Source organism: Osmerus mordax, chromosome 3, assembly GCF_038355195.1.
Source record: "Osmerus mordax isolate fOsmMor3 chromosome 3, fOsmMor3.pri, whole genome shotgun sequence".
NCBI lineage: Eukaryota > Metazoa > Chordata > Actinopteri > Osmeriformes > Osmeridae > Osmerus > Osmerus mordax.
In genome coordinates, this window is record NC_090052.1 from 11,124,296 (window position 1) to 11,701,011 (window position 576,716).

The 576,716-nt window shown below is 42.5% G+C and overlaps 5 protein-coding genes across 6 annotated transcripts; 2 read left to right on the top strand and 3 right to left on the bottom strand.

Moving 5' to 3' along the window:
• Positions 1–46,065: 46,065 nt before the first annotated feature.
• LOC136941004 (WAP, Kazal, immunoglobulin, Kunitz and NTR domain-containing protein 2-like) lies at positions 46,066–48,153 on the bottom strand. The gene is made up of 3 exons (XM_067233372.1): positions 48,113–48,153; positions 47,418–47,734; positions 46,066–47,272 (listed from the first exon to the last, which is right to left on the bottom strand). Exons 1-3 carry the CDS (start codon positions 48,146–48,148, stop codon positions 46,066–46,068), a joined length of 1,560 nt encoding a protein of 519 aa, XP_067089473.1. The 5' UTR covers positions 48,149–48,153.
• Positions 48,154–55,380: 7,227 nt separating this feature from the next.
• Positions 55,381–63,631, bottom strand: ankrd40 (ankyrin repeat domain 40). Of its 2 annotated transcripts, none has more exons than XM_067233123.1 (5): positions 63,130–63,631; positions 62,443–62,591; positions 61,730–62,344; positions 61,439–61,620; positions 55,381–58,281 (listed from the first exon to the last, which is right to left on the bottom strand). In XM_067233123.1, the coding sequence occupies exons 1-5, from the start codon at positions 63,261–63,263 to the stop codon at positions 58,138–58,140; spliced, it is 1,224 nt and encodes a 407-aa protein (XP_067089224.1). In that variant the 5' UTR covers positions 63,264–63,631; the 3' UTR covers positions 55,381–58,137. The 2 variants fall into 2 exon arrangements, with proteins under 2 accessions (XP_067089224.1, XP_067089225.1); XM_067233124.1 differs by having other exon boundaries at positions 62,413–62,591.
• A 738-nt stretch (positions 63,632–64,369) lies between these two features.
• Positions 64,370–92,576, top strand: luc7l3 (LUC7-like 3 pre-mRNA splicing factor). The gene is made up of 11 exons (XM_067233104.1): positions 64,370–64,792; positions 65,522–65,588; positions 65,767–65,806; positions 65,934–66,078; positions 66,167–66,241; positions 66,624–66,728; positions 67,166–67,327; positions 81,336–81,676; positions 87,648–87,850; positions 89,896–90,146; positions 91,870–92,576. The coding sequence occupies exons 1-10, from the start codon at positions 64,694–64,696 to the stop codon at positions 90,111–90,113; spliced, it is 1,455 nt and encodes a 484-aa protein (XP_067089205.1). The 5' UTR covers positions 64,370–64,693; the 3' UTR covers positions 90,114–90,146; positions 91,870–92,576.
• Positions 92,577–127,893: 35,317 nt separating this feature from the next.
• On the bottom strand, positions 127,894–402,976 carry cacna1ia (calcium voltage-gated channel subunit alpha1 Ia). The gene is made up of 36 exons (XM_067233031.1): positions 402,738–402,976; positions 325,595–325,706; positions 321,119–321,252; positions 313,833–313,930; positions 286,696–286,855; positions 276,426–276,762; positions 275,875–275,967; positions 253,669–254,008; positions 253,007–253,392; positions 247,959–248,110; positions 247,602–247,787; positions 246,406–246,523; positions 246,122–246,277; positions 237,693–237,783; positions 202,662–202,816; positions 201,800–202,354; positions 188,153–188,253; positions 184,111–184,234; positions 183,814–183,882; positions 182,609–182,787; positions 181,870–181,996; positions 181,359–181,484; positions 181,107–181,196; positions 180,485–180,677; positions 180,007–180,158; positions 179,258–179,367; positions 152,325–152,458; positions 151,124–151,194; positions 149,243–149,321; positions 146,236–146,357; positions 140,856–141,269; positions 132,351–132,494; positions 130,774–130,905; positions 129,463–129,667; positions 129,121–129,356; positions 127,894–128,586 (listed from the first exon to the last, which is right to left on the bottom strand). Exons 1-36 carry the CDS (start codon positions 402,974–402,976, stop codon positions 127,894–127,896), a joined length of 6,813 nt encoding a protein of 2,270 aa, XP_067089132.1.
• A 76,603-nt stretch (positions 402,977–479,579) lies between these two features.
• Positions 479,580–481,230, top strand: LOC136940517 (uncharacterized). The gene is given in 4 exon segments (XM_067232705.1): positions 479,580–479,681; positions 479,855–480,649; positions 480,651–480,756; positions 480,908–481,230. Coding segments are annotated over 4 exon segments (1,326 nt in total).
• The last annotated feature ends 95,486 nt before the right edge of the window (positions 481,231–576,716 follow it).

Below are 576,716 nucleotides of genomic sequence, written 5' to 3' on the forward strand. Positions count from 1 at the left end.
AGAGTCTTCATATGAACTTGTGATTGAATCAAAGTATCAGTTTTTGACCGGCGGATGTGTAAAGCATTATTTTAGCGTGAGCAATAAATTCGATTTGCTTTATATCAATCATTTTTTGAGATATGAAGTTGCCTTTGCACATGGTAACATGTTGTAGTGTCGTCTACCGATATACCAAGTTTAGTGTTGATATCTCAAAGATCTGCAGAGATTTGACCCAAGTTCCTGTTTGGTTACTTTTTTGCTGATTTTGATTGGCTGTGCAGGACAAACGGTTTAGAAAATCAAAACGCCATGGGATAACTTTTGTGAGGCTTGGTCTGAAGATCATCTCTGGTCATTTTGAAGAAGATATGACAAAAATTGTAGGAGGAGTAGGCTTTCAAAGGTTTTTGATACAACCGGAAATAGCGGAAAATCCATATAACCGGAAATTGACGTCATAGGGTGCGTTGAACTCGGCTTGATCCAGGGAATCCAATGGTACCTCATTTTTGAGAATCAGTCATACGGTTCAAAAGTTGCGTGTGTAAACACAAGTCCAACTTTGACCCATTGGTGGCGCTAGAGTGGTCTGATGGGATACATGAAACTTGGTGTAGGTATAGAAGGAACTGTCCTTAATGAGTGTGCCAAATTTAACAAAAAGTTATCCAAGGGGTCTAGGGGCTGCCATTGACTCCCATGGAACTAGAATAATAATAATAATAATAATAATAATAATAATAATAATAAAACTAACAATAACAATAGGTTTCCTCCTTACGGAGGAATCCTAATAATAAAACTAACAATAATAATAGGTTTCCTCCTTACGGAGGAATCCTAATAAATATAGCTGCAAGCAGCAATGGCGGATTCCTCCAAAACATTGCGAACCATTGAAAAATGTATATTCTTCACAAATTGTCACTGTATACAAACATCCATGCTGTAGACTTACCAATGGGATACCAAATCTGAAATGCAATACCATCAAGATCCACAAGGGCTTTTATTTCAAGCCAAGGAGTGAAGGGTGGGGGCTTGGTGAGCCTACCCATTCCAGAAAGCCTTGTATCTTTGGCCTGTAGCGTCACTTATGGGTGATATTGGGCCATTTGTGGTGTGGTAGTTACTCTTGGCCTATACTATCAATCTTTCAGGATTTTGAGAACTTTTTACCATTGCATACAAAATCGGAAATGCAATACCACCAAGATCCACATGGGCCTTTGCTAAAGACCAAGCAATGAGTGGGGGCTTGGTCAGCCCACAATTGCCTGAAATGTTGTGTATGCGTCTCGCCAAGCTTGCGCGTGTGTCAAGGGAAAGGCTGAGTGTGTGAGAATGTGGAGCACGCGCGCGCTGAGGAGCTGTACCAGACAAACGGTTGTGAAAATAAAAAATCTGTTGAATACATGAGTGAGGGTTGCTCTGACGATGATGTGTGCCAATTCTGGGGAAGATTGCACCAGAATTGAAGGAGGAGTAGCGAAAAAACGTGTTTCCTTAATCTTTATTGTACAGAAAAATCCAATATGGCGCCCGTTATAGGTTCTTGAGGTTTTTTTGTTCCTCATGAGAAATAAGGCATATCTAATGAATTTCAGAATTTTGGGACAAATGGGATGCAAATGGCATCACTTTGAATATAGGCAAATTGGGGCATGGCTGAAGAGGTTTAAAAAGCTACCTCTGCCTAAACTGACATGCACCAACTCAGAGTATTGCGTTTCAATAACCTCTTCATTGCATTCACTCTTATTCCCATAGCTATTGTGGTAGCAAACAAGCATAACTACGTGTGGCCTACACATCAAACAAAACTTCTAGTCAATTGGAGTCATGGTTCATAAGAAGATATTTGTACGTTTTCAAAATGTTCACCGTACATGGTGGACTGTATGGGTCACCACTGTATAGTTTCCCATTATAAATAAGGCATGTATAGTTTCCGACGTTTTAGACTGATGGTGTGGGAATGCCATCACTTTGAAAATGGACAATTGGGGCGTGGCCGTAGCGCCACCTATGGGTAATGGTGGGTCATTTGTGGTGTGGTAGTTTCTCATGGCCTATACTATCAATGTTTCAGGATTTTGAGAACTTTTTAGCATTGCATACAAAATCGGAAATGCAATACCATCAAGATCCACATGGGCCTTTGCTAAAGACCAAGCTATGAGTGGGGGCTTGGTCAGCCCACAATTGCCTGAAATGTTGTGTATGCGTCTCGTCAAGCTTGCGCGTGTGTCAAGTGAAAGGCTGAGTGTGTGAGAATGTGGAGCGCGCGCGCTGAGGAGCAGGGGAGACATTTCATTGGAAATTTCCTTAACAATTAGCCAAGCATGCATTTTTTTTATATTCACCAAAAATCAACTTTTCATTTTACAGTCAACTTTTTCTGAGATTTGTGTACTAAACATTCTCAAGAGTCTTCATGAACTTGTGATTGAATCAGAGTATCAGTTTTTGACTGGCGGATGTGTAAAGCATTATTTTAGCGTTAGAAATAAAAAAGATTTCCTTTATTTCAATCATTTTTTAAGATATTAATTTGCCTTCTCACATGGGAACATGATGTAGTGTCTTTCACGTGACACACCAAGTTTGGTGTTGATATTTCAAAGATTTGCTGAGATTTGATCCAACTTCCTGTTTGGTTGCTTTGTTGACGATTTTGATTGGCTGTACCAGACAAACGGTTTTGAAATTCAAAAATCTGTTGAAGAGTTCAGTGAGGGTTGCTCTGACGATGATACCTGCCAATTCTGGGGAAGATTGGACAAAAATTGTAGGAGAAGTAGCGAAAAAACGTGTTTCCTAAATCTTTATTGTACAAAAAAATCCAATATGGCGGCCGTTATAGGTTATTGAGGCTTTTTTGTTCCTCATGAGAAATAAGGCATATCTAATGAATTTCAGAATTTTGGGACAAAAGGGATGCGAATGGCATCACTTTGTAAATGGACAATTGGGGCTTGGCCGTAGCGCCACCTATGGATAATGGTGTGTCATTTGTGGTGTGGTAGTTACTCCTGGCCTATACTATCGGAAACACACTAGATCTAGTGATAACAACTGGACTAAATATCAATAATATTTCAATAACTGATCTACCCCTCTCAGACCATCATTATATACTTTTTAATGTGGAAATTATCCTAACAAAAACCAAAAAAGAATTCTTAGTCCATAGAAGATATTTAGACGATACAGCTATGATGACATTTTCTGAACAATTTGCTCTACATGAGCCGACTTACCATGATTGCTCTCTGAATGAAATGGTAGAGAACCTCAATTATGCACTATTATCTGTGTTAGACTCTGTTGCACCACTGAAAACCAAAAAGAAGTGCACAAGCAGAACTTCCCCATGGCTGAGAAATAAAAATGTTAGTGAAACGAAAAGAAAATGCCGTGCAGCAGAGAGAAAATGGAGGAAAACAAAGATCACTATCCACTACAATATCTACAAAGATACACTAACCACCTTTAACAAAACCATCCGTCTAGCAAGGAGAGAATATTTCTCCAACATTATTACAGAAAATGCCAGAAATTCCAGAGTTCTTTTCTCCACCATTGACCAGCTGCTAAACACTGTCCCTGCCCCACCTCCATCCTCAGCAGTTAAATGTGAAGAGCTTGCTTTGTTCTTCAAGAACAAAATAACTTTGATTAGAGCGAGTATTATTAATAGTGGGGTCGAAACTGACATCAGTAGATTCTGCAACATAACCATGAGCACATTTACCTGTATCACACTTAGTGAACTTTCCAAAATTGTCAGCGAATCTAACTCCACAACCTCAGATATTGATCCTATACCCACAACATTCTTTAAGCGAGTGTTTGATAGTGTCTCAGGTCCGGTGCTAGAGATTATAAACACATCCCTTAGAACTGGCGTCTTCCCAGATGCCTTCAAAACAGCTGTTGTAAAGCCCCTATTAAAGAAACCCAAATTGGATAACAGTCTACTTGCAAATTACAGACCAATATCAAACCTCCCATTTATTAGTAAAGTACTGGAAAAGATAGTTTTAGTCCAATTAAATTCTTTTCTTGAAGAAAATAACATCCTGGAAGTCTCGCAGTCAGGTTTCAGGAAATATCACAGTACTGAAACTGCTCTCACCAAAATAATTAGCGACCTCAGACTAAACTCTGATGCAAATAAAGTCTCTATCCTTATCCTGTTAGATCTCAGTGCAGCATTTGATACAATTGATCACGACATCCTAATCAATAGACTGGAAAAGCTTATTGGGTTCACGGATAGTGTATTGAACTGGCTGAAATCATATATCACAGGAAGGAAGTTTTATGTTAGTTTAGGTGACCATAGGTCCAAGAAACATCAGAACTGCTACGGGGTTGCTCAAGGAAGCTGCTTAGGTCCATTACTTTTTTCTCTTTATATGTTACCACTCGGCGACATAATCAGAGAACATAACATAGATTTCCATAGCTATGCGGATGACACACAACTATATATATCCACTGAACCCAACGATGCAACGGCCATCAATTCCATTACAAACTGCCTGTTGGCAATAAACAAATGGATGAATGATAACTTTCTTAAATTAAATGAAGACAAAACCGAAGTCCTACTATGTGGCCCCAAATCCAAAAGAGAGATGCTTATTAAGAATCTTGGAGGCTTAACCCCCTGTCTTAAACCAGAGGTGACGAGTCTCTGCGTAATCCTGGACTCAGATTTGAATTTCAACTCTCACATTAATAAAGTGACCAAAACAGCTTTCTTTCACCTGAGGAATATAGCAAAGGTACGACCATTCATAAACCAAAATGATGCAGAGAAGTTAATTCATGCTTTTATATCCAGCCGGCTGGACTACTGTAACGCACTTTTCACTGGTCTTCCCAAGAAAACCACTGAAAGACTACAGCTCATTCAAAATTCTGCAGCTAGATTATTAACCAAAACTAAAAGGAGAAAACACATTAGTCCTGTCCTAGCTACTTACACTGGCTCCCTGTTACCTTCAGAATTGACTTTAAGGTCCTTTTTCTCACATACAAAGCTCTACACGGACAAGGACCTAGCTACATTGCTAACTCCTTTATAAACTACACACCAGCTAGAACACTGCGATCATCAAATGCAGGCCTATTAGAGGTCACCAGAAGCAGTCATAAGAAGATTGGTGATTCGGCCTTTGTCAATTACGCCCCAAAACTATGGAACAAATTACCCATAAATATTAGGGAAGCTAACACTCTAGACATTTTTAAAAGACAGCTTAAAACCTACCTTTTTACCGAAGCATTTAAGTAATTTTATCTCAAAAGGGTCTTCCTACTTTTTAAAGTTGTTTTCTCTCTTGAACAGAGATCTTATTGGGATTTTTATTATTGTTTGAATTATTTATCACTTGTATTATTGTTTTTATTGATTTTATGTAAAGCACCTTGAGCTACAATTCTTGTATGAAATGTGCTATATAAATAAAGTCTTACTTACTTACTTACTATCAATGTTTCAGGATTTTGAGAACATTTTCTAAAATGCATTACCATCAAGATCCACAAGGGCCTTCACTTCAAGCCAAGGAATGAGTGGGGGCTTGGTCAGCCCACAATTGCCTGAAATGTTGTGTATGCGTCTCGCCAAGCCCGCGCGTGTGTAAAGGGAAAGGCTGAGTGTGTGAGAATGTGGAGCACGCGCGCGCTGAAGAGCAGGGGAGACATTTCATTGAAAATTTCGTTAGCAATTAGCCAAGCATGCATGTTTCAAATATTCACATAAAATCGACTTTTCATGTTACAGTCAACTTTTCCTCAGATTTGTGTACTAAACATTCTCAAGAGTCTTCATATGAACTTGTGATTGAATCAAAGTATCAGTTTTTGACCGGCGGATGTGTAAAGCATTATTTTAGCGTTAGCGATAAATTCGATTTGCTTTATATCAATCATTTTTTGAGATATGAAGTTGCCTTTGCACATGGTATCATGTTGTAGTGTCGTCCACCGATATACCAAGTTTAGTGTTGATATCTCAAAGATTTGCTGAGATTTGACCCAAGTTCCTGTTTGGTTACTTTTTTGCTGATTTTGATTGGCTGTGCCGGACAAACGGTTTAGAAAATCAAAACGCCATGGGATAACTTTTGTGAGGCTTGGTCTGAAGATCGTCTCTGGTCATTTTGAAGAAGATATAACAAAAATTGTAGGAGGAGTAGGCTTTCAAAGGTTTTTGATACAACCGGAAATAGCGGAAAATCTATATAACCGGAAATTGACGTCATAGGGTGCGTTGAACTCGTCTTGATCCAGGGAATCCAATGGTACCTCATTTTTGAAAATCAGTCATACGGTTCAAAAGTTGCGTGTGTAAACACAAGTCCAACTTTGACCCATTGGTGGCGCTAGAGTGGTCTGATGGGATACATGAAACTTGGTGTAGGTATATAAGGAACTGTCCTTAATGAGTGTGCCAAATTTAACAAAAAGTTATCCAAGGGTTCTAGGGGCTGCCATTGACTCCCATGGAACTAGAATAATAATAATAATAATAATAATAAAACTAACAATAACAATAGGTTTCCTCCTTACGGAGGAATCCTAAATATAACTGCAAGCAGCAATGGCGGATTCCTCCAAACATTGCAAACCACTGAAAAATGTATATTCTTTAAAAATTATCACTGTAAAATTCCATGCAGCAGACTTACCAATGGGATACCAAATCTGAAATGCAATACAATCAAGATCCACAAGGGCTTTTATTTCAAGCCAAGGAGTGAAGGGAGGGGGCTTGGTGAGCCGACCCATTCCAGAAAGCCTTGTATCTTTGTGTATCAGGGCGTGGCCTGTAGCGTCACTTATGGGTGATATTGGGCCATTTGTGGTGTGGTAGTTACTCTTGGCCTATACTATCAATGTTTCAGGATTTTGAGAACTTTTTACCATTGCATACAAAATCGGAAATGCAATACCATCAAGATCCACATGGGCCTTTGCTAAAGACCAAGCTATGAGTGGGGGCTTGGTCAGCCCACAATTGCCTGAAATGTTGTGTATGCGTCTCGTCAAGCTTGCGCGTGTGTCAAGGGAAAGGCTGAGTGTGTGAGAATGTGGAGCGCGCGCGCTGAGGAGCAGGGGAGACATTTCATTGGAAATTTCCTTAACAATTAGCCAAGCATGCATTTTTCAAATATTCACCAAAATTCAACTTTTCATCTTACAGTCAACTTTTTCTGAGATTTGTGTACTAAACATTCTCAAGAGTTTTCATGAACTAAAGGCAAACAAATCAACAGTTATTGGCCAAAACACATTTTTGGTTCCTGCGGCCACGCCGATCACATGACACGATCACATGACACCAAATTGATTGGACATCCTCAGAAGAGGGTTCCGAGTCATCTTACCAAGTTTGGTGTTGATATTTCAAAGATTTGCTGAGATTTGATCCAACTTCCTGTTTGGTTGCTTTGTTGACGATTTTGATTGGCTGTACCGGACAAACGGTTTTGAAATTCAAAAATCTGTTGAAGAATTCAGTGAGGGTTGCTCTGACGATGATACCTGCCAATTCTGGGGAAGATTGGACAAAAATTGTAGGAGAAGTAGCAAAAAAACGTGTTTCCTAAATCTTTATTGTCCCAAAAAATCCAATATGGCGGCCGTTATAGGTTATTGAGGCTTTTTTGTTCCTCATGAGAAATAAGGCATATCTAATGAATTTCAGAATTTTGGGACAAATGGGATGCGAATGGCATCACTTTGTAAATGGAAAATTGGGGCTTGGCCGTAGCGCCACCTATGGATAATGGTGCGTCATTTGTGGTGTGGTAGTTACTCCTGGCCTATACTATCAATGTTTCAGGATTTTGAGAACTTTTTCTAAAATGCATTACCATCAAGATCCACAAGGGCCTTCACTTCAAGCCAAGGAATGAGTGGGGGCTTGGTCAGCCCACAATTGCCTGAAATGTTGTGTATGCGTCTCGCCAAGCCCGCGCGTGTGTCAAGGGAAAGGCTGAGTGTGTGAGAATGTGGAGCACGCGCGCGCTGAAGAGCAGGGGAGACATTTCATTGAAAATTTCGTTAGCAATTAGCCAAGCATGCATGTTTCAAATATTCACATAAAATCGACTTTTCATGTTACAGTCAACTTTTCCTCAGATTTGTGTACTAAACATTCTCAAGAGTCTTCATATGAACTTGTGATTGAATCAAAGTATCAGTTTTTGACCGGCGACTGTGTAAAGCATTATTTTAGCGTTAGCGATAAATTCGATTTGCTTTATATCAATCATTTTTTGAGATATGAAGTTGCCTTTGCACATGGTAACATGTTGTAGTGTCGTCCACCGATATACCAAGTTTAGTGTTGATATCTCAAAGATTTGCTGAGATTTGACCCAAGTTCCTGTTTGGTTACTTTTTTGCTGATTTTGATTGGTTGTGCCGGACAAACGGTTTAGAAAATCAAAACGCCATGGGATAACTTTTGTGACGCTTGGTCTGAAGATCATCTATGGTCATTTTGAAGAAGATATGACAAAAATTGTAGGAGGAGTAGGCTTTCAAAGGGTTTTGATACAACCGGAAATGGCGGAAAATCTATACAACCGGAAATTGACGTCATAGGGTGCGTTGAACTCGTCTTGATCAAGGGAATCCAATGGTACCTCATTTTTGAAAATCAGTCATACGGTTCAAAAGTTGCGTGTGTAAACACAAGTCCAACTTTGACCCATTGGTGGCGCTAGAGTGGTCTGATGGGATACATGAAACTTGGTGTAGGTATAGAAGGAACTGTCCTTAATGAGTGTGCCAAATTTAACAAAAAGTTATCCAAGGGTTCTAGGGGCTGCCATTGACTCCCATGGAACTAGAATAATAATAATAATAATAATAATAAAACTAACAATAACAATAGGTTTCCTCCTTACGGAGGAATCCTAATAATAATAATAAAACTAACAATAACAATAGGTTTCCTCCTTACGGAGGAATCCTAAATATAACTGCAAGCAGCAATGGCGGATTCCTCCAAACATTGCAAACCACTGAAAAATTTATATTCTTCACAAATTGTCACTGTAAAAATCCATGCTGCAGACTTACCAATGGGATACCAAATCTGAAATGCAATACCATCAAGATCCACAAGGGCTTTTATTTCAAGCCAAGGAGTGAAGGGAGGGGGCTTGGTGAGCCTACCCATTCCAGAAAGCCTTGTATCTTTGTGTACCAGGGCGTGGCCTGTAGCGTCACTTATGGGTGATATTGGGCCATTTGTGGTGTGGTAGTTACTCTTGGCCTATACTATCAATGTTTCAGGATTTTGAGAACTTTTTACCATTGCATACAAAATCGGAAATGCAATACCATCAAGATCCACATGGTCCTTTGCTAAAGACCAAGCAATGAGTGGGGCTTGGTCAGCCCACAATTGCCTGAAATGTTGTGTATGCGTCTCGCCAAGCTTGTGCGTGTGTCAAGGGAAAGGCTGAGTGTGTGAGAATGTGGAGCGCGCGTGCTGAGGAGCAGGGGAGACATTTCATTGGAAATTTCCTTAACAATTAGCCAAGCATGCATTTTTCAAATATTCACCTAAATTCAACTTTTCATCTTACAGTCAACTTTTTCTGAGATTTGTGTACTAAACATTCTCAAAAGTCTTCATGAACTTGTGATTGAATCAGAGTTTTTTGACTGGCGGATGTGTAAAGCATTATTTTAGCGTTAGAAATAAATTTGATTTCCTTCATTTCAATCATTTTTGAAGATATTAATTTGCCTTCCTACATGGGAACATGACGTAGTGTCTTTCACGTGACACACCAAGTTTGGTGTTGATATTTCAAAGATTTGCTGAGATTTGATCCAACTTCCTGTTTGGTTGCTTTGTTGGCGATTTTGATTGGCTGTACCGGACAAACGGTTTTGAAATTCAAAAATCTGTTAAAGAATTCAGTGAGGGTTGCTCTGACGATGATACCTGCCAATTCTGGGGAAGATTGGACAAGAATTGTAGGAGAAGTAGCAAAAAAACGTGTTTCCTAAATCTTTATTGTACAAAAACATCCAATATGGCGGCCGTTATAGGTTATTGAGGCTTTTTTGTTCCTCATGAGAAATAAGGCATATCTAATGAATTTCAGAATTTTGGGACAAATGGGATGCGAATGGCATCACTTTGTAAATGGAAAATTGGGGCTTGGCCGTAGCGCCACCTATGGATAATGGTGCGTCATTTGTGGTGTGGTAGTTACTCCTGGCCTATACTATCAATGTTTCAGGATTTTGAGAACTTTTTCTAAAATGCATTACCATCAAGATCCACAAGGGCCTTCACTTCAAGCCAAGGAATGAGTGGGGGCTTGGTCAGCCCACAATTGCCTGAAATGTTGTGTATGCGTCTCGCCAAGCCCGCGCGTGTGTCAAGGGAAAGGCTGAGTGTGTGAGAATGTGGAGCACGCGCGCGCTGAAGAGCAGGGGAGACATTTCATTGAAAATTTCGTTAGCAATTAGCCAAGCATGCATGTTTCAAATATTCACATAAAATCGACTTTTCATGTTACAGTCAACTTTTCCTCAGATTTGTGTACTAAACATTCTCAAGAGTCTTCATATGAACTTGTGATTGAATCAAAGTATCAGTTTTTGACCGGCGGATGTGTAAAGCATTATTTTAGCGTTAGCGATAAATTCGATTTGCTTTATATCAATCATCTTTTGAGATATGAAGTTGCCTTTGCACATGGTAACATGTTGTAGTGTCGTCCACCGATATACCAAGTTTAGTGTTGATATCTCAAAGATTTGCTGAGATTTGACCCAAGTTCCTGTTTGGTTACTTTTTTGCTGATTTTGATTGGTTGTGCCGGACAAACGGTTTAGAAAATCAAAACGCCATGGGATAACTTTTGTGAGGCTTGGTCTGAAGATCATCTATGGTCATTTTGAAGAAGATATGACAATAATTGTAGGAGGAGTAGGCTTTCAAAGGTTTTTGATACAACCGGAAATAGCGGAAAATCTATACAACCGGAAATTGACGTCATAGGGTGCGTTGAACTCGTCTTCATCCAGGGAATCCAATGGTACCTCATTTTTGTAAATCAGTCATACGGTTCAAAAGTTGCGTGTGTAAACACAAGTCCAACTTTGACCCATTGGTGGCGCTAGAGTGGTCTGATGGGATACATGAAACTTGGTGTAGGTATAGAAGGAACTGTCCTTAATGAGTGTGCCAAATTTAACAAAAAGTTATCCAAGGGTTCTAGGGGCTGCCATTGACTCCCATGGAACTAGAATAATAATAATAATAATAATAATAATAAAACTAACAATAACAATAGGTTTCCTCCTTACGGAGGAATCCTAATAATAATAATAATAAAACTAACAATAACAATAGGTTTCCTCCTTACGGAGGAATCCTAATAAAACTAACAATAACAATAGGTTTCCTCCTTACGGAGGAATCCTAATAAAACTAACAATAACAATAGGTTTCCTCCTTACGGAGGAATCCTAATAATAAAACTAACAATAACAATAGGTTTCCTCCTTACGGAGGAATCCTAATAAAACTAACAATAACAATAGGTTTCCTCCTTACGGAGGAATCCTAATAATGTATATGTGAGAGAACAAAGGTTGGGCCCTTGCCGAAGGCAAAGCACACCCAACTAGAAACGGCTGTTCCTGCGAAACAGCAGTGAGAATGCTAGCTGACCATGCTAAAAAAGCGGAAAATTGTGAAACTTTAGTAGAAAGTTATAAGCTGAAGCTTCAAAGCAACCGAAAGGTATTTTTGAAAGGGGCTGGAGCAGCATTCCAACAATGATTTGAAAGGATTTACCATTACTTTTAAAGGGAGAATAATTTGCACAAAAACCTTAATATTTAAAAAAGTATAAAAGTGATAAATGAGAAAATACCTGCAAGCTGAAAGCTGAAATTAATTTCAAAAATGTGTGAGTCACACAAAAGAGGCAGTGTGGAATCTGAACTGCATCATCTAACAACGCTAACAGCTAAAATAGCCTACAATGCGGGAGAAGCTGAAAGCTGAACTGTTAAACAGAAGAAGTAGGCTAGCTAGTCGTAACAAGAATATTATCGTTTTAACAGCTGAAATTATAGTTGGGATAGTAATAGCAGTAGCAGATGTAGCCTACCATTGAGTGTGTTTACTCGGCTTTCTTAGTAGGATTCAATGTGTTGATGGAATGAAACATACAGCAGTAGAACCGATACAAGAAGACACGGCGACACTTTGTTGCAGAAGGATGATGGTGCAAGTTTTGGCCGTGGAGCATACAACGATTAATAAAAAAGAATCATGTAGACGCGTTTATTGAGTAATCGCATAACTAATTACACATGTAAACGGAGTAATCGTATTATTGGTATAAACCGACAATTGCTAGTAATCGGGTTTCTCATGGTCAAGTAAACGTACCAATCACCTGTGTGAGAGACTGAGTGGTGCGTGTCTGTCGTTACGGTGATGGTGCAGCTATGATTGCTAACGCTCTGAGGGCAGAGAATAAGAGAAATGTAGCTAGAATCCACACCTCAAACAAGATAACCTAGACGCAAAACTGTACGTCCAATCCAAAATATAAGGATATTTTCCGAGACCCAAGACTCTGCCGAAACCAGAGATATTCTTTATATGTGTGTGCAGTCAGAAATACGACTCTACCTGCAGTTTCAAAAACGTGTTCCTTTTGCTTTCCTGGTGTGTGTTTGTTTGGTTGCCACGGCGATGGAGCAGCTGTGATCGCTAACGAGCTAGGCAGAGAGAAAAACGAACATTTACCTAGCATCCACACCTCGAACAAGTTGACCTAGACGCAAAACTACACGTCCAATCAATAAAATGAGGATATTTTCCGACACCCAAGACTCTGCCGAAACTAGAGATGTCCTTTATATGTATGTGCGGTCAGAAATATGTCTCTACCGGCAGTTTCGAAATCGTCTTCCTTCCTGCTTTCTCTGACGGATTTTACCCACCTCTCCATTGAAGATATTGAGAGAATTGTAAAGGCTGCTCTCGCTTCAAGGCTCATAGCTGAAAATCTGTAAATGTGAGCTCTTTAGTAGTTACATTGGCTGAAAGAGGACAATTTTTCCTACATTTTAAGGTATAACTTGTTTCTGTAAGTTAAACTATATGAACGTTAGAGGAATTTGTTTGACAATTTAGTTGATTATCAGAAAAAGAGCAGCCAACAGAGTGTGCCACTCTGCTGGCTGCTCATTCATTTCATAAAATCAAGAAGGAGCAAACATTTGAATGTATTTCAAACTGTCATAATTCAAAATTGGCTGAATATTTGAAAAAGCTGAATCATTTGGGAATAGCTGAATGTCTTGTGAACATTGTAAAAGTTGAATGGTGTCTCTAGCTGAAAGTATGCTGAAGTAGTTACGTTTGAAAGAGGAGGAAGCTTTTTAATGATTTGAAAGGATTTACCATTACTTTTAATGGGAGAATAATTTGCACAAAAACCTTAATGTCTTAAAAAGTATAAAAGTGAGAAATACCAAAAGTCATAGCCAACATCTCCCGAAGGAGCTGAACGTTTTGATACAAAAATTGTAGGAATCGCTGAAAGTATGCAGGACTAGTTAAAGGCCAAAAAACGGCGGAAGAACTAAGAAGTTGAAAAACAATAGTGAGAATGCTGAACAGCATTCTCACAATAATAAGTATGCAGAATAACAATAGTGTTTTTGCTTGCAGCAAACACACTAATAATAATAAAACTAACAATAACAATAGGTTTCCTCCTTACGGAGGAATCCTAACAAGATTTTGAACCGTATTTCTGACCGCACAGAAATATAAAGAATATCTCTGGTTTAGGCAGAGTCTTGGGTCTTGGAAAATATCCTTATTTTTTGGATTGGACGTACAGTTTTGCGTCTCGGTTAACTTGTGTGAGGTGTGGATTCTAGCTACATTTCTGTTATTCTCTCGTATAATCGAGCTAGCGCGATGGCTCTCCATAACTAAAAACGGTTCGACATTTTTTCCACAATCGACCAAATTGGCCAAACAAGGTATGTAAATTGATCTTAAAGTGTACATAATCTAGCTAGATCGTTTTTATTTTAGCAAGTTTCACAGAAATCTGCGAAAATCGAGGCTCAAGACAGTCATAGCTGACCGTCACGAACAGCCAAAAACCGGGGCTGGGGCATGTGTTTGCTGCAGCTGGCGTTAATCCTACGAACAAACGCTTCGTAACTGGAAAGTTTTTACTTTTAATTGACGATATTGAACACAGATGTTAAGTAAATTGTCTTTACTCTAAATATCTTCTCCGTTTTCAATTTGAAGCAGTAAATCTAACACAGTAGGAATTCTCCCACGACATCCGCTCGCTCTGCTTTGACTAACAAATATGTTCTCAGTCCACCATACATTAGACAAGCTAATTTCCGAGCACTTTCGATACAAGATACAGGCCATGTTAGAGTTGAATTGTGTGGGCAATGTAGAACAGCAGACAGATTTGAAATATGATCTTTTGTTATGGCCATTCTAGTGACACTACGACTGTCATCATACGGCGAAACCAGGTCACATAGCTAGCTACGTTTTTCCAGACATAATATTCGTTACCTAGCTACAAACAAGTATTTAAGTAACGAGTATTTACTTTTTATTGGCGATATTGACAACAGAGGTTAAGGAACTTGTCTTTAATCAAAAGATGGTCTCCGTTTTCAATTTGAAGCAGTAGATATGGCTTACTGTAGAAAGTCTCCCATTGCATCCTCTCTCTAGCTTAGCTTCGGCTACAGATGGACGACAATCACTATGCATGCATTATTCACGCCTACGGTGTTAATACAGTCTGTAAAAATACCACTTTGTCACACTTGCAAGATGATCCGCTGGTTAGATGTAGCATGATCTTATTTACTACCCACAATAGTACTTTTTTTGCAGCAGCATTTTAATCAGTTAGCTCCAGGTCCTCTCTAAAATACATTTCAGACCAATTTGAAACCTGAGCAAATGACTTTCTACTAAATTTTCAAATTCTTCTGAATTATTTATCTTTTCTGTAGTTTTATGCCTTCGTCCAGCTCCTGCCCCTTTCAAAAATACCTTTCGGGCGCTTTGAAGCTTCAGCCTATAACTTTCTACAAAATGTTCACAATTTTCAGCTTTTTTAGCATGGTCAGAGGTGATTTTGTTTGTATTACCTGATTAGTGGAGTCACAAGACAGAGTTTGATAGTATTTCAACCTAATACAATTTACAAGAGGTGACTCTGCAGGTGCTGCTAATATCTCTTTTACTACTATTGCTAATGGAACTGTTTTATTCTACTACGCCACTGAGTGCGTTTACTTGACCATGAGAAACCAATTGTCGGTTTATGCCATACGATTACTCTGTTTACATGTGTAATTAGTTATGCGATTACTCAATAAGCGCGTCTACATGATTCTTTTTATTAATCATTGTATGACTAAAACATAAACCTGGATTTTTACTGTCAACAATTATTACATCTATTGTCCCTTCTTGTGTTCCAGTAGATGCATTTTTCTGGTTCTCATTGCACCACATTCTGGCTTCTCCAAAACACACTGAAGTTTGACTTTTTTCCTGTAACTTTGGTACATTTATCACTGCTTTACCTTTATCACCATGGGATTGTTGTTTACCTTGGAACAGTCCATTACACTCATCATCACTTAACCTCCGTTTACCATTACCTTGCTGCACCTCCTGGGGGGTATTCCAGGTAGCGGGTTTAACAAACTCTGAGCCTAACCCTGAACTCTGAGTTGAGTTACTTTAAAATTGGAAACTCGGTTCCAGAAAAGCTGATTTGAATTTGTTAACTCAACTCGGAGTACGTCAACTCTGAGTTAAGCGCGCGCATGAGAACTATTAAAAGCCAACATCAATGGAGCTCCGATACTGGGATCAACCATGGCACCCAGCAACAAAAAACCTTGTCCTACTTCACCACACTTCAGATATAAGTTTTATTTCGTGTTCAATCTGAGCACATATTACGGAAAAAAAGCAACACGGCTGTAGCAGCGTATACAATTGGCGTGGGAGACAAACTGCCAAGTCAATGCATACATTTGATGTAATAGCCAGTCCATACCGTTAATATTACAGAAGAAAAAGTGGGAGACTTAATAAAATAGCATGTTCAATGTTATATTAAATATAAAAACATACTACAAACAGGTAAGTTATTTAACCTTACTTTGACCATTCTTGCTTTGATTTAACCCATAGAGTCGAATAACTGTAATTCCATTGGTATTGGCATTATTTGGTTAATGTTAATACACTGTTCAGTTTCCCATCTTCCTTCAAACCATAGGGGAATTAGTTTCAGTTGTTTGGCCAATATTGACCCCCTACAATGTTGAAATAGATTTGCTGAAACACCAGTTACAGGATGGTACATGGTCACAGGTGAATCATGTAAATTATAGGAACAATAGCCAATAAACATACTCATTGTTAGATTTCTATTTGTAGGCAATGAAGAAGACCAAATACAATTTCAATTATTTGTCTTTATTTCAGTGCCAAAAAGCATTTGGTCAGTTCTGAGTGCACGTCCACGGCGAGTAACATTAGCGATGTTGGCCTAAGGGCTGACAATGTTGCTAAAATACATTACAGATTGTGACGGGAAACGGTAACGTTAACCTAGGTATTCATCAGGGAATTAAAGCACATCGAATCGCAGTCTTAAAATCCTCTCCCGGCGTATAACTAAGCGAATTAAATTTTGTTCTAGATCGGTTGGCTGAACCAGGAAAGGATATCCCTAGTCTGCCAACGCTATCAGGCTCAGAAAGAGGGAGGGGATAGATAAAAACGCAGAGTTTGGCATGGAAAACCTTCTAGCGAGCAGGTTAGTTTCACGGAGTAAGTTACCATGGAAACTTACCAAAAGGTTTCGTTACCTCTCTTTCTGGAACGGAAACCTCGGAGTAAGCCTCTTTTCAGGGTTAAACAACTCAAAGTTTTCACTAAACCTGCTACCTGGAATACCCCCCAGGTTAGCTGTCAAAACATAGTTTGGGATACTTGCTTTAGGTTTACCTTTCAGCACCTGTCATGGTGGAAATTCAAGTGGCACTGTGTAGATCTGAATAGTCAAGATGGCGGTTTCAATATAATTTATTTTGTGTGTACAATTTAAGAATTAACAGAGTACTCTGGACCGGTCATAGCGAAAGACATGCAGATGTAACCTACAGGTCGTTCGAGAGAGTGGTGAAGAACAACCCTAAAACCCTGCCTTATATAAACTTAGAACAAATGGTTCTTCTGATGGTCAATCCATCAATATAACGGTCTCTGTGATTGGTCAGCACTGCTCAGTGACAGTTTGACTCCACATCAAGTGTCCCACAGTTCTTTGATGTCCCAGCAAACTAAGACCCTCTGGCTCTTAGTTAGGTATCATAAATACCTTAAGACACATCTCTTTTTAACAGCTGCATCATTACTGGTGAAACAATTGAAGTCATTACATTTGTCGTCATAATATCATTAGAACCTTGGAAACACAATAAGAAATGCCATTCCCAAGACAAAACCCATTGTACCCCGTAAACCACAAAGTCCAGTCCATCTTCAGTTGGCTGTAGATAATCTTTTTTCAGGCAGGATAGCCTAATAGAACCAATTGCAAACGACGATCAAATTGCTCACGGCAACTTTCAAAGAACTGCACTATCCGCACAGACTGAGCTTTCCTTGGTATGACGCAGAATGCGTATCCTCTCCTTCCGTCTCCAGGCAGGGCGCACGCTTACAATGGTTAGCGCGTATCCACGTTGCTCCTCCCTCTGATCTTAACCGCCGGATTAGTCGTCAGGAGAATCTGGTATGGCCCCGTCCACCTTGGGTTTTACCAGGCGTTTCAGGTCCTTCACCACGATCCAGTCCCCTGGTATCAAATCATGCAGCGGTCCAGTCAACGGATGAGGAATAGCCTCCTTCACCTGCCTGTGAATCTCACACAAAGTAGACTCCAAAAGGTTGCACAGTGATAAACAAGCACATTCTCACAGAGGTCAGTTAAAGGTAACTGACTTCTTGAACGAAGTTTCCAGCGCATTATTCAATATCGAATCAGCTTATAATCGGTCTGTACATAATTTCCAAATCAAGAGTATGGCAACTCACAATATATTTTCTTAAGTTTGACAAAGAAACAGAAACACACATCTGTTTTCCAACCAATACATTTCTCAATTCAACATCAATTTCTCTTTAAAATTAGTGGGGGGGTTTTTTGCACTCATGACGGGTGTGAGCCACTGCACGCAGAATGAGCTTTAACTTCCGCTAGGCTCAAGCGCATGCGCCTCTTTTCAAGTGGAGAATTCAGTCAAAGAATTAACATTAGCATTTTCAAAACAGACTGTCTCCGTCTTCAAAAACAAATACCTTCTGGCGGTAATCAGACCGATGTAAAGTCTAACATAGGTTAACACAAAGTTGTAAAACAGTATAACAAGTCAATCGTCTCTCCTCTGCCAACAGTGTCATTACCGATAAATATCCATAAGAATCTGAAGAGAATATAACATAAGTTCTCTCCAAGTGTTTCATCTGTGTATGTGTGTAAACATTGTACGTCACCAGTTCGGAACTCATTCAACTTCCGGTCACGAACCACTCTAGTTTGCGAAGGCTCGCCCCCAATTTCCAGAAAACTTTCAACAGTAATGACACATCTCCGGCCATTCACGGACATTATGCTCAAATTCCCAAGCACGCATTTTGGATTGACCATTCCTAGCAAATCGTGCTGGCCTACATGTTTTTGAACAGCATGTCAACACGCTCTGCATTAGCTTTGACCAACCAAGCCCACAACATTCTTTATTCCAAACACAACAGGGACTCAAACCCTTTGTACCGGAGAGGACTTTAACCTCTCCTTCTTTGAAACGCAATAATAAGTAGGCTATAGGCAATTGCAAGTCAAAGCACAAGCCGCAATCTTTGCGGGAATACAAAGCAAATCTATAAACAAATTCCAGGATCCTGGTTTCTTGACTTTTCCTAGATATAACCGGCTGTCAGAAGACATCTGAGTCATAGAGGAATGGCAAATGTCCCGCAAAACCTCATGCGCCTGCGCATCCTGCCGCAAAACTTCTGACTGCGGATGAACCACGGCGAAGTTTGTTTTGCGGAACAGCCAGAAAATCTCAATAGAGAATCTGTCGCGAAATAGATGAAAAATTCCCCACACTATTCTGTCCTAATATTTCTTTATCTCTAACTATACCTATCTCCATCCAATCAGAAAAACCACTCCAATCAGGCTAAAATCTATTATTTTCTCCACTTTAACAAAAATTGTGTATCTATTTCTCTCCACAAACTTATTTCGCAATTGAATTGCGAAATAAGGTCCTTAAAACAAAACGACCCCACACTCGAAAATCCACATTTATCAATCCATATTTTCATTTGCAATAAACTATCGTTACCATACTTTTGTTTCATGTAATCGATGTTTGGACAGGTCAATTCTGCCTCCAGACCATTCATTTTAGAATTACAATCCATAAACCAACAATAACCAACGAAGGAAAATAAAGAAACAATTACCCCTTTTCTTTTCAAAAAATGTTCAAGTTCCGACTTCACAACTTTTCAATGAAAATATACCCCAACTGCACAATCGTAAATTACAAATATTCAAACCAAAAAATAATTAAAATTTAGATTTTTGTAATTTGTATATAGCTTGAATAGTAGACACCATTAGTTACTCTTACTTCTTTTAATCTCAAAAAACATAACTTTCAATTAACAAAAATAAACATGAACACGCGTGTAAAAACTCAAACCTTTGTTTTGAAAATCCCTCAGGATATGTCCTAACTTTTTTTTTTTTTTTTACCTTCAGGGACTCAAACCCTTTGTAAACACTCAGCTGATTACCTCACTAGTATACTTTTACTCTCGGAACTTAGAATCGCGTTTAGGCCACGTTAATAAATAAGAACTGTTATGACCACCAAAGCCAATACAATTTCTCAAACTATCACAAACCCAACATATTCTAATCCTATAGGGTCTCAAACAGACACATAACACGATATAACATGTGAATTTATCACCCTCTATGTGTGTTCGTCAACACACTACCTCTATGTGTGTCCGTCGACACACTCTGCAGACTTTTGTTTTACGGCTCCCACGTAAAAGATAGGTTCATCAACCTTACCTTATTAATTTCGTATGACTTTACACGTACAGGACACAGTTTTACCTCTGCCCAATTAGTAATTTAACCGAATTATTGACAATAGCCTAAAAAACACACATTTAGACAATTCAATATCACAAAAAGAATATCTCACCGGTTCCTTTGAAGATCCCGCGTCAGCCACAAAACGTCCAACGGGCGCCCCCCCTGGCCCTGCTGTCTCACGCATGGCGGAAGGAAAGGCGGCTTTTTGCTGGAAGATCAATTCGCCGAGGGGAGCCGCCTGCTGAACGCCGTAGACCAATCGAGGATCCCTGTACTTGGCCACCAAATGTCATGGTGGAAATTCAAGTGGCACTGTGTAGATCTGAATAGTCAAGATGGCGGTTTCAATATAATTTATTTAGTTTGTACAATTTAAGAATTAACAGAGTACTCTGGACCGGTCATAGCGAAAGACATGCAGATGTAACCTACAGGTCGTTCGAGAGAGTGGTGAAGAACAACCCTAAAACCCTGCCTTATATAAACTTAGAACAAATGGTTCTTCTGATGGTCAATCCATCAATATAACGGTCTCTGTGATTGGTCAGCACTGCTCAGTGACAGTTTGACTCCACATCAAGTGTCCCACAGTTCTTTGATGTCCCAGCTCCCTCTCTAAATGAGGAGATGGTTAATGATACACAAACAGGACACAGGACACAATCTCCTTGGCCAAAAGGTTAGGTCAGCTCACTCAACAGAGATAACAATCTCCCCCAACCCCCAGACCTAACTAAGAGACTTAGTTAGGTATCATAAATACCTTAAGACAATCTGAGTGTCCACTCTACAGCGTAAACCACACCACAGAGCCTCAGTTTCTTACATTTGTCTGTCTATAACAAAGGAACTTACTTTTTACCGCTTAAAGAAACATAGATATTGTAACTATGTCAAAAACTGCCATAACACACCGAACTATAGGATTGAAGTCCGTCAAACAACTGAGATTGCTTAGATGAAACACCAGTGACCTCAGAATTACCTTTCAACACAGAACTGTAGAGTGGACATGTGTCAGAGGATGTTGATTGGCTAAATGAAGCACTACTTGTCAAGCTTACCTTAGCACCGGTGACCTTAAATTGTGTTCTGCCAGCGTTTAATGAAGCAGCAAGGTTAACAACATGTGTGGACAGCATTTGAATGTTATCATAATAAGCCACAATGCTTGTTCCTGTACCAAATCCACACACACCACGACCACTGCGCTGATGAGAGTCAACAACCGCAAACCAAAAACCTTGTCTTATAACTGCAAAGATGTTTTCCTTAATATTTAGCAAACATGCATCAGACTGCAGAAGTGCTTTCTGGAATGCTTCATCAAGAGACATGGAAACATCTTGCAATGCCTGATCATACATGTCAATTCCAACATAACCGCTGTAGGATTCCCCATATCTTATTGAAAAGTTTTTGTTACAGAACGTTTGCGTTGTGGGCAATTCAGCAACAGAAATGTAACCTCGACCAGTTGGATCATTGATCTTTCCAAGGCTTCTCATGTTGGTATACAGCTGATCTCCATTTAACAGTACACCATCCAGATCATGTGCTGTCAATGTCAACACATTCTTTAACTCACTCATCATTATTATTGCAGTTAAACTATTCAGTGCGCATTGCCTGTTTCTGTTGTAACCAAAGCGCCTATCACCTTGATGAAAGGAGCCTCTTATGAAATGTATCTGAGGAAAGTCAACAGAGTCTGTTACATAGACAGATTTATTAAGATCATTGTCAAGGTTTTTGCCAACAGAATTGCCAGAGTTCAGACCAGAGTTCATGCCAGAGTTAAATCCAAGTTTAAATCCAAGTTTTAATCCAAAGTTCATCTTTTTTTTCAGAGGAGAAACAACCTCGTCAGTCATGTCAATTAACACCTTTTGTTTAAGGGGAGGTTTAACCCCGTCACAGGGAGCCTTTTTATGGTGAGGAGGCATAACCTCAGGGTCTGTCAAGTCAAGAGAGGTTTTACCAGTCTTACCACAGTGCTCAGCCATCTTCTTCTTGGCTGCCTGGGATCTTCTGCTGGGTCGTGGCATCTGCAACACACAAAGAAAGAGCATCAGTACTGTTAAGTCTAACATACCACTAAACTACTATTAAACTATTTCATATATGCATACAGGATATTTATGTACAGGGATGCAAACAGGTAAGGGGTAAAAAAAAAAGGTGAGAACATTGCATGGATAGAGAAAACCTGCCACAACTAGAGGGGTCCGGGGGGATGCTCTGCCAGGAGAACATTTTGATTCGCTTTACATGCTCATATCTAGTTACTTCTAACAACCCTACATAAAAGGATTCAATAGATGTGGGAGCTGAATACATCAACATGACAAAAACTAAAATATGATGGAATTGTAAGTTGGAAATCAGCTTAAAGTAGCTTCTTTATTAACAATGGAAACTAAAGATCACACTTGACTGATAACTGCTAACGTATCCACCCTGTTAAAAAATAACACATTTAGACTAACCTTGTGTCTAGTTAGTTAAGTTCCCCAGCTAGCCTGACGTTGCAACATAAAAAGTAACTGTATACCTGAACTGCCTCCTGTATAGGCTACCAAATTGCAAACTCCTTTTTCATATGGAAAAATATATGAATACCTTATGTAAATTATGGCTGTCTTGTGCGTAGTCACTTAACCGTAATACATTTTAGATTTTAGCTATTAGTCTAGCCTACCGTGCTCAACAGTTAACTAGTAGCCTAACTAAACTAGCTCGTTAACTTTCATATGGCCTAACATTGACCGTCTTAAATATGCACATTTCACCGTCAGTTGATTTATCATATCATAAATTTTTCTACATATAAATAACTAATTATATAGCCATGTTGATTCTATTTTGTTGATAACAATGCATGACCTACCGTTTGCCAAAATCTGAAGGTTTTAGGATTGAATGCAAAATGATGTACGCTATGTGTGCACCTACTGCTACACCTACTGCTACACCTACTGGGAGTCAGGTGGCTGAGCGGTTAGGGAAGCGGGCTAGTAATCTGAAGGTTGCCAGTTCGATTCCCGGCTGTGCCAAATGACGTTGTGTCCTTGGGCAAGGCACTTCACCCTACTTGCCTCGGGGAGAATGTCCCTGTACTTACTGTAAGTCGCTCTGGATAAGAGCGTCTGCTAAATGACTAAATGTAAATGTACTGCAACTTCCTAAAGAAGTTGGAGAAGACTGTTCTCTGCTCTAAAGACTTAGATTTAATTAGTAATCAATCATCCTATTTGCATTTTAATTTTCTTCTTCAAGAGTGCTCAATCTTTCACTTAATTAAAATGAAAAAGAAATAGACATTTGAGATTTAATTTTCAAAACATGCCCCAGCAAATAGATACCAAAATTCAATTTGAAATGTAAAATTTGACAATTAAAATGCATTTCCAGAAATTCATTTTCAAGAACGTGGCTGCAAAATCGTGACCACAATTCAAATTCAAATGCATTTCCAGAAATGCATTTTCATTTTAAGAACGTGGCTGCAAAATCGTAACCACAATTCAAATTCAAATGCATTTCCAGAAATGCATTTTCATTTTAAGAACGTGGCTGTAAAATCGTGACCACAATTAAAATTAAAATGCATTTGCAGAAATGCAAAATGAACGAAAAAAGCATTCTGAGCGGCGCAGCAGAGTGACGTCAGTAGCCGCTCTTCTTCAGCTCCCTGCTGACCGAGCTATCCATCTTGTTCGGTAGGGAGCGGTGTGCACATCTGCATTGCATTACATTGCAAATGTGCCGGGAAATTTATTGAATTGCCGGGTCTTTAGAGGACGCATCACAGACTGAGCAACTTGATGTCAAACAATGACTAAAACAGTGGCAGAGCTACTATTAATGTGTAAATCTGTGACGGCAGAGTATGCAGCCAAGCTCTCTATGACTTGTTCTACTCGGTCACGGGCATCAGACTCAGATATATTATTAGATTCTACCTGTTCAGCTAATTCTAACAGTGTTTGCACAATTTGAGGGAGCGCCATGGTCTGTGATGCGTCCTCTAAAGCAGCGGTCCCCAACTTTTTTGCGCCACGGACCGCTTTCATGTAAGACATATTTTCACGGACCGGCAGAACGGACTGGGAGGAAAGATAGGCCCTGGACAGCTGCGCTGCTAATGCATGTACATTCTGGGTTTGATGTGATCCTAGTTAGTGACTTCCACACCTAATGCGAGCACGCGGAGCGCGCGAGAAAAATAGTTTAGCTGATTTGAGCGAAAAATAGTTTTTTGAGTTTTATGTAAAATAAACAGACGTTTTTTCAATTGACCCATCTTTAAGTTTCTTAGCATGGTTTTCCATCGTTATATTGTTACTAGCTAGCTTTCGATGTGTCAGTCCCACTGTTTTGTGTGACTATAAGCTACGACAGTGACACCCGAAGTGCATTCCTTATATCCAGTTCAGGCCTATTCCATAATTTTGTTTGATTGCTGTCACGGCAGAAAATCCCGCTTGATGTTGGAAATGGAAGCAGGGTTTTCAGTGCTTTAGTGGCGATCTCAGGAAAGCCTTTATCCAAAACACCGATAGAGTTGTTGTCTCAAACAGGCTTCATTGAGTGGTAACTATCACTTGTCATGTGTCAAGAGGAAGAGACGCGCATGATACCGTTCAATAAAGCCCACAAACTTGCTAAAAAAATGAGTAAACACACGTCTTTGCAGAGCTTTTTTGCTCAGGGGAAAAGGCCCGTGGAGAAGGAGAGAATCAGGTCATTTTTCAGAATAAAACGTCTTTCAGACTCTGATAATCAATTAAAAGGAAATAATGTTATTAATTCTTTTTTGTGCGGCCCGGTACGAAATGACCCACGGACCGGTGGGCACCGGTTGGGGAACGCTGCTCTAAAGACCCGGCAATTCAATCAATTTCCCGGCACATTTGCAATGTAATGCAATGCAGATGTGCACACCGCTCCCTACCGAACAAGATGGGTAGCTCGGTCAGCAGGGAGCTGAAGAAGAGCGGCTACTGATGTCACTCTGCTGCGCCGCTCAGAATGCTTTTTCGTTCATTTTGCATTTCTGCAAATGCATTTGAATTTGAATTGTGGTCACAATTTTACAGCCACGTTCTTAAAATGAAAATGCATTTGAATTTTGGTCACGATTTTGCAGCCACGTTCTTAAAATGAAAATGCATTTCTGGAAATGCATTTGAATTTGAATTGTGGTCACGATTTTGCAGCCACGTTCTTGAAAATGAAAATGCATTTCTGGAAATGCATTTGCATTTGAATTTTGGTAACGATTTGCTTCCATAACATTGTGAAAGTGTTGCTATGCAGCGCAATCAAACTAGGTATAGGCTAGGCAAAAGCTCAGCCAACAAATATCCTCTACAAACCCCAACATATTCTGCCTGTCAAAAAAGTTCTAAATTGTTTGTGTATGCATGTTTAAAAGGTATAAATTGTATTTATTACAAATTTATGAATTCAAAATGATGTGGCACACTAGGGTATCAAACCTACAACCTTCTGACTTGAATACATGCGTCTTATCCGTTACACCACTGACTTTACTCTGTCATGTTAGGTTTCCTAAACAAATGATGCAAGAAATCCGATGCGCTGACTAGCAGCATCTTATCTACAAAGCAAAATAGTTCTGGCTCTTCTTGAGTAGAAATCCCCTCAGAATGAAACATTACCATTATACTGCTAGACCGCTACTGTGATGTACCTGGATTCCTGTTTCACTAAACATATAATCAGGATCATGACAGACTTGAAGGCTGTGGCTGGATTTGAACCTATGACCTTGCACTTCACAGGAGACCATCTTATCCCAGTGAGCTATTGTCAGTGCTGTGACTTCCTGAAGATAATCTGTGTCAAAGATGGTGAAGATTGGACAAACTTTGAAAGGAGGGGTAGCGGAAAAACTTTTTTTAATTACTTCAAAATGGCAGCTGCATCAATTTGGCTGTTATCACAAGTTAACACGTGTCAGACATCACTTATTTAAGGTAAACAAATCAACAGTTATTGCCAAAACGCATTTTTGCTTTCTGTGGCCCCTCCCAGTGGTCACATGACACCAAATTGTTTGGACATCCTCAGAAGAGGGTCCCGAGTCACTGTACCAAGTTTGATGTCAATGCAGCAAGGATTCCCTGAGATATGACCTCAGTTCCTTTTTGGCGGCTCTGTTGCCATCTTTGATTTGCTGTAACTGACAAACGATTTGAAGAAGCAAAAATCCATTCGATAGTTTTTGTGGGGTTTGGTCTGGAGATCATGTTTGCAAAATCTGGGGATGATTGAATACAATTTGTGACCTGTGAAACATTTCTAAGCTTTTTGATAAAACCGGAAATTGTGGAAAATCCAAATGACCGGAAATGAAGCAATTGACTGGGTTGAACTCGTCTTGATCCAGGGAATCCAAAAGTACCTCATTTTTTTAAATAGCACATACGATTTAAAAGTTACATTTGTAAACACCTCCAACTTTACCCCATTGGTGGCGCTATAGTGCTTGAGACACTGGTATGACACTTGGTGACAAGAGCCACTGTACTGTCCCCAACCACTGTGCCAAATTTCAAAACTTTCCCACAAGCGGTTCTATGGGCTGCCATAGACTCCCATGGCAGAATAAGTATAACTAGAGAGGGGACAATTTCTGGGGAAATTGTAGGGTGTGCTTGCTTGCGTCGGTTGCACAGGGGTCCGTTTTTGAATGACATTTTTACAACTGATATTTCTGTATACTTTATATAAAAATGCATACTTATTATTTATAAAGATTACATAGATTTAAAAGCATTTTTTTTTGCTGCTCATTTACAACTGAAAATACGAGTGAAGTGTAGAATAAAATAGATGTCTTATTTCACCTGCAAGAGGCAGCCTCATCGTTGAATCAAAACGAATACATTTGTCAGACCTGTGTAAAAATTGACCTAATCTCTATGACTTAAACGTCCTTTTAAATTTTTCCCTTCTCGTGATATTTTAAGGAATTTAGACTACTCATATTGCATTCATTCATGAATAAAGAACCCACTTTGAAGATTATTTCTACGACGTTACCGGCAGTATAAGATGGAATCGCGATTCAAACAGTACCATCTGCTAACTGAAAATATGCCCCCAAAAATGTAAATAAGCTTGACATTTATTTAGTGGAAAATCGCTCATTCATAAAAAGCTCACTGGTAGCGATCATTGTCAGTAACAACGCAAAATGCGATATAGCCCTGTGTGGAGAAGCTGCCCCGGTAAATTGTACTACTATGGTACAGTACTAGTAGACTACTGCTGTGTTCGTCTTGGTAGCGATTGCATTGGTTGAATTGGATTTAACGTTCCGTTGTACGGTTTAGGCTGAAATTAATTATTTTCATGAACAGATTGACAACGTTTAGGCTGTGGCAATGAAGTTCAGGTTAGTAGTTAGATAGACTTTTGATTTAAGTAAGGGGAGTGCCGAACATGTTCTGTCGCCGTTTGACTTCCTACAGCTGTGTAGATGTTTTTGTAGTGTCTCGCGTAGGCTACAGTGTTGCAGTGAGCAACACTGGTTTGAAACCACAGGTAATGATAATTTCACCCACAAATCGTTTACTTGTAATGTAATGTCATAATAAATCCTACAACGAAAATGTATTTGTGAGGAATGTTTATTTTAAAGATTGAAAACAGATGCATCATAGACCACTGTAGTATGTGTTGCCCGGGCAACAGAGGCTAATGTCATGATGCTAATGCTTCAGTGAAATAGTAGACTACCGTTTCCAAAAGTAGATGTGGGCCTACTTCCTTAATAATATCAGCTAATATTGTACATTACATTTCATAATTGTGTTTCACATCACAAAGTAAAATGAGTAAATAGTTATCACCCTGGCCTCTTTGCTTGTGGCATTCCTGCAGCTGCCTTGCAGTAAAGCTATAGTTAGCCTAGCTATCCCCCAAGTTAACAGATGTGAAACGAATGTTCTGCTACAGGTAGTCACGCGTGTTTTCGTGACGTTAGTGACGTTAGTAACGTCAGTGACTGTGGCTAGCAAATTAGCCACCGTTAGCTTCACTTTTCACCACAAAAACGCAATTTCTACTTAAACCATGCAACGGAACGTAAATAAAAATACAACCAACGCAATCGCTACCAAGACGAACCTTTTGACCCTGCCGTTGTGTATGTAGTCCAAATATTGACTGATCCTTAGGGGGGCGAAAATAAATAATAAATAAATATATATGTGAGAGAACAAAGGTTGTGCTCTCGCCGAAGGCTTGAGCACACCCAACTAGAGAGGGTACAATTTCTGGGGAAATTGTAGGGTGTGCTCGCTTGTGTTGGTTTCAGGTGGGTCCGTCCCCATAAGTTTTTCCCATCTAGTGATATTTTCAAGCATTTAGCCTACTCATATTGCATATTGCATATTTCATTAAGAACACCCTTTGAAACAGCTGCGAACCCCCTTTGAAACAAGCTACTGTAACAACGTTGTCACTGGCAGTGTGGAATCGCGAATATTTCTGTATATTTTATATAAAAATGCATAGGGCCTACGTATTATTTATAAAGATTACATAGATTTAAAAGCATCTTTTTTTGCTGCTCATTTACAACTCAAAATACGAGTTAAGTGTAGAATGAAATATGACGTCTTCTCATTTCCCCTGCAAGAGGCAGCCTCATAGCTGAATCAACGAATAAATTTGGCAGACCGGTGTAAAAATTGACCTAATCTCTATGACTTAAACGTCCTTTTAAGTTTTCCCTTCTCGTGATATTTTCAGGCATTTAGCCTACTCATATTGCATTCATTCATTAATAAAGAACCCCCTTTGAAGATTATTGTAGGACGTTACCGGCAGAAGATAGAATCGCGATTCAAACAGTACCATCTGCTAACTGAAAATATGCCCCCAAAAACGTAAATAAGCTTGACATTTATTTAGTGGAAAATCACTCATTCACAAAACGCTCACTGGTAGCGATCATTGTCAGTAACAACGCAAAATGCGATATAGCCCTGTGTGGAGAAGCTGCCCCGGTAAATTCTACTACTACAGTACAGTACTAGACTACTGCTGTGTTCGTCTTGGTAGCGATTGCGTTGGTTGAATTCGATTAAACGTTCCGTTGTACGGTTTAGGCTGAAATTAATTATTTTCATGAACAGATTGACAAAGTTTAGGCTGTGGCAATGAAGTTCAGGTTAGTAGTCAGATAGTTTCACCTATTGAAATACTTTTGATTTAAGTAAGGGGAGTGCCGAACATGTTCTGTCACCGTTTGACTTCCTAAACAGCTGTGTAGATGTTTTTGTCGTGTGTCTCGCGTAGGCTACAGTGTTGCAATGAGCAACACTGGTTTGAAACCACAGGTAATGATAATTTCACCAACAAATCGTTTACTTGTAATGTAATGTCATAGTAGATCCTACAAAGAAAATGTATTTGTGAGGAATGTTTATTTTAACGATTGAAAACAGATGCATCATAGATAGGGTTGCCACCTCCAATGTGGTCAAATAAGGGACACCTTGGCAGTGGCCAATGTCGGGGGGAAATATTTAAGCAGAGGTTGTCCCCCAGGAGATTTTGGGTGTTAAATGCTTAATTTCCTGCATTCTGGTGATTGTTTTCTTAACCAAATTGTGGTTTTTATGCATCAACTTAAATTCCTCTGCCACTCTCAACATAAAATTAATGCAGAGATGCATCTATTATATTTAAGATGCCCTAAATGGAAAATGTTGTTTTTCTTACATTTATGTGCCTTAAAATGTTTGATCTTGACTACATTTACATTTAGCAGATGCTCTTATCCAGAACGACTTATAGTAAGTACAGGGACATTCTCCCTGAGTAAGTAGGGTGAAGTGCTTTGCCTAAGGACACAACGTCAATTTGCACGGTCTGGAATCGAACCAACGACCTTCTGATTAATAGCCCAACGCCCTAACCGCTCAGCCATCTGACCCACAGTTTAGTTATGACTAAACATAACTAAACTGGCATCTGTGCAGTTTGAAGAGTTTTCTTTCACAATCCTATACTGAATCCTATACTGGAAGTCTACTCTTGAACAAAATATGAATCACAGTAAAGTATTTTTTTTATTTTTTTGTGGGGGCTTTAAGGATTAAAACATCAGATCCTGGACATGTGCAATATGTTTGGTCTGTCAAAATTAACTATTTAGTTTGGAAGAAGCAAGAAACCGTTGATAAACTCAGAAATAGCAAATGACCTGGTAGACCACCAAAGACCACTATGATGGATATTTAATTTATTTGTGAAATTAAATTAACAATACAATTAGTTGTGAAGATAAATGCATTAAGTTCAGAATATTTTTTGCTGTCAAGCCGATCAGAACAATTGTTAAAAGAGCAGGGCTCCTTTAAGAGATCGAGGCAGTTATTAGAATACCAAGTCATTACAATCATCATCAACCGTGCTACACGTGGGACTTCTTATTTTGGTTTACCGTATTCAAATGTGTCCGTTTAGTTAAATGTTTGCATGCATCCAATCAGTAAGTTAAATGTTATGTATTAAGTGTTCTTAGTAGCTATATGCCACATTGAGTTTTAAAAATACTGTGTTGCATACTGTTTGGAATTAATGGTTAGCTAGTTGTCTAATTCATCATACTGGGTTTGTAACTGCACTGGACGTTTACAGGTCACGTTAAATATGGCTTGATATAATAATGCCAAGTTGTAATCGTGCAAGTATGTTTCGTTTTTTGTACAGAAACACAAGAATTTTGTACATTACATATCAGTATATAAGTATTGTAGCGTGCGGGGGAAACAGACAGAACTCAGAGGCAGGGATCACATTGTCAGTTTGATAGCTCAAGAGCCCTGATATATTTCCTCGTGCGGACACGACAGCTACCCCGGGGTTGAGATGTCCGCCAAAACAAATAACCAGGTTGGTGAGACCCGTTCAGAACCAAACCCAACTGTCTGCCTACTCGTAAGGTTCAAAAGCCCGCATAGTTTAACCCTCCCTTTCCTATCCCTTGGTCCCGCCCCTTTCAATCTTTCCACCTATTCCCAAACCAGGCTAGACATCTCCCCCAATTAACCAATAACACTCGAACTTGTGTAAATCATTCCCGTTCTACCCCCAGCATTACTGTATCATTATGTTGGTGTAAATACTAGTTCTAACCATAACCTACCCTATCCCCCACCCTCTCTACCTTTTTTTCCACGTGTACTTGTTGTTGCTCCTTGCTGCCTGAATCAATGCCTTGTCCTTTAAAACCACTGTGTGGAATTCGTTGCAGGACAGGTCGAAGTTCACTGAGACGAGTAGCTCACACTTCATGAGATCCACCGAGCACCGGTTCCGTGCGTCATTCCACTTGCTGTTCATCTTGGAGAATATTCTCTCCACAAACCCTGTGGAGGCTGGTATGCTCAGAACATATGAGACTATGTTGAGCATATTTGGGAGATCAGCTGCCTGAAATCCAGCCATCCACTTGCCTACCAAACATTTATTGTTCCATTGATCCCCCTCAAGGAACTTCTCCACAACGATGTTCAGTGTGGTGCACTCATCATAGAGGTCGTCCATGTTCACTCTGGCCATGAGGTGAAGCTTCTCACAGATCTTCTCCAGGTCATTGAAGGTGAGCTTGCCATGGAGAGAGAGGGGTAGAAGACAGTGAAGCCAATTGCTGTCAGAGAAGTCAAACTATTTCTCGATGTAGCTGAGGGCAGTGTTGATGAATGCAGTGAACTCCCTTGCCTTGCCTGCATCAACTGGAGAGAGACGTTGCAGCTTTGTTTTTGTGAGGTAACCGTAGAACTGGTCATCCCGCCTCTGCCTTAGTTTGGCATTGAATGAATGCATGATTGGATACAGCTCTACACATGTAGTAGCACTGGTCTCAAGCTTCTTGACAACCTCTTCAAAGAGAGAGAGAATGTTGTTGCAGAAGAGGAGATATACCTCCACAACATCGCCATCATTCTCGTGAAACTTTTGGTTTTATTATATTTTTCATGTAGGAGCATGTGAAAACGTAACGTAAGCATGAGAGTAGGTTTAGCACGAAAATACGGGACATATTGCGTCCCGTATTGACTCAGTACGGGACGGTAAATTGTATTGTTCAATACGGGACGGTCCCGTATTATACGGGACGGGTGGCAACCCTAGACCACTGTGGTATGTGTTGCCCGGGCAACAGAGGCTAATGTCATGCTAATGCTTCAGTGAAATAGTAGACTACCGTTTCCGAAAGTAGATGTGGGCCTAGTTCCTTAATAATATCAGCTAATATTGTACATTACATTTCACAATTGTGTTTCACATCACAAAGTAAATTGAGTAAATAGTCACCCTGGCCTCTTTGCTTGTGGCGTTTCTGCAGCTGCCTTGCAGTAAAGCTATAGTTAGCCTAGCTATCCCCCAAGTTAACATATGCGAAACGAATGTTCTGCTACAGGTAGTCACGCGTGTTTTCGTGACGTTAGTGACGTAGTAACGTCAGTGACTGTGGCTAGCAAATTAGCCACCGTTAGCTTCACTTTTCGCCACAAAAACTTAACTTGAGCCTAAACCATGCAACGGAACGTAAATCCCAATAGAAGCAACTCAATCGCTACCAAGACGAAACTTTTGACACCTAGGTTGTCTATGTAGGCCAAATATTGACTGAGTTTTAGGGGGGCAAAAAGAATAATAATAATAATATATATGTGAGAGAACAAAGTTAATGTAATTCACATAACATTATGCTAAAAAAGCTGAAAAGTGAAAATTTAGTAGAAAGTTATAAGCTGAAGCTTCAAAGCAACCGAAAGGTATTTTTGAAAGGGGCTGGAGCAGCATTCCAACAATGATTTGAAAGGATTTACCATTACTTTTAAAGGGAGAATAATTTGCCTTTATATTTTAAAAAGTATAAAAGTGAGAAATGAGAAAATACCCGCAAGCTGAAATGAATTTCAAAAATGTGTGAGTGACACAAAAGAGGCAGTGTGGAAGCTGAACTGCATCATCTAACAAAGCTAAGAGCTAAAATAGCCTACAAAATGCGGGAGAAGCTGAAAGCTGAACTGTTAAACAGAAGAAGTAGACTAGTTAGTCGTAACAAGAATATTAGCGTTTTAACAGCTGAAATTATAGTTGGGATAGTAATACAGTTAGGTCCATAAGTATTTGGACATTGACACAATTTTCATCATTTTGGCTCTGTATACCACCACAATGGATTTGAAATGAAACAATCAAGATGTGCTTTAAGTGCAGACTTTCAGCTTTAATTTCAGGGTATTTACATCCAAATCAGGTGAACGGTGTAGGAATTCCAATACATTTTATATGTGCCCCCCCCCCTTTTTAAGGGACCAAAAGTAATTGGACAATTGGCTGCTCAGCTGTTCCATGGCAGGGTGTATGTTATTCCCTCATAAAGGGAGTTCGTTATTTCATTGACAAGGAGTAGATAAAGGGTCTAGAGTTCATTTCAAGTATGGTATTTGTGTTTGGAATCTGTTGCTGTCAACTCTCAATATGAAGTCCAAAGAGCTGTCACCATCAGTGAAGCAAGCCATCGTTAGGCTGAAAAATCAAAACAAACCTATCAGAGAGATAGCAAAAACATTAGGTGTGGCCAAATCAACTGTTTGGTACATTCTTAAAAAGAAAGAACGCACTGGTGAGCTCAGCAACACCAAAAGACCCGGAAGACCACGGAAAACAACTGTGGTGGATGACAGAAGAATTCTTTCCCTGGTAAAGAAAAACCCCTTCACAACAGTTGGCCAGATCAAGAACACTCTCCAGGAGGTAGGCGTATCTGTGTCAAAGTCAACAATTAAGAGAAGACTTCACCAGAGTAAATACAGAGGGTTCACCACAAGATGTAAACCATTGGTGAGTCTCAAAAACAGGAAGACCAGATTAGAGTTTGCCAAAAAACATCTAAAAGAGCCTGTACAGTTCTGGAACAACATCCTATGGACAGATGAGACCAAGATCAACTTGTATACCCACAACATTCTTTAAGCGAGTGTTTGACAGTGTCTCAGGTCCGGTGCTAGAGATTATAAACACATCCCTTAGAACTGGCGTCTTCCCAGATGCCTTCAAAACAGCTGTTGTAAAGCCCCTATTAAAGAAACCCAAATTGGATAACAGTCTACTTGCAAATTACAGACCAATATCAAACCTTCCATTTATTAGTAAAGTACTGGAAAAGATAGTTTTAGTCCAATTAAATTCTTTTCTTGAAGAAAATAACATCCTGGAAGTCTCGCAGTCAGGTTTCAGGAAATATCACAGTACTGAAACTGCTCTCACCAAAATAATTAGCGACCTCAGACTAAACTCTGATGCAAATAAAGTCTCTATCCTTATCCTGTTAGATCTCAGTGCAGCATTTGATACAATTGATCACGACATCCTAATCAATAGACTGGAAAAGCTTATTGGGTTCACGGATAGTGTATTGAACTGGCTGAAATCATATATCACAGGAAGGAAGTTTTATGTTAGTTTAGGTGACCATAGGTCCAAGAAACATGAGAACTGCTACGGGGTTGCTCAAGGAAGCTGCTTAGGTCCATTACTTTTTTCTCTTTATATGTTACCACTCGGCGACATAATCAGAGAACATAACATAGATTTCCATAGCTATGCGGATGACACACAACTATATATATCCACTGAACCCAACGATGCAACGGCCATCAATTCCATTACCAACTGCCTGTTGGCAATAAACAAATGGATGAATGATAACTTTCTTAAATTAAATGAAGACAAAACCGAAGTCCTACTATGTGGCCCCAAATCCAAAAGAGAGATGCTTATTAAGAATCTTGGAGGCTTAACCCCCTGTCTTAAACCAGAGGTGACGAGTCTCGGTGTAATCCTGGACTCAGATTTGAATTTCAACTCTCACATTAATAAAGTGACCAAAACAGCTTTCTTTCACCTGAGGAATATAGCAAAGGTACGACCATTCATAAACCAAAATGATGCAGAGAAGTTAATTCATGCTTTTATATCCAGCCGGCTGGACTACTGTAACGCACTTTTCACTGGTCTTCCCAAGAAAACCACTGAAAGACTACAGCTCGTTCAAAATTCTGCAGATAGATTATTAACCAAAACTAAAAGGAGAGAACACATTAGTCCTGTCCTAGCTACTTTACACTGGCTCCGTTACCTTCAGAATTGACTTTAAGGTCCTTTTCCTCACATACAAAGCTCTACGCGGACAAGGACCTAGCTACATTGCTAACTCCTTTATAAACTACACACCAGCTAGAACACTGCGATCATCAAATGCAGGCCTATTAGAGGTTACCAGAAGCAGTCATAAGAAGATTGGTGATTCGGCCTTTGTCAATTACGCCCCAAAACTATGGAACAAATTACCCATAAATATTAGGGAAGCAAACACTCTAGACATTTTTAAAAGACAGCTTAAAACCTACCTTTTTACCGAAGCATTTAAGTAATTTTATCTCAAAAGGGTTTTCCTACTTTTAAAGTTGTTTTCTCTCTTGAACAGAGATCTTATTGGGATTTTTATTTTTGTTTTAATTGTCACTTGTATTATTGTTTTTATTGATTTTATGTAAAGCACCTTGAGCTACAATTCTTGTATGAAATGTGCTATATAAATAAAGTCTTACTTACTTACTTACTTGTACCAGAATGACGGGTATGGAGAAGGGAAGGAACTGCTCATGATCCAAAGCATACCACCTCATCAGTGAAGCATGGTGGAGGTAGTGTTATGGCGTGGGCATGTATGGCTGCCAATGGAACTGGTTCCCTTGTATTTATCGATGATGTGACTGCTGACAAAAGCAGTAGGATGAATTCTGAAGTGTCTGAAGTACAACGGCACTTAGGAATGCTTGGCTGGACCTGATGTTAGTTTCCTCCAGGATCACAATTGTACCCTGCATCTCACTACTCACAACTCACTCTTGTTCTTTGTTGATATGAACCTGCAACCAGTCTAAATCTATTGAGCAGTCAGTAGTGTTACTGTAACAAATGAAACGTACAATGTTCAGGGCCATACAATTTGTTACAGTTTTTCTGAATTGCTAAAACACTAAAACCCATTGGCTGAACAAAATTCTCAGTTGCCTGAACTCATGTAGCTAATTGTGCAGTCTGTTGTCAATACCTTAAACCATTTCACATGGTAAAACACAATTTGCAGATCTCACATAGACTTTTCAGCAAAACCCTAAACACATTCTCATTCTTAAAACACATTCTGCACTCTAATGCACATGTCATCCATACTGGTAAACACAAATGGCAACAATCAAATACAAATAGAGAAAACATGTCATTGACAAAACACAACCACTCAAAATTGATTTCACTTGTTTCAAATGATGTGACACAACCAATATAAGCCAGTTCAGAGAGCAAACAGGTTGTTGAAGGTGGGACAATATTGCTTGTGATGTCGACAAAGTGCTCTGGCCTGACCCAGCCCAAAGACAAGAAGAAGCACATTGATCACATTTTTACTCCTTAGATTGTTGTCCCTTTTACTGTAATATTGTATACTGTAGTACAGTGCATTGTAGGCTGTATAATATACAATGAACAAATTGTATGGCCCTGAACATTGTGCTTTCCATTTGTTACAGTAACAGTACTGACTGCTCAATAGATTTAGACTGGTTGCAGGTTCATATCAACAAAGAACAAGAGTGAGATGTGAGTAGTGAGATGCAGGGTACAGTACTGTATAGGGGTACAAGGAGGAGAAAGAACAAAAAAATTGCAAAGAGCAAAGCAGAGTAGTAATTTCTGATACATTTTGAGCTACTATGATAGAACATGTTGTCGTTCATCAAAAGACAATGACGGATAAATATGAAATTTGTTTTGAGGTTACGTAAAAAGGATCTTCTCCTTGAGAACTATATGTTTTGAACAATGTGTTTTCAATTTTTTTGTGTATTGTTTACTGACTGCTTGATAGTGTATATCATTTTGATCACTTTGTTTATGATTTGAGAGCAGTGTTTGATTTTGAGCACAGGTAAATCTGCTTTGAGGCGAAAGCTTGATTTTGAGCACAGGTAAAACTGTTTTGAGGCGACAGTTTCATTTTGCAAGAGGATTCAGAGGTTTTGTAAATAGTGCTTGAAGATGAGGTTTTGTGTTTACAGTTTTGAGAAAATGGGTGACTGTTTCAAGAATGTGTTTTAGCAATTGTGAAAAACTGTAATTGTACAGTATACAGCCTACAATGCACTGTAGGCTACTACAGTATACAATACTAAAAGGGACAAAAATCAAAGGAGTAAACATGTGATCAATGTGCTTCTTCTTGTCTTTGGGCTGGGTCAGGCCAGAGCACTTCGTCAACATCACAAGCAATATTTTCTCACCTTCAACAACCTGTTTGCTCTCTGAACTGGCTTATATTGGTTGTGTCACATTATTTGAAACAAGTGAAATCAATTTTGAGTGGTTGTGTTTAGTCAATGACATGTTTTCTCTATTTGTATTTGATTGTTGCCATTTGTGTTTACCAGTATGGATGACATGTGCATTAGAGTGCAGAATGTGTTTTGAGAATGAGAATGTGTTTAGAGTTTTGCTGAAAAGTCTAAGTGAGATCTGCAAATTATGTTTTACCATGTGAAATGGTTTAGGGTATTAACAACAGACTGCACAATTAGCTACATGAGTTCAGGCAACTGAGAACTTTGTTCAGCCAATGTGTATTTATTGTTTTAGCAATTGAGAAAAACTGTAAAACTACAGTAACATTTCTAGCTTTAGGAGTGCCGTAGGATTGTATTACACTGCCACACAGTGGAAAATTGACTCATTACAACCAACATTATCTTTTCTCCCACTGTTTGCAAAGACAATACAATAAATTATATTAATTTTCTATCCACAAACAGGTAAAAATTTAATCAAAGCCAGAAAATCTAATGCATCAAGTAACAATACATTCTAAGTGATATATACTAATCCCAACCAAACCTGCCTCAATGTAGTCTTCAATTTTTCATTCAGTCAGATGTGTGTTGATCATTTATCCTGCTGTGTTGCTGTGCACCAGCCAAGATCAAACACCTGCATGTAAAGTGGGTCACAATCTCTCTCTTTGTCTCTTTCTCTTCTCTCCCTTTCTCTCTCTCACTGAAGAACCAAGACCTCAGACTCAAAACGGCTTGGCAGCACAACCCCCTGGCCTTTTTCAGATGACTCACACAAAGGCAGCACTTTTTTTCAACAAATGGATCAGTGTTGATGTGCGTGTGGGCTGATTGTTTGTGTGTGCCGCACAACTGTCACCATGCCAAAGGGAGCAACCACTCAAATTCAGATCCAGGGACCAAGGATTTGGTTTTGACAGCCGACACGTCTTTAGCTGTGCTTGGCTAGACCTGTTAGGCATGAATGGAAACAATGGAAGAGTCCCAAAAATGTAAAGCAAGAAAATATAGCACCCTAGGCACGTAGCAGAAAATGTTGTTTATAAAAGTATCTTTGATAGGATGAGTTTCTGTGTGAGAGTCTTTTCTCTGTTCAGGGTCAATAGGTCACATGGTGAACTTTACACCCATTTATAATACGGGTGGATGAAATCAAGCATTCTGATTGGTTGAGAGGGAGTTCTGGGGTGTGCATTATTGAGCGATAAAGTACTGTGCGCCTTTTTACATTTACCTTAAAAGGGAATCGTTCCATATGAGTGCGCACTCAAAAAGTAACTGTACACCTGTTTACAATTAAGCTGAGGAGCGTTCCATATTGGTGCGTTATCAAAATAACGCGACCGTTATTAGTTGTCATTTCAAGCTTGACAGTAATCACATCAACAACATGTTTCATGTTAACTTCGATCTTTTGGGGGGGGGGGGGGGGACTTTTGATTTATGGTTAGCCGAAGAGGATGATTCAGGTGGGCGTCATGCTCTTATAGACAGAAAAGAAATTGAGGTCTTTGAAATGTTGCGCAACGAAAGAAACACTGTTTGCCAAACTAAGTGGGCAATTAACTGCTTCACCAACTGGTGTGAAGAGGTGGGGAAAACCGTAGACCTGAAGACCATAACCAGGGAAGAAATTAATTACATACTGCGGGATTTTTACGGCACTGTGCGCAATGGAAATCCAATCAATATAACCAAATCTTAACAACTATGGAAGCAAATCATTACCAAAATTCAAATGCAAATGCATTTCCAGAAATGCATTTGCATTTTAAGAATGTGGCTGCATTATTTGACTCATAAATTTAATTAGTAATCAATCATCCTATTTGCATTTTAATTTTCTTCTTCAAGAGTGCTCAATCTTTCACTTAATTAAAATGAAAAAGAAATAGACATTTGAGATTTAATTTTCAAAACATGCCCCAGCAAATAGATACCAAAATTCAATTTGAAATGTAAAATTTGACAATTAAATGCATTTCCAGAAATTCATTTTCAAGAACGTGGCTGCAAAATCGTGACCACAATTCAAATTCAAATGCATTTCCAGAAATGCATTTTCATTTTAAGAACGTGGCTGCAAAATCGTAACCACAATTCAAATTCAAATGCATTTCCAGAAATGCATTTTCATTTTAAGAACGTGGCTGTAAAATCGTGACCACAATTAAAATTAAAATGCATTTGCAGAAATGCAAAATGAACGAAAAAAGCATTCTGAGCGGCGCAGCAGAGTGACGTCAGTAGCCGCTCTTCTTCAGCTCCCTGCTGACCGAGCTATCCATCTTGTTCGGTAGGGAGCGGTGTGCACATCTGCATTGCATTACATTGCAAATGTGCCGGGAAATTTATTGAATTGCCGGGTCTTTAGAGGACGCATCACAGACTGAGCAACTTGATGTCAAACAATGACTAAAACAGTGGCAGAGCTACTATTAATGTGTAAATCTGTGACGGCAGAGTATGCAGCCAAGCTCTCTATGACTTGTTCTACTCGGTCACGGGCATCAGACTCAGATATATTATTAGATTCTACCTGTTCAGCTAATTCTAACAGTGTTTGCACAATTTGAGGGAGCGCCATGGTCTGTGATGCGTCCTCTAAAGCAGCGGTCCCCAACTTTTTTGCGCCACGGACCGCTTTCATGTAAGACATATTTTCACGGACCGGCAGAACGGACTGGGAGGAAAGATAGGCCCTGGACAGCTGCGCTGCTAATGCATGTACATTCTGGGTTTGATGTGATCCTAGTTAGTGACTTCCACACCTAATGCGAGCACGCGGAGCGCGCGAGAAAAATAGTTTAGCTGATTTGAGCGAAAAATAGTTTTTTGAGTTTTATGTAAAATAAACAGACGTTTTTTCAATTGACCCATCTTTAAGTTTCTTAGCATGGTTTTCCATCGTTATATTGTTACTAGCTAGCTTTCGATGTGTCAGTCCCACTGTTTTGTGTGACTATAAGCTACGACAGTGACACCCGAAGTGCATTCCTTATATCCAGTTCAGGCCTATTCCATAATTTTGTTTGATTGCTGTCACGGCAGAAAATCCCGCTTGATGTTGGAAATGGAAGCAGGGTTTTCTGCTTTAGTGGCGATCTCAGGAAAGCCTTTATCCAAAACACCGATAGAGTTGTTGTCTCAAACAGGCTTCATTGAGTGGTAACTATCACTTGTCATGTGTCAAGAGGAAGAGACGCGCATGATACCGTTCAATAAAGCCCACAAACTTGCTAAAAAAATGAGTAAACACACGTCTTTGCAGAGCTTTTTTGCTCAGGGGAAAAGGCCCGCGGAGAAGGAGAGAATCAGGTCATTTTTCAGAATAAAACGTCTTTCAGACTCTGATAATCAATTAAAAGGAAATAATGTTATTAATTCTTTTTTGTGCGGCCCGGTAGGAAATGACCCACGGACCGGTGGGCACCGGTTGGGGAACGCTGCTCTAAAGACCCGGCAATTCAATCAATTTCCCGGCACATTTGCAATGTAATGCAATGCAGATGTGCACACCGCTCCCTACCAAACAAGATGGGTAACTCGGTCAGCAGGGAGCTGAAGAAGAGCGGCTACTGACGTCACTCTGCTGCGCCGCTCAGAATGCTTTTTTCGTTCATTTTGCATTTCTGCAAATGCATTTTAATTTTAATTGTGGTCACGATTTACAGCCACGTTCTTAAAATGAAAATGCATTTCTGGAAATGCATTTGAATTTGAATTGTGGTCACGATTTTGCAGCCACGTTCTTAAAATGAAAATGCATTTCTGGAAATGCATTTTAATTTTCAAATTTTACATTTCAAATTGAATTTTGGTATCTATTTGCTGGGGCATGTTTTGAAAATTAAATCTCAAATTTCTATTTCTTTTTCATTTTAATTCGTGAAAAGATTGAGCACTCTTGAAGAAGAAAATTAAAATGCAAATAGGATGATTGATTACTAATTTCATTTATGAGTCAAATACTGCAGCCACATTCTTAAAATGCAAATGCATTTCTGGAAATGCATTTGCATTTGAATTTTGGTAACGATTTGCTTCCATAAACAACAGCCTTATTCTATCGAGTAACTCGTAACTATAGAATAGCCTATACCCAGTGCCTACATTTGAATGATTTAGAATGTTTAGGCCTAATGTTTACATTAAATATTATTTTATTGAAAGTGTCCCATTGTCATTGTTGTTATTTTAAAGGCAAATTTTATAAAATGAGCATTGAGAATGAATGAGATGGTGCGAGATCTAGCTAGGCTAACAAACGTGAAGTTCACAATGCCGTTTGTCCGTTGCATAGCAACAGCCACACGTACGGGACTATTTTCTCTCGGCTACTGAAATGGATACACAACGTTTGTTGGCTATAACTATTTTGTGCTGAAAGACAGCTTACTATTTATTTACTATTTATAATTTCGCTGGTAACCGTATTATAAAAGCAATAAGGTACTCGAGGCAGTACATTATCGTCAATAAAGTACGTGTTCCAGGGTGTTGTTAGGCCCGACGCGCATAATGTACTGCCTCTCGTACCTTATTGCTTAAATAACCTTCATTCTTCCTTCTCTTGCTGGAGCCAGACAGGAGCCAGCAAGTATAAAGTATTTCAATCAGGAGAGACCAGTGAATGAGTGAAGGGATGTTTATTTGACATAGAGATGATAGTATTAGACATCAGGGGTTTGACGCTTAGACCCCATGGGGAAATCAATGATCAATGGGCGTCAGCCCAGCAGCCGAAGAGAAATCCCCTCACAGAGTCTAGACACTGGTGGCGGCCGACCCAGCCAGATGAGCCAAGGAAGCAGTAGAGACGGGGAGACCGGGGGAGGTGGAGGGTCGTGCACAGTGGTAGCATGGACCAACTAAGCAGGGAGAGAAATATATTTAAAAGCACGGTAGCAGTACGATGGGCTAGCGAAGAAGGCATGTCACTGTGCTAATTTGATAGAAGTGAGCGGCTAATCAAACACTCAAACCCTGATGACAGCCCAGAATTAGAAGGTAGAGGAAAAGTGAGAGCTCGCCTTAAAAAGGGAATACTGTTGTTGGTAATACTAAGTCTTAATATTACTAAGTGTAGCAACACCGGTCCAATTAACAGATTGTCCACGTGCGTTCTGCAACACAGATGTTCTCTGACAATTTCTTTGAGTAAACTCTCCGTTGCTTAAAAACTATGTAAACTAACAAATTAACTTGATTTATTGTCTTAAAACAAACTTAAATATCATGTTTATGGAAAAAACTAAATGTTGTTGGTGAAACCATCAGTGGGATCATTTGCTATATACACTACTATAAATTAAGAATGTTTTGCTGCTACATCGTCTTATTTGATCTGAAACGTGAGCGACCCATGCTAACATTCAGCATCTAAGCTGAGCAGTAATGCAATGTAACTTCATGAGTGGGCCCGGAGCTTTGCATTATCGGGCCTGTCACCGTGTACGGCCCATGTACATCGCGGGTCCTGGTACAACTGCACCGGCTGCACCGCCTATAGCTATGCCCCTGAAACCACTTTGTAACCAACTCATTTAATTCATTCAACTACCAAGTGCTAGATGTTGATGATTTAATTATTCCCAGCTGGCTACTAATACTGCAAATCTGGTCAACCCTTCTCTGACTTCGCTCATCATTCCTCAGCCACTAATTGAAAACATCACAACAATCTTCAAACTATTTGCTCCAAATGTGCACAAGGCCAGCTTCAAAAAGGAAATATTACATTATAATATATATATATATATGTTATATAATTATTATTAGTGTTCTTCTGACTGTAAGATTAACGGAAATGCATTTATCCATCATAAAATTTAAAATGTATCTAACACATTCCCCAATTCTGGCAACTTGTATCTCTTTTCTTTGCCACAAAGCCAAGGGGGGCTACCTGTTGCTGTCTGTGTTATTATGGTCTGTCTGGACTGCTTGTTGAGAATGAACTTGAGCCTGACATTTGCAGCTGAGGGCTCAATGGGGGCTGGGTCTGGGCCAGGGCCAGTTCCATACTTTTAATGAAAATGGTCTTCTCCTCCCGGCCTCTTTTTCATGAGCAGCTTAACGGGTCAAAGGTCATCCTGATGCTGTGTGTCAGTCTGAAGGGGCAGACGGGAAGAGGGGGGCCCACCCTGGGAAAACTACGAGGCGTCCCCCTCATCCTTTCTTTTCTCCCCAACCCTCCGTTCTCCCCTATTTTCTGATCCAGCCCTCTCTCAGGACTCCCAGCTCCGGATCCAGACCCCCCTGTTTCAACCCCTACTCCCTACCCCCCACTCTCAGCCTCTCAGGAGCTCCTATCCCACTCAGTTGAATCCTGAAACTCAACCCCCCCCCCGCTACATTCATTCACAGGCCTATCTTCAGAGCTAAACCCTAGCCCCTCCCAGGCTCCAACCACAAACCCAAGTTCAATCGTATATCTCCATCCTGGCCCCCACCCCTTGCCCATTGTCAACCCCCAGCCCCCAAGCAGCTCCAGCCCCAACAAGCCAGCCGGCCAGTCAGCCAAGTCAAAAGTTCAAAGCCTTCGTTAAACAAGAGGTGGTCTGTGGAGCAGGCTGCCTCCATCCCTCCCTTCTTCCTCCCTTCTTCCTCCCTCTGCCAGGTCCAGGGTCAGTGCATGGCTGGGGGAAAGAGAGAGAGCGCTGAGAAGAGAGACACAGGCATGGGGTGTTCAGCTGAGAGAGAAAGAGAGAGAGACGGAGAGAGACAGAGATCCTGTGTCCCTCTAAACGTCTCCCTCAATCCACCGCCTCCCAGATCCAACACACCATGCCCCTTTATGACAGATGTTCCAACCATGGGAGAAAGAATGAGTAAGAGAAAGAGCGAGGCAGAGACAGAGCCCTCTCCCTCCCCAACTTCACCCTTCCCTTGTTTCTTCACACCACCCCCAGCCCCTCACACTTGAAAGGGGCTGAGAAGGGGGCCAGTGGGGTGGGCTGTGTGGTGCGAATGACCCAGACACAACACAACACAACATAAGATCGGGCTGCCCCCCTCCTGCCCCCCACCCCCAACCTCGGCTCTCCACAGGACTCCACAGCTGGGTTGGAATGTGACCTGCTTCAGATTTAATGCCAGACTTGGCCCTCTTCTCTCTGTTTGTCTGTCCATCATCTCGGTTGCAAACAACTAAATAAAATACCAAATAGGAATGTGCACACAGCCAAAACTTTAGCGTTCGCGTAAACTAAAACTGATGCTGTGGAAATCCATTTAGCAAACAAATGTAGACACATTGAATGTCTACAAGATAAACAAATCAGATAAGAGCAGAGCTGCATGAAAAACTTGATCATATTGGGAAAAACTGAAGGTTTTTATTTTTTTTATCATTTTGTTCCATAAATGTCATTATGTAGATTCTAAAACATCCTACATTGGATGAATATGTTGCTTTCCTACATATTGTCAACTTTCTCAAATGAATTTACAAAGAAAAAGATTACACATTCTCCCAACTGCTCTTAGCAATGTAAAGACAACTCAAAAATAAATATTATGTTTAGTACAGGTTCATAAAGTCATTCAAAAGTGAATCCCACTGAGTGGAATGAAAAAGCTTATTTGATTCTGGTAGATAGTTGAAGCTTGGCATAACTTCATTGCAAGCTCAAGAGCTCAAAACATATATTACAAAACGTCTCTATTGAGAACCCACTTACCATGAATAATAATAGTTATTGTTAAGGAATACAATTTATAGCTATCTGTAAGGCATTAGTATGTTCAAGATAATACTTTTGGATTTAAATTTACTTTCATTTTAGTTGGACTAGAATATTGTTAAGTGCTTGATACAAGTTCCCACTACTATATACTTTTTATCAACTAGTAAATAGTGAATCTCACATTTCAAAAGAACCTCCAGTCTCATATTATATGTGCAGTGCGTACTTGAGTCCCAACATTTGTTGCCCAAATATTAGTATGGGGGCCGATGGAAAGAAAAAAATCATTGCGTGGCTGAAACTGTTCATTTGGGAGATACTTTCACAAAGTCCTTCAGAGCCTTGTTCTGGTCATTGGAGGGTATGTATTGAGACAGAAAAAAGAATGAACCAGTCTGGTAGCATGAATGCTTAGAAAGTGTTTTCCTGAAATTGTGTTCTAATTCTGAAATGTGTACCAACAGACCTGTAAAAAGAAAGATTTTGAAGAAGCTCCCAACAGATATTGTGAACACTAGTTCTCTGCAGACTGTTGAGGATCTTTTCACACGGAAAGTGAGAGAGAGAGAACGAGAGAGAGAGAGAGAGAGAGAGAGGGGGGGGGGTAACAGGAAATCTCATACAGATCTACTGGGTGGTGGAAAACTCTTTGAGAACATCACAGGTCTTCTTTTGGACAACCTCACGGAGCTTCCGGACTCTCCGTGTGCTGGAGGAGCCCACAAAGCTGTCAGGCTGGAGAACAGCCATGCCATTGTGGACATCCCCCATGATGATGAGCTGGCTGTCAGCCCTGGTGATGTTGGGACATGGGCAGCTCCAATCCATGTTGAGTAGCGTGACCTCCAAGGGTTCCTGGCCGAAGAACTTGAGGCCCATCTTCTCGTCTTTCAGGATCTCTTCCACCGTCACCAGGGCATGGCCCGAGTCCTGCTCTTCTGTCAGGTCTGTCACACGGCCAAGGATCACAAAATCACTCTTGCAGAAAATGGCCACCATTTTGCCCCGTGGTTTGCACATCTTGCAGTTGTTGTTCTTGGGGAAGGGGCACATCTCATCACAGGCTTCTTTGGACTCAAAGTTGTTCTCGTTGCCGCCACAGCCTCCGTAGACGAATGACTGGCACTGCTTGAGGCTGCTGCTGTAGGCCCAGCGTGGCTCGTAGGCCTTGCATGGGCCTTGGAGGCTGGGGAGGCTGCATGGAGCCGACAACTCTGCCCCACACGACAGCATGCAAGCCTCATAGGTGTCAAAGTGGTTGCGGTTCTTGTTGCACTGGCTGTAGGTGAAGGTAAAGCAGTTGTTCCTCTTGGACTCGTAGTGCCAGCTAATGATCTCTTCCCCACAGTCGTCTGTGTCCGGCCCCTTTAGACACTCCTCGGCGGGGAAGGGCAGGTGGGTTGCGTTCGCACCAGCCCCCTCTCTGCGCCCTGGGGTTTTCTGGATGACCGCCAGAGGGAAGTGGGAGGCTACGGTGCCGCCCACGTTCTTGGCGGTGCAGGTGTAGATGCCAGCGTCTTGCGGCTGGGTGTTGTAGATGACCAGCTGGCCGATATTGGTGACCACCATGTTCCCCTTCACGTGATTGGGCCCCATCACCGTGTTCTCCTTCCCCTCCAGCTGCTTCTCCCATGTCACTTCTGGGTGGGGCTTTCCAGAAACCTCACACAGGAAGCCGGCCGTCTCGCCAACAAACACAGCCTGCTGGGTTGGGCTGCTGAGTATACTGGGAGGGTGGATGTCGGCGGGGAGGGTGGTTTCCAGGAGGGCGGTGGTTGGCCGCAGGGTGGTCTCCAGGGGAAGTGGGCTGGTGTTGGGCCAGGTGAGGTGGTACCTCAGGATATGATAAGAAAAATAACATATTTGCACCTCAAGGTAACTTTTTAGCAACTGTGTTTGGTAAACAAACCAACAAATATATAACAATAATAAACAAAAGAGCAAGGTTAAATATGTTGTATTTCTACCCAATTCCTTACCTGCACGTGACCATGGAGATGGAGATGCCCTTGGAACAGGCCTCCGCGTCCATGTAGCACTTGTTGTAGTAGGTCATCCCGTCCGAGGCACAAGTGAAGTGGGGCTCCCTCTCACAGCGGTCACGGCACTTACACACGGGTTGGCCATCCCAGATGTCACACTCGGAACCCTGCTGGGTGCACATAAACTTGTCGCAGGTGGCACCCTTTGGCATGCCCACGGGACCCTTGCTTCCTTTGATGTCCATGTAGCGCGCCGCCACGCAGCTTTTGTTACCACACACGTTGGGGCAGCACTTTTCGAAGGTCTCACAGTCCTTAGGTAGGGAAACAGGAAAATTATTGTGCATGTGCCTTTGGCATTAAGAGGAATTCTTTCATAATAAATGGAAGACTGAAATTATAATAAAGGTATAAAATAAGTAATAAGGCAATAAAGCACAACGCAGTTGACATAACAATGGCTAAATGGTTATGGATCACAACAATAATTTTTCACAGTAAAAACGTCTGTTAATAAGAATATCTAAGCAATTAAATGTTTTGGATTTCCTCATTGCAACTTATTTTGAACTGCCTTTAATTGGGACACAGCAGAAAGCCTTTTTTTTTTTTTGTTGGAGTGTACAGACAAAATAAAAAATTGTTTGTGTATCTACTCCACAAACTTTCCACCACTAAGATAGTGAATTTACCTGGTCGGATTCGCATTCGCGCATGCAGGTGCTCATTGCATCCACCCACAAGTTGGGGTTCATCTCGTTGGGACACATTCCTGCATGAGAGTAAACCACTTTGGCAACAGACATGGGCATAGCTCTTACCCGAGCGTGGTCTACTATTAAGTAGAAGACGAAACATCGTCCAAACACAAACCAAATCCACCGGGGAAACAACATCCACCACATATCCAGCGCGTAACGGACGATCGCAAAGATCCCAAATAATTAAAAACGTATTTGAATGTTGAAGTTTACTTTCCGATGTGAAAACCTGTCAGTTTAACAACCCAGCAAAATGTACACGAACTAATTTGACAAATAAAAACGGCGTGGAGACATGTGTTCAACGCGATTTGTAGCAGGAGGACTCCCCAGTCTGTGTGAATCCACGTATAATAGTCCGAAGAGATTAGGTAGCGGTATGTGAAACCTATTACTTGGGATGAAACTACATGAATTACAGTGGCTAGTCTTTACCGACTGCAGATCGCAGACGAGTTACAGTTATGATGAGCTTACTAAAAAGTCTTCAGAGACTTCAGTCTCTGACGCGGACTGGAGAAAAGGCACCTGTGTGCAAGGCGCCGTGACACCTTTTAACCCTTTGCTTGCAAGGTTGATTCACAATTCTATTGTGTCCGGCCAATGACTTTAACAAAATAATTTTTATTAGGGGATAGATATATTGTTATATTTAAATATGTTAGTAATTTATGTAAATTTAGCCTACTGCAACAGTAAGCTTGTTACTTTTATCCACATTTCTAAACTTTTGAGGGGTTTAGCAGTCCTGGGTTGTCGTCATGAGTTGCCAAAATGTGGAAGTTTGTGTTGTTTAGGCATATCTTATACCTTTCAACAACAATATGTTGGGTGGATCAGTCTAAGTTTTACAGCAATGTTAAAAATTGGGTTAATATCTGTATGACACTTGCTATAAGAGACTAAATTAGACAATTTGAAGATATTTGCTTCTAGAAACAATTATTTCAGCATGTATTCGTGATTACTAATAGACACTTGGTATCTGTTTCCAGAAGATGGCACTATCCATAATGTCCCTAAGCCATTCTCTCATTTACAGATTTGCTTTTGAACACTGGAGGTCACTCACACTCTCCTTCTCAACAGTCCACATGACGCAGTCACAGACAAAAAATATATTTTTGCAAATATTGACCATACCTTTATCTATCCATGCCATAGACTTGTGGCATGTTATTAACCCTTGTGTTATCTTCTGACCCATCAGTCATAGTGACCCACCGTCATATTGCGACAACTTTACCGCATACAAAAACAAAGTGAAGCATTTTCTTTTAACCGTTGGGCTGTCTCAGACCCCCCACATTGCAAAGGTTAAAAGAAAATTATTTTTATTTGTTTTTGTATTGGGTAAAATTGGGTCAACACAACAATGGTTCATTATGAACCTTTGGGTCATGTGACCCGAAGGCAGCCCAAGGGTTAAATAATATACTGTATAAACACATGAGGATGAATATATTTTTGTCAATTGCGCAAGCCCTTTAACAATGATGAGATGTGATTTACAAGTTAAATAATATACTGTATAAACACATGAGGATGAATATATTTTTGTCAATTGCGCAAGCCCTTTAACAATGATGAGATGTGATTTACAAGTTGTAAGACATTGTTTAAGTAGATAATATCCATATGTAAGTGACATCTTTTAATTCAAATTTGCGAGGGAGACAGTATACTTATGGATAGCCTAAGTGGTCCATGAACATGGCTGAACGTTCATTTGTGAGGCTGTCTCCTGCAATCTGCTGTTTCCCCAGATGAGATCCTGCTGAGCCCAAAGAGGCCCAGGGCTCTCCAGCCCTAGCCTCTGTCTGGGCCCTCTGTCTGTGAGCCCTCACTGACCGAAAGACACACATCAACACACTCACACACACAAAACCTGGGCCGCACACACATACACATAAACAGGTGTCCATTTAGAGACAAAAGCCGATTCAAACACATACAGTGTGTATTACATGCAGTAGATAAATCCGTTTTTAAAGATGAAAATTCCAAACACAAACAGGGTTTTCAGGCGTGAAATAACCCTTTTCAAGTTGAATTATTGTCTGGCAAACAGACTTAAGTCAGACACTTATTACACACAGTTTATCATTAGCATCGTGTTCCAGAACCATGATCTCCATCCTACTCAATATGTATATTGTGCTGACGCATCCTCATCAACACATCAATCACCCTCCCCCTGGCCCCTCTACCCTTAGGGAGGTTGAGACTCCCACATTCACAGCATTTCGGACACACGAGAGACTGAAAGGATTGCCACATACTAAACAACAAGTCATAGAGGACCCCATCGGGATTTCAGATGCCTCCCTGTCTTTGGCACACAGTGAAGTCTTCAAACAATCGTTGACTTTGATCTTCTGCTTATGCTTTTTGAGAACCCTGTTTAAAACAAATCCAATCTAACAATGTGTATGGCCACTTAGTTAATGTTATTCAATCTGACACAACTTAATCTCCTCATTCACAGTGTGAATACAAAGTAAATGTGGACATTATAAACATTGAATGTCTGAAGTTGTGTATTTTGGCTTGTGTGCAGAGTGCTCTCTTGCACTGTATTCACCCTTTGTACTAGGAAAGCCTAGTCAACAAAATGGAGTAAAGCACTGTGGGACACAACTGATGGAGCACTTTACCTGTAGTTCAGTTTAACCACTAAGTATCTTATCAACAACAATCTAGGTAACAGTTTAGATCCAGGTGCTTGTAATAGATGTTAGTTAATAGGTAACAAGTCTCTTCTAATAATACATGTTAATAAGACTATGTGCATTTTAATAACATTAGTAAGGGTTAGAGCTGGGGTTGGTGTTACTGTAAGATGAGATCAGTGTTTGTTAGTAGGTAATAATGTCCTTATAAGAATGCTGATTAACATTAATATGTGTTAATAAGAATGACTAACTCACTAAGGCCTTATCACCTACTAATAAACTAACACTTATTACAAGCACCTGTATCTGACGTTTTACCACAATCTTTAGTAATAACACTGTGGTTACCAAGGATATGTAAGTAATTACATTATATGAATGTTACACATGTATGTTGCTGGAACATGTTGGAAGGTGGGAGGGATGTTGCTACCAAAGGGTCCACAAAGGGGGCATTCTCCAGGGTAACAAGTTTCCCCAAGGGGTGCATGTTAGCTGTCTCTAGTGAACTGCAACTCTCCTTGCCTGTTTCCATATTGAGGGAAATACCTCACAGGCTTAGAGAGAGGGGTCAGTGGGTGCTGGTGTGAAGGGAGGTGAGGGATGGGGGTGCAGAATCTAATCTGTCTCATACTACCGAATCAATGTCACATGGTTTGTGAGCACAGTGAAACATCATGGTGGACAGCCAGTGGTTAATGAATGAACCCTCTTAACCTCATTCACAACAGCTGGGTCTGCTGAAAAGGTCTGCATGTAGGCTACCTTGCAGTTGGACAGCCTGGACCAAACAGACCTGTGCTTTTCACTTCTTGAGACTTTTTCACCCCATCCCTACCCAGTGTGGAGGGTAGGGAGAGAAGAAGTGGTACTGTACTTCCAAATCGACTGCCAGGATAGGGGTTTGAACACTGTAAAATCAGTTTTCTTTTACCTTTGGGAAATGACGATAGCTGTATATATTGGAGAAAATTGGATTGGGTTTAGTGTAAAGGCTGCTCTTGTCCGGGGGCTGGCTGACCCAAGGTAAATCGCATGGCTTGGAAAACGTCAGCGGTTGAGCAGTGACCACTGATTTGGATCCACCACTGTGGGCAGAGCTCAATGGAACAGTAAGTACTGATGGTCACGCATCACGCCTGATGATGGCGCATAGAAACGGGAACCTTCGGCCAATATGTCATCATTGTTTTATGTGGGTTTAGTGAAGTATGTGGATTGGTGTGACAGATAAGCAGATGTATATGACTGCCTTGTACAGTACATGATCCCCCAGGGGTCGTGCAGCAATTTGCACAAAAGGCAAATCCACAGTCCAAACCATCACTTACTGCCTATGGAACTGTGTTGAGGGCTGGGGAAGGTTACAAGGGTCTAACAAGCCTATGGTCCTGAATTGGGGAGGTGCAGGAGAAAACCAAGGCAGTTGTTAGGACTAATCATAAGCTCATTAGAGTGTCTGACACCAGGACAAAGGAGAGGACGTGTCTGTAGCAGTGCCCATAAGATGATTCCTAGACCCTGACCAAGATAACAGGAGCTGCGCTGAGTGGCCTCAATGCATTGAGTCAGTTCCCACTTCCCTCTCACACATGCCCCCTTTTTAGTTGTCATCAGATATTACGCCACAGCCCTGTCTCACTGTCTGTCCACACATCTGTTGACCACATGGGAAATATTGTGTTCCCTTTCAGAACAAGGTTAAGATCTTCACACATATTTGGGCCTGTGTTACCAGAACCTATTGCTTGTTTATATTCTTTAGATCAGAACAAGAACATAACACCCTGAACTCAGAATATGTTTTTTTTGTGTGTGTGTGTGAATTTCAACACTGCAGTCTCAGTAGAGGGGCTCTTATGTGAAAATGGTGGTGTCACATTTTAAAATCTTTATACATATATATATATGTGTACATATATTTCATGGAAATAGCAAGAGTGAGACGAACCATATTCAATACTACAAGACCTTTTGGCTCAGCACACTCTTGTTCCATTCATAAAAAGGTTGAATTCTCAGGTGTTGGTCAGTCAGAATGGGTCCCAGAGCTGTGTAACCCTGAGGTAATGTCAGAGGACCTTGCTCCATCATAACTCCCATTTAGACAAAAGGAAGAGGTTATGATGTTCTTGGATATTCAGCCAGTTGTGCTGCAGGAAGCAGGACACCAGGTTGGTTTCCTGTGGCTTTAGCCAGTCCTGTGGAAGGATACGGATCACACCTCACACCTATTCTTGTTCCTACACTTCTGACCCTTCACTTCACCAGTGAGCTGGAGGAGGCAACAGAGCTGACCACATGGGAAGCTATTTGATTATTTGGATGAGCATCACAGACATGCTGGTATTCCTTTGTTGGTGTGACACATCAGAGATGTTTGCTGAGGTGATCATGATTCAACAACAGTACACAGTTGAATACTGTGATGTGAAATTAACTAATTTAGAAAGCTCATACTTATGGAATTATTTCATCCAGAATGTCCCATGTGCAATGCAAATATATTGCATAGAACATAAAAATAACTGTATGATTGCCATACTTAATCATCTGCTATACTTAATACATTGATACATAATTGTACCTCACTTCGGATAAATGAGTCTGCTAAATGAATAAATCTATATAGTTACGGCATGAACCTTTTTGGGTAAAATATTTTTAGACTCTAAAACTGTGGTCTTCAACCCTAGTCCTCAGGGCCCACTATAAAATAAAATAAATAAAACTAAAACTGCAGAAACCCAATAACAACCTTTCATGTGAATAAATTGTGTTGCAGCAGGAACATATCTGAAACATACAGGACAGTGGGCCCTGGTTGAAGACCACTGCTCTAAAGTATACATGTAAACCCGATGTAACATCAATATTGGCTTCACTACTCCCTCTGCTGGCTCATAGAAGAGTTGGACTAAATGGGGGAGTTTCAGAAAGCAGGTTTAGAGGAAACTTGAATTAGTTGACTTAGAATTGATGGAAGCTCTGGGTTTACTGGTTTTATTCAACTAACCCTGTTTGTCCTACTCTTTAACTGAAACTTGCTATCTGAATGTGTCAGACATGGAATGCCCTTTTATCAGCCTTTTTCCTTTTGGCTGTAATGGATGTGAAATTTGAATATGGCCAGTAAAGCACTAATTTTGAGACTTGTATGTATAGAAGCATTTACAAATTTAAAATGGACAAAATAACATACTGGCACAATGGCTGACAATTAAAAAAGGTTTTGCTCAGAAAATATAGCCACTGAATGCTGTTTAATGAAGCTCAATAACATCACAATTGCTTGCATTGCAAATATACCATAGCGGTTTCAATTGTATTTTTGTATTTCATCTTTAGTTGCTGCCAAGTGCGTTTAGTGCCTTTTGGGTTTCACCTAAATATATATTTGTTTAAATTGCACACACACACACATAAATGTTGAATAAATGGAACACTCAAGATAAAAACTTTTTTTTCTCCAAATTATACTTTGCGTTGACTCGATCAGCAATCTTCTGCCACGTCAACTCACGTTCTTTTGCTACTGCCAGTGGCTATCTGAGGGGCGGGTGTGAACAAAATGTAAAGGTCACCAGCTGCATATGGTGGGGTACAGGGGCATTGCTAGACATAAAGCTCTACTGAGGCACAGGCCCCTCACTAGCTACTCATCACGTTTTTTTTTCTTCCAAGCTTGTGTATTGCACAAAAGAAGTGTACAATACAATTGACTATACAAACTTGCCTTGCTTTACCCAATATATGTACAGTTCAGAGACGTAAGTTTGATTTCAGCTTAGGCAGGGACATCAATAGTAAATCCGAGCGTGCCAATATGTAATACAATACGTTGGACTCATGTCGTTATTATGATTGAGTCAAAATAAGATGCATGTTTTCTCCACTGATAAGGCACCCCAGAGGGTACTGCATCGTGTTCTCTCCACTGGTAGGGTACCCAGAGGGCACTGCATCATGTTTTCTCCACTGGTAAGGCACCCTAGAAGACACTTTATCACGTTTTCTTGCACACTGGGCCACTGTACAGGACCCTTTATCATGTTTAATCTACCATATGGGCATCCAAGAGGGCAATTTTGCTAACTGGGGGGCATCAGGGTGGGTGAACGCCCCCCTGAGTCCACCACTGGCTGCTGCTATGGCATTGTTTTTTTCTTTATTCAATATCGGTTCATATTCGGCATAAGCAGTCATTAATATTACTAATTTCACTGGAGAGAAATAGGCGGTTCAAGTCTTTTTTTCTCCTTTTGCCATGATGAATAGTGTTAACTGTGTTCCATTGATGAGGGCATTGTATATCCTAGTTTGCGAGCTTTACTTAGGATTAATTAGACTTTGAGTTGACTGACCACATTTTTACAAACTGTTCCAAAACTGTCAACTCTGAGTTTGAGTCAGTCAACGCAGAGTTGTAGTTTTAACTCAGAGTATGTTAACCCTGCTTTCTGAAACACCCCCCATATAACTATCCTTCAAAACCACAACAAAGGTCACTTTCAGAGAACAAGAAAGCATGTTCAAAGTTATTCACCATGCTTTATCAAAGAACAGATACAGGTCTCCAAAACCAAACACAGGTTAAACAGTGCTTAAGTAATTTATCAAAGGTACACAGCACATATAAAAATATCAGACTCTGAATGCATAGGTTAAGTCAAACTGTATTCTCTCTCTAGAACACGATCAATCAGTACAAGGTTGAGTTTTCACACAACCAGGAATAAAGAGAGGAGAATCCCAACACTGGTCACGCTCTCAAACATTGGGCACAAAATGGCCAGAGGCATTTCGTCATTATCCAGTTTCTTCAACCAAGCACAATCTTCTGCACATACTCATCATTTAATAAAGCACTCAACATGGTTAGGAACACAAAACAACACCCCACCCAGTCCTGTTCCTCGTCTTTAGCTACTTCCTGAACACACAACTAATTCCCCCACAGCCTAAATCTGTGCAATATATGTCTTCTGAACCCATCACCCATTCTGACAAACTTCCCTATACTGTTAACACTTGATAACAACTGAAGATATAGGCCTAGCTTGTTAAAAAAATACAAATCAATAAAAATCTATAACCATATTACTAATACAGTCAGAGCTTAAGGTATCCACTAAAACTGTAAACAAATTACTGCCTTCTTATCAACTGTTGATTGTACATAGAATTTATGTAATGGGGCACTTACTACACTTTTAACTTCAACTTAAAGTAAACCAGCCTGGAGCAAATATTAGAGTTGTTCAACTCCCTAGAAGTTCATGTGTATAAAGCAGCATAAAGCATTTTCTATCAACATTGAGGCTACAAATCTTGGCCTACAGCTTAGTACAAATGAACACAGTGGCCTGTGAGTAGGTTCCTCACCCATTGTCTCTTAAAATCCTAGCCTTCTCAATTCTCAGGTTCAAAGACCCGGATTTGTAGTGGACACACTGTTATTACCAACAAGGGAATAAAGTAGCAAACATCACAGCTTTACAAAAATGCAGTATCATCAGATTTAAACTGGCAAACATAACTGAGCAATAGTGTTTAGACATATTGACCTCTAGTCTCTAAATGAAGGTTATGTATTGACTGGGCCAAAATGGTTTCGCATCACAATATAAATTCAAATTGACACACTGGATGACAAAAACCCAACTTTCAGGGATAGTTGATTTGGAATTGTTGCGGAAGCGCTCAAACAATCATCAGGTATACCAAATAGGACATGAAAACCCTCAGCTACATTTCTGTTCCTTCTCAGACTCAAAATGAAGTTCTACAGCAAAGATCTGGTGTACAATTGATAGACTTCAGGAAACTCTTGCAGGCTATATGCTTGTTTTTGGTTTAGACTGTAATCACAGTTATTGGAAGTATGTAAACTAAAGTATTCAATTGGGAGGGCTTGACGATCTTTAGGCTTAAAAACTCAACCGCCCCTTTTGCTGGGACTTTAATAAAGTGCACTGAAGTGGTTTTATCTTTACACTCTTTACACTAAAATTAAATTCCCAGTTGACAGTATTTTAGCATTATACCAAATAGCTGTTGTCAAAAGGGACACTTGGGTACATTGAAAGCCAAACAAACTGCCGGAAGTATAAACTAGTTTTGGTCTGATTAACATAACCCCCTAAAACACACCTTTTGCCAAATATACAAGGAAAAAAAAAGCTGTTTTTTGTCATCAGAGCAGAAGCAATGCTTTCTTCTCCAGTGTTTAGGGTTAATTTTCATACTTTATGTCTGTGGTGGCAACCAAGTTATCTGTCAAGTAGTTAACTTATGTCATAGTATTGGTACAGAAGGAATAAAAGCTTTACCGTTTGTGTGCCAACACAGCACAGTTATTAAGGTCCCACTAAATGAATGACAGTTGAGTGCCAGCTGGTAAGACTCTGTCCTAAGTTCCTGCTCCTACTATTCTAATCACACCTCTATGCAAAGGCAGTGGATCCATAAACAGCTCAATTGAACCACTGAAAGAGCCTAAAATAAGACCGGCAAACTGGTTATGAACAAAATAAAAGTGTGAAAGATTTTTTTACTTCTCCATGGCCATTAATATTAATTACACTTTTTTGGACAAAACCTGTCTAGTATTACGTGTGACTGTGTGGATGCCAGTAGGAACTTCCTCATCTGTGATGAACTCTGAAGCAGGTGTTGGTATAGAATGTTGCTCTGTGTGGCTGCAGTGCGACAACATTGTACTACGCAGCAGACCTTCGTAGAGTGGCTGGAGAACATTACGAGAGCCATATTCCCCTCATCCATGATTATAGTCGTTGGATGGTTACCTAAACACCCATATATGGTTAATGCACGGCCATCAAGTCCGTCTAACAAGGAAGACAAGACAATGAACCTCTGTCACATCTTCCACTGGGTCTCAAAGTACAGAGATTGACATAAGAGAGAGAGATGGACACAGGAAGAGAGGGAAAAGAGAAAGATAGGGTTTCAAATTCTTCTGTGCATTACTGAGGACATCATGCTAGAGTAATGTGTTAGCTCTGGTTAGTTACACAGACCATTGGGAAAAAAGGAAAGGGAGGAGGAGGTGGACAAGATCAAGAACAGGAACATTTGGGAAAACAAATCCAATAATGTTGTCTAAGAGTCACCGGACTGGGCCAAACTGAATGAACACCGAATTAAGAACCACTGCAATTCTGGGGCACCCAGACTTTGGGTGGGCCTCAGAATGTGTGGTAGGCGGTTACTCTGACAATCCATGCTGAAGTGAGCGACCGGGGCTCCATTGCGGCTCTAATAGGTGAGCCTAGAAGCCTTCATGTTGTAACAGGGTCTGTCTGTGAGACTGCCAGCCGCAGAGAACAGGGACAGGCCCTCTGCCTTCTCCAGGACTACCTCCAGCTCCTGGAAGTCCTGCAGCCGTGCCACGTCTTTGTCCTGTGGGACGTCAAAGTAACACTCAGTCAAACTTACTGTGGACACAAGGAACCATTTTGTTTCAGAAATGACATGCAAGAATGCTGAAGAATGACAGAAGACTAGTGTTATGCTTGAATCAGGAGCAGTCTAAAATTGAGTCTGGATGAATGCAAATTATTATGTGGGGAGTTTTGCATGCTGCATGTTGTTTGTATATTAGTCAGGGAGCGTGGAAGTAAGAGCTGGAAGAAACGTATTTGAATCTATAAAACAAGAGATGATAGTTCACTATAGATAACACGATATGACAGCAGCCTTTCTCAAAACTGGATGGGTGGCATTTCTTTGAACCACAGCTCCATTTTATCATTTCCTGCCGTCTCCTTTAAAAAGACAGTGTGCAGTTCCAAATCTCAGAAAAATGCAAATAAGTTCTGCTTTGGAATAGGGCTGGGCGATATATCGAATATTAGAGATAATATTGCAATAATTTTTACGACAATGTAAAATTTGAAATTAATGTGAATATTGAATATTTCTAATTCAAGCATATTTGAGTGGAAATATATATTATTGCATAGGCAGAAATACAATAAATTATTGAGTAGCAGTTCTTTCTCTTTCGACACACTTACCCCTTTTCCACCAACGCATTTTGGGTGCCTGTTCGGAGCCGGTGCTTAATCGCGAACCAGTTCTTTCTCTTTCGACAGACTGAGAACCGGAAAAGTGGTTCGTACGTGGTTCGCAAATAGCACTACTTCAGAGCTGGACTAGATTGGGAACCAAGTAAGAACCGCTTGGGGCGGGGTTACGGTGACCAACAAGACGAACAGAATCCTTTGACCGCCATTGCTCTAAGTTTTTACAATTCATTTCAGCTAAACGGTACTTGTAAATTAGCATCTCAATTAAAATGTAACGAGAAGTGAGCAGTGTAGTTGCTGAAAATGTGCTTATTTTATTGATGAAACTGCTAATTTGTAAATTTGCTCCGACTTTTCAATAACCTAGCTAGCATCGCAGTGCAGACACTAGTTGCTGCGTTTTATCATAATCCTATCAAATGAGTGAAATGACAACGAAAAATATTTATGAGCTATTGAGCCTATATTTAACACAAATGTAATAAACAAGCACTATATAGCAAAAGTTTATAAAATGTTGCCAGTGTTGTCATAGTGCTGCAAATCCAGGGTATTGCGCAATAGCCAAGAAAACACGCACCACAACCTCGCGTTCTTCGGATTGATAAACAAGCCTTTAGACGGGCTCTGCTTTGTGTTTGGCGCTGCCGCGCTAGCGTTGCTGGGAAATATGAGACGTATACAGTGACGTAATGATGTGGCTCTGTGGTGGCTCTCTAGCCCGTGGAAAAGCAAACCGGTTCTTAGAAGGGTCCGTTCTTGAACCAGCTCCGAACTGGCTCTAGCACCATCTCCGAAATAGCTCCCGGTTCACTTTGGTGGAAAGGGGGTAACAAAGACATTTTAATAATAAGACTTTATTTATATAGCACATTTCATACAAGAATTGCAGCTCAATGTGCTTAAATAAATAAATAAAAATAATAATAATAATAACTACATAATAAATAATAAATAAAAAACAAATAATACATAAATAAATACATTATAAACAATAAATGATAAATAAATAACAAAATACAAGCCGCAGTCTTTGCAGGAATCAAAACACATAAGCCGCAGTCTTTGCGGTATCTCGAGACACAGTCTTTGCGGTATCTCGAGCCACAGTCTTTGTGGTTTCCCAATATAAATACAAAATCACAGGCCGCAGTATTTGCGGGAATCCAATACACATAAGCTGCAGTCTTTGCGGTATCTCGAGCCACAGTCTTTGAGGTATCTCGAGCCACAGTCTTTGTGGTATCTCGAGCCACAGTCTTTGTGGTTTTCCAATATATATATATATATAAAAATATCTAACAAACCAGACCAGCCACAATCCATCTGCGGTCTCTTGAATCTTTAAACCCGAGCTGCCTTTGCAGATTCCGAAACATCTAACAAATCAGACTAGCCGCAATCTATCTGCGGTCTTTCGAATCCGTCTTAAGGCCCTCGCACACTGAGTGTGAAATTTTTGTATGTGTTTTTTCGTAATCATCAGCCTCAACATTCGGTGGCTGTGAATTGTCAAAAAAACTCAAAATGCTGGCTATGGATGCGAAAAATGCAGAAAATCAAACCCGATCCGAACTTTTTTTTGACGGACTAAAGTTTCAGAGGCAGTGTGTAAGCACGATTGACATAACGTGAGGTCGTATTTCTTTTTTAACGTGCGAACATTTTGGACACAAATCTCGGACTCAGTGTGCAAAGGCCTTAAGACTCGAGCTGCCTTTGCAGTTTCCGAAACATATAACAAACCACACTCTCAATCTCAGTCTCTCAAATCCGTCTTAGACACAAGCTGCCTTTACAGTTTCTTTTATATAAATTACATTATAATGTTATAAAGAGTACAGACATTAATTGTTCAAAAATTCAAGCATACTTTCCCAAAGAACGCGCCGGACGTCCAATATTACTTACCATATCGAGATATATATCGAATATCGTAAACATTTTGACAATATCAATATCAGTTTTTTTTTTTTCATATATCGCCCAGCCCTACTTTGGAATGAGTTTTTTTCCAAATGCTACTCTAGAGAAACAGAGTGCAGTAATGACAGTGATGTGTAAAGTAGACATCCTGCTGCCCTTTGGCAAATAATGTATCTGCTCAAACTGGACTGGTGACATCAGAAGAAGAAGCACAGGTTTTCATCTATCCAGTCATGTTAGATCAAGATCAGAGACTATCTCAAAGTGAGGGAGAAATGGCTGAAGCAACTTCTGATATTATTAAGGGACTAGAACTGTTTGCCATGCTTAGACTGTGTTCAGAACAGCTACATGGTAACCCAGAACATCTCACTTTATGTGTTTGTAGGAGGAACACTGCTGTGAATTAGATATATTTAAGCAATAGAACCTGAGGCCCCGAGTTCTCGGTGGATTACAACACAAGACAGGGTTTTGTTTTGCCAGACACATTGTGGACACACACACGACAATAGATAAAACACACATTCTTTTAAGGTTTCATAAATATGTGTTGGAATTGTTATGCATGTGTGTGTGCTTGTGTGCAGACTATCCCATACCTTTCTCAGCATGGTGTTGGGCAGCTTGCGGATCTTCTCCACGTGCTCAGCACTGATGTCCAACTCCCGGCAGCACACCCTGAGCAGGGCACGGTACGTCAGCTCCTGTCTGTCCAGCTCCACCTCGATGAAGTCGTTCTCACGTGCATTGGGGTTCTGGATACGCACTTTCAAAACCAGCTCTGAGACGACAAAAAAAAAAACTCAATACCTGGAACATGCCCAGTTATTTTCTTTAAATTCCACACATTAAGAGCCTCTGTTGCAGCAAACATCATGCTAATCCCATACCTTGTACATTGACCGGGAACGTGCTTGTGAAGAAGAAGGGCTGGAAGGCAGGCATGGGCCCCCCAGCAGTCTGACCACAGTTCAGCTGCTGGGGGACTGACTGCTGTCTGGTAATTGAGGGGTTGGTGCTAGCATTAGCCCCCTGGGCCTGGCTCCCACTGCTAGTGGTGCTGGGGCTGGGGGAGGGCAGTGCAGATGAACACACAGGCCCATTATAGGTCACCGAGTATGGGTACTCTCCATGGTTTACTAGATGGGGCTCTACTGAGAGGTCCATGGGCAGGGGTCCGTTAGCGGTGTGCATTGCCAGGCTGGATGACACTCCATTCTGCTCAGAAACTGGGACGAAAGCTCCTTCCCTGGGGCCTGGGGGATCGGCTGGTAGGCTTTGTTGTTGCAGAGGCTGTTGTGACTCGTGGGTGGGAGAGAGGGAAGCTGGGTCGCTGTGTGGGTACTCTGAGTGGTCTCCGCCTGAACCATTTTGGTTTGACAGCGGGTTAAGGATAAGCTCAGCCTTGTTGTCCATTTTGCTATACATAAACGGAGGGTTGGAAAGGTAATTTGGGATGAATGGCAGCTCAAGCTCTTTGACTTCAGGCACTTTGTCTACCTCGACTGTGGAAACAAAGACAAGTATCAACAACATTTTCTGAGCAAACAGAAACAGGATTGTCATTGAACACAAGACAAAAGGATAAAAAATTGCAGCTTTCCTCCCAACAGTCTTTTGATTTCTGGTTTGGAAGTTAGCTGAGCAGCCAACTCATCCTTAGCTGTGAGGATTTCTTTGTCAGCACCAGAGTTCAGCAGGTATGACACCACATGTTTGTGGTTTCGCTTGCAGGCCCAGTGCAAACAGGTCCTGTGGAAGGCAATAAAACCACAAATTATGAATGAATCAACGGCTTGAAATGGTTTGTAGTATGAACAATGAAATAATCTAATTAGCTGAGGGAAGCATATTAGCAAGCTGTTATCAAAAGTCATTCTCCTATGCATCTGCTTGTACCCATCAGACACTTACTAGAATAAAAAATTACTAATACACTGTCATATAATATTACATTATAATAGGCATTACATTATTATGTCATACAAGTCATCCAGTGCCGAAACTAGCGAATCAGCTGTCAAGAGGGTGTGTAGTTTAACAGACGGCAAAAAAAATTGCAGGCTTAGGATCCTGGAAAGTTGGACTACTGAATGAGCTTGCTGGCCAGCTACAGTAATTGGATAAAAGTATTTTTATCCAGCCTCGCTCCACAAAAACATTTTAAGGGGCCAATTTCCAAAACGTTGTTTTACACAGCAGATTTGTATCGCAGTTGTGTGATGGAAAGCTTTAAATACTAAACTCGTTCTTCACGTCATCTAAATATTTGTCAATTGAAAATTTTTACCATCCATTTATTTCATTTTGTGAGTTGACATTTACTCCGCTCTTTACTAAATTCCGCACTTCGTCAATGTCCCCAAGCGCAGACGCCTCTCTCAACCGCTCCTGCAATTCCTTATCCAGCGAAGTTGTTGACATTTTGAATTGATGATTAATGTGTCGATGTCATAGAACACAGTAATACGTTAATGTCTACTCTTACTTAGCTCAGAATGGCTCGAAATAGCTTGAGCTACATCTAGCTAGCGAGTCTGTTGACAAGACTTAACCAGCTACAGTAGGTTAGCTTCCTGGCTACCAGCTAGCTTACGTTTCGACTAACACAAGTTGATGATGTTCGCAGATAATAGCTGGTTGTTCTTCTCATCGGACACAATTAATTGTCAACGCTAACCAAACTAGGGGATTTGGCTAGATATATCGCCACACCTCCGGTCACAACGCTTAAATTGAATAACGTGTTATGTAGTCTGCGCTCCGGCGATGTGCTGTCAACTACTCCCATGTCGGGGGGCAGTTTTTTCTGTAACAACAGTGTGAGCTCCTCGCTTTGAGTTCCTCCCTAGACGCTCTTTGATCAGAGCAGACAGCAACATTGAACCCAATACCTGTTTGTTATGGTTAAATAATACATGCATACTCAACAACATCAAGTTAAAATTGAGCACATACCTTCAAGATTGATTGGGGCCGGGGATTAGTTTCCACCTCCAAAATTCAGTCATGAGACTTAAAGGAACGAGTGGCATTTAAAGACGAAGAAAGAAAACATTAACCAAGAGCACTAGAGCTATATTCTGTCCTCGTAAAACTAAAGCTTACGCGGTTTTAACTGAGTAGAATACTGGTAGTGACATGCAAATAAACTCCGTCAACAGTAGAATCAGAATTGGTTTTTATTTGCCATGAAAGTTTGCACAGACAAGGAATTTACTTTGGCAGGAGAGCCATTTTCGGAAGCCATTTTCGGCGCCAACTAGAAAGTTACAGTATAACATGAGGAGAGAAAAAGGCAACACCCAGACAATGCTCCTAGAGGAGTACAGTGTGGGAACAGACAAAAACCTCAGCACATTTACAAAAACACGTGACTTGCAACGGGGAGTGGGGATAGACAAGCAGCATCTGGACCTGCAGCCATGGTAGGCGCTCTGTGTCAACGCTGGGTGGGGGGGGGGGTGGGGGGGGGGGTGGGGGGGGGGGGGGGGGGGGGGGCAAGATAGTCTCGCTTTAGGCTTTCCTCGTTATCTAAAAGTAAAGCTCGTATTATCTCAGAAATATTATATATTTTATTGTACTATGCACACAAAGTTAACTTTTGTGATTAGTACAAACTAAGACTTTAGACACAGTTTACGCGGATACTCATCCATTGCAGTGGGTGGCGTTATTTTTCTAACACAAACATGACGATACACGCACCCGGTGCACATTGGGTAGAGCCACTGTAGTGTCCGTCTCAGCGTCAGCTGCCATTTTGATCTAAAATCCGATCTGGGAGATTTTACACTGCACACATATATGGTGTGAAATCAGAAAATATTCTCTGGTCTTTCCGTTAAGGCAAAATGCTTTCTGCAGCCCAATTACTCGATGAGTTGATGGGCCGAGATAGAAACTTGGCCCCAGACGAAAAACGATGCAACGTCCGCTGGGACCACGAGACAGTAAGTTAGCTAGAAAGCTATCATTAGCTAGCAATGCGTGCCAGTTAGCTAGTGACAAAGCAAGCTTAGCCTTTAAACATGTTTGCAGGCTAATAATATCGTTATGGAACAGTTATGTCATCTGAACCAACACTGTAAAATGTACACAATGTGTCTGTGTTTGCTAGACTTGTTGTATTGTGTCTACAAGCTAGTTAAGTGTTCGAGAATAGTAGACTAGTGCTAGCACTCGCTAGCTTTGGCTTGGCGACGCAGCCGGCCAGACACACACTACGCGCTTCAACAACAGAGGACGGCATGTTCTCCTGCTTGCTTGTGCGGCTTAATTTATATCAACACCAGTCTAGTCTGCAGCCCAAATAGCTCGTCTCTAGGGGTTGACGTGTGACCTGCCTACATTACACAGACTGCTTGGCCTCAATTAACAATTAAACAGCCGACGCGAGACGTGCAGGGGGTGCAACTGAACAGGCCTAATAGCTAGCTCGGTCCAGCTAACTTGATTAGCCAGTCGTCAATAACTGCCATGAATGTTTGTTTGGGTGGAAACTGCTCATGCTTCACCTTGGGATTTTGGGGGTGCAACCAGTAACCTGGTTTCACTTGTCACGAATGTTTACTCAAGGCGAATAATAGGCTCAGGAAAATATATTTAATAGACTGATTGTGATTATAAAATGTGATGGAGTAATTTCAGGGAAATTACATTTATATAATTGTATCTCCTAGGTCTGCAGATACTATCTTTGTGGGTTCTGTCCAGCTGAATTATTTACAAACACACGGTCTGACTTGGGTAAGTAAAGGACTAGCTATTCGTTGTTGGAAAAAAAATGTTGGCCACTGAACTTTAAGTTTATTTTATAGGTGTGGGCATGGCAAGTTGCAATATAACTATGAAGAAATGAGAAGTTGAATGTCTTTAAATGGTATACAAATTAATTGTTGCTGAAATGAAACATTTGCTTTAATAGGCCCCTGCGAAAAAATCCATGATGAAAATCTTAGGAAAACGTAAGTGCTGCTCACATAATTTTCACAATCAGCTAGTGTTTGTGTTTTAAGTCCAACATATAAATCACTGCACATGTGTTCTTTCCCTATGTTATTCAATAGTATGTGTTTCCCCCTTGCTGTCCAGGTATGAGAAGAGCTCACGGTTCATGAAGGAAGGCTATGAGAGAGACTTCCTGCGCTACCTGCAGTCCCTATTGGCTGAGGTGGAGAGGAGGATCCGAAGAGGCCACGCCCGTCTGGCCCTCTCCCAGGCCCAACAGAATGCAGGGGTATGTGCCAAGGTGTTTTCAAGACGTTCTACCGTGCCAACCTCAACACCTAAACTATCATGTTCTTCGGTGTCCTTTTCTGCTGTAGGGACCTGGTCCATCAGGCAAGAATGAGGAGAAGGCATTAGTTCTGACAGAGAAGATTGAGGACCTGGTCATGCAGGTAAGACTTAGGTTTCTCACTGACTACAGTTGGTCAGGGGTAACAACCATACCCTACAGTGGAGATTTGGAAGGCACCCACATAACTACATACATTTTCCACGCAGTCTTTAAGTTCCACTCACAGTACATTTACATTTAGTCATTTAGCAGACGCTCTTATCCAGTGCGACTTACAGTAAGTACAGGGACATACTCCCCGAGGCAAATAGGGTGAAGTGCCTTGCCCAAGGACACAACGTCATTTGGCACGGCCGGGAATCGAACTGGCAACCTTCTGATTACTAGCCCGCTTCCCTAACCGCTCAGCCACCTGACTCCCCCCCACAGTACACACAGATGTATTTTTGTTGTGTAAGCTCAGCTTGTTTGGTTGTTTTTAGATTGAGGAGCTGGGCTCCGAGGGGAAGGTGGAGGAGGCCCAGGGCATGATGAAATTGGTGGAGCAGCTCAAGGAGGAGAGGGAGCTGCTAAGCTCCACCCCATCGGTGAGTCCCTCTCTCCAGCCCCCGAACCCAGGACCGGACGTAAGGGGACAAAGCCCTAGGTTGTCCCCCCACCAGGAGTGTTGGTTTTTTTTTGTTGCAGAAAGTGCCGTGCTGAGCACTGTCTACAGGGCTGGTGCAGCGTTGAGCTTTTCTGCTTGGAGTTTCTTTAAAAAATTTATTTTTACTAGTATATGGAATCAACTTGGAAGTAAACTGCACTCAGTGCAGCTCAAATATTTTTGGTAATGTCAGCAGTAGTCCAAGTAACACAAAGTAGGAGAGTGGTTGACAGCCACGGCCAAGGTGCCGGTTTGATAGGGCAGTCCTGGTACTGTTAAGTGATCCCATTTCCTAGCCAGTGCTGCATCATATTCAACCATGTGATTGGTCATAACCGTTGGCGTCCCCAGTTATGACGTGTGCGCTTTGTGTTCCAGACAATTGAGAGCTTTGCGGCCCAGGAGAAGCAGATGGAGGTTTGCGAGGTGTGCGGCGCCTTCCTCATCGTGGGTGATGCCCAGTCACGTGTGGACGACCACCTGATGGGGAAGCAGCACATGGGCTACGCCAAGATCAAGTCCACTGTGGAGGAGCTCAAGGTCAGTCCATGACCACCTGACAACGCTGTTCCTGACCCACGAGGGTATTGGTATACAGGGATGGCTTATGAGAATCAGAAGTCCAATCCCCACAGCGGTTACTAAGATCAATAGCTTTGAGAAACATTCAGGAACATTGCTAGACAAAAAGCTCTTCTGGGGAACAGGCCCCCCATTACTCATACTGCTTTTTCTTTTCTTGAAAGTCTTGAAAGCAAGAAGTGTGCACAAAATGTTGCTAAACTGGTTGTGTGGTTGCTAGCTTGCCAAACTGGCTGGGCACTTTCTAACTTTATAAATGCAGAAGTGTTGTTTCTATAAATTAGTAACTAGCTGGTTAACATAATTGGTGTAAGTTTGAAACTCATTATGTTTACTTTCAATAACAACTCAAAACAAGCCAAACTTTAGTCCTTTTTAGTCAATACGTACATTTACATTTATTCATTTAGCATACACTTTTATCCAAAGCGACTTCCAAGAGAGAGCTTTACAAAGTGCATAGGTCACTGATAATAACAAGATAGCCCCAAAACATTGCGGGTAGCCAAAACAAAACATGAAGCACATATTGTGAACAACCAAAATAAGTGCCAAAGGGAAGAACCATAAGAGCATGTAGTTAAACAAGTTACAATTAAACAACATGAATCGCTATAAGTGCAATTGTATCTGTAGAAAAGCAAGCAACAGTAAAAAAAGAATATATATATATATATATATATATATATATATATATATATATATATTTCACAGCGAGTACAACAATTTAAATCAGTTACCACTAACCAACAAGAGCAACAAGACTCTGAGCAAGAGTCATTGTGATCCTTGAGGAAACTAACATTGGGTCCAGCAAACCATTCCTAAGTACCGTTGTACTCCCGGAACAAGTGCGTAATTAGCACGCAGCAGGCAACTTTTTATGTAGTGACCTAAACTAGCGCTAGCAAATTAAATTATTGATTCCATATCTGAGGCGGGCACCACGTCATTTTATGTGGCCCGCTGGAGCTTAAATGGTGTATTGAAATGTATACACTGCTTTACAGCGTGCATTGACCATAAACTACATCTCTCACAGTTCATTTAGATAATGTTACGGCAAAGTGACGACATCCCGCCTCTAAAAAGCAGTGTATATACACCTCAGTGTTGAATGCAAAGTTCCAAGTTTAACTGTGGGTGAAGGCGCACATGGTTTGAATGACAGCACTCCGAGGCAGCCGGTTCTGCAAACGTACCCCATGCACATTTTCAGGCAAGGTCCTCGGTTATTCAACCCAAGTTGGTATCGCTCTCGAACTTGGTTAGAGTACTCAGCCAAGCTAGATGCATGTTTCTGCTTCCCGTGTCAACAATTATTTCCACAGTTAATGCGCTCGCATTTACTGTGGAAGTCCCTATCTAGCATCACATCAGACCCAGTCCTAGGTTTGGACTAATCCCCGCATGTTTAAAACGTCTGGCTCTGTGCCTGATTAACACTCGGAACGATAAGCAGTCTCAAAAATGGTATAAATTAAAAAAATTATATGATCCCTTTACGTAATCATGTTTGTGTTTCAAGGAGAAAAACCGGTATGCATTTTGTGTTTTGAGGCGATGTCGGTCGTTAAAGAGTACAATCTCCCTCGGCATTTTGACACCAAACACAGAGATAAATATGCCAAATTTAGCGTCCAGGAAAAACAGCAGATTGTCCAAGAATTAAAAGCAGGGCTCTACGCTAATGTTTTCACCAAGGAGTACATGTGCTCCTAAATGAAAAAATTTAGGAGCAAACAAAGACATTCAGGAGCACAGTGTTTTTTAAAAAATTGTATTCGTTTATTAAAAATAACTTGACACAGGGGTGTCGTTAGACCCTTTTTACAGGGAAACGTGCCCAGTATAAATCTGCTGTGTCCCAGTAAAATCTCAAGTTTTAACAATTTACTTTATTAGTCAGTGCATTAATTAAGGTTGATAATCCCGACAAAAATAAACCCAATATCCCATTCAACGCATGTAAAATCAAAGCAGTTTAACCGAAAACACAAAGATTGCATTAACTATAGATGTCCCTGCCAAAGCTGATATCAAACTTGCGTCCCTGAACTGTTATATAGTGGGTTAAGCGAGGGGAGTTTCTATAGCCTAATAGTGCATTGTGCGCAACACGTTTGGAAGAAGGGATATGAATAGGGGCCTGTGCCCCAGTACAGTTTTAAGTCTAACAACGCCAAATGTATTTGTATAGCCCTTTTTACACGCAAGCATGTCACAGAGGGCTTCACATACGCCCATAGAACTGCCCCTCAACCAACCTAAACCCTCAAGGAAGACAAGGAAAAACTCCCAGAAAAACTCAACAGGAGAAAAAATGGAAGAAACCTTGGGAGGAGCAATTCAGAGAGGGATCCCCTCCTCCAGAGACGGTTGGTGAGAGAGAGGAGCAGAACACAGGCTAAACATAGTCATACAGTGTCGATGGGTTTTGAAACACCAAAATCCATTGTTCAACTTTAGATGTAGGACAGGACCGGGAGACTCGCGACCAGGTTCAGCGTTGGCTGACCGACGACCAGGCAGGTGCTGACAACTCAAACCCCCCACACCACAAGGGATGTGTGTGGGGGGGGACAGAGAGAGGAGAGCAGGGATTAGAGAATGCCAGGAGCAGCTAACAGTTACAGTCATAATAGAATGAGATCCCCACCGGTCAAGTGTGGACTGGTGCAGCAATTTAACAGAGCAAAAAAGGGGTATTTGATGCAGCCCCACACACCAAGACAGCGACAGCCCCCCTCGGTTGGAACATGAAATCTGTTCCAGGGGAAGAGAACTCTAAAATAAGTTATACTTATAGAATAAGGATGGAAACAACCCGTCCCCCGTTGCCTCCAACTAGTAACATACTTACCTTTAACAGTCGTAGAATTGATTAAACAATAACGTTTTTAACCTCATTTTAGATGTCGAAACAGTATCAGACTCCTTAATTGAGACAGGTAATTTGTTCCAGAGAAGAGGTGCTCTATACGAGAACGGCCTACCTCCAGCTGTTTTTTTCTTAATTTTGGGAACCACCAGATAGCCGGCATCTTGAGATCTAAGTGTCCTTGCGGGGCAATAGGGTGCAAGGAGACCGGAGAGGTACAGTGGTGCCAATCCATGCAGAGATTTGTAGGTTAGTAGTAGAACTTTGAAGTCAGCTCTGGCTTGGATAGGGAGCCAGTGTAGAGAGACAAGAGTAGATGTTATGTGATCAAACTTTCTTGTTCTGGTCAATAGTCTAGCAGCAGCATTTTGCACCCGCTGTAAATGTTTTAGGTGGGTAATTGGGAGGCCAGAGAACAACACATTGCAATAGTCCAATCGGGATGTAACAAATGCATGTATTAGTTTTTCAGCATCATCCTTTGAGAGAAATTTTCGTATTTTGGCAATATTACGTAGATGGAAAAATGCAGTTCTGGTAATTTGCTTAATACGGTACTCAAACGAAAGGTCTGGGTCCATTGTGACTCCAAAATCTTTTACCAGCTGGCTTTGAGAGACTTTGACGCCGTCTAGGTCTAAGATCAGATTGGATACATTTTCTGTATTTATTTTTTTAGGACCGAAAATTTGAACCGCGGTTTTATCCGAATTTAGAAGAAGGAAATTTGCAGTCATCCAAGAGCTCAACCTAGAAGCACATTTTTCCATAGCATGTGGAAATTCTCCAGACTTTATAGACATATATAGCTGAGTATCATCTGCATAACAGTGAAAAATTACCCCAGAGCTTCTAATTATGTTTCCTAAAGGCAGCATATAGAGTGAAAATAACAGAGGCCTAGAACTGAACCCTGTGGTACTCCGTATTTTACAGTGGAGCTCCTGGATGAGCAGCCATCATAGTGGACATAATGTGATCTATCAGATAGATACGATCTAAACCACTGAAGTGACGTACCAGAAATCCCAACATAGTTCTTCATACGTTCCAAGAGAATCTCATGATCCACCGTGTCAAAAGCTGCACTTAGGTCTAGAAGAACCAGGACAGAGATAGAACCCGCGTCAGAGGCTAACAGTAGATCATTGACTACCTTGGCTAATGCAGTTTCAGTGCTGTGGTGGAGACGAAATCCAGACTGGAGAGGTTTATAAAGCTGATTTGAGGAGAGGTGCTCAGTGAGCTGTTGTGCCAGAGCCTTTTCAAAAATTTTGGAGAGAAATGGCAAATTTGAAATTGGCCTGTAGTTGCTAAGGCATCGTGGATCCAGGTTTGGTTTTTTAAGAAGGGGCTTAATAATAGCTTGTTTGAAATCGTTGGGGACTTGGCCAATTACAATAGATTCATTAATAATACTAAGCATGCGTGGTCCAATAATAGTGAGAAGTTCCCTACAGAGTTTGGCAGGGAGGGGATCGAGAAGGCAGCTTGGAGTGGCAGTGGGTTTCGAGGAGTCTATCAGCTCGATGAACGCTTCCATAGAAATAGGGTTAAAGTGAGTGAGAGCCTCAACATAAAGCATGCTTGGTATAGGGGAAAGTTCAGTGTTGATGGCCACTCCTCCAGGACTATTCTGTAGTTTGTCCCTTATTGCATAGATTTTTTGGTCAAAATGCTCTTGACTTAACAGTTAATGCTAGACAACTAGCAACTTTCACTCTGATAGAACTAGAACAAATAGTTTAAGAAACATGTATATAGTTATATTTAATATTTTCTTAATATACTGGGACATTATAGACTATGTAAGCATGCCACGTGCTTACATAGTCTATAATACAAAACAAAGTGAAGCATTTTCTTTTAACTGTTGGGCTGTCTCAGACCCCCCACATTGCAAAGGTTAAAAGAAAATTATTTTTATTTGTTTTTGTATTGGGTAAAATTGGATAAACACAACGATGGTTTGTTATGAACCTTTGGGTCCTGTGACCCGAAGGCAGCACAAGGGTTAAAAGGCTTTGTAGTCAAAGCTAGGTAGACCCAGAGCCATATAAAAAGAGAGTTCGGACACTTCCATAGACTTCCATTGTAATCGAAGAAGGCAGAAGTAAAGCGTGTCATTTGCGACCTATAGTCCCAAACATTGTATTTTGCAACGTTCAACCCCATTCATGTTCAGTGTTACGAATCAAGTTAGCTGTTTTGAAAATAGTTTTAAAATAATGCAGTAATTTGATCAATTTACCAGCTAACTTACTACTTCACACTGAATAAGAATGGCGTAATAGTTTACATTTATGCATTTAGCAGACGCTTTTATCCAAAGCGACTTCCAAGAGAGAGCTTTACAATAGAGCATAGGTCACCGATCATAACAACAAGATAGCCCCAAACATTGCGAGCAGCCAAAAACATGAAACATACATGGTGGAAAACCAAATAAGTGCCAAAGGGAAGAACCATAAGAGCATGCAGTTAAACAAGTTACAATTGAACAACATGAAACTCCCCACAAGAGTGCAAGAGTGTACCTGTAGAAAAAACAATCAACAGTAAAATATTTCACAGCGAGTACAATAATTTGAAACCGTTACAACTAACCAACAAGAGCAACAAGTCTCTCAATACGAGTCATTGTGATCCTGGAGGAAACTGCTCGTAGTGGCTTTCATTCTGCACCAAGGCTGAATTTCGGGAATGAGACTTCAGTTACATTTAGTCATTTAGCAGACGCTCTTGTCCAGAGCGACTTACAGTAAGTACAGGGACATTCCCCCCGAGGCAAGTAGGGTGAAGTGCCTTGCCCAAGGACACGTCATTTGACACAGCCGGGAATCGAACTGGCAACCTTCTGATTACTAGCCCGATTCTCTAACTGCTCAGCCACCTGACACCTCCCCAGTTACAGTATTAGGGGACCACTAAGGCCTATATAAAAGCATCCAAAAACAGCATGCCATGGGACCTTTAATTACTTGGTAGGCCTACATTAAGTGCAAAATGAATTTCTTTTAAATTTCAACATGTTATGGTTGGGGCACAGATGGGCAGACCCCTGAACACTTAAGGAAAAATATCGCCAAAATGCAGTCAGGGGTGCTGCTGCATCACGGGAAATGTAGGCCCAACCCGTCTCTACACATCGCGTGCTTCATACCGTCATTGTGAAGCTTCAATGTTTCGTGTTTGAATTGTTTTGACGCTGTTACAAATTTGGACAGTCTTGCAATTGAAGGCCCACATAATTTACAGAACACGTGCATTGCTCCGTCTTGGTACCTTAGCTCTAACCATTGCCGCCGCTGTCAGTATTGCCAGTATTGCCATGGCAATACTACTTTTGAAACAAGTATTGCCTCATTTGCCTGGCAATACTACTTTTTCGCAGACCTTATGAGATTTATTGGTGGCCAAGCCGCGAAGCGGCGAAGCCACTTAACCCTTTGACACGTAAGTTCTAAATTTCTTGACTGCCCCCACAGCGTGAGTTCTTTTGGCGCGTGAGATTGTTATTAATTTCAACGTTCCAGAGGTTGATTATGACGAATTAACCCTTGTGCTGCCTTCGGGTCACATGACCCAAAGGTTCACAACGAACCATCATTGTGTTTACCCAATTTTACCCAATACAAAAACAAATAAATAGCATTTTCTTTTAACCTTCGCAATGAGGGGAGTCTGAGACAGCCCGACGGTTAAAAGAAAATGCTTCACTTTGTTTTTGTATGCGGTAAAGTTGTCGCAATACGACGGTGGGTCACAATGACTGATGGGTCAGAATGACCCGAAGATAACACAAGTTAAATTAATTTCCAGGCAATTTCAGCGCTTCTCGGTTCGCATTTGAAATTGACATAGTTTGCACCCCGTATTAGTGACGACTACTCAATTCATTGGTTATTTTGTTTATCCTACCTTCTCATGACGTATTTCTCTTTCAGTTTTTGACAAACTACCTAGCTTGTAGTGTAAAGTGTCAATAAAAATGTTAGCTGTTCCTAATTATCTAGGCTATGTTACATTGTTTGTGTGGTCGGACTATAACGAATACACAATAATTCAGATACATCCAGTCAGTCTAACTTGATTGCTATGCATCGTTTTGTTTTCTCTAGCTGGCATCCATTTTGTAACTTACTGAGTTGGCAACACAGCCCGTGTTCACAAAATAAGTAAGGAAAATAAAACGATGCATCCTAGCAAGTTAGTCTGACTGGATGCACCTGCATTATTTTGTACTCGTTTTAAACTGTTGATTGTCAACCAAGTTGAGCCACAGGCTCTGGAAAATAATTCCCTGACCCCTCGACCAAAGACGATCAAGCAAGCTCATGCTGCTTGGATACCTCAATCCTTTTTGGTTGGCTTCTACTTTTCTGGGAAAACCTTTCTGGTAAGTAGATTATTTATACTCACAAGTTATACACATACCTGTGGCATGATATTGAGATGAAAGCATGACCTGTTGTTGATTTCCACGATCTGATGTTTTTGCTAGCTAGCTCGTAGTAACTTTCTATGTTTAGTCTAATTAGAGCAAACACAATAATGCAGACATCCATTCTAAATTGATGGCTGTTTTCTGATCTCTTGCTACCATCTACTGCCATTCATTTCCGTGTTGATGGAACATTTATTATTCCTCATTTATTGTCAGGCCACAGTTCAAGTATTGCAAAAATGAGGCAAGTGTAATTCGTTTGGAAAATCTAGGCTAGGGCTACTTGATGGATGAAATGTAGAATAAACCAGACGTTATACTTATTCAATATAACAACCTATTGAGATGACAAGACAGTAATATATGACTAACGTTTCATAGGGTAATAAACACACCTCTTGTCATACCACTTGACTGCCTGCTGTTGACCGTTTTCTATATATTGAACATTTCCCTTTCTAATTTTACAGGTGAATGTTGGCCCGCACAGGCCCCGTTCCAAAAGACAGAAAATGTTGAAAGAAGGTTTTACTGCTGTACAAATTGTCCATGTATAGTACTACATGGCCTTCTCTCAGGTGTGCAGAGCAAGTAAGGTCAGCACAAAGCAACCCATCCCTGCTGAACATAAATTAAACCGTTGAACACCTAATTCCTTGGTGTACCAGCAGTGGCTAAAAGCCCATCTCCCATCCCACATCTTCACCACATTGCATAGAGGGACTATAGAGAGCATCCCGAGGAGCTGCATCACGGCCTGGTTTGGGAACTGCACCGCATCGACCTGCAACTCTGCAGAGGATAGTGAGGACAGCCGAGAAGATCGTCGGGGTCTCTCTTCCCTCCCTCACAAACATTTATACCTAATGCTGCATCCGCAAAGCCACACGCATTGTGGACAAACCCATGCACCCCACACGCACCTGTACATCATCAGACTCCACTCAATATTTTTGCATATGGATGCTACCTCAATAACTGATGTTCACATATGGTATTAGTATGTTATGTTTACATTCACATTGTATAGTATCTGTCTATTTAGGATGTTCCCTATATTTTAGCTTATCATAGATGTAATCTATGTTCTGTGTACTTATATGTTATGTTATGCCAGGTTGCCTTGCGTTGTCTTGTCCTAAGAATTTCAGTGCCCAGTCTGACCTTGTGGTGTTCTGTGCATCTGACAATAAAAGACTTGAACTTGAAGTATCCCCACCTCTTTGTGTCTTGGGGAATTTGTCACAAATTTCATCTTGTCTTGTTGGACCAATTTTATTTACCTAGTTGTTGTAGTTGTCTAGGTTATGTCTAGGTCCTGGAAGAATGTTGTTTCGTTTCATTGTGTAATGTAAGTGTATGATGACAATAAATGCCAGTTGACTTGTCAAGACAACAGACCCAGATACCCCAAGCCCATCATGATCCTGGATGTCCATAGAGGATCCCGTGTAAAGGTCCTAAATATAGCCAGTACATCACACAACTCAAACATGCTGTACATGTTTGAGTGGTGATATGTTTTATGGCTCAATGTTTGAGCTAATGATATTCCTTGATATGTAACGTGAGTGACGTGATTGTACCCTTTCCTGGACATGAACCTCAAAACAGAGCCAAAGAAAAATACTTTTTCTATGCCTGAAACAAATTCAAGGTAATACTGTGGAAAAAAATTAAGAAACGTGTTTGTTTGGGGTTTTTATAGGTTGTTGCAAATTACGGTTATAAGTTATTACTGTCATTACTGTTCCGAATTTGAAATATTCATATAAGTGAATCCACAGTGATCGGATATGGTATAGGATCGTATGTAGCTGTTGACAAGCTAACTTGGCTATAACCGATCATGTGGGCTGCCATGTTTTTTGTTTTGATCAGTACTCAATGCATTGTGGGTGTCAAAGGGTCAACGAGATAACCTACTCTTCTCACGAGAAAATACTGAGGTGTACAGGGTCAAGTGGTACATCATCAAAGTTCATCTTTGTTGCCGGAACACAAAATAATCAAAGATGGCTGCAAGTAAATACGAGACGAAAGACAGACGAATATCGGATGTTTTAGATGCATATTTGTGAATGTATATTATTTTCGATCTATGTTTGGTTGTACAATAGTAAAATATGTTGAACGTGATAGCCAAGTCAAGGAATACGGATAATATTATGGTTTACTAGGTGGCGTGAGTAAAAGCGTGAGTTATTTTTGGTTAGCTGTTAGCTAACATTAGCTAAAACTACATTGTCTGAACATTTTCATATAGATAATAAAGGTAAACTTTCTCAAAATACACAGTAAATTGAGTCTTATGTTTAAAATATACACGTAGGCTAATGTTTGACTCTATTGTGACGTTTATAAACAAAACTGGACGTTCTAAGGACGCGTTCTAATCACACCTGTGTGATCGTACGCTCCTGGGCCCAGCCAGAACTGATCACACAGGTGTGATCGTACGCGTCTAAGGGTTGTGTTTTTACCTTTTCTTCTTCTTATTGGCCGCGTTTCCCAGATTTGTTAAGAGCTAAGAAGCTCTTAATGAATCTGGTAAACGCGGCCATTATGGGTGGCCAAGCCGCGAAACCACTTGTGTTTCTACCTTTTCTTATTATTACACACCTTCTTCTCCCATTGGAGTATATGGCACCCCTTAGAACCGTATGGTAAAAAGTTGTGAAATTTGGCACACTCTTTAAATACAGTCCCCTCTTCTTCTCCCATTGGAGCACTCTAGTGCCACCAACTGCTCAAAGTTGGACATGTGTTTACACACGTAACTTTTGAACCGTATGACCGATGTTCAAAAATTAGGTACCGTTGGATTCCCTGAATAGAGACAAGTTCAACATGCCATATGACGTCAGTTTTTTTAGTTTTGTCAATTTTTGTCAAATCTTCCCCAGAATTGGCACATATCATCGTCACAGCAACCCTCACAAAAAAAATCGAAAGGATTTTAGATTTTCAAAACCGTTTGTCCGGTACAGCCAATAAAAATCGGCAGCAAAGACAACAAACAGGAAGTTGGGTCATATCTCAGCCAATCCTAGAGAAATCAACACCAAACTTGGTATGATGACTCGGAACCCTCTTCTGAGGATGTCCAAACAATTTGGTGTCATGTGATCACTGGGCGTGGCCGCAGGAAGCAAAAATGTGTTTTGGCCAATAACTGTTGATTTGTTTGCCTTTATTAAGTGATTCCTTTGTCTCATGATATCTTGGGACGTCCCGTGTGTGACCCATCATCACAGCCGAATTGATGCGGCCGCCATTTTGAATTTCTGAAAAAAAAAACGTTTTGTCTCTACTCCTCCTACAAATGTTGTCCAATCTTCACCAAATTTAGCAGAGATTATCTTCAGACCAAGCCTCACTACGCCCATAACATGTTTTTTTGATTTTAGAAACCTTTTTCCTGTCACAGCCAATCAAAATGTGCCGTTAAGCCATCAAACAGGAAGTTGGGTCGTATCTCAGCAAATCTTTGATGGATTCACACCAAACTTGGTTTATGGACTCGGAACCTTGTTCTAAGGATGTCTAAAATGTTTTCTCAGTCATAATACTGCTTGGCCACCTAATTGCTGCTTGCAGCTATATTTATTAATCATCTTCTTCCGCCATTGGAGTCTAGGGCAGCCCCTAGAACCGTATGGTAAAAAGTTGTGAAATTTGGCACACTCATTAAGCACAGTCCCCTCTTTATATTCACCAATTTTTATGTCACCCATTGGAGCATTCTAGTGCCACCAACTGGTCAAAGATGGACTTGTGTTTAACCTTTTCATAATCCTGTTAAATTTGCCTGAAAACGCCTAAACAGCATACCCAAAGTAAATTGGAAGCTGTTCTTGAACCATTTGGAGTACATGCATGTAAATGATCTCTTTTGAAAGCTGACACTCTGAAGTTATGTCCCCTGTTGTCAGGACCCCTGTCAGTCCTACTAGTGTTGAGTAATAGAAGCTTGAACACAAGGAAAGTGAAAATTTCTATTTCCGCCTAGATTTTGTTTTGAAAACAGAGGCCTGAAGAGGCCTAGAGGTGGTAGGTATTAGCTGGAAGACTAAATTGGACCACAGGTTGAAGCCTTACCCAATTCAAATCAAAAGTCAAACATAATACCACAATATATTCATATTTGACACATGTTTTTATAAGAGTACATCCAATCATTTTCTAAAAGGGCCTTTTGGAGACTCCAAAATGACCCTTTGTAACCAAGGTCAAATACTCAGGATAAAAGGTATTATTTTTCATAATTGTTATCTCTAATGAAAGGTGGTACTTAGAACTATCATATATAATAGCTAAATCCCTAATTAGTATTACTGAAACACAAAAATTGAAGCATGAACACATTTGAGTGCTTTATCTGATTCCCAGGATTGGCGCACAAAGAAAACTGATTCTTTCAACCATATTGCGCAATCGACTTTTATTTTGAAGGCTCCACAGACACATACAAGGGGGGGGGGGGGGGGGGGGGGGGGCGGGGGGGGGGGGGGGGGGGGGGCAGGACGCACAGACCTAATTGGCTTTAGAGGGCTGTCAACGGGGCATGGAAGCTCCTATTGGGTCAAACAAGGTGTCAATCAAAAGGGGAGGGTTCAACGGACATTTTGATGCCTCCATATCGTAAATTCTCCGTTGCTAACCGGAGAAAGAACACTTTTATGTGAACAAGTTGTTTCTTCCGTCGGCTAACTTGCATAATGAAACAAAGGATAATGGCTATTCATGAACGTAAAACATTGTATTTGGACGAATTACTTTACATGGTTAGATACTTTGAACCCTTGGGAATGTACGCAGATCAAGTTTTGATGTGTTGTTTGCATACCTGGACGACACAGAACCTTTGAGGGTAAGTAGAGACGTTTGGCTTTGTAAACAACACCAAAGTGGTGACTGGACAAAGACGTTGACTAAACTTCTTGTTGTGACTCGATCTTGAAATGGTTTACATATCTACAAGCACAAGAATCTTAGCTTTCCAATGATGTGTAACATGTGTAGTAGTCAAAATTTTTTATTTATTAACATTTAGTGCGTAGTAACAGGGGGGGGTAGGGGGCAGTGTTCGGACGAAAAAAACAGGTTAAACACGTAACTTTTGAACCGTATGACCGATTTTCAAAAATGAGGTACCATTGGATTCCCTGGATCAAGACGAGTTCAACACACCCTATGGCGTCAATTTCCGGTTATATAGATTTTCCGCCATTTGAATTTGAAGGAAAAAGTTTTTTTGCTTCACCAATTTATGTCAAATCTTGATCACTGGGCGTGGCCGCAGGAAGCAAAAATGTGTTTTGGCCAATAACTGTGATTTGTTTGCCTTTAATAAGGGATTCCTTTGTCTTATGATATCTTGGGACATCCCGTGTGTTACAGATGATAACTTGTGATAACAGCCAAATTGATGCGGCCGCCATTTTGAATTACTGAAAAAAAGAGATCATCTTCAGACCAAGCCTCACAAAAGCTATCACGTTTTTTGGATTTTTGAAACCGTTTGCCCAGTACAGCCAATCAAAATGTGCTGTTAAGCCAGAAAACAGGAAGTTGGGTTGTATCTCAGCAAATCTTTGATGGATTCACACCAAACTTGCTGTGTGTACTCGTTGCCCTCTTCTGAGGACGTCTAAAATGTTTAATGGGTCATTTGACTGCTTGGCCACCTCATTGCTGCTTGCAACTTGATGTGTTGAATGTTCAGAGCGCGTCGTTTTAAAACGTATGCTTAAAATACACATTACTGTTTAACAAATACTCATAATAAATCATAGCATATTGCCTAAAACCTAAGGTAAGCACAAAAATAATCAGTGGATACATTTGCGACCCATTAAAAATTTCAGTCGCAATGGCATTTCAAAAGGTCGCAAATGCAACCATTTCTGTCGCAGTGTGTTGCCCTGTAATGCTGATGTGGCCCTCCGTGAAAATGAGTTTGACATCCCTAATGTAGTTTATCATTCTTACCTCCCTCAAACTCATCTTTCCTTTCTGCTTCACTGTCCATGCTTCAAAAATTCAAATGTCCATCAACAGGAGCCAATAATGTTTGATCGTATTATTTAAAATCTTAGTTTCTTATATACTAGTGTAATAATTGGACTATGCAAACGCTTTGTCGCCTCGATTTGTACGGTCTCGGTTAACAAACGTTTTAACAAATCTTGGTTTTGGCGTTTGCAGACCTGTCGAGGAGTAAACATTTGCAGTTTAGTATTGTCATGTTTTCATAGCCTACCTGGATTCCTAATTACGTGCCGACACCTAGACTTCAAGTGTTGACGGAGATACTGCATTGCATATAATTAAAATAACTATGAAAACATGTATGGGATTATCAGACTAAAGGAATATACTGACAAAGTAAATTGTTAGAACACAAACTTGAGAGCACGTGCCCCAGTAAAAGGGGTCTAGTGACACCCACGATCCAGACCTTTGTCACTTGGCCAACAGTATGCGTGATTCACACTCAAGTAAGACTGCATGGTGGGGCATGGAGGGTCTTGAGATGATTTTCTCAGACTTGACATGTAGCGTATCAGTAGTCATGAATGCACAAAGAACTGGTGTTGACGGGGTGTCATGGGGGCCATTTTGTGCTTATCCAGGAGAAACTTCGCCGCCGCTCAGAGGACCCGGTGGGAGAGGACAAGGGCAAGAAGGAGAAGGAGGACAGGGAGAGAGAGAGAGAGGAGAGGGAGAAGGTCCGCAAAGAGGAGGAGGAGAAGGAGCGGGAGAAGGAGCGGGAGAAGGAGCGGGAGAAGGAGCGGGAGAAGGAACGGGAGAGAGAGCGGGAGCGTGAGAGGGACCGTGACAGGGAGAGGGAGAGGCGAGGGAGGCGGAGCCACTCCAACAGCCGCCACTCCAGCCGGACGTCTGACAGGAAGAGAAGTCGCTCCAGGGAGCGCCGGCGGTCCAGGAGCAAGGAGAGGGAGCGCAAATGCACAAGGTACTCTTGCACTAACTACTACCAACCCCATGTCTACACACTAGAACTAACTAGTACCGACCCCATGTCTACACACTAGCACTAACTAGTAACTCGTTACCAATACCAGTGAAATGTCACGGTACTCTATACTATGTTCGACAGAGACACTTGTTTGTCCCCGGCTGTGAATCAATTCGATTAGATGGCAGGGAGATTGACTCGTTAATATCTGACTCCAATTTGGAAATGTGCAAGTATGTTACTTGTAACCTCGAGCACTAAACGACATGAAACTCGGACGTAGGTAAAAATCGTATGCTTATTCAGGGTATCGACCTTAAAGTATGCATTCTCACTAATCAGCGGTTTATTTGTACTATGGATATGGACTTAACGACCATCACAGTATGCAAACTGAACCCCAGAGGCTACGGTATTACTTCAGAGCATGGAAAGGCCTGCGGGGACTTTTATTTTATGCGTTCTGCAGAGAAGGGAGACTGGCGTTGATCACGGTTTGGAATGAAAGGGAGAAAACAGGACCGAGTAACACGGCAGATATCGCTCTTTTTTCTTTTTTTTCTTTTTTTTTTTTTTTTTTTTACAACGTATTTAAGGCGGCAGGCGTGTGTTGCTTAGGCAGCCGCCTTAGTGCTGCTGGAAACCCTGCCTACTATAAGTGACTCAGAGGCCTTAAGTTAAAACCTACTTCGAAAGTGTTTGTCTATCAGTATTAGCTGTATCAACCCAACTAGCTCAAGGGTTTCACCACATTAGTGTTAGATACGTACAAGGAATCAGTAACTTTAAATGCACAATGAATAGTTTATTACAGTTAGGTCCATAAGTATTTGGACATTGACACAATTTTCATCATTTTGGCTCTGTATACCACCACAATGGATTTGAAATGAAACAATCAAGATGTGCTTTAAGTGCAGACTTTCAGCTTTAATTTCAGGGTATTTACATCCAAATCAGGTGAACGGTGTAGGAATTACAATACATTTTATATGTGGCCCCCCCCTTTTTAAAGGACCAAAAGTAATTGGACAATTGGCTGCTCAGCTGTTCCATGGCCAGGTGTATGTTATTCCCTCATAAAGGGAGTTCGTTATTTCATTGACAAGGAGCAGATAAAAGGTCTAGAGTTCATTTCAAGTATGGTATTTGTGTTTGGAATCTGTTGCTGTCAACTCTCAATATGAAGTCCAAAGCGCTGTCACCATCAGTGAAGCAAGCCATCGTTAGGCTGAAAAATCAAAACAAACCTATCAGAGAGATAGCAAAAACATTAGGTGTGGCCAAATCAACTGTTTGGTACATTCTTAAAAAGAAAGAACGCACTGGTGAGCTCAGCAACACCAAAAGACCCGGAAGACCACGGAAAACAACTGTGGTGGATGACAGAAGAATTCTTTCCCTGGTGAAGAAAAACCCCTTCACAACAGTTGGCCAGATCAAGAACACTCTCCAGAGGTAGGCGTATCTGTGTCAAAGTCAACAATTAAGAGAAGACTTCACCAGAGTAAATACAGAGGGTTCACCACAAGATGTAAACCATTGGTGAGTCTCAAAAACAGGAAGACCAGATTAGAGTTTGCCAAAAAACATCTAAAAGAGCCTGTACAGTTCTGGAACAACATCCTATGGACAGATGAGACCAAGATCAACTTGTACCAGAATGATGGGAAGAGAAGAGTATGGAGAAGGGAAGGAACTGCTCATGATCCAAAGCATACCACCTCATCAGTGAAGCATGGTGGAGGTAGTGTTATGGCGTGGGCATGTATGGCTGCCAATGGAACTGGTTCCCTTGTATTTATCGATGATGTGACTGCTGACAAAAGCAGTAGGATGAATTCTGAAGTGTTTCGGGCAATATTATCTGCTCAGATTCAGCCAAATGCTTCAGAACTCATAGGACGGCGCTTCACAGTGCAGATGGACAATGACCCGAAGCATACTGCGAAAGCAACCAAAGAGTTTTTTAAGGCAAAGAAGTGGAATGTTCTGCAATGGCCAAGTCAATCACCTGACCTAAATCCAATTGAGCATGCATTTCACTTGCTAAAGACAAAACTGAAGGGAAAATGCCCCAAGAACAAGCAGGAACTGAAGACAGTTGCAGTAGAGGCCTGGCAGAGCATCACCAGGGACGAAACCCAGCGTCTGGTGATGTCTATGGGTTCCAGACTTCAGGCTGTCATTGACTGCAAAGGATTTGCAACCAAGTATTAAAAGTGACAATTAGATTTATGATTATGTTAGTTTGTCCAATTATTTTTGGTCCCTTAAAAAGGGGGGGGCACATATAAAATGTGTTTTAATTCCTACACCGTTCACCTGATTTGGATGTAAATACCCTGAAATTAAAGCTGAAAGTCTGCACTTAAAGCACATCTTGATTGTTTCATTTCAAATCCATTGTGGTGGTATACAGAGCCAAAATGATGAAAATTGTGTCAATGTCCAAATATTTATGGACCTAACTGTATCTAAATCGTAAGATAATCAGTACAATAATAATGAAACATAATCAAACACGTAAAATCATTAACGAAGGTAATCACAATAAAACTAGTCACCCAACGCACCGGAGCTCGTATAGTAAACACAACTCAGTTATTGGTAAATCTTCTACACCCAAACCTGCATACAAAAATAGGGACACCGGCCATATGCAAGAAAGGTTGTCTAACGCATACAAATTCAAATTGGACCATCACCGGTTTACTCAAGGCTGTAGTAGACCAAATGTGATGCCTTTGCAAGACAAGGGAATATGTAAACACATTTTGGACTACTACATGCACAAACTCTATAACCCTGTAAATATGTTACAACATTAAAAGTATTACTAGAATGTAGTACATAACATAAGAAACAAAATCATATCAAACATGACATTAAAAGCTGTTTAGAACTATATTTACATGAACACAATTTTTTATTATAATTTCAGTCTTCCTCGGTTCACCTTCCTTTTCAACTGTTGAGACCACTTCTCCAGAGGTGTGTGCTAAAAAGTGTGATTGTCATTTAACATTAGTCCCTTTTGTGCAAATCAACGACTGTACCAGACGAGTGACCAGTGACAAAGGGATCATTCAGGTCTGCCAATACAGCCCTACAATACCAAAGCAAAAAACTAAAATAGGTTACTGGTTAGGGCTGAACGATTTCGGAAAATAACATAATCGCAATTAATTTGCAATTGCGATTTAATATGCGATTATTATATGATGTAGGCCTTTTATTAATATAGATATATTAGCCTACTGATCTCCAGTCAGCAACATAAAACACAAAGTTCAGAAAAACTAAGAAGAACATACCGCCTGTAGCCTACCTCATAGAAAATATTTTGGTAAATTAAAGCTAAACTAGAAACGTATATGCTTTAGTTGCAGTTTCTTAACTAAAGCTAGCTAGCTAGCTACCGTTTCGGAAAAATAACTTGCGCTGTGGAGACAGTCGGAAATATTTAGAACTCACTCATCTAAAGGTTAAATCTTAGAAGAAAAAGAAACTGTCTGAACATTTCTGATCCAGTCAGTAGCCTAAAAGAAACAGTATGGCACGGTCAGCCATAATGATCCTACTGTATGTGTATCACCGAGGGGCATCATATCTTTTGTGATGAACACTGTTACTGCTTGAGTAATTTAGTAGTACATTAATATGGAGTTAAGCTTTGAAACATTTCGATCAGTGATCTGTCGGGTGTTATTTGGCTTATTTGACACACTGGTGTTCAGCATTTTAGCTATGCATCGTACATGGCTTTGTGGTGTGTTTTTTTAGGGCCGAATTAGGTTGGTAGTGTTGCCCCGTGAGGTAGCAACGTTAGCCAGGCAGGTTTTGCACAATACTTGACACTGCGCAGCATCTTTTTTAAAGGCAAAATTGGCAAAGTGTCTGTAGTGTCAGGTTCTGTCGAGCCTGAGGCCATCGTACAGGTCATGGTAAAGTGTAACATGCAAAGTTGATCCTTCGTCTGCAAACTGCGTTACTCTCGCATGTCACGTAACCAAAGTAAAATTGCAGCCTTTGCGATTACAAAATCTTGTTTTGTCACATCGCGATATTATCACAAATGCAATTAATCGTTCAGCCCTATTACTGGTTAACTCTCTTTGTTTGACAGTAAGCTACAATATCTAAGGCTGTAGCCTACTTATGACAACAACAGAACATTGAAGTGGTCATTGATTGTGGGTAAAATGGACATACAGTGAACCTCAAAGTCCATTGACACCTCTTTCCTGTCTAAATCTCACAACTTGAAACTGCAGCTGTAAAACGATTGGTTTCGAAAAAGCTGAATTTGTGACATCACAAATATAGCATCACATTTGTCACGCCCCAACATTTACACAGAGACCAGCCCTCTGGTGTTCTGGCCCAGGATCTCAGACACTAGTTTAATTGCGTGCTGCTCTGTGTACTTCCACGGGAATTACAAAGGACAAAGTTTGGATGTTTTTAAAGGGTATTGAAAATGGACCGTCGTAAATGCAGTGTTCCAGGCTGTACAGGGAATGCTGACACTTTTCAGAGTCTTCCTAAGGAACCAAACACTCAACGGGCTGTGATGTTTGTCTATGAGAAGATCCCTGTACAGTTCGACCCTCAATTACACATTTGCTCAAACCATTTCACAGAGGACAGTTTTGAAAACCTGGGACAATGTAAAGCAGGATTTGCTATGAAGCTGTTGCTGAAAAGAGGTGCTGTTCCGACTTTATGTTCATCACAACCGCAAGCTGTAGTATGATGTTGTCGCTAACAGTTATTAGCAATGCTAACATATTCTGCCTGTATCTAGCATCGGTAGAATTGATGACTTAGTTTATTGGCAATGGGGCTAATGTTATTTCATGTCCCTGACTTCCCTGACCCTGTGTTTCATTCAAATAGATAACCCGTGTTGTCACGTAAATCTATAATCAAGATGCATGTTTGTCCAGATCTATTTTTCAGAAAGATAGCTAGAGCTAACTGAAGCTGAGTTGAATCACGATTTGGTTTGTTTGCTAAGCTGTAGTGCTAACGTTACCCACCTAAGTCGATCCCGTTTGCTTCGATAACAGAAATGGAAACAAATAACATCATCATTTATCTAGTCAATCTGTTGAAAACAGTGTTGTGTAGACACAATACATTTATTTGTAAGTTTTTATTTCAAGACTCCCCAACTTCGATGTTTCAGTGAGTGTTGGCCGTGTTGCGACTTTACTCCGCAGCTTCACTCGTTGTAAACCAACCAATCAGCGCGCAGCTCATCTATATATTCATGAGCATACCATAAAAGGAGCAAACCTCTTGTTTTTTCACAGGATGCATCAGGCTCATAGAACAGCACCCGGGCCATTTTCAGCCCAACCAATGTTACGTACCCTATTCGGAGACCTTAAGGAACAGTGTGAAATACCCCAAAAACCCAGTCAATGACTCCTTTAATACAATAACAATGCATGCAGGCCTAAAGGCAAAGAATTAGTGTCGACTGAGTGTAGACATTAAGCAAACTCTGCAGATGACTTGGAGATCATTTGTAGAGCTCAAAAATATAAATCTTGACTTGAACATAATTTATAAGAAGTAGAAAGAGTGGATTTAACACGCTTCATTGGGGCTCTTTAAATTTTGGTGTGCTTGTCAGCGTCCGACTTAGTACTACCATAACTTCAGAAATTCTGGTATCCTACCATTTCTTTTGTTTGAGTACAGACTTGGTACCGGAGTATCGGTTTAACACTATTACCAACCCCATGTCTACACACTAGCACTTACTAGCACCAACCCAATGTCTACACACTAGCACTAACTAGTACCAACCCCATGTATATACACTAGCACCAACCTCATGTGTCTCACCAGCTTCAATCAAGTATATAAACAGTGGTCATATCGTGAACTCCCCTTGTGTTGCTTATTCATCATATTCATCGCAAGTTTTAATCCTCTGTCTGCTGTTTCCCAGGAGCCGAGACGGGGAAAGGGACAGAGACAGGGACCGGGACAGGAGTCGGCGTGGCGGCAGCCGCGAACGCTTTGACAGGAAGCGGCGCTCTCGCAGCCGCGAGAGGAAGAGGTCCCGCAGCTTGGAGCGCAAGACTCACCAGCGCAGCGGTCAGCGCAGCCGCAGCAGGGACACAGACAAGGAGAGATCGTCCAGGGACAAAGGTCAGGAATGTTGCCCCCCAACTGGTTTCATAACACAGCATGTGTCCTTTAAGTCAAATTACTCTCGAACCCACATAAATTCTTTCACGTGACAATTCGCTATATCCGTCGCCGAAAACGTCTTGTTTTTGCTGGAGGACAGCAAAAACAAGACGCTGAGACGGACAATTGCAGCAACACTTCGGTTATATTTTTGGTTCAGAGGAGCCAGAACACTAGCAGGCACCCCCCCCCCCTTCCAAGCCACTCCCCTAGAGTAGGTAGATAGTCAAGTAGCCCGTCCAATCTTTCCATTTGGTCTGAATGCCGTCCAAACACTGCATTCAGTCCGAACGCAATGGTTGGTCGTGTTTATTACAGTTCTGCAACGGCCAATGATATCAGATCGATTTTATTTTACTCTCAGAGCAATTTGATTGATTGCCAGAATTTGCGCAAAGATCTATTTGTGGTGGTAGGCAGAGGCAGAGCCAGACGTTAATGATAATGTTTTTTAGTTTAGTTTTTCTCTTAATTTCATTCACTATTAAGGGATAATGTATAGAACGCCGGTCATTATCGGGAAAATAAGCCCCAACAGGGCGAACAGCACCCCGACGCAAAGCGGATGTTAGACCGGTGTTCTATACATTATCCCGCTTATTACACAGCCACTTGCCAAAACAAAAAAATAACCTAGAGTGTGTCTTTTTACAATTTAATTGTTACCATTCGTAGTGTTGAACAGCAGAGAAATAGTTCGCCAAAGACGTTGGCTTCAGATCAGCTGACGTCGCTAAGCAACTCTGCTGTCCTCTCTTTGTCTTTTCTTCACTGGCGATGGCAACAACTCGGCCTTTAACCAAATATCAAAATTGCCGTATTTCCCCAAAATATTAAAGTTAATCGGAAACTCATCCATCGTTGCCTGGTATGTAGGCTTTTTTTTACGGTAGGCTTCAGATCAGCTGACGTCGCTAAGCAACGGAATACGCTGGCGTTGATAAGTTACCAGACTACTTGTGGAGTGCTATGAAAGACATGGATCCGAGGCAAAAACACCAGTTCCCTTGACAGCGGTCAATTATGCATAGCAACGGTCAAATATGAAAAAATAGTTGACCACAGAACGTTGGGAAGCCCCATTCAAGTGAATGGAGCATTCTACAGCATTAAGAACAGCCGTATAATAAGATTTAACACTAAGTGCGTTCCAGTTGTAGCTACTCGAAAGTCTGTTATAAAAATGGTCGCGCACACACAGTACTGTCCTGCTGTCTGAGGACATGTTGCTACGGTGTTAGTAGGCCTATGAGTGAAATAGGAGAGTACCCAGCTAGCCCATTTTATAGAGGTTTTTCAACTGGTGTCGCTAACAAAAGCTATCCCAGCTTCAGTATTTTCCAGGCTATAAGTCACACTTTTGTTCATAGTTTGGCTGGTCCTGCGACTTATAGTCAGGTGCGACTTATATATAAAAATATATAGAATTTAACATGTTTTTAAATGTTAATTAATACTGACTAACATGAACCAACGAGTTCAACGGATTCAGTGATATGGAATGAGATCGGGAGCTTGGTGAACTAGCTTACCGTTAACTTGCTTCTTGGACTCGCTTGCTTGTTATGGGGGGGGGGGGGGGGGAATACGGTAGTTGTATCCTCTTGTGCCGAGATGTTTTCACTTGCACGTTGTGCTCCCACAAAAAGCAAGTTCCACCCTGCATGTATTACACACAACAGCATTTATTGTTGGACATTTTGTAAAACTTTCCCACACTGCTAGTTCGGCTTCGTTTGCACTCACGACATTCCCATAAGCACTGTGTCGTCTTGTCTTCCATTGGATTGCATATTGGAGCATTACAGTCAAGCGCTACAGCGCCGCATTGATCAAATCGCAATATTGCTGGCTCTTAAAATGGGTCAAATTAAATCAAACGACTTGTCGACAACAGAAATATTTGTCGATAATGTATCCTAACTTTAACATGTACACTGAGAAGGTTTTCTAAAGAAGGATCTTTATGTAAATATGTTTTGGATACGTTGTCACCTTCTCAGACCGCAAGGACACAGAGGAGAAGCGGAGTGGCGGTTCCAAGAAGGACAAGCCCTCCGACAGCCGCAGCAACAACGTCACTAAGGCCCCCTTGTCTGAGGCGGAGCCAGAGGCCGTAGCCATGGAGATGGAGGCTTCCTCCCCCCCGGCCCCCCAGCTGAACGGGCTGGCGGTGGCCCGCGAAGACCTCCATTCTGAAGGTGACACTCAGTCCAATTAAAACTGATCTGATAGGACCTCAGATCAGGCTCAGGTAAGTGGCGCCCACCTCCCCTACCATCCTGGCTCTCAATCCCCCCCTCCCCACCTTCCTCCCTCCTTCATCCTCCTCCCCTCACCCCCCAACCCTGTTAACTCATGGTTCTATGCTTCTTTGTTTTTGATGTGTGTATATGTATCTTGCTCCTGTTCTGGGCTGTAGTGCATCATAAGTGACGCACTGAAGATGGAACTAGGCCTGACAATCAGTCAGAAGAAACTAGAGTCTCACAAACCCAGAGGGACAGGCCAGTGTAGACCCCCCTCTTGTTTCTCCCCCCCTGGAAGAAACAGGCCCGGAGATACCCCTTGTTTCAAATAAGGGTTCTTGTCAACTCCTATTTTTCTCATAACTAGATCAGACTTTTTTCCCCCTCCCAGATTTAGGTCCATTCCTTCATGTTGGTGCCTCTACCTGTTTAATATACCTTTTTAAATCAATTTTTAACCACCTTCTTAAATTGTGGCATTGAACATGTTTTGTAGTGCCTAACTTTCTGCTGTTTTCTATAGCTTAGGACTGTGTGTCTGTATACGGGCCGTACTGTATACCAACACAGAGCAGTTTAGACTTTAAGAAAATGTCTGAGGTAAATGTCCCAGTTTAAACACTCTTCTCTCCTACCGTGCTATGGCTGTGTCCCTGCTCACTCTGACGTTTGATTGCCTTGACTTTATGCAGTGTTTTAGAGCATGGGGGGGGGGGGGGGGCGGGCGGGGCTTGGAGGCCTAGGGTATTTTATTTCTTACAATGAATGAATTGCAGCTGACCTCCATACCTCACACAGCGTTGGTGGTTGTGAGTGAGTGAGCGACCACAGTGAAAAAGCCAAATTAAAAATCTCAAGGGATACTGTCTCAAACTGTACAGGTACTCAAGCCAGGTACTCCTTTCTATACCCACATCCATTTTTCTGAATGATGTTGCCTGTGAAAAAGTGCTCTATTAGTAAAAAAAAAAAAAAAAGAAAGAAAGAAAGAAAGGAAAATAATTGATGTTTAGAAGTTTGTCTATTTGCTTTTCTTTGAATTTGTTATATATATTCTTGCTGAAGATTGACATTGTCGTTTTGTACAGTATATACATGATCTGCTGTCCAAGACACTGATGAGAATGATGTCATTCTGGAGGCTGTAGGGTTAACCCGATTGTTATCCCATAGTATTCGGACTTAGAAATGTAATCTACATAGCTAGCTGGACATCACTTATAGTAAAGAACACAATATTCTTTAGAAATCCTTTGACCATAACTACCATACTAGTGTGTGTGTGAGTCATCTAAATAAACATGGGATATCCAGCGGGTTACCAGTAGCCATTCAGGGATCTCTTCAGGTCAGTGATTTTAAACAGGCCTATGACTGAGCCTTTAGATAGAGCAGGTTCTTTAATATCGTCCATAAATTGTAGGATGCTCTGGATGCCCCCCACACAATCTATAGGTTAGAATAGCTTATTAATTAATCAGACAACTAGTCAAGAGGTTAAAATGTTTTTTATTTTTGTTTGTAATAATAATAAAAAACGTTTTTTTAGGCAAAGCATCCTGTTTAGTCAGCCTTGAGTCCAGTTGTGAGGGGTAGGGTGTGTGTGTGTGTGTGTGTGTGAGTGTATGAATATGGTGCTGTAGTGAAGGCAGCATATCTGCTGCCACACACGGTCCTACCACGGTCTTGGCTAATGTGTTGCCTTCTGTGAACGTTTCTGATCCTCAGGGGAAGCTGGGACATCTGGAGTAGGAGTAAGAAGCCCTGAAGAAGACCCCTGTGCCCACCCCCCCTCCCCTCCCCCTGAAGCTTCCACGCCGCTGCTTAAAAAACAAGGTGAACCACACAGGCGTAGTGGCTAATTAAAAAACAAAAGCAAAACTATGAAAAACTGCAACTTGTTTAAAATACAATAGTTTCCGTTGTCTGTTTGGTCCTTTTTTGGAAGATGACTTTATAGGATCCAGACCGGTTTGTTCAACTATGTATGTATTACCTTCAATGATTTCTGCTATGAACATAGCTCTACCAAACGTGGGAATACATGACTTTTTTTGTTGTTGTTGTTGTTGTTGCAATTCACATTATTCTTGTTTTCTCAGCATTTTTGTCAAATTAATAAAAACAATACTTGCTTGACTTGTTTGGTTTGCAAATGTCAGGTCCCAGCTCACTTGTTGACATATTCTGTTTTTTTCCTGCTCTGGAAAATCAGTTTGAAAATTGCGTGTAAAATGTTAGTCAGGGAATTTTTTCCTCTCCACCCAGTCAGAGCTTTCGTTGACCTCTCTTCTTTTACTGAAAATTATACTGAAAACATTTTGATGAACATTCACATTCTGAGAAATTAATTGAGCTTTATTTGTATTTCCTTTTCTGGGGGTAGAATTTTAAAATCCCATGTTTGTCTTGATGAATAAAAAGTTCAAACTTAATTATTTTGTTTGCATTTTGATATGTGTGCATTATTTATTGTTGGTCTGTAGTTTATGTATTTCTTAACCTAACCTACATGTGAAACTTGGCTTAAAACTATCATACTTCAACTATGTTGAATCAAGGTTCTAGTACTTAGTCACACTTTTTTGTGAGCTAGACAGAGTGAAACACTCAATCTTCCCACTAAAATCATGAGACTCCCTCAGTTCCTCAACAGTTGCGCTGACAAGTGTCCCTGCCTCATCTCCTACTGTTTAATAATTTTCCATCTAACAGGAGACCCACAGTTTTCCATTTTAAAAGTGTATGGACATTGGCAGGACCTTCCATTCAGACAGCCTCCATACAGACAGGCTCTGCTATGAATTGGTCTACTTGTAATTGTGTGAGAATGTCGACCCAGGCCTTGTAGCTCTGCGATCTGGCTACTGTCTGCTGTTCTTTCGCAGTAGCAGACACAGATGTAGATGCCAGCTTGGTCAGCAGCCAACTGGCATCAAACAGAACCAGGAGAATTCAATTTATTAGTGATGGCAAGACCTTACACTCACACAGACACTCCTTTGCAGTGTATTTCTCGTTCACACATATTACAATCTCACTGCGGTGTCTTGGGCTCTAACCTTTTCAACCCACACACACACACGAGAATGTGTCGCTGATTTTAGACCTCATCACCAGAGAGTAATTAATAATCCGGGTGACACGGACAGGAGGACGGAGGTGTACAGGCCAAGTTTACCATGGCTTTCCCTGGGCTGCGCTGTAGGCTGGCAGTGGGACGCCAGCCAACTCACTTTGTCATGGCAGGGAAACACTACAGCCCCTTTAAAGATGCAGCCTTCATGGATTGGTATTTTTCTTGTGATTATTTTAGTCTCACTGTTTAACCCTTGTGTTATCTTCGGGTCATTCTGACCCATCAGTCATTGTGACCCACCTTCGTATTGCGACAGCTTTACCGAATACAAAAACAAAGTGAAGCATTTTCTTTTAACCGTTGGGCTGTCTCAGACCCCCCACATTGCAAAGGTTAAAAGAAAATGCTATTTATTGTTTTTGTATTGGGTAAAATTGGGTAAACACAATGATGGTTCGTTATGAACCTTTGGGTCATGTGGCCCGAAGGCAGCACAAGGGTTAATAAAAACATGCCAAGATGCAAGCAGATGTAGCTCCAGAAGTATTTTAAATGGATAAAGCATTATGTTAAATTGTTACACAAGGCACAATTAGGATATTTCTCTCTTTAACTCTTACAGTTGTCAGTAGGTAACATACTGTATATTTACTACAATTCCCAAAATGCCACGCTTGGAGGAACTCACACATGGGCAATCAAACTACTCATCAGTCAAGCATTATTACAATCCATCAAGGATTAGGAGAAACATACTTAGTCTGACTAGTCTGGCATCCATGAAGACCCAGTTCTCTCCCTGGGCCCTAGTCTGGCTCCACTTGTCTAAGTCCTGTGGTTAGGGGCCTAGGGTCTAAGGCTGGAGTTTAAGGCCTGGGATCTGAAGTCTGGGGGTTTGTGGTCTGTAGAGACTCTCAGCCTGGCCTCAGTGGTCTGGGTGAGCATCTGAGACTGGAGCAAATATGTAGCACCAGCCTCTGGATCCTAAACCTATATGGAGAAGCAGGAAGGCTATCAGAAGTATTTTGTGTTTGGGATCAACCTACATGGCACTAATGGGGAGAGTGGCGGACTGAGGCTTTCTGAAGTGCAGGGGCAAAAAAAAATCAAAGGGCACCAGCTGCATATGGTGGGGCACAGGGGTGTTGCTCGACATAAAGTTCTACTGGGGCACAGTCTCCTCACTAGAGCTACTCAACTTTTTTTCTTCCAAGCTTGCTGTGTACAAGAAGTGTGCAATACAATGCACTATACAAACTTCCCCTGCTTAACCCAATATACAGTTAGGTCCATAAGTATTTGGACATTGACACAATTTTCATCACTTTGGCTCTGTATACCACCACAATGGATTTGAAATGAAACAATCAAGATGTGCTTTAAGTGCAGACTTTCAGCTTTAATTTCAGGGTATTTACATCCAAATCAGGTGAACGGTGTAGGAATTACAACACATTTGATATGTGGCCCCCCCCTTTTTAAGGGACCAAAAGTAATTGGACAATTGGCTGCTCAGCTGTTCCATGGCCAGGTGTATGTTATTCCCTCATAAAGGGAGTTCGTTATTTCATTTACAAGGAGCAGATAAAAGGTCTAGAGTTCATTTCAAGTATGGTATTTGTGTTTGGAATCTGTTGCTGTCAACTCTCAATATGAAGTCCAAAGAGCTGTCACCATCAGTGAAGCAAGCCATCGTTAGGCTGAAAAATCAAAACAAACCTATCAGAGAGATAGCAAAAACATTAGGTGTGGCCAAATCAACTGTTTGGTACATTCTTAAAAAAAAAAAGAACGCACTGGTGAGCTCAGCAACACCAAAAGACCCGGAAGACCACGGAAAACAACTGTGGTGGATGACAGAAGAATTCTTTCCCTGGTGAAGAAAAACCCCTTCACAACAGTTGGCCAGATCAAGAACACTCTCCAGGAGGTAGGCGTATCTGTGTCAAAGTCAACAATTAAGAGAAGACTTCACCAGAGTAAATACAGAGGGTTCACCACAAGATGTAAACCATTGGTGAGTCTCAAAAACAGGAAGACCAGATTAGAGTTTGCCAAAAAACATCTAAAAGAGCCTGTACAGTTCTGGAACAACATCCTATGGACAGATGAGACCAAGATCAACTTGTACCAGAATGATGGGAAGAGAAGAGTATGGAGAAGGGAAGGTACTGCTCATGATCCAAAGCATACCACCTCATCAGTGAAGCATGGTGGAGGTAGTGTTATGGCGTGGGCATGTATGGCTGCCAATGGAACTGGTTCCCTTGTATTTATCGATGATGTGACTGCTGACAAAAGCAGTAGGATGAATTCTGAAGTGTTTCGGGCAATATTATCTGCTCAGATTCAGCCAAATGCTTCAGAACTCATAGGACGGCGCTTCACAGTGCAGATGGACAATGACCAGAAGCATACTGCGAAAGCAACCAAAGAGTTTTTTAAGGCAAAGAAGTGGAATGTTCTGCAATGGCCAAGTCAATCACCTGACCTAAATCCAATTGAGCATGCATTTCACTTGCTAAAGACAAAACTGAAGGGGAAATGCCCCAAGAACAAGCAGGAACTGAAGACAGTTGCAGTAGAGGCCTGGCAGAGCATCACCAGGAACGAAACCCAGCGTCTGGTGATATCTATGGGTTCCAGACTTCAGGCTGTCATTGACTGCAAAGGATTTGCAACCAAGTATTAAAAGTGACAATTAGATTTATGATTATGTTAGTTTGTCCAATTATTTTTGGTCCCTTAAAAAGGGGGGGGCCACATATAAAATGTGTTGTAATTCCTACACCGTTCACCTGATTTGGATGTAAATACCCTGAAATTAAAGCTGAAAGTCTGCACTTAAGGCACATCTTGATTGTTTCATTTCAAATCCATTGTGGTGGTATACAGAGCCAAAATGATGAAAATTGTGTCAATGTCCAAATACTTATGGACCTAACTGTAAATGCACCTGCTCTGTGATAGTGTCAGAGGTCCGTTTAAAGCGCAGAGAGCATCATGAAGAACAAGGAACACACCAGGCAGGTCCGAGATACTGTTGTGGAGAAGTTTAAAGTTGGATTTGGATACATAAAGATTTCCCAAGCTTTAAACATCCCAAAGAGCACTGTGCAAGCGATAATATTGAAATGGAAGGAGTATCAGACCACTGCAAATCTACCAAGACCCGGCCTTCCATCTAAACTTTCAGGAGAAGGAGAAGACTGATCAGAGATGCAGCCAAGAGGCCCATGATCACTCTGGAGAGCACTCTGCAGAGATCTACAGCTGAGGTGGGAGACTCTGTCCATAGGACAACAATCAGTCGTATACTGCACAAATCTGGCATTTATGGAATAGTGGCAAGAAGAAAGCCATTTCTTAAAGATATCCATAAAAAGTGTAATTTAAAGTTTGCCACAAGCCACCTGGGAGACACACCAAACATGTGGAAGAAGGTGCTCTGGTCAGATGAATCCAAAATCGAACTTTTTGGCAACAATGCAAAACGTTATGTTATGCGTAAAAGCAACACAGCGCATCACCCTGAACACACCATCCCCACTGTCAAACATGGTGGTGGCAGCATCATGGTTTGGGCCTGCTTTTCTTCAGCAGGGACAGGGAAGATGGTTAAAATTGATGGGAAGATGGATGGAGCCAAATACAGGACCATTCTGGAAGAAAACCTGATGCAGTCTGCAAAAGACCTGAGACTGGGACGGAGATTTGTCTTCCAACAAGACAATGTAATAAACGGGGAGTCAGGTGGCTGAGCGGTTAGGGAAGCGGGCTTGTAATCAGAAGGTTGCCAGTTCGATTCCCGGCCGTGCCAGATGACGTTGTGTCCTTGGGCAAGGCACTTCACCCTACTTGCCTCGGGGGAATGTCCCTGTACTTACTGTAAGTCGCTCTGGATAAGAGCGTCTGCTAAATGACTAAATGTAAATAAACATATCCTGGTGTTAAAATGGCCAAGTCAAAGTCCAGACCTGAATCCAATCGAGAATCTGTGGAAAGAACTGAAAACTGCTGTTCACAAACGCTCTACATCCAACCTCACTGAGCTCGAGCTGTTTTGCAAGGAGGAATGGGCAAAAATGTGTAATAATTTGTAAACTGTAATCGCAGCAAAAGGTGGCGCTACAAAGTATTAAGTTAAGGGGGCGAATAATTTTGCACGCCCAATTTTTCCGTTTTTGATTTGTTAAAAAAGTTTGAAATATCCAATAAATTTCGTTCCACTTCATGATTGTGTCCCACTTGTTGTTGATTTACAAAAAATAACATTTTTATATCTTTGTTTGAAGCCTGAAATGTGGCAAAAGGTCAAAAAATTCAAGGGGGCTGAATACTTTCGCAAGGCACTGTATATATATTTATTAGTGGTGGGCCGTTATCGGCGTTAACGCGCTGCGACTCTTATCGGCGATAAAAAAAATATCGCCGTTAATCTATTCTCAAAGTTAGGTTGGGAGCTGGGTCTAAACTACGCAAGCTATGATGATTTTCAACTTGATATTTTAGCGCGGATGTATACCTAGCCGAATTGCACTGTAGGGGGCGAGAACGAGTCTTCGAACCTGTGTGTATGCCTTGTGTATGAAATTATGACATCAAACGTGACGTGCTAACATGGATGCAGCTATGAAGCCGCCTGGTTTGCTTCAGGGAGAATGTATTTTTAAGAAGCTTCCCAATGGAAACCTCGACAAGACTAAGGTTGTTTGCACCTTGTGCTATGCGGAATTAGTTTACTGTAGGAGTTCTTCCAGTCTCAGTGCAACCGAGGCAAGCCCGTCAGCACAGCTCTATCAGCCAAGCTAACTAATCTAATAAACAGTTAATAAACACAAGTAAATCTTATTTAACATAATTTATTTTCATCACCAATTATCATAGTAGAACAGCTTTCTCAAGCAGTTTGTGATGCATTTTGGAAACAGGAAATGAGCTCCTGGTCTAATGCGCCACCTGGCTTGAGAAACCCGTTCTCAAAGACTTACTTTTAGTTCTTATTTGGGTAGCACACATATTCTGAATGCCTTCGGCGGAATTCAAATGAGCCGTTTTAATCTAGATTAATCTAGATTAACGCCAAGATTACAGTGAGATTAATCTAGATTAATAAGAGCGTCTGATAAATGACTAAATGTAAATGTAGATTGAAAAAATTAATCTATGCCCACCACTAATATTTATGTATTTATTTTTTGTATACTTCTTCCACAGATACTGGTCAGGGAAGCATTACTTCTGTCTCTGAAGACCCTTGGGGCTGGTGGGATAAACGCTCTTTGTATAATCTGAGCACATTCATCCACCACAGGGTTGTCAAAGAACGGATACGCCATAATTGATTGTAACTTGTCTAGACGCTCTGCTTAGTTTTCTAAGTCCTTATTTCATGTCAATTAACCAATGGCTTTTGAAAACAGTTAAAGTGACATTATTTCTTAACTTGTTTATTTAAATTAATATATTTTTTGGAGATGAAGTAAACACGTAAATCATTCATGTCTGCACTTAAAAAAGTCTGAATTTACGTTTCCGAACACGGACTAAAGTAGCCTGTCTCTGGCCTCCTACATACTTCCGCTCAATTTTGATTTTGCTTCTGTACTAGGTCTGGCCATGAGGTACGTCTCCGGTTGATTTTCTACCAGCGAATCAGCGAACAGAGGGAGTGGCTGAGAATGATGATGTTGATGTTGTGCGCTAGTTTGTGTTGTAGTTCCGTAATGGCGGCGGAGAAAGATGCGAGCGAAGCCATTCGGTCCGTTGTGGCAACACTGCCGAATATCTATAAACTAAAGCCGGAGCAAGTTTTTCTGAGTTTTGTTTGTGGCCATGATGTTGTGGCCCTCCTCACCACGGGGTTTGGGAAAAGTTTGATTTTCCAGCTACGGCAGCTAGCTCTGTTACAGTAGTGGTGAAGGAATTGGCTAAGGCGAACGCTAGCGATTGGTTATGGCAGATCAGAGTGGCTCTGGGCAGATCCAATAGTTTTAAACTTCAACAGAGTACCCGCCTACAAGGAAGCCAACGATTGTCAATGGAGCGAGGCCAGACTCTCTGTACAAATGAAATGTACGAGAGTCTGGTTAGGACCAGGCTAGGTTTACGCAGGCTGCCACACAAATGTGTGGCGGCTGATAGTTCAGCACCAAGCATCGCCACTATGAAATAACATACTATCAATGGAGGAAAGGAAAACATGTATTCTTGCCACTAAGTAGGCTAAGCAAATATATTTATTGTTGGTTGCTGGTGAAGATGCTGCTAGCTACCTGCGGCTGCGGTAGTGTTTCGTCTGTGGATGTTGATAATAGCTTCCTCTCTGGCTGGTCTAAAATAAGTGTGTAATCTTCGGGTGTTTTGCTCGAGCTTGTTCAGACAACAGTTTATTGCTGCGCTTTTGAGCACCGCTTGCATATTTTCTTTTACTCATGTCTCTACCGCATAGACATATATATTAATAGACACAGCTAGATTTTTCTTCCAAGATGGCGTCCTCATTCATTTCTATGAAAAGTGCTCAGTGGCGCAGTGAGGCAAGCGAAAGCGCGAAATGGACCGCGCCATCTTTCCAGACTGACTCGTTTTTTTATTTTTTTATTTTAATTGCTCGAAAAGTACAAAGTATACAGATAATGGTACACAGGTCAGTATACAAGTGTATAAACAACTGAAATAAGAAAAAATATAGCTGCAAGCAGCGATGCGGGTTCCTCCGCAAAATATTATAAACATGTACACTGTTGAAGATGGAGAGTTGGACAACAAGAGAGCAAAACTACTTCATGTTTGGCCAACAACAATAGGCTGAATGGGGATTTGAACTCATGAGCATAAGGTCACAAGTCAGTCTCTCTATCCTCTCTGCTACACACCAACTGTTGAGATTGTATGAGTAGAAAGGGCAGAGTATGAGCATTGGTCAGTTTTGGGACAAAGGTTAAGAAACGGTTGACATTTCAACCAATGTGGACACTTACATAAATACAGCCCTTTCAGACATTTTGTATTGTATTTCTCATTCCATTTCACCCTATATAAAGACACATCTGCCCGCACACTATCCCCATCCATGCTGTTTCCCTCTCTCCCAGCGCAGGTCATGCCAGAGCAGAAACGCTGCGGCAAGCCACATGAGATTTTGATGTAGTCCAGAAACTTCTTCCCACAAACAATACATATCAACCGCAACATTGTTTTCAAACTTTCTCAGAGATGGCTTGACAACCACAGATATTCACTTTCTTCTTGAGTAAATTTCAAGAATAACATCATGGGCAACTGGCTAGGGTACAACCCTCGTCCAGCTCCTTGCGAGTGAAACTTTTAATAGTAAAATTGCAGACTCTCTGTTCCCATTAAACTACACGACATGCACACTCAGGGTGACCAGCAAGATTATATTAACTAACAAACATTAACATTACAAACATCTAACTGAACGAACACAACAACTGTAATCCCTCGCATGGCCGTTGTAACCGAACTATTTTCCACAAGTTTTTGCGTTTTTTGACATGCCGCACTGCATGCTGGGTACTCAAGAGCGCTGACAGCTGATTATCTAGCTGTGCTCCGACTGCGTGATATGACGAGATGCTAGTGACGCGCTAAGGTCTCTGAGTCTCCTGCATTAACAAGTTCTGCTTGATTAGCAAGCTATTTTTATTAATGTTTTGTTAGCTATTGAATGGTAATGCAAGCTAGCTAAAAACAATGTTAGTTAGCTTGGCTAAACTGGTTTTCATAGCAGCAGAAATCAACAAATCAGATCAGTCGAACTTTATTCAGAAAGGGGGGGATCTGTATTTTTTACTGTACTCTTAACGCATGACTATGTTTAACTTAATGTCTGCACCTCTCTGTCACCAACTGTCTCTGAAGTGGAGGGTGGGGGCTTCATATCCAACAAATTACACCCCTGAACTTTTAAAACAGATCTAATGGCCTACTACAGGGCTCTTCAATTAGTTTGGAGCTGGGGCGGTTCTTGAAACTGAGGCAAAGTCAGGGGCCGGAGGATATGAGTAATCACGGTAACAAATAAAGAAATTACAACAACATACTGAAGGAGTCAATATATTATATCTTGCAAGTTTATATAACAACATATGCCCAAGAGGCCCCATAGGCCCAATGATTCAAAAATCAAACCAGGTGAGCAATAACCAAGCCATATTAACAGACAATTGGAGAAAATGCAATTAACTAACAAAAATGGAAGACTAAGGGCGGTGGGGGCCCCTGGGCTTGGGTCATTTTCGGGCCCTACCAACTATACATTACTTTAAATAGAACAAAATGATACATACACAAGCTACTATATGTATTTAGAGATCACGATTCTGAACAAACAACTAAACAAAATAACATTATTTATGTGAATTGCTGAAGTCTATTTAAAATGTTTAATTAATCTGAATTATTAAAAAAAACTTGGTTTGAATGCATGATTCAACTGCTCAAATACTTCACTTGTTTCATGGATGAATCAGCATTTTTGAACGAATCTCCTGAATTAACGATTCAATGACTAAATGTTCCCCAATGACAATTTTCTTTAAAAAGTTATTAGGCGCGTTCGACATGGACTGACTTCATGCAGGACCGCAGCCGGCTACAGGCGGCTGCCTTGAATCTGAGAATGCCATTGGCTGCTTCAAGTCAGCCGGGCTGCAGGCGGCTGCAGACGACGCCGGTGCTGCATGAAGTCGAACGCATCTAAAATACCATGGTCTGGGTGAATACTCGATTCTGATTGGCTGCAGCCAATCAGAATCGACAACAGTGTTGCTTTCTCATTTAGAACGTTTTTCAAGAATGAAAAAAAGGCAGTGCCCTTATTCCAGTAGAAAAACAGGCATGAGTAATCTATCCAAAACAAATTGGTTAGATGTAATGGTAGATTACTTGTCTTTTAAACAACCATAAGGAAAATAACAATATAGTCTTAACTAATATTGTATTTTTAATACTTTTTGATAGTTTTTGTAGTACCTGATTTTCTACTCTGTTCTTTCTTTTAGTTTCACTTTGAGTCAAGTTCTGGAAATGTTGGATCTAGGGGAGAGCCCAGACAAAGCATGCAACATTGCAGTTATCCCTCAAAATGAGAAAGATGCAGTCCTCACTGACTGTAATTTGCCTGCCAGGCTGTTAAATGCATATGCAGAATTTATGCAAACAGATTATGAACGGAACATTATCAGTGAGGATGACCTTCCCCTCACCACCGCACCCCCCTCTCCCCGACCCTTCCCTACTGTTGACAATGAAAAGCCAAGGACCTCTACAAGTCATAGGGGCCAGCCAGAAGAGCCAAGGGCAAAGCTGCAGGTGGTCAATGATATAATGATGACCTCCCTCACACCGCACCATCGACTGTTGAAAATAAACAGCTAAGGGCCTGTAAACGCCAGAAGGTCCAGTCAGAAGAACCAGGGGCCTCTACAAGCCATAGGGGCCAGTCAGAAGAACCAAGGGCCTCTACAAGCCAAAGGGGCCAGTCAGAAGAACCAAAGGCAAAGATGCACATGGTCAAAAATAAAGATCGATTGTTCAAATGATCGAAGAGGCCTGCCACCAATGTGGTTCCAGAACATCTGGTATACAGCCCAAATGCTGCAGAATGTATCAAACAAAGCTACTCCAACCCAATGGATGTTTTCTTACAAATGTATCCACCCACCCTAAGAGAGTTCACCATTGAAATGTCCAACCTCTACTCCACCCAGACCAAGAACAAGAAATTATATCTGAGTATGGATGAGCTCCTTACTTTTTATGGGATCCTAATCACATCTGGGTACAGCTCTGTTCCAAGAAGACACATGTACTGGTCACTTGACAGTGATGTGCACAATGAACGCATTTCTGATGCAATGCGAAGAAATCGCTTTGATGAAGTAATGGCCTCAATTCATGTGGTTGACAACACAAAAATCACAGATGACCCATTTTTTAAGGTCAGGCCCATCTTCTCTGAGCTCAATCAGTCATACAAAGTCATGCCATTTCAAGAATGGCTGTCCATGGATGAAAGCATGATCCCGTATTATGGTTGACACGGATGTAAGCAGTTTATCAGAGGTAAATCAATCCGTTTTGGTTACAAGGTATGGAGCCTTGCATCATCCAGTGGTCACATGTACCACATGGAGCCATATGGTGGATCCCACACTCTCCTCCCTGAGACTGGGTTAGGTCAGGGACCCAGTGTCGTTCTGGGCCTTGCAGAGCAAGCTCAGGTGCCTCAAGGTTGCAAGTTCATTCATGACAACCTCTTCACTTCGCTTGCACTCCTCGATCACATGACACAAAGAGGATATGGAAGCTCTGGAACAATGAGGCAAAATCGTCTTTTTGATGTCCCATTCATGCCACAGAAGGACTTCATGAAGTTACCCCGGGGAGCCTCTGAGGTTCTGACCCAAGGAGACAAGTTGATGGTCCGTTGGAAAGACAACAGCATTGTCACAGTGGCAACAAACATGGAGGACAAATACAGTGAGACCTCTGTCAAGAGATGGAACAAGGCGCGACGTGCCTTTGACAGTCCCACAACCAAAATGCATCAAGCAATACAATGAGCACATGGGCGGTGTTGACCTTTACAACCAGCAGGTTTCAAGATCCCATATCTCCATCAGGTCTAAGAAGTGGTGGTGGCCTATCTTTGCATGGTCTCTCAACAGTGCCCTTGTAAACAGCCATTTCTTTTACAGAGACATTATGGGAGGGACCATCGACCTGCTCACCTTCTCACGGATAGTAGCACAGTTTCTTATGCAGAAGTTTGGCACAAAACCACTGAGCCATGGAAGGAGATCTCTTCTGAGTGTTGCTGTTGAAGATCAGGCGAGATACAACAAAACTTCTCACTGGCCAATCAATACAATGCACCGGTTCCAGAGATGTCGTCATTGTGACAAACGCACCACATATGCATGTGACAAATGCAAAGCGCCACTGCACATTGAGTGCTTCAAGATGTACCATGGACAGTAGAAACGGAGATACAAAATGAATGAAAAGGGCGGAAAAAGCCAATAAAAGAAAGCAGTACAACCTAAGCAGAAAAGAAAAATTGAACAAAATGACAAATGAATTAAATTTACAGTTGTTGGTGAATGTTGCACTAAATGTCATAATCTTAATGTTTCAATACATGTTGCAGTTGCAATAAATATTACAATGTGTTATACAATAAAGGCCGGCAGGCAGGCAGGCAGGCAGGCAGGCAGGCAGGCAGGCAGGCAGGCAGGCAGGCAGGCAGGCAGGCAGGCAGGCAGGCAGGCAGGCAGGCAGGCAGGCAGGGCAGGCCAGCTGAATGAAGCTGTCCAGCTAGAGAGGGATAGTCCAGCAAGGGGTCTGTGATGCTCTCAGCATTCTCTGTTGTTGCTCTCACCATCCTCTATTGAACTCTGTTGAGCAGGCCTCTGCATGACCCTCCAGACCTGTAAAAGTGAAGAAAGGATCCATGTCAGTTCAGTTGTGAAAAACGAAGCTTTTTCCATCTACACCTGTGAAATGCAGTGGCATTACTTGAACTTGAATCCAAATGTGTTGACCTGATGGAGACCCATGCAAAGTCACTCAAAACACGGGTTCGATTCCAGACTCTGGCAAGAGTATTTAGCTCTAAACTGGTCAATATATACACATCTGACAAAGACCAGCTCGACCTTTGCCTGTAAACAGTGATTCTGACTGTCAGAGACCTTTAAATAGCCTGACTTACTGAAATTGGCAAAACTAGCCTGGCTAACGTAGGTCGCTTTCTCAGGGCATATGACGAATGAAACAGGCTCGCCTTGAAAAATCAGATATACTGGCTATCTTTAGCAGGCCCTTGTCTACAAAAAGCAGTACTCCCTGACGTTTTTGGAGTAGAATTGAGTGAAATACAAAATTGTTTACACACTGCCAGTGGGCGAGCCGAGCCTGACTGAGGCTAACGTCAAAACAATGTACCCCCGGGACACAGTATCACTCCAATTGCAAGTCCACAAATCACAAAAATAATCGGAGCATCTGGTTAAAAGCACAATTCCCCCACAGACCCGTCACTTCAGACTCACGATCTAAAGGTCTAAAAGTGCTAGAAACCTTCACCATAATTCAAGAGTAGTGTACTTTCACGAACTCAATCATTTATTCTAGATTAAAATGTGTAAAAATAGGCGATATGACTTACCGAACGTGGCTGCCTCCAACACTATCAGGCGATTCCAGTTGAAAACAACAATGGACGCCGAAAAATAATTTATATTCGTAACGGCGAGCCACGATTGGAAGCAAAATGAAACAGGAGCTAATAACCAAGGGTAGGGGGTTGCTCAGCACACAATTTCCAGAAAGGATGTGTGTGCGTCTCGCCAAGCTCGCGCGTGTGTCAAGTAGAGTAGTGATGGGCATTTTGGCTCTTTTTCGTGAGCCGGCTCGTATGGCTCAGCTCACCAAAAAGAGCCAGCTCTTTTGGCTCCCCAACGGCTCTTTTAATCAGTCAAGCATTATTACAATCCATCAAGGATTAGGAGAAACATACTTAGTCTGACTAGTCTGGCATCCATGAAGACCCAGTTCTCTCCCTGGGCCCTAGTCTGGCTCCACTTGTCTAAGTCCTGTGGTTAGGGGCCTAGGGTCTAAGGCTGGAGTTTAAGGCCTGGGATCTGAAGTCTGGGGGTTTGTGGTCTGTAGAGACTCTCAGCCTGGCCTCAGTGGTCTGGGTGAGCATCTGAGACTGGAGCAAATATGTAGCACCAGCCTCTGGATCCTAAACCTATATGGAGAAGCAGGAAGGCTATCAGAAGTATTTTGTGTTTGGGATCAACCTACATGGCACTAATGGGGAGAGTGGCGGACTGAGGCTTTCTGAAGTGCAGGGGCAAAAAAAAATCAAAGGGCACCAGCTGCATATGGTGGGGCACAGGGGTGTTGCTCGACATAAAGTTCTACTGGGGCACAGTCTCCTCACTAGAGCTACTCAACTTTTTTTCTTCCAAGCTTGCTGTGTACAAGAAGTGTGCAATACAATGCACTATACAAACTTCCCCTGCTTAACCCAATATACAGTTAGGTCCATAAGTATTTGGACATTGACACAATTTTCATCACTTTGGCTCTGTATACCACCACAATGGATTTGAAATGAAACAATCAAGATGTGCTTTAAGTGCAGACTTTCAGCTTTAATTTCAGGGTATTTACATCCAAATCAGGTGAACGGTGTAGGAATTACAATACATTTTATATGTGGCCCCCCCCTTTTTAAGGGACCAAAGTAATTGGACAATTGGCTGCTCAGCTGTTCCATGGCCAGGTGTATGTTATTCCCTTATAAAGGGAGTTCGTTATTTCATTGACAAGGAGCAGATAAAAGGTCTAGAGTTCATTTCAAGTATGGTATTTGTGTTTGGAATCTGTTGCTGTCAACTCTCAATATGAAGTCCAAAGAGCTGTCACCATCAGTGAAGCAAGCCATCGTTAGGCTGAAAAATCAAAACAAACCTATCAGAGAGATAGCAAAAACATTAGGTGTGGCCAAATCAACTGTTTGGTACATTCTTAAAAAGAAAGAACGCACTGGTGAGCTCAGCAACACCAAAAGACCCGGAAGACCACGGAAAACAACTGTGGTGGATGACAGAAGAATTCTTTCCCTGGTGAAGAAAAACCCCTTCACAACAGTTGGCCAGATCACTCTCCAGGAGGTAGGCGTATCTGTGTCAAAGTCAACAATTAAGAGAAGACTTCACCAGAGTAAATACAGACGGTTCACCACAAGATGTAAACCATTGGTGAGTCTCAAAAACAGGAAGACCAGATTAGTGTTTGCCAAAAAACATCTAAAAGAGCCTGTACAGTTCTGGAACAACATCCTATGGACAGATGAGACCAAGATCAACTTGTACCAGAATGGTGGGAAGAGAAGAGTATGGAGAAGGGAAGGAACTGCTCATGATCCAAAGCATACCACCTCATCAGTGAAGCATGGTGGAGGTAGTGTTATGGCGTGGGCATGTATGGCTGCCAATGGAACTGGTTCCCTTGTATTTATCGATGATGTGACTGCTGACAAAAGCAGTAGGATGAATTCTGAAGTGTTTCGGGCAATATTATCTGCACAGATTCAGCCAAATGCTTCAGAACTCATAGGACGGCGCTTCACAGTGCAGATGGACAATGCCCCGAAGCATACTGCGAAAGCAACCAAAGCGTTTTTTAAGGCAAATAAGTGGAATGTTCTGCAATGGCCAAGTCAATCACCTGACCTAAATCCAATTGAGCATGCATTTCACTTGCTAAAGACAAAACTGAAGGGAAAATGCCCCAAGAACAAGCAGGAACTGAAGACAGTTGCAGTAGAGGCCTGGCAGAGCATCACCAGGGACGAAACCCAGCATCTGGTGATCAGGCTGTCATTGACTGCAAAGGATTTGCAACCAAGTATTAAAAGTGACAATTAGATTTATGATTATGTTAGTTTGTCCAATTATTATTACAATATTATAAAATGTATTGTAATTCCTACACCGTTCACCTGATTTGGATGTAAATACCCTGAAATTAAAGCTGAAAGTCTGCACTTAAAGCACATATTGATTGTTTCATTTCAAATCCATTGTGGTGGTATACAGAGCCAAAATGATGAAAATTGTGTCAATGTCCAAATACTTATGGACCTAACTGTATGAATTTGACTATGATGGGTGTGAAAACAATTAGAATTAAATTATGAAATCATACTCGACCGTAACCACATATCTTTAAAAATGCATTGATTTATCATGGCTCTCTGAGTTTTGACTACTCTCTAACTGTGAGTTGGCTCGGCCCTCCCTCATGCAGGATTAACAGGAACAGAATGTGAGGATGATCGTGTGCGCCTTTAAGACTACAAGTATTTTTTTGTTGTTCTTTGAATTAGTCAATTATTTTCAATACAATTAAAATTCATTATTGGGTGTGCTTTGCCTTCGGCAAGGGCACAACCTTTGTTCTCTCACATATATATTATTATTTTTATTATTATTATTTTTATTCTTTTTGCCCCCCTAAAACTCAGTCAATATTTGGCCCACATAGACAACGTAGGTGTCAAAAGTTTCGTCTTGGTAGTGATTGAGTTGCTTCTATTGGAATTTACGTTCCGTTGCATGGTTTGGGCGTAGGTTAAGTTTTTGTGGCGAAAAGTGAAGCTAACGGTGGCTAATTTGCTAGCCACAGTCACTGACGTTACTAACGTCACTACGTCACTAACGTCACGAAAACACGCGTGACTACCTTTGCCAGAACATTCGTTTCGCATCTGTTAACTTGTGGGATAGCTAGGCTAACTATAGCTTTACTGCAAGGCAGCTGCAGAAACGCCACAAGCAAAGAGGCCAGGGTGATAAATATTTACTCATTTTACTTTGTGATATGTCCCACAATTGTGATGTGTAATGTACAATATAAGCTGATATTATTAAGGAAGTACATCTACTTTCGGAAACAGTAGTCTACTATTTCACTGAAGTATTAGCATCATGACATTAGCCTGTGTTGCCCGGGCAACACATACTACAGTGGTCTATGATGTATCTGTTTTCAATCGTTAAAATAAACATTCCTCACATATACATTTTCGTTGTAGGATTTATTCTGACATTAGTAAACGATTTGTTGGTGAAATTACCATTACCTGTGGTTTCAAACCAGTGTAGCTCACTGCAACGCTGTAGCTTACGCGAGACACACTACAAAAACATCTAGCTACAGTACACAGCTGTTTAGGAAGTCAAACGGCGACAGAAAATGTTCGGCACTCCCCTTACTTAAATCAAAAGTCTATCTAACTACTAACCTGAACTTCATTGCCACAGCCTAAACGTTGTCAATCTGTTCATGAAAATAATTAATTTCAGCCTAAACCGTACAACGGAACGTTAAATCCAATTCAACCAACGCAATCGCTACCAAGACCAACACAGCAGTAGTCTAGTACTGTACCGTAGTAGTACAATTTACCGGAGCAGCTTCTCCACACAGGGCTATATCGCATTTTGCGTTGTTACTGACAATGATCGCTACCAGTGAGCTTTTTATAAATGAGCAATTTTCCACTAAATAAATGTCAAGCTTATTTACGTTTTGGGGGGCATATTTTCAGTTAGCAGATGGTACCGTTTGAATCGCGATTCCATCTTCTACTGCCGGGTAACGTCGTAGAATAATCTTCAAAGGGGTTGTTTATTCATGAATGAATGCAATATGAGTAGGCTAAATGCCTGAAAATATCACGAGAAGGGAAAACCTTAAAATGACGTTTAAATCATAGAGATTAGGTCAATTTTTACACCGGTCTGCACTAATGTCACGAAAACACGCGTGACTACCTTTGGCAGAACATTCGTTTCGCATCTGTTAACTTGGGGGATAGCTAGGCTAACTATAGCTTTACTGCAAGGCAGCTGCAGAAACGCCACAAGAAAAGAGGCCAGGGTGATAACTATTTACTCATTTTACTTTGTGATATGACACACAATTGTGATGTGTAATGTACAATATAAGCTGATATTATTAAGGAAGTACATCTACTTTCGGAAACAGTAGTCTACTATTTCACTGAAGTATTAGCATCATGACATTAGCCTGTGTTGCCCGGGCAACACATACTACAGTGGTCTATGATGTATCTGTTTTCAATCGTTAAAATAAACATTCCTCACATATACATTTTCGTTGTAGGATTTATTATGACATTAGATTACAAGTAAACGATTTGTGGGTGAAATTATCATTACCTGTGGTTTCAATCCAGTGTATCACTGCAACGCTGTAGCCTACGCGAGACACTACAAAAACATCTACACAGCTGTAGGAAGTCAAACGGCGACAGAACATGTTCGGCACTCCCCTTATATCGCATTTTGCGTTGTTACTGACAATGATCGCTACCAGTGAGCTTTTTATGAATGAGCGATTTTCCACTAAATAAATGTCAAGCTTATTTACGTTTTGGGGGGCATATTTTCAGTTAGCAGATGGTACTGTTTGAATCGCGATTCTATCTTCTGCCGGTAACGTCGTAGAATAATCTTCAAAGGGGGTTCTTTATTATGAATGAATGCAATATGAGTAGGCTAAATTCCTGAAAATATCACGAGAAGGGAAAACTTAAAAGGACGTTTAAGTCATAGAGATTAGGTCCATTTTTACACCGGTCTGCCAAATGTATTCGTTTTGATTCAGCCTGTCAGCTGCCTCTTGCAGGGGAAATGAGAAGACATCATATTTCATTCTACACTTCACTCGTATTTTGAGTTGTAAATGAGCAGCAAAAAAAAGATGCTTTTAAATCTATGTAATCTTTATAAATAATAAGTAGGCCCGATGCATTTTTATATAAAATATACAGACCCCTGTGCAACCGACGCAAGCAAGCACACCCTACAATTTCCCCAGAAATTGTATCCTCTCTAGTTTCATAATCATTTAGTTTTTATAGGCTGTATTAATCTATTAAAAATAGAGTCGGCTCTTCAGATATGCGAGCCCGCTCCCGACGTTCACCTTCAAGAGCCGGCTCTTAGAGCCGGATCGTTAGCGAACGACCCATCACTAAAGTAGAGTGACCACCTGTCCCGCTTTGCGGTCTGGGAGTAGTGAGTGACCTGTTGTATCATTGGGCCAAATTGGAAAAAATCGTGTCAAGGACTTTTTGAGCTATTGAGCCATTTAACGGAGAAATATAATAATAATAGGAATACTAACAAAAACAATAGGTTCCCTCCTACCGGAGGAACCCTAATAAGTACACTGCTAGTACACTGCTAGTATACTCTTAAGTATCATGATAATAGTATACTTTTTATACTAAGTATACTTACAAAATAAACTTGAAGTATACTTCTTTTTTGTAAGGGATGCCCTGAGAAAACGACCTACGTTAGCTAGGCTAGTTTTGCCAATTTCACTAGGTCAAGCTATATAAAGGTCTCTGACAGTCAGAATCACTGTTTACATGCAAAAGTTGAGCTGGTCTTTGGTCAGATGTGTATATTGACCAGTTTTGAGCTAAATACTCGAATGCTAGAGCCTGGAATCGAGCCAGTGTTTTGAGTGACTTTGCATGCGTCTCCAACACATTTGGATTCAAGTTCAAGTAGTGCCACTGCATTTCACAGTCATAACTGAAGTCTGTATCAAGTGTAGATGGAAAAAGCTTAATTTTTCACTACTGACATGGACCCTTTCTTGTCAGGTCATGCAGAGGGCTGCTCAACAGAGTTCAACAGAGCATGCTGAGAGCAACAACAGAGGACGCTCACCTGTTTTAGCATCACTTCACTGGTTACCAGTCCAGTACAGAATTCAATTTAAAATCCTGGTCCTCACCTTCAGAGCCCTGAATGGAGAAGTTCCTCCTTACATTTCTGATTTAATACAGCTTCATACCCCCACCCGTAATTTTAGGTCATTGGGTCAGAAGCTTTTAGTGGTTCCCTGTACCCATTTTAAAACTAGAGGGGATCGATCATTCCGAGCAGTGGCCCCTACGTTGTGGAATGCCTTGCCTCCCTTTCTACGGTGTGCAACTTCTGTCGAAGCTTTTAAAAAGCAACTCAAGACTTTGCTATTCAAGCAGGCTTTTAGTTAGTTGAGTTTTTTTTATGGTTTTCTGTCATGTTTCTATTTCTATTTAAATGTTCTGTATTGTTTATTTGTAATGTTATATTGCATTTTGTTGTGAAGCACTTTGTGATTTTATCTGCGAGAGGTGCTATACAAATAAACTTTACTTACTTACTTACTTACTTACTTACTTACTTACTTACTTACTTACTTACTTCAGTGTAACAGAGGATGCGACAGAGGATGCTGAGAGCAACACAGACCCCTTGCTGGACTACTCCTCTCTAGCTGGACAGCTTCTCTTCAGCCCTGCCCCCAAGATAGCTTCATCCAGATGGCCTGCCCTGCCTGCCTGCCCCTGCCTTGATATCTCAAAAGATCACTGAATTACAGCTGTTTAAACTTCAGCCACATCTTATAATGCTTGCCACAGGACAAATAGCTTACTTTTCTATACAGTAACTGACCACTATGGTCCTCAACACTGAGAATAGCTCAGTAGGCTAAGACAGTGCACTGCAAGGAGTAAGGTCACAGGTTCAAATCCAGCCACAGTTTATTGGCCTGTCATAATTTTGATTATCTGTTTAGTTAAACAGGATGACATCATTCTGAAATACCATGTGCAATTTCACCTTGAAATGTCAACCGTTTCTTTACCTTTGTCTCAAAGCTGACCAAAGCTAATACTCAAATCACACAGTCAGAGCACAGGTAGATAATCAGCGTCAGCGCCCCTTGGGTACCCAGCATGCAGTGCGGTATGTCAAATAGGCAAAGACTTGTGGAAAATAGTGTGGTTACAACAGCCGTGCGAGGGATTTCAGTTGTTGTGTTTGTTCAGTTAGATGTTTGTAATGTTATTGTTTTTGAGTTAATATAATCTTGTTGGTCACCCTGATTGTGCATGTTGTGTATTTTAATGGGAGCAGAGAGTCGGCTGCTGTACTGCCATAGGCCATTCTCGCAAGGAGCTGAACATGCGTTCTTCCCTAGTCCAGTTGCTCACATGACCATTGTGCATTGACTGAGATTCTGGAAAGAGAGCAACTCAAGAAGAGTTACAATATCTACAGTTTTTCAGCCATCTTGGGGAAAGTTTGAAAAGAGTACTGTGGTTAAAATGTGTCAATTGTTGGAGGCATGTTTTTGGACTACCTCTAAACCTCATGGGGCCGCCACAGCATTTCTGCCTCGGCATGACCTGCGCTGGGAGAGAGGGAAACAGCATGGATGGAAGTTGTGTGTGGGCAGATGTGTCTTTATATAGGGTGACATGGAATAAGAAATGCAATGCAAAATGGCTGAAAGGGGTGTATTTTTGTAAATGTCCACATCAATATCTTTGTGTCAATAAATCCAATATAATTTTGACTGATGGTTTTTCAAACCTAATAGGGTTTAAGATGACATCACTCTGAAGTACCATAAACAATTTCACCTTGGTATGTCAATATATGATTGAATTCAATTGAATTGCTCCACAGCGCGCGCGCTCCAAATTCTCACAGACTCATCCTGCCCCTTGACACTACCCACTGCGCAATGTGACGTCGGAGTGACGTCTTGTCTATGTAATTTTTGGACGTCTAATTTTGGTCCACTGAAGGGGTTGTTTTGTAACGTCAGGCGACGTGATTTTTTGGACGTCTACCGCACATCTAATGTTGATGTCATTGGGACCTCAGTATAAGGGCTATTTATAGTCCAAATGTTGGCGTTTGTGGACGTCTTTTCAACATCGAATTTAGACAAATTTTAGACGTCATTTTTATACTACTTCTATAATTGTAATCTCATGTTTCAAGAGGGTGGAGGACATGTTTTCTGTACCATGTGTTAATTTTCCTGTAGCTTTGTTTGGCTCATCAGCTAGTTTCAACAAGAAATGCATTTTACCTTTGTATGCCGTTACAGTTATCAGCTGCTGCCAATCAAATGGAGTTTGGGAAAATGATCTGGAACAGTAGGCCACCTTCTGAAATGGGACGAGATCATTTTCCAAAAACTACATTTGATTGTCTCAGCAGCAGATAGAGACGCATTCAAATGTGTAATGAATTTCTAGTTCAAACTAGCTGCTGAGCCAAACAAAGCTACAGAAAATTAACACATGGTACAGAAAACATGTCCTCCACCCTCTGGAAACATTCAAGTTATTCACATACAAATAAATCAATTCAATACCGCCATTTCAATTTGTATTCAAAAATACAATGTACAGAGAGAATTATGAATTAGTAATTAATAGAATTGAACTCCTGATGAGTCCTGTAGGGCTCATCTGGGCGTGATAAATCCTCTACGTCTTTGTGGCGGGTGCTTTAGGTGCTCAGATACGTTCACTTTCACGTATTCCTCAATGGCCGCAGAATCGAATTTCATGAGCCCTCCTACACAAGCAGAAAAAGAGAAATTATTTAGAATAATACTGGATTAATACAAAGCCATCTCAGCAGCTGTTAACTGTAACACTTAGGCTGTATACAAAAAGGGACTAAGCAGACTGTACTTTTTGAGGAAGCTTAGATCCTTTAATGTGTGCATTAGAATGTTAAGTGTTTTATCAGCCTGTTGTGCTTAGTGCTATTTACAAAAGCTGGCTCTGTGCTTGGAGACACACAGGACTATTACATGAAAATGACTATTGAGAACAATTTTGCAACAACAAAAAAAGTTAAGTATTCTGCTTATCTTGTATTGTTCTATAAAGCTTTGTTCCATCTAAAGGGCGTTTCCCCCTTTTCCCCTTGCCCTTCAAATTAAATTTGGCCATGAGGCTGTTGATGAAGAGCCTAAAGAAAAATAAATTACAATAAATTAATGTGAAGGATATATGTAGGAACAACATTACACATGCAATAAACCCTTTACACTAGTTGATCAGTGTCTCCTAGGGTGGTCCTCCTTTTATCCCTTTACTTATCTCATGCTGGTCTATAATCTCACAATGCATTTGGTTGTGAACTTGTATTTTAATTAAATTTCAACCTATTCTGACATGCTAACGAGAACATGCAGAAAATGTTGTAGATACCTGTCCAACACTTTGTGGACACAGTCCATGTTTCGCCCACCAACTCTTGAAATTTGCAGCATCTGTTGGAATAAGTCCATAATAAAGTTGACTGACACTAGGGCTGAACGATTATTGGAAAATAAGATCATTGCGATTATTTTGACTAATATTGCAATAGCAATTTAATATCCGATTATTATATGATTTGTTATGAATAAATATAGATATATACTACTGATCTCCAGTCAGTAACACAACACACAGAGTTCAGAATAATTAAGGAAAACATACCGCCTGTACCTCTTTGAAAATATTTTGGTAAATCAAAGCTTAACGTATAGGCTAATAACATGTACAATACACTTTCTTAACCTAAGCTAGTCAGCTACTGTTTTGGGGAAAAAAACGTGGATTGTGGGGACCGTGGGAAATATTTAGAACTCACGCATCTAAAGGTTAAATCTTAAAAGAAACACTGTCTGAACATTTCTGATCCAGTGTCAGTAGCCTAACAAACAGTATGGCACTGACAGCCATAGTGATCGTGCTGTGTCACCGAGGGGCATATCTTTTGTGATGAACGCTGTTACTGCGTGAGTAATTTGGTACATGACTATGGAGTTAGGCTTTGAAACATGTCGATCAGTGATCCTGTCAGGGCTTATTTGACACACTGGTGTTCAGCATTTTAGCTATGCATCGTACATGGCTTTGTGCTGTTTTTTTCAGGGCCGAATTAGGTTGGTGGTGTTGCCCCATGCTATCCATTACTTCCAGACTTGTAAAACCTACCAGAGTATCAAAGTACCTGCTCCGAGGTGTTGTGCTTGCATCTTGAGAGCAAAGAAAACAAAGAATATTCAAAGATTTACAATTATTGAAATGAAACAAAAAGAACTGGCACTTCGTTCCTCTAAGATAGACAAGTCTGAAACATTTCATTAAGCCTGTAAAATAAATAATTACCTAATTTGATTCTCAAGCAGTGAGTAACACTTTGTCCTGAATAGACCTTTGGTTGATGCAATGGATAAAGTGAATACTCACTTGACATTTCCTTGCGCTGAGATCTGGCAGCACATTTCTCTGGCCCAGAGAAGGCGTCCACAAGACCATCCAAGGTTTAACTTACGGAGTCTGAAACACATGAGTCAGCCTGTAAGTACAGTCATCTCGCATATACAAAATTAATAATGAAATACTTGAGTCATAACTACGTTTAATTCACAAGCAGTGAGAAACTACTCGTCTTGAATGGACAAGGACAATGATGGTTGGTGCGAGGCGAAAATCAAATACTCACTAGGAGTGGATATTTCACTGCCCCGGGGACTCTCTGCACACTCCACTTGGCCAGACATGGCTCCATCTTCATGGGCTAAAACACATGAATGAGCCTGTGACTCATGTTGTATACAACACATTATCATGCTTCTTAGGTTGTCATTAGTACTCACAAGTATTGTGCAACATGTTGGTGTCCTCAATGGGCTACAGCTTCCTTGGTGCAGTAGGGAAGGTGGGTAGCTTGAGGCCTATACAAAACCCTCTGGAATTCCTTTTGTAGTGCACTTCCTTATCAGTGTAATCACCTCATCGTCCTCCTCCTCCGCCTGGCTGGTCAGGTTGTAGGTGTCACATTCACAACGCTTATCTAGAAATGACACAATTCACCTTAAAACAAACAAATTAATTCAACAATATTTTGACTTGGAAATGTATTACATTTTCTATTTATCTACGCAAAACTTGCCTGAAGTAATTTTTATTTTGATTAATGAGAATGTCATCCAGTCATCCTGGGGGTCAATTTGGTCCTTAATAGCTTTTTCCGTTTTTGTAACTCATTTTACGTGGTCATTTGACGGTTTTCATTTCTCTGTCGATCCAATTGTCAGGAACTACTACCTCCTCCTCTAGGGTCCCCTCCCTCCAAACAGCCCTCGTGTACATTACCTGGAAAGGAAAGCATATGCATGTTACTATACATTTTTTACATTTTAGTTCAAAGTTCAGAGGTCGAGAGGGTTTGGACATGCACGGAAGAGCAATGAGGGTTACATTGGGAGTATGATATTGTGACAAGAGGACAGAGAGGCCCAGGGAGGTTTATGGATGCAGTGAGAAAGAACATGCAGGAGTCACAGAGGAAGATGCAGAAAACAAACTGATGGAAACGGGTGATCAGCTATGATGATCCCTGACGGGAAAAACGTTTTTTTAACCTTAATATGTGTGTTCCAGACCATGGCGAAGGGGTATGAGGACAAAACCACCAGCTTCTTGTGGGAGGCAGGCCACCTTCCGGAACAGATCCCTTTCTTGCAGTAGTGCATTTTTCATCCTGACATGACCATTTCCTATGCACAGTATGTTCAGAAGTCTAGAGCTACACGGTTGGTGAAATAATGGTGAAGTGTGACGCTGGCGCAGAATTTCACAAGCAAAAGTCCCATCTGCATTTTTCTGTCGAATAAAAGCAAAAATGTTGTCCCTCAAAAGAAAACAACTGTCCTTTTCTTTAACAGAGGCAAACACTTTAGGTTGTCTTTGGCTTTTGTCCAGTTCTGAATGCTCAATTTCAGACAAACGCCTGGTCACTTGTTCCAAGGGACTTCTCCCGCTCCTCACGTGTTTCTTAACTTGTTGCAGGTAGTTTTCAAATGGAAAACAGGAAATGTCATTTAAGGAACAGTTGAAGTGGCTGGCATCCTCTTGGAGATGAATTAGTGCATGTACATTGTATACAGGAAAGGTCTTGCCATACAGGTCAGCACAGTACATGACAAAATGTTTGATGAGTTCATGAGAATATTGGCGATAAGCATTTCGAATCCGCTCATCTGACTCCAGCATTATCGACATGGATACTGTCAAGGACAAGAAATGTTTGTATTTTTCGGGGGACAACACAGTTCTCAAAACCACAGGACCTGTGTACAGCAAAAACTGCCGTAGTTCAGTTGCTTTTCACCTATCAAGTTCATGCAAACCCCGCAGTTGACGAGCAAACTCACTTGGCATCTTCCCTCTCAGTGCAATTTGATTTTGAGAAATTGCATCCTTTTGCCTCACAGATAAACAACAGACTTTTGGGCCACGAGTCAAGTAAACTAACAGGCGCTTAACTACTCCCAAGCAGACAGCATGCATATAATCTAAGACAAAGGAGCTAACACAAGGAACTCCTGCAGCAATGAAGGGGCTGATACCAGTTTGGTGGTTGCTGTACTCCACAGAAACCGTCGTCTGTTCGAGAAGTGCCTTCCAGTTCACTGAAAACTATTCTTCTCTCAACAAGAGTACCTCTGACTGAACATCTTTCACAACTCTCATAGGCAGTATGACCCTTAATACATTTCAGATATGCTCTTGCTGGTGCATCACAGATGAGAGCATCAATATTGACAGTGTAAGTCTGGCCTTTAAAAACTATTCCATTGAAACATCCTTGAGATGTTTGTATTCAGTGAAAAAGTCTTTTAAATACTCATCAAGAGGACTTGGCTTACTTTGTCCACTAAACATGGCTACAACAAATGGATCAAAATGGCCACACTTCATCAGTATTGGCCAGAATTGAACACCACTACTTCTGAAAAGTGGGATGCCATCAATGTTTACGCTGAGGTGCACATCCATACTCTCCATCTGACTTAAATAACAACAAATACCTTTTTCTAAGCCGTAGTACTTGTACTGCCCACCACATTTCGGCTCAGTTGTGTCATGCTGTGGTATAGCAAGGAGTGTCCGGCAATCCACAGGCAATAGGTGCCCTTGCTTTCTCAATATGGACATTAAACCATTAAGCGCTGTGTGTGTCACTTTGTACTTTAAGGCCCTGTGGAAGAAATTGGGATTTCCTGTGTGCTTACATTATTCACTAATCAATAGAACTAGTCATTGGATACTAGTTAGTACGTTCTCATGTAAGCTTGCTATTAATAAGAGTATATTGTGTCTATGTGTCAGGTTAATAGATGTTTGGGGTCAGGAGAAAGTACTGGCTAAACGTCCCTTGTCATGACTACAAGGAGAGCTCCAACTATGAACACTCTAGTCTGAGAGTTGTCATGTGTTGGGAGCAGTGAATCTCTTTCTCTGAGACTGTTGTAACGTAATTACTGCCTGACTGTCACTATCTATGTTTACATTCTTGTGCCCTATAAAAGATGGTCCTCCGGCTTTCAGAGCACAGAGAGACATGATTGAGACCTAAGCCTGGTGTTGTGTTGTAATTTATTGTCAGGTCTGGTTTTCTCTCCCAATCTGCAGATTGATAAATACGTATTAAAATCCAGAACTCAACTGAACTTAGTCACTCCGTTTATGAAGAGACGGACAAAACACTTTCTTCATCAGCCCACAGTCTCAGTTCATCCTCAAAGCTGATCACTTCAGCTTCATTTGGTTCCTGTTCCGAGTCAGTAGAGCAATAGTCCATATCAGTGTCGAAGTCAAAATTATCTGATGTCCCAAGAGCACTGTCACTCAATAAACTATCTGGGGTCCCAGGCACATTGTCACTGCTGCAACTACTTGGAGTCCCAGGCACACGGTTGCAATTATTTTCAATTTCCTCTTGTTTATCACTGTCAGAATAATGTAGCAGTTGATCCAGTTCTCTTTGACGTTTTCGCCATTCTCTTACCCTCAAAGTCATCTGTAAACACAGACATTAATCCAAATTAGTTTAGTGTTACTGTTTATTTGACTGGGGCCTGTACAAAAGGAAAAGGATGAGATCACAACACATACCTTGTTTAGGTGGTTATCTCCTAAAAGGGAAGGACACCTCGGTGCAACACCTCAAGATTTCATTCTCCTTCACGCAACAGTTGTTTTTTGTTTGCAGTTTTACAAACTAAACTAGAGCCTAAGGTGTAGGGGTGTATGGTCAGTCAATGTGTATGAGGGGCACAGCAACTAATTGTCTTCCATGGGGTATTAGGAAAGCCTTCCCTTCTACCAATTTTGCAGTGGTGTGTCATGTCCAAGAGGATAGCTACTAAATGTACGCCAAATGTAGAGTAAATCTGTTGAATCTGTGTTTTGTCATTGGCAGATTAAATGGTTTCCTATCTTTGACCACTAGATGGCATATTTATGTACAAAGATAAATGTAAATATAGCTGCAAGCAGCAATGCGGGTTCCTCCGCAAGATGGGAAAATATTATAAAAATGTACATTGTAGAAGATCGAGAGTTGGACAACATGAGCGCAAAACTACTTCATGAATGGGGATTTGAACTCATGAGCATAAGGTTACAAGTCAGTCTCTTTATCCTCTCTGCTACACACCAACTGTTGAGATTTTGTGAATAGAAAGGGCAGAGTATTAGCTTTGGTCAGCTTTGGGACAAAGGTTAAGAAACGGTTGACATTTCAAGGTAAAATTGCATGAAATTGTGCATGGTACATCAGAATGATGTCCCCTTGAAGCCAATAAGGTTTGAAAAAACAGTCAAAATTATATTTGATTTATTGACACAAAGATATTGAGGCAATGTGGACATCTACATAAATACACCCCTTTCAGACATTTTGTATTGCATTTCTCATTCCATTTCACCCTATATAAAGACACATCTGCCTGGCCCGCACACTATCCCCATCCATGCTGTTTACCTCTCTCCCAGCACAGGAGGAGAAAGGAGAAGGAGAAATGCGAAAAGCGCCAAAGGAGAAATGCTGCAGCAGCCGCATGAGGTTTAGATGTAGTCCAAAAATTGCCTCCCACAATCAAAACATATTAACCACAACTCTGTTTTCAAACTTTCTCAAAGATCACTTGAAAACCACAGCTATAGACTCTCTTCTTCAGTAGATCTCTTTCCAGAACCTCAATCCACAATCAAGAATAACCTCGTAGGCAACTTGGCTAGAGCATAGCCTACAATCAGCTCCTTGCGAGTACTGCTTACGATAGTAAAGTAGCCGACACTCTGTTCCCATTAAACTACACAACATGCACACTCAGGGTGACCAACAAGATTATATTAACTAACAAACAATAACATTACAAACATCTAACTGAACGAACATAACAACTGAAATCCCTCACATGGCTGTTGTAACCTACACATTTACATTTACGCATTTAGCAGACACTTTTATCCAAAGCGACTTCCAAGAGAGAGCTTTACAAATTTACATTGCGAGCAGCCAAAACATGAAGCATACATTGTAGAAAACCAAATAAGTGCCAAATGGAAGAACCATAAGAGCATGCAGTTAAACAAGTTACAATTGAACAACATGAAACTCCCCACAAGAGTGCAAGAGTGTACCTGTAGAAAAAACAATCAACAGTAAAATATTTCACAGCGAGTACAAGAATTTGAAACCGTTACAACTAACCAACAAGAGCAACAAGCATCTCAATACGAGTCATTGTGTGTCAATCTGTGAGGGAGAGCTCACCCCCGAGGTTCCTGGCAGAGGATGAAGGGTTCACAGTCACCGATCCCAAGGTGATTGAGAGATCGTGGGAGATGGAGGGTTTGGCCAGGATGATGAGGAGTTCTGTTTGGGCGAGGTTCAGCGTTCACCAGTGTTTCCAAGTAAACACTGATGTATGTTCAATATGAACAGTATGGTAAAATGACAATCGGTTGAGTTTAAGAACATTGACTAAATGTGTGTAATGGGAAAGGATGACACAAATGTAATTGCTGTCCTAAATTATATTTATTATTACACTATGGTGGAAATGGTGAAGCAGAAATGAGCAATTCCATGAATCCCATGGAAACAAAGGCAAATGTGTGAGATGTACTGATGTGGAGCACAAATCGTCCAAGAAGCAGTAATTCTCTTGAGTGTTTTTATTCAAATGAATAATCATTGGATTCAGGTCAAACGTCTATCGCTTGAACTCGTTTCATCACTTAAGACACTCAAAGTTAGCAGCTTGGCATGCTGGGACATGGAAAGGATTAAACATTAAGACTTTTATCAAGGTAAAAAATGTTGGTTTGTCCTTTTTCATCAATGTCCTCAAAAAAGCCATCTGCAGAGCCAGTAAACACAGTAGTCTGTGGGGTGACTGTCTGTCTCTTGAGGGTGTGCAGGCAGGGCCTGGCCTGCAGGCAGGGCAGGCCAGGCAGCTGGATGAAGCTGTCTTGGGGTCAGGGCTGAAGAGAAGCTGTCCAGCTAGAGAGGGGAAGTCCAGCAAGGGGTCTGTGTTGCTCTCAGCATCCTCTGTTGCACTCTGTTGAGCAGGCCTCTGCATGACCCTCCAGACCTGTCAAAGTGAAGAAAGGGTCCATATCAGTTGTGAAAAATTAAGCTTTTCCCATCTACACTTGATACAGACTTCAGTTTTGACTGTGAAATGCAGTGGCAGTACTTGAACTTGAATCCAAATGTGTTGACCTGATGGAGACCCATGCAAAGTCACTCAAAACACGGGTTCGATTCCAGGCTCTGGCAAGAGTATTTAGCTCTAAACTGGCCAATATACACATCTGACCAAAGACCAGCTCGACCTTTGCCTGTAATCAGTGATTCTGACTGCCAGAGACCTTCAACCCTTGTGCTGCCTTCGGGTCACATGACCCAAAGGTTCATAACGAACCATTGTTGTGTTTACCCAATTTTACCCAATACAAAAACAAATAAAAATAATTTTCTTTTAACATTCGCAATGTGGGGGGTCTGAGACAGCCCAACGGTTCAAAGAAAATGCTTCACTTTGTATTTGTATGCGGTAAAGTTGTCGCAATACGACGGTGGGTCACAACAACTGATGGGTCAGAATGACCCGAGGATAACACAAGGGTTAAATAGGCTGACGGAGTGAAACTAGCCTGGCTAACGTAGGTCCCTTTCTCAGGCAAATGACGAGGGGAAACAGGACTAAGAGCCAGGGAAATTAGGCTTTGTACTGTAACACACTTTTCACTGGTCTTCCCAAGAAAACCACTGAAAGACTACAGCTCATTCAAAATTCTGCAGCTAGATTATTAACCAAAACTAAAAGGAGAGAACACATTAGTCCTGTCCTAGCTACTTTACACTGGCTCCCTGTTACCTTCAGAATTGACTTTAAGGTCCTTTTCCTCACATACAAAGTTCTACACGGACAAGGACCTAGCTACATTGCTAACTCCTTTATAAACTACACACCAGCTATAACACTGCGATCATCAAATGCAGGCCTAATAGAGGTCACCAGAAGCAGTCATAAGAAGATTGGTGATTCGGCCTTTGTCAATTACGCCCCAAAACTATGGAACAAATTACCCATAAATATTAGGGAAGCAAACACTCTAGACATTTTTAAAAGACAGCTTAAAACCTACCTTTTTACCGAAGCATTTAAGTAATTTTATCTCAAAAGGGTTTTCCTACTTTTATTAGTTATATTATTGTAGAATCTTGGTTTAGTAAATTTGGGTCATTATTTGACTTGCTATTTTTACTTTGTCTAGGTCAGAGTTGGCAAACTCTGATAGCGTACAAGAACTCTGGTCGTGTGAAGTATTTAAACAAATATGTAAAACAATCTCTATTCTTGATCTGAGTCAAAGGATGCGTTAACAGAGAATACGGCCCATACTCTTGACCTGGGGAAAGGATCTGTTAACAGAGTGTATGGTTTTATATATACAGACCAGGGGTGAACCAAATGTATGTGTGTTACTTGTAATCCTACTTTTATTAGTTATTTTATTGTAGAATCTTGGTTTAGTAAATTTGGGTCATTATTTGACTTGCTAATTTTACTTTGTCTAGGTCAGAGTTGGCGAACTCTGATAGCGTACAAGAACTCTGGTCGCGTGAAGTATTTAAACAAATATGTAAAACAATCTCTATTCTTGATCTGAGGCAAAGGATGCGTTAACAGAGAATACGGCCCATACTCTTGACCTGGGGAAAGGATCTGTTAACAGAGTGTATGGTTTTATATATACAGACCAGGGGTGAACCAAATGTATATGTTACTTTTAAGATGCATGTTTAAAGTTGTTTTCTCTCTTGAACAGAGATCTTATTGGTATTTTTATTTTTGTTTGAATTGTTTATCACTTGTATTATTGTTTTTATTGATTTTATGTAAAGCACCTTGAGCTACAATTCTTGTATGAAATGTGCTATATAAATAAAGTCTTAATTACTCTTACTTACTTTGATTTGAAATCAGAGTGGGAGCTTTGAATTGAAGTTTTACAGGCAAAAAGTTGTTTTATTAGCTTTGAGCTCTCTCAGTTGCATCTGTGGCCTAATCATGCAGAAAATCTACTCTATGCTCTCGACCATACTGAGGAGGATGAGATGCAGACACAGCGGTGCATCTGTGAATCCCTATGAGGACAAAGCAGACATGCCACAAGTGCCCAGGTATGCATTTGGATGAAAACTGACAACAACAAAGCTGTCTGGTTGTAGCAGAAATGTGGTCAACATTCATAGCCTCAAAGCTTCTGCCTGCAAGTCCAAAGCTTTTCTAAATGACCTAAGGAGGGATGTTAGCTAGCGTTACCTTGTCCTGGGAGTCTCCCTGACCTGTATCACTATTTTTGGGCAGCGGCGGCGGCGGGGGGGGGGGGGGGGGGGTTCACGCACACGCACATGCCATCACTGCACACCCACACTGAGACATTTCAAGGACAGAGAGGCCGGATGGATAGGCAGGTTAGGTGGAGGGGGACAGGGAGGGAGGCCGTTTTTGAGAGCAGTGGGGTAACAACACCTTTGAGTTCAGCATGCAGGATTAATGTCCTCTCTGTCATCTCCTGCTGCCTGGAAAATGCCTCTCACCCCTCTCTCAAATTCTCTGTCTTCCTTCATCTCTCTTCTCCTCCTCCCTCTCTTTTCTTTCCTGAGACAACCCTCTGTAATCCTGATACTCCCAAACCTGCTGAAGACACTTGACTGGAAGGAGAAACAAGGAGGCAGCCGCATGTGGTCCACGGAGGCACCACATTCATCATTGTGACAGCACGTTCAATCGTGTGACATGCAAAGATCAGCGTGCCGAACTTCCAGGAGCTGCCTCAGGAGCTGCTATGCTTGTGTATTTCTCTAATTCCTTTCCTTTTTTTCTGCAGTGCTTTCAACAATCGATTAATTCAAAAGCTTGACTTGGCATTTTAGTTTGTGTTCACTCTGCTGTGTATGTATTTATTGTTGTGCAGGTCTCCAGTCCATGAACATTGGTAGAATATGAGGATGCATACACATCAAAAGTTATTTGTGGATATTACTGTGCACTGGAGTACCTCTGTTCTTCTTGTTGATACAGTATGGGACATTCAAGTGGTTTGACCCCTGATGCTGAAAAAACAACACCACAGCAACTCTGTTCAGAGAAGGTCACATAGTAAAGGTTATCAGTATATTGTGGTGAGATAAAAATCACTGACATCACTTCTTCAGGGCATACATATAACATTTATTGCTGTGTTGTCAGGCCTACCTTTGATGCCATACTTAGACACAAGGGGTTGTCTCTAAAGTGATGAGACCATATTTGAAGCTAAAACAGCCCTTCATGGTTGTGCCATAACTCTCCCCTGAAACCCACTCATGCTTTCCCCTCAAACATTCAAAACATGACATTACGCGCGAGGGTGGAACCCTCCCTAAAGTATGTGGCTAGTCTGTGGAACTAATTCAGGGTTTCCCGCAGCACTTTGCAGTTAAGGCGGCCACCTAAGCAACACACACCTGCCGCCTTAACTACGTTGTAAAAAATACTCCCGTGTTACTCTCCCTTTCATTCCAAATGACCAACGCCAATCTCCCTTCTCTGCAGAATGCATAAAAATGAGTTTTTGGAGGAAAAACGGTCCGCCGGCAAACCCCACCATACCACCTTAACTAACACATTTTCTGCGGGAAACCCTGCAATTTATAACCCAACATGGTGATAGAACATAGACAGTCACCAGTGATTGCATGACAATGAAGTTCATCAAGAAAGGTCAAACCTAGGTCGTTTAGCTTTTCTCATCACCTCAGTAAAAAAACAAACTAAACATTAGAAACACTAGGGATACAACAATATATTCTAGATCTGGCTAAAAATTAACATCACATTTGTTCATGTATGTTTCAGTGGAATATCGTGAAAGGCTGTTAAAGGAAGGCAACGTTTTGTTCATGGATACAGTGAGAGCTGGATATCAACCTAGGAGTTCTGCTACTACAGTTGGGTGTGAGGAGAAGGAGGAATGAGTGCATTACGTATTGTTTAAAGAAGGAGAAGCATCCTATTGCAATCCCAGAACCATGCTTAGGAACCTTGAATGTGCCAGTAGCTGGATATGTCATGGTAGGTTATGACACTCAAATAAAGCTTTTAGAGAGATCAGCAATGTTTTACTTGACCTTAAATTTAGCATAGGAGGCTAGAAACAATACTAGTCCAGGAATTTCTATGAATGAGAAATCTTCCCGTGCTCTGAGAGAATATGGCTGTTCCCTCCTTTGGTTAACCCCTGGGATTCCAAAGTCCAAAATTCTGAGAGTAACCAAAATTCCCAAGTTCTGTTGCCCGAGGAACCGTTTTCTCCAACACACATTAAATGTTTTGTTTGGTTGTCTACTCCATTCGCCTGACCCGACAATTTTTCTTTTTTTTGTAACGTTATAAAACTGGAAGCCATTGTCAGACAAAAGGTTCAGACAATACGTTAGACAAATTGTACTGGTAAGGTATCAGGACAAAGTGACGATGACAACTTCTCCTATATTATGTCTTCAAAAAAAATTGTAGAATAGAAATGACACTTTCATCATCCAACACTGACATCTTCATAACAGTTTGGAATACAGTAAAATTCTTGGTCAAATGCAATTCCATCATGCAGGCAAAGTCCCCTCACATCCAGTATCCTACAGTGGAGTGGACATGATGCAACAGGAAATGTGCTTGAGTCTCATTTCCACGAGTGTCCTTTTGTATCAAAGAGTTAGATATTCACCCAAAAAACAGTCAAGACTGTCCTGTGTGTTGAGGGTTTGACAGGAAAGGACAGGAAAACGTCTCATTCACCTCTTTAAATGTCTATGTGGAGAAAAACAACCCCATTTTCCACATTTGTTAGCATGCAAGACTTATGTTGTGCCTCCCCCTGTCCCTTATGTGGGCACGCACACACAGCTGCACATTCGATCTTTCAGAGATCATTGTTTCCTCTGTTGAGGGAAGAAAGGAGCCCAAGGCCCAGGTGATAGTGAGGAGATAATGCATGCTTTGGCTACCTTAGGCACGACTCCTGTACGAAGCCCTACCTCATAGGCTGAATTGTGCAGCACCTCTCTATTTATCCACACCTCAGCAGAATGGAGTGCGACCTGTTGTCTCCATCTGCCAGAACAGATGGATATAAGATCCTTACCCGTTTCTACATCCATATACTCCTCCTGCCATCCTCCTTCCCCTCAAGCCCTTTCCACCACCCTGCCTATCCAAAAACACTCTCTATTGGCTTGATTAGCTAGTACAGTTTCTATTTAGGCATTTCCACTACGCCAAACCTGATAAAAAAATAAAATAAATGACAGACACAATAACAACAGCTAGAATTCCTCCTGGTTCATAAATCCTTTCTTGGTGTCGTTGCTGACTGGTGTAGTTTCTCCCTGATTTGTTGCAGCAGCCCTCTTGGTCTGTTTGTCTGTCTGCCTGTCAGTCAGAGTGTTGGTGTGTGTATGTGGACAGAACCTTCCAGGCCCTATTTCTGGCTACCGAAACGGGAGATGACCATCCAAGACCCTGCCCGGGCCCTCTACCTCCCTACACGGACCACATTTTCCTCACCGACCATCTGACTGCCCAACTGACCACACTTGAACTACTTCCCAAGATAGCATGAAGTAGGATGGGGGGGGGGGTTGTAAGTTAAATAGAGAGGAGTGGGTAGGTGAGGAAAGGCAGTAGGTTGATTTTGGAACACGGAACATCACTTGACTTCTCTCTGCCTCAGAAGGGATGGAGAGGGAAAGTAATGGGTTATTTTAATCCAATAGGCAATAGGAACAGAGAGACTTGAAAAAAAGGCGGGGCTGCTCAAGGTTTCATCTGTTTTTCCGGCAGGAGCCCACAGCTGTTTGGCTGGAGCTCTTCCCCTTGAAGCCCACCTCCCCCGGCTCAACTGGCCGTCCCCCCGGCCCCCCTCTTCCCCCCGCCCAGGGGTTGGCCAGGAAGCCCTGGGGGTCCAGCTCCAGACCCACGATCTTCCGGCCCTCTCTGGCCGAGATGCCCCCCTGGCCCAGGTCGCCTGTGCTGTTGCACTTCTTCACCGCCGGGGGAGCCAGAGACCTGGGAGACAGCAACGAGGTCAACGACAAGCTGCCCAGCGTCTCAGACAAGTGTTCACTGTTCCCTGTCTGGCTGGAGCCACAGCCCCCGATGGAGGAGCCAATGCCGATGCCCAGGTCTTCATCTGATGGGTCCATGGAGTCCTCCCTGCCGTAGCCAGGGCTGGTGCTGCCTCTGCCACTGCTCTGGCTCCGCTGGTGGCCCCTGGTGGCCTGGAGAGTGAGCGTGGACAAAGGGTTGGGCCTGGGACTGAGGGTCTGGCCTTGGGGGTACACCCCACCCTCGTCTGGGAAGGGTAGCGGGCAGAGCAGTGGCAAGGGTGCCATGGGGAGGGGAAGCTCCAGGTTTTGGGGGGGGGAGACGCTGAAGCTCAGACCCTCTTCCAGGGTGGTCTGGAGGCTGCCCTCGGAGCTTCCCGTGGCCAAGGAGGAGTCACTGTGTGACGGGTACTAAGAGACAGATGGGGGGGTTGTGGGTGACATGAAGGTAAGACATTAACTTTTAGTCTCTCATTAGTCCTCATGGTAATTCCTAGACTCATGATTACTCCTAAGCATTTGCCATGAAATGACTACTGAATACTTATTCTTAAACATACACCTGTCTTGATCCCAGTTCTGCAACATCAGTCCTGTATCAAAATATATTCTAAAGTGAAAAGGGGTGATAAGGGCCACTTTCTTTGACAGGATTCTATTCCTTTCACCTGCCTAAAGATTACTTTTACAACTATTCCACTGGCCACATCTAAATTCAAGACAAGTGTGCGACTTGAACTTCAGTACAAATCTGCCATTGACCTCTTTTAATAATTCAGGCCAGAGAACTAGTTCCACAAGGTCTCCTCCGGTCCAGGTAATAAGGTTTCTAGGATGTGCATTTGTCTGCTTTGTTCTCGGTTGCTAGGCAGCACTTTTATTTTGAGTTTGAACTGCCAGCTGCAGCTGTGCAGATGCATGCTGCTGACCTGTGGAGGTGCATACCTGAGTGCAAAGCACTGTACTGTGAGCTCCAGGAGAGCGTAGGGAAGCCCAGGAAGCAGGCGAGGTCAGGCGGAGCCCCCTGGAGTTGCGCCCCCTACGGGCTATCGGGGGTGCTGGGATGGCACTGGCCGCAGGGTGGAAGAACTCTGGCAGGCGGAAGAGAGGCGAGGTGCAGGCGCTGGCTCTGCCCCTTCGCCCTTTTCCCCCAACTCCTTCCTTGTTCCTGTTACAGGAAGCTTTGCCAACAACAAGTAGAACAAGCTGACATTGCAATGTGATGGTGGTCTGGACCAACATGCCAACTGTTCCCCAGGGTCAGAGTTAGGTGTTTGTGTTCCTCACCTGGGCTGTGGGTGCATGGGGGGCCTCCATGAGGCTGGCTCTGTTGGAGTTTCAGGTCCAGGAGCGTGTCTCCCTCCTCAAGGCTTGAGTTCAGGACCCTGCACGGCCCGACCCCATCTGCCTGATCCTGGACTTGGGTTCGCTGGCCCCTTGCCTCGCCCCCTCCGGCCTCCTCTGAGCTGTGCGAGTCACTGCTGTCTTGCCCCTGGGTACAAGACAACACCGGGTTAAAACATGATGAAATGAGGCACATTTACCCTGCTGTGATTAAGTCGCTTTAATTGTTAAAATAAGAATTTAAAAATCATAGTTGAGTCAGGCAGGAAGCTCTTCTGAAGGTTAGAGACAACAAGGTACAGTATCTGTGGAACTTCATCAGGATGTAGGATGTCCATCCTCAGACCTCAGACCATTTCACCCCTCCTAGCATGGCTTCACCCATCTCAGCTTGCAAACAGGTGTAATCTTCTGGGGAGTTCACTGCCATTCCTTGATGTGGTGGCCCCCCAGCCTCCATATCTCTGGTGTATCTTTACTAGTCCCCCCCCCTCTTCCCTGCCTCCCCTGTCACCTCCTTCCGCTCCCTTTACCTCCTCCCCTTCCTCCCCTCCTCTCCCTCTCTTCCCCATATCCCCTCCTCCCCTCTCTTCCACATCTCCCCTGCTCCCCCCTTCTTTCCCCCACCCTTCCCTCTCTTCCCTGCCTCCTCCCTCCTAATCAGTGTGCTGTACCTTTACGGCTGTTCTTGCTTACTGGAGCTTATCTCCCTCCTACATTGAGGCCATTAGATTATTACAAGGGGGTGGGGGCTACAGAGGAAGGAGGGATGATTGAAGGAAATTGGGAGAGAGAGATAGAGAGAGTAAAGGCGAGAGGGAAGGGAGAGGTCCATCGAAGCCAGAGAGGTATGGGTGTGTGGAAGATAAAGTCAGGGAGAGGAATGAGAGGAAGAGGAGATAGCACCTCCGGCTTTTAGCCACACAGGGTGGCAGATTAAGGAGATTGGGCCTCTAGTGACTGGGCTATGACAGACCCGGTGAATTCGTCCACACGGCCCTTTACTGTAAATACTGCTCACATGATACAGGGAAGAAATAATTCCTTGGTTTGTTCTGCTATCCTGAAGCAGAAGAAGAACCCTATGGAGATCTGTCCTCTATTTCACCACTTTATCTAGATTACATCCTAAATATACATACATGCTCTCCCCCTCTCTCCTTCTTTCTGCCATTTTCCCATACACACGGACACACACAAACACACCAGCATACACACACACACATACACATCCTCACTCTCCCGTGTGTGTACCTTCCCCTCCTGCAGCTGGTAGATGGTGTGTTCATCAAAGCTGAGGTCATCAGGGAGTGCTGGAGAGGATGAGTTGTCAGAGAGCTGCTCAGACCTCAAAGACGCCTGCTCGATCTCCGCCATCCTGATCTGCTCTCGCAAGCACAACATTTCATCCAGCTTTATTGACATGCACACACCCTGACATAATATACAGTCAATGACACAACCGCAATGAAATACAAGATGATCTGTAGAGACCTGGGAGAGACCAGCCTGTGTCTCACATTATGACCTGCAAAAACATCCCCACCAATATAATAAACAAGAGAGAAGGAGGGAGAGAAAAAGATTGCGATAGAGAGAGAAAGAGAGGCGTGCAGAAAGAGGGAGAAAGTCAGTGTGTCAGAGAGAGACAATATTTCTTGACCTGTAAGAACCAAGGTTAGCTACAATGGAATAACTGTGAGGTAAACTCAGAGATTTTCTACAGTAAAGCTGATTAAACCAGAAGAACCGGTGGCCCTAAACGTCATCTTCTATAACTGGTGTAAGGAAAAATTGGTCAGTGTTGTGTAGGGATGCGTATTGATAAGATTTTAACGATTCCGACTACTTATTCCTGCTTATCGATTCGATTCCTTATCAATCCTCTTATCGTTGTTGCCCTCTACAGCCATAGGTCTGTGCGTCCTGCACCCCCCCACACACACACTCGTTCTAAACAAATTTCTCAAACTGGCTTTGACTGGCTCTGAAATGAGCCAATACCTACCACCTCTAGGCCTCTTCAGGCCTCTGTTTTCAAAACAAAATCTAGTCGGAGATAGAAACTTTCAGTTTCCTTGTGTTCAAGCTTCTATTACTCAACACCAGTAGGACTTACAGGGGTCCTATGCTGAGGGATAGAGCTGTTTCAAGTGTCAGCCTGACACAAGGTCTGAGTGGTAGAAGATGCGTGCCGGTCATACACACACAAGCGCACACGCACAGGGGTAAAGACATACCATTGGGAGTATTGAGAAGTGTCTGAAGGACAGACAGGAGAGGGGTAGCAGCAGGATATAATAATCAATCAGAGAAGGAAGGAAGGAGGAATGAAAGGATGAAGAGATGGAGGGAGCATGTAAAGGAGGACAGATTGATGTCAGATGACAGAGTCTGCAGACAGGCAGGAAGTAGGAGTGGCAGGTTAGGAGATTCGAACTCTGGTTGTTTTCTATGCAGGACTGCTGCATTCCATCAAAGTGACGGCCGCAGGGGACAGTCAAGTGCAGACTGTGTGTGTGTTTGTTTTTATGCCTGTGTGCTTCTATGCTTGTCTGTGTATGTGTGTGTTTCACAGTGTGTGCACAGTGTGCATACAGTTCAGAATTTGAAATGTCTTTCCTTGATTGTAATAATTATGTTTGTGTGTGTGTTTACTTGAACAGTATGCATGCTGTGGGCAAAACCCCCCAGCTCTGACACTGGCATGAGTGCAGTAGAGTGTGCACATGCGTGCAAGAGTGACTCGATGCAAACGCCACGTGCAGGTGTGTGTCCATGTGCTCAGTGCAGTGGTACTGAACACCGTGTGTGTGTGCAGTGTTCAGTACCTCTTGCGGGTGGCCCTTGCAGTCCTTGCACATGGGAGAGGAATAGTGATGGAACACAGACCCTGACAGGTTGTCAATCATCAACATCTCGCCCTCAAACGAGTCCTTAATGAGAAGGGACACACTGTCCAGCCATTGGTTCTCCTGCAAACACACACACACAGACAGAAAGACAGACACACACACATACATACAAGCATGCATACACAGACAAGCAGGCAGGCAGGCAAACGTGCACAAAAGCACATAAGTAGCCAATCACGCGTACTTTCAAACACACACACACACACACATATATATATAAACACACATACAGACAGTTTTAGACAGGAATACCATAAACTGGCTGGAGTATAAACTGCAAATGTTTACTCCTCGACAGGTCAGCAAACGCTTTGTCGCCTCGATTTGTTAAAACGATTTGTTTGTAAACCTCGACCGTTTGCTGACCTGTCGAGGAGTGAACATTTGGTTTCTTATATACTACAACAATACGTGGGAAGATCCCAAATCAAACACGTCGAATCTGGAGCAGACGCCATGTTCTCAGAGCAATCAGCTGCACTTGCACTGGTGACGTCACAACATCTCCAAGGCAACATGTAAACAACATCAATTCGTCTTCTGTCTGCTTCAGATACTTCTTTAAAACGGGAAGCGATTGCAGAAACTACTCCCACAAACTACTTTCTAATCTGTGGGACACACTGTATACATCTGTGAATGTGTTATAGGAACAACAACTCTTAGCATTCAGTTAATTCTGGACTGTTGATATTCATAGTAATTTGTACCCAGTGTGTGTCTACATTATTTTGGTCTCAGCAGAAACAAACTTAGAATGTGAAACAGGGTCAGTGTGTTTTAAACCCACATTATCATCCTTTTATAGCCAGAACAGGGTGAAGAGACTATTTACAGTGAGTGCACAGGGGTGTTACATAAATCTTCACATAATTTGTCAAACAATGTAACGCTCTTACGCTGCGTTCACACTGCAGCGTTTTTTAACGCTCTGCATCGCTTGCCTTCCCACAGTACACCACGCTCGGGGGCGTTGTAGTTCTCTAAGGTCACTGTTGTAGTCATGGCCAAGCGTGCAGATTTGGGTTCATGTACTCACAATATCGATCAAAATACCAACATTTATGTAAGTGCAAGATTTTACTAGTGCAAGATTACAGTAGAATACATGTTACGCCACCGGTCACTCAACCAGTCGTTTGTAGGCTGGGCTAGCGAGCTAGCAGTGGCACAGAACAGTCACGTAATGTGACGAGACTACATTTAAAAGTAGGCTATAAAAACACACTAGGAACAATGACGACATCGGCAACCATGCACCATGCATTATTAGTTTAATGTATTCTTTAAATTCAGGCTCGTCACATTAGTAACTTTATTCTGAACAGAACTGGGTGTGCAGACACATACGAAAAGTTTCTCCTCCATCTTGAAATTGTCAAACCTAGAAATGTTTACCATGACGAACAGTTGCTACGTTACAAGAAACAAGAAACCAATCCGATTGGCCAACGCTAGCGTTTTCACGCTCCTCATTTACATAAAGTTGAGAAAATCCAACTTGCAATGCTCCCCTCCGCTCGCCTTCCCACAATGCCCTACGCGAGCGTCAACGCCTGGTTTCATTGAAAATGAATTGGAAGCCGACGCCGCGCGCCGCCCGCTCCGCTGCAGTGTGAACGCAGCGTTACTCCTTGCAAAAAAGATCCCCCCCCCACACACACACACACACAAACACACACACAGAGCTCTGTTCTTTATCAGACTAAACATGACTTCATTGGGCCTCATTCTCGAACATTTTCTGAAGTTTCTTCTGAAATGTTTCTTACGGGTTTCGGAAAAACAACGTAAGAAAAAGACATCTGCCAAATTCATGAACGCTTGAAAATGTGTTCCTACGCAGCAGATGTTTTCTGAGCTGTGCTCCCCCGAAAGAGTTTTCTTAAGTTGAAAGCCTCGTGCTCCTGAATTTGCATACATACATGCCCCGACAGCTCCTTATAAGGGCACGCAACAGCAGTGACGTGTGCAGTCAGAATCAACACAATTAGGAAAGCAACAGGAACACACGTTATGTCAAAGCGAAAAGCAATTGTGCCATATTCAGTGTTGCCAGTTACTTTGAAAAAGTAACTTAGTTACGTTACTTTATTTTAAAAGTGACTAAGCCACCATGCTATTTCATTGGACATACCGGTCATCATCACAAACAGAAAATGGCATGGTAAAATGCATGGTTACAAACCTGAAACTAGTGTTAGAAGTCACAGAACTATCCATATTCTTCCAACAGATTTATCTACCCCTGTTTTATCTGTTAATACCCCACAGATGAAACTGGCCCTTCTAAATGTTAGATCACTAAATAACAAAACATTCCTAGTTAATGATCTGGTCAAAGAAAACAACTTAGACTGCATCTGTCTAACAGAAACCTGGCTAAACAATGACACGGCAACAGCAACTTTGATAGAAGCGTGTCCGCCTGATTACAGCTTTCACCAAGTTTCAAGGACATCAAAAAAAGGTGGAGGAGTCGCAGCTATTTTCTCCTCTAAACTGTTGTTCAAAACAGGTGAATTCACATCATATGAATATCTTGCTATAGAGCTCAAAACCGAATCAATACTTTTTGTTATTATATATCGGCCACCCAAGCACTCGTCAATATTCATACAAGAATTCTCTGAACTATTATCACTATGTGTCACTAGATATGACAAAGTAGTTTTAAACGGAGACTTAAATATCCAAGTAAATAAAAAAGCAGACCCAAGAACTATTGAGCTCTTAAATCTCCTTGACAGTTTCAATCTAACTCAACACATAACAGACCCAACACACCGGCACGGAAACACACTAGATCTAGTGATAACAACTGGACTAAATATCAATAATATTTCAATAACTGATCTACCCCTCTCAGACCATCATTATATACTTTTTAATGTGGATATTATCCTAACAAAAAACAAAAAAGAATTCTTAGTCCATAGAAGATATTTAGACGATACAGCTATGATGACATTTTCTGAACAATTTGCTCTATATGAGCCGACTAACCATGATTCCTCTCTGAATGAAATGGTAGAGAACCTCAATGATGCACTATTATCTGTGTTAGACTCTGTTGCACCACTGAAAACCAAAAAGAAGTGCACAAGCAGAACCTCCCCATGGCTGAGAAATAAACATTTTAGTGAAACGAAAAGAAAATGCCGTGCAGCAGAGAGAAAATGGAGGAAAACAAAGATCACTATCCACTACAATATCTACAAAGATACACTAACCACCTATAACAAAACCATCCGTCTAGCAAGGAGAGAATATTTCTCCAACATTATTACAGAAAATGCCAGAAATTCCAGAGTTCTTTTCTCCACCATTGACCAGCTGCTAAACACTGTCCCTGCCCCACCTACATCCTCAGCAGTTAAATGTGAAGAGCTTGCTTTGTTCTTCAAGAACAAAATAACTTTGATCAGAGCGAGTATTATTAATAGTGGGGTTGAAACTGACATCAGTAGATTCTGCAACATAACCATGAGCACATTTACCTGTATCACACTTAGTGAACTTTCCAAAATTGTCAGCGAATCTAACTCCACAACCTCAGATATTGATCCTATACCCACAACATTCTTTAAGCGAGTGTTTGATAGTGTCTCAGGTCCGGTGCTAGAGATTATAAACACATCCCTTAGAACTGGCGTCTTCCCAGATGCCTTCAAAACAGCTGTTGTAAAGCCCCTATTAAAGAAACCCAAATTGGATAACAGTCTACTTGCAAATTACAGACCAATATCAAACCTTCCATTTATTAGTAAAGTACTGGAAAAGATAGTTTTAGTCCAATTAAATTATTTTCTTGAAGAAAATGACATCCTGGAAGTCTCGCAGTCAGGTTTCAGGAAATATCACAGTACTGAAACTGCTCTCACCAAAATAATTAGCGACCTCAGACTAAACTCTGATGCAAATAAAGTCTCTATCCTTATCCTGTTAGATCTCAGTGCAGCATTTGATACAATTGATCACAACATCCTAATCAATAGACTGGAAATGCTTATTGGGTTCACGGATAGTGTATTGAACTGGCTGAAATCATATATCACAGGAAGGAAGTTTTATGTTAGTTTAGGTGACCATAGGTCCAAGAAACATGAGAACTGCTACGGGGTTGCTCAAGGAAGCTGCTTAGGTCCATTACTTTTTTCTCTTTATACGTTACCACTCGGCGACATAATCAGAGAACATAACATAGATTTCCATAGCTATGCGGATGACACACAACTATATATATCCACTGAACCCAACGATGCAACGGCCATCAATTCCATTACCAATAAACAACATTGGCAATAAACAAATGGATGAATGATAACTTTCTTAAATTAAATGAAGACAAAACCGAAGTCCTACTATGTGGCCCCAAATCCAAAAGAGAGATGTTTATTAAGAATCTTGGAGGCTTAACTCCCTGTCTTAAACCAGAGGTGACGAGTCTCGGTGTAATCCTGGACTCAGATTTGAATTTCAACTCTCACATTAATAAAGTGACCAAAACAGCTTTCTTTCACCTGAGGAATATAGCTTTCTTTCACCTGAGGAATATAGCAAAGGTACGACCATTCATAAACCAAAATGATGCAGAGAAGTTAATTCATGCTTTTATATCCAGCCGGCTGGACTACTGTAACGCACTTTTCACTGGTCTTCCCAAGAAAACCACTCAAAGACTACAGCTCATTCAAAATTCTGCAGCTAGATTATTAACCAAAACTAAAAGGAGAGAACACATTAGTCCTGTCCTAGCTACTTTACACTGGCTCCCTGTTACCTTCAGAATTGACTTTAAGGTCCTTTTCCTCACATACAAAGCTCTACACGGACAAGGACCTAGCTACATTGCTAACTCCTTTATAAACTACACACCAGCTAGAACACTGCGATCATCAAATGCAGGCCTATTAGAGGTCACCAGAAGCAGTCATAAGAAGATTGGTGATTCGGCCTTTGTCAATTACGCCCCAAAACTATGGAACAAATTACCCATAAATATTAGGGAAGCAAACACTCTAGACATTTTTAAAAGACAGATTAAAACCTACCTTTTTACCGAAGCATTTAAGTAATTTTATCTCAAAAGGGTTTGCCTACTTTTAAAGTTGTTTTCTCTCTTGAACAGAGATCTTATTGGGATTTTTATTTTTGTTTGAATTGTTTATCACTTGTATTATTGTTTTTATTGATTTTATGTAAAGCACCTTGAGCTACAATTCTTGTATGAAATGTGCTATATAAATAAAGTCTTACTTACTTACTTACTAAGTTAGATTACAAGTTACTTTATTAGTTACATTCAGCAGCTGCAGACAACACCCCTGCCGCATCAACATAAAAATAGGTGTGTTCGACTTCATGCAGCGCCGGCGTCGCCTGCAGCCGCCTGCAGCCGGGCTGACTTGAAGCAGCCAATGGCATTCTCAACTTCAAGGCAGCCGGCTGTCAGCGCCGCCGGTGCTGCATTAAGTCGAAAACACCTATTGACAACCGGCTCTATAAGTTTGACTGTGCAGTGCTGCGACTCCAAATGTTTCTTCAAATTTGACGTTGTGTTTTTGAAGCTTGATAGCACTTTGTCGTCACCAGCACAGAGTGTACAACGAACCTTGATATTTCCATCTTTAGCTGACAAATACTCAAAATAGTGATTGTATTTCCAACTCGAAAATGCGCATCTCTCACTCCTGCTACATCGTTGTTTGTGTCGCTGAGTGGTAGGTCTATGTATATACACGTGACCCTCGTGCTGAAAACGTGACTTAATTGTCGCATAGGCTTAACTCCCAGAGACGCAAGAAGAAATCAAATATATATTTTACTATTAATGACAAAATAGTAACGCACAGTGACTTGGACAAGTAACTTTAATCTGATTACTGGTTTGGAAATAGTAACGCGTTAGATTACTCGTTACTGAAAAAAGTGGTCAGATTAGAGTTACCGGCATCACTGGCCATATTGTATGCCTAGGGTGCACACTCGTCCCTTTAAATAGGTCGAGTGATCAGTGATAATTGGATGGCCTGGTTGAATTTATATGATGTTCAAGTCCAAGTGCAATTTAAAGGTTTTATTTGTCACATACAACATCATACCAGTAAGATGAGCAGTGGAATTGTTCTCCACTGGATCTAACAGTGTGCACACTAAGCAAGGTAAATTATTATAATTATTTTAATCCGAGGATGTCTGTAGAGTTGATGTGAACGCAATCACCAACGATTTCTCACAAATTCGTTAACACTTCTAACAGGAGTCAGGTGGCTGAGCGGTGAGGGAGTCGGGCTAGTAATCCGAAGGTTGCCAGTTCGATTCCCGGTCATGCCAACTGACGTTGTGTCCTTGGGCAAGGCACTTCACCCTACTTGCCTCGGGGGAATGTCCCTGCACTTACTGTAAGTAGCTCTGGATAAGAGCGTCTGCTAAATGACTAAATGTAAATGTAAATGTAAATGTAACATGGAGAGTTTTCCTAAATGCGATTCCACTTGTGGTTTTTTAAGGAATCGCATTTGAGACAACTCTGGCCGATTTACGACTGTTATTTCGAGTTCGGAAAGTTTTCTGAAATTCAGAACAAATCCCAGATGAGAAAACTTTCATGAATGCCAAATGTTTTCCTAAATCCGATTCAGAAGAAATTCCTTCTTAAATTCTTCTTAACTGCATTCGAGAATGAGGCCCAATGTTCCCAGAAACTAAATAATATCAGACCCACACATAAAGAGTGCTGTTAGATATTCTTCAGAAACACCATGCTGCTTTCAAAAAGTATTTTTTCATGAAGTACTAGCGTAGGCAGGAAGAAATATGGTCTCTGCTCCCTGTCCTAGTAATGAGTGGATTACTTGAGAACAATAGGGCCCATCTAGAGGGAAAGAGCTTTATAAAGAGAAAGTCCAAATTAATTACAGATAAAGTGTCAGCGCTTTCTGCCTTCTCTTTTCACCAGCTCATCCTTTATCTCTGTCGCTTTTTCTCTCTGTCTCACTATCCGTTTTGCTTTATTCAGTCACTAAGGTTCATGGTTATTTGTCCACCATAATTCATTGCTATCGACCACAGAAAGAATATATTTGAATATGTAATGTCTGCCTGTCTATCTGTCCCTCTCTAATGGCAGCAGTAAAGTAATAGCTTTAGTGAAAGCTCTGTATTATGTTCTGATCAGCCTGTTGACAAAACAAGTTGCTTTGACCTGTGAGAGCAGATGGAAGCTCAACTCTCCAATATTCTGGTTGTCATCTCTCTTTTCTACTCACAAATTCCTCTCTCTCTCTCCCTCTCCATTTATATGTGTTTGCTCAATAATGTCCTCCAATGTGGACGCTAAGCACACACGTACATATGGAGTGAAAGCAATAAATTGAGCTGGCCTCCATGTCCTCATATTCCATTATTACGTCACTCAGGGGAGAGAAAGAGAGGGAGGGAGAGAGAAGATGGAAGGAGGAGGGGCCTGTGTCTGCTCTTTTTAAGTTATTCTGTCAGCCAACAGAGCTAAAAATAGCTAGGTAAAGCCAAGTTTAGCTCGGCAAAGGTGGAATGCATTGTGGCAGGTGGTGACTCATCAATGTGTGTATGTGTGTGTGGTTTCAGACTATCATTAATGTTTCTGTAATCAATGTGCGTGTGTGTGTTTCAACCTGAGACTATGAGACCGGTTGCAGTTCACTGTGTGTGTGTGTTCCAAGGCTTCGTGTGCATATTGACAGGTTAATAAAGGGACCCAGAGTTTTAATTGAATATGTGATTAAAGGGGGTTTGCTGTGTTCACTTGTCTCTCCTCCGCCTCCCAGACTGGAAACATAGGTAGTCATGGTAATGGTCAGTGCAGGGTAAATTAACTTTGAAAGGTGCTGAGATGAAAATGTATTTGGCTGCATCTCTTTTCATCTGAGAAAAATCTAATTGTTCTTTCACCGTTTTACATATTTTCTGGCTCCATAGAATTAAATCCATGCCTTGTCAATAACTCCCTCTTTGATTTTGGTTGTCGATTCATTAATTTCTAGAAAAATCTGTTCTATCCTGATTTGTTTTGTTGCACTAGGGCTGTGTTTAATCACTCTGACAACCTCTTCTTTTTCCCTTCTCTATCTTGTTATTGGCTGTTCTCCGGGTGGCTGTATGGCCTAAACTGCCCTGCTTTATCTTCCTACACACATGCAGAAGGCAGTAAGGAACTTAACCATGTTACTTGTATGCAAGAATGTGTAACTGAAATGAATCTGGAATGGCTGTCAAGTCTCCTCGAAAGCAGTGTTTCTCAACTGGTGGGTCGTGTGGAGAGGGTTGCGGACATGTATTTCTGGCAAACAATAGTTAGCCAGAAATACAGTTAGCCAGCCAGCCAACCAACCAGCCGGTCAAATCAGCCAGCCACCCAGCCAGCCCTACAGTCCACCTCACCTGTGCAGGTGAGTACAGCTTGCGGTTGCCGGGGTCGGGGTGTTCATGTGGTCCTGGGTGCGTGGTTGCCACGTGTCGTATGCTCATCCCAGAACACCCCACCATTCCCTTCTCCCCCCCTCCCCCGCCCTCCTCCACTCCTGTACAGCCGATCCCCGCCCCTCCTGGGCCTCCCAGACAGCAAAGGGTCCCCTGGGCCAACTCCATCTCGATCTCGGCATCCATCTCCGCCTCCTCCTTGGCCTCCTTGTTGGAGTCGTCCAAGTGCTTCATCAGCACGGCCACCACCACGTTGATGAGCACGAACTGGGCAGTGAGGACGAAGGAGACGAAGTACATGGGGGAGATGAACTGCAGGCTGGGGTTGCAGGAGAAGTCCACCCCGTGGTCTGGAGGGCACTCCCTCAGCGTGTCCTGGGGGAGAGAGGACAGGTCAGTCCAGCTGGATCCACATGTGACATCCCAGCCATTGGTACATAGTTATGGGTTTATCTTGGGGTAAGCTTTTGTGCACACTATGCCCGTTTTCATTTGCATTCTTCACCATTTTTTCTCTATTTTTTGTGTGGTCCACTGTACCTCTCTATCTCCAATAGCACACCATTTTTACTCCTCCATTTTGCTCTTTATCTCACTTTAGTTCTCTCATCCTCCCACCTTTATGAGGCTATCTGTCCTCCTTTCTCTTACTGTTATTTCCCCTGCCCTCCTCTTCCCCATCTCTCTCTTCCATTCCTCTGAGTTCTCCCCTCTTCTCCCCTTTCTTTCTCCTCCATTCATCTAAAATCTCCCTTCTCATCTCTCTCTTCCCTTCCTCTGAGTTCTCCCCTCCTCTCTTACCCCTCCTTTCTCCCTCTCCTCCAAGGTCCAGCCTAGTGGGTAGCTTGCAGAGCGCAGGTGTGCTCGTACGTCTAGGCCGGCAGATGTTCGCAGGCGTTTCTGTGTGCGCAATTATGGGGTGTAATCAGTGTCAGCGTAGCTGCACACAATGCGTTCCCCCGCATACCTGATATGGGTGAATTACACGTGGGCTACTCTGGCGAGTTTTAGAAAGCGCTGAATGAATAATACACCTTACAGTTTGATAGGAAATTTGGTGTACGTTATAAACAGGCGTAATTTGTGCATATTATATTTTATAAGGCATGCATGCGTGTGTGCACGTGTGTGTGTGTGCGTGCACGTGTGTGTGTTTAATATTTAGGACTGTCCCTGCCACACTCTTTCACAGTCCTGCCCCCCCCCACATGTTTCTCTCATCCGTAGAAAGGAAGTCTTAACATTTATGCACTTAACAGATGCCGAGTGCTGAGCACACACTTTTGTTGTTAAGTAGTGCTCCAGTGTAAGAGTATAGTAATTCATTTAATTTAATAATTTAATATAATAACCTTTTCAGATCAGAATAAGAATAAAGTTTAATCGCCAAGTAGTTTACACAAACAAGGAATTTACTTTGGTGGGTAGGTGCATATGTCACCGGCTGGCCAACTGGCATCTATGTTGTCTGGTATTTCTGTAGTACATTTTAGTTGGGTTTGATTATGATTTGAGATGTTTTTGTTAGCTGTGGTGATTTTATATTGTTTGCTGTGACTATGGTATCATTTGTGTGCTGTTGTATTATGATATGTGCAATGCAGTGTTTGGAGACAACAAGGGTGGGTGGAGCAAACTCCCCATCACTCATAATTACTACTTCCACTGATTGGTTGGCCAATAGAAGGGGCTCCTTTAAAAAGGAGCGGGGACTTAATGGAAGGGGAAGAGCTTCATTTGAAAAAGAATGCGTTTATTGATCGGATGAAGGGACCAGACGGATTCTGATGCTCGCCACTAGACTCCTGGGTCACAACTAGGGAAATGCACCGAATCCAGGATTCGGTTTCGGGCGAATATTGGACTTTGACGGGGTTCGGTTTCGGCAGAACCTTAGAATTTTTTTCCACCGAACCGAACCCTACGCTTGCACTACACTGGTCGACGTAATTACGACGCTGTTGATTACGGGAAGGTGTTTACGTAGGTGGACCATTCAATGCAGTAGGCTGAGAGAAAGTGAAAATGGAACTCGTGAGCAGAAGTGTTGTTTGGCAGTACTTTCAGTAAAATCAATGCGATTCAAGTCGAGCTATATGTTCAATTTGCAATGCCGATTTGTTTCATGGTGGCAAGGACCCTAAACAATACACAACATCTCCGCTGTTAAAACATTTGCGTATGAAACATCCGAAAGAAATTCAAGAAATCTAAAAGGCTAATATTTTGGATCTTGATTGGATCTTGATTGGATCTTGATTGGATCTTGATTGGATCTTGATTGGATCTTGATTGGATCTTGAGATAGTGTAAACATAGGCATATGGTATTTGTTAGTTGTTATAGTTTTTTCCCCACTTGTCTTCCTGGCATAATGTTGCCTATTCTTTTTTTTGACAGTTAAAATAAAATGAAAAATACACTGCTGTGGACGTTGTTTACTTCATTAATGTAGGAGGGGATCCCTCTCTGAATTGCTCCTCCCAAGGTTTTTTCCATTTTTTCTCCTGTTGAGTTTTTCTGGGAGTTTTTTTCCTTGTTTTCCTTGAGGGTATAGGTTGGTTGAGGGGCAGTTCTATGGGCGTATGTGAAGCCCTCTGTGACATGCTTGCGTGTAAAAAGGGCTATACAAATACATTTGATTTGATGTGTTTACTGTGTTAATGGACTGAGGATGGGAGTAGGATTCGGTATTCGGTTTCGTCCAGTGGACCAGTGGATTCGGTACTTGGCCGAACCCCAAAAATCTGGATTCGGTGCATCCCTAGTCACAAGCGTGGCTTGGCTGTCCAATGAACCTACTGCATCCAGAATCGATCGGACGAAGGGACCAGCCAGATTCCGCTGCCCGCAACTAGGCCCAGGAGGAGACAACCAGCTGGATTCCGCTGCCTGCAACTAGACTCCTGGGTCACAACTGCGGCTTGGCTGTCCGACGAACCTACTGCATCCAGAATATCTACGGCTCGAAGAGGAAGTACCCACATGCAGGGGACGGAACCGGCAGCGGCGACTAATAGAGTTGGCATATGCCAAAGGACCACTACAAGAGACAACCCCTGGGGGACGCTACGTTTTTACTATTGTACATTTTATCAGGTTTGATTTATTAAAGCCTATTTTTTCTGTATCCTCTGTCTCTTGACTGGTGTGACTGCAGACCAAGGGTCAGAACCTGCTATTTAAACCGTGTCACCAGTGTCACACATACAGTAAACATAAGAATATTTGTGCGTACCATCCAGTGTTTCCCGCAGCACTTTTCTGTTAAGGCGGCCGCCTCGTCAAAAAATAAAAAATGAAAAAGAATATAGCGATATCCACCGTGTTACTCTGTCCTGTTTTCTCCCTTCCATTCCAAACTGTGACCAATGCCAGTCTCCCTTCTCTGCAGAACACAGACCCCCCCCCCCACCCCCGGTCTGACGGCAAACCCCACCCTACAACCTTAACTAACACATTTTCTGCGGGAAACCCTGCCATCTTTAAATATAAAATGTAAGAAATGTAAAAAATTTACAACAAAATACTAACAATACTGTACAATATAAAATTTTATATAAAGTAAACGATACAGCTAGAACCAGCAGAGTCACTAAACTGGAGTTTGTGTTTACCACAGGTCCACAGGACATACAGTTAGGTCCATAAGTATTTGGACATTGACACAATTTTCATCATTTTGGCTCTGTATACCACCACAATGGATTTGAAATGAAACAATCAAGATGTGCTTTAAGTGCAGACTTTCAGCTTTAATTTCAGGGTATTTACATCCAAATCAGGTGAACGGTGTAGAAATTACAACACATTTTATATGTGGCCCCCCCCTTTTTAAAGGACCAAAAGTAATTGGACAATTGGCTGCTCAGCTGTTCCATGGCCAGGTGTATGTTATTCTCTCATAAAGGGAGTTCGTTATTTCATTGACAAGGAGCAGATAAAAGGTCTAGAGTTCATTTCAAGTATGGTATTTGTGTTTGGAATCTGTTGCTGTCAACTCCCAATATGAAGTCCAAAGAGCTGTCACAATCAGTGAAGCAAGCCATCGTTAGGCTGTAAAATCAAAACAAACCTATCAGAGAGATCGCAAAAACATTAGGTGTGGCCAAATCAACTGTTTGGTACATTCTTAAAAAGAAAGAACGCACTGGTGAGCTCAGCAACACCAAAAGACCCGGAAGACCACGGAAAACAACTGTGGTGGATGACAGAAGAATTCTTTCCCTGGTGAAGAAAAACCCCTTGACAACAGTTGGCCAGATCAAGAACACTCTCCAGGAGGTAGGCGTATCTGTGTCAAAGTCAACAATTAAGAGAAGACTTCACCAGAGTAAATACAGAGGGTTCACCACAAGAAGTAAACCATTGGTGAGTCTCAAAAACAGGAAGACCAGATTAGAGTTTGCCAAAAAACATCCAAAAGAGCCTGTACAGTTCTGGAACAACATCCTATGGACAGATGAGACCAAGATCAACTTGTACCAGAATGATGGGAAGAGAAGAGTATGGAGAAGGGAAGGAACTGCTCATGATCCAAAGCATACCACCTCATCAGTGAAGCATGGTGGAGGTAGTGTTATGGCGTGGGCATGTATGGCTGCCAATGGAACTGGTTCCCTTGTATTTATCGATGATGTGACTGCTGACAAAAGCAGTAGGATGAATTCTGAAGTGTTTCGGGCAATATTATCTGCTCAGATTCAGCCAAATTCTTCAGAACTCATAGGACGGCGCTTCACAGTGCAGATGGACAATGACCCGAAGCATACTGCGAAAGCAACCAAAGAGTTTTTTAAGGCAAAGAAGTGGAATGTTCTGCAATGGCCAAGTCAATCACCTGACCTAAATCCAATTGAGCATGCATTTCACTTGCTAAAGACAAAACTGAAGGGAAAATGCCCCAAGAACAAGCAGGAACTGAAGACAGTTGCAGTAGAGGCCTGGCAGAGCATCACCAGGGACGAAACCCAGCGTCTGGTGATGTCTATGGGTCCAGACTTCAGGCTGTCATTGACTGCAAAGGATTTGCAACCAAGTATTAAAAGTGACAATTAGATTTATGATTATGTTAGTTTGTCCAATTATTTTTGGTCCCTTAAAAAGGGGGGGGGCACATATAAAATGTGTTGTAATTCCTACACCGTTCACCTGATTTGGATGTAAATACCCTGAAATTAAAGCTGAAAGTCTGCACTTAAAGCACATCTTGATTGTTTCATTTCAAATCCATTGTGGTGGTATACAGAGACAAAATGCTGAAAATTGTGTCAATGTCCAAATACTTATGGACCTAACTGTACGTGGTTTTGAATAAAGGAGGAGGCGGAACAGGAGATACCTTCATGATCCCGTTCCAGTTGTCCCCGGTGGAGACCTGGAAGAGCGTGAGGAAAGCCATGCCAAAGTTCTCGAAGGTGGCATGACGACTCATCCCCTCGCAGGGGTAGTCTGCGTTGCATACTGTAGAGGTGAAGGGATCAGAAGGGAGGTGAGACGTGAGAGACAGAGAGAGAATGGGAGGAGAAACAGGATAGGACAGGGAAAGAAAAAGAGATGGAAAGATAGATGGATTGAGTTTGAGATTGACGGGTCCCCTGTCTTTAGAGAGAAATACATTTAGAATCAAAAGATTGGAAACAGATGAAAATGAAAATTCTTGAAGAATAGCTGACATGTCCCACTTCTCAGGTCACTAAGCCGACTCAAAATGAGTGTTTGCACATCTCAACGGTTGTGGACACAGCAAATGAAATTTGCAATGAAATGAAGAAAATGACAGTTACATTTGGCTATAATCCTTTACTCAAGCTCCGATAGGGAGAGATAGCCACTGGCGATGACTGGAACATACTGAGGAGTGTGACAGGTTGGAAGATGCGCTTCTTATTTGTAGAACATTCTAGACACATCTTGGTTGCTGGAGCCAAATACCATTGGATTTGATTTTGAACAGCTACTCAATTCTGTTGCTTTGGTGTCTAGTGATATGAGGGGATTATTGAAAGCAATGTGAGAAACACAAATTGAAAGCCTTGGAAGATTGTTTGACGCCAACATGTCTTCCTTTCACTGGATTGGTCAGTCACCAAGCCTGGAAACGCCTAGCACAAGATACCTGCTTCTGGCACTCTGATTCGTGGATAGGGCTGTCATGATAACTACTTCTTCTTGTGCGATATATTGCACCAAAATTAATTGCAATAAATGATATTATTGCACACACGTCAATTGTAATTTTCAGTCCATTTTATGCCACTGATTACATAATGACCCCCCCCCCGGCTGTTCGCGGCTATGTCGCTTCACTCCATCATCCCTTATTGTTTACAACGTTAACAGGGCTACTTCAAATCATATATCACAGCAAGGAAGTTTTATGTTAGTTTAGGTGACCATAGGTCCAAGAAACATGAGAACTGCTACGGGGTTGTTCAAGGAAGCTGCTTAGGTCCATTACTTTTTTCTCTTTATACGTTACCACTCGGCGACATAATCAGAGAACATAACATAGATTTCCATAGCTATGCGGATGACACACTACTATATATATCCACTGAACCCAACGATGCAACGGCCATCAATTCCATTACCAACTGCCTGTTGGCAATAAACAAATGGATGAATGATAACTTTCTTAAATTAAATGAAGACAAAACCGAAGTCCTACTATGTGGCCCCAAATCCAAAAGAGAGATGCTTATTAAGAATCTTGGAGGCTTAACCCCCTGTCTTAAACCAGAGGTGACGAGTCTCGGTGTAATCCTGGACTCAGATTTGAATTTCAACTCTCACATTAATAAAGTGACCAAAACAGCTTTCTTTCACCTGAGGAATATAGCAAAGGTACGACCATTCATAAACCAAAATGATGCAGAGAAGTTAATTCATGCTTTTATATCCAGCCGGCTGGACTACTGTAACGCACTTTTCACTGGTCTTCCCAAGAAAACCACTGAAAGACTACAGCTCATTCAAAATTCTGCAGCTAGATTATTAACCAAAACTAAAAGGAGAGAACACATTAGTCCTGTCCTAGCTACTTTACACTGGCTCCCTGTTACCTTCAGAATTGACTTTAAGGTCCTTTTCCTCACATACAAAGCTCTACACGGACAAGGACCTAGCTACATTGTTAACTCCTTTATAAACTACACACCAGCTAGAACAATGCGATCATCAAATGCAGGCCTATTAGAGGTCACCAGAAGCAGTCATAAGAAGATTGGTGATTCGGCCTTTGTCAATTACGCCCCAAAACTATGGAACAAATTACCCATAAATATTAGGGAAGCAAACACTCTAGACATTTTTAAAAGACAGCTTAAAACCTACCTTTTTACCGAAGCATTTAAGTAATTTTATCTCAAAAGGGTTTTCCTACTTTTAAAGTTGTTTTCTCTCTTGAACAGAGATCTTATTGGGATTTTTATTTTTGTTTGAATTGTTTATCACTTGTATTATTGTTTTTATTGATTTTATGTAAAGCACCTTGAGCTACAATTCTTGTATGAAATGTGCTATATAAATAAAGTCTTACTTACTTACTTGGTTGGCGTTGCCTTTTCAGCTTGAGATATACAAGGTGTGGCGTGAGAGCGTGTGAAATGGTTGAAATGCGTGTCTCACGGCCAATGCGTGAGAGTTGGCAGCCCTATGTTTGTCAAAAGTTTGCAGCATATTTGTAAATGCTTGTTTTTCGACCGTGTTTAATGGCTGCATCTCTTTGGCTATATAGCGAATTACGCTATCCGTGAGTGTGTGCCATTTCGCGCTGTCACGTTTATATTTGCTCTGTCGGGAAAAGGCATCTGTAACAGAACTGTATGGAAGACCCCTTTCCAGCTCCAGCTGCAGTTGTTGTTCACAGGTTGAAAAACTGGATGGGATAGTTATGTATTGCTAGGTGAGATGTTAGGTTAGTTGCCTCTTTTCGTTTCCACTGTTTTTAAGTCGACATACGGGCTTGTTCACGTTAATTGGCTCTCATCTCATTCGGCTTAAAGACAACATTTTCCCACACCGGAGCTGAAGATTGCGGCTTTGAAACCAAGTCCATTTTTATTTGTTCTTCCTAACTAGCTGTAGATGTCACGAAACAGAACACTTTATAACACAGTGAGTTCACGCCTTCTCTTCACCTGCCGGTGTCCGGTCTGTGTGTGGAAACGCTAGTCCCACCTACGCTTTCGACACAGAAAGCAGACAAGATGACTGGGGCAGCGGGATCGACTAAAATGTTGGTGACATTCTCGGCACCAAAAACTATTGCGCTTATTTCCATATACTGTGCGATAAGTCAATATATTGACTATCGCGACAGGCCTAGATGATGTCAAGTGACTCACCTAGCTCTCCAAACAGCTCCACCCCCAACGCGGCATAGATGAAGAACAGCAACATGAAGAGCAGACCCAGGTTACCCACCTGTAACACACACACATACACAAGCAAACACACACAAATACACAGTATTCTCAAAACTGACCAAGTTCAGCGAAGAAGCCAGACAAGGCAGGTTAACAATAGCATATTAGCGTAATCTAACTGCTAGTTTGACCATGTGTTTTTGGATGGGGCCCAAAACACACCAGAAACGCCTTTTCTAAATGGACCTGTACGCTGGAGAGTCTTTTGTAAACACTCGGGGCAAACACAATTCCATTTCGAGCTAGCTAACCTCACAGAGTCAATGACACACTGTGCACTATGCTCCCAATCACAGCACAACTCTGCTGGGAGTGTTGCCTAGGCTGTACCCACTGTTTCTCCATCCAGCAAAGCTCCCAAGACAATAAACGCTGGGATGCAGCCGAAATAGGGTGTGAATGGGCGAAGAGGAAATCATTTTGCCCCAAAGATGACAAAGCTTTGTAGGTGAAACAACTTGAGCGAACAATATGACAAATTCAACAACTAAAGATTGGGGGGGCATGTTTTACATGTCTTGCAGCAATACCTTATTTCCCAACTTTATAAGGTCAGCATAAAGCTACTGTGTTCTCAAAGGTCATAAAAAAGGTGAAAAAGATACTAAAATATTTTTTGTCAACCAATCTGAAAATAGTCGGAACAATCTTCACAGACATTTGAAACAGCTTAAGATTCAAGTCAGCATTTCTATGCATGTGAACACATTCTACTCACAGCTAAAGTTAGACAGTTCCAACACAGCAATAAATCTTGAATTCAAAGAAACATAAAAAGAAACATGGGCCTCAGTGATGAGCATGTTGAAGGGAACTTAAATTAGTCTGTGATATGAAAGATTTGTGGTAATGAGTTTTTCCGAGAGAAAATGGCGCCTCATGCAGGATTTGCATTAGCCGTAGGCTATGCCTACGTTTACCACCAGTCCTGAGAGGATGGAATTATCGGGTGGGCTTCAGTGTTGATGTTACGTGTTCTTTATAAAGCAGTTACCACTCGCTTAGAATCACTTTTTAACTCTGGGGGAAGAAGAGGAGGATGGTGAAGACTGCTTCACTAAAACACCTGCTCTAAACTATTAAGCCAATATGAAGCTAAACTAAGGAAAGGTTTAAATGCCATCATACTGTATTTTACCTTGCATCTGTTATGGTACTCCTATGCGGTGTGGACATCTATGGTGAAAACTCCCAGAGAGACACTTCATAGACATTGTTCCTCCTACAGAGTAGCACCTTGGCAGGTGGAGGAAGATTTTCTCTTTCAGATTGGGCTCTTACACGCACACACACATATGGTTCTCTCTTAAACACACGCACACACGCATGCACACAAACTCCCACGTGCATGCACCAACATCCAGACTCTCTGATGATCTCTTTAATCACCCAGAGTGTTAATTACCTCCCTGGTGCCCTTGGGATATGGCGCAGGTCCCCTCGTTAATGAGCGAGGGATCAATATCAGAGAAAGAAGGGAGATCTGTTCTTTCCCACCTCCTCCTTTCATCCTCCTGCTGCCTGTCTGTCTCTCTTTCTCTCTATATATCTTTCCTTTCCTCCTCTCTCCACATTACATCAAGCAATCCATGTTAAAATGTCATTATTTTTATTTTTTTGTCTCTCCATCACGGCTACATTCTGATCCTCTGTATGCCTGTATAGGTGCTGTTCATGATACTGAAGGTTCAAAATGGCTTCCCTGACCTCAGTGTTGAGAATGTCTGAGCCCTCAATTAGCTCCGACAAGACTCCTGTGCGTATCAATATTGTGTGTGTGCATGCCTTTGAATGACATACCTGTGGTAGGGCCTGAACCACTGTGTCCAGCAGAGCTCTCATTCCTGTAGCCATCTTCAACAACTTCAAAACTGAGAGAAATAGATCAGAAAAGCATCAGGAAAAAAGGAGAGAGCGAGACAGACAGACAGACAGAAAGAGATTGCAAGAGCATGGTGAGAGAAGAACCAGGAGAAACAGAGGGTGAGATTGTAAATGGGGGCATTTAGGAAATTCCCTCTGGTTTATTTAAACCCTAAACAGTAAAATGAGCCACAGAAAGGTCGCTGCTAAATATACACCCAGCACACACACTTAGTCACAGATAGTCTCACAAACACACACACTCATAGACACTCACAAACACACACACACTTACTCAGACACACACACACACTAAAGGCCGAAATATGCTACTCCGACTCCGTTTACGGATGGGCGGGCGGACGGATAGACTTTGTTTATGGTTCTCAGTAGGTTGTGGGTGTTGAAAACAATTCACCACCAGAAGAGTAGGTGGCGCTGCACTGCGATGCTAGCTAGGTTATCGAAAGGTCGCAGCAAATTTACAAATTAGCCGTTTCATCAAAAAAATAAGCACATTTTCAGCAACTACACTGCCCATTCCTCGTCACATTTTAATTCAGATGCTGATTTACATGTACTGTTTAGCTGAAATATGAATTGTAAAAATATACAGCAATGGCGGTCAAAGGATTCTGTTTGTCTTGTTGATCACGGCGTCCCCGCCGCAAGCGGTTCTTAATACTGACCAATCACAGCCAAAGGGGTATCTGTAACTATCCAAAATTACGACGGATAGTTAAGAAATTCAGGAGGTGCACGTCGAGCTCTCCGGGGCTCTCCAAGGGTCCTAGGAGAGCTCGTAGAGGGCGTTCCACGTAGACGAGGGCGTTCCCATGAGTCAGTTTTTTGGAAAACGTAGTAGTATAACGTAGTAGTATAATTCGACCTTTACTCATAGACACTCACAAACACACACTTGCTCATACACTCTCAGGTTTTGAGCAAAGATAGAGTTATGACCATTACTTTGGTGCAACTGATCATTCCTGAATACGTGAATTGTGTGTGTGTATTACTGTATGTGTGTATTCAGGTGTGTGTGTGAATTCAGGTATGTAGGTTACTGTGTTTGAATTTGTGTGTGTGTGTTACTTTGTGTTAATGTGTATGCGTATTCAGGTGTGTGTGTGTGTACCTCGTGCTATCCTCAGCACCCTCATGATTCTGATTATGGTGGGGTTGATGGGCAGGGCAGCGCTGATTTCTATCTCCTCCAGAGTGATGCCCATCACTGACAGCAGCACGATGGCCAAATCCAGCTGGTTCCATCTGTAACAGAGGCATACACACACGCACACATATGTACATGCACACACACACACGCACACACCCACTCACACAAATACCCACAAACTTATGACAGCATAAGACACATACACATTAGTGACTCACCTGCACAACACAACGGGTTAACACCTGTGTCTGTGGATTTGCTAGTGCAAATGTCTGCGTTTATACCCTGACCCAGTTTTAAGAAGACAGAAAACTCATGCCTGTGTTGAAGAGACAAAGAGCTCTGCAATAGCGGCTGATAAATTCTCTCTTTATCTATCTCCCCCGCCCCATGCCACACACACACATTCTTTCTTGCTCTGTCACAGACCTCAATCCAAACAACTAAATACCTTAAACACTTAGGGCCTCATTTACTAACAGGATTGCACCCATTTCAGGCGTAAAATAGCGGGTAAATACATAAAACCGTATTTACAAAGGCAGCGTACGAGTGAAAACGCAGATTACCGCTGCTGGGAGGGTATAAGGGAAAGTGGGTGTGTGCCACAAAGAGATGGGAGGAGAGGCGTTAAGTGCGCCTAACGCCTGGGACACACTGCCTGCTATCGGCTGCGATCTGCTGCAACGCGCCTGGAAGCGCCTCCTTTTTTGTTTTGGCGCCCATGTTATCAAATGGGACCGACCACACTGGCTATGAAGCGCCGCGATTGCCTGCGATCGCCTGCAATCTGCAGCGATCGTTTCGACAGCTAGTCGAATGTTTTCGCGAGACGCTTGTGAAATCGGCTGCAAGATGACGAAATACACCATATTAGTTGATATATTTGAATAAAAAACGTTATTAAGATTTTACTCCATTAATTGTAGACTACGGTGAACATTTGTAAAGTTGTAGACTTTATAATTACATGTTGGTAACGAACGTCCTTTACATGTGGTTACCCTGATGAAAACGAATGAAAACTAGAGAGGGTTCAATTTCTGGGGAAATTGTAGCGTGTGCTTGCTTGCGTCGGTTGCACAGGGGTCCGTTTTGATATTGACTGATATTTCCGTATATTTTATATAAAAATGCATACTTATTATTTATAAATATTACATAGATAGCTTTTTTTTTTCTTCTCATTTACAACTCAAAATACGAGTGAAGTGTAGAATTAAATAGAGGTCTTCTCATTTCCCCTGCAAGAGGCAGCCTCATAGTTCAAAACGAATACATTTGGCAGACCGGCGTAAAAATTGACCTAATCTCTATGACTTAAACGTCATTTTAAGTTTTTCCCTTCTCATGATATTTTCAGGCATTTAGCCTACTCATTGCATTCATTCATTAATAAAGAACCCCCTTTGAAGATTATTCTACGACCCGGCAGTAGAAGATGGAATCGCGATTCAAACAGTACCATCTGCTAACTGAAAATATGCCCCCCAAAACGTAAATAAGCTTGACATTTATTTAGTGGAAAATCGCTCATTCATAAAAAGCTCACTGGTAGCGATCATTGTCAGTAACAACGCAAAATGCGATATAGGAGAAGCTGCCCCGGTAAATTGTACTACTACGGTACAGTACTAGACTACTGCTGTGTTCGTCTTGGTAGCGATTGCGTTGGTTGAATTGGATTTAACGTTCCGTTGTACAGTTTAAGCTGAAATTAATTATTTTCATGAACAGATTGACAACGTTTAGGCTGTGGCAATGAAGTTCAGGTTAGTAGTTAGATAGACTTTTGATTTAAGTAAGGGGAGTGCCGAACATGTTCTGTCGCCGTTTGACTTCCTAAACAGCTGTGTAGTGTAGATGTTTTTGTAGTGTGTCTTGCGTAAGCTACAGCGTTGCAGTGAGCTACACTGGTTTGAAACCACAGGTAATGGTAATTTCACCAACAAATCGTTTACTAATGTCAGAATAAATCATACAACGAAAATGTATATGTGAGGAATGTTTATTTTAACGATTGAAAACAGATACATCATAGACCACTGTAGTATGTGTTGCCCGGGCAACACAGGCTAATGTCATGATGCTAATACTTCAGTGAAATAGTAGACTACTGTTTCCGAAAGTAGATGTACTTCCTTAATAATATCAGCTTATATTGTACATTACACATCACAATTGTGTGTCATATCACAAAGTAAAATGAGTAAATAGTTATCACCCTGGCCTCTTTGCTTGTGGCGTTTCTGCAGCTGCCTTGCAGTAAAGCAGTTAGCCTAGCTATCTCCCAGAAGTTAACGAGCTGCTAAACTAATGTTCTGCTAGAGGTAGTCACGCGAGTTTTCGTGACGTTAGTGACGTAAGTAGCGTCATTGACTGTGGCTAGCAAGTTAGCCACCGTTAGCTTCACTTTTCGCCACAAAAACCCAATTTCTACTTAAAGTGCAACGGAACGTAAATAAAAATACAAGCAACTCAATCGCTACCAAGACAAAACTTTTGACACCTAGGTTGTCTATGTAGACCAAATATTGAGTTTTAGGGAGGCAAAAAGAATAATAACTAGAAACGGCTGTTCATGCGAAACAGCAGTGAGAATGCTGAAAACCTGGAATGGGGATAGCTGACCATGCTAAAAAAGCAGAAAATTGTGAAAATTTAGTAGAAAGTTATAAGCTGAAGCGCCTGAAAGGAATTTTTTGAAAGGGGCTGGAGCTGGACGAAGGTATAAAACTACAGAAAAGAGAAGAAAAATACAAAAAGAAATAATTCTTAAGAATTTGAAAATTCAGCAGAAAATTATTTGCTGGAGTTTCAAAAGGCCTGAAATGTATGTTAGAAAGGACCTGCAGCAAGATGAAGACAGAAAAGTACAGAAAAGAGAAGAAAAATGCAAAAGTACTGGCAGTTGGAAGGTACTGCTGTGAAAGGTATTTTTGAAAGGACCTGGAGCAAGATGAAGGCAGCAAAAACAGAAGAAAAGAGAAGAAGAAAAATGCAAAACAATAAGGGCAAAAATTCAGAAAGATGAGCTGCAGGAAAATGTGAAAATTTAGCAGAAAACCAGTTGCTGAAGTGTGGGTTGAACGAATTTGAAGGTAAAAGGATAACACTGGAATAACTTGAACTTGCTGGAAAAACGTAGCAACCGTTGGTCATTGGCAACAGATTGGCAACATTTCTAACCTAGAATCTAGGTTTCAGGTTCAAGACGCAGGAGAAACTAATCATGTGTGCCTGCACACCCAGTCCTGTTCAGACACTTAATTTAAGATGACATCAAAATAATAATTCATAGTGCAGTGTTGCCAATGTTGTCGTTGTCCCTGGTGAGTTTTTTATACTTAAATAATAAGATCATGCTACATCTAACCAGCGGATCAATTCTTGCAAGTGTGTCAAAGGGGTATTTTAACAGACTGTATTAACACCGTAGGCTTGAATAATCCTACATAAGCTAGATCTACTGCTTCAAATTGAAAACGGAGACCATCTTTTGATTAAAGACAAGTTCCTTAACCTCTGTTGTCAATATCGCCAATAAAAAGTAAATACTCTTCAGTTACGAAGCATTTGTTTGTAGCTAGGTAATGAATGATAGTTATTAGACCGTATGTGACCTGGTTTCGCCGTTCTATTAGCAGCCATGATGACAGTAGCGTCACTAGAATGGCCATAACTAACAAAAGATCAAATATCGAATCTGTCCGCTGTTCTACATTGCCCACATAATTACGTATATTTCATTCAGAGACTCTGCCGAAACCATAGATATCCTTTATGTGTTTGTGCGGTCAGAAATACAACTCCTTTGGCAGTTTCAAAAACGTTCATGGTGCGTGTCTGTTTGGTTGCCACGGTGATGGCGCAGCTGTGATAGGTAACGAGCTAGGTAGAGAGAAAAACGAACATTTACCTAGCATCCACACCTCAAACAAGTTGACCTAGACGCAAAACTACACGTCCAATCAATAAAATGAGACCCAAGACTCTGCCGAAACTAGAGATCAACATTTTAAAGTTTAAATGGTGGCTCTAGCTGAAAGATTGAGGAAGAAGTAGGATTTGGAAGTTGAAGAAGTTTAAAGTTTGAGAGGATTTGAAAGAAAACTCCATTGGAAACCCATGTTAAAAATATTATGAATATTGATTTATATTAATTCAAGCATAAGAGGTACAAAGCTGAAAAGTCATAGCACCCATGGCCTGAAACTGCTGAATTTTTTGATAGCTGAACGGTTTTAATAGCTGAAGATTTGAAGGCGCTGAAAGGTGCCACGGAAGAAATAGAAGAATAATAATAAGTTGATTAAAGATTCAAAGAATAATACTTGGAATGCTGAAGCAGCATTCCAACAATAAAGAGAAACAGGAAAACAATAGTGAAAATGCTTAACAGCATTCTCACAATAATAATATATATGTGAGAGAACAAAGGTTGTGCCCTTGCAGAAGGCAAAGCACACCCAATAAACGGATTGATCCGTTGAGCTAGCATGCCCGTAGTTGTTTTGCTTGTTTGAGAGAAACGAGTTGTCACGCGTTGCACACAACACACACGCAGACATAGCCGACCGAGAGAGAACCCCCAAGTCGATTTCTAAAATCAGCATCAAATGAATTCTCGAAGATGAAAAGCACAGTGAGTTGTTGTATGTCACCAACAATTTTACTTGTTCAAATTGTCTCTAATTTGCAGGATAATTATCGGCCTCATAAAAGCAGGTCTTAACCAGGAAGCGCGTTTTGATTGAGTCTGGAAACTTCCAAGCGATATGGCAGCAGTTGTAACTTTTTTTTCAGCCCACTTACAATTCACCACATTAACAACACTTATATTTGTAGTACTTGATGCAAGTTGAATCTAACCATTATCACCAGCAACTGCTCAATTTAAGACAGGAAAGGAGTTTGGTAAATAGAACAGAATATACAAGGCAACCAATTGCATTCAATAAAACATTTTGTTGTACAATATGTCCAGTGTTCTTCTACTCCTTTTGTTTGTAGTGATCCGGTGATCTTCTGGCTATGATACACGTAGCCTACTCTCTAGCTAGCTTCAGTAAAAGTGTTGCTTACGTTAGATAGACCTACAGTCTAGCTCTAACTGCATTTAGAATCTAACAAGCTATAATCGTACGATAAACTTTATCTAAAGCTAGCTATATGAAATACTACTAATAACAATTGATATGCGGTGGTAGAAATATGAAAGAATGTAGGATTTTCATCAATTTACCAGCTAACTTGCTTCGGACCCATTAATCTGCAATTCATTGTTGCTAGCTCTACTAACTAAGCTAAGGTTAGGGTTAGTACTTTGTATGCCAACGAACACCAATAACTAATTTGACTGACTATAAACCAACTGATTTCTGGTGATGATACACCTGCTCTCCAGCTAGCTTCAGTAAAAGTGTTGCTTACGTTAGATAGACCTACAGTCTAGCTCTAACTGCATTTAGAATCTAACAAGCTATAATCTTAGGATAACATTTATCTAAAGCTAGCTATATGAAATACTACTAATAACAATTGATGTGTGGTGGTAGAAATATGAAAGAATTCAGGATTTTCATCAATTTACCAGATAACTTACTTCGGAGACACTGAAAATGAATGGGGTTGAATGGTGGAAAATACAATGTTTGGAACTATAGGTCGCATATGAGACGCTTTACTTCCGCATTCCTCGATAACAATGGGAGTCTATGGAAGTGTCGCAACTCTCTTTTTCTATGGATCTGGTCATGGTAAACATTTCTAGGTTTTACAATTTCAAGATGGAAGAGAAACTTATCGTATGTGTCTGCACACCCAGTTCTGTTCAGAACAAAGTTACGTAATGTGACGAGCCTGAATTTAAATATTACATTTAACTAATAATGTATGGTGTAGGGTTGCCGACGTTGTCAGTGTCCCTAGTGTGTTTTTGTACTTTTAAATTCAGTCTTGTCACATTACGTGACTGTTCTGTGCCACTGCTAGCTTGCTAGCCCAGCCTACCAGCGACTGGTTGAGTGACCGGTGGCGTAACATGTATTCTACTGTAATCTTGCACTAGTAAAATATTTGTATTTTTACACAATTGTTGTGTAAAAGTGGTATTTTGATCAATATTGTGAGTACATGAACTCAAGTCTGCACGCTTGGCCATGACTACAACAGTGACCTTAGAGAACTACAACTCTGTATTAACTTGTTTAACATGCCCCCAAGCGTGGTGTACTGTGGGAAGGCAAGCGGTGCAGAGCGTTAAAAACCTCTGTAGTGGACATGTACCGTAAGCGTGACCACTAACGCTAGTCCAACGAAATGCTAACGCATCATGACTAGCTAGCTAGCACATAGACTGCAGATCACTAAGGTTTACATCAGTTACACTTTATGCCTATTGTATAAGTCAAACCCCACAACTAAATGGATCTTGCCACACCCTTGCACTGTTGCATTGTTGAATATAAACTAATTAATATTGACGATAGGCTGACAGACAATGACTGTCCTACTTTACCACACAAGCTGTCCCACATGACCTGAAAATGCTGCCTGAGAGAGGGGATCATGTTATGTTTGAAAGTGTGTAGCTCTTAAAATACTGTATATTCCCATTTCATTCCAACATGAAAATGTTCTTAAGCCCTAAAACCATTTACAAAAACACCAATGGGGTGAGTTAACAGTTTTTTGTAAGTCTACTGGAGCCTCAACCAAAAAGTGTCCCACATTACCTGAAATCACCCTACATATTCAATGAATGTCCAGGTCATATGTGATGCCAACATGACCATAACTAACGTGGTAGCCAAATACGCTGGATCTGTCCATGACAGTTTTATCTTCCGGAGTAGTGCTATCTATCCAAGATTGAGCAACGGGGCTTTTGGAGAGGCCTGGCTACTTGGTAAGTTTATTTGTTTCAGTGGGGATATATTGTAGTGAACTCATGTCCCTTGTAGAAATAATTCAGGGGTGCAAACTCGTCACCTTTTGGCGAAATTTGCAGTTTTTGATCCAAAATAGGTCATTTGTGTGATTCGTGAAGATCTGCAATACAAATATTTCCTCCAAGTAATCTGCAAACACAAGCTGTCATGAATATTTTTTTCAAGCTTGTTTGTCTGGCCAACCAATGTCATCATGACACGCACGCTTTTTATTTCGAGTCTTCGGGTCTGTAAATGCCTCAATGCCGTAATAGACACACTGTAAGACCGAACAGTAAAGGTTTGTTAAAGAAAATGAGTTTTGTAAAAAAAAAAAAAAAAAAAAGAAGTCCATTCACCTCTAATGTTCTGAGTTATTAGTACATATTTTTAATTTCAAGTTTAAACTACTTAACCACTTCAATTTATTTATGTAATAGTACTCAAACATTCTTACAGTAATTTCTAAATCACTCTGACGTCACGTACGTGCATACGTCCTTCTCTCAAAAGTTTTGGGAAGTCTGCCATTGTCGCTTCGGACAACAAGGCATAAAATAAGCTTTTAGCCTAAACTTCGACATATTTAAAATAAAGAGGCAATATTTTTTATCCTGTTTGAATTTTTCCGCGGGACTTCTATGTGTTTTCTACACGTTCAGCAACAACTTTCTCCAGAGTGGTAACTGCACTGACTGCCGTTACATTGATCCTGGGTTTGAGCGCGCTATTCTGGTAAGTTAACGTACGTGTTGTTTTGGCACAGTTTTTGCTGTTCTACTATTTTCTGCATCTAGTGTTTCAGGAGTTATTTTATGCATTTTTACATTTAATGTGATTGAGCCAACTTTAGCGTTATATATTATATCCGCCACATTAATGTGAATGTTTTTTTCAAATATATCTCATACTTAACTTAGCTAGCTAGCTACATGCAGCATACCTTCAAGGCATGTCTGGGCATGTGGCATACAGATTTCACATTAATGGTGGACTGAAGGTATTTTTCGTCTGTACTTTAAGGCATAGAAGTTTTACATACATTTTATGTAATAACGTTTAACCGTGTGTTCTACATTTTTGTAAGTTAAGGAACTGTCTTAGTGTCTAGTGTCGCAGGTCTATAACACGTGGTAGCTAAACCTGACTTTCATGTAACGTTAGGTCTATCAAATATGACTATCAGAGTAACTCTAACCTTCTGTACATATTTGATAAGTGATAAAAGACAATTGGAAGATTTTTTGTTATGTGGATAAGTAAGAACCTCACTCTGCCTCAGAGGCGTAGCCTACAGTTTTCGTTGGGAATTTAGCTTAGCTTGTACAATGCTGGTTAGCTACATTTACATGTTGCTCATCAGCTTTTAACATTTCAACATGAAAATAATCATAATAATTTTGAGGTAACCTGGATTGCAGGGCTCCAGACTAACTTTTTCCCTTGGTTGCACTGGTGCGCCTAACTTTTTTATTTAGGTGCACCAGCACAAAATTTAGGTGCACCCAAATTTTTCCTTGCATTGCCACAATTTCAAGGTCACCTTTTTATCAGCTCCATATACATTCATATATATTATGTAAATGACCTTAAACAAGAATAAGGTGTAGGTAAATATTGGTTTTATTTGACGCACAATTAAACTGTATATAAAAATATTTTAAGTGCTTCACTGAGCTGCCAAACTAAAACGTTGCAAGCAAAATAAAACATTTAACCTTTTGCTGCCTAAGCCAACATTCCAAACATTCCATATGCTGTTGAAATATGATATTCATATTAATATGCAAATTTTATGAATTTTCATATTAAATCATACACCTTAACTGTTGACACCATATTGAAGAACAGAACTAGGGGATTTTTATGATGTGAATAAATATATGATTACTTAAGGCAAATCATATTTTATCAAGGTGATTTCAGGCAGCCATTTTTTACAAAAACTTCTCCATCCACCATACCTCATCAGACAACTTCATTTTTAACCACTTTAATTACAAGATGGAGGAAAACTTTGAGCAGGTGGAATATCCACACATCTGTGGGCAATGTGGAACAGAAGACAGATTAGAAATATCATATTTTGATTAAAAGTTATGACCATTCTAGTGACTATATGGAAACACGTGGAAACATGGGGGAAACCTACATTTCTCTGCCCCAAAAGTAGCTAGCGCTATGGCTGGATACTCCTCTCGATAACTAAAAAACGTTGGAGTTTCTTCCACAATCGACCGAATTGGCCAAACAAGGCATGTACATTTAGCTTACAGTGTATATAATCTAGCTAGTTAATGTTGTTTTTCTAAGTTTTTTAGAAATCTGCTCAAATCGAGGCTAAACAGTGCTACTAACGTCATTACTGCCTGTCCTGCCGGACACGGCAGAACGCGAGTTTTTTTCTGGAAAAAACTTGCATCACTCCCACAAACAAATTCTTCGTAAGTAAAAAGTTTAGACTTTTAATTGACAATATTGACAACACATATTAATAAACTTGTCTTTACTCAGAATATCGTCTCAGATTTCAATTCGAAGCTGTAAATCTAACACTGTAGGCAATCTCCCATGGTCTCCGCTCTGGCTCCGCCTCGAAAAACAATGGCTGCCGTTGCAGACGATACATTTATTTTCCCCTCCCAGTAACCCCTTAACCAATGATATGTACTTTGAGCTTAACTTGTCATGAGTATCTGGCAGTTTTCAGAAATAAAATCGGTGATTGGACGGCAAAGATATTAAGGCGGGTCTTATGGGTCTTTTTCGACCCATATTTGAATGGGCCGGCTAGATAGGGTTAAAAATAGAAAGTGCTACTGTTTAAAAGTGCTTCCCTGAACTGAGACCTAACATTTCATGGCTCAAAGTCTTATAGCGGGTCCCCCCTTGCTGTCGCATGCCCTTCAGATGGTCAACACCTGTAATTTGGCTTTCTTGCCCCTTGGCCTTGGCTAAACCAGCTTGCCACACTCTCCCTAGCATCAAAATCCTAGCTCCATGGGTTAGCTCCATGGCCCAGCTCCGTAACTCAGGGGTGGGCAATTAATTTTGACCAGGTGCCACATGAGAAACCTGAAATGTGTTGGAGGGCCGCATCAACGATAACTTGAACTTAATTCTGCTCACTATTCATTTTCCCCCATTGTAAAAAGCAGTAAAGTATATATTTTTATTAGCTGCTACTGGTTATCAAAAGAATAAGGATATTATGTGAATATTTATATAAATATTTTACATGTTGGTCAACTAGGAAAAGACTATCGAAGTAACAGTAAAAACTAAAATAATCATTACATCAGTGTTTCATTTTCTAGTTAATCTTCACCAACACTGAAAAGTTGTTTTGCAGTATGTTAAAAAGATATGCAATTGATCAACTTTATACAAAAAGCAATACTTTTTTGCAGTTCATTTTGTTATGTGAGAGGAATCCAGTGGGCTTGAACAAGTGCATCGAAATCTGGCTGAATGTCTGAGGTGGATATGCGAAGGACAGCTGACAGGTGATGATCCGAGTGTGCAATTTAACTAGCAAACCATCAGCCCGCGCCCACTGAATCAGTCAAGTTCTTATTATGTCCGCGTTCGTTTTTTTCTTGAGTCCCTTAGTGCCGATTCAATTTGTAATCCTTCAACACAGCGACCTGTTCTCCAAAACTAAGAACACAGCTTTGACTTTGACCTCAGTAAACAGATACTTAGAAGTCCATGTCTTGTTAAAAACTCTACATTATGTATCAACCTTTGTTTTTCATTTTCGAGGGCTAACCACCTAACTCTCCTGTCGGTGAGGTTGCGCAAGCGCACATATGTAAATTGCCTGATCACAAGTGTTTCAGGACTACATATTTACAACCGCTCAACACATTTATTTATTTTTAATTTGTGATTTACCTCACGCGGGCCGGATTGGAACAGCCTGTGGGCCGGTTGTGGACCGCGGGCCGTACAATGCCCAGGTCTGCCATGACTGATTCTCTGGTGCTCAGGTCGTAATTTCAATCACACAGCACGGAGCAGTGTAGGCCTACAGGAATATCTGGACCACAGCCAATCAGAGGCAAAGACCCGCCCCATCTCTGTCTCTGATTAGTTTAGACTACGATATGATCCAACCATGAGTGCGAGTTCCGTCAAAGAAGAAACAAACGCTTAGTTCCTGGAGAGGCAGCGGATGCGAGGAGGTTAGGTGCACCGGTGCGACCTAGTAATTTTTTTTGTCGCACCCGTACAAATTTTGGTCGCACTCTAGAGCCCTGCATTGTATTATGGGGTGTGAGACTGCATGTCTGTAATGTTGGGGAACTAATTAGGGATCAATGCCTCCCAGAATTGTACTTTTGTGAAAACATTGCAACCTGACAAAATTATGTCTTTCTCTTTAGGCTGAAACTGAAGCAGATGGCTGATATATGGACTGATAAACGGAGGCTTCAATCAAGTATGTTGATGTTTGTTACTAGACTGTGAATAAGTAGGCCTATTCAGTGAACAACACAGAAATGTACCTAAAACCTCTCATACTTGTTTTCGTACTCGGTTAGAAATTTGGATGTCAATTTTGTAGGAATATTGATTCGTTTTACAATGGCTTGGGGGTGCAAACTTTGTGCTGCTGTCTTTGATCAAAGGGCACAGTTGCTTGAACACTATCGTTTGCGTCATAGCAATTTTTCCTCAGTAAGTCCATTGCCTTGTCTCTATGATGATTGTATCTGCACATTTCAGTCCTTAAGTGCATTGAAAGCTCATTTAACACGGATGCATACTCAGACAGTTGTGTCCAGTGAAAATCAGGTGGAATATATGTCATTCATCTGTCCTGTGTGTAGATTGAAGCAACCATTCAATGGTAAAAATCTTCTTAGTCATTTAAGGACACATTTAAAACAACACAAGATGGTGGATTGTCCATTCAAAGATTGTCAGTACCGTACTAATGTGTATTCCTCCTTCAATGCCCACAAAAGTAGGAATCACCCACACTGTGATGTCTCAGACTTTAAGAATGAGATAGTCTTCACAGAAATAGACAGAGAACAAATGCAAGTTGAATCGGATGATGGTGGTCCCTCTCAGAATTCTCCTGAGCTGGCTGTAAGAGCTGAGTGTAATCCTCCTGAATCCAGAGATGACACTGGTGAATTGCAAGCTCAGTTGAGAAACAATTTGGCTTCTTTGTTTTTGAAAATGCACAGTGTTCTGCATGTATCACAGATGGCTATACAGGACATAGTTGAAAACTTGGCACAAATATTCTCATTGTCTAAACCTCTTGTGAGAGACTCTGTCATCAGGGTTTTTCAAGAGCATGATCAGACTATCTGTGATGCCCTTGTTCATGAATTAGTGGAAGCTATCATGCAAAGTAATGTTTTTGTCAGTGCAACTTCAGAAGGTGCTGATCTGTCCACTGCTAAACGGAGAAAAACCTTTGTAAGGAGTAACTACCCTCTGGTAATGCCAGTGCAGTATACTATAGATTCCAGTGGACACACAGCAGTGTATGTTCCAATACTACAAATGCTTCAAACAATGTTCAAAAATACTGATCTTCTTGACAAGATCCAAGAAGCCCAACCATCGCCACCTGGAATGTACATGTCTCATGAAGATGGAACATATTTCAAAGAAAATCGTTTAAATTATAAAATAAATTATTGTCTGAAGCAGGAGAGATGAAATTGTCACTGATTTTGTATGTGGATTGAACTGGCTAATCCTTTAGGCACATCTAGAAAAATCCACAAGCTTTGTGCAGTATACTGGTTGCTTGCCAATTTACCCAGTAAGTATGGGTCCAACCTGCATGTCATACAGCTAGCTCTGCTATGCAAAGTACCTGATCTGCAAAGGTGTGGTTATCAAAGTGTTCTTTCACCTTTGTTAAAAGACTTGCAGACTCTTGAGCAGGATGGCATTTTCATTGAGACTATAGGCCAGTGTATCAAGGGCTCTGTGTTGTGTGTTGCAGCTGATAACTTGGCTGCCCATGGTCTTGCAAGTTTTGTGCAGAGACAGTCCAGTAACGTTTCTGAATCAGAGTTTACTATGAGAACGAAAGCCAGCCATGATCTTCATGTGCAGAATGTTGTGCAAGGAGAAAATGCAACTCACTTTGGTGTTACAGGAGAGTGTTCTCTCAGCAAGGCATTGCAGCATTTTCATCCGATTACTGGTTTCCCACCTGATATACTTCACGACCTGTTTGAGGGTATTGTGCCAGTTGAGTTGGCCTTGTGCATCCGTGAGATGATTCGTCTAAAGTATTTCACTGTTGAATATCTGGACACACAAATTCGCACATTTCCATATCAGCACTCTGATAGGCTTGATAAACCACAACTGATACCAAAGAACTTTGCAACTAAACTAAGCATTGGCGGGAATGGGCATGAAAATTCCACATTGCTGAGGTTATTACCACTCATGGTCGGAAGTAAAGTTCCCGAAGGAGATGAAGCATGGGCCATATTGATGGACCTTAAAGAAATTTTGCAACTGGTGTTGTCCCCATCTTTTACAGAGGAATCAATTCAGTACATGCAGACTAAAATAAGTGATCACAGAGAAGGTCTTCAAGCGACCTTTCCAGATTTTAGGCTCCGACCCAAGCATCATTATGTTGAGCATTACCCAGAACTGACAAAGCGTTTTGGACCTCTTGTTCACCTATGGACTATGAGGTTCGAGGGAAAACATCACTTTTTCAAAAGGGTGATACATGACACACACAATTTCAAGAATGTCTTGAAAACTCTCGCTACCAGGCATCAGCACATGATGGCGTATCATTTCAGTGCCTCATCATTTTTCAGACCCCACACACAAGCTTCAAGTGTCACCTCTGTCCGAGTTGCCACACTGCCTCAAGTGGCAAAAGACTTTGTAGCAACAAAAACAGATAGCCAAAAAATAGATAGTACATCAAAGATCTCCATACATGGCACAGACTATGCAAATGGAATGTTTGTTTCTGCAGGCCAGACTGGAGGACTTCCAAGATTCAGCAGGATTGAGCATATACTGCTTGTGAATAACTTGGTTTCCTTTTATTGCAGAAACTACGAGTGCTGGTACACAGAGCATTTGAGATCATTTGAGCTGATATCCTCGGACAATTTCTCAGTGCATGAGGTGTCAGAGCTAAAAGACACAGTAAGTCTCACAGCTTACAATATTGGTGGGCATTTGATGTTGACACAAAAAATATTTATTTCAATCACAGACATGCAGGCTTAAGTGGAGTTAAGTAAAAAACAGGTGTAATGTCACAGTAAATGTCACCACACCAATATGCCATTAGTGACACTTCCCATCATGACAAGCCTAGAAAGACTCACTGAACTGAACCAGCTTTCTTCTTCTCTCATTTTAGGTCAGTAATACTTGATCCAAATGTTTTTCATTCAAAATGAAAAAGACATCTGTAAATTGCCTGATTCTGTTTTGTAAAGCTGAATGTTTATCATAGATCCATTCTTATCTTTATCTTCTTTTTAATTATAGGAAATGGCAGCTCAAAACTTCCTACTGCATGTACATATCTCCACAGACATGATCAGAAAGATGACTCTTGCTTCACGTCCAGAATCTGTGGATGAGCTAAAAACCATGATGATAGATAAGTTTAAGCTAGACTTTGACTTTAGCTTATCATACCAAGATCCAGACTTTGACGGGCAGTTACGTTCCCTTGTAGACATTAAGGAACTTCCACAGAAGGCTGTGCTAAAAGTTGTAAGGCCTGAGAGTGATGCCAGTTCAATAGCATCAGATGACACCATAATATTACCCCATGCCATAACTCCAGACAGAACTGAGAGATGGCCAGATGTTTTTCCAGTGCCCACTTTTGAGTATAGAGGTAGAACTCATACTGGGTGAGGGAAATGTCACATACGAGAGAACAGGGAAAACTCTGAAGTTATCTAGGGGCCAAAAGCACAACATCCTAGAGACCCTTGCAGCCAAAATGCATAGCTTCAAAGCATACCCCAATGACAATGAAGTGTCAAGGGTAGCGGAAGCACTTGTAACTAGGCATCTGTGTCTAAAAGAGCCAGGATCTCGGACAGGATGGTATGGCTGGAAAAATAGTTTAAAGTTTAAGATGGGGAACTACCGCACAAAGTTGAGTCGAGCAGGATTTCATGAGGTAGCTGTAAATTCTGGGAAGAGGAGTAGGAACAACCCAGACAAACAAGCTCCCCACACTAACATCAAAAGAGCAGAAGCAAATTTCCTCCCTAATTTCCCAAGAGGGGAAGATGGTGCAAGCCTTGAGCAATTGAGGCTCCAAATTTTAGAACAAGTTAGGATGACTGACAAAGACCATCACCTGATTGCAAAGTTAATGCAGACTACCTTTGCCCTGCGGCGCAAAGAGGTCATCAATGACAACCTACCTCTTGGAGACATCCTGGAACGCTGGCCCGCCCTAAAAATAGAGTCACAGGTGACAATATTTTCCTTGGTATATTTGTAATTCTTTTGTATAGCTGTGATAAATTGGACAGGCTTACTCAGATATACATCAATCTTGGCATGTCTTTTTAGATTTGTGTAGATTTGTGCCGAGTTTCAGAGAATAACAAACATCAATCTGAAGAACCACTTCTATGCCGAGTTGGATCAACATGTCCCCCGTCTTCAGAGCTTGTTCAGGAAGAAAGCTGCACGCACAGGGAAAGTAGCTGAAGTTCTGGATCAGCTCTTCAGCACTTATGACCGCCAGGTTAGTTGGTTATGCTTCTTGGATGATTGATATTACAGTGGATTATCTTAGAACTCTCATCTGGACTGCTCATTCTTGTGATATATATTGTGTGGCTATACTGTTTTAGCATCCCAAATCAAGCAAGAATATGTTCTCACACTCAAGGAACAAGTTGATGTCCATGTCAGACATGCTGCTGTCCTCCGTGGTCTCCCTGCATTTCTGCATGACGATGACTCCAGGTTTCTTAAGCTGTGGGATGTAAGTCAGCCTATTGTTAGAGCATGTAGAGCAGCTCAGCCCTGGTTATTCAGGGACCTCCTGTCCTGCATGTTTGGGATGTTTCCCATTTCTAAGACACATGATTCAAATGAATGGGTCATTATCAGCCATCTTCTGATCTTGATAATGACCCATTCATATGAATTGGGTTTATGGAAGCAAGGAAACATCTAAAACATGCAGGGCCGCAGGACCCTGAGGATCTGGCTTGAGAATCACTGATGGTGTAGAGTATGAACTGTCCTGTTGTCATCAAAGCTTGATTGTGTCATTGCGGAATAAGTCATTCAACGTTGTATCACTTCTGTTCTTCAATTCTAAGGTTTTAGTTGCAGGTTTTGAATGTATAACAGTTTTATGTTCTTGTCTTCAGGAGGCGCAGTCTGAAGAACCAAACATCAATGACATACCGGTTGGGCTCCTTCTGATCACAGGCAATTCAACAGATGCCACGTTCTTCTGCCCAGAGAGGATTGCTGTTGTGCTTGAGGGTAACATAGTTGTCGAATTCTCCACATTGGCTGAAGCCTTTGTCATGCTTTTTGCACTAATGTATGCTCTGCATTTCAGTTACCCAAAAGACTTGGTGAACACCTTTGACTTTACCCAGAAAGTCTTGATGGGCTTGGAGGATGGGAAACTGAAGCCCAGGGTGTTGAGCCTTAAAAACGAATTTTTGGCAGTGGAGTAATCTCACTCTGAACAGAAGTTGCTCCTTGACTTTTCGTATGCACAGGGACTACTGTCACTCCGGAAATGTTTAAAAGCAAAACTATGGAAAGTTTTGAGTGTTATTGTTCAAGTTTTGAAAGCATTACTGTTCATCTTAAAATGTGAGAAAATGGTTTGTATGGATGCCTAAAACAATAATCAAAAACTTTTTCTGTATCCTTTAAAACTTGGTCCAGGCCGTTTTCTTAGGCCCTTGACTAATTTTATAGAATAATGTTAAGAACTGCAGTCTTTTTGTACGGTGTAAGAGAGTTGTCAACCATATTTGGCCTTATTGCCTAAACTGATGTAGATGCTTGTTTACGACTGTTATCTTCGATGCCATGCATGGATATGCCATTTTTCAACAGGCCTGGTTGTGATTGAGATATCAACATATTTAAAATGGACACCTTCAAGTCCTGTCTCGCAAAACGGTTGTTTAGATGGAGAACACTGGACCTATGACTACTACACTGCATCTTGTTTCTAGAATGTACTTCTAGACAGCAGAAGTTTAAAGAAGGACCAAACAAAAAATATATTTCTTTCTCTCCCTTTGTTTCTCTCTCTCTCTCAATTATTAGGCCATTATAAACCAGTGAGCAGATTCATGTATGACATAATTTCTTCATCTTTTTATGCTATTGTGTATTATTTGAGCAACAATGCAATTCACTGAACTGTTAAATAAACATTTACCTGCATTGAAACTGGGATTTTGATTTAAAGCTACTGTCAACAAATCATTTTATTAAACCAACATCCAGTTTTGAGTTGAAATGAAGCAACATTGTTAATTATGTTATGTTGTTAATATGGAGTTCATATAGCTTCATTGAGCTTAAAAACTTAAGTGAAGATTAGGTAAACAATTACGTAAAGAGAAATAAAACATTTTATTTCATAGGTTGTGAAAATATTTAAGTATACTAGAGTTGATTTTATTTGTACTGCGAAAACAAATTTCCTTGTAGAAAGTACTTAAATCAGTAATGTTACTTTAACTTACAAAATCAAGTTTGTGTTACTTAAAATGACTAGTATAAGTTACTTAATAATGAATACGTTTTTAACTTACAAATCTGAGTATGTTTTACTTAAAAATTTCGATGTAATCAGTTACAACAATTATTTTGAGTTTAATTAACTTATCGGGTTTTACAGTGCAGGTGTGACATTGGTACGCTGCAAGAACGTTAGGCTATCTAACGTAGGATAACGTGCTAATGACAGTTGTCTGACAGACGCCTCGCAAGTCACATCAACCATTTTTGCTGGTTACAATAACGGTGTTATCAGATAGTACAGTGTCTATTTCTCAGCAACTTTTGAAAAATCTAAGCGAGAAAACAACGAAAAAATGTACCTTTACATAAAAGCCAGAAAACACAACTTTAGCTGTGTAGGGCTGTTTTGGCAGCCCCTTTGTCACTGGTCACCCAGACACTCGTCTGGGACATCGTTGATTTGCATGAATGCTAAAATGACAATCACACCTTAATGACACACCTCTGGAAAGGTGGTCTCAACAGTTGAAAAGGAAGGTGGACCGAGGAAGACTCTGAAATTATCATTAAAAGTTGTGTTCTTGTACATATTGTTCTAAACAGCTTTTTATGTCATGTTTGATATGTACATATTCCCTTGTCTTGCAAGGGCACCACTTGGTCTACTGCAGCCTTGATTAATGATCCAATTTGAATTTGTATGCGTTAGACAACTTTTCAGTCCGGTGTCCCCATTTTAGTCAGGTTTGGGTGTATATATGAAGAAGTTTTTACCACTCATTTTGAGTTCTGTTTACAATACAGCTCCGGTGCGTTAGGCGCCTAGTCTTCATTGTGAATACCTTTGTTAATCATTGCTCTGAAGGTATGTTTTGTATTTGATGATATTTCATTATCATTGTATTGATTATCTTACTATTTAGATAATAAACTATTATTGTGCATTTTAAGTTACTTGTTCTCCTTGAAACGTATCTATCACGCTACGGCGGTGAAAACTTTGATCTAGTCTGGTTGATGTGGCTAATACTGATTATAAACATAGACTTTTGAAGTAGGTTTTAACTTAAGGCCTCTGAGTTACTTACGGTGGATCTCTCCACGCTCCGAAGGAATTTACCGGAACCTCTGAGTGATTGGTTTACATACTAGGTCTACTATGGTTAAATCCATATTATAGTAATGATAAACGACTGATTAGTGAACACGCATACTTTAGGGTCGATGCTCTGATCAAGCAGACAATTTTTACCTACGCCAGAGTTTCATATCATTAACTGTTTAGCGCTCAAGGTTACAGGTAACGCACTTGCGCATATTTCTAAAATTGGAGTCAGATATTAACGAGTCAATTATCTCCCTGAACATCTAACCAGAATTTAATTGTGTTTCCCAAGCCGGGGACAAACGCCAAGCGTCTCAGTGCGTGTCCACTGCAGCGACGCGAATCGCTTGCCATCGCTCGCCTTCCCACAGTTCACCACGCTCGGGGGCGTTTCAAACAGATTAATGTAAAATGTAGTTCTCTAAAGTCACTGTTGTAGTTGTCATGGCCAAGTGTGCAGACTTGGGTTTACGTACTCGCAACATCGATCAACATACAACTTGTATACAAAATACAAAACTGTTTAATAGACATAAACGTTGACATGTGTAAAAAACGTTTTATTATATTACTCAAAGTCTGCTAATCTGTCGATACGATAGGGAGTTCCAGCCGGGCTAGCTAGCTACTGTAGTTACCACAGAACGAAGTTACGTAATGTGACTAGACTGAATTTGAAAGTACAAGCACCAACAACTTCGGCAACCTTGCGCCATGCATCGTTTTTTATTAACATCTCTGTACGAATACAGCTATGTATCGTACAGGACTGGGTAAGCAGCCACACAAACGATTAGTTTCTCCTCCACCTTGAAACCTAGAAAGCTAGAAATGTTCACCATGGTTGCTACGTTACGAGAAACAAGAAAACACTCCGATTGGCCATCGCTAGCGGAAATCGCTCCTCATTTGCATCAAATTGAGAAAATCTGAACTCGGTCGCGTCGCTACCCACAATGTACCACGCAAGCGATTCGCCTTGCTCCATTCAAAATGAATGGAAAACATGTTGTCGCTCGCATCGCGTCGCTGCAGTGGACACGCACTGTTACGATCCTCCTACCTACAGCTGCAATTTAATTCATTTCTCAAAATCAGCTTACCAATAAAAAGCAGTCTTGGGTTCAAAGTGATCACAACCATTTGTGTGATGTAAAATTTCTTCACATTAAAAAATCCTAAAATAAATAATAGGAAATCAACGGAGCAAGGGCTTATTCTCATATCAATGTAATGTTTGCGAATGAGGGGTGAGAAGCCCCCCCCCCCCCTGCTAATATTTAGTCTCCGCTGTTCGTCCAAAGCCAAATCTATTCTCGAGGTTCCAAACATTTTCAAAGCAATTTAGCTTTGAATGTGAGTAGTCGATCGAGTTATCTTATGTCCCGTCGTTTGAAGCAAACATTTTAGCTCTGGCATTGGTCTCCCATTATTTATTTATAACTTCACTGGAATGGAAGTCCATTTTCCAGGTTCTCGCACGCCCCCTTCATTGAGGCAGAGGTTAGGTTTGCCTCCCATACGTGCTTTTTCACTGTGGTTTTATGTCAGATCAGCAAGACTAAATGTACAAGCGTGAAATACATTACATATTCTATGGATACAAACGACATATAATAAGTGTCTACAAATATTTCAGTGATGACAAACAATGAGAAAGCAAAAGGCATGCGCTCAACCCAGTGTGTGAGGGATTGCACAATCTGAGATGAGGCGCAGCTCGTCGCTGCCTCACCTCGCTAGTCGCCTCTCTGTTTGAACAGAGACATCCTCAAATTCAGCGATTTTGATTATAAAAATGCTTGGAATGATTGTAATCATACAAAAATTACATTTAAAGCACAGATCAGTAGACACATATGAATATTTATTTGATCATTATTTGTTTTTTACGTTTCATGATGACTTAAATTTCATGATGACGATATATATATATTGAAATATTTAAAAATATATATTCCCCGAGGAGCATGCCCCGGACCCCCCGAGGGGGTTCGGATCCTTGTCACCTTTTTCATCCCTGATGAGTTTGCACCCCTGCAATTACACAGCTATATTGTTATTAGTGGTGGGCATATATATATATTTTTAAATCTAGATTAATATGGCTCATTTGAATTCCGCCGAAGGCATTCATAATATGTGTGCTACCCAAATAATGACTAAGAGTAAGTCTTTGAGAACGGGTTTCTCAAACCAGGTGGCGCATTAGACCAGGAGCTCATCTCCTGTTTCCAAAATGCATCACAAACTGCTTGAGAAAGCTGTTCTACTATGATAATTGGTGATGAAAATAAATTATGTTCAATAAGATGTACTTGTGGTGTTTATTAGATTAGTTAGCTTGGCTGATAGAGCTGTGCTGACGGGCTTGCCTCGGTTGCACTCAAACATCGTAGTTTGATGACGACTCTTCCCCTGCGCTACATCAGTGCTTGGCCTGGCATCTTCCGCATTAGCGAAGGGATGCTTTGCGTTTAGGTGGTATTTGAGACTGGAAGAACTCCTACAGTAAACTAATTCCGCATAGCACAAGGTGCAAACAACCTTAGTCTTGTCGATGTTTCCATTGGGAAGCTTCTTAAAAATACATTTTCCCTGAAGCAAACCAGGCGGCTTCATAGCTGCATCCATGTTAGCACGTCACGTTTGATGTGATAATTTCATACACAAGGTTCGATGACTCGTTCTCGCCCCCTACAGTGCAATTCGGCTAGGTATACATCCGCGCTAAAATATCAAGGTGAAAGTCATCATAGCTTGCTTAGTATAGACCCAGCTCCCAACCCAACTTTGAAAATAGATTAACGGCGATATTTTTTTTATCGCCGATTAGAGTCGCAGTGCGTTAACGCGCGTTAACGCCGATAACGGCCCACCACTAATTGTTATATTAAAAGTTTATGCATTAATGCCACCCAATAGCATTTTCATTATAATCTAGTTCTTTTCAACATCTCGCTGTAGGTGATGGCGGGTATCCCCAACAGCCATGGCTAATGACACCAATACCCAACCCAGCATCGGCAGCAGAACACCATTATAACAGCGCACACAACTAAACAAGGGCAGTGACAAGGGCAGTGACTGAGGTGCTCTAAAAAGCCGGATGCGCAGCTTAGACCGAACAGGGGGAGCGATGGTATACTCGCCACAGAAAGTGTGCAAGATAGTGGTGGCTTCCTGCATTATACATAATATAGCCATCCGACATGGTATGCCTCTGGAGGCTCCAGAGGACGTGGAGCCCCCAGAGAACATCGATGATCCTCCCTACGTAGGGAATGAAATGGCTGAGGGCAGACGTTCGCGTCAAGATATCATCCGGAGATACTTCACCTAAATTACGTTTGAATGTTGTTTGTATTTGTAAATAAAAGTGGAAAAATGGCACAAATCAACCCAGACTGTTTTACATAGTTTGATTGATTTTGGAATTGTGTGTGCCTGCTCAGTCTACTTCTGAGAGCACGAGTGGGTTGTGAAGTGGATGGCCCATCGCTGGAATCAGAGGGTCTGCCTCGCACTGGTCTGCCTGGCCCATCGCTAGATACAGAGGGTCTGCGTAGTGGAGGGCTGCGCTGTAAGGGTATGGGTGGCGCAGGTGCTGGAGCGTCCTCCTTCGCACCTGCAATGCAGCGATGGCCTTCAGGCAGTTGTGGGTTTCCTGCTGGTGGCGAGATAATTGGGTGATGGCTACGGTGGCCCTGAAGTGCAAATCACACCCACTAACATGAGTGCATCCCCCAAATGAAAACACTCCCCACAAATAGGATGACTTTCTCACCTCCCCCCAATACAAGGACACGCTCCACCCCAAATACGAGTCAACTCCCCCCAAATAGGATGACTCGCTCACCTCCCCCCAATACAAGGACACGCTCCCCCAAATGGGAAACAACATTACATTAACTCAAAAACACATTACATTAACTCAAAACGGAAAGGGTTGGTACTACACTTTGTTGCTGAATGGATGCAGTAACTAACAATAAATTGATCGACAGAAGTACAAAATGCAATAGCCTGACAGAGTTACGTGCACCAGGACATTTGTGTGGCTATCGAAGCATGTAGCAAGTAGTAGGCTACTTATGCAAAAGTATAAATTGCATGTTAAACGTCAAAATCGATAGCGAAACAACCATCCTGGTCCACGTAACTCTCTTGGGGAAGTTGATTCGTATTTGGGGGGAGTGTTTTTCATTTGGGGGATGCACTCATATTAGTGGGTGTGATTTGCACTTCAGGGCCACCGTAGATGGCCCACCAGACCATTCACGGTGCACACTGAGCTGGCCTGAATCTCGCCTCAGAGTCCTGCTCAGGTGCCGCACGTCCTTGGAGAGAGCTTGGAGAGCCCGCGTTACTCAGTCAAAAGCATTACATCAAGCTCTTCAACATTTGCACTGCGTGCAGGACGTTGAGAGGAGGCAGAACCTGGCACTGTCGAAGCTGTCGGTCCAGGTTCACTGGAGGTGCTTGCTAAAGGGCAAACAAAGGATAACACGTTACAAGCATGACTTTTAAAACACATTATCACACCAACAAAATAAAAACAGCTACAGGTCTGTTCCATTTTTAACACCTCTTGTAAAAACGAGAGGTGTTTTAGCATGACATATCAGCTGCTAAAAGAAAACTATGTGCGTGCGACATCAGGGTTTTTGGTGGGGATACAGGTGAAAATGGAACATAAATGGTATTTGTTTAAATGTTTATATTTCATATATCATTTAATATAGGAATATAATAATGCTGTAATTTGTCCATTTAAGTTCACAAAGGGGTACCAGACCATACATACCTTGAACAGAGGGCTCCGCGGTATCGATACCCCCCTCCACACCCTCCACCTGTTCAGAAATCAGTGTTTGTTGGACAACTGATTCTAAAACTGTTAATGGTTCGGATTGTGGGGGCCTGAACCGATCATCCTGGTCTGCGCTCGATTGAATGCAACCTTTTCTTTGGTGCGTCTCTTGATATCTTGCCACATTTTTTTTACCTCCTCCACCTCCCGCCGCGTAGATGACAATGCATTTCTATTAGATGTTATTGTTTGCCAGATGGCATTTTTTTCTGAAGGCAGTGTATTTGGGTGTGCTTTTGTGACGGGTCTGTAAGAGCCGTAGCCACGCTCCGTCTGACAAGTTAGTTCGCCACTAACGGGATTCGAACGCTCGGCCTCTTACTTGCCAAGCGCGAACACTACCAACTACGCCAAAGAAAAGCTAGCTCTTCTTTGACGCGGGTGGCCTCTTACATACCTGAGGAGTGAGTTTCACGGTTCTCACTCCGTTACACTCACCCCTCTGAAACTCACTCCGGCGGTCAGCTGACGCTAACTTCGTGAATCCGGGTCACGTCACTGGGTCTGTAAGAGCCGTAACCCGCTTCGTCTCACAAGGTAGTTCGCCACTCACGGGATTCGAATGCTCACGAACACACGCGTGACTACCTCTAGCAGAACATTAGCAGAGAATGGCTGTTTATCAATCCGAAGAACGCTGAGAACGCAAGTACATTCTTTTGAAGAACGTTCTTGCAAGCGTCCTTGCGAGAATGGTCTTGCAAGTCCGCAAGGACTTCTGGGAAATCAGAAGTGTTCTGGCTGGTCAAGTCACCATCCAATGCATCCTTGATAAAATGGGCGGGTATTTTTGGCATTCTTGGTGACTTGTGTTCTTTGGATTGAAACTGTACTTGGGCAATGAAAGATGACGTCAAACGAGTTCACAAGAACGGAAAAAAACGTGGATTGATAAACAGCCAATGTCTAATATGGGGAGAACTCCCACTCTCGGGAAACTTCCGGGTTCTGCAGTTCAACTCTAGTTCCATATGAGGGTGCTAACGGTCGAGTGCAGAATGAATGGAGGTTTATGGAGCTATACCCCTCAAAATCCAATTTTCTCAGGATATAATTCTTTGTCTAGTAATTTGAATGTTGAATTCAAAAGGGGAGGCAAAAAAAATACACACTGCTGGGTTTTAGATTTTTTTTAAGTCGCCTTTTGTTCTACAAAGCCTTTTAAAATGTCAATGACGTCATACACATTGTACGGCCAGAGATACCGCATTACTGCAAGCTCTGAGCAGCAAAAAGACATGTTTTTAAATCTATGTAATCTTTATAAATAGTATGCATTTTTATATAAAATATACTGAAATATCAGTTGTAACAATGTCATTCAAAAACGGAGCTTCTGCAACCGACGCAAGCAAGCACACCCTACAATTTCCCCAGAAATTTTACCCTCTGTAGTTTTTCCTTGTAACATGTTAATGTTAGCTGTAACTTCGTGAACCAATATTTCTATCTCCTGTTTGCTGAACTTTCTTTTTCTTTTCCTCAAATCGCCCATGGTGGCAGTAACATGCAGGCGATTTCTCACGTCTTTTAACGGCGCGCTAATTAACACTAAAGGGTGGTGTAAGGCGCTGATTGCTCGATGAAGATCTGGTTTGATAGATACCACGCAAAATGCGGAAATACACCGTGCGCTATTTGCGGTTGGGCAAAGGCGCAGATTAAGCTGCGGTCGCAATGTTAGTAAATGAGGCCCTTAATGTTACTTGTGTAACCAACATCCCATTCAATAGCCTCCATGCCAATGAAACCGCAATACATGTCAAACTTCCTCTGTATTTGTTTCAATACACCCACTTAGCTGAAGAGGCAAACAATTAGGGCATTAATTCAAGTAGGACATACTGTAATAATTCTCTGAGTGTGTTTCTACAGCCGTGGGCTGAGTTTGGTGCATTCCAAGGACTGTGGGAGTAATTGAATTAATGGTGCTAATGGAAGACCAGGATAGAGAGGAGCTGCAACCATAGACTTATATACAGTAGACCAAGCGAACCGGCTCTTTAAAGATGATGTCCCTGTTCATTTCTATGGAAAGTGCTCAGTGGCGCAGTAAGGCAAGCGAGAGCGCGTAGTGGACCGTGCCATCTTTTCAGTTCCGCCTCGTCTGGTCTTGTGCAGAACAGTGTTTCGCCATGCTCTTAGCTTCGAGGCTGGTACACGCTCGCAACTAGCTGTAAACGTCATACTTTGATACGTCATACGAGCGTGTGAGCTAAGGCATTGCAGTAAAGTCAGAAAACTGTCAGAATGGGGTACAAGTCTAAACCAAAACTCTCTCCTCAGGCCCCTGAAACCGGAACTCTCTCCTCAGGCCCCTCTTTTCAGGTGTAGCCTAGGTGTTACCGCAATCCTCATCCGTCGTTGTTCTAGCTCGGCAAAGCAAGCTAAGTTAAATAGGCCTATATATGTTACTATTATGTATATATAATGACGCCTTGACATGCCACGATATCACTAATTATATTAGGCTATAATTACATTTGTCATTTCATGAACATAATAATGTTCATTACAAAATTGTTAAATCTGCTTTCAAATAATGGGAATAAACTCTATAATCAACCATCATGTAAGTGTGCAACCATTTGTAAAACTGGCTACAGCAAGGCAGGCAACTGTAGATTAGCAAGCCCTTTCTCCTTGTGGTCATTCAGCTCAGTTGTACATCTAGATGTTTGTACCCGTGACCACAGTTCCAGGCAACTTTTCTTGACGTAAGCAAATAAATGGGGTGCTAGATTACCCATTTTGGATTGGTTTCAAATGTAGCAAAAATCTGCAAAAATTCTTCAATGAAAAAGCTAGTAGTGTGAGTCATGTTCAAGAAAAAAAAAGGGGGGGGGGGGACATAGTATTGGATATGTTGACTTGAGTTAACCGGGGCCTTTGCCTCAAGCCGAGGAGCGAGGGGTGGGGGCTTGGTTGCAACACCTTATTGCTCTAACAATGGGAGGAGTCATGGGCATGGGAAGTTGGGAACTGTGGGAGGATTTTTGACACAGGCTGGTAAAACACATCATAGCAAGCTCACGTTTGGATAATTAGACATACACATACAATTTTTTCTTTTTTACATGAGTCCCGATTCTCCTGCCTCCACTGCAAAATTTTCCATGACTTTAAGTGGAGAAAAGATGTGCTCCCAACCAGTGTAAAACCACTTACAAGACACAGAGCAAGGTACGATGAGCTCTCCTGCATATATCTTGTGAATACGTACGTACAAACACTTACAGTACACACACACGGTGTGTACCTGTCTTTGAAGAAGCGTCGAAATCCAAAGGCTATGAGCTTCAGAACTGCCTCCAGCACAAAGGTGGAGGTGAATAAATAATTACAATACTTCAGCGCCAGATCCAGACTCTGAGAAAGAGAGCGAGAGAATGCAATATATTCATCCAGAAAGAGAAAAAGACAAAAACAGATGGAGATAGAGAGTCACAGCGACACCAGTGATTCCTCACCGGTTATTAACCACAACAGTTATTAACCACAACTGTTCAACTTTAGGAGAAGTGACTGACACTTTACATCACACTAAACACAAGTTGGAGTAGAATGCTCATGAGTACACATCCAACCCCCCCACCGCTACTGTTCATACACACCCCTACACACACACACATACACCCCTACAAACAGAAACACCCACTCATACACATAGGTTTGTTTTACTATCCTAGTGAGGACCAACAATTCACTCCCATTCAAAATCATATTACCCCTAACCCCTTACCTTAATCTTAACCCTTACGTTAATTCTAACCCTAAAAGTAATTCTAACCCAAACCAATTCTTCATAGTTTACTATCCTTGTAGGGACTTTGTTTAGGTACATAAGACCACATACATACAAACCTAACCTTATAGCACACAAATCTATACCTGCTATTTCTACATACAAATGACTAATACATGTTCTCAAAAGTGTTAACACTCTCTCTGATGAGAGATGACTTTCAGCTCTCTCCCTTTCTCTCTCTCTGGCTCTCTCTGTCTTACGTGTGGTTGGCTGTAGTGCTCCAGGGACATAGTGATGACGTTGATGCAGATGATGAAGGTGATGAAGAGGTCCAGGTAGTGGCTGGTACAAAGGGTGTGGATCATCAGACGTACATGACTGTAGCTGGCGTAGTAGGGGACCTTCTGGGCCTCTGTGAACACACACACACACATTTAAACACACATACACACACATACAGACATAAACATATATACATACACACAAGTTACTCTTCTCCACATACTTTCCTACAACCACCATCATATATTCTACTCTACACAAAGACTACGTCCTGCCATCCCTCTCTTCTCTTTCCTTCCTCCTCCTCCGTCCATGCAGTGTCTTCCACATTCCTTCTATCCATCCATCTTTATCCTTATCCCATCCCTGCATCCATCTTTCCCCCTACGCCTGTTCTTCTTCATGCGTCTGTCTATTTTCCTCCCCCCTCCCTCTCTCCTTCCCTCCATCTCTTACGCCTCCTCTTTTTCTCCATGCGCCTCTGTCTCTTCTCCTCCCTCCGTTTGGCCTCCTCCACCTCCTGGTGCTGACGGCACTTGTGGAAGTTCTCCACTACCACACCCACAAACATGTTGAGCACGAAGAAGCTGACGATGAGTAGGAAGGATATGAAGTAGAGCAGCATCCAGGGGTTGTTGTTGGTAATTGGCTGGAGGGAAAGGAGGAGAGCAGAGCAGAGAAGGGGAAGGGTGGAGAAGGGATAAGGGAGAGGAGGGGAGAACAGGGAATGAGAGAGGAAGAGGAGAGGATGAGAAAAGAAGGAGCCAGAAAAAAGGAGAGGAGTAAAACAAAGGAGAAGAGAGAAGGGAGAGGAACGTGAGGAATGAGAGGAGGAAGGGAAGGGAGTTGAAGGAGAGGGAGATGATTTATGAGTACCAGGGTAGGTTTATGGAATGGGTGGAGAGAGAATGTCAATTGTGTCAATTGACTATTCAAAACTATACAGCAATAACATGAATCCTCAGAAAAAATGTATCCAAACTCATTGTTACCTCCGTACCTCCTGATAAGATACCTATGATATAGCATGTAAAATATCTTAGTTAAAGGTTGTACAGCTAGATGTTAAGCAGGTCACCTGCTGATCCACTCCTACGGCATCCAGACCATGGTACATGATGTTGACCCAGCCATCCTTAGAGGCCAGCACAAACAGGGACATCAGAGCCTGTGGGGTAGAACACACACAAATGCGCACACCCACCCACACACACAAACCCCCTCACATATACCCCCACACAAACACACACACACACACAGTTATACACTGACCTCTGTCCACTAATTGACAGAACGTGTCAAAGCAACCTCTACAACACAACACACTGACCTGTCCCAGATTGTCAAAGTTGTACTTGTGATGGACCCATTTGTAGTTGGCCTGCAAACAGTCGGACTTGTTGGTGATGTTCTTGACATCTATGCCGAAGCAGTAAAAGAACTTGCCTTTGAAGAGCTGTCAACAAGAGAAAGGACAATGTTGGAGCGGATGTGTGGTTTGAAAGGAGGAGCTTTGTTCCTCGGTGATGGACGTCAATAACTACACTGGAGTGACTTGGGTGTGATGGAGGGGATGACAAACATCTCAGTGGTTGAAATGTCAGGGCGTTGACGGAAAGAGGCTTGAAAAAGAGAAAAAAGCAGAGGGGGGACATATGGGAAGGGACATTTTTATGTGGGGGAAAGGAGGGTGATCAGAAAGAAAGAGAACTCTTAGATTAGGCAAACAGAGATGGAGAGGGAGAGACAGACAGAAAGAGGTCAGGTGTAGAAGTTCTGCAGAGAGATACCAGTAGAAAGGGAGATGGAGGGAGGAAGGTTGACAGAGGAGTTGAGGGTACCTGCACCCCAAGGATGCCGAAGATTATGAAGAAGGCGCAGCAGATGAGGACAATGTTGCCGATAGGCTTAAGAGACGTGATGAGGGTCTCCACCACCAGCTTTAGACCTGGAGCTCTGCTGATCACCCTGAAGATGGAGAGGGAAGAAGGAACAGAGTGGGAAGGAGGGAAGGAAGGAAGGAGGAAGAGAGAGGGAAGCAGGAAGACAGAGAAGGGAGGAAGAGAGAGGGACGGGGGGAGAGAAGGATGGAGGAAAGGAAGGAAGCAGGGAAGGAGGAAGAGAAAGGGAAGGAGTGAGGGAGGGATGGAGGAAGATAGAAGGAGGGAGGGAAGGAATAATGTAGAATTTACATTTAAAAAGGTAGGATATTTATGACAAGGGAAAAGCAGATGATGCACTTAAAAAAATTAAGCCATCCATCTGCATTCCAAAAAAGTTCAACTTCATGCCAGTTTATTTTATAGACACAACTCACAACAACTCAGTAAGGTTATTTATTGCTAGGGAGTCAGGTGGCTGAGCGGTTAGGGAATCGGGCTAGTAATATGAAGGTTGCCAGTTCGATTCCCAGCCGTGTCAAATGACGTTGTGTCCTTGGGCAAGGCACTTCACCCTACTTGCCTCGGGGAGAATGTCCCTGTACTTACAGTAAGTCGCTCCGGATAAGAGCGTCTGCTAAATGACTAAATGTATATGTAAATGTTATTTCAGTTCACCCTTGCAGTTACTCCTCCTTACCTGAGGGGGCGCAGTGTTCGAAGCAGCCGGAGAACCCTCAGCACCCCCAAGATCTTAGCTCCACCCGCCATTGATACGACAATGTCAATCAAAGACACAAAGACCAGGAATCCATCTAGAATGTTCCAGCTGCTGCGCAGATAGGCCTGCTCACCTATGTACAACCCCATAGACACCACCTAGGGAGGGAGGAAGAGAAGGATCAAGAGAAAGAGAGCAAGAGAGAGAGAGAAAAGAGGGAGAATTGAGAGAGGGGGGAGAGAGACAGCTGAAAGTTGTCAGCAGTTGTAAGTCACAGGAGGTTTTACGTTGGAGGGTCTTGACACTAACGAGACATGCGACACAGACTGACTCACACACACATTATGCAAACTACTGTCTGTAGACAGTACATGCTGTCTATGAAACATACCCAACCTGATGGTGGGGCTAGACACACAAACACACTTGCATACACACACATACACAGACACTCATACACACATAAACACATACTCACACATCCACACACAGCAGGGTGGTGTGTAGCGCTCGGCTGGGTCTGACAAGTCCATCGCTCCGACGTTGGAGTGGTTAATAATTGATTGTGGCTGCCTTCGGGTCACATGACCCAAAGGTTCATAACGAACCATCGTTGTGTTTACCCAATTTTACCCAATACAAAAACAAATAAAAATAATTTTCTTTTAACCTTTGCCATGTGGGGGGTCTGAGACAGCCCAACGGTTAAAAGAAAATGCTTCACTTTGTTTTTGTATGCGGTAAAGTTGTCGCAATACGACGGTGGGTCACAATGACTGATGGGTCAGAATGACCCGAAGATAACACAAGGGTTAAGGGGGTTTCATAATTGATGGTGAACTTGTACCAAAGGAGAATAGAGAGAGATGGATGGAGGAAAGGAAAGATGGACTGTGTCTGGGAGAGGAAAGTAGCACTAATTAATGTCATTGCTTAATTGCTTGTCTAGAGAGGGACATATAAACTGCCGAGAGGGAAAGAGTAGGGAGGGAGGAAGACTGCTGAGGATTAGTGGAGGGAGTGAGGGGGAGGAGGAGGAGGACAGACAGCAGAAAACACTGAACACTACAAGAGAGAGATAGGAAGTGACTGAGAAGAGGATGGTGGGAGGCAAGGATGGAGAAGAGAGTTGAATGACTAGGAGTGTATTTTGCGGAAAAGTTAATGACTGGGAGTGTATTTACCTTAAGTGTCATCTCCCCTACAAAGATGGCTGTGAAGATGTAGTTGGAACTGGTAAGGAAGACTCTTTCCTGAGAAGAAAGAGGGAGAGGAGGATAGAGAGGCGTTACAATCACCACCATCATCATCATCATCATCTCCACCATTATCATAATCCTCCCCATCATCACCACTATCATCATCACAATAATTCCCCGAACCACCATCATCATCTCCACCATCATCCTCTTCATCCTTATCATCCTCATCATCACCAGCCACCCACCCACCCTTCACCCTACCCGCTTCGACCCTCGTACCAGGCTGCCCTGAAGAATCTTGGGTCTCTCTAGGGCCACAGTGATGCAATTGGAGAAGATAAAGGCCAGCACAATGTAGTCAAACATCTTGTGGGCAATAATGGACTGGCACATCTGCCTAAATCTGGAGTAAGGGAGGGAGAAGAGAGAGGAGGAGAAGAAGGTGGGGAAGGGGCCATACATAGACAAGATGGATGGTGCCAGAAGGAAAACAGAAAGTCAGGAATAGTTTTCTTATTTCTGAGCAGGCCACATTAACAGCTATTAAACAACCAGCCTAGTCCAGATAGCACACTATTGGTAGAGCACTATCAGGGTTTTTCCTGCATAGAGAAAATGTGGGCGCGCGTGCAATGCATGTCAGCGAATATGTTCTCAATAGTATGTTTCAAGTAGGCTACAGCCAAACCCTCGTTCTGTTTTGATCAATAGTAATAGAGTTGATAAGCGTGTCTTCTTGTCTGATCAATATGCAACTGTGAGGTGCGCGAATGGACAGAGCGGCCAGTAAACTATCGTTCCGCTGCGAGGGCCAGCCCGACGTGCACGAATACACCTGTACAAATGCAAATTAAATTTCCACTCAAAATGCTGACAAAAGTTTGATTAACGATTTCCAACGCAGCCTCCATTGGTATTCTTAATCTGGAATGATAATATATAGTGTAGGCACGAAGAAAATAAAAGGAAATTGCAAAACACCTGGGAATAAATACATTGATTAGAAAAATATAAAGTTCTATGTGCTCGCTATAACCAGGCATGCAAACAGGTCAGGGGTAAAGAGAAGGATACAGCGAACCCCCTACCCTCCAGGGTCTTTATTACATTTTCAAGTTAAACGCATGAATCTGGTGCACTTTGAAAGCAAAATTAAGAGGCTAGATCTACATAGAATCTGTGCTCTTGTTAACAATGTCATGTTCTTTTAACCATAAAGAAATTTTTTATATAGCATACAGCATTAAAAACAAAAACAAACAGGATTACCTATGTTGAACTACTTTAAAAAGGAAAAGTCAAAAGCATCACTTATTGTAAAGCTAACACACATCCAATAGACATCATTTTTTGTATTGTATTAAAATTGTATCTACTAGATGATGTAAGATGGGCCTGTAAACCTCTCCCACTCTGCCTCTGATTGGCTGTGAGGTTTAGGCATTAGGAGTGACGATTGGTTCCAGAGCCAGTCCAAAAAAAGCTGCATGAATCACATAGGTTACCCATTTTGGTTTCAAAAAGGTGAGTCTCACCTAAAGGTGAGGAGTTTGCATGCCTGTATAACTTCTATTGGAGCCGTCATTGCAAGTAATCACAATCATATCCGCGAATATGTTTAATAGTATTTTTCTATTGTCTATTTTCTATTGTCAATCTATTAGCCTATCTATTTTTATCTAAAGTGGAAGCAACATGATTTCCTCAAGCATACCCTCCATTATTTATGAAATGGTAAAAAATAAAAATAAATACATAGATGTCTGCTAATAAGGTGACACGGTAACACAGCCTTTTTTTTATTTTTTATGGAGCACCGAAGACTTTGACACAGGAAAAATCCTGACTATAGAAGAAAAGCAAGACAGTGAGAGAGAGAGAGTGATAAGACACGCAAATGGAGAGTGACAGTGTGATAACAAGCCAATGATATCTAAACTGTATATAACCAACTGAAAGATACATACTTTGACACATGTACTCTATTTCTTGTTGACAAACAGGGAATAGGTTAGGAAGCACCCCGTCGCAATCTGACTGGCGCTAGCAGTACCGGTCCTTCCTATAGGCGACATAGGCAGCCGCCTAGGGCGGCGGCAATTTCCCGAGTGCATACCATTTTCAAACGAATTTGTTTCCAAACGAGTTTCAAACGCACTACCAGCAGAGGGCGGCAACTGCGCCACGTCATATGAGGGGCAGTTGGGGGGGGGGGGGGGGCGGCACTGGGCGCTAGGTCGATATACAAATCAAGTTCATCCTTGCCAACCTGGCAACCTGTCCTGCCTATTGATCAAGAGAGGCGCTGCACCTGGAAACCTGTTCCTGGTGTATTGATTTGGTGAGTACAGCAGGCAGCCTAACCCCTGGGACACACTGGCTGCGAAGCGCCCGGAAGCGTCACGATTGGCTACGAATGGCGCAAGGCTGTTCACACCAGATGTGCATTTCTCCGCAAATATATCAACTAATAGGGTGTATTTTATCATCCTGCAGCAAATTTCACAAGCGTCTCGCTAAAAAACCACCAGCTGCCAAAACGATCGCTGCAGAGCGCGAGCAATCGCGGCGCTTCGCAGCCTGTGTGGCCGGTCCAATTTGATAACAGGGGTGCCGAAAGAACAAAGGTGGCGCTTCGCAGCCAGTGTGTCCCAGGCGTTACGCTCTGCAGCGATCGTTTGGGCAGCTGGTCGAATTTTTCCGCTAGACGCTTGTGAAATAGGCTGCAGGATGATAAAATACACCATATTAGTTGATATATTTGTGGAGAAATGCACCTCTCTTGATATGTTATTATGATTTTACTACATTCATTGTAGACTACGGTGAACATTTGTAAAGTTGTAAACTATAATTAGTTATTAAATATTACTTTTAGGCCGACGTACTTTACCAATATTCACCCTATATAATTTAAGATAAGTACACAATGTTGGTAACGACCGGCCGTTGAAGGGCTTGAAAGGCTTGTGCTCTGCAGAGATCGTTTCGGTAGCTGTTCAAATTTTTCCACGAGCCACTTGCAAATTTGGCTGCAGAATGCACCATATTATACGATATATTTGAATAAACAAAACATGTTATTAAGATTTGATTATGTTAGTTGTAGGCTGTAGCCTATCACTTAACACCCAACTTCACTACGCTGGTAACAAACGGCCAACCATGTGTTCATCCCAATAAAAACTATATCCAATCAATCCTCAAAACTTAAAAATTTGTAAAATAAAAAAACCTGATTGATAATTGCGTTGACTTTCAAGCCAACATATTAGTCAGTTGTTTTTAAACAGTGTGTTTAAGAGCGAGATAGCTGGCATATACTCAAGCAGAAGAGACACCAAAACCTTACATCACAAACAAGCAGATAAATTTGGGAAGATTGACGACGTAAAGTTAATCATCGAAGTTGAGTAGCATAGGCTTACATGGAGTTGTATGACCCACAGCACGTAGCCTATTTTACAAAGTCTAGCCTACGGCAAAAAAGACTGAGGTTGCCACATTACGTTTGGATTCTGTTAAGTGGGAGTCAGGTGGCTGAGCGGTGAGGGAGTCGGACTAGTAATCCGAAGGTTGCCAGTTCGATTCCCGGTCATGCAAACTGACGTTGTGTCCTTGGGCAAGGCACTTCACCCTGCTTGCCTCGGGGGAATGTCCCTGTACTTACTGTAAGTCGCTCTAGATAAGAGCGTCTGCTAAATGACTAAATGTAAATGTAAGATGGCTTTTGGAGCAGCAAGTTGCCTAAGTAAAGCCAATACAATGTTTGTCAGCTTTCAATGTGAAACAGGAAAGCTCAGAGAAGGTGAAAGGCTTGGTGAATGACGCAGAGAAATGCGCGTGTAGTGTGAACAGCCTTGCACCATTTGTAACCAATCGTGGCGCTTCGCTGCCAGTGTGTCCCAGGCGTAACTGATAGAGGGCTTGAGTTTGGGAAGGAGAGAAAAGGAGGGAGGGCAGTGGTATTTGTGAGAAAACTATAATGCGATAAGAAGTACTGTGTGGTCTTCTTGCTGCACACACACACACACGAGCGGACACACATACACACACAGGGATGAACTTATGAACACAGACCTACACACACACACAGGCATATAGGGATGTGCTTATGCACACAGACACACACACACACATAGGGATGCATTTAGGCATACAGACACACATGCACATATACATTCGAATGCACTGATGAACACAAACCTGCAATACACATACACACTTGATTTAGAAGTTCCAATTCCGAAAACCTGACACCACGTGTAATAATCGTCTGATAAAGGAGAGGAGAGAGGGATGAGTCTTACTTGTTACTTACTTGTTCTGAGGAGAAAACAAGAAAACAGACCAGTGTTCTCTGGTGTCACACCAGTCTGGCCTGTACACCTCCAACATCTTCTGAATGCGGAAACACAGACTCTGCAGGGAGAGCACACACATGAGAACATAAGCACATACAAGGCTCAAAATCAAGAGTCAATATTTATGAGGAAGCGTCACTTGCTACATTGTCTGAACATGGATAAATGGATATTTAGAACAACTGTACACACACACAACCACTCACACACACGGATACACACGCAGAGACCCACACCTGAATATTTTCCCCCCACATTCAAAGAAAATCCCTAAATTAATTGTTTACAAATGAAAAGATGCTTTATCAACACCTTGGAGCTACCATCTGTCTGTGCTCTGTCTGGGCCTTTATATAGCACATTTAATTGTTTACTGTTGAAACAATGGTGTCCTTGTGGAATACTTTGCATGAAGCCCTGTAGGACAAAATCTGTGTCTAACATTATATTCGGTTTCAGGAAATGTAATAGTTGATGACAGTACTACTCCACACACTGTTCTGTCCATGGAGTCGTGTCTATTGTTTTCTATGTGTATACCGTATTTTTTCGGAAAATAAGACACTATAAACCGCACCCAACCAGCATGGGAGCTTTGAGTTTGTAAATCGGATTATAAACCGCACTGGAATATATGCCACACTTGTTACGGGAACAATGATGCCAAGCAATGCACGAGTATAGGCAGTACAGCATGCCGTTGTGTAACACTTCGAAAACTAAAGTAAGTAAATGCGTAATGTATTCTGTTTTCTATTGCACGGTGTTGTAAAATGGTGCGGCTCCTGACCTAAGGGCTATGTACCAAAAAAAGAAAAACGAGTACGGTTGAATTACATGTTGTTGTATGTTGTGCTGGAGTGGCATTGCGTTAGGTGATTGCCATCCAGAGTGGGGGTAGTGTTGAAAATGGTGCGGCTCCTTTAAGAACAGCACGTACAGGGTGGGTGTGGTAGAGCGAGGGGGAGAGAGAGGAAAAGAGGTGATGCTAACAAGTGTTTTTTGATGTAGCGACCGGAGCAAAACGTATGTGCACGTAACAGTATTTCAGTGTTCAAATAATGAATCATCAAGAAAGAACACAGTGGATATTTATTTGCTAACCAGAATCAGAGAGAAAGAGAAGGGAATCAACCCCGAAGTCATTAGTTAATACTTCGGCGCTGGAGCGTTGAACAACGTCTCCCCTGCAATCTCCAACTACGGTCAGAGACAGAGCAGGAAAGGTTAACACTGGCGACCACGAAGGGACTTATAAATACCAAGATATCTGCTGTGGTAAGCACACTGTGAAATAACCGGTGAGATAAACCGGAGCAGTTAGCATAACAGTACTGTTTTCCCATACAACGTTACAACGTTAGTCAAGATGGCAGCTTCCGGTCAGCGCCTCGTGTATGAACGTGAACAAAGTTTACATGGGAAAGTGACCAGCCACTCTACCCGCCCAATGTCATTCACTGCAATGGAGGAAGTTGAAATAAAAACTCACTGTTTGCAATTGAGAAACGAATATGACTGGCTCGATAACCCTTTCTCATGCGATGGGCAGACTGATGCATTAAAAAGAAATGCAAGTGAAACGTGATATACCAATCGGGCCACTCAAGTTATTAGACACTAACCCGTTTAGCCCTTTGAGGAGTACGTTCTAAATTTCTAGACTGTCCCCCCAGAGTGAGTTCTTTTTGCGCGTGAGTCTCAACGTTCCAGAAATTGATTATGACGCATTAAAATCGAATTTCTATACAATTTCACAATTTCTCGATTCGCATTTGAAAGTGACCTAGTTTGCACCCCGTATTAGTGACGACTACATTGGTTATTTTGTTTATCCGACCTTCTCGTTACGTATTTCTTCCGCTTCGGGGGATTGGCGAGACCTTCAAAGTTTTGGCTATGATTCTGATGCCAGAAGTACTGGTATAATTCTAATTATACCACCCATATATTTTGCACGATACTGAGATGAAAGCAACTGTTGTATTTCACAAGGTGATGTGTTTGCCAAACTAGCTAGCTCGTAGTGTAGTAAAGTGTCAATCAACAAGTTAGCTGTTGCTAATTTCCTAGGCTATGTTACGTTGTTTGTGTGGTCGGATTATAACGAATACAACATAATTCAGATACACCCAGTCAGTCTAACTTGATTGCTATGCATCGTTGTGTTCTCTCTTCCATCTCGTAACGGAGTTGGCAACCAGACCGTGTTCTCAAAATAAGTTACTGGAAACCAGCAAAACAAAAATTAAACGATGCATTACAATCATAGCACATTAGTCTGACTGGATGCACCTGCATTATTTTGTACTCATTATAATCCGACCACACAAACAACGTAACATAGCCTAGTAAATTAGCAACAACTGCTGATTGTCAACCATGTGAGCCATAGGCGAGACTCGAGAATGACTCCCAGACCCCTTGACGAAAGGCGATCAAGCAAGCTCATGCAGCTTGGATACCTTCAAACCTTTTTGGTTGGCTTCTACTTTTCTGGGAAAACCTTTCTGGTGAGTAGATTATTTATAACCACAAATTACATACACATACCTGTGGCATGATATTGAGATGAAAGCTTGACTTGTTGTTTTCCACGATCTGATGTTTTTGCTAGCTAGCTCGTAACTTGCTATGTTTAGTCTAATTAGAGCAAACACAATAATGCAGACATCCATTCTAAATTGATGGCTAGGTTTTGTGATCTATTGCTACCATCTACTGCCATTCATTTCCGTGTTGATGGAACATTTATTATTCCTCATTTATTGTCAGGCCACAGTTCAAGTATTGCAAAAATTAGGCAAGTGTAATTTGTTTGGAAAATCTAGGCTAGAGCTACTTGATGGAAGACATAGAATAAACCAGACTTTATGCTTATTCAAAATAACAACTTATTGAAATGACAAGACAGTAATGTATGACTGTAATGTTTCATAGGGTTATGAACACACCTCTTGTCATACCACTTGACTGCCTGCTGTTGACCGTTTTCTATATATTGAACATCTCCCTTTCTAATTATACAGGTGAATGTGAATGTTGGCCCACACAGGCCCCGTTCCAAGAGACAGAAAATGTTGAAAGAGGGTTGCACTGCTGTACAAATTGTCCATGTATAGTACTACATCTCTCAGGTGTGCAGAGCAAGTAAGGTACAAGGCAAAAAGCAACCCATCCCTGCTGAACATCAACTAAACCGTTGAGCACCTAATTCCTTGGTGTACCAGCAGTGGCTAAAAGCCCATCTCCCATCCCACATCTTCACCACATTGCATAGAGGGACTATAGAGAGCATCCCGAGGAGCTGCATCACGGCCTGGTTTGGGAACTGCACCACTTCGAACCGCAATTCTGCAGAGGATAGTCAGGACAGCCAAGAAGATAGTCGGGGTCTCTCTTCCCTCCCTCACAAACATACCTAACGGTGCATCCGCAAAGCCACACGCATTGTGGACAAACCCATGCACCCCACATGCACCTGTACATCATCAATATTTTTGCATATGGATGCTACCTCAATAACTAATGTTCACATATGATATTAGTATATTATGTTTACATTCACATATTGTATATTATCTGTATATTTAGGAGGTTCCCTATATTTTAGCTTATCATAGATGTAATCTATGTTCTGTGTACTTATATGTTATGCCAGGTTGTCTTGCGTTGTCTTGTCTTCAGTGCCCAATTTCAGTGCCCAGTCTGACCTTGTGGTGTTCTGTGCACCTGACAATAAAACACTTGAACTTGAAGTATCCCATCCTCTTTGTGTCTTGGGGAATTTGTCACAAATTTAATCTCGTCTTGTTGGACCAATTTTATTTACCTAATTTTACTTAGTTGTTGTAGTTGTTTAGGCTGTCACAAGCGAAGAGGCCCTCCTGGGTCATCCGTTCCTCACCCAGGCCCAAGCACGCCTTGACTTTGGAAATAGCCGCATCATACTCTTTGGCGAGGAAGTGCCATACTTTCACAGCATGGGCCCATCAAGGACGCGGGTGGTGAGAGTGGCCAGGACGTTGGTGGTTGAGGCTATATTGGAGTATGTAGTCAGAGGCATCATTCGTCTTAAAGACCACCTCACAGGCGAAGTGATGTTGAGTCCCACCAAGGGCTTCGTAGAGAAATATAAGGTGCTAGTTGCCCGTGTTCTGGTGGAAGCCCAACCCTCCAAAAGTGTGCCCCTCCGCATCTTCAATCCTGGAAACTCAGCTGTAACCATTAGAAGGGGAGCTATCGCGGGTTTTCTCCAACCCGCTGAAGTCCTGGCGCCTGCCAATATCACAGCCAGTGCCAAACCGTCGGAACATCTTATTGTTCCCCAGCACCTGCGAGAGCTGTACGACCAGAGTGCAGCTGAGCTTAACCAAGACGAACAGCTTCAGCTAGCATAACTGCTGTGCACCTATGGCAATGCATTCTCTACTGGACCAGGTGATCTGGGCCGCACTAGCCTGGTGCAACACAACATCATGACCCAGCCAGGAGCTCCAGTCAAGCAACCTCCACGTCGGATGGCACGGGAGAAGCAGCAGGATGCTGATCAACAACTACAGCAGAGCCTGGAAGTCGGTGTGGCCCGTCGCGGCCATAGCAGCTGGGCCTCTCCCATAGTGATGGTGCGTAGAAAGGATGGCACTTACCGTCTCTGTGTGGATAACCGTGCCCTGAATGACTGCACCATCAAGGACGCCTACGCGCCAAGGACGTGGGAGTCAGGTGGCTGAGCAGTGAGGGAGTCGGGCTTGTAATCAGAAGGTCGCTGGTTCGATTCCTGGCAGTGTCTATTGACGTTGTGTCCTTGGGCAAGGCACTTCACCCTACTTGCCTCGGGGGAATGTCCCTGTACTTACTGTAAGTCGCTCTGGATAAGAGCGTCTGCTAAATTACTAAATGTAAATGTACCCATTGCCCCGAATCCAAGACACACTTGACACCCTCTCCAATGTTAAATGGTTCAGCACGCTGGATCTTGCCTCAGGATATTGGCAGGTTGAACTGACCCCACAAGCCCGTCGGGCAGCAGCCTTTTGCACTAGGAATGGCCTCTTCGAATGGAACGTCATGCCATTCGGATTGTGCAACGAGACAGCAATGTTTCAAAGGCTGATGGACCGGGTGTTAGCCGGCCTGCAGTGGGAGACGTGCCTTGTGTACTTGGATGACATAATTGTGCTGGGCCGTGATGTGCCAGAGATGCTGCATCGTCTAGGTGATGTTTTCAATAGGCTGCACAATGCTAACCTGAAGTTGAAGCCAGCGAAATGCTACCTTTTCCGCCGTCAGGTGGCCTATCTAGGCCACATCATCTCAGAGCAAGGAGTGATCACAGACCCTGCTAAAATACAGAAAGTGCAGGATTGGCCTCCACCTACGTCCATCCAGGAGGTCTGTCAGTTCATTGGGTTGGCCTCGTACTATCGGCGATTTGTGAAAGATTTCGCCACAATAGCTGAACCCCTCCACAACCTTACCAAGAAGTATGCCCGGTTCCAGTGGACCTCAGCATGCCAAGGGGCATTTGATGAGCTGAAACAAAGGCTAACCACAACACCAGTCCTGGGATACCCATTGGATGTGGGAAATATGATACTGGACACTGATGCAAGTGACACTGGCATTGGCGCTGTGCTGTCCCAAGTTCAGCAGGGTGGGGAGCGCGTACTGGCATATGGGAGCCGTAAATTATCCAAAACTGAACAGAATTATTGCACCACACAGCGAGAACTGCTAGCCGTAGTGGAGTTCACGTCACATTTCCGACAGTATCTCCTGGGATATCGTTTTACTGTGCGCACTGATCACAGCAGTCTCCGTTGGCTAACAAAGGTGAGGGAACCAGAAGGCCAGCTTGCCAGGTGGCTGGAGAAGCTTGGTGAGTACGACTTTGAGATCATCCATTGGCCAGGCCGGCTTCACAACAATGTCGACAGCCTCTCTAGACAGCCTTGTCATCAGTCCTGCCCTTGTAAGCTTCCTGGCCCCGCCCTGCCGCCCAAGAGTGTCTGTCACCAAGCTGTGCAGTGTGAGTTGGACTCTTATCAGAAAGGAGACACAGAGTCCAGTGGGGGTAGAGGTGCAACTAGACCCAACAATGGTATGTCCAGTGGGGGTAGCGCAGGAACAAATTCTTGTGACTAAGACCAATGAGCCCGCACTTTTCTGTGGCTGGTCTCCAGAGGAATTACAGGAGACTCAGAAGGCTGATCTGGACATTGCGCCGATCAGGGCATGGATGGAGGCCAATGAAGAACGGCCCGCATGGACTACTGTTGCCCCATACAGTCCAGCCACAAAGACATATTGGATCCAGTGGAGATGGCTCTACAGCCGAGATGGAGTCCTGGTCAGATGGTTGTATTGTCTGGATGACATTCAGTTTTATCCACAAATTGTGCTACCCCGTGCCCATCAGCCTGCAGTCATGAAGCAGATGCATGACGGACCAATCGGTGGACATTTTGGAGTTGAGCGTACAGCGGCACGGCTCCAGACTCGGTACTACTGGTACAGAATGAGAGAGAGTGTCGCCCTCTGGTGTCAAACCTGCATTAGCTGTGCGTCCAAAGCCAGGCCCCGCAAGACTCCACAGGCACCCATGGGAAATGTCAGGGTGGGAGCCCCTATGGAGCATGTCGCATTGGATATTATGGGGCCACTGAATGAGACAAAGCGACATAAGTCTTATATACTATAACAGGACTACTTCACAAAATGGGTGGAAGCCTTTCCCTTGGCCAATGAAAAGCTGAAACCGTGGCTGAAGTGCTTGCCTCAGAGTGGGTGTGTCGTTACGGGGCCCCGCAGGTCCTGCACAGCGAACAAGGCCGCAATTTTCGGAGTCAGGTGGCTGAGCGGTGAGGGAGTCGGACTAGTAATCCGAAGGTTGCCAGTTCGATTCCTGGTCATGCCAACTGACGTTGTGTCCTTGGGCAAGGCACTTCACCCTACTTGACTCGGGGGAATGTCCCTGTACTTACTGTAAGTCGCTCTGGATAAGAGCGTCTGCTAAATGACTAAATGTAAATGTAAATTTTGAGTCTAAAGTGTTCCAGAAAATGTGCTCATTATTCGGCATTGAAAAGACACGCACCACACCATTCCGACCACAGTCTGACGGCCAGGTGGAACGATTCAATTCCACCCTGAAACAGATCCTAGACACAACGGCTGAACGTTGCCACTGGGACTGGGATCTTATGATCCCTTATGCAGTCATGGCCTACAGAGCAACCACGCACAGTGCTACCCATCTCACCCCTAATTATATGATGTTCGGCAGGGAAGTGAGTGAGCCGGTGGACCTGGTGGTTGGCCTACCCCTTGACTCTGATGCAGCCCCTACTGCCCCTGAATACGTCCAAAACCTCCATCAACGGCTGGAGCTGGCACATCAGATTGCCAGAAACGTGCTCGGGGAGTCGGTGAAACATGCAAAGACAGTACGATAAGAATTGCTGCCGTACACAGTTCGAGGTTGGAGATGCCGTGTGGTATCTCATAAAGGGCACACGGAAAGTCAAGAACAAAGTCAATAAATTCCTTCCATCATATGAGGGGCCATTCTTCATCCTAGGAAAGCTGGACGACCTGGTGTATCGGATCCAAAAAGGCCCAAAGACCAAAACGAAAGTGGTCCATCATGATCAGTTGAAGCCCTATCGCAGCCGTGAACAACTGGATAAAACCTGGGCCTTGGATCTGGCCAGGTCTTGGGCACCGGTGGAGGTGCCAAACCCAGTCATGGACATGGACTCTGCGGACTTGGAGATGTCTGGCCTGTTCTCCAGCACAGGGGGGGAAGGGTCGGCCAGCAATGCTCCAGAGCCAGCAGGGGGCGCTACTGCTGCTGAACCCTTGCTTTCCCTCATCTCTCCTGAAATGTATTCTTCCACCGAGGATGCTCAGGACAGTGGGGGTGGCACAACAGAACACCCTCACAAAGGTCGTCACAGGCAGGGTCGCAGACGTAGACCTCCAGACAGGTTTGGTGAATGGGTGGCTCCATAGAGTTAATATTACTAGAGGAAGCAACTTTTGTCTTCCAAGATGGCGTCCCCATTCATTTCTATGAAAAGTGCTCAGTGGCGCAGTGAGGCAAGCGAGTGCACGAAACTGGACCGCGCCATCTTTCCACTTCCGACTCTTCCGGTCTAGCTTTAAATAGTGGCTCTTTTTTCCCCTAGCACCGAGACCTTGTGCACGCTTGCAACTAGCTGTACACGTCATACTTTGCGACAACCAGTCGCGAGCATAGATTTATATGGTTGCGAGCGTGTGAGCTAAGGCATTGCAGTGGCAGAATGGGGTACAAGTCCGATAAGAATCAGAGACATGATGCAAACTTTACGGAAATGTATGCTGTCATTGTATAGTATTCCTTTCACTTTGCTTTTAGAAATAGGCTATAGGGTTAAATATAGGGCTATTCTAGATGGAACTCATCACATATGTTGCTTTCTTTCTTTGTGATATGAGTATGATTTCCAACGCATTGTATCGGATTAAATAAACTGTTAACATGAACACTTAGCTCCGTCGTTGTTCTCGCCAGGCAAAGAAAGCTTAATAGTTATTTTTGTAACAGAAATCTTCCATAATGCAGACTTACCATAGCTTAGGCTATAGGGTTAAATATAGGGCTATTCTAGATGGAACTCATCACATATGTTGCTTTCTTTCTTTGTGATATGAGTATGATTTCCAACGCATTGTATCGGATTAAATAAACTGTTAACATGAACACTTAGCTCCGTCGTTGTTCTCGCCAGGCAAAGAAAGCTTAATAGTTATTTTTGTAACAGAAATCTTCCATAATGCAGACTTACCATAGCTTACTGTCAACTTTATATTCAAACGAAATGCCGCAAAATTCACACTGCCTTAAATTTAACATCAGTGTAGAAATGTGGCCTGTGTTATATATGTTCAACCTACAAAACCAAACGCCTATTAATGGATATAATGTGATCTAACAAGACTTGGTAATAATGTAATAAATTGAGAAGTGTTTCTAAAATATAGTCTACTTTATTGAACGTGCCTTTGAAAGGGGCATATTAACAGAACTATATACAAGACGTTTCCATCAGATATAAGTGGGGGTGAAACGTAGTCACTGAGGACCTTCATTGTCCCACAAAAGCAGTCTGGCTTGATGACACAATCAAAAAAGAATAATGTGTGTTTAACAAAAGCTTCTGAAGGCAAGACTAATATTATTTAAATAAATATCATTTCCTATTGTGGTTATCAGTTAAAGGAGACATGACATTCTGTTTTTGGATGCTTTTATATAGTCCTTAGTGGTCCCCTAATACTGTATCAGAAGTCTCTTTCCCGAAATTCAGCATTGGTACAGAATTACAGCCACCACTAGCAGTCCCACAAGGAGCTTTCCTCAGAACGCGCTGTTTTGGTGTCTGTAGCTTTAAATGCTAATGACGAGCGGAGGGGCGGCACCATGCGCTAATGTTTACAATGGATGTATCGCAATGGCTGTAGCCCCGTTGCTGTAAGATGCCTCGAATTTGCCCATTCTCATCTGATAACCCTGGTTTGCAGAGGTACACACTCAGTCATTTCAATGAGGGGAAAGGCGTATATCGCGCGCGCCATAACACCAACAGCAGAACGGTTATCCAAATAACAAAGAAGTGAACAACACTCACGTTACAGTATGAGTGTGAATACATCATGTATTCACACACATACTTGATGCTATCTACCTTTACATTAGCGACAGTAACTCAGCTGTTAGCTGCAGGGCTAATGTTACAGCCACATTGTAAGGGTAGCAAGCTAGGTAACCATATGCAGTAAAGCTACAAAATGATATAGCGTTAGTTAACTTACTTGTCCGAGGTTAGTAGCTGGACGAAGGAGAGTTAGTACTGATCCAGAATTTAATTTCAGCAAGGCCAGTTTTGTATTAGCTCAAGTTGAGGAAACAGTCATGGCTGAAGTGTTTGGCGCAGACATACAAAACAAATGCGCCTACAACCGAAGTTGTGTAGGCGCATTTCCAGAGAAAATAAAATTAAGATACTGGGTCTTCAGAGGCTCGGATGAAGGAACTGTAAAAAGATTTTTGTTTTCCTTTGTACATCCAAACTGAGCAAATGTAATTCTTCGTTCGTTTGCAAGCCATGATGTCTCTCGAGGATAAAAACACTTGCACGGTCGTAGCTCAGTTTCTTATGGGCAAAAGCAGAGAGAGGGGAGGTAACCTTCCTCCTTGTGACGTAACAAAGAGGAGATTTTCAAACAGAGCAATTGAGCTTTCATTTTCTGAAAGGCGGAGAAGAACACCCAGGGCTTGGTTTACACCAATCGAAAATTCTAGCCACTGGGGGACCAAAGGCAGGCTAGGGGAACTCATATTAATGTTAAATAACCTCCTAAAGTGAAGTTTTCATGTCATGTCACCTTTAAAGTATTAATCTTCGTCTTTGCTCCAGATAGACATGTCAAAAAGCTATGCTCACGCTTAACATAATATAATATTTGCCATCATGTCATGAAAGTTTTTACGAAAAATCAAATCTGTTTTAAAATAACGGGAATAAACTATATTAACGTTTCATGTATGTGTGACAACCATTTGCTAAACTTGCTACAACAGGGCAGGCAACTAAAGCCATTTCTTTCAGCTCCAGGTAAATCAGCTATCGGCCAATGTGAACTTTTGTGCTCGTGCCCTGTTAGTATCCGCAAGCACATTTGCAGGCAACTTTTATTGACGTAAGCAAATAAATGGTGTGCTAGTTTACCCATTTCGGATTGGTTTCAAACTTAACAAAAAAAATATTCTATGAAAAAGCTAGTAGTATGAGCCAGGTTCGAGAATCGAACAAAAATTATTGGGGGAGATAGTTTTGTAAATGTTGACTGGAGTTGCCGTTGCTTCAAGCCGAGGGGCGAGGGCTTGGGTGGCTCACTGCGTCCATTAGATTCATGGACAGTTCCAGAGTTAAGGTATTTTGATGTACCATGTTATATAAGACACCAAGGCCGTCAGGTGAAGTTTTATGGTAGCCTATACTGTTATAGCTGTCAAAGCTAGTGCTTTTATATGTTCTTAAAGAAAAAAAAAGAATGTTTTTGAGGATTGTATAAGGATGATTTTTGGATTGGGAGGGGAAAATGTTTTCCTGTAAGCGGGGATATTTTATTTTGAGTTACTCTTACATGCTCTGGTCACTTAGGTAGTGTTATGACTAGTAAATTGTGTAAGACTTGTGTAGTAGATGACTGTCTTGTTAAGGGTTGTAACGTCCCCGCCCTATGTGTGCCCTGCATGAAGGACTGCCACTTTTCTCTGTAACACTATGCCAACGGCTTTTGCACCTTCTAATGGACTGTGGAAGACGGGTTGCCAGACCACCCTGAATGGACTCTGCCGATGAGGGCTATGTCCCAAAAAAAGAAAAGAAAAAAGAAAAAAAAACAGTACGGTTGAATTACATGTTGTTGTATGTTGTGCTGGAGTGGCATTGCGTTAGGTGATTGCCATCCAGAGTGGGGGTAGTGTTGTAAAATGGTGCGGTTCCTTTAAGAACAGCACGTACAGTGTGGGTGTGGCAGAGCGAGGGGGAGAGAGAGGAAAAGAGGTGATGCTAACAAGTGGTTTTTGATGTAGCGACCGGAGCAAAACGTATGTGCACGTAACAGTATTTCAGTGTGTGAATAATAAATCATCAAGAAAGAACACAGTGGATATTTATTTGCTAACCAGAATCAGAGAGAAAGAGAAGGGAATTAACCCTGAATTGACCGTGAGACACACACATTTCATCCCCTTCACATAGGCTTGAGAACCCTGTTTATTTATTCATTTTTACGTTTCATTGGGCCTATTTGGATGGAACCGGTAAGGTTGGCTTGTATCTGCATCATCGTATTTATAAGAACGTTAATAATAGTAGGCTAGCCGGTGGTCCCTGTCTTAATGCGATGTTGTGCAAACCAAAACAACGTTTACAAACGTGAATTGATCTTACTCTGTACTTGAGGCCTTTTGCAGGCATCTGTGGGAGTGGGAGCACTCAATGGTCTCTTCAAAAATCACCTGATATCCATGGCTAATTAATCCATTCCGAACAGGTAGACTAATCCACAACGTGTATGTGTGTACTTCGTGGATCCTGATTGGTGTCGCTGCCACAGCCGCAACGCACTGATTGGAGGGTCACAGACCACACAGCGCAGATGAAATGACAGACTACAGCGTTTATATATTAAACAATATGAAATTTAGTCTTTGGTGTTTTAAAATTACACCAAATGTATTTCGGATTATTACAACGGCAGAATACGAGGCGCAGGGAACTTAGATGTGCGTAAACGCGCATAAACGCTACTTAGAGGTGGATAAACGCAATTTCTGCAATTTAGAGGTGGATAAACGCTATTTCCGAATTTCGGGAGGTGCGTAAACGGCGTTTACCCCCCACTACATCCCTGCCTGCAATCTCCAACTACGGTCAGAGACAGAGCAGGAAAGGTTAACACCGGGAATTAACTAATATTTACCTTTCTAAAGTTCTAAGTTCTAAAATTTCCGACGCTCCTCAAAGCGTCAAAATTATTTTTCCGAAAAGGTAGCTAGATAACTTTAGTTAGCTTCCGGGCTAAGTCAGCTTGCATCGGCTAATACTCGTAGGAATGCTACTACCATGCTAGCAGATATCCCAACCTGCAAAAACGAATTTCGGGGAGGTGGCTTCACCAGCTAAGCATATATGCGACGTTACACTGTGAGACCCGCATTCGAACAATCACATATGTGCGACGCTACTCCTTAACGGGTTAAATAGCATTCACTAGGGTTTTGAGACACCCACTTTTACCTAGACATGTCCTCTTTTCGAGACCTAAAAAATGCGTCTGGCAAGGATTCCAAAATGGTCCGGGATTTTGCCTGGTCGGATATTTGTGTTTCTCTGGGTCTTTCACAAACTATTACGCCCTTACAAGTTTTGGAAAGGTTATCTCCCTTACGTTCCACCTTCTTGCGCAAGCTCTGACTGTAGAGAGAACTGTCATTTTGATCAGATAGTGCGGCATGCAATACACGTCTTTTTCACAAAGTCAAATTTGGTCACCCTACATTAACGATAGTGTTTCTACAGTTTTTTTGTTATAAAGACGTTATATAAGCCGCTTCGAAATATAAACCGCAACACCAAGAAAAATGTAAATCGGGTTATAAACCGCGGTTTTATTTCCGAAAAATACGGTACTTTTATGTGTGCACCTGTATGAAACGTACACAATCTACATACCCCTTCACTACCCCATTGTCACAAACATACCATCCCTGACCATTCAACGCTGCAAAAATTTAACATCTAACTGAGTATGACAATCTTATTTTAAGCTTTTAAATCCCGTTGGACTTGTTTCTTGTACAAATTACATATCTAGTGACTAAATATAAGTAAACAACACAATATTTTAAAACCTATCAAGTAAAATTTTCTTACTGCACTGTTAGACAAATTGACTTGTTTCAAGCATAATCAATTAGCATAACTAATAAGTTTGATAGGCAATTTTTGCAGTGAAGGGCCAAGTCACCCACACCCCTGACTCACATAGTCAATCTCGTCCTCCAGGTCCTCCCGGTCTTTCCGTGCATTGACTTGGGGGAAAACCTCTGCCAGGACCTGGGCATGGGAGTGGCGAGGGGGTGGCTGGAGCTGGGACGTTGGAGTCTTGCCATTGCAGTCTTGGTGCTCACCACCGCCCACCCCTCCTCCTCCTCCCAGAGTGCCCCCAGAGAAGCTCTTCTTCCTGGGGATAGCGCAGCCCGGTGCCAGGGTGTGCTGCGGCATAAGGAGCAGCTCTGGCAGCTCCAGGGACAGTGCACGTCTCTCCCGCCGGGGACCGCGGTGGAGGGGGACGGGCCAGGTGGGAGGGGGGGAGAGGAGGGACTCCTGCTCCGCAGGGAGGGTGTGGCCAAGGGGGGGGAAGAGAGGGCTACCGTAGGTGGTGCCTTGGACGCGGAGGCTGCCCCCCCCCCCTCCAAGCCCTGCGTAGGCATGGGAGGAGGGCCGGCCCAGGCTGTTCCAGCTGGAGCGACGCGCCCACAGGGCTTGAGTCAGAGGGGGGTTGGGACGACCCCAATTGTGGTACCCCTGCCCGGGACACTGTGAGAAGGAGGGGCATATATAGAATGTATTGTATTGTGTAATATACATGTTACATAGTCTAGTATCACTCATAAGCAGAACTTTGGAAGCTATCTTATAACCTACCAGTGATTGTCAGGTATGATCTTACAGTAACCAACTCCATTCAATTTCAGAAATCTCAGATTCTACTATGCTAAATCCATTCCACATTAGTACCATTCCACCCATAATATACGCAGGATTTCTTTTACCAGTAACAGTTGCAGCAGGGCCCCATTACAATATGAAACCCTGTCTTGGTCTCTTCCTCTTCCACACTCACCATAGCCCGCTGCTCCAGACTGGCCCTGCCCAGGGAGATGACACTGCTCTTGCGGGACCCCAATGCAAAAGTCAGCCGGTCGGCAGGGTAGAAACCCCCAGGGGCCAGGGACATGTCCAGGTGACCGTTGGGAGTGAGGGTGCAGATCTTAGGGTCTGGAGGGAGGTGTGGAGAGAAGGAGGAAGGAGCCAGGATGGAATGTGAGAGGAAGAAGACAAAGAGATCCTTAAATCCTGGTTAATGACTTCCCACTCAAAAGAGAATCAATTCAACTTTTAACTGTTCAAATGAAAGTTCAGCTGTCTCTGTGTTTGTATTGGCTGTCATCGGTGCATAAAACAGGTGCCAGACAGGCTTATGAAACACTTCCTCCTTCCTATCCGGACTCTCCTCTCCTGATTTATGTAAACAAGAAACTTCACTGAAATTACATCTTGGCTGCTAAAACCACATTCAGTGAGTGGCCAAGAGAATCAACCTTGGCATATACTACAGCTACTAATGTTATCTAAACATGCTTGTACGTCTGAACAGTCTCTGTAAGGGCTGCGCTAAAACTAGTAACATGCTAAGTATGTTTACAGCCTATAACAAGCCTACAAGATTAGCATAAAGTATTTCAATTGCTAAATGCAACTCCACAACTCGCCAGGCTAATGCCTCTGCGAGCTGGCTCCTGTTGGTTTAGTCTTGGTGTGTCCCACAGGGAGATGACAGCGAGGGAAGTAGTAGCATCACATATATTGCACAACTCAGAAGTTTACGTTTCAGAGAGATGTCTGGGCTCAGTGATGTGTGCCATACAAATCAGAGTGATGTGATTTGCCAAGGGCATATTTTTCTGTACATGTAATGTGCTTTTAGAGCTCCTATTAGCATAATTATATAGATTTTCATGTAGAGTATTTATGTATGGATGAATGTAAGGATGGATTTAAAGTATTAAAAAAATATTTTTAATCAATATCATCAGAATCTTTGTGAGAGCAGGAACAGTGGCGGCTGGTGAAAATTATTCTAGGTGGGGCTGTGAAATATTCAGTCAATTCAGTAACCATCCTAATACAATTGAACACAAACTGCAGGATACAAGTGCTCTGAGAAATAGTAATTGTTTAATTAATGCACACAGCTATAAGCAAATGTCCACATTTGTGGACAATAGGTATTATCATTACACTCAGTTCAGAAATATTGAAAACCACAGACACATGGGCACTTGAGCCACTCTCCCTGGTAATATTAGGAAACACAACACAACTTTTACTGTAAGACTAAATATTAATGATTTATAGATATATTGCTCTATATTGCTAGATGACACAAACATGCGTGTGTTATTATTTGTACATTAATTTTGCCCTTCTGTCTTTCTAAGTGACAAACTTCTCAATGTGCCTGTACTTATCCACTTCTTTGTTGTGTTTCCTCACCCCAATCCGGTGACCTCCGTCCAGTTGCGTAGCGACAGTGGCGATTTTAGACTCTTTTTAGGGGTGCTCAAGCACACCTAAATTTCATCTCAGCACCCCTACAAATAATAATAATAAAAAATTCAAAACTTTGTATTATATAAATTATTATTTTCTTAGAATAAGTTTGAGTGCTCTGACGTGTTAAAACAATGTTTATTTATTGTTGACACATCATTATCAGTTCATTTGATGCTGGTAGTTCATGAAGAAAGGGACTTTCTTAGTTTTTTCCATTCATTAAATATTTTGCATAATAATACATAAATGTATTCATTGTTATACAGTGAAATTAGTGATTTATTAGCAAGGGGATTTAACACTTTTGCAAGGCTCTGTATCCATGTCACATTCTCATTGGGGCCTGAGCTCCTCTAAAGGTCTGATCCTAGAATCGCCCCTGCGTAGCGATATTGACTCTGCCTAGCATGGCTAGCTTGATTGTACTCTCCATGTGTGCCTTTGTAGCCTACACCCGTGTTTTTTTTCTTTTCTCAGATAAATGTTTCATGTCCTTAACTCCTGTAACAGTCCATGCTGTATCTGTTCCGAATGTTTTAAAAAGCAAGCACGGGAAGCAAAATAAGGCATTGACATGACTGCATCCAGCTAGCCAGGCCTTTCTGTTGTACCAATTGCGGGAGAACCCTCTTGTGTATGATTTACCTTTTTCGTTCGCCTGTTGAGTAATTTTGATGTCAGGTTGATCTGGGCCAAGCTCTTTTATTTTTATTTTCTCCACTAAAGTTCTACTCTTAAAGGGGTCATTGACAGTTTTTTGGGGTATTTCACACTGTTCCTCAAGGTCTCCGAATAGGGTATGTAACATTGGTTGGGTGCTGTTCTATGAGCCCTGAAGCATCCTGTGAAATAGCCCTGTGAAAAAACAAGAGGTTTTCTACTTTTATGGTATGCTCATGAATATATAGATGAGCGGCGCGCTGATTGGTTGGTTTACAACGAGTGAAGCTGCGGAGTAAAGACGCAACACGGCCAACAGCACTCACTGAAACATCGAAGGTGGAGACTTGAAATAAACACATACAAATAAATCTATTGTGTCTACACAACACTGTTTTCAACAGATTGACTAGATATCATGTGAAATGATAACGTTAGTTGTTTCCACTTCTGTTTCTTGACGCAAACGGGATCGACTTAGGTGGGTAACGTTAGCACTACAGCTTAGAAGACAAACTATTGTGATTTTGTGATACAGTTGCACAATCACCAAAGAGTATAGAAGAGTATTTATTACATGAAAAAGAAAATCTAAAACACTTTTCACCAGGGAGGGTGGCGCCCGAGCGCTCTCTATTGACCAGCCGCCACTGATCAGGAACAATCTAGAATGTGTGACGCCATTTCAAATTGCATGATTTTAGATTATAGGCAGTGGCATTTAAATGCAATAATCTAGCCTTTTGAAAAGTACCGTATTTCTTCGATTAAACGCTGCAGCGTTTATTACACAATGATCATTTTTGGTGCAGCGTTTATTCAAGGTCACCGTTTATTCGAGGGCGGCGTTTAATTAGATATTTAGTGAATTGTAGCTGCAGTGCGACCATAGACAAACAAAGAATAGACAAGGTCAAACACAAAGCCTAGTGTAAAAATTGAAGCCGCGTGTGTGTCTACATTGTGTAGAAATCTGAAGCAGCGTTCCGAAACGTTCTTATACTTTAGCTTTCAAACAGAAAGCTACGCAGAAGGCACTCACCAGCAGCAACAGATCTGTAGCACGCAAAATTGGGATTGATGAAAGGCGAATTTGTGAGTGGTGAAGTCAGCTACCTCGCTATATTGTACATGTAATTGTCGCAATTACATTATAATAATGTATAATTTGTATTCAACCAATGTCATCATTTAGAATTCTATCATTGAATTCAGTATTATTAAGTGACTTTATTTGGTAAAAGTAAAGTGCCTTTATTTTGAAGGCCTTTTGGGACGCTCGTGAGTGAGAGAGTCGACAAGCTAACAGCAAGCGAAGCACGGACAATTTAATGCTCCAATAAAAGTTTAAGGTTGTTATAGCAGATGTTACTTGTGATGGGAAGTTTGGATCATTTTACTGAGTCGGTTCTTTTAATTTCGTTCAGTAAAATGAACAAATCTTTTTTCGAGTCATTCGAAAATGTATCATATTCTCATGTATATGTTAGTGCATGTAAACCAGCTGATACTAATTTAGAAAAATTCCTGCAATAAAATAATGCATCATGACAGTTTGTATGATGTGAAATTGTCATTTATTATCACACTAGCATTTAATTATCACAGCAAACAATTACACTGCACTGAACTGTAAGTAGCCTAAAGTAGAAAAAAGTGAAAATAACAAAACCTGTAACTATTACTTGTGAACGAATATCATTCACGTCTTACTAATCATAGTCACGCGAAAGTGAATGAGGTAAACAAATCCTTTTGTTTCCTCTTCTGAGCCTATGCAGGTCACGTGAAAAATTATCCAAAGACTGGTACCCGAAAGAAGGAACGAATCGTTCACCTCCCGACCGTGTCTTCGGATCACTAGGTACGTTCGACATGGACAGACTTCATGCAGCGCCGCAGCCGGCTGCAGGCGGCTGACTTAAAACAGTGAATTCTGGTTAGACTTTTTGTCCGACTTGAGACGGCGCCGAGGCTAGGTCACTGTGATGTAGCAATAAAAGTACCGTGAGATCGATTCGAGAACTGCCGGCTCTGTAGCCGAGCGCATTTTCTCAAAAGCAACTGCACGGGTTCTAATGACGACACAGCTATTTCATGATTGGCCAGACTCACACACGACAATTTTGACGCATTTTTGTAATTATTCTGACACCTTCAGTTTCGCCAATGCTCAAATCTGGACCAAACTGTTTAATTGAATGAAAAATGTGTTGAAGAAAGGGTTTTAGTCCGCCTCTTCACTAACGGAAAGACTAAGTTTAATTATAAATAAAGTCAAGTAAGCAAACAGCGCTTGATCAGCCATGACTGACGTCAACGCAACCACAAGAAGCTGGAATGTCCGACCTCACAGAGCCGTTTTTAACTCGTCCCCGACTGCAAGCGGCCGGTCGTTTCATGCAGCCGCAGTCCATGTCGAACGCACCTAATGTTTCGTTCTTCTGCCAACTGAGTCTTCGGATCAATGATTCGTTCATCTGCCGACCGTGTGTTCGGGTACGAGTCTTTGGATCATTGTTCATGTGATCTGCATAGGCTCAGAAGAGGAAACAGAAAGGATTTGTTTACCTCATTCACTTTCGCGTGACTGCTAGGTTTAGTATAGTAACACGTGAATGAGATTTGTTCACAAGTGATAATTACAGGTTTTGTTATTTTGACTTTTACATTTTTTTTATTTGCTTTACAGGATCTTTAACCCTTGTGCTGCCTTCGGGTCACATGACCCAAAGGTTCACAACGAACCATCATTGTGTTTACCCAATTTTACCCATTAAAAAAACTAATAAAAGCATTTTCTTTTAACCTTCGCAATGTGGGGGGTCTGAGACAGCCCGACGGTTAAAAGAAAATGCTTCACTTGGTTTTTGTATGCGGTAAAGTTGTCACAATACGACGGTGGGTCACAATGATCCAAAAATAACACAAGGGTTAAGCTAATGTGGTCTTTATTTTCTCGATATACTGTGGGTTTAGTTTTCACGATGGATTTGGAGAAGAAGCTTCAAATAAACCTGTAGCAAGAAAGCCACTTGTGTCTGCCAGTCAGGCCCGGATTGGCTAATCGGGAGCACCGGAGAATTCCCGGTGGGCCGGTCAGTTTTTTTGGCCGCGAGGGCCGGTGTTGTCATGGCACTGGGTTGAAACATGGATGCTGTCCCTAGACTGCCTGCACTCACAGCAGCCCCGCTCTTTTTATTTATTATTTTCTCGCAGCCCCACTCTCAGAGTGCAGCCTGCAGGTTAATGATGACGTGATTATCTTTTGATTCCGTGGCCCCGCCCCCGACGAAGGCACCTTGGTCAAAATAAAAAACATCAGAAACAGAACGCGCAAAGGCGGCGCTAAAACGGCCCCAAAAAACTAACAAAGAAAGCTAAAGAAGGGACATTCTACCAGAAACGTACATCATCTGTCTTGGAAATGTTACAGTGAATAAAACTTGTATAATCCAAAAATGACAAAAAATGACTAAATGGGTGATTTCTGTGAGTTGCGCCTTAAAAGGAATATGTAATTTATTGCCCTAGGACAGGGCCTGACAAATGAATGATACTGTTTCTTTTTATTACCTTAATTGCATATAATATGTATTTAAAACATGTCACAGTAAAACATTTTATAAATACATTACATTACAAACATACACTATGAATGTACAGCTTTTTATGCTTTTATGACTAGCGTTTTGAATATGTTCCCTCTTAAGGGCTATGCCTGCATTAGAGATAGCATTTTGATGAAATAAATTGCAATACATATAATTCTAATATGTATAAACTTTGAGTAATAATGGCGGTAATTATTTCAATTTATACAGATTACAGTTAGATGGCTCCAGTTAGTGCAGCTGAGAGAAAAAGGCAATGTCAGGCACGACGAAATGCAGATCCTGAGAGACAGGAGAAACATCTTCAGAAAGAAAGGGAGAGATGGAGGCAGAAAAAGGATAGGAGGAAAAGTGTTCATGAGTTGAATGAGCGAGACCAAAGACATAGACGAAAATTATGGAGAGAGCAACAGAAAAGATCTAGGCTCAAGAGAGAGGCCACAGTTCCACAGCCAGGGCCAGAGCCAGGGTTTTCAAGGTTAGAAACGATTACCAACAACTACACAGTAACTTAATAGAGTAGTGTAAGCTTTTATTGACTGTTAATGGTTGTGTGACAGTATGTGTGATATGTTGCAGACAAAAGATAGAGGGGCGAAAGCATTCCAAGAAAGAGAGGAAGAAACTCCAGGACAAAGTGAAAGAGCTACAAGAGGCCTTAGCAGCTGAAAAAATAGAAAAAGAGCAATATAAAAAAAGGTTCCAATGGGCGCTGATGAGGTCAGGGTCTCCAGCAACAAAAGCAAGATATGAGAGACCAAGAAACACTCCAAGTGCAAGGAAATCCATGTACCAAGAAGCATTGATTGGACACCTACAGCAACACCTTCAACAAGCAGGTAACAGTCAGGAAAGAAGACTGATCAGTACCTTGGTGACAGGGAACATTGTAAAAGAAATACAGGTTACAGAAATATGCTCAAAGTACCCTGGCTTTACCCAAAGGCGATGGAAGTCAGTAGGAGGGAATCCATACTCCTTCTCAAGAAAGAAATGTGTCCGCATGGAAGAGGTATACAAAAACGACGTAAGAACCTTTTAGACCAGAGACGACATCAGCCGTGTGACAACGGGGGAAAAGCAGACCGTAACACAAGCCAAGGTCAGGATGCAAAAAAGATTCCTTGTGGACACGCTGAAGAACCTGCACAAGAAATACTTGGCAGAGAATCCAAGAAAATCAGTGTCCTATTCTCTGTTTCGCCGACTACGGCCCTATTGGGTTGTGCACCCAACTCTTTCTGATAGGGAAACATGCTTGTGCAAATTGCACGAGAACTTGGGCTTTGTAGCTCAAAAGCTTTGCAGCATGAAGTTGCTTAACACCTCTGATCTGGAAACGTTAATGACAGAGATCTGTTGTGACCAAACCAAGAGAGAGTGCATGTACAATGACTGTGGGAAATGCAAAGAGAAGAACGTCCCATTGCTCATGGAATTTGAAGGCTCCTCCCGGGTGCCATACATGCAGTGGGTCACAGATGCCACAACAGGACAAACAAAGGAAAACATTGAAACAACCTTCAAGAAGACAGTCAAAAAGGAGGTTGAGATCATGCTTGATGATCTCATCGAGCTCTTCAACGGCAAGCTGGTAAAATTCAAACGCCATGCATTCAACATCCGACAACAGTACAGATACTGCAGGGAACTGAGGAGGAACATGGCTGAGAATGAAAGTATGATACGTGGACTTTTCTGATCCAGGCAGTGCGCTTTGGTGCATCCCATGAGCAAGCAACACTGCACACTGGAGTTTTATATGTAGGACCAGCTGCTGAACCACTCTGCTTCAGCACCATCTCGCCATCACTTCTAAAGGGGCCCCCGGCAATATGGGAGCATCTAAGCCCCATTCTGTCTCATGTCAAGAACGTCTTTCCTGCTGTCACAGTGGTCCATTTCTTTAGCGATGGACCTTGCACACAGTACTGCCATAAGGGGAACTTTTACCTATTCACCTCCCTCCTCCACAAAAAAGGATTCCAAGCTGGGACGTGGATTTTTTTTAGGCCAGCCATGGGAAAGTGGCGCCAGATGGGGTTGGAGGTGTAGTAAAGAAGTGTGTGGATCGCTTGGTGAGTCACGGACGCGACATCAAAAGTGCAATGAATCTGTTTTGAGGCCTTGGTGCACACAGGCACCACTGTTAAACTGTTCTTTATCAGTGATGTGTCCATCAACAGGGCAATGAAGGACATGCCAGACAGCATCCTTCAAGTCCCATCCACGATGAGGATACACCAGGTTGTCGCTACTGTGGTGGAAATTTGGAATACAGTTATAATGTGTGTGTTTTATATATGAGGAATGTGTTTTAAGGGAAGTCTAAAAGTTGGTTAAGAAGCTTGATACAGTGAAAGTTGATTCAACTCATTTGGTAGAGATGCCACCTGTAGTTTTATAACACCTAACTACGAGACGTGAAGTCTAGGGACGGGAAGTCTGGGTGACCTGGGAGAGTTCTTGTCACCTGGGGAGGAAGAGAAAGCTGGGAACTGATAAAGCTGCTCTGACCCTTCCTGTTGCATGGGTGGTGTTAATTAAATACTTGTTTGAAGTTGCCCACACAAAGGACAGTTGACCATTTGACTGATCAACTTCTGTGGCTTTAGTATCTACTGATTTGGGGAGAGATGCCACATCAAAGAACTGTGGGACAAATGGTATGGAGATGTATTGTTTCAAACTGTCACTGAGTTGAGTTAGCCAATCACAGAGTTTGCTACATTGATGGATTGACCTTATAGAATGCCATTTGATCTAAAGTTTATATAAGGTAGCGTTTATGATTGTTCTTCATCACTCTTGCGAACGATCTGTGGCTAGCACCTCCTTCGTTAGACTGATCACAAAGTACTTTGTTAAATCTTATGCTAATGTACAAGCTAAATAAATTAAATTGAAACCGCCATCTCTTGACTATTCAAATCTACACAGTGCCACTAGAATTATTCCACAACATTTTGGTGCCAAAATCCGGCATCCTCGTCTGCTCAGCGTATCTCGGACAAGGACTCCCTTAGAAAAGGTGATCTGATCAATCCGGCATAGCCGCCTTTACCTCTATCCAAAATTTACAGAGAAAGCGGGACCGATTCGGGGGGGGGGGGGGGGCTTGGCTGGTTGCGCTGTTGCTGACGCGGGATCCTGAAAGAACCGGTGAGATATTCTTTTTGGCCTCTGTGTGATTGAATTGTCTAAATGGGTGTCGTAATAGACTATTGTCAATAATTCGGTTAAGTTAGTAATCAGGCAGAGACCGGAGGAGAGCTGTGTCCTGTACGTGCAAGTCGTACAAATTGGGAGAACGTTGGAACGTTGGTCCCGTTACGTTAGAGTCGTACAAAAAGCATGCAGGAAACGTGCTGACGAGTGCATAAAGGGTAATAATTCACACGTGATATCGTGCTGTGTGTCTTTAAGGCCCTGGGTAATTGGGTCAGGAAGTGTATTGATTTCTGAGTCCCAAGGGTAAAATGGTAAAAAGTATACTTTAGAGTAAATTGGTAAAGATTAAATTGGTAAAGAGGAATTGGTAATCACTAGTGTTTAAAAAAAAAAAATGGGAAAAAAGGGAAGAAGGCCTGAATTATGAAATGTCAAAGTTAGTAACGCGCGTGTTCATTTTTGTTTTATATGTTTTTTGAGGTTAAAAGAAGTGAGAGTAACTAATGTGTCAGATTAAACGTTACATACAAATTACAAACATAACATTTTTATTATTTTTCTTTTGTTTGATTATTTGTAATTTACGATTAGGAGTATATTTTCATTGAAAAGTTGTGTTATTGGTAAATATAAGTGTTGGGAAAAACTGAGGAGAGAAGGGGATAATTATTTGATTTTACTTTGTTTGTTTCTTTCACGAGGTAAAACATGGGTTGTGGTTCAAGCAAGAATGATGGTCTGGGGATAGATTTATCCTGTCCAAATATCAATTACATGAAACGAAATTATGGCAACAGTAGTTTATCACAAATTTCTGTTTGGGTAGATGATTGTGGGTTTCCAGAGGAAGGGTCTTTTTCTCTTAAACAACTTAGAACATTGAAATTCAGTCTTACCCAGAAAGAGGAAGAGACTAAAGATTGTTTTTTAAAACGAAATAGATTTCAGGCAGACTGGAAAGCTTTCGGTGAATGGAATCAAGAAGGTTTATTACGAGAACAGAGTAGGATAGGGACAAATTCACCTATTTCTCAATGTTTCAAAGTTCGCGACTCAGATCTTCTGGTTGGCCCACTGCGAGCACCTCCAGCACCTCCAGCACAAGCAGCACAAGCTCCAGGACCAGTCCTGGTACCAGCCTCAGCACCGCCACCGCCTCAACAGCCAGCTGACCAGGATCTATAGGGTGATCCTGCCGCCGTTGTCCAGGGCGTACTTCTTCAGCCCGATCTGCAGCAGCAGATCCATTATCTACAGGCCCTGCAACGACTGCAGCAGCGATACCAACCACAACCGCTAGCAACGCCAGCGCTGATTCCAGAGATGGGATATGCTACAGGTAGCACACCTACGATTAGCCCACCACCAGAATATCGACCACTTTATCCTTCCGTTCTGGAACGTTACGTAGAGGGACCGGAAGAAGATGGTAGACAGTCTCCCTACCACACGAGATCTGAAAAAAAAATACCAGCGTGCTTTCGTGGGGAATGATGAATCTCCGGACTTACTGTTAGCTATGGTAGAAGCGCCCGGAGCGAACGGAGGGATATACCAAAAACGCTCTGGGCTCAGGGTAAATATGATGTGGGTTTAATTAAAAGCATGGAACCTATTGTGATTATGCCTAAATCGGATTTTAGGCCTTGCGTGCACCAATATCCTTTGAAACGGGAAGCAATTGATGGCATAACGCCAGTCTTCCAGTCACTTTTGAAAGCAGGGGTGATTGTACCTTGCAGGGGTTCTACAGTTCAAACACCAATATTTCCTGTAAAGAAAATTAGAGATGAGGGGCAGCCTACTGAATGGAGATTTGTTCAAGATTTAAAAGCAGTAAGTAACGCAGTGTTTCCAAGAGCTTCAAATGTTGCAAACCCTTATACAATTTTAAATCAAGTTCCAGATAATTGTGGTTGGTTTAGTGTTGTAGATTTAAGCAATGCATTTTTCAGTGTGCCTGTTCACACTGATAGCCAATTTTGGTTTGCTTTTTCATTCAACGGTAAAACTTATACATGGACTCGAATGCCACAAGGCTTTGTGGACAGTCCAACGTATTTTCACGAGGCGTTGAATTTGTGATTTGTTGAAACTTACAGAAGGTACAGTAATATTACAATATGTTGATGATATATTATTGACAAGTCCGACTAAAGAGCAATGTGAAAAGGACACTGTACAACTGTTGTGTCATTTGGAAAAATGTGGCCACAAAGCTAGCGCTTCAAAATTACAGTTTGTACGAGAAAAGGTGATTTTCTTGGGTCACGAATTGACGAAAGAGGGAAAGAATCTCTCACAAAAGAGAATTGCTGCTGTGCAATCGATTCCTAAACCTATTACTGTTAAGCAGATTAAAAGTTTTCTGGGGATGACGTCTTATTGTAGAACGTTTATAGTAAACTATTCTGTGCTCGAGTCCCCACTGAGTGCTTTGGCTCATGGTATTGGGCTGGGGGCGCATGACAAAATCACGTGGACTCCTGAGGCAGAGAATGCCTTCAGGGAGGTGAAATTAGCATTGCAAACCAGCCCTACTTTGGGGTTACCTGATCAAGAAAAACCTTTCACACAGATGGTTGATGTGAAAAATGGCTTTATGGTTTCAGTTTTGTTACAGAACCATGGTGGAAAGCTGAGACCAGTAGCATACTTTTCAGCAAAGTTGGATCCTGTAGCAGCAGGATTGCCTATTTGTTTGAGAGCCGTGGCAGCAGCAGAAAAAGCTGTGCACGCTTCACGCGAGTATGTTGGATATTCTGATTTGACTTTGATGGTCCCACATGCTGTAGCTATGTTGTTGTTGGAACTAAAGACCTGCCACCTGTCGGCTGCGAGATGGCTGAGGTATAATACGTGTTTGTTGGATATGCCAAACATCACGGTTAAACGTTGTAATGTGCTTAATCCAGCTACTCTCTTTCCGATTGAAGGAGATGGGGAACAACATGACTGTGTGGCTACAGTTAATGAAGTTTGTTCACCAAGAGTGGATTTAAGGGATACACCTATCCCTAACGCTGAATGTGAATATTTTGTTGATGGTTCGGCGTCTAGAAATCCAGATACAGGGACGAATCAAGTTGGGTATGCAGTGGTCACTTTGCATGCCACTGTGAAATCAAACTCATTACCAGCGAATTTATCTGCCCAGGTTGCGGAATTAATTGCGCTGATTGAGGCCTGCAAGTTAGCTAAGGGAAAGGTAGTTAACATATTTACTGATAGTCGATATGCATTTGGTGTTACACATGACTTTGGCATGATATGGAAGCATAGGAAGTTTCTTACTTCCTCGGGAAAGCCAGTGGCACATTACCGATATGTGTCGGAATTGTTAGATGCTTTGCAATTACCAGAACAGATTGCTGTATGCAAATGTGAGGCTCCCACTAACAATACGGATTACATTTCACAGGGAAACGCCAGAGCAGACGCTGCGGCTAAAGCAGCTTCTAGATTACCTGTATGTAATGATGTGATGACTTGTATTCGTTTTGATGTTGGTCTGTGTTTACAGGACGTGAGAGATGGGGAGATGGCATTGCCATGTCCAGTTAACCCTAATTTGACAACTTTAAGTTTGCAGGACATTCAGACTTGGGCCAAACCACCAGAAAAAGCCCTTTGGAAAAAGGAAGGATGTGTGAATAGAGATGGAGTTTGGTATGGTCCAGATGAAGGTCGCGTGCTTAAACCATGTTTACCTAAACATCTGTTTCGATATTTTGCTCAGTTGACACATGGGAAAGATCATGCCTCTAAAGGTGGTATGATATCAAGCATGCGTCAATTTTGGCATACAAGAGGATTTGTTATGTATGCACAGTCATTTTGTCAGAAGTGTCTCATTTGTGTTACGAGTAACATAGGCAGAGGAATTCAAACACGACAGTCTTCAAAGCCAAGTCCAGAGAAGCCATTTGAGTATTTGCAGATGGATTTTATTGAATTGAACCCTAGCGAGGGGAAGAAATATTGCTTAGTGATTGTTGATATGTTTTCCAAGTGGGTTGAAGTTTTTCCAAGCTCAAAGGCTGATTCAGGTGCAGTCGTGAAAGCTTTGATAACTGAGATAATACCAAGATGGGGTATTCCTTCGAGAATAAGTAGTGATAATGGTTCACACTTTGTTAATGATGCTATTCGTAAGCTAAGCAGTTATTTTGGTATCGATTTGAGACAACACTGTGCTTATCACCCAAAGAGCGGGGGTGCAGTTGAGTGAGAAAACGGGACTTTGAAAAATAAGTTGATGAAATGTTGTAAGGACACGGGATTGGCATGGACGAAGGCTCTCCCGATTATCTTATTACAGATGAGGGCTAGAGTTAGACCCAAATATGGATTGAGTCCATTTGAAATCCTGTTCGGCAGGCCGCCGAATACAGGGATTGGGCCAACAAGAGGTCAGTTGCCTACGACTGACCAATGTGAGGATGTAATTCTTAATTACTGTGCAACCTTGTCGTCTGCTTTATGTGATATCCACAGACAGGTGAAGGAGGCTATTCCTCATCCGGTGATCGGACCGCTGCATGATTTGATACCAGGGGACCTGATCGTGGTGAAGGACCTGAAACGCAAGTCCTGGAGGAACCCAAGGTGGACGGGGCCATACCAGATTCTCCTGACGACCAATTTGGCGGTTAAGATCGAGGGAAGAGCAACGTGGATACACGCTAACCATTGTAAGCGTGCACCTTGTCTGGAGACGGAAGCAGAGGATACACGTTCTGCGTAGTACCAAGGAAATTTCTGAGCTGTACGCAAAGTGCAGTGTCGTTGAAAGTTGCCCTGAGCAATTTGATCATCGTTTGCAATCGGTTCGACTAAACTACACCGCCTGAAAGAAGTTTGCCTACAGCCAACTGGAGATGGTCACTACGGATGCACGACCATGGCATCCGTTCCGACAACCTGGACTTTGTGGTATACGGGGTGCAGTGGGTTTTGTCTTGGGAATGGCATTTCTTATTGTATTTTCGCTTTTGTATTTTAATAAAAGTATGCATGATTCTAATGATACCATGACAATAGATGCAATGACTTCAACTGTTTCACCTGCAACGTTCCAGATGTTGAAAAGTGATGAGAGAGAAGTTGTAGATGAAATAGAATCGGAGATTAAGTTTAATTCTTGGTATAAATTAGCAACATATTCTGTAAAACAAATTTTAGGCAAAGAACACCCACCATGTGTGTATTGCCAGCCACTTAAGGATGTTCCACTGATTATGCCAGCACCATTTAATTCAACTAGTTGTTATGATTTTAATTACCATGGAATTATTTCAGGTTACATTGGTAATACAAGATGTGTGGACAGTAGTCACCTGGTTTTGTTCAGGAATTGTCCAGTCTGTCCCACTAACTGCTATCATTACCAGAGTTCTAGTGCCTGGTATTTAAATTCCAATCTAGGATGTGCAGCAGTGCGTCCTATGCTTACTGGACCAATTGAGAACGAGGGAACGGAAGATGTTCTGATTGATTTTGTTATAGTTCCAGGGCAGAAGTTTGAATGTTTCGAGAAAAGTTCCGATATTGTTAAAACAGTATTCGTGGGGAACTTTAGTGAAGGGAAAGTAAAGATTGGAACTTGTGGACATACTTGGGTAGTAAATCCAGACTGTGAGGCGATGCAGTTTAGAGATGTTAATGGGACTTTACACCCTTGTTACAGTTTTGGAGCCTCTGTTCGTGTGGATAGTGAGGGAAAACATCATGTTCCACCACCTTCTGGCCCATTGGTATATCCAGGACACGATATAGCTGATGTATTTTGGTATTGTGGGGGTAGAATTAGATCACGTTTACCAGAAGGATGGGTGGGAGTGTGTGCTAAGGTGATGTTAGTTAGTAAGACATTGATTAGGCCTTTAGGTAATGCGACGGTTGGATCAGTCAGACAGAGACGAGCTGCTCCTGTTGGATCTTTTGATAGTGGAATTTACATAGATGGGATTGGAGTGCCAAGAGGGGTGCCTACGGAGTTTAAAGCTAGAAATCAGGTAGCTGCAGGATTTGAGTCATTCTTTTGCGTACAGTGTGGTGTTAACAAAAATGTGGATTGGATTAATTATATATACTATAATCAGCAACGTTTTATTAATTACACGGTGGATGCGATTTCTGGGTTGACAGAACAATTGGCTAAGACTTCAGAGATGGCATGGCAAAACAGGATTGCTCTAGACATGTTGTTGGCTGAAAAAGGAGGTGTTTGTGTACTTTTCAAGGGTACATGTGGTACGTACATTCCCAATAATACAGCGAGTGATGGGTCGGTCACTAAAGCATTATCAGGCATGCGTACTTTGGCATTGGAATTGTCAGAAAATTCTGGTTTTGATGATTCAAAAGGGATCTGGTCATGGATTGATGGATCTTGGGAAATGTTTGGTAAATGGAAGGCAGTTTTTTTGTCTGTACTGTGTGGGGTAGGTGTCATTTTGCTGATACTGTTATTTTTGGGTTGTTGTCTGTTTCCCTGTATAAGGAAGATGGTTGAAAAGACAATGGCTAAATCGTTTGCAGTTCAAATGATGAACTATAGTCCCTCAGAGGATTATGATTGGGTTCCGCCATTTGAGGATGAAGAGGCTAATATGTGCAATATGTGATTTCTAATGTTCTTTTGGAGGATATTTTGATTAAAGGGGTTACGGTTATTTTCTTATCTGTACATGTTCAGTGTGGATGTTTTTATTGAGTTAGTTGCATGCTTATGTTAATGTTTGAATTGTATTTTTCTTAATTAACTGTTTGGGTTTATGGTATTGTAAAAAAAAAAGTGGAATTGTGGTGGAAATACAGTTATAATGTGTGTGTTTTATATATGAGGAATGTGTTTTAAGGGAAGTCTAAAAGTTGGTTAAGAAGCTTGATACAGTGAAAGTTGATTCAACTCATTTGGTAGAGATGCCACCTGTAGTTTTATAACACCTAACTAGGAGACGTGAAGTCTAGGGACGGGAAGTCTGGGTGACCTGGGAGAGTTCTTGTCACCTGGGGAGGAAGAGATAGCTGGGAACTGATAAAGCTGCTCTGACCCTTCCTGTTGCATGGGTGGTGTTAATTAAATACTTGTTTGAAGTTGCCCACACAAAGGACAGTTGACCATTTGACTGATCAACTTCTGTGGCTTTAGTATCTACTGATTTGGGGAGAGATGCCACATCAAAGAACTGTGGGACAAATGGTATGGAGATGTATTGTTTCAAACTGTCACTGAGTTGAGTTAGCCAATCACAGAGTTTGCTACATTGATGGATTGACCTTATAGAATGCCATTTGATCTAAAGTTTATATAAGGTAGCGTTTATGATTGTTCTTCATCACTCTTGCGAACGATCTGTGGCTAGCACCTCCTTCGTTAGACTGATCACAAAGTACTTTGTTAAATCTTATGCTAATGTACAAGCTAAATAAATTAAATTGAAACCGCCATCTCTTGACTATTCAAATCTACACAGTGCCACTAGAATTATTCCACAACACTACCTCTCCTGGGCAGATGGTGTACTGGGATGTGAGCTGCATGTGCACTGTAGACAAGATTCTACAGAGCACATGCTATAACACCAAGGCCTTCAGCTTTGCCACACCAAGCTCACCACCACCAACAGAAGAAATTGAATGGGGTCCAGAAGTGATAGAAAAGTGGTGTCTAATAAAATATGATAGAGAGGTCTACTCAGCCATCATTACTGCCATTGATGATGTTCAGGGCCCCGTTCGTCGTAAGGGTTGAAGCTAAGTTAATCAATTGTCCCTTTAGCCCGTTAACATTAGCGAGATGAGTGAGAATAGCAAATATCGGTTTGTCAACGGCTGATTCGCATCCAAATCATGTGGTTAATTTCAATCAGGCTAAACTTATCAGGGAAATTGCACGTGCACGTCCTACTTCAAAAGGCAGGAAAGGTCGATCACCAAAACCGTGATTTTCTAACGGTATGAAAGAGAGAGCGGTGATAGGCTATTCTCGCCATCCGAGCAAACTATTATAATGAGTCTCTATAACACAATAAGCATATATTATCATGGCTAAGTCAAACACCGCCACCGCTGCCAGAGCAAGACAAGCAGCTTGGCAAAAAATTGCCAATAAGCTAAATGCGAAAGTTTTGGGGAAATGTATAGGCTCATTTTAAGTGCCTCATTACCCCAATCAATCAGATCACATTTCTTTAAATGTGCCTGCTGGTATAGGCTTAATGGAAATTAATAATCGAATGAGATCTTGCTAGCAAAAATAATGATCTCAACTCTTCTCAGAATAAGTAGGCTAGATAAAAACAAGGCCAAAGAGTATCTAATTGATACGAATTCATAGACAATTATGAGGATATACTGCGCTTATATCATGTAGGCCTACTATATATGTGCATGTAGGCCTATGTGTAAATCCCTCTTTGATTTAATTGACTGGGACATGGCCAGGGAATATGATGAATTGATTCATCAGCTGGTTAAGCGCCAAGTACACTTTTCTTACAGCAACGCATGCTGCGGCTTTGCCAAGGTTTTCTGCATCGCCTATACTGTATAAAAATGTAGCCTATAGCCTACCTGACGCAAAAAACCTCAAGGCTATGCAGTCTGAAGAACAGTTAAAGTTTCAAGTAGCTTTATTGTCAATTTATTCACGTCAAGACATAAAAAGGAATTGATATGACGTTTCCCACTCTCCCACAGTGAAACATATAAAAAGCACAGGCACAACAGATAAGACAAGACATTTCGTAAAACATAGCGTTACATATTCACATACAGCAGCATAACCTCATAATAAAGCATAAAGCTTGCTGCGGCGTGTGATATTTGCAATGTACGGCCCGAGAAGGTCTTGCAAATAAATGAGTCCTTGTCGGCTGAATCGATATCGCTCAAACAAGAACTCATCCGTGTGAAATAAAGGATCTTGGCAATCGCGAAGAACTCTATTGGTATGGAAAGCTAATCGAACTAAAATATAGCTCCTTGGTCAACTGGGTCTCTCAAAAAGGGAGCTGCCATGTTATTTTCCGGGGGTGTGGCAAGCTTATCCAGCTACACTTACGTTAGCCTGCTCTGGAGCAGGTTAGTGCTAATTGATATGTTACTATGGTGATTTATCGAAAGTTGCTTCCACGAACCAAAAAGAGGGGCGTTTTTTATCTTAGCCTGAAAATTAGCTCGCTAAACTGCTTAGGGAGCTACGACGAATACCCCCCAGGTAAAAGTAAGATGCATGCACCGTGTAGGAGTGAACCGCTGGTACGTATTTGACGTCATACAATTCATTCCACCTGCTCAGCCTGTAACCAACCATCATCATGAGATCCAAACAGACATTTGGGCATAACTTGCAGAGATTAAAGTGTGTGTGTCAACATAACATAGTTATGTGTTTTTGTATGAGCTAAATACACTAAATGTGCTAAATGCCTAAATGTAATGTAACTTGTATGTAATACATTTATGTAATTCTAATTGTTCATTGTTATGAGTAATGAATGTTGAATGGAATTCCAATGAATTTTAAATGAATTGTTAAATGAAATTTTGATGAATTGTTAAATGTAATTTTGATGAATGTAAGGCAGAGTTTCTGGGTACATGTACAGCCTGTGTCTCTGTAAGGTCAAGAGGTCATGCAGCGAGGCCCCCTCTGAGCAGAATATAGCATGCAGTCCAGACGGGGGAGACAGTGAGGAAAATCATGTACAAATAAGGCTTATGTGATTAACGACCACTTCACCTGCTGAACGTTCTAGGGTGTCAATACATTGACCACTGAAGACCCGTTAAGGAAGCAATTCTGTGCATTCTATATCTGTACTGTCCAACTCATGTATTTAAGCACAACTGAGAGACAAAGTTCTCACTCATGCCATCAGCTCGTCTTGAACTGATTGTTTGATCCGGGCTGCTCGACTAATAAACCCAAGTCAACTCCTTTCCTTTGTCGTGACTCCTTCCGGCATGCCTTCTCCAGAATTTACATCTTATCAATGCATTGTTAAAGTAATCGGTAAAGGGGTCATTGATTGCAGAACCGAATTTACCTTGTCACAGTTGAATAACGACAGTTCATTGGGTAAAATGGACATACAGTGAACCTCAAAGTCCATTTCACACCTCTTTCCTATGCAAATCTCACAATTAAAAAATCTAGCTGTAATTAAATAACGGTAGGTTTTGAAAAAGCCTTTTTTGGCTCTGGTCTGTACCTTGGTCACGCCCCAAAATTTGCTGCGCACTGCTTTGTGTACTTCCACAGAATTACAAAGAAGAACGTTTTTCTAGCATTTTGAAAATGGACTAGGTTAGTAAATGCAGTGTTCCAGGCTGTACAGGGAATGCTGACACTTTTCAGAGCCTTCCTAAGAAACCAAACACTCGACGGGCTGTGATGTTTGTCTATGAGAAGATCCCTGTGCAGTTCGACCCTCAATTACACATTTGCTCGAAACATTTGCTTGAGGACAGTTTTTAAAACCTGGGACAATGTAAAGCAGGATTTGCTATGAAGCTGTTGCTGAAAAGAGGTGCTGTTCCGACCTTATGTTCATCACAACCGCAAGCTGTAGTATGATGTTGTCGCTAACAGTGATTAGCAATGCTAACGTATCCTGCGTGTATCTAGCATCGGTAGAATGTGTGATGATTTAGTTTATTGGCAATGGGGCGGTATTTCATGTTCCTGACTGTGTTTAATTCAAATAAATAACCTGTGTGGTCATGTCAATCTAGAATTCAAGATGCATGTTTGTCCAGATCTATTTTTCAGAAAGATAGCTAAAGCTAACTTTGTTAGCTCTAGCTATTTGAGTTGAATCACGATAGTTTGTTTGCTAAGCTGTAGTGCTAACGTTACCCACCTAAGTCGATCCTGTTTGCTTCGACAACAGAAGTGGAAACAACTAAAGTAATCATTTCAAATGATATCTAGTCAATCTGTTGAAAACAGTGTTGTGTAGACACAATATATTTATTTGTACGTTTTTATTTCAAGTCTCCACCTTCGTTATTTCAATGAGTGCTGTTGGCCGTGTTACGTCTTTGCTCCGCAGCTTCACTCGTTGTAAACCAACCAATCAGCGCGCAGCTCATCTATATATTCATGAGCATACCATAAAAGTAGAAAACCTAGCGTTTTTTCCCGGGACAAATTCACAGGAATCATCAGGGCTCATAGAACAGCACCCGGGCCATTTTCAGCTAACCAATGTTACATACCCTATTCAGAGACCTTAACCCTCGTGCTGCCTTCGGGTCACGTGACCCAAAGGTTCATAACGAACCATCGTTGTGTTTACCCAATTTTACCCAATACAAAAACAAATAAAAATAATTTTCTTTTAACCATTCCAATGTGGGGGGTCTGAGACAGCCCGACAGTTAAAAGAAAATGCTTCACTTTGTTTTTGTATGAGGTAAATTTGTCGCAATAAGACGGTGGGTCACAATGACTGATGGGTCAGAATGACCCGAAGATAACACAAGGGTTAAGGAACAGTGTGAAATACCCCAGTCAGTTTAAATAAATTCTGAATGAAAGTTTTTAAGAATATTCTTATAGTCCAAACATATTTTAATTCAATATCAGTTATTAAATTAAAAAAGATGTTTCAACTATCAGTTGTTGGTCATATTTTAATAAATCAGGTTCTTATTATATTATATTGGCTGAACATGACCAAGTCATTTACATTAAAATAATAATAATTCCAAATAGGAATACTTACCAAAACTTAATTAAAGAACAAAAAACAAGTTTTCCTGCATCAACAAAATCCAGTCCTGTCACGGTCAGTCCTGTCACTGGACAAAATGGACTATTTTAGAAGTGATCCATGAATTAATCTCTTTAAACAGGGGTCCCCAAACTACGGCCCGCATACAGCCCGCCCAAGCATTTAGACCGGCCCTTGGAACAATGCTAGAGACATTTTTTTATATAAAAAAACTTTCAAAAGTTCACACTGATAAATAGGCATACGTAAGTAAATGTTTTGATTTCAATAGCAATGAATATTTAAAAAGGTCATTACAATAGTAATAATGCTCTTTTAATAGGCTATATATCCCTTGATATGTATGGTGCATAACAAAATAATAAACTAATCCAGCATAATAAATACATTTAAAATCATAATAAAATCTCCACAATAATACTGGTAGTCACTCCGGCCCATGTAATTTTCTGTTACAGACCGACCCGGCCCCACATTAAAGAAAGGAAAAATTATCTGGCCCTCGCAGAAAAAACTTTGGGGACCCCGGTCTTTAAATGTGTACACGAAGGTGGGGGTATATATCCACTTTTGCATATTTGTACAAATCTGGGATGTAAAGGAAGATTTATTACAATCTTATGAGTAGCTGGCGGTTATTCTGTGCTTACCATCCACTACAATTAACTACAAAGTCGATTATTTTTCTTATAGGAGTTACAAAACCATGTCAGATACAATCAGGGACATGTGATCAATATGAAAATGCTATTTGTATCAAAGAAAGTCATTAGGAAACCTTTATGACATTTAGAAATGTGTCTGTGACAGGGCCTGACATTTTAGGGGATGGAATGCTGATAAAAAATTATTTAATTCAGGCATAAAAACATGCTGAGATGGCACGATATGTGTTTCTCATAGTTTCACATGTCCTTCATATGGCTTAATGTTCAGATAAAAAAATTAAAAAAAGATTTCTAAAGATTTTTAGAAGTGGAAATGTACCTTACTGGTAGAATGTCCCAGAACCTGACACGGCCAAATGTTCTAAGCTGAGTAAATTCTTTCTCAAAACAACAAATGAAGACGACGAGACGGACGGTAATCTAACGTTAAGGTAGTTAGGAGCAGAGCAAGATGCTAGCGGCCGTGCAAAACAATGTTGTCTGCAAACCACCGTTCATGTATCAAACTTTTTCTTGTGGCTCTTCAGCAGCAGCAGCTTCTAGTCCTGTTTAATGCTAACAGTGAAGAGCCAGGCCCAGGCCCAGTAAAATAACGGTACCAAGCTCCAGTCATGAGCCCAACACACCAGAATGGGCAGGTAGGATTGTCATTGAGTAAATATAAGAATTAGAAGAACTAATAGTAATGAAGAGCATGATGTGTACACCTGCTCAATGAAAAATGCCCTGAGATAATTAATGATACCTGATGATTCAGCAATACATTAATGAAACTGACTTGACTTGATTTGAAATCTTTGTAAAAAAGGGAGATTTGTGGTAAGAAATACATGTTTACAATTGTTTACAATTAATTACAAGGCTGCAGAGAACAGTGCACTATTGCAGACTTGTATTCTACGGTTTTAATTACATTATTTTAATATAGTCAGTAGTGAATTAAAGTGGGACGGTCTAAGGCATGAAACTCCAGGACTGAAAATGAGTCTCACTCCAGCCCTGCTGCCAGTGCTTCGAGGGAATTATATGTAACCAGGTGGAAAGTGGGGCAAGATTTAAATAGTTAAACCGCCTATCAAAGGCTTAAATGATAGCGATCCAATGTCACACTGGCCCTTTAAGAGACAGGCCTGCAAGTTACCGTTCTGCCCGGGAGCGCCGCGAGAGGTTAGATGCCGTCAATGCAATGTGCAGTGCAAGCAAGGTGGTACTTGGGCAGGGTTAAAATATTACAATAAAAGTTTATAGAACTACAAAGTAATAGGAAATATACATTTGTAATAGGGAGTCAGGTGGCTGAGTGGTTAGGGAATCTGGCTAGTAATCAGAAGATTGCCGGTTCGATTCCCGGCCGTGATAAAAATGACGTGTCCTTGGGCAAGGCACTTCACCCTACTTGCCTCAGGGGAATGTCCCTGTACTTACTGTAAGTCGCTCTGGATAAGAGTGTCTGCTAAATGTAAATGTAATAACATACAAAGCTGTGAATATCGGGTTGGTGACACAGATGACTTCAGAGAATAGCTCATATTAAAGTGGAGGTACTTCTCCTCGTGGAGAGCTAATCTCATCACGGTTCCGTGAGGAGCTTAAGTGTTGTGAAAAGATCCATTTCTAAAATATCTAAAAGGATTAAATTCCTGTTTGTGCAACATGGTATGTGTTTTTAGGTTAAATTTCTTTTGTTGAATTAAGAGGGGAGAGAACGTGCTTGATAGGCCTTCGGTGCGTATTGTCGAGTAACAGTGGAACATCATCGTAAGTGATTTACTTTTATTTGTCATAAAAGGCGTTTTGTTCATTTAACAGGGTTAATGTTCATGTAACTTTAATGTTTGTGAAATGTTAAGGCAGGTTTTTTATTCATTTTCTACTCAACACAAGGGGTTCCACAAATGCTGTGTAAATGGATACCTGCAATGCGAAACAGCAAGTGTAACTTGTTTCATTACTTTTCTAAGTGGCACTAGCATGTTTGTTCATTACGGTGAATGTTTAAATGACAATGTGAATAGTGCTCAGGATGTATTAATCCAAACAGGACTGTTCATTGTGAATAGAGATTTATCATTTATATTTGTGATTGAAATGAAGCAGCTGTGTTGTATGCTGAATATAAATGTTATGTCTGTGTACGTTTCCTGTAGGAAAAGAGGCTGCTACCGTTGTCTATGCTGCCTTAGAAATTCATTTGTTGCATATATAGGGCCATTCTCCATAGACCCCTGATGCGGCACAATTAATGCTGCACAAGTACATGTGCAGTCTGGAACATTTAATAATTTGAACCTGTGACCCGTTGCTATTATTCATTCACATTACCGGACCACATATAGTACACTTGTGATTTACTTGTGTAATAAATACCGTGTTTTAATTTAGCCAATTAAATGACCGTTTACTGATTTTCTTTGTGTGTGTTGGTGTTTTTTTGGCGTTTATTACACTGTTCATTTTTGGTGCAGCGTTTATTTGAGGGCGGCGTTTAATCGAAGAAATACGGTTTGACTGTATTGCTTTCAAAAATCTATCCTTTTGAACAACCCTCTCAAGAAAGCCCAGAGTTCAGGGGGGCGCTGTTGAGCAATTGGCGATGTGAAACTTGTTTTGCAGTAGCTCCTGGAAATGTGACATTTTATATGATATAATTAATCTATTTTGACATCTGTTCGACATATTTTGTGTGCTGAGAGAAGATAACTTCAACTTACACTTACGGTACAGCTTACAACTTCGAAGATGACTGGTAAACCACCGAACCAGACCAAACTCAGTTCAGTGGAGGAAACTGTTAGCGAGCTAGAACGCGCTGCTAATGATCACAGTGATCGGCTAACGGAGCTTGAAGCTAAAGTTTCTACGTTGACCACTTTGTCTGATTGCCTAAGAAGTGCGAAGACCTGGAGGGGCGTTCAAGATGGAATAACATACGCTTGCTGGGTCTGCCCAAAGGTTTAGAGGGGAAGCAACTAGGGTGACCAGACGTCCGGATTTGATACGGACAGTCCGGTTTTCCAGCGCTTTGTACGGACCGCTGTTGCGTGTCCTCCTTTTTGCCCTTTTGTCCTCCTTTTTGACACTTCCTGCCCACCGTCGCAATTTACCACTCACGTGGGCTTCAGTGCCAATTGTTCAGTAGGCTTTCAGATGCCAAAAAGAAAGACCTCCTTCAAACCTACATGGAGTTCAGAACTCGACTTTGCCACTAAAAGCAGCAGAGATCAATATCATGCCTTCTGTTCTGTAAGCTCTGTCGCATTGATATAGACGTGAGTAGTAGGGGGAAAGGGGCTTTAGAGCGGCATGCCTGCGCTATGCAACGGCACAAGGATAATGCTAGTTCTGCCGGGCACTCTTCCTTAACATCATTTTTTGCTCCGGATGATAAAACAACCGCTGCTGAGCTGACCAATTTATATATTTTTATTTCTATTACAATTGAAATAGTTCCCCCCCCCCCCCCCGGATTGTCCTCCTTTTTGACCCTTTGTCCTCCTTTTAGGACCCATGTGTCCTCCTTTTCAGGGTCATGCTTCTGGTCACCTTAGAAGCAACCCACTGCCTTCACGGCCCAGCTACTCCAAGACTTACTGTTGTTTATTTTCTCTACATCAGCACTCGGTGCATATTACATTTGTTAACAGTGCAGTTTGCACTTTGCATACTTTATTTTATGTGTCGCATTTCTTTATACGACTCTGTGGTCTAGTGTGTTTAAAACTATAGGGCGATTGTGTTTATTAATAGGAGGGGTATGCGTGCATCTCCATTAGGGAGAGGCTTATGTCGCAGATGGGGGGTGGGGGGTAATTGGACAACTGTACTGGTGTGTCCCTGGTATTGTTTCATTATGAAGCGGGTGGGGGTTATCCATGGATGTTTTTGTATGGGAGGGGGGTGCGTGGCATTTGTTTCTGTCTTTTTTGTTTGCTTGCTGTGTTATTATTGGGTGTGCGCAAGCCTTTTGGCGAGAGCACAACCATTGTTCTCTCTCATATATACAGTACCAGTCAAAAGTTTGGACAAATCTTCCCAAACTTTTGATTGGAACTGTATTTTTATTATTATTTTTATTTATTTTCCCACCCCTAAGGATGCCTCAATATTTGGACTACATAGACAATGTCGGTGTCAAAAGGTTCGTCTTGGTAGCGATTGCGTTGCTTGTAGTTTTATTAAGGTTCCGTTGCATGGTTTAAGTCTTTCAATAGGTGAAACTATCTGACTACTAACCTGAACTTCATTGCCACAGCCTAAACTTTGTCAATCTGTTCATGAACAAAATTAATTTCAGCCTAAACCGTACAACGGAACTTTAAATCGAATTCAAGCAACGCAATCGCTACCAAGACAAACACAGCAGTAGTCTAGTAGTAGTACAATTTACCAGGGTCAGCTTCTCCACACTAGCCTGGTCCTAACCAGACCCTCGTACATTTCATTTGTACAGAGGGTCTGGGATCGCTCCATTGACAAGCGTTAACTTCCTTGAAGGCGGGTACTCGAATTATGAATTTTGATGAATTATGAATTTTAAAACTATTGGATCTGCCCAGAGCCACTCTGATCTGCCATAACCAATTGCTAGCGTACGCCTTAGCCAAGTCCTTCACCACTACTGTAACGGAGCTAGCTGCCGTAGCTGGAAAATCAAACTTTTCCCGAACCCCGTGGGGAGGAGGGCCAAAACACCATGGCCACCAACAAAACTTAGCAAAGATTGTTCTTGCTCCAGCTTTAACTTTTGGATATTCGGCAGCGACTCCGCTGCCATTACTGAACTACAACTCAAACTAGCGAACGACATCGTCAACGTTCTCAGCCACTCCCTCTGTTCGCTGATTGGACCTACAAAATGTTGTTTCCAAAAACCGACTAATACACCGAAATCCCAGACCTAGTACAGAAGAAAAATCAAAATTGAGCGGAAGTACGTAGGAGGGCAGAGCCAGGCTATCTCCACACAGGGATACATTGCATTTTGCATTGTTACTGACAATGATCGCTACCAGTGAACATTTTTTGAATGAGCGATTTTCCCTTAACTAAATGTCAAGCTTATTCACGTTTTGGGGGGCATATTTTAAGTTAGCAGATGGCACTGTTTGAATCGTGATTCCATCTGAAAAATACTGCTGGTGACAACTTTGTTAGAATAGCTTTCAAAGGGGGTTCAGCTTGTTTCATAATAAACGAACCCATCTGCAACCGACGCAAGCAAGCACACCCTACAATTTCCCCAGAAATTGTACCCTCTCTAGTTCTGTTTTGTTTCCCCCCATTTTACAGTCAGGTGCTTTTGTTTGTCACAGTCGCATGTCTTATCATTTATACTACTTTCCAGGGTAGGTACTCATGGAGTCATGCTCCAACTTATATCTTGGGGCAAGGAAGTCATGTAAAATGTGTTAGTTTTAACTGCAAGGGGCTCAATAATCCTTCAAAATGCAGTAAGGTACTTCACCATCTTCGACACCTAGATGCCCACATTATGTACTTACAGGAGACGCATCTCAGAGATGAGGACCAGGCAAGGCTGAAGAGTGGATAGGTGGGGCAAGTTTATCATTCTTCATTCCTGGCCAAATCTAGGGGGGCAGCTATCCTACTTCATAAATGTATTCCATTTGTACACTCAGGTGATTCCTGACCCAAATGGCAGATTCATAATTGTTACTAGTCGGATGTTTAACACCAATATAGATTTGGCCAATGTTTATGCACGTAATTGTGATGATGATAGTTTTTTCAAACGTCTACTTTTGAAACTTCCTGATCATTCAACACATCATTTAATTCTTGGAGGAGACTTTAATACCTGGCTCAACCCGCAGCTATATCGTTCCTCCTCCAATAGATGTTCACCATCAAAATCCTCCAAAACAATTCGAGCCTTGATCAAAAAATCTTCTGTTTCTGAAGTGTGGCGCTTTTTTAATCCCTCTGGAAGTGATTATTCTTTCTTTTCTAGTGTCCACATTTTTACGGTATTGATTATTAGTGATAACAAACTCCTTCCACCTTTCATCCTGTAAATACAATGGTTCTTTCTGACCATTCTACTGTGTCCATGGCAGTTCATTTTACAGGCAGTGTTGTTTACAGGGAGTCAGATGGCTGAGCGGTTAGGGAATAGAGTTATTAATCAGAAGGTTGCCGGTTTGATTCCCGGCCGTGCTAAATGACGTTGTGCACTTCACCCTACTTGCCTCGGGGGAATGTCCCTGTACTTACTGTGAGTCGCTCTGGATAAGAGCGTCTGCTAAATGTAATGTGTTGGATTGCGTGTTCCATGGAGACTCAATACAAGCTTCCTCTCTGATCAGGATTTTGTTAACTTTATTATTTGTCAAATAGATCGGTTTGTTAGCAGAAACAAAACTCCTGATGTTTCAGCTTCTGTTGTATGGAAATGCCTGAAAGCTTACATCGGAGGGGAAATAATATCTTATGCTGCATATCAGAAAAGAGTTAGAGCTGACCAACTCTCTATGCTAACTCATATATATCTCAGCTCGATGGCGTATATGCAACTAATCCATCCCCAGATGTATATAAGGAACGCTTATGTATGCAGCGTACAAGCCAAATTTGATATCCTTATGACACAACGCTCTGCTGAACTCCTACTTCGAACCAGATCAACTTATTTTGAACATGGCGATAAAGCTATTAAATTACTTGCACACCAGCTGCGCCAGGCAGCCTCTTCCCAACAAATCCCTCAAATACGCACAGACCTGGGCAAGACATCTGATTCATTAGAGATTAATAATGCTTTCAAAGACTTCTACGTGTCACTTTATGCAACCGAACAAACTTTCACCTCTCTCGATTTCAATAATCTTTTTTTTTATAGTTTGGATATCCCTTCTATTGGAGAAGTTGCTGCAGATAAATTAGATCAGCCTATTACAGTAGAGGAGCTCAACTCAGCATCCTGATATTGCAAAGTGGTAAATGCCCAGGACCGGACGGGTATCCCACTGAGTTCTACAAGATGTTCTGGCTCCAGCTCTCCCCTTTGCTATTGGAAATGTATAATAAATCATTTGAAAATGGCCTTCTTCCTCAGACTCTCAATCAGGCATCTATTTCTCTCATTCTGAAAAAAGACAAGGACCCCTTAGCCCATGGGTCGGGAACCTGTGGCTCGCGAGCCACCACTGGCTCTTTTGCTGACAGCCAGGGCTCTCGGACGAAATGGGTGGGAGAAAAATACGGAGAAAACAAATGTGTAATCAAGGGATCAGCCTAGGCCTAGTAGAAGGCTAAAATAACAGTCAATACTACTTATATTAAAATTACAAGGCTTCGTGGCAACTACGTAGGTCTATCTGAGTGATTTAATTTAACTTTTCAGGTCACTTGACTCCGTAACCATAGCCTGCACAATATTGTTACATTCGCGGCTGGTTGCCATGTCAATATTAAACAAAATCACAGATTTCCCTCCATTTCTGTCAACGAGAAAACGTTCATTGTTGAAGTTGATGTGTGCTAGATAGGCTAGCTAGCTAGAGAAAAATGTCGAAAAGAAAAAAAAGGGGAGCGTCCGCTACTTTCAGCCTGAGTGGACAGACGAGTTTGCGTTTGTGGAAAGAGCTGGGACTGCGACTTGTTTGTTATGTAACAACAAAATTGCGTCAATGAAACGATCCAATATTAAACGCCACTTCGACACCCACCATGCACCATTTACAACAAAATATCCTGCGGGAGATAGTCGACGCAAGGCCTGCCAAGAGCTTCTGAAAAAGGTTCAGGTCGGCCAACAGCCGAGCTCCGTGCTTGGACCACCCAAGGAGATGGCACCTCTGCTAGCTTCGTGGGTGCATTGGCAATTGTTAAAAATGGAAAGCCATTTACAGATCGCGAGTATGCCAAAGATCTAATGCTGGACGTGGCTAATGAACTGTTCGATGACTTTCCCAACAAAGACAAAATTATCAAAAGAATTAAAGACATGCCACTCTCTGCTCGAACAGTCCATGACCGCAAGATTTTGATGGCAAATCAGGTGGAGGAGACACAAATAAAGGACATAAATACAAGTGAGTATTTTTCACTAGCCCTCGACGAGTCAACAGATGTTGGCCATATAGCCCAGCTCAGCATCATGGCCAGGTATGCTGCTGGTGACGCATTACGGGAGGAGAATCTGGCAGTTTTGCCAATGAAGGGATGCACACGAGGGAAGGACATATTCAAATCGTTCATGGATTTTGTGAAAGAGAAGAATGTGCCCCTCAACAAACTCATCTCTGTGTGCACTGACGGTGCCCCATGCATGGTTGGGAAACATAAAGGATTTGTGACACTTTTGCGTCAACACGAGGAAAGATGCATCCTCAACTTTCATTGCATTATACACCAGGAGGCACTCTGTGCCCAATTGTGTGGCAAGCAGCTAAGTGAGGTGATGGGACTGGTGGTTAGTGTAGTTAACTTTATCGTGGCCCGAGCTCTTAATGATCGCGAATTCAAAGCACTGAAGGCTGAGGTGGAAAGTCATTACCCAGGACTGATTTTGCACAGCAATGTGCGTTGGTTGTCAAGGGGGAAGGTGCTCAGCCGTTTTGTGTCCTGTCTGAATGAAATCAGAACTTTTCTGAAGATGAAAAATGCTGAGCGTCCTAAGCTCTCTGACACAGAGTGGCTCCTGAAATTTTACTACCTTGTGGACATCAGTGAGCATCTCAACCAGCTCAATGTGAAAATGCAAGGCATTGGCAACACAGTCTTGTCGCTTCAGCAGGCTGTGTTTGCATTTGAAAAAAAACTGGAAGTCTTTATTAAGGATATTGTCTCCTGCACTTCGATAGACTAATCAATTTCAGGGAGGCATGCTTAACGAGTGACCCCGATCAACGTTTTCATCTGCAACAACTGGCTGGCTTCACCTCCAAACTTCTGGTGACTTTCAAATCGCGCTTTGGAGAGTTTCATGAGCGTAGAAGTCTGTTCAAATTCATCACCCACCCGAGTGCGCAGTGGATGAGGCACACTTATTGTGCATCCTTGGTGTTTCCATCGCGATTTCGAAATGGAGGTTGCCGACCTGACCTCGTCTGACATCTGGGTGGGCTGGAAGGAATCGCACGTCAGCAAGCACAGCTTGCGAACTAACACAAGTGGACTGACATGGGAAAGCTTCCATCCGAAGATGAACTGATCATAAAAACTTGGAATGAACTGCCCATTACATATCGCACATTGCAACGTGTTAGCATTGCTGTGTTAACCATGTTCGGTTCCACTTATGCTTGTGAGAAATCTTTCTCACACATGAAAAATATAAAGACGAACCTGTGCTCGCGTTTAAATGATGAAAGCCTCAATGCTTGCATGTAGCTTCACCTCACTAAATATGAGCCAGACTACAAGGCCATCAGCAAGTCTATGCAGCACCAAAAGTCACATTAATCTCTGGTAGGCCTAATGTTTAATTTCGAGTGTTGTGTTGTTAACGTTGTGTAGCTCTCTGGAAAAGTAGGCTAGATGCTTAAGGTTTATAAATAGTATAAGTTGGAATAAATAAGTTCACAATATAATAAATAGCATTAAGGTTAAAAGTTAATTGATTTAAAATGTTAATTTATTTTTTTGTACTGTTTATATGTATTTCGATTAAGTTCATTAACATTCACGTTCCTTAAAAAATATCCAATCAGGGGTGAGAGGTCGTGGAGTGTGCAGGGAGGGAGAGATATAACGGTGAGCAGAGGGAGAGATAGGACGGTGAGCAGAGGAGGTTGATAAAGAAGAGTGTTGTAACGTAAACCCATACAAACAGTTTATTTCAAGTATCCATCATTAATACAGCAAGTGTTCAACCAGGACTCTGTTTATCTTAGTAATGGTGGTATACTTAGATATTTTGAGTGGATAACTCAACCATTGTAAAAAGTAGTTCAGCTGCTGACCAAGTGGCTAGTGAGTGAGCACAGACTTTGCTACCACGCTAGCGACCAGCGGACGTAGTGGTAAAGCCGGTGGAAAGTCAAGATTGTCCTCGGCCCTCTCTTCAAGTCTACTCTTCTCGTCATCCACAAGGATTTTCGATCAGTCTCTCCTTCATCTGCTACTGTCCTTTGGCCGCTGTGCGTGTGGCTACATCTTAACCAGAGGTACCATCTCACTTTTATTTGCGCCCTCGTGGTGAAGCAGCCATTTGGTTCATTTTTTTTTTTTTTTTGTGTATTTTTGTTAGTTAAAAGAATTCAGGTTAGCCACCTCTCACTACAGCTCAACTAAGCTAGAGAGGCGCTACAGTTGTTAACTTCATGTCGTTGTTGCGTTGTAACATTGTTATCTTATGTCATTCCCATTGCCATTTACATTTCAAGTTACTAGTCACATAACTTTTAAAACTAGTAGAAAATGTATTTAAAATTTTTTTGAATAAAAGTAACTGTTAGTTAAATATCCAAACATTTTCTTGTGACCGTCTTTTGTGGCTCTTCTGAGATAAAAAAATAAATAAAATAAAAAAGGTAAAAGTGGCTCTCCAGGCAAAAAAGGTTCCCGACCCCTGCCTTAGCCTGTGCCTCTTTTTGTCCTATATGTTTGCTGAATGTTGTTCTACACTCTGGAAAAATTGGATTTGGGGAGAAATATATATCCTGGATTAACCTGCTTTACTCCTCCCCACAAGCCTCAGTTAGAACAAATACCATTCAATCTGAGTACTTTCATCTCCATCGCTCTACGAGACAGGGTTGCCCTCTAAGTCCCCTTCTATTCGCAATTGCCATTGAACCCCTTGCTGTGGCACTTCGGTGTGACCCCCATATCTCTGGCATACAAAGATTATTGAATTAAAGGTTCTCTGTATGTTCATGATCTACTCCTCTTTCTTTCCAACCTCTCTGTTTCTATACTTGCCACCCTGACCTGTGGTCAAATATCTGGCTATAAATTAAATCTTACTAAGAGCGAGATATTCCCTGTCAATACAACTGCTCAGACATTCCCTTTACGCAAACTGCCTTTCAAAGTAGCCCATCATAGCTTTAAATATCTTGGGATTCATGTCAATCACAAATTTGAAGACCTTTTCAAGGCAAATTTTGTTCCTTGCTGCTAAAACTCAAGAGGACTTTGAACGTTGGTCTCTTCTCAACTTGTCTTTTGCAGGTTGTGTCAATTCTGTAAAGATGACTACTCTCCCACGTTTCTCATATCTGTTTAAATCTGTCCCCATTTTCCTCCCTTTTTTTCCGTAAACTGGACAGCCTAATCTTTATTTATTTGAAATAAAAAGGTCCGTAGGTTGGGTAAACAATATTTACAGAGACCCAAACCACTTGGGGGGTTGGTTATTCCCAATATTACAATCTATTACTGGGCCGCTAATATTAGAATAAAAAAATTCTGGCTCCAATATGAAACTTTAGATCCCACGCCCACTTAGGTAACCATGGAGGCATTTTCTACTAAACCAGTTTCATTGAAGGCTGTAGAACATTCTTCTACTTTATCCTCCACTTCTCCATACAGTAAGAATGTGCTTGTGGGAACCTCTCTTAGAATTTGGGCTCAATTCAAACGCTGTTTTGTTTTCCAGTCTTTCTCCATCCGAGCTCCAATAGCCACTAATCATACTTTCCCTCCATCTCTTGTCAACAATGCTTTTTCAGTTTGGTCCAATCAAGGCATAGTATCCTTTCAGGATTTATACATTAACAACACCTCTGCGTCCTTCCAACAACTCTTAGAGCAATTTTCACTCTCTATATATCACTTTTTTAGATACCCTTTTTAGATACCAAAAGTAATTTTGCTCGCACAACCTTCACAAACTTGCCCAACGACTCACCTCTCGATAGGTTTTTAAAACCTAGTTGTTCTTTGAAAGGGTTAATTTCAGATATTTATAATCTAATTCACATGTTATGGCTCTGCCCATCTCTATCTCTGCCCAACTATTTCAAACATAGTTGAAGAGAGGGTCTAGCCGAATACTCTCACCGCATTGTTTGGTGCCTCCTCCTTTGTACCTTCCCTTTCACAATCTAATAGAGATGTTATTGCCTTTGTCACCTTATTAGCAAGAACAATAATTTTAACTAAATGGAAATTAGCCCGGATTAACAATTTTCTGTGCCCCGGGCACCCCCCCTGTGTTTTATGTGATGCTAGTTACGATTTCTAATATTAATGCGAGCGTGAGTCGCGCGCGAACGAATTTTTGGGGCCTTTATTTGAGTGCAAAATAGTTTTTTGAGCTTTATGTAAAATAAACATTTCACAAGCCGTTTTTCTATTGGTAAAATCTTGTCTAGAGAAGGTGATGTCTTTTTGTCTCTTAATTTTTCAGCCCTATGTACCTTGCGTTTCTTAGCCTGGTTTAGCCAAGGAGCTCTCCACCTTTATTACTCATTTAAAAATGATTTGATAAATCGAATATAAAAGCATCATAGAATGTAAAGTAACAGCTAGCTGGCGTCAGTTACTTGTAAAATGCATAGATAATGTTTAACACTAACATCTCAATTTAGCTTGCACCTAAGTTAAAACATATTTGAGTGTGCTAACATTAGCAATAACGTCAGCTAGTTTGAGGTTTATGCATAGGCTAACCATTACATTAGCAGCACATTTCCCGTATTTAACAATGATTAAACATGGGCTTACCTGAAAGTGATGCACGGGCATCATCTCGCAGTCTCTTTCTTTCTTTTTTTCTTCCCCTGACTCATGTTATCTTTTTAAGCCCATTTTAGAAAAGTTGACCTAGCCTACTGTCAAAGTTTGTCAGGCCACTGAGATAGGGAAGGGCACCCACAGCGAGCTTGGGAAGTTGAGTGTGTATTTGTTTTTGTTTTTTTTGGGGGGGGGGGCACCATCGTAACTTTTTTTGAGCATTTAAATAGGCTATATCTCTTGTTCTGCCTGATTTGTAATATATGTGCCTAATATTTCTATACTAAAATAATATCGGCATTATAAGTATTATAACTATGATGATTTTTGAGTTGGCAAATTTTTGGAGTTGGTGCCCTACGCACAGCGTGTAGTGCGCGTTAAGGGAGCGGCGGCACTGGCTACTAGACTACACAAACACTGTTTTTGACGTGATTTAACATAATATTTTGATCGAACGAGTTGCAATAAAGTACTCACATTAAGGAAAGTTAGGACTGTGTTTATAACGTGATATAACATTTTAGTTGACATTGTCCAGGGCCCCTTAGATGTCATGTGCCCCTGGGCAAGTGCCCAGTTGCCCTAATGGTTAATCACCCCCCCCCCCCCCCCCCCTTCCTTGTCATGCACGCTGGTTGGCGGATGTCCTTTATTTTCTTCAATTAGAACAAATTCGACTTTCTACAAGGAGTTCTCAAAAAGGTTGTAAGTTATGGGGCCCATTTCTTCTATATTTTGAGAATATTACTTTCTCACATATCCCTGACTAAGACTAGACTGGCTTAAACCTGGCAATATGTCCTATGTTGTACTATGTTAAGGTGACTACCTATTGTACTGTTTTGCTGAATTTGGATGCTGTATATGTGTCTGTATTTTTGTATTTAATCCTCATTACTGACTGTCGGGGGTTGTTGTGTTTTGGTTTGATTTGTTGTTTATTTTATTTTGTGTGTACGCAAAAAAAGGAAACTTGTTTTTATACATACAAAGTTCAGACAGTCACACCTGAAAGCTTCTTTACCTGAGAGATGGAGAGAGTCCTTCAGCTTGTCACTCTCATCGAAGTTACACGAGGACCTGTCGTCCTCTGAGTATGAGCGGTTGGCGTCCCCCTGTTTTCCCCCAGAAAGGGAGGGATGGAGGAGAAAAAAAGTCAGAAAATTAGCTATTAGGACAAGGAAACAGCCAAAGGCATTTTTAAATAGGAAATGTCAATCTCTCTTGCCCTCATTGTGGAAGTATCTAAGGGGAAGGCTGGCTAGCTGGCCTCCCAGACTAGCTAGCCTAGTTTCCGTCTGTACTCACTCTCGCTGGACAAAGATTGCCTCCAAACTAAAAGCCCAAGATACATTGTACCAGAGCCATTTAAAAAGAGAGTTGTGACACGCTTTGGTCTCGCCGACACGTGATCACGTGGTTCAAGTAGCTAGCTGTAGTTCCAAAAAACCCACTGCTGTCAACCTGTTTCAATGGTTTTCGATGGGACAGACAGCAGCACCATCCCGATTTACTGACATTTTCGATATATTAACACATAATATCAATTGATTACTGGTGTGTTGTATCATGTATATGTCTGATACTTTATTAATATTTATGTATTACATTAACTTATAACACTAGGCAGCAATATTGTGAAGCAGAGCTAGAAATGGCTATGCTAGCTACTGTACTGTAGCCTAATGATGACTATTGTTCTACTGAACATTTAACTTTCAACTGTTGACGTAAATGCAGGGCTTGACATTAACTTTATGAGGCACTTGTCCTTTGGACAAGTACATTTACTTTTCACTTGTCCATGCACAAAAGTCACTTGTCCGAGACCTTTAAATAGCATGACCGGCAAAAACAGCCTGGCTAACGGAGGTCGCAAATGACGAATGAAACAGGCTCGGTTAAAGAAATCCGAGGCTATCTTCAGCAGGCTCTACAAAAGCAGTCCTGTCTGACGTTTCCGGTGTAGAATGGAGTGAAATACAACATTGTGAACACACTGCCAGTGAGCGACCCGAGTCTGACTCTGAGGCTAACGTCAAAACAGTGTAGTGGAGGACCATGACATAGCTAAGACTATCCGGGCGACACATTCTCACTCAAATTTTAAGACTTCCGTGACCCAAATCAAAATTCTGATGCAACAGATCAATGGGGAATCGCTTAAAGGCTGTCCTCCTCGACCTTTTTGGTGCAGAATTCACTAAGATGAAATGATCAACTTCACCGAAACACAGAGGAAAAAAGCTAGCTACTTTAAAATCAGTTAAATAGACGTAATGAGTGGCAAATAAGGTTAAGTAACATTTTATTTTGTTTGAGGTTTAACTTGTCCAGTGGGGCAAGTACATTTCTCTTCCACTTGCCCAACAAAAAATCCACTTGTCCCGGACAAGCGGACAAGCCTTAATGTCAAGATCTGAAATGGGACTTGTTAAACACGTTTTTTTATTCATCAGCCCACTTACAATTTACCACCTTAACAACATTTATATTTGTAGTACTTGATGCAAATTGAATCTAATCTAGATAGCAATCACACCAGCAACTGCTCAATTAAAAGGGGTCATTGATTGCAAAACCAATTTTACCTTGTCATAGTTGAATAACGACAGTTTGGTGGGTAAAATGGACATACACTGAACCTCAAAGTCCAATGACACCTCTTCCCTATCTAAATATCACAACTTGAAACTGCAGCTGTAAAACGATCGGTTTTGAAAAATCTGTATTTGTGACGTCACAAATATAGCATCACCTTTGTCACGCCCCAACATTTACATACAGACCAGCCCTCTGGTGTTCTGGCCCAGGATCTCAGACAGTAGTTTAGCTGCGCGCTGCCCTGTGTACTTCCACGCGAACAACAAAGGAGAACGTTTGAAAGTTTTTGTAAGTATATTGAAAATGGACCATCGTAAATGCAGTGTTCCAGACTGTACTGGGAATGCTGACACTTTTCATAATCTTCCCAAGGAACCAGACACTCGACGGGCATGGCTGATGTTTTTCTATGAGAAGATCCCTGTGAAGTTCGACACTCATTTATTCATTTGCTCGAACCATTTCACCAAAGAATGAAAACCTTGGACAATTTTAAAGAAGGATTTGCTAAGCCGCTGTTGCTGAAAAGAGGTGCTGTTCCAACTGTATGCTCATCACAAACGCAAGCTGTAAGTATGATTTTGTCGCTAACAGTTAGCCTATTAGCAATGCTAACGTCTCCTGTATCTAGCATAGGTAGAATGCTAAATATGTTTCAAAACACATCAACATACCTTACTTAGCAAATGACTCTAGCTAGACTAACTGTAGTTGGCATTAGAAGGGAAGCTTCCGAAAAAATAGCCAGAAAACGAATGGAAGTCTAGCCTATTGCTAACGCCTGTCTAGATCTATTTGAAAGAACTGGAAAAAGGCTAGATACAGGATAGGTTAGCATTGCTAATAACTGTTACCGACAACATCATACTACAGCTTGTGGTTGTGATGAACATATGGTCGGAACGCACCTCTTTTCAGCAACAGCTTCATAGGAAATCCTGCTTTACATTGTCCCAGGTTTTCAAAACCGTCCTCGGTGAAATGGTTTGAGCAAATGTGTAATTGAGGGTCGAACTGCACAGGGATCTTCTACGCTACGGTATAGACAAACATCAGCCATGCCCGTCGAGTCTAGCCTGGTCCTAACCAGACTCTCGTACATTTCATTTGTACAGAGAGTCTGGGCTCGCTCCATTGACAAGCGTTTACTTCCTTGAAGGCGGGTACTATGTTGAAGTTTAAAACTATTGGATCTGCCCAGAGCCACTCTGATCTGCCATAACCAATCGCTAACGTTCGCCTTAGCCAACTCCTTCACTACTAAACGGAGCTAGCTGGAAAATCAAACAAACCCCGTAGGGATCAAAGATTGTTTTTGCTCCGGCTTTAACTTGTGGATATTCGTCAGCATTGCCACAACGGACCGAATGGCTTTGCTCACATCTTTCTCCACCGCCATTACGGAACTACAACACAAACTAGCGCACGACATCAATGTCATCGTTCTCAGCCACTCCCTCTGTTCGCTGATTGGACAGGTAGAAAGTTAACCGGAGACATCTGACTTACGTGCCTCATGCCCAGACGCAGTACAGAAGCTAAATCTAAATTGAGCGGAAGTACGTAGGAGGGCAGAGCCAGGTTACGTTGAGTCAATGTTAGCTAGACTCTAGCTCATCTGCTTTTTATTAACGCTGATTTGCAAGGAATGCAAGAACAGCTAGATAGCGAAAACACCTAGACTGTAGGCATGTAAACTAGTTTAGCTTGCTAACACAAGAGCATAGGTAGAATGTGTGATGATTTAGACTAGTTTATTGGCAATGGGGCTAACGCGTTATTTCATGTTCCTGACTGTGTTTCATTCGAATAAATAACCCGTGTTATTTTTCTGCAAGATATCTAGCTAACAGAAGCTGAGTTGAATCACAATATAGTTTGGTTGCTAAACTGTAACGTTACCCACCTAAGTCGATCCCGTTTGCTTCGACAACAGAAGTGGAAACAATTAACGTTATCATTTCAAATGATATCTAGTCAATCTGTTGAAAACAGTGTTGTGTAGACACAATAGATTTATTTGCACGTTTCTATTTCAAGTCTCCACCTTCGATCTTTCAGTGAGTGCTGTTGGCCGTGTTGCGTTTCTGCTCCGCAGCTTCACTCGTTGAAAACCAACCAATCAGCGCTTAGCTCATCTATATATTCATGAGCATACCACAGGAAGCACCAGGGGGCATAGAACAGCACCTGGGCCATTCTCAGCCCAACCAATGTTACATACCATATTCGGAGACCTTAAGGAACAGTGTGAAATACCCCAAAAACCCAGTCAATGACCACTTTAAGACAAGAGTTTGGTAAATAGAACAGAATATACAAGGCAACCAATTCAATAAAACATGTTATTATACAATATGTCCAGTGAGAGGGTCAAGTTTGTTTTTAGTGAGTGGACCTGCCGAGCTTTGAGAGCTAGCTGGACGATAGGGGTAGGGTTGCTACACGTCCCTTAAAATACAGAATCGTCCCGTATTTGAGAATAAAATAGCGTGTCCCGTTTTGAATCAATACGGGACGGGGTTTGTCCCGTATTTCCAGAGCTGTCTTCAACGCAGCATCCCATCCAAATCATAACCAATCGCAAGCGTTCGCCTTAGCCAAGTCCTTCACGACTAACGGAGCTAGCTGGAAAATCAAACGAACCCCGTGGAGATCAAAGATTGTTCTTGCTCCGGCTTTAACTTCTGGATATTCGGCAGCATTGCCACAACGGACCAAATGGCTTCGCTCGCATCTTTCTCTGCCGCCATTATGGAACTACAACTCAAACTAGCCTACAACATCAAAGTAATCGTTCTCAGCCACTCCCTCTGTTCGCTGATTGGATCGGTAAAAGGTTTACCGGAGACATCTGACTAATATACCTAAAGACCAGATGCAGTACTGAAGCAAAATGAAAATTGAGCGGAAGTACGTAGGAGGGCAGAACCAGGCTATGATTTACCACCACTGGCACGTCATCGGGCCTGTGGTCATCGTGGCCCCGAGGGGTGTGGCCCCGAGGGGTGTGGCCCCGGCTGCGGCAGGCATCCCTTATTTTTCTGTATTGAAGGTGGCAACCCTAGATAGGGGACCCCTTAATCTGCAATTCATTGTTGCTAGCTTTAATCAGATGTACTAACTAGGCTAATAAGAGAAGACTAACTTTGTATGCCAATGAACACCAATAACTAGAACTAATTTGACAGACTATAAACCAACTGACTTCTGGTTATGATACACATGCTCTCTAGCTAGCTACTGTAAAAGTGTTGCTTACGTTAGATACTAGACCTACGGTCTACCTCTAACTGCATTTAGAATATAACAAGCTATATCTTACGATTTTTAACTGAAGCTGGCTATATAAAATACTAATAATAACAATTAATAAGAGGTCCACCTGAAATTATTAAAAAAATGCAGTTATTTGATCAATTTACCAGCTAACTTGCTTCGGAAACACTGAAAATTAATGGAGTTGAACGTCGAAAATACAATGTTTGGAACTATAGGTCGCAGTATCGCAACTCTCTTTTTATATGGCTCTGCATTGGACATCACAATAATGAGATCTACTGTATGGCATTTTACACAACAATGCTTAATTAACCTTAAAATACATCTTAAACACATTTTTAGCACCAAACTCAACTACAGTTAGGTCCATAAGTATTTGGACATTGACACAATTTTCATCATTTTGGCTCTGTATACCACCACAATGGATTTGAAATGAAACAATCAAGATGTGCTTTAAGTGCAGACTTTCAGCTTTAATTTCAGGGTATTTACATCCAAATCAGGTGAACGGTGTAGGAATTACAACACATTTTATATGTGCCCCCCCCTTTTTAAGGGACCAAAAATAATTGGACAAACTAACATAATCATAAATCTAACTGTCACTTTTAATACTTGGTTGCAAATCCTTTGCAGTCAATGATAGCCTGAAGTCTGGAACCCATAGACATCACCAGACGCTGGGTTTCGTCCCTGGTGATGCTCTGCCAGGCCTCTACTGCAACTGTCTTCAGTTCCTGCTTGTTCTTGGGGCATTTTCCCTTCAGTTTTGTCTTTAGCAAGTGAAATGCATGCTCAATTGGATTTAGGTCAGGTGATTGACTTGGCCATTGCAGAACATTCCACTTATTTGCCTTAAAAAACTCTTTGGTTGCTTTCGCAGTATGCTTCAGGTCATTGTCCATCTGCACTGTGAAGCGCCGTCCTATGAGTTCTGAAGCATTTGGCTGAATCTGAGCAGATAATATTGCCCGAAACACTTCAGAATTCATCCTACTGCTTTTGTCAGCAGTCACATCATCGATAAATACAAGGGAACCAGTTCCATTGGCAGCCATACATGCCCACGCCATAACACTACCTCCACCATGCTTCACTGATGAGGTGGTATGCTTTGGATCATGAGCAGTTCCTTCCCTTCTCCATACTCTTCTCTTCCCATCATTCTGGTACAAGTTGATCTTGGTCTCATCTGTCCATAGGATGTTGTTCCAGAACTGTACAGGCTCTTTTAGATGTTTTTTGGCAAACTCTAATCTGGTCTTCCTGTTTTTGAGACTCACCAATGGTTTACATCTTGTGGTGAACCCTCTGTATTTACTCTGGTGAAGACTTCTCTTAATTGTTGACTTTGACACAGATACGCCTACCTCCTGGAGAGTGTTCTTGATCTGGCCAACTGTTGTCAAGGGGTTTTTCTTCACCAGGGAAAGAATTCTTCTGTCATCCACCACAGTTGTTTTCCGTGGTCTTCCGGGTCTTTTGGTGTTGCTGAGCTCACCAGTGCGTTCTTTCTTTTTAAGAATGTACCAAACAGTTGATTTGGCCACACCTAATGTTTTTGCTATCTCTCTGATAGGTTTGTTTTGATTTTTCAGCCTAATGATGGCTTGCTTCACTGATGGTGACAGCTCTTTGGACTTCATATTGAAAGTTGACAGCAACAGATTCCAAACACAAATACCATACTTGAAATGAACTCTAGACCTTTTAATCGTCTCCTTGTCAATGAAATAACGAACTCCCTTTATGAGGGAATAACATACACCTGGCCATGGAACAGCTGAGCAGCCAATTGTCCAATTATTTTTGGTCCCTTAAAAAGGGGGGGGCCACATATAAAATGTATTGTAATTCCTACACCGTTCACCTGATTTGGATGTAAATACCCTGAAATTAAAGCTGAAAGTCTGCACTTAAAGCGCATCTTGATTGTTTCATTTCAAATCCATTGTGGTGGTATACAGAGCCAAAATGATGAAAATTGTGTCAATGTCCAAATACTTATGGACCTAACTGTAACTAAGCCTCACAGGACCCTTGCTTGTTCCACAACACCATATAAAGAAAAACATACAATACCGTATTTTACGGAAATAAAGCCGTGGTTTATACCCCGATTTTACATTTTTCTTGTGGTGGTGAGGCTTATATGTCAATGCGTCTTATAGCAGGTTTGTATAACAAAACAACAGTAGAATTTTTTTTTTTCGTGAATGCTATTTAACCCGTTAAGGAGTAGCGTCGCACATATGTGATCGTTCTCACAGTGTAACGTCGTATATTCGTCGAACATTCCAACTGAATATTTTCCGATGGACAAAAACTATGCCACAAACGCTTTAGTATGGCCAGAGAATGTTTAATAGGGGAGAACTGCGACTATCGGGAAACTTCCGGGTTCTGAACTGGTTGCAGTTCCACTCTAGTTCCATATGAGGGCGCTAACGGGCGAGTGCAGAATGAATGGAGGTCTATGGAGCTATACCCCTCAAAATCCACCTCTCAGGATATAATTTATCTAGTCATTTGAATTTTGAATTCGAAAGGGGAGACAAAAAATATCATAGATACACATCGTACGACCAGAGATACTGCTTTACGGCAAGCTCTGGTCACTTCCTTTTATCTCAAATACACAATACACATGCTAGAAAGAGTTTTGGCTTGCTAATGTTGTTGTTAATGTTGTTAATGCTCTGACATTCTGGTTCCGCTTTGGATGCCATCAAGCGGGATCTGGTTGTAGTCAGTCCTTCACTAACCAATCAGCATTCATTAGCAGAATGCTAGGGTGTTATGGGCAACAACGACTCACCCTGTAAGAAATCGAAAGGATATAAGTACTCGTTCATTCTACTTTCGACTTTTTTATAATCCATGAAGAACATGCAAAAACTAAAATCAAATCTGAGATTTCTCAACGACAATCAGGCGAAAGAGACCAATGTAGCCGTTTAGCTCCATAGACTCCCATTCATTTTGCACTCGCTCGCGATCACCCCCAGTGGAACTCTGGTGGAACTGCAACCAAATTCGGTAAGATGGGGCTTAATACGGAGTCAACAGGCTCTCTGTAGATGGGCTCTGGTATGGCTTCAAAATGTACTAATGAGAAGGCTAACAAGTAACACTAGCATGGTAGTAGCATTGCTACGAGTATTATGCTAGCTAAAAATAACTTACACTTGTGGGACTTTCGGAAATATTTAGATCTCGCGTCTAAAGATAAATGTTAGTTAATTACCGGGCAATAGAAAACATACATTATGCACTTACTTACTTTCGTTTTCGAAGTGTGTTACACAAGGGCATGTTGTAAGATTGCCTATACTCGTGCATTGCTTAGTATCATTGTTCCCGTATCAAGTGCGGCATATATTCAAGTGCCGTTTATACTCAGATTTACAAACACAAAGTTCCCATTCTGGTGGGGTGCGGTTTATAGAAAATGCGGATTATTTTCTGGGAAATATGACACATACAGACGTTCAGTTTCCAAGAGAAATTGATTAAAACACAGAACATCAGCCAGAAAAACAATGTGGCTGATTGAAGCCTGACCTCAGCCTGGAAGCCCTCAACCAAGATGGCCACCAGCAGGTTAAACAGGACGTAGTTCCCAAAGGTCATGAGGGCTACAAAGTATAGGGCAGCGCAGGGAGAGGTGGAGGCCATGCCGTTATACAGCACCATGTTCCAGTCCTCTTGAGTTAGGATCTACACACACACACAAACACAGGTTAAACCAGCAAAGTATACCCTTTATGTGTATGTGCAAATATGCCAACAGTATGTGTATGTGTGTGTGTGCTACTATGTGTCATGTCACACTAAGCTCTCGTTACCTGAAACACAGTGACGATGGCCCACAGTAGGGAGTCAAAGTTCTTCCTGTCAGGAACAGTGTCTCCAGTGTCCGTCTTCAGACTGAACTTACAGCCGAAGATGTGCATCCCCAAGATACTGCAACACACACACACGGAACACACTCATGTAGTATGAGAAGGATCTGGCTGCTATGCCATTTATTTTGTCACCACACCACCAGCATTATGCTCCAGCATACCACAGCATGTGAAAGACTGGACATAGAGCACTGAGAAGGCCTGGACTATTGTAACCATGCAACACAGTACATTAATTACATTTACATTTAGTCATTTAGCAGACGCTCTTATCCAGAGCGACTTACAGTAAGTACAGGGACATTCCCCCCTAGGCAAGTAGGGTGAAGTGCCTTGCCCAAGGACACAACGTCATTTGACTCGGCCGGGAATCGAACTGGCAACCTTCAGATTACTAGCCCGACTCCCTCACCGCTCAGCCACCTGACTCCCTAATTAACAATGCAACATTTACTTCATTGTCTCTCCATGCTCATCGCCTATCGCCACCCCACCCCGTTCCTCCCTCGCTCTCTACTTCATTCCCTATTTCTCTCTTTCCCTCCCTATTCTTGGACACCATATGTGCACATCCATAATAGACCAGAGTATCTAATGGTGGATAGCCATTTCATTTCCAGTAAAATCCATCACTGGCCTGTTTGGAGGATGACAGGTATAAATCCTCTGATTAGCGAGTGCATTAGCACTGGGTTGTACATGCCTGCTATGCGCTAAAAGCTATAGTGGGAAGATGGATTTGGGAGTAGCTTGCAAACGTTAGCTCACTCTAGCGTTAGCCTGCTCTATCTGTCTCAATACATTTAAGTGGGATTGCTACACTGCGGGGTGAAAGGCAAGCTAACACACACACAGACGCACACAAAGATCACACAAACACACAAGAAAACACATACACAAGGAGGTAGATCACACAAACCTGAGCTGGAAGACAAACAGACATACACACTCCCTCTCACTCTCTCTCTAACTCTCTCTCTCACACAGGGCACAGAGGTATGCTCTATGTTGTGTCTCTGCTCTCTATCAATCTCACTTTGCTGGTTATGAGTCTGTCCTCATGCAGAGTACCGTTGCTCCAGAGAGCTCAATCTCTCTGACTCACACATACATACACACACACACTTTTCACATACCTGAAGATGAAGATGAAAAGCATGAGAAGCATGCAGAAGGTGGCCACATTGTCCATCGTCTTCATCAGCACCACCAGCTGTCTCCTCAGCGCAGGCATGAACCTCACCAGCTTGATGACCCTCAGCAGACGAAAGGTCCTCAACACAGACAGACCCCCGTCCGACTGGCCGATTATCTCACACACACTGGAAGAGTAGAGAGGTATGTGTAGATGTGTGTGGAGAGAGATGGAGGACAAGCATTGGTAGAAGAAGAGCATGTTGAAAAGAAAAATTAAGAAAAGAAAGGTTAAAGTTGAAGATGAAGTAGAATCAGAGGTGTCAGAGAAGATACTTCTAAGATGGTTGAATCCTAACCTGATGAAGACAATGATGCCGTCGAAGATGTTGTAAGGGTTCCTCAGGTAGGCGAAGAACCCGGAGGCCGTCAGCTTGAGCACCATCTCCAGGGTGAACATACTGGTGAACACTATGTTGCTTATCTCCAGTACGTTGGTTAGCTCCTCTGGCTGGGACAGGAAGAGAGGGGGAGGAGAGAAGGAGAGGGGAGGAGAGGGGGGTGGGGATGAGAAGAGGAGGGGTGGAGGAGAGGCGAGGGGGAGGAGAGGAGAGGGGGGGGGTTGTAATAGAGAGCGGGATATAGGGAAAGTGGTGGACCAGGAGAAAGAATAAGGAAGTTTGGTATCAGCAGAGAGTGAGAGTGAGACAGAAGTCACAGCATTTCTATCATGATGGAGAATTGCAATATTGAGTGCAGCATCAAAAGAACAGTGGTATCTGGAAATCTGGAAAACAAAGCAGACCAGATCTTCCTCCTGTCTGTAGAAACCACAACCTAGATTGTCATAGAGATGGAGGGAGAAATGGAAGGAGGTATCATTGGGAAAGACTGTGTTCCCACACTCAAATAGTTAAAGCCTATTCTAAAGACGTGTGTGCGTGACTGTGTGTGTGTGACTGTGTGTGAGAAAGAGAACCATCATGGGTCAGATGGTATTTGTTCTACTCTGGGTGAATCACTGCATTAGAACAGCAGAGATAGCTCAGACTAGACAGGGCAAGGCAACCATGACCCTGTCCCCCCTCTCCTGTAATCCTGTTTTTCTCACTGCCCTCACTCCTTCCCTCTCTCACTCTCTCTCTTTGTCTCATTATCAGGCCAGTCCATCTCTCCCAGATCAATATCACTCCATCGATCAGTGTGAAGAGAAAAACAGGAGGAGAGAATAACAGGAAGCGATGAAAAGCTACTATTCCTCCACTGGAATGACCAATGGAATGAGAGGCTGAAGGGATGGAAGGAAAACGAAAGGAGACACGAAAAAAGAAAGAGAAGGAGGATGGATGAGAAGGATGCAGGGGAAAGGGGCAGATGGCAGATGATGAGGGGTTGAAATAAGGCAAGGATTGAGGGGAATAGACTAATGAGACAAGTTGTGGCCATAGAGAGGAGGAGAGGAGGGTCAGACAAGTGTCATGGATGGGAAATAACAGATGTTGAGACCAGGAGAGCAAGGACACACACAAAGTTTGCTATACAAAAGATCACAATTATTGACAGTCGTTGCTGATAACAACACAGTTAGATTGAGAAAACCAACCCCCATTCTTTCATCCTATATTATCTCTCTCTCGCTCTCACACTTTCCTCTATATCTCTTCTGCCCCTATTTTGCTCTCAATTCCCTTTCATCTCTCTTCCAATCCACCCTCCCATCCACAGACACGTCTCTCAGCTCCCCATATCCCGCCTACTCTCTATTTGCTGCCCTCTTCATTGTTCTTGCATTGCTTCAATCAGGTCCTGTTATCTGAATAAGAATGAGTGAGCTACAACTCATGGCTCTGAATTTCATTTCAGCCGCAGCCCATAGCCCCCACCTTTCCCTTAAAATACAAAGAACAGACATACACAAGTGATGAGACATGCACTCGCATACATAATTTGTGCTCACACATACAATAAATGCAAATAGACCCTATCCCAGCACTGCTGCTGACAGTGAGCTATTACATGAGTGATAAGCACATGACATACACCATGTCACAGCAGCATGCACCATGAACATCTTATGCTTGAACATGTTCAAGCATAAGATGTTCGTTATGAACAAGGTCAAGGTGTTCGTTATGGACAAGCCGTGTCTAGCACAGAAGTCCAACAACAAAACACCGCTCGGGTTCAGATCGGGGGGGCCGTTCCTCCCAATCACGCCCCTCCAGGTCTCACTGTCTTTGCCCACATGAGCATTGAAGTCCCCCAGGAGGACGAGGGCATCTCCGGGAGCGCTTTCCAGCACCCCCCCCAGAGACTCCAAAAAGGGTGGGTACTCTGCGCTGCCGTTTGGTGCATAAGCACAAACAACAGTGAGGACCCGTCCCCCCACCCGAAGGCGGAGGGAGGCTACCCTCTCGTCCACCGGGGTGAACCCCAATGTACAGGCGCCGAACCGAGGGGAAACAAGTATTCCCACCCCAGCTCGACGCCTCTCACCGAGGGCAACTCCAGAGTGGAAGAGAGTCCAGTCCCTCTCAAGGAGACTGGTTCCGGAGCCGATGCTGTGCGTTGAGGCGAGGCCGACTATATCTAGCCGGAACCTCTCTACCTCGCGCACCAGCTCAGGCTCTGGCCCTGCCAGCGAGGTGACGTTCCACGTCCCTAGAGCTAGCTTCTGCAGCCGAGGATCGGACCGCCGAGGCCCCTGCCTTCGGCCGCCGCCCGTCTCACACTGCACCCGACCCCCATGACCCCTTTTGCAGATGGTGAGCCCACTGGAAGGGGGTTCCACGTTGTCTCTTCGGGCTGTGCCTGGCCGGGCCCCATGGGAAAAGGCCCGGCCACCAGGCGCGCGCCATCAAGCCCCACCCCCGGGCCTGGCTCCAGGGGGGGGCCCCGGTGACCCGCTTCCGGGCAGGGGCAACTGGGAACCCTTGTTCTTTTTCTTCATGGTAGGTTTTTGAGCCACGCTTTGTCTGGTCCTTCGCCTGGAACCTGTTTGCCTTGGGTGACCCTAACAGGGGCATAAAGCCCCCGACAACCTAGCTTCCAGGATCATTAGGACACGCAAACCCCTCCACCGCGGTAAGGTGGTGACTCAGGGAGGGGCATAACAATGGATTCTGCCACTAAATGAGTGACTTGGATGTCTGGCCTGCCTCACAGACACCTCCGCCTGGATGACCGAGCACCACCTCCAGCTGAACCTCGCCAAAACAGAACTTCTCATCATCCCGGCTTAACCCTCCATCTCCCACGATCTCTCAATCACCCTGGGATCTGCGACGGTGACCCCTTCATCCTCTGCCAGGAACCTTGGGGTTACCATGGACGACGAGCTCTCCCTCACGGCCCACATTGCTGCGGTCTCCCGGTCGTGTAGATTCACCCTCTACAACATCCGGAAGATCAGGAGATACCTGTCTGAGCGCTCCACCCAGCTGCTAGTCCAAGCACTTGTCCAGTTGGACTATTGCAACTCGCTGCTCGCTGGTCTCCCAGCATGTGCAACCCGCCCTCTTCAGAGGATTCAGAACGCAGCGGCCCGCCTGGTCTACAATCTACCCAGACGCTCCCATGTTACCCCGCTCCTCATCTCTCTCCACTGGCTACCTATCATGGCCCGTATCAGATTCAAGACCCTGGTATTGACCTTCCGAGCAGTGAACGGGACTGCACCCGTCTACATCAAGTCTCTCCTGCAGCCTTACACCCCCACCCGTCACCTACGGTCTTCTTCAGACAACCGCCTGGTGGTCCCACTTTGTAAAGCTCTCTCTTGGAAGTCGCTTTGGATAAAAGCGTCTGCTAAATGAATAAATGTAAATGTATTTCTGGACATACTATCCACAACCGAAGTGTGTTACACAATGCTGTAAGATCGCCTATACTCGTGCATTGCTCTTGGTACCCATAATGCCCTGCGGCAAGCTGAAAAGCTACTAAGTTAAGGGCATTAGCTTAGTTAAATAAGCATTGTTTGTTCTATTGTTGTGTTCGTTCTGTTTTAATATGTGTAATGCTATGGTCTATAGTTTAGATAATTTGAGTGTTCACCCTGATTGGGAATGTTGTCTAGTTAGATCACTATCCAAGCTGTCCGCAGCCATAGCATGAACATGCAGATGATCATTTGTCAGCATTGGGCCACGCAACGGTAACATTGTTTGCTTACAAAGTGCGGCTTGTACTCCAGTGCGGCTTATACTCTGATTTACAAACATAAAGTGCTCATTCTGGGGGGCTTGTACACGCTGCGGCTTATTTACCGTAAAATACGGTACATTGGACATACTTTGTATGAGCACTGTCTCCATGGGAGAGATGTGGTACTGCAAGCTCTTATCTCATCCTACAGGGAGGCAAAGAACTTTGTACTATAGATATAGAACATGAGGATGTGAGGTAACAGTCTAAATTCTACCACAGAACACACACACACACACAGCAGCTCTGCTCCAGCCCTAAGAGACTATTGGTAATGCTTTCGGAGTGTGTGTGCATATGCACTTGTACATTGGGAATATGGAGCTTAAATTGCTGTGTAACTGGAGTCTGACTCTCTCTTTCCTCTTGGTGTTCCTCCAACCTCTGCTCTCCTGTCCTCTACTGCTCTCCTCCTCCTGTCCTCTCCTCTTCTGTCTCATCCTCCATCTCTCTGTTATTTTCTTGGTAGATCAGAAGCAACTCCTCTATATACAGGCAAGGAGTGAGTGGTAGGATGAGAGGGGGGGGTAGATGGATGGGAGACGTGAGACAGGAAAGGAGATTGGTTGGTCTTGAAAGAGGTGAAAGAGATGGAGTGAGAGAAGTGGGATAGAAGAAGAATTTTGAGACAATATGCAGAGTTGCGAGAGAGAGAGGAGAGAGAGGGGAGGGAGAGAGAGTGAGTGAGGGAGAGAGAGGATGAGAGAAGGAAAGATGTGGGACCATTCTTATGCAACATCATGGGCGTGTGAATCTGGCATTACTCTGCCATTCTGCTTCCAGACACCTGCCTCACAAACACACACACACACACACACAATCTCTCTCTCTCTCTCTCTCTCTCTCTCTCTCTGAAGTCTATGGGAGTTAGTAGAAGACTGTGATAATGTTGTGTCTAGAGAGGTAGTTATATTTGAATATAGCTGTTATAGACTTAGATGATTGTCTAAATCAACTAAGGTCTCCCAACAGTTAAATCAACCAGTCAACTAATGAACAGAGATGTGTGTTATGTTGTCAAGCCTTAATATAGACAGCAGGCTCATATTATTAAGCCATGGGCTTCACAAATTATTTGTCTTACACAAGTACTGAGACAACAATATACAATTCATATACTCTGGTGTAACAGTCACTTGTCCCACTGCTGGACATGGTTGATACAACATTACCACTTGGTTGTGGAGAGGTTTTTCTCTACCTGGTTGTGGTGTTCAATGCCCATGCTGATGGTGTTGATAAGGATAGCGATCATTATCCCCCTGTTGAAGTATTTGCTCTCCACAATCCCCCATAGCTTCCTCCTCATCTCGTCCCAGGTGTCTTTGCAACGCCCAAAACATTTCCTTTTCTTCTTCTCCTCCTCCCTCCAATCCTCCAGATGATTCTCCTCCCTGTCTGTCTCCTCCACAGCTTCCTCCTCCTCTCCATTGGCTGAGTTGTCCACAGCTCCCACCTCTTCCCTGAGTGACAGGATGGCAGCACACTGGGGGCAGTCCTCAGGGTTTTGGTTGACGGTCAAGGCTAGGGAGTTGGCCAGGGGTCTGGTTTGGTGCTCTGGCTTGTTCTGGTGAGGACAGTGAGAATCTGGGCAGGGAAGGAAGAAATAAATATTAGTGAGACGACATATGAATGAACCTCTGGGCCATATTTCACAAAGCACTCCATTTGGTTTGAACGTTTTTGGGATACCGCCAGTTACCTGTGGAAAGAAGGTTTTGCTGAAGTCATATTTACCCCCCAAATTCAAAATACCTCACACTAATAATCTGCTTATAGAAACCCTTCCCCCTAGCCTCTCCACCTAGCCCCTCCCCCTAGCCCCTACCCCCTACCCCCTCCTTCCGCCTCTCCCCCACTCACGTCGTGACTGCCTCAAATGATGCCTGTTGCTGTTGGCTTTCCCTCCTCCTCCTCCCCCTCCTCCTTTCCTGTTGGCTCTGCCTCCCCCTGCGGGAAGGGGCCTCCCCCTCAGAGAGTGGTAGAGGGCAGCGGAGCGGCGTTTGGCCTTTCGCAGGACGTGGCAGACCAGCTGGAAGAGCTCCTCGTAGCAGTCTCCTGGCTCGGCCAGGCTAGCCAGCGTGGAAGAGGAAAGGCACTGGGCCCGCTGCTCTTGCATCAGCTGATGCTCTCGCTGCTTGGTCTCCGAGAACTGGGTGGCGATGACCACCAAGCACAGGTTGATCATGAAGAACGAGCCGATCTGAGGAAGAACGAATGGTAGGAAACCATTCGTTGTGACAAACATGAGTTAACACTTGAGAATGGCTAGTGGGCATTGGACACTAAGCAACATGAGGGGGACAGGTTGATCTTGATGAAGGAAGCGAAGCAGACATGATGACAGAAGCTGCACCCTAATACTCAGGCTCCCATACTATTTAGTATGGCACAGAAACATTGAATACATCCAAAATACATAGTACTTCTACTACAGTTTGTAAAAAATACCAGTATGTCCTACTTTTGTGGCATTTGGTAGCATTGTGCAGCATGCAAGCTGGCATGCTTTTCTGGCAATTCTGACTCAAAACCTTTTGTGGAGCTGAAGATACAATACAATAGTGTACCGATAAAGGTACACAGTTAGATGACTAAGTAGTACCCCCAGTTTGTATGCATACTGTATATAACAATACACCAGGCCGGTCAGTTTTTTTGGCCGCGAGGGCCGGTGTTGCCATGGCACTGGGTTGAAACATGGATGCTGTCCCTAGGCTGCCTGCACTCACAGCAGCCCTGCTCTTTTTATTTATTACATTACCGCGGCCACACTCTTTTAAAATTAATTATGTTCTCGCAGCCCCACTCTCAGGGCCTCATTTAATAACAGGATTGCGCCCATTTCAGGCGTGAAATAGTGGGTAAAGACATAACACCGTATTTACAAAGGCAGCGCACTTCAGTAAAAACGCAGATTACCGCTGCTTGGAGGGTATAAGGGAAAAAGTGTGTGTATATTTCTAGCTCCTGTTTGAACTTTTTTTTTTTTTTTTTCTCGAATCACCCATGGTGGCAGTAACATGCAGCCGATTTTTCCCGTCTTTTAGCGGCGCGCTAATTAACACTAATGGGCGCTGATTGCCCGACGAGGATCTGGTTTGATAAATACCACGCAAAATGCGGAAATACACCGTCCGCTATTTGCGGTTGGGCAAAGGCGCAGATTAAGCTGCGGTCGCAATATTAGTAAATGAGGCCCTCAGAGTGCAGCCTGCAGGGTAATGATGACGTGGTTATCTTTTGATTCCGTGGCCCCGCCCCCAACGAGGGCACCTTGCTCAAAATAAAAAACGTCAGAGAACAGAATGCGCAAAGGCGGCGCTGAAAAGGCCAGAATTTAACAAAAAGAAACTAGAAACTGACGCGGCCAAATGTTCTAAGCTGAGTACTTTTTTTTCTCAAAACGACAAATGAAGACGGACAGTAAGCTAACGTTAAGGTAGTTAGGAGCAGTACAAGATGCTAGCGGCCGTGCATAACAACGTTGTCTGCAAACCACCGTTCATGTATAAAACGTTTTCTTGTAGCTCTTCAGCAGCATCACTCTAGTCCTGTTTGCTGCTAACAGTCAAGAGCCAGGCCCAAGCCCATTAAAGTAACGTTACCAAGCTCCAGTCATGAGCCCAACACACCAGAATGGGCAGGTAGGATTGTCATTGTCAGAGGAGTCCAAAGACGGTCTGGACCTTGATAAGTATCACTCCCTCCTTAAATCCTTCTCTGCCCGCATAACTGATGCTAAAACCCACTACTTCTTGAACAAAATTAACTCTGCCTCAAACCCTCACAAACTTTTCTCTACCTTCTCCACCCTTCTTAACCCCCCTCCCCCACCCCCCCCCTCCACCCTGACAGCAGACGACTTCTCCTCCTTCTTTGAGAAAAAAGTTGCTGACATTAGCAGTCGGTTCCCTGAACCCACCTTTCCTATCCACTCACCCTCTATGACTGACCCTACTAAATGTCTAAACTCTTTTTCTCCCCTGTCCGAGGCAGAGATCTCTGACCTCATTCTCTCTCATCGCCCCACCTCCTGTCCCCTTGATCCAGTCCCCTCCCCTCTCTTTCAAACCATCTCTCCCTCCATCATAACTTTTCTTCTCCATGTCCCTAACTGTTCTCTTACTACCGGCACTTTCACCTCTGCCTTCAAACAGGCCAGAGTTAGCCCTCTACTCAAAAAACCCTCCCTTAGCCCAGCCGTCCTCCAGAACTACAGACCGGTATCACTGCTACCCTTCTTTTCTAAAACAATTGAACGCGCTGTGTCCAACCAACTGTCAAACTTTCTCAGAACAACCTGCTTGACCCCAACCAATTGGGCTTCAAGACTGGCCACTGTCCACAGAAACTGCCCTCCTGTCAGTCACCACTGCCCTCCAGTCTGCCAGAGCGGCTTTGAATTCATCCGTCATCATTCTGCTGGACCTTTCTGCAGCGTTTGATACGGTTAACCATCAAATCCTGCTCGTCAGACTTTCTGAGATGGGCATCACTGGCACTGCACTTCAGTGGATCTCATCCTACCTGTCGGGAAGATCCTACCAGGTCTACTGGTGTCAGGCACACGCCAGCTCTCCACTGGTGTCCCATAGGGCTTCGTCCTTGGACCCCTCCTCTTCTCCCTGTACACTACCTCGCTTGGACCAATCATCACCTCCCATGGCTTCTCCTACCACTGCTACCCTGACGACATGCAGCTGTACCTGTCGTTCCCCCCGACTGACCCGGGGATCTCAGCTAGGATCGAGGCTTGCCTCACAGACATCTCCGCCTGGATGACCGAGCACCACCTCCAGCTGAACCTCACCAAAACAGAACTCCTCATCATCCCGGCCAAACCTTCCATCTCCCACGATCTCTCAATCACCCTGGGATCTGCGACGGTGACCCCTTCATCCTCTGCCAGGAACCTCGGGGAGACCATGGATGACGAGCTCTCCCTCACAGCCCACATTGCTGCGGTCTCCCGGTCGTGTACATTTACCCTCTACAACATCCGGAAGATCAGGAGATACCTGTCTGAGCATTCCACCCAGCTGCTAGTCCAAGCACTTGTCCTCTCAAAGTTGGACTACTGCAACTCGCTGCTTGCCGGTTTCCCAGCATGCGCAACCCGCCCTCTCCAGAGGATTCAGAATGCGGCAGCCCGTCTGGTCTTCAATCTACCCAGACGCTCCCATGTTACCCCGCTCCTCATCTTCCTCCACTGGCTTCCCATCACGGCCCGTATCAGATTCAAGACCCTGGTACTGACCTTCCGAGCGGTGAACGGGACGGCACCCGACTACATCAAGTCTCTCCTTCAGCCTTACACCCCCACCCACCACCTACGGTCTTCTTCTGACAACTGTCTGGTGGTCCCACCGCTCAAGAGCGCCCGGTCCCAACACAAGCTCTTCTCCTGTCTGGCCCCCCAATGGTGGACTCAACTCCCCACCTCCATCAGGGACACTGACTGTCTCCCCACCTTCAAGAAAAGGCTTAAGACGCACTTGTTCCGGGAGTACAACGGCACTTAGGAATGATTGGCTGGACCTGATGTTAGTTTCCTCCAGGATCACAATGTCTCTTATTGAGAGACTTGTTGCTTTTGTTGTAATTGTCTTAAAATTATTGTACTCGCCGTGAAATATATTATTGTTGCTTGCTTTTTTCCACAGGTACACTTGCACTTTTGAGGTTCTTGCTGTTTAATTGTAACTTGTCTAACTACATGCTCTTATTGTTCTTCCCTTTGGGACTTATTTGGTTTTCACAATGTATGCATCATGATTGGCTACCCGCAATGTTTGGGGCTATCTCGTTGTTATGATCAGTGACCTATGCACTTTTGTAAAACTCTCTCTTGGAAGTCGCATTGGATAAAAGTGTCTGCTAAATGCATTAATGTAATATAATGTAAATGTATTTGAGTAAATATAAGAATTAGAAGAACTAATGGAAGAGCATGGTGTGTACACCTGACTTGACTTGATTTGAAAGCTTTGTAAAAAGCGGAGATTTGTGGTGAGAAATAAATGTTTACAATTAACTACAAGGCTGCAGAGAACAGTGCACTATTGCAGACTTGTATTCTACGGTTTTAATTACATTATTTTAGTATAGTCAGTCGTGAACTAAAGTGGGCCGGTCTAAGGCATGAAACTTCAGGACTGAAAATTAGTCCCACTCCGGCCCTGCAATACACACAACTTAAGGACAGCAGGAGAGAGGAGGGGAGGAGAGGATAGGAGTATCTTTGTACAGTAATGTACCGCATTTTTCGGAAAACAAGCCGCATTTTCTATAAACTGCACCCCACCAGAATGGGAGCTTTGTGTTTGTAAATCGGATTATAACCGGCCCTGGAATATATGCCGCACTAGAGGGAACAATGATAGCTACCAAGCAATGCACGAGTAGGTTATGCGATCTTACAGCATGCCGTAACACACTTGTGGCTAATATGTCCATGCGGGGCAAAATCCAATGTTATGTCGACAAAATTATTTTAGATATTGTATAAGTTTAGCTATCTTGCAAATCCTAAGGATAGCCTAGCGAAGTTGAATCAGCCAATGTCGTTAGTGATGCTAGCTAACCCTTACAAAAAAGAAGTATACTTCAAGTTTATTTTGTAAGTATACTTAGTATAAAAAGTATACTATTATCATGTTACTTAAAGTATACTAGCAGTGTACTTATTTCTATACTATTTTTGTACTAAGATAACTGAATTGGCCCACTTTTTAGGTCACTTAGTACACTTTAAAGTACAGTTATAGTGTATTTCAAGGTTTACTTTTGAATACTGTAAAGTAGCCTGTGTAGTGCACTTTCAGTTCATCAAGTATACTTCCTAAAGTACTTAAAAGTATACCTTGGAATACTAACCTGTGTAGTGCACTTTCAGTTCATGAAGTATACTTCCTAAAGAGCCTCAAAGTATACTTTGGAATACTTTTAAGTGCACTTTCAATTAATGTAAGTACTTCAAGAAGTAAACGTAATAAATTTAATTTTACTATTACTTACTAATATATTATAATGTTTAGGAGCCCCTCAAATGCCTCAGATTATAAGTCACTTAGCGAGAACAGGGGCCCTTGCAAAGTTACATTACAGTTTCTTAGCTGAAAGAAGCTATTCAATGCGCAAGCGTTGACATTTCAAGAATCCAGCTCTTCTTATGAAACGTAACAGTAATTTAACTCATGGTTACAATGGTAAACCACCACAACAATGACCACGCAACAAAACACTACATTCTAAGCAGACACATTTAAAAAACGAAATTCATGAAGTTACATTTGTATTTCGAACAAATGGCAAACTTATCAGCAAATTTTAACACTATTTACCGCCTTGCATCATGGGAATTGACCAGCCAATGAGCCATGCTATCTTCATTTTTTCACATCATTATTTCGTTCTTCAGTCAGTTTGACAGTATAACCTTCAAATGCATAATGCAACCCTTCTGTCTGCTTCTTTCTCAAGTAGCTTTTTCTTTTTTTCCATTAACACAATTGATAATTATTAGTATAAGATTATAGGGCTCCAGAATGTTTTGGCAGTAATTAAGGTTACAGCTTCAGTACCAAAAAAGATTCAATGTGCAATGCATAAGCCAGGGTAGTCAATGATCTACTGTTAGCTTCTGACGCGGGTTCTATCTCTGTCCTGTGCAGCTTTTGACACGGTGGATCATGAGATTCTCTTGGAACGTATGAAGAACTATGTTGGGATTTCTGGTACGTCACTTCAGTGGTTTAGATCGTATCTATCTGATAGATCACATTATGTCCACTATGATGGCTGCTCATCCAGGAGCTCCACTGTAAAATACGGAGTACCACAGGGTTCAGTTCTAGGCCTCTGTTATTTTCACTCTATATGCTGCCTTTAGGAAACATAATTAGAAGCTCTGGGGTAATTTTTCACTGTTATGCAGATGATACTCAGCTATATATGTCTATAAAGTCTGGAGAATTTCCACATGCTATGGAAAAATGTGCTTCTAGGTTGAGCTCTTGGATGACTGCAAATTTCCTTCTTCTAAATTCGGATAAAACCGCGGTTCAAATTTTCGGTCCTAAAAAAATAAATACAGAAAATGTATCCAATCTGATCTTAGACCTAGACGGCGTCAAAGTCTCTCAAAGCCAGCTGGTAAAAGATTTTGGAGTCACAATGGACCCAGACCTTTCGTTTGAGTACCGTATTAAGCAAATTACCAGAACTGCATTTTTCCATCTACGTAATATTGCCAAAATACGAAAATGTCTCTCAAAGGATGATGCTGAAAAACTAATACATGCATTTGTTACATCCCGATTGGACTATTGCAATGTGTTGTTCTCTGGCCTCCCAATTACCCACCTAAAACATTTACAGCGGGTGCAAAATGCTGCTGCTAGACTATTGACCAGAACAAGAAAGTTTGATCACATAACATCTACTCTTGTCTCTCTACACTGGCTCCCTATCCAAGCCAGAGCTGACTTCAAAGTTCTACTACTAACCTACAAATCTCTGCATGGATTGGCACCACTGTACCTCTCCGGTCTCCTTGCACCCTATTGCCCCGCAAGGACACTTAGATCTCAAGATGCCGGCTATCTGGTGGTTCCCAAAATTAAGAAAAAAACAGCTGGAGGTAGGCCGTTCTCGTATAGAGCACCTCTTCTCTGGAACAAATTACCTGTCTCAATTAAGGAGTCTGATACTGTTTCGACATCTAAAATGAGGTTAAAAACTTTATTGTTTAATCAATTCTACGACTGTTAAAGGTAAGTATGTTACTAGTTGGAGGCAACGGGGGACGGGTTGTTTCCATCCTTATTCTATAAGTATAACTTATTTTAGAGTTCTCTTCCCCTGGAACAGATTTCATGTTCCAAATGGGGGGGGGCTGTCGCTGTCTTGGTGTGTGGGGTTGCATCAAATTCCCCTTTTTTGCTCTGTTAAATTGCTGCACCAGTCCACACTTGACAGGTGGGGATCTCATTCTATTATGACTGTAACTGTTATCTGCTCCTGGCATCCTCTAATCCCTGCTCTCCTCTCTCTGTCCCCCCCCCACACACATCCCTTGTGGTGTGGGGGGTTTGAGTTGTCAGTACCTGCCTGGTCGTCGGTCAGCCAACACTGGACCTGGTCGCGAGTCTCCCGGTCCTGTCCTACATCTATAAAGTTGAACAATGGATTTTGGTGTTTTAAAAACCCACCGACACTGTATGACTATGTTTAGCCTGTGTTCTGCTCCTCTCTCTCACCAACCGTCTCTGGAGGAGGGGATCCCTCTCTGAATTGCTCCTCCCAAGGTTTCTTCCATTTTTCTCCTGTTGAGAGTTTTTTGGGAGTTTTTCCTTGTCTTCTTTGAGGGTTTAGGTTGGTTGAGGGGCAGTTCTATGGGCATATGTGAAGCCCTCTGTGACATGCTTGCGTGTAAAAAGGGCTATACAAATACATTTTATTTGATTTGATAATAGATTTTCATAGACATGAATAATTAGAATGAGATGGATCTAAAAAATGTAATCTGTAATGTACTTTTAAATTATTTTGACTGTTTTTGCTGTATAATAATAGAAAACGTACATCCTACTCCAGAAGAAATGTATACCATTTTCTGTTTCTAAGCATACTTCTTAAAAGTATATCATAAGTGAACTATTTTCTAAGTATACTTCTTAAAAGTATATCAAAAGTGAACTAAAAGTGTACTATCCATATTTTAGTATACTTATAGTATACTTTTATATACTTCTTTTTTGGATGGATGGATACTTTATTAATCCCAAGGGAAATTTAGGTCATCCAGTAGCTTATACACATATACACTTATACACCTCACCGACATACATACATAAATCACATATACATACACATAGGGAGAACATATTCACACAGAGTGTTTCCATATACAGGAAAGGGTCTGACCCTACTGTACAGAGTGCATGATTTTGACAGTGTCAGTGTCCAGGAGGAAAGTGATCTTGTGCTGCTAGTGTGGATAGTGTGTGTGTGTTGAAAAGTGCAAAGAGCAAAGTGATAGTGCAAAATATGTAAGTGGTAAAGCCTGCGCATGGGGCAGAGATGAGATGAGCAGGGGAGGGCAGACTGAGGTAGACTCATGCAGAGAAGTCCATCTCCCTCCCCCTCCCCTTTGTGTGGCATTAAAAAGCTGAATGGCCCTGGGGACAAAGGACTTCATCAGCCTGTCCGATGAGCATGACAGAGACGGAGTCTGCCACTGAATGTGCTCCTCTGTCTGTTAAGAGTACTGTGTAGTGGGTGGTGGTCATTGTCCAAGATGGTCAGCAACCCACTCAGGGTCCTTCTCTCCGCCACTGTAGTGAGGCAGTCCAATTCAGTGCCGACAACAGCTCCCGCCTTCCTCACCAGCCTGTCCAGTCGCCCTGCATCCCTCTTCTTTATGCTGCCTCCCCAACACACCACAGCATAAAAAAGGACGCTGGCAACAACAGACTGGTAGAACATGCGCAGGAGTTTGTTGCAGACATTGAAGGACCTCAGCCTCCTCAGGAAGTAGAGTCGGCTCTGCCCCTTTTTGTAGACTGCATCAGTGTTGGCTGACCAGTCAAGTTTATTGTCCAAATGAACACCTAAGTATTTGTAGGTGTTGACCACCTCCACACTGGCCCCCTCGATCGAGACTGGTAGCAGAGGAGGCTGGGACCTCCTAAAGTCCACCACCATCTCCTTGGTCTTAGTGGCGTTCAGCTGCAGGTGGTTATTCCTACACCACTGCACAAAGTTATCCACCAGGCTCCTGTACTCACCCTCCTGTCCATCCCTGATGCATCCCACAACAGCAGAGTCGTCAGAGAACTTCTGGATGTGGCATGACTCCGTGTTGTAGGTGAAGTCAGATGTGTACAGGGTGAACAGGACTGGTGAGAGCACAGTCCCCTGTGGAGCCCCAGTGCTGCACAACACAGTCTCAGAGACAGTCCTTCAGTCTGACGAACTGTGGTCTCTCCGTCAGGTAGTCAGTGATCCAAGATACCAGGTGGATGTTCACACCCATCTGCTAGAGCTTGTTACTCAGTCTGAGGGGCTGGATTGTGTTAAAGGCACTAAAGAAATCAAAAGGGAGTCAGGTGGCTGAGCGGTGAAGGAATCAGGCTAGTAATCCGAAGGTTGCCAGTTCGATTCCCGGTCATGCAAACTGACGTGTGTCCTTGGGCAAGGCACTTCACCCTACTTGCCTCGGGGAGAATGTCCCTGTACTTCCTGTAAGTCGCTCTGGATAAGAGTGTCTGCTAAATGACTGAATGTAAATGTAAATTCTCACAGCACCTTTCCCCTTGTCCAGATAAGTGTGCCCTGTGCATTAGGTAGACGATGGCATCTTTTTGTAAGGGAACATTGGTTTGCTAGCTGTATATAACATTTCACTGGGTCTTGCAGCTGTTTGATTTACTGAAATTATTATGAAATGTTATGTTCTACTAGCCATTTGCCTACTTTAGCAAGTCACTGTATTTCCAAGCCCTGAGACGACACAGTAAATAATTCTTCTTTCAAGTAATAAGCCCCCGTTCAAGTGTTGTGCATTAAATTAGCTGCACGGTCAATAGAGTTCGAAATATAAGCCGTACAACCACAAGAAAACTGTAAAATCGGGGTACAAGCCACGGTTTTATTTCCGAAAAATACGTAAGGGACGGTTTGTTTTTCACTCTCTGAGGAGCTAGCCCTGAGTCTTTTGCTTTCCCTGTAACCCCATACATGCAAAAGGTCTCAGAAGCCTGGCCATTGTACCTGCTAGAGTGTTATTGGAGTAGACAGAGGAAGCCAACAGATGACTAAAAGCTTAAAGAAAAGATTAATTCTCACTTTCTATAACTGTCTTTGTAGTGAATTAATGAGTAAATGTCACGTTATTTTAAGAAATTGTATTAAGTAAAATTCACGTACTGCACTGGCAGCCAGATGTACTTGCTTTAATCTACCTGGATTCCTAACAATTAGAAAGCTCATAGCTAATCATTTTGCACTAAAACTTAATTGGGTCTTTCAGTGCATAGTATCCTTCCTCTCAGCCCCAGCAAGGGCCAGAGATGGAGAGAGCATAGACGGATCACCGAGTGCATGGAGCCTTTGGCTGACCCCCAGGAAACGATGTCATGCAGTACTGCGGTATTTGTAAAGCTCTCCTGTTTGGATCAATAACTCTTCTGGTCAACTGACCCTAACACACTGAGAAATCCTGACAGCTCACACCCAGTCTGCCAAATGCATGTGCACACAGACACACACAGGCGCAATCTTGCTCTCTCATACACTCATAATCTGTCTCTTTCTCTCTTTCTCCATCCATCCCTCTCTCACTCTCACACACACACACACATATATTCCATATAGATCAAAGTGTGTGTGCGAGCAGGCTGGGGCGTGGAGAAGTATGTATTATATAGAGAAGGAGGAGAGGATCCCATCTGTGGCCTCAGGTCAGGGCTGGACTGCAGGTGTGTGTGTGCCTTTGATTTCCCTCCAGCCAGGCACCTGTGTGTGTGTGCGTTTAAGTCTGTGATTAGTGATTCTGATCAGCTTCCTCTGGCATAATCACTGGGAGTCGGATATCGTTGATACAGATCTTTACTGCATTATGCATAGACACATGCAAGCACACACACAGACTCTGACCCTGTGAGTTAGGGAAACACACACACTCACCTCTCCATCCTATCACACACCCTCCACATCTGCTCGTCTTTCTCTTTTTGACCCTATTGTACTACACAGGCCCCTAAAGTCAGTAGCTGCCCTGGGGAGGGTCAGCATTGAAACACTACAGTGGGATGGTGGTGGCTTAGTGTGTATGGACTGGTGTGAAACAGTGACAGAGCCCTGCTTAGGGACAGCAATGCGTCCTAGCCGTTTGACTGGAGTAACATTGGAGGTGGTCCTCGCCTCACGCCTCTAAGTGCCCTACACCAGAACGCACTTATAGGATCATCTTACAAGCTCTGATTTATGCATTCACTTAACACCGGTGCTTTGTCAGAGGAGTGGGGTAATGGTGGGGGGGGGGGGGGGGGGGACGTTGTTGTCTGCCAGTAGTGGGGTGCCAGCAGGCATCTAGAGTGGGCAATACCAGGCCACAATTCAGATGTGTCAAGGGGACACAGAAATGACAGCACTGTGATGCAATAATGATGAACACATCAAAATACTTCAGGGTTCATTTACAGGTATTGACTGGAGTCGTCAGGTCTGGACACTGTATGAGTAAAAAGATTGGGTAATCCTGGGAGGAGGGTTTGGCTCATCTCCTCTTCATTCCTATCCTCCCCCTACGTCCTTGTCGTCTCATCTTCTCTCCTCTCTCCCCTCCCCTACCGAGACTGAGGCCCATCGTGCCGACGTCAGGAGGTCCTCTCTGATCGCTACTAATTAAATGCTAATGCTAATTCCACCAGCAGCGCAGTCGTCAGATTAAGAGTTGTTGCTAGCCACTGGAAGTTTTGAAATGGCACCCAGATGCTAGAGAATGTGACATCATCCTCTCCCTCCTCCCCCATCTCCTTCCCCCCCTTTCTTTCTCTTTCTCTCTTTCCACATTCCTTCCCATTACTTTCTTTCATTCTGTGTCCTTCTCCCTCTTCAACTCTCTCTGTTGACCGGTCTTTAGCTGCTTATTCTCTTTTATCTCTACCTCGGTCATCCTCACAGCCAATGTACACACACCTCTATCTTCATCCCTCTTACTCAGGGTTGTGAAACTCTCTCTTCTGTGTGTCTGTCACACTCACTCACCCCTCTCCTTCATCATGTCATCAATTTATTTTTGAATGAATTAACAACAGATGTTATTCTGCCCTCCCTTCCTTGTTATTTTTCTCCTTCACTTTTTTCTATCTCTCTCTTACAGAAACACACACGCATGGATGCACACACACATGCAGACATGCACACATATGAGACTCGCACACACAACTCTGTGGAAGAAATGGGATTTCCTATTGTCTTCATCAACTCACAACACACACACTACTTTATCTTAATCCTCATACATCTCTCTCTCCCTCTCTCTCTTTGATGCCTTTCTCCAACAGACAGTGGAAGGCTGCCTCATATTTCTCCTTCCCCAGTCAAGCCAGTCGGCTGCTGGTGTATAGCTTACTATTCACAAACATGTCCACAGAGTAGAGTCTGCCACACTGGATCTGTTTTCTCCTACACTGTATGGGAGGTGTCCGCATGCCAAAGAAAATACACTGACAGTTTGTGTGGGATGATGTGTATTGTTTTAGCTATACAGTATACTCGCCTAGGAAACAGAGGGTATAATTATGTCCATCTTTTGCTTACCCCTGGGTCTTCTTTACAAGGACAGTGTAGCAACCGTCCAGTTCTGTAATCGCTTCTGGGTGCGGGAGATCCAGTTAATGACACGCTAGGTACAGAACCAATGTCCAGACGGAATTCCGTTCGTTTGGGGTGTTCCCGTTTATTAAATATAAAAGGGATAAAAACAGTATGACCTCCCGTCACCCTGGCCTCCTGTCAAATGATGCCTGTGGCCCTATATAACCCAGCCACCACAAACCACACCCAAATGAAACAAGCCCCATTAACCCCATAAGTGCACAATAATGGCTCCTACACACCGGCCCCAATTGTGTAGACAGCACAATTCACACAACACTAAAATAGGAGCCCTTAGTGTGCAGTTCCATTCATCTTCTAATCTCCTTCTCCTCTTCAAACAGCTTCTTGCAGGAGAAATATCTTAGAGATGGGTCTTTGCAGCTGCCCGGACTTAGTCTTTAGTTGTAAAGCCTGCACTAGTCCATCTTTATCCGGGTAAGTGTTGGTAACTCTTCCTAAGATCCAGGAACCGCGAGGAGAAGTGTGATCCATCACCACCACAATGTCTCCAGTGGTATAGTTTCTTTGAGGTTTAGACCACTTCTGCCTTTCCTGCAGCAGGGGCAAGTACTCTCTGGACCATCTCTTCCAGAACAGATCTGAGAGATACTGCACCTGCCTCCAGCGCTTCCGGATGTACAGGTCACTTTCTTCGAAAGCACCAGGAATGAGCATAGGGGACCCTTTCAGAAGCAGAATGTGGTTCGGGGTAAGCGCCTCTAAGTCATTCACATCCTCTGAAACCTTTGTGATCGGGCGGTCATTGAGGATAGCTTCTACCTCACAAAAGATGGTGTTCAGGTTTTCATCATCCAGTGTCTGCTGCTGCAAGACAGAAAACAGCACCTTCCGGACCATTCTAATGAGACCCTCCCACACCCCTCCATGATTGGACGCCGCAGGTGGGTTGAAAACCCAGTCAATCTCCTTTGACAATAAAGCCTGGTGGATTTTTGTGTGGTCCACAGCTGCCCAAGCCTCCCTCAGCTCACGCTGTGCACCAACAAAATTTGCCATTGTCAGACCTCATCTGATGCACAGGTCCTCTCCGACATATAAAGCGTCTGATGGTATTGATGCAGGAGTCAGTTGTAAGGGAATGAGCCACCTCCAGATGTACAGCTCTGCTAGCCATGCATGTAAAGATAACTCCATATCGTTTGACCATACCCTCGTCCTCTCCTAACCTCGATAGGCCCAAAATAGTCCACACCCACATTGGTGAAAGGCGGCAGGTCTGAACAGGTACGCTCCTTTGGCATATCGGCCATCTTCTGCTCTGACTGTTGTCCTCGATAGCGTCTGCAAACAACGCATTCCGAGATTATCTTTCTGCAGGCCGAGTTGGCACCAGTGATCCATTATCTCCTCCTGAGGGCTGAGAGCATATAATTTCTTCCCGCATGTCCAAGCTGATGGTGTATGTGTCGCAGGATAAGTTTAGAAACATGCTGGCCTTTATAGAGAATTACAGGATGTTTCTGCTCTTCAGATAAGGCTGAGCGACTGAGCCTACCACCCACTCTCAGTAAACCATGGCGTAGTACCGGATCGAGCCTATAAATGTCATTCTTGCTCTTGACAACAAATGCTCCACCCTGTAAATCATCAATCTCTCTTCTGATGGCCGCATTCTGACTGTGGCAGATGATGGCAGTTTCTGCTCTGGAGAGATCACTCACTGACAGTATTTGCTTCCCAACCGCAGCTCTGGCTTTCTTCATCTCCTCCTCTATCCTAACAGCTGCAGTAGAGGAGTCGACAGGGGGGAGAACAGACACCAATTCTTTCCTTTTTCTGCTTAAGTCCAGCAGGATGTCCTTTATTTTGAGGAACCAAGCAACTGTGGTCTTCAGTTTGATCCAGCTTGAAAAGTATTGCACCAGACTGGTGGTGGAATCTTCTGCTTGGATACCGATAGCGTTTACCAGGATGTCCCTCCTCACCTCTGGATCCTCAGATGAAACGGGCTGGGATCTAAAGGGCTCTGGCCACTCCTGCTGCGGCATCCTGAGGAAGTCAGGGCCATGTATCCACCTCTGACAGGCCATGAAGCTGTCTGCATTCAGCCCTCTGGAGGCTTCATCAGCTGGATTGAACTTGGAGCCAATGTACCTCCACTGAAACACGTCTGTGGCGTCTCTTATGGCAGCCACTCTGTTTGCCACGAAGGTGTGAAATCGTTTGGTGTTATTATTGATGTATTTCAGCACTGTCTGACTGTCTGTCCAAAAGCAGGAGCTGTTCAGCTGGAGTAACAGCTCCTTCTTCAACATACTGTCCACCTTGACGGCCAGAGCAGCGGCGATGAGCTCCAGACGGGGAATTGTTGTCTGCTTTAATGGAGCCACTCTGGCCTTTCCCAACATGAACGCCAGGTGCACTTCTCCTCTCTCGTCCTGCAGCCTCAGGTAAGACACTGTCCCATATTCATGATTACTGCCATCGGCAAAATGATGCAACTGAGCCTCCAGGGGTCCTTCAAAGCTATTGAGCTTGATGTAGCGCCTCACTTTAAATTCTGCCATCTTCTCCAAATCCTGAAGCCATGCTGTCCAACACTGTGCCATTGACTGGGGAACAGGATAGTCCCAGGACAGATTTTGTCTGCACATTTCCTGCAGCAGCAGCTTAGGGAGCAGAGTATATGGTGCCAGGAAGCCCAGTGGGTCATAAATGGAACTGACCATTGACAAAATTCCACGCCTGGTGTGAGATTTTCTTTCCACTGCGAGCTGAAAGGCGAAAGCATCACTGTCTGCGCACCAGCTCAGGCCCAGAGCCTTCTCCACAGGCAAGCTGTCCTGTTCCAGGTGCAGCAGTCTTGTCGGTTTAGAGCGCTTTTCCTCCGAAATAGATGACAACACCAACCGGCTGTTACTTGTCCACTTCAGCAGCTGAAATCCTCCCTTAGAGCAAAGGTCGGTTAGCTTTGCCACTAGCTGCATTGCGTCTTGCTCTGTGGCCACGGAGTAGTCCACATAAAATTCTGCCATCTTCTCCAAATCCTGAAGCCATGCTGTCCAACACTGTGCCATTGACTGGGGAACAGGATAGTCCCAGGACAGATTTTGTCTGCACATTTCCTGCAGCAGCAGCTTAGGGAGCAGAGTATATGGTGCCAGGAAGCCCAGTGGGTCATAAATGGAACTGACCATTGACAAAATTCCACGCCTGGTGTGAGATTTTCTTTCCACTGCGAGCTGAAAGGCGAAAGCATCACTCTCTGCGCACCAGCTCAGGCCCAGAGCCTTCTCCACAGGCAAGCTGTCCTGTTCCAGGTGCAGCAGTCTTGTCGGTTTAGAGCGCTTTTCCTCCGAAATAGATGACAACACCAACCGGCTGTTACTTGTCCACTTCAGCAGCTGAAATCCTCCCTTAGAGCAAAGGTCGGTTAGCTTTGCCACTAGCTGCATTGCGTCTTGCTCTGTGGCCACGGAGTAGTCCACATAAAAGTTGTTGTGAATGGTGTCGGTCACCTGCTTGCTGTAGCTGTCCACATGATCTGTTGCGGTCTTTCTCAGAGCATAGTTAGCGCAGCTAGGAGAGGAGACAGCTCCGAAGATGTGAACTTTCATACGGTACTCCACTGGGCCGACTGACGTGTCTCCTGACGGCCACCACAGAAAGCGGAGGAAGTCCACGTGTTTCTCTGACACCTTCACCTGATGGAACATAGCCTGGATGTCTGTCATCAGTGCAATGCTCTCCTCTTTGAACCTTGTCAGCACACCAAAGAGGGAGTTGGTGAAATCCGGCCCCTGTAAAAGCTGGCCGTTCAATGAGGTGCCTTTATAGCTCGTTCCACAATCAAAAACCACCCGCAAGGTCCTCTTCCTTGGGTGGTAGACTCCGTGATGGGGCAGATACCACACACTTCCATCCTTAGGCTCAAGCTGTTCATAACGCACCACCTCTGAATAGCCTTTGTCGATCAGGTCAGTGAGAAATGCTGTATACTCCTCTTTATACTGCTTGTTCCTGTCAAGTCTTCTTCTGAGGCTTTGCATGCGCTGCTCCACGATACACTGGTTATTGCGCATAATTATGTTGTCTTTGTTGACGGGCAAGTCCATACAGTAGTGGATGTCTTGCACACATACTGATTTGTCCATAATCTCCACAAACTTCTTGTCCTCAATTGACATCCTCCTGCTCTTGCTCTTGACGAAGGCGGTCGCATTTTTCTATCCTCCCCTCCCTGACCTTCCCTGCTTGGCTGTGTCTGTGTCTTGTCTTGTCTCAAGATACTCTCTCATCATCACTCTCCGAAACTAGAAGCATGGAATTAATTAGCTGGTCTCTCAATGCTATTGACACCATCTTCTCGAAGAGAAGCTCGGGTGCGGGGGAACCCAACTGTCCGGACGGGACGTTCGCAGCTGGCTACACGATGGACGCGTGGGAGAATTGGCGTGTCGTGTGTCTAGCGGCGCTTTCCGTGGAGGACGTTGAAGACATCTTCATATTCGGAACCATGATTACAGGCTTTCTGCTGTTTGGAATAGGCGCTGGCTTTGTATATCGTAAAATCAAGGAAACGGCTGCAGCCGTCAAAAGCCCCGTTAGGCTGCCCGATATGATTGAAGCGGTGGGCAGAGTTGCTGGAGCTCAGTCTGTGAACTTACAACGCAGCATTGATTACAACAGGGATAAGTTTGCGGCTCTGCAGAGGAAGATGGAGGACTTGGAGACCTTCCTGAAGGGTGGACGCGAAAATTGAGTTGCGGCTACTCGTCAAAACAACTACCCCAATCTTATCCTCTTTCGGCCCCGTAACCAGCACAAGGCCTGGCCAAGGTCGTTACTGGAAAACAACTCCCCTGGAGAGCGCTGAAGCGAGACTATCTTGCTCCTCCCTTCCCCCCCCCCCCACCGACATCTGTGGTTTGGTCTCTTCCCGGGGTCATGACCAAGGATGTCTCCTGGCCAACACAATCTGCATAGGGAGAATCGGACTGATTGTGGCCTAGGTCGAGGGCGCCAACCCAGACTTACTCACACATTAACTTTCACCTACTACAGATCTCGCCACCACCCCACCCCCATCCAACGCCTTCGCCTGCTTGTTTCCCCAGGGTGGCTGGCGGTTCTGTGTCCAGCGCCTACATGGCTGCAGGTCCAGATGCTGCTTGTCTACCCCCCCCCCCCACTCGTTGCAAGTGTTTTTGTAAATGTTGTTGTGCTTATGTGCTGAGGTTTTTGTCTGTTCCCACACTGTACTCCTCTAGGAGCATTGTCTGGGTGTTGCCTTTTTCTCTCCTCCTCTCTCCTCATGTTATGCTGTAACTTTCTAGTGGCGCCGAAATTGGCTGCCTAGGTAGGCTCTCCTACCGAAGTAAATTCCTTGTCTGTGCAAACTTTCATGGCGAATAAAAACCCATTCTGATTCTGATTCTGATTCTGATCCCATGCTCCTCTTCCAGTGCCTTCTCATTGAACTCCTGGTTATAGTGAGATACCAACAGCTCCTCCAATTTTACAATTAATATCCTGTTAGCGTGAACAGCTGGGCAGCTTCTCCGACCACCATCTCCACTTCTCAAGGGTCCGTTTATGGCCCAGCCCAACAGGGTCCTCACAGCATAGGGGCCATTGTCTTTGCTATTGATAATCTCCCATGGCTCCATTAACTTTGGCACATTTGTGCCAATAAAAAGCTCCACATCAGCGTCCAATTCAGGGATCTTAATGTCTTTGAAATATTCCCATTTCTGAATGTCTCGCTGACGGGGAACGTTGTTCTTTGAGACTGGTATGGCGTCTTGTGTATACACCTCCAGGAGTGCTACAAAGTTCTCTCTTCGCAGCTCAGAGATCTCCAGTCCTGTGACACAGTGGCTTGGCACCAACTTCTCCTGGCCCATAGTGCGCAGCAGAATGTTGGTCTTTGTACCCCTCATGTTCAGCTGGTTCATGAGTGTGCTGGTGATGAAGGTAGCTGTACTCCCAGGATCTAAGAAGGCATAAGTATGCAACACCTTGCCTCCTTTCTTACACTTTACTTAAACAGGCACAATGGAGAGAGTACCTTCTTGGTCCCTAGCCCCAGTACAAGCATTAGCCTGGTGAAACACAGGTGCACTGCTCACTGGAGGTCCGGGTGGTCTTGCGGGCTGCAAGACCACCCCCATTTTCGTTTAACCAGGTGCGCACTTCACGCATGAATGCGTCGTTTGCGGCCCTTTTAACATGAAACCAGGCATCTTGTATTTGGATTTCGTCCATGGGCAAATTAAAATCCTTTAACAATGCGTCATGTAGAGATTATGCATTTTCACACAATGTATTAAAGCATTTCAGTTGTTGAACTATGGAAACATTTGCATTTGATGGCCATAACTGTTTAAAAACAACACTTCTTTCCTTTTCTAACCGTTCTATGGCTAAAACAATACCCTTTGTCGACAGTTTCCTTTGTCTCTTTTTGGCTTGTATGCCAATAGGCTCCGTTTCAGGGTTATCGATATTCTTATCAGACATTTTCAACTGTGAATGAATGAAAGCCACCACAAGATCACTGGCCGTGCCCGGCAAGCACAAACTCCTGGAATGGGCAGGAGGCCTCCTCGCATCGAACTGCGGTCCACGCTGTAGTAGAATATTTCACAAGGATGACTGCACTCACCGAAGACGTCCTGCACTGTCGTCGTGTTTCATACCTTATTTGAGGAGCTTACTTTGCTGACAGCGAGAGATCCCTGATTGAATGAAGTCCTTTGCTTTGTCATGCAGCTGAGCTAAGCCCAGCTGTCCTGCGCTCCAAACGTTTCCAGGTGAGTAATCCAAAGCGGCTTCTACCTTTTCCAACAGGTAGGGATTTTACTTTGTCCAAAAGGTCGTTGATTTTACTTTGTAGCGACCATCCAGTTCTGTAGTCGCTTCTGGGTGCGGGGGATCCAGTTCATGACGCACTGGGTACAGAACCAATGTCCAGACGGAATTGCGTTCGTTTGGGGTGTTCCCGTTTATTAAATATAAAAGCGGTAAAAACAGTATTACCTCCCGTCACCCTGGCCTCCCGTCAAATGGTGCCTGTGGCCCTATATAACCCAGCCACCACAAACCACACCCAAATGAAACAAGCCCCATTAACCCCATAAGTGCACAATAATGGCTCCTACACACAGGTTAAATGTGAAAACATACTATTGAGATAAGTGACAAATGCTGGCGTCAAGTGTGTCTGTATTGCATGTTTGTATGTGTGTGCTGACCATCTGACTGACCATCGGGAGAACCGGGACATTTACCGGTGGCCTGACAGTTGTTTTGGATTGCCGTAAACTGTCAACTTGATCAGCGATTATAATAGAAGTATATTAATTTATTCCTTCCATATTATAATGATCTATGATTACACATTACAGTGTCTCCCAAACAACGATTCTTTTCTATAATAAAATCTAAAGAACATCATCTCTTGTCTTTAAGGACACCAATAAAGAATGTTTTTTACTTTTAGTGAGAGCAGCGAAACATTTACAACTAAGTGAAAGGCAAACATCTCCACAAGCAAGATAGTCGCAGCAATGGAGAATAGAGTGTGCACATTCACGAAAACAAGGTTTAGATTATGTCAGCAGTAAATTGGTTTTCAGCACGGTGCCTGGTGAAATGGACTGTTAGAAAAGGAAAGGTGTAGCAGAAATTCAGAGAATAAAAAAGATAGAGGCCTTTGCCACAGATGTAGCTAAATGCTACAAAATAAGCAACATGTTATCTAGAAAGGGACCAGGGGGGTATTTCAGGTAGCGGGTTTAACAAACTGTGAGCATAACCCTGAACTCTGAGTTGAAAAGCTGATTTAAATTTGTTCAGACAACTCGGAGTAGGTCCACTCTGAGTTAAACGCGGGCATGAGAATTATTAAAAGCCAACATCAGTGGAGCTCCGATACTAGGATCCACCATGGCACCCGGTGACAAAAAACATTGTCCTACTTCACCAAACTTCAGATATAAGTTTTGTTACGTGTTTATGGTCAATCTGAGCACATATTCCGGAAAAAAGCAACACGGCTGTAGCAGCGTTGAGACAATTGGCGTGGGAGACGATTGGTGCCGACCGTTACGAAAAAAAAGTATATTAAGGTATACTATAGGTATACTACAAAATGATATACTACATTTTTGATATACTTTTAAGAAGTATGCTTAGAAAAATGGTATACATTTCTTCTGGAGTAAGATGTACGTTTTATTTTATTATACAGCAAAAACAGTCAAAATACTTTTAAAGTACATTACACATTTTTTAGATCCATCTTGTATATTCTAATTATTCATGTCTAGGAAAATCTATTAGGCCTATGCATTGCACATTGAATCTTTTTTGTTACTGAAGCTGTAACCTTAATTACTGCACATTTTGAAGCTCTATACTCTCATACTATACAAATAATTATCAATTGGAGTATTAATGGAAAAAACAAAAAAGGTATTTGAGAAAGAAGCAGACAGAAGGGTTGCATTATGCATTTGAAGGTTATACTGTCAAACTGAAGAACGAAATAACGATGTGAAAAAATGAAGATAGCGTGGCTCATTGGCTGGTCAATTCCCATGATGCAAGACGGTAAATAGTGTTAATACAAATGTAATTTCATGAATTTTGTTTTTTTAATGTGTCTGCTTAGAATGTAGTGTTTTGTTGCGTGGTAATTTTCAATGTCAGTGCTTCCCCTACCCTTATATTAGGGGGGCGCCCCGCCCCCCCCCCCCCCCCCCCCAACGGCCCCCCCTGGAAGGTCAAGTTAATTTAGTAAAAAAAAAAAATAGCGCCCGATCACAAAATAAGTTATTTAAGGTTACCTTTCCTATAAAACAGGTCTATAGCTTGCTCTTTTATCAAACTAACTAAATGGCCTTATGTTATTTATCTTACTTACACGACGGCATGTCACCCCCCCCCTCCCCCTCCCCCACAAAGCTGTAAACCTAGGGGAAACACTGATTGTTGTGCTGGTTTACCATTGTAACCATGAGTTAAATGACTTACGTTTGATAAGAAGAGCTGGATTAATACAACGTGAGTGCATACGCAGTAAATAGGTTCTTTCAGCTAATAATCTGCAATGTCACTTGGCGAGGGTCCCGTCCTTGTCAAGTGACGCAAGATCGGTGGCGTTTGAGGGGCCCCTAAACATTTAAATTTATTAGTAAATCATAGGCAATTTACTTCTTGAAATACATACATTAATTGAAAGTGAACTTGAAAGTATTCTAAAGTATACTTTGAGGTACTTTAGGAAGTATACTTCATGAACTGAGAGTGCACTACACAGGTTACTTTTGAGTATTCAAAAATATATTTTGAAGTACTTTACGAAGTATACTTCATAAACTACAAGTGCACTACACAGGCTACTTTACAGTATTCAAAAGTAAACTTCAAATACACTATAAGTGTACTAAATGACCTAAAAAGTGGGCCAATTCAGTTTACTTAGTACAAAAATTGTATATAAATAAGTACATTGCTAGTATACTTTAAGTACTATGATAATAGTATACTTTTTATACTTAAGTATACTTACAAATTAAACTTTAAGTATACTTATTTTTTGTAAGGGTATGCAAAGGTTTGGAAAGGAGCCCAAAGTTTCAGTGGCCTGGGATTGAGGAAAATTCCCAGCCTGAATTATTGTCTCAGTCCACCCCTGTGTGTGTGACTTACGATGATGAGGAAGATGAAGTAGATGAAGTTGTAGAAGGAGTGAGCATCCATGACGTAGTACATGATCTCCACCCAGCCCTCCAGAGTGATCACCTGGGGAGAGACTCACACTGTCACAGTGTGTGTGTGTGTGTGTCACACACACAGACAGACACACACAGACAGACACACACAGACAGACACACACAGACAGACAAGATGTAGGCCTGTGTGTGTGATGTCGTTAGGGAATTGTGCTAGTAATCATCAGGTTGCCAGTTCGATTCCTGGCCGTGTAAAATGACGTTGTGTCCTTGGGCAAGGCACTTCACCCTACTTGCCTCGGGGGAATGTCCCTGTACTTACTGTAAGTCGCTCTGGATAAGAGCGTCTGCTAAATGACTAAATGTAAATGTAATGTGGAGTGTGTAAGTGTGAAACAGAGATCGAGCATGTGTGTGCAAGTGTGACACAGAATGAGATCAAGCGTGTGTGTATATGAGCATCTGTATATGTGTTATGTGCATATATGACCCACCCTCACCACCCCCCAATCCCTGGCCGCTCCTCACCTGAAAGATGACTATCCAGGCGTAGACTATATTGTCAAAGTTGATAGCTCCCTTGTGTGGGTTGCTGTTGCCAGTGTGGCAGCGTTTGTAGTATTGGTTCCAGTTGATGCAGAGCCCCACAGCCTCCACGCTGCTGTTGACCAGCGGGTCCGGGCTGAGGCCTTGCGTCTGGCGCTCCAGGGCGTCCTCTTTGCTCATGCAGCAGATTCGGCCTCCCTCGCGGCGCGCTGGCACATCGGCGCATGACATGATGCCGTTGTCGGCGGCAAGCGAGCAGATGAAGGGCCGCTCGTCGTCCTCCTCTGGTTGGTAGTAGGGGGTGGGCAGGGAGGCGGAGCTGAGGGGGAGGGAGGAGGTTAGTGGAACCAGCTGAGAGAGGAGGTATGGAGGAAGGTTGCGGGGGGGTTGGGGGGGAGAGAAAGATAGAAAGAGAGAGTGTGTTTGTGGTAGGGTTGGGTGGGGGTTGAGGTGGTGTGGATGATGTAGAGTAAACGTTTTGCAGATGTGTGCATCTACACATGAGTTCAGGCACCACATTTTAACACATTTGAGTACCACACACACACGCGCACACACACACACCTCCATCTCTCTCCTTGAGTCCATGCAGAGGTGAAGAGTCTAGAGGCAGTAGAGCAGTGATGGAACAGATTCATTTAAAGGTGACATGACATGCTGTTTTTGGATGCTTTTATATAGGCCTTAGTGGTCCCCTAATACTGTATCAGAAGTCTCTTTCCCGAAATTCAGCCTTGGTGCAGAATTACAGCCACCACTAGCAGTCCCACAAGGAGCTTTCCTCAGAATGCGCAGTTTTGGTGTCTGTAGCTTTAAATGCTAATGAGGAGCGGAGGGGCGGCACCATGCACTAATGTTTACAATGGATGTATTGCAATGGCTGTAACCCTGTTGCTGTAAGATGCCTCGAATTTGCCCATTCTCATCTGATAACCATGGTTTGCAGAGGTACACACTCAGTCATTTCAATGAGGGGAAAGGTGGATATCACGCGCGCCATAACAACAACAGCAGAACGGTTATCCAAATAACAAAGTGTACAACACTCACATTGCAGCATGTGTATTCACACACATACTTGATGCTATCTACCTTTCCATTAACGACAGTAACTCAGCTGTTAGCTGCAGAGCTAATGTTACAGTCACATTCTAAGGGTAGCAAGCTAGGTAACCATATACAGTAAAGCTACAAAATGATATAGCGTTAGTTAACTTACTTGTCTGAGGTTAGTAGCTGGATGAAGGAGAGTTAGTACTGATCCAGAATTTAATTTCAGCAAAGCCAGTTTTGTATTAGCTCAAGTTGAGGAAACAGTCGTGGCTGAAGTGTTTGGCGCAGACATACAAAACAAATGCGCCTACAACAGAAGTTGTGTAGGCGCATTTCCAGAGAAAATAAAATTAAGAAACTGGGTCTTCAGAGGCTCGGATGAAGGATGTAAAAAGATTTTTGTTTTCCTTTGAACATCCAAACTGAGCAAATGTAATGCTTCGTTCGTTTGCAAGCCATGATGTCTCTCGAGGATACAAACATTTGCACGGTCGTAGCTCAGTTTCTTATGGGCGGGCCAGATTCTCTGGGCGGGCAAAGCAGAGAGAAGGGAAGTAACCTTTTGCTCTGTTTGAAAATCTCTTTGTGACGTCACAAAGAGGAGATTTTCAAACAGAGCAATTGAGCCTTCATTTTCTCAAAGGCGGAGAAGAACACCCAGGGCTTGGTTTACACCTATCGAAAATTCTAGCCACTGGGGGACCAAAGGCAGGCTAGGGGAACTCATATTAATGTTAAATAACCTCCTAAAGTTTAGTTTTCATGTCATGTCACCTTTAATAACACAGACAAATCTAAAATCAAACTTTATCTGATTGACATCATCTGAAGTCGACCTCATCAAGTCCTACCATAGCTGTAGAGCTCCCTCCTATCTCCCTCCCTTCTTCACTTTTCTTTCCTCCTTCTCCCTCTGTCTCTCTCTCCTCCTCACTCCCCCCTCACTTGTTACCTCACTTCCTGCCTCCCTTACTCCCTCCCTTCCTCATCCCGATCTTGCTCCCTCCCTTCCTTGCTCCCTCTCTGTCTCACTCCCTCCATCCTCCCTTTCTACCTCTTCCCTATCTCTCTCCCTTCCTTCCTCCCTCCCTCCTTCCCTTTCTCTCTGCCTCCTCCCAGAGTACCTCTCTCACTCCCTCTAACCTGCTCTTCCAACAGCCTCTAGCCAGACACAGCTCCTGATGGGCTCATTTACCGCTATCTGATCTGGATAGACAGCCAGGCTGGAATGTTACATAGTCGCTCATAGAGTTTTGGATGAGGACCTTTGACGTTGGACAGGCCGAAAAAATACGTAACATTATTAGGGTTCCTCCGGTAGGAGGAAACCTATGCATCTGATGCATCTGTTTTCAATCGTTAAAATAAACATTCCTCACAAATACATTTTCGTTGTAGGATTTATTATGACATTACATTACAAGTAAACGATTTGTTGGTGAAATTATCATTACCTGTGGTTTCAAACCAGTGTTGCTCACTGCAACGCTGTAGCCTACGCGAGACACTACAAAAACATCTACACAGATGTTTAGGAAGTCAAACGGCGACAGAACATGTTCGGCACTCCCCTTACTTAAATCAAAAGTCTATCTAACTACTAACCTGAACTTCATTGCCACAGCCAAAACTTTGTCAATCTGTTCGTGAAAATAATAAATTTCAGCCTAAACCGTACAACGGAACGTTAAATCCAATTCAACCAACGCAATCGCTACCAAGACAAACACAGCAGTAGTCTAGTGTACTGTAGTAGTACAATTTACCGGGGCAGCTTCTTTGCGTTGTTACTGACAACCCTTACAAAAAAGAAGTATACTTCAAGTTTATTTTGTAAGTATACTTAGTATAAAAAGTATACTATTATCATGTTACTTAAAGTATACTAGCAGTGTACTTATTTATATACTATTTTTTTAGTTATTTATATACTATTTTTGTACTAAGTAAACTGAATTGGCCCACTTTTTAGGTCACTTAGTACACCTTAAAGTACACTTATAGTGTATTTCAAGGTTTACTTTTGAATACTGTGAAGTAGCCTGTGTAGTTCACTTTCAGTTCATCAAGTATACTTCCTAAAGTACTTCAAAGTATACTTTGGAATACTCTAAAGTAGCCTGTGTAGTGCACTTTCAGTTCATCAAGTATACTTCCTAAAGTACTTCAAAGTATACTTTGGAATACTGTAAAGTAACTTGTGTAGTGCACTTTCAGTTCATCAAGTATACTTCCTAAAGTACTTCAAAGTATACTTTGGAATACTCTAAAGTAGCCTGTGTAGTGCACTTTCAGTTCATCAAGTATACTTACTTAAGTACTTCAAAGTATACTTTGGAATACTCTAAAGTAGCCTGTGTAGTACACTTTCAATTAATGTAAGTACTTCAAGAAGTAAACGTAATAAATTAATTTTTACTATTACTTACTAATATATTATAATGTTTAGGAGGCCCTCAAACGCCTCAGATTATAAGTCACTTAGCGAGAATAGGGGCCCTTGCAAAGTTACACCGCAGTTTCTTAGCTGAAAGAAGCTATTCAATGCGCAAGTGTTGACGTTCTAAGAATACAGCTCTTCTTATGAAACGTAACAGTAATTTAACTCATGGTTACAATGGTAAACCACCACAACAATGACCACGCAACAAAACACTACATTCTAAGCAGACACATTTAAAAAACTAAATTCATGAAGTTACATTTGTATTTCGAACAAATGGCAAACTTATCTGCAAATTTTAACACCATTTACCGCCTTGCATCATGGGAATTGACCAGCCAATGAGCCATGCTATCTTCATTTTTTCACGTCGTTATTTCGTTCTTCAGTCAGTTTGACAGTATAACCTTCAAATGCATAATGCAACCCTTCTGTCTGCTTCTTTCTCAAGTAGCTTTTTTTTTTTTTTCCATTAACACTCCAATTGATAATTATTAGAATAAGATTATAGGGCTTCAGAATGTTTTGGCAGTAATTAAGGTTACAGCTTCAGTACCAAAAAAGATTCAATGTGCAATGCATAGTAGATTTTCATAGACATGAATAATTAGAATGAGATGGATCTAAAAAATTTAATCTGTAATGTACTTTTAAATTATTTTGACTGTTTTTGCTGTATAATAATAGAAAACGTATATCCTACTCCAGAAGAAATGTATACCATTTTCTGTTTCTAAGCATACTTCTTAAAAGTATATCAAAAGTAAACTATTTTCTAAGTATACTTCTTAAAAGTATATCAAAGTGAACTAAAAGTTTACTATCCATATTTTAGTATACTTATAGTATACTTTAATATACTTCTTTTTTGTAAGGGAATGATCGCTACTAGTGAGCTTTTTATGAATGAGCGATTTTCCACTAAATAAATGTCAAGCACACACGAACACAGCAGTAGTCTACTAGTACTGTACCGTAGTAGTACAATTTACCGGGGCAGCTTCTCCACACAGGGCTATATCGCATTTTGCGTTGTTACTGACAATGATCGCTACCAGTGAGCTTTTTATGAATGAGCGATTTTCCACTAAATAAATGTCAAGCTTATTTACGTTTTTGGGGGCATATTTTCAGTTAGCAGATGGTACTGTTTGAATCGCGATTCCATCTTCTACTGCCGGTAACGTCGTAGAATAATCTTCAAAGGGGGTTCTTTATTAATGAATGAATGCAAATATGGGCTAAATGCCTGAAAATATCACAAGAAGGGAAAAACTTAAAAGGACGTTTAAGTCATAGAGATTAGGTCAATTTTTACACCGGTCTGCCAAATTTGTTCGTTTTGATTCAGCTATGAGGCTGCCTCTTGCAGGGGAAATGAGAAGACATCATATTTCATTCTACACTTCACTCGTATTTTGAGTTGTAAATGAGCAGCAAAAAAAATATGCTTTTAAATATATGTAATCTTTATAAATAATAAGTAGGCCCTATGCATTTTTATATAAAATATACAGAAATATCAGTTGTAAAAATGTCATTAAAAAACTGACCCCTGTGCAACCGACGCAAGCAAGCACACCCTACAATTTTCCCAGAAATTGTACCCTCTCTAGTTCCCAGGTGTTTTGCAATTACCTTTTATTTTCTTTGTGACGACACTATATATTATCATTCCAGGTTAAGAATAGCCTACCAATGGAGGCTGCGTTGGAAATCGTTAATCAAACTTTTGTCAGCATTTTGAGTGGAAATTTCATTTGCATTTGTACAGGTGTATTCGTGCATGTCGGGCTGGCCCTCGCTAGCCTGGCTCTGACCTCCTACGTACTTCCGCTCAATTTTCAATTTGCTTCTGTACTAGGTCTGGGATTTCGGTGTATTAGTCGGTTTTCAGAAAAAAAAAATTTGTAGGTCCAATCAGCGAACAGAGGGAGTGGCTGAGAACGATGACGTTGATGTTGTGCACTAGTTTGAGTTGTAGTTCAGTAATGGCGGTGGAGAAAGATGCGAGTGAAGCTATTCGGTCGGTTGTGGCAACGCTGCCGAATATCCATAAGTTGAAGCCGGAGCAAGAACAATCCTTGCTGAGTTTTGTTGGTGGCCATGATTTTGTGGCCCACCTCCCCCCGGGGTTCGGGAAAAGTTTGATTTTCCAGCTACGGCAGCTAGCTCCGTTACAGTAGTGGTGAAGGCGTTGGCTAAGGCGAACGCTAGCGATTGGTTATGGCAGATCAGAGTGGCTCTGGGCAGATCCAATAGTTTTAAACTTCAACAGTGTACCAGCCTTCAAGGAAGTTAACGCTTGTCAATGGAGCGATCCCAGACCCTCTGTACAAATGAAATGTACGAGGGTCTGGTTAGGACCAGGCTCTCGCAGCGGAACAACAGTTTACTGGCCGCTCTGCCCATTCGCGCACCTCACAGTTGCGTATTGATCAGACAAGACACGCTTATCAACTCGATTACTATTGATCAAAACAGAACGAGGGTTCGGCTGTAACCTACTTGAAACATACTATTGAGAACATATTCGCTGACATGCATTGCATGCGTGATGAACACAGCTTCTTTCTTTTTTTTATCGCAGACTATTTTTTTACTTAGGCGCTTGGGATTTGTCATAGGCGCTCGCGAAAACGGCTTGGGCGCATGCCTAAATTTTCTCTATGCAGGAAAAACCCTGATATCAACAACCAAATCTAAAAATGGCATTTGAAATTGCATTTCATTTTAAATGCAAAGGGGCGGGACATAAGCCATTTGATAGAGCTGTCCTCATTGAACGGCAGTGTTTTATGCTTTATAAAACATTGTATTTTCCTGAACATTTGTATATGGCCCTAAAACGTAACCTGTTCATGCCTGGTGTTGAGCTGTAGAATGGTGCTGGCAGCCTGGCACAACCAAAACACACACACTTCTCTGACCCTCTACCTGATCATGCGCTTGCTTCAATAAACGTAACTGAGAACAGGCTACAGGCTTTTTAATGCCACACAGAAGGGGAGAAGGAAGGAGATGGACTTCTCTGCATGAGTCTACCTCAGTCTGCCCTCCCCTGCTCATCTCATCTCAGCCCCATGCACAGGCTTTACCACTTACATATTTTGCACTATCACTTTGCTATTTGCACTTTTCAACACACACACACTTACACTATCCACACCAGCAGCACAAGATAACTTTCCTCCTGGACACTGACACTGTCAAAATCATGCACTCTGTACAATAGGGCCAGACCCTTTCCTGTATATGGAAACACTCTGGGCCCGATCTTGCACCCAGCGCAATTGACTTTGTCAACGACGCAAGTAGTTTGCACTCGACGCACAGCGGACTTTTCCCTCCACAGACGCACGTCGAAATGACCTTGCGCTCCCGTGGGCGGTTTAGCGAAAAAGGAGGCGTGTTCCGGCGCAAACGTTCCCTGGTGCTATTTTGCAGTTTCCGAAAAACAATTCCGCCACTGACCAGGAAAAACGTGGTCGTAAGTCAATGGCGCATTATTCAGATGCTATTTTAAGGGCGCAAGCTTGGTCCGTGCACACTGCTGGCGAGGCCAGGGTCTTCTTTCTGCGAAGCTACGTTACAATGTTTTGATTTATGGCGTGTTACATTTCTTCAATGTTTATAAAAAGATTTTCATGAGAAATCTCTATGTATGTGAACATGATTTGTAACAATTGTGGCAATTTTCTCCCACGCCTGTTTAACCGAAGCTAATTTGGGTGGGTTTCTTCCATCTCCATCAGAATCTGAATCAGAATTCAGTTTATTCGCCATGTAGCCTATGTTATACAAACACGGAATTTACTGTGGCAGGAAGGTGCAAACAATAAACATATACGGGTCTTAAATTAAGTAAAAAAGTACAATAGTTTAACTAATTCCAAGAACTAAACAATTTAAAAAAATAAATTATAGGGTAGGCTATATAAAAATAAGAATAAGAATTTGAATGAACAGCATGAGCGGGCAATTTAGTGCAATGACAAAACTGCTCTGCCTTTCCCATACAATGTCACTTATCTATCTGTTACGGCCCTTACTAGAACGTCGGTCTCCTTGGCTGTGAACCACTCCTGGCGTGCGCCTGGCAAATCCGCCATTATAATAGCAATCCGCCATGGAACAAGCGCTGCTCTTACAGGGAATGTGAGATGACGCTCTGATTGGTTTATTGCACGTTACGCCCAAACCACTCCCATTAGTAATGTAGCTACTTCGGACCTACCCATTTTATATTTGCGCCAGGCGCAAAGTCATCCTGCCGGCAAAATAGCAACCGAGCCGGAGTCCCACCCACAAAGTTACTTGCGTTTGCGTTTTGATACTTGCGTTTCAGATCGTCAAAATAGGGGGGTAGGTGTGAATATCTTCTCCCTATGTGTATGTATATGTGATTTATGTATGTATGTCGGTGAGGTGTATTAGTGTATATGTGTATAAACTACTGGATGACCTAAATTTCCCTTGGGATTAATAAAGTATCCATCCATCCACATGTTACCAATAACATATCTGGTTAAATCGTTTTCAAAGTGGCCCATTTGCGTTTCAATAAGACTGAAACTTGTATGTCTGCTACTTGATTGAATGTCGCATTTAGCATCCCAATCTCTTTTCAAGCTAATGCTGGCCCTCAGGTTAACATTACAGTCCTCCAGCACTAATCAACAAGAGCCCTTCACTGCTGCCTTGGAGCTCTCAGGCTAAACGGAATAAAATGCTGATAATGGCTTGTGTTTATAATGATTCATTAGCTGCACAGGCTAGCAGCCTAGATATCATGAACAAGCATAATCAGGGTAATCAAAGCTTGTGAACAGCCATTCATTCAACGGTATGTGAGAGAATGTATTTTATTGATTCTGTACTACTTACTGTACATACATACTGTATACACAGTATACATACATACGTATGTAGCACCTTGCTAAGATTTCCTTTAATATTGCATTTACATTTGTCTTATTTTTTCTATTCAAATGTTCGAAGCGAATGATGTATTTTACATAATTAGGTTTCAACTGATTGTTAATATTGAGATTCAAATTTATGTAAGCTTATTGGCTGATAAGTTTTATTTGACCTTTGACGTTGTCAAGCTATATCTGGGGAGGAACGGAAGGAGAGGGAGATGAGAAGATGGTGGAGAACGGGTTGAGAGTTCCAGTGTATTTAGTTGAAGAGAATGTCCATATTACATCCTCCTCATCTGTAGGATATTAGATGGAAGGGATGCGAATGAGTTGCCAATTAGGGGACCATAGAGTGAATAAACATGTAATTAGCGGGCTGTCGGACAGGCAACTCAGAAGCAGATTATACGTGAGTACGGGACTGCATCAGATTGGAAAGGTACCGAGGTATCTTCACGCCACGAGGTGGCTAGTGCACCACGTGTTGCCCATCGACTGAGGCAGCCATCTCAACATTACAGGTGGCAATCGACAGACTTTTATTTCATTTTATTTTAAAGTAACCATTGTGGGCAGAAATGAATAACCTTGGGGTATTGATAAGGTTTATTCAAGTGTAATATGTTTGGTTTAAACCAGTGGTGTAGTGGTAAAAATAGAGGTAAACTATGAATTTTATTATTTATTTACAGGGTCGTCAAGCCCCCCCCCCCCCCACAGAAGCTTTCACGTCTGTTTCAACACCTCCCCCCCCCCCACGCATTGACCGGACCGTGAGACACACGCATTTCAGCCCCTTCGCTGAGGCTTGACAACCCTGTTTATTTATTCATTTTTACGTTTCATTAGGCCTATTTGGATGGAACAGGTAAGGTTGGCTTGTATCTGCATCATCGTAATTAAAAGAACGTTATAATAGTAGGCTAGCCGTTTGTCCCTGTCTTAATGCGATGTTGTGCAAACCAAAACAACGTTTACAAACGTGAATTGATCACTCAACTTGAGGCCTTTTGCGGGCATCTGTGGGAGTGGGAGCACTCGATGGTCTCTTCAAAAATCGCATGATATCCATGGCTAATTAATCCATTCCGAACCGGTAAACTAATCCACAACGTGTGTGTACATACTTCGTGGATCCTGATTGGTGTCGCCGCCGCAGCCGCATCGCATTGATTGGAGGGTCACAGACCCTACAGCGCAGATGAAATCATTCAGACTACAGCGTTTATATGTTAAACAATATGAAATTTAGTCTTTGGTGTTTTAAAATTACACCAAATTTATTTCGGATTATTCCAACGGCAGAATACGAGGCGCAGGGAACTTAGATGTGCGTAAACTGCATAAACGCTATTTAGAGGTAGATAAACGCAATTTCTGCAATTTAGAGGTGGATAAACGCTATTTCCGAATTTCGGGAGGTGCGTAAACGGCGTTTACGTGCGTTTAGCCCCCACTACATCCCTGGTTTAAACATAAAGCTTATTTTTGTTACATCAAAGGCATCAAAGGCAGTCAAAAGAACTCAGGGTGCCCTAACAAGTACTTTTGTTAATTTAAGTTATGCCGAAAATCATGAAGGGTACTACACTTACATACATACATGCTGCATACAGTATTTAAATACAGTATATACGTACTTTTACTGTTTACAAATAACATGTTCAATCTCTGTCTCTCTCTCACACACCCAAACAACAAACTCATTCTCTCTCACACACACCTAAACAAGAACCACATTCTCTCTCTCTCTGACGCACACACACCTAAACAACCTCATTCTCTCTCACACACGCACCTTTCTTTGTGTCACACACATTGTTCCACTCACAGAGAGAAGTTCTTCTCGGGGTAGCAGCGGTTCCTCAGAAGCCCCGCCCACAGCTGCACGCCGATGATGCCGAATATGAAAAAAACGAAGAAGCAGAGCAGTAGGACGTTCCCAAGCATGGGCAGCGTGTCCAGCAGCAGGTTCACCAGGATACGCATGCCTGCACACACACACAAACAGGTACACACACACGTACACGCAAACGCACGCACGTACACACACAGAAAATGTGCATGTGATATCATATTGACTGTGTACAGTATGGTATACATAAAGTATTGTACCATACACATGAATACAGACAGAATACAGAGTGCCTAACAATGATCTAACGAGGCAGGATCAGCAAATGAAAGCCTGGTTGGACATGTCTTGCAGTGATGAAATAATCACAAAGAAGCTTATCCACAGTGATGACATAATGGGCGGTGATTGCACACGAGGTCCTGGTGTACTGACAGCTGATTGGTGTAATGAAGGCCTGGTAAGGGTGTAATGACAGCTGATTGGTGTAATGAGCTGGTGAAGTGACTACTGCTGTATTCTCAGCTGGACTCCTGAAACCTAGGGTCTGACACACCACTGAGACTTACACAGGTGTGTAGGTGTGTGTGTATGTGTAGGAGTTGGTGTATACATGTGAATGAAGTAGTGTGTGTGTGCATGCGTTAGTCTCACTGGTTTTCCGGAGGAGAGACACCGCAGGAGGTTAATGCAACTTAAGTACAGAACCCTACAACAACACATCAAAACAGCTGTTTTACAGAGTGACATGGAAGACAGGTGGAGGGAACAACAAAGAGAAAGATGATGAACACAAAGAGACAGCCCAGTAAGATGGGATGTAAACAATTGTGTACAAAAAAAGAACGAAAAAACAAGAGGGGGGAAGAAGGTGAAGGAAAGAAAGAACGGATCAAAGGGAAGATCTCCTTGAGCTTCAACAGTTAGTGTGAATCAATATCACTTTGTTGGTTCTCTTTAATTGCATATATCCAATGGCATACATTTCCCTCTATACAAACTACAAGCCTTTACATGTCCACTTGCAATGTGTACAAGAGCTCAGTCGATGGCGTTGTCATTGCTAATGAAGGTACTTAAGCACAGGACAGCCAAGGGTAACAATTATGTGGCTGAAGACCTACAGTAGCAATACATTCTAGATATTGACATGTTGATAAGTTGTGTGCAGATCAGTGCAGTAATAGCCTTCATTTGCTTAGTGTACCTCGTGGGTCAATATCTGTGGAGGAGCAGGAAGGAAGTTGTGTGAGGGTGAGAGAAAAATTCCTCAATAGGGTTGAGGAAGGGAGAGTATGGGGGCAAGTACAAGGCTGTACATTGAAAAAACTATTACAAGGGCCTGCATACCTACAGATGCGGCTGGTTTAGTCTAATCTGTTCATGTTTCATGGTAATTGGTGTCAATGGATCTCATCTGGGGGTCAGATGGCTGAGCGGTTAGGAAATTGGGCTATTAATCAGAAGGTTGCCGGTTCGATTCCCTGCCATACAAAATGAAGTTGTGTCCTTGGGCAAGGCACTTCACCCTACTTGCCTCGGGAGAATATCCCTGTATTTACTGTAAGTCACTCTGGATAAGAGTGTCTGCTAAATGACTTAATGTAAATGTTATACTGAAACTTTCATGTTCTAATCAAAGGAAGCCTGTCAACCCTGAAACTGATACAGCGCCAGTCTTACGCCAGTGCCCACCCTTCACCCGTCCCAAATGATGACCACAACAATGACTTCCCTGCCACAACATATGCAAGACTACAACTAGTGATGGGAAGTTCAGATCGTTTTACTGATTCGGTTCTTTGAATCTCGTTCAGTAAAATGAACGAATCTTTTTTCGAGTCATTCGTTCATTTCAACGGGGGGGGGGATCATGTTCTCATGTAGATTAGTGCATGACATATGCACCAGCAGATACTATTTTATAAGAAATTCCTGCATTAAAATAATGTATCATGACAGTTTGTATGATTTGGTCATTTATTATCACACCACTAGCATTTAATTATCACGGCAAACAATTACACTGCACTAAACTGTAAGTGTAAATGTAAAGTGAATATAACAAAATCAGTCAGTATGATGACTTGAGCGAATATCATTCATGTCTTACTAAAACAGCGGCCACGCGAAAGGGAATGAGGAAACTGTTTCCTCTACTAAAAAATACAATGCGGGTCACTTGAAAAAAAATCCAAAGACTCGTAGAAAGACCGAGGTGGGAAATGAACGAATCGTTTGTTTCCTCCAGTACAGAGCCTATGCAGGTCACGTGAAAAATGATCCAAAGACTCGTAGAAAGACCGAGGTGGGAAATGAACGAATCGTTCATTTCCTCTAGCTACCACTACAGAGCCTATGCAGGTCACGTGAAAAATGATCCAGAGACTCGTACCCAAAGACCGAGTCGGAAAATGAACGAATCATTTCTGTTTACTTGGATGAGCCTATGCAACAGTCCCGATGCGCGGCCACAAGAAAATGAACGAATCACTCTTTGAGAGGACTCGTTACTCCCAAGTCCTTGTAAGTATTCGTTCAAAATGAACGAATCGTTCACGAATGACACCTCACTAACTACAACCTCCTCAGCATCTTGGAAGTGTACGATTCCCCTCTCCTCAGCCCAATCCCTTTCATGGATTGTTTCCAGAAGGAATATTTAGAAAAGACAGTTTCAGCACAAATTGTAATTTCAAAAACCAACATCGTGTCATTTGGCTTCATTATCTTTTTTTGTCACAGATACCACAGATTCCGCAAGGCGACTATTGAAAGGCAAGTGCAAAACTGTTATGCTTTGACATTATCACAGGATGTCAAAGGAATGTTCTAGTGTGCAATTACAGCGCATTGCACATAAAACGTTTATGTAATTGCTTTCCATCATCTCTCTGCTACACAACCTAGTAGTTGATTAGAATTAATATACTATACCCCAGAAAATAAGACACAATTGTGATCAATCATAAATAAAGGCAATATTCTTGCTTATTTGCCTATAGGGAGAGCTTCACAGAACAGTCATCTGTTTTTATCTGACTAGTTTACAGAAGTATAATATTCTTATACCCAAACTGAATAACTTATTTTTTCTAATTAAAAACGTAAAAAATGTTTTTTAACATACCTTAATTTTCTTATTCTTGTCAATAGATGTCTTTCAGAAATTGATCACCATGGTCACAGAGTTGACCAGAGAGGTGAAGGATCTGAGAGAGGAATTTAAGACCTTCCGCCACTCAAGTTCATGTTGCCAACCTTGGAATTTGGGGTTCTGCCTGAGGCTTTGCCGGTAGATTTGCCTCTGCGCACTATGGAGGGCCTGGACCATGCAGAGGCAAAGCTCCAGCCCCAAGAGGCCAAGAAAACAATGGTAACTAGAGGACTTCAATAGATCTCATGCCAAAACTACTAATGTTTTGCACAGAGCGACACATTATTAGCCTGTATCATCTTTTAAAATGGCTAGCAAAACAGGCCACACACTCATCATGTCAACACACACATACACGCGCGCGCAAACATTTACATAACTTAAAACAGTTCTACTTGTTATATCGACAGGTGTCACACTTCTCTGTAATCGGAGGGACCACACTGGAGGTACGAGTTCGCCGCATGCTCTCCTATGCTCTGACCAATGAGATGCAGTCTTTCGACAGACCCTCCAATCATCACGCGGAAGCCCAGCGTCCAGGCCAGCCCACTCCTCCATTCAACCCCAGAGACGCTGAGCGTCCAAGGGCAGGACATAATCGCAGCATTTATCCAATGACCGTATAGTTTCGAAGCACTGAAAAAAACTGTTCTACGCAGCCCCATTGAAGTCCATGGAAGCTGAGCTTCAACAGGGAAATGCACTGTGGCGCTACGGGAATGTATGAGAAGGAAATCAGTCAGTCGACCTGCTAATATATGTAGCTGATTCTGAACGAACTCGTCTTCGATATAAACTTGTTCTAACGCATTTAAAATGTTAACACAATCGTAAATATTTGACCATTAATATTTTGAAATGTTAGGGGAAACTGAGCTTGAATAGCTTCGGTGACTTTTTATAGTACAAAATCACTGTCAATCAAAAGGAGATGCAGTCTTTCGACAGACCCTCCAATCATCACGCGGAAGCCCAGCGTCCAGGCCAGCCCACTCCTGCATTCAACCCCAGAGACGCTGAGCGTCCAGGGCGGGACATAATCGCAGCATTTATCCAATGACCGTATAGTTTCGAAGCACTGAAAAAAACTGTTCAAAGCAGCCCCATTGAAGTCCATGGAAGCTGAGCTTCAACAGGGAAATGCACTGTGGCGCTACGGGAATGTATGAGATGGAAATCAGTCAGTCGACCTTGCTAATATTGATTCTGAACGAACTCGTCTTCGATATGAACGTGTTCTAACGCATTTAAAATGTTAACACAATAGTAAATATTTGACCATGAATTTTTTGAAATGTTAGGGGAAGCTGAGCTTCCCTTGCAGTCTTAAAGAAATCGCCACTGGTAGGAACGTAGATCGACTGGTAAAAAGAGAGCTTCGCCTTTCGACTCAGCTCCTTCTGTCCCAAGCGGAGGAGTTCAAGTATCTCGAGTTGTAAATGAGCAGCAAAAAAAAGATGCTTTCAAATCTATGTAATCTTTATAAATAATAAGTAGCCTATGCATTTTTATATAAAATATACAGAAATATCAGTTGTAAAAATGTCATTAAAAAACGGACCCCTGTGCAACCGACGCAAGCAAGCACACCCTACAATTTCCCCAGAAATAGTACCCTCTCTAGTTTTACTTTGTGATGTGAAACACAATTGTGAAATGTAATGTAGAATATTAGCTGATATTATTAAAGATCCTGTATAGTAAATTCCATGTTTTGCTTCTAAGTACATTATATACGTGTGAAATGAGTTCCTGAAAGCATGTGCAAAGCACTAAAACTTTGTCACATTGAAATGTGGAGTTAGACCGAAGAACAGTTTCTCTTCCGTTTTCAGATCAGGTTTTAATGGGCGGAGCCAAAAAATGCCCTATCTATGTCATTTCGCCCCATCTACGTCAGATCACTGAATGGCTCCTCCTGCTGTGCTGTTATTGTAGCTTACATCAGCTAGCTAGCTAGCTTCAGGATCTCCAACCACCGCAACTGCATCTTCCCTGGATGCAAGAACTAGCTGCGCTGCAACGCCATTTAAGTTCCCTGTTGATAATGAAAGGAACAATAGGTGGATAGATTTTGTGAAGAGCCACGCTCATGGAAAGCTTTGGATAAACTCAAACAGCCGCCTCTGCGCCAATAACCATTTCATGGCGGACAGTTTTAACATGGACCAGAGACAGACGGGGTTCACCAACACACGGCTTCTCTTGCAGCGCGGAGCCGTACCGAGCATCGCCCCCCCGGCCGTTCATCCTCCGGTCGCACCTGGACCATCCACCACCGCCAGTTCATCACTCAGTTCTGTGTGCTTGTTATAATTATACTAGATAACTTTTCCAGAGGTATTTCTGCTATAGTTAGTGCAAACCGCTAACTTGATATTAGGCTACTCGGTGTAGAATGATGGTATTTTGGTGAAATGGTAGCTAATGTGCTAACAGTAGAAGTCAGATGGGAGTCAGATGGCTGAGCGGTTAGGGAGTCGGGCTAGTAATCAGAAGGTTGCCAGTTCGATTCCCGGTCATGCCAACTGACGTTGTGTCCTTGGGCAAGGCACTTCACCCTACTTGCCTCGGGGGAATGTCCCTGTACTTACTGTAAGTCGCTCTGGATAAGAGCGTCTGCTAAATGACTACATGTAGAAGTAGAAGTTGGAGAGCTCACTATCTGCTGTCTCTGCTGTAAATGTTTACTCCTGTGTTACAGCTCAGGGGAATATTTCATTTATATGCATCTGTATGTTTCACTCATTGAACAAATACATTTTAATTCTATACTGTTTCGTTCGGCTTGCCGTAGCGTCCATTATCTGGGTCGTAGGTAGCTTACTTCAGCTCCTTTAGGCGACACGCCCCCCCCCCCCCCCCCCCCAGTCTCAAACAGAGAAGACTGCTGATTTTCTTACGATTTCAAAGCCTAATTTAACATACTTATCGGTGTTTTTTTTTTATTCGAATTTGGATGGGTAGTTAATAACACATTATTCTGTGGTGTGGTGAACTTGAAATTTGTTTTTAATTCCACTTTACAGGACCTTTAAGGAAGTAGGCCCACATCTACTTTCGGAAACGGTAGTCTACTATTTCACTGAAGCATTAGCATCATGACATTAGCCTCTGTTGCATCCGTTTTCAATCGTTAAAATAAACATTCCTCACAAATACAATGAATACAAATTTTCCTTGTAGCATTTATTATGACATTACATCACAAGTAAACGATTTGTGGGTGAAATGATCATTACCTGTGGTTTCAACCAGTGTTGCTCACTGCAACGCTGTAGCCTACGCGAGACACTACAAAAACATCTACACAGCTGTAGGAAGTCAAACGGCGACAGAACATATTCGGCACTCCCCTAACTTAAATCAAAAGTCTATCTAACTACTAACCTTAACTTCATTGCCACAGCCTAAACTTTGTCAATCTGTTCATGAAAATAATTAATTTCAGCTTAAACCGTACAACGGAACGTTAAATCCAATTCAACCAACGCAATTGCTACCAAGACGAACACAGCAGTAGTCTACTGTACTGTAGTAGTACAATTTACCGGGGCAGCTTCTCCACACAGGGCTATATTGCACTTTGAGTTGTTACTGACAATGATCGCTGACAGTGAGCTTTTTATGAAAGCGATTTTCCACTAAATAGGCCCGCTAGCCGACTTTGTGGAGGAGCTGGACATGCTCCTCAGCGTCCTCCCGGATGATGGAACCCCCCTGATAGTCCTTGGGGACTTCAACATCCACCTCCAAGGAACTCAGGCCGTCGACTTCTTGTCTCTCCTGACCTCCTTCGACCTGACGCTGCTGAGCACACCGGCGACCCACAAGGCAGGCAAACAGCTAGACCTCATCCTGACACGTAACTGTATCACTGACTTAACCTCTGTAACCCCACTGCATATTTCTGATCACTACTTTATCCAATTCTCTATCTCTCTCCCTCCAACTCCTTCTACCTCCCCTCCCCTTGTAACTTTCCGGCGCAACCTCCGCTCCCTATCCCCCTCCCATTTCTCCTCTATTGTAACATCCTCCCTCCCCCCCATTGACGAGTTCTCGTCCCACCCCACTAACACTGCCACCGACACCTTGTTAACCACTTTAACTGCATCACTTGACTCTCTCTGTCCCCTGTCAACCAGGCCTGCACGATCTTCTCCCTCCTGCCCGTGGCTTACGGATGTTATTCGTGAAGAACGGTCCACCCTTCGGGCAGCCGAGAGGAGATGGCGCAAGTCCAAAGGCGGTCTGGACCTTGATAAGTATCACTCCCTCCTCAAACCCTTCTCTTCTCACATAACTGGTGCTAAAACCCTCTACTTTCTGAACAAAATTAACTCTGCTTCAAACCCCCACAAACTTTTCTCTACCTTCTCCACCCTTCTTAACCCACCTCCCCCACCCCCTCCCTCCACCCTGACAGCAGACGACTTCTCCTCCTTCTTTGAGAAAAAAGTCGCCGACATTAGCAGTCGGTTCCCTAAACCCACCTTTCCTACCCTCTCACCCTCCATGACTGACCCAACTAAATGTCTAAACTCTTTTTCTCCCCTGTCTGAGGCAGAGATCTCTGACCTCATTCTCTCTCATCGCCCCACCTCCTGTCCCCTTGATCCTATACCCTCCCCTCTCTTTCAAACCATCTCCCCCTCCATCATAACTTTTCTTCTCCATGTCCTAAACTCCTCTCTCACCTCTGGCACCTTCCCCTCTGCCTTCAAACAGGCTAGAGTTACCCCTCTACTCAAAAAACCCTCCCTTAACCCTGCCGTTCTCCAGAACTACAGACCGGTATCACTGTTACCCTTCCTTTCAAAAACAATTGAACGTGCTGTATCTAACCAACTGTCTAACTTTCTCTCTCAGAACAACCTGCTTGACCCCAACCAATCGGGCTTCAAGACTGGCCACTCCACAGAGACTGCCCTCCTTTCAGTCACCACTGCCCTCCAGTCTGCCAGAGCGGCTTCCAGGTCATCCGTTATCATTCTGCTGGACCTTTCTGCAGCGTTTGATACGGTTAACCACCAGATCCTGCTCGCCAGACTTTCTGAGATGGGCATCACTGGCACTGCACTCCAGTGGATCTCATCCTACCTGTCGGGAAGATCCTACCAGGTTTCCTGGGGAGGCAAACTGTCGGGCCCTCGCCAGCTCTCCACTGGTGTCCCACAGGGCTCCGTCCTTGGACCCCTCCTCTTCTCTCTGTACACCACCTCACTTGGACCAATCATCACCTCCCATGGCTTCTCCTACCACTGCTACGCTGACGACACGCAGCTGTACCTGTCGTTCCCCCCGACCGATCCGGGGATCTCAGCTAGGATTGAGGCCTGCCTCACAGACATCTCCGCCTGGATGACCGAGCACCACCTCCAGCTGAACCTCGCCAAAACAGAACTTCTCATCATCCCGGCTAAACCCTCCATCTCCCACGATCTCTCAATCACCCTGGGATCTGCGACGGTGACCCCTTCATCCTCTGCCAGGAACCTTGGGGTTACCATGGACGACGAGCTCTCCCTCACGGCCCACATTGCTGCGGTCTCCCGGTCGTGTAGATTCACCCTCTACAACATCCGGAAGATCAGGAGATACCTGTCTGAGCACTCCACCCAGCTGCTAGTCCAAGCACTGGTCCTCTCCAAGTTGGACTATTGCAACTCTCTGCTCGCTGGTCTCCCAGCATGTGCAACCCGCCCTCTTCAGAGGATTCAGAACGCGGCGGCCCGCCTGGTCTACAATCTACCCAGACGCTCCCATGTTACCCCGCTCCTCATCTCTCTCCACTGGCTACCTATCATGGCCCGTATCAGATTCAAGACCCTGGTATTGACCTTCCGAGCAGTGAACGGGACTGCACCCGTCTACATCAAGTCTCTCCTGCAGCCTTACACCCCCACCCGCCACCTACGGTCTTCTTCAGACAACCGCCTGGTGGTCCCACCGCTCAAGACCGCCCGGTCCCAACACAAGCTCTTCTCCTGTCTGGCCCCCCAGTGGTGGAATCAACTCCCCACCTCCATCAGAGACACTGACTGTCTCTCCACCTTCAAGAAAAGGCTCAAGACGCACTTGTTCCGGGAGTACAACGGTACTTAGGAACGGTTCGCTTGACCCGATGTTAGTTTCCTCAAGGATCACAATGACTCTTGCTTAGAGACTTGTTGCTCTTGTGGTTAGTGGTAACTGATTAAAATTTTTGGTTCTCGCTGTGATATATTGTTTTATTACTGTTGCTTGCTTTTTCCCACAGGTACACTTGCACTTATAGCTGTTCATGTTGTTTGGTTGTGACTTGTTTAACTACATGCTCTTATGGTTCTTCCCTTTGGCACTTACTTTGGTTGTTCACAATGTGTGCTTCATGTTTTGGCTACTCGCGATGTTTTTTGGCTATCTTGTTGTTATGATCAGTGACCTATGCACTTTGTAAAGCTCTCTCTTGGAAGTCGCTTTGGATAAAAGCGTCTGCTAAATGAATAAATGTAAATGTAAATGTAAATAAATGTCAAGCTTATTTACGTTTTTGGGGGCATATTTTCAGTTAGCAGTTTGAATCGCGATTCCATCTTCTACTGCCGGTAAGGTCGTAGACAGTACAGACGCACTTCGCCCCCCCCCCCCCCCAGAAAAAAAAAACACAATTCTGGAAAAGGTTATATTTCATTTGAACAACATAAGTGAAAGAGAACATTTCTCAATTGGACAAATCAGACAGCATATTGGCACATTACTTAAAGCATATAGCAGTGGAACATAAAACATACATAGGCCAACGCAGAAATGATCAGAAATATTAAAATTACATTAACTTGCAGTTGTCTTGTAGCCTCCCCACAAACACACACACACATACATATGCAAAAACCCACCTGAAGGCTCATGCTGGGGAGAAGTAGAGGCAAAGAGGTCTTCATTCTCAATATCTGATTTTTGTGGAGATATTTGTGTAGCTGAAGACATACAGTTAGGTCCATAAATATTTGGACATTGACACAATTTTCATCATTTTGGCTCTGTATACCACCACAATGGATTTGAAATGAAACAATCAAGATGTGCTTTAAGTGCAGACTTTCAGCTTTAATTTCAGGGTATTTACATCCAAATCAGGTGAACGGTGTAGGAATTACAACACATTTTATATGTGCCCCCCCCCCCTTTTTAAGGGACCAAAAATAATTGGACAAACTAACATAATCATAAATCTAATTGTCACATTTAATACTTTGACTGCAAATCATTTGCAGTCAATGACAGCCTGAAGTCTGGAACCCATAGACATCACCAGACGCTGGGTTTCGTCCCTGGTGATGCTCTGCCAGGCCTCTACTGCAACTGTCTTCAGTTCCTGCTTGTTCTTGGGGCATTTTCCCTTCAGTTTTGTCTTTAGCAAGTGAAATGCATGCTCAATTGGATTTAGGTCAGGTGATTGACTTGGCCATTGCAGAACATTCCACTTCTTTGCCTTAAAAAACTCTTTGGTTGCTTTCGCAGTATGCTTCGGGTCATTGTCCATCTGCACTGTGAAGCGCCGTCCTATGAGTTCTGAAGCATTTGGCTGAATCTGAGCAGATAATATTGCCCGAAACACTTCAGAATTCATCCTACTGCTTTTGTCAGCAGTCACATCATCGATAAATACAAGGGAACCAGTTCCATTGGCCGCCATACATGCCCACGCCATAACACTACCTCCACCATGCTTCACTGATGAGGTGGTATGCTTTGGATCATGAGCAGTTCCTTCCCTTCTCCATACTCTTCTCTTACCATCATTCTGGTACAAGTTGATCTTGGTCTCATCTGTCCATAGGATGTTGTTCCAGAACTGTACAGGCCCTTTTAGATGTTTTTTGGCAAACTCTAATCTGGTCTTCCTGTTTTTGAGACTCACCAATGGTTTACATCTTGTGGTGAACCCTCTGTATTTACTCTGGTGAAGTGTTCTCTTAATTGTTGACTTTGACACAGATACGCCTACCTCCTGGAGAGTGTTCTTGATCTGGCCAACTGTTGTGAAGGGGTTTTTCCTCACCAGGGAAAGAATTCTTCTGTCATCCACCACAGTTGTTTTCCGTGGTCTTCAGGGTCTTTTGGTGTTGCTGAGCTCACCAGTGCGTTCTTTCTTTTTAAGAATGTACCAAACAGTTGATTTGGCCACACCTAATGTTTTTGCTATCTCTCTGATAGGTTTGTTTTGATTTTTCAGCCTAACGATGGCTTGCATCACTGATGGTGACAGCTCTTTGGACTTCATATTGAGAGTTGACAGCAACAGATTCCAAACACAAATATCATACTTGAAATGAACTCTAGACCTTTTATCTGCTCCTTGTCAATGAAATAACGAACTCCCATGAGGGAATAACATACACCTCGCCATGGAACAGCTGAGCAGCCAATTGTCCAATTACTTTTGGTCCCTTAAAAAGGGGGGGGGGCACATATCAAATGTGTTGTAATTCCTACACCGTTCACCCGATTTGGATGTAAATACCCTGAAATTAAAGCTGAAAGTCTGCACTTAAAGCACATCTTGATTGTTTCATTTCAAAACCATTGTGGTAGTATACAGAGCCAAAATGAAGAAAAGTGTGTCAATGTCCAAATATTTATGGACCTAACTGTAGATGGTAGCTCATCCTGAAGGGTTGAGACCATTCCAGGAGAGGCCTCTGTAGCTGATGAGGTAGATGGCTCATCCTGACCAGTGGCAGATGATGCTCCAAAATATTTTAGAAGTGCCCCTGAAATTGAAATCAAAAGGCTGTTATGGCCGATTATGTTCTATACAGCTAAACCAGCCTGGGGTCAAATTGACACCAAACATAATAGGAGGGTTACATAAACATGCCCTTACACGCTAAATGTCTGTTATTACATGCTATATTAATATAACTTTCAGGGAGGAACACTTTTAGTTATGACGTTAAACTATACTTTGTCACGAAATATAGTTGTAGCAAATAGCAAATGTTCGTCTTTGAAACTACCTACAGATTTGAAAATTCCGTTGGCTAATTACAGGGCCTAACCTAAATAATGAAAATAAATAATAACTGAACTTGTAACAGTTTTGTTGCAAAGCACACTATTATGGTGAAATGTTATCTCGTGTTTGTTGAGTTAAAACCGAAATATTGTTGTTGCATAGCAAGCATCATAGCAAAAAGGCTAACAAACGTAAGAGTTAGCCTATACCCACCAATTAACATTAGCCCTTCATTCATGACATGGATACCGTAATAATCATACAGAGACATATTTGCATACCTTTATCTTTTCTCGTTTCTCCTCTTCTTCGAAATTGGGCACCTGATGGCTTACTTGACCTTTTCCTGTCCATCTTCTTTGGCACTCAACAGTCAACAGATTTCCCATCCCCCCAATACTGTCACTCACGACCAGAAGTCAAGACTAAACCAATTCACACAATCGTTGTGTTACATATTTTTATTAGCCATTTCACACAATTAAAAAAAACAAAAATGTGCAGGAACTTTAGGCCTATATTTATAATATAATGAATGAAAGGGAGTCAGGTGGCTAAACGGTTAGGGAATCGGGCTAGTAATCTGAAGGTTGTCAGTTCGATTCCCGGCCGTGCCAAATGACGTTGTGTCCGTGGGCAAGGCACTTCACCCTACTTGCCTCGGGGGAATGTCCCTGTACTTACAGTAAGTCGCTCTGGATAAGAGCGTCTGCTAAATGACTAAATGTAAATGTGCGTTATTTGGAAGAAAGTCGAGGTGCAACTGACTTTATCCCACTAATTTAGAGTATTGCACTATACAGTGGACCCCCCCCTGTCCGTTCCATTTGGGAGACCCAGTCAGGTGAGCTGTCTGTCCCCCTCCCCTTTTTTCACACAGCTTCTGTGCACAGCACCTTCTCAGCAAGCAGGGGTGCCTGCAGCTGCCTGAAGGGGGCGCCAATTTGACAATTCCCCACACAGTGAAATGATAGAAAAGAGAAAACCGCTTCGCTGCGCAGAGATTTTTATTTATTTATTTGATGCTTGTGCGCCCCCCATGTGACATGAAAAAAATGCCGCCCCGGGCGGCTGCCCGGTCCGCCCATGCCTAAAACCGCCCCTTGTCATAGAATAATCTTCAAAGGGGGTTCTTTATTCATGAATGAATGCAATATGAGTAGGCTAAATGCCTGAAAATAGCACGAGAAGGGAAAAACTTAAAAGGACGTTTAAATCATAGAGATTAGGTCAATTTTTTTTACACCGGTCTGCCAAATTAATTCGTTTTGATTCAACTGTGAGGCTGCCTCTTGCAGGGGAAATGAGAAGACATCTATTTCATTCTACACTTCACTCGTATTTTGAGTTGTAAATGAGCAGCAAAAAAAGATGCTTTTAAATCTATGTAATCTTTATAAATAATAAGTAGGCCCTATGCATTTTTATATAAAATATACAGAAATATCAGTTGTAAAAATGTCATTAAAAAACGGACCCCTGTGCAACCGACGCAAGCAAGCACACCCTACAATTTCCCCAGAAATTGTATCCTCTCTAGTTCTTATTGGGTGGCGAGAGCACAACCTTTGTTCTCTCACATATATATTTGGGTGTGCTCACACCTTCGGCGAGCACAACCATTGTTATCTCACATATATATTTGTGAGAAATATTCCTATTGTTCCTATTGTTTTCCTGTTTCTCTTTATTGTTGGAATGCTGCTTCAGCATTCCAAGTATTGTTCTTTGAATCTTTATTCAACTTCTTATTGTGGGGCATGGGGGCTGGGGCATGTGTTTGCTGCAGCTGGCGTTAATCCTACGAACAAACGCTTCGTAACTGGAAAGTTTTTACTTTTAATTGACGATATTGAACACAGATGTTAAGTAAATTGTCTTTACTCTAAATATCCTCTCCGTTTTCAATTTGAAGCAGTAAATGTAACACAGTAGGAATTCTCCCACGACATCCGCTCGCTCTGCTTTGACTAACAAATATGTTCTCAGTCCACCATACATTAGACGAGCTAATTTTCGAGCACTTTCGATACAAGATACAGGCCATGTTAGAGTTGAATTGTGTGGGCAATGTAGAACATAAAGAATGTATAATACATTACAACACATATTCTAGAACTGTAATCACCAGCTGCATATCAGGCACGACACTAACTATGATCCCAGTTATTAATATGTGTGGCATTTTAATCACTGAATGCATCACGGGCACTGTGCACGAGTGAATATAACAACAGGATTTATGAAGGAGGCATGTCTTAAAGAATATATTGTGCTTATTAAAGTTATGCATTGTGCTTATTAAAGTTATGAACTTAGAAGTGTGCCCAGGCTTAAACATTGGGTCTCACACTGAGTGTGGGAAGCAGGCTGTTCTTTGTGTCTATCTTTTCATTTTCAGAAACAACCTTGAATCTGGGTGGAGATGGCACCCGAGCAGGTGGGACGCGGAGGCAAGAACAACTCCCTGATGCACGAGAGAACAAGCTCAACCCTCTTTTCATCTCTCTGTGTTAATTGCACTGTATATTATATGCTGGGGCAGGGAAAGATAGCCAGTTGGACTTCGTGAACCAGCCCAAACTCTGTTGCGGGTAGGGAAACTTAGACAACCCCAGAGCTCTGTACTTGTTGATTTCCAACTGCTGCATTAAAGTTGATATTATCGGACCTCTGCGACTCCAGACCACTCTTTCTAGAACACAGATTTGTGTCATAGAATAACATCATTACTTATTGGAATAGACACAAAAAGACATTTGAATCCTTCAACTGGTGACCCCGACGCTGAAAAGAGGGAGTCCAGAGGGTTCCGGCCCGACCGACGGATCGGGGGAGAGACCCATACACCGGTGCGAGGAGACAGACGTAATCGTCAGAGGCCTCAACATAAAAAAAGGTAAGCAGACACCTGTTAATTCAAAGTACTGCTATTCGGAACTGAGAACCAAATTTAGACGATTACTATGTTTCATCGTACCTAATCAGACCAACAGTGGTGGGAAATCAACCGTGTTTCCTCGTTGTCTTTGTCCAAGGGGAGGTTAGAGTCCTCTCCAGGGGTTAGAGTCCCTAAACTCGTTGTCCTTGTCCAAGGGGAGGCTAGAGTCCTCTCCAGGGGTTAGAGTCCCTAAACTCGTTGTCCTTGTCCAAGGGGAGGTTAGAGTCCTCTCCAGGGGTTAGAGTCCCTAAATTCGTTGTCCTTGTCCAAGGGGAGGTTAGAGTCCTCTCCAGGGGTTAGAGTCCCTAAATTCGTTGTCCTTGTCCAAGGGGAGGTTAGAGTCCTCTCCAGGGGTTAGAGTCCCTAAACTCGTTGTCTTGTCCAAGGGGAGGTTAGAGTCCTCTCCAGGGGTTAGAGTCCCTAAATTCGTTGTCTTGTCCAAGGGGAGGTTAGAGTCCTCTCCAGGGGTTAGAGTCCCTAAATTCGTTGTCTTGTCCAAGGGGAGGTTAGAGTCCTCTCCAGGGGTTAGAGTCCCTAAATTCGTTGTCTTGTCCAAGGGGAGGTTAGAGTCCTCTCCAGGGGTTAGAGTCCCTAAATTCGTTGTCTTGTCCAAGGGGAGGTTAGAGTCCTCTCCAGGGGTTAGAGTCCCTAAATTCGTTGTCTTGTCCAAGGGGAGGTTAGAGTCCTCTCCAGGGGTTAGAGTCCCTAAATTCGTTGTCTTGTCCAAGGGGAGGTTAGAGTCCTCTCCAGGGGTTAGAGTCCCTAAACTCGTTGTCTTGTCCAAGGGGAGGTTAGAGTCCTCTCCAGGGGTTAGAGTCCCTAAACTCGTTGTCTTGTCCAAGGGGAGGTTAGAGTCCTCTCCAGGGGTTAGAGTCCCTAAACTCGTTGTCTTGTCCAAGGGGAGGTTAGAGTCCTCTCCAAGGGTTAGAATCCCTGAACACTGTCTATTTGTGGGGAGTCAGATTGAGTTTAATAAAAATAGAGAGGAGTGTGGTGTGTTTTTTCCTTTGACCAAGAAGTTAAAGAAATCCCGAGGAGAGTTGGAGAAAGGTGGGGGCTAAAAGAGTCAGTTACGTTGAGATCTTACAAAGGTTATCCCAGAGGGTATACCCCTGGTTTATAAATAGGTTCTAATACAATTGGAAGAGTTATACTAGAGCAAAATTAAGTGAATAGACGGTAAACGCTAAACAGCTGTGTTGGTCAAAGAATGGTTTGAGGAAATGTATGTGAAAAATTATGAGGAAGCAATTGGAAAGTTACATAAAGGATTGGTTTAGAGAGGATCATGGAAGGTTATGAAATAAAACAAGAACTTTTTGTGGATGTGAAGAGATGATTGGTTTAAACACTGGTGTTTTGAAGAGGAAACTATGAATATACTTTGAAGGTATATGGGATAACATTTTAAGTCAAAATAGTAAAATCTAGGGTTTTTAAGAGTTTTGATAAAGGTATTAGATATAATTTGGTTAAAAATGAGAAAGAGAAAATAACTAAATGTACTTTTATTTGGAGTTTAATTGTAATTTGGTTTTAAGTTTTATTTGAGAGTTTTATCAGAGCCTGGCATACTGTTTGGGATAAACAGTTAGGCTGTGATAATGTATTATGAAGAGGGTTATTATAACATTCAGTTCTGAAATAATTTGGGAAGACTCATCAAGTCTGATAAATTGTGGTTATGATGGTTTGAGCTAATTGGCTCGTTTTGAACTGCAGCAAAACGAGTTATGAAGTTCTACCTATCTGACCTTTATAGAAAATATAGTTGGGAAAAATGTTTGGTTAATAGCTACATTAAGAACATTATTTGGTTTATATTTCATTTAAGAAGCATACGGATTCAGGTTTGGCATGATGAAAATTGCTTTTATCATATCTTTGATAAAAAGAGGTGTGATTTGGTAAAATAGAGAATCTAAAACAATATTGGTCTTAAACTTAACTGTTTTAAAAGACAGAAAAGGTTTTTTGAAGTGAAAGAAATTAGACTAACAGTTGGTTTTCTAAAGAAGGGAACAAAGAAACAGATTGTAATTTCTAGGCATGACTAATAGGAGTTGACTATCAAATGATGATACTGTCTTATTAGATGCTGTTTCATGTGTTTGCTCAACAATAAGAAAACTGAAGAGTCAATACTGCCTTCTAATTATATAGATATGTTTACAGTGAATTGAAATATTTCCCAGTCCTATACCAGATGCATAACACCATTTGAATTGATTTATTGGAGATCATATGTAATACCACAACTTAAACCTTTCACATAGCATGATGAAGAGGCGAATCAAATGGTTAACCAATTTTATAAAAAATGCTAACTAGAAAAGAGATGTCTTCTGCTAAATTCTGTTCCAGGTGAAGCAGTAAACCAAAGAGTGGAGGAGTCAAACGAGGAGATTGGGTATTGATTAAAGTTATCAATGAAAGGAGGGATCTTATGAAATCTTTAAAATATCCTGTCTAATTTCTGGTTTTTCTATTTGTTTCGAATTTAGTTTATTTTATTACAATTCTAAAAGCTTGGCTGAAGTTGTATGTATGTGGTGAAGGGGGCCTGTGAGCATGTCCAGGTCTGCCGTGGATACATGGATGTCGAATGTCCACTCTGTGGAGTGACGGTGGGTTTTCCCCTATATCATCATTAGGGTTTTCCCACTGTGTCCAGTGTGTCCACACCACTTGGCCATAACGCTGCATAGTCTCATCATTATTGTTGATTTGTATGCCAACATTGTGTAATCAGTAATGGGATATTTTTAAATTTGTGTTTGTTGTCACACCCTAAAAGGGTGTGAAAGGAGGGATTTATTTGAACTTCAAAAATATCCACTTTAAATCCTTAAATGGGTTCTTGATTTCAATATCTGTGTTTAATCATTGGTGTTCGACTGTTCGCATCTCATTTGACTCAGTTACTGCTTGATCATGGGAGATAAGGTGATGCTGGGACTGTAACTCTTTTCTGCTTCAGGACGAGTCAGACCGGCGGGTCTGACTACCTAACCCCTGTTCTAAGGCCCCATTCCCCTGGAGACCCTGCCCCACCTGCCCCTATACATCATCCGATGTTCGGGGAAGCCTGTTGTACATTTATGGACAGGACCATTCAAGGTCATCGAGAGAACCTTGCACGCCCTAAGGGTGCTGGGGAAAGGAAGTACGAGGTACCAGTGGAGCATGTGTTGTGCTGCTCCAGAATCCAGTTGTACGTTGCAGGAGTTGGTGGAGAAGGGCCAGTGAACCTTTTGCTATTGCTACGAATGTGAGAGTCCGGCAAAGAGGGTTACGACTAGGCCAAGAGTGATACTGCTTGACCACACTAGAATTGTACTGGACTAAGAAGGTTTCCGCTATTTTACTTAAGAGTGTGCTATATCAATATCAACATGACTGTTGCTGTATCCCATGTATCAGGTCCCTGTGTAACAGGATCATTGTCTCGGCTGAGGATAAGCCGACGAAGGGGTTCCAAATGCCGTTGCTGGGGCTGGCTGACCAGGACGAGGAGGCGGTGGTTGGTCCGGGCTATGTTGATTGATCTCTGGTGTTTTCAGAGATCAAAAGAGGGATTAAAGAATGTATAATACATTACAACACATATTCTAGAACTGTAATCACCAGCTGCATATCAGGCACAACTAACTATGATCCCAGTTATTAATATGTGTGGCATTTTAATCACTGAATGCATCACGGGCACTGTGCACGAGTGAATATAACAACAGGATTTATGAAGGAGGCATGTCTTAAAGAATATATTGTGCTTATTAAAGTTATGCATTGTGCTTATTAAAGTTATGAACTTAGAAGTGTGCCCAGGCTTAAACATTGGGTCTCACACTGAGTGTGGGAAGCAGGCTGTTCTTTGTGTCTATCTTTTCATTTTCAGAAACAACCTTGAATCTGGGTGGAGATGGCACCCGAGCAGGTGGGACGCGGAGGCAAGAACAACTCCCTGATGCACGAGAGAACAAGCTCAACCCTCTTTTCATCTCTCTGTGTTAATTGCACTGTATATTATATGCTGGGGCAGGGAAAGATAGCCAGTTGGACTTCGTGAACCAGCCCAAACTCTGTTGCGGGTAGGGAAACTTAGACAACCCCAGAGCTCTGTACTTGTTGATTTCCAACTGCTGCATTAAAGCTGATATTATCGGACCTCTGCGACTCCAGACCACTCTTTCTAGAACACAGATTTGTGTCATAGAATAACATCATTACTTATTGGAATAGACACAAAAAGACATTTGAATCCTTCAAACAGCAGACAGATTTTAAATATGATCTTTTGCTATGGCCATTCTAGTGACACTACGACTGTCATCATATGGCGAAACCAGGTCACATAGCTAGCTACGTTTTTCCAGACATAATATTCGTTACCTAGCTACAAACAAATGCTTCGTAACTGAAGAGTATTTACTTTTCATTGGCGATATTGACAACAGAGGTTAAGGAACTTGTCTTTAATCAAAAGATGGTCTCCGTTTTCAATTTGAAGCAGTAGATATGGCTTACTGTAGAAAGTCTCCCATTGCATCCTCTCTCTAGCTTAGCTTCGGCTACAGATGGACGACAATCACTATGCATGCATTATTCACGCCTACGGTGTTAATACAGTCTGTAAAAATACCACTTTGACACACTTGCAAGATGATCCGCTGGTTAGATGTAGCATGATCTTATTTACTACCCACAATAGTAATAATAATTTGCAGCAGCATTTTAATCAGTTAGCTCTAGGTCCTCTCTAAAATACATTTCAGACCAATTTGAAACCTGAGCAAATGACTTTCTACTAAATTTTCAAATTCTTCTGAATTATTTCTCTTTTTGCATTGTTCTTCTCTTTTCTGTAGTTTTATGCCTTCGTCCAGCTCCTGCCCCTTTCAAAAATACCTTTCGGGCGTTTTGAAGCTTCAGCCTATTTCTACAAAATGTTCTTCTTCTTTAGATACTGTGGCAGCAGGTTTCCCCCCGTGCTTACGAGCAGTCTGTGCTGCGGCAACATGTGTGGAAGCAACTACAGATATAGTGCTGGGGTCGCCCTTGGCAGTGATGGTTCCTCACGCAGTAAGTGCTCTTCTGTTACGCACCAAAACTCAACACCTATCAGCCACCAGAGCCACAAAGTATGAATTGATTTTGTTGACTCAAAGTAAAATTACGATCCATAGATGCTCCCCATTGAATCCAGCTTCATTGTTGCCCACCCCTGATGATGGTGAACCACATGACTGTGAGATGGTTTTCGATAAAGTGCTAACACCCAGACCTGATTTGTTTGACAAACCTATGGATAATGCTGAACTTGTGTTGTACGTAGATGGATCTTCGTCCCGAGCATGGGATGGCTCCCTAAACTCCGGATATGCGGTCTGCACGGACAGTGAGACATTCGAATCTGGTAAACTATCTCCACAATGCACTGCACAGCAGGCAGAGTTGTTTGCATTGACAAGGGCATGTTGTTTGTCAGAAGGCAAGGTTGTAAATATTTACACGGACTCGAGGTATGGATTTGGAGTTACTCATGATTTTGGTGCCATATGGCGAGAAAGAGGTTTCATTAACTCCTCAGGTGGAGCAATCAAGAATGGAAAGATGATTGATAATTAGTTATCTGCAATACTACTACCGACAAAGCTAGCTATTGTTAAGTGTGAGGCTCATACTAACAATACAGATGATGTTTCAAGAGGAAATGCTAGAGCTGATTTAGCAGCAAAGGCTGCGGCCAAATCCTCTTTCTGTGTCTCAGCAACCGGAAACACACACTCCCTCTCTTCATGATGTGGCGGACCTTCAAGCCGCTGCTGATAACACTGAGAGGGATGGTTGGTTATCCGTTGGCTGTGTGAAGGATCCAACTTCGGCAATGTGGAGCCACCCCGACGGCCGCATGGTGGCGCCACGTGCATTGGTCCCTTGGTTAGCTCGCATGGCGCACAGTGTACCCATACGAGCAAGGGGGGTATGGTCTCAATAGTAAATACTGATTGGTTTGCACCTGGTTTTTCCACAAAGGCTGAGCAACATTGTGCTCAGTGCCATACCTGCCAGCAGCATAATCCCGGAAAGGGACCAAAGAGAAGAGACGCAGCCCACCCGCCACCAAGTGGTCCTTTTATGCATTTACAAATTGATTTTATTCAGATGAACAAGTGTTGTAATTTTGAGTATGTGCTTGTAATTGTTGACATGTTCTCGAAATGGGTAGAAGCCTATCCATGTCGGAAAGCTGATGCTACCACGGTAGCCAAGATTCTCATGAGAGATGTGATCTGTAGATATGGGATCCCCACAAGACTGTCCAGTGATAGAGGTTCACATTTCTCAGGTCAAATTGTTCAGGAACTTTGTAAAGCGCTCCAGATCAACCAGCATTTCCACTGTCCCTACCACCCACAGTCTGTGGGGGCAGTGGAGAGGCAAAATGGAACTTTGAAAAACAAACTAGCCAAGATATGTGAAGAGACTGGCCTCAAATGGCCTGATGCACTCCCACTAGCTCTTATGGCCATGAGATCTACTCCCCAGCGGAGGAATGGACTTTCTCCACACGAGATAGTTTTAGGGAGACCAATGAGATTGCCTGTCTCTCCCCCACTATCATTGAAACAGATGGATATCCACCAGATGGATGATACAATGTTAAACTTTTGTTATGCCCTAACTAGAGCAGCAAGGGTTGTGCATTCACAGGTGAAAGCTGCCCTGCCTGAACCCGCTGGGGAGCCATGTCATCTTTATCAACCGGGAGACTATGTGTACGTGAAAGTGCACAAACGGAGGACTGCCCTCTCACCGAGATGGACCGGTCCATACCTGGTTCTCTTGGTGACTCACACAGCGGTGAAAGTGGAGGGTCGTCCGACATGGATCCATGCAACACACTGCAAAACGGCCCCTCCACCGAACAACACGGTGGAGGGTCCCGACGGAGAGCCAGGGGCCGGTGGAGGAGCAGGTGCACCTCCAAATGGAACCTCCTCCAACTTGTCATTTGTCTCATCCCCACTGGGTTACTCCTCCGGGAGTACACCAAGGGGGGTGGAGACCCGTTCGCAGCGGCTGATCCGGGAGCAGGTTCCAGTCCAGCGGACCGATTTGAGCCAGAACCAGGACCCCGCCATCCAGCACTCCAATCCAGGGGCGCCGAGAAGGAGGTCCCAAAGAGCACCCACCCGGAGGTGTTGAAGACGTCGAAAGGTGAGTCACATGTGGAGAAAGCCAGAGAGGGGCTGCTGTTGCTACCATGCCTCTCTCCCCCATGTGTGATTCATGAAGCAGATGACAGCACCCAGAACGGGAACGAGAGGATACTGTGGCGGAGGCCCTCGGTTGTTTCAAGGAAACCGAGGCCGCTGCCTGAGCTACGACGAGAGATGACATCCACAGATAAACTGACGCACACACCTGACAGACATTTACTGATACCGGACGCACAAGTCCACAGGTATCGCAGACATGAGCCACTACCAGAGTCATTATTACATGCTCCCAAAGAAACTGATTTGAACATTGACACCCATCACCTTGGAGTACACATGAAGACAACACCTTCCTAAAAACCGCCAAAACGACTGCACGGAAAATGAGAGGAAATGGTTCTGGTTGGGTGTGTGGTATGATTCCCCAACACGCAGGAACCTATCCTTGGATAGCGGTCCCACTCTTTAAGGCAGATATGTGTGAGATATGGAGGTGGCCTTGTATTGGGTTGAATGTGAAAAATGTTACTATACACAAGCGACATATTCCTAAAGGGGTTACCTATTCACCCCCATTGTGGTTAGCCTATGCTCCACCTGCTTGGTTATGTCTGACTCATAACGGGACAGGGAAGGCACTGGGGAACAGCACGTGTAACCATACTGTGTCTACATATGCTTATACAAATTTGTCTGATTTGCCTGTTGAAGGTGAACCGATAAGTATAACAACAGATCAATTTTTAGTGCCTCATGCAGCTAACAATGGCACCATGTGGGTATGTGGTAAGAGTGCTTATTATTTCCTGCCAGCCAACTGGTCAGGAACACGTTGGGTTTATTGTAGGAGCCCTCAGACCTGTAGATGGGTTGCCTCTGCACCCCTTGCCCAAACAATGGTGGCACCGCCACAAGAGAAGTATTATTAATGCAGATGCTAAGAAGCTGGGATCACCTCACGTAGATTCAATAGTACACAGTCACTTTTCACGTTATCAGCTGCCATTCTCCCTGTGTATGGTGTCATCACTGCCTTTATAGATATTAGGAGCTTAGCAGTAGGGTTGGAGTCCATTGGTAATGAGACAGCCGACGCCTTAACTGCGGTTGCTTCTGAGATGAAGGCCATGAGGCAGGTAGTGCTACAGAACCGAATGGCACTGGATTATCTGTTGTCAGCTCAGGGAGGTACCTGTGCTGTGATAGGTCATGACTGTTGTACTTTTATCCACGATGAATCTGCAAATATCACAAGTATGGCTGCTCACATTAAAACATAATTTCAGCTTTGGGGGAACCTGAAGCTTGGAATTTTGCTGACTGGCTGACCTCCTCTGTGGGGGGTTTCTTTTCGACTATCATTCAAATGGGAATCACTGGATTGGGCATGTTAATCGTTGTTGTGCTGATTGTGGTTTGTGCTTGGAAGATGTGTACTGCCTGCTGTGTACAGTGCTGTGCAGTAGGCTCTCGGAAGGCTGCCAGTAAGATTATGGTAGCCCAAATCAAGCCTCAGACAAAAGCAAGCAAGACTGATGATTACTTTATTGCCCTGGGAATGATTGATATGTCGGATATGTAATCTCAAGTACCAAGTGACTATTTTGCCAATGTAATAAAGATGGCCATTTGCCTCCTTCTATTTTCCAACTGATATACAATGCTGTGTGCAATCTGAATAGATCTGTCCTTAACCACAGATCGGTGAACAATAATTAAAGATAGTGGTTACTTTATTACTTTTATACTGTTTGAAATAATCTGAATTTATGAACAGTGTTTGATCTATACCATGCTGTGTTGAGCTCATGAGAGCATGACCCTTGATTATGTCCAGGAGAGAAATATGCCTCTGTTTCTGGTATCATTGATAAACTGTCATAATGCTGTTTGCTTATGAAGTGAATAGCTATAAGCTAGTTCTTTTGTGGGGTCCTAGGGGGTGCCTTTGTTACTAGGACGAATCGGAGGTCACAATATCACCAAAGTGTATAATACCATGCAACTTTGAAGTTGCATGGTAACAAGGAAAATAGAAGGAGCGTTAAGGTCATTTCTGGGTGCCCTAGCTAGAGAGCTAAACATTATGTTATTCACTTCATGGACTTTGTACTTTTCACCTGATGGGTACTACCTAATACTTCTTCAAATCCTATAATCATGTATGCTGTGCTGAGTAGTAGCAGATAAAGTATTGTTTGATTGTTAAGGTTTTGAAATGTTATGAAACTTGTTTGTTGTGTTGACATTAAACGTCAAAAGGGGGGACTGTGGAAGAAATTGGGATTTCCTGTGTGCTTACATTAATCACTAATCAATAGAACTAGTCATTGGATACTAGTTAGTACGTTTATCATGTAAGCTTGCTATTAATAACAGTATATTGTGTCTATGTGTCAGGTTAATAGATGTTCGGGGTCAGGAGAAAGTACTGGCTAAACGGTCCTTGTCATGACTACAAGGAGAGCTCCAACTATGAACTCTAGTGTGAGAGTTGTCATGTGTTGGGAGCAGTGAATCTTTTTCTCTGAGACTGTTGTAACGTCATTCCTGCCTGACTGTCACAATCTATGTTTACATTCTTGTGCCCTATAAAAGATGGTCCTCCGGCTTTCGGAGCGGAGAGAGACCTGGTTGAGACCTAAGCTTGGTGTTGTGTTGTCATTTATGGTCAGAAGACTGGTTTTGTCTCCCAATCTGCAGATTGATAAATACGTATTAAAATCCAGAACTTAACTGAACTTAGTCACTCCGTTTATGAAGGGACGGACAAAACACTTTCTTCATCAACACGCACCACTCAGTCTCTCACACAGGTGATTGGTGCGTTTACTTGACCATGAGAAACCCGTTTACTAGCAATTGTAGGTTTGCCAATAATACGATTACTCTGTTTACATGTGTGATTAGTTATGCGATTACTCAATAAACGCGTCTACATGATTCTTTTTTATTAATCGTTGTATGCTCCACGGACAAAACTTGCACCATCATCCTTCTGCAACAAAGTGTCGCCGTGTCTTCCTGTATCGGCCCTACTGCTGTATGTTTCATTCCATCAACACATTGAATCCTACTAAGAAAGCCGAGTAAACGCACTCAATGGTAGGCTACATCTGCTACTGCTAATACTATCCCAACTATAATTTCATCTGTTAAAACGATAATATTCTAGTTACGACTAGCTAGCCTAGTTCTTCTTCTGTTTAACAGTTCAGCTTTCAGCTTCTCCCGCATTGTAGGCTATTTTAGCTCTTAGCTTTGTTAAGATGATGCAGTTCAGCTTCCACACTGCCTCTTTTGTGTGACTCACACATTTTTTAAATTAATTTCAGCTTTCAGCTTGCGGATATTTTCTCATTTCTCACTTTTATACTTAAATAAATATTAAGGTTTTTGTGCAAATTATTCTCCCTTTAAAAGTAATGGTAAATCCTTTCAAATCATTGTTGGAATGCTGCTCCAGCCCCTTTCAAAAATACCTTTCGGTTGCTTTACATTTACATTTAGTCATTTAGCTTTGAAGCTTCAGCTTATAACTTTCTACAAAATTTTCACTATTTTCAGCTTTTTTAGCATGGTCAGCTATCACCATTCAGGTTTTCAGCATTCTCACTGCTGTTTCGCAGGAACAGCCTTTTCTAGTATTATTTATTGTTTATTTTCGCCCCCCTAAGGGGGGTATCGTTGTATTCCCTCAAGACGAGTCCAACGCACTCTATGACGTCATACCCAGTTATATAGATTCTCCGCCATTTTGAATGTTAAGGAAAAGCGTTTTTTCGTATCTCTTCCTACAATTTTTGTCGAATCTTCTTCAAAATTGCCACAGATGATCTTCAGACCAAGCCTCACAAAAGTTATCCTATGGATTTTTGATTTTCGAAATCGTTTGTTAGTTACAGCCAATCAAATTGATGTGGCCGAATTGATGTGGCCGCCATTTTGAATATACTACAATAGGCAGGATTGTGTGTTGACCAATAACTGTTGATTTGTTTGTCTTATTTAAGTGATTCCTTTGTCTCGTGATGTCTTAGTAGATCCCGTGTCTGACACATTAACTTGTGATACCAGCCAAATTGATGTGGCCGCCATTTCGAATGAATATAAAGTTTTTTCGCTACCCCTCCTATAAAGTTGTCCAATCTTCACCAAATTTGGCACAGATCCTCTTCAGACAAAGCCTCACAAAATACATCAAGTTTTTTAGATTTTCTAAACCTTTTGACTGGAACAGCCAATCAAAGTCGTCAACCAAGCCACCATAAAAGATGTGAGGTCATATCTCAGCACCTCTTTACTGCATTGACACCAAATTTGGTATAAGGACTAGGGACCCTGTTCTAAAGAGGTCCAATAGGTCATGTCATTTCACCTCTAAGGGCGCTGCAATAAGCAAAAATCTGGCACCAATTATCTTCAGATCAAGCCTCACAAACGTTTTCACATGGTTTTTGATTTTGAAAACAGTTTTTCCGTTAAATGATCAAAGTTGGCGATGAAGCCGCCAAAACAGGAAGTGAGATCATATCTCAGGAAATATTTGCTGAATTGACATCAAACTTGGTACAGGTGCTCGGAACCCTGTTCCAAAGAGGTCCACAAAAGGTTGTGTCATCTAACCGCTAGGGGGCGATCCCGTGTCTGACACGTGATACCAGCTGAATTGATGTGGCCGCCAATTTCACGTTTTATAAAACTAACTAACTGAACTAGCGTATTAAATGTAAATGTCCTTAAGATTGCTAAAGTACATCTGAAATCTCACACACAGATACTTACTGGGAACTCTGTTGATGGCTTTGAGAGGTCTGAGAACCCGGACTGTTCTGATGGCTGAAAGGTTGATATTCTGCAGATCCAACGAGTACTCCACCATCCTGAAAACACACACAAAGAAAAAGTGTTGTGGGACAAGGTTTGTAAATGTGTTAAACATTCAAATAACAAAGAGACAGAAAGAAAAGAGAGATATATTGAATTATCAAATATAAAAAGACATAAATGAGTCAGAAGGTTATTACAGTAAGAGAGACAGCAGGAGAACTGTGGTTTAACAGGGATTTTCTTTTACACTGATGAAAACAGAAAGGGAGAGAGACTGGTAGAGAGAAAATGAGGAACAGATAGAGAAGGAAAGAGGGAGAAGAGAGGACAGGGAGAGAGAAAAAGAGAGACAGGGAGAGAAAAGGAGTGAGAGGAAAAAGGAAATAGAGAGAAGGAGACAGAGGGAGAGAGTGAGAGAGAGAAGGAAAGAATGAGAGAGATGGGTCTCTCTAAGTGTCACTTGCAGGATGTTGTGGTTTGGTTAGTCAAACATCTGTTAGCTATTCACTCCCAGCGTGTTAAAGCAGTTTTTGCCTTGCAACGCAAACCACTTTCACAGGAGAATGTTCATAGCATTGGAAACGTGTGTGTGTGCATGTTTCTACTCCCAGAGAAGAGCCCTGCGGCTTACTATATAATCAGATTCAGCGAAACCTCTCACACTTATCAATAGGGCGATGCGTAAATACACCAATACACAGACACACATACTGTACATTTGCTGCAGGCGGAAAATACAGCCTCTATGGTAAGACACATGCAATCAAATCATAGTACAAAAACACGTTGTTTAAGCTTGTATATTTAGGATTCAGGATTTCAGATATGGACTTTGACGTCCTGTTGGTTTTCTATACTTGACTCTTGGGAGAGTCAAGTATTGGTTTGACTGCTTGTCCATGATCCTGGTCTTTTGTTTTACTCCATGTTTAAATGTAACATATACATTGTACATTCCTTTATGTCAGCTTCTTTACAGCATTCAGAACATGACCAAAACCCGGCCAGGATATTTCTCCTGGCTGTACATTCTTTATTGAGAAGTTAGCATGTACCTTGAACTATGTGTTTGGTCATCTGGGCTGACTGTGTTACTGACTTACCGTAGGCTGTACTTCTTTCATATTTTGTACAAAAATGAAAGCCGCTTGTGAAGATGAGGCACTCATTTTTGGAGAGGCCATCTAATGTTATTTTTTTTAGATAACAGGATTTATTCGTAGGTTCTGAAAAGGTTAGCTTGTTCACCTTAGTTATACTGGAAGCTGGAATTTGCTCGGACATAATGGATAGAGATTTCACAGTACGTTTTTTTTGTAGAAAAAAAAAACCACATTACCTTCTCATTACAAATTAGTCATGAAATAAAAGGCGGTCATGAATGTCATGAATGCTTATAGTCAACAGATTTAACATTAGCGTAGGGAGAGGAGGATTAACAGACAGAGAGGCCAATGGGGAACAAGGGAAAAGAGAGAGAAAAGAGGGTGGAATATGAAAGAGAGAGAAAAGAGGGAGGGAGAGAAGAAAGGAGGGGAGATTATATTTTCTGCCTCCAGCTTCACAATAGGGTACATTTAGTCATTTAGCAGACGCTCTCATCCAGAGTACAGGGTACACACAGAACACAGGGCTTCACAATCCCCATTATGTCATTTCCTTTCTAGGCAACGGCCTAATCTGCCTCAACCCTCACATCCCCCCCACACACACACAGACACACAAAATGTCACTTCTATCTCTGAGCAATGGTCTATTTTCCCTAACAAGCAGATTCGTTGGAGAACACAGTGTGCCCCCTGGTATCCACACAGTTGCAAATGTTATCTGATTGGGGGGTGTGGGGGGGATGATGTATATGCCAAACAGTGACTGAGCTACTACTTCATTGCCTCATTTGTTTTGACTGACAAGTAGACTCTGTCAGTCACACATTGCACACACATGTGCATGCACACACTCACACAGCCCCACTTCTAAAAATAAGACACACTCAAACCAGTCCACACCAGAATGTTTAGGATGCAGAGGGTGGCCAGTTGGAGCAGAGTGGCATTTATAAACATGAGAGAAGAGAGGAGGAGAGGAGAAGAGAGGAGGAGAGTCACTTGAACTGTCTTTTGTATCACCAAGAACCAGTAGAATCCAAGATGGCGCCGATGATGGCTGCCTCGGTCGTTAGGTGCGCCCTTTTTTGTCTTGTTTTGTCTGTTAATTCAGTGTTCTGCCAAGATTTCCGGGGTTCTCTAACTAGAGAAGTACTTCTAAACATCAGGACTACAACTCCTGTGGATTTATTTCCCACTTTTCTGCTTCCAGCGGCGGAATTAGTGGGAATTATAGTCAAAGCCACCCTCGGCTTTGTCCTAGCAGCGAAGCGCCGTAGGAGAGGCAAACGAGCCGGTGCTCTGGTGCGACTCCGTCGGCGTGGGGCACGCACAGCGTTACCGGGGATATTTCTCTCCAACGTGCGTTCACTGAGCAACAAACTGGATGAACTTCAGCTACTGGTGTGGAAAAACAGAGACTTTCATTCATCTTCCGTTTTGTGCTTTACGGAGACATGGCTGAGTGAACTGATCCCAGACTCTGCGCTACAGCTAGCAGGTTTCAAACTGCTGAGAGCGGATCGTAACCCTGTGCTCTCTGGCAAAACGAAAGGCGGTGGTATTTGTTTTTACATTAACAGTGGCTGGTGTGAAGATGTGACAGTGATTCTGCAGCACTGTTCTCCTGATCTGGAATCATTTTTTATTAACTGTAGATCTTTTTACTCGCCACGAGAGTTTGCATCATTCATTCTGGTTGGCGTCTACATGCCTCCGCAGGCTAGCGTTAACGAGGCTCAACGTGTGCTCGCCAGCCAGATACTGAGTGTGGAGCATGAAAATCCGGATTCCTTGGTTATTGTGCTAGGCGACTTTAACAAAGGCAATCTCACTCAAGAACTCCCAAAATATAGACAATTCATCAAATGCCCTACCAGAGAAGGAAACACCCTGGATCACTGCTACTCTACAATCAGCAAAGCATACCTTGCGGTCCCCCGAGCAGCACTGGGTCACTCTGACCACGCCATGGTCCACCTGATTCCTGCATACAGGCAGAAGCTAAAGCGCTGTAAGCCTGCTGTGAGGACATCAAAACAGTGGACCAGTGAAGCTATGGAGGATCTGCGGGCGTGCTTGGACTGCACTGACTGGGACATGTTCACGACTGCTACCAATAGTCTGGATGAGCTCACAGAGGCTGTGACATCATACATCAGCTTCTGTGAGGACTGCTGTATACCAACACGCACCAGGGTAAGCTACAACAACGACAAACCCTGGTTTACAGCTAAACTCAGAAGGTTGAGGTCAGAGAAAGAGGCCGCGTTTAGGAGTGGGGACAAAGACAGTTTCAAGGAGTCAAAGAACAGGTTTAGCAAGGCGGTGAGGGAGGCTAAACGACTGTACTCAGAGAGGCTAAAACACCAATTCTCTGCAAACGACTCTGCTTCTGTCTGGAGAGGGCTCAGGCAAATTACCAACTACAAGCCCAGAGCCCCCCACTCCACTAACGACTCCCGCCTGGCCAACGACCTGAATGAGTTCTACTGCAGATTTGAAAGACAATTGGACAGTCTTGAACTACCCCTTCCCACCCAGGAGGCCTCCCACCTCCCCCCCTCTACAGTGACGACTCTCTCCATTCAGGAGGGTGAAGTTAACAGACTTTTCAAGAGGCAGAACCCCCGCAAAGCAGCTGGGCCGGACTCTGTCTCTCCAGCCACCCTCAAGCACTGCGCTGACCAGCTGTCTCCGGTGTTTACCCACATCTTTAACACCTCCCTTGAGACATGCCATGTGCCAGCCTGTCTCAAGTCCTCCACCATCATCCCTGTGCCCAAAAAGCCAAGGCCAACAGGACATAATGACTACAGACCCGTCGCCCTGACCTCTGTGGTAATGAAGTCTTTCGAGCGCCTGGTGCTGGCACACCTTAAATCCATCACTGACCCTCTACTGGACCCCCTGCAGTTTGCCTACAGAGCCAACAGGTCTGTGGACGATGCAGTTAACATGGCCCTCCACTTCACCCTACAGCACCTGGACTCCCCAGCATCCTATGCCAGGATCCTGTTTGTGGACTTCAGCTCTGCCTTCAACACCATCATCCCCGCCCTGCTTCAGGACAAGCTCTCCCAGCTGAACGTGCCTGATTCCACCTGCAGGTGGATCACAGACTTCCTGTCTGACAGGAAGCAGTGCGTTAAGCTGGGAACACAAGTCTCTGACTCCCGGTCCATCAGCACCGGATCACCTCAGGGCTGCGTCCTTTCTCCTCTGCTCTTCTCCCTGTACACCAACAGTTGCACCTCCAGTCATCCGTCCGTCAAACTCCTGAAGTTTGCGGACGACACCACCCTTATTGGGCTCATCTCTGGTGGAGACGAGTCTGATTATAGGTGGGAAGCGGCCAACCTGGTGACCTGGTGCAGCCAGAACAACTTAGAGCTCAATGCTCTTAAGACAGTGGAGATGGTTGTGGACTTCAGGAGGAACACAGCCCCACTCACCCCCATCACCCTGTGTGACTCCCCAGTCAACACTGTGGAGTCCTTCCGCTTCCTGGGCACTATCCTCTCCCAGGACCTCAAGTGGGAACTGAACATCAGCTCCCTCATCAAGAAAGCACAACAGAGGATGTACTTCCTTCGGCAGCTGAAGAAGTTCAACCTGCCAAAGACAATGATGGTGCACTTCTACTCAGCCATCATTGAGTCCATCCTCACCTCCTCCATCACCGTCTGGTACGCTGCTGCCACTGCCAAGGACAAGAGCAGACTGCAGCGTATCATCCGTACTGCTGAGAAGGTGATTGGCTGCAATCTGCCTACCCTCGAGGACCTGCACACCTCGAGGACCCTGAGGCGAGCGAGGAAGATTGTGGCCGACTCCTCCCACCCTGGACACTCCCTGTTTCAGTCACTCCCCTCCGGCAGAAGGCTGCGGTCTATCAGGACCAATACCTCACGCCACAAAAACAGTTTCTTCCCTTCCGCTGTTGGCCTCTTCAACAAGGCCAAGGGACCACACTGACTCAAATGACTTATTGCTTAAAACACACTGCTTTTGCACTGCACCACAACATGGTATCTTGTACATTTGTATTTTTTGTAATATTTGTATTTTTGTATTTTTATATTGTAATTTACGGCAACTTATATTTATCCCACTTAGTACTGCTAGTTTATGTACCCTTAGTATAGTTAGTCCACATATTTAAATTTTAGGTATATGTTTATTGTATGCACCTTCCTGCCAAAGCAAATTCCTTGTCTGTGCAAACTTTCATGGCGAATAAATCCCTTTCTGATTCTGATTCTGATTCTAGAACTCCCTCCAGGCTGTCTAATTGTGGTGGAACCAAATAAAACCTGTTCAGTAGAACTCCCTCCAGGCAGTATGTGTCTTCTACAGTAGTGTTATGGAACCATATTAGAGCTGTGGAGCAAGTATGTCAGCCACACATGCACACACTTAAGCACGTACTGTACATACACACTGAGCTGGAGATGGCACATTCCTCTTGGGTCGTCATGAATATTTGAGAGGCAGATGAGAGGATGGCTTTCTTTCTTTATCACTCTGACTCTTTCCCTCTTTCTTTCTCTACTCTCTCTCTGTTTCTCTGACTCCCTCTATTTACTGCTCTTCTCTGATCCTAGCTCTTGTCGTTCCGACACAACATGATTTCCCTACTTCTCAGAAACATGCTGACTGCACAATGCAAGTTATTGCATCCACATTAAGTGTCAAACACACAACTCAACACACAGCCACAGATTAGAGAACAGGAGTGTGTGTTTATGTGTGTTACTGTAGAAGCAGCTGTTTCCGCACACATCAATCAGCCTGTGTGTTTGTGAGAGTAATTAGCGGCCCGCCGCAGACCTCCTCTCTCTAATTGTTCTCTCTTTTTTACACTCCTTTTTTGCCCCCCCCCCTCCTTCATCTCTCACTCTTTCATCTGTCCTCAGTGTTTCAGTGGTGTCTGGAGGCACAGGACAGCCTCTCTCTGTCTCTCTTTCTGTCTTGCACTCTCGCTCTCTCTCTCTACCTCTCTCTTTCTGTGCATAATATGTGTGAGAGAGACATGAAGAGAGAAACCGAGACGGTGTGTGTGTCTGCAGTATTATGTCCATGATCCTTCTTCTATGTGTAACCCCTGTGTTCCTATCTCCCCGAGAAGTGGTAATCCACAGCAGTGGAATCAGGAGTGAGCAGAGACTGAGTGTGTGTGTGCAGGGGGGTCTTTAAGCCTGGTCTGCACTCTTCTCCATGTACTGTAGCACAGCAAGCAGCAGAATCCTCAGGAAAAAAGGATTGCTCTCACACTCACACACACACACGCACACACATACAGACTCACATTGATCACATTAACACAACAAACCCACAGTGACTGCATCAAGGTCACAGATTTCAGCAGGTTAAAAGATTGAATGGTCATTAGTTCAACCCCATACTACAACTATCCATTATGCTGTTAAAAATGTGATAACGAAACATGCTACTACTTGTAGTAAAGTTTAACAAATGCTTGTCAAATGTTTTTTTGTCTATTCTGAAGGTACTTCTTTTCAGACACGGAAGAGAAATGAGAGAAACGCCAAGCTGGCTAGCAATGTACGGGCCAGCTGCAGCAATGTGCTCTTGCATTAAAGCCAGGTCAAACACTCTTAGCACTGCTTCAGGACAAACTCAGTTCCTGCTGAAGTCTGGAAAAACGTTACAGACACCACAGGGATCAACTTTGGACAGAACAAATAAAAAGCACATACACACACACACACACACTCAAACTAATGAAAAGAGGGTGTAGTGTGCTAACAAATTTTCGATGAAATGGTCTTAACGGAGAGGGAGGAGAGAAAGGTAGACAATCGTCAAGGGAAGATCAAATTAGAAACAGTGTGTGTGTGTGAGAGAGAGGGAGAGAGAACGAGAAAGAGAGATCTAGCTGCGATATGTTAGCATCCTGATGGACGATGGTCATCTGTAATTTGATTGGGCAAAACCTGCACTGGCCTCCAGTATCAGCCTATACACAGGCGTAATGAGGGCACTGCAACTAGAAAACATGCACTGAGGTGTTTTCACTGACATACATACACGCACAGACACATCCCCCTGCTCATCCCTACATCCTGCCCTTTCCACATTCCCCCCTGCCTCTCCCCAGCCAGGGCCTACCCCGCCATGACGATGAAGAAGTCCAGCCGGTTCCAGGTGTCTCCTAGGTAACAACGCTGTCCAAAGATCCCCAGAGCCACCATCTTGACCACCATCTCCAACGCAAAGAAGATGTAGATGAACGCATCGAACGCCTGCAGGAGAGGGGGAAGGAGGGAGGAATGAGGAGAGGTCAGGAGGGAGGGATTAGGAGGACAGGATGGGAGGAATGGGAGAGATGGATATGGAGGGAGGGATGAAAGAGGAGGTTAGACTGTGGGACACAGTCACTGGTGAGTGTCTCTGGGACACTCAGCAACATCAGGCGTCCATGCTGGAAGCTGACGTAATGTTATTTGGAAGCACTGTAGATCCAGGTGCCTGTAATAAGTGTTAGAGAACAGGTAATAAGGTCCCGTAACTTTGTGAATTAGTCTTATTAACAAATATTAATGTTAATAAGCATCTTTTAAGGGCCTTATTACCTATTAACTAACGCTTACTACAAGCATGTTAATGCAAAGTCCTACCTGTTGTTTTAATACTGGAGGTTAGCACACTCTTAACCCCACATTCTGGATAAGTATAGGTTTAAAGAAAAAGCCTAAATCCTTTAAAATGTTTCTCTCAATCCAACTTCGGTGTTTATTAATGAACTCTTAATGTTGACCTCCAGCCAGCCAGAACCACTTGCGGACCACATCTGACTTTTCTAGCTCTGAAGAAAATACATGAACATACATGCAAATGTGGACACGCATGCAATGGATTGTCTCTCTCTCTCACACACATATGCATGCACACACACACACACACACACACACACATCTACCAATACACAATGTATTCTCTGTCTCACACACACACATATGCACACACACATCCCCCAACACGCGCAATGCATTCTCTCTCACTCATTGTCTTTCTCTCTCTCACACACACACTCTTCTGTGATGTTTTTGTCGTGACCCAAAGCTAACCCATCATTTCACAAGTTCCCTCCTAGCTGGCAGAATAAATTCCTGCCTGGCAACAGTGCGTTGTCTTTGCTGAACAATCCCACCATGCTGTGCAGTTCAAACACAACTTTAATGGAGGTGGTAATGAGCTAATAACAAATAGGCGGACTGTCAAGCTGATTGTAACTAGCACCAGCGGCCTTTGTCCTTCTGTGATTGATAGCTGTGGTACTAGTGTGTATGTGTGTGTACTGCCGTGGGTGTGCAAGTTCTTTTTCCACTAATTATGAAGGAATTGATTGCTGTTTGTGTCAAAGTGTGTGTGCCTTTTTCTCCCGCTTATCACACCCTGACAGACAGGTTTTATTTGGTTCCACCACAATTAGACATCCAATAAGGAGCTGTTATTTGCTACAAGATACTTAATTGTCTTTTGTTATTGGTTTGTTTGTCTTCCTGCTGTGATCTGAATGGTCGAGGGAATCATGGGGAGAGAGGGTGGGAACATGTTTTCGGCAGCGTTTCTTAGGACGCAGAGCCAATTAGTTTGATGATGAATCAAGTCAGCTCGCTCATTTGTTTTGGAGTGTGTGTAATACATATGTCTGTATACATGTGTGTGTACGTGTAAGTGTACGTTATTTCCCCCCCAAGAGACCTTTACAAAAGATATTTGCTAGGCAAGAGCTAGGCATTTAGAAACCCACAGTCTATCCTAATCGTCTGCCGAGTAATTTTCCATGCATATCATTTTGAACATGAGACAAGAAGCCTAATCTAATATTTATTCTGCCGTGAATGGGTAGGACCTGACAATTTGTGTAGCATCATTAATTCATAGGGAGAAATTACAAGTGGAGTGGCTTCAGTCAAATTGTGTGGGTGTGTCTGCTCATGTCCATGTATATTTGTCAGTGTGCCTGCAATGTGTGCACTGTACCTTTATATGGGTTTGTTTGCCTACCGACATGAATCCATTTGTTTACATTTACATTTAGTCATTTAGCAGACGCTCTTATCCAGAGCGACTTACAGTAAGTACAGGGACATTCCCCCCGGAGCAAGTAGGGTGAAGTGCCTTGCCCAAGGACACAACGTCATTTGGAGCGGCTGGGAATCGAACTGGCAACCTTCAGATTACTAGCCCGACTCCCTCACCGCTCAGCCATCTGACTCCCTTACATGCACCCTTGTTTGGGTGCATGTATCTATGTGAGTGTGTGTGTCAACCTGCCCCCACCTCTCATTTGCTAAAATCTGGAGTCTCAACTTGATGGTTCTCCCTATTGTGTCACTTACTGTAGCATTGCTAGTCATATGTTGATAAGTAAGGGTCAAGATTTGGTCTGATTGGCTGTTCTTGTGTATAAAAGGAATGGTGAATTATTGTTCTGTGGATTCTTGATCTCCTGAGCCCTTTTCCTCAGCTCTGGCTTGTCCTGCTGTCGTACTCCTTCCTCACATCTTGCTTTCTATCTCTGGTTACAATAATCATGGTAGTGTAGGTAAGAGTTAACCTTCATTTCGCAACATGTTTGCCTTGTAATTGATTTCATTTATTTGCAATGTTATTAAATGTTTATTTCATTTAACCTTACTTTGACCATTCTTGCTCTGATTTAACCCTTAGGGCCCTATTTTAACGATCTGAAACGTAAGTATCAAAACGCGAAAAAAAAATCAGGCGCTGTTGCTATTATACCGGCGGGATAAATGACTCTGCACCTGGCGCAAATCTAAAATGGGTTGGTCTGAAGTAGCTACATTACTCATAGGTGTGGTTTGGGCGTAATGTGCAATAAACCAATCAGAGCGTCATCTCACATTCCCTTTAAGAGCAGGCGCGCTTGTTCCATGGCGGATTGCTATTATAACGGCGGATTTGCCAGGCGCACGGCAGGAGCGGTTCACAGCCGAGGAGACCGACGTAAAAGACAGAGAAGTGACATTGTATGGGAAAGGCAGAGCAGTTTTCTTATTGCACTAAGTTGCAATAAGAAAATGCTGCTCATTCAAATTCTTATTTTTACATATATTTAATTTTTAAATTGTTGTATTTTTAAATTGTTTAGTTCTTAGAATTAGTTTAACTATTGTCCTTTTTTACTTGATTTAAGACCCGTATATGTTTATTGTTTGCACCTTCCTGCCAGAGTACATTCCGTGTCTGTGTAACATACATGGTGAGTAAACCGAATTCTGATTCTGATGGGGATGGGAGAAGAAACACACCCAAATTAGCTTCTGTTAAACAGGCGTTGGAGGAAATTGCCACAATTGTTACAAATCAAGTTCACATACATAGAGATTTCTCCTGAAAATCTTTTTAATCATTGATGACATGAAAGAAATGTAACAGCCATACAATAGATCAAAACAATGTAACATAGCTTCGCAGGAAGAAGACGCTGGCCTCACCAGCAGTGTGCACGGGCCAAGCATGCGCCCTTAAAATAGCACCTGAATAACGTGCCATTGACTGTAGACTATATTTTTCCTGGTCTGTGGCGGAATTGTTTTCTGAAACTGCAAAATAGCACCAGGGAACGTTTGCACCGGAACACGCCCCCTCTTTTCGCTGAACCGCCCCCGGGAGCCCAAGTTCATTCCATAATTTACCGACGTGCGTCTGTGAAGGGAAAAGTCCGCTGTGCGTCGAGTGCAATATAGTAATGATACTTGCGTCAGTGTACAAAGTCAATTGCGCTGGGTGCAAGATAGGGCCCATAGAGTCAAATAACTGTTCTATTGGTATTGGCATAATTTGGTTCAAGTTTCAGTTTCCCATCTTCCAAGAATGAAGAGCAGAGCATAAAGTTATCAAGAATTATGGAACCTCCACGCTCCACATATGAGAAATGTTTAGTTGATCCCTCAAATCTGATCAGACTGTCAGAGGAGAGGCTCATGGAAGGAGATCATCTCTTGTCAATCTGAACTCACATCTTTATTCCTCCCCCCACGTGACATTCAAACAATAAATGGTTAATACATTTATGTATTTATCAGTTTGGATGGATTTAAGGAGAAGAGATAGGTAGATTCTGTAACTACAGTCAGAGAGAGCGAGATAGAGAGAATGCGAGAGCGAGAGAGAGAGCGAGCGAGACACACTGGGACACACTGAGACACACTGAGGGCCAGGCTGGTCTCTGCCTTATCTCTCCATCCAGCACCTGTCACTATGCTGCTCTGGCCTCCAGCTACACCTGGAGGGACACACACTCTGGATCATATGACAGGAGGGAGAGAAAGTGAGAAAGAGAGTGAGGGAGAGATATTTTGATGTAATGAGAAAAAAGCCAGCAAGAAAGAAAGAGTAAGAGAGTGAGTGAGTGAGTGAGTGAGTGAGAGAGAGAGAGAGAGAGAGAGAGAGAGAGAGAGAGAGAGAGAGAGAGAGAGAGAGAGAGAGAGAGAGAGAGAACCGGTCATCTGGGCAACAAGGGATCTATGAGTGTTCTTAAAGAGAGAGTGTGAGCCAGCTCTTCACCAGCAATGGTTGAGAATGATACAGACACATACACACACAAAGACTGACCTGCAGTATCTGGCAGCGATCAGAAGTGCAGTCTATGTTCTCGCAAGGCTGGTACATCCCCAGGGTGACACAGTTGAGCAGGATGACCATAATGCTGATCCTCTCAAACCACGTATGGACAGCTACAGTCAAGGAATACACTCTTGGACCAGGACTGACACACACACATATACACACACACACACTGGGACTAGGACCAGCGCAAACACACAAACAAACACACGCACACACACACAAACACACACACTGGGACCAGGACCAGCACAAACACACAATCCTGTAAATGAACATGTGCACATGTATAGTTTACATAGGATGACTTTCCTTTATGCATTTTTATTTAGATTATTGATACATTAATATTTCACACACACCTACACGACCACACACACATATGCAGAGAACATGCATGCCTCTAATTTACCATAGTTATCTACCATAACCAGCCATATACAAATAATAACTTCCCCTGACAGCTATTGTGATTGGTTAATAGGAGCTGATGACCTGGGTCCACCATGCATTTTTCTGGTTCAGCCGATCACAGCAGTGATAGTTGGAATCCTGCCTTCACATTGTTGAAAATTGATGAGTGTACTTATGTAGATGCGCATTCATAACATTTACATACAACAAACTACGTACTACAAACATGTTTCTTATAAATTATAATCTTGTTTTTATTGTTATTGTCACAATTATTATTGTGTTATCTAGCTCATGAGCATCTTGTATTCGTAAGTGTGTTCATAGGTGCTTCATTACTATTGAACGTTCTTTTTCTGAACTTCCTTCTAGCCTTAGGCAGAAATTAGCTGAATGTGTGTGTGTGTTTATAGTCACCTTAATGTAAGTTATCTTCCATCCTCTCTCAACTTCATTTACCTGTCTTTAGCTCCATGTGGCTCACTTTCTCTGCAACCCCTCCCCCCCCCTACACACACACAAACTTACCCAATTCCTCTTTGTGTCTCTTTCTCTACTTTCTCATTTTCTCCCAAGTGGGACAGAACAAATTATGACAAATCTATTCTTCCCTCTGGAAGAAAACAAGTCCAAACACCCATGGCTGCGTTCAACTGTGTGGGGCTGCAGAATCAATCCAGAAGTAGTTAGGGAATGGGATAGAATTGGTTGTGAGAAGAGTGCAACACACTCACAGTGAGAGTGAGAACCTGTATTCAGGCTGGGCTGCTGTTGCATCCCTACAAGGGCTTGATGATTAAAAAAACTCACACATTCCAACACACACAGTGATGATGATGAAGAAGAAGCACACACACATACAAAGCTTAGTCTGCTGTTAGGATGTGCCCTGTTCTCTGTCCTGGGGCAATCTGACGCAAGGCTGATTGCAGAACAGCATCCGTCTCGAGCCACAGGAAGACCACTTTAATCCCTCTCTTTGTACACCCCATCTCTCCCTTCTCTCTCTCCCTCCTTTTCTTTCTCTTAGTTAGTGTGTTTGCTGCAAGCAAAAACAAAAACACTATTGTTATTCTGCATACTTATTTTTTTTATTATTTTGTATTTATTTATTATTTTCCTCCCACTTTTTTCCGTCGCCTACTCCTTTCACACCGTTTAAGCTAGAAACACTGTTCAAACTTCATTTGATAAAGTCTGAACTGCTCTGTGCTATTACTTTTCTCATTGATAACTTTTAAAGTTTTTAAGGTATTAAAGTTTAAAGTGCTAAAAAAAATGAATGGGTTTCAATGGTTCAGAATGTTCAAGTCAAATTCAATTGTGACGTCATGCACTGACAGAACTGTTTCTCACCGCGTCAATTTTTGACACTGTTTAAATAGGCTATATCTCTTGTTCTATGGAAGCAAATTGTTACCAAAAATCAAATGAAAATGCATTTCCAGAAATGCATTTGCATTTTCAAGAACGTGGCTGCAAAATCGTGACCACAATTCAAATTCAAATGCATTTCCAGAAATGCATTTTCATTTTAAGAACGTGGCTGTAAAATTGTGACCACAATTCAAATTCAAATGCATTGAATGAATCTAATAATATATCTGAGTCTGATGCCCGTGACCGAGTAGAACAAGTCATAGAGAGCTTGGCTGCATACTCTGCCGTCACAGATTTACACATTAATAATAGCTCTGCCACTGTTTTATTCATTGTTTGACATCAAGTTGCTCAGTCTGTGATGCGTCCCCACAGTTGGCATGACCGGGAATCGAACTGGTAACCTTCAGATTACTAGCCCGATTCCCTAACCGCTCAGCCATCTGACTGCCCATCTGATGCTCTTCATCACTATATTTAAGAGCTAGAAACACTGTTCCACTGTTTAAACTGTATTTCTGTTTTTACATCTTTCAATTATTAATACTTTTCAGAATCAGAATGGGTTTTATTCGCCAAGAAACTTCAAACAGACGTGGAAGTAGAATTGCACCATCATTGTCTTTGGCAGGTTGAATTTCTTCAGCTGCCGTAGGAAGTGCATCCTCTGTTGTGCTTTCTTGGTGAGGGAGCTGATGTTCAGTTCCCAATCGCGGAAGGACTCCACAGTGTTGACTGGGGTTGCACAATGGGTTTAAAAGGGTTTATTTATTTTTTCCTTAACATTATGTACAATGAGCTATTATGATTAATGTACAAAAATGTTGCAGACACATACAGCTCTGAAATTGTGTTGAAAATGTTGCACACACATTACTCTAAATGGGCGGTAATATATAATTTGTGTACAGCTTTATGAACTAGATGTTCAACTATTTTTTTATGGTTTTGTCAACTAAATTACTTAATTTCTTTGGTAGGTCTTGTCCTGGGAGAGAGGAAGCTGTGTGTCTTGGGTGTGTTGGTCTCACCCCCACCAAATTCTCTGTGTTTGTTTGAAAAAACCTCACCTTGAACTGAAATAAATCTCTCTTGGTTTGGGTTTTCTTTAAACCTCACCTTGCCAGAAATCCTTTCTTGCAATACGAGAATTATAAATCAACTTGAAATACCAGAATTATAACCACAACTTGAAAGATCTGAATCTCTCTTGGTTTGGGTTTTCTTTAAACCTCACCTTGCCAGAAAAATCCTTTCTTGAAATACCTGAATTATAAATCAACTTGAAATACCAAAATTATAACAACAACTTGAAAGATCTGAATTACTACCCAACTTGAAATATCTGAATTACTACCCAACTTGAAATATCTGAATTACTACCCAACTTGAAGCATCTGAATTATCATTGTTGGTTGAAGAAAAAATTCAGTGTCCGACTGTAAGCATTTGGGTGATATTGTGTTTAACTACACACCCCACACAAGTTTAACAACCATCTTTGAATACTACTGATATATATTTATATATTGCTGAATTCAAAACAACATATATAGATATACACACACAAACTTTATTACTGCAGGCTTGACAACTGTTTAACTTGTCTCTGTGAAATTCCCTGAAAGCCTTTTAGAAATCTCTGACCATCTTTGAGTAAACTATTGTCTTTAGTTTTTTTGTGAATTATAGAATATTGGTTCTTACTGTATTGCCTTAGTACTAATACATCTGTTTTGTTTTTGTAATCACTTATCGAAATATTTCACTGTCATTAAAAAGAAAACTGCTGGTTTAGCATTTGTCATTAATCTCCTGCACAATAATGCTGAGGAAAGGAAAAAGATCTGCAGCCGCAAAGCAGTGCTGGACGAAGTTGGATCTCACAACTGTAAACATGCCAAATTTACAGAATCAGATGCAAGGTCCTTGGAACAGACAACAGGTGTTACAGCACACTCAGTTTGAAAATCTTAAGGTGGGAAACATGCCGGTCATAGCTGTGGTGAACAAGTTAGAGCTGTCACCCATTCCCTCTGAACTCTTTGATCTAAACATACTTGAGAGACACATTATAGCCAAGCACATCCCATTTGCTAAAATCATCACCCTTCCCAAAGGACAACAGAGAGCAATTCATGGTGCTGTGGTTTGTGTACCTTCAGAGGTGGAAACGACTGTAAACTGTTTACCGAGACCAAATAGCCAAAGTCAGCTGATGAAAGTGAAGTTAAAAAGACGCCTGACTGGCACAAGGTAATTTTGTCAATGACACAAGCGATCTGATGGACACTGACAACAGGGATGAAACAAGTAACACAGAAGAACATGGACAAGATGATCTGGAACTTAACTCAGACAAAGAAGGGAATAACCAGACAACTGGTGTTGTATTAGACACATGTTTGCAACCAGCTGACATTGGACAAGAGATATTAAGTGACGGTGTATTTTGTGTTGCCCCTGCCGAAGGAAATAGCCCTGTAAGCTTTTTCAGAGTTCCAAAATTGGAGGCTATGGCTTTCCCAGTTCAGTTCCCTACTGGAGAAAACACATTAGATGAGCTCAACCGAATGAAAAAATTATCACCAAGCAGATATTTCAACTCTAGGCTTTTCTGTGTTGACAATCGTTTTGCCAGGGACACAAATTACATTTTCTTTGCACAGTTTGTGACAGAGATTCACATGGGTTCTTCCAGTATGAGCATACAGCTCCGCAAAGGGAAAGTAAGAACCAGAGATGGACGCAGAATATGCAACAGATTGCTGCAAGACAAACGCGAGGTTCAAAGATTGGTGCAAAACAAAGATGCAACCAGATTCATGATGCCACTGAGAGGGACTCCAGCCTATTGGGATAAAACCCTGAAAGATCTTTTTGCTATGCTCTGGGAACTCCTTTTTCTGTACGTTTAGTGCATCAGAAATGAGATGGCCAGAAGTGTTAACAGCAATAAAGGCACAGCAAGGTGAACAAGTTAACTTTTCAGAACTAGACTGGTCCACAAAATGCGACATACTGAGAAGCAACCCAGTGACAACCATGCGCATTTTTGAAAAACGCGTTGAGGCTTTAGTGAGAGACCTGCTCATGTCACCTGCACAGACCCTGGGACACTTGGTTGACTATTTTTACCGTGTTGAGTACCAAGCAAGAGGGAGCCCTCATATTCATATGTTGGTATGGATTCAAAATTCACCGGTATTCGACGAGAACTATGATCAGGAGGTTTGTGAATTTGTCGATAGGCACATAACATGTCAGCTGCCGAACCCCAACACTGATCCAGAACTTTACAAAATTGTAACGGAAGTACAGACTCACAGCAAAAATCACTCAAAGTCTTGTAAAAAAGGTAATAAACACTGTAGGTTCGGATTTCCTAAACCTCCTGTGAAGAAAACCATGATCACCCGACCGTTGTTAGCGGATGTCAGAGAAGCAAGTGGCGAGGCTGAATCGAGTGCTGAATCGATCATGACCATAGACAATGCTAAAATAAAGGGAGTCAGGTGGCTGAGCGGTGAGGGAATCGGGCTAGTAATCCGAAGGTTGCCAGTTCGATTCCCGGTCATGCAAACTGATGTTGTGTCCTTGGGCAAGGCACTTCACCCTACTTGCCTCGGGGGAATGTCCCTGTACTTACTGTAAGTCGCTCTGGATAAGAGCGTCTGCTAAATGACTAAATGTAAATGTAAAGTTAAAACCAGTGTGGGATTTGCTGACAGACCCTAACCAATCCTTTGAAAACACTGCACAGCTGCTTGCACAGTGCAACTTGAGATATGACGAATACGAACAATGTGTAGAGTCTCTGACCAACTCCAGCGTGGTTGTCATGAAGCATGATCCAAAGGACTGTTGGGTGAATGGATATAATCCACACTTGCTAAGAGCATGGAATGCCAACATGGACATCCAATACATATTGAATCCCTACTGCTGTGTCATGTACATTCTATCCTACATTTCAAAGGCTGAACACGAGATGAGTGAATACCTCAAAACAATAATGAAAGACACGAGTCAAGCCGACACAACTGACCGTGAAGAAATGAAACAGATCATGCAGGCATACTCTAAAAACAGAGAGGTCAGTGCTCAAGAGGCCGTTGCCCGCGTATGCAGTTTGAAGCTTAAGATGTGTACACAAAGTGTTGTGTTCATACCGACGGATGAAAATGCGCTAAAAATGAGTCTTCCGATGAGCAGTCTACATAACAAAACACCTGATTCTGAGGATGTCGGGGTTGACAGATAAATACAAAGCCAGGCCAGAAGGCATTGAATTTGAAACCATGTGCATGGCAGAGTTTGCTTCAACCTACAGGATTATCTACTCAAGACAAACGAACGGTAAAAATGTATTGTCCCTTCTAAATGACATGGGAGCCATTCAAAAACGAACACACGGGAAACCCACAATCATCAGATATGCACGTTTTTCACAGCAAAAGCACCCAGAGAATTTTTACGGCACGTTACTAAAACTGTACGTTCCCTATCGCTCAGACTTGCAGCTGAAAACGGAACGTTTCCCAACGTATGAATAATTTTTAACTGGCGCCTCTGTGCAGCTTCCAGGAACAGAGTACCTGCAGTCTGTGTTTGATATAGTCAACATGAACAGGGCCGAGTACGAAAGGCACAACATGGCAGTAGACAAGGCCATTGAGGAGTTTGAACAAAATGGACCCATTGAGGATGCGTGGACAACACTGGCTCCAGCAACAGAGTTGGTTCGGTTGGAAAGCATTGCAGAACGGGAGGAAGTACACCCTGACGAACATAACGAACAAGATGATGTTCCCGAATATAGCGCTAATGCCACAGATAGAGGAAGTAGTACCGCAGCAATGGAAGTTCCTCAAATAAACCCAGCAGTAATGCGAAAGATGTACCAAAGCCTGAACCAGACACAACACTGTCAAATGCAGAGATAATTATCATTGATGAGGTGTCAATGGTTTCAAAACCTCTTTTTGCATATGTGAATTGGAGGCTACAGCAAATCAAAGGGAGCAAGAAGCCTTTTGGAGGTATTTCTGTGCTAGCAGTGGGAGACTTCTATCAGCTGCCACCTCTTGGAAAGGCTAAACCTTTGTGTGTATTTGAGGAGCACATCCTTGACTTCTGGAAAGACCACTTTCAGATTATCACTCTTACAGAAATTATGCGACAGAGAGAGGATGTTGCTTTTGCAGAACTGTTGAACAGAATCCGTACGAAACAAAAGAAGGCTTTATCAGTGGCAGACAAAGAACTAATTTGCCAGGCTGTGATTGACTCAACAGATTTATCAAAGGATGTACTGCATATTTTTCCTACCAACAAGGAGGTGGACCAACACAATTCAGCCATCCTTTCTGCTCTATATACTGAAATTGTAAACATTGACACAAAAAGGATCCACAAACAGGCCAGATGCAGAGACAAGCTTCACCATTTAAAGGTCACAAAGGAGATCTCCCTGACACACTACAAACTGCAATTGGTGTTTGTGTAATGCTCACCAGAAACATAGATGTGGAGGATGGATTGGTGAACGGCTCATTTGGCAAGATATGTAGAATAGTTACCCGTGTCCAAGATGGCAAGACTGTTGTACAAATGATTGGTTTAGAACTTGACCATTCGGGCGCTGGGCAGAGACACCGCAATAAAATACCTGGGGAACCTGAGAACTTGGTGTACATTGAAAGAACAGAGGAAAGATTGAGAAGAAATGGTGTGGTTTGTCGTCAGTTCTCCATGAAACTAGCATTTGCATGCACTATTCACAAGGTTCAAGGGATGACAACCACGTCTGCAGTTGTGTCATGTAAGCGTATTTTTGAACCTGGTATGGCATATGTAGCACTCAGCCGAACAACCTCACTTGGTGGATTGCGCATCACTGATTTTGATGAAAAGAAAATATATGCCGATCCTGACATCTCAACCACTTTGGAGAGCATGAGAAGAGCCACGATGGACAACGTTATGTCACTTTTAAAGGATGTAAAAACAACCAGCCAGACACCAAAGCTAACCGTCATTCAACACAGAGGGACTCCAATCTCATATCAATGATGTTAAGAGTCATCATGAACTGCTCCTTGCCGACATTTTGTGTTTCACAGAAACTCACTTGTCAGGATCTGTTGTTGCTGAGAATCTCCAACTAGATGGCTATATGATGTTTAAGCGCAACAGGCATTTGTCTTACACAAACTATCAGCATTTTTCCAACAGAAATGGTGGCGGAGTAGCTATGTATGTTAAAAACCACCTCAAAGCACATGTCGTGCAATACATGCAGAGTGTAACCGACCTAGAGTTTCTTGTCCTTAAAGTGGAATCCCCTGTAAGGGCATTAATTGCAACCGTTTACAGACCCCCACATTACAGCCTGACTCAATTCTTGCCAAACCTGCATAACCTCTTGGACTCTATGGAGATTTTGGATCACCACCCAATCATTGTCTGTGGAGACTTCAACGAGGACCTGTTGGCCAACACAAGCAAGCCCATCTCAGACTTGTTACATAGTAGAGGGTTCACACAGCTGATCCAATCTGCCACCACTGAGAAAAATACTCTGCTCGATCACATTTTTATTTCCAGACCACAGCATTTGGTCCATTCAGGTGTTTTGCAGACCTACTACAGTTATCACAACCCTGTCTACTGTGTCATGTCCTCTAACAGTTCATAAAGGTATCAGCTGAGTTTATAGAAAAATGTAAAGTACACTCTTGCACTGTTGAGGTTGATGTTGTTTAATTGTAATTTGGACAAAAGTACAAGATACAAATGTGTAAAGTAGTACAAATTACAATGTGTCTCATTCTGGTACACTAAAAAAATTAGTGTACCAGATTGCCATGATTGTGGCAAACACTTGCCACAATCATGTTTTCTGTCTACATTCCTCCAACAGGTCTTAGAATTGTCAGGTAAGACCAACATCCACTGAGAATCATGTATTTTTGAACAATACCACATTATTGTTAATCTGGGATCATGTAGCTGCTGATGTAAAGAAAACCTAATCATCTGGTTAAAATGCACTGTATCCATTTTTCAATATATATATTGTTGCACAATATCCATTTTCAATCCATTTTTAGGGTCATTTTAAGTGTTCACAGTATTGGATAATATTATGGGTCATATAGTTTTCCAGGTAACCATGTTCTGTTTAGCAACATTTTAACACATTTTGGCCTGTGCATTTATCAGAGTGGGTTTGGGTCAGGGTTGATAAATGCATAGGCCAAAACAGCTGCTGTACACAGCTGCTGACGTTTAGTGTAGCAGACATACATCAGAAAGTATGTGTTCTAGATGTCATACTTTCTGATGTACGGATATATCTACCAGCTGAAACCCCACACTTCCATCCCCATTCATTTCATTTTAATTCTCCTGTGTCCTCTGTAATTGGGTGTGCTTTGCCTTCGGCAAGGGCACAACCTTTGTTCTCTCACATATATATTATTGGGTGTGCTTTGCCTTCGGCAAGGACACAACCTTTGTTCTCTCACATATATATTTAGGGTTCCTCCGGTAGGAGGAAACCTATTGTTATTGGTGGTATTATTGGTGGCCAAGCCGCGAAGCGGCGAAGCCACTTAAGTGTTTCTACCTTTTCTTATTGGTGGCCAAGCCGCGAAGTGGTGAAGCCACTTAAGTGTTTCTACCTTTTCTTATTGGTGGCCAAGCCGCGAAGCGGTGAAGCCACTTATAGTGTTTCTACCTTTTCTTATTAGGGGCCAAGCAGCGAAGCTGCGAGGCACCTATTGTTATTGTTAGTATTATTATTATTATTAGGGGCCAAGCAGCGAAGCTGCGAGGCACCTATTGTTATTGTTAGTGTTATTATTATTGGGTGTGCTTTGCCTTCGGCAAGGGCACAACCTTTGTTCTCTCACATATATATTATTATTGGGTGTGCTCAAGCCTTCGGCGAGAGCACAACCTTTGTTCTCTCACATATATATTATTATTATTTATTTTTATTTTTTTGCCCCCCTAAAACTCAGTAAATACTTGGCCTACATAGACAACGTAGGTGTCAAAAGTTTCGTCTTGGTAGCGATTGAGTTGCTTCTATTGGAATTTACGTTCCGTTGCATGGTTTAAGCGTAAGTTAAGTTTTTGTGGCGAAAAGTGAAGCTAACGGTGGCTAATTTGCTAGCCACAGTCACTGACGTTACTAACGTCACTGCGTCACTAACGTCACGAAAACACGCGTGACTACCTTTGCCAGAACATTCGTTTCACATCTGTTAACTTGGGGGATAGCTAGGCTAACTATAGCTTTACTGCAAGGCAGCTGCAGAAACGCCACAAGAAAAGAGGCCAGGGTGATAACTATTTACTCATTTTAGTTTGTGATATGACACACAATTGTGATGTGTAATGTACAATATAAGCTGATATTATTAAGGAAGTACATCTACTTTCGGAAACAGTAGTCTACTATTTCACTGAAGTATTAGCATCATGACATTAGCCTGTGTTTCCCGGGCAACACATACTACAGTGGTCTATGATGTAGCGTTATCTGTTTTCAATCGTTAAAATAAACATTCCTCACATATACATTTTCGTTGTAGGATTTATTCTGACATTAGAAAACGATTTGTTGGTGAAATTACCATTACCTGTGGTTTCAAACCAGTGTAGCTCACTGCAACGCTGTAGCTTACGCGAGACACACTACAAAAACATCTAGCTACAGTACACAGCTGTTTAGGAAGTCAAACGGCGACAGAAAATGTTCGGGACTCCCCTTACTTAAATCAAAAGTCTATCTAACTACTAACCTGAACTTCATTGCCACAGCCTAAACGTTGTCAATCTGTTCATGAAAATAATTAATTTCAGCCTAAACCGTACAACGGAACGTTAAATCCAATTCAACCAACGCAATCGCTACCAAGACGAACACAGCAGTAGTCTAGTACTGTACCGTAGTAGTACAATTTACCGGGGCAGCTTCTCAACACAGGGCTATATCGCATTTTGCGTTGTTACTGACAATGATCGCTACCAGTGAGCTTTTTATGAATGAGCAATTTTCCACTAAATAAATGTCAAGCTTATTTACGTTTTGGGGGGTATATTTTCAGTTAGCAGATGGTACAGTTTGAATTGCGATTCCATCTTCTACTGCCGGGTAACGTCGTAGAATAATCTTCAAAGGGGTTGTTTATTCATGAATGAATGCAATATCAGTAGGCTAAATGCCTGAAAATATCATGAGAAGAGAAAAACTTAAAATGACGTTTAAATCATAGAGATTAGGTCAATTTTTACACCGGTCTGCAATAATGTCACGAAAACACGCGTGACTACCTTTGGCAGAACATTCGTTTCGCATCTGTTAACTTGGGGGATAGCTAGGCTAACTATAGCTTTACTGCAAGGCAGCTGCAGAAACGCCACAAGCAAAGAGGCCAGGGTGATAAATATTTACTCATTTTACTTTGTGATATGACACACAATTGTGATGTGTAATGTACAATATAAGCTGATATTATTAAGGAAGTACATCTACTTTCGGAAACAGTAGTCTACTATTTCACTGACATATTAGCATCATGACATTAGCCTGTGTTGCCCGGGCAACACATACTACAGTGGTCCATGATGTATCTGTTTTCAATCGTTAAAATAAACATTCCTCACATATACATTTTCGTTGTAGGATTTATTCTGACATTAGTAAACGATTTGTTGGTGAAATTACCATTACCTGTGGTTTCAAACCAGTGTAGCTCACTGCAACGCTGTAGCCTACTGTACCCGAGACACTAGTGTGAGTAGCTAACAACAACTCCTCAGCTGTTTAAGTCAAACGGCAACAGAACATGTTCGGCACTCCCCTTACTCAAAAGTCTTTCAGTAGGGAAACTATCTGACTACTAACCTGAACTTCATTGCCACAGCCTAAACTTTGTCAATCTGTTCATGAAAATAATTAATTTCAGCCTAAACCGTACAACGGAACGTTTAATCGAATTCAACCAACGCAATCGCTATCAAGACGAACACAGCAGTAGTCTAGTACTGTACTGTAGTAGTAGAATTTACCGGGGCAGCTTCTCCACACAGGGCTATATCGCATTTTGAGTTGTTACTGACAATGATCGCTACCAGTGAGCTTTTTATGAATGAGCTATTTTCCACTAAATAAATGTCAAGCTTATTTACGTTTTTGGGGGCATATTTTCAGTTAGCAGATGGTACTGTTTGAATCGCGATTCTATCTTCTGCCGGTAAAGTCGTAGAATAATCTTCAAAGGGGGTTCTTTATTAATGAATGAATGCAATATGAGTAGTCTAAATGCCTGAAAATATCACGAGAAGGGACAACTTAAAAGGACGTTTAAGTCATAGAGATTAGGTCCATTTGTACACCGGTCTGCCAAATGTATTCGTTTTGATTCAGCCTGTCAGCTGCCTCTTGCAGGGGAAATGAGAAGACATCATATTTCATTCTACACTTCACTCGTATTTTGAGTTGTAAATGAGCAGCAAAAAAAAGATGCTTTTAAATCTATGTAATCTTTATAAATAATAAGTAGGCCCGATGCATTTTTATATAAAATATACAGACCCCTGTGCAACCGACGCAAGCAAGCACACCCTACAATTTCCCCAGAAATTGTATCCTCTCTAGTTATTATTATTTTTATTCTTTTTGCCCCCCTAAAACTCAGTCAATATTTGGCCTACATAGACAAAGTAGGTGTCAACAGTTTCATCTTGGTAGCGATTGAGTTGCTTCTATTGGAATTTACGTTCCGTTGCATGGTTTGGGCTTAAGTTAAGTTTTTGTGGCGAAAAGTTAAACTAACGGTGGCTAATTTGCTAGCCACAGTCACTGACGTTACTAACGTCACTACGTCACTAACGTCAAGAAAACACGCGTGACTACCTTTGGCAGAACATTCGTTTCGCATCTGTTAACTTGGGGGATAGCTAGACTAACTATAGCTTTACTGCAAGGCAGCTGCAGAAACGCCACAAGCAAAGAGGCCAGGGTGATAAATATTTACTCATTTTACTTTGTGATATGACACACAATTGTGATGTGTAATGTACAATATAAGCTGATATTATTAAGGAAGTACATCTACTTTCGGAAACAGTAGTCTACTATTTCACTGAAGTATTAGCATCATGACATTAGCCTGTGTTGCCCGGGCAACACATACTACAGTGGTCCATGATGTATCTGTTTTCAATCGTTAAAATAAACATTCCTCACATATACATTTTCGTTGTATGATTTATTCTGACATTAGTAAACGATTTGTTGGTGAAATTACCATTACCTGTGGTTTCAAACCAGTGTAGCTCACTGCAACGCTGTAGCCTCCCCGAGACACTAGTGTGAGTAGCTAACAAAAACTCCTCAGCTGTTCAAGTCAAACGGCGACAGAACATGTTCGGCACTCCCCTTACTCAAAAGTCTTTCAATAGTTGAAACAATCTGACTACTAACCTGAACTTCATTGCCACAGCCTAAACTTTGTCAATCTGTTCATGAAAATAATTAATTTCAGCCTAAACCGTACAACGGAACGTTAAATCGAATTCAACCAACGCAATCGCTACCAAGACGAACACAGCAGTAGTCTAGTACTGTACTGTAGTAGTAGAATTTACCGGGGCAGCTTCTCCACACAGGGCTATATCGCATTTTGCGTTGTTACTGACAATGATCGCTACCAGTGAGCTTTTTATGAATGAGCGATTTTCCACTAAATAAATGTCAAGCTTATTTACGTTTTTGGGGGCATATTTTCAGTTAGCAGATGGTACTGTTTGAATCGCGATTCTATCTTCTGCCGGTAAAGTCGTAGAATAATCTTCAAAGGGGGTTCTTTATTAATGAATGAATGCAATATGAGTAGGCTAAATGCCTGAAAATATCACGAGAAGGGACAACTTCAAAGGACGTTTAAGTCATAGAGATTAGGTCCATTTTAACACCGGTCTGCCAAATGTATTCGTTTTGATTCAGCCTGTCAGCTGCCTCTTGCAGGGGAAATGAGAAGACATCATATTTCATTCTAAACTTCACTCGTATTTTGAGTTGTAAATGAGCAGCAAAAAAAAGATGCTCTTAAATCTATGTAATCTTTATAAATAATAAGTAGGCCCGATGCATTTTTATATAAAATATACAGACCCCTGTGCAACTGACGCAAGCAAGCACACCCTACAATTTACATTTAGTCATTTAGCAGACGCTCTTATCCAGAGCGACTTACAGTAAGTACAGGGACATACCCCCCGAGGCAATTAGGGTGAAGTGCCTTGCCCAAGGACACAACATCAGTGGGCATGACCGGGAATCGAACTGGCAACCTTCGGATTACTAGTCCGACTCCCTCACCACTCAGCCTCCTGACTCCCCAGAAATGCCAAGCAGCGAAGCTGCGAGGCACCTATTGTTATTGTTAGTATTATTATTATTATTATTATTAGGGTTCCTCCGGTAGGAGGAAACCTATTGTTATTGGTGGTATTATTATTATTATTATGTTTTACCCATGGGAGTCAATGGCAGCCCCTAGACCAGTACCGTAAAAAGTTGTGAAATTTGGCATGTTGAAACTGCAGACCATTACTAACTACCATACCAAACATGGGCCATGTGAGACAATAGGTGGCGCTACAGGCCACGCCCCAATATGTCAATTTTCAAATTGATGCCATTTGCAGGCCATAAGTCCCAAAATTCTGAAATTCATTACATATGCCTTATTTCTCATGAGGAACAAAAAAGCCTCGGAAGCTATAACGGCCGCCATATTGGATTTTTCTGTACAATAAAGATTAAGGAAACACGTTTTTTCGCTACTCCTCCTACATTTTTGGTCAAATTCTCTTCAAAATTGCCATAGATGATCTCCAGACTGAGCCTCACAAAAGTTATCCTAGGGATTTCTGATTTTCAAAACCGTTTGTCCGGTAGAGCCAATCAAAATCTGCAACAAAGCAACCAAACAGGAGGTTTGGTCAAATCTAAGCAAATCTTTGAGATATCAACACCAAACTTGGTATGTCACGTGGAAGACACTACAACATGTTACCATGTGCAAAGGCAACTTCATACCTCTAAAAATGATTGATATAAAGCAAATCGAATTTATCGCTAACGCTAAAATAATGCATTACACATCCGCCGGCCAAAAACTTATACTCTGATCCAATCACAAGTTCATATGAAGACTCTTGAGAATGTTTAGTATACAAATCTGAGAAAAAGTTGACTGTAAGATGAAAAGTCGATTTTTTGTGAATATTTGAAACATGCATGCTTGGCTAATTGCTCCCCTCGCCTGCTCCAAATTCTCACACACTCAGCCTTCCCTTGACACACACATGCTTTCTTGAAATTGTGTGCTGACCAAGCCCCCACCCTCGTTTTTTAGCCCCTGTTTCATTTCGCTTCCAATCGCAGCTCGCCATTACGAATATCAATTCTTTTTCGGCGGCCATTGTTGTTTTCAACTGGAGTCCCGTAATAGCCGTGTTGGAGGCAGCCACTTTCGGTAAGTCCTGTTTTTACACATTTTAAGCTAGAATTAATGATTGGGTTTGTGAAAGTACACTACTCTTGAATTATGGTGAAGGTTTAGCACTTTTATACCTTTTAGATCGTGATTCTGAAGTGACGGAAAACCGAACTCGAAAAGTAGCTACTGTAGCTCTAGCTTTTTTCCTCTCTGTTTTTAATTAGTGAGTCATTTTGCATCTCGGCGAATTGTTCATCAAAAAGGTCGAGGAGAGCAGCCTTTAGGAGAAAAAGCAATTCCCCACAGACCTGTCGGCTCATAATTGTGATTTGGGGCGTGAAAGTCTTTGTAATAAGCCTATGCGACAGGGAGACCGCATAGACCGCAGCCTCAGAGTCAGGCTCGGCTCGCCCACTGGCAGTGTGTAAACAATTGTGTATTTCACTCAATTGTACTCCAAAAACGTCAGGGAGGACTGCTTTTTGTAGACAAGGGCCTGCTAAAGATAGTCAGTATATCTGATTTTTCAAGGCGAGCCTGTTTCATTCGTCATATGCCCTGAGAAAGCGACCTACGTTAGCCAGGCTAGTTTTGCCAATTTCGGTAAGTCAGGCTATTTAAAGGTCTCTGACAGTCAGAATCACTGTTTACAAGCAAAGGTCGAGCTGGTCTTTTGTCAGATGTGTATATATTGACCAGTTTAGAGGTAAATACTCTTGCCAGAGCCTGGAATCGATGAGGCCAACACATTTGGATTCAAGTTCAAGTAATGACACTGCATTTCACAGTCAAAACTGAAGTCTGTATCAAGTGTAGATGGGAAAAGCTTCATTTTTCACAACTGACATGGACCCTTTCTTCACTTTGACAGGTCTGGAGGGTCATGCAGAGGCCTGCTCAACAGAGTTCAACAGAGGATGCAACAGACTCGAGGATGGTGAGATCCACACAGACCCCTTGCTGGACTACCCCTCTCTAGCTGGACAGCTTCTCTTCAGCCCTGACCCCAGTACAGCTTCATCCAGCTGGCCTGCCTGCCTGCCTGCCTGCCTGCAGGCCCTGCTTGCCCCTGCCTGCCAGCCCTCCAGAGACAGTCACCCCACAGACACAGTAGCTCTGCAGCCTGCTTTTTTGAGGACATTGATGAAAAAGGACAAGCCAGCATTACTTTGATGAAAGTCTAAATGTTTAATCCTTTCCATGTGCCAGTATGCCAAGCTGCCGACTTTGTGTCTTAAGTGATTAAACTAGTTCAAGTGATAGACTTTTGACCTGAATCCAATGATTATTCATCTGAATAAAAACCACTCAAGAGAAGTACTGCTTCTTGGATCATTTGTGCTCCACATCAGTACATCTCACACATTTGCCTTTGTTTCCATGGGATTCATGGAATTGTTAGTTTCTGCTCCACCATTTCCACCCTAGTGTAATAATAAGTATAATTTAGGACAGCAATTACATTTTTGTGTTATCCTTCCGCATTTGACACATTTAGTCAATGTTCTTAAACTCAACCGATTATTGTCATTTTACCATACTGTTCATATTGAACAGACATCAGTGTTTACTTGGAAAGATTACTGTATATTTCCACTTTTGATTTGTATTTCCATCGTAAGTTTGGTCTTTAATTTCATTTGGAAGTGGTATTAAAAGGTCTTACATTTAACTTGTTTATACCTGTAGACACCCTGTGAAGCCCCCACCCCCCACTCCAGAGACAGTTGGTGACAGAGAGGTGCAGACATTAAGTTAAACATGCCTTAAGAGTAGAGTAACAAATAGAGACTAAATGTGTAAATGGCTGTTGAAACTCAGTTCTCTGAGTTGGTGCATGTCAGTTTAGGCAAAGGTAACCTTTTAAACCTCTGGGGCTGGGTTGCACCAACATGGATTAAATTAATCCTGGTTTAGAGTTAATCTAGGGTTAGTAAATCTATGTTTAAACTGGTTTATAATTAATCAGAGATGTGTTGCACATCTTCATTTTAACATTGGATTAGTTAAACTAGTTTAAACAAGGGTTAAAACAGGATTAGTTTATGTTCAATGTCCGCCATGATGGATTCCGTCGAAATGTAAACAAATTCACAACGTATGTTTAACAAATAGCCTACGGAACTAAATAGCCCTAAATGAATGCATGCGCTCTTTTTCCTATAGCAGCTTTTTGAATAAATGCCGTTACTGATACCGTTAGTTACCGTTTATAGCCTAGGCTACCACTACAGCGGCTATAATAAACTACGTTACAAATAGCCAGCTAGCTAGCTATGGCACGTCAAAGAGGGTCAAACTTTTCAACATTTGAAAAGATGTTGCTGACTGAATTGATGGAGGAGTTTGGGGTAATAATTTAGGACAAGAGGACTGACAGCAGTACTCTAGAAAAGAAGGAGCGGAACTGGGTCCGGTTAGCTGAGTGCTTCAATGGTTCTACCGGTATTAAAGAGACGAGGGACAGGGCGCAACTTAAAGCCTGCTGGAAAAACCTCAAGACTAAAGCCAAAAAAGATGCGGCGGAAGAGAGGCGTAGCCAATTTCAAACCGGCGGAGGACCACCAATCAATGCTACGGATCCTCTGTCAAAGAAGATCATTGATATGATCCCGCAGCAGATTTCCCCCCTCCCCAACCCCTACGACGATGACGGCGCATTAGATGACAGTACAGCCACAGAAGCTGCAAGTAACTACGAACTCCAACGCCGTTGGTTGCAGCAATAACGTGACAAAAATGACGAAAATAGGCTATAATTTTGCCTACAAAGCATTTGTTAGAGCCTATGTATTACTGTACATACACCTCAGATGTTAATAATTTTCTCATTGAATAGCACATCATACTACAGAAATAACAGTTCCATGTTCTCTTTAGTAGCCTATGGTAATTTATTAAATTAGTTATTTCCTGTCATTGGACGTCAGAGACCTCAAGAGTAAAGTGCATTGTGCATAGTTGTAGGTAGCCTCCTAATGTTTTTTATGTTTTTTTGTTTTGTCTAGCTGACACTATCATCGTACTGGAGCAAGTGGAGCCTCATGGAAACATCGAAGCAGCAGCATCACCTGTGAAGCCCCCTGCTAAGCACCCTAAGCTTAGCTCTCACCAGGAGCTTCTCACATTAGAGAAGGAGAGATGCATGCTCGACATATAAAATGCAAAAATTAAAAAAGATGTCCTGTTGCTACAGAAAGAGGTCCTAACTCTTCAGAAGCAGAGGCTACTGGATCTAAGCCAGTCACAAGAAATAGAAAGATTTTTGAATGAATTCTGAAACTGAAATTGTGTAATGTATTTATTTGCAGCATTCTGCACTTGAGCATCTTCCATATCAAGTGGGTGCTCATCCTCCTCGGGTAGATCATCTCCTACTCTCTTCCCAAAGTTGTACAAAACAGCTACTGCAACAATGATGGTCAGGGTAGTGTCCAATTGTGTGCGGAGTCCCAACTGTATACATGGAAATCTCCGCTTCCACACCCCAAACACTCTCTCTATTACCCCTCTTGTTTGAATGTGAGAGTAGTTGTAGTTTTTTTCTGCCTGGGTCCGAGGGTTCAAAAGTGGAGTCATCAGGTATGGGCGACATGCATAGCCATTGTCCCCCACTAGGTGTCCACGGATCTCCCCTCTCCAGCAGTGCACAAAGTTGACCGTTGTCAAAGATTCGTCTGTCATGTGTGGATCCTGGCCATCTTGCAACAACGTGTGTGATCTGGGCCTGGTCATCACACACAACTTGGACATTAATTGAGCAGTAGCCCTTTCGATTCCAAAACAGTTCCCCATTCCAACCACCTGGGTTGGTAATGGGAATGTGGGTGCAGTCGATAGCCCCAATTACTCCTGGAAAACCTGCTCTCCCATAAAATCCAGCTGTTGTCTCTCTCCTTGGTTCAAAGTGAATGTACTGAGCCTTTAAACTTGCAATTGCCTTGGACACTCTGCTGACAATTCTGCAGACTGTGGATTTATGAACTCCGAAAAGATCCCCATCAACCATCTGAAAACACCCTGTAGCATAAAATCGCAAAGCTACTAGGAGCTGGAGAATCGGTGGCACAGCTAAATTCCTCTCACTTCCATGCTTGATTGCTGGTCCAACCTTCCCATTCAGGTATATGACAGACTCCTTTGTAAATCTGTACCGCTGTGAAAACTCGCTGTTGTCATAGAATTCAATTGGGTTTAACCTATCTCTAATTTTCCTGCGAGGAACACTTTCCTCTAACCCCATCCAGCGAAGATATGCAGCCATGTTGTCAATAAAACTGAGATAAACCTCCTCCAGGGGTGGTTTAAATATAACTGCTAATCCAGGTTTAGACTAGGTTTAAAATGACTGGTGCAACAGATTTAAATTTAATCTAGATTTAAATGGAAATTAAACAGAGATTGCCAAAGGGTTAATTAGTAAGAGAGATTCAGTGAATTGTAGCTGCAGTGCGGCCATAGACAAACACAGAATAGACAAGGAGGTCAAACAAAAGCCCAGTGTAAAATGTATGCCGCGCGTGTGTCTACTTTGTGTACAAATCTGACGCACCATGCCGAAACATTCTTACACTTTAGCTTTTAAACAGAAAGCTGTGCAGAAAGCACTCACCACCAGCAACAGATCTGTAGCACGCAAACTTGGTGTTGATGAAATGCACATTCAGGAATGGTTAAGTCAGCTACCTCGCTATATTGTACACAATATGTTTAACTATATCTATAGGCCTGAAAGCAATTGTCGCAATTGCATTACAATAATGTATAATTTTTTTTCAAGTAATGTCTTAATTTTGAATTATATCATTGTATTCAGTATTATTACGTGACTTGATTTTGAAGGCCTTTTGGGACGCTCATGAGTGAGAGAGTCGACAACCTAACAGCAAGCGAAGCACAGACAATTTAATGCTCTGATAAAAGTTTCAAGTTAAAGTTTATTATCATATACTCATAAACATCATTTATAAGTAATGAAATTCTTTGTGCTCAATGTCCGTTCAACTTAGAGAATAAAAAATTAATAAATACTGGAGAATGGAGAAAAAGGGTAGAAAAAATATGAAAAATTGTAGCGCAAAAAGATATTTCAAGGACAGTTCAGCATTCAGATGGCATGTGGGTAAAAACGATCCCTGTATCTGCTGGTACAAGTATTTATGCTCTTCTATCGCCTTCCAGAAGGCAGGAGGGAGTGGCAGGGATGACTAGGGTCAAAAAATGATTCATTTGGCCTTTCTCCTGCAGTGCTGGCTGTAAAGGTCCTGAATGCAGTCCTTGTAATACGCTGTGCAGATTTGACCACTCTTGTAGTGTCTTCCTGTCCTGGGCAGTGCTGTTACAAAACCATGTTGTAATGCCACCAGTCAGTATGCTCTCAATGGTCCGGCGGTAAAAATTGGTCAGTATAGTGCAGTCCGTGCCAAATTTCCGCTGTCACCGCAGAAAAAAGAGCCTCTGTTTCGCTGTCCTTGTAACCACACCAATATGGTGGTCCAGCTCTTCTTGCTGAAGTTGATACCAAAAAATCTGAAACTTTTGACTCTCTCTACAGCTGTGCCCTCGATGTGAATGGGTGCATGTTCTCCCTGCAGCCGCCTGTAGTCCACGATCAACTCCTTGGTTTTTGCTACATTAACCCTCGTGCTGCCTTCGGGTCACATGACCCAAAGGTTCATAACGAACCATCGTTGTGTTTACCCAATTTTACCCAATACAAAAACAAATTAAAATAATTTTCTTTTAACCTTTGCAATGTGGGGGGTCTGAGACAGCCTAGCTGTTAAAAGAAAATGCTTCACTTTGTCTTTGTATGCGGTAAATCTGTCGCAATACGACGGTGGGTCACAATGACTGATGGGTCAGAATGACCCGAAGATAACACAAGGGTTAAGCAACAGGCTGTTATGCTGACACCAGGATGTCATTGTTGCCACCTCTGCTCTGTAGGCAGACTCATCACCATTCTTGATGCAGCCGATAATGGTGGTGTCATCAGCAAACTTAATGATGGTGTTGGAGCTGTTGGTGGCTGCACAATCATAGGTGAACAGAGAGTACAACAGTGGGCTTAACACACAACCCTGTGGGGCACCAGTGCTAGACTAGTGTTAGACTGGTTGAGGTGATGTTACCTAGCCGTACTGCCTGTGGCCTGTCTGTCTGTCAGGAAGTTCAATATCTAGCTGCGCATGGAAGGACTGATGTTCAGGTCCTGTAGTTTCATGATGAGCCTGGATGGTACTATGGTGTTGAAGGCGGAGCTGAAGTCGATGAAGAGCATCCGCACGTATATGTTGTTCTGATCCAGGTGAAAGAGAGCAGTGTTCAAGGCCAAAGCTACAGCATCATCTGTAGACCTGTTTGGCCTATATGCAAACTGGAGTAGGTCTAATGCAGGTGACAGGCAGGATGTAATGTGGTCTTTGACTAACCTCTCAAAGCATTTCATAACAACAGAAGTGAGTACAACAGGGCGGTAATCATTGAGACAGCTCACTGATGGTTTCTTAGGGACTGGGATGATGGTGGCCCCCTTGAAGCTATTGGGGACGACATACTGCGACAGGGAGAGGTTAAAGATGTCAGTGAACACCCCTGCCAGATCAGGAGCACAGGCCTTGAGAACACAGCCAGGGATGTTGTCAGGTCCTGGAGCTTTATGCACATTCACTCTTAAGTGATAAGTTTAAGGTTGTTATAGAGGTTGTTAGCAATCTAAGGAAACCTCTATTCCCTTGTGTACACTACAGCATCCACCAAACAAAGTATGTTGTTTTGTGTCTGTATTTTACTTTGGTGAACGTTATTTACATGCTGCACATGTCATTGTATGTTCATATTAAGCTAACGTGGTCTTTATTTTCTCATTACAGCGTGAATTTAGTTTTTTAACGTTGGATTTGGAGAAGAAGCTTCAAATAAACCTGTAGCAAGTAAGACACTTGTGCCTGCCAGTGCTTCATGGGAATTATAGTACGCTACACATGTGAATTACTTGTGTAATAAATACTGTGTTTTAATTTAAACCAATTAAATAACCGTTTTCTGATTTTTGGGGGGAGGCGTTTAATCGGGGGTGCCATTTATTACACAATGTTCATTTTTGGTGCAGCGTTTATTCCAGGGCAACTTATAATCAAATAAAAACTGTAGTTTTCTTCCCAGCATTGCAAACACTAACAGGCAAAAGCAGTGGTGCCCAGATATGTTTCATAGGACTGGCGAAAAAGAGAAGCACAAAGGTACAACATCCTCCCACTACCATTATCTCAAATTCACTCTCCTGAGTTTCCTCTATGTATATCCGTAACTGCTATAGTATGGGCCTACATGAAAGTTTCAAAGAAAAAGTGTAATAATGCAGAATACAGGAAATGGGAAAAGTGTGCTGGTGTGGAAAGTCCCCACAAACTGCAGAATGGCCAGAAAATATTAGATTTTACATTAGATTGTATCAAGGCCCAATTGCAAAAGAGGTCCAAAGGATATTTACAATTGTAGTAGGCCATTAATATGTTCAGGGGTGTAATTTGTTGGATAAGAAGCCCCCACCCCCAACTCCAGAGTTGTTTTTATCTTTACATATAGATAGACATAAGCTCTACCGTGGTCCAGTTGCCCGCATGACTCTTGATGATTCTAGAGAGAGGTCAATTCAGGATGAGTTCCAATATCCATGGTTTTCAAACCAGTTCCAGGGAACTTTGAAAACCGTATTGCCGCGTGTGGTATGTTTTTTGTAAAGTGTATCCTCACTTTCATTAAGTTATTGTTGTAGTCAAAGCTTTTAAAGGATGGATCTCTGCATGGTGTGCCTGACCAGAGCACAGAACACACTTGGTGGCATTTTGACCCTGTCAGGCCAACATGTCTGAAAGTTGGTACGCATGCCTTATTGCTCATGGGGAAAAAAAAGTCTCAAGAACCCATAATGTCAACAGCATGGATCTTTCTCTACAGTGACAATTTGTGAAAGTTTCATGTATCCCATTAGACCACTCTAGCGCCACCAATGGGTCAAAGTTGGACTTGTGTTTACACACGCAACTTTTGAACCGTATGACTGATTTTCAAAAGCGACCATTGGATTCCCTGGATCAAGACGAGTTCAATGACGTCCATTTCCGGTTATATAGATTTTACGCCATTTCCGGTTTTATCAAAAACCTTTGAAAGCCTACTCCTCCTACAATGTTTGTCATATCTTCTTCAAAATGACCAGAGATGATCTTCAGACCAAGCCTCACAAAAGTTATCCCATGGCGTTTTGATTTTCTAAACCGTTTGTCCGGCACAGCCAATCAAAATCAGCAAAAAAGCAACCAAACAGGAAGTTGGGTCAAATCTCAGCAAATCTTTGAGATATCAACACGTAACTTGGTATGTCACAAGGAAGACACTACAACATGTTACCATGTGCAAAGGCTATTTCATATCTCCAAAAATGGTTGATATAAAGCAAATCGAATTTATCGCTTACGCTAAAATAATGCTTTACACATCCGCCGGTCAAAAACTGATGCTTTGATTCAATCACAAGTTCATATGAAGACTCTTGAGAATGTTTAGTACACAAATCTGAGGAAAAGTTGACTGTGAGATGAAAAGTAGATTTTTGGTGAATATTTGAAACATGCCTGCTTGGCTAATTGCTAATGAAATTTCCAATGTAATGTCTCCCTCTGCTCCTCAGCGCGCGCGTGCTCCACATTCTCACACACACAGCCTTTCCCTTGACACGCGCGAGCTTGGCGAGACGCATACACAACATTTCAGGCAATTGTGGGCTGACCAAGCCCCCACTCATTCCTTGGCTTGAAGTGAAGGTCCTTGTGGATCTTGATGGTAATGCATTTTAGAAAAAGTTCTCAAAATCCTGAAACATTGATAGTATAGGCCAGGAGTAACTACCACACCACAAATGACGCACCATTATCCATAGGTGGCGCTACGGCCAAGCCCCAATTTTCCATTTACAAAGTGATGCCATTCGCATCCCATTTGTCCCAAAATTCTGAAATTCATTAGATATGCCTTATTTCTCACGAGGAACAAAAAAGCCTCAATAACCTATAACGGCCGCCATATTGGATTTTTTTGGACAATAAAGATTTAGGAAACACGTTTTTTTGCTACTTCTCCTACAATTTTTGTCCAATCTTCCCCAGAATTGGCAGGTATCATCGTCAGAGCAACCCTCACTGAATTCTTCAACAAATTTTTGAATTTCAAAACCGTTTGTCTGGTACAGCCAATCAAAATCGTCAACAAAGCAACCAAACAGGAAGTTGGATCAAATCTCAGCAAATCTTTGAAATATCAACACCAAACTTGGTAGGATGACTCGGAACCCTCTTCTGAGGATGTCCAATCAATTTGATGTCATGTGATCGTGTCATGTGATCGGCGTGGCCGCAGGAACCAAAAATGTGTTTTGGCCAATAACTGTTGATTTGTTTGCCTTAGTTCATGAAAACTCTTGAGAATGTTTAGTACACAAATCTCAGAAAAAGTTGACTGTAAGATGAAAAGTTGAATTTTGGTGAATATTTGAAAAATGCATGCTTGGCTAATTGTTAAGGAAATTTCCAATGAAATGTCTCCCCTGCTCCTCAGCGCCCACGCTCCACATTCTCACACACTCAGCCTTTCCCTTGACACACGCGCAAGCTTGGCGAGACGCATACACAACATTTCAGGCAATTGTGGGCTGACCAAGCCCCCACTCATTGCTTGGTCTTTAGCAAAGGCCCATGTGGATCTTGATGGTATTGCATTTCCGATTTTGTATGCAATGGTAAAAGGTTCTCAAAATCCTGAAACATTGATAGTATAGGCCAAGAGTAACTACCACACCACAAATGGCCCAATATCACCCATAAGTGACGCTACAGGCCACGCCCTGATACACAAAGATACAAGGCTTTCTGGAATGGGTAGGCTCACCAAGCCCCCTCCCTTCACTCCTTGGCTTGAAATAAAAGCCCTTGTGGATCTTGATGGTATTGCATTTCAGATTTGGATTCCCTGGATCAAGCCAAATTCAATGCACACCATGGCGTCAATTTCCGGTTTATAGATTTTCCGCTATTTCCGGTTTTATCAAAAACTTTATTCTAAGGATGTCCTCCAAGAATTGTGTCATGTGACTAAAAGGGGGCGTGGCCAGAAGCATAAACGTGTTTTGACTAATAACTGTTGAAGTTTTTACCTTAATAAAGTAATTTATTTGTCTCTTGATGTCTTGTGAGATATCAAGCCTGACCATTGATAACTTTTCATAATAACCGAATTGACGCGGCCGCCATTTTGGATTTCATGGAAAAGTGTAAAAACCTTTTGCACGCCCCAATTTTTTTCCAATGTTTACCAAATTTGGCAAAGATGATCTTTAGACCCAGTTTCACAAAAGCAATCAGATGAATTTTCAATTTTCAAAAACGTTTGTTCGGTAGAGACGATCAAAAGCGGTGGCAAAGCCGCCAAACGAGGTGCAAGAGCATATCTCAGCAACCATTTGCGCGATTGTCACTAGACTTGGGTTCCATCGTTCCCATGAGGAGCAGAGGAGGCCTGCAGTGTTATACCAGAAAAATAACTTTGAACTCTCAGTACTCTTGAACGCAAACATATATTTCAACCAAACTTGGTGTGTTGCATGAGTGCAACAGGTTGTTGTGACTTAATTGTTGCACAAGTGCTATGGAGGCCATGTCCTGCTCTGGACTGCTTGGCCCCTCCATTGCTGCTTGCAGCTATATTTATTATTGGGTGTGCTTTGCCTTCGGCAAGGGCACAACCTTTGTTCTCGCACATATATATTATTATTATTATTATTTTTATTATTCTTTTTGCCCCCCTAAAACTCAGTCAATATTTGGCCTACATAGACAACGTAGGTGTCAAAAGTTTCGTCTTGGTAGCGATTGAGTTGCTTCTATTGGAATTTACTTTCCGTTGCATGGTTTAGGCTGAAGTTAAGTTTTTGTGGCGAAAAGTGAAGCTAACGGTGGCTAATTTGCTAGCCACAGTCACTGACGTTACTAACGTCACGAAAACACGCGTGACTACCTTTGGCAGAACATTCGTTTCGCATCTGTTAACTTGGGGGATAGCTAGGCTAACTATAGCTTTACTGCAAGGCAGCTGCAGAAACGCCACAAGAAAAGAGGCCTATTTACTCATTTTACTTTGTGATATGACACACAATTGTGATGTGTAATGTACAATATAAGCTGATATTATTAAGGAAGTACATCTACTTTCGGAAACAGTAGTCTACTATTTCACTGAAGTATTAGCATCATGACATTAGCCTGTGTTGCCCGGGCAACACATACTACAGTGGTCTATGATGTAGCGTTATCTGTTTTCAATGTTAAAATAAACATTCCTCACATATACATTTTCTTTGTAGGATTTATTATGACATTAGTAAACGATTTGTTGGTGAAATTACCATTACCTGTAGTTTCAAACCAGTGTAGCTCACTGCAACGCTGTAGCTTACGCGAGACACACTACAAAAACATCTACACTACACAGCTGTTTAGGAAGTCAAACGGCGACAGAACATGTTCGGCACTCCCCTTACTTAAATCAAAAGTCTATCTAACTACTAACCTGAACTTCATTGCCACAGCCTAAATGTTGTCAATCTGTTCATGAAAATAATTAATTTCAGCCTAAACCGTATAACGGAACGTTAAATCCAATTCAACCAACGCAATCGCTACCAAGACGAACACGGCAGTAGTCTACTGTACTGTAGTAGTACATTTTACCGGGGCAGCTTTTCACACAGGGCTATATCGCATTTTGCGTTGTTACTGACAATGATCGCTACCCGCAAGCTTTTTATGAATGAGCGATTTTCCACTAAATAAATGTCAAGCTTATTTACGTTTTGGGGGGCATATTTTCAGTTAGCAGATGGTACTGTTTGAATCGCGATTCCATCTTCTACTGCCGGGTAACGTCGTAGAATAATCTTCAAAGGTGGTTCTTTTTTAATGAATGAATGCAATGAGTAGGCTACATGCCTGAAAATATCACGAGAAGGGAAAAACTTAAAATGACGTTTAAGTCATAGAGATTAGGTCAATTTTTACACCGGTCTGCCAAATGTATTCGTTTTGATTCAACGATGAGGCTGCCTCTTGCAGGGGAAATGAGAAGACATCTATTTCATTCTACACTTCACTCGTATTTTCAGTTGTAAATGAGCAGCAAAAAAATCTATGTAATCTTTATAAATAATAAGTATGCATTTTTATATAAAATATACAGAAATATCAGTTGTAAATATGTCATTCAAAAACAGACCCCTGTGCAACCGACGCAAGCAAGCACACCCTACAATTTCCCCAGAAATTGTACCCTCTCTAGTTGTGAGAATGCTGTTAAGCATTCTCACTATTGTTTTCCTGTTTCTCTTTATTATTATTATTATTATATCAACTTCTTAGTTCTTCCGCCGTTTTTTGTCCTTTAACTAGTTCTGCATAGTTTCACCGATTCCTACAATTTTTGTATTAAAAAGTTCAGCTCCTTCAGGAGATGTTGGCTATGACTTTTGGTATTTCTCACTTTTATACTTTTTAAGACATTAAGGTTTTTGTGCAAATTATTCTCCCATTAAAAGTAATGGCAAATCCTTTCAAATCATTAAAAAGCTTCCTCCTCTTTCAAACGTAACTACTTCAGCATACTTTCAGCTAGAGACACCATTCAACCTTTAAAATGTTCACAAGACATTCAGCTATTCCCAAATGATTCAGCTTTTTCAAATATTCAGCCAATTTTGAATTATGACAGTTTGAAATAAATTAAAATGTTTGCTCCTTGATTTTTATGAATGAGCAGCAAGCAGAGTGGCACACTGCTGGCTGCTCTTTTTCTGATATTCAACTAAATTGTCAAACAAATTCCTCTAACGTTCATATAGTTTAACGTACAGAAACAAGTTATACCTTAAAATGTAGGAAAAATTGTCCTCTTTCAGCCAATGTAACTACTAAAGAGCTCACATTTACAGATTTTCAGCTATGGGCCTTGAAGCGAGAGCAGCCTTTCAAATTCTCTCACTAACTTCAATGGAGAGGTGGGTAAAATCCGTCAGAGAAAGCAGGAAGGAAGACGATTTCGAAACTGCCGGTAGAGACATATTTCTGACCGCACATACATATAAAAGAATATCTCTGGTTTCGGCAGAGTCTTGGGTCTCGGAAAATATCCTTATTTTTTGGATTGGACGTACAGTTTTGGGTCAAGGTTAACTTGTTTGAGGTGTGGATTCTAGCTACATTTCTGTTATTCTCTACCCTCAGCGCGTTAGCAATCATAGCTGCACCATCACCGTAACGACAGACAAAAACATCGACACTACACAGCTGTTTAGGAAGTCAAACGGCGACAGAACATGTTCGGCACTCCCCTTACTTAAATCAAAAGTCTATCTAACTACTAACCTGAACTTCATTGCCACAGCCTAAACTTTGTCAATCTGTTAATGATAATAATTAATTTCTGCCTAAACCGTACAACGGAACGTTAAATCGAATTCAACCAACGCAATCGCCAAGACGAACACAGCAGTAGTCTAGTACTGTACTGTAGTAGTACAATTTACCGGGGCAGCTTCTCCACACAGGGCTATATCGCATTTTGCGTTGTTACTGACAATGATCGCTACCAGTGAGCTTTTTCAGCATATTTATATATAAGCATATTTTCAGTTAGCAGATGGAACTGTTTGAATCGCGATTCCATCTTCTACGGCCGGTAACGTCGTAGAATAATCTTCAAAGGGGTTAATGAATGAATGCAATATGAGTAGCTAGGCTAAATGCCTGAAAATATCACGAGAAGGGAAAACTTAAAAGGACGTTTAAATCATAGAGATTAGGTCAATTGTAACGCTGCCAAATGTATTCGTTTTGATTCAGCTATGAGGCTGCCTGTTGCAGGGGAAATGGGAAGACATCATATTTCATTCTACACTTCACTCGTATTTTGAGTTGTAGGATAAATGAGCAGCAAAAAAAAGATGCTTTTAAATCTATGTAATCTTTATAAATAATAATTAGGCCCTATGCATTTTTATATAAAATATACAGAAATATCAGTTGTAAAAATGTCATTAAAAAACGGACCCCTGTGCAACCGACGCAAGCAAGCACACCCTACAATTTCCCCAGAAATTGTACCCTCTCTAGTTTCCATTAAGCCTACTGCCAGCAGGCACATTTAAAGAAATGTGATCTGATTGGGGTAATGAGGCACTTAAGATGAGCCTATACATTTCCCCAAAACTTTCGCATTTATAGCTTATCGGCAATTTTTTGCCAAGCTGCTTGTCTTGCTCTGGCAGCGGCGGTGTTTGACTTAGCCATGATAATATGCTTATTGTCTTCGTAGAGACTCATTATAATAGTTTGCTCGAGAGGCAAAGAGGCGAGAATAGCCTATCACCGCTCTCTCTTTCGTCTTTTCCGCCATCATACCGTTAGAAAATCACGGTTTTGGTGATCGACCTTTCCTGCCTTTTGAAGTAGGACGTGCACGTGCAATTTCCCTGATAAGTTTAGCCGGATTGAAATTAACCACATGATTTGGATGCGGATCAGCCGTTGACGAACCGATATTTGCTGTTCTCACTCATTTCAACGCCTGGAAGTGCAGCCTTTTTCCTTTCGGCGCCCGTGTTATCAAATTAGACTGGCTACGAAGCGTCGCGCTCAGCTCGCGCTCGGCAGCGATCGTTTCGGCAGATGGTCGAGCTTGGTGACCGGCGCAGAGAAATGTGTCTAGTGTGAACAGCCTTGCGCCATTCGTAACCGATCGTGGCGCTTCTGGGCCATTTATCCGCGCCGGTCACCAAGCCTTTCAGCTACTCTGAGCTTTCCTTTTCACATGTAATGCTGACATGGTACATTAACACGGCATAAGCTATATTTAGGAAACGTGTTATTCCAACAGCCGCCCCAACAGCATCCCAGCATTGATCCTTATCTACGTTGTCCTTGTAAAATTGGTGCTGGGGGTCATACAACTCCCTGTGCTTTTCAACTTTGAGAATTAATTTGATGTCGTCCATCTCCTTGAATTTATCCGCTGATTTTCAAAATCGACTTGGGGGTTCTCTCTCGGTATGTCTGCATTTGTTTCTCTCTGCCTGGTAACACTTTAGAATAATGGTCCGTTGTTTATGAGTAGCTATGCAGGAAGTAATAGGTAGTACTACATTAACACGGAACTTAATACTATTAACTAATATGTAACCAAGATTTACTAAGCAGTAAGTAATTTAGTACAAAGGTAGTTCCTTGGTAGGTATTTGATTATTACTAAATAAATATATCTTCATTGAGAACTACTTGTGAACTATGACCAATTAAGAAAGAATAACCAATTAATTACTAATCACAAAAGTAACATGTCTAAAAACTGAAACATTAACATGGTCATAACATTTCAGAAGCTTGTGCCTCAAATGAGTTCTTTGTGGAAACCAGTTTATGAATATTAACGTTGTAACACGTCACCCCCAATATTTGATCATAGTGTGTGATTAACCCTATCTAGCCGGCCCATTCAAATATGGGTCGAAAAAGACCCATAAGACCCGCCTTAATATCTTTGCCGTCCAATCACCGATTTTATTTCTGAAAACTGCCAGATACTCATGACAAGTTAAGCTCAAAGTACATATCATTGGTTAAGGGGTTACTGGGAGGGGAAAATAAATGTATCGTCTGCAACGGCAGCCATTGTTTTTCGAGGCGGAGCCAGAGCGGAGACCATGGGAGATTGCCTACAGTGTTAGATTTACAGCTTCGAATTGAAATCTGAGACGATATTCTGAGTAAAGACAAGTTTATTAATATGTGTTGTCAATATTGTCAATTAAAAGTCTAAACTTTTTACATACGAAGAATTTGTTTGTGGGAGTGATGCGAGTTTTTTCCAGAAAAAAACTCGCGTTCTGCCGTGTCCGGCAGGACAGGCAGTAATGACGTTAGTAGCACTGTTTAGCCTCGATTTGAGCAGATTTCTAAAAAACTTAGAAAAACAACATTAACTAGCTAGATTATATACACTGTAAGCTAAATGTACATGCCTTGTTTGGCCAATTCGGTCGATTGTGGAAGAAACTCCAACGTTTTTTAGTTATCGAGAGGAGTATCCAGCCATAGCGCTAGCTACTTTTGGGGCAGAGAAATGTAGGTTTCCCCCATGTTTCCACGTGTTTCCATGTAGTCACTAGAATGGTCATAACTTTTAATCAGAATATGATATTTCTAATCTGTCTTCTGTTCCACATTGCCCACAGATGTGTGGATATTCCACCTGCTCAAAGTTTTCCTCCATCTTGTAATTAAAGTGGTTAAAAATGAAGTTGTCTGATGAGGTATGGTGGATGGAGAAGTTTTTGTAAAAAATGGCTGCCTGAAATCACCTTGATAAAATATGATTTGCCTTAAGTAATCATATATTTATTCACATCATAAAAATCCCCTAGTTCTGTTCTTCAATATGGTGTCAACAGTTAAGGTGTATGATTTAATATGAAAATTCATAAAATTTGCATATTAATATGAATATCATATTTCAACAGCATATGGAATGTTTGGAATGTTGGCTTAGGCAGTAAAAGGCGGGCAATTTCGATGTGACTGCTAGTACGTCTTTCTGCAGCTCCGAAAATATCAAATCCCGGCCGGTCCATTTTCCAAATCCAGTCGACTTGCCTTACATTATACATTAACAAAACCTATTTGTCCTGAAATCCATGTCATGTATAACCTTTGTACTCTTATACACCGTCAATGAGTGAGTTTGGAGCGCAAAATCAGACAGACATTTGGCAAATTTTTAGGGGTGGTAAATATCCAGTATTTGGCTAAAATAATCCCTTAGATAACGACTAGGTGAATTTCACTAGAATTTCGAATGCAATACTATACAGCTTGTAATGGGACTTTTTACAAGCTAGACGACAGCTAGCCTGGCTTTACAGCTAGCAACAACTGTAGCTAGCGTTTTGGGCCACGTTCCTGTTCTCTGAATTGGGTTATATCTAGCAAGTCCTGACATTTGTTCTTTCGAAGGTAGGAACCCTATTGTAATTGTTGGTATTATTATTATTAGGGTTCCTCCGGTAGGAGGGAACCTATTGTTTTTGTTAGTATTCCTATTATAATTATTTTTCCTCTTCTCCGCTAAATGGCTCAATAGCTCAAAAAGTCCTCGACCCGATTTTTTCAAATTTGGCCCAATGATACAACAGGTCACTCACTAGTGCCAGACAGCTAGTGGCCCACGTACGCCCATAGGTGGCGCTATAAGCCATGCCCAAAGTCTACGCCTTGTTTGTCATGGGAACAAAAAAGCCTTGAGGACCCATAAAGTCCGCCATGATGGATTTTCCTGTACAGCGACATTTTGCAAAAACCTTCAAAATCGATCTCCTCTTAAACAAAAGCTCTAATTGACTTGAAATTTTGTAAAGATATGTATCATTGATGTATTTAAAAACGTTACTTAAGACAGTTGAATCAAATACAAAATGGCTAAAAGGGGTGTATTTATGTTTATGTCCACATTGCCTCAATATGTTTGTGTCACTAAATCAAATGTCATTTTAAATGATGGTTTTTCAAGCTAATAGGCTTTAAGATGACACCCCCCCCGAAGTACCCTGCAAAGTTTCACCTTGACATGTGAAAATATGACTGAAATATGACTTAGTGCTGTTTGAGCTTGGACCAAATCTGACAATGCTTGCCATAGGAGAAACGTCTTATTTTATTATCCAGTTACTGAACACAGCAAAGTCCAGCTCTGGGAACGGCTCAATTGGATGAGATGTTGTGCTGGTAAACGAAGGGTTGTATATGTTCAAAACCAGTCAAAGGCAATTTTTTGGGACAGAACGGTTTCTAGTCCTCCGGTCAATCCTCCGGTTGTAATAAAATTGCCATAGCAATGAGTGTTTATTTGAGCCCATAACAACACTCCGATCATCTGTTTAGCGAGACTGTGTAAACCACTGCAAAACATGCCAGGTTTACCACAGTAGTTAGCTACTTGGAGTCTATGCATGGTAGTGTCAGATTCACAACCGAGTTAGCTTTAATGAAGTTTCTTATATACTAGTGTAATAATTGGACCAATACGCTGTTCCTATTGGTCCAGAAGACGTTCTCAAAAGTTATGAATAAATCAAATTTATTTGTATAGCCCTTTTTACACGCAAGCATGTCACAGAGGGCTTCACACACGCCCACAGAACTGCCCCTCAACCAACCCAAACCCCCAAGGATACCGTTTATATACCTCCCGAATGTTCGCAGAGGTAAATAAACGGTTTTATGGACCTAGCAACAAGCGGTTGCCTTGGAGATGTAGCCATTGACCTTAACAACGTAGCATCTGCTCGGCAACAAAGTAGCCTAAGTTGCCTAAAAAAAACCTCAAACAACCAAATATGGTTTCTGCACAGGTCCGCAAACGCCCCGCAATCGCTTCGTGTTTTAAAAAAGTATCTGAAGCAGACAGAAGACGAATTGATGTTGTTGATATGTTGCCTTGGAGGTGTAGTGACGTCACCAGTGCAAGTGCAGCTGATTGCTCTGACAACATGGCGTCTGCTCCAGATTCGAGCTGTTTGATTTGGGATCTTCCCACGTATTGTTGTAGTATATAAGAAACCAAATGTTTACTCCTCGACAGGTCAGCAAACGGCTTTGTCGCCTCGATTTGTTAAAACAATTTGTTTTAACCTCGGTTTGAACAAATCTCGGTTTACAAAGGCGTTTGCAGACCTGTCGAGGAGTAAACATTTGCTGTATATTGATTGTTCAGGTGGATTCCTTGCCTGTTGCGCAAATTCATTTCAGTTACCTAAGCCAGGACAAATCGCCACTGATGCTAGCCATAATTTGAAATTCCATGACAAGTTATGGCACCCAAAACAACATTTTTAAAGCACTACGAGTAATCTATTATTTACAGCAGCAACCAGTCATCCCGTTGTCCCGTTTTTATTTCCCATATATAAATAGGAATAAATTACAGCTGTTAGAATTGTAACCAAATTTGACAATGCTTGCCATTGGAGAAATTTCTTATTTTCTGATACAAAAACTGAATAATCAAATGTCTAAGTCTGTGAATGGCTTAGTAGGTTGAGACGAAGTGCTGCTGTGCGAAGGATGGTGGGTTCTAATCCAGTCGGAGGTCTAAAAATGTATTATTATTTTATTCTGACAAAAATGACAGTTTCAAGTCTTCTGGTTATTCCCAGTGTAACTATCTATTATGTAAATTTTACAACATTTTGCCATTTTGAAGGAGGAATCCACCATTGCTGCTTGAAGCTATATTTTAGCCATTATGTTTGACTCAGTTTCTCATCACAGTTTGTTGAATGTGTTGAATGTTTCATTCCAAAATACAGAATTTGTTTAAATGCTAGGTTTCATCATTGTGCCAAACAAAGAATGTTTAATTCAGACATATTTTACAAAGTGCTTTATTCTTGCATGCCCATGTGGATTTTTGCATTATATAGGATTTTCTTTTACGATTTCATGGAAATCTTCCGGTGCATATAATAACAAAAAATGTTAGACCCAATCACTGCAGTTGTTTTATGCTGTAGTTCTTACGGGGTGACATGTTAGTGAGGTTTTAACATGTTTTTCACTTTGAAATAATGGTCCACATCACTAGTAGTTCCTGCAAGATCGCTTGAGTAATTAGTGAGGAATTAACATGTTTTTCACTTTAAAATAATGGTCCACATCACTAGTAGTTCCTGCGGGATCGCTTGAGTAATTAGTGAGGAGTTTACATGTTTTTCACTTTAAAATAATGGTCCACATCACTAGTAGTTCCTGCGGGGTGACAAGGTAACCCTTGAGTAATTAGTGAGGAGTTAACATGTTTTTCACAAGTAATATAATAAGTCATTTAATTTTATATTTGACACATACTGTACAGGCATACATTTCTGTGAGGCACTAATGATATTTTAACAAACATTGTAATCTGGAAGATGTGGTTTTGCGCTTATCGCAACATAAATGCAGACCATGTCTTCATTAAGGATGCAAATTGTATTTTGACAAGATAACATCAATGTTTAAATTAATATCCTAAAGAGAATTCCTCCTCAGGCGGCTACTATAACATAAAGGTAGGTCTTTGGAGTCTGAGACATATTGAATTGACACTCAAGAGCTCATAATAGTGAACTAATCCAACCAGCTTGTCAGCATCACTTCCTAATTATTACATTTTTTAAACAAATAATCATTATTTGTATTATTCTATGTTTAAGATTGAAATAAACAAAGAACATACGTCCATCCTTTGGTAAGAGTACTAGTCATAATCTCAACCTGTAGGTAACGTATTTTGGGGGGTATAATAGTCATAAACTGGTTTCCACAAAGAACCCATTTGAGGCACAAGCTTCTGAAATGCTATGACCATGTTAAGAGTAACAAAAAACAAATTGTTAACTTTTTAGACATGTTACTTTTGTGATTAGTAATTAATTGGTTATTCTTTCTTAAGTGGTTATAGTTCACAAGTAGTTCTCAATGAGGATATATTTATTTAGTAATAATCAAGTACCTACCAAAGAACTACCTTTGTACTAAATGTGCTATTACTTACTGCTTAGTTAATCTTGGTTCCATATTAGTTAATAGTATTAAGTTTGGTGTAATGAATTACTACCTATTACTTCCTGCATAGCTACTCGTTAACAACGGACCATTATTCTAAAGTGTTACCGACAGACTGTTCAGAAACAACTACGGGCATGCTGGCTCAACAGTCATTCGTTTTTATCAGGGTAACTACATAGAACGGCCGCTCATTACCAACATTGTGTAGTTAGGTTTTATATAGGGTGAATATTGTAAGTAGGTAGGCCTCCAAAGTAATATTAAAATTAGTGGTGGGCATAGATTATTTTTTTTAATCTATATTAATCTCACTGTAATCTTGGCATTAATATAGATTAATCTAGATTAAAATGGCTCATTTGAATTCCGCCAAAGGCATTCAGAATATGTGTGCTACCCAAATAATGACTAAAAGTAAGTCTTTGAGAACAGGTTTCTCAAGATAGGTGGCGCATTAGACCAGGAGCTCATCTCCTGTTTCCAAAATGAATCACAAACTGCTTGAGAAAGCTGTTGCAGTATGATAATTGGTGATGAAAATAAATTATGTTCAATGAGATGTACTTGTGTTTATTAACTGTTTATTAGATTAGTTAGCTTGGCTGATAGAGCTGTGCTGACGGGCTTGCCTCGGTTGCAGTCTCACGTTAACGCAGCGTGTTAACGCCGATAACGGCCCACCACTAATTAAAATATATAATTATGAAGTCTGCAACTTAACAAATGTCAACCGTAGTCTACAATTAATGTAGTAACATCTTAATAACATGTTTTTGAATTCAAATATATCAACTAATATGGTGTATTTTATCATCCTGCAGCCGATTTCATAAGCATCTCGTAAAATGTTTTGCCCAGCTGCCGTAAAGATCGCTGCAGAGCGCGAGCAATCGCAGCGTGAGCAATCGCGGCGCGAGCCTGTGTGGCTGGTCCAATTTCATAACATGGGCACCGAAAGAAAAAGGCACCGAAAGAAAAAGGCGCCTCTTCCAGGCGCATCGCAGCGCTTCGTAGCCAGTGTGTGCCAGGCGCAACTCTCGGCTGTTGAATTTGCATGGTTTAGGAGAATACAAAGTTTTTGTGTTTTATGTTACAGGTGCCAAGTTTACAGTTTTAACAGATAATAACGCAGTTGCCCGTTTAAAGACTGCAAAGCTTGGTGCTGTGGAGCAGAGGTGGGTGGCTCAGCTGGCCTCATTTGACTTTGAACTGAATACAGGCAAGGCAAGGAGAATTCCAATGCAGATGCACTCTCTAGGTGCAAGGAGGTCTGGGAGAAGTACCATATGGCTGCGGCACATGCTGGGCTAGAGAGGACCCTATCCCGCCTACGGCAACACTTCTTCTGGCCATGCATGGAGGAAGAGGTACGAGGATTCCAATCAGGGTGTGTAGACTGCAGTTTGCAGGATAGGGCAGATTCTAGGGCCCCTTAGAACCCTGTATCTTTACCCTACCCCCTAGAATTGATTGCCCTTGATTTCCTTTCTTTGAGTAGACCCAACGACTCCTACCAAAATATTTTGAGTCATGATAGACATGTTTACTCACTATGCCTGGGCCGTTATTACGCGGGATCAGACCGCCAAAACTACGGTCAAGGCTATCTGGTCCCATGTCATTCAGACATTTGGCTGCCCGTCTTGGTTTCATTCTGATAGAATCCCCAACTTATGAAATGAAGTAACGAAACAACTTTGTGACTTGTATGGCATCTCTAAGAGTAGAACCACCTCTTATCCTGCTGCTGGAAATGGTAGGGTAGAGAAGATTTCCCCACAGTGGAACAAATAAAGGATTATCTTATCTTAAGATGAACCAAACCCTGCTTAATATGATGAGGACATTGGAGGCAGAGAGGAAGAGTAGGTGGCCAGAATATCTCCCTGAATTACATCAGACCTACAATAACACTGTCCACAGTGCCACCAGGTTTGCCCCATCATATCTTATGTTTGGCGGACATATTCACCCCCTCCCAGACAAAATGGGACACAGCCGGGTGGGTCAGAGATCATCACCAGAGGTTGATCTTGGCCTACTACATTGCCAGTAAAAGGATGGCTGAGGTAGCCATACAGTACAGGAAAAAGCACCGTCCCAAGCAGCCCCTATTGTACCCGGTAAGCGAGTATGGGTGCATGACAGAAATAGGCAAGGAGAAGGGAAATTACATAGTTGGTGTGACCCACAGCTGTATGTGGTGGTTGGTCTGGAGGGTGAAACGGGGTAGCCTACAAGAACAGGTCAGAAAGAGGGTGGAGTGAAAGTACCCAACATAAAAATACCCTAAACTTTGTACAACTCCTGTACATTATCAGACCTGCAAACTCCTCAGAGTAAAAAAGGTGACAGTGACGCGGGGGGTGGGCGTGCCCCCGGCTCGATTCTTTTGTGATTTTAATATGCAAATGAAACATTTCTGAGCGTTACTTAAAGGCCATTTTGCAGGTTAAACATCACTGATGATAAATGGGTACATGAAGCACTCAAGATATGTATATCATTTAAAAAATCTCCAAATGGTGTCTCTAAATGGTGTGAAAGACCAGTTTTTGTCATTTTTGGTGTTAGCATTAGCATATTAGCGCAATTTGGTGATGACGTCACGTTGGGGAGACGTGGAGGAGACAAGGCATAGATATCCATAGACATAATATAGATATCTATGGAGACTAGCCTCAGATTAGTACTAGAACTATGGCGAATGACTGCAACTCACTAGGGCGCTTCACCAACTCCACTCATTCTCCTCGGACCATCTAACTACATAAAACATTTACACAATTTCTCTAGAATGAAACACTTTCTGTTGGAGCTTCGTCCCAAGATCTCTATAGACCATGCAGCTAATTTAATGCTCAACACTTGAACACATGGGCTTATTACTTGAAAGAGGAACTAGAGATGGTACAATTTCTGGGGGAAATTGTAGGGTGTGCGTCGGTTGCAGATGGGTCCGTTTGTTATGAAACAAGCCGAACCCCCTTTGAAACTAGCTATTCTAACAACGTTGTCACCAGCAGTATTTTTAAGATGGAATCGTGATTCAAACAGTACCATCTGCCAGTGGCGTTTTTATATGTAAAAAATTGGTGGGGCACAAACCATTTCAAAATATAGGATACATACCATTAAAGCTACAAAACTCCCTCTTGCTACTGATGTGTTTATTTAACACATCAACAAACAGCGTGGCTCCACAAAACACTTTTAACGACAGAGCGGCTTGGTTCTACCAGGTGTTGTAGTAGCCCACACAGGCCTACTTGATAGACCTTCTTGTGTAATTGCTCTCCTTCTCTCACACACACACATGTAAAATTACCACTGTCACATTTGCAAACCTAAATTAGGAATGCAACCAAGCTCAGAACCAATTTGCCTACAGGGCCATACCCGAACAGCAATGAGCTCAACACCACTGACAGCCCCAACAAAGCGGTTTTGACTAAAGGTTCAATAAACACTAAAATAAACACTGAAACACTAAACACTAAAATAAAAAAAAACTGAATTTTCAGTCTATTAGTTCATGTGTCAGGCTTCACAGGGTTAAGCATCTGGGGGCTTGTTTCAATAACTATATGGGGCCCTACCCACATAAAACATAATAGAGCAGAAAGCGCAAGGATTCCTGTTGGTTTGCATCAATTGTTTATTATTTAATTATGTGCACTTTCATCTTCATGAACAGGCAACTAAACATAGAAATAATCCAACCTTATTTGATTAAAACGATATACATACAGCGTTTTATGTTGGAATAAGCCTCGCCCTTTTGGTAACTTCACTGCTTAGCTAATTGATTAGCGCAGTATATTTTCAGCTGTCTGGGCTGACTCAAACATCCCCTCAACTTGAATTATTTAACAAAAGCAAAGAAGAAAAAGTGTCTGACTGACACTGAACCGAATTTAGACTACTGGTATCATAAATAGCAACGATGGGCTCTGCGTTTCAGCACGGTGGACATGCAGGTCACCGGGCGCAGGGTTAGAGCTAGCTCTACAGATACTGGACCAAAGAAAGAGGTCACTTTTGGTAAACTGAATAAGCTTTTCTTTTGTTGTCCGATATGTTCAGCACCACTGGCATATGTACGTTTCATTTCTTTTCCTGCTCAAACTAACATTTTAACCTTCAGATCGCTTAAACCGGTCACGGGGGTGGTAAACGTCGCCATGGTAACCGCGAGTTCGACCAATCAGAGATATCAGTGTTGTTTTGCTTAGGATTTTGGGTAGTGTAGTATTTCAACAGAAGATAGCAAAAAAGGACTACTCGCTCTTCTTCTTGCCGACTAATGTTGGCGCCAGACAGACAGACAGCCAATCAGGTATGAAATACAAGATGACGCTGTGGTGGGGCTACCGGCTCTCTGCCCCACTTGGCATCAAATTCGTGTGATCTACATTGATGGATTAGAATTCTGAGCATGCGTATTACAGTTTTTCTGAATTGCTAAAACACTAAAACCCATTGGCTGAACAAAGTTCTCAGTTGCCTGAACTCATGTAGCTAATTGTGCCTGTCTGTTGTCAATACCTTAAACCATTTCACATGGTAAAACACAATTTGCAAATCTCGCATAGACTTTTCAGCAAAACTCTAAACACATTCTCATTCTCAAAACACATTATGCACTCTAATGCACATGTCATCCATACTGGTAAACACAAGTGGCAACAATCAAATACAAATAGAGAACACATGTCATTGATTAAACACAACCACTCAAAATTGATTTCATTGATGTCAAATGATGTGACACAACCAATATAAGGCAGTTTTGAGAGCAAACAGGTTGTTGAAGGTGGGAAGGAGAAGGTCTGAGAATGGATGGAAGAAACTATGTGAGAGGACGAGTGCGTATTCGAGGTGGGCGACGAGGAGGAAGAGGAGGAGGGCAAGTAAGAGGAAGAGGAGGACAAAGAGGAAGAGGAAGACAAAGAAAATATCGGATGAAATTAGCAACAGTCATTGACCATGTTATAGTCCATGGATTGACAATGAGGGAAGCAGGACTTAGAGTGCACCCCAATTTGAGCCGATTTTCTGTGTCCACCATAGTAAGGACATTCAGAGAAGAGAACAGGTATAGTATACTACTGTATTTTTGTAATTGCAGATTTACTGTACTACACTATTGCAGCTGTTTCAATAGACATTTTTAAGTTCATCACTGTATGTATTGTACTGCATGAATATTTTTTGTAACTGCACATCTACTTTTTGTAGAACTACAAGGCTGCCACATGCAGGTGGAAGGACAGCTATATTCACTCCGGAGCAAGAGACCATTATAGTGGGCATGGTCCTTCAAAATAATTTGATACGACTCAGATAAATCCAGGAACGAGTCATACAAGACAACACACACTTCCAGGGAATCGACAGTGTGAGCATATCCACAATTGACCGTGTCCTCCATCGTAACAGCATACGAATGAAACAGGTATACCGAGTACCTTTTGAGCGCAACTCACAAAGGGTGAAAGAATTGCGAGCTCAGTATGTGCAAGTAAGTGTACATTCAGACACATTTACTGTAATCCAGATTGTCTACAGTACTGCCACATACTATGTGAATGACATTACTCTTCAGTACATACAATGTATGTGAATCAGAAGTGCATACGGTAGGCCTAATTGAACTCTACAATATAACACTGTCTCTGTACGACTTACAAAATTCTACATACAGTATATTGTATTCCTACACGGACAATATTTGACTTGGAATCCTTGGAGAGACCCCATGAGTTCATCTTTGTCGATGAAGCAGGCTTCAATCTAACGAAGAGGAGAAGGAGAGGCTGAAACATGATTGGACAGCGGGCCGTTGTTGAAGTCCCTGGTCAACAAGGTGGCAATGTCACAATCTGTGCTGCTATCAGCAACCATGGTGTTCTACATCACCATGTTACACTCGGGCCATATAACACCCAGCATCTTCTCAGATTTCTTGCCAATCTAAGTGATATTTTATTTTAGCAGCGGGTTCAAGAGCAGCAGGGTCAAGAGCTAAATGAGAGTGACATTCCCACCTATGTAATAGTGTTGGACAATGTCAGTTTCCACCGAGCTGCTCTGGTAAGGGAATGGTTCAACATCAATGGTCAGTTTATGACCTTGTACCTCCCTCCATACTCGCCTTTCCTGAATGCGATTGAGGAGTTTTTCTCCTCATGGAGATGGAAAGTGTATGATAGACAACCCTACACCAGGGTAAATCTGCTGCAAGCCATGGAATTAGCCTGTGATGACATAGGTCAGGAATCATGTCAGGGCTGGATACGGCACACAAGAGGCTTCTTCCCCCGCTGCCTCAGGAGAGAAAATATTGCTTGTGATGTCGACGAGGTGCTCTGGCCTGACCCAGCCCAAAGACAAGAAGAAGCACATTGATGACATGATGACTCCTTTGATTTTTGTCCCTTTTTACTTTTACTGTAGTAGCGCATACTGTAGTAGGCCTACAGTGCATTGTAGGCTGTATAATGTACAATAAAGAAGTTGTATGGCCCTGAACATTGTGCTTTCCATTTGTTACAGTAACAGTACTGACTGCTCAATAGATTTTGACTGGTTATAGGTTCATATCAACAAAGAACAAGAATGAGTTGTGAGTAGTGAGATGCAGGGTACCGTACTGTATAGGGGTACAAGGAGGAGAAAGAACCAACAAAAATGAGAGCAAAGCAGAGTAGTAATTGCTGATACATTTTTAGCTACTATACTGTAGAGAACATGTTTTCGTTCATCAAAGACAATGACGGATAAATATGAAATTTGTTTTGAGATAAAAAATTTACTTCTCCCTGAGAACTATATGTTTTGAACAATGTGTTTTCTATTTTTTGGTGTATTGTTTACTGACTAGTGAATAGTGTATAGTGTATATCATTTTGATCACTTTGTTTATGATTTGAGAGCAGTGTTTGATTTTGAGCACAGGTAAAACTGTTTTGAGGCGAAAGTTTCATTTTGCAAGAGAATTCAGAGGTTTTGTAACTAGTGCTTGAAGATGAGGTTTTGTGTTTACAGTTTTGAGAAAATGGGTGACTGTTTCAAGAATGTGTTTTAGCAATTGTGAAAAACTGTAATACTTTTCCTCGTCCAATGTACATTGCATTGTGAGAGAGGGGCTAGCCCCACCAGAGCCCCACCTTCACGATTAGCCTCTGCTAACTCAAATTGGCAGAACGCAGTCTGAAGCAGCAAGGCAGGGACCAATGAACAGGAAATAAACTCCTAACACAAACGAATGAAACTGAACAATTTAGGAAGATGCTATATTTATTATATAGATAATAAATTATTCCAAGTAAACGAAAAAAATAGAGAAATAAAAAATAACATAATTTTGTTGCAGTTCTTTCTGTTGATAACAGGTGGGGCACTGCCCCTAATGACCAGTCGCCACTGCCATCTGCTAACTGAAAATATTCCCCCAAACACGTAAATAAGCTTCATATTTATTTGAGGGAAATGGCTAATTCAAAAGAAGTTTGCTGGAAGCGATCATTGTCAGTAAAAAAAAGCCGACCATTTGGTCTAAGTCTAGAGCCCTGCATGGAGAAGATGCATGAAGAAGCTACGAGCCAGCGTATTTGGGGTTGTTTTCGAGGCAATAGCCGTATTTTCCACGACATCACAGCTCCTTCTGACACCACATATTAAAAATTCTTACTAAGAACGTCGCTGCTAACCCAGACAATACGCGTGACACAACATGGAAACATTCAATTCCTATGCGATTTTGTGTAGCCTATGACTGAGTGTTTCTTCGCTATATCTTTTGAAATCAATTAATTTCATAATTGTATATTCTGAACAAATGTAGTGAGCACTACATTACAGCCATTCACGCCATAATAAATGGAACTCCAAATACGTGATGAGTAGCCTACATTCGGGTAGTGTCTACGGTAACTAGTTGATTCAGAAGAACCAAAACAACATGTTGCCTGAAGGCCAACGTAGTTAACAAATTTGTGACTGAATTTCTAAATCACTCGTCTGCTTCAGTAGCTCGCGGTGTAATGCACCGGATTATATCAATGCACGTGTTTTTGCTCGTGGGATCGAATCCCACTCGAATCTTTTATTTTCTTAGCTTCCATTTATTATGGCGTGAATGGCTGTAATGTAGTGCTCACTACATTTGTTCAGAATATACAATTATGAAATGAATTGATTTCAAAAGATATAGCGAAGAAACACTCAGCCATAGGCTACACGAAATCGCATAGGAATTGAATGGTTCCATGTTGTGTTACGCGTATTTTGATCGTATTGTCTGGGTTAGCAGCGATGTTCTTAGTATGAATTTTTATTATGTGGTGTCAGAAGGAGCTGTGATGTCGTGGAAAATACGGCTATTGCCTCGAAAACAACCCCAAATACGTGCATAGTAGCCTACATTCGGGTAGTGTCTATGGGAACCAGTTGATTCAGAAGAAGCCAAATCAAAGTGTTACCTGAAGGCCAACGTAGTTAACAAATACGTAACGATTTAGCTAAAATGTGTGAGCTGGTATAGCTCGCGGTGTAAATCAACGGACTATAGTACGCATGTATTTTTGCTCTAGTGCGATCGAATCCCACTTCATGCGAGCCTGCAAATGTTTTATTTTGTCTCCATTTATTTTGTCGCGAATGGTAGCCTAATGTAGTGCGCATGTAGCCTATAGGCCTACATTCATATTTGCCGCAGCAAATATGAGATCTGACGTGAAAATTGCCAGTAATATGTTTGTGAATTTGTGACGAATCTGGTGATAGAGGCAGACTGATAGGTGCACGCACAGCTGGGGAACCAGTTAAATTGGGAACCAGTTGGGACGTAACACCGGAAATGAAAAACGTTTCTTTTGACATAACCTAGTTTAGCCTGTGGCATTGAAGACAGCGACACACCACACAAGCTTGAGTTTAAATAACTACATTATTTAATGTGACATTACTTACTTCACATGCAAGTCTTGAATTGCTTAAATGTATGATGCTGCCAGTACACCACGGCACTAGTACTAGTAGTACTGTGCAACAGTCTATCCCATATAGTGCTAGTTCAATCCAGCCTAGCACATATATGCACGTCGTATCTACTGCGTCATCTCAGTTAAACTATCAGGGCTTGGAAGTACTGCGACTTGCTAAACACACAGCTGCCTGCAAGACCCAGTGAAATGTTATATACAGCTAGCAAACTAACGTTAGCTAGCATCGCTAACGACACTTGCTAACTCAACTTCGGTAGGCAAGCTGACCAGTGCAAGTAACAGTTGAAGCTGTGTGCTTAAAGATTCTGACGCAAGTGCTAAGATTCTGATTGGCCAAGAGAAAAAGTGATACGATTCCGATTGGCTCAGAGAAATGTCAATTATAAGAATTATCCAATAGTGTATCGCAATTCTAAGACTGCATGGCATGCAGAAGAAGGGCAGCCTGATTATGCGCCGGATCAGGAACAAGCACCTAGGGTAGAGGTTGTAGTAAAATCCTCACTGTTCAGTACTTCATATGTCCCTTATACTGCAAATGGGGCAGCCCCCATTCTATGGTCTTGTGCCAGTGCCTGCAGTTGTTGGACCAAAACACAATATAGGCCCACCTGAAATAGAACTGAACAGAGGGGAAGGGGTTCTTAGACGCTCCGCCCAAACCAACCTGGGTCTGCCACCTGGACATTACGGAGACTAAAGAATTGTTGCCAGGTCCTGGCAATGACAAAGTCCAGGGCTTAAAGTATTCTAGCACCGTGCCTGATGTCTGGCGTGCGGACATGAAAATTATTTTGGGGGGGAATTGCGTGCAATTTAATATTTTCAAGTCAATTGATTTCACCTACCAATAAAGGAACGTTCTAAGAGCGCTCTAGAACACTCTTAGAACGTTCCTAAGAAGCTCTTAGCGTTAAGAGCTTCTTAATGAATCGGCCAATATGAGAGGAACGCAGCTATAACTAACGTTACAAGCCTATCAGAAGCAGAGCAGGGCGGGTCCTGGCAACACAGTCTGAATGAGATCCATACATCACGTTAGTTTGTTGGTGAAAGCATGGAGCGCAAATTCATGAAGCCTGGGGATGATGGTAAAGGACTCAAAAATAAATGGCGCTGGTCATGGATAGAAGGTAGAGACGGCAAGCCTTTTGGCAGTTGGTGCAAGAAACTGAGAGCCTGGTGCTTGTTTCTGCACGTTTTTCTTGAGGAAGCTACGATATCGAAAGTGCTTGCTCGTAAGTGCTTGCTCGTCAAGAGTTAGACCCCGGTCACAGAGCCGCTGCCCGTGCACTCAAACTTACCACGACGTTGCCGGGAGCAACTGTTACAGCTGACATGTCTATGACTGACCGTGTCTGCGACTTAGAAATACGTTTGTGCAAATTTATTGCGGAACATGACTTGTCATTCACAATTTCTTAGCTACTGGTCACCCAGTGTAGAAAACCAGCAGAAGACAAAAAAGCATTTCTCTCCATAGCCGTAGAGTTGCTGTGTATTAATTAACCGTTGACTTGTGCCCTCTCTGAACCACACAAATTGACAATGACCGACAAAATGAGCGGCCAAGGAGAAGTGTGGGTGTCGGCCTGTGGGACCAATGGGAGTAGGGTCGTGGTGGGACATGTTGCACCTTACCAAGTGGTGGAGTGACAAACGGAGAAAGGCGAGCCAAGCCAATGAAAGAACGCCGCAGTCGAGGGACGTACAAACGACGATCGACATACTGAAAGCGCCAGACAGGTGAGATCCAGGGTTGTCTATACTGGGAAGCTTGTCAGTGTTCCCCTGTCTAAACAGTGCCTAAGAATTACGGAGGAGTGGAACTGGAACGACGGATAGCAGTTTGGACGCATAGAGACTCTGCGAGGTTGAGAGCCAACATTGCTACCCTAGAAACTACAGGCTCACGAGATTATCGAAAGCGAGTGCGAGTGAGATTAAGGGTGGCTTTTACTAGGCGAGCTTGCCAGTGTTCCCCTATATAACAGTTCCTAAGGACTACTGAGGAGTGGAGCTGTTGTGCCAGACAACAGTGCAGACGCAGGATGACTCTGCGAGAGCCAATGCTGTTTTCCCGGCCACACGTACGCATCTGTGTGTTTCATTCCTGACGTCAACGCTACAGGATCTGTCTCTTTCACTGTGATACGAGGGACACAATGCCTCTCAGTGTGACATACTCAGCCTGTGCCTGTCACATCTCCCAAATGGACCCCCACAATCTGTCTCACACACTCCATCACACACATACACACACACAGACAAACATATCTGCTTAGCGTTACAATTCTTATTCTGATGTTCAATGACATCCTCTGGCTTTCTGTCTGAAATGATTGGGTGTGTTTCATGTTTGCTGTCTTCAAAATGTATTGGTTTGTCATGTCCAATCAAATCACTCTCATAGGCATGGGAGGAGGGACATGTCCATCAGCTGGGGTGACAGCCAGCTCAGCCTATAGTCAACTGTGTAATTCATTCCCACCCCTTACTGACCCTTGCAGGTGTTTTACGATAACAATTCTCCCAGAATTTATGTGCTTTCGCTCCTTGCCTGTTTCTTCAAATCTCTCTCTCTTTCCATGTATCTCCCTCGATCCCTCTCTCCATCCCTCCCTTCCTCTCTGGTTTCCCTCAGAACTCTGCTGGTAACATACAGCGTGATTAAATATTCTTGGTTTCCTTACCTGTAATGAACTTGGCAGGGTTCCCACCTCAGACTCTGCACTTACATACCTCCCTCCATGCAAGGACGCGTCCGTCGCTATGCCGACCTTAAATTCCGGAGATGGCTCCACGCGCTAGCGGGAAACTGTCCTGGTTGCTATACTGGTTGTTAGGTAGGCAGTTTTGTATTTAGGCTTATTTAAACCATTTAGCCTACTCTACGATTTTAAGTTTTCACTCGTTCGATAACTAGTCTTTGTACCTTTAGTGTAGGTAGACCACTTATTTAAGTTAAGATTCCTATATGTTGAATGTATACACCTTGCCAAAGTAAATTCCTTGTCTGTGCAAACTTTCATGGCTCACGATTAAAACCCATTCTGATTCTGATTGTGAACCCTGCGTGCAGTATGTATTAGCGTGTGTGTGTGTAACATGTGTCAGACTCTCTCCATAATAGCTAAAACAGCAGGTGGTCTTGCTTCACTACATTCCAGAGCCCACAGTGACACCGCAGGAAAATCTAACAGCACTGACAAAGAGAGATAGAGAAAGAGACAGAGAAAACTGTGGGGCTAAGAAGGATCCAGTATATGTCCCTAAGTGAGTACAGGGAATGTCCCTGTACTTACTGTAAGTCGCTCTGTATAAGAGCGTCGGCTAAATGACTAAATGTAAATGTAAGTATAAATATTAGAAAGGTTATAAACAATCATGGAGAAATAATGGTTTGGAGCAATAAATAAATGGGCCCTGTGTGTGTGTGTATGGGGGGGGGGGGGGTTCTAGTGTCACCATCTTGTGTTGTTCCCATTTAGCACCTGAACAAATCGGTGTATGACAACCCATTCACTTACAGGGAAATAATAAAAGAGGAAAAAGTGGAAAATGAGAGTGAGAGAGAAAGGGAGAGGGAGGAATACCAAGAGAAGAAGAGAGAGAAATAGAAAAAAGAGAGTGGGGGAGATAAAGAGTAAGGGAGAGAGGGAGAGGCGAGGGAGAGAGAGGCAGAGAGAAAGAGAGGGAGAGAGAGGCAAAGCGAGAGAGGTGACAGGACAGGAGGTGACATCCGTCTGGGAACCCTGACTCCAGTGTGACGACAGGCATCCTCAGCAGCCACACCAGCCTCCCTCCAGCCATCTGTCGCTTTCTCTCTCCATCTTTTCTACATCTCATACCCCTCTCCTTCCAAATCCTTTTCTAGGCCTATCCTTCCTCCTCTGTCTCATTGTCTTTGCCTTGTCATTGCCTTGTCATTTAGTGTGTGTGTATTGGTTCATGTATGTGTGTGAATCCTTCTTCTAGTGTGCTAACGGATGGGACTGACACACACACAGTGAGTGTTGTGCAAAGATCTGCAATGACACAGAGCTGACCATATGGACCAGGGCCCCGTTTGTCGTAAGGGTTGAAGCTAAGTTAATCAATTGTCCCTTTAGCCCGTTAACATTAGCGAGATGAGTGAGAATAGCAAATATCGGTTCGTCAACGGCTGATCCGCATCCAAATCATGTGGTTAATTTCAATCAGGCTAAACTTATCAGGGAAATTGCACGTGCACGTCCTACTTCAAAAGGCAGGAAAGGTCGATCACCAAAACCGTGATTTTCTAACGCTATGATGGCGGAAAGTACGAAAGAGAGAGCGGTGATAGGCTATTCTCGCCATCCGAGCAAACTATTATAATGAGTCTCTATAAGACAATAAGCATATATTATCATGGCTAAGTCAAACACCGCCACCGCTGCCAGAGCAAGACAAGCAGCTTGGGGAAATGTATAGGCTCATCTTAAGTGCCTCATTACCCCAATCAATCAGATCACATTTCTTTAAATGTGCCTGCTGGTATAGGCTTAATGGAAATTAATAATCGAATGAGATCTTGCTAGCGAAAATAATGATCTCAACTCTTTCAGAATAAGTAGGCTAGATAAAAACAAGGCCAAAGAGTATCTAATTGATACGAATTCATAGACAATTATGAGGATATACTGCGCTTATATCATGTAGGCCTACTATATATGTGCATGTAGGCCTATGTGTAAATCCCTCTTTGATTTCATTGACTGGGACATGGCCAGGGAATATGATGAATTGATTCATCTGCTGGTTAAGCGCCAAGTACACTTTTCTTACAGCAACGCATGCTGCGGCTTTGCCAATGTTTTCTGCATCGCCTATACTGTATAAAAATGTAGCCTATAGCCTACCTGACGCAAAAAATCTCAAGGCTATGCAGTCTGAAGCACAGTTAAAGTTTCAAGTAGCTTTATTGTCCATTTCTTCACATGTCAAGACATAAAAAGGAATCGATATGACGTTTCCCACTCTCCCACAGTGAAAAAGCACAGGCACAACAGATAAGACAAGACATTTTGTAAAACATAGCGTTACATATTCACATACAGCAGCATAAGCTCATAATAAAGCATAAAGCTTGCTGCGGCGTGTGATATTTGCAATGCACGGCCCGAGAAGGTCTTGCAAATAGTCGGCTGAATCGATATCGCTCAAACAAGAACTCATCCGTGTGAAATGAAGGATCTTGGCAATCGCGAAGAACTCTATTGGTATGGAAAGCTAATCGAACTAAAATATAGCTCCTTGGTCAACTGGGTCTCTCAAAAAGGGAGCTGCCATGTTATTTTCCGGGGGTGTGGCAAGCTTATCCAGCTACACTTACGTTAGCCTGCTCTGGAGCAGGTTAGTGCTAATTGATATGTTACTATGGTGATTTATCGAAAGTTGCTTCCACGAACCAAAAAGAGGGGCGTTTTTTATCTTAGCCTGAAAATTAGCTCGCTAAACCGCTTAGCGAGCTACGACGAATACCCCCCAGATGGCTGGTTGGTCGGATCTTGCTGAAGGTTGCAAGTTCACATTTCACATGGGTCAGGAGAAGAGTCCATAGGAACATGTGAGTGTGCGGCGAGGATGAAGTACAACAATAAGCACATCTATCCTAAACCATGCATGCCAAAGTACAGTTGCACAGCAAATATGAATAGTTCATATAACATCTCTCATCTCTCCCCTTTCTGGATAGATGGAGATGGAGGGTGAGAGAGGCTGTGTGAAGATCTTGAAACTCTACAGCAGTCTCATCCCATCATCCATATTTCAATAATAGACTAATGGGGCACCATGATCCCTTTCTGCACAGAGATGGAGAGAAAGACAGGGAGAGGAAGAGACAGGGAGAGAAGGAGAGGGAGAGAGAGACAGGAGAGCGAGAGGCAGAGAAGGAGTGGGAGAGAGATAAGGAGAAAACCAGGGAGCAAAGAACAGAGCAAGAAGGAGAAGGAGAGAGACAAAGCAACTGGAAAATAATTAGAGGGAAGGAGACAGAGGGGACAGAAGGTGGAAAGGAAAATCAATGACGAATAACAGGAGAGTGAGGGAAATGATCCTACAAATACACACACAGACACACCCGTACTATCTTAGTCACATAGCCAGCCGATTCCTCCCAAATATGGTCATTAGCGACTTCCTACTTCTCTGACAAAAATAAACGTTTTCACAATGACATCACAGTATGTGTAAGCATGTAAAATATCAAGATAATAAATATGGACCCCTCCTCCTCCTTTACTTCCTACTCCACTCCATCCTACGCTTCCTCCTTCTCCTCTCCCCCTCTCCTCCTCCTCTCTTTTCCTCTTCCGATCCTCCTCTGCCTCTTCATCTCCTCCTCTTCTTCCTCTCCTCCTCCTCTCCTCCCCTTCTTCTTTTCCCCCTTTCCATCTCCTCCTCTCCTAGACGTGACTGGGGCCTTGCTCTAGAATGGGGGCATCATGTCTGCTTGCAGGGCTTGCTAAACCAGGCCTTCTAAAGTGCATGGAGAACATCCTCTACACTAAGTGCTCTTGGATTTCAAGCCCCTCTCTGGTCTCCAGAGAGGGGCTTGGGTGACCAGGGGTCGGTTGCACAAAACACCTTAAGTTAAGATTTTCTTTAAAGTCAGAGTTAAGATTTCCTTGAAATATAATCGGTTGCACAAAGCACCCTTAAGTCTTTTCCTTAAGGTTTCCTTAAATAGTCCCTTAAGTATTTAAGGTTTTCTCCTTATCTTGATCTTATACTTAAGGGGAGGTACTACAGGTGAATAGGAAAAAGAAAATCCTGTTCTTCTATCAGAATGAAACTTTACCACATGAATACCCTTGTATTGTGACTTTGTTTTCCCCCCAAGTATGCAAATGATGCATTTTCTCATTAAATATGCACTAATTTGCATACAATGTAGAACACGGCAACTACATCATAGATGAAGTCAGAACGTTTTGGTTTGTTTTAATGGGATCAATAACTAATTGATTAGAATTGTTAAGAGGCTTTTGTCAAAATAATGTTTTTTCAGTTAATTATGTTGAAATGCACTTCACAAGTGCTAAAAAACAACGTTTTCGCCTCTTTTCAGAATCAGAATGGGTTTTATTTGCCATGAAAGTTTGCACAGACAAGGAATTTGCTTTGGCAGGAAGGTGCAAACATTAAAGATATAGGAATCAAAAATTTAAATATGAGGACTAACTATACTAAGGGTACATAACTAGCAATACTAAGTGGAATTAGAATTAAAATAAACTAAACAATAAAATATAAAATATAAGTTGCAGTAATTTACAATATACAAATACAAAGAATACAAATATTAAAAAAAATACAAATGGTACAAGATTGCTTAGTGCAGTGCAAAAAGCAGTGTGTTTTAAGGACATTAAGTCATGAAGTCAGTGTGAACCCTTGGCCTTGTTGAAGAGGCCAACAGCGGAAGGGAAGAAACTGTTTTTGTGGCGTGTGGTATTGGTCCTGATGGACCTCAGCCTTCTGCCGGTGGGAAGTGACTGAAACAGGGAGTGTCCAGGGTGGGAGGAGTTGGCCACAATCTTCTTCGCTCGCCTCAGGGTCCTCGAGGTGTGCAGGTCCTCGAGGGGAGGCAAATTGCAGCCAATCACCTTCTCAGCAGTGCGGATGATACGCTGCAGCCTGCTCTTGTCCTTGGCAGTGGCAGCAGCGTACCAGATGGTGATGGAGGAGGTGAGGATGGACTCAATGATGGCTGTGTAAAAAGTGCACCATCATTGTCTTTGGCAGGTTGAATTTCTTCAGCTGCCATAGGAAGTAAATCCTCTGTTGTGCTTTCTTGGTGAGGGAGCTGATGTTCAGTTCCCACTTGAGGTCCTGGGAGAGGATAGTGCCCAGGAAGCGGAAGGACTCCACAGTGTTGACTGGGGAGTCACACAGGGTGATGGGGGTGAAGTCCTGAAGTCCACAACCATCTCCACTGTCTTAAGAGCATTGAGCTCTAGGTTGTTCTGGCTGCACCAGGTCACCAGGTTGGCCGATTCCCACCTATAATCAGACTCGTCTCCACCAGAGATGAGCCCAATGAGGGTGGTGTCGTCCGCAAACTTCAGGAGTTTGACGGACGGATGACTAGAGGTGCAGCTGTTGGTGTACAGGGAGAAGAGCAGATCCGGGGTGATCCGGTGCTGATGGACCGGGAGTTAGAGACTTGTGTTCCCAGCTTAACGCACTGCTTCCTGTCAGACAGGAAGTCTGTGATCCACCTGCAGGTGGAATCAGGCACGTTCAGCTTGGAGAGCTTGTCCTGAAGCAGGGCGGGGATGATGGTATTGAAGGCAGAGCTGAAGTCCACAAACAGGATCCTGGCATGGGATGCTGGGGAGTCCAGGTGCTGTAGGGTGAAGTGGAGGGCCATGTTAACTGCATCGTCCACAGACCTGTTGGCTCAGTAGGCAAACTGCAGGGGGTCCTGTAGAGGGTCTGTGATGGATTTAAGGTGTGCCAGCACCAAGGGCTCGAAAGACTTCATTACCACAGGTCAAGGCGACGGGTCTGTAGTCATGTCCTGTTGGCCTTGGCTTTTTGGGCACAGGGATGATGGTGGAGGACTTGAGACAGGCTGGCACATGGCATGTCTCAAGGGAGGTGTTAAAGATGTAGGTAAACACCGGAGACAGCTGGTCAGCGCAGTGCTTATATATTTGGGTGTGCTTTGCCTTTGGCAAGGGCACAACCTTTGTTCTCTCACATATATATTTTTATTATTATATATATATATTTTTTTTCCCTAAATCTTCGTCAATATTTGGCCTACATAGACAACCTAGGTGTCAAAAGTTTTGTCTTGGTAGTGATTGAGTTGCTTGTATTTTTATTTACATTCCGTTGCATGGTTTAGGCTCAAGTTAAGTTTTTGTGGCGAAAAGTGAAGCTAACGGTGGCTAATTTGCTAGCCACAGTCACTGACGTTACTAACGTCACTACGTCACTAATGTCACGAAAACACGAGTGCAGAACATTCGTTTCGCATCTGTTAACTTGGGGGATAGCTAGGCTAACTATAGCTTTACTGCAAGGCAGCTGCAGAAATGCCACAAGCAAAGAGGCCAGGGTGATAACTATTTACTCATTTTACTTTGTGATGTGAAACACTATTGTGAAATGTAATGTACAATATTAGCTGATATTATTAAGGAAGTACATCTACTTTTGGAAACAATACTCTACTATTTCACTGAAGCATTAGCATCATGACATTAGCCTCTGTTGCCTGGGCAACACATACTACAGCGGTCTATGAGGCATCTGTTTTCAATCGTTAAAATAAACATTCCTCACAAATACATTTTCGTTGTAGGATTTTTTATGACATTAGATAATAAACGAAGTAAACGATTTGTTGGTGAAATTATCATTCAAACCAGTGTAGCTCACTGCAACGCTGTAGCCTACGCGAGACACATTAGTAGCTACTGTAGCTAACAAAAACATCTCCACAGCTCTTTAGGAAGTCAAACGGCGACAAAACATGTTCGGCACTCCCCTTACTTAAAGGTGAAATGACATGCTGTTTTTGGATGCTTTTATATAGGCCTTAGTGGTCCCCTAATACTGTATCAGAAGTCTCTTTCCCGAAATTCAGCCTTGGTGCAGAATTACAGCCACTACTAGCAGTCCCACAAGGAGCTTTCCTCAGAACACACTGATTTGGTGTCTGTAGCTTTAAATGCTAATGAGGAGCGGAGGGGCGGCACCATGCGTCAATGTTTACAATGGATGTATCGCAATGGCTGTATCCAGCGTCGGAAATACACGAGGGAAAAGGGCAAAAATGCCCCTAAGGAATATCATTTTGCCCCTGATATCACTAGGAGAGGCCCAAAACAAACGTTTTGTAATTTTTTTAATAGATCCAGTATTTGCTTCAAAAACAACTTAAATGCAATGTTTGCTCCGGAGGCAGAAGCGCTCATTGCCACAGGCAGCAGCACTCGCTGCTCACTTTGTGACGCGTTTGACGTCAAACGCGTCACAAAGCAAGGGACTCAACAGAGGAGAGCCCAGGGGTGCGTTTCCCGAAAGCGTCGTAAGCCTAAATTGATCGTAGAATCCATCGTAGGACGAATCTTAGTTTTACTGGCCGTTCCTAAAGACATCGTAGCTAAAGTGTCTCTTGAAAATGTGTAACTCTTGAAAGTGCATAGATTAGCCTACTCCTTACGAGCATGTTTGGGAAACGCACGTAAGAAATATCGATGGTTTCGTTTTTTGCTCGATCGTTTCTACGATCCATCGTTATCGGGAAACGCAGCCCAGGCTGATAAGCCGAGTGCACCAGCTGGGCGTAAAAAAGTTGGTCTTAACTCCTACGTCGGTCTTAGCTACGTCCGACTTTGTGATTTGAATTTACACCAAGTGCACCAAGCTTGACAGACCACGGTCGTAGCTACGCCTGGTTTTAAGATGCACGTCCTTGTTGAAAATGCGAAAGCGTCGATTGTTGCCAAGCAACACATTTAAGAGCCTATCCAAAGCGCACTCTATAGCTGGCCTATCTCCCTTCAAAACAAGCCATGGATTAAAAAAACAAAACAAAAGAAAATAAATTTCTGATAGAGAAATTAGAAAACTTCTAGAGTTGTTTACTCAGAATAGAAGCGTGCTCACTGGGAAATTTAATAATAGGCTATCAACACAAACAGAAACAATCAGCTTGGAAATCGATCACCAATCAAATTAACAGTGGATTTGTGCGATGACGGACGAATCTTTCTCGCCTTAATGCCCTTTCCATATGTTGCCTATAAACAAGACGCGTTGCATGTGCGATCAAACTGTTGTACATTATAATTACCATGTAGCCTATATTAGTCAGATTTTCCAACTTACTTCATTACTTATTACTTCTAAATATAATAAGTTATAATTATAAAAAAAATATATAATTATAACTTAATAGTTGTAAAAAAACAAAACAAATATGACTGTCTGATTTTTTCTTTGTAAACAGAATCTAAGAAAACACTTTGAATCTGTAGACTACTGCTTAAGTCTTATTTTTGCCATTTGGTGACAATTGCTCATATACTATTAGCCTAAATAAGCATATTTATTATCTTGAACAAAGGTTAAATGTTATTTCACAATTTTCAAAAAGTGCCCCCAATTATTTATTTTTATGCCCCTGGATTTCAGTCAGTGGGGGCAAGAATTGCCCCCCAAAAAATATGTAAATTTCCTACCCTGGCTGTAGCCCCGTTGCTGTAAAATGCCTCGAATTCGTCTCATCTGATAACCCTGGTTTGCAGAGGTACACACTCAGTCATTTCAATGAGGGGAAAGGCGGATATCGCGCGCGCCATAACACCAACAGCAGAACGGTTATCCAAATAACAAAGAAGTGTACAACACTCACGTTACAGCATGTGTATTCACACACATACTTGATGCTATCTACCTTTTGTGGCATCACGAGAGGACGTGTTGTAGAGGGGCGGTACGTTTCCCTCTGCGAATGGCTACCATGCCACAAGATGGCTGACGCAAGAACTACACCTCCCAGAATGCACCACGCCGACAGCTGCAAATGCCTCAGTCCTCTGATTGAGGCAGGAGCACAGGCGGGGGAGGGAGAGAGGACAAAAGGCACGATACAGAGACCAAGAGGAAGAGAGCGTACCTGGCATAAGCAGAGGTCGGTGCCAGACTTCTGAGTGTTTGATACTTGGTAGGATCCAAGGCGCGGAGCAACGTTTTTGTGTTTGATGGAACTTTTTGTTTTGCTTCCTGACCTGTTTTTGGTAAATAAACCAGTTACTTTTGTTTGAACCCAGTTTAGCCTGCTCTGTCTGGTTTTTATGCACTGCCCTACACCCCGCATCGTGGTCTAGCCTCTCATGATACCACATGTGGTGGAGAATGCGGGCACTTGGGCGTAGGTGCGAATGAGCCGAGAAATCGACGAATTGGTGGAACTTTTTGTAGGACTCCACACCGCAGATTCCCAAGGCCTAATGGAGCGACTGTTGCAGATGCTGGTGGAGGGCCAGAAGGCTCAGCAGGAATTGACTACGGCTTTTCTGCAGCAACAAGCCAGGGTGAACCAACTCAAGGAGCAGGAGCTTCAACAAGCAAGGGCATCACCCCGGGCAAGCCACTTCATTTCCAAGTTGGGAGAGACAGATGATGTGGAAGCTTACCTCCATGCATTCGAGGCCACAGCCGCTCGAGAGGGTTGGGCCAAAACACAATGGGTAGGGATCGTGGCTCCTTTTCTTTCGGGTGAGGCTCTGAAAGCATTTCGGGATGTAGAATCAAGTGTGGGGCAGGACTATGACAAATTAAAGGAAGAGATACTCAGGCCTTACCAAGTTTGGGTTGGCTCAACGGTACCATGAGTGGACGTTTACCCCAGGGGCAACCCCACGTTCCCAGATGCACAAGTTGACGGGAGTCACAAACAGGTGGCTAGACCCGGGGAAAAACAGCCCAGCGGCCATTGTAGAGATCCTGCTCATGGACAGGTTTCTAAGGGCATTGCCGTTTGAGGCTAAAAAAGTTATCAGCCAGCAGAAGCTAACAACCACCATGCAGTTAGTGGAAGCTGTAGAACCGTATCAGGCGTCCATGGATATGCTTCGTCTCCCCCGGAAAGAACCAACCGCTCCGGCTCCTGTCCAACGTAGCGGAAGTCGCCCAGGAGGGGCGCAACAGGCTGGTTCCCCTGCTAGCTCACAGAGAGGAATGAACAACCTGTTTCAACAGCCACGGGGGGGAAGTGTGGACTGTCGACCGACCTGCCCCGTAACCGTTAATCAATGTGATGTAGAAGCCTTGCTCGATTCGGGAAGTGCCCGAACCCTAGTCCAGGAGTTTGTGCTGGCAGCATCGCCTCTGATTCAAAGTAAACATGTGCCGGTCGTGTGTGTTCATGGAGACACTTGTGAATATCCAACTGCCTGGGTAAGGCTGACGACTACCAAAGGCACGTTCGATGTCGAAGTGGGGGTGATCAAGGCCCTCCCTGTCCCCATCCTGATCGGTCGGGATTGCCCCGCCTTCTCCATGCTGTGGAAAGAGGCGGAGAAGAGGCGTAAGCGAGCGCCCAGAAAACGTAAGTCTTCAATCACAAAAGTTAATAAGTCATGGGTCGCTCCTGCCAAGCCGTGCATTCCGCCATCTGTTGTAGCTCAAGTGTTTGCAGCAGACTCCAGTGGTGGGGATTCCGAACCAAAAGAGACTGCCAACTCAGAGCTGCAACCCGGGCCCAGTGAGGAGGAGGAGGGGGACGGGGAAGCAAACCCCCCCCTGAAAGGTCAGTTTGGAACGGCCCAAATACAAGATGCTACCCTAACTAATGCTCTACAAAATGTCCAGGTTGTAGAGGGAACCCATGTGGGACCTAGACCGACTCTGGTATTCCCCCACTTTGCCATCAAGAATGGGCTCTTGTATCAGGTCATTCAGTGTAAAGACGAAGTAGTGGAGCAACTCCTGGTACCAAAACTTCACCGACCCACAGTCCTGCAGTTAGCCCATACGCACATTCTCGGGGCTCACTTGGGCGTGGAGAAAACCAAAGAGAGAATACTGCAGAGGTTCTTTTGGCCGGGTATTCACTGGGAGGTAGAGAATTTCTGTCGCAGTTGCCCCGAGTGCCAGGTCACCGCTCCGAAACCAAGGTACAAGAGTCCTCTCGTTCCGTTACCCATTATCGAAACTCCTTTTGAGAGGGTGGGGCTGGATATCGTGGGTCCGCTACCCAAGAGCGCTCGAGGCCATCAGTACATCCTTGTCCTGGTGGACTACGCAACCAGGTATCCCGAAGCCATCCCCCTTAGAAAGGCTAACGCTAGACAAATAGCCCACGAGCTGTTCCTCTTCAGCACCAGGGTAGGTTTGCCCAAAGAAATACTGACAGACCAAGGGAGTCCTTTTATGTCCCGGGTCATGAGGCAGCTGTGTGCTCTGCTACGAGTGAAACAGGTCCGTACCTCTGTATATCACCCCCAGACCGACGGATTAGTGGAGAGGTTCAACAAAACACTTAAGGCCATGCTACGGAAGGCCATCGGCCAGGATGGACGAAACTGGGACCAGCTCCTCCCCTACCTCATGTTTGCAGTTAGAGAAGTTCCCCAGTCCTACACTGGGTTTTCGCCCTTTGACCTTCTGTATTCTCACAAACCCCGAGGGCTGCTAGACATAGCCAAAGAGACTTGGGAGGAACAACCATGTCCCCATAGGACTATGATCGAGCACGTGACGGCAATGCGCAGGCGAATGGCTGCCATATTTCCCATTGTGAAGGAGCACATGGAGAAAGCACAGAGAGATCAAAGGACTGTGTATGACCGAACGGCCCAACCCAGGGAGTTCCACCCCGGGGACAGGGTCTTGGTACTGGTACCCACCGTAGAATGTAAATTCCTGGCCACCTGGCAAGGACCCTGCAAAGTCATCGAAAAGGTGGGGGCAGTTAATTACAAGGTACGACAACCCGGAAAACGTAAAGGGGAGCAAATATACCATGTTAACCTCTTGAAGAAATGGCATGACAGGGAGACATTGTTTACCGCCTTTTCCCCAAGGGAGCCAAGAGGATTAGCCCGGGAAGCAATGTGTTTTGGCCCTGAACTGTCCCCTCACCAGCTACAGCAAGCCAAGGAGCTGGTAGACCGCAACCAAGATGTTTTCTCCACCCTCCCGGGCTGCACCCACCTGGTGGAGCATGAAGTCCAAACCCAGGCGGGAAAAACGGTAAACCAAAGGCCATATCGGGTACCAGAGGCCCGCAAAAAAGTAATAGAGGAGGAGGTAAGCAAGATGTTGGAATTGAATGTGATCGAAGAGTCAAAGAGTGCCTGGTCAAGCCCTATTATCCTTGTGTCCAAGCCGGATAACACTGTACGGTTCTGTAATGACTTCAGAAAGCTGAATGCTGTGTCTGAATTCGATGCCTACCCCATGCCTCGGGTGGACGAACTCATTGAAAGCCTGGGTAATGCCCGGTTCATAACTACTCTCGATCTTACAAAAGGCTATTGTCAGGTTCCGTTGGCAGCAGAGTCAAAGGAGAAAACGGCCTTCGCCACCCCGGGAGGGCTCTGGCAGTACCGGATGATGCCCTTCGGTTTGTGTGGAGCTCCTGCGAGCTTCCAACGCTTAATGGATCAGGTACTGAAACCTCATAAAGACTGGGCATCTGCATACTTAGATGATGTGCTGATCCAGAGCCCGGATTGGGATAGTCACTTACCTCGGGTGGAGAGCGTCCTGGAGTTCCTAAGAGAAGCAGGCTTGACAGCGAACCCCAAAAAGTGCAAGCTGGCTTACAGTGAGACAAACTACCTGGGGTATACCATTGGCAGAGGCCTCGTCAAGCCACAGGAGAAAGTTCACTCAGATACTGCACTAACTATCCACCCTCTCTCCATTCCTCCTCACTGCTCTTAAGGAAATCGCTAACTAGCAATCTGTCTGTCCTCCTCTCATGGCCTCTCAAAGAAAGTGCCAATCATCCATCCCTTTTCTTTCTTTTATCTGTCTCACACCATCCATCCCTTCCCCCTCTTCCTTTTTTTGGGGGGGGAGGGGGCGGTGATAAATCTTGCCTACGGTGCCAAATGTGCTAGGACCGGCACTGATTACAGCTCATGTATTTCCACCCAGGGCACAGAGCTTCTTTCATTTCCCTCAGGTGGGATCCAGAGCCCGGATTGGGATAGTCACTTACCTCGGGTGGAGAGCGTCCTGGAGTTCCTAAGAGAAGCAGGCTTGACAGCGAACCCCAAAAAGTGCAAGCTGGCTTACAGTGAGACAAACTACCTGGGGTATACCATTGGCAGAGGCCTCGTCAAGCCACAGGAGGCGAAACTTGCTGCCATCCAGAAGTGGCCGAAGCCTTTGACCAAGAAGCAGCTGAGATCATTCTTAGGCCTTGCAAATTATTACCGACGGTTCGTTCTTGATTTTGCTGGGATAGCTGCCCCTCTCACAGAACTTACCACAAAGAAGCACTCGAGGATGGTGAAGTGGACCCCGGAAGCCGAGGAAGCATTTGGCAGTCTCAAGAGAGCCTTATGTTCGAAACCAGTCCTCATGGCTCCCGACTTCAGCAAGGAGTTTGTGGTCCAGACAGATGCCTCTGAGGTGGGGCTGGGGGCTGTCCTGTCCCAGGTCCAGGAGGGTGAGGAACATTCAGTTCTTTATTTGAGTCGGAAGTTGCTGCCAAGGGAGAGGAACTATGCCACGGTTGAGAAAGAGGGTTTAGCGATAAAGTGGGCCCTGGACACACTCCGATACTATCTGTTGGGAAGGAGGTTCACTCTAGTAACGGATCATGCTCCGTTACAGTGGATGGCCAAGAACAGAGTCTAACAGTAGAGTAACCAGGTGGTTTTTAGGGCTCCAACCTTTTACCTTCTCTGTCGTTCACAGGCCCGGCCGTAGTCATGGAAACGCTGATGAACTATCCCGCCTTGATGCCTTTTGGTCCTCGTTCGTCCTGCCGAGGACGTCAGGCTGCCTTAACTCAAAAATGCCAGGGCCGGTTTTCGGTCCTGCCATTAGCGACAGTAACTCAGCTGTTAGCTGCAGAGCTAATGTTACAGCCACATTCTAAGGGTAGCAAGCTAGGTAACCATATACAGTAAAGCTACAAAATGATATAGCGTTAGTTAACTTACTTGTCCGAGGTTAGTAGCTGGACGAAGGAGAGTTAGTACTGATCAAGAATTTAATTTCAGCAAGGCCAGTTTTGTATTAGCTCAAGTTGAGGAAACAGTCGTGGCTGAAGTGTTTGGCGCATTTCCAGAGAAAATAAAATTAAGATACTGGGTCTTCAGAGGCTCGGATGAAGGAACTTTAAAAAGATTTATTTTCCTTTGTACATCCAAACTGAGCAAATGTAATGCTTCGTTCGTTTGCAAGCCATGATGTCTCTCGAGGATAAAAACACTTGCACGGTCGTAGCTCAGTTTCTTATGGGCGGGCCAGATTCTCTGGGCGGGCAAAGCAGAGAGAGGGGAGGTAACCTTCTTCCTTGTGACGTAACAAAGAGGAGATTTTCAAACAGATCAATAGAGCTTTAATTTTCTGAAAGGCAGAGAAGAACACCCAGGGCTTGGTTTACACCGATCGAAAATTCTAGCCACGGGGGAACCAAAGGCAGGCTAGGGGAACTCATATTAATGTTAAATAACCTCCTAAAGTGAAGTTTTCATGTCATGTCACCTTTTAAATTTCAATCTTTATGGTCTTAAAATGTCTTAAAAAGGTCTTAAATTTGACTTACTGAAACCTGCAAGAACCCTGTAAAAAGTACTTGTTCAACCTCCACATCCTCTAGTCAATCATCATAAAATTAATCTAATTATTTTGAACAAATTGTCAATGCTCTGGTACATTGATGCAAATAATCATGTAGTCTACAATTGTCTGCAGTTTCCTACGTTATCAATTGCTTATGTTTCTTATGTCTGTTCCTGTGTTTCTGCCAGTGTTCCTTTCTATCTCGCTTCCTCTTGCTTGTACCTGTGTGTTTGTGTGTAAGTGTTAGTGTGTCTTGGTGTGTGTGTAAGTGTTTGAGTGTGTGTGTACTTATAGGTGTTTGTGTGTGTGTGCAGTAGAGGTCTAAAGTTGCAGTCACCAGAGCAATAAGAGCCTCCATGTTCCTCCTTCCTGTCTGCGGTCGACAGGCACATAAGCACACACACACACCATAACTATCCCCCTGCCATCCTGTCTGCGTTCGACAGGCACTGGGCGAAAGTTCACTCAGATACTGCACTAACTATCCACCCTCTCTCCATTCCTCCTCACTGCTCTTAAGGAAATCGCTAACTAGCAATCTGTCTGTCCTCCTCTCATGGCCTCTCAAAGAAAGTGCCAATCATCCATCCCTTTTCTTTCTTTTATCTGTCTCACACCATCCATCCCTTCCCCCTCTTCCTTTTTTTGGGGGGGGAGGGGGCGGTGATAAATCTTGCCTACGGTGCCAAATGTGCTAGGACCGGCACTGATTACAGCTCATGTATTTCCACCCAGGGCACAGAGCTTCTTTCATTTCCCTCAGGTGGGATCCAGAGCCCGGATTGGGATAGTCACTTACCTCGGGTGGAGAGCGTCCTGGAGTTCCTAAGAGAAGCAGGCTTGACAGCGAACCCCAAAAAGTGCAAGCTGGCTTACAGTGAGACAAACTACCTGGGGTATACCATTGGCAGAGGCCTCGTCAAGCCACAGGAGGCGAAACTTGCTGCCATCCAGAAGTGGCCGAAGCCTTTGACCAAGAAGCAGCTGAGATCATTCTTAGGCCTTGCAAATTATTACCGACGGTTCGTTCTTGATTTTGCTGGGATAGCTGCCCCTCTCACAGAACTTACCACAAAGAAGCACTCGAGGATGGTGAAGTGGACCCCGGAAGCCGAGGAAGCATTTGGCAGTCTCAAGAGAGCCTTATGTTCGAAACCAGTCCTCATGGCTCCCGACTTCAGCAAGGAGTTTGTGGTCCAGACAGATGCCTCTGAGGTGGGGCTGGGGGCTGTCCTGTCCCAGGTCCAGGAGGGTGAGGAACATTCAGTTCTTTATTTGAGTCGGAAGTTGCTGCCAAGGGAGAGGAACTATGCCACGGTTGAGAAAGAGGGTTTAGCGATAAAGTGGGCCCTGGACACACTCCGATACTATCTGTTGGGAAGGAGGTTCACTCTAGTAACGGATCATGCTCCGTTACAGTGGATGGCCAAGAACAGAGTCTAACAGTAGAGTAACCAGGTGGTTTTTAGGGCTCCAACCTTTTACCTTCTCTGTCGTTCACAGGCCCGGCCGTAGTCATGGAAACGCTGATGAACTATCCCGCCTTGATGCCTTTTGGTCCTCGTTCGTCCTGCCGAGGACGTCAGGCTGCCTTAACTCAAAAATGCCAGGGCCGGTTTTCGGTCCTGCCATTAGCGACAGTAACTCAGCTGTTAGCTGCAGAGCTAATGTTACAGCCACATTCTAAGGGTAGCAAGCTAGGTAACCATATACAGTAAAGCTACAAAATGATATAGCGTTAGTTAACTTACTTGTCCGAGGTTAGTAGCTGGACGAAGGAGAGTTAGTACTGATCAAGAATTTAATTTCAGCAAGGCCAGTTTTGTATTAGCTCAAGTTGAGGAAACAGTCGTGGCTGAAGTGTTTGGCGCATTTCCAGAGAAAATAAAATTAAGATACTGGGTCTTCAGAGGCTCGGATGAAGGAACTTTAAAAAGATTTATTTTCCTTTGTACATCCAAACTGAGCAAATGTAATGCTTCGTTCGTTTGCAAGCCATGATGTCTCTCGAGGATAAAAACACTTGCACGGTCGTAGCTCAGTTTCTTATGGGCGGGCCAGATTCTCTGGGCGGGCAAAGCAGAGAGAGGGGAGGTAACCTTCTTCCTTGTGACGTAACAAAGAGGAGATTTTCAAACAGATCAATAGAGCTTTAATTTTCTGAAAGGCAGAGAAGAACACCCAGGGCTTGGTTTACACCGATCGAAAATTCTAGCCACGGGGGAACCAAAGGCAGGCTAGGGGAACTCATATTAATGTTAAATAACCTCCTAAAGTGAAGTTTTCATGTCATGTCACCTTTTAAATTTCAATCTTTATGGTCTTAAAATGTCTTAAAAAGGTCTTAAATTTGACTTACTGAAACCTGCAAGAACCCTGTAAAAAGTACTTGTTCAACCTCCACATCCTCTAGTCAATCATCATAAAATTAATCTAATTATTTTGAACAAATTGTCAATGCTCTGGTACATTGATGCAAATAATCATGTAGTCTACAATTGTCTGCAGTTTCCTACGTTATCAATTGCTTATGTTTCTTATGTCTGTTCCTGTGTTTCTGCCAGTGTTCCTTTCTATCTCGCTTCCTCTTGCTTGTACCTGTGTGTTTGTGTGTAAGTGTTAGTGTGTCTTGGTGTGTGTGTAAGTGTTTGAGTGTGTGTGTACTTATAGGTGTTTGTGTGTGTGTGCAGTAGAGGTCTAAAGTTGCAGTCACCAGAGCAATAAGAGCCTCCATGTTCCTCCTTCCTGTCTGCGGTCGACAGGCACATAAGCACACACACACACCATAACTATCCCCCTGCCATCCTGTCTGCGTTCGACAGGCACTGGGCGAAAGTTCACTCAGATACTGCACTAACTATCCACCCTCTCTCCATTCCTCCTCACTGCTCTTAAGGAAATCGCTAACTAGCAATCTGTCTGTCCTCCTCTCATGGCCTCTCAAAGAAAGTGCCAATCATCCATCCCTTTTCTTTCTTTTATCTGTCTCACACCATCCATCCCTTCCCCCTCTTCCTTTTTTTGGGGGGGGAGGGGGCGGTGATAAATCTTGCCTACGGTGCCAAATGTGCTAGGACCGGCACTGATTACAGCTCATGTATTTCCACCCAGGGCACAGAGCTTCTTTCATTTCCCTCAGGTGGGACCAGGATCAGAGATACAGCTCCAGCTCTGCTCTCATCACAGAAAATTAGGAGGCGCCTTTACAGTGACCTCTCAACTCCAACCTTTAATTACAAAGTGACCCTGCTATTTAATATCTTGTGTTGAGACTGAGTCTGTGCTAACACCAACTCATTCTTAGAACGTTAGCGTAGTTAACTACCTTGCAAATTGCTAGTAATGCTACTTTTATGCTTTTAATACTATACATGCAAAACGTCTGGTTTCCATGAAGGTATTCGAGATAGGATATTAGTACAGACAATAGACCATACACTATGTTGCCTTTGGCAGGAAATGTTGTTCTGTACGGTACAGGAGCAATTACCTTTCTTTTCTTTTTTTGTGTTCTGAAAAATAGTGTGGCCTCTGTATGACTATGAACAGCTATGTATTTCAAACTAGTCTCAAATATTATTTCACCTCTGTCTCTCAATGTCCACTACCAGTCTGTCCTTCCTGTCTTTTGAGAATGTAATTGACCATCTCCAGACTTGTAACCTCGCAGGTTTAATCTGACTGAGTCTATCACTGTCTGCCACCCCACACACTCGCAGGGCCAGTTAGGGAGTCACCAGGTTAACTGAAGCCATCATGTAACCAGTTTAACAACATCACTATTCTGCCTGGTTTCTAAGGAGGTCTTCAGCCTGTAAATAGAAGACATGCAGACAAACACCAGAGCCTAGCACAAGGACAGAACAGGACACAAGCAAACAAACACCAGAGCCTAGCACAGAGACAAAAAAATGACACATAATGACAAAAGGTGTTCACACACATGCACCTGCTGATAAAATGAGCAAATACGTTTTTTCTTCTCCATCTATCTCACCCATAGCTTGACATTCCGCCATTAGAAACCTCATCAGATCTCAATAACACTTCCTGTATCACACCACTATGTGTGTCTGTGTGGCTGGGGGTCCCAGGAGAGGTTCAGCAGGTGAGTATACAGACTCAGGGTCACTTGTAGCTACTCCTGTCTGTCCAAGACAACACAGGTGTTAATGGAGCCCAGCTTGAGAGAGAGGTGATAAGGAAGGAAGGAGGGAGAGTGAGGACGAGAGAGCGTGGAAGGGAGAGGAACAGCGTAGAGAAGGTGAAAGAGCATAGAGTTTAGGGATGGTGGTGTTTATTCACCTTAATTTAGACAGGGAGTGTTTCTGAAATCAATCTCTCTATTTAGCAGAACACAACATAGCACACACACAGGGGTACAAGAACAATTGATACAAAATACAAAGAGAGAGAGAGACAGAGAGAAAGAAAGAGAGAGAAAGAGAGCCACAGGTGCCTGCTGTAGTCACAGCAGTAGTTAGAGATAAGTATGTAAGCTGTGTGGCTATCCGTGACAGTCGCAGTAACAAGCTGTCAAAGACAGAGAGGATCATGGGCTGCAGAAGCCGGTCACTCTCCTAGCACACCCCGTGAGACAATCAGACGGCTCTGAGACAGAGGGTGAGGAAGAGGATGGATGGGAGATGGTGGAGAGACAGGCGAGGAGTTACAGAAGGATAGGTGTCTGAGCCAGACATCTATCATTATTATTCTAACCCAAAGAAGATATCTTATAAACTATTGAACCAATAAAGTATGTCCAATTCTATTAGACATCGTAAAGTTGTTAGTTGTCCAAGTTAATGTCAGTTGTTCCTTTTGACGTACAATCCAAATGATCTATTGTCCTTCTAAAATACTCTTTGAATACATCTTTGAAAACATAACGGGTTATAATTAAATCTTTTTGTCACTTTCAATAGGCAATCTCATCAAGCGCAACTTGAAGAGATCAAGTCTGAGAGCATTTTACCTCTCTATTTAAGTCTGTCACCTCTCCATATTAGTCTATTGAGCATCATGGATGAAGATGACCTATTTCCCCAGTAGGAGTGACATACTAGGTCGGTGTTGAGCCCTGTTTTTACAGAATGAAACATGCTTTGAAACAATGAAATACCTGTTTGTAGGTCATCAAATGACCCTGTATAGATAAACACTGTTTGTGTGACTGGACTCTTGACCTGAGATGGGCTAATTGCTCTTAGAAACCAACTTCAGACATGAGAAGACATCATCAACTTCTGTAAAGAGAATCTTAGCTTAGAAGGTTTCCTGATGTCAAACAAGCATACTGAATAGAATAGAAAAGGGTTCCCACCATGACCCAGAGTAGACTTGGAAAGCAATCATAAAGGCAACTCAGAACAATGTATGAAGTTTTTTTAAACATATTTTAATCTTATAGTCATTGACAGAGTTAGATCATGCATGAAGAGAATACTGATATAGGATGCAAGTGTTAGTTTCCAGACTAGAGTTATTTAATGCTTATTTTCTCTCATGCTATACAGCAGGGCTGCAAGTTTATTATATTTGTGAATGTGTATGGTGTATGTTATGTCTCTCTCTCATGTCTATTTAAGTGTGTGTGTTTTCAAGTGGGTGTCAGTTCCCCAACTCTCCACAGTGTCTGGGCATCAGGGGTTGGAATTGAATTATCTTCTTAGACCACCGACAATCCTGCTCACATTGACACCGAGATTGACGTAGAAGTGTGTTTGTGTGGCATAGTTATGAATCTATTGAAGGTGACTTGGCATGAGACGAGACATATCTAATCTCCAATCGCTCACAATCCCTGCAGTGAGATCTGTCCTATCTGTCGTGTCAATACAGACCCAGAGAAGAAGTCCGTTAGGCTAGCGGCAGACAACAGGGAATACGGTAGGACAACCATAAACACAAAGATGGGATAAGACATACGTACACACATACAGGCACACACACACAGGTTACCTATCTACAGGTCAAATACAGGTTAAAGCAGAGATGTCAGCTGTAATCTAATTCTCATTAACATCATCGCCAAAATCATCATCCCCATCACTTACAGTTTTTCTCAAATGCTAAAACACAAAAGCCAATCGTCTAAACTAAATGACCAGGGGACTCATTTACAAAACTGTGCATAGGATTCTTACTAAAAGTATACGTACGCCCAAAAGCCTAAAATGGCGTACGCCCCCAAAAAATCCGATTTATAAAACCGTGCGTACGCACACCTGTAAGCAATTTTCCCTTTATAAATCACAGACTACCCACAAGTGTGCGTACGTGAATCTGCATTTTACCTCGCCCTGAACTCGCCATTTTTAACCATAAATGGTCAATGCAAAGCACCTCATGAATGCTAATCCAGTATATTAATGACCCTGGCATGCGATTGTTCTTTACGGTGAATCATGGCGCATGACAACTTCTCAGACACTGTTAGCCTATTGGTGGAGGCCCGAAAACCACATTATTTGGTGGCCGGTGGATCACTAATAAAAAAAAACTGTGCGAGTGGCGTCAACTGATACCGCGAGTCGAGATACAATTTGAAAACAAAAGCGTTTTGTTATTGAATAGTTGTCTATTGAAGTCTGGACTGATAACAAGGACGTAGAGTGTAGCGATTGCGCAGGAGCTTAACGACTGTATTTCCAGTTTTTGACATATGATGATATATGCACAGTATTAAAGAAATATATTTAGTTATACAATGTGTTATGCAGTTTTCTAAAGGTAGGATATGTGATGTTATCCTCCTGTATTCCATGCAGTCGGGCTCGGGCATCTCTCCCTCCTGCATTCCCGTAGTGGACAATCTGATGGTGAGACATACAGCGCTGAATTTTGATTTAAAATTTGAGTTGGATTTTACAAGGTGTTTATGGAACAATTATCACTCAATACAAGCGCAAATAACACTGCTGGATTTATTCTTCATGATAATAATGAAATCGAGTGAAAAAAAACGTGTGAGGAAAACAAAATATATAATATTACGAGTAATCGTTCTTCCCACATTTACTTTCCGCAGTCTGACTACAGTACGGTCATCTGCATCGCCAATTCCATCTGTTTCCAAAAATGTGCGTAGGCCATCTTTGCGTACGCAAGCTTTATAAATGAGACCCCAGTTGTCTAAACACATTTACTAAATCTAGCCATCATTTTCCAATATCATAAACACATTTCACATGAAGACACAATTCACAAAACACAATCCTCCGTTCTCATAAATCTTAACACATTTTTCCTTGTTAAAACACAAGTTGCAAAAGAACTCTGCTCATATTCTCAAATGAAAGCTCATGTGATGCAAAATGCTTGCCACAGTCAGCAATATTTCAACACAATGAACACACCTGGCGTCATTCATTACACACAACGACTCAAAATTGAAGACACCTGTTGCTAATGCTGTGATCATGTACTCCATGTATAAAAGCAAGTTCAGAGTGCACAGTTTTCTGGAGATTCCAAACAAACACAATGGATGAAGGCAGAGTTAGGGGAAGAGGATTTCGAGTCAGAGGAGGGAGAAGAGCTGGCCATGGAAGAAGAGGAGGAGGCCAACAAGGGAGAGGAGGAGGCCAACAAGGGAGAGGAGAAGGTCCAGGAGGGAGAGGAGGAGGCCAACAAGGGAGAGGAGAAGGTCCAGGAGGGAGAACAAGACAACCTCGCACCATCATTACGGACGAGATGCGAGCAACAGTCATTGACCATATCATTGTCCATGGCATGACAATGGCTGAAGCAGGACTAAGAGTCCGTCCAAACCTGAGTAGGTTCACCGTGGCTACCATTATCAGGGCATTCAGACAACACAACAGGTATTGTACTCTATTGCTTTCTTTGTCACAATACAATTTTGCAAGCCTGTGAAAGTAGTCTATTGGTTTCAAATCAGTTGTTACTGTATTGTAAAACATGTCAATTGACAACACATGTTTCTTTCTTTAGAGTTGAAAGAATGCCACAGAGGTGGGAGGGTTGCCATATTTACAGTGGCACAAGAAACCCTCATTGTGGATATGGTTCGTGAGAACAACCTCATCAGACTCCGGGAGATCAGAGACAGTCATTGCCGATAATGTCAACTTTGAGAGCATTGATGATGTCAGCTTGGCCACAATAGACCGAGTTCTCCGGCGCCAAAAGATGCAGATGAAACAGGTCTATAGGGTTCCCTTTGAGCGCAACTCTGCGCGACACAAAGACCTCCGTTACGAGTATGTGCAAGTAAGTATACATCCATGTTCACAGTACAGTTAGTGGACATACTGTGTTGCTCAGTGGCCTACATGACTTCTGGACAATACTGTGCTACCTGATTGACTGTTCTGAACACCTGTGCATTTTCACAGAGGATATTACAGTTGGATGCGATGGCCAGACCTCATGAGTACCTCTTCCTGGATGAAGCTGGCTTCAACCTGCAGAAATGAAGGCAAAGACGCCGTAACATCATTGGCCAAAGAACCATCACTGAGGTTTCTGGCCAACGGGGGGGTAATATTACTCTTGGTGCGGCCATGGGTTTGGAGGGGCTTGTCCACCGGTATGCTGTCCTTGAGTCTTGCAACACCCAACGTCTCCTCACCTTCCTAGAGGAGCTAAAAGACATCCTCCTGGACCGCCAACAACACCATTCTGGGCCTGCACATCACATTTGTGATCATTTGGGACAATGTACGTTTCCACAGAACAAACCAAATCAGTGGTTCACCACCAACAGTAACCACTTTTTAAACGTCTGTCTGCCACCCTACTCCCCTTTCCTGAACCCTATAGAGGAGATGGAAGGTTTATGACAGACAACCATACTCTAGAGAGAACCTCCTAAGGGCAATGGAGCTGGTCTGTGTTGACATCCCAGTGGAGGCCTTCCAAGGATGGATGCGCCATTCCAGGGCGTTTTTCCCGTGGTGCCTGGCAAGAGACAATATAGCCTGTGATGTGGCCCGATGCAGCTCAGCGACATGATGCCGCACAGTGATTGTGGTGTGAATAAAGTAAAAAAAAAAAACTTCACACCCTGATCATGTTTTCAAGACTATTGTGTGAAATAGATTCTGTTTTTGCATTGAGTTGTGTTACAGTAATGTACATGCAGAATTTACTATAGATTTATACTCTTCATATGAAACTCACCAATCTAAATGCCTAATCCTCTGCAGAGATCTAAGAAGATCCATTACTGTAAAGTTTCTAAAAATATGCATTGGCAGTTATGAAACAAAGAACCTTCTCACAAATTGAGCCTTGTGTTTTCAATTGTTTTGCTGTAGTGTGTAGTGTTTACATTTTTGAAAGCTTCGAGCTGCTCTTTTGGTGTGAAAGTTTGAGTTTTGAAGTGAGAAGGTGTGGTTGTGTTTATGTAGCTTTAGAAAAGGGTGTTGTGTTTAGACATTGGGGAACATGGAGGAAACGTTTGTGAAATGTGTTTTAGCATTTGAGAAACTGTAATATGACCATCACCTACAATCGCACCAGTGGCGATGACTTAGAAAAGACAAGCAAAATATTGGCTTACCAACTATACAAACTCCTTGATTACTATAGTAAGTCCTCAGAAGAGCTACTAAGAACTACAAGTTCTGGGCCCCGTTCGTCGTAAGGGTTGAAGCTAAGTTAATCAATTGTCCCTTTAGCCCGTTAACATTAGCGAGACGAGTGAGAACAGCAAATATCGGTTCGTCAACGGCTGATCCGCATCCAAATCATGTGGTTAATTTCAATCAGGCTAAACTTATCAGGGAAATTGCACGTGCACGTCCTACTTCAAAAGGCAGGAAAGGTCGATCACCAAAACCGTTATTTTTTAACGGTATGATGGCGGAAAAGACGAAAGAGAGAGCGGTGATAGGCTATTGTCGCCATCCGAGCAAACTATTATAATGAGTCTCTAAGAAGACAATAAGCATATTATCATGGCTAAGTCAAACACCGCCACCGCTGCCAGAGCAAGACAAGCAGCTTGGCAAAAAATTGCCGATAAGCTAAATGCGAAAGTTTTGGGGAAATGTATAGGCTCATCTTAAGTGCCTCATTACCCCAATCAATCAGATCACATTTCTTTAAATGTGCCTGCTGGTATAGACTTAATGGAAATTAATAATCGAATGAGATCTTGCTAGCGAAAATAATGATCTCAACTCTTTCAGAATAAGTAGGCTAGATAAAAACAAGGCCAACGAGTATCTAAGTGATACGAATTCATAGACAATTATGAGGATATATGTAGGCTACTGCGCTTATATCATGTACTATATATGTGTATATGCATGTAGGCCTATGTGTAAATCCCTCTTTGATTTCATTGACTGGGACATGGCCAGGGAATATGATGAATTGATTCATCAGCTGGTTAAGCGCCAAGTACACTTTTCTTACAGCAACGCATGCTGCGGCTTTGCCAATGTTTTCTGCATCGCCTATACTGTATGAAAATGTAGCCTATAGCCTACCTGACGCAAAAAACCTGAAGGCTATGCAGTCTGAAGCACAGTTAAAGTGTCAAGTAGCTTTATTGTCAATTTCTTCACATGTCAAGACATAAAAAGGAATCGATATGACGTTTCCCACTCTCCCACAGTGAAACATATAAAAAGCACAGGCACAACAGATAAGACAAGACATTTCGTAAAACATAGCGTTACATATTCACATACAGCAGCATAAGCTCATAATAAAGCATAAAGCTTGCTGCGGCGTGTGATATATTTGCAATGTACGGCCCGAGAAGGTCTTGCAAATAAATGAGTCCTTGTCGGCTGAATCGATATCGCTCAAACAAGAACTCATCCGTGTGAAATAAAAGATCTTGGCAATCGCGAAGAACTCTATTGGTATGGAAAGCTAATCGAACTAAAATATAGCTCCTTGGTCAACTGGGTCTCTCAAAAAGGGAGCTGCCATGTTATTTTCCGGGGGTGTGGCAAGCTTATCCAGCTACACTTACGTTAGCCTGCTCTGGAGCAGGTTAGTGCTAATTGATATGTTACTATGGTGATTTATCGAAAGTTGCTTCCACGAACCAAAAAGAGGGGCGTTTTTTATCTTAGCCTGAAAATTAGCTCGCTAAACCGCTTAGCGAGCTACGACGAATACCCCCCTGAGCCTACCTCCAACAACAAGATGAAAACCTTATTGGTGGACCAAGGGGTAGCTCTAGAAAAGCATTTAACACTATGGAAGACAGAAGAACATGCAGTGCAATTATCACCAGGAGAAAAGATGGGGCAGATGGATGAAAAGGATGAGAGGGAGAGAGGAGGAGGTTCAGTAGAAGGTCTTCTCTGTTGTAGGCAGGAGTGGGAGAGCATCACCTGCTTTTTTATCTCCGCTATGGATGTGTGTTTGTGCATGTGTGTGCGTGCGTGTTATGAAGAGCCCCTCACAGCCAGTGAGCCCTGGACAGCACCAATTATTACTGCGTCCTAGGTCTACACACAGATGTACACACAGAAAACGGACGCAAACACAGACACAAATATGATGTACATCACGCTACCAACACACACTCATGCACACATTGCGTGAACAATCTACTGTACTTGTCTTGTTCTTGTGTAACAAACAACCTTTTTGACAGAACAGAAGCACTCCAAACACTCTTACTAAAGTCCTACACACACAGCACAGCCCCAGCCCACACATAGACACTCCAGATCACACAACACAAACACACACACACATGCATAGGTATTCTGGCATGAGTAAAAACCACTCCTGCTGTATAGACAGTACACCTCGGCTCCATTGTAGCATCTCTTCTCATTAAAACCAGCAGGGCATCAAGCCTGACTGTGTGTGTAAGTGTGTGTGTATGTGTGTGTGGTGGGGTTAAGGCCGATATATGCTTCTGCGTTTTTTGAAAAACACACATGGGAACGCCCTCGTCTCCGTGGAACGCCCTCTACGAGCTCTCCGTCAGCCCTAGGAGAGCCCCGGAGAGCTTGACGTGCACCTCCTGAATTTTCTAACTATCCGTCGTAATTTCGGAGAGCTACGGAGACCCCCTTGGCTGTGATTGGTCAGTATTAAGAACCGCTTGCGTCAGGGGCGGGGTTGCCGTGATAAACAGGACGAACAGAATCCTTTGACCGCCATTGCTGTAAGTTTTTACCATTCATATTTCAGCTAAACAGTACATGTAAATCAGCATCTGAATTAAAATGTGACGAGAAATGGGCAGTGTAGTTGCTGAAAATGTGCGTATTTTATTGATGAAACGGCTAATTTGTAAATTTGCTCCGACTTCTCGATAACCTAGGTAAATAAACACTCTACGACGACTTACAAAAAACCGTTGCACCACCTACTCTTCTGGTGGTGAATTGTTTTCAGCACCCACAGCCTACAGAGAACCATAAACAAAGTCTATCCGTCCGTATCCGTGCGCCCGCCCATCCGTAAACGGAGGGCCGAAATATGCTTCTGTGTATGCTTATGCTTCTGCGTTAGTTTGCGTGTGGGAGTCGGTGAGTGCGTGTGTGGTAGGGCATGTTTGAGTGTGTGTGTGTTTGTGGTCGGGAGAGTATTTGAGTGTGCGTGTGTGGTCGGGCACGTGTTTGTGTGTGCGTGTGTCTCTGTGTGTACTCAGACGCATGTTTTTGTATGTATGTTTTGTGTTGTAAGCATTGTGTGGTGTGACTGAGAAAGTAGTCAACACGTGTGAGAGTGTGCATTGTTGATTGCTAATAAAACCCTGATATGTCCACCCTACTGTGATACTGGCTAACACTGTCCATTTTTTTAAATCTTTGCTGTCAAATGTAAACATTCCAATCCACACCAGGCCCTAACAAATAAAATATATAAAAAAGTGTGTGTTTGTGTGTACACGTGCAGTGTTGGGGAGTAACGGATTACATGTACCGGCGTTACGTATTCAGAATACAAATTATCAGTAACTGTATTCCGTTACAGTTACAATTTAAATAGTTGGTATTTAGAATACAGTTACATTGTTGAAATCAATGGATTACATTATGATACTTATCTGTTTCACGAGTTTATTCACTTTCTAAATAAATTAAGGAAACTCCATGCATTTCCCTGAACTTCTATCTGGTGGTTTCTACACTTTACGAACACAACTACATCTATCGCTCCCATGTCATTGCCTCTCATTCTTTCCTTCTGCAATACTATTGGCTAAGCCAATGCATGGCCATCACATGCATGGGGGATGCAAACTCACATACCATGATTGGCCAAAGCATGCCTTTCATCCACTCTCAAGTAGTTCTTAAGAGACACGTACGAGGGTTCTCCTTACGAGCATGTTTGGGAAACGCACGTAAGAAATAACGATGGTTCGTTATTTTGCTAGTAGAGAACCCTCGTAACAACTAAGATCCATCGTTATCGGGAAACTCAGTTTAGTAAGCAGGATTTGATGGCCGCATTACTGCACTAAAATGCAATTCAATGTGGAAGTAATCCAAGTATTCCGAACACGTTACTCAGATTGAGTAACGTAACGGAATACGTTCCAAAATTAATTTTTGGGCATGTATTCTGTATTCTGTAACAAAATAAGTTTTGAAAGTATCCTTCCCAACACTGTACAGGTGTAGTGTGCATGTGTGTGTGTGTTGGTTTATAGTAGTGTGTGTCACAGTGAAATTTGATATGCCACATGCTCATGATGTACAGCCTCTACATTTCTCTGCACCTCTTCCCCTTACTCCAGATTGGTTCACATCTGAAGTGGGAGGGGTCTGCAGAGAAGCAGTGGCACACTCTACCAAAGATGTGTGTGTACATTTAGTGCGGCTGTGTGTGTGTGGGTGTGAGAAAATGTCCTTCTGGTTAGTTCACAGCAAACTCCAAACAACAAACCGCAACAACAACAAGCCCAACCTCCCCCATACCCAAGCCTCCCTGAACCCACACATCCCCAAACCCATCCCTCCCCTAAACCACACCTTCCAACCCGAAGCTGAGCTTATCTCTCCATGGTTAACGTGCTTACGCTCTGAGTGTAAGCTGCCTGCACCCCTTGGCCAATGGGATGCGACGGGAGCCCAGGCGATGTGAAATAAGATTTGGCTCTCTTTCTGTAGCCAGCAACAGAGAGAAAGAGAGAGTAGAAAGAGAGAGATGAAGAGGAGAGAGCGTGAGAGAGAGAGAGAGAGAGAGAGAGAGAGAGAGAGTGGCAGGACATTGGAACTTGTGCAAAATCCCTCCAAACCCCTTTACCCACATCAAAAGAAAAGGTTAAAGAACAGGGATGAGTGAGAAGAAAGGAGCTTAAGAGGGATGAGGAGTGAAGAGAGAGAATATGTGTGAAAGAGACAGAGAGAACATAGAAGACATAAAAGAGGATGCAAAGAGAACATAAGTTGTGCAAAACTGCCTGGTAAGAAGGTTAGATGGAGGGTTGATAAGGGAGGTTTTAAAGAAAAGTTGTGTATTATAGTTATGTTACTGTATCAGTAAATGGTTGGGTGATATCTATTCACTGGTGGCTTCCTAGCACACTTATAAAATATAGAAAACTCATGATGTGAGGATGATGAGGGCAGTTACAACTGGGCTTGGACAGAAAACATACAGAAGGATAGCCCTCCAGGAAGAGTGTTGGCCAGTCTAGGGGTTAGAGTTAGGGGTCAGATAGGGGTCTGGGCTTGGGTTAGGGTCAGACAGGGGTCTGGCTTAGGGTTAGACTAGGAGTAAGGTGTCAGAGTTAGGGGCTAGGATAATGGTTTAGGTCTGAGGGTTTAGGGGTTTGTGTCAAGTATGTATCAGCAGTAAAGGATAGGGTTAGGTGTGTTTCAGCATTTAAGGATATGGGCTGGAGACCATTCGAATGCACCAGCTGCGTGGACAGGTGGTCTGTTTGAGGCAGAAGAAGACCACAGGCGCCAGTTCTGGGAAGGGGACCACCAGGGTGCTGAAGTCACTTCTTGCATCGTCACCAGGCCCTGCCTTTTCAGCGATGTCATCAGCCTGCAGCGGACCGTAGTCCTCACAGAGCCCCACCCCTACTTGGGACAAGCCCGGTGGTACGGGACACTCCTCACTCGTCATGGTAACGCAGCAGATATCTGGGGAAGGGAAGCAGGGGGAAAACGGTGAGACAACATAAACATTTTCCATTTTCAAACAATAAATTACAAACAGTGGTTTAGTAGCAAATAAGACAGGCTCGTCAAGACTAATGTATCATATTTATTCATCGGTGGCTGCCTAGCACACTAAAGGAAAAAAAATATTGTGATTTCCTCATTTTAGTTTTTTTCATACAGAAAATTTAAGAAAGACACACACACACTCTGATCTCTACCCAGCTAAATCAATATCAACTTTTTCACTCCCATAATATCTCTCTGTATGGCTTGCTTACTCCAAAGGGAAACAAACGTAAACATTTATTCTTTTACATCCAAGAAAAGGAAGGAAAAAAAAGAGGATGGGGAGAAAAAGCACAGAAAAGGAATAATAAAAATAGTCAGAGATACCACCTTTTCTGCTTGCGAGTGCTTGTGAGTCATTGTGTGAAGCTAGCAGGGCTATGCTTGCGTAAGCCTACAGGCGGCAGCAGCCAAAGTTTAAGTGAATGTCTAACAACATATTGGGCCCCAGCAGTTCTCTCTGTTTTACCTCACAGCCCAGGAAGACAGCCAGGCAGAGGCAGGGTGCCAAACAAATGCTACAGTCTCTCTCTCACACCTTCACACACAGACTCTTACAATCCAAACATGCTTAAGATATAAATTGTAACCGGCTGAGAGAGAATAGATACATCTGTGGGTTCTATTGTCTTAGTGTGTGTGCGTGTAAATGTTGATTTGCTACCAGAGAAACAGGCATTGCTCTTCTATTATAATGAAACTAGAGAGGGTACAATTTCTGGGGAAATTGTGGGGTGTGCTTGCGTCAGTTGCAGATGGGTGCATTTTTTTTACTTAAATTGTGTAATATTTGGGTAATTTAAATAAGTATGTATACTTATTATTTATGAAGATTACATAGATTAAAAAGTTTACATTTGTTGCTGCTCATTTACACCTCTAAAATAAGAGTTTATAATGAAACAGTGTTCTCTTCTCACTTCCCTGAGATTCTTCTCATACCCTGCAAGAGGGGATGGTGAGCAAAACGTAGCACAGCTGCCAGCTGTAGGTATATGCAGGTAGCAACGCTAGTGCTAAATGTACCGGAGCTAGGTATGAATCTAGGAGCAATAACTATTTAGCTGGTCATGGAGCCCATGACGCCGGGTAAGTAGGGCTTGTGAAACTGCTCATCAAAAGAACGAAGGGCAACCCACTTGTCTAGTAGATTAAGACATGTCCGTAGGTAGCTAGTGTCGTGGGAGATTGATTATGGGGTGGCAAGGCAAACTAGAGAAGGTTACCCCAGGCTAGGTTCTGGGGCCTAAAATGGCTGACTCCTAACTGCGTAGGTGAAAATCACTGCGCAGTTGATAAACTCCGCTTGAAACTTCTCCAAACCAAAGAGAATGTCTGGTGGGGGACTTGAATTGGAAAAATTAAATGTGGGAAAGGAAATGATAGTCTGAAGAAAATAGGCTGTTATTGTACAACAGCCTATGGTGGGGTCGTTAGGCTCAAGAGGGCCTGTCAAGAAAGGAAGGGGGAGTAAGACTGGGGGTAGAGAATTGGAGAAAGGTTACCAAGAATTACGTCTCAAGGGACCAATGTCATTGCCAATAGTGATCGATTGTGCTGAACCAGGCCCGAATTAGGAGAGATAGAGAGAGAAGCAGAGTCTGTTATGATGGGATCCAAGGACATAGGACTGGGACATTGGAGGGGGAGTACGAGGAAGATGGGGGATTCAGCTGTTGAGAAGTTCATCAACATCCTCACTAGCCAAAGCAATATACGCAAGGTGGAAGGGGGTTGAGGAAGTTAGGTTACCAGAAAGTCCAGAACTTTCCAGTATAGTGCCGTCATTATTATGCAGGGCGGGGGATTATTATAATTTAGCCTATAAAACATGAGTTTTGGGGCATTGGTCTTTGTCTTTTTTGTATGTCTTGTGAATGCGCTATTGCCTTGCCGAAATAAACAATCAAACTGCCTTGAGCTGTTGAAAGGTATTTTGTCTTCGACTCCTTTTTCTACTACCTTCTACGGACGTCTTGATTTCCTACAACACTAGCGAAAAGTAGCCTCAACTTTCCTAGACTTTTAGCTACGGTACTAATGCTGAGGGCTCGCTGATATCGCTGTCTGTCTTACTAGAACTGCGTCGATGCTAACGTAAGTAGCATCGACATAAGCATAAGTACGATTTTGTGAGGTGTGCTTGTGGCTGATGCAAAAACTTTTTTTACAAGGCTATATCACCTCAAAACCTAGTTTAAACTAATATCAAATGTCCACACATTTGAGTTTGGACATTTGTTGTCAGACAAGAGTTTTCATAGGTGTACGTAAAAAATCCAAGACAATTTTACAGATGAGCCAATCAGAAACACCAGCATCAAACCCACAAACACACATACACACACACGGTCTCCCGGACACCTGACAACGTACCCAAAGGTTGACCCTATGGTAATCTCATGCTAAACTTTTGATAAAACTTGAGAGCCTTTTGTTAATGTCAACATAGCAAACACCCCTTAGGCAGAACTATACATGCAAGCACTGTATGGTGAATTAGGCCTACAACTACCGTATTTCTTTGAATAAACGCTGCAGCGTTTATTAAATAACGTTCATTTTTGGTGCGGCGTTTATTCGAGGGCGCCGTTTAATTAGTAAGAGAGATTTCGTGAATTGTAGCTGCAGTGCAGCCATAGAAAACTTAGTTGCTGGCATTGTGACAAATGGAACATGCAGCTAAAGACGCAGGTTTCATTTACTACCGCTGACCTCCTTGTCTATTCTTTGTTTGTCTGAGTGTGGCAACTCCCTTTCTCATTGGCTATCCATTAGGTGTCCGTTGGTCTGTCTCAAATACAAGTGTTCTACATTGTGTAAACATCTGAAGCAGCATGCCTAAACGTTCCTACACGTTAGCTTTCAAACAGAAAGCTGTGCAGAAAGTTATGTACATGTGTAATAAATACTGGGGTTGAATTTAACCAATTAAATAATTGTTTTCAGATTTTTTTGGTGCAGCGTTTATTCAAGGGCGGCGTTTATTACACAACGTTCATTTTTGGTGCGGCGTTTATTCTAGGACGGCGTTTATTCGAAGAAATACGGTATAACTTCTGTTATGAACTAAAGGTCTAAAGGACAATTTAACAGAGAACCAATATAATACATTATGATCAACATAACATAAGCAATTTATAATGTAGGAAACAGCAGACAAATGAAGGCTACATAATCATTTGCATGAATGTACCAGAGCTTTGGCAATTTGTTTAAAATAATGGGAAATTGCTTTTATGATGTGCATAAGTGAATAGAAAAGATTATGTGGAAGTTTAACAAGCACTCCAGAGATGACTGACAATTTCAGTTATTATCTGAGACATATATGTACCAAAGCCACTGACAAGAACTGTCATCACCAGCCGCATCACGGGCACTGCGCTACCTATCTATAGATCCAGGAATCTAATTGTGTGTGCCACCAATTTTATCATGGGCACTATGCACTCTCTATAGGTCAAGTCATCTGTATTTGTATGGTTCACTGACATCTTAATCACTGACTGCATCACTAGTAAAAAGCATAAAACATACATTTGTTTCAGCTTATTTACACTTAAAAATACAAAGAGTGAAAGTGTAGAATGAAACAGGGTTCTCTTATTTTCTTAGTGCAGGAGGTAGGCTAATGGTGATGATGGAGCCTCTCGTAGCCTAGCTGAAAGTTGCATCAAAACTGAGGAAAAAAAGGGCAATTCTGCCAAAATATTGTCCTTAACTACTTTACTGTGCAAATGTTTTAGACAGGTGTGAAAAAATAAAGTAAGAATGCTTTAAAAAATAGACATGTTAATTGATTATATTTATCAATTAACTAAATGCAAAGTGAGTGAACAGAAGAAAAATCAACATCAAATCCATATTTGGTGTGACCACCCTTTGCCTTCAAAACAGCATCTATTCTTCTAGGTAAACTTGCACAAAGTCAGGGATTTTGTAGGCATATAGTAGGTGTATGATTAAACAATTATACCAAACAGGTGCTAATAATCATAAATTCTATATGTAGGTTGAAACATAATCATTAACTGAAACAGAAACAGCTGTGTAAGAGGAACAGACAAACTCAGCTAACAAGGTGAGGTTGCTGAAGACAGTTTACTGTCCTGTCAAAAGTCATACAACATGGCAAGACTGAGCACAGCAACAAGACACACATATTGCATCAGCAAGGTCTCTCCCATGCGGAAATGTCAAGGTAGACAAAGTTTTCCATATATGCTGTCCAAGCTCATTTGAAGAAGCACAAAACGGGCAACCTTGAGGACTGTAGCGGTCGTCCAAGGAAACTTACTGCAGCAGCTGAAAGACACATCATGCTTACTTCCCTTCGCAATCGGAAGATGTCCAGCAGTGCCATCAGCTCAGAATTGGCAGGAAACAGTGGGACCCTTGAACACCCATCTACTGTCCGGAGAAGTCTGGTCAGAAGTGGCCTTCATGGAAGACTTGTGGCCAAAAAGCCATACCTCCGACGTGGAAACAAGGCCAAGCGACTCAACTATGCACGAAAACACAAGAACTGGGGTGCAGAAAAATGGCAGCAGGTGCTCTGGACTGACGAGTTAAAATTTAAAATATTTGGCTGTAGCAGAAAGCAGTTTGTTCACCGAAGGGCTGGACAGCGGTACACGAATGAGTGTCTGCAGGCAACAGTGAAGCATGGTGGAGATTCTTTGCAAGTTTGGGGCTGCATTTCTGCAAATGGAGTTGGGGATTTGTTCAGAATTAATGGTCTCCTCAATGCTGAGAAGTACAGGCATCATGCAATACCATCAGGGAGGCATCTGATTGGCCCAAAATGTATTCTGCAGCATGACAAAGACCCCAAACATACAGCGAAAGTCATTAAGAACCATCTTCAGCGTAAAGAAGAACAAGGAGTCCTGGAAGTGATGGTATGGCCCCCACAGAGCCCTGATCTCAACATCATCGAGTCTGTCTGGGATTACATGAAGAGAGAGAAGCAACTGAGGCTGCCTAAATCCACAGAAGAACTGTGGTTTGTTCTCCAAGATGTTTGGGCCAACCTACCTACCGAGTTCCTTCAAAAACTGTGCAAGTGAGACTACTGGGAGTTATTTTATGGTTATATGCCCAATCAACTTAAAAATACATAATACAGTTTAAAACATGTTTTGGTTGTTAGGCCAGGAGTTTCTGTAAAAACATGTATCTCCACTGTATCTCCATTAGTGCATGGGGGAACTGTCAGGGCCCTCTAGGCACTCAGAGAGGGCCTAATATATTCTACAAATATATATATTAAAAGTAATCTGTTCTAATTTTATTTTATCAATTCATAATTTGAAAGACATTGTTTCTGAAATAAACCCTTCAATCCTGCCTATTCAGATTGTGTTGGAATCAATCCCCTTTTGTCACCCTATCAGAATTTTGCTGCCTCCGTTGTTGGGAGGAAAATGCTATGCACCTCTGTGATTGGTGGTCCAGCTATGAATTTACAGAGAGACGATTAATAGCAATTCAATGAAAGACTCATTTCCATTGACAGTAAAATTGACCAATCATATCTTCCCTCTAAATGGGTGGTCTTTGTTATCGCTAACTTTATGACAAGTTCCGCCCGCTGTGGGGAACGCATCACAAGCTAATAAACTTGCTCACTTTAGCTTGTTTGTTCACTTCACAATGGAAGCCACGAGTAATGTCCGGCTGCTGCTGCCACTGTTTTGTAGCCCTAGCCTAGCCTATATGTTTTAGTGTTGCGCAGAATGCCCGGTTAATCTGTAGGCTAAATGTACCAACGCAACGTCATAATGCACAATTACCATAAATAGTGCCACAAGGGCTGGCTCAAATAGTGCGTAATGACCAACACAATTTCATGTAGGCTTAATACTGTGTGCGCGCTGTATCATGTTTTTTTCCGACGAATAATTGGGGTCAGAGGGCCAAGGTTTAAGAGTCACGGTTCGCTACTGCATTAGTGTTATCACAATACCAAAGATTTTACTTTGATACTGTAACCAAGTATAGAATCGCGGTCCTCGATACTGAAATGATTTAAATGAAATTGAGTAATAAAATAAAATATATACGACTGTCCGAACAAGAGAATGCTCCTGAAGAACTAGGCATTGTGTGTAATTGGTTCTAATTGGGATACATTACTGTAAATCACAGTAGGCTATTTCTCAGAGTGAGAAATGTGAGATATACAAGGTTTATATATTCACTAAAAATAATACACAGGCGTGGGCCGGTCTGCGTTTCAAAGTCCCGGGAAATTTTTTCAGTCCCAGTCCTGACCTGGTCCCAATACTAAACATCCAAAACATCCACCTTTAGACCTGCGAAAATCTACAATTTTTGTGTGGTCTTGTTGGGTGTGATTTGCCTTCGGCAAGGGCACAACCTTTGTTCTCTCACATATATATTTATTATTATTGTGAGAATGCTGATAAGCATTTCAAGTATTGTTCTTTGAATCTTTATTGGGTGTGCTTTGCCTTCGGCAAGGGCACAACCTTTGTTCTCTCACATATATATTATTATTATTTTTATTTCCTTTTGCCCCCCTAAAACTCAGTCAATATTTGGCCTACATAGACAACCTAGGTGTCAAAAGTTTCGTCTTGGTAGCGATTGAGTTGCTTGTATTTTTATTTACGTTCCGTTGCATGGTTTAGGCTCAAGTTGCTAAGTTAAGTTTTTGTGGCGAAAAGTGAAGCTAACGGTGGCTAATTTGCTAGCCACAGTCACTGACGTTACTAACATCACTACGTCACGAAAACACGCGTGACTACCTGTAGCAGAACATTCGTTTTGTATCTGTTATCTTGGGGGATAGCTAGGCTAACTATAACTTTACTGCAAGGCAGCTGCAGAAACGCCACAAGCAAAGAGGCCAGGGTGATAACCATTTACTCATTTTACTTTGTGATGTGAAACACAATTGTGAAATGTAACGTACAATATTAGCTGATATTATTAAGGAAGTAGGCCCACATCTACTTACAGAAACGGTAGTCTACTATTTCACTGAAGCATTAGCATCATGACATTAGCCTCTGTTGCCCGGGCAACACATACTACAGTGGTCTATGATGCATCTGTTTTCAATCGTTAAAATAAACTTTCCTCACAAATACATTTTCGTTGTAGGATTTATTATGACATTACATTACAAGTAAACGATTTGTTGGTGAAATTACCATTACCTGTGGTTTCAAACCAGTGTTGCTCACTGCAACGCTGTAGCCTAGACGAGGCACACTACAAAAACATCTACACAGCTGTTTAGGAAGTCAAACGGCGACAGAACATGTTTGGCACTCCCCTTACTTAAATAAAAAATCTTTCAATAGGTGAAACTATCTGACTACTAACCTGAACTTCATTGCCACAGCCTAAACTTTTTCAATCTGTTCATGAAAATAATTAATTTCAGCCTAAACCGTACAACGGAACGTTGAATCGAATTCAACCAACGCAATCGCTACCAAGACGAACACAGCAGTAGTCTAGTACTGTAGTAGTAGAATTTACGGGGCAGCTTCTACACACAGGGCTATATCGCATTTTGCGTTGTTACTCACAATGATCGCTACCAGTGATCTTTTTATGAATGAGCGATTTTCCACTACATAAATGTCAAGCTTATTTACGTTTTTGGGGGCATATTTTCAGTTAGCAGATGGTACTGTTTGAATTGCGATTCCATCTTCTACTGCCGGTAACGTCGTAGAATAATCTTGGGGTTCTTTATTAATGAATGAATGCAATATGAGTAGGCTAAATGCCTGAAAATATCACGAGAAGGGAAAACTTAAAAAGACGTTTAAGTCATAGAGATTAGGTAAATTTTTACACCGGTCTACCAAATTTATTCGTTTTGATTCAGCTATGAGGCTGCCTCTTGCAGGGGAAATAAGAAGACATCATATTTCATTCTACACTTCACTCGTATTTTGAGGTGTAAATGAGCAGCAAAAAAAAAGATGCTTTTAAAGCTATGTAATATTTATAAATAATAAGTATGCATTTTTATATAAAATATACAGAAATATCAGTTGTAAAAATGTCATTCAAAAATGGACCCCTGTGCAACCGACCCAAGCAAGCACACCCTACAATTTCTCCAGAAATTGTATCCTCTCTAGTTGGGTGTGCTTTGCCTTCGGCAAGGGCACAACCTTTGTTCTCTCACATATATATTATTATTTTTATTCTTTTTGCCCCCCTAAAACTCAGTCATTATTTGGCTTACATAGACAACCTAGGTGTCAAAAGTTTCGTCTTGGTAGCGATTGAGTTGCTTCAATTGGGATTTACGTTCCGTTGCATGGTTTAAGTGGAAATTAAGTTTTTGTGCCGAAAAATGAAGCTAACGGTAGCTAACTTGCTAGCCACAGTCAATGACGCTACTTACGTCACTAACGTCACGAAAACTCGCGTGACTACCTCTAGCAGAACATTAGTTTAGCAGCTCGTTAACTTCTGGGAGATAGCTAAGCTAACTGCTTTACTGCAAGGCAGCTGCAGAAACGCCACAAACAAATAGGCCAGGGTGATAACTATTTACTAATTTTACTTTGTGATATGACACACAATTGTGACGTGTAATGTACAATATAAGCTGATTTTATTAAGGAAGGACATCTACTTTCGGAAACAGTAGTCTACTGTGTCACTGAAGTATTAGCATCATGACATTAGCCTCTGTTGCCCGGGCAACACATACTACAGTGGTCTATGATGCATCTGTTTTCAATCGTTAAAATAAACATTCCTCACAAATACATTTGTTGTAGGATTTATTATGACATTAGATTACAAGTAAACGATTTGTGGGTGAAATTATCATTACCTGTGGTTTCAATCCAGTGTATCACTGCAACGCTGTAGCCTACGCGAGACACTACAAAAACATCTACACAGCTGTTTAGGAAGTCAAACGGCGACAGAACATGTTCGGCACTCCCGTTACTTAAATCAAAAGTCTATCTAACTACTAACCTGAACTTCATTGCCACAGCCTAAACTTTGTCAATCTGTTCATGAAAATAATTAATTTCAGCCTAAACCATACAACAGAACGTTAAATCCAATTCAACCAACGCAATCGCTACCAAGACGAACACAGCAGTAGTCTAGTACTGTACTGTAGTAGTACAATTTACCGGGGCAGCTTCTCCACACAGGGCTATATCGCATTTTGCGTTGTTACTGACAATGATCGCTACCAGCGAGCTTTTTATGAATGAGCGATTTTCCACTAAATAAATGTCAAGCTTATTTACGTTTTTGGGGGCATATTTTCAGTTAGCAGATGGTACTGTTTGAATCGCGATTCCATCTTCTACTGCCGGTAACGTCGTAGAATAATCTTCAAAGGGGGTTCTTTATTAATGAATGAATGCAATGAGTAGGCTAAATGCATGAAAATATCACGAGAAGGGAAAAACTTAAAAGGACGTTTAAGTCATAGAGATTAGGGCAATTTTTACACCGGTCTGCCAAATGTATTCGTTTTTATTCAACGATGAGGCTGCCTCTTGCAGGGGAAATGAGAAGACATCTATTTCATTCTACACTTCACTCGTATTTTCAGTTGTTAATGAGCAGCAAAAAAAAATGCTTTTAAATCTATGTTATCTTTATAAATAATAAGTATGCATTTTTATATGAAATACAGAAATATCAGTTGTAAAAATGTCATTCAAAAACGGACCCCTGTGCAACCGACGCAAGCAAGCACACCCTACAATTTCCCCAGAAATTGTACCCTCTCTAATTATTATTTAAATTTTTTCTCAAGACCAACTGCACGGGTTTTAATGACAACACAGCTATTTCACGATTGGCCAGACTCACACACGACAACTTTGACGTCTGTTTTGTATTTATTCTGACACCTTCAGTTTCGCCAATGCTCAAATCCAGACGAAACAGTACAATGGAATTAAATATTTTCCTTTATTGACAGACTAATGTCTTGTTAGTGATTGAATGGTAATGCAAGCTAGCTAAAAACAATGTTAGTTAGCTTGGCTAAAGTAGTTTTCATAGCAACAGAAATCAACAAATCAGATTAATTGAACTTTATTCAGAAAGGGGGGGTGGAGGGAACAAGTGTAAGGTACAGTAAAAGTGAAATGGAACGCGTCTTTCTGCCATGAAGCTGCGTGCGCATCCTCATTGTTTGTAAATACAGAACCCCATCTATATGTAAAGATAACATCTAAGCTAACAATTTGCCAAATCTGACTGCAGCTTTGTATACCATATCTACTGTGTTACGGTTGTTTGAGTTAAACAACTTGCTAAATGAACTAGAGAGGGTACAATTTCTGGGGAATTTGTAGGGTGTGCTTGCTTGCGTCGGTTGCACAGGGGTCCGTTTTTGAATGAAATTTTTACAACTGATTTCTGTATATTTTATATGAAAATGCATACTTATTATTTATAAAGATTAAATGGATTTAAAAGCATTTTTTTTGCTGCTCATTTACAACTGAAAATACGAGTGAAGTGTAGAATGAAATAGATGTCTTCTCATTTCCCCTGCAAGAGGCAGCCTCATCGTTGAATCAAAACGAATAAATTTGGCAGACCGGTGTAAAAATGGACCTAATCTCTATGACTTAAACGTCATTTTAAGTTTTTCCCTTCTCGTGATATTTTCAGGCATGTAGCCTACTCATTGCATTCATAAAGAACCCCCTTTGAAGATTATTCTACGACGTTACCCGGCAGTAGAAGATGGAATCGCGATTCAGACAGTCCCATCTGCTAACTGAAAATATGCCCCCCAAAACGTAAATAAGCTTGACATTTATTTAGTGGAAAATCGCTCATTCATAAAAAGCTCACTGGTAGCGATCATTGTCAGTAACAACGCAAAATTTGATATAGCCCTGTGTGGAGAAGCTGCCCCGGTAAATTGTACTACTGCGGTACAGTACTACTAGACTACTGCTGTGTTCGTCTTGGTAGCGATTGCGTTGGTTGAATTGGATTTAACGTTCCGTTGTACGGTTTAGGCTGAAATTAATTATTTTCATGAACAGATTGACAACGTTTAGGCTGTGGCAATGAAGTTCAGGTTAGTAGTTAGATAGACTTTTGATTTAAATAAGGGGAGTGCCAAACATGTTCTGTCGCCGTTTGACTTCCTACAGCTGTGTAGATGTTTTTGTAGTGTCTCGCGTAGGCTACAGCGTTGCAGTGAGCAACACTGGTTTGAAACCACAGGTAATGATAATTTCACCCACAAATCGTTTACTTGTAATGTAATGTCATAATAAATCCTACAACGAAAATGTATTTGTGAGGAATGTTTATTTTAAAGATTGAAAACAGATGCATCATAGACCACTGTAGTATGTGTTGCCCGGGCAACAGAGGCTAATGTCATGATGCTAATGCTTCAGTGAAATAGTTGACTACCGTTTCCAAAAGTAGATGTGGGCCTACTTCCTTAATAATATCAGCTAATATTGTACATTACATTTCATAATTGTGTTTCACATCACAAAGTAAAATGAGTAAATAGTTATCACCCTGGCCTCTTTGCTTGTGGCGTTCCTGCAGCTGCCTTGCAGTAAAGCTATAGTTAGCCTAGCTATCCCCCAAGTTAACAGATGTGAAACGAATGTTCTGCTACAGGTAGTCACGCGTGTTTTCGTGACGTAGTGACTTTAGTAACGTCAGTGACTGTGGCTAGCAAATTAGCCACCGTTAGCTTCACTTTTCACCACAAAAACGCAATTTCTACTTAAACCATGCAACGGAACGTAAATAAAAATACAACCAACGCAATCGCTACCAAGACGAACCTTTTGACACCGCCGTTGTGTATGTAGTCCAAATATTGACTGATCCTTAGGGGGGCGAAAATAAATAATAAAAATAATAAATATATATGTGAGAGAACAAAGGTCGTGCTCTCGCCGAAGGCTTGAGCACACCCAATTAAATGTGTGATAAATGTCAAATCCAACTATAAATGTATAAAAGAGAGTTCCAGTCAAAAAAATTAATAAATAAACCTAGATATTTAAAAAGCTACCTTTGCCCTAACTGACATGCACCAACTCAGAGTTTCAACATCCATTTACACATTTAGTCTCTACTTTTTACTCCACCATTAATGCATATTTTTTACTCTACCAGTAACGCATGACTATGTTTAACTTAATGTCTGCACCTCTCTGTCACCAACTGTCTCAGGAGTGGGGGGTGGCTTCATATCCAACAAATTACACCCCTGAACTTTTAAAACAGATCTAATGGCCTACTACAATTGTAAATATCCTATGGCTTCTTCTCCAATTGGGCCTCTACACTGCCATCTAATATTTTCTGCCCATTCTGCACAGTTTTAAGGGACTTTCCACACCAGCACCCTTTGCCCAGTTCCTCTATTCTTCCCTACTACATGTGTTTTCCAACTCCAGTTACAATCAACCCTGGGTTATAGCCCTTTACCATTGCATGGTGCCATTCATTATTTACAGATCACACCCATCAAGTCAAACTGAATAGTAACTGGTCCAACTCCATGTCCAAGTCCATGGTATCTGTGGAGGAATATATAACTTTCGTGTAGGCCCAGCAGTTTGCAGACATACAACACAGATGAGACTCAGGAGAGTGAATTAAGGCCGATATATGCTTCTCCGTTTTCCAAAAAACGGACACATGGGAACGCCCTCCTCTACGGGGAACGCCCTCAGAGAGCCCCGGAGAGCTCGACGTGTACCTCCTGAATTTTCTAACTATCCGTCGTAATTTCGGATAGTTACGGATACTCCCTTGGCTGTGATTGGTCAGTATTAAGAACCGCTTGCGTCAGGGGCGGGGTTGCCGTGATAAACAGGACAAACAGAATCCTTTGACCGCCATTGCTGTAAGTTATTACAATTCATATTTCAGCTAAACAGTACATGTAAATCAGCATCTGAATTAAAATGTGACGAGAAATGGGCAGTGTAGTTGCTGAAAATGTGCGTATTTTATTGATGAAACGGCTAATTTGTAAATTTGCTCCAACTTCTTGATAACCTAGGTAAATAAACACTGGACGACGACTTACAAAAAACCGTTGCACCACCTACTCTTCTGGCGGTGAATTGTTTTCAGCACCCACAGCCTACGGAGAACCATAAATGCAGTCTATCCGTCCGTATCCGTACGTATCCGTAAGCCCGCCCATCCGTAAACTGAGTCGGAGAAGCTTATTGCGGCCTTTAGAGATAATGGTAGTGGGAGGGTGTTGCACTTTTCTGTTTCTCTTTTTCGCCACTCCTATGAAACATTTCTGGAGCGCCACTGCTTTTGCCTGTTAGTGTTTGTAATGCTGGGAAGAAAACTATATGACAACAATAGTGTTTAATGTAACTGGCCTTTCTAACAGTACAAATGGCCCCAGCTTGGCCACCCATGGTCTACAACATCCTCTAGTTGCAAATCAAATCAAAAGCCTTTTCATAAGGCCCAGTGGCGGACTCACGCTGTCTGAGGCCGTCAAATGTCAGCACTCAAGGAATGCCTCTTGTCCGATGAAAGTAGACCTACTTGGTTGTATGTGGACAAAGCCGCCCTCCTAAGTGCATTCACTCTTATTTCCATAGCTATTGTGGTCTCAAACTAGCATAACTACATATGTGGCTTGCACATACAAACCGTAAGTTAATTGGAGTCATGGTTCAAAAGAAGATATTAGCACGTTTTTCTAAATGTTCACCGTACATGGCAGAATGTATGGGTCAACACTGTATGGTTTCCCATGATAAATAAGGCATGTATAGTCCGACATTTTAGACTGATGGAGTGGAAATGAGAATTTGAGAACTTTTTACCATTTGTAGCGGGGTATACACGTTTAAGATTAGCAATACTTAATTTATAATAAAGTATATAGTTCTTGGGGGCACCACCTCTTAGTTGTTAAAGGGACAGAGGAAACCTTATTTAACCTTATTGAATAATAGCCTTCGTAATAATCAGTCTAATCTTACGTAGTGAATTCTATGAAAGTAGAGCAGATCAGATAACGTGAGAGATACGAGTATTATACACAATGATTTATTTAGGAAAATATAATTATAATGAACAAATACCAGATAAGTTATGGGTTAGTTTGGCTAGAGTAGTACAGTAGGCTTAGATTCTAATGGGGGCGAGCTACACAATGGCTGTGTAGAGCGCGTGGGGAGGGGGAAGGGAGAGAGAGAGAGAGAGAGGTAGAGAGGAAGAGGTAGGCCTCTAGCAACAATGGACGCTCAGTGGTAACTGGCCTAACAATGGGTAGGCTAAATCATTTGTAAAATACGATCAAACATCAACAATTAAATCACAACATGCCAATATGTCAGGCCCTCGCCAGCTCTCCACTGGTGTCCCACAGGGCTCCGTCCTTGGACCCCTCCTCTTCTCTCTGTACACCACCTCACTTGGACCAATCATCACCTCCCATGGCTTCTCCTACCACTGCTACGCTGACGACATGCAGCTGTACCTGTCGTTCCCCCCGACCGATCCGGGGATCTCAGCCTTACACCCCCACCCGTCACCTACGGTCTTCTTCAGACAACCGCCTGGTGGTCCCACCGCTCAAGACCGCCCGGTCCCAACACAAGCTCTTCTCCTGTCTGGCCCCCCAGTGGTGGAATCAACTCCCCACCTCCATCAGAGACACTGACTGTCTCTCCACCTTCAAGAAAAGGCTCAAGACGCACTTGTTCCAGGAGTACAACGATACTTAGGAATGGTTCGCTTGACCCGAGCGTTTCCTCATTCAGTCATTGTTTCCTCAAGGATCACAATGACTCTTGCTCAGAGACTTGTTGCTCTTGTGGTTAGTGGTAACTGATTTAAATTTTTTGTACTCGCTGTGATATATTGTTTTTATTATTGTTGCTTGTTTTTTCCACAGGTACACTTGCACTTATAGCAGTTCATGTTGTTGAATTGTAACTTGTTTAACTACATGCTCTTATGGTTCTTCCCTTTGGCACTTACTTTGGTTGTTCACAATGTGTGCTTCATGTTTTGGCAACTTGCAATGTTTTGTGGCTATCTTGTTGTTATGATCAGTGACCTATGCACTTTGTAAAGCTCTCTCTTGGAAGTCGCTTTGGATAAAAGCGTCTGCTAAATGTAAATGTCACGAGTAAGAACTAGAGAGGGTACAATTTCTGGGGAAATTGCTTGCGTCGGTTGCACAGGGGTCCGTTTTTTAATGACATTTTTACAACTGATATTTCTGTATATTGTATATAAAAATGCATACTTATTATTTATAAAGATTACATAGATTTTTTTGCTGCTCATTTACAACTGAAAATACGAGTGAAGTGTAGAATGAAATAGATATTTCCCCTGCAAGAGGCAGCCTCATCGTTGAATCAAAACGAATACATTTGGCAGACCGGTGTAAAAATTGACCTAATCTCTATGACTTAAACGTCATTTTAAGTTTTTCCCTTCTCGTGATATTTTCAGGCATTTAGCCTACTCATATTGCATTCATTCATGAATAAAGAACCCCCTTTGAAGATTATTCTACGACGTTACCCGGCAGTAGAAGATGGAATCGCGATTCAAACAGTACCATCTGCTAACTGAAAATATGCCCCCCAAAACGTAAATAAGCTTGACATTTGTTTAGTGGAAAATCGCTCATTCATAAAAAGCTCACTGGTAGCGATCATTGTCAGTAACAACGCAAAATGCGATATAGCCCTGTGTGGAGAAGCTGCCCCGGTAAATTGTACTACTACGGTACAGTAGTAGACTACTGCTGTGTTCGTCTTGGTAGCGATTGCTTTGATTGAATTGGATTTAACGTTCCGTTGTACGGTTTAGGCTGAAATTAATTATTTTCATGAACAGATTGACAACGTTTAGGGTGTGGCAATGAAGTTCAGGTTAGTAGTTAGATAGACTTTTGATTTAAATAAGGGGAGTGCCGAACATTTTCTGTCGCCGTTTGACTTCCTAAACAGCTGTGTACTGTAGCTAGATGTTTTTGTAGTGTGTCTCGCGTAAGCTACAGCGTTGCAGTGAGCTACACTGGTTTGAAACCACAGGTAATGGTAATTTCACCAACAAATCGTTTACTAATGTCATAATAAATCCTACAACGAAAATGTATATGTGAGGAATGTTTATTTTAACGATTGAAAACAGATAACGCTACATCATAGACTACTGTAGTATGTGTTGCCCGGGCAACACAGGCTAATGTCATGATGCTAATACTTCAGTGAAATAGTTGACTACTGTTTCCGAAAGTAGATGTACTTCCTTAATAATATCAGCTTATACTGTACATTACACATCACAATTGTGTGTCAAATCACAAAGTAAAATGAGTAAATAGTTATCACCCTAGCCTCTTTGCTTGTGGCGTTTCTGCAGCTGCCTTGCAGTAAAGCTATAGTTAGCCTAGCTATCCCCCAAGTTAACAGATGCGAAACGAATGTTCTGCCAAAGGTAGTCACGCGTGTTTTCGTGACGTTAGTGACGTTAGCAAATTAGCCACCGTTAGCTTCACTTTTCGCCACAAAAACTTAACTTAAGCCTAAACCATGCAACGGAACGTAAATTCCAATAGAAGCAACTCAATCGCTACCAAGACGAAACTTTTGACACCTACGTTGTCTATGTAGGCCAAATATTGACTGAGTTTTAGGGGGGCAAAAAGAATAATAAAAATAATAATAATATATATGTGAGAGAACAAAGGTTGTGCTCTCGCCGACGGCTTGAGCACACCCAAATATTGCAAATCGCAGTTACTTTTGTCGGTTTGAATAAATGAGTCAATGGTTCGTTATGTCCAACGAATAGAAAGCGAAATCTCTCGTCAAAGTTTCGGGCGCTCAGTGAATTTGCAAGTTAAGAGGAAAGTCAGAAATGACGTGTTTCACTTCAGTTATTCCTACGAACAAGCGGGGGTGATATACGCTTGGGGGTTTTATACTCCAAAGAACAGGGGGGTATCCATGTGAAGGTGAACTCAGTCATTGGCCAGTTATTCCCCACCTGGGCGTCATCCTGAGATTTGCCTAGAGGTGTGAAGTGGCTGCTAGATTTGAGTTCCGTTATTTCAACTGTCCATCGAATGCTTAAACTTCAAAATATAACAATACAACATTCATAAATGGTTTTGTTAGTATGGTACAATCAGGGGCTCAATCTTTGATATAAAGATTGACTGACTTAACTATACCTGAAGGGAAGTTATAATCAAACATCAATTAAACAACTTTCTAAGTAAATGAGAAAAGCACACATTATAACACATCAACTACTGTCATTGAAATAGTGTCCATGAGCCATCTAGTCCTTGAGAATATGTTTGTAAATCCAGAACAGAAAGTTCTTCCTCAGAAATCCTTTGTCTGAATTCAGAGAATACTGTGGGCCGTGTGGCCTCTGTTTCTGACCCCATGCTGGGCCAGAAGCTTTGAAGCTTCTCCTCTGGGAGATAAGGACAAAAGGGGGAAGACCCTTTCCTTGTCGGGGGTAGGAGAAGGTGTGATGGTACCGTGCTTTGTCTGTTGACTGTGCTACATATTGCATACAAAATCAGAAAAATGCAATTACACCTAGGTCCACAAGAGCCTATGCTACAAACCAAGGAGTGTGGGTGGGGGTATGGTCAGCCCACCCTTTGCAGAAAAGCTTGGATGTGTGTGTGTCTTACCAAGCTTGCGCATGTGTCAAGGGGCCAGAATGTGTGTGTGAGAATTTGGAGCAAGCGCGCTGAGGAGCAGAGGGAGATATAATTTTTTTTAAAAGCCCTAGCAATTAGCCAAGCATGCATATTTCAAATATTCACAATAAATCTACTTTTCATCTTACATTCAACTTTTCCTCAGATTTGTGTATTGAATCAGAGTATCACAATTTGTATTGGCTGTACCGGACAAACGGTTTTGAAAATCAAAATTCCAGTGATAACTTGAGTGAGAGTTGCTCTGACGATGATACATGCCAATTCTGGAGAAGATTGGACAAAGATTGTAGGAGGAGAAACGAAAAAACATGTTTCCTTAATCTTTATTGTACAGAACAATTCAATATGGCAGCCGTTATAGGTTCTTGTGGCTTTTTTGTTCTGCATGAGCAATAAGGCATATATACAACATTTCAGAATTTTGGGACAAATGGGATGCAAATTTCTCTACTTTTTACAGTTCTGGTCTAGGGGTTGCCATTGACTCCCAGAGGACAAGAATAATAATTCCACCAATAACAATATGGTTCTCCTACCGGAGGAACCCTAATAAGAAAAGGTAGAAACACTTAAGTGGCTTCGCTGCTTGGCCACCTATAAGAAAAGGTAGAAACACTTAAGGTGGCTTCGCAGCTTCGCTGCTTGGCCACCAACAATAGGTTTCCCCCTACCGGAGGAACCCTAAATACCATCAAAAACAATAGGTTTCCTCCCACCGGAGGAACCCTAAATATAGCTGCAAGCAGTGCTGCGGGTTCCTCCGCAAAATGGCAAAATATTATAAAAATGTACATTGTAGAAGATCAAGAGTTGCACAACAAGAGAGCAAAACTACTTAATGTTTGGACAAAAACAACTGACAAGAATACTAACAAAAACAATAGGTCTCCTCCTACCGGAGGAACCCTAAATACTAACACAAAAAATAGGTTTCATCCTACTGGAGGAACCCTAATATCAATAGGGTCCTCCTTACGGAGGAACCCTAAATATTAGGGGTGCAAAACCAAACCGCAAAAAAACGAATTGTTCAACACACAAACCACGGCTCGGTTTTTACATGTAAGCCATGGTTTTTCGGATCTACGAGAAAACACAACTTAAAACCCTTTGTCCTTTCCCGTACCCTTTCCCGGAGAGTACTAAGAAAGCTAAGTATATAAATCTTTTATATAATGTTATTTTATTGTTAACGTTTGAAATTCATTTTTGCAATTAACATTTAGATGCGTTAGTTCTAAATACTTCAGATGGTCCGCAAGTTATTTTCCCGAAACGGTAGCTAGCTAGCTTTAGTTAGCTTTCAGGCTAAATTACCTAGCATAATACTCATACCAATACTACTACCATGCTAGTGTTACTTGTTAGCCTTCTCAGTAGTACATTTTGAAGCCATACTAAAGCGTTTGTCACAGTTTTTGTCTATCGGAAAATGTTCAATTGGAATGTTCGAAATTGCATATATGCGACGTTACGCTGTGAGACCCGCATTCAAACGATCACATATGTGCGATGCTACTCCTTAATGGAAGGAAAAACAGAGATTGAAGAATTGTTAAGTTTGCTTTAAATAGCCTGAGTAAGATTTGCTTTACAAATAATGTTGATTTCATATGTTATCAAATCTCTGGATGCATAGCTGCCAACTCTCCCATTTTTCCCGGGTTTCTCCCGTTTTCTGATCCATCTCACGCCGCCCTCCCATTTTGTCATTTCTCCCGGTAATCTCCCGTATTTTATGAGGTACAAATATGTAAAAATGTGTCCAATGTTCTAAAGTTGCCAGATCATGTATGAAACGCAATCATGAGAGGCAATGCAAGCATCAGCCAATCAAATTGCCTTTCATGCAAATAGACAGCACAGGCTCTAGCCAATCAGATCACGTTTATGGTCATGTCTCAAGAGCGCAAAGCTCAAAACAAAAAGATGCCGGACCAAACTCTGTATCGGATCAACACATTGCAATGCATACAGAGTGTACACAATAAACACACTATACCATTTTCAACCAATTTGTCAATCTGACAACCTACATTCTATTGCGCAGTTGTTATTTCTGCGCAAAGTTGATATTTCAAGGTGACGGAAAAATGGCAGAAGCAGGTGTACCACCGAAGAAGGTTAAATGTATGTGTACATTTAAGTCTTGTTGGACAAAATAGTATCCATATCCAACAGTCACCTGGGTGATAGTCATGCTTTTTGCAAAGCTTGTCGTGTTGATTTCAACATAGGGCACAGCGGTAAGAATGACGTCCGTCAACACGTAAAGTCTCAGAAACATGTCCGTGCTGCCGAGGCACAAAAGAGCACTCAGGCAATATCGAGTTATATCACCAAGGGACAGATCGAACAAGAAGAAGTGCTCCAGGCTGAACTGAAAATTGCAATGTTGGTTGCCAAAAACAACATTTCGTTTTCATTTTGTGATGAGTATTCAGCCACTGTGGCATCGATGTTCCCGGACTCCGCAATTGCCAAAAAGTATTTGTCTTGGAGAACGAAGACAACCCAACTTCTTAAAGGTAAGTTATCATTTATTTCTCCCAATTTCCATAAAACGGTGGTGTATTACTTTATTGGTTCAGTGGCGTAACATGGTTACGACGGGCCCAAGTGCAGGCTATTATGACGGGCCCTAGTCAGTGGCGTAAGGCAGTGGTTCCCAAACATTTTACAGTCCCGTACCCCCATTTTGGGGGGTACGGGACTGTACCCCACATTGACGTAGATATGTCTATGGCCCACGACTATGGGCCCCCAATACCCACGGGCCCAGGTGCAACCACACCTGCTGCACCCCCTATAGTTACGAGAGGATGAGTGTGTATTAGGCGGCTGCAGATATGAAAAAACAAACACCTAACCCTAAAAAAATTCTAACAAAAGGTTTCTCAGCTGTTTTTTGTAGTATTACGTGTCCTTAATAACATACTAAAAGTTTACCAAAGTTTGACCACTACAAAGGTGTAATTTTCAAGATGGCGTCCAAGATGGGCTGGAAGCCCTTAAAATATCCTAACTCCTTCATTATTTGACCTAGCCAAGTAATTTTGGTGTCTAACCCCATGTTTTCTGGGTCTATGAATCCATTGGACTTGTCTAAATTGCACTGACATGATTACATAATTATGGAATACATGATTTTGTGAGATTACTGTAAGGTAATTTTTGGGTTGTTTGGGGTGAACCAGAGGTGTAAACGATTAAGCCTATGTCATGTAACTCCTACTCAGTATGTGTTTTTGGACACATACCCTTTTTTTTGCTAAAATATAGACTTGACATTCAATGTAAAAGTTCATTCTGAATTAGCCCGAACAGAGGCCTGTGTGTGAACCCTCTAAAATGGTCACTCATTTCAATTTGAATAAGGTAATACATATGTAATGCATCCTAGATGTTTTTGAGTATATAGGTGACATTATACTAAACACAACAAAACTAAACTCACAATTTCAGCAATTCAGAAGATGGTGAAAGAGAATACTGACATTAGATATTGCTTGCCTCAAATGTTGTTGGCAGCACAGTGTATACCATTTTGCTCAAACAAAATTCATCCTTGACTACGTCAACCACCCCCCCACCCATCCTCCCTGGGAACAGTCATTTTCCCGCAGTCTTGCAACAGGAGGGGCTCCACCATCAAAGTTGCCCAAGACCGAATCATTAAACCTCCTTTGCTGTTCCAATGGTTCCTGATCATGTCGAAAACTGAACAGTTTTCACTGGAAGTTGTAATGAGCTATGAGCTCATTTCCTGCAGCCCTGTTCGGAGGAAAGGGAATATTCCGTATAGCCAACAAGCCCTAACTAGCGCAGGCAGTCACTGAGTTCTCAAGCAAGAAATCTAACAAAACTGTCCTGGATTCCATCCCACCAACTGAGTCCAATGTCCTTGACGGTAGCTCCCTGGTTCACCGCTTGGCATGGAAAAAGGGTGACAGTTACGGTGCCATTGCACAGTCATATGTAGACTTTACCATACACCATTATGGTAAAGCAACAGTTGTTTTTTAAGTTATAGCGAAGGTCCTTCCATCAAAGACAATACGCATCAGAGACGTAGTGAAAACACTCACCCCATCGTTAACTTTAATGCAGAGACTGAGTTTGTGGGAAGAAAGGATGATTTCCTGTCCAGATCTTGCAACAAACAAGGATTTATCAATCTTTTGACCGAGGAGCTGGAGAAGAAGGGCTGCACTGTTATCAATGCATTAGGTGATGCTGACTTGGACATTGTCAAAGCTGCAGTCAATCAAGCAAGGAATGTCATAGAGGACCATGGGACCAAGGCAATTGCAGTGTTGTTTGGCGGAAAGAGTGCCAATTCACTTGCCTCTTTGCGCTACAACCGTTTTAGCAAGAAAATCGTTACCGCCAAATAATTTGTTACCCCAGAACATCTGCCTCCAACTGGGTCCTCCACCAAATACCACTGCCAAAGAGTTTACTTCCAGATCGTGGTGTGAATTGGAAAGGTGGCACCCCTGTTTTGACTAATTTTACAATAGTATCACACAGTTCTAATGAATGTATTCTTTATTGGAATCAAAAGAATGGTTATGAACCACAGAAACCACCAACACTAGGCAAAACGATATGAGAAAGGAGAAATATGCAATTACTTGCGGGAAATTGTACTTTCGCATAAATATGCTTGTTATTGCTTTAATATACAATTGGGTTTGCTCAAGCCCTCGGCGAGAGCACAACCTTTGTTCTCTCACATATATATTATTATTGTGAGAATGCTGTTAAGCATTCTCACTATTGTTTTCCTGTTTCTCTTTATTGTTGGAATGCTGCTTCAGCATTCCAAGTATTATTCTTTGAATCTTTAATCAACATGTTATTTCTATTTCTTCCGTGGCACCTTTCAGCGCCTTAAAATCTTCAGCTATTAAAACCGTTCAGCTATCAAAAAATTCAACAGTTTCAGGCCATGGGTGCTCTGACTTTTCAGCTTTGTACCTCTTATGCTTGAATTAATATAAATCAATATTCATAATATTTTTTACATGGGTTTCCAATGGAGTTTTCTTTCAAATCCTCTCAAACTTCTTTAAACTTCTTCAACTTCCTAATCCTTCTTCTTCCTCAATCTTTCAGCTACAGCCACCATTTAAACTTTAAAATGTTGACAAAATCCTAAACTATTTTCAAATAATTCAGCTTTTTTATATCTCTTCAACTTTTTTTTATATCACTGATTATGTTTCATGACTTTTTCAAACCGTTTCTGAGATTTACATGGGTGTGTACGTGAAAGCCTAGAGTGCAGACTGAAACGCTTAGAGTGGAGTGGAGCTTCGGATGTCGTTGAAAAAATATTTCTAGTTTGCCAGCATTGCCACAATTTTCGCTCTTCATGCTTCGTTTTTGGATCAATAGATAGCCAATTTTGTGCTGGTCGTAGACAGTTGTCTGTTGAATCCAACAGACGTACACATTTGTTCAGAGCCCCACGAAAGCGAGACAAGGTCCAACTCTCGCCCCATAGAGACCAATGCAAATCTGGTGACAAAATCGTCAGAGAAATTCGAAAGTAGAAGTTTTTTAAACTGCCGGTAGAGTCGTATTTCTGATTGGACGTATAGTTTTGCGTGTAGGTTAACTTGTTTGAGGTGTGGCTGCTAAGTAAATGTTTGTTATTCTCTCTGCCCAGCTCGTTAGCGATCACAGCTGCGCCATCACCATGGCAACCAAACAGACACGCATAGTGATGGGAAGTTTGGATCATTTTACTGATTCGGTTCTTTGAATCTCTTTCAGTAAAATGAACAAATCTTTTTTCGAGTCATTCGTTCATTTCAACGGGGGGGGGGGGGGGGGGGGCTATCCGTCCACTGCAAACATGTATTATATTCTCATTTAGGTTAGTGCATGACATGTGCACCAGCAGATACTATTTCAAAAGAAATTCCTGCATTAAAATAATGTATCATGACAGTTCGTATGATTTGGTCATTTATTATCACACTAGCATTTAATTATCACGGCAAACAATTACACTGCACTAAACTGTAAGTGTAAATGTAAAGTGAAAATAACAAAACCAGTCAGTATGATGACTTGAGCGAATATCATTCACGTCTTACTGAAACAGCGGCCACGCGAAAGGGAATGAGGAAACTGTTTCCTCTACTAAAAAATACAATGCGGGTCACGTGAAAAAAGGATCCAAAGACTCGTACAAAAACCGAGTGGGGAAATGAACGAATCGTTCGTTTCCTCTAGCTACCAGTACAGAGCCTATACAGGTCACGTGAAAAATGGTCCAAAGACTTGTAGAAAGACCAAGTCGGGAAATGAACGAATCGTTCCCTCTAGTGCAGGGGTCACTAATTGGCGGACCGTGGCCCAGGTCCGGACCCAGGCGGTTCCCTATCCGGACCCGGACCTATAACCGATAATTTATTATGGAATTAATTCATTTTGATGGAACATTTCCATTTTAACCGGCACATCTTTTTGTTCCAACTAAATGTGGTTTCTATCTTACTTGTCCAATACAAAGGTCCAATCAGGAGCTTTAATAACTGTAATCACCATGACAACTCACTCACTGAAAGTTGGCCGCAACCTCTGTGGGTCAGGTTGTTTGTGTCATTCGCAACAACGCAGGCTAATCGATTTGCTAACAGTACCTGTTTCTTCCTTAGCGAAAAACATGGCGTGCTCTAAACCCGGCGAAAATTTGATTCCAAAAAGACCTAATTTCAGACGAGTATGCATTTGTGCTGCCGGTGGGGAGCACAAAACCAACGTGTTTAATGAGACGGTTGCCCTTGTCAATAGTGGTAGCTAATGTGAAACGTCACTATAATGGCCGTGGGAACTAGGAGTGCTGTAGCACCCCCTGACAGCACGAGAATTTCCAATGATATGACTTGAAAATTCACCACCGAGGCCCAGCCCCGCATTAGCGGACTGGCCATCGGGAGAAGAATAACAATGGAAAACCAGGCTAAGAAACGTAAGGGTGGGGCTGAAAAATTAAGAGACAAAAAGACATCACCTTCACTAGACAAGGTTTTACCAATTGAAAAACAACTATGTTCATTTTACATAAAGCTCCAAAAACTATTTTGTGCTCAAATTAAAGCAAAAAAAATAGTCTTGCGCACCACGAGCGCTCGCATTAAGTATCCTAGCGTTCTCACAAACTAGCATTACATTAAACATAGAATGTGCATGCCTCATTTTTACTCCCAGTATTTTCACTCCCTACCGCACCGCAACATTAAGCACCCCCCCGCAGCAGCACCCCCCTGATAAAATAGCCTATGTTCCCGCGGCTATGGTCACTATGACACAAAGCATGGACACTTTGAACAAAATTACCCCCAGAACTCTGAGGTAAGGGCCAGAAAAATAAACCAGAATTGTTCCGGACCCTGGACTGGATACAAATTTGGTTAGTGGACCTTTTGGGTTTCTAATTGAGTACCCCTGCTCTAGTGTTTCCTCTAGCTACCACTACAGAGCCTATGCAGGTCACGTGAAAAATGATCCAAAGACTCGTACCTGAAGACCGAGTCGGGAAATGAACAAATCATTTCTGTTTACTTGGACGAGCCTATGCAACAGTCCCGATGCGCGGCCACGAGAAAATGAACGATTCACTCTTGGAGAGGACTCGTTACTCCCGAGTAAAATGAACGAATCGTTCACGAACGACACATCACTAGACACGCACCATGAAAGCAGAATTGGGTACACGTTTTCGAAACTGCCAAGAGTTGTATTTCTGACCGCACAGACATATAAAGGATATCTATGGTTTCGGCAGAGTTTGGGTCTCGGAAAATATCCTTATTTTTTGGATTGGACGTATAGTTTTGCGTCTTGGTTAACTTGTTTGAGGTGTGGATTCTAGCTACATTTCTGTTATTGGGTGTGCTCAAGCCTTCGGCGAGAGCACAACCTTTGTTCTCTCACATATATATTTATTTATTATTATTATTTATTTTCGCCCCCCTAAGGATCAGTCAATATTTGGACTACATACACAACGGCGGTGTCAAAAGGTTCGTCTTGGTAGCGATTGCGTTGGTTGTATTTTTATTTACGTTCCGTTGCATGGTTTAAGTAGAAATTGCGTTTTTGTGGTGAAAAGTGAAGCTAACGGTGGCTAATTTGCTAGCCACAGTCACTGACGTTACTAACGTCACTACGTCACTAACGTCACGAAAACACGCGTGACATCCTGTAGCAGAACATTCGTTTCGCATCTGTTAACTTGGGGGATAGCTAGGCTAACTATAGCTTTACTGCAAGGCAGCTGCAGGAACGCCACAAGCAAAGAGGCCAGGGTGATAACTATTTACTCATTTTACTTTGTGATATGACACACAATTGTCATGTGTAATGTACAGTATAAGCTGATATTATTAAGGAAGTACATCTACTTTCGGAAACAGTAGTCTACTATTTCACTGAAGTATTAGCATCATGACATTAGCCTGTGTTGCCCGGGCAACACATACTACAGTGGTCTATGATGTAGCGTTATCTGTTTTCCATCGTTACAATAAACATTCCTCACATATACATTTTCGTTGTAGGGTTTATTCTGACATTAGTAAACAATTTGTTGGTGAAATTACCATTACCTGTGGTTTCAAACCAGTGTAGCTCACTGCAACGCTGTAGCTTACGTGAGACACACTGCAAAAACATCTACACTACACAGCTGTTTAGGAAGTCAAACGGCGACAGAACATGTTCGGCACTCCCCTTACTTAAATCAAAAGTCTAACTACTAACCTGAACTTCATTGCCACAGCCTAAACGTTGTCAATCTGTTCATGAAAATAATTAATTTCAGCTTAAACCGTACAACGGAACGTTAAATCCAATTCAACCAACGCAATCGCTACCAAGACGAACACAGCAGTAGTCTAGTACTGTACCGTAGTAGTACAATTTACCGGGGCAGCTTCTCCACACAGGGCTATATCGCATTTTGCGTTGTTACTGACAATGATCGCTACCACTGAGCTTTTTATGAATGAGCGATTTTCCACTAAATAAATGTCAAGCTTATTTACGTTTTGGGGGGCATATTTTCAGTTAGCAGATGGTACTGTTTGAATCGCGATTCCATCTTCTACTGCCGGGTAACGTCGTAGAATAATCTTCAAAGGGGGTTCTTTATTAATGAATGAATGCAATGAGTAGGCTAAATGCCTGAAAATATAATGAGAAGGGAAAAACTTAAAATGACGTTTAAGTCATAGAGATTAGGTCAATTTTTACACCGGTCTGCCCAATTTATTCGTTTTGTTTCAACGATGAGGCTGCCTCTTGCAGGGGAAATGAGAAGACATCTATTTCATTCTACACGTCACTCGTATTTTCAGTTGTAAATGAGCAGCAAAAAAAAAAATGCTTTTAAATCTATGTCATCTTTATAAATAATAAGTATGCATTTTTATATAAAATATACAGAAATATCAGTTGTAAAAATGTCATTCAAAAACGGACCCCTGTGCAACCGACGCAAGCAAGCACACCTTACAATTTCCCCAGAAATTGTACCCTCTCTAGTTCTCTCTTATAATCGAGCTAGCGCGATGGCTCTCCATAACTAAAAACGGTTCAACTTCTTTTCCACAATCGACCAAATTGGCCAAACAACCCTTACAAAAAAGAAGTATATTAAAGTATACTATAAGTATACTAAAATATGGATAGTACACTTTTTGTTCACTTTTGCTATACTTTTAAGTATGCTTAGAAAATAGTTCACTTTTGATATACTTTTAAGTATGCTTTGAAAATAGTTCACTTTTGATATACTTTTAAGAAGTATGCTTAGAAACAGAAAATGGTATACATTTCTTCTGGAGTAGGATGTACGTTTTCTATTATTATACAGCAAAAACAGTCAAAATAATTTTTAAGTACATTACAGGTTACATTTTTTTGATCCACGTCATTCTAATTATTCATGTCTATGAAAATCTATTATGCATTGCACATTGAATCTTTTTTGGTACTGAAGCTGTAACCTTAATTACTGCCAAAACATTCTGAAGCCCTATAATCTTATACTAATAATTATCAGTTGGAGTATTAATGGAAAAAAAGAAAAAGCTACTTGAGAAAGAAGCAGACAGAAGGGTTGCATTATGCATTTGAAGGTTATACTGTCAAACTGACTGAAGAACGAAATAACGACGTGAAAAAATGAAAACAGCGTGGCTCATTGGCTGGTCAACTCCCATATGCAAGGCAGTAAATAGTGTTAAAATTTGTTGATAAGTTTGCAGTTTGTTCGAAATACAAATGTAACTTCATGAATTTCGTTTTTTAAATGTGTCTGCTTAGATTGTAGTGTTTTGTTGCGTGGTCATTGTTGTGGTGGTTTACCATTGTAACCATGAGTTAAATTACTGTTACGTTTCATAAGAAGAGCTGGATTCATAAAATGTCAACGCTTGCGCAGTGGTTAGCTTCTTTCCGCTAAGAAACTGCAGTGAAACTTTGCAAGGGCCCCCGTTCTCGCTAAGTGATTTATAACCTGAGGCGTTTGATGGGCTCCTAAACATTATAATATATTAGTAAGTAATAGGAACATTTAATTTACTAATTTACTTCTTGAAGTACTTACATTAATTGAAAGTGCACTTAAAAGTATTGCAAAGTATACTTTGAGGCTCTTTAGGAAGTATACTTCATGAACTGAAAGTGCACTACACAGGCTACTTTAGGAAGTATACTTGATGAACTGAAAGTGCACTACACAGGCTACTTTACAGTATTCAAAAAGTAAACCTTGAAATATTCAGTTTACTTAGTACAAAAATAGTATATAAATAAGTAAAAAAAATAGTATATAGTTAAGTACAGTGCTAGTACAATGCTAGTATACTTTAAGTAACATGATAATAGTATACTTTTTGTACTAAGTATACTTAATAAACTTAAAGTAAGTATACAAAATAAACTTGAAGTATACTTCTTTTTTGTAAGGGAAGGTATGTACATTGAGCTTAAAGTGTACATAATCTAGCTAGATCGTTTTTATTTTAGCAAGTTTCACAGAAATCTGCAAAAATCGAGGCTCAAGACTGTCATAGCTGACCGTCACGAACAGCCAAACCGGGGCTGGGATAAGTGTTTGCTGCAGCTGGCGTTAATCCTACGAACAAACGCTTCATAACTGGAAAGTTTTTACTTTTAATTGACGATACTGAACACAGATGTTAAGTAAATTGTCTTTACTCTAAATATCTTCTCCGTTTTCAATTTGAGCAGTAAATCTAACACAGTAGGAATTCTCCCACAACATCCGCTTGCTCTGCTTTGACTAACAAATATGTTCTCAGTCCACCATACATTAGGCGAGCTAATTTTCGAGCACTTTTGATACAAGATACAGGCCATGTTAGAGTTGATATATATATAATTGTGTGGGCAATGTAGAACAGCAGACAGATTTGAAATATGAGCTTTTGTTATGGCCATTCTAGTGACACTACGACTGTCATCATATGGCGAAACCAGGTCACATAGCTAGCTACGTTTTTCCAGACATAATATTTGTTACCTAGCTACAAACAAATGCTTCGTAACTGATGAGTATTTACTTTTTATTGGCGATATTGACAACAGAGGTTAAGGAACTTGTCTTTAATCAAAAGATGGTCTCCGTTTTCAATTTGAAGCAGTAGATATGGCTTACTGTAGAAAGTCTCCCACTGAATCCTCTCTCTAGCTTAGCTTCGGCTACAGATGGACGACAATCACGATGCATGCATTATTTACGCCTACGGTGTTAATACAGTCTGTAAAAATACCACTTTGACACACTTGCAAGATGATCCGCTGGTTAGATGTAGCATGATCTTATTTACTACCCACAAAACAAAAAAAATAAAATACATTTCAGACCTTTTGAAACCTGAGCAAATGACTTTCTACAAAATTTTCTAATTCTTCTGAATTATTTCTCTTTTTGCATTGTTCTTCTCTTTTCTGTAGTTTTATGCCTTCGTCCAGCTCCTGCCCCTTTCAAAAATACCTTTCGGGCGCTTTGAAGCTTCAGCTTATAACTTTCTACTAAATCTTCACTATTTTCAGCTTTTTTAGCATGGTCAGCTATCCCCATTCAGGTTTTCAGCATTCTCACTGCTGTTTCGCAGGAACAGCTTTTTCTAGTTATTATTATTGTTTATTTTCGCCCCCCTAAGGATCAGTCAATATTTGGACTACATAGACAACCTAGGTGTCAAAGTTTCGTATTGGTAGCGATTGCGTTGGTTGTATTTTTATTTACGTTCCGTTGCATGGTTTAAGTATAAATTGCGTTTTTGTGGTGAAAAGTGAAGCTAACGGTGGCTAATTTGCTAGCCACAGTCACTGAAGTTACTAACATCACGAAAACACGCGTGACTACCTGTAGCACAACATTAGTTTCGCATCTGTTACAAGCCCCCACCCCTCGCCCCTCAGCTTGAAGCAACGGCCCTGGTGGATGTAGGTGGTATTGCATTTCTTGTTAGACTTCCGGCTCTTCTGGTCATTTTTATTCTATTAACTCCAGTCCACATTTACAAAACTATCTTCCCCAATAATTTTAGTTCGATTCTCGAACCTGGCTCATACTACTAGCTTTTTCATAGAATAATTTTTCATTTGAAACCAATCCGAAATGGGTAAACTAGCACCCTATGTATTTGTTTACGTCAATAAAAGTTGCCTGCAAATGTGCTCGTGGATACTAACAGGGCACAAGCACAAAAGTTCACATTGGCCGATAGCCGATTTACCTGCAGCTGAAAGAAATGGCTTGAGTTGCCTGCCCTGTTGTAGCAAGTTTAGCAAATGGTTGTCACACATAGGCCTTCATGAAATGTTGTTAATATAGTTTATTCCCATCCATCCATCATCTTCCGCTTATCGGGGGTCGGGTCGCGGGGGCAACAACCTAAGCAGGGAGGCCCAGACTTCCGTCTCCCCGACCACTTCCACCAGCTCTTCCTGGGGGACCCCGAGGCGTTCCCAGGCCAGCCAAGAGACATAGTCCGTCCAGCGTGTCCTGGGTCTTCCCCGGGGCCTCTTCCCAGTGGGACGTGCCCAGAACACCTTACCAGGGAGCCGTCCAGGAGGCATCCTTATCAGATGCCCGAGCCACCTCAACTGGCCCCTCTCGACGCGGAGGAGCAGCGGTTCTACTCTGAGCCCCTCCCGGATGACCGAGCTTCTCACCCTATCTCTAAGGGAGAGCCCGGACACCCTGCAGAGAAAACTCATTTCGGCCGCTTGTATTCGTGATCTTGTTCTTTCGGTCACTACCCTAGTTTATTCCCGTTATTTTAAAACAGATTTGATTTTTCGTAAAAACGTTCATGACATGATGGCAAATATTATATTATGTTAAGCGTGAGCATAGATGGTTGACATGTCTATCTGGAGCAAAGACGAAGATTAATACTTTAACTGATAACCACAATAGGAAATTATATATATTTAAATAATATTAGTCTTGCCTTCAGAAGCTTTTGTTAAACACTCATTATTATTTTTTTGATCGTGTCATCAAGCCAAACTGCTTTTGTGGGACACACTCGACGTACTTACATTAATTGAAAGTGCACTTGAAAGTATTGCAAATTATACTTTGAGGTACTTTAGGAAGTATACCTAATGAACTGAAAGTGCACTACACAGGTTACTTTAGAGTATTCCAAGGTATACTTTTAAGTACTTTAGGAAGTATACTTCATGAACTGAAAGTGCACTACACTGGTTACTTTACAGTATTCAAAAGTATACTTTGAAGTACTTTAGGAAACATACTTTATGAACTGAAAGTGCACTACACAGGCTACTTTACAGTATTCAAAAGTAAACCTCAAATACACTATAAGTGTACTTTAAAGTGTACTAAATGAGCTAAAAAGTGGGCCAATTCAGTTAACTTAGTACAAAAATAGTATATAAATAAGTGCACTGCTAGTATACTCTTAAAGATCCTGTAAAGTAAATTCCATGTTTTGCTTCTAAGTACATTATATACGTGTGAAATGAGTTCCTGAAAGCATGTGCAAAGCGCTAAAACTTTGTCACACTGAAATGTGGAGTTAGACCGAAGAACAGTTTCTCTTCCGTTTTCAGATCAGGTTTTAATGGGCGGAGCCAAAAAATGCCCTATCTACGTCATTTCGCCCCATCTATGTCAAATCACTGAATGGCTCGTCCTGCTGTACTGTTATTGTAGCTTACATCAGCTAGCTAGCTAGCTTCAGGATTTCTCCCACCACCCGCAACTGCATCTTCCCTGGATGCAAGAACTCCAGCTGCGCTGCAACACCATTCAAGTTGATAATGAAAGGAAAAATAGGTTGATAGATTTTGTGAAGAGCCACGCTCATGGAAAGCTTCGGATAAACTCCAACAGCCGCCTCTGTGCCACTGACCATTTCACGGCGGACAGTTTTAACATGGACCAGAGACAGACGGGGTTCACAAACACACGGCTTCTCTTGCAGCGCGGAGCCGTACCGAGCATCGTCCCCCCGGCCGTTCATCCTCCGGTCGCACCTGGACCATCCACCGCCGCCAGCAGTTCATCACTCAGTTCTGTGTGCTTGTTAATATTATACTAGATAACTTTTCTAGAGGTATCTCTGCTATAATTAGTGCAAACCGCTAACTTGATATTAGGCTACTCGGTGTAGAATGATGGTATTTTGGTGAAATGGTAACTAATGTGCTAGAAATAGTTGGAGAGCTCACTGTCTGCTGTAAATGTTTCCTCCTGTGTTACAGCTCAGGGGAATATTTCATTTATATGCATCTGTATGTTTCACCAATTGAACAAATACATTCTAATTCTATACTGTTTTGTTCGGCTTGACATGGCGTCCATTATCTGGGTCGTAGGTAGCTTACTTGAGCGAGGCGGCGCCTTCCAGCGAGGGGGCCGAGCTCCAGCTCCTTCAGGCGACACGCCCCCCCAGTCTCGAACAGAAAAGACATACTTGTCGGGTTTTTTTTTCATTCAAATTTGGATGGGTAGTTAATAACACATTCTTTTGTGGTGTGGTGAACTTGAAACTCGTTTTTAATTCCACTTTACAGGATCTTTAAGTACCATGATAATAGTATACTTTTGATACTAAGTATACTTACAAAATAAACTTGAAGTATACTTCTTTTTTGTAAGGGTCTCCACACAGGGCTATATCGCATTTTGCGTTGTTGTTGACAATGATCGCTACCAGTGAGCTTTTTATGAATGAGGGTATGTTTAAGTCATAGAAATTAGATCAATCTTTACACCGGTCTGCCAAATTTATTCGTTTTTATTCAACTATGAGGCTGCCTCTTGCAGGGGAAATGAGAAGACATCTATTTCATTGTACACTTCACTCGTATTTTGAGTTGTAAATGAGCAGCAAAAAAAAAATGCTTTTAAATCTATGTAATCTTTATAAATAATAAGTATGCATTTTTATATAAAATATACAGAAATATCAGTTGTAAAAATGTCATAAAACGGACCCCTGTGCAACCGACGAAAGCAAGCACACCCTACAATTTCCCCAGAAATTGTACCCTCTCTAGTTGTCCTTGTAATCACTTATCTATCATGCAATTATGCTCATTAGAATATTACATGGACAAAACATGTATCAGGCACCAGTATTCCTGGTTTAGGAGGAATACAAAGGAGTAATGGTCATTTTAATGACCTGGCGGCCGCCATTTTGAAAATGGGGCCTTTCTTGGAGTCAAACTTTGGTAAACTTTTAGGATGTTTTTAAATACATCTGATACCACTGTAAACCACTGAGAAACATTTTGAGAAACAAACTAGCCTCCCGTCACTGATAAAGTAGATAACGGTTCTCTCTCTTTCTGTCTCTCTCTCACACACACACACACACACACAAACTCTCTCTCCCCCTGCCTTGTTTTCACAAAATCATAAAACCTGCAGTTTCCCTGAGGGAATTACACACTTACACACACAATACACGCACATCCACAAACACACACATCTGCCTCTACATGAAAATGCATACATACACACACTCATGCCTACTTGGAGAGACACGGTTTTGCTACATGCTTAAAAGGCAAACATACAGTAATTCATAATTACAATCAATAATTATTTTCAGAAACATCAGACAGACAAATATTCAGCTTTGTTGAACTGTGAAATTATGTTGATTGTTATGCCGCACAAATTATTCACAATATATCATACGCACACACAGACACACACACATACACAGGCCTATGCATATTAAAAAACACACACATAGGCTTAATAAAAACACACATCCACACAACATCACACACACAAAGAGGCTAGCACCCAAATGAAAAGCAGATTGCGTTCATCAAAGGCGGGATTCACCTGATGATCTTCAAAGCCCTTTTTTTTTGCATCTCTCTCTCCATAGGAAGTCAGGTGGCTGAGCGGTTAATGAATCGGGCTAGTAATCCGAAGGTTGCCAGTTCGATTCCCGGTCATGCCAACTGACGTTGTGTCCTTGGGCAAGGCACTTCACCCTACTTTCCTCGGGGGAATGTCCCTGTACTTACTGTAAGTCGCTCTGGATAAGAGCGTCTGCTAAATGACTAAATGTAATGTAATGTAAATGTAATATGGTTCCGGCTACTACTTCCTTACTTGCTTTCATCCTTCCTTCCTGCTTACACTCAATTATTTCACTTTCTTTCTCACTCTCTTACTCTCTTTCTATCTCTCACTCACAATTTTGCTGAATCTCACAGTCCTTTCTCTATCTCGGTCTCTCTCTCTTCATCTCTCTCCCTTTCCCTCCATCTCTCTCTCTCTTTTGCTTCGTCTCTTTCTCTCCTCTCGTAAGCTCAGTGTCAGCATGTTACTGCTGTATGACTCATAATCTTCTCTTTGTCATTCTACCTCTCTCTCTCCTTCAGAACCCTCTCTCCTTCTACCCATCCTCCCATTCCCTACCGCCACCTTTTCTAACAAGGTAGCAACACAGCCTAAAAGGGTGGGTAAGAGAAAAATAACAATTCACAAAAAAAAACAATTCACTGGATGTCTCCACACTCCTGGATGTATTGGCTCTTCTGTATCAAGCCCCATTGAATGACACAACCCAGCAAACTGCTGTGCACGCCTTGCACCAGCACACATGTGGTCTGTGTCTGACTTTTAGTTTGTTGTGTTTGACAGATAGAGAGAGAGGGAGCGAGAGAAAAAGATAGGGAGAGATAGGGAGAAAGATAGGGAGAGAGAGCGCGCAAAAGAGATGAACAGAGAGAAAGAGGGAGAGAGTGCTAGAGAGTTGTAGAGATGAACAGAGAAAGAGGGTGAGCAAGAGAGAGATGGAGTTAGAAAAAGAGAGATTGTGAGTGAGAAATTGTGTGTTAAAAAAAAGACTGTGTGTTTGTATTCCGCATCCCCACACGTCTTCTGTGGTTGTGTGAGGGAGTGTGTGTGTGACACTGCAGCCCACAACAGAAGAGGTTCCTGAACAGGCAGATGCAGCAGTGGATCTTGGTTAGCAGCGTGTGGATGGAGTTTCAGTGAAGGGTGCTGGGGTTGGGGGAGAGGGAAAGAGAGGGAGATGGGGAAAGGGGGAGAGGAGAGAGGCATCTGCATATTCATTCATCTGCCTGGCTAATAACCCAGAAAAACACTGAAGAGACGCTCTGGGACCCTGATTATCATCGCCACGGGACAAAGACAGGCCGACAGGCGCACACACATACATTTAGTCATTTAGCAGACGCTCTTATCCAGAGCGACTTACAGTAAGTACAGAGACATTACCCCGAGGCAAGTAGGGTGAAGTGACTTGCCCAAGGACACAACATCATTTGGCACGGCTGGGAATCGAACTGGCAACCTTCAGATTACTAGCCCGACTCCCTCACTGCTCAGCCATCTGACTCCCTACAAATATACAAATTGGCACACGCACAAAATAATCTCACATACGTGATTGGCCCACACTAACAAGCTGACAAACATGTGTGTGTGTGTGTGTGTGTGAGTAGTATCAATGTTTGTTTTTCATGTTTGTTTTAAATCCCTCAAAGAACCCTCTTATGGTAAAGTGGTTTCTCCCAGACTCCCACATATCACAGAGACATGGGTTGAGGGGGACATGGTAAAAGTTTAAGCATATCTTCTTTGAGGTAGAGGGTAAAATGGAGATTTTACCTATGAACACACTCTTTTTTTCATGTGGACGCACACACAAACATACAGTACAGTATGCTGGTCAGTGCTATTCAACGAGAACCCAAAGTGTGTGTGTATGTACAGTTAGGTCCATAAGTATTTGGACATTGACACAATTTTCATCATTTTGGCTCTGTATACCACCACAATGGATTTGAAATGAAACAATCAAGATGTGCTTTAAGTGCAGACTTTCAGCTCAAATCAGGTGAACGGTGTAGGAATTACAATACATTTTATATGTGCCCCCCCCCCTTTTTAAGGGACCAAAAGTAATTGGACAATTGGCTGCTCAGCTGTTCCATGGCCAGGTGTATGTTATTCCCTCATAAAGGGAGTTCGTTATTTCATTGACAAGGAGCAGATAAAAGGTCTAGAGTTCATTTCAAGTATGGTATTTGTGTTTGGAATCTGTTGCTGTCAACTCTCAATATGAAGTCCAAAGAGCTGTCACCATCAGTGAAGCAAGCCATCGTTAGGCTGAAAAATCATAACAAACCTATCAGAGAGATAGCAAAAACATTAGGTGTGGCCAAACCAACTGTTTGGTACATTCTTAAAAAGAAAGAACGCACTGATGAGCTCAGCAACACCAAAAGACCCGGAAGACCACGGAAAACAACTGTGGTGGATGACAGAAGAATTCTTTCCCTGGTGAAGAAAAACCCCTTCACAACAGTTGGCCAGATCAAGAACACTCCAGGAGGTAGGCGTATCTGTGTCAAAGTCAACAATTAAGAGAAGACTTCACCAGAGTAAATACAGACGGTTCACCACAAGATGTAAACCATTGGTGAGTCTCAAAAACAGGAAGACCAGATTAGAGTTTGCCAAAAAACATCTAAAAGAGCCTGTACAGTTCTGGAACAACATCCTATGGACAGATGAGACCAAGATCAACTTGTACCAGAATGATGGGAAGAGAAGAGTATGGAGAAGGGAAGGAACTGCTCATGATCCAAAGCATACCACCTCATCAGTGAAGCATGGTGGAGGTAGTGTTATGGCGTGGGCATGTATGGCTGCCAATGGAACTGGTTCCCTTGTATTTATCAATGATGTGACTGCTGACAAAAGCAGTAGGATGAATTCTGAAGTGTTTCGGGCAATATTATCTGCTCAGATTCAGCCAAATGCTTCAGAACTCATAGGACGGCGCTTCACAGTGCAGATGGACAATGACCCAAAGCATACTGCGAAAGCAACCAAAGAGTTTTTTAAGGCAAAGAAGTGGAATGTTCTGCAATGGCCAAGTCAATCACCTGACCTAAATCCAATTGAGCATGCATTTCACTTGCTAAAGACAAAACTGAAGGGAAAATGCCCCAAGAACAAGCAGGAACTGAAGACAGTTGCAGTAGAGGCCTGGCAGAGCATCACCAGGGACGAAACCCAACGTCTGGTGATGTCTATGGGTTCCAGACTTCAGGCTGTCATTGACTGCAAAGGATTTGCAACCAAGTATTAAAAGTGACAATTAGATTTATGATTATGTTAGTTTGTCCAATTATTTTTGGTCCCTTAAAAAGGGGGGGGGGCCACATATAAAATGTGTTGTAATTCCTACACCGTTCACCTGATTTGGATGTAAATACCCTGAAATTAAAGCTGAAAGTCTGCACTTAAAGCACATCCTGATTGTTTCATTTCAAATCCATTGTGGTGGTATACAGAGCCAAAATGATGAAAATTGTGTCATCATGTCCAAATATTTATGGACCTAACTGTATGTATTTGTGTGTGTGGTTTCAACCTCTAAATGCTAGATCCCTAGGGAGAAGAAACATTGTCAAAAATAGAAGCCATTCTAGTCCATTTCACTGGAAGTCTCCAACAACAGCCATTAATACATTTCCACATTATTTTACTGGTACTGTTAGACAGGGATGGGACTGGATATCAGTGGACTGGATATCAGTACGTTATGAAGTATTGATTGTTTATCAATTAAGTCGAGAGCATCAACCGGCTACTTGTTTATAACTCATCAATTCCTCAACTGACATAGGTCACAGGTCACATATACACATACTATCAGTATCCATACGTGTATCAATGCGCGCCGCACATAAACTAGTGCCATTATAACACACCCTCTTCCCTTTTTCTTCCTCTCTTCTCGTGTCCAGTGCAGCCCAGTTCAGAGCCTCATTAATTGAATTCATAAAACCACAGAGGGATTGATTGGTAAATGAGCCATGCAAGGCCAGCGTAGAAATTAATTACTAGAGCAGCACAACCTGTCCACTTATCAACAAAGAGGGACCTGTGGATCGGGAACACTGTGTGTGCGTGTGTCACATGTTTGTGTGTGTAAGTGTGTGAGGGTTAGTGTACGACACACAGACCCTATTAAGAAGGATGAAATTGAGAAACGTGGTAGAGGGAAATCTAATTACTGGAATCCTTGAAGAAAGTGAGTCGAGTTAGTGTGTCTGAAAATCCATCCAATGGTGTCCAGATTGTGTGTGTGTCAGTATGAATTTGTTCTTGAAACATTTCAAGAGTCTGTACAATACACAAAAGTGCGTTCACCGAGACACATTTTAAACCAGGTCCATGAATCATAGGCTAGAGCAGTGGTTCCCAAAGTGGGGGTCGCGATATGATCTCAGGGGGTCGTGAAATGATTTCCAGAAATCAAGGAACATTTTAAAACAAATAGAAATAGCATATTTAAAAATAAAAAATAGTAGTTAAATTAATGCATGCAAATAAAAAAGCCATCATCCTTTTGATTGTCCATTCTCTGTACGGCAAATCATCTGACATCCGACCAGGAGGACGCATTAGTTGAACTGTCAAGCGACCGAACGTTAAAGGCAGTGTTCTCAGCCAAGACACTGGCTGAGTTTTGGATTTCAGTGGAGAGGGAATACCCATGGCCACCGGAACTATGGTGCTGAGAGTGCTGCAGCACCCCCTGACAGCACGATAATTTAAAACAATATGACTTGAAAATCCACCACCGCGGATACAGCCCCGCAGTAGCGGACTGGCCATCGGGAGCACCGGGAGAAGAATAACGATGGAAAACAGGGCTAAGAAACGTAGCTAAGGATAGGGCTGAAAAATTAGGAGACAAAAAGACCTTCACTAGACAAGGTTTTACCAATTGAAAAACGGCTATGTTTATTTTACACGAAGCTAAAAAACTATTTTGCGCTCAAATAAAGACCTAAAAATTTGCCTTGCGCGCTGCGCGCTCTCGCATTAACTATCGAGCTCCCGAACTAGCATCACATCAAACACAGAATGTGCATGCATTAACAGGTTAACTGTGGTGGCGTATACTGGGGATGGTTCTGGTGGGACGGTCTGGATCAAAGTCCAGGGCATATTTTTACTCGTATATTTACGTAAACCACCTCTGTGGATACGGGGGTCGCGAGTCACTGGCACCATTATTTTAGGGGTCGTGGGCTAAAACGTTTGGGAAACCCTGGGCTAGAGTCATCTGCTGTGGGTGTGTCCTTGAGTTAGTGTATGTGTATTCTTTTATTGATCAAGTAATGTGGTAGTGTTCACACAAGCTACATTTTCCCAAGCATTTATGAAGTTCAAGCTCAAGTCTGAAAAACAACTTCTAAGGATCACACACCCATCGCCAAACCAAGCTAATCCTCACAATTCAGTACAGCAGGGTTCGTCAACTAGGTTTGGCCTTGGGCCAATTTTTTTCTGAGCTATTAGTTGGTGGGACAGAACATAATTTGCATTTAATATTACAGTGTTTTCTCAGGTAAGAGTTTATTGTTTAATAAACAATTAAAATGAACAATTTTGCATGCCTATCTGTTTGACTGACAGTTTTATTGATCACTGAGATAGCATTGACTTGGAATTAAGTTGGTTCAATATTTAAATAAAAAATGGCTTAGATGTAGTAAACTACTTTTGCCATGTTGCTGTAGCTTAGCTTGCTACATTTCCTTGGGGGTAGCTTCAGCCTCAATTTTATGTTACTTTGTAACTATAACATTGATAAGATCCCTGCAAAATGATCTGCTTTTCATAGACAAGTATTGTTAGAGTGGTTGTTAAACATAATCTTCCCCCTCATAGGTAGTTCATTTGGAACATCCATCCATCATCTTCCGCTTGTCCGGGGGTCGGGTCGCGGGGGCAGCAACCTAAGCAGGGAGGCCCAGACTTTCCTCTCCCCGGCCACTTCCACCAGCTCTTCCTGGGGGGACCCCGAGGCGTTCCCAGGCCAGCCGAGAGACATAGTCCCTCCAGCGTGTCCTGGGTCTTCCCCAGGGCCTCTTCCCAGTGGGACGTGCCCAGAACACCTCACCAGGGAGGCGTCCAGGAGGCATCCTTATCAGATGCCCGAGCCACCTCAACTGGCCCCTCTCGACGCGGAGGAGCAGCGGTTCTACTCTGAGCCCCTCCCGGATGACCGAGCTTCTCACCCTATCTCTAAGGGAGAGCCCGGACACCCTGCGGAGAAAACTCATTTTGGCCGCTTGTATTCGCGATCTCGTTCTTTCGGTCACTACCCACAGTTCGTGACCATAGGTGAGGGTAGGAACGTAGATCGACTGGTAAATGGAGAGCTTCGCCTTTTGACTCAGCTCCTTCTTCACCACGACGGACCGATGCAGAGCCCGCATCACTGCGGGCGCCGCACCGATCCGCCTGTCGATCTCGCGCTCCATCCTTCCCTCACTCGTGAACAAGACCCCGAGATACTTGAACTCCTCCGCTTGGGACAAGATCTCCTCCCCGACCCGGAGATTGCACTCCACCTTTTTCCGGTCGATAACCATGGCCTCAGATTTGGAGGTGCAAATCTCCACGGCTTGTTGGACTTCTGTGCTAGACACGGCTTGTCCATAACGAACACCATGTTCAAGCATAAGGGTGTCCATATGTGCACTTGGCACCAGGACACCCGAGGTCTCAGTTCGATGATAGACTTTGTAGTCGTGTCGTTGGATCTGAGGCCGAATGTCTTGGACACTCGGGTGAGGAGAGGGGCGGAGCTGTCAACTGATCACCACCTGGTGGTGAGTTGGCTACGATGGTGGGGGAAGACGCCCGTCAGGCCTGGCAGGCCCAAACGTAATGTGAGGGTCTGCTGGGAATGGCTGGCAGAATCCCCTGTCAGAAGGAGCTTCAACTCCCACCTCCGGGAGACTCTGATCGGGGCCAGAGTTTGGTCCGCATTGCCGGTAGTAAGTCGAACTTGTTCCCGGTGAGGGTTGGACTCCGCCAGGGCAGCCCTTTGTCACCAATTCTGTTCATAACTTATATGGACATAATTTCTAGGCGCAGCCAGGGCGTTCAAATTAGGTGTGTTCGACATCGTCTGCGGCTGCTGCATGAAACGACCGGCGAGAGTTGACGCTTGCAGTCGGGGAGGAGTTAAAAACAGCTTTGTCAAGTCGTATATTCCAGCTTCTCGTGGTTTGCTGCGTTGACGAACTACATGGTCGCAAATTTTATTGTTTTTGCATTAGAACTTGCATAAAACCAATGCACTGAAATTTGTAATTGTATGTATTGGGCTATGTTAAACTCTTTCTCCAATCTGCAGATTGATAATACAACCAGAACTCAATTAAACTTCCGTTAGTGAAGAGGCGGACTAAAACCCTTTCTTCATCAATAGTAGGCTATCGCAGTCTGTCAATAAACGCAAATATTTCTTTCAATTGTACTGTTTGGTCTGGATTTGAGCATTGGCGAAACTAAAGGTGTCAGAATAAATACATAACACGCGTCAAAGTTTTTGTGTGTGTCTGGCCAATCATGAAATAGCTGTGTCGTCATTAGAACCCGTGCAGTTGCTCTTGAGAGAATGTGCTCGGCTACACAGCCGGCAGTTCTCGAATTGGTACTTTGATGCATACGTCACAGTGACCTAGCCTCTGCGCCGTCTCAAGTCGGACAAAAAGTCTAACCAGAATTCACTGCTTCAAGTCAGCCGGCTGCGGTGCTGCATGAAGTTGAACACACCTATTGTAGCGTCAGCGCCCTTGAGTACCCAACATGCAGTGCGGCATGCCAAACGAGTTGTGGAAAATAGTTCGGTTACAACAGCCGTGCGAGGTATTTCAATTGTTGTGTTCACTCAGTTAAATGTGTGTAATGTTATTGTTTGTCAGTTAAGATAATCCTGTTGGTCACCCTGATTGTACATGTTGTGTAGTTTAATGGGACCAGAGAGTCTGACCATGAAAATCTATTGTCAGGGTGCTGTACTATGTCAAGGTACACTCGCAAACAGCTGAACATGAACTCTGCCCTAGCCAAGTTGCCCACATGTCTCTTGTCAATTGTGCTATGAGATTCTAGAAAGAGATCAACTCTAGAAGAGCTTCAATATCCATGTGCTTCAAGCCAGCTTCGGGCAACTTAAAAAAAAAAATCACATTTAAAGTGTAATGATTGCGGAAGGGATGTTTTTGGGCTACTTCTAAACCTCATGCGGCCACATTTCTGCCTTGGCGTGACCTGCGCTGGGACAGAGGAAAACAGCATGGATGGGAATAGTGTGTGGGCAGAGCAAGCAGTAATAGTTCATAACCTACACACACTTATCCTTTCATAAAGTTATTGTTGCTCCGTGTCTCTGTTCGGTGGTTATAGGAAGCCGCATGATTAAATAATTTGTTGTAATGAACCAATGAAACGTGAGGATAGCAGAAAACAAGAAAAATATTAATCCACCAGTCGTTTTTACATTTTAACTATGGAGGCATCCATTGGATACATGTGTAAACTCCTCTGTTGTACACCCAATAAATATTGGGCTAGTGTTCTCTGCATGATGGGCCTGACTAGAGCACAGGTGGCCTTACAGAACAGGCTTCAAAGTTGTCACTTTTAAAAGGATGGCATTTCGACCCATCTGGCCAAGATGTCTGAAAGTTGGTATGCATGCCTTATTGTCATGACTCAACACACAGTGTTGAGTAGTGCCCTCCAGGACAGCAGAGGGCACTAAGGAGTCGGAGCAAGGCCGGCTCAGCCAAGCTGGTGAGGAATTGAGCAGCCATGCTTAAAAGGAACCCTGAATTGTTTGTCAGTGCTCATTCATGGTTTGCATGCTACAGGTGCTACTTCGCTTGGAAACTTCTCTTGGAATTACTTAGAAACTCTTTTGGATACGTGAACTCTTTATCTGTGCTTGACCCTGCTTGCCTCGACTTCGGATTTCGGATTACGTTTTGGACTGTTTACTTGGACTCTCTTTGATTCATGGTATTGAACCCCACTTGTCTGAACTTCCCTTTGTCTTGCCCTATCTGGATACCTCAACTTTGCTGGCTGCTCTGTGTACTCTGACCTTGGACTGTGCCATGACCTGGATTTTGGATTACCCTCGAACAAACTGTCTTGATTGCCTTTGCTTCACAAGTGTAGGGGGTTAAATATTGGCCAAACAACCAAAACGAATTCCCCTATGGTGTAAAGGAAGATGGGAAACTGAACAGTGTATTAGCATGAACCAAATAATTCCAATACAAATAGAATTACAGTTATTTGACTCTATGGGTTAAATCAGAGCAAGAATGGTCAAAGTACGGTTAAAGGAAATACGCATTTAATAACATTACAAATGAATGAAATCAATTAAAAGGCAAACATGTTACAATATGAAAGCTTTAAATCTTACCTACTCTACCATGATCATTGTAAATCAGAGAGAAAGCAAGGAGTAGGACAAGGGAGAACTGAGGTAGAAGGTCTCAGGAGATGAAGAATCCACAGAACAATGCATTACAATTCCCTTTATACACAAGACCAACCAATCAGACCAAATCTTGAATGGGGTGTGAGGGCCAACAAGTTGAGACCGTCCAGAAACTCCAGACTTTAGCATATGAGAGGTGGGGGCAGGTTTGACACCCAACCTTACAATCCTCCCTCTTGGACACAAAAGCACAGGCAAAAGCTGCAGTGTTCATCATGTGATAACCTGCACCCATAGGAAAAAGGAACTTGATTGCAGACAGGTCAGCATTGAGATTCTAATGGTCATGGCTGTTTGCTCAGAGGACCACTTTTGGATCATGGCTATTGCTCAGAGGACCACTTTTGGATCATGGCTATTGCTCAGAGGATCACTTGGAATAACCTTTGTATTGGCATGCAGACGTGCCCTTGGTTAGCATATTCCTGCTACTTAAGTTCTTGTCCTGTTACAGCAGAACACAATTGGAGCACAGCACTTGGTTAACAATGAAAATTGTAAAGTTTGGAGTGGTCTGGGGTCTGAGAGTTGGATTGGATACAAATGGAAATTAGTGAGACAGTGTCTTAAAACTCAAATGGAAAAAATAGGTGAACAGTCCTCCCCTTTGAGAGATGAGAGGTACACAAACATATCATCTAGCATAGATGAAAATGGCAATTAAAACAAAAGTGTTCTTGGGTCCAAAATAAACAAAACATAAATTACACAGCAATAATAAAACTAGAGAGGGTACAATTTCCGGGGAAATTGTAGGGTGTGCTTGCTTGCGTCGGTTGCACAGGGGTCCGTTTTTGAACGACATTTTTACAACTGATTTCTGTATATTTTATATGAAAATGCATACTTATTTATAAAAATTAAATAGATTTAAAAGCATTTTTTTTTTTTTTTTTTTGCTGCTCATTTACAACTGAAAATACAAGTGAAGTGTAGAATGAAATAGATGTCTTCTCATTTCCCCTGCAAGAGGCTGCCTCATCGTTGAATCAAAACGAATAAATTTGGCAGACCGGTGTACCTAATCTCTATGACTTAAACGTCATTTTAAGTTTTTCCCTTCTCATGATATTTACTCATTGCATTCATTCATTAATAAAGAACCCCCTTTGAAGATTATTCTACAACGTTACCCGGCAGTAGAAGATGGAATCGCGATTCAAACAGTACCATCTGCTAACTGAAAATATGCCCCCCAAAACGTAAATAAGCTTGACATTTATTTAGTGGAAAATCGCTCATTCATAAAAAGCTCACTGGTAGCGATCATTGTCAGTAACAACGCAAAATGCGCTTCTCCTGTGTGGAGAAGCTGCCCCGGTAAATTGTACTACTACGGTACAGTACTAGACTACTGCTGTGTTCGTCTTGGTAGCGATTGCGTTGGTTGAATTGGATTTAACGTTCCGTTGTACGGTTTAGGCTGAAATTAATTATTTTCATGAACAGATTGACATGGTTTAGGCTGTGGAAATGAAGTTCAGGTTAGTAGTTAGATAGACTTTTGATTTAAGGACAGTGCCGAACATGTTCTGTCGCTGTTTGACTTCCTAAACAGCTGTGTAGTGTAGATGTTTTTGTAGTGTGTCTCGCGTAAGCTACAGCGTTGCAGTGAGCTACACTGGTTTGAAACGACAGGTAATGGTAATTTCACCAACAAATCGTTTACTAATGTCAGAATAAATCCTACAACGAAAATGTATATGTGGGGAATGTTTATTTTAACGATTGAAAACAGATAACGCTACATCATAGACCACTGTAGTATGTGTTGCCCGGGCAACACAGGCTAATGTCATGATGCTAATACTTCAGTGAAATAGTAGACTACTGTTTCCGAAAGTAGATGTACTTCCTTAATAATACCAGCTTATATTGTACATTACACATCACAATTGTGTGTCATATCACAAAGTAAAATGAGTAAATAGTTATCACCCTGGCCTCTTTTCTTGTGGCGTTTCTGCAGCTGCCTTGCAGTAAAGCTATAGTTAGCCTAGCTATCCCCAAGTTAACAGATGCGAAACGAATGTTCTGCCAAAGGTAGTCACGCGGGTTTTCGTGACGTTAGTGACGTTAGTAACGTCAGTGACTGTGGCTAGCAAATTAGCCACCGTTAGCTTCACTTTTCGCCACAGAAACTTAACTTCAGCCTAAACCATGCAACGGAACGTAAATTCCAACAGAAGCAACTCAATCGCTACCAAGACGAAACTTTTGACACCTACTTTGTCTATGTAGGCCAAATATTGACTGAGTTTTAGGGGGGCAAAAAGAATAATAAAAATAATAATATATATGTGAGAGAACAAAGGTTGTGCCCTTGCCGAAGGCAAAGCACACCCAATAATATATATGTGAGAGATCAAAGGTTGTGCCCTTGCCGAAAGCAAAGCACACCCAATAAAATACAAGTTATACCAATCTACATTTACAGGTCAGGAACCATTGTGAGTTTAGCTAAAACCTAGAACATTTACCACCAACTCTATAAAACACACAAGGTACATACTGATCCACAATACCCAATACTCAACCACACAAACCAACATAGGAACTCATGGATGGACAAGCCATATGCACTATGCATATGCAGCTAAAGGACGCTCTGGATAAGAGCGTCTGCTAAAATGTAAAATAAAGGAACTGGGGCAGCAACAAATAAACTGTCCCCAACGAATCTTTGAACTACAACAAAGACTAAACACGGGTAATACAGTAGGAATGTAGCAATATCACAATTTGGACCTGAATTAAGTAAACGTAAAAGATAGTTGGAATTGCATGTAATCACGTTAAAAAGTTTAAGGTTTGTTTGTCTTGATAAAGGCTCAGCTTATGCTGCATGAAAAATGGGGGAGGCCTACCCTTTCCCAGATCCCAACATTTGGACTCAGTGTGACCACTTCTTAGACAAGCATGACAAAATCTAACTTTGTTGTTAGCATAAAACAAGCGTGTTGGTTGAATAGGCATATTTCTACCAAGATCCCAACATCGCATTTCAGTGTGTCCTTGTCTTTTACAGAAGTTACACTGTATATGAGGGGGCTGCTGGGGCTTGGGTTTTACCTCTGTCGCCATTTTTATGGCAGCAATGCGTGGCGGATCAGGAGCACGACGGTTCCTTGTAGAACGCCGTTTGGGAATTTGCGCACCAATTCCACTATCTGTGTCTGAACACTCAGTAGTAGAATGTGAGCCAGCATGGTTGGTCTCTTCACTGCTGTTAGCGGTGTGTTGCCTTGTGGCACAAAAAGGGGTCGCTGCTTTGAGGACAGAGTTGAGAAGACATTTGCCAATTAAATGTACACTAATCTTCAATGTTTGTTTATTTTCTGCTTTCTTTTTATGGACTCCTGCAGTTCGCCAATGTTCAATTATTTCTGCTAGCGTAAAATCAGTTTTAAGACCGTTCTTGTCTTTCTTGCTCAATTCAGATAACGTTCGGTTAACGCTAACTTCTTCCCATAGGTTAAGTAATTTGTTAACTTCATTTACCCATTAAATTTTTTTGTTCTTTTTATGCAGGAGCTAATATCAGAAACTAGTAATAGGCTTCTACCAACAGAACCAGGCGGAACACAATTAATGTACATTTGTAAATGCTTACTCACCGCACCATGGTTTGAAACGCCGGTATACCAAACTGTAACTGAATTGCTCGAAACATATCACGTAGTCGGGGTCACCAAAATTGTAGGTTGGGGAAGATCTCGTAAGGCCGGAGACGCTTGGTGTTTGTCCCCGGCTTGGGAAACCCAATTCAATTCTGGTTAGATGTTCAGGGAGATAATTGACTCGTTAATATCTGATTCCAATTTTAGAAATGTGCACAAGTGCGTTACCTGTAACCTTGAGCGCTAAACAGTTAATGACATGAACTCTGGCATAGGTAAAAATCGTCTGCTTGATCAGAGCATCGACCCTAAAGTATGCGTGTTCACTAATCAGTCGTTTATCATTACTATAATATGGATTTTAACCATAGTAGACCTAGTATGTAAACCAATCACTCAGAGGCTCCGGTAAATTCCTTCGGAGCGTGGAGATCCACCGTAAGTGACTCAGAGGCCTTAAGTTAAAACCTACTTCAAAAGTCTATGTTTATAATCAGTATTAGCCGCATCAACCAGACTAGATCAAAGTTTTCACCGCCGTAGCGTGATAGATACGTTTCAAGGAGAACAAGTAACTTCAAATGCACATTAAGTTTATTATCTAAATAGTAAGATAATCAATACAATGATAATTAAATATCATCAAATACAAAACATACCTTCAGAGCAATGGTTAACAAAGGTATTCACAACAAAGACTAGGCACCTAACGCACCGGAGCTTGTATCGTAAACAGAACTCAGTGGTAAAACGTCTTCCTATATACACCCAAACCTGACTAAAATGGGGACACCGGTCATATGACTGAAAAGTTGTCTAACGCATACAAATTCAAATTGGATCATTAATCAAGGCTGCAGTAGACCAAGTGGTGCCCTTGCAAGACAAGGGAACATGTTAAACACATGTTGGTCTGCTGCAAGCCCAAACTCTGTAAACCATGTACATATTACAGTATTAAAATTATGACTAGAATGTAATACATAAAATAAGAAACAAAATCATATCAAACATGACATTAAAAGCTGTTTAGAACTATATTTACAAGAACACAACTTTTAATGACTTCTTGCTTAAAACACACTGCTTTTTGCACTGCATTACAATAATGGTATCTTGTACATTTGTATTTTTTGTAATATTTGTATTTTTGTATTTTTATATTGTAATTTACGGCAACTTATATTTTATTTTATTGTATATTTAATTATATTCTAATCCCACTTAGTACTGCTAGTTTATGTACCATTAGTATAGATAGTCCACATATTTAAATTTTAGGTATATGTTTATTGTATGCACCTTCCTGCCAAAGCAAATTCCTTGTCTGTGCAAACTTTCATGGCGAATAAACCCCATTCTGATGATAATTTCAGTCTTCCTCGGTCCATCTTCCTCTTCAACTGTTGAGACCACCTTTCCAGAGGTGTGTCGTTAAGGTGTGATTGTCAGTTTAGCGTTCATGCAAATCAACGACTGTCCCAGACGAGTGTCTGGGTGACCAGTGACAAAGGGGCTGCCAAAACAGCCTAACAAGTGTGACTTGATCCAGTGTGTGGTCGTGCTTTAAAATCCTGTCGGCTGAATCGATATCGCTCAAACAACATATGTTACTATGGTGATTTATCGAAAGTTGCTTCCACGAACCAAAAAGAGGGGCGTTTTTTATCTTAGCCTGAAAATTAGCTCGCTAAACCGCTTAGCGAGCTACGACGAATACCCCCTTGGTATTATGACTCGGAACCCTCTTTCGAGGATGACCACACAATTTGGTGTCATGTGATCACTGGGCGTGGCCGCAGGAGGCAAAAATGTGTTTTGGCCAATAACTATTGATTTGTTTGCCTTTATTAAATGATTCCTTTTCTCATGATATCTTGGGACATCCTGTGTGTGAATCATAATCATTTGTTATAATAGCTGTAATGATGCGGCCGCCATTTTGAATTAATTGAAAAACGTTTTTTCTCTACTCCTCCTACACATGTAGGAGGTTATCTTCTTATCTAGTTAATCTTATCTAGTTAAGATTATCTTCAGACCAAGCCTCACAAAAGCTATCACATGTTTTTTTGATTTTCGAAACCGTTTGCCCGGTAAAGGCAATCAAAATGTGCCGTTAAGCCAGAAAACAGGAAGTTGGGTTGTATCTCAGCAAATCTTTGATGGATTCACACCAAACTTGCTGTGTGTACTTGTTACCCTCTTCTGATGATGTCTAAAATGTTTTCTGGGTCATTTGACTGCTTGGCCACCTCATTGCTGCTTGCAGCTATATTTGGATTTGGTCAGATTTGATATCCCATTGGTAAGTCTGCAGCATGGATTTTTCTATACAGTGACAATTTGTGAAGAATATACATTTTTCAATGGTTCGCAATGTTTTGGAGGAATCCGCCATTGCTGCTTGCAGCTATATTTCTTATTATTATTGTTTATTTTCGCACCCCTAAGGATCCCTCAATATTTGGACTACATAGACAACGTCGGAGTCAAAAGGTTCGTCTTGGTAGCGATTGCGTTGGTTGTATTTTAATTTACGTTCCGTTGCATGGTGTAAGTAGAAATTGCGCTTTTGTGGTGAAAAGTGAAGCTAACGGTGGCTAATTTCCTATCCAGTCACTTACGTTACTAACGTCACGAAAACACACGTGACTACCTGTAGCAGAACATTCGTTTCGCATCTGTTAACTTGGGGGATAGCTAGGCTAACTATAGCTTTACTGCAAGGCAGCTGCAGAAACGCCACAAGCAAAGAGGCCAGGGTGATAACTATTTACTCATTTTACTTTGTGATGTGAAACACAATTGTCACAAAAGCATCATGACATTAGCCTCTGTTGCCCGGGCAACACATACTACAGTGGTCTATGATGCATCTGTTTTCAATCGTTAAAATGAACATTCCTCACAAATACATTTTCGTTGTAGGATTTATTATGATATTAGTAAACGATTTGTTGGTGAAATTACCATTACCTGTGGTTTCAAACCAGTGTAGCTCACTGCAACGCTGTAGCCTACCCGAGACACTATTGAGTAGTTAACAAAAACATCTCCACAGCTGTTTAGGAAGTCAAATGGCGACAGAACATGTTCGGCACTCCCCTTACTCAAAAGTCTTTCAATAGGTGAAACTATCTGACTACTAACCTGAACTTCATTGCCACAGCCTAAACTTTGTCAATCTGTTCATGAAAATAATTAATTTCAGCCTAAACAGTGTAACGGAACGTTAAATCCAGTTCAACCAACGCAATCGCTACCAAGACGAACACAGCAGTAGTCTAGTATTGTACTGTAGTAGTACAATTTACCGGGGCAGCCTCTCCACACAGGGCTATATCGCATTTTGCGTTGTTACTGACAATGATCGCTACCAGTGAGCTTTTTCTGAAAGCGATTTTACACTAAATAAATGTCAAGGTTATTTGCGTTTTTGGGGGCATATTTTCAGTTAGCAGATGGTACTGTTTGAATCGCGATTCCATCTTCTACTGCCGGTAACGTTATAGAATAATAAGGGGGTTCTTTATTAATGAATGCACTATGAGTAGGCTAAATGCCTGAAAATATCACGAGAAGGGAAAAACTTAAAAGGACGTTTATGTCATAGAGATTAGGTCAATTTTTACACCGGTCTGCCAAATGTATTCGTTTTGATTCAACTATGAGGCTGCTGATCACCATTCCCTCTTTCAGGGGAAATGAGAAGACAACGATTTCATTCTACACTTCACTCTTAGTATTTTGAGTTGTAAATGAGCAGCAAAAAATATATATAACCCTAAATATAGCTGCAAGCAGCGATGTGGGTTCCTCTGCAAAATGGCAAAATATTATAAAAATGTACATTGTAGAAGATCAAGAGTTGGACAACAACAGAGCAAAACTACTTCATGTTTGGCCAACAATAATAGGCTGAATGGGGATTTGAACTCATGAGCATAAGGTTAAAAATCAGCCTCTCTATCCTCTCTGCTACACATGAACTGGTGCGTTTATATGAATAGAAAGGGCAGTGTAATAGCTTTGGGACAACGTTTGAGCAGCTGTAATTGTAATGTTTTGACATATCAAGGTGAAATTGCGCATGGTACTTCAGAATGATGTCATCCTGTTTAACTAAACAGATAATCAGAATTATGACAGGCCCAAAGGCTGTGGCTGGATTTGAACATATGAGCTTGCAATTTGCAGTACACCGTCTCAGCCCATTGAGCTATTTGTAGGGTTGGGATTTGCTGCGGTCAGTTACCATTTTAACCCTTGTGTTATCTTCGGGTCATTCTGACCCATCAGTCATTGTGACCCACCATCGTATTGCGACAACTTTACCGCATACAAAAACAAAGTGAAGCATTTTCTTTTAACCGTCGGGCTGTCTCAGACCCCCCACATTTCGAAGGTTAAAAGAAAATGCTATTTATTTGTTTTTGTATTGGGTAAAATCAACGATGGTTCGTTGTGAACCTTTGGGTCATGTGACCCGAAGGCAGCACGAGGGTTAAAAAAGTAAGCCGTTTCTCCTTTGGCAAGCATTGTTAGACTCTGCCCAAGTTTAAACATCTGTAATTCAGTCATCTTTTGACATATCAAAGTGAAATTGTGCACGGTACTTCAGAGTAATGTTCTCTTGAAGTCTGTTTGGTTTGTAAAATCATCAGTCAAAATCATTTGCATTATTGACACAGATATTGAGGTAATGTGGATATTTACATAAATAAACTTTGTGCAGTCACTTTGTATTTCATACCTTATTCCTGATCACCCTATAGGAAGACTTGTATCCTACACATGAAAAGCCCTGACTTTAATCAATTGGACTTATGGTTCATGAGGAGAGGTTTTTGAGTGTTCACTGTACAGGAAAATCCATCATGGCGGACCTTATGGGTCCTTGAGGCTTTTTTGTTCCTCATGAAAAATGAGGCATGTACATGAAGGTTCAGAAGATTTGGAGTTATGGTATCAATGTGCCAAATTAGAACATTTTTGGCCAGGGACTTGAGATATTAGGGCGCAAGGAGAAGAAAAATAATAATAGGATTATTGGTAACACTTTATAATAAGTCAACGCTTTTTGGCATTTACAAAGTGTTAACTAATAGTTAGTTAATCCTTTATAAAACATTTTGAAACATTAACAATACATTATTAAATAGTTAATAAGCTTATTATTAAATGCTATGTTAATCATTAATAAACACTGTTAAACATTATGGATTTGATTCATAATACAATTCATAAGGTGTTTTATAACTGCATTACCATACTTTATAGACAGCTTGTTAATATAGTTGCAAACCAGTAGTTTATAATCTGTTAATGGTACATGAGCTGGTATAGAAAGCATTAGCAAATGGTGAACAAACCATTACCTTTATAAAGCATGAGTAAATAACTAACACCATATTTACTTATGTCTTTAATTAATGTACGCCAAGTCGAATACATGATGTACACTAATACTTAGCAGATGTCTTAACAACTATTTTATAAACACTTACTAATGATGCAACTTGTGATTAGTAATGCAAGTTATAAAGCATTTACTAACTGTTAGTTAAGGCTTTTGTGTTATTTATTAAGGTGTTCTTGTCCATTCTCAAACCTCACATTCACAAAGGTATCATAACAACTATTTTATAAACACTTACTAATGATGCAACTTGTGATTAGTAATGCAAGTTATAAAGCATTTACTAACTGTTAGTTAAGGCTTTTGCGTGACCTAATCTAAAGTGTGAACTATCTATGCCTTATTAAACATTTATAAGTTATTTATTAAGGTATTCTTGTCCATTCTCGAACCTCACATTCACAAAGGCTGAACATACGTTTCTCAAAAGGAAACAGACACAACACAATGTGATACACAAAATTACTATTTTATTGAAGTAATGACAGGCATGTGTCTTACTAACTACAGTACTTAGCTCTACTAGCCGAGAGTGACAGCGGTCGATACGTTATAACCTCAGTTTGATATTTCCCGGCATGACCGAACGGTCGAGGTTAGTAAGTTGTTTATTATATGCCATTTTTAGCTCTTTTCATTTAAAACATGTCGTTTTGTTCAGCTCTACTCAAGTCTTCACACGGTGTGTTTCAGGTGTTAGCACCTACAGTACCTAGCAACCAATCTGAAATCTGAGCAACCAAACCTAGCAATCTGCCTAGCGCTTGTCGTTTATCTCTCTGTGTTCACACTTTTCTGCTCTTTTAGAAAGTTAAGAATTTCCTCGTCGCTGTTGATGTCTTCATTGTCATCTGGATAGTAAAACTCCTCGATCTCGCTCATTTTGAAGATGACATCAGCGGAGGGCAATAAGAATACGTATCAGACCGCAGGTCAATACGCGCATAGAATATAAAGACTTAATACGCGTCTGGCATGACTACCCATTAGCCAATCAGAACACTCGTACTGTTGTTGCAATTGAACCAATATGCTGTTCTTATTGGTTCAGAAGACGTTCTCAAAAGAGTTGTTGATATGTTGCCTTGGAGATGTAGTGACTTCACCAGTACAAATGCAGCTGATTGCTCTGACAAGATGGCGTCTGCTCCAGATTAGCCGTGTTTGATTTGGGATCTTCCCACGTATTGTTGTAGTATATAAGAAACCACATGTTTACTCTTCGACAGGTCAGCAAACGCTTTGTCGCCTCAATATGTTAAAACGATTTGTTTGTTTGTAACCCTCGACCTACGGTCTCGGTTAACAAACGTTTTAACAAATCTCTGCTTTCAAAGGCGTTTGCAGACCTGTCGAGGAGTAGCTAAACATTTGCAGTTTATTACAGCCATTTTTTGAAAATAAAATACAGCTTTGGGTAACCAACTTTTATACCAATTCTCCTGTATCGCTTCTTAATGGAAATAAAATACTATTTTATTAACCAGGTAAATAAATTATCAGCAGTTTCTTCAAAAAAACAAAAACACAACATCTATAGGCCTATAGTCTTTCTATAAATGCTTATTAAGGCATAAATAGTTCACACTTTAGATTAGGTCACGCAAAAGCCTTAACTAACAGTTAGTAAATGCTTTATAACTTGCATTACTAATCAGAAGTTGCATCATTAGTAAGTCTTTATAAAATAGTTGTTAAGATATCTGCAAAGCATAGTGTACATCCTGTATTCGACTTGGCATACATTAATTAAAGACATAAGTAAATATGTTGTTAGTTATTTACTCATGCTTTATAAAGGTAATGTAAATGGTTTGTTCACCATTTGCTAATGCTTTCTATACCAGCTCATGTACCATTAACACCTTTTAAACTACTGGTTTGCAACTATATTAACAAGCTGTCTATAAAGTATGATAATGCAGTTATCAAACACCTTATGAATTGTATTATGAATAAAATACATAACTTTTAACAGTGTTTATTAATGATCAACATAGTGTTTAATAATAAGATTATTAACTATTTAATAATGTATTGTTAATGTTTCAAAATGTTTTATAAAGGATTAACTAACTATTAGTTAACACTTTGTAAATGCCAAAAAGCGTTGACTTATTATAAAGTGTTACCGGATTATTAACAAACACAATAGGAGGAGGGAACCTAAATATAGCTGCAAGCAGCAATGGTGGGTTCCTGCTCAACATGGCACATTTTTGCAAAATTGACATCATACAGACATGTATTTCATAAATGTACACAACATTTCAAGACAATTGGTCATTTTTTGAAATTCTTCACAAATTGTCACTGTAGAGAAAAATCCATGCTGCCGACATTATGGTTCTTGAGAATTTTTTGTTCCCCATGAGCAATAAGTATCAGGTTGGAATGAAGAGCACAGTCGCAGATGCAGTTCAGAGTTTTAATAGTTCTGAGTGACTTTAATAACTTACAAAGTGGTAAACAGAGTAATAAGGCAAAGCAGGATTTTAAAGCACGACCACACACTGGATCAAGTCACACTTGTTAGGCTGTTTTGGCAGCCCCTTTGTCACTGGTCACCCAGACACTCGTCTGGGACAGTCATTGATTTGCATGAATGCTAAAATGACAATCACACCTTAATGACACACCTCTGGAAAGGTGGTCTCAACAGTTGAAGAGGAAGATGGACCGAGGAAGACTGAAATCAGAATCAGAATGGGGTTTATTCGCCATGAAAGTTAAGTTTAGCCTAATTGAAATTAACCACATGATTTGGATGCGGATCAGCCGTTGACGAACCAATATTTGCTGTTCTCACTCATCTCGCTAATGTTAACGGGCTAAAGGGACAATTGATTAACTTAGCTTCAACCCTTACGACGAACGGGGCACAGGTTTGGTGTTGACATCTCAAAGATTTGCTGAGATATGACCCAACTTCCTGTTTGGTTGCTTTGTTGCCAATTTTGATGTACCGGACAAACGGTTTTGAAAATCAAAAACCTTTTGATAACTTCTGTGAGGGTTGCTCTGACGATGATGGTTGCCAATTCTGGGGAAGATTGGAAAACAATTGTAGGAGGAGTAGGCAGGGCCGGGGTGGGTAATCGGGAGAATCGGGAGACTTCCCGGTGGGCCGCTTCACCTTTGGGCCGGTCGAGGATTTTTTCTTTTTGGACATTTGTCACGTTAGTCTATCTTCTCTTAAAGTAGGCTACACACGTTCTGCATTCTGACACCACAACCTCTGGTTGTACCATGTGAGGGAGTTCTCCCCTCCCAAATAGAGTTGGTTGGGTCCATAGCGCGTCTTTTCCTAAAAGTTTTCTCAGATCGGCTACCGATAGCTGAGACGGGCGGCCCTACCGTAACGATACGCGTCATGGAGGATGGATGGGAGCAGGGCCGGAGTGATGGCATCACAAGACAAGGTTTTACCAATTGAAAAACGTCTATTTATTTTACATAAAGCTCAAAATTATTTTGCACTCTAATAATGGCTAAAAATTCGCATTAAGTGTAGAAGTGCCTATTTGCATCACATCAGACCCATACTTCCTAGGTTGGGGAAAAGCTCAGAATGTTTACAACGTCTGGCTCCGTGCCTGATTAACACTCGCATTGTTAAGCAGTCTCAAAAATGGTATCAATATAAAAAATAATAAAATCCCTTTCTGTAATCATGATACCCCCCAGAAAAGTTCACTGCACCCACAGTCAAAGCAGGCTGCATCCGGCCCTGTTTGGTATACAAAAAAAAGGTCTTGGGCCTGAAACTCCCGGGCTGAAAAGTAGCCCCACTCCGGCCCTGGGATTAGGCTTTCAAAGGTTTTTGATAAAACCGGAAATGGTGGAAAATCTATATAACCGGAAATTGACGTCATAGGGTATGAATCAGAATCAGAAAGGGTTTTAATCGCCATGAAAGTTTGCACAGAATTTACTTTGGCAGGAAGGTGCATACATTAAACATATAGGAATCTTAAAAACTTAAATATGTGGTCTAACTATACTAAAGATAAATAGTCCAGAATTAAAATAAAATATACAATAAACTATGAAGCAGCCATAATTTACAATGTGAAAATACTAGTGGTGGGCATAGACTTTTTTTTTTAATCTAGATTAATCTCACTGTAATCTTGGCATTAATCTAGATTAAAATGTCTCATTTGAATTCCGCCGAAGGCATTCAGAATATGTGTGCTACCCAAATAATGACTAAAAGTAAGTCTTTGAGAACGGGTTTCTCAAGCCAGGTGGCGCATTAGATCTCCTGTTTCCAAAATGCATCACAAACTGCTTGAGAAAGCTGTTTTACTATGATAATTGGTGATGAAAATAAATTATGTTCAATAAGATGTACTTGTGTTTATTAACTGTTTATTAGATTAGTTAGCTTGGCTGATAGAGCTGTGCTGACGGGCTTGCCTCGGTTGCACTCAAACATCGTAGTTTGACAACGACTCTTCCCCTGCGCTAGATCAGTGCTTGGCCCGGCATCTTCCGCATTAGCTAAGGGATGCTTTGCGTTTAGGTGGTATTTGAGACTGGGAGAACTCCTACAGTAAACTAATTCTGCATAGCACAAGGTGCAAACAACCTTAGTCTTGTCGAGGTTTCCATTGGGAAGCTTCTTAAAAATAAATTTTCCCTGAAGCAAACCAGGCGGCTTTATAGCTGCATCCATGTTAGCACGTCACATTTGATGTGATAATTTCATACACAAGGCATACACACAGGTTCGTAGACTCGTTCTCGCCCCCTACAGTGAAATTCGGCTAGGTATACATCCGCGTGAAAATATCAAGGTGAAAGTCATCAGAGCTTGCGTAGTATATACCTAGCTCCCAACCCAACTTTGAGAATAGATTAACGGCAATATTTTTTTTATCGCCGATAAGAGTCACCACTTGAAAATAAAAATAATAAAAATAATACAAAATATACAAATTGTGTAATATAGTGCAAATTTCAATGTGTTTAAAGTCATTAAAGTCAGTGTGAGTCCTTGGTCTTGTTGAAGAGGCCAACAGCAGATGTTTTTGTGGCGTGTGGTATTGGTCCTGATGGACCGCAGCCTTCTACTGGAGGGGAGTGGCTGAAACAGAGTGTGTCCAGGGTGGGAGGAGTCGGCCACAATCTTCCTTGCTCGCCTCAGGGTCCTTGAGGTGTGAAGGTCCTCAAGGCTAGGCAGATTGCAGCCAATCACCTTCTCAGCAGTGCGGATGATACGCTGCAGTCTGCTCTTGTCCTTGGCAGTGGCAGCAGCATACCAGACGGTGATGGAAGAGGTGAGGATGGACTCCACGATGGCTGTGTAGAAGTGCACCATAATTGTCTTTGGCAGGTTGAATTTCTTCAGCTGCCATAGAAAGTGGCCCGCCACGGCTAAATTTCTGCCGCCACTGTATCAGAAATAGGTCTGTACAAAATTGTAGGCCGTCTATCAGCAGTCATTGAGTGCATGTCGGAGAATAGCACGGACACGCGCTTCACACCGCAGTTGAGATTGCGTGTGTGCGTCCTTGAGAACTGTAAGTCGTATAACTTATGTTGTCAGTTCATTTAAGCCTGTTATTGTATTAGTCTATAGTTCTTGCTAATTTAAATAAAGTTAACTGGTGATTTTCGTTGTTTGTATTCTTCCCCTGGCTAGCTAAATTGCACATGTCTGATTCGATAGCTATTGCTGCCTTTGCTCACGTTAGTATTTTAAGTGCATTATTATGCATAAGCAATTTTAATTAATAAATAGTGGGTTTATTGTTATTATTTGCTACAGAATGCTTAGCCTATCAAGATCAAATGAAGCAGACAGTGTACATGCTTTTGAGTACCTTAATCGATAGGCTACTGACCATTTACAATACGTTGTTACGTCAATTATTAATTGGCAGCATTTGCCATTTAGCACATACTTTATGAGTGGAAGGTCACTTTAAGTAGCCTAACCTTATTGCTTTCGGGGAAATAAGACGAAAGTATGTGCAATATGACATTAGCTATTAGCTATTAAACTATTACATGAACCTGCTCCGAAATATAGGGTTAGAAATTTGTGTGTGTGTGTGTGTGTGTGGGGGGGTCAGACAGACCTGCCCCCACTGCTAAAAAAAATCCTAGAGGAAACACTGGAAGTACATCCTCTGTTGTGTTTTCTTGGTGAGGGAGCTGATGTTCAGTTCCCACTTGAGGTCCTGGGAGAGGATAGTGTTCACTGGGGAGTCACACAGGGTGATGGGGGTGAGTGGGGTTGTATTCTTTCTGAAGTCCACAACCATCTCCACTGTCTTAAGAGCATTGGGACTCATTCACCAAATGTTAAGAAAAAATGTGTTCTTAAATCCCACTTACGCAGTTTTCACGAAGATTCTGGCATTCACCAATGTTTTCTTATTTGGGATTTGTTCTAAGGTAAGAACAGAATTTACGCGCACACAAGAGCACTCTTACACACAATTGAGAGCTGACATGTTTGCGCAAAATAAGTAGTTATACCGTTTTCGTCCGTCCTTTATAATTTTGCAACTAATAATTTTCATTATTTTACACGTTTGTTTGTTTTAATAAATACACACTATGCTTACACTTCTGCTCATTTGTAAAGCACTTACTTTGAATTGCCATTGTGTATGAATTGTGCTATAGGCCTATAAACTAGCCTTGCTTTGCCTTCAATTCACATCAATTATGTTAACGGGGAACCTTGCCATCCAATAATAAGTGACTTATCACAGTATTTATTGGTCCAAAGTAGGCTAATTCCGCACACTAGGACTACACCACACAATGGCGTATTTATTGCTGCTGCAAAATATTTGCTGATCGTGCCCTGAGGAGGGAACTCATCTTCCGTGACCATACCGATTTATTTGCAGAGTGACGAGTACCTGTTGGGACGCTTTAGGCTAGAGCAGTCCTCATGGATATTTGTACCAGTCAACTGTCTTCTAGGCTATGTTTTGAAATATGTGTTTTTGCTTCAGAATTCAGATTAAAGTTAAAACATTTCTTTTTCACTTCATCAACTCTGCCCCAGCTAACACATGACGTTGCGGCAACGTTGCCAGTAAGTGCTCAGATGGTAACCCGCGACATTCTGACAACGTTGTGGCAACGTCGTAGCAACGTTATAAAGGGAATGTTGCCAGTTGGTCCCATGGACAACGTTGCCACGACGTCGTACCTTGGTCGGCTGGTTACGTTATTTTTAGACCCTTGGACAAAGTTGCAGCGACGTCGTACATTGGTCGGCTGGTTACGTTATTTTTAGTTCCATGGACGTTTCCGCGACGTCGTACCTTGGTCGTACCTTGGTCGTACCTTGGTCGTACCTTGGTTGGCTGGTTACGTTATTTTTGGTCCCGTAGACAACGTTGCCGCGACGTTGTACCTTGGTCGGCTGGATACTTTAATTTTGGTACCAAGGGTTACGTTGCCGTTACGTCGCTCTTTGGTCGTAGGACAACTGATCTCGAGTGCATTATAAGTGGTTTATCCAGAGATGGAGAGATCACACTGGACTGCTCTCAGTTCTGACACTTTTGTAATGTAGCCATAGTCTACATGAATTTCAAACACACAATATTAAATGTTGCATCCCAGCACGTATAAATGTAGACAATGCATGTCATTCATGTGCAGCTCAGCCCCAGCATGTCATTGGTCATCAATTTTCTCATATGCAGAAACATAGCTTTAATAAATAAAATACTTCACTGATATAATTTAGTCTTTCATTTTTTACTATAAACATGTACAAAAGCAATTAATGTGTGATGTGTAACATGATTAAGCAAACATTCTTTGTATAGGACACCAAAGCTGTATGACACACAATGCAAATTTGTGCTCCAATAATTTTGTAATACAAAATTGTTAAATGTGACCAAAAGGTAAGCGACTCTTAAGAGTTTCATTTCCAAAGACAAGTCATCACAGAATATTACAATTCTTTTTTAGCAAACCTGCCCCTGAGCAACAACTTTGCGCATGCCCATTTCAACGCATCGCTGAAACTGGGGTTTCAGAAGAGATTTTGCAGGGCTTCAACCGTCTTGTACGCATTGGATTTCAACTGGAAATTAGCTACTTCAAAGGTGAGTTTCTATACAGAAATAGTTTTAAATATATAAACATATTTTCAGAAATTGGATGGGGCATGCTATTACGTATATGTTTGAAATTGAGGCTATTTAGCCTGTTTATGTGCTATCAGATTCACATTGTTTACGTTAGGATTTCGCTAGCTAGAGGATAGCTAAACCCTCCAGAAAGTTATGTTGAAATACTGAAAATGCATAGGCCTACATGTTATCAAGGTTTAGCGTCTCACAAATCACCCACAATAGAATCAGTGAAAATAAACGTTCAGAACTGTTAGGAAACCTTGTCCCAAAATAGTTTATTTAGCCCAGAACTTTCAAAGACTGTGGAGCTAGCGCGTGGCTGATCACGTTCCGATCACATCGGTCATGGCATGCACAGCAATGGCGTCTATTAAAGTATCATGTCACTAATTATTCCAATTTGTACATGACATCGGTTTTTGGGTAAGGTTATTCATTTTAACCTTTAGATGCGTGAGTTCTAAATATTTCCGACGCTTCCACAAGTTATTTTTCCAAAACGGAAGCTAGGTAGCTTTCATTAGCGTCTGTTACCTAGCAACCTAGCATAATACTCGTACCAATGCTACTACTTGCTAGTGTTACTTGTTAGCCTACTAATTGTAAATTTTGAAGCCATACTATAGACCTTTTTTGATGAACATTCTAGAATTTTAATTCGTCAAGTTTGGCCCTTGAAAGCTTCCGGTTTTAGACGCGCGAATGATTGTTTTGATGGAAGTCAGTTTAGAAGCATAAGTGAGCAAGTTACTGTGGCAAAAAAATGTTGCTGTGTTTGGCTGTTCGTCGAGATTGGGGAAGAACAAGTTGTCAACAAGTTTAAATTTCCTATAAAAACGGGACGAGTGGGTTGCTGCTGTAAAGAATAGCTTGTTGATCTTTCAACGTTGTTTCAATAGTAATATTGGTGGAAATACCGTTAGAATAGCGTTGATTTTGGTTGGTTTTTCAACGTTGTTTCAATAGTAATATTGGTGGAAATACCGTTAGAATCGCGTTTGTTTTTTAACGTTGTTTCAATATTAAATAAGGGTGCAAAATGATGATGGGTCAACATCAGAGTCTGACGTTGTTTCAATGAAATTAGCGTTGAAATCGGATGTTGATTCAGCGTAGTTTCAATGAAGTTTGCTATCTGAGTTAGTGCTTTAAAAAGGTGGTTTGGGGTGTATAACTTGTCATGGAAGGGAATTTCCAATCATGCCTAGCATCAGTGGCGATGTGTCTTTCAGGGTTCTTGCAGGTGTCAGTTAGTCAAATTTAAGACCTTTTTAAGACATTTTAAGACCATAAAGATTGAAATTTAAGACCTACACGACGCATCACCCCAAAAAATATTCAAATCAAAGAAATTCTGAAAAAAACATTTTATTTCAATGAATTCAGTCATTGAAAAAGCACACATTTAATTTACAGATAAAACAATCACATTAGTAATTTTTGAATATTTTTTGGTCAAAGTTTGCAGCCAGCGAGCCTTGTACCTGGAGCTGGGTACCACTTGTAACCAACAGCGGAAATCGCTGTGATCTAGCCATGTCTCGTTGAAAGTACACATTTTCCACACGTAGCCGAACTTTAACAAACTCTGTGGAAGCGCAGATGTATTTCGCGGGCAGGTATTGCATTTATAACAGGATTTGTAGTTTTATCACCGTGTACATACCAACACCAATATCCCCCAGAAAGAACTACAACACACCGGACCAACGTTCTGAGGTCAGCGTTCTGCTGGTTTCGTTTGTAGAGCTCCGCTTTGTAGGCTGCGACTCAATACTTTTTTGCTACTTTGTCATAACTTTCTGCGGCCAGCGGTTCTGGAAATGAACGAGGGTAAAACCTTTTTTAGACCTGACTAAATGAAATTTAAGACCTCGGATGAAAATCTGGCCGTTTTTAAGACGTTTTAAGGCCTTAAATTTAAAGTTCCGAATTTTAGACTTTTTAAGACCCCGCGGGAACCCTGGTCTTTTCTTAGGTTACTGCAATGAATTTGCACAACAGGCAAGGGATCCACCTGAATAATAAATATACTTCAGTAGAGATAACTCGATTGTGGATCTGACACTGCATGCATAGTCCTAGGCTATGGCTAACTCTCATATCCACCTGTTTTTTTTTACCCTTGACCATACACTGGGTTCAGAAATGACAGGTGGTTGATGTAAAAACAGCAGATCATATTGAACATTTATCGGTGTGTTTATTAATTACTACAAATTCACAGCAGTTATTAAAGTTACCAGCAGATAGCCTATGCTGCACACCTCCCCGATCACAGCTGGTCTAGGTCTTTTTAAGCCGTCATGTCTTAATATGTACATTGTTTGTTGACCCATTAAAAAAATAGTTGTAGGTATCAGACTTTTATAGGCTCCAATAACCTCTCCTGACTGTAAACGCACTCTACCAAATACTATTTGGTAGGCTAATGTAGCTATTTGAAATAGTGGTACGGGTTAGATGAGCTCTAGCTCTACCTTAGGTAGGCTATCAATTTCAGATCAGCCTAAAATAAATTATAGCATAAAATAAATAACGTTCTGATCCAGTGGATCGGTTAGGGGACACTATTCGATTTCGATGTATCGCTGCTATATCCACAGCCAGTTAATTGATGGTAATATGCGCTAGTCATGTTAACTCGATGGTAAAGTAGCTAGCGATAATGTAGGAAACGCGCTAGCCGGATGTAGTTCAGGGCCTTGCGTTCTAAACTGATCTGTTATTGTTTACGTTCCAAAAAAGGTCTATAGCGTTTGTCATATAGTTTTTTTTCTATCGGAAAATAGTCGGTTGGAATGTTCAGAATCACACGTGTGACGCTACGCTGTGGGGCCCTGCTTTCGAACGATCACATATGTGCGGTGCTACTCCTTTAATATCAATATGCTAATACTATGTACATACATAGGATGGATAGTTGGATAGTTTGGGCTAAATCGTTACGTATTTGTTAACTACGTTGGCCTTCAGGTAACACTGATTTGGCTTCTTCTGAATCAACTGGTTCCCATAGACACTACCCGAATGTAAGCTACTATGCACGTATTTGGGGTTGTTTTCGAGGCAATAGCGGTATTTTCCACGACATCACAGCTCCTTCTGACATCACATATTAAAAATTCATACTAAGAACGTTGCTGCTAACCCAGACAATACGATCAAAATATGCGTAACACAACATGGAAACATTCAATTCCTATGCGATTTCGTGTAGCCTATGACTGAGTGTTTCTTCGCCAAATCTTTTGAAATCAATTCATTTCATAATTGCATATTCTGAACAAATGTAATGAGCACTACATTACAGACATTCACGCCATAATAAATGGAAGCTAAGAAAATAAAAGATTTGAGTGGGATTCGATCCCACAAGCAAAAACACATGCCTTGGTATAATCCGTTGCATTACACCGCAAGCTACTGATGCACATGTGTTACGGGAATTCAGTCACAAATTTGTTAACTACGTTGGCCTTCAGGCAACATGTTGTTTTGGTTCTAGTTCAACTAGTTACCGTAGACACTACCCGACTGTAGGCTATACTCATCACGTATTTGGAGTTCCATTTATTATGGCGTGAATGGCTGTAATGTAGTGCTCACTACATTTGTTCAGAATATACAATTATGAAATAAATTGATTTCTATAGCGAAGAAACACTCAGCCATAGGCTACACGAAATCGCATAGGAAACGAATGTTTCCATGTTGTGTTGCGCGTATATTGATCGTATTGTCTGGGTTAGCAGCGACGTTCTTAGTATGAATTTTTAATATGTGGTGTCAGAAGGAGCTGTGATGTCGTGGAAAATACGACTATTGCCTCGAAACAACCCCAAATACGTGTATAGTAGCTTACATTCGGTTAGTGTCTATGGGAACCAGTTGATTCAGAAGAAGCCAAATCAAAATGTTACCTGAAGGCCAACGTAGTTAACAAATACGTAAGGATTTAGCTAAATTTTGTGAGCTGGTATAGCTCGCGGTGTAAATCGGCGGACTATGGAGCGCATGTATTTTTGCTCTAGTGCGATCGAATCCCACTTCATGCGAGCCTGCAAATGTTTTATTTTGTCTCCATTTATTTAGTCGCGAATGGTAGCCTAATGTAGTGCGCACGTAGCCTATAGGCCTACTTTCATATTTGCCACAGCAAATATGAGATCCGACTTGAAAATCACCAGTAATATGTTTGTGAATTTGTAACGAATCTGGTGATAGAGGCAGACTGATAGGTGCACGCACAGCTGGGGAACCAGTTAAATTGGGAACCAGTTGGGACGTAACACCGGTAACGTCGTAGAATAATCTTCAAAGGGGATTCTTTATTCATGAATGAATGCAATATGAGTAGGCTAAATGCCTTAAAATATCACGAGAAGGGAAAAACTTAAAAGGACGTTTACGTCATAGAGATTAGGTAAATTTTTACACCGGTCTGCCAAATTTATTCGTTTTGAATCAACGATGAGGATGCCTTTTGCAGGGGCATTCAAATGAGAAGATCTATTTCATTCTACACTTCACTCGTATTTTCAGTTGTAAATGAGCAGCAAAAAAAAAATGCTTTTAAATCTATGTAATCTTTATAAATAATAAGTATGCATTTTTATATAAAATATACAGAAATATCAGTTTTAAAAATGTCATTCAAAAACGGACCCCTGTGCAACCGACGCAAGCAAGCACACCCTACAATTTCCCCAGAAATTGTACCCTCTCTAGTTAACGTTGCAGTTACGGACTGGCAACGTCACAAAATTACGTTACTAGGAGGTCGCGGTTACGGACTGGCAACGTCACAAAATTACGTTGCTAGGGGGTCGCGGTTACGGACTGGCAATGTCACGAAATCACGTTGCCAGGATGTCGCGGTTACGGACTGGCAACGTGATTTCGTGACATTGCCAGATACCAACTGGCGTCTTTCACTTCCACCTTGTCGCAACGTCGCCAAAGACGTTGCGGAAACGAATGTTTGGTCATAGAATGACGTTGCGGCAACATAAGGGCAACGTAACTGTGTTAGCTGGGCATCTCTGGTTTCGTCAGTCTGGGGTCTTGGAAAATATCCTTATTTTTTTGATTGGACCTATAGTTTTGCGTCCATGTTAACTTTATTTAGGTGTGGATACTAGGTAAATGTATGTTATTCTCTCTGCCCAGCTCGTTAGCGATCACAGCTGCGCCTTCACCGTGGCAACCAAACAGACGTGCATGATGCAGTCTCTCACACAGGTGATTGGTATTAGCTTATTAGTGGAGTCACAAGACAGAGCTTTTCAGTCAACTCGTCTCATTAAAAGACTAAGAGCACCACAACACAACTACTACCACTACTGATACTACTAGTGCTGATACTAGGACTGGACCTGCTGCTATATTTACATTTTACATTTAGTCATTTAGCAGACGCTCTTATCCAGAGCGACTTACAGTAAGTACAGGGACATTCCCCCGAGGCAAGTAGGGTGAAGTGCCTTGCCCAAGGACACAACGTCAGTTGGCATGACCGGGAATCGAACTGGCAACCTTTGGATTACTAGCCCGACTCCCTCACCGCTCAGCCAACTGACTCCCTCCCGCTATATATTGCCACTACTACAACTACTAATTCTGCAGATGCTGCTAATATCTCTTTTACTACTATTGCTAATGGAACTGTTTTGTTCTACTACGCCAATGCGTTCTACTACGCCAATGCGTTCACTTGACCGTGAGAAACCCGATTACTATCAATTGTTGGTTTATGCAAATAATACGATTACTCCGTTTACATGTGTAATTAGTTATGCGATCACTCAATGATCACTCAATAAATGCGTCTACATGATTCTTTTTATTAATCGTTGTATGCTCCACGGACAAAACTTGCACCACCATCATCCTTCTGCAACAGTGTCGCCGTATTTTCCTGTATCGGCCCTACTGCTGTATGTTTCAACACATTGAATCCTACTAAGAAAGCCGAGTAAACGCACTCAATGATAGGCTACTACTGCTATTACTATCCCGGCTATAATTTCAGCTGTTAAAACTATACTATTCTTGTTACGACTGGCCTACTTCTTCTGTTTAACAGTACAGCTTTCAGCTTCTCCTGCATTGTATTTAAGCTCTCAGCTTTGTTAGGTAATGCAGTTCAGCTTCCACACTGCCTCTTGAAATTCAACTATTTCTTCGATTGCTTCACAACGTTCAAACTTATGCTACACACTTTTTATTTACATTTAGTCATTTAGCAGATGCTCTTATCCAGAGCGACTTACAGTAAGTACAGGGACATTCTTTCCGAGGTAAGTAGGGTGAAGTGCCTTGGCCAAGGACACAACCTCATTTCACACTGCCGGGACTCGAACTGGCAACCTTCTGATTAATAGCCCGACTCCCTAACCGCTCAGCAATCTGATCCCCCAGTAGTTTGTTAACGCTGGTTTGCAAGGACATTACAACGTCATTATCTTACTGTTTCGTAACTTTCCTTCTAATGCCGACTAACAGTCTAGCTCGAGTCATTTGCTAAGTAAGGTAGCCTATGTTGATATGTATTTGAAATGTATTTGAGACATCCCAACCTAGCCCTATACCTAGAAAATCTTCCACCAGACGGATAAGACACATCTACTGAAAATAAGTCACATGCAGCATTTAAAATGAACAATTATGTTTTCATGAAACAATGCACAACATTACTAAGATTGAATATTTATTGCAACAAATAGGCTAACAATTCAGAGCTGTAAAAAACAACTGAATAAATAACTATAAACATAATTACAATGAACATTTAAAATTTATTTATGACAATAAATAACTATATACACAATTCCTATAACTATATACACAATTGAACATATAAATAAAAAATATATATATATTAAGTTTTTTGCCATTTCCTGCACCTTGTTCCCTATTAATTTAATTTTGACTTTCATCCCGGGTTCAATAAACCACTTCATGCTGAAACTTAATTTACCTCGACCACCTCGCCCTCCACAGTTATCATGCCCCTCGCATCCCTGCATGTGGAGAGCGGAGTCAGTGGAGAAGGGGGATGGATCAGCGCTTCAGCTAAACTTTTTAGCTCTGCACTTAGCGCTATAGGAGCTCTACGGAAGAACAACGTATCTTTGCATACATTGAGCTGGTACGTCTGTAAGTTCATTCTGAAATATGAAAATACACACAGTGTTAAGAATAAGCTATGTGCATAACGACATACAAGCAACATCTTACAAAATAAATAAAAGTTAAAATGTTTCAAGCTATTAATTATAGCCTAACTGTCTCATCATCTCATCAGCAATCTCATCATTTGAGCATAAGGCCTACGTTTTAAGCATTTCATTTATCATTTGAGAATTTCATTTATCATTTGAATTTTGACAGGAATAATCTTACATATAGGCTACTCCCTCTGATGTGAACAGAAATGACCGTTTAGTGGGCGCCTCTGACTTGAGCGAGAGTCTCCTGCTCGAGAGGACGTTTTCGAGCAGTTTTGTAACCAGCACTCGAGTCAGAGGCGGCTAACCCTAACCGACTTTTATTTGAGATCTGAAAACAGATATGGCCTCTTTGATGTTGTCACTTTCTTATGTTTGTCTATTTATCCGTGTATTGAACGTTTCTTGGTTCCGTGTTAAAGTGTACAAGTGGCTATGAACAAATTATTGTACAAAATCAAGTTTTCACCCACTTCTGTAACATGTTAGACATAAATTGACCAAAAAATATAAAGAATTAGGCAAAGTAAGAACTTTTCAAGCTGTATAATGAATAAAACTATTTATATGTATCTAGTAAAGGATGGTGGTAGGCTATACTGTAACAAGAGTCCATCCAAACCTGACACATTGTACTACAATTTGTAGCTAGCTGCAACACGTCATTAGATATCATCATTTAATATTAAATATCCCAAAAAGTATCATATAGTATATTTTTCTATTTAAATGGACTCACCTGATAACGCCAACTGCTCCCTTTAATGACCGTTAACAGGAATGACAGTTGAAAAATGTGAGCGCCTCTTACACACAGGCGCTGGATGGGTGCGTGAGTAGCCTATTCCCGCGGCCAATTCAAATTGTGTTGTTTTTCATATTTTGTGCAAGTATGATTCAAATGTTAGTACAAACTACAAATGCTGGCATATCAAGAATAAGATACACACCAAAATTATCCTTAATTTGTTTTATTGAAAGACAACAGAAAAAGTTCTAACCCACAACTCCCAACACTCAAATAAACTGGTCCAGATATCGCCATAATTTGGTCGAAATATGCCAATTCCGCACAGCCAAAACCTAGCCAAATCTGGCAATCTATTCTGGGCCATAGCCGGCTCAATTGAAGCGATCCGATGCCACAGACGAGTGCGCAGACACTTAACCGCAATCGGCCCGATTCAGATTCAGCTGGCTACCTGGGGTGGGACAGGGAGCAAGAACAAAAAATAGTTTCCGCGTGCCCGCGTCTTCTGAATTGAGGGAGCAACCGTTACGTCCTCAATTCTACTTGATGATTTATGAGCGGAGGCTAAACTGAACTACAGTGAAAGGAGGTGATTTCACATAATATTAAATCAAATATTTTCCATTTAACTTAGGCATAGTAATGTAATAACCCTGAGAACATAATATACGTCTGCTTTTTAACGGCCTGGAAAGGCAAGATTTGTGGCCTTGATGTTAGCTAGAGCTAGCCAAACACACACATTTTTAGGCTTTCTTTATCATCTCTGGATTAAAAATTATATTATGAACGTAAAGGTAGTGCCTTAGTTTTTAAAACGTGACCGCAATATTCGTTTTTTATTTCATATGCCACCGAAACTTGACACCACCCACCGAACACGATGTAGGTAGTCTAGCTCTAGCTAGCTAGCATTAGTTATGGTAGCTACAGTATAATGCTACCATAACTAGCTAATGCTAGCCAGCCTACCTATATCGTGTTCAGTGGGTGGTGTCGAGTTTCGGTGGCGTATGAAATAAAAAACGAATATTTTATAGTATTTAATATATATATTTTAGAAGTTACTTTTAGTTTGTTATTCAAACTGTTAAGTAATGGATGCTTTTCTTTTGTCTTACAGGTTTCCTGCTGTCCAGCATCTGTCCTCTATCATATTGGCTCTCTGTCTATCCTATACCTTCTATCCCACTCTGTCTAAATTGGATAACTCTAGCTTTCCTGGAAACTCTAGCTTTGTATCCCTCTTCTATCCCACTCTATCTGTATGCAGAACCTTGAAAAACCTTACTTTTTTGAAACTTGAACAAACCCAATTGTTGGTTACCCATGGTTATTGCAACCTGTCTGAACAGAACTCTGAGAGTCTCTCATCCCTCACAATCTCTGTCCCTCCTCTGATCACTCACTCACTCAGGTTATTGGTACCTGATCTACCTCCTCTGATCGCTCACTCACTCGTGTTATCGGTACCTGATCTACCTTTTTGAATGACCTGAGAGATTGTCTTCTCTCACTCTCACCTCTTTCCATCTCCTATCAACACATACATTTATTGAATACTGTCACTGAAAAATAATACCCCAACATGCATTGTATTGATTATTTAAATTCATTAAACATTTTTTCCATATAAACTTACATTGTACATCGTACAGTGTATACCAGTGTTTTGTTTAACCTGTTAATACTGAAATAAAACACAGACGTCAACAAGGAGGAAGTGGATTCATCAGGAGTGGCTGTTTCCTGCAGATCCAACTTTCTTCGGAAGCATTCATCTGTCATCACACTCCCACAACAACTGTTCCTGATTTTGAATATAAACTGCAAATGTTTACTCCTCGACATGTCTGCAAAGGCCTTTGTAAACCGAGATTTGTTAAAAAGTTTTTTAACAGAGACCGTAGGTCGAGGTTTACAAACTAATCGAGGCGACAAAGCGTTTGCTGACCTGTCGAGGAGTAAACATTTGGTTTCTTATATACTACAACAATACGTGGGAAGATCCCAAATCAAACACGTTGAATCTGGAGCAGACGCCATGTTGTCATAGTAAGATCATTTTCTGCTGGCAAATTGACATCCAAAACATTTGTGTCACAAACAGCAAATGTTTACTCCTCGACAGGTCTGCAAACGCCTTTGTAAACCGAGATTTGTTAAAACGTTTGTTAACCGAGACCGTAGCTCATACAAAGAAATCGTTTGAACAAATCAAGGCTGCTGAAGATAGCCAGTATCTAGGATTTTTCAAAGCATGTTTCCCTCTTCATTTGCCTGAGAAAGCGACCTACGTTAGCCAGGCTAGTTTCACTCGGTCAGCCTATTTAAAGGTCTCTGGCAGTCAGAATCAGTGATTACAGGGTCGAGCTGGTCTTTGGTCAGATGTGTATATTGACCAGTTTAGAGCTAAATACTCTTGCCAGAGCCTGGAATCAAACCTGTGTTCTGAGTGACTTTGCATGGGTCTCAATCAGGTCAACACATTTGGATTCAAGTTCACGTACTGACACTGCATTTCACAGTCATGTCTGTATCAAGTGTAGATGGAAAAAGCTTCGTTTTTCACTACTGACATGGACCCTTTCTTCACTTTTACAGGTCATGCAGAGGGCTGCTCAACAGAGTTCAACAGAGCATGCTGAGAGCAACAACAGAGGACGCTCGGTGTAACAGAGGATGCGACAGAGGATGCTGAGAGCAACACAGACCCCTTGCTGGACTACCCCTCTCTAGCTGGACAGCTTCTCTTCAGCCCTGCCGCCAAGACAGCTTCATCCAGCTGCCCTGCCCTGCCTGCCTGCCCCTGCCTTGATATCTCAAAAGATCACTGAATTACAGCTGTTTAAACTTTAGCCACATCTTACCATTGTGGTAACTGACCAAAATGGTTCTCAACACTGAGAATAGCTCAGTAGGCTAAGACAGTGCACTGCAAGGAGTAATTTCACAGGTTCAAATCCAGCCACAGTCTTTTGGCCTGTCATAATTTTGATTATCTGTTTAGTTAAACAGGATGACATCATACTGAAATACCATGTGCAATTTCACCTTGAAATGTCAACCGTTTCTTAACCTTTGTCCCAAAGCTGACCAAAGCTAATACTCAAATCACACAGTCGGAGCACAGCTAGATAATCAGCGTCAGCGCCCCTTGGGTACCCAGCATGCAGTGCGGTATGTCAAATAGGCAAAGACTTGTGGAAAATAGTGCGGTTACAACAGCCTTGCGAGGGATTTCAGTTGTTGTGTTTGTTCAGTTAGTTGTTTGTAATGTTATTGTTTATCAGTTAATATAATCTTGTTGGTCACCCTGATTATGCATGTTGTGTATTTTAATGGGACCAGAGAGTCCGCTGCAGTACTGCTGTAAGCTATTCTTGCAAGGAGCTGAACATGAGCTCTGCCCTAGCCCAGTTGCCCACATGACTATTGTTAATTGTGCATTGACTGAAAGAGATCAACTCAATCTGTGGTTATTCAGCCATCTTGGGGAAAGTTTGAGAGTACTGTGGTTAAAATGTGTCAATTGTGGGAGGCATGTTTTTGGACTACCTCTAAACCTCATGCGGCCACCGCAGAATTTCTGCCTTGGCATGACCTGTGCTGGGAGAGAGGGAAACAGCATGGATGGAAGTTGTGTGTGGGCAGATGTCTTTATATAGGGTGAAATGGAATAAGAAATGCAATACAAAATGGCTGAAAGGGGTGTATTTATGTAAATGTCCACATTGCCTCAATATCTTTGTGTCAATAAATCAAATATAATTTTGACTGATGGTTTTTCAAACCTTATTGGCTTCAAGGTGACATCATTCTGATGTACCATGGGCAATTTTATGCAATTTTACCTTGAAATGTCAACCGTTTCTTAACCTTTGTTCCAAAGCTGACCAAAGCTAATACTCTGCCCTGTCTACTCATACAATCACAACAGTTGGTGTGTAGCAGAGAGGATAGAGAGACTTACTTGTAACCTTATGCTCATGAGTTCAAATCCCCATTCAGCCTATTGTTGTTGGCCAAACATGAAGTAGTTTGGCTCTCTTGTTGTCCAACTCTCCATCTTCAACAGTGTACATGTTTATAATATTTTGCGGAGGAACCCGCATCGCTGCTTGCAGCTATATTTATACATTGAATTGTTTTTAACCCAAAACTGAGTTAATGTATCATTCATAAGTGCTTTTGATTAATAACAGCAAACAGGTTTAATCAATTTTTAGATCCTGGTTCGTTAATGGTAATATTCTACTATTTGTATTTTATTCAATATCTTGTATAACTTTTGTGGTTTTGAAACACAACAACAATGCCAAGGAAGAGTAAGAGGTCACAAGTTCAGAGCCTGCGCCGGCAGAGGTCCAATGAGACTCACTGTGCAACAACTGAAGGAGCAGAATGTGTTGGTCCTGAGAGCAGTGGAGAGGTAAAGATGTCTGCAGAGTGTAAACGTGTGAAACAGGAAGGTCAGCCTGATGCTTCATGTGTACCACAGGTATCTTATACAAATATTGTAAAGAGAGGACAACACAGTGATGATCCATGTGTAGCAGGGCCTTTGAATGTGAAGCAGGTAAACCCCAGAGGTCAAAGTGATGCGTCATGTGTACCAGAGGTATCTAATGCAGATACTGTAAAGAGATGGCAACACTGTAAAGATCCATGTATAGCAGGGCCTTCTAATGCAGACTGTGTAAACCCTGGAGATCAGCCTTCTGAACAACATGTCTGTGCATCCCGCAGCCAGGCTTCTATAAAATACGGCAGATCCAGAAATCGGCAGTGTACCTGTAACTCATTGACCTTTCTTGCATTCCTTCATGAGAATGAAAACATCACCAGAGCAGACCTGGAACTTGTTTTGGATAAAGGTAACACAATGTATAGAGAGACCAGGAAACAAGTCCCTAATCACATCTATCTGACAACCGATGAGCTCACTGATGAAGTTCTTGCACGCAGGTCTACATATTACCCCGACATGACAAAACTTTCAAGGTATGGCACATTAGGAGAACCTTTACCTGGAGCTGTGGATAGCTTTCTGGACCTGGAGTCAGGACTGAGCTGCTTGTTGTCAGATGTGAAGTACGCTCTGCTGTTGATGAGACTTATGTATTTCAGTATTTAGAACCAAGTCGGACCTATATGGTTTCTTTGATACACACTGCAGAGCAGCCAGAGGCTTGCCCCTATGCCCCGGTTCATGCACACCAGGTACTGCTGTCATGGTGACATTCACACGTCTCAGTGACATGATTGACAGTCAAGAAGTCCTACAGAATGATGACCACGCAGTACTCCTGTAACTATGAGTTGAAGCCTGTGGAGTCCTACAGTGTGAACACAGTCAACCTGAACGATGCTCTCCCAAACACAGACTGCAGACCTACAGCTGTACCTTTGGAGGAACCTCCTCTGTTGGATGAAGCTGTTAATGACTCTAACTCACCTACTCTAAAGGCCGAATTATACTACTCCAACTCCGTTACGGACAGACAGACGGACGGAGTTGGACAGATTCGTTGAATTTATAGTACTCCGAAAGCTGTGGGTGCTGAAAACAATTCACCGCCAGAAGAGTAGGTGGCGCTGCACTGCGATGCTAGCTAGGTTATTGAAAAGTCTGAGCAAATTTTGAAATTAGCCATTTCATCAATAAAATAAGCACATTTTCAGCAATTACACTGCCCATTTCTCGTCACATTTTAATTCAGATGCTGATTTACATGTACTGTTTAGCTGAAATATGAATTGTAAAAACTTACAGCAATGGCGGTCAAAGGATTATGTTTGTCTTGTTGGTCACGGCAACCATAGATATATATATCTATGACGGCAACCCCGCCCTCGCCCCTGACGCAAGCGGTTCTTAATACGGAACAATCACAGCCAAGGGGTATCCGTAAAATGACGGACGGACAGACGGATAGTCAGGAAAATCAGGAGGTGCACGTAGAGCTCTCCGAGGGGCTCGGAGAGGGCGTTCCACGTCGGAGAGGGCGTTCCCTGTGTCCGTGTCCGTGAAAACGGAGTAGTATAAATCGGCCTTAAAGAGAAAACACAGCCACTGATCAGACCATTTCATCTGAAATGACTCCTCACACTCCAGCTGTAAAACAGCCAGAAGTGCTCATCACAACATTGCCATCACATGATGCTCCTCACAATGAATCAGAATCAACTGCTCAAGTGATAAACCCTGTTCTCAAGGATCCCTCTGATAACATATTGGCAGGAGAGTCCAGTGACATCATCTTTATATCATCGGTGAGACAACAAGAGGTCATAGTCCCTGATAACCCAAATGAACCAGAACTGTCAAGTCAATCCAGTTTCCTTTCATCACATGATGCTTCTCTCAATGAATAAAATATTTCTTCAGTAGTAAATACTGTTGCCAGTGATGTATCTGATATTCTATTACAGGGAATCTCATGTAAATTGACAAAGTGTAATAAAAACCAAAGGACAAAAAGAGAAGACTAATGATCTCAGAAAAAACTCCACAAAGAAAATAGTTTGAAAAAAAAAGGAAAGAGAAAAGTATGCTTCAGATAAAATATATAAAGCCAAAAAAATATCTCATGCAAGAAGGCAATATCAAAACAATCCTGAATTCAGACAAAATAAAATAAATTACACAAGAGACAATGTTGACTTACAGCAAAAACGGAAAGAGTACATTTCCTCTTGGTACAGAGAAAATGCTGAATTTAGAGAGAGAAAAAAACAAATCTTGGTTTCTCGTTACAGAAACAATGCTGAATTTAGAGAGAAAAATAAATAAATCTTGGTCTCTCGTTACAGAAACAATGCTGAATTTAGAGAGAAGCACAAACAAATCTTGGTCTCTCGTTACAGAAAACATTGCTGAATTTAGAGAGAGAAAAAAACAGCACTTTACGGACCACTACAGAGACAATGCTGAGTTTAGAAAGGGAAAAAAACTGTCCTTCACTGCTTTTTATAAATACAGAATCGATTTTAGACAAAGGACATATTATTAAGCATCATTTCCGAACCAAGTGAAAACTTGTAAAAGGTTAAACTATGTAAAAAATCCACACATGGTTGCAGTATGCCTGACAGGAAAGTACGTCCATGTTTGTGATGATGAGTGTAGAGATGAACAGCAGTGCAATGTGCCTGATGAGAGAAGGGAAGAGTGGATTTGTCACACCTGTCATAATCATCTTAAAGATGGAGTCATGCCAACACTTGCTGTAGCTAACAACTTGGAGCTCGCTGACATTCCACCTGAACTGTGTGACCTCAACATATTGGAGAGACATCTCATAGCTAAGTGCATAGAGTTTGCAAAGATCATTCCTCTTCCCAAAGGAAGGCAAAGAGCAATACATGGTAACGTGGTTTGTGTCCCATCTGAGGTTCAGGAAACAGTTGAAGCATTACCCAGACTGAGAAGTGAGTCTCAAGTGATGAGAGTAAAACTGAAGAGACGATTGTGTTACAGAGGTCATCAGCTGTTCCAGACTGTCACCTGGTCTAAACTAGTGCAGGCGCTGCATAAACTCAAACGCATTCATCCACAATATCAGGACATAACTATCAGAGATGAAGCTGAGCTGTGTGACCCAACACTTCCTGATGATGATGAGGATTATGAGGATGCAACTATGGATAAGAATTACTATGATGATGCTGATTTAAAGGAAATTGACGTGTGAGAAAAGTGCAATGTGTGAGACAGAAACGGAGATTGACGGAGAGCAGGATGTTGACATGTTGTCTTTGGAGGTGAACAACCAGAGGAGCAAAGAGATGATGAAGAACAGGAAGGTGACATGCCTAACGGTGGTTTTGCTCTAGAATCATGTCTTCAGCTATGTGATGTTTCAGAGGAGATTTTATGTTTCAGTGAAAGTATCTACTCTGTTGCCCCTGCAGAAAGTAACAGTCCAGTTGTTTTTTTCAAAACTCCTAAACTTGAGGCGATGGCTTTCCTTGTGCAGTTCCCTACAGGTCAAAACACACTTGATGAAGGTAGACGTATTAAAGTAACACCCAGCAGTTATTTCAAAGCAAGGCTTTTCTGTGTTGATGATCGTTTTGCCAGAGACACAAACTATTTGTTCTTTGCACAGTTTGTGACTGAAATACACTTGGCTACATCCAGCATGACAATACAGTTGAGGAAAGGAAAGCCAATGACTCGAGATGGACGAAAAACAACTTCTGGCATGTTGCAAAATAAACGAGAGGTTGAGAAACTGGTGAGAAACAAAGATGCAGTCAGATTCATGCAGCCGCTGAGAGGGACACCAGCCTATTGGGAGAAAACCACAAGAGATCTTTTTGCCATGATCAGACAGTTGGGAACTCCCACTTTCTTTTGTACGTTTTCTGCAGCTGAGATGCGTTGGCCTGAAGTGATTGAAGCAATAAAAAGACAGCAAGGTGAAGAGTTACATTTTGAAGGACTTGACTGGTCAGCAAAGTGTGACATTCTGAGAAGCAATCCTGTGACAACAATGCGCATGTTTGATAAGCGTGTTGAGGCCTTATTCAGAGATCTGCTCTTATCTCCTGCACAGCCTCTTGGCAAAGTTGTTGACTACTTTTACCAACCTGAGTTTCAGCACAGAGGAAGCCCACACATTCACTGTCTCATATGGGTAGAAGGTGCACCTGTGTTTGAGGAGGATGATGATCAGACTGTGTCAGATTTTGTGTCCAAATACATCACAGCTCAGCTGCCTGACCCACGCACACAACCTGAACTACACAAGAAGGTCACAGAAGTGCATATTACACAGCAAAAAACACTCAAGGACATATTTCAGAAGTCCCAGCTCTGGTTGCAGATTTGGATTTCCTAAACCACCTTCCACAAAGACAATCATATCAAGACCTGGTGAGGGCGTTGATCCACTGCAAGTGCAAATAGCAAGGTCAAAGCTCCAACCACTGAACTTGTTGCTGAATGAACCTGAAACCGCCTCACTCAGTTTGCAGCAGCTCCTAGCTCAATGCAACTTAACACTCTCCATTGTCTCCATTTCAAGGACTTGGTAACCAACTGGATGAAGTCCGATCAGAACTTTTAAATGCTGAAATCCTCATCATTGATGAAGTGTCCATGGTGTCAAAGCCCCTGTTTGCTTATGTGGATGCGAGACTGAAACAGATCAAAGGTAGCCCCATACCCTTTGGAGGAATGTCAGTAATAGCTGTTCGAGACTTTTATCAGCTACCACCAGTTCGACAGTCCAAGACCCTCTGTGTGTACGAGCCGTTTGAGTTTGATCTATGGCAGGAGCACTTTCAGACAATCACCCTGACTGAGATTATGCGGCAGAAGGATGATGTGCCTTTGCAGAGATGTTGAACCGGATCCGTGTGAAAGTAAAGTCAGATGAGTTGTCTCAAGCAGACAGAGCCTTGTTGTCACAGACTATCACTGAACCATCACTTTGTCCACCTGATGTCCTGCACATCTTTGCAACTACTAAACAGGTTGATTCACACAACTCAGTAACATTAGCTCTGCTCCATTCTAATATCACCAAGATCGATGCAGATGACTACAAGAAGGACCCACAAACTGGAAGAATGGCTCGACAATCCCAACCATACAAAGGAAACAGAAATGAGTTACCCGATACACTAAACCTAGCTGAAGGTGCTCGAGTCATGCTCACCAGAAACATAGATGTGTCTCAAGGATTGGTGAATGGATCATTTGCTACACTTGTCAGGGTGATAACCTCAGAACAGAGTGGTGTTGCACACGTCACTATGCTCGGGCTAAAGATGGATGATCAAACTGCTGGAAGGAATTACCGTAATAAAGCACCAGGCGGCCCTGATGATGTGGTGTACATAGAGAGAGCGGAGGATAATCTGAAACAGAAAGGAGTGGTACGCAGACAGTTTCCTGTTAGACTTGCATTTGCCTGTACGATACACAAGGTTCAGGGTATGACAAGGACATCAGCTGTAGTGTCACTGAAACACATTTTTGAACCTGGCATGGCTTACGTAGCTATCAGTAGAGTGACCTCTCTCAGTGGACTGCACATGCTGGATCTGGATGTGAGTAAAATCTATGCCAACCCAGAAATCACTGGAGCCCTCGAGACCATGAGACAAGTCAACTTGGATGACATGATGCCTCTTCTTCATATTACACAGACATCGAGCAGACGTGACACTCTGACCATTGTTCACCATAACACGGAAGGTTTGCCTTCTCACATCAATGACATCAGGAGCCATCATGAACTGTGTCTTGCAGATGTTTTGTGTCTCACAGAAACTCACCTTCAAGGTTCCTTTGTTGCAGAGAGTCTCAATTTAGAGGGCTACAACATGTTCAAACGCAACAGACACCTTTCCTACACAAATGTTCAACAAATAGCCAACAGAGGTGGTGGTGGAGTTGCTGTTTATGTGAAAAGCCACATTCAAGTGCGTGAAAAACAGTACATACATAATGTAACTGATCTTGAGTTTGTGGCTCTGAAGGTAGAAGCCCCAGTGAGTGCCCTGATTGCAGCTGTGTATAGACCTCCAGACTACAGTGTGAGATCATTCCTGTTTAACCTGGGGAGCCTGCTGGACTCATTGGAGATCATGGACTGTCAGCCCATCATTGTCTGTGGTGATTTCAACGAGAATCTCTTCTCCAACACTACTAAGCCAATCCTTGAGCTCTTCCAGTCCAGAAGATATGCACAAATCATTACTAATGCAACCACTGATAAGAACACACTGCTGGACCTCATTTTTTATCTCTCAACCACAACATTGTCTCCACTCTGGTGGGATGAGAAGCTATTACAGTTATCACAACCCTGTCTACTGTGTCATGTCCTCTAACAGTTCATAAAGGTATCCGCTGAGTTTTAAAGAGAAAGTAAAGTACTTGTGAATTAAATTAAACTAATATTGTATACACTGATTCAATACAATCTTCCACAATTATCCAGAGGAGGGGGATCCTCTGTGCAGGCATTTTTATCTCTCTACCACAGCAGGGCCCTCATTCTGGTAAACAAAAAAAAAATCAATTGTCATGTTTTCTGTCTACGTTCCTCCAACAGGTCTCAGAATTGTCAGGTAAAACCAAAATCCACTGAGAATCATGTATTTTCTAACAATACCACATTGTTGTTAGACTGGGATTATGTAACTGTTGATGTAAAGAAAAACTAATCATCCGGTCAAAATATATTCTAGCACTGTATTTAGTTAGTCCTGTGTCCTCTAATGTTAAGTTTCCTTTCTGATGGACTGGAGACACAGTTCTCATGTGTCCTCTGTAATGTTAAGTTTCCTTTTGGATGGACGGAAGACAGTCCTCCTGTGGGTAATATGTAAGGACCCGTGCCGGTCTTGGCCTGGAGCACCATCTTAACTGTTCATCAACAGTGGACACATCACTGCTGGACCACAGAGACACATGTTCTCCCTGTCAGTGTCAAGGTTTCTTCACAACAGATAATAAGGTATTGTTTTCTTATTTCATTTCATATGTGATTCCTAATGTTTTGTTTCATTCATGTATTCATGTTGTTTCAAAGCAATAGTTTTAATGACACTAACTGAACATCTAATATAACATTGTAATTTATATCAACTTCCTTCTTGTTTGATCCCTCCACTTCACAGTGAAGACACTCAGGACTGCAGAGAGGGCTAAATACATAAAAGAAGCTGAACATCATGCAGCTGTATTCAGTTGCACTGGACATACAGTACATGTTGATCTGCCCTGCAGCAGAAAAGAAGGTATTTCATTATTGTGAATTATAAACCTTTTTAGCAAGTTTAGTTTCAGACTTTAGTTTATAACAATAACTTCCTGTTTTCTCTTGTCAGGACCAGGGGCCCGTTCTCCTACGTCGCTAACTCAGTTAGCTGGATTTGATTGTTTACGATTTGTCATTATCTTGGATTGTTCGGTTCTTCGAAGCTCATTCTGGACTTGCTGTCATAGCAACAAGTCCTTTAGCTTAAACCTGCTCGGGAGCAGGTTTATTTTATGTAAACAAGATTTGATTGCGACTATATAAGCAGAGGTGATACAGGAAGTCTGTCACAGATTTGTTGAAACCACATTATGACATTAAAGATGATAAACAAAGTATGAAAATAAAAAAACCTAGGCCTAGCTTACTGTAATAAGCGATAAAACATCAAACGTGGTCACTACTATAAATTTAATTTGGTCTGCTACTTTTTGCCAACCCTCTTTCTTGAATTTTTCAGACTGAGGTGTTCCCTGGCGTTCTGATTAAATTTTCAAATTCGGAGTAACCTTCGAGCAAGCTGTTGCTCTGTTGGCTCTGTTGTGGAAAAAACGGGGCGCTCTTTTTGGCCATGGTGAGCAGCCATACACTTACGTGAGCAGCCAATAGCAGCGTTGCTGATCAAGGTTTCTACTATCGATACATACCCCCTTTTAGACCAACGTATAACTCAATCCAGCTATACTAATCATAAACAACAAGTGTGTTCGAAGAACCGAATTAGCCAGATCATGATAAGCAAGATGATGTCATTTTGGATGTGTCACTTGATCTCGGATGTAATAAGCGACGTACGGAGAACGGGCCCCAGCTCTGTCCTCCTACCCCCCATCTCCATTTGTGCATCCATTGATGTGCACTGTTCAGTTCAGTAGAGACTAACTACAGTTGGTTCTTAAGTGAGAGATCAGGTGTACGACTGCAAGGAAACAAACTGCTGCAGATCAGACATCTGTCAATCATCACTGTCACAGTGACAGCCCCACCTTGGTGCAGCATCAAGCTCCTCCCTAAACCAGCTGTAAAGGTAACAATTGTTATCAAGTCCTTTGTATAATATCTCTCTTTGACCACAACAAAAAAAATCACTGTTGGTCTTACTACTTGTATTTATTTATTCATGTAAGCTTACCCTTTTCAGTCAGTTTTTTAGCAGATATATAAAAGATGAAGGATGGAAATGTGTTTTTGTTGTTGTTGTTGTTGAAAAGTGTGTTTGTTGCTGTTGTTGAAATGTGTTTTTGTTTGTCAATTGTTCAATTGCAACGTGCATATGAACTAACCTTGAAGAAATTACATATTTGTATCATAAGTTCATAAACAAAGGCTGCAACAAGTGGAACAGGCCCAAACGGAGACAGCGTGGTTCACGGCCTCAGCACTGACAGGGCTCCAGACTAACTTTTTCCCTTGGTTGCACTGGTGCGCCTAACTTTTTTATTTAGGTGCACCAGCACAAAATGTAGGTGCACCCAAATTTTTCCTTGCGTTGCCACAATTTCAAGGTCACCTTTTTATCACGCTCCATATACATTCATATATATTATGTAAATGACCTTAAACAAGAATAAGGTGTAGGTAAATATTGGTTTTATTTGATGCACAATTAAACTGTATCTAAAGATATTTTAAGTGCTTCACTGAGCTGCCAAACTAAAACATTGCAAGCAAAATAAAACATTTTAAAATAGAAAGTGCTACTGTTTAAAAGTGCTTCCCTGAACTGAGACCTAACATTTCATGGCTCAAAGTCTTATAGCGGGTCCCCCCTTGCTGTCGCATGCCCTTCAGATGGCCGACACCTGTAATTTGGCTTTCTTGCCCTTTGGCCTTGGCTAAACCAGCTTGCCACACTCTCCCTAGCATCAACATCCTAGCTCCATGGGTTAGCTCCATGGCCCAGCTCCGTAACTCAGGGGTGGGCAATTAATTTTGACAAGGTGCCACATGAGAAACCTGAAATGTGTTGGAGGGCTGCATCAACGATAACTTGAACTTAATTCTGCTCACTATTCATTTTCCCCCATTGTAAAAAGCAGTAAAGTATATATTTTGATTAGCTGCTACTGGTTATCAGAAGAATAAGGATATTCTGTAAATATTTATATAAATATTTTACATGTTGGTCAACTAGGAAAAGACTATCGAAGTAACAGTAAAAACTAAAATAATCATTACATCAGTGTTTCATTTTATTTGTAACTAGTTAATCTTCACCAACACTGAAAAGTTGTTTTGCAGTATGTTAAAGATATGCAATTGATCAACTTTATACAAAAAGCAATACTTTTTTGCAGTTCATTTTGTTATGTGAGAGGAATCCAGTGGGCTTGAACAAGTGCATTGAAATCTGGCTGAATGTCTGAGGTGGATATGCGAAGGACAGCTGACAGGTGATGATCCGAGTGTGCAATTTAACTAGCAAACCATCAGCCCGCGCCCACTGAATCAGTCAAGTTCTTATTATGTCCGCGTTTTTTCTTGAGTCCCTTAGTGCCGATTCAAATTGTAATCCTTCAACACAGCGACCTGTTCTCCAAAACTAAGAACACAGCTTTGACTTTGACCTCAGTAAACAGATACTTAGAAGTCCATGTCTTGTTAAAAACTCTACATTCTGTATCAACCTTTCGTTTTTCATTTTCGAGGGCTAAGGTGAGGTTGCGCAAGCGCACATATGTAAATTGCCTGATCACTAGTGTTTCAGGAATACATATTTACAACCGCTCAACACATTTATTTATTTTTTATTTTAGATTTACCTCACGCGGGCCGGATTGGAACAGCCTGTGGGCCGGTTGTGGCCCTGCGGGGGCCGTACAATGCCCAGGTCTGCCATAACTGATTCTCTGGTGCTCAGGTCGTAATTTCAATCACACAGCACGGAGCAGTGTAGGCCTACATGAATATCTGGACCACAGCCAATCAGAGGCAAAGACCCGCCCCATCTCTGTCTCTGATTAGTTTAGACCACGATATGATCCAACCATGAGTGCGAGTTCCGTCAAAGAATAAACAAACGCTTCGTTCCTGGAGAGGCAGCGGATGCGAGGAGGTTAGGAGCATCGGTGTGACCTAGTAAAAAATGTTGTCGCACCCGTACAAATTTTCGCATATGCGACCAAATTGGTCGCACTCTAGAGCCCTGACTGAGGTCAATGACAGTATTTGCGCCCGCTTTTTCCATGTCATGCGCATCTGGCAGCCCTTTCAAGGGTGGCACTGTCACCACCTATAGAGGGCGCACACACTGAAAAATCAATAAATCATTCAAAATAAAATACAAATTAATGTGGCTCCTACACACCGGCCCCTAATTGTTCTCTATAGAATAAATTACTTAAATTAACATGAAAGGAGCCAAAAGAGGGGCAGTAAAGTAGATTAGACAAGCACTTAATGCTCTTAGAAGTATGTAAGGCATGATGAGAGAAGGTATGAAATCGTGTATACATTACATTCCTTTCTCTTTGGCTCTCGACGAAGGCGGTCGCATTTTTCTCTCCTCCCCTCCCTGACCTTCCCTGCTTGGCTGTGTCTTGTGTCTTGTCTTGTCTCAAGATACTCTCTCATCATCGCTCTCCGAAACTAGAAGCATGGAATTAATTAGCTGGTCTCTCAATGCTATTGACACCATCTTCTCGAAGAGAAGCTCGGGTTCGGGGGAACCCAACTGTCCGGACGGGACGTTCGCAGCTGGCTACACGATGGACGTGTGGGAGAATTGGCGTGTCGTGTGTCTAGCGGCGCTTTCCGTGGAGGACGTTGAAGACATCTTCATATTCGGAACCATGATTACAGGCTTTCTGCTGTTTGGAATAGGCGCTGGCTTTGTATATCGGAAAATTAAGGAAACGGCTGCAGCCATCAAAAGCCCCGTTAGGCTGCCCGATATGATTGATGCGGTGGGCAGAGTTGTTGGAGCTCAGACTGTGAACTTACAACGCAGCATTGATTACAACAGGGATAAGTTTGCGGCTCTGCAAAGGAAGATGGAGGACATGGAGACCTTCCTGAAGGGTGGACGTGAAAATTGAGTTGCGGCTACTCGTCAAAACAACTACCCCAATCTTATCCACTTTCGGCCCTGTAACCAACACAGGCCTTGGCCAAGGCCGTCGCTGGAAAACAACTCCCCTGGAGAGCGCTGAAGCGAGACTATCTTGCTCCTCCCTCCCCCTCCCCCCCACCGACATCTGTGGCTTGGTCTCTGCCCGGGTCATGACCAAGGATGTCTCCTGGCCAACACAATCTGCATAGGGAGAATCGGACTGATTGTGGCCTAGGTCGAGGGCGCCAACCCAGACCTACTCACACATTAACTTTCACCTACTACAGATATCACCACCCCCCCACCCCCATCCAACGCCTTCGCCTGCTTGTTTCCCCAGGGTGGCTGGCGGGTCTGTGTCCAGCGCCTGCCATGGCTGCAAGTCCAGATGCTGCTTGTCTACCCCCCCACTCCCCGTTGCAAGTCACGTGTTTTTGTAAATGTTGTTGTGCTTATGTGCTGAGGTTTTTGTCTGTTCCCACACTGTACTCCTCTAGGAGCATTGTCTGGGTGTTGCCTTTTTCTCTCCTCCTCTCTCCTCATGTTTTGCTCGTCCTGTCTACCCCCTTGTGTCTGTCATGTTTGTGTATTAGAAACTGCAAGTGGCAGCTCGGATCTAAGATGGATTCGAGAGACCGCAGATAGAGTGCGGCTAGTTTGGTTTGTTAAACGTTTTAGATCAACACTTGTATTATTGTTTTTGTTGATTTTATGTAAAGCACTTTGAGCTGCAATTCTTGTATGAAAAGTGCTATATGAATAAAGTCTTACTTACTTACTTACTTACTTACTTCTCAGGAACCCTGGTCACTCCTCAGACTCGAGGATTTGGCACAGCTTGGTTATGGGCCTCTCAAGGACTTAACCCTTGTGCTGCCTTCGGGTCACATGACCCAAAGGTTCATAACGAACCATCGTTGTGTTTACCCAATTTTACCCAATACAAAAACAAATACAAATAATTTTCTTTTAACCATTCCAATGTGGGGGGTCTGAGACAGCCCGACAGTTAAAAGAAAATGCTTCACTTTGTTTTTGTATGAGGTAAATTTGTCGCAATACGACGGTGGGTCACAATGACTGATGGGTCAGAATGACCTGAAGATAACACAAGGGTTAAGTCTTTGTCTTGAACTTCACTGACCGCACCAGACCCCTTGCATCAGGTTTCGTCTCCAGCACTCTTCCTAATGGCCAGGACCCTCGAGGAGCAGTGGGGTCAATGACCAGGACAATGTCTCCGACACTCAGGTTCCTCTTTAGTGAAGTCCATTTCTGCCTCTCCTGCAGCAGCAGAAGATATTCTTTGGTCCACCTTTGCCAGAAAAGATCGGCCATGTACTGGACCTGTTTCCAGCGACGTCTGGCATAGATGTCAGACTTCAAGAAGGTTCCAGGGGGTAGGATTGGCTTGGCTTTTAATAGCAGGATGAGGTTTGGGGTCAGTGGCTCTAGGTCATGTGGGTCTGAGGACACTGTGCAGAGAGGACGATTGTTCAGGATTGCCTCCTCCTCAAAAAACAGCATTTGGAGGCCTTCATCATCGATGGACTGTTGATGGAGAGTTGAGTTCAGCACCTGGCAGACAGATCTTATGAGCCTTTCCCAGGCTCCGCCATGGTGTGATGCTGATGGTGGATTGAAACTCCATTCGATTCCGTCTGGAAGCAGGGCATCTTGGATTTTCCTCTCGTTCAGTGACATCAGGTCCTTCTTGAGCTCTCTGTGTGCACCCACCAGGTTCGTTCCATTATCAGACCTGATGTGCTTCACCTGGCCCCTCCTGCAGATGAATCTCCTCAAAGCATGAATGCATGCGTCTGTGTCCAGTGTAAAAGCAACTTCCAAATGAATAGCTCTACTAGACATGCATGTAAAAAGAACTCCATACCTTTTGATGGCGGTTCTCCCCCGTTTCACTCCAAACGGGCCAAAGTAGTCCAACCCGACGTTGGTAAATGGAGGGAGGTCAGGTAGGATTCATTCTAACGGCAAATCCGCCATCTTCTGTTCACTTGCTTTGCCCCTCGAACGTCAACACATGACACATTTTGAGAGCACTTTCCTGGCAACTGAGTTACCTTTTATAATCCAGTACTTTTTCCGGAGCTCCGATAGCGTGTGGTTTCTGCCATTGTGGCCACAGCGTTCATGCATGTGTCTTAAGAACAGTGTTGAGATGTGCGAGTTTTTGGGCAAGATGCAGGGGTGTTTGGTTTCCTCAGGCATTGCAGATTTGTGCAGTCGGCCACCTACTCTCAGAATGCCCTCGTCTAGGACAGGATCAAGCCTGCAGATCATTACTGCTCTTGTGCACTCTAGGTGGGGTCATCTCCAGTGTTGCAATTTCAGCACTGAATGCTTGTCCTTGGGTGTATGTGATGACTGACCTTTCTGCTTCTGCCAGATCTTCAACAGTGAGGAGCTGTCCACCAAGGTAGGTCCTGAAATCTTCAATTTTTATCCTCACCTTTTTCCTGCTTGAGCGGGTGCTGATTTAAGTAAGTAAGTAAAGTTTATTTGTATAGCACCTCTCGCAGATAAAATCACAAAGTGCTTCACAACAAAATGCAATATAACACTACAAATAAAGAATACAGAACATTTAAATAGAAATCGAAACATGACAGACAACCATACAACCATTTGAGATGAGGGCTACTCCTTTCCTCTTTTCACAATCAGCATCAACATCTTTTTCAGTCTGAGATACCATGCCACTGCTTTAAGTAATCTCCCCCAGTCAGAGAAGAACGAAATAAGCTGGTCTGTGGGTGTCGCAGGGTTCAATACTGCTGCCAATACAGTAGCACTTTTCCTGACCTCTGGATCGTCCTGCGACACCGGGTCCAATACTTCCTCCACTGGCCAACTTTCCTTTGTGTTCCATAAGAATTCAGGGGCATGTATCCATCTCCTTTGCTCCATGAATCTTCCTGCATTCAATCCTCTTGATAAATCATCAGCAGGATTGTCCTTGCAGCTTACGTATCTCCATTGGGACAGGTCTGTATTGTCCCGAATCAGTGAGACCCTATTAGCTACATAAGTCTTATACCTGACTTGGTCATTTGCAATGTACTTGAGCACTGTTTGGCTATCAGTCCAGAAACATGAAGGCATTACTGTAATTTTCGGGCTATAAGGCGCACCTGAATATAAGCCGCAGCAGCTAAATTGTGTAATAGTGTACATATATAAGCCGCACTGGACTATAAGACGCAGGTGTTTTAATGTTTAATTACCAAATGTAAGGGTTCGTGCACAGAGGGGATTGTCGGGAAAGAGATGGCTGCTTGAGGAAGCTCCCATTTATTAACATTTCAACAAACAAGTTGCATATTTGCATAACGTGTTCAATCCTCATCTCCGTCTTCTTCCTGCGTAGTAAAACCACCAAAGTCCCCATCTCCAGTGTCGGAAACGAACAGGCTCAGGGTGGCTTCGTCAGCCACTCTCCTTCATTGTCGCTCTCAAAACCAACGAACTCCTCTTCGTCACTGTCGGAATCGAACAGCCTCTGAAGGGCCTCAGCTGTGGCGGCGTCCTCCTCTTCATCACGCAGCAGTCCAGCCTTTCGGAATCCGTTGATGATCGTGGATGTTTTGACACTCCTCCACGCTATCAGGATCCACTCGCAAACTTTAGCGAAAGTTGCTTTTCGCATGCGACCAGTTTTGGTGAATGATTTATCGCCGCTAGTCATCCACGCCTCCCACTGAACGCGTAGTGCCACTTTGAACGCACGATTGACACTGATGTCGAGTGGCTGCAGATGCTTCGTTGTGCCCCCAGGAATCACAGCTGGAATTGAGTTTGTGCTCTTGATGGCTGCTTTCACAGGATCTGTTATATGGGCCCTCATGCTGTCCAAAACGAGCAACGCTTTTTTTTGGCGAGAGAATCCTCCAGGGCGCTTGACGTAGCACTCATTCAGCCACTCCTTCATCCACCCTTTCTTGTTGACTTTAAAGGAGATGCCATTCGGGATCTTTTCTTTTGGCATTGTAATCCGCTTAAAAATCACCATTGGCGGAAGCTTTAATCCAGATGCTGTTCAGCCAAGAACACAAGTGAAATTCGTTCTCTCGTGGCCAGTGGTTCTCAACGTGATGGATGATTCACCTTTCTTGTTAACAGTCCTAGTGAGAGGCAGGTCAAACGTCAAAGGCACTTCATCCATATTTATGATCTGGTCCGGTCCGATGGAATATTCCTCTATCTTTCTTTGTGTGAATTCGCCGAAGTCTGTTATTTTTTCCTTGTAGTCGGGAGGGAGTTGCTGACACACAGTCGTCCGCGCCCTGATGGACAGTCCCTTTAAATTTTCATTTCGGTGGCGACTGTTTTGGCTTTCAGTCGGATCTGCACGGTGGAAACACCTCGGAGCAGAGCACCGTCTGCTCTCTGTGTGTTCACCCAATCTTCAAGAAAGTCTTCAAGTTCGGGCCATCTGCTTTTATTACCTCTGAAAGCTTTTTTTGACTTTTTGCATTGAGACAGTTCTTCCCGCTGGCGTCTCCAACATCTCACCATTGACTCATTGATGCCAAGGCTACGTGCAGCAGCTCTATTTCCTTCTTTTACAGACAGATTGACTGCCTTTAACTTAAAAGCTGCATCATATGCATTTCTACGTTTGTTTTCCATAATGAGGGTTTGTGCATGAAAACCTCCTTTGCACAAACTGTCTCGCTCTCGTAATGTCTGTCTGTCTTGCTTCCGTTCTGTCTCTCGTTCTGTCTCTCGTACCACTCTCGGTTCCACTTAGTGACCGTTAGCTGTAAAAATCCATAGATTAGTCGCACCTTTATATAAGACGCAGGGTCGAAAAATTTGAAAAAAGGCGCGGCTTATAGTCCGAAAATTACGGTAGGTCAAGGTGTAGCTCTCTTCTCAACACTGTGTCTACCTTCACCAGCAATGCTGCAGCTGCTAGCTCCAGTAGTGGCACGGTGATGTTCTTAAGGGGAAGGACTGGACTTTCCAAGAACCAAAGTGACGTGAACGACATCCTGCTTGTTCAATCGTCTGATGTAGCTGACTGAGCCATAGCCGCTCTCACTGGCGTCAGCGAAGTGATGAAGCTCGGCACAGCTTGTCATTCCATAGCCCTTTGGTTTCAAACAGCGTGGCACACTGAAGCCTTTGATCCTATCCAGGATGTTGGTCCATTCCATCCACTTTTCAGACACTGGCTGGGGCAGAGGCTCGTCCCATCCGAAGCCTCGGTGGCAGAGCCCTTGTAGCAACTGCTTAGCTGGAAGGATGAGAGGAGCAAGAAAGCCAAGTGGATCAAAGATGGAACTAACAACAGAGAGTATGCCTCTGCGGGTGTGTGGCTTTTGGCTCAGGTTGATGTTGAATTGGAAATTGTCAGACTCCACGCACCACTGTAGTCCTAGTGCTCTTTCAATGGGCAAACTGTCTTTGTCGAGATCCAGTGTTTTGATTTCCTTTGCTCTGTGTTCTTTGGTGATTGATACTAAAACTGCCCTGCTATTGCTGACCCACTGAGTGAGTTGAAACCCACCTTTGTTGCATAGTGCAGTGACATCTTTCACCAGCTGGATGGCATCCGATTCCTTGGCCACAGACTTGGCACAGTCGTCCACATAAAAGTTGTGCCAGACTGTTTCAGCTACTTGAGGGGGAAAACAACTCTCGTTGTCCGCAGCAGTTTTTCTTAATGCAAAGCTTGCAATGCTAAGGACACTGCACCGAATACGTGTACAAGCATACAGTGTACCTTGGGTGCTTGACTAGTCTCACCTGGTGGCCACCACAGGAATCGCAAGTAATTGACATCAGATCTGGCTACTCTAACCTGATGGAACATTGACTTGATGTCAGACATGATTGCAACAGGCTCTTTGCAAAATCTCATGATGACTCCAATGAGGGAATTTGACAGGTTAGGTCCCTGCAGCAGTTCGGTGTTAAGGGATACACCCTGGTAAGAGGCAGCACAATCAAAGACTACTCTGAGCCTTTTCTTTTTAGGGTGGTACACCCCGTGATGTGGCAAGTACCATACTTTTCCTGTTGACTGTGCAAGTTCTTCCTGTGGGACCTCCTCTGCATAATTACTTTCAAAGAGAGTCATTGAAAAATGCAACGTATTCCTGTTTGTATCGCTCATCCTTTTCCATTTTCCTTCTTAGGCTCTGGAGGCGCTGTTCCGCAATTTGGCGATTGTTTGGCATACAGACATCAGCCTTTCTGAGGGCAATTTCAGATTGTAATGTACGTCATTCAGGCCTGGCTCATTGGCCGTTTTCAGAAATCCTTTGTCCTCAATGGAAACTTCAGTTGTCTCCTCAGAGGCAACTTCAGAAAAATCCTGATTGTACTGTGAGATCAGAAGCTCCTCTAGCCTTGCCACTGAAATCCTATTCACCGTAACACTTTTTGTACTGCCAGTTCCACTTCTAAGTGGCCCATTTACAACCCACCCCAATAGTTTTCTAGCTGCATAAGGGCCCCCATTTTGGCTATTAACAACCACCCACGGCTCTATCAGAGTTGGAGCATTTGTTCCAATTAACAGCTCTACCTTTGCACTAATAGAGGGGATGTTGACTTCACTTAAATACGCCCACTACGCTAAGTCACTCTGTCTTGGGATGTTGTTGGTGGTTACTGGCATTTCCTTCTGAGTGAAAGTGTCAGATGGTTGAGCGGTTAGGGAGTCGGGCTCGTAATCTGAAGGTTGCCAGTTCGATTCCCGGCCATGCCAAATGACGTTGTGTCCTTGGGCAAGGCACATCACCCTACTTGCCTCGGGGGGAATGTCCCTGTACTTACTGTAAGTCGAGCCGAGTGTCTGCTAAATGACTAAATGTAATGTAAGTGTCAGGAAGAGATGAGAAGTTGTTGCTGTCCAATGCTGAAACTTCAATTCCTGAGACAACATGTGTGTTAACAGAATTTTCATTGTTCGTAGAAGGATTTATGTTCTCCTTCCTTTGAGACTGAGATGTGTCATGAGCTCCTCTGAGCAGAAGGTGGCAGAAGACCCTGGATCCAGGAGAGCATACACATAGACTTGGCTGCCCTTTTCTGCCTTAACCTTAACTGGGACGATGGAAAGTGCGCAATCTTGGTCTCCGGACCCTATATGACCACAAAACTCTGCTGATGCACTGCCTGTAACACCAGAGGGTTTTTCTGCTTCTTTAGCTGTGCTGTCGTTAATCTCAATATGCAAGACGCTTGGGTGAGTTTTCTTGCAAACTTTACATGTGAGTCGCTTTTTGCACTCTTTGCTAATGTGGCCTGCAGAGAGACATCCAAAGCATATGCCCTTGGTCTTTAAGAAACTGATCTTGTCTCTATGCATTTTCTTTGAGAAGTCTTTACACAAGTCCAATGTGTGCTTTGAGCTACAGAGGGGGCAAGAGGGTTCAGGCTTTGTCTCTGTTTGGACAAGAGCAATACTAGTGGCATAGCTACTGCCAGATGCCTTTGAGGGCTGTGACAAAGTAGGGGCTCTAACCTTAGCTCTATTAGTTGGCTGGTCCTGAAGGTCACCAAAAACTGGATCAGCTGCTATGCGGGCTTGCTTTTTAAAGGGGACATGACATGAAAACTTCACTTTAGGAGGTTATTCAACATTCATGAGTTCCCCTAACCTGCCTTTGGTCCCCCAGTGGCTAGAATTTTCGATCGGTGTAAACCAAGCCCTGGGTGTTCTTCTCCGCCTTTCAGAAAATAAAGCTCAATTGCTCTGTTTGAAAATCTCCTCTTTGTTACGTCACAAGGAGGAAGGTTACCTCCCCTCTCTCTGCTTTGCCCGCCCAGAGAATCTGGCCCGCCCATAAGAAACTGAGCTACGACCGTGCAAGTGTTTTTATCCTCGAGAGACATCATGGCTTGCAAACGAACAAAGCATTACATTTGCTCAGTTTGGATGTACAAAGGAAAACAAAAATCTTTTTACAGTTCCTTCATCCGAGCCTCTGAAGACCCAGTATCTTAATTTTATTTTCTCTGGAAATGCGCCTACACAACTTCTGTTGTAGGCGCATTTTGTATGTCTGCGCCAAACACTTCAGCCACGACTGTTTCCTCAACTTGAGCTAATACAAAACTGGCCTTGCTGAAATTAAATACTGGATCAGTACTAACTCTCCTTCGTCCAGCTACTAACCTCGGACAAGCAAGTTAACAAACGCTATATCATTTTGTAGCTTTACTGTATATGGTTACCTAGCTTGCTACCCTTAGATTGTGGCTGTAACATTAGCTCTGCAGCTAACAGCTGAGTTACTGTCGCTAATGGAAAGGTAGATAGCATCAAGTATGTGTGTGAATACACATGCCGTAACGTGAGTGTTGTACACTTCTTTGTTATTTGGATAACCGTTCTGCTGTTGGTGTTATGGCGCGCGCGATATCCGCCTTTCCCCTCATTGAAATGACTGAGTGTGTACCTCTGCAAACCAGGGTTATCAGATGAGAATGGGCAAATTTGAGGCATCTTACAGCAATGGGGCTACAGCCATTGCGATACATCCATTGTAAACATTAGCGCATGGTGCCGCCCCTCTGCTCCTCATTAGCATTTAAAGCTACAGACACCAAAACAGCGCGTTCTGAGGAAAGCTCCTTGTGGGACTGTTAGTAGTGGCTGTAATTCTGCACCAAGGCTGAATTTCGGGAAAGAGACTTCTGAGACAGTATAAGGGGACCACTAAGGCCTATATAAAAGCATCCAAAAACAGCATGTCACGTCTCCTTTAATGAAAGAGACAAGATCCAAAATTCTTACCCTGCGCTTGTGCTGTTCTTGTAGCTCATAAGCCTTGTTACGCCATTTCTTTTTTAGCTTGAATGGCAACTTGAGGGCAATGCTTCTCATGTTGGATATGGTGTCCAGTTCCTGCATGTAGTCCATTTCCTCCATAGCGTTGCAGCAGCTCCTGAGAAACATGGCATAATCCTGCAGCAGTTTGGAATCCTCGGATTTAATTTGAGTCCAGGATAGGACCTTTTCCAAGTATGCACTAGATATCTTGTATTCATTTCCAAAGTTTTCCTTCAGTAATTGCTTTGCTTTCCGATGGCCTCTATCCGGGGACATGTGCTCACAACTTTTGACTAGTCTTTGTGCTTGGCCCCTAGTGTACTGAATAAGAAATTGTAACCGGTCTCTATTGTTATCTGTTTTCTGTTCACTCATGTTTTCAAACGAGTGAATGAATGATTTGTACTCTAGAACTTGTCCATCAAAGAGTGGGATATTTCCTTGAGGTAGTGTAGTCAAAAGTTGCTGTTTCATGAGCATCCTGGTTAATTCACTTTGATTCTCCAATACTTTCATCACATGATTGTCCTGCGATGAGCTGGTCGAAGAGGTAATTTGCTTGTATGTCACAGTGGACCGAGTGGCTTGATCTGAGCTAGCATATGACTGGGAAATGACAGGGGGAATGGCAGAGGCATAGCTATGTGATGAGGTATATCGGGCAGAGGGAAAGCTATGTGCTGAGTGTTGGGCAGAGGGATAGCTATGTGGTGAGGTATATCAGGCAGAGGGAAATTGAACGTTGGCACCTGTCTTAGTCCTGACTGCTGGAGCAGTGCTATCATGAAGATGAAGCGAATAGTCTGGCCTTTTAACAGAAGGCACAAGGTTCAGGCAGGAAGACTCAGTATGTCTTTACTTCTACTTTATTGCACACTACACAATACATGATTGTACATTTGATTTGGCATTGTGGTTCTGCTTGCATCGGCTCCCTGCCGCACCCAAGGAGACACCGTCTCGACCTCCGAGCAGAGAGCAGCACGCATTCCCCCTACAACAGGAAACAGAACCAAGGGTGGAGGCTGGGGAGGCGGAGGCAGCAGGCTGACTGATGTCTATGTCGCACTAGCAATGCATATGCCGGGATACCCCGCCCTATTAGGAAGGAGTACACTGCAGCATAATATGACGCGTTGCTAGTGACGCGCTATGTCTCGCGTCCTCCTTCATGGACCAGCTCCGCTTTATTAGATACAGCAGTGTTAGATTGCATGGGGTTAGATGGGGTTTCAGCTTCTTTTAGATAGTTGATTTTTACAGTAGCAGCTTAAATTTCTGCATCCAAATCCAGTGTTTCCTTCTTTTTTCTTAAAATTTCTTCCTGTGCTTCTATTGCATGTTTCTCCTTTAATTTCGAAGCTCTGGTAAGTAAAGCTAATCATTCTGCTTCTGCATCTTGTCGGTATCATGTTCATCATTTCCACAATCAACAGGTCCAGCCAGAGAATCTGGCTCTTCCTTTCGTACACCAGAAGACGATGCTTCACCTAAGCTAGTGTCATGAGGGTTTTCTATTTGTGAAATCGATTTATCCACATTTGCAAAAAAAGCATTTATCTGCGCTGATTGCGGCTTACACCACTTCTCGTCATCAACTTTGCGTGATTCCTCATCCAAGCACTGATGAACGTAAATTGAATTTGAAGTTGTAAACTCTTCCAAGATCTCATAAAACGTAACCATGTTTCCTTTCACTTCATCAAGGGATTCTTCGTCAATCATCAAATCGTTCACAATATTCATTCTCCTTGTTACATGAGACATTATTCCTGATCTAGTTGCGCGCAAACGCGCGGCCTGCTCACTCATTGTTGGAAGTCACTTTGGCCTCGTCGTAAGACATCGTACCCAAAAAAACCATCAAAAGAATGGTATCTTCAAGCACATACCTCCATTGAAGCGTTTCTTTGTTTCAAGTTCACCATGTGTTAGGCCGACTTTCCTGCGTCCAGCTTGCGTGAATATCTTCGGGGAAAATCCAAGCAACGTCATTGACGAATTGTAGTGGCAAAGACAGTTTTGAGTTTTTTCCTTTAAACCCCTAGATCCTATTCCTATGTCCTAGTTTATTTTACCACCATGGAGAAAGCAGGAGAAGCAATGTCAAGACTCGCAGGTCTGTCCAGTAATCCAGGGTTTTTCCTGCATAGAGAACATTTTGGCGAGCGCCAAAGCCGTTTTCCCGAGCGCCAATGACAAATTCCGAGCGCCAAAGGCAAAAAAAGTCAGCGATGAAGAAAAGAAAAAAGCTGATCATCACGCGTGCAATGCATGTCAGCGAATATGTTCTCAATAGTATGTTTCAAGTAGGCTACAGCCGAACCCTCGTTCTGTTTTGATCAATAGTAATCAAGTTGATAAGCGTGTCTTCTTGTCTGATCAATACGTAACTGTGAGGTGCGCGAATGGACAGAGCGGCCAGTAAACTGGCGTTCCGCTGCGAGGGCCAGCCTGACGTGTACGAATACAACTGTACAAATGCAAATGAAATTTCCACTCAAAATGCAGACAAAAGTTTGATTTACAATTTCCAACGCAGCCTCCATTGGTTTGGCTCCATTGTTTCCTCTATGGCTAAATTTCTGCCGCCACAGTATCAGAAATCAGGCTGTACAAAATCTTAGGCCGTCTATCAGCAGTGATTGTTAGACTGCATGTCGGAGAATTGCACGATTGCTGCCCTTGCTCAGGTTTGTATTTTAGGTGCATTATTATGGTGAAGTTTTAATTAATAAAAACTGGGTTTATTGTTATTATTTGCTACAGAATGCTTAGCCTATCAAGATCAAATGAAGCAGGCAGTGTACATGCTTCAGAGTGGCCGATAGGCTAGGCTACTGACCATTTTCAATAAGTTGTTACGTCAATTATTAATTGCCATAATAATGCCATTTAGAACATACTTTATGAGTGTAAGGTGTCTTTAAGTAGCCTAACTTTATTGCTTTAGGGGAAATAGGACGAAAATATGTGCAATATTACATTAGCTATTAGACTATTACATTAACCTGTTCCGAAATATAGGTTTAGTTTTGGCGGGTGCAAAACACCTGGGAATAAATACATTGATTAGAAAATAGAAGAAAAAAAAAAAAATATATATATATATACCAGGCTACCTAAACCCTGCAAAGGAATGTAAATCCAAATACAAGCAAAGCAATCGTGAAAAATATATATATACATATATATATATTTTTTGGAGCACCGAAGACCCATTTTGACCCAGGAAAAACCCTGTAATCCAATGCAAAGGGAGTTTGACTGTTCAATTGTGCCGGTTTTATTGTAGTGAAATTATGTTACAAAAATAAGGATGCAATTGCAGTTTTAAAGTCCAAATAATTAAAGTTCATAAACAAAGGCTGCAAAAAGTGGAACAGACCCAAACGGAGACAGCGTGGTTCACGGCCTCAGCACTGAGGTCAATGACGGTATTTGCGCCCGCCTTCTCCACGTCATGCGCGTCTGGCATCCCTTTCAATGGTGGTACTGTCACCACCTATAGAGGGCGCACACTCACAATTCCACAAAAAGGGGAAAAATCAATAAATCATTCAAAATACAAAAAACTTAAATGCGGCTCCTACATAGTGCAATATGGCAAGGTGTCTTGTGCAGATAAAGTGATAAGTGGTCAAGTCAGTGTGAGTCCTTGGCCTTGTTAAAGAGGCCAGCAGCGAATGGGAAGAAACTGTTTGTGTGGAGTGAGGTTTTGGTCCTGATGGACCGCAGCCTTCTGCCGGAGGGGAGTGGCTGAAACAGTGTGTCCAGGCTGGGAGGAGTCGGACACATTCTTCCTTGCTCGCCTTAGGGTCCTCGAGGTGTGCAGGTCCTCGAGGGTAGGCAGATTGCAGCCGATCACCTTCTCAGCAGTGCGGATGATACGCTGCAGTCTGTTCTTGTCCTTGGCAGTGGCAAAAGTGTACCAGATGGTGATGGATGAGGTGAGGATGGACTCAATGATGGCTGTGTAGAAGTGCACCATCATTGTCTTTGGCAGGTTGAATTTCTTCAGCTGCCGTAGGAAGTACATCCTCTGTTGTGCTTTCTTGGTGAGGGAGCTGATGTTCAGTTCCCACTTGAAGTCCTGGGAGAGAATAGTGCCCACGACTTCACAGTGCGGAAGGACTGGGGAGTCGCACAGGGTGATGGGGGTGACTGTCTTAAGAGCAATATATTGCAATGCATAACAATGACAGATATACTTAACACTGTCTCACCATTTTGGTTTCAAAGCAACATTCATACTGCTAACATACTTTGTTTGGTATGATATTGATAACTGTTATGCAATATACTCTTCATCATTCTATATTTTCTAATTTTTCTAACTTCAAACTTTTTTTTTTCTCAGTCTTTCATTCTTTAATACTTTTAATGCTTAAAAATATATGAAAGTCAATAAGATACTCTTTTCATCACTCTTTTTTCTCCTTTTTCTACAGTAAGAAAATATCGCAATGCATAACAATGACAGATATACTTTTAATACTTTTTCTCACCATTTTGTTTTTAAAGCACATACCTCTTTTTAAATCTTTGTAAAACCTTCTACATTATTCAAGCCATCAAAACAAAATTGTTTCAACTGCATTCAGCAAACACACACATTTTCTTCAGGAAATTTACCTTTCCAGTTTTTTTTGCACTTTAAACTTTAACATCTTAAAAACGTTAAGTGTTATCAGTGAGAAAAGTAATAGCACACTAGAGCAGTTCAGACTTTATCAAATGAAGTTTGAACGGTGTTTCTAGCTTAAACGGTGTGAAACGAGTAGGCGAGCAAAAAAACGTGTCCGGAAAATAAAAAATAACTAGAAAGTGCATTTCCTGCAGAAAAGGCGTTGGAATGCTGATTTTTTTTTTTTTAATTGCTGAAAATACAGAAATGAGAAAATACCCGCAAGCTGAAATTAATAAAAAAAAATTGTGAGTCACACAAAAGAGGCAGTGTGGAAGCTGAACTGCATCATCTAACAATGCTAAGAGCTGAAATACAATGCCGGAGAAGTTGAAAGCTGAACTGTAGAAGTAGTAGAAGTAGTAGAATATTTGTTTTAGTAGCTGAAATTATAGTTGGGATAGTAATAGCAGTAGCAGATACAGTATCAGTGGCGTAGTCGAATAAAACAGTTCCATTAGCAATAGTAGTAAAATTGATATTAGCAGCATCTGCAGAATTAGTAGTTGTAGTAGTGGCATAAGATATAGCAGCAGGTGCAGTAGTAGTAGCAGCACTAGTAGTATCAGTAGTGGTAGTAGTTGTGTAGTAGTGCTCTTAGTCTTTTAATGAGACAAGTTGAATGAATAGCTCAGTCTTGTGACTCCACTAATAAGCTAATACCAATCACCTGTGAAAGAGAGTGACGCGTGTCTGTGTGGTTGCCATGGCGCAGCTGTGACAGTTAACGAGCTGGGCAGAGAGAATAACAGAAATGTACCTAGAATCCACACCTCAAACAAGTTCACCTAGACACAAAACTATACGTCCAATCCAGAAAATAACTCTGCCGAAACCAGCGATATCCTCTATATGTCTGTGCGGTCAGAAATACGACTCTACTGGCATGTTCAAAAACGTGTACCTTCTGCTTTCTCTGAGAAATTTGTCACTAGATTTGCATTGGTCTCTATGGGGCGAGAGTTGGACTTTGTCTCGCTCTTGTGGGGCTCTGAACAAATGTGTAAGTCTGTTGGATTCCACAGACAATTGTCTACGACCATCACAAAATTAGCTATCTATTGATCCAAAAACAAAGCATAAAGAGTGAAAATTGTGGCAATGCTGGCAAACTATAAATATTTTTTGAATTAGATTTCGAAGCTCTCCTCCACTCTAACGGTGCTTGTCCACTGCAGCGACGCGATGCGAGCGACGCGATGTTTTCCATTCATTTTCAATGGAGCCAGGCGAATCGCTTGCGTGGTGCATTGTGGGTAGCGACGTGACGCGATTCAAGCGATTCGAGTTGAGATTTTCTCAACTTGATGCAAATGAGGAGCGATTTTCGCTAGCGATGGCCAATCGGATTGTTTTCCTGTTTCTCGTAACGTAGCAACCATGGTAAACATTTCTAGCTCTCAGTTTCAGAATGGAGGAGAAAATAATTGCTTGTGTAGCTGCTTACCCGGTGTTGTACGACACATCTCTGTATTCGTACAGAGATGTTAATAAAAAAACGATGCATGGCGCAAGGTTGCCGAAGTTGTTGGTGCTTGTACTTTCAAATTCAGTCTAGTCACATTACGTAACTTCGTTCTGTGTTAACTACAGTAGCTAGCTAGCCCGGCTGGAACTCCCTATTGTATCGACAGATTAGCAGACTTTGAGTAATATAATAAAACGTTTTTTACACATGTCAACATTTATGTCTATTAAACAGTTTTGTATTTTGTATACAAGTTGTATTTTGATCGATTTTGCGAGTACGTAAACCCAAGTCTGCACACTTGGCCATGACAACTACAACAGTGACTTTAGAGAACTACCTTCTACATTAATCTGTTTGAAACGCCCCGGAGCGTGGTGAACTGTGGGAAGGCGAGCTATGGCGGGGTGGAGTCAGGTGGCTGAGCGGTTAGGGAAGCGGGCTAGTAATCAGAAGGTTGCCAGTTCGATTCCCGGCCGTGCCAAATGACCTTGTGTCCTTGGGCAAGGCACTTCACCCTACTTGCCTCGGAGAGAATGTCCCTGTACTTACTGTAAGTCGCTCTGGATAAGAGCGTCTGCTAAATGACTAAATGTAAATGTATGGCTCTCCACATACACACCCATGTAAATCTCAGAAATATATAATACATAATCAGTGATATTGAAAAAAGTTGAATAGATATCAAAAAGCTGATTTTTAAAAATTGTTTAGGGTTTTGTCAACATTTTAAAGTTTAAATGGTGGCTATAGATGAAAGATTGAGGAAGAAGAAGGATTTGAAAGTTGAAGAAGTTTAAGAGGATTGAGAGGATTTGAAGAAAAAAAACTCAATTGGAAAACCATTTTAAAAATATTATGAATATTGATTTATATTAATTCAAACATAAGAGGTAGAAATCTGAAAAGTCATAGCCTGAAACTGCTGAATTTTTTGATAGCTGAACGGTTCTAATAGCTGAAGATTTGAAGGGCTGAAAGGTGTCAAGGAAGAAATAGAAGCACAAGATGAAGAAGTAGAATAAAGATTCAAAGAACAATACTTGGAATGCTGAAGCAGCATTCCAACAATAAGTATGCAGAAAAACAATAGTGTTTTTGCTTCCAGCAAACACACTAATAACGAAACGCAATATGTGGCGGCCGGTGTTGATTCTGTGGCGCACCACCACAAATTAGTCTATGTATGGGAAACACTGCATTGTTTCCAGTACCAAAAAAAGGAAGAAAAAAAAGATCTGAAAAAAAAAACGAAAATACAGTACAGAAAATGCTATACATCATCTCTCCGCCTAGCTAGATCTGACCAGAGAATTTCATCTACATCACAGGCAATATCCTCATTGGCAAGGCAACGTGGGAAGAACCGTCTGGAATGCCGAATCCATCCTTGTACTGCCGCATCGTCAATTTGGTCATAGGCCTCCTCCATGGCCTGAATGAGGGGTACCTGAGCCTGGGGCCGGAGATCGTACACCTTCCACCGCCATGCAGAGAAAAACTCTTTGATTGGGTTAAGAAACGGAGAGTATGGTGCTTAACTCACGGCTAGCTGTCATTAATCTGGACAATATTCTGTGTCTGTCAGATGCAAGGCTTGACATTAACTTTTTGAGGCACTTACGTTCCATGCACAAAAGTCACTTGTCCAAGACCTTTAAATAGCCTTACCTAGTGAAACGGGCAAAACTAGCCTGGCTAATGGAGGTCGCTTTCTCAGGCAAATGACGAATGAAACAGGCTCTGTTAAAGAAATCCAAGTCTGGCTATCTTCGGCAGGCTCGTATCTACAAAAACCTTCCTGATATTTTTGGTGTAGAATGGAGTGAAATACAACATTGTGAACACTGCCAGTGAGCGCCCGAATCTGACTCTGAGGCTAACATCAAAACAGTGTAAAGGGGGACCAAGACATAGCTGCCGCCTACTATGCGGGCCACGCATTCTCACTCGAATTTCAAGACTTTTGTGACCCAAATCGAAATTCTAATGCCACAGAACAATGGGGAATCGCGTTCTCTCTTCAAGGCTGTCCTCCTCAACCTTTTGGTGCAGAATTCACCAAGATGAAATGATCAACTTCACCGAAACACAGAGGAAAAAAGCTAGCAACTTTAAAATCGGTTAAATAGACGTAATGAGTGGCACTGCACATAACGTTAAGTAACATGGCATTTTATTATGTTTGAGGTATAACTTGTCCAGTGGGGCAAGTACATTTCTCTTCCAGTTGCCCTACAAAAAAATCCACTTGTCCCGGACAAGCGGATGAGATGTGTCGAGCCCTGAGATGTGTTTATACTCATTGGAAGAACATGAAGGGAAGGGAAACAAGGCCTACAGAAGGTTTACAGAAGATCTCTGACTCCAACTATTATTATGCTATCCATTATAACAATAGTAGGAGAATTTGCCTTTAAAGACGAAGTTGGCAAGCTTCTGGTCACTTATTCCATGAAGCTAGACCCCGAGGTCCATCCCATGGTAAAACCTGCACGCAAAATACCAGTGCCAATGCCAGATAAGGTCAAAGCAGAATTGACCCAGATGGTCAACTTAGGTGTGATCACCCCTGTCACAGATCCCACTGAATGGATTTGGTCTATGGTCGCCACTCACAAGAAAAACTCTGATGACATCAGACTGTGCATTGATTCAAGGGATCTAAATAAAGCCCTGAAACGACCACACCATCCTATGCGTACCGTAGAGGAAGTAGCTGCACAAATGCCCAATTCCACAGTCTTCTCTATCCTCGACGCAAAATTCTCATTCTGGTAGATCTCACTTGATCACAAGTCATTCATGTTAACGACGTTCAGCTCTCCATTTGGCAGATTCCGCTTTCTGAGAATGCCATACGTAATCAACTCAGCCAGTGAGGTATTCCAGCGTGCAATGGAGCAGATCTTTGCTGGATACCCCTGCGCTGTCATTGGGGACGACATAATCAACGGCGGAAAAGATGAAAACGAGCATGACCAAAACCTCAGAAAAGTGCTAGATCAATGAGATGCCCATACCGGAAAACGTCACAGCCCTTCAGCGCTTCTTAGGGATGATTAACTATTTAGGAAAATTCATTCCTAACTTCAGCGAGATCTCAGACCCTCTGCGTGAGCTTACATGCAAAGACATTCAGTGGTGCTGGCTGAAACATCACCAGGAGGCATTTGATGCTTTGAAACAGTGCCTGTCCAGTCCACCCACTCTGCGCTACTACAATGTCAAGAAACCTGTCACACTCACCTGTGACGCCTCACAGTACGGACTCAGAGCAGCATGTCTTCAGGAAGATGCTCAGATTGCCTACACATCCCGGACGTTGACACAGACAGAGATGCGCTATGCGCAAATTGAAAAGGAACTGTTAGCAGTTGTTTTTGCATGTTCCAAATTCAATGATTACATCTATGGGAAGCAGATACAGATTGAGACTGATCATCAGCCATTAGTCACAATACTCAACAAGCCCTACACTCAGCTCCAGCCAGGTTGCAACGTGGCGATGCTGAGGCTGATACCCTGTCACGTTCCCCCAGAACAACAGAGCAGCACAACAACGAGACAGGTGACTATGAGATCCTGTCAGTCCAACACATCTCATCCTCCAGACTGACTGAATTGAGGGAAAACACTGCTTCAGATCCAGTTCTACAGAAACTGAGCGGTGTCATATCAAACAGCTGGCCTTCTAAACAAGCTCAGTTACCTCCAGAGATCCGCCAGTACTTCCCCTCCAGAGATGAACTGGCAGTTGAAGGTGTCGTTATGAAAGGCCTTCCCAAGTCATTACAAAAGGACTACATTACCATTCTCCACAGAGGCCACCCAGGCTCAGAATCCACTAAACGCAGAGCGCATTGAATAGTGTTCTGGCCCATAATCACTGAGGACATCGAAAAAGAAACAACTACGTGTCCACTGTGCAACAGTACAAAACCTCACCAACAAAAGGAGCCACTCAAGCTACACCCAGTGCCTGACCTACCCTGGTCAACAGTCGCAACCGACATCTTTGAGTGGAATGGTCAACACTATTTAGTTATAGTTGATTCCTATTCAGGTTGGTTTGAGATTGACCTACTTCGTGACCTAACAGCCAACACTGTGATTACAAAACTAAAAAGGCACTCCTCTGTCCATGGCAGCCCGCACATTCACCAGCCAACGCTTCACAGACTTTGCCCTAGCCTGGGATTTCAGTCATGTAACAAGCAGTCCAGAATACCCACAAGTCAACGGGCTAGCTGAACGTGCCGTTCGTAGTGCAAAACAGCTAAGAACGGCTAAAGGAAAGATTGAAGAGAGACGGAACCGATGTCTTTTTCAACCTGTTCAATCTTCGCAATGTGCCACATGAACACATACTTGGCTCCCCAGCCGAAAGGCTGATGTCCAGGCAGACACAAACCACCCTACCTGTGAGTAAGAGACTGTTAGTCCCAAAGTCCAAGAACAACACAGTTGTCAAGGCAGGGCTCGTTCGTAAACGCCTATCACAAAAGGAATGCTATGACAAGTCCAGCAGACCTCTTCGTCCCTTACATCAAGGCGAAGTTGTGAGGATGCAAACCCCTCATGGGCATGACCGCCTAGGAACCATCAATGATGTCTGCAAGGAACCCAGGTCATACATCGTCCTATCAGAAGGAGGAGAATACAGACGGAACCGCAGGCATATCCTCCCCGTCTCTGAACCTCCACCACAACAGGGAGACCCCCATGATTTCACCCCTGCATTTCAGTCACCCACCTCCCATCCTGAACAACACACACTAGGGCTGTCAAAATTGCTCAAAAATGACGTTCGAATATTCCTTTAAAAAAAACACATATTCGAATTTCTGGTTGCCCATTAGGCGCGTCAATAACAGGACAAATTAATACAACGAGATACAACTACTTGTACACTGTAGGTAGGCCTAATTTATTTAAGTTTAAACATATTTGACAACATATAACCTACACAAAAAGAAGTAAATTAACTAATGGCCAAGACCGCAGACCTTGGCCTCTCGCTCGCACACACGCACTCTTTCTTTCTTTCTCTCTCCTGCACCGTCGCGCTCTCTGCGCATAGCGGTGTAAAATGAACGACAACAATAAACAAATGCTGAGTTCTGATCAAGAGTTTTGTGCAAGCAATTTAAGGTCGCGATTCTTGTCCCAAATATGGCAGGCTTCATTCAGTGATTGAAACAAATATTATTAACATTAATGGAAGTTTTACAGTATAGAACCGACATTGAACGCTCCGAGCGAGCTGTGCTGTGGTAAACATGGAGATGTAGCCTCAAGTTTCTAGTTGTTGAATGGTAAGCTAACTCTAGCTTACATAGCTTACACACTACTTTAGCTGTAGGCTCAACAAGTTTACCATCAAGTGACTAAAATCCGAAATATTTCCAGACATCGCTCTTTAGATTTTTTGGGGTTACAATCACTTTCTCTGCTGCGGTCAAGCTGGGTTCTGCACTTTCTACCAGCTTCCACGCAAGTCAACTGTCAGGCACGTGCCCACCCGCAAAGCAGACAGACGCGCCGCTGCTGCCGCGGTTGTGTTTAATTTTTTTACTTTAAAAAAATAGTTAAGCTGATTTGAGCGAAAAGCGTTTAAAGAGTTTTATGTAAAATAAACATAGCCATGTTTTCAATTGACAAAACCATGTCTAGTGAATGTGATGTGTTTTTGTCTCTTAATTTTTCAGCCCCATCTTTAAGTTTCTTAGCCTGGTTTTCCATCGTTATATTTGGGTGTGCTTTGCCTTTGGCAAGGGCACAACCTTTGTTCTCTCACATATATATATTATTATTATTTTCTTTTTTTCTTTTTGCCCCCCTAAAACTCAGTCAATATTTGGCCTACATAGACAACCTAGGTGTCAAAAGTTTAGTCTTGGTAGCGATTGAGTTGCTTCTATTGGGATTTAAGTTCCGTTGTATGGTTAAGGCTCAAGTTACTGTTTTGTGGTGAAAAGTGAAGCTAACGGTGGCTAATTTGCTAGCCACAGTCACTGACATTACTAACGTCACTACGTCACTAACGTCACGAAAACACGCGTGACTACCTTTGGCAGAACATTCGTTTCGCATCTGTTAACTTGGGGGATAGCTAGGGCTATATCGCATTTTGCGTTGTTACTGACAATGATCGCTACCAGCGAGCTTTTTATGAATGAGCGATTTTCCACTAAATAAATGTCAAGCTTATTTACGTTTCGGGGGGCATATCAGTTAGCAGATGGTACTGTTTGAAACGCGATTCCATCTTCTACTGCCGGTAACGTCGTAGAATAATCTTCAAAGGGGGTTCTTTATTAATGAATGAATGCAATGAGTAGGCTAAATGCATGAAAATATCACGAGAAGGGAAAAACTTAAAAGGACATTTAAGTCATAGAGATTAGGTCAATTTTTACACCGGTCTGCCAAATGTATTCGTTTTGATTCAATGATGAGGCTGCCTCTTGCAGGGGAAATGAGAAGACATCTATTTCATTCTACACTTCACTCGTATTTTCAGTTGTAAATGAGCAGCAAAAAAAAATGGTTTTAAATCTATGTAATCTTTATAAATAATAAGTATGCATTTTTATATAAAATATCAGTTATAAAAATGTCATTAAAAAACGGACCCCTGTGCAACCGACGCAAGCAAGCACACCCTACAATTTCCCCAGAAATTGTACCCTCTCTAGTGTTACTAGCTAGCTTTCGATGTGTCAATCCCACTGTTGTGTGTAAACAAGACTATAAGCTACGACAGTGACACCCGAAGTGGGTTCCTTATATCCAGTTTAGGCCTATTCCATAATTTAGTTTGATTGCTGTCACGGCAGAAAATCCCGCTTGATGTTGGAAATGGAAGCAGGGTTTTCAGTGCTTTAGTGGCAATCTCAGGATAGCCTTCATCCAAAACACCGATAGAGTTGTTGTCTCAAACAGGCTTCATTGAGTGGTAACTATCACTTGTCATGTGTCAAGAGGAAGAGACACGCATGATACCGCTCAATAAAGCCCACAAACTTGCTAAAAAATTAGCTTTTTTGCTCAGGGGAAAAGGCCTGCGGAGAAGGAGAGAATCCGGTCATTTTTCAGAATAAAACATCTTTCAGACTCTGATAATCATTAAAAGGAAATAATGTTATTAATTATTTTTTGTGCGGCCCGGTACGAAATGACCCACTGACCGGTACAGGTCCGTGGACCGGTGGGCACCGGTTGGGGAACGCTGCTGCTAAAATGCATTTGAATTTGAATTGTGGTCACGATTTTGCAGCCACGTTCTTGAAAATGAAAATGCATTTCTGGAAATGCATTTGAATTTGAATTGTGGTCACGATTTTGCAGCCACGTTCTTAAAATGAAAATGCATTTCTGGATTTTCAAATTTTACATTTCAAATTGAATTTTGGTATCTATTTGCTGGGGCATATTTTGAAAATTAAATCTCAAATGTCTATTTCTTTTTCATTTTAATTAAGTGAAAGATTGAGCACTCTTGAAGAAGAAAATTAAAATGCAAATAGGATGATTGATTACTAATTTCATTTATGAGTCAAATAATGCAGCCACATTCTTAAAATGAAAATGCATTTCTGGAAATGCATTTTCATTTTGGTCACAATTTGCTTCCATAGAGCTGTTGACTAGCTTTCTGAATTAGCTAAAGTAGATAGCAGCTTTTACAGTGAATACCGCGGTGGTGTTGTTTCTGTTAACTGGTACAACAAGCAAACTATTTGCAAGCTAGTTCACTCCTGTAAAGTAACCCATGTTTAGTCCTTCGGTTGCCATGGATACTACAAACAAACTCAGTGTTAGAAACACTCAAGTGTTAGAAAGTGAAGTAGCCTAATGCAATTGACATTTGTATGAACATTTAAAATGAATGCCTCCACTTGTCACTAAACTAACTTCGCAAGCTAGACAAACAAAACAAACTAGCAGAAAGTCTGTGATAGTAGGCTACACAACATATTTTTCGTTTGAATCGTTCCTTCATGGTATATGTTAATGGAGATTGCTTTACAGCCACAGAATAAGCCTAGCAATTCTGAAATAGCTATTTTACATTGAAACTGTGCATAGCCCCTAGGTAGGAGTAACATTTAACAGATTAATTATTTAAATTTACCCACAGAATTTATGGACTGAAGCATCTCAGACAGCATTGTCCAGAAGCAAAAATTTGAGAGGCTCAAATGGCACAATAACAGGCTGAGTAGAGCTGCAATAACAGGGGGAGATGCTTTAGTACAAAATGTACCCACATTCTGTGGGTACATTTTTAATGAAAAATATGTTGTGTAGCCTATTGCATTAGGCTACTTAACTTTCTAACACTGAGTATTTCTAACACTGAGTTTGTTTGTAGTATCCATGGCAATCCATGGCAACCGGAGGACTAAACATGGGTTTACTTTACACAAATGAACTAGCTTGCAGAAACAATTTCATATTATATCACAAATAGTTTGCTGGCTGTACCAGTTAACAGAAACAACACCACAGTGGTTTTCACTGTAAAAGCTGCTACCTACTTTAGCTAATTCAGAAAGCTAGTCAGCTCCCTCATCAAGCTCTGACAACTTTTTTTATGACAAAGTTTTGTCTGAGACTGACAGAGGTTTTTCTGACGGCGTTTGGTTTGACGGCGTTTGGATTGACGGCGTTTGGTTTGACGCCGTTTGAGTTGACTCCATTTGGTTTGACGCAGTTTGGTTTGACGCTGTTTGGTTTGACGGCGTTTCACGTGAGACTGACGACTTTTGGTCCGAGACCTGATGCCTTTTCGTTTGAGTCTGACACTTGAGTCTGAGATCTGAGGATTGTCCTAAAATGAACACCGTACTTCCCCCATTACACAAAGAGATTTAGTGAGTATTAGTCTAGCTACACTGTATGTAACATACTGGATGTTTCAGGGCGTTAGTTTCAGTTGCTTGCCAGATTTTGTTTGGGATAACGAGCCAGGCCACATAAAGCAATGTAGCTAATGATGAATGTACAGTTATGTTACATCAACGTTAACTCATGTCAGCTGCATGCCTGATCCCAACTTAATAACGTTGAGTTAAATGCCGCGGTTCAGAGCTCCTTCACTTGGGTGAGAGAGAGATGTGAAAGCAGAGGCCGAGTATTAATGCGCCTCTAAAATTATTAATTTTTTAAATAGGCTGTTTGACTTGCCATAAGCACATGGCACTACTTTAAGAGTGCACATTTTTTGTTCAAATATACTTTACAGATCCAATCTAACTTTTTACCTCGTCAAACCCTACTGCTTGTGTATTTTGAGTGGTCTGGGGCCTCATGTATAAAAGATTGTGCAGCTTTCATACCAGAAGATGGCGTACGGCCAAAACTTGAAAAGTACCTACGCACAGAAATATTCACATGCATAAAACTGGTCGTACGCCAGGTCCTGCGCACCTTTACTTTATAAATCACAATCAACGTGAGATTGACCGCACGTGAACGAGCCACTTACCCTGCCTTGCCTCCTCCCATAAATGAATATGCAGATGGACTATAATGCGCTCCTGAGGTCATTTCTTTGTCTGAATTAAAATGTCTAAACACGCAAAAATAAAAATTTCACAGACTGTGAGATCAAGGTTCTAACAACAGAGGTGGAGGCGAGAAAATGTGTCCTGTTTGGCGACCTGTCATCAGGTATTAGCAACAAAAGAAAGTCGGCGGAGTGGAAAACTGTCACTATTTGTGCCCTTTCTTGTTTTTAACCTGTAGCACTTTGAGATTTAGCTAAATATAAAGTGCATTACAAATAAAAGTATTATTATTATAGGGCCGTAGATGCCGTGGGTTCGGTTCGGTCCGATGTAAAACTCAAAATTAAGAAACGAGTGGTGGCGCACCGTAAGAACATAGCAGCTATATAGGGTTAGCGTGACATGCATTTCAATCAGGAGAGACCTTGGATGAGTGAAAGATGTTTATTACAGACTAATAAATGTACTATGGTGTTTGGAGCTTGAACCCCACGGGGAATTATATAGATCAAAGGGCGCCTGTCCAACGCCCAAAGAAGAATCCCCCGCGGAGTCCAGACACTGGTGGCGGTGGCGGCAGCCGACGACCAATCGAGCCGAAGACTGAGACGGAACCGGGCGGCGACGGGGTGGTGGAGGGTCGCGCACTTGATAGCATGGACAAACTACACAGGGAGAGAATCATATTTAAAAGGCACGGATCATGTGACACCATTAATTGATAGCGGGAGCGCTAATCGACCTGAACCCTAGTGACCGCCCGACCAGGGAACGGGGGAAGGTAGGGCGTTCTTAGCGGGGGGAGTGAGTAGTGTACACTACGATTAAGCCCGAGTGCAGAGATCGGTCTTGCCTGACTGAACTTGCGCAAGCTTCATTTCAATCAGGAGAGACCTTGGATGAGTGAAAGATGTTTATTACAGACTAATAAATGTACTATGGTGTTTGGAGCTTGAACCCCACGGGGAATTATATAGATCAAAGGGCGCCTGTCCAACGCCCGAAGAAGAATCCCCCAAAAGTAAAAAGGTAGGAAGTTAAGACCAGAACAAAAAGAAAACATACTCACCAACAGGAAGGAACCATGAACCGCTGGGGAATAAGCAACACAAAACACAACACGGAAAGCGACCGACACGGGTGCACCGCACCGATCGGAGCGACCGTGATCAGTACGAGAGCGTACAGAAGGACCTAGGCTAAAAGCATACATACCCGGGCAGGAACCCGCAGGAGATGGCAAGCCATGCACGGACAGATCCGTAGACATGTTCCTATACCGAGAACCCAAAGGACAGAGCAGCAATGATTGTAGGCAGTAGCCTTTTGGCCAGAGGCCGATGCCATAGTGCATGAATGAGTTATGTGCTAGAGGGCCGACCCCCTCATGCTGTCGGTGTTTGCCTAGGCTGGCTGAGGCCCGACGCCCTCAGGAGTGAATGTGATAGCCTTTGCGGCTTTGGTCGGCTAGAGGGCCGACGCCCTGGGTCTATGTGAACAGCCTGAGCCGGCTGGAGGACCGACGTCCCCGCGTACATGACCTATGTAGGCTAGTGGGCCGACGCCCTTGAGTCTATGTGAACAGCCTGTGCCGGCTGGAGGACAGCGTCCCCGTGTACGTGACCTATGTAGGCTAGAGGGCCGACGCCCTTGAGTCTATGTGACAGCCTGTGCGCTGGCTGGGGGACCGGCGTCCCCGCGTACGTGAGTCTAAGTGTGCTATAGGGCTGACGCCCTTGAGTCTATGTGAACAGCCTGTGCCGGCTGGAGGACCGACGTCCCCGCGTACTGATGACCCTATGTAGGCTACCGGGCCGAACCCTTGAGTGTGTGAGCAGCCTTTGCCGGCTGGAGTGCACGTGAGCCTTTGTTGGTAGGAGGACCGACGCCCTCGTGACTTGTGCTAGCAAGAGAGGCAGGAACCAGGGACCCTCTGTTTGCATACAGAAATCAAGTCGCTGTATCCGCAGGCAACGGTAGCATCGAGCCTGTAAACACGAGACAGTTTAACGAGAGACACAGTAACAACACCGACCACCAGTTGTTTGCAAGTACTCACAGAGAGCCGTTAGGGCCGTAGCGATCTTTGGGCCTCGATGATGGCAGCAGAATCTGGACGGACGTACGAAGAGTACGCTGATGAAGACCAGCGGCCCAGCTGCTGCAGAGACGCAGTGGACACCCCTTGCAAAGCAGCGGACGTTGCAGCGCCTATTCTAAATGAATGGCCTGAATACCGTCCAGGGGGAAGGTTGCATTTGGCTACGACCTGTGCTAGATGGTGGCTGAACCAGGATTGTGACATAGGATTATTGCTAGGGGTTAAGAAGAGGGGGGAGAGTGGATCGGAAGGGCACCTCCTCTTTACGTACCTCAGCATGGATAAGAAAGGACAGAAAGGACCACCCGTGTTAGCAATGATGATTGAGCAAGAGCCTCCGGTTTTGGAATGTTTGAGAAGCAGAATGAAGAAATCAGGGTGAAACGTTAAGTCAGAAAAACACACATCAGTGGCAGGATTGAACACGTTTGCCCGAGTTGTGAATTCCCCGCACCGTAAGAACCCATAGAAAGCCATTAAAAACGTGCAATCCAAGAGGGAATCGATGTAGGGGGAAAAGCAACCGCGTCTGAGCACCGAGAGCATGGCGTGCAGAATAGACAGAGTGAAAGGGAGTCTATCGTCCACCTTAGCGGGGAAAGCTTTGCCTATGCCTTTGAACAGGAGTTTGACTGCGGGATTAGTGAAAAGGCTGGGGAACGAAGGATCATGGCATCTGGCATTGAATTGAATACCCGCAACCAGACCTTTAATATAGCGTGGCTGGAAGTGGCGAACATCAGTGCAGTGACACACAAAAGCACACACCACGTTAACACACACGGGTATCAGCGGGACAGACAAAGACAGACAGAACATAGCGTACGTTCTCCAGGCGAAATCGTACGATCGAAGGGTAGAAGCAGCCAACCCCTTCCTCATATAACCCTTGGCTACCTCTAAATATGCCTGCAAGGAGTGCTCTTCTAATCTAGGACCAGTGACGCGAGGGGGGGGGGCGGCCAAGGGCCACTGGCTGGCGTACGGGCACAGATCCCTGAACACCTGAAAATTGAAACGGGACAGGGAATCAGCTATCACATTATCGTGGCCCGGCACGTGACGTGCTGTGAGAATGAAATTATGAGTAACGGAGAGCCAAGTGATGCGTCTCATGAATGACATTATGCGTGGGCAGTTAGAGCGCCCCTTATTTATGATGCTCACCACAGCCTGATTGTCGCACAACACAGCTATGCGCTTACGACGCCACGACTGGCCCCACAGGTAACAAGCGACCGCTACGGGGTAGATTTCGTACAGGGCGGAAGAGGCACCGGGCGCGGCGAAGTCATGGGGCCACGGGCTGGCGAACCACTGCTCCTGATAGAACCCCCCAAAACCAACGGACGGCGCGGCGAAAAACCGCAGAGAGTCCGAAGACCGAACGACGTAGTCGTAAAAGAACGACACGCCGTTCCAACCCTCGAGCAATTGCAACCAGAACGATAAGTCGGACCGGCAACCTTCGTCCAAGCGCACCGGATCGAGCAAACCAGACACGGAAGACGCCAGAACGAGCAACCGGGAGATGAACGAGCGGCCCTGGGGAATCACGCGCATGGCGAAATTGAAGTGCCCGAGGAGAGACAGCAGCTGCCGCTTGGACATGACGGAAGACGCCACGAGCGACCGGGCCGTGCTGCAAGCTCGCTCGAGCTTCTCAACCGGCAGGGAAGCCTTCATCTCTACCGTGTCCAGCGTGATGCCCAGAAACTCCAGGCGAGTGGCCGGCCCGAGAGTTTTCTCGTCGGAAAGGGGAACGCCCAGTCCGCGGAACAGATTTTTCAACAGCAGCAGGGAAGCGCCGGACGCATCGGACGGAGGATCCACCAAGAGAAAATCGTCTAAGAGGTGGAGCAACGCGGGGACCCGGACCCGGTTTAACAGGATCCAACAAAGGGCCTCGGAAACCCGGTTGAAAATGGAGGGGCTGCTCCTGCTCCCGAACGGGAGACGCACGGCGAAATAGAACCGGTTATCCCATTTCATCCCGAGCAAGTGCCACTGGGACGGGTGAACGGGGACGATCTTGAACGCGTCAGTGATGTCTGCTTTGGAAAGCCAGGCACCGGACCCCGCTAGCTTTATGAGCTTAATGGCGTGGTCCACGGTGGCATAGTGAAGCAAAAAAGGCTCGAGGGGAATAAGCCCGTTAATGCCGGGAATCGGACCGGAGCGCGGAGCAGACAGGTCCAGGATAAGACGTTTCTTACCGGAATACTTCCACGTAGCGACGCCGAGGGGACTACTGCGAAACAGTGGAAAAGGGGACGAGTCGAACGGGCCTATCACGTAGCGTTTACCACACTCTCTGGCCAGCAGCTGGGAAACGACAGCTGGCTCCCGCACCGCTGACTGGAGATTGCTCAAAACAAGTGAAGACGACAATGGACATGAAACCCCCACCCTGAATCCTTGAGTCAGCCCCGTGAGTAGATGATCAACGAACACGGAATCGGGATGGGACGAGAGTTCGAAAGCCAGTGCAGACACATTTATTGGAGTGGAAGGGTGCTCGGCCGTTAGTTCGGACCACCACGACGCCCTCGCTGAGGGCGGCCCCGACGTGGACACACCGACCACGGATGGGCTTCCTGACAGCCGCTGCAAACATGAAGGAAATTACAATTGCCGTAGGAGCACACACTCTCATTGAAATTATTGCAGATGACCCTCCTGGAAGCAACGTGCACCTTGCGGCCACGAACGTCCACGTTAGCCTTTCCGATGGCAGCACCAAGCCCGCGAGCGCGATGCTGGGCCCCGGGATCCCCCGGGAGAAACGGAACCAGTGGACAGAGAGGAGCAGCATGCCCCAAGCCGCCGCACGTGCCGCAAGACACGGCCTGGGAGCCCCCGACCAGCATAACCAGCAGCTCGGTATCCAGCACGGACCAGTCCAGCAACACGTTCGAGCGGGAAACGTAGAGAGCAGCCTTGCTCGAAAACTCTTTGTGGTACTGGTAGAACAGGTTTCTCCCGTAGCGCAGATTCAGGTCCCCAATCAGAGCCATGTAGCCGTCTAGTTCCTGCCGTCTAAGGGGAAACACGGAGCACACCACATCGCGGAATATCCCGAAAGCTACCAGAAACTCCCCGATAGACAGGTCCCTTGCCAACCTGGGGTCAGCAGAACGGAGCACCGTGCTGTACTGATCGCTGGAGGAGACGCTCGCGTCACACTCGGGTGAGGGGAGGATCAGACGAATCAAATTGATATTCCTGCCTTGCAGGATGTGGGATCTTAAGCGGGGGGTAATGTCAGCCCCCGAAGGGATGTAAGGCCTACCTGCTGACAGAACAGCTACTGCGGAAGCCAGGGTGTGCAGTGGCTCCTCCATGGGCACGAGGGGCGCCGAGGCTGGGAGCGGCGCAGCCACGGGAGCGGAAGCCCCGGCGTTCTCCAGAGACCGCAGGCGGGCATCGATGGATTGAAGGGAAGACGCCAGGACCAGAAGGGTAGAAGAGAGGGCTTCCCCGGGCCGATCGGAAACGGGAACAGGCAGAGGAGCGACGGCAGGGCCGGTAGACGGCCCAGCGACCGAATCAAGCACCTCCGGACGGCGCGACTTCCTTGTACGCTTCCGACCTTGAGCAGCGGAGGAGACAGGGGGAGCCTCGGGCGACGGGACTCGGCAAGGAGACACGCAGTCCACCCCGACGGCCAGGGCGCGGAGTTGGGAAAGCCCCAACCCGGGTGCTGGAAGGACACCCACGGCGCGCAGACCCGCCTCTAACGCAGACCCGTCGGAGCCCCGACGAGCCGCGAGCCGGGAACTGCGTCGAGCAGCGGGGGAGGCGGAACCCGGAACCGGGACGACCTCCTCGAACAACTCCAGCTCGAAATCCGACATAGCCTCCAAAAAAACAAGACAAGGGAAGGTCCAGCCACACGACACATCAATAGCAATCGCGCACTTGATAGCATGGACAAACTACACAGGGAGAGAATCATATTTAAAAGGCACGGATCATGTGACACCATTAATTGATAGCGGGAGCGCTAATCGACCTGAACCCTAGTGACCGCCCGACCAGGGAACGGGGGAAGGTAGGGCGTTCTTAGCGGGGGGAGTGAGTAGTGTACACTACGATTAAGCCCGAGTGCAGAGATCAGTCTTGCCTGACTGAACTTGCGCAAGCTTCATTTCCTGAGTGATTTTGTCGTTCGTTTGACACCCTCAAGTTTAACAGAAGTTGTGGTGGCGGATTAAACAGTATATAGCATTTCCCGTTTGTGTTTTGGCATTTTGATGTGATCATCCACATTAATGATCAAACTTTTATTTGTATGTTTTTTTAATAGTCAACGTCATAGACGTATGACAGTAACTGTAGTGGAAATTTTATTTTTAAATGTTTGGTGATTTTCGGCACTGTTCAGTTAGAATTCGCCACGTTACAGAGCCAGACAAGACTTTGCGGACGGCCCGCACATTCTCACGTTTGCTCAAAAGTTTCCGTGACTGCCCGCACATTCTCACGTCAAGTTAATTTTTATACATCACACCGTGTGCGTGAAAACCAGCTTAGGCAAGCTTTGCGTACGCAACATTTATACATGAGGCACCTGGTCTCGCCATGTCTAGGTCTTGATCTTGACTCAGTATCGCCCTGCCTTGGTCTTGGTCTTGACTAGGTCTCGACCGCTCAAAGTCTTGGTCTTGTCTCGGTCTCGATAAACTCTGGTCTTGGTCATGACTTGGTCTAAGTTTAGGTGGTCTTGACTACAACACTGAGTTTGGCGTTATGGCGACTAACGGACACAAACTATTTTTTTTTAATTACGTAAAAAGCCAGTGTGCCTAGTTTGTGGGGACTCAAGGAAAACCAGCGACGAGTAGCCTTAGCAACTCTACCATCTGACTTCAGATGCCTTGCCAAAGTCAAAGAGAAGCTGGTCCAGCTCTCGCATTAGAGGGATTAGTGTGATATATTGTATACGTGGCCGTGGTTGTAGGGGTGCTGTTATTGATACAAATAAATAAAAACAATCAAATGTATTAAGAGTGAGACAAATTAGTTTGAATTAATGCTGTCAAACGATTCAAATACTTAATCGCATTAATGGAATAGTTAACTCGCGATTAATCGCAATTAATCGCACATTTGTATTTTTTTTCTAAATGTCCCTTGATTTATTTTTGTCCAATTATTTTTTCTCATTTTAATACTCTTATCAACATGGAAAAGTGGATCAGATTGCTTGGTGCAAATGTTTTTTTAAATTGAAAACAACATAGCAATCGCCTGGCTTTGACGAGGGGGCGAAGAATTCGCATCAGCTGTGTGCTTGGCCATCAAGTGGTATTTCAGACTGGACGTGCTGCGATGATAGCTCAGTTCACAACGACAAAACACACAGATCACTTTGGTCTTGTCAATGGAACTATTTGGCAAATTTTTAAAAGTATTCCATTCAGAATCTTATTGGCATCCATTTCGCCGTCTCGCGCTCGCCATCCACTCAAACGTAACGTTAGCCAAGTACTCTTTAGCCGGCTCGCAAGCCCAAACAAGTGTGTGCGGCGTGCCTGTTGTTTTGTTTCCGGTCTAGCTAGATCCAGTGTGGTGTTGTAGTTTTTCTAACGTCAGTAGTTGTTGCAACAGCATGTGAAAAAAACTACAACGTTTGCTAGACCAAAAAGAACGTTAATCGCGCAAAAAAAAATGTACGCTGTTAAAATGGGTTTGCGTTAACGCCGTTAATAACGCGTTTAACTGACAGCACTAATTTGAATATTCGCTTTTCATATCAAGGTTGGCAATGAGCACCACGAACTGCGTAAACGTAGCCTACTCCACATAGTCAAGTTGCAGCGGTAGGCTATATGATCAATGATGCTAGTTGAGCATCTACATGCGCACTCATCTAACCCCCACTCCCACCCCCCTCTTTCAATACTTCAGTGTGGCCCTTGAAGGATCTTATGAACGCTAAAATGACCCATGATGGGAAAATGTTTCCCCACCTCTGGAGACTACAAGGCACCTCGCATAGAAGCTCATGTTGGTGGCTGCCATTTTGTGCGAGGAACCTTGTTTATTGTGCTGCTCCTGTGGCTAGAAGATCCTTGCTGATTTAATCACAGGGACACTTTGTACAATACTAACCTTTTGTGCAAACAAAGGGAGTTAGATTAACTAACTAAAGTTCGGGAGGAAGATAGCGCACCAAGACTCCTCCTATACTCCAATCAAGCAAATTGCAAAAGCACGGAAGAATGCGCACCAACTCCAATCAACTTCATACGCATCAGCCTAGAGAAAGCACGGAAGAAGGACTCTCCGCCACACCCCGAGTCCATAACCGGTAACTATTCATGAACCATCCACATCACCTCCACGGTAACTATACATGCACCATCCACATCACTTCCACCATCTCTGCATCCCCTAATCACACTCTCATCCTCCCAGGAACCCAGGCCCGGCTCTGCTACCTGCCTCTATCAGCACCAGGCTCGGCCCTGCTACCAGCCTCCACCCACCGCCTCAGGCTCGGCTCTGCTACCAGCCTCAGGCTCGGCTCTGCTACCAGCCTGCGACACCCTGCATTAGGCTTGGCTCTGCTACCAGCCTCAGGCTTGGCTCTGCTACCAGCCTGTACCACAATGCATTAGGCTTGGCTTTGCTACCAGCCCAGCTTCAATAAAAGCTATCTATTCAATCGATGGTGTGATTACTGAACTCGTGAAGTTAGATTTTAGGGATGTCGTGACAGACCTACAGCTATACTTTGTAGAGAGGGATTTTCAAATGGCTCACAACCAAAATGACAAACCATGCTTTGTTTAGTTGTAAGAAGTCAACTACTGGTTGTAGCATCTGGTGTATCTTGTGTTGCCCCGATTGAGGCTGTAGTATGTTCCTATTTGGAAAATAAACATCAAGCCCTGGCTATGGCCTGCTCTTTCACATGCAGGAGTCAGCAGGATTTGGGATAAAGACAAGTGATAGATATCAGACCTGCTGGTTCCAGGCTCTGAACCCCTGCTTAAATCCTGGGTCAGGTAGGATTTGGAGCCCGCAACATCACATTCTAAAATGGGATTTTTCCTTATCTTACTGCTTTTTGAAATCTATACAAAACATGCATAGCCTTTGAAAATCAATCTCTTTGGTGGCTGGGACAATAGGCAGGTATGGGAATCCAAGTGGTCAGAGGCTAATCCAGCACATGACAAACCCAGTCACAATCGAGGAAGGGAGGACAACAGCAGTCCGCCCAGACAGCCGGGCCCTGTCTGCTGCTGTGAACTTAGTAGTAGTCAGGAATAATTAACACCTTCCTGACTGGGGCTGTCAACATGGATTAGAAACAGGTGGATCTGAATGTCGACCCCAAAGACACACACACACTTGTCACACCTGAGCACCAACTGTGAACGCATCTGTGATATGTAAGTTAAACACAAAGACACATACTGTACATTAGTGTATTCACTCATACACAAAAAAAACTCCTCACCCCAACACACACACACCTAAGCAGCCAGTGTTATACACCCCGGTCTGAATCATGTGCTTTCACCAAAGCAGCAGGTGTTTCTGCACTGTACACCATAATACCCTGGTGAACACACTGAGCATATGACACACACATGCACACGCGCACACACAAACACACACTGACTGCAAACTGTCATCACTGGGGGCGAGGTGATACTCAGAAAGAGTGAGGGGTGAGAGATCCTTTGAGGGACACGTTTGCTACTCTGCAACCAGCCTGCTCCATGGTCTTTTCAGTGAGAAACATTTGCAGACACTTCAAATACATTTTCATATCTTATTCAAGCTGATTTAAGTGTTGAACATGAGATTAGAATCATTCCAGCTCATTGTAGTGTATTAAAGTATACACTGTTAGCTGTATTGTGTGTGTGAGGGACAGAGAGACAGAGAGTGTTTTTGTGAAGAAGAGTGATAGATTTGTGTGTGTGTGTAACTGTCTGTGTGTGTTTGTGTGCGTAACTATGTGTGAGTAACTGTGTTTGTTTGTGTGTGTAACTGGGTCTGTATGTACAGTATGTGTTGGTGTGTGTGAGTGTCTGTGGGTAGGAGTGGGGATGGATGTCAGGAGAACAAGTCAGAGAGCTCTAGCCGTGTTTAGACTCCTAGCTCTGTGTGTTTACAAATAGATCCCATTAGCACCAAAATTAACATTGGTTCTGACCACAGGCCATTTCTCGTTGGATGACAATGACAAATTCCCTTTCTCACACACACACATGTACTATCACTCCTATTCTCCTTCACAAAAACACCCTCTCTCTTTCTCTTTCCTACTCACACACATACACATGATGTCCATGAGTGACTCAACAGCCTGGCCTGCTGGTTGCCTGGCAGTGAGTCATGTTTACAGGAAGGCTACAGAGGCTGGAGAGACATGCCACTTGGCTGGGTTAAGGGAGCCCTTCTCTGGGCACTATGACCCTTCCCCCCCCCCCCCCGTCCCCCCGTCCTCCAGAGCCAACCGGAGGGCCCTTAGCTAGATTATACATATTTCTCTATCTACATCTCACCCTCCCTCTCTCACCTCTTTTTTAATTAATCTGCCTTCCTCCATTCATTTGAATATTTACCCTTGCTTTGCTCTCCATCATACAGTATTGAGATCATCTATGCCTTTCCCGTGAGCTCTTCCTCTCCTATTTTCATTCTCTTTCCTCTCTCTTCACTTTTTTCCCTCTTCATTCTCTCTTTCCTCTCTTCATTCTCTATTTCCTCTCTCTCCACTCCACATTTACTCACAGATTACATTTCACTCTCTTTGTCTATCACTTTCCTCTCTTTCTCATACTCTCACAGATTGCATCTCTCTCTTTCTCTTCCCACTGGTTACAATATTTCCCCGCTTTGTTCTCCATCATACAGTATTGACAGCTCCACAGTGACCCCCCCTTTTTGGCTCTCTATCTGGCCTTCAATGGGGTCTCTCAAGGCCCTTTGTGGTCTGCCTGCGCTCTTCAGTTGCCGAGCACAAACCGATCGTTTCTCAACTGAATAATTTCAGCGTTTCCTCTGTAGCACCCGGCTCTCTCGCTCCCTCCCCCAGCCCTCTCTAACTCAACATGGCTCACCCTCGGTCAATCTTATTCCCTCCATCCTCACCCATTCCCTGTTATTTCTGCTCTAATTTTTTTATTTTCTTCATCCTCATCTATTCTCTCTGTCTTTATCTCTCTCTTTGAGTGCCACCCACCCCTACTTTCAGGAGCCATCATGAGCTAGTTGTACACATAGTAGGGCTGGGTGGTATGGCCTAAAATGTTTATCATGATATAATTCGTAAGCAAAGACGGTAACAGTATATATCACGATATATAAGTTATTCTTAAAATGTCATGACAATGCAATTCGCACCGCAGTAGCTAATCTACCGCACTCGGACGGATTTGGATTGGGTAACTCCGGTGTGTCGCATGAGTTGAATTTTCCAACTTTTGCAGTGCTTTGCCACGGAAGAGCGACTTTAGCATTCAACAGTAGCCTACCTTTATGGGATCGCAAGAAAACTGTTAAATATTTGTAGTGAGATGGCTATAAACAACTATTACATGGCTGAATACTCAATTCTGTTATGGCCTTTATGCTGTAAAAAAAGAAAAAAGGAGAGAATTGTCATTTTTGGACCATGATGCTATCAGCACTTGGTGCTGAACGTAGTGGTCCCTGCTTCCCTTTTCTAAAAGTGATGACAAGAGATGAGCTCCACATCAATAACGAACTGCAGGCTCGCAACAAGTTGAGCGGTTGACATGTGTTGTTTGTATGGCCGCTTTGTCTAAGGAGAACGAGATCATTTAGCGAGAAGAGCGGGGGCGGTCGGTCCTGCAAGATCAGACGCGGCTGCCAGCGTTGTCTGAACAGGCACGTTTTGTCAGAACGGGAAACGGGAGGCACAGGCGATTCGAAAATGCAGAGGAGATGATCGTGACGTGGCATTTGCAACGGATGCTGATCTTCCTCGCGCTGCTTGCAGTGGTGGCATTGCACAGTGTGTGTGTGTTTCTCACCACATTAACTGTAGAGCACTAAATTGAAGGTCAGCATGCGGTAGACTATATGCGCCGAACTCAAATGGAATGCCATGAAGTTGGGAGATTTCAATAGCATAAAGTCAGACAGAACACAAACATGGCTTTATTCTATAGTTAACATGCCGTACAAAGACAAATGAACTGTCCATAACCTTAAAAAGTATGATTCAATAAGCATGGTTAGATGCCCCTATCAACAAGATAATGCAAAACCACGAAGATGAAAAATAGGGCCTCTTTGGTATTCAGAAATTAAAATGCACAAGTAGGTATGGCCTGTGCGGTGTTGTCATAAGGGAAATTATGTGGATTTTAAAGTAAGCTGTATAGCCCACCTCATATTTGGCTGATTATGTAGTCCTGGCTGTCTCAGTATTTTAAGTATACAGGTACTACAATAAAACTGCAGGATTAGTGCATCCTCGTCAACGTATAGTATGGGCCTACAAGTCATATGCCTCAACACATCTTACAGAAGCACATTTTTTACACGCAACATTTTACAGTGGCCTTCTATATTCACAAGATAAGGGTAAAAGGGATAATTATACTTGTCCATTGTCATGTTGAAGCAATGAAACACAGGCTGTATTAGATTAAATGATTCTGCCCTTTTCGTCCACTGACCGTGGGTCAGAAGCTTTTCTCCAAGACACCGACTTGTCAATGGCAAGCTTGCAGACCAAGTCCAGTGGCTAGAATGCAAACCAATCACAAGACTCTGAAGTAACGTACAAACTTAGCTTACCTTGTCTGACATCAAAAAGGTGTGTGCAGGTTCAACGCTCGGTTCTCAGAAAGACCTGAGGAAAAATCAATATCCACAAGTTAAAAATCGAGTCAATGTGTCCAAAGGCATTCTGACGACAAAAACGTAGATCTATCGTGTATCTTCAATTTGTTCAGCTATATTGTGCGATGTCTACTTTACTAAACAAAAAACATGGTTGTCTGTGGTTGGCGAGGGGCTCTGTAGCCTTGGCAACTCTGTCTCGAACGGACTGTAAGATTAACATTTTGACAGAGCACGAGGTGTTTTCGCTCACTGATCCGACTGGAAGTAAATTGACCCTGCGACATTTTTCACATCCAAGTTCTTAAGAAAACGTCCCCTGAACATAAACAAAAAAGAATAATCCAAAAATGTCAACCATATATTTATGAATTTAGATTTAGAGTTGGAGAAAAGAAAATTGAAGACATACATTTAAGAACATGTCCATTTATCTGTCATGTTGAATGAGTACACTTTTCTGTAAATCGTTTGAAACGGATCTATGGATAAAAATGTGTGGGTAGCCTACTCTTTTTTGTCACATTGAAAAGCACTTCCAGAGAAATGTTTAAGAAGAACTAACCTATAAATCCGAAAGATTGTTTCCAAATGGAGTATTCCAATGCAACAAAAACAACTCTCGAAATGTATTTTCATATTGCTATTTTATGTAAAGACTTCACATTGCGTTTTCCCCAGTCCCCATTCAGTTGCAATGCATCCTGGAAGCGCATTCAAACCAACCATTGAATAATCCACAGACAAAATACAAAAACAATTTATCTTCCACCGAACGTCTTATGTATTCTATCATCAAATATGAGAACTTCTCTGGCGTTCCCAATCTCAGTGAATCTCAGAGGTGCTCCACGGTTCAAGCAGGTATTTCCTTCTCCATATCGGTTTTCTTTTGGGATAGCGCTTCAAAAACCTCGTCTTGCGGGCGAAAAAATCTCAGAAGCATAGAGTTCTGAAGAGTGAAGCGACGCGAGTTACTTCCGTTCTAAACCACTCACCTGCGTCTCACAAGACTGCGACTCGGAGGATTTGTGATTTGGCTGGCGGAAAGCGGCTGCTCTTTGAGCGTGCCCTCATGAGGAATTCGTTCCATCGCTCTCCTGGGTTATAGAGTCACTAAATTCTGTAGAGCCATCTCTCTCATTATGGAAAAACGAACAAGTGGTCTTGATGGCGCACATTTAATTTATATGGATTATGTACGGAAAAAATTGTTGTGGTGCTGGTGCTGTGTAAACTCACCAGTTCGTATATTGACAACTAAGGGTTAAAATAACCGGACATTTTCAAGATAAAGGCGCAGCATAAAGGCGCGCGCACAAGCATGCGCAATGTCTCTCTCAGACTCACACACGCACGCAGAGAGAACAGGGACCTGCGGGATGCAGGCTGGTAGCGAATCAAGGTGAAATTCCTTCATATGATCAGACAAGCGGACACACCAGCGCAGCGTGCAAAAGTCACGCATGAACTGTCACCTTAACACACGGGTCCAGGTGGGCAAATTTATTTTGTATTATTGTGACACGTACAAGTACATTAAAACGCATACACTGTGATTGGTCTGCATTTGCAAACAAATATAACTATATATTTCACACAGTTTTCTTTACAACTACCACTACCTTTGTTTAACTTTATCCCAACTATATAAATAATATCAATTCAGAACGTGGCAATGTCCTGATTGCACACAACGCCACAGGGACCATGGACTGCGATTTAGAACGCTGTCCAAGGTGCTGAAAACTCACTACTCGGCAAGGATCAGGCCCGCTTTCCTTATGCTCCAACGCAAATCGTAATCGAATGGGAAAGATTGGAGATCAATTAAACATGAAAATCCTTTCATCCTATTCCGCAGAGGCAACACTAGCACAATGAGTCAGGTGGCTGAGCGGTTAGGGAATCGGGCTAGTAATCAGAAGGTTGCCGGTTTGATTCCTGGCCGTGCTTAATGTGATTGTACTTACTGTAAGTCGCTCTGGTTAAGAGCGTCTGCTAAATAAATATACAATGTTTCACAGAACCATGCAAAACGTTTTGCATGATGTTGAATACATCATGCAAACCATTTTATCGACGTTGACCCGACGTAAATGCTGATTGTGGCGCTTTCCCGTATTACAAAGTGGTCGAGGGGAATGAAAATTGTATGTTTGGCATTGGAAAGCTATGACTAATTTAGGCATGGAGGTATAAAAATACCCCGTCGCCAGTTCTGGTAATGTGCGTTATTCATAAGACGTGAATAATTGAGCTTTGAGGAGGTTGAACAGAGGCGGGCATTATTTGCTGACTCGGCTAAGAGTGCATTCTCCAATATGAGGACTAGAGTGCAAATCAAAACAATTAGCCACATTTAACAATGAAACAATACCCAACATCGACAGATGGTCCTCTCGCTCTTCTTGATTCGCAGTGCATATCGGAAATGCTCCATTTAAATGTAAACAATAGCCTATACGACCCATCCTTATTGCAGGATTTTTATTTTTTATTTTTATTAATTAAGTTTATTTCACACACTGAAAGCACTTCCAGAGAAATGTTTAAGAAGAACTAATCTATAAATCCAAAATGTTGTTTCCAAATTAAGTATTTGAATCAGATTAATACATAACCCAGTCTGGGAATATAGACACCCTAATCCAGGGTTCTCCAATCCTGGGCCTTGAGGGCCGCTGTCCTGCATGTTTTAGATGTTTCCCTGCTCCAGCACACCTGATTCAAATGAATGGTCATTTCCTGGCTTCCACAGAGCTTGATAACAACCCATTCATTTGAAACAGGTGTGCTGGAGCAAGGAAACATCTAAAACATGCAGGACAGCGGCCCTCGAGGACCAGGATTGGAGAACCCTGCCCTAATCAGTGAACAGCTCTTTGTCAGCTACCACAGGTGTGTTGTTGTCCTACTCAAGATGGAGAGTAACACCAGACAGGGTGCACCGTGTTGGCCAAACTGTGCCAACCAGCATATAATTAAATCTTCCTGAGTTTGGTATTGGTCTGAACTGTCAGAATCCCTCCCAAACACTTCTGGACAGACAGAACTCCATGAGCTCAAGCTTGGCTAACCTTGATGCATTTCCCCTAAAGAGAAAATTGCCCTGGGGATGTTGTAGCTTAAGTGTAACAGATATACAGACGCTGTATCTGAAGGCAAATAGACTCTAGCCAGTCATGATCCAGGGGGCATGAAGGGGAAGCTGAGGCCACAGGTGCTCACTCTCTCTGGGTATAGATAAGAGAGACTCCTCCCTGGAGGCTCTGTGGAAGAGGCCGATTAATATTATATCACCTGCCTCGGGCTGTGCCTTCACCTCATCATTCTTTGCCTGATGGATGGCTGACTGTCTGTCTCTCTCTCTCTCACACACACACACACACCGGAACACACACGAGTACAATACCGTCAAAACATTATAGTGTAGGCTACACTAAAATACACAAGGTATATTACTAACATATACAGAGACACACACATACACTTTCACACAGTCTTTCAGTCTCTCTCTAATCCCTTCACATTCCCACACACATAAACACACACAGCACACACACAAACTTCACCTGAATCTCAGAGTTTCAGCTCTGGCCCAGTCCAAGAGTGGTTAGCAGAGTAAAACTACTTTCCCTTGTGAGGGGGGAGAGCGTTGGGCGTGCTTCCGTGGTCTTACCTGATATATACTTCTTCTTATGCCCTTTGCTCCTCTTGGGTGCATAGGCCATTGACAAATGTCCTCCATTTTGCTCGGTTGTTGGCAGTTCTTTCAACGTCTCCCCAGTTGAGTCCTTTCCCAGCCATTTCTGCCTGGACACTTCTCCTCCAGCTGTTCCTGGGTCGACCTGGTTTTCTTCTTCACTGTGTGTTCCATTTCAGGGCTTGCCAAGTGATGTTTGTGGCCGGTTTTCTGAGGGTATGTCCAATCCAACTCCACTTTCTCCTGAGAATTAGCATGTCGATTGGATCCTGGCTTGTTCTTTTCCACAGGCCCACATTGCTTATTCTGTCCTTCCCCCAGATGTTCATTATCCTTCTGAGGCAGGTGTTGATGAATGTTGAATGAACCCTGATACAGTGGGGCAAAAAGTATTTAGTCAGCCACCAATTGTGCAAGTTCTCCCACTTAAAAAGATGAGAGAGGCCTGTAATTTTAATCATAGGTACACTTCAACTATAAGAGACAAAATGAGAAAAGAAAATCCAGAAAATCACATTGTCTGATTTTTAAAGAATTTATTTTCAAATTATGGTGGAAAATAAGTATTTGGTCACCAACAAAAAAGCAAGATTTCTGGCTCTCACAGATCTGTAACTTCTTCTTTAAGAGGCTCCTCTGTCCTCCACTCATTACCTGTATTAATGGCACCTGTTTGAACTCGTTATCAGTATAAAAGACACCTGTCCACGACTCCAAAGTCCACAATGGCCAAGACCAAAGAGCTGTCAAAGGACATCAGAAACAAAATTGTAGACTTGCACCAGGCTGGGAAGACTCAATCTGCAATAGGTAAGCAGCTTGGTGTGAAGAAATCAACTGTGGGAGCAATTATTAGAAAATGGAAGACATACAAGACCACTGATAATCTTCCTTGATCTGGGGCTCCACGCAAGATCTCACCCCGTGGGGTCAAAATGATCACGGTGAGCAAAAATTCCAGAACCACACGGGGGGACCTAGTGAATGACCTGCAGAGAGCTGGGACCAAAGTAACAAAGGCTACCATCAGTAACGCACTACGCCGCCAGGGACTCAAATCCTGCAGTGCCAGACGTGTCCCCCTGCTTAAGCCAGTACATGTCCGGGCCCATCTGACGTTTGCTAGAGAGCATTTGGATGATCCAGAAGAGCATTGGGAGAATGTCATATGATCAGATGAAACCAAAATAGAACTTTTAGTACAAACTCAACTCGTCGTGTTTGGAGGAGAAAGAATGCTGAGTTGCATCCAAAGAACACCATACCTACTGTGAATCATGGGGGTGGAAACAATGCTTTGGGGCTGTTTTTCTGCAAAGGGACCAGGACGACTGATCCGTGTAAAGGAAAGAATGAATGGGGTCATGTATCTTGAGATTTTGAGTGAAAACCTCCTTCCATCAGCAAGGGCATTGAAGATGAAACGTGGCTGGGTCTTTCAGCATGACAATGATCCCAAACACACCGCCCGGGCAACGAAGGAGTGGCTTCGTAAGAAGCATTTCAAGGTTCTGGGTCTCCACATCTCAACCCCATAGAAAATCTTTGGAGGGAGTTGAAAATCCGTGTTGCCCAGCAACGGCCACAAAACATCACTGCTCTAGAGAAGATCTGCATGGAGGAATGGGCCAAACTACCAGCAACAGTGTCAAAACCTTGTGGAGACTTACAGAAAACGTTTGACTTCTGTCATTGCCAACAATGGGTATATAACAAAGTATTGAGATTAACTTTTGTTAATGACCAAATATTTTTTTTTCCACCATAATTTGCAAATAAATTCTTTAAAAATCAGACAGTGATTTTCTGGATTTTTGTGTTTTCATTTTGTTGAAGTGTACCTATGATGAAAATTACAGGCCTCTCATCTTTTTAAGTGGGAGACCTTGCACAATTGGTGGCTGACTAAATACTTTTTTGCCCCACTGTATATACTGCTTTAATCTAACCCTTCACACACCACAAAGCTCTCGACCATGTGTGTGTCCATGTATATGTGTGAAAGAGAGAGAGAAGGAGAAAGACTGTCTGACTTCAAACCCAAAACCTTATGAAACATTCAGAAGCCTTTCCGACTTTACATCTGTTTACCTTTGTGTAGATAGGACTGTCCTCGCCAGCGATCTGCTAAACATCACATCAATCATGCTGGAGCTCTTCTGGACTGGTCCCCTTGTGCCCATTTCACTCTATAGCTCTGGCTTACTTGAGACCGCCTGTGACTGAGGGGAGAGTGACAGCGAGATGGAGATGGATTGTTACGAGGGACATCTGCATGAAGAGCCATTGGAGAGATATGATTTTATATGTGAACAGCTGAATGTGAACGACACACACTTTACTTTCCACGGACACAGAGAAGAGAAGCCTACTTGTACCTCAGTCAAGACCTTTTAGAGTACAGTCACAAGTAGTTGACTTCGGCTGAAACATGTCAGAGCAATGTGTTAGTTTCTTGCATAGCTTGCTTACGAGGCTTGATACTTAAATTCATAAGATAAGTAAAACCATCAATGCAGCACATAAAATGCAACACAAATGCTTTCTTTTTCTGTTCAATTGTATTATTGAAAACAGCTGACATGGGGGTGGGGGGGTTTCTGCATGGAAGGCCTCATAACAGTATTGGTGGATTCAATAACCATACACAGTGCGCAATTAGTTTGAACACACTCTTCCTCTTCGACAAACATGTCTGATTAGTTTGCTTGGAAGTGCTGCCACCAACAACAAATTTCTATACTTCGTTAAGACTTTACTGTTCAAGTTTGACTGGTTACCCGGGGTAATAGGGCAAACCAAACCAGGAAGCCTGACTTGGCAGGTGTCTAATCACGTTCTTTGCCCTTTACTCACATGACCCCCTCCAGCTTTCTTCCTCATTCCGAATGAGACCGATAGTAATGTCTGCAAGTCTGTACTTTGGAAGAAGCTAAAAAGTGAATCTATCTGAGTTGGTCTCTGCACACAGGGTTCTATTTACCTTGCCCAAAGTTACAGACTAATTTTCAGTCTGGTCTAACCACTGTCAGGGATTTTAAGAGACAGTAAAGTAAATCTAGTTTTTACTTTCCATTAGAGGGCCTAATTACACTAACCTGCTTCACTGTTATTGATCGACAAATCCAGTGGAGGAGGAGGGGGGATGAAGAGTGATTACCCCAACCGGAGGCTGCTGTGGCAAGGGGTGTAGATGGACATTGCTGAACTGGCAAGCAGGCTGGATCTTACCACCCAGGAACAGATAAATATCTGTGACACAATCACAAGATGCACGTGTGTGTGTGTTATGTGGGTTTGTGTGTGTGTGGGGGGGTTAATGTGTTATATAGTAAAATATTAAAATAGGTGTTGTGTGTGTGCATGTACTTGGTTTTGCACTTACAAACTCGTGTGCACATTAACCTACATTGCATGTGTCAAATAGTGTATGCTGCAAGTGTAGGCATATTTAATTCAAAATTACATTCTGTCAGTTGGACAGAGGACTGTGACCTAAAAGTGTCAAACACACAGACACACACCAATAGTTGTGTAGAATAAAAGTGATAGCTCCAAAAGGTAAGCCGTTGGGCCATTATGACAAAAACTATTTTGAAATAGGGAAGGAATTGATAGGGAATTAATTGATCATTGAGTCTATGACACATACTGTAGTTAACAAAATAATGGAATATGCAGCAATAGAGAACCGAAAGGTGTGAGAAGGACAGAAGAATTCCGGAAGAAAGATGAAGAAAAGAGAAATGGTTGGATGGTGAGGAAGGAAGGAAGGAAGGAAGGAAGGAAGGAAGGAAGGAAGGAAGGAGGGGAAAGGGGGGAAAAGGCACTTAACCCTTGTGCTGCCTTCGGGTCACAATGACCCAAAGGTTCACAACGACCCATCGTTGTGCTGCGACAACTTTACCCAATACAAAAAAAAGAAAATACTTCAGTTTATTTTTGTATGAGGTAAAGTTGTCGCAACACGTGGGGGTGGTCACAATGACTGAAGGGTCATAATGACCCGAAGATAACACACTGTACCTTCAATGTGTGATACAAAGTCACACCAAATCATCAGTCTAGACCAGTTTCCCAACCGGGGTGCCGCGGCATCCTGGGGTGCCGTCTGATGAGAGCAGGGGTGCCCTGTAAAAGTCCTTCAACCAGTAGCGTACTGGCCATCGGGAGCACCGGGAGAATTCCCGGTGGGCCGAGACACGTCTGTGCCTTATAATTTTTTAAACTACTAATAAAATGTCGGCAGAAGATTGAGCGACACGGTTGGCCATGCCCCATTTCCCCAAGGACAAATGAACGTCTGTGCAGCCATTACCGCACACCCTTTGTCTCGCTTACACTCGACAGTGACACTGAGATCGAAAGCTAGCTAGTACAGACTATATAACGATCGAAAACCAGGCTAAGAAACGTAAGGGGCTGAAACAAAAAAACATCTTAACTAGACAACGTTTTAACAATTGAAAAACGGCTATGTGTATTTTACATAAAGCTCAAAAATCTATTTTGCGCTCAAATAAAGGCCAAACAATGTGTTCACAGTTCATGCGAGCTCGCACAAATGTTCCTTGTAGCTGGATGAGTCGACTGACATTAGTGTCTACACACGCTCAGCTCCTGGCAAATGTTCGATTCGTAGATGGCGACAGCATAAGAGAAACTTTTTTATTTTGTAAATCAATGCCTGACAAAACAACAGGAGAATAAATATATTGTGCGACAACAGAGTATCTTGAAGAGGGGGGGGTTGAATTGGAAGGATTGTCACGGTTTATGTACTGACGGGCCGCTGCCATGACTGGGAGTACGAAGGGCTTCATTTGCAGAGTCAGAGCACAAAACCCACATGTGAAAGCCACTCACTGCTTTTTACATAAGTAGGCACTGGTACCAAAGACGCTCCCGAAGGAACTCTGATGTACTGGAAAGTGCAGTAGATATAGGCCTAGTTAATTTTATCAAGGCACGCCCACTGAAGAGCCGACTATTTTCGATTTCAGAATCAGAATCAGAAAGGGATTTATTCGCCATGAAAGTTTGCACAGACAAGGAATTTGCTTTGGCAGGAAGGTGCATACAATAAACATATACCTAAAATTTAAATATGTGGACTAACTATACTAAGGGTACATAAACTAGCAGTACTAAGTGGGATTAGAATAGAATTAAATATACAATAAAATATAAGTTGCCGTAAATTACAATATAAAAATACAAAAATACAAATATTACAAAAAATACAAATGTACAAGATACCATGTTGTAATGCAGTGCAAAAAGCAGAGTGTTTTAAGCAAGAAGTCATTTGAGTCAGTGTGGTCCCTTGGCCTTGTTGAAGAGGCCAACAGCGGAAGGGAAGAAACTGTTTTTGTGGCGTGAGGTATTGGTCCTGATAGACCGCAGCCTTCTGCCGGAGGGGAGTGACTGAAACAGGGAGTGTCCAGGGTGGGAGGAGTCGGCCACAATCTTCCTCGCTCGCCTCAGGGTCCTCGAGGTGTGCAGGTCCTCGAGGGTAGGAAGATTGCAGCCAATCACCTTCTCAGCAGTACGGATGATACGCTGCAGTCTGCTCTTGTCCTTGGCAGTGGCAGCAGCGTACCAGACGGTGATGGAGGAGGTGAGGATGGACTCAATGATGGCTGAGTAGAAGTGCACCATCATTGTCTTTGGCAGGTTGAACTTCTTCAGATGCCGAAGGAAGTACATCCTCTGTTGTGCTTTCTTGATGAGGGAGCTGATGTTCAGTTCCCACTTGAGGTCCTGGGAGAGGATAGTGCCCAGGAAGCGGAAGGACTCCACAGTGTTGACTGGGGAGTCACACAGGGTGATGGGGGTGAGTGGGGCTGTGTTCTTCCTGAAGTCCACAACCATCTCCACTGTCTTAAGAGCATTGAGCTCTAAGTTGTTCTGGCTGCACCAGGTCGGCCGCTTCCCACCTATAATCAGACTCGTCTCCACCAGAGATGAGCCCAATAAGGGTGGTGTCGTCCGCAAACTTCAGGAGTTTGACGGACGGATGACTGGAGGTGCAACTGTTGGTGTACAGGGAGAAGAGCAGAGGAGAAAGGACGCAGCCCTGAGGTGATCCGGTGCTGATGGACCGGGAGTCAGAGACTTGTGTTCCCATCTTAACGCACTGCTTCCTGTCAGACAGGAAGTCTGTGATCCACCTGCAGGTGGAATCAGGCACGTTCAGCTGGGAGAGCTTGTCCTGAAGCAGGGCAGGGATGATGGTATTGAAGGCAGAGCTGAAGTCCACAAACAGGATCCTGGCATAGGATGCTGGGGAGTCCAGGTGCTGTAGGGTGAAGTGGAGGGCCATTTTAACTGCATCGTCCACAGACCTGTTGGCTCTGTAGGCAAACTGCAGGGGGTCCAGTAGAGGGTCAGTGATGGATTTAAGGTGTGCCAGCACCAGGCGCTCGAAAGACTTCATTACCACAGAGGTCAGGGCGATGGGTCTGTAGTCATTATGTCCTGTTGGCCTTGGCTTTTTTGGCACAGGGATGATGGTGGAGGACTTGAGACAGGCTGGCACATGGCATGTCTCAAGGGAGGTGTTAAAGATGTAGGTAAACACCGGAGACAGCTGGTCAGCGCAGTGCTTGAGGGTGGCTGGAGAGACAGAGTCCGGCCCAGCTGCTTTGCGGGGATTCTGCCTCTTGAAAAGTCTGTTAACTTCACCCTCCTGAATGGAGAGAGTCGTCACTGTAGAGGGGGGGGAGGTGGTAGGCCTCCTGGGTGGGAAGGGGTAGTTCAAGACTGTCCAATTGTCTTTCAAATCTGCAGTAGAACTCATTCAGGTCGTTGGCCAGGCGGGAGTCGTTAGTGGAGTGGGGGGCTCTGGGCCTGTAGTTGGTAATTTGCCTGAGCCCTCTCCAGACAGAAGCAGAGTCGTTTGCAGAGAATTGGTGTTTTAGCCTCTCTGAGTACAGTCGTTTAGCCTCCCTCACCGCCTTGCTAAACCTGTTCTTCGACTCCTTGAAACTCCGGTCTTTCTCTGACCTCAACCTTCTGAGTTTAGCTGTAAACCAGGGTTTGTCGTTGTTGTAGCTTACCCTGGTGCGTGTTGGTATACAGCAGTCCTCACAGAAGCTGATGTATGATGTCACAGCCTCTGTGAGCTCATCCAGACTATTGGTAGCAGTCGTGAACATGTCCCAGTCAGTGCAGTCCAAGCACGCCCGCAGATCCTCCATAGCTTCACTGGTCCACTGTTTTGATGTCCTCACAGCAGGCTTACAGCGCTTTAGCTTCTGCCTGTATGCAGGAATCAGGTGGACCATGGCGTGGTCAGAGTGACCCAGTGCTGCTCGGGGGACCGCATGGTATGCTTTGCTGATTGTAGAGTAGCAGTGATCCAAGGTGTTTCCTTCTCTGGTAGGGCATTTGATGAATTGTCTATATTTTGGGAGTTCTTGAGTGAGATTGCCTTTGTTAAAGTCGCCTAGCACAATAACCAAGGAATCCGGATTTTCATGCTCCACACTCAGTATCTGGCTGGCGAGCACACGTTGAGCCTCGTTGACGCTAGCCTGCGGAGGCATGTAGACGCCAACCAGAATGAATGATGCAAACTCTCGTGGCAAGTAAAAAGATCTACAGTTAATAAAAAATGATTCCAGATTAGGAGAACAGTGCTGCAGAATCACTGTCACATCTTCACACCAGCCACTGTTAATGTAAAAACAAATTCCACCGCCTTTCGTTTTGCCAGAGAGCACAGGGTCACGATCCGCTCTCAGAAGTTTGAAACCTGCTAGCTGTAGCGCAGAGTCTGGGATCAGTTCACTCAGCCATGTCTCCGTAAAGCACAGAACGGAAGATGAATGAAAGTCTCTGTTTTTCCACACCAGTAGCTGAAGTTCATCCAGTTTGTTGCTCAGTGAACGCACGTTGGAGAGAAATATCCCCGGTAACGCTGTGCGTGCCCCACGCCGACGGAGTCGCACCAGAGCACCGGCTCGTTTGCCTCTCCTACGGCGCTTCGTTACTAGGACAAAGCCGAGGGTGGCTTTGACTATAATTCCCACTAATTCCGCCGCTGGAAGCAGAAAAGTGGGAAATAAATCCACAGGAGTTGTAGTCCTGATGTTTAGAAGTACTTCTCTAGTTAGAGAACCCCGGAAATATTGGCAGAACACTGAATTAACAGACAAAACATGCGAGGAAATGAGGGCGGAACATCAGAGCTTGTTATTACATACGGCCGTTCGATGGTTATCACACGGCAAGGTTTTGTCACGACTCTACGAACTTTTTTTTTTTTGGGGGGGGGGGGGGGGGGGGGCACTGAATTTTGAAACTTTTCTAAGGGTGCCATGACTGAAAAAAGGTTGGGAAACACTGGTCTAGACAGAACAGCCTCATCACAGTGCAGGAACAAGAGAGAAAGTGGTGGAGTTTGGCTGTCACAATAACTACTTATTGTGGTGCGATATATTGCACCAAAATTAATTGCAATAAACGATATTATTGTAATTTTCTGACCATTTTATGCCACTGATTACATAATGACCCCCCCCCCCCCCCCCCAAGGCGAGTTTTCACGCCTGTTCTCGAGTCTATGTCGCTTCACTCCGTGAACCTGCGCATCGTCCGTTATTGTTTACTACGTTAACAGGGCTACTTGGTTGGTGTTGCCTTTTCAACGTGAGATATACCAGGTGTGGCGTGAGAGCGTGTGAAATGGTTGAAATGCGTGAGAGTTGTCAGCCATGTGTTTGTCAAAAGTTTGCAGCATATTTGTAAATGCTGGTTTTTCGACCGTGTTTAATGGCTGCATCTCTTTGGCTATATAGCGAGTTACGCTATCCGTGAGTGTGCGCCATTTCGCGCTGTCACGTTTATATTTGCACTGTCGGGAAAAGGCATCTGTAACAGATAACTGTGTAGTGAGGTCCGCAAGACCACACGGAGCCAACATCTTGCCACACCTGAAGAGTGATTCAATCACATCAGACAAACATAATCAGCCCTTGTGACACCCTCAGTATGCTGATTACCCACCAAACGCCGATGCAAAGGAACCATAGAATTGGGGGGGGACCTCCCCAATCTACCTAATCAGCCCTCCTGCTAGCTTGCAAGCTTCAAAGGGCCTGATTTAGACAACACGTCTCCAGCGACCATTTGCTATCCGTTTCGGCGGCGATTTGAACAAAGAACATACCTTGATCAGAACTTTTGAGGAAAGTTCTTGAGACTTCACCTTTACCACAAGAGTACAAGGTGGAGAATTATGAGAGGGATATTTGTGTTATGTTTGTTACTTTGTTTTAATGTTGTGTTCACTGAAATCTTGATTCTAGTAACAACTCTTTCTTCCTGAAAGATAACCACGTCATTCTTGGTATCTACACGAAGCTATCATAATAAAACAATCATTCAACTATATTTTGTAACTGTACCAAGATGTCCAGAACAATATTTGAACCATCGAATGAACCAGCCAGAGATCAGATCACACCTTTGGTAGGTGTGAAGGAAGGAGGGGGGAGTTGAGAACCCAGCTTCCCCCAATCCACATCTGACCCCAGACGGGTCCTCTCTCGAACTGTATAAAGCCCTAAGATGACCATCAATTTCTGACTCCAGCGAAACCGACCATGGCATGAACGCCATCAGGATTGGCGTTCCAAAGGACGTCGCCAAGCTTCTCCTGAGATTCAACTTCATAGTGAACGCGTCACTATCTGGACGTTTCAACAGAAGAACCAAAAACGCAATTCCAAATGCGACTTCACTGAGATCCCGCAGACTCAGTCACATGACCCAGCGCAGCCGCGCTTTGACTTCAGATTCTTCAAATGGACCTTTGGCGCAAACCGCCCTCAACATCATTGATCAACCCCTGATCAAACGTAACTATGGCTAACGCTCTTTCCTCCTCGACATGGCATTGGCGTGAGCTCTGTTTATGATTTGTAAGGATGTAATCATTGACTGTACAATTTCTGTCTTTCTTTAAGTTAGACCATTTCATTCTGTTCATTGAAACCAATCTCTCATATCAAACCCATAATCCAACTTGTTCATAAGATCTGTTTACCTTACTTGAATAAATTCATTGTAAAGATATTTTGACGTGCGTGTTCACTGATGTTACGATTGGCTCTACACTTAGAACGAATTCATTCCTAAAGATGAGACTGATTATTACATATTAAACATAGGATTCCCTAATGTCCTAAACCAATATTAGGGTGGTGCCCCAAACTTGATGATAAATTAAGTATTTCTATCTTTAAACGAGCAAACCCCGCTACAACTGTATGGAAGACCCCTTTCCAGCTCTAGCTGCAGTTGTTATCACAGGTTGAACAACTGGGTGGGATAGTTATGTTTTAGGTGAGATGTTAGGTTAGTTGCCTCTTTTCGTTTCCACTGTTTTCAAACAAAGTCGACATACCGGCTCGTTCACGTTAATTGGCTCTCATCTCATTCGGCTTAAAGACAAAATGTTCCCACACCGGAGCTGAAGATTACGGCTTTGAAACCAAGTCCATTTTTACCTGTTCTTCCTAACTAGCTGTAGATGTCACGAAACAGAACACTTTATAACACAGTGGGTTCACGCCTTCTCTTCACCTGTCGGTGTCCACTCTGAGTGTGTGTGTGTGTGTGGAGATGCTAGTCCCGCCTACGCTTTTGACACAGAAAGCAGACAAGATGAGAGGCAGCCGGATCGACTAAAATGTTGGTGATATTCGTTTTTATGTAAAATTGTATATAATCATATTTTTTTATAATAAAAATAATCAGTTGCAATATATCGCGGCACCAAAAATGATTGCGCTCATTTCCATATATCGTGCGATAAGTCAATATATTGACTATCACGACAGGCCTAGTAAGAGCTACCTTTGTAATCTGAACACTTCATTACATACAGTTTTTAGTTTGATCCATTTAACGATACTACAACTGCCACACATGGACAGACTGACAGCCTTGATGTCAAGGTTGACTCAAATTTAGACTCAAATTTATAGCCAGGAGTGAATAACCACTAAAGCTGTAAGACTGAATTATAGAGAAAGAAAATAAATAGGGAGGAGGGAAAAGGTAGGGGTGGTATCTGGGCATCATGCCATGTCCTATCCCATCCCTCTGTTTGGCGCATGGTGCCTAGTGCCTGCCCCCACTGGATGAACTATTGTCCTTCAGGACACGGTTAGGATTCAGTGCTCCCCTCTAACACACATGTGCTGTGAGGTCAGGACACAGTGTTGATATGCTGGATTATCCTGCTGGATCAGGAACCCAGGAAAGACAGGTACCAGTGTGCAGAACAAACACAAACACCTCATAAGGAAAAGTGTTCTCTCTTTTTCATACAGAGGTTATTGAAAACGTGGGATCTGCAGAAGGGTAAGAGAAGTTGCTGTTTATGGTGGACTCTTGGAGCACAAGCACACTGACACGCACACACACACACACACACTTCAAGTCGTGGGAGAAATGTGTACCATTTTGAAATCCAAACATATACAAACTGATGCCCTAAGCAGTTCAGAGGCCTGTTCCATAAAGCGAGTTTACCGAATAAGCCAGACTTATGTCAGTTAGTCGGACTCATTTCTAGTTCATTTGGTTCCATAAAGCTAGCTCAACGTAGTTCAAACTCGGTTACTATGGCAACTTAGGCTGCGAAACTAGTCTGGTCCGGGGCAGGTTAACTGTCAGGCTTAGCGTGACTTGGTGCTTAACCAGACCTTCCTGTAACACTGACCCAACGGGAAAACGATGATTTACCACGGATAGTCTCATTTTCTTATTCTCATCAGTTCAATATGTTCAACATTGATAGAAAATCAACCTTAATAGCCTACATAGGCTACAACATTTAGCCTAATGTATTAAATAATGATGAACAATGATTTGATACACGCCACGTTAAACGTAGCCTATGGCTAGCCTAGTTTGTGATTTCAAATGTTTAGGCATCAGGGATAGGCCTATCTCAATCTAAATTATCTAATTATCATAGCTATATAGTTGTTAACAGTAGTCTACAATTGCTTAAACAAAACTAAATCCATAGGCTACATCTATATCCTCCATTTTCCCGACACAACCATGATAAAAAGTTAGGCTACTGGGTAATGTATTGATTAATAGAAGGCTATTTATTTAAAACAATGTCAAAAAAGTAAATTTAGATGTGTTTAGAGGGTGCCTGTTTTTTAATCAACGAAGTAAAGGTCTAAAAAAGGACCTCAGCCTACGTAGCCAATCGTTCACGTCAATCATGGCGTGTCGTTTCATTTTGATGAAGCAGTGGATGAGGGAGCTGTCATAGTACAAGGCTTAAAGGGAACGTTCTTTCTGGAAGAAGTCACGTGGCCGTGTGCATTGCTTTTGCCGTGGTGGATTGTATGATCCATGTTTTACCTCTCGAGCTGCTTCAGAATAGGGTGCACGCGCAATTAGCTTGACTACTTAAATCTGACTTGAATTAGTAGGACTGCGTGAGCTGAAATTGGCCTTTATGGAACCGCTTTAGCCCCGTTTGACTTGTTAAGCTAATTCAAGTCTGGTTTGGGACTTTAAGTCCAATTTATTTGAGCGGCCTTTAAGGAACAGGCCCCTGGAGTGCTGTGGGTGTATACAAGGAAAGGAAAATGTTCAATGGAATCCTTCTGTTGAAATGTTTGCCAAATCCATGTTCTTATTGATATGCTTTTAGATACTGGCATATGGAATTTAAACTTTTTCTACATTCTACAGAGAGAGAGAGATCTACTGTTTACAGCACATTTATAAGTACAATGTATGTTGAGTGCATCTCTTGGCCTGCTGTTAGAAGGAGTTATTAGTTAAATTCCTGACTTTTCACATTGTGGTGTTTCCCTCTCTACCTTAGAAATACTCGGACCCAGCTTACTGTGACTAGACGAGGCCAATCATAACATGAACCCGCCTTCTTTTACAATCTTCGCTGCTCTGAAAACTGTGAAAAGAAAGGTAAGGTTTTTTTGTAGTAGTAGAAGTGCACACAGCAACGCTAACTACTGCGGGACTGCTAATTGCGGAATTGCTAACCCAAAAATAGGGACCCACTTCTTTTTGACACATTCAGAAATGCGAGGTAGGCTCATTGGCACATACAAATACATTGGTGCTTAGCAAAAATGATTTTTGCTAAGCTGTCTGGTCAGGTAAAGAAACATTATGGTGAGCTGAACATAAAGCTAACGCTACAGATAGACACAAGTGAGGCTACAGTAGAGTACAGAGCAGTGAGGGTGGGCCCACGCACACATCAATGTAGCTGAAAGCGTTGGTACAGAAATATGTAGTCATGCATGCTCTATATTTAGAGGCTTGTTTTATGTAAGCTGAGGTGAATCACTTTGTTCACCATCCATTCCTCTCCTTCACACGTTGCACAGTGTAGTGTATACACATTTAAACAATGTGTCAGAGGTCACGTTATGGTGATCGCTGTGGCACTGTGGGAGCAAACACTTGGATGATCAGATAAATCATAGTCAGTTAACAGCTGACACACTACAAACACCACCCTATGCCTGCTGTTATAAATGTGGGTTCTGTTCGCATTCAAAAGGCTGCAGTTTTTGTGTGTGTGCGTGTGTAAGTTTGAGTGTGTATGTGTTGTAAGCTTCCCCAGGGTTTACTATTTTGAGGGTAATTAGTGGGTGTTAATCAGATCCTTTACAAGATGGATTAGACAGTTGTGTGTGTGTGTGTGTGTGCATACATATACAGTACATATACAGTACATTCTGATTCTGATAAACAAAAGTTTTGTGACACCTACACATTACACCTACAGGAGCTTTTATGACATCCCATTCTAAATCTGCATTAATATGGGGTTGGTCACCCCTTTGCAACTGTAACAGGTTCCACTCTCCTGTGAAGCACCTGTGGGTATAATGTGTAGGTGTCCCAATACTTTTTACTATTTAATGTATGTATGCATGTAAAAATATCAGAATCTATCTAGGTTGTCTAAATAAAATGTCCCTAAAATGTACCTCCCAGAAATATCTTGTCATCAAATTCTGATAACATGACTTAATCTGGTTTGATTCTATTTCCACCTAAAATATTATCGACACACATGGACACACATACACATCTCCTGCAGGCTGTATGTCTCGCCCTCTACGTTATCATTCTTATCAGTCCATCATAGAGCGCCTGGTCTCCAGAGTCAACCTATCAGTAACTTCTGTGAGAGAGAGATGGAGAGAGATCCATTTCTACCAGGGGTGGTCATGTTTCTTGCTCTCTTCCTTTCTCTCTCTCCCTCTTTCTGCTAATATCTCTCTTTCTCTATCTCCCCTAGTAATTACCTGTTTTGCTGAACAGTGGATGATGGTCATCTCTCCATCCCCATTGCTCTAATCTTTGTTTCACCATCACTGCAGTCCAAGGCAGCTAATTGAGGAAGTGGGAAAATAAAGATATAGGTGAAGAGATAGAGAGATAGTGAAAGATAAAGATATAGAGAAGAAGAAAGTGAAAGACAAGAGTGAGGGAGAGAGAGCCATTCACAGGAATGGTTAGAGAAAGGGGTGCAGAATAAAGGATAGGGAGAGGTATGGCGAGTGTAAGTGCCAATTTGAAGAGTTTTTGTTGTATAAATTAATATTTAGAATATTGTTTATTTTAAATCTGTAAAGTCATAATTTCATGTAGGGAGATTTTTTTTTAAATTTCATAGCTGTAGAGTATATTGATTGGATAAATGAGTGGAATGTATTACTATAGAGAAATGTGGTCATGTGAATTTATACTTGTTCAGTTGAGATGGTCAGGTTACGGAAGCAACAGTTTTCTGACCGACGACACGACGATGACACCACGAAGATTATTGATGTACCGATTTACTGTTAGATCCAAAGAATTCATGTTTGTTTTGTATATTAAGTTTTTTCCGTCAGTAAAAGTTTAAAACGAAGATTTGTTTTTGAAGATTGAATTTTTGTCACGTCATACTTGTTGCTAGAAACCTGCTCCATAAGTGGCATAATGAACAAGGACTGAGTGCCACTTACATAATGTCAGAAAACTTGCTTCACTGGAAGAGAACAGGAAACCCAGATTTGGAGCAAGAATAAGATAGCTTGAAGAGTTCAAGTGGAAATCAGAAAAGAAGTTGGAAAAGGTGAGCTAAAGCTGAAGCTATCCTGCGCTAGCTAACATCGGCTACTGCCACGGGGAGTGCTGAGTCATACAGCGTAATTGACGTGTTTGGTTAACATACCGAAGTTCGGATTCATCTAATGCTTGATAATCATTGCGATTGAGGAAAACATTGAGACATTAACATTTGCTGTCGGAAGACTATTTTGGAGAGATTTGTTAGTGAATTTGCATTGATTAATGAAGATGCCAGAACTTTCTGGAAGTGAATCGACAACCGATGATGTTAGACAGAAGAGGGCGCCAAAGCTTACTGAAAAGGCTACGCTAGAGAAACTGCGTAGGCTAATGGGAAACAGGAAAACGAAATTCGGCCAGATCACTGCTAAAATGACACAAATTGATGATCTTAAGGGAAATGAGGATTATCTTTATACTGTAGTAAATCTTTTACAAAATAATTTGTGCAACTTGCATCAAGAATTCTTAGAGCTCAATGAATCCATAATACAGTTGATGGATGAAGAAGAAAGAACTGAAGATAAAAAATGGTTTGATAATAACTTGACATCAGTTAAAGAATATATGGAAACCTCACTGACTTGGGTCTAGGAGGAGATTAAAACAAAAGAAAAGGCTTCAAGAGCAGTGTCAGATGTTCCACCAGAACCAGAGGAGGTACAAGCTGATGATAGTGTCTCAAGTTAATTTGAAAGACTGCAGACCTACAAGTAAACATGGATCAGTTGTTTCCAATGGATCAAGAGGATCCTCACGGAGCTCATTGTCTACAATACGCGTCAAAGAGGAGGCAGAACATGCAGCACTCAAAGCACGAGCATTAGCTTTAGAGCAAAAACAAGTTCTTGATCTTGAGGAAGCTAAGCTCAAAGCTAAAAGAGAGAAGTTGGAAGTTGATGCAGCACTTGCCGAGTCTACTGCAAAACTAAAGGTGTGTTTGAGTCATATGAAGAAGATGGCATGAACAGTTACATTTCTAAACGGTCATGTAGAGTGAAGTTGGAAGATGAAAAAGAAGATTGCCTGCAGTCACCACCAGGGAAGGCTTTTCAGAGTTCCAGACCTTTGACACACCAGCCAACAATGAACATGCAGAAACCTGCAAACCAAAACGAAAGTGATAATAGAGAACTCCATCAGGTGTTACAAAAACAAAGTGTCATCACAGAAATGCTTGTTAAACAGCATAACTTATCGAGGTTTGCCACGCAAAGAGGTACCTGTGTTTAAAGGTGATCCTCTCACTTACAAAACATTCATCAGAGCATTTGAACATGTTGTGGAGAGCAAAGCTGATACCTACCAAGATAAGTTCTACTATCTGGAGCAATACACCAGTGGCGAACCACAGGAATTAATCCGAAGCTGTGAGCATGTCTCCTGAAAGGGGCTACGAGGAAGCAAGGAGGCAACTACAGAAACATTATGGCAACGAGCTTAAAATCACTAATGCCTACATAGAGAAGGTGTTGAATTGGCAAGTCATCAGGATGGAAGATGGCAAAGCTCTCAATGCTTATGCGTTGTTCCTGACTGGCTGTAAGAACACAATGGGTGATTTATAGTTCATGGAGGAGATGGACAATCCAACTAATATGAGGACTGTTCTGTCTAAGCTTCCTTATAAATTGCGTGAGAAATGGAGAATGACAGCTTTTGACATTCAAGAGAAGGGGAGAGGACGTGCAAGATTCTCAGAACTGGTTAACTTCATTGACCGCCAGGCGAAAATTGCCATGGACCCCCTATTTGGAAACTTGTCTGGATCTCATGGGATGAAGGAAGAAAGGGATAGAAAAGATCAGAAGTTCAAGAAAAGTATCCACAAGGAAAGCAGCAGCTTTGCTACAGGAGTTGTAGCTCCACAAGAAGAAAGGGAACAACAGGTGACAATTAAAAAGGCTGCTACTATCGCTTCAGAGAAACCCTGTGTTTATTGTCACAACAAACACACTCTAGCAGAGTGTAGGAAATTAAAGGATTCCCCATTCAAGGAAAGATTGGATTTCTTAAAATCCAAACACTTATGCTTTGGATGTCTGTCCCCAGGACATCTCAGCAAAGACTGCAAAAAGAGAGCAAAGTGTCAAACATGTTCACAAAGACATCCAGACTTGTTGCACATTGTCAAGAAAGATGACAGTGTGTCAGCTGACAAGCAGGAAGAGGATGGTTCTGAGAGCAAGGAAATCTCCAATGCATGCGTCTCTCTGAGTAAAGAAGCATGTGCCTACACTGGGGCCGGAGAAAAATGTGCATTAGCTGTTTTGCCTGTTAAGGTGAAGTCAAAGATGAGTGATAGATATGTGGAAACATGCGTTTATGGATCCTGGCAGCACAGCAAGCTTCTGCACAGAAGATCTCGGAAGAAAGCTGAATCTCAGGGGTAGACGAACACAGATTCTGCTTAACACCAAGGGCTGGAGCAAAGCAGATGATGGTAAGACTTTGAAGATGCTTGTCTTGACAGACTTAGAGATGTGGAAGAGGATACTTACATAGACCTGCCCAAGGTATTCACCCACGGCTTCATTCCAGGTCATAAGGATAACATTCCCAAGCAGGAAGACATTGCAAAGTTGTCTTACCTGAAAGATGTGTCACTACCTCATATCGACGCTGAAGTGGGTCTGCTCATTGGCACCAATGTCCCAAAGGCAATGGAGCCATGGCAGGTTATACACAGTGAAAGAGATGGTCCCTATGCAGTCCGAACGGCCCTAGGTTGGGTGGTAAATGGACCAATAAGAGGTTTACAGATGAAGAGTGACACCAATGAGAGCCACACAGTCAATCGTCTTTCAGTTGTGGAAATTGAAGAGTTGTTACGACAGCAGTATAATGTGGACTTCCCAGAGCGTGGCTGTGAAGAGAAAGAAGAATTGTCACAAGAGGACCACAAGTTCATGACTCTGGTGGAGAGTTCAGCTAAACTGGAAGATGGGCATTACTGCATAAGTTTGCCACTGAAAGATGAGTCAAGGAAAATGCCAAACAATCATTGCATAACAGAACAGCGTGCCATTAGCCTGAAAAGGAAATTGAAAAGACATGAGAACTTCCATGAGGACTATAAGGCATTCATTTAGGACGTCATTGAGAATGGCTATGCAGTCAAGGTCCCCAAGGAACAACTGTTGCACGATGATGGCAAGGTGTGGTACATTCCTCACCATGGAGTGTACCACCCCAAGAAGAACAAGATTTGCGTAGTCTTTGACTGCACAGCATCATACAGAGGAGTCTCTCTGAATGAACAGTTATTGCAGGGTCCGAATCTTACCAACAAGCTTATTGGTGTTATGATCAGGTTCCGACAGGAGTCAGTGGCGTTGATGGCGGATGTCAAGGCTATGTTTTACCAAGTAAAGGTTCCCGAGAAAGATGCAGATCTCCTTTGTTTCTTGTGGTGAAGAGAGTGAAGAGATGGAAGAGTTTAGAATGACGGGTCATCTTTTTGGTGCTACGTCTTCACCGAGTAGTGCATGTTATGCCTTGAGGAAAACAGCAGAGGACAACAGGGGAACAGCTAGCCAAAAAGCAGTTGAAACAGTTCTCCACAATTTGTATGTGGTAAGTTCTGCCGTTCCGTTCTAAGTTCCAGCCGTTCTGCCTGCAAAGCTGATCTTGAGGGCGCTCTGTGAAGAAAAGTGTTGCTGGGATCAGGAAATCATGGAACCACATGCACATAGATGGCAAGAATGGTTGTCTGAGTTGAAAATGCTGGAAGGATTCACAGTAAGTAGGTGTGTGAAGCCATTGACATTTGGATCTTTGCAGTCAGCACAACTACACCACTTCGCTGACGCATCTGAGATTGGTTATGGTACTGCCACTTACCTGCTGTTGGAAAACAAAGATGGTGAAAGATGTTGCACTCTTTTGATGGGAAAGGCAAGGGTAGCACCTTTGAAATGTGTGACAATCCCACGGTTAGAGTTGACAGCCGCAGTGGTAGCTGTGAGAATGGATCAGATGCTGCAACATGAGCTGCAGGTGCCACTCCAAGACTCCATCTTTTGGACTCACAGCACCACAGTTCTGAGATACATAGGAAACAAACACAGTCGCTTCAAGACTTTTGTTGGAAACAGGGTCACAATGATCAGAGAACATTCTCATCCCTCACAATGGCGTTATGTGAAGTCAGCGGAAAATCCGGCAGACCAAGCTTCAAGGGGAATGAGAGTGAGGGACTTTGTAGAAGGCAAGACTTGGTTGCAAGGTCCAGGTTTCCTCTTACAATCTCAGGAAGATTGGCCGGAATTGCCTTACATGATGGACATATCCGTAGATGACCCTGAGGTCAAGTCTTGTGCAGTAGGAGTTGAAGAGGATGCTCCTCAACGAGAGGCCTTGTCTCTGAACAAGCTCATAGCAAACTTCTCAGATTGGACACGCATCAAAAGAGCAGTTGCTTGGTTTTTAAAACTGAGAAGAACACTGTTAGAGTTGAGAGAGGAGAGAAAGGTTTTCATGGATAAAATCAAACAGTCAGAAATCTGCCCAAACCAGCGGGATATGTTGGCTACAGCACACATGAGAAAGTTCAGGTGGACGCTTAAACCAGCTTTGCTTGACATAGAAGACTTGGAAGGGGCTGAAAAGGAACTCATACGGGTTTGCCAGATTCAGACTTACCCAGAGGAGATCATGGCTCTTCAAACGAAGGGATATGTGAGGAAGAACAGTCCAATCTACAAATTGGATCCCTTGCTGAAGGATGGAATCGTAAGAGTAGGTGGTCGACTCTCCAGGTTGTCATTGCCAGAGGAGACAAAGCACCCTGCAATTCTTTCCAAAGTGTCACCAGTGGCTGCTCTTATCCTGCAACATATCCATAAAGAAATTGGACATTGTGGGCGCAACTATATGTTATCCAAGCTGCGCACAATGTATTGGATACCTCAAGCAAGCTCATTGATCAGAGGCATCATTTCAAGATGCACAGTCTGCAGACGGATGAACAGTAGGACTGGAGAGCAAAAGATGGCTGATCTGCCATTGGATCACATCATCCCGGATCAGCCTCCTTTCACAAATGTAGGAGTGGACTTTTTGGGGCCTTTTGAGGTCAAGAGAGGGTGCAGCCATATTAAAAGGTACGGAGTACTCTTTACTTGCCTCACCACAAGAGCTGTCCACATTGAGATTGCCCACAGTCTGGACACCGACTCCTGCGTAAATGCGCTCCGCCGCTTTACATGCAGACGAGGTCAGGTCAAGATCATGCGCTCAGACAATGGGACTAATTTCATTGCTGCTGAGAGAGAGATACGCGAGGCACTTCAAGATCTAAGCCAGAAAAGGATTGCTGATGCAATGATGGAGAAAGGTGTTAAATGGATCTTCAATGCTCCTGCAGCCTCTCATCACGGAGGTGTATGGGAAAGACAGATCCGTACAGTCCGAAAGATCTTGAGGTCAATCGTCCAACAGCAGTCCCTGGATGACGAAGGACTGTTAACAGTCATGTGTGAGGTGGAGTCCATCATTAACAACAGGCCTCTCACACTGGCGTCAGACAATCCCAACGATCTGGATGTCTTGACACCCAATCATCTGTTGCTTTTGAAGGCACAACCAAGCATCCCTCCTGGAATTTTCTCCAAGGATGACCAATATGCTCGAAGACGATGGCGGCAGGTTCAGTATATTGCAGATCTGTTTTGGACCAGGTGGCACTGATGAAGAAAGTGTTTTGTCCGTCTCTTCATAAACGGAGTGACTAAGTTCAGTTAAGTTCTGGATTTTAATACGTATTTATCAATCTGCAGATTGGGAGAGAAAACCAGTCTTCTGACCATAAATGACAACACAACACCAAGCTTAGGTCTCAACCAGGTCTCTCTCCGCTCCGAAAGCCGGAGGACCATCTTTTATAGGGCACAAGAATGTAAACATAGATTGTGACAGTCAGGCAAGAATGACGTTACAACAGTCTCAGAGAAAAAGATTCACTGCTCCCAACACATGACAACTCTCACACTAGAGAGTTCATAGTTGGAGCTCTCCTTGTAGTCATGACAAGGACCGTTTAGCCAGTACTTTCTCCTGACCCCGAACATCTATTAACCTGACACATAGACACAATATACTGTTATTAATAGCAAGCTTACATGATAAATGTACTAACTAGTATCCAATGACTAGTTCTAATGATTAGTGATTAATGTAAGCACACAGGAAATCCCAATTTCTACCACAGCACCTACCATCACTTCAGAATCGACAGAAATGGTCAAGACCAAGAAGGAATCTTCAAGAAGGAGATGTCGTCTTGATTGCAGATGAATCTGCCCCGCGGAATTCCTGGGTAATGGAACGGATCAGTTAAACTTTACCAGACGGTAAAGTTGTGGTAAGGAGAGCTATTGTGCAGACGAAGACCAACAAGCTGGATAGACCAGTCAGCAAGCTTTGCTTGATACTAGAGTCAGGATGAAAATGGCTCCGGGACTTTTGAATGGGTTTCTTGAACTGTATAGTTTTGAGTATTGTTAGTAAGGTTGAGTATCCTATGTGTAAGGCATGAGCATATGGTAAGATTACAGTGTTTGGCTCTTGTTTAAATAAAGAAATTTGAAGAGTTTTTGTTGTATAAATTAATATTTAGAATATTGTTTATTTTAAATCTGTAAAGTCATAATTTCATGTAGGGAGAAATATTATTTAATTTCATATCTGTAGAGTATATTGATTGGATAAATGAGTGGAATGTATTACTATAGAGAAAGGTTGAGATGGTCAGGTTACGGAGCAACACAGTTTTCTGACCGACGACACCACGAAGATTATTGATATACCGATTTACTGTTAGACCCAAAGAATTAATGTTTGTTTTGTATATTAAGTTTTAAACTAAAATTTGAAGATTTGTTTTTGAAGATTTTTTGTCGTGTCATACTTATTGCTAGAAACCTGCTCCATAAGTGGCATAATGAACAAGGACGGAGTGCCACTTACAGCGAGATAGAGGGATTCAGAGAGAGAGACAGATCAGTTGAGAGAAGGGAGGGCAGGACGTCCTTACAAAAATATCCACATGGATAACAGACACATTCAGGCTCACAAGGCACAGGCAGGCTAACACAAACGTACACACACACACACACACAGACAGACACACTGATAACAAGTACAGCAAAAAACTGATCTTATTGAAGATCTGAGATCGAAGATGAGGTATTCAATCTGATGAAAGAGAGAGAGTAAGAAAGAGTGTGAGAGAGAAATGAGAGGACAAAATTAATGGAGGCCGAGGCTTACAAGAGAGACAGAAACCTGGTCATCATGGTAGCCAAATCTCTTCAGTCGCTCCCTCTCCAAGGGGACGACCTTTGACATTGCTGGCTAGCGTTGTGAGCAATGATCACCACACACACATACTAATTACCATTCATTCACCCAAGACTCAACCTGCTTGCCACACACAAACTCAAACCAAAACTAGAACACACATAAAAAACTAAAAAACATAGTCGACACACATCGATTTATACAAGTAATTGTCACCTTAAATGCTCCCAGTCACCCTACAATCAGAACTTTCACAGCGTACTTCATTCCCTCTATCCTTGTATCTCTTCGTACCCCTTCTGAAGATTTTTAGCAGTTACAACACATTACATCAGATTATAATAACAGATAACTCACACAAACACACACACACACAAGAAAAACAAATTAGGCTCTCACACCCTCACATGAACCTGACCTTTATAGATGGTAACACTGAGGTGAGTGTGTTTCTGTGTGTTTGCTAGTCTTTACTTCACTTTACTATGATTCATTTTGTACAATTCTTGCTGATTCAGTGGTTATGTTATAAATGCGTAACGCCCAGTACCCTGAACCTTTTGAAATAATCTAATATATGGAAATGTAGCTCCACCTTGTGGTTATTGTAGTTTTCCAATGACTGAAGCCAACTTGATGGTCTTGTATGGCTGGGTGTCACCCTGCCGCCATCTCTCATATGCTAAAATCTGGAGTTGCTGGACGGAGTCTCTATTTGATGGGTCTCACAACTCATTGTGTAACTTACTGTTGCATTTCTAGTCATATGTTGATAAGTAAGGGTCAAGATGTGGTCTGATTGGTTGTTCTACAGATAATAGTTGGGTATAAAGGGAACTGTGAAGCATTGTTCTTTGGATTCTTGATCTCCTGAGGGCTTCACTTCAGCTCTGGCTTCTCTGACTCCTCCTTCCTCACCCCTCACTGTTTCTATAATCTGTAATCAATAATCATGGTAGAGTAAGTAGATTTAAAGCCTTCATTTTGTAACATGTTTGCCTTGTAATAGATTTCATTAATTTACAATGTTAGTATCTATTTCATTTAAACTTACTTTGACCATTCTTGCTCTGATCTAACCCATATAGTCAAATAACTACAATTCCATAATATTTGGGTAATATTAACCAATTACTAACCAAGAGTCATGCTGGGAAATATTCTCGCAACCAATCTGAAATCTGAGCAACCAAACCTAGCAATCTGCCTAGTGCTTGTCATTTTTCTCTGTGTTCACACTTTTCTGCTCTTTTAGAAAGTCAACAATTTCTTTGTCGCTGTTGATGTCTTCATTATCATCTGGATAGTAAAACTCAGCTGACTCCTCGATATCGCTCATTTTGAAGATGACGTCAGAGGGCAATAAAAATCTGTATCAGAACGGCGAGGAGGTCAATACGTGCCTGGCATGACTACCCATTAGCAAATCAGAACGCTCGTACTGTCATTGCCATATAATAATAATGCATATTCCTTCCTTTAAACATAGGGAAATAGTTTTGATTGTTTGGCCAATATTTAAAGGCCCTACAGTCCTGTTACTCCCCTTGTACAAATCCACATCAGAAAATCCACCAGACCACTCGGAAAGTTTACTTTGACACAAAAAAAGACTTTGAAAGATAGTATTTTCCTTTTTTATTTTTTATATTTTACTATTGTCAATGCTTTATTACAGTGATGGTTAAGTGTGATAGGAAAGGCAGGGGAGGGAGAGAGGGAAAGAGATGCAGTTAAAGTCTCGGGACGAATTTGAACCCAGCCCGCTGCAGTAAGCCCCATGTGGTATGCGTTGCATTTAAGCTTCTATACTGCTCTATTTGGAAAATAACCAGATTGCAAGGTAAGTGCAGAGCATGATGTCAGACTCATTATATTTACTTCACAACTGTGGTAAGTGACACATTTATAAATGTTTACAATTAAACTACCTCAACAAAATCTCTTCACCCCAAACATTCTACTCTCCGGGCCCTATCTTGCACCTAGCGCAATTGACTTTGTCAACGACGCAAGTATCATTCCTAGTTTGCACTCGACGCAAAGTGGACTTTTCCCTCCACAGACGCATGTTGGTAAATTAGGGAATGACCTTGCACTCCCAGGGGCGGTTCAGCGAAAAAAGGAGGCGTGTTCCGGCGCAAACTTTCCCTGGTGCTATGTTGCAGTTTTAGAAAAACAATTCCGCCACAGACCAGGAAAAACGTAGTCTAAAGACAATGGCGTGTTATTCAGATGCTATTTTAAGGGCGCATGCTTGGCCCGTGCGTAGGGATGGGTATCGAGAATCGGTTCCCAGTGAATCGATTCCTTGGAATCGTTAGCAAAATTCCTTAACCCTTGTGTTATCTTCGGGTCATTCTGACCCATCAGTCATTGTGACCCACCGTCGTATTGTGACAAATTTACCTCATACAAAAACAAAGTGAAGCACTGTCGGGCTGTCTCAGACCCCCCACATTGGATTGGTTAAAAGAAAATTATTTTTATTTGGTTTTGTATTGGGTAAAATTGGTTAAACACAACGATGGTTCGTTATGAACCTTTGGGTCATGTGACCCGAAGGCAGCACGAGGGTTAAGGATTCTGTTAACGATTCTCTGTGCCGTTGCGCATGCGCGAACTTTTATAGTTTATTCAGACAGACTGCAGCAAACATGGCAACTAGGAAGAATCGTTCTAAAGTTTGATTGTATTTCACACGACAAAATGACAACAACGCCACTTGTAACGTGTGTAAAAAGTTTATTTCGTCGAATGGAGGAAATACTACAAATATGAAGAAGCATTTGAACACACAGCATGGACTGAAGTTACTGGAACGTCATGTGTTCGATGCATGCAGCAGCGCAGCTAACGTTCGTGCTTCATCTCTAACTATCTAAGGTAGAGCTAAACTGCTCAAAAGTGATCACAACCACTTGTTACTGTGTGAAGCAATTTGCCGTTATTGTGTGTAGTCGATCTAGTTATCTTCTGTCCCATTGTTTGAAGCATACATTTTAGCTCCGGCATTCGTCTCCCATTAGTATTGATCTTATTGATCATTTCACGTTATCAGGGCGGCGTGTGTTATCAGCAAACGTTCGCGTTTGCTGATAATCCATTATTAAACTTAGCATTTTAATTGTTTAACCTTTTAATAGTCTTGTTAAATGTGCCTGAAAACGCCTAAACAACATACCCAAAGTACATTGAAAGCTGTTGTTGAACCATTTGGAGTACGTAAATGGTCTCTTTTGAAAGGTGACACTGAAGTTATTTCCCCTGTTGTTAGGACGCCTGTAAGTCCTACTGGTGTTGAGTAATAGACACAAGGAAACTGAAAGTTTCTATCTCCGACTAGATTTTGTTTTGAAAACAGAGGCCTGAAAAGGCCTAGAGGTGGTAGGTATTAGCTCATTTCAGAGCCAGTCAAAGCCAGTTTGAGAAATTCGTTTAGAACGAGTGTGTGTGTGGGGGGTGCAGGACGCACAGACCTAGTTGGCTGTAGAGGGGAGAATCGATAAGGAATCGAATCGATAAGGAATCGAATCGATAAGGAATCGAATCGATAAGGAATCGAATCGATAAGGAATCAAATCGATAAGCAGGAATTGATAAGGAGTCGGAATCGTTAAAAGCTTATCAATAGGCATCCTTACCCGTGCGCACTGCTGGCGAGGCCAGGGTCTTCTTCCTGCAAAGCTACATTACATTGTTTTGATTTATTGTATGGCTGTGTTACATTTCTTTCATGTCAATGATTAAAAAGATTTTCATTAGAAATCTCTATGTATGTGAACTTGATTTGTAATTGTGCAATTTCCTCCCACGCCTGTTTAACCAAAGCTAATTCTTCTCCCATCCCAATCAGAATCAGAATCCGGTTTATTCGCCATGTATGTTACACAAACACAGAATTTACTGGACATTCCCCCCGAAGCAAGTAGGGTGAAGTACCTTGCCCAAGGACACAACGTCATTTGGTACGGCCGGGAATCGAACTGGCAACCTTCAGATTACTAGCCCGACTCCCTCACCGCTCAGCCATCTGACTCCCTAACATATCCGGGGACGTAGTTATGTCCTCCACAATAAGATATCATGCTTCAACATCTCCAAACTATGCGATAAAATCAACTCAATTTGACTGTATAATAAGTTTGCTAGCCCCACATTCCTTCCTCCCCTCGACTACAGATCACGTCACACATGATCGTGTATCTTCATTGGCAAGACAAAGTAGTGTTAAGTAGCAGTACGATGACAACACAGACACACTTGTCAGAGTAAAGATCGTCGCCCAAGCGTCGCCCGAGTACCGCCGAGTGGTCTTTCGGCCAAAGTAACTTTCCTATATTATTTTGACATGTAAACGTCCATATTTGTTCATGAAATTTTACACGTAGATTGTTTGGTATGCCTAAAATAATACTACTTACACGTTGCTGGTGGTAGCAAAAGAAAATGCTGGCAAAAAGACCAGAAACTGAGTGTCCAAACCCCGTTCGGGTTTGGACAATAGTAGTTTACAGCGGTCGGGATTGGACACAGTGACGTTATCCCATACAAATTAAAATATTAGCCTTTTGGTTTACAAAAAAATTGGGCCGTTCTTGGGCCTGAAAGCAAAATATTACATTTAATTAAAATATTAGGCTTTTTGTATCACCCAATATATGATACAAAAAATAAAAGTGGGCTGGCCTTGGGCCTGAAACTCCTGGGCTGAAAAGTGGCCCCACTCCGGCCCTGACATTGGTCCAAATGAGTGATCAGTTTTTTTGCTTCCCGTTGGGAATTTAGTGTAAAACTTAAGTGTTTGTATCCCCCAATCCCTTTTTCCCCACTGTGAAGCGCATTGTGTGTCTCCTGGTATGAAATGCGCTGTATAACATTTTACATTTACATTTAGTCATTTAGCAGACGCTCTTATCCAGAGCGACTTACAGTAAGTACAGGGACATTCCCCCGAGGCAAGTAGGGTGAAGTGCCTTGCCCAAGGACACAACGTCAGTTGGCATGACCGGGAATCGAACTGGCAACCTTCGGATTACTAGCCCGATTCCCTCACCGCCCGATTCCCTCACCGCTCAGCCACCTGACTCCCTATGTAAGGTTTGATTTGATTTAAACTACCAGCAACTGACCAGTTGGGATACATAAACAACACCTTGCATGTTACAAGCACATAAGCTACATCTCTCTCTAGTTTTAACAATGTAGCTTGCCTTTGTATGTGACAATCCACAAGACCCACTAATACTTCAGGCCCTGGTTACAGTGTGCGAATTATTATACAATGACAATCGGGTGGGTCAACTCAATGACCCCCCCCCCCCCGGGGCGAAGTTCACCCCTGCCGCCGCCCCAACCAAGTAAACGGCACGACAATGGCACACAAGAACGCACTACTAAAACTACAAACACTATTGTTTGTAGTCATTTCTTTCTGAAATAAAAAACCCAGACCTGTGGTTTTTACCTCTTTTGGGGGGGTCCGAGCCTTAATCGGGGGGGTCAGACGCCCCCAAACCCCCACGTAATTCGCACAATGCCTGGTTAAAAATATCTTTAATAATTTGTTGTTGAACTTCAATCAAAAGTACCACATCCAGGCAGATTTGAAACTGCATCCTCTTCGTTTGTGGGTCAGCGCTTTAACCACTATGCTATAACCCAAATTGTTAAAACATTTTAATATTGCAAAAAGAGCCAACAAACGCTGAGTCTTAACAGCAGGTACAATCAACGTCTTTGTCCGAGCACAAAAATTTCAAGAACGTGAAAAAACATTTTCTACTGACCTAATAAGGCTCAGAGCTGTCCAGTTATTCAAAACATCCCAACAAAAATGGTCTGGTTACATTCCCAAAGGTCCAAACTATCTAACCATGTAAAGTATATAGTCCAAAACAATGTATTACATCCATAAATAGCCATGATCTCTTGTTGCATCATGCTAAGTTTGCCGACAGAAGAAACAATTGGTACACATAAAAGTGGTCATAACTCCGGTTTGCTTTGGAGTATTTACGATATATTGGTATTATGCCACTACACTCTGACCTTTCGATTGATCTGTGCGTCCTGCCCCCCCGCCTCTTTCTTTGCTAACAACTGAAACTGGCTTCAGCTGGCTCTCAATAGAGCTTGTTAGCCTTATAGCCAATGCAATTCTGCAGACGCCAATACCCATACATTAGGGGTAACTTTGGAATTTTCAAAATAAAAGTCCAGGCGCAAAGAGGCTGACAGGCAGAGTTCTTTCTGCGTCAATCCTGGTGAATCAGATAAAGCACTCCAATGTGTTCATGCTTCAGTTTTTGTGTTTCATCAATACTAATGGGGGATTTAGCTATAATATATGATAGTTCTAAGTACCACCTTTCATTAGAGATAACAATTATGAAAAATAATACCTTTTTATCTTAAGTATTTGACCTTGGTTACCAAGGGTCCTTTTGGAGTCTCCACAAAGCCCTTTTAGAAAACGCCTGGATGTACTCTTAGAAAAACGTGTCAAATATGAATATATTGTCGTATTATATTTTACTTTTGACTTGAATTAGGTAAGGCTTCATGCTGTGGTCCAATTTTGTCTTCCAGCTAATACCTACCACCTCTAGGCCTCTTCAGGCATGTGTTTTCAAAACAAAATCCAGGCGGAAATAAAAACTTCCTATTTCATTGTGCTCAAGCTTCTATTACTCAAAACTAGTAGGACTTACAGGGGTCCTGACAACAGGGGAAAGAACTTCAGAGTGTCACCTTTCAAAAGGCATTTGTTTAGGCATTTTTAGGCAAATTTAAAAGGATTCTTAAAATTTAAGAAGTAATGTTGTTTATACTAAACCAGGGTTTATGAAAGCACACTTTTGATATGCAGGCTCCCCATCAAAACATTTGGCACAACCTTCATTTAGTAAATCAATTACGATTGTGAGACTAATGTCTCGAGGACATCCCTTCAATCACTCGATACAGTCACCATACTATGAATTCACCAGCAGATGTCCCTGTGGAGAAGACGAAGCCTATCAAACGCTCAGAAAAAGCGATACTTTTCGACACAATAGGGGTTATGCGCAACATTCTTCCGGGTTCTACAAAACAGATGTAACTACTTCCGGCCGGCCGCTACTGAGGTAAACACAGCCCAGTAATGGCCACCTTCGGTGTTTACAGGAGCTACCCTTAATTACAATTTCCTATGTACACCGTATTGCCAAACGGACGTCCAGAGCCCCGAGTACTCTGTTAGACAAGGTATTTAAGTTTTACGCCTCCTCATTTATTCATAATTATAAAAGTATGTAATATATGTAGCTTTTGCTAATGGCATCGGATATAGCGATAGTGTTAGCCTAGCTAACTATCAGTAGTTAGTTTAGACTTGTATGCTATCAGTAGTTTAGTATTTTATTTTTGCTCGCAGACGATTAAAACAGTCAAACGAAGACTGCATTTTAGTGATGGGGTTATAGTACCAACAGTATAATTACTACGATGTCCTGTGTGTTTATGCTGGTCAACCGTTATGTAATACATCTGACTGTAGGTGTAATGTGTCGACTGTAGGTCTAATGTAGACTGCTGTTCTGGCAGGTGTTTCAGATTTCTAAAATATTGTTAAAATAATGATAAAAGCACTGAATGGATGAATGCTGTATCTTCTTGTCCACCAGTTTCAAACAGGTTGACCGGTACTATCAGTGTCAGAGCAGCTTGTCACAGGTCCATGCAGCAGAATAAAAAACCACACAGCTTGAGAGTAGGCTAATGTTTAGGGATGGGTTTGGGTATTCTGTTCAATTTTGCAGTCTGTTCCAGTTCAATGACTGCAGCATAGCATGCATTCATCATGCGTACATTACAACTGCTTTCATTTGACCATGAGCATGTTCTCGACTATGTAAACATTCTTCTGAGACACTTGATAAATGGCTATAGTCTACCTGTTAGTGGAGAAATAAGGTAATTGGGGCGAAGTTGATTGACAGTAAATCTTTCTATTGCAACATATTTGGTATGGTATACCTCACCTCGTCTTGTAATAGACTTGTAGGAAACCCCTTGTCAACAAACTTACCCCAGCAACTTTACTAGGCCAATTCTTAATTCAGCGGTATCTGAATAGTAGCAAAATTCACTTCAGAAACACTTCAAAGGATACATCAGTATCAATGTTTGTCTAATTGACTCTTTGTGTATTTTACACAGATAGTGCTACGTGATTCAGAACCTGTCGTCATGACCTCCAGTCAGTGTTCGTGCAAAGCTGGCACAGCAGTGTGTAATGACACTGCTGCACTGCTCTTTCAGACAGCTCATTACTCAGAACTCAATATCCAGGTTGTCCCCCCTGTTCATGCCTGCACAGAAACTGAACAACAATAGCACAAGCCCAGAACTACAGTAAGGGTTGAGGCAAATGTACTGTATATGTATGTAAGAGTTAGGCTATGTATGCAGCAATAAAAATAGTAAATTGCTAAAAGAAAGTATTGTGATCTAAGGTCAGAAGCATTTTGAGGTGCAGCGTTATATAGTGGAGACTCAGTTTATTTTCTGAGCGGTAAATGGGACTGCACCCGTCTCTCCTCCAGCCTTACACCCCCACCCGCCAACTACGGTCTTCTTCTGACAACCGTCTGGTGGTCCCACCGCTCAAGAGTGCCCGGTCCCAACACAAGCTCTTCTCCTGTCTGGCCCCCCAATGGTGGAATCAATTCCCCACCTCCATCAGAGACACTGACTGTCTCTCCACCTTCAAGAAAAGGCTCAAGACGCACTTGTTCCGGGAGTACAACGGTACTTAGGAATGGTTTGCTTGACCCGATGTTAGTTTCCTCAAGGATCACAATGACTCTTTCTTAGAGACTTGTTGCTCTTGTGGTTAGTGGTAACTGATTCAAATTTTTGTACTCGCTGTGATATATTGTTTTTATTATTGTTGCTTGTTTTTCTACAGGTACACTTGCACTTATAGCGGTTCATGTTGTTTAATTGTAACTGGTTTAACTACATGCTCTTATGGTTCTTCCCTTTGGCACTTATTTTGGTTGTTCACATTATGTGCTTCATGTTTTGGCTACTTGCAATATTTTTGGGGCTATCTTGTTGTTATTATCAGTGACCTATGCACTTTGTAAAGCTCTCTCTTGGAAGTCGCTTTGGATAAAAGCGTCTGCTAAATGCATAAATGTAACTATCCCTCCAACGTCAACAGCTGCAAAGTTCAATAGTCTTCGGGTCTTTTACCAAATGATGGAGTGGAAAGGGGGAAGTGAACGTATGGACCAAAAGACTGGGGGTGGCATGTTTTGGATGGGAGATTTATGCCAATAATGACCATCAGGTCATTGGCAGAAGGATGATTGGATGAAGATTGGGCCGATGTATTTGTCATATGAATGATGTTTCTGCCAATTCAAATTAGAGCATATTCAATAAGTGTGGAGCTCATGTGCATATTCAAATTAATTTCAAAAGAAACTTGTAATACAAAAAAAGTTACTTTTCATGTATACTTTTACTATGTTAAGTTTTATTGTGGTAGGAGTAAAGGAAAAAAATAAGCCTAATTGAGTGTATTTTGGGCATATTGGATTAGTGTATAGCTCATTTGCATATTAACATTCATTTTTAAATAACTTGTAATATAAAAAATGTTACTTGTCATGGGTAGTTTCAGTGTGTAAAGTTTCATTTTGATAGGAGTAAAGGACAAAAATAGCCCCATTGGGGTGTAATGTTGCCTGGCCTTATTGGCACACATCTCGGATTGATGAGAATTTAACATATTTCCTCAACTAGGATTTCTTAGGACTTTTAGTATGTTGTTCTGGACACCTCATAGAAATGATCTAAGCTGCAAAAAAAAATACATTTAGTCTGTCGTAAAATGCTACTTTGCCTGGACTAATAGTAACAAAGTTACATACTAGCTATAACAGTTACACAGAAAGAGACACAATATGACAACGAAGTCCAAATGGACTCAAAGAACGCAGTGTTCGGCAATCAACTGCAACAACTACCAATGTGACAGTATTTATGCCTTTCATCGCTTTCCCAAAGACCCTGACAGGTACATTTTGTCAGTAGTGTAATCTTATGCACCTGCTAACTTTAAAGTTTTTTTTGTCTAGTAGTAGGCTAGTAAACTTAATTCCTTCTCGGAACTGCATGTCCTAGCCATAGAAACCAGAATAATGATTTATATGGATATGACAGTAAATTAAAATGAGCTTCTAAAGAATGTATAATACATTACAACACATATTCTAGAACTGTAATCACCAGCTGCATATCAGGCACGGCACTAACTATGATCCCAGTTATTAATATGTGTGGCATTTTAATCACTGAATGCATCACGGGCACTGTGCACGAGTGAATATAACAACAGGATTTATGAAGGAGGCATGTATTAAAGTTATGCATTGTGCTTATTAAAGTTATGAAACTTAGAAGTGTGCTCAGGCTTAAACATTGGGTCTCACACTGGGTGTGGGAAGCAGGCTGTTCTTTGTGTCTCTATCTCTTCATTTTCAGAAACAACCTTGAAACCGGGTGGAGACGGCACCCGAGCAGGTGGGACGCGCGTAGGCAAGAACAACTCCCTGACGCACGAGAGAACAAGCTGAACCTTTTTTTTGATACTTGTGTTTCAATTGCACTGTATAAATATATGCTGGGGAGGGACAGATAGCCAGTTGGACTTCGTGAACCAACCCAAACTCTGTTGCGGGTAGGGAAACGTAGACAACTCCAGAGCTCTGTACTTGTTGATTTCCAACTGCTGCATTAAAGCTGATATTATCGGACCTCTGCGACTCCAGACCACTCTTTCTAGAACACAGATTTGTGTCATTGAATACTATCATTACATATTGGAATAGACACATAGATAAATGAATCCTTCAAATGGTGACCCCGACGCTGAAAAGAGGGAGTCCAGAGGGTTCCGGCCCGACCGACAGATCGGGAGAAAGATCCATACACCGGTACGAGGAGGCAGACGTAATCGTCAGAGGCGCCTCAACATAAAAAAAAAAAAAGGTAAGCAGACACCTGTTAATTCAAAGTACTGCTATTCGGAACTGAGAACCAAATTTAGACGATTACTATGTTTCATCGTACCTAGTCAAACCAACAGTGGTGGGAAATCAACCGTTTTTGTGTTTTGTCCTTGTCCAAGGGGAGGTTAGAGTCCTCTCCAGGGGTTAGAGTCCCTAAACTCGTTGTCTTGTCCAAGGGGAGGTTAGAGTCCTCTCCAGGGGTTAGAGTCCCTAAATTCGTTGTCCTTGTCCAGGGGGAGGTTAGAGTCCTCTCCAGGGGTTAGAGTCCCTAAATTCGTTGTCTTGTCCAAGGGGAGGTTAGAGTCCTCTCCAGGGGTCAGAGTCCCTAAATTCGTTGTCCTTGTCCAAGGGGAGGTTAGAGTCCTCTCCAGGGGTTAGAGTCCCTAAACTCGTTGTCCTTGTCCAAGGGGAGGTTAGAGTCCTCTCCAGGGGTTAGAGTCCCTAAATTCGTTGTCTTTGTCCAAGGGGAGGTTAGAGTCCTCTCCAGGGGTTAGAGTCCCTAAATTCGTTGTCCTTGTCCAAGGGGAGGTTAGAGTCCTCTCCAGGGGTTAGAGTCCCTAAATTCGTTGTCCTTGTCCAAGGGGAGGTTAGAGTCCTCTCCAGGGGTTAGAGTCCCTAAATTCGTTGTCCTTGTCCAAGGGGAGGTTAGAGTCCTCTCCAGGGGTTAGAGTCCCTAAATTCGTTGTCTTGTCCAAGGGGAGGTTAGAGTCCTCTCCAGGGGTTAGAGTCCCTAAATTCGTTGTCCTTGTCCAAGGGGAGGTTAGAGTCCTCTCCAGGGGTTAGAGTCCCTAAATTCGTTGTCTTGTCCAAGGGGAGGTTAGAGTCCTCTCCAGGGGTTAGAGTCCCTAAATTCGTTGTCCTTGTCCAAGGGGAGGTTAGAGTCCTCTCCAGGGGTTAGAGTCCCTAAATTCGTTGTCCTTGTCCAAGGGGAGGTTAGAGTCCTCTCCAGGGGTTAGAGTCCCTAAATTCGTTGTCCTTGTCCAAGGGGAGGTTAGAGTCCTCTCCAGGGGTTAGAGTCCCTAAATTCGTTGTCTTGTCCAAGGGGAGGTTAGAGTCCTCTCCAGGGGTTAGAGTCCCTAAACTCGTTGTCTTGTCCAAGGGGAGGTTAGAGTCCTCTCCAGGGGTTAGAGTCCCTAAATTCGTTGTCTTTGTCCAGAGGGAGGTTAGAGTCCTCTCCAGGGGTTAGAATCTCTGAATACTGTCTATTTGTGTGGAGTCAGATTGAGTGTAATAAAAATAGAGAGGAGTGTGGTGTGTCTTTTTTTGTCCTCTCCGGTACAAGAGGGTTACAGAATTGAATTGATGTGAAAAAGTAATATTTGTGTGGAGTCGGGTTGAGTTGAACGGTATTTTAAACAGATCTGTCGTTCTTTAAAAAAAAATAAAAAAAATAAAAAGATCCACTAGGTGTCCTCCAAGGACCATAATTGCCTTCAGTGCAAAATCTAACAAGTTGTCAAATTGTGAGATCACTCACTTTTATCAATCTCGTGCTTTTTTTCTTTGACCAAGAAGTTACAGAAATCCAGAGGAGAGTTGGAGAAAGGTGGGGGCTAAAAGAGCCCTGTCACTTTAGATCTTACAAAGGTGATCCCAGAGGGTATGGTTCTGCATAATTATGTGAGTATTAATGCTGATAGATGTGTTCGTTTAGATGAATCCCAAGTTTGGTGGTTAACAAATGCGTGATCAACATTTGTTATAATTCCTAGCCAAACAGGGAGGTTTTTTGAAGCCTTTCCGACCAGAACTTGGATTTATAGGCGGAAAATCTGTGATGTGTGATGGTATTCAGTAAAAATGCAGAAATTGAACCCCTGGTTTATAAATTGGTCCTAATACAATTGGAAGAGTTATACTAGAGCAAACCAGCTGTGTTGGTCAAAGAATGGTTTGAGGAAATGTATGTGAAAAATTATGAGGAAGCAATTGGAAAGGTATATGGATAACATTTTAAGTCAAAATAGTAAAATCTAGGGTTTTTAAGAGTTTTGATAAAGGTATTAGATATAATTTGGTTAAAAATGAGAAAGAGAAAATAACTAAATGTACTTTTATTTGGAGTTTAATTGTAATTTGGTTTTAAGTTTTATTTGAGAGTTTTATCGGAGCCTGGCATACTGTTTGGGATAAACAGTTAGGCTGTGATAATGTTGTATTATGAAGAGGGTTATTATAACATTCAGTTCTGAAATAATTTGGGAAAACTCATTAAGTCTGATAAATTGTGGTTATGATGGTTTGAGCTAATTGGCTCGTTTTGAACTGCAGCAAAACGAGTTATGAAGTTCTACCTATCTGACCTTTATAGAAAATATAGTTGGGAAAAATGTTTGGTTAATAGCTACATTAAGAACATGATTTGGTTTATATTTCATTTAAGAAGCATACGGATTCTGGTTTGGCATAATGAAAATTGCTTTGATCATATCTTTGATAAAAAGAGCTGTGATTTGGTAAAACAGAGAATCTAAAACAATATTGGTCTTAAACTTAGCTGTTTTAAAAGACAGAAAAGGTTTTTTGGAGTGAAAGAAATTAGACTAACAGTTGATTTTCTAAAGAAGGGAACAAAGAAACAGATTGTCATTTCTAGGCATGACTAATAGGAGTTGACTATCAAATGATGATGTATGGTCTTATTAGATGCTGTTACATGTGTTTGCTCAACAATAAGAAAACTGAAGGGTCAATACTGCCTGGTAATTATAGATACAGTATGTTTACTATGTGAATTGAAGTCTTTCCCAGTCCTATACCAGATGCATAACACCATTTGAATTGATTTATTGGAGATCATATGTAATACCGCAACTTAAACCTTTCACATAGCATGATGAAGAGGCGAATCAAATGGTTAACCAATTCTATAAAAAATGCTAACTAGAAAAGAGATGTCTTCTGCTAAATTCTGTTCCAGGTGAAGCAGTAAACCAAAGAGTGGAGGAGTCAAACGAGGAGATTGGGTATTGATTAAAGTTATCAATGAAAGGAGGGATCTTATGAAATCTTTAAAATATCCTGTCTAATTTCTGGTTTTTCTATTTGTTTCGAATGTAGTTTATTTTATTACAATTCTAAAAGCTTGGCTGAAGTTGTATGTATGTGGTGAAGGGGGCCTGTGAGCATGTCCAGGTCTGCCGTGGATACATGGATGTCGAATGTCCACTCTGTGGAGTGACGGTGGGTTTTCCCCTATAACATCATTAGGGTTTTCCCACTGTGTCCAGTGTGTCCTCACCACTTGGCCATAACGCTGCATAGTCTCATCATTATTGTTGATTTGTATGCCAACATTGTGTAATCAGTAATGGGATATTTTTAAATTTGTGTTTGTTGTCACACCCTAAAAGGGTGTGAAAGGAGGGATTTATTTGAACTTTAAAAATATCCACTTTAAATCCTTAAATGGGTTCTTGATTTCAATATCTGTGTTTAATCATTGGTGTTCGACTGTTCGCATCTCATTTGACTCAGTTACTGCTTGATCATGGGAGATAAGGTGATGCTGGGACTGTAACTCTTTTCTGCTTCAGTACGAGTCAGACCGGCGGGTCTGACTACCTAACCCCTGTTCTAAGGCCCCATTCCCCTGGAGACCATGTCCCCCCCTTTCTCACTGGATGATATACCCCTTCCCCTTCTCACTGGATGATATACCCCTTCCCCTTGAAGACCCTGTCCCACCTGCCCCAATACATCATCCGATGTTCGGAGAAGCCTGTTGTACATTTATGGACAGGACCATTCAAGGTCATCGAGAGAACCTTGCACGCCCTAAGGGTGCTGGGGAAAGGAAGTACGTGGTACCACTGGAGCATGTGTTGTGCTGCTCCAGAATCCAGTTGTACGTTGCAGGAGTTGGTTGAGAAGGGCCAGTGAACCTTTTGCTATTGCTACGAATGTGAGAGTCCGGAAAAGAGGGTTACGACTAGGCCAAGAGTGATACTGCTTGACCACACTAGAATTGTACTGGACTAAGAAGGTTTCCGCTATTTTACTTAAGAGTGTGCTATATCAATATCAACATGACTGTTGCTGTATCCCATGTATCAGGTCCCTGTGTAACAGGATCATTGTCTCGGCTGTGGAGAACCCGACGAAGGGGTTCCAAATGCCATTGCTGGGGCTGGCTGACCAGGACGAGGAGGCGGTGGTTGGTCCGGGCTATGTTGATTGATCTCTGGTGTTTTCAGAGATCAAAAGAGGGATTAAAGAATGTATAATACATTACAACACATATTCTAGAACTGTAATCACCAGCTGCATATCAGGCACGGCACTAACTATGATCCCAGTTATTAATATGTGTGGCATTTTAATCACTGAATGCATCACAGGCACTGTGCACGAGTGAATATAACAACAGGATTTATGAAGGAGGCATGTATTAAAGTTATGCATTGTGCTTATTAAAGTTATGAAACTTAGAAGTGTGCTCAGGCTTAAACATTGGGTCTCACACTGGGTGTGGGAAGCAGGCTGTTCTTTGTGTCTCTATCTCTTCATTTTCAGAAACAACCTTGAAACCGGGTGGAGACGGCACCCGAGCAGGTGGGACGCGCGTAGGCAAGAACAACTCCCTGACGCACGAGAGAACAAGCTGAACCTTTTTTTTGATACTTGTGTTTCAATTGCACTGTATAAATATATGCTGGGGAGGGACAGATAGCCAGTTGGACTTCGTGAACCAACCCAAACTCTGTTGCGGGTAGGGAAACGTAGACAACTCCAGAGCTCTGTACTTGTTGATTTCCAACTGCTGCATTAAAGCTGATATTATCGGACCTCTGCGACTCCAGACCACTCTTTCTAGAACACAGATTTGTGTCATTGAATACTATCATTACATATTGGAATAGACACATAGATAAATGAATCCTTCACTTCTTAAATTAATTTGCTGAATTCATATATTTCATTGATAACTTATTTGTGTATGTACTGTAGGCTAACGTTGTAATGTGTAGAGCTAGCGTTAGGTTACCTCCTGGGAAACGGTCTAACGTTAGGCTATTAAAACGTTATATAAACTCATCAATTTATTCTTACCTGTCACACTTAGCCTAATGTAGAGAGTAATATAATTTATAAAATGCTTGAACTTCTCTGTCAATATAAGTTCTTTGCATCACCTAGCGCTGCAGATGTGTACGGAAGCGAGAAGCGGAAACGATTAGATCTGTTTTCCGGTTCGAACGCTGGGCGCTCCGCATAACCCCTATTGCTTCAAATGGCTTGTTGCTTTGGAAAGCTTATTTTCCCCCATCACTAGGGGTGACCGCGGCTGGTTGTTACACTTTTCACTCTCGCCAGTATTTCTCAGCACCAGTAAACTATAGAAGCCGAATTTCATTATTTGTCCAAAGCTTAAGGTCGTGGGTGTGAATTAATATCACTTTTATCAACATAACATGATGAACTTGAAGTCACAAAATACACTCTGAGAAAGTGTGACAACAGGGTTGGTTGTCACAGGGGGTGGGGTTGGTTGTCACTGTCATTGCCAATGCGACTTGCAACAAGAAATAATGTTTTTTCTTAACCTAGAGATATAACCTAGGTCTCGGTTAACAAACGTTTTAACAAATCGAGGCGAAAAAGCGTTTGCTGACCTGTCGAGGAGTAAACATTTGGTTTCTTATATACAACAATACGTCGGAAGATCACAAATCAAACAGGTCGAATCTGGAGCAGACGCCATGTTGTCAGAGCAATCAGCTGCACTTGCACTGGTGACGTCACTACATCTCCAAGGCAACATATCAACAACATCAATTCGTCTTCTGTCTGCTTCAGATACTTCTTTAAAACGGGAAGCGATTGCGGGGAGTTTGCGGACCTGTGCAAAAACCATATTTGGTTGTTTTAGTTTTTTTTTTGGCTATTTAGGGTACTTTGTTGCCAAGCAGATGCCACGTTGTTAAGGTCAATGGCTACATCTCCAAGGCAACCGCTTGTTGCTAGGTCTGTAAAAACGTTTATTTACCTCTGCGAACTTTCAGGAGGTATATAAACTGATTTATTAACTTTGGAGAACGTCTTCTGGACCAATAGGAACAGCGTAGTGGTCCAATTATTACACTAGTATATAAGAAACAAAAGTATTCAAAGTTAATTGAAAATAATAATAATAAATTAGTTATGCATGTAAAAATAACCATAATAGTCCATAAATTTGCTTGCTTGCTTTTTTGCAGCTACTTTGTGTAATGTATTGAGTTTGATTTACTCCAGTGGCTACAGTCTGTTCTGTACTAATGCATTACCCATAGTGCTGTGTTGACACATGTGCAGTACAATAAAGTTGGCATGCTCGAAGCTCAAAGCGTGTACGTTGACTAGAATACATTACATTACATGGTGTCAGAAGTCGTTAACTGCACAAAAATGGCTGTGTCGCAGTTCGAACACCCAAAGATTGATTGGGACGCCTCTGATTTACATCAAGAGTTTGAAAGATTCCGTAGTCATGTCACGTTCGTCTTTGATGGTTGTTATGGCAGTTTTTGACAGGTACAATATCTATGTTTCTTTAAGCGGTAAAAAGTAAGTTCCTTTGTTATAGACAGACGAATGTAAGAAAATGAGGCTCTGTGGTGTGGTTTACTCTGTAGAATGGACACTCAGATTGTCTTAAGGTATTTATGATACCTAACTAAGACTCTTAGTTAGGTCTGGGGGTTGGGGGAGATTGTTATCTCAGTTGAGCGAGCTGACCTAACCTTTTGGCCAAGGAGATTGTGTCCTGTGTCCTGTTTGTGTATCATTAACCATCTCCTCATTTAGAGAGGGAGCTGGGACATCAAAGAACTGTGGGACACTTGATGTGGAGTCAAACTGTCACTGAGCAGTGCTGACCAATCACAGAGACCGCTATATTGATGGATTGACCATCAGAAGAACCATTTGTTCTAAGTTTATATAAGGCAGGGTTTTAGGGTTGTTCTTCACCACTCTCGGACGACCTGTAGGTTACATCTGCATGTCTTTCGCTATGACCGGTCCAGAGTACTCTGTTAATTCTTAAATTGTACAAACTAAATTAATTATATTGAAACCGCCATCTTGACTATTCAGATCTACACAGTGCCACTAGAATTCTACCACAGCATGGTCCCCTCTCCAACCTAGCGGCTAAGCGACAGGCAGGCTAGCTAGGTATATGGATCGGAGAACATGGCAGAGAAGTCTACAAGATGCTAGCCTGGGGAGAAGGAGAAAAAGGAAGATCCGGCTAAGGTATTGGATGAATTTGCCACTGAATTTGCCACTATCCATCCATCCATCCATCATCTTTCGCTTGTCCGGGGGTCGGGTCGCGGGGGCAGCAACCTAAGCAGGGAGGCCCAGACTTTCCTCTCCCCGGCCACTTCCACCAGCTCTTCCTGGGAGACCCCGAGGCGTTCCCAGGCCAGCCGAGAGACATGCGTGTCCTGGGTCTTCCCCGGGGCCTCTTCCCAGTGGGACGTGCCCAGAACACCTCACCAGGGAGGCGTCCAGGAGGCATCCTTATCAGATGCCCGAGCCACCTCAACTGGCCCCTCTCGACGCGGAGGAGCAGCGGTTCTACTCTGAGCCCCTCCCGGATGGCCGAGCTTCTCACCCTATCTCTAAGGGAGAGCCCGGACACCCTACGGAGAAAACTCATTTCGGCCGCTTGTATTCGTGATCTCGTTCTTTCGGTCACTACCCACAGTTCGTGAACATAGGTGAGGGTAGGAACGTAGATCGACTGGTATATAGAGAGCTTCGCCTTTCGACTCAGCTCCTTCTTCACCACGACGGACCGATGCAGAGCCCGCATCACTGCGGACGCCGCACCAATCCGCCTGTCGATCTCGCGCTCCATCCTTCCCTCACTCGTGAACAAGACCCCGAGATATTTGAACTCCTCCGCTTGGGACAAGGTCTCCTCCCCAACCCGGAGATTGCGCTCCACCTTTTTCCGGTCGATAACCATGGCCTCAGATTTGGAGGTGCTGATTCCCAGCCGCTTCGCATTCGGTTGCGAACCGCTCCAGTGAGAGCTGGAGGTCACGGCCCGATGAAGCCAACAGGACCACATCATCCGCAAAAAGCAGCGACCCGATCCTGCGGTCACCAAACCGGACCCCCTCAACACCCTGGCTGCGCCTAGAAATTCTGTCCATATAAGTTATGAACAGAATCGGTGACAAAGGGCAGCCCTGGCGGAGTCCAACCCTCACCGGGAACAAGTTCGACTTACTACCGGCAATGCGGACCAAACTCTGGCACCGGTCGTACAGGGACCGAACAGCCCCGATCAGGGAGTCCGGTACCCCGTACTCCCGGAGCACCCCCCACATGAGCCCCAGAGGGACACGGTCGAACGCCTTATCCAAATCCACAAAACATGTGTAGACTGGTTGGGCAAACTCCCATGCAGACTCCCTCCAGAACCCTGCCGAGGGTATAGAGCTGGTCCACAGTGGTTCATATCAGACCCAGAAAAAACAAAAGGATAGCCAGGCACCGTTTCAAACAAAGAAAACAAGGGCCAACCGAAAGTTTCAATTTCCTGAAGGATTTGAGGCTAATTCTGATGGACTGTGAGTACTATGCACAACAAAGGAAACTTTACACGAAAAGAAGCATCAGTCAGTTCAACAAAAAACTGCACAAAGTGTGGAAAAGACCCACAGCCCAAGTGGAACCAAGGCAAGTGCCCAGCAAAAGGCTCTGTCTGTTCCTACTGCCACAAACCAAACCACTGGGAGGCAGTGTGTCACAAGCGAGCGGTAAGCGCTGTAAGTATTGCGGCAAATCAAATATCCTGGAGGCAGAGGGGGCCACGGAGCGGGCAGCGCTGCTGGCGGCGAGAAGGCAGCGGCGACAGGGCCCCGACAGGAAAGGCAGCAGCCGGGGCGGGCAGGATGGCAGGAGCGGAGCCATCTGCAGGAGGGAAGGCACAGGGCAAGGGCAGAGGGGCGCAGCCCGGAGGCAGGGCCAATCCAGAGCAAGCAGGGGCTGGGCCAGGCAGCGGGGCAAGGCCAGGCGCAGGGTAGAGGGGCGGTGTGGAGCCCAGGGAGGCGACGAACACCGCAAACAGGGCAGGAAGATCAATGAGGGCAAGAGCCGGACCAGGGGAACAGGGGCCGAGGGCGAGGCAGCAATCCGGCAGCAGTAGAGGGGCAGAGCGGGGGGGTACGCCCACCCCCAGACACCCAGAAACAGAGGGAGAACAGCCTGGCCTGAAACGGATCCCGAGCCCAGAGGAGATGCTGCAGGCCAGCGATGGTCCAATCTGAAGGCAGCGCCGGGAGGCCCGAGGTGTACAGGTGCCATGGAGCAGGAGACGGGGGGCCATCCGGAGCAGCAGCCTGGGTGGGGGGGGGGGGGGGGCAGCCGGAGTGGAGCCACCTGCAGGGAGAAAAGCACAGGACACGGTCAGGGGGGGGGCGTGGCCCGGAGCAGGCTGGGCCGGGACAGAGCACGCAGGGGCAGGTGCGGGGCAGGGGGGCACCAAGAAGCCGAGGAACGCCGCGAACAGGGCAGAGAGGACAGCGAGGGCGAGACCCAAAGCTGGGGCAGGGGGAGCCGGGCGAGGCAGGGGGCGGGAACCCACGGGGCGCGCCTCAGCGCCCAGTAGCAGGAGAGGGGCGGAGCGGCGAGTGGGTAGGCGTGCCGGCCCCCCGGACACCCCGGAGCAGAGGGCGAACAGCCTGGCCGTCAGACAGACCGGCGGAATGGATCCCCCGAGCCCGGAGGAGGCGCTGCCGGCGCTGCCGGAGGAGCCAGTCTCCGCGAAGCAGAAGACAGGGAGCAGCATGAAGAGCCGGCGGAGGAGGCGAGGACGGGAACGCCGAGGAGAGGAGGAGAATCCGGGGCCAGCACGGGCAGCTGTCCAGCCCGGGAGCGACACCCGGAGCGATTCCAGGTAGAAGGCCCGGTAGGCGGAGACCACGGGGGACGGCCAGGCCAAGACCCGGGACCAGGAGGTGGAACCGTGGGACCCAAGGAAGCAGAGGATCCCGGAGCAGCACCACTCGGGTACGCGGCCAGAACGCCGTGGGCGGGACCGTCTCACCAGCCGGGAGGGGAACTCGTGGTCGGATGGGTGGAGGTCCAGGACGTCCAGCCCCCACCGCAGAAGACGAGGCCGGGAGGCGAACAGCGTGAGCCGGGGCAGCAGAACAGCAGCGGAGCAGGAGCAGCAGACACAAAGCAGCAACCACAAGCAGGGAGGCAGGCAGGCAGCGTGATAGCAACAACAGGGTGCACGGAAGGTCGAAGTGACAACAACATGCTAGCACAGGGACCGGAGGAATGGAAGATACTTTATACAGAACTCTTAATTGACCAAGGGGAGTTTGGTCGCATTCTTCCGTGCTTTACTGAGTTGATGCGTATAAGTTTGATTGGAGAAGGAGGAGTCTTGGTGTGCCACCTTCCTCCCGAACTTTAGTTAACCCTTTCAGGCCTAACTCCATTACGCGCACTTTACGCATCCCTTCCCACCCTTTTTTGGGGGAAAACTCCCACTTTCCCCTTGACCCTCCCGTGAATGCATGACACGGAAAAGCGCAATTTGACATTTTCCGTTCCTGCGACAGGCAGTCTGCGCTTTTACCTCAGTGCGGCATGTTTGTACATACCTTGCAATGCTTTTACGCGCAAATTGCGAAACATATACGCCTGAAGTGGGCGCAAAAGTGTTGAGGCCCAGAGTGTTCCTGCTGGACTTGAGGAGTTCCCAGAACTGACGCGTACCACTGGAACGATGCCAGGTAAATACACCATAAAGCTCGAACCAGGTGCAAAAGGTGTTGTCCATCCTGTACGCAGACAACCAGCTACTCTCAGAGAAAAAATTGGAAAAATTGGAAAAGTGTGTGAAATGGAAAAAGATGGCGACATTACCAAAGTCGAACAGCCTACTGAGTGGGTGAGTTCCATGGTTCCGGCAGTAAGGAATGGCAAGGTAAGAATCTGCATAGATCCAAGTGACCTGAATAAAGTTATAAAGAGAGAACACCTTTCCATGCGCACCATAGAATAGGTAGTCTCAATGATGCCAGGTGCCAAAGTCTTCTCAGTCCTGGATGCTAAATCCGGCTTCTTGCAGATAGAGATGGACGTCGTCCTTCCTCACAACCTTTAATACACCAATAGGTCGGTTTAGATGGCTTAGACTCCAAAATGCGCAACCAAAATCTATCAGCGCATTATGGACCAGATGTTTGAGGGCATTGTGGGAGCTATAAGCGTGATGGATGACATCCTTATAGCTGCCCGCACTGTACAGGAACACGATGCAATCCTGCATAGAGTGGTTGAGAGAGCTACAAGCTACAACCTGAGGCTTAACTTCAGCAAATGCTACATACACCAGCCATCAGTGCCATATGTGGGACACCTGATAACAGCTGATGGTCTGAGGGCTGACCCAGCGGAAGTGGAAGTGTCAAGTGTACTGTAATGATTTAGTGTAAATACCATGTGTATTATGTGCTGGACTTTTATGTGTTGAATTTGTCTGTTATGGGGGCGTTGCTATGGGCTACAAATGCTTGCTGCGAATCTAATTGCCAATTACCGGGCAATTAGCTTGATGGGAACGGGGGTGGTGTAGTGCGTGGGGATAGGTCCGTTCCCTGTATAAGAGGGGAGGAACCGGCCGGTGGAGAGGTGACAGTGGATGAACGTGAAGGGGAGATCCACACGACGGACGGGAGCAATCGCAACTCAACAGCTCTGGCGACGACGGCGAGGGTAGGGACCCTGGTGATGCTCCGGACGCGGTGCCTGGTCTGGTTCTGAGGCTGACTGTCAAACTGCTCTACGTTGCCAAGGGAAGTTCATTACTCCACCCCACTGTGCTTCTGTTCCACGAGATCGGTCTGCTGAAGGGCGTGAGTCTGCCTAAGCACTCTTGTCCCGCATTTTGTTTCTGCAGCTTGGGGGAGTCCTCGAGGTGGGCGGAGCGGCACGTCACCAGCGCTATTGCGGAGGCATACACAACGGACAGCGGTGCGCAGATCAGGTTCTGCGCTGGAACGGCGAAGGCGTGTGTCTGCCGTACTGGACAGTGACAGCACGCCTCGCCTATGGTATTCAGCGCGGGGCTGACGTCATGGACTGCCTGTTTCATAGTTTTTAATACTGGTCGGTAAGGACAGACCGACCAGTACCAATTTGTATTTGTCAGTGCTGTTGGGGAGGGCAAGGGACTGTTAGGTGTGGGAGCAGGGATCACCATGGTCGGCTATTGCCCAGCCCAAGACTACTCTCCTCTTGGTAGTGACTTTGCTGTACTCTGCTGTGGCTTTGTTGTGGGTCCTTAGTACCTTGCTGTGGGGTGATATTGTTCTGTGGGGGGGCTCTCCCGTCAGGGCATAGCTGGCCAGTAAGGGGGGGTCTATGTCTAGCACCTAGTGGGGTCCCAGATACAGCTGTTCTGTGCCACAGTCCTGCCTTTTTGTAAAATAAACTTTTGTATAAACATACTCTGTTTCTGTGTATTGTCTGTGAACTGGGAGGATCTGGTACCTGAGCGTGCTGCTAGGCACGACAGAAGCTATGTGGGGCATGCTACCACCAGTGGATATAGGTGTCCACACTTCCTGGGTTTTGTCACTTACCTGTCAAAGTTCAAACCCAACCTCATTGAAGTAGATGCGCCGCTGTGCCAGCTCCTCAATAGAGATGTAGAGTTTGCATGGCAGCCAGCTCAGCAGCAGGCATTTGATAAACTGAGAGAGCTGTGCACACATCCTCCAGTGCTGAAGTATTTTGATCCAGCAAATCCTGTTGTAATATTCTCTGATGCCAGCAGCAACAGACTAGGAGTCTTGCTGCAGAATGACCAGCCCGTTGCCTTTTCCTCATGGTCCCTCAATGACGCAGAAACGCGCTATGCCCAAATTGAGAAGGAGACACTCCATTGTCCATGCCTGCAACAAGTTCCACAACTACATATTTCGAACACATGTCACAGTATACAGTGATCACAAACCTTTCGAAGACATCTTCAAAAAGTCCCTGTTGTCCACATCAATGTGAATCCAGAGAATGCGTCTTCGCTTGCAGTGAACTGTGAAGTATAGAAGAGGAAAAGACATGGAGCTTCCAGACACACTGTCCAAAGCACAGTTATCCGAGAGCACACTAGAGATGAGTGGCTTAGAGTGCATCTCCATGCTGAACTTTGTCTCAGTCAGTGATCAGAAGTATTCATAACTACAAGTCTCCTGGTCGTGTAGCTTCAACCTCTACAACATCAGGAAGATACCTGTCTGAGCATTCCACCCAGCTGCTAGTCCAAGCACTTGTCCTCTCCAAGTTGAACTACTGCAACTCACTTCTCGCCGGTCTCCCAACATGCGCAACCCGCCCTCTCCAGAGGATTCAGAACGCAGCAGCCCGCCTGATCTCCAACCTACCCGTACGCACCCATCACGGCCCGCATCAGATTCAAGACCCTGGTACTGACCTTCCGAGCGGTGAGCGGGACTGCACCTGACTACATCCAGTATCTCGTCCAGCCTTACACCCCCATCCGCCTTCTTCTGACAACCGTCTGGTGGTCCCACCTCTAAGAGCGCCCGTTCCCAACCCAAGCTCCTGTCTGGCCCCCCAATGGTGGAATCATCTCCCCACCTCCATCAGAGATACTGTCTCTCCACCTTAAAGAAAAGGATAAAGACGCACTTGTTCCAGGAGTACAATGGGACTTAAGAAAGATTTGTTGGATCAGATGTTAGTTTATTTCCTCCAGGAACATAATGACACTTATTAAGGGCCTTGTTGCACTTGTTGGTTAGTTGTAACTTATTTAACTACTTGTACTCGCTGTGAATTATATTATTGTTGCTTGCTTTCCTGTAATTTGTTTTACTAGTACTGCTTTTAGTACTGCTAGTTTATGTACCCTTAGTATAGATTCTAGATTAGTATAGATATTTAAATTTTAGGTATATGTTTATTGTATGCACCTTCCTGCCAAAGCAAATTCCTTGTCTGTACAAACTTTCATGGCGAATAAATCCCATTCTGATTCTGATTCTGACTACATGGTCTTCTGGTTCTACCCATCAGTGGCGGCTGGTGATAACAAAAATTATGGGGGGGGGGGGGAAATAAACAGAAAGCAGCACTTCGAAACTGGGCAAAACAACCACCAATACTGTATTTAAGAAGAGCAAGACAATACAAAATTCAAGTTGCAAACATTTTTTTAAGAATATAAAAAGAAGATAATAAGAAGATAGTTACTGTGAGTTTTTTTTTTTTACTATATCTATATCCACTACCAAAAAGCATGTCAACTACTTGAACATACATTTTGCTCTCCTTTCCTTCTGGCCAGCACGTTTCTCAATGACTCTCTGATTAAAGTCAGTC

Bases quoted from the DNA above. Each gene is read 5' to 3' on its own strand.
- cacna1ia (XM_067233031.1), bottom strand. From the start codon at position 402,976: ATGACGAGTGAGGAGTGTCCCGTACCACCGGGCTTGTCCCAAGTAGGG. The intron at 321,253-325,594 runs GTCAGTCTTTGT...CCTCTCCTGCAG, and splicing joins ATCGCTGCCAGATACTGCAG to GCGTTCGATGCGTTCATCTA. The intron at 246,278-246,405 runs GTAACGAGAGCT...GTGTGTGTGTAG, and splicing joins CCATCGTCACTGTGTTTCAG to ATCCTAACTCAAGAGGACTG.
- ankrd40 (XM_067233124.1), bottom strand. From the start codon at position 63,263: ATGTCAACAACTTCGCTGGATAAGGAATTGCAGGAGCGGTTGAGAGAG. The intron at 62,345-62,412 runs GTGTTCAATGAC...TTGTTTCCACAG, and splicing joins ATTTTTTATCCTTTTGTCTT to TCGAGGTAGACAAAGTGCCT. The intron at 58,282-61,438 runs GTATGGGATAGT...GACGTCCCACAG, and splicing joins CCAACACCATGCTGAGAAAG to GACAAAGACGTGGCACGGCT.
- LOC136941004 (XM_067233372.1), bottom strand. From the start codon at position 48,148: ATGAGCACCTGCATGCGCGAATGCGAATCCGACCAG. The intron at 47,735-48,112 runs GTAAATTCACTA...TCCCTACCTAAG, and splicing joins GCGAATGCGAATCCGACCAG to GACTGTGAGACCTTCGAAAA. The intron at 47,273-47,417 runs GTAAGGAATTGG...TCATATCCTGAG, and splicing joins ATCTCCATGGTCACGTGCAG to GTACCACCTCACCTGGCCCA.
- luc7l3 (XM_067233104.1), top strand. From the start codon at position 64,694: ATGCTTTCTGCAGCCCAATTACTCGATGAGTTGATGGGCCGAGATAGA. The intron at 81,677-87,647 runs GTACTCTTGCAC...GCTGTTTCCCAG, and splicing joins AGGGAGCGCAAATGCACAAG to GAGCCGAGACGGGGAAAGGG. The intron at 87,851-89,895 runs GTCAGGAATGTT...TCACCTTCTCAG, and splicing joins GAGATCGTCCAGGGACAAAG to ACCGCAAGGACACAGAGGAG.